The 471,183-nt window shown below is 40.8% G+C and overlaps 6 protein-coding genes and 6 long non-coding RNA genes across 20 annotated transcripts; 4 read left to right on the plus strand and 8 right to left on the minus strand.

The window, feature by feature from the left end:
* Positions 1-9,771: 9,771 nt before the first annotated feature.
* On the minus strand, positions 9,772-13,165 carry MYF6 (myogenic factor 6). Its single transcript, XM_083699685.1, has 3 exons — positions 12,200-13,165; positions 11,895-11,985; positions 9,772-10,553 (listed from the first exon to the last, which is right to left on the minus strand). Exons 1-3 carry the CDS (start codon positions 12,794-12,796, stop codon positions 10,435-10,437), a joined length of 807 nt encoding a protein of 268 aa, XP_083555811.1. The 5' UTR covers positions 12,797-13,165; the 3' UTR covers positions 9,772-10,434.
* A 16,229-nt stretch (positions 13,166-29,394) lies between these two features.
* On the minus strand, positions 29,395-139,709 carry PTPRQ (protein tyrosine phosphatase receptor type Q). Its single transcript, XM_083698846.1, has 64 exons — positions 139,687-139,709; positions 139,103-139,203; positions 138,140-138,277; positions 137,051-137,186; positions 136,349-136,600; positions 135,278-135,495; positions 134,241-134,427; positions 133,829-134,113; positions 132,962-133,246; positions 131,921-132,190; positions 130,518-130,778; positions 128,410-128,540; positions 127,853-127,982; positions 126,975-127,125; positions 126,782-126,888; positions 124,853-124,950; positions 122,282-122,447; positions 120,645-120,905; positions 119,505-119,665; positions 118,501-118,612; positions 117,658-117,884; positions 112,123-112,192; positions 111,385-111,584; positions 109,222-109,456; positions 105,265-105,393; positions 103,376-103,522; positions 100,763-100,935; positions 98,984-99,194; positions 97,717-97,842; positions 97,450-97,629; positions 96,601-96,708; positions 95,555-95,836; positions 94,291-94,473; positions 93,676-93,777; positions 91,670-91,790; positions 89,964-90,124; positions 88,914-89,059; positions 87,564-87,732; positions 85,445-85,738; positions 84,425-84,700; positions 81,178-81,329; positions 80,202-80,343; positions 79,371-79,643; positions 75,635-75,961; positions 70,255-70,376; positions 66,359-66,545; positions 65,394-65,638; positions 64,284-64,350; positions 62,269-62,424; positions 60,388-60,610; positions 59,405-59,478; positions 58,433-58,532; positions 57,393-57,521; positions 54,843-54,887; positions 47,849-47,875; positions 47,113-47,194; positions 42,894-42,984; positions 39,882-39,958; positions 37,377-37,511; positions 37,137-37,262; positions 36,349-36,497; positions 35,390-35,525; positions 33,648-33,771; positions 29,395-32,056 (listed from the first exon to the last, which is right to left on the minus strand). Exons 2-64 carry the CDS (start codon positions 139,148-139,150, stop codon positions 32,019-32,021), a joined length of 10,164 nt encoding a protein of 3,387 aa, XP_083554972.1. The 5' UTR covers positions 139,151-139,203; positions 139,687-139,709; the 3' UTR covers positions 29,395-32,018.
* LOC310825721 lies at positions 109,260-128,337 on the plus strand. The gene is made up of 5 exons (XR_014555484.1): positions 109,260-109,294; positions 122,828-122,950; positions 127,011-127,067; positions 127,907-127,999; positions 128,146-128,337. It is a non-coding gene; the product is annotated as an uncharacterized lncRNA (long non-coding RNA).
* A 3,223-nt stretch (positions 139,710-142,932) lies between the features above and the next one.
* On the minus strand, positions 142,933-226,773 carry OTOGL (otogelin like; the record flags this gene model as incomplete). Its single annotated transcript, XM_083699672.1, has 56 exons — positions 142,933-144,357; positions 146,178-146,257; positions 149,894-149,939; positions 150,997-151,116; positions 152,795-152,899; positions 154,419-154,597; positions 155,330-155,393; positions 156,849-156,889; positions 156,989-157,093; positions 157,277-157,378; positions 158,544-158,651; positions 158,826-158,930; positions 160,420-160,632; positions 161,362-161,547; positions 161,653-161,794; positions 162,362-162,576; positions 163,213-163,402; positions 163,799-163,891; positions 163,992-164,015; positions 164,324-164,466; positions 164,836-165,013; positions 165,269-167,844; positions 168,851-168,930; positions 169,378-169,495; positions 171,418-171,696; positions 172,478-172,645; positions 172,885-172,911; positions 173,792-173,948; positions 176,906-177,022; positions 178,830-178,949; positions 180,064-180,210; positions 182,306-182,440; positions 193,839-193,977; positions 194,623-194,730; positions 196,902-197,064; positions 198,444-198,496; positions 200,062-200,136; positions 201,154-201,319; positions 203,279-203,488; positions 203,888-204,012; positions 204,985-205,162; positions 206,228-206,354; positions 207,423-207,568; positions 207,818-207,864; positions 208,058-208,166; positions 209,337-209,462; positions 210,533-210,639; positions 210,844-210,950; positions 211,747-211,874; positions 215,934-216,139; positions 217,035-217,156; positions 218,926-219,080; positions 220,175-220,273; positions 223,883-224,043; positions 225,585-225,624; positions 226,695-226,773. The coding sequence occupies 56 exons, from the start codon at positions 226,771-226,773 to the stop codon at positions 144,157-144,159; spliced, it is 9,540 nt and encodes a 3,179-aa protein (XP_083555798.1). The 3' UTR covers positions 142,933-144,156.
* A 4,766-nt stretch (positions 226,774-231,539) lies between these two features.
* Positions 231,540-235,231, minus strand: RPS16 (ribosomal protein S16). The gene is made up of 6 exons (XM_083699549.1): positions 235,107-235,231; positions 234,944-234,996; positions 233,775-233,876; positions 232,387-232,483; positions 231,919-231,966; positions 231,540-231,737 (listed from the first exon to the last, which is right to left on the minus strand). The coding sequence occupies exons 2-6, from the start codon at positions 234,989-234,991 to the stop codon at positions 231,592-231,594; spliced, it is 441 nt and encodes a 146-aa protein (XP_083555675.1). The 5' UTR covers positions 234,992-234,996; positions 235,107-235,231; the 3' UTR covers positions 231,540-231,591.
* A 35-nt stretch (positions 235,232-235,266) lies between these two features.
* Positions 235,267-264,544, plus strand: LOC310825673. Its single transcript, XR_014555424.1, has 3 exons — positions 235,267-235,358; positions 238,749-238,817; positions 264,037-264,544. It is a non-coding gene; the product is annotated as an uncharacterized lncRNA (long non-coding RNA).
* Positions 247,834-283,605, minus strand: LOC310825719. Its single transcript, XR_014555482.1, has 3 exons — positions 282,093-283,605; positions 281,774-281,952; positions 247,834-247,963 (listed from the first exon to the last, which is right to left on the minus strand). It is a non-coding gene; the product is annotated as an uncharacterized lncRNA (long non-coding RNA).
* Positions 280,686-372,210, plus strand: PPP1R12A (protein phosphatase 1 regulatory subunit 12A). Of its 7 annotated transcripts, none has more exons than XM_083699069.1 (25): positions 280,686-281,221; positions 307,841-307,971; positions 320,964-321,082; positions 330,238-330,397; positions 330,951-331,095; positions 333,846-333,920; positions 335,434-335,522; positions 336,132-336,289; positions 338,469-338,587; positions 343,496-343,708; positions 344,610-344,827; positions 346,026-346,193; positions 346,604-346,777; positions 350,970-351,060; positions 351,848-352,045; positions 352,472-352,622; positions 353,683-353,801; positions 355,035-355,100; positions 356,476-356,492; positions 358,217-358,343; positions 359,370-359,474; positions 362,879-362,926; positions 364,109-364,159; positions 365,873-366,003; positions 370,068-372,210. In XM_083699069.1, the coding sequence occupies exons 1-25, from the start codon at positions 280,985-280,987 to the stop codon at positions 370,081-370,083; spliced, it is 3,126 nt and encodes a 1,041-aa protein (XP_083555195.1). In that variant the 5' UTR covers positions 280,686-280,984; the 3' UTR covers positions 370,084-372,210. The 7 variants fall into 7 exon arrangements, with proteins under 7 accessions (XP_083555195.1, XP_083555199.1, XP_083555200.1 ...); XM_083699071.1 differs by lacking the exon at positions 365,873-366,003 and adding an exon at positions 363,415-363,445 and having other exon boundaries at positions 280,769-281,221; XM_083699072.1 differs by lacking the exon at positions 370,068-372,210 and adding an exon at positions 363,415-363,445 and having other exon boundaries at positions 280,769-281,221; positions 365,873-365,987.
* Positions 366,015-389,679, minus strand: LOC310825663. 2 transcript variants are annotated; one of them, XR_014555410.1, is made up of 3 exons: positions 389,544-389,679; positions 368,476-368,747; positions 367,451-368,384 (listed from the first exon to the last, which is right to left on the minus strand). It is a non-coding gene; the product is annotated as an uncharacterized lncRNA (long non-coding RNA). The 2 variants fall into 2 exon arrangements; XR_014555409.1 differs by having other exon boundaries at positions 366,015-368,747.
* A 702-nt stretch (positions 389,680-390,381) lies between these two features.
* Positions 390,382-444,616, plus strand: PAWR (pro-apoptotic WT1 regulator; the record flags this gene model as incomplete). The annotated part of the gene is made up of 6 exons (XM_083699458.1): positions 390,382-390,888; positions 423,051-423,179; positions 428,505-428,539; positions 435,986-436,133; positions 437,786-437,890; positions 443,214-444,616. The coding sequence occupies 6 exons, from the start codon at positions 390,382-390,384 to the stop codon at positions 443,298-443,300; spliced, it is 1,011 nt and encodes a 336-aa protein (XP_083555584.1). The 3' UTR covers positions 443,301-444,616.
* Positions 392,078-403,437, minus strand: LOC310825684. 2 transcript variants are annotated; one of them, XR_014555438.1, is made up of 5 exons: positions 403,418-403,437; positions 401,213-403,007; positions 398,896-399,025; positions 393,483-394,934; positions 392,078-392,801 (listed from the first exon to the last, which is right to left on the minus strand). It is a non-coding gene; the product is annotated as an uncharacterized lncRNA (long non-coding RNA). The 2 variants fall into 2 exon arrangements; XR_014555439.1 differs by lacking the exon at positions 392,078-392,801 and having other exon boundaries at positions 393,436-394,934.
* LOC310825677 lies at positions 413,131-443,201 on the minus strand. Its single transcript, XR_014555428.1, has 4 exons — positions 438,376-443,201; positions 426,512-426,596; positions 424,065-424,148; positions 413,131-413,384 (listed from the first exon to the last, which is right to left on the minus strand). It is a non-coding gene; the product is annotated as an uncharacterized lncRNA (long non-coding RNA).
* Positions 444,617-471,183: the final 26,567 nt, after the last annotated feature.

Genomic DNA, 471,183 nt, shown 5'->3' on the forward strand with positions numbered 1-471,183 from the left:
CAACAAACACTCTGTGAGGTGAGTGGGGCTGAGAGACTTCAAAGAAGTGTGACTGGCCCAAGGTCACCCAGCAGCTGCATGTGGAGGAGCAGAGACTCGAACCCGGTTCTCCAGATAACGAGACTACCGCTCTTAACCACTACATCACACTGGCTCTCAGTGTGACTGATCAAAGCTTTCAGGACTCCTGGCTTCCCAATGCGGCGGGCTGGGAGAATGATACCTAACGTTCTACCAGCAATTGGGAATTTTCTGATGGGCAGGAGGAGGAAAAATTCCACATAATTCTCCTTCCACCCCACCCTCTCAAAGGCTGACACTTTCTTAAACCGAATGGTTAAGCAAAGAGTCAACATTTAAAGCCCGGTTGACTGTTAGTCCTGTGGAGCGCACTCCCATCAGATGTTAAGGAAATAAACAACTATTTGACTTCTGAAATAGTTGAAAGCAGCCCTGTTTAGGGAAGCTTTTAAAGTTTGATCTTTTATCATGTTTTTAATATTCTATTGGGAGCCGCCCAGATGTGGGCAGGGTATAAAATTATTATTATTATTATTATTATTATTATTATTATTATTATTATTATCATCATCCTCATCATCATCCCTATTATTATTATTATTACAGCAGGGAGAGATAATGATTTGTGGAGTGGGGCGCATGGGGTGTTAAAATCTTGACTTGGTTTCCACACACACAGCCCAAGCCCCTGCTTCTGCAGAGTCACCGGAAGACACTGCTCTTTCTGATTTCCCAGCCCAAAGACTCTTGCCCTGCCGCCTTTCCTCCTCGCTCTCTTATTTCCCCCCTTGCTGCAGTTTCATTTTGACAGAGGCTGCGCCGGCGGGAGGCAGCTCCAATCCTGTCTCTGCACCGTTACAGATGCGTTCCAGCTGCCACCGCCCGCCCCGCCCCTCCTCTCAGGGTAAAGTTTCGAGTCTCACGAGGCTGTGGAAACAGCCTCCCCGGGGTCCCAGCAATTAAGAAGTGCAGCAGGGCAGGCGGAGGGAGGGGGAGCCTCAAGGTGGGCTAGGAAAGGGCCTTTTCGAAGGCCTTCATCGCCAAGGCGCCAACATGCTTTCCCCAGTTCGCATCCTGTACTTTTTAAGCGCTACTTTTCCTATGGAAAGAGGTCGGTATTAAAGGTGCGCATAGGAAGGGAGAGGGCGGTTTCGATCGGTGTTCCTGAGTCCAGATGCAGAGAAAGCTCTTGCCTTCTGGCAAGGCTTCTTGCTGGCCTGGATGCGAGAAAGGTGGGTGGAAGAAGTCCGTCTAGGAAGGCAAAATTAATTTCTCCGCCCACATTTGCTTCTGGACCCGCCCGCCACTGGAATGTGGCCCCCGGAACATTGTCTAGAAAGGAATGTGGCCCTCCACCTGTTGAAAAATGTTTCCTATCTATGATGCAGTGTAGGCGAAGGAATCTGAAAAGGAAGTTAAGCCATTGACTTCAGTGGACTAATATTGATTTTGTGCGGGTCTTGGGTTGGTTTTGTAACTTATTTGTTACTTTTTTTAAAATTAAAAAACACTTTATTTTCCAGTGTTGAAACGCGTCGAAAGAGAAGTAGTAATAAGTAAGTCAAAAGGTATTCGAAGGGGCGTACACAAATACAGACCCAAAGTAAATTGTATGAACAATTAACAGATGAATTGCTGAGTCCCTTCGCTGCTCAAAGGAAAGCCGTGACTAGGGCTATGTAGACACTTAACCCCCTCCCCCCCCAAAAAAAAACCCTGGAAATTTTACTGAGAATTGGCGATCACGTCCATCTTCACTGGGGTGGATCGATCATCAATAATAATTGATGATGGACTACTTTAAATAATAAATAAAAGCGAAAGGTAACAGAGGTGCCTTCAATTAATATTTTAAGGAAAGGTGAATGCTGCATATATATATAGTATTCACCTTTCATATATATATATGCTAATACATAATATAAAGCTTTCATTTTAGCGAGGGCGATTTCTGCCTATTATAAAGCACAGGCGTGTCTGTCTCTCACACACGCTTTGAATATATTCCCCACTTGATACAGGTAAATGTTTTGAGTCATCTCTCTCCCCTAATAACTTCCCAGCCACCATAGCGTTGGCTAGGGCTCATGGGGGTTGTCGCGAGCACCAGGTTGGCGAACGCTGCTCTAAAGCAGTTTGCAAAGGGAGAGACGCTGGTAGAAAATAAACTTCTGGACAACCGGCGGATCCGTTCATCTGGTTTCGGGGAAGAATCGCCCACCAAGCAAAGAAAGAGGTATCTGGTGAGCTGTAACTCGAGGACTGGCTCCGATGGAGGTTTTGAGCTCGCGGATTCCCCAGGGGCGAAAATTAACCCGTTTACCGATTTATCCTCCGAAGAACACAAATAAACTTGATCTTTTGCAAGCGCCAGCCGCCTTTTCCAGGGCGCTTTCTCTGCAAATCAGCTCGGTGGCTGAGAGGGCCTCGCAGCGGGGCTAATAATACAGTTTGATTCCTATCAGGAGGACCAGAAGCGCTGCGCGTCGCTCGCCTTGTTGCTTCGTGACCTCAGGGGGCATCAAATACTCGAGCAGATGCGCAAAGGGATGGGAAGCATGGCTGGTGCAGTCGAAAAGAAATCGTTAAGAAGGCGAGAACTAGCCTGGATGAAGGGTACACCGCTAGCTCATAGAGAGAGCTGATTCTTGTGGGCTGAATGGAGAATGTGCAGAGACGCTAGTTATTGTGCACATTCGCCAGGCGTTGCTCAGAAAGCGCTTAGTAGCTTTTGCATATTCACCGCCAATGTGCTGTTTAAAAAGCTCGCTTATGGCGAATGTGCACATTTTCAAGTCAACAGTCCCGAAGCCCCAAATCATTACTTGACAGCCAATCGTGCTTCTATCAGGGAGTTTCTGAATGCCTGAAAGTGCAGAGGGGATAGTGCCTTTACAGGAATGCTGTCAAAATATAGGGCAATAAAAGATTTCTTCAGATTTTGGAAGGAGAACTCGGTTTTTTCCCCGGGAGAAGGAGAGAGATTGAGTCTTTTTCGTAGTTTATTTGGAGTTTAGATGCACCCTCACAAAGAAACAAAAAATGAGCCAACAATACTATCAATTTTTCTCGAGCCAGTGGCTGCACTTGATGAGCGCGTTTGAAGCACACCGCCCCCAAAACCATGGAAACTGTAGTTTACCCGTCACAGAGCTTAACAACACACTTAACAAACTACAGTTTCCCATGACTCTTTCCTGGAAGCTATGTGCTTTAAATTTATGGTGTGTGCGAAGCCCAGTGCTTCTTTCTTTCTCTTGAGTAAGAAGCAACCCCTCCAGCCTTCGTTGTGATTATTATTGAAGGGATATTTGCGCTTACAGCACGTCAGCTCTCGTCTCCTTTGTCCAGAGCTTTTGGGAAAGTCCTGGGCTGCTTTCTCCTGCTAAAAGCAGCGCTGGTCTCTGTGTGTCGTCACTCCAGCAAAAGTGCATTTGGTATCTCTCGGAGGAGCCGGCTCCCTTTTTGTAAGCCGATCTCAAAACAAATTTGCAAACCTCCAGCCGGAGAGAGGAACCAGAGAAGCAGGGAGTGGGGGAGCAAAGGAGCCCTCTCCCCCGGAGGAGGCACTTGGGGGAACCGGGCACCGACTGAATGAGTGAGAGGCTGCACGTGGAGGGGAGAGAGCCGGCAAGAAGTTGACCCGTTCCCTCTCCGACATTTTCAGAGGCCTCTACAGAGCTGTGAAGATTTTTACGCAGGGCACACGAGAGGCTGGCTAGAGATTGAACCTGCTTTCAATTCCAGGTCCAGCCAGTATTCACATCAGTGGGAAGTCAAGGACGAACTAAGCTCTCATTGCCAGAATAAGTTGCCAAAACTATCGAAGGACAAGGAGTCTGGCCTGCTCCCATACTTTTGCGTATGTTTCTGCTGCACAGGATCTGTTCCACATCCCGTGGAAATTCCAATACAGTACTTACTTTTTTGCTACAGTGTGGGGGGAGGAGTTTGGAAATCTTTGCATTTATCAAACGCAAGGTTATTTGATGTACAGTGGTACCTCGGGTTAAGAACTTAATTCGTTCCGGAGGTCCATTCTTATCCTGAAACTGTTCTTAACCTGAAGCACAACTTTAGCTAATGGGGCCTCCCGCTGCCGCCGCACAATTTCTGTTCTCATCCTGGAGCAAAGTTCTTAACCCGAGGTACTATTTCTGGGTTAGCAGAGTCTGTAACCTAAAGCGTATGTAACCTGAAGCGTATGTAACCAGAGGTACAACTGTATACAGCAAAGATTCCCACGATGTAAGTGACAGAAGAAAGGCAGTCTTAAGATTGATAACATGGCAACCGTTTTAATTGAGTTTAATACGGGGGGCGGGGAATTCACATTGTTGTAACTCGCCCTGGGATCTCATGGTGAAAGGCGGGTAGCAAATGTTGCCGTCACTTCCTCCTTTGTCAGGAATGCCGGCGGCTCTGCAGCCATGCGCCTTCAGCCAAAGTGTTCTGGGGACAGAGGAACTTCTTAGGAAGGCGTGACAGCCGCGATTTGGAAAAGGCGGCTTGGGGGGGGGGGACACCACGGGGCAACATTCAGGTAAAAGAAAGAGAGAGATTTTGTACAAAGACCCGCTCAGATGGAGATGGCTGGCTGAGTTGGCAACACAGGACAAGGAAAAACCTTGAGCTCCGGACGCTGGTCCTCAAGGAAATGATTTCCTCCTTAGAAAGCTCAGTTTTTCACCATTCAACATATACGGGGTGGGGGCTGGCACCTTCAAGGGGTCCCCAAAGACTCCCCCGCCGCTGGCAGATCCCCTCCCTCTCCCCCCAAGCTCTACTCGGCTGCGGGGCCCGTCTGCGCCCGAGAGCGCACCTATGTCAACACAGCCGTACCTGCCCCAGCGGCGGGAGGGCTCCGGCCCAGCTGCAGAAGCCATTGGCCTGGACTGGCCGAGATCAAAAGCGGCCTGCGGGAGGCAGCAGGAGCGTCAGGCCAGGGGCAAGAGGCCAGGGACCCCTTTGGGTCCTCGGGTGCGCTGTCCCGGGTTCCTTGTTCCAGAGGCGCTGGCTGCGTTTCTCTCCAGGCAGCTGTTTCTCTGGTTGGCAAACTGATGACTATCTATGGATGTATTAAATTTGTATACAGCAGTTCACCCGCAGATCTCAGGGCGGTTCACAACATGGCATTCTGAAACAAGCTGGTGACTTCAGCTCCTTCCACCACCAGCCAGCCAGCCCCATCTAAACAAGGCTAGAAATGAATTCAACAGATGCTCATTAAAGCAAGCAATTCGAGCATGGATCCTAGCTGAGGGTCTGGCGGCGGGGTGAGGTGGGGAAGCTTGTTGGTTCTCACTGGAAGGATGAATGACCAACCGGGGTCCGGGTTCAGATGATATACACTGCTGGGTTTCAAGCCACTAGAGTTCCCCCGAAACTGCGTGCAGCTGAGGGTGGAGGAGATGGAACGCTGTTCAGATTCACGATGCATTCTAGTTATTTTGTATGAGTCTATGCATTGTGAAAAAGAGCATCGGATTGGCTCCATGCTCAGGATTCTATTACTAGAACCACAAGTGTTCAGCAAACAGATGAAGGGGATTTATTTTTTCAGCAAAGGGCCATGACAATCTTGTTGACATGACAAAGGGTGCTTTGGGGCGGGGGTGTGCGTGGAATACTCCAAACAGGTCATTGATATATTGCAAAGGGGTCAATGACAACTTAAAAAAAAATGTATCAGATATCATCTACAAAGGGTAAATTGGATTATTATTATTATTATTATTATTATTATTGGATGCAGTATGAACTGGCAATTTGACAGGGCCAGGCCAATATATTTTGGCACCTCTTGTGCCCCCCCGCCACACCTGGCCTCATGGGGGGGCTGCTGGCCACGCATTTTTATGACAACGGCATCACATGGACACTGAAAACAAGCAAACTAGTATGCATGTGGAACTCCAATTTTCATTTTTATAAATACCGTACTAGGTTAAGGTCTGGTTAACAACAATAACCATTTTTTATAATGTATACAAGTTTTCTCCCCCTCCCCGTTCTGTTTTGTTTTCTACATGGGTTCTATTTCTTTCTCTCTTCCCCCCTTTCTTTTCCCCATCTTATCTTACTCTGTGCACTTGTAATTTTTTTTATCTTTAATTAAAGAATATATATGTGTGTGTATGTATATATAATAAAATAAACAATTCCAACCCCAACATTAACACCCATCTGAAAGCTCTCAAAATTCTAGTGGATCAAAACCATCAGAATCCAGCAGGGTAAACAATGTGCCCTACCATACAGGGTTGTCGTGAAGACTACCGTGAAGCGCTTTGAGCTCTCTGAAGCTCCATATTGGTTATGCAGGTTTCCTCAACCTCGGCCCTCCAGATGTTTTGAGTCTACAATTCTCATCATCCCTGACCACTGGTCTTGTTAGCTAGGGATCGTGGGAGTTGTAGGCCATAAACATCTGGAGGGCCGAGGTTGAGGAAGCCTGGGTTATGGTATGGTGAGAGAGGGTGCATGAGGCCACCAGCTTGCTGAAACTCGGCAAGTCTGGGACTGGACAGTGCCTGAATGGGAGACTGTTTTGAGAACCATGTGTCCACTTGGGAGAAATGGCAGGAAATATATTACTACTACTACTACAACAACAACAACAACAACAACAACAACAACAACAACAACAACAACAACAACAACAGACAAAGCAATATATTATTGGCTTGTTGCCCATAGAAGCTCTGCAGTAAGAGACACACTGCCTCTGCGACCACCCCATTATCTTCCCAAAGCAAAGTTCTGCCAAGCACATTCCTCCCCCGTAGTTTGTTAAGGGTGCAGGGAATTGTAGTTCCATGTGAGTTAAAGTATAGTCCCCAGGATTTTTTTGAGAAAACCGGAAGCTTTAACTGTCTGGTGCGGATGTGAGGCTAGGGGCAGCAGCGGGATGGTCTCCTATTCTCTGAGGTCCATCAGATGAATCAAGGATGTAGGAAGTCCAACCTGCAGGTAAAGTTGACCTTGTTTCAACCTGCCCCAAGCCGAATAAATCTCTTTCCCTCGTTCTCCAGCTGCTCCTTTTGCAGACCACCTTCTCCCTGGTGGGTGGGCTTAGGGGAGCAAAAAAAAAGGAGGGGAGGGAGGAGACCTCTCACTAGATCCAGACACAAAACCTGCTTATCTTTCTCCAGAGTTGTGCTTCCAACGGCCCCGTTTGCTTTGGTTTTAGAGTTAGGTAAAGATTATCATTCTTAATATCAAATCCAAACAGTGTAATTGCAAACACACCCGGGGTCTCTTTGGCTGCAGCCACCGAGGTCGCGTTGGGCTGGGGGGGGGCAGGTCCGGGGAGAGAGACTATTTTCTTTCTTTAATGAGAAACCTTCTTGGAAGTCCCGTTTACTCCAAACAATTTCTCACGTTACTGCGCTTTGCAGGGAGAAGACAAGGACGGAAGGGGAACCCAACACCGTTTGGTAAGGCTAAAATATCACAAGGAAGAGCTGGGACTAGGCGGGGACGCACAGACATTGGCGGGGGGGGGGGGGAAATAGTTTTCGTTCCTGGCTGCTGTTTCCTTTGGATGGTTTGGGGCTCCTAAAAGCTTTCCCGCTTTCGAGATCGGCAGAGTCGCGCCAGCGACAGTTTGGTCTCTCAAGGAAGAGGGACTCTTCCTTGCAGACCCTTTCAACTTTAAAGCACGGACAGCGTTTAAGCTTCTAGGCCTTAAGACACGAAGACTCTCCTGGTAATAAAAGAGAAGCGTCGGTCAGCATCTAGGTTCGCGAAGGGCTGCTCTTCATACACACAGATTTGCTAAATTCAATTGCTCTAAGGATAATAAACCAGGGTTTTCTCTATCCAATGCAGTAGAACGCTTTTGGACTCAGTGGGACTTTGATGTAAAGTCGCTAAGAAGACTGTGGCATGAGCCTGCCTTGATGACAGTCGCAATATATATGAAATCGTGCAGATAACATTACAGGTTTCGAGTGGCTGAGTGTGTAAAAAGGACTATTCTCTGAACACAATCGACTTCCAGAGTTTGGATTGGAAGGAGACTTTCAAAATATCGGAGTAAAATTCTCATTTTGTAACTAAGATGCCAGATTGGAGTCCTCTGCGCACTTACTCGGGAATAAATCCTACTGAAAAGACTAGGACAAAATGTTGAGGTCAGGCGAAATTATGTAACACGTGGAACTGAATCGATACAGTGAATCTATCCCTCTTTACTCGGAAGTCAGTCCTAGGGCCTTACTCCTGCGTAAGCGGGCCCAGAACTGCCCTTCTAGAAGGCGACACGAGGCAAGATTACTTGAAAAATAATGATTATTTTATCATATTAACAGCTCAGGCCTGAGCTATTCTCTGTTGAGGCTGCAGCGTGATAAAAAAACAAACCGGGCAGGCGCAATTTTGCTTGTGAATCACACAGGCACACAGAGTCCATGTTCAGAAGAGAGTCGCACGGATTTCCATGTGCCTTACTCCCAAGTAAGCTAACACAGGATCGAGACTTTAGGAAGATGCAAAGAATGATTATTGGACAGCCACAGCCCGTTAAGATAGGAAGGCAAGGGAAAATCTCCAGATCAGCAGTCTCTGAATGAGAGGCTGAGAGATCTGCCACCTTGAGATTATTATTATTAATAATGACAACAATAATAATTACCCGCCCTTTACCTTAAGGTCTTAGGGCGACTTGCAGCATTAAACCACACTATTAAAAACAATTTAAACAAGTTGCAGTCATAAATATCATGAGAGTCCCAGAACATAATTAAAGTAGCAGCACCAAACCACAAAATACGCAGAACCGGGACAAACCCACAAAGCGCCTTGCAGAGAATTGGAAACGTTGCCTCTCGCTCTGCATGGCGAGGCTGGCGGGGACGCAGGAGGAGGGCAGGGAAGAGAGACGTGGGGGGAGGGTTGTGGATTCTTGGTGGTCGTCCCTTCCTGGGATGATAAACAACTCTGGTTACAACTAAGGGCTGTTCTCCCTGGGAGGAAGAGGCTCGCCTTGCCAGCCTCAGAAGCGGATTGTTTTCCTCCAGAGGTGCGCGCTTGGCCCCTTGCTCTCAGCCACTTAACCCCTTCATCACGTGAGACGCCCCTTCTCCACATCGCAAGGGACTGGACAGCCTCCTGTCGGAGCCTCTGGATCTCACGCCCATCCATTCTGCTTTAAACAAGGCTGGAGTGCAACCCAGGCGCACAACCCGCCAATGGGGGAGGGGAGGAGGAATAGATCCTGGCAATATGCAGAGATCGGGTGCAAAAGGACACCCGGAGGAGCGATCTCTGGAAAGCCGGCAAAAGAACAAGAAAAGCGTGGATTCGAGGCAGTAGATGCTCTTTGAATGCATGAGGCCTAGCGACTTGAGAAGGCATACAGAATGGGAGGTTGTTGGGTAAAAGCGACAAACGAAGAAGGCAAGCTACAAATAATGAAAGTGCTCTCTCTCGCTCTTTCTGTTCCTAAACCATTTACTCTGCTGTTGTCCCATTCATTTGATGACTTCAGAGGAGGCACTTGTACTATTTCAATAGAACAAATGGCCAGAGCTCGATCTTAAAATAATCCCACGCACGAGGAAATGCCATCCGTTTCAATAACCGGTAGTACGTTTCTGAAAAAGCGGTCCCGATTGTTCCTGTTTGGGGGTCGGGGTTAGAGAAAGAGAAGAACCCATATCATTTACCTCTTCCCCCCCCCCAGCTTAGAGTCTTCAGTTGAATCACACAAACGCCAAAAGGCTAAAAATATTCAAGCATAGCTTCTTTTTTTTACACAAAGCGATTTATTTTACAACCTTGGAAACTTTATCTAGCTTTTCTTATATACAGGATCACTTTCCACATTTTAAATAGATAATAATATTTTTTTTTTGTCTTTGTTAAAAAAGGGAATAAGAGATAAAGAAAAGTACTAACATTATATACAAAAATAAAACCCACGCAAACACAAACCCTAAATCTCAGGAACTTTAAAAAAAGAGAGAGAAGAGAATACAAGGCAACCAGGAACTTCATTCAAACAGGAATTAACTGTGTTACCCAAAGAAAAGACCCTCAGTAAACCACAAGGCAATATATTAATTATAAAAGGAGAGGGTTGGGGTGGTCGAGGCAACGTTCGGTAAAATAAAAATACCTCTGAAAATTGGTTTTGCGGGAAGGGGGGGCGGGGTGGAAATGCAAGCGGGCCGACGCACTTTTGTCGGAGGGCAAAACTTCCTTTTAAGAAGATGCGTTTTTTATTTGTTCAGCTGTGTGTTCTTTTCCACAACGCCGCCCTCCACCCCATCTAGGATTTCCAGAAGATTAAATTAATTGTGATTTAGTCCAAAGGGCGAAGTGGAGGAGGGGGAGGGGCGGAGAGGGAGGGAGAGAGACCGTCCCTTGCGGGGCTGCTGCATGTTTCCAAAAATACTACCAGGCCGGCTACTTCTCCACGACTTCCTCCCCGCTGGGTACTTTGCGGTCTTCCGACGAGATGCTATCCACGATAGAGGAGAGGCAACGGAGGCTGCTCGACGCGGACGAGTCGCCAAGGGGATTCCCTGGGTTTGGAAGGGGGGAAAGGCAGTTTAGCGCACGTGGGATCGGGGCCCCATCCTCCTCACGAGCCACTTGTGTTTCTGAACCGAAAAGCACCCACAGAATCCCACGGCAGGAGCCCCTCAAAGACCCACACACTGATCATGGAAGGGGCGGACAGGCGCGTCAGATCTGTTTTGTTGCAAAAAGGTGGAATGCCAAGATCTACCAACCCAAAGTCAGGTGCAAAAGGCAGGCAGTTTAGAATAAAATCGTGGTGGTGGAGATTCTGAATCCGGCCATTTATTGTCAGCACGGGGCTGACACTTCTGGTTACCACCTATATATATTCGTTTCCTCCGCCGAATTCAAGGAGTTGGGGTCTCATCGTTAAAAGACCCCAGCCGGAATCCTTTGCAGATCTATTCCAAATGACGGAGAGATCGACCACCCAGGGGACCCCTCCGTGTGTTATCACCTTTCTGGGACACACGCCACTTAGACAGATGCAGCAGGCTGCCAGGGTTAGCCCCCCCCCCCCCACCGGGAGTTATTTAGAAACGTGAATCCCATTCATTTCCAGCAAGGATTTTACTCACAAGCCCAAAACATCCAAAGTAAACTAGCACAACGTTTTCTAGTTGAGGGGGATTTGCGCCTCAGAGGAGGTGCTTTTAGGATCACAGGGTGAGGAGGACCCTATTGCGAAATGTGCTGCTGAAAGAATCGGGTCCGCTTCCAAGTCAGTGAGCTCAGGACGGAGTGGGGATGCGGTGTGCTGCGATCCTGCAGGCAATTCCCGAGGCAATTCACCCTCCTGAGCCATCCAACGGGAGCTCTCCAGAAAGCAAACGCATTGCGAAGATTACCCAGGTTTGGCCTGATAAAGGAGCGGAACAGGTGCAACTCGCAGCTGGTGTTGAAAGGAAACGTCGGGATTCCTTCTGTGCGCTTGTCCTTAGGACAGAGAGCGCGCTTGCAAACTTAAGCACCTGCGCTGTAGAGAGGAGGTCCTGCTCAGCTCAGTGCTTAGGATCGCGCTGCGCCTGATTTACTAGGGCAGAAACTTTCAAAGGCGTCTGTGAGCCTCCCCCTCCCCTTCCATTCCAAAGCAGCCGCCATCTCTCGGGGAAAGAATCCCTTGGGATGCAGGGCTGCTCCAGGGGACCCGTCGGCGCCAGAAATGTGGGACTTGGCGTGTGCGCGCGCGCGCAAATGTGAGTAGCCAAACCAGGCGAATCCTGCGAAGTGAAAGCATTTGGGCTGCGGGTGGGGGAAGAGAGGGCACAACAATCCCGAGTCTCCCAGCCCGATGAAACACTCCACCCCACAGCCCCTGTCTCCTTGTCAGTGTGGAGCTTTACCTTCCTTGGCGCCGATGGGCAGCGCCCTGGAATGCTCCGAGCCGCTGGGCCAGTCGGCGCTGCAGGGGCTCAAGAAGTCGGGCGGGGGCACCTGGGGAAGGAAGGAAGGAGAGAAAGAGAGAGAGTTGGGGGCGGGAGTGGGGCAGGGGGAGAGGGAGGGGGCTGGCACGAAAGGGGAGTGCCGATCGGCGGCAGCAACAACAGCAGCAGCAGATCCGCCGCTGGCCCGGCTGCGCGCCCCTCGCCAACTCGGAGCGGGGCTAAGGGAGGCGACCGCGCCTTTTGCGCGCGGCAGTGGCGCTTACATGGCCCTGCTTGGCGCTGCCGGCGAAGGCGTCTCCGACGGCGCCCCCGTTGGCAGGCAGCAGGAGCTGCTGGTGGCTCCTGTCCTGCTGGTCGAGGCGGTGCAGGAGGTCCTGGAGCCTCTCGATGTAGCTGATGGCGCTGCGCAGGATCTCCACCTTGGGCAGGCGCTGGTTGGGGTTGGCCACCGTGCGCCTCTTGAGCGCCTCGAAGGCCTCGTTGATCTTCTTCAGGCGCCTCCTCTCGCGCAGCGTGGCCGCCTTGCGCCGGTCGGTGGGCGCCGACTTCCGCTTGCACGTCTTGCAAGCCCACATGAGGCACTGGCCCGGGCAGTGGGGCGCCTGCAGGCCCGGCGGCGCCAGCACGTGCTGCTCCTCGTCGCCCCCGATGCTGCTGCTGCCGCTGCTGCTGTCGCCCCCGCCGCCCCCTCCGGCCTCCGGGGCCAGCTGGTCGGGGCACGAGCTGGGCGACAAGGGGCCCTCGCTGCCCGGGTACAGCGGCGACCCCTCGTCGGCCATGTCCAGGGCCTGCAGGCCTCCATGGTCGCCGGCGTCCAAGTAGAAGAAATAGGAGCCGGGCTCGAAAAGGTCCATCATCATGGCTCTCCCGCCGCCTCTGCGCGCCTCTCTCGGAGGGGCTCCCGACCGAGAAGCCCCCGCAGAGAAGCCGCCCGGCCCGGCGGAATTTAATTAGCGCGCTGACATCAGGGCCCCCGGCTGCTTTATATATAGAGTCGCCGCTGAAACCCTATCCCCGGTTTAGCTGTCGCGGCGCATCACCCTCGGCGAGCCCGGCCAACACGACGCTCCTTCTGGGTGCTGCTGCTGCTGGCCGGACAGAGCGACAGCCAGAGACCATCCTCGCCTAGTCGAGGAATAAGAAGCCTTGGGGAGAGATCCCCTTCTCCCCAAAGCCCGCTCCCAGCTTTCTGAACCCCAGACCCGTCCAGCACAGCCAGAGTGACAAAGTTGGACACATGGGAATCGCTTGCTGGCATGGGCGTGAGTTAAATGCAGCAGGTTGGTTTCAGGCCAAAGGGCTTCAAACGAAAATCCCCTCTACCTTCCCAGCCTTGGGCTAAGTATAGAACTCTGGCTAGGCTCTAATGATTATACTTACAAATAGGCCAGGTAATAACTTTGTGGAGTTGTGCTTTTTTAAAAAACAACAACAACAACAACAACAACAACAACAACAACAACAACAACAACAATAATAATTATTATTATTATTATTATTATTATTATTATTATTATTATTATTATTATTATTTATTTGTACCCCACCCATTTGGGCAACAACATGTCGCTCCTAAGGCCTAAATGCCTTAGGACCAGCTCAAGGGCGCAAAACAAGGATGGGGATCTTTGGTCCTCTGGATGTTGCTGGAGCACATCTCCCATCAACCTTGACAGCTGGTTGTGCTAGCAGCAGGGGCTGGTGGAAGTTGGAGTCCACAAGTTTTCAATCCCTATGATAAAGTGAAAACAGCCTGGGACATGCTGCTGGTAGTGCTTGGGCTTCTTGAAGAGGCATTGGGAAACTTCTAGCATCCTCCAGGTGTTGTAGGACAACTCTTGTTACCATTGGCCGCACTGACTGGGACTGATAGGGGTTGGAGCCTAACAATGCCAGGAGGGTGACACAGGTTCCCGATCCCTGCTCCAAGGGGATGCTGCCAGGAAGAAGAGCCCCAGCCTCTAATGGTACTGGTGGTGATGTTGGAGTGTCTCTGGGCTCTGTTCCTGGAATCTCCCAAACCATGTTCTGTCTAGTGAGACTTCAGGTTAAATTGCTGGATTAAAGGCAAGACAGAAATAATTTAACCAATCACAAAACCAGGCTGGTTCTTGCCGCTGTGCACCGAGTGGGTCTGTACCATGTCCAGCCCACCTCAAATTGTTCAGCTTGAAATTCAGCCAATATTCAAAATGAAAGTCTTACAGATGTGAATGGCAAGCCCAGAACAAGCCATGGTGGAAATTTGTAGTTTGTCTGTTTTGGAACAGACCATGAGCTTTGGTTCAGATGTAACGCTAAACCAAACCATGGCTTGGCCTTGGGTAGTGCAGCAGCAGCAGAACCAGGAGTGGAGTGGAGTGGTCCCGGTTTCTAGCATGCTTGCACATTTATGCTTAGCCACAATTTAGTGTTATGCACAAACTGAACCACTGTGATGCTGCAGATACAAAGTGATGAACGGAGGTGAGTCAGCCATTCCTCTGGGTGTGCATGAAAAAACAACTAATCTGTGGTGAGACAATTGGATAGCTAAGTCAAACCTACTGGGCAAGACAATTTTTATTATGTCACCACTTCTCTGGATATATGATCTGGATAGATGCTCTGCTTGTGTCTATGGCGTAGGGTCTTTCAGTTAGTTTAGGGATTAAATTGCAGAGAAAGATACATTTTTATGAATGCCAAGAAGATGTCTTTCAATATGTCAGAGGTGACTAACCTGTGACCCTCCGGCCCCAGCCTGCATGACCAGTGGTTAGGTCAGCAACGTGAGAAAAGACACAGGTTAGCCACCCTTGCTATATGGGACTAGGAACACAGCACAACTGAGTTTAAGAGGCAGGCCTGTTTTTCTGCCAGTTTCTCCATTCCTGTGTTGCAATTTATTCCTTGGCCTTTTTTGTTTTTGTAAAAATCTGATACCAATTAAACTATTTTGATTTTTCCACTGGTATCAGAGTCAACGGGCTTTCGTTTTTAATGAGTAGATACTGGGGGATTAGACACCAGACCTCTCTAACTCTGACATGAGATTGGCTCATCCATAATGAAAAGGAGGCGAGGAAGAGTTAAACTTAATATGTCCACTTTTCCTTTCCTTTTTTTCCTAGGAGCACCATAGTTACCTTGCAAATGTCCTTGTCCATTTGCAATGACTGATATGCCATTGCCTCACCCTTTTCCACCCTTCTTTAAGATTATTACTATTTTAATTATCTTTTTTATTATTTTATAGTCTAAAATCGGAAACTTGACCAGAAGTGGTGCAAATTTCATATTTCAGACATGAAAAAAGTTCTAATCTGTCCTTTTCAGAAAGCTGCTTTGCAGCTGAAAAAAGCAAAATAGTGTGGTCAATATTTCATTTTTTTGTAAAATCACTAATTTTGAAACAATCGCATTGACTCTTGATTTTTCGATGTGAATCCACACATTTATCTCATTAAGTAACAAACTTTTTCTGTGATGGCTGATTTCCTACTTGTGCAAAACAGCTTCTATTTGGAGAAGTAGGTGGGGCAACACAAAAATGTGACCACATCAGGGAAAATGCGTGAAAATTACGATTTTCTGTACATGACCACTTTTCAGTTTTTCCCATGGGGCTGTTTCACACATATGGATTCCCACATGAAAATGAAGCTATTGGGAGAACTTCACACTTCAGAAATAGTCTTGTTAATTGGCCTTGGGACTGAAATTCAAAATTCTTGTTAAAATGCAAAGAATGTGTTGCATGGAGTACAGTTTTATGATGAAATTACGGGCAAAGAATGGCACCTTTAGCTGGGATCCAAAATGCAAAAGATACTAATAGATACAGATGCACAGACGATGGTTCGTACCCAAAAAACCCCAACTGTGGCAATTTATACAAGACGAATGAGATAAGTGCATCTCTGGTATTGATAATAACCTCACTTTCTGTGCCCTCCTCACTCCATAGCATTCCCTTGCACCAACCCCTTTGAAGGGATTGAGGACTGCTGCTGTCCAGGTGCTAGGAGTATGTCCAGCTCCAAGTGATGGATTGAGGATACAGTGGTACCTCAGGTTACAGACGCTTCAGGTTGCAGACTCCGCTAACCCAGAAAGTTCTAACCTCAGGTTAAGAACTTTGCTTCAGGATGAGAACAGAAACCGTGCGGTGGCGCTGCAGCCGCAGCAGGAAGCCCCATTAGCTAAAGTGGTACCTCAGGTTAAGAACAGTTTCAGGTTAAGAACGGACCTCCAAAACAAATTAAGTTCTTAACCTGAGGTGCCACTGAATACTGTAAGTTGACTTCCTGCTGTGCTGATGCTGGGACCCTAATGCTGAGTCTTTGAGATCCTAGGACTGCACCACCAACTCCCCAAGCATTGTGGACCATAGGAAAGAGCTGTAAATTTTCAATAAGGGTGCTTGCTCTCATTCTGAAATTTCTTCATTCTGCAACAAATATATCTCCTCCTTAAATGTGAAGCCAGTTCACAGATGCATATACTGTACATTGCTTGATCTTTTAAAATGTCATTACTTCGGACTTCAACACTTGCAGATGAGTAGGTAAGTAGACTGTACAGTATTTAAAGTGTTGTGGGAATGCACATGACTCACACTGCACATTTGATGGAGATTTATACAGGAGACAGTCATATACATCTCCGCTCTTCTGTTTGAGGGGAAAGGATGCATGCGTTACATTTCATCTGCTATTTCACACATTCAGTATGTTATTTGATGGTGCAGTTATTTATATATGGCACTTATCAGCACATATAAATGACAAGCTGTCACATTTATCAAGTGAAATAACTCTGGATTAGATATGTTTGGATCTAGGGCACCTCTGACTATGAATTTGTGGGATCTAGTTGAAGACGAATCATGCAGAATTGCCTTCCTTGGAGGTGTGTCTGGCACAATCATTATTATTAGGTGCTGGTTGGAAGCCTCATCATTCAAGCCATTGGAGGAAGAAGTTAGGAGGACCACATTTTCCCTCCTCAGGCTGCAGCCCGACTTGGGCCTGCAACTGCAAGGTGGCAATGGGCAGGGATTTCTGCATATGCTCTACTGCTTGTTACAAGCTAGTTCAGAGACAGCAGCAAGAGGGCTAAGTAGTTTGTGTTTGGTGTGCAGAGTTTGCCTCCTGAGACCTTTTAAGTGCACTTGCTATAATCAAGCACTATTTACCAGTAACTTCTGGATAGCTCAGTGCATGGTGCTGATAGCACCAGGGTTACAGGTTTGATCCCTATTTGGGACAGCTAGGACAGCTACTTATTCCTGCATTTCAGGGGCTTGGACTAGATAATTCTCAGGGTCCCTTCCAAATCTATGATTCTATGATTATTAATAATATCACCATCCATCTTTCACACCATTTATGTATGAAAATAAAATTATTTAATCATACCCCACCATCAATATTTGACCTGTATGTATTGAAGTCAAAGGGCAAATATTTGTTTGATGTGTGTTTATCATTGGAATTTACATCCCATGCACCTGATAGACCATTAGGGTAGTTTATAATGCTAAATAATAAAAAAATACACTCAAATGCATTTAAAAGCACCAAAATGCAACTGATGAAAAGCGGCAGGATCTGAAATCTAAACAGCACCATGTAAGAACCTCACAGTGGCAAGACAGTTTTTATGCAAAGGTTAATGGGGTGGGGGCAGAGGCACCACAAAAAAGGTGGCATCAGTGTAGATGTCAGGCAAGCATCCTTGGGGAGGGCATTCCACAACCAGTGTGATGATACGGCCAAGACCCTCTCCCTCTTACCTGACACACGCTAGATGGGGAGAGGATAGGAATAAGCAAAGGTTGAGACAGGCTTCAGATGCTGTGACCCCAAGCCATGAAGGTTTTTAAAGGTCAAAATCAGCACTTTAATTTGGACCCATTCCACTGTAAAGTACAGTGTAATACGATCATATCTAATCCTGATTTGTAATCTTGCAGCTGTATTTTGAACAAACTGCAGTTTCTAACCATGTGGGGAAATTCATATTTCAAAGCAACTGAAAGAATAAGCAGGTACCTAGTTATGTTTTAATAATTTAAGCACACACAATCCTATTGAAACATATTATATGTTAAACGTTAGCTCTTGTACACATATCTTTGAAATGTAGGCAATTATTTTTTCCAATTAATACTTGCTAATATCGCAAGTGGGACGCAGGTGGCGCTGTGGGTTAAAGCCTCAGCGCCTAGGACTTGCCGATCGAAAGGTCGGCAGTTCGAATCCCTGCGGCGGGGTGCGCTCCTGCTGCTCGGTCCCAGCGCCTGCCAACCTAGCAGTTCGAAAGCACCTCCGGGTGCAAGTAGATAAATAGGGACCGCTTACCAGCGGGAAGGTAAACGGCGTTTCCGTGTGCGACTCTGGCTCGCCAGATGCAGCTTTGTCACGCTGGCCACATGACCCGGAAGTGTCTCCGGACAGCGCTGGCCCCTGGCCTCTTGAGTGAGATGGGCGCACAACCCCAGAGTCTGGCAAGACTGGCCCGTACGGGCAGGGGTACCTTTACCTTTACCTTTAATATCGCATAGCTCTAGAATAATAAAATTTTTGTGGACATATATGAATAAAGGTGAGACTCAATCAGAAAATCTATTTGGATGGCCGATTTTCTGTTTGATCTTTTTGTTTCTGGTCTTGGTAGAGGCGTCTTACTTTGCTGAGATCTTGGCTGGGCAAGTGTTACTAATTATTATTGTTGCCCTTTGAACAGAAATGGACTTTTGTGTTCAGATCAGTTACAAGTCCCTCTCGTCGTCTCGAGGTGCAACCTTGCTAACTAAACAGACGCTTCTACTTTAAAATAGGAAGGCAGTGTTTTATTACCATTCTCACATTGGGTGGTTATGATGCATAGTTCTAAGTGGCAGATGCCTTCATGCCTGTGTCATGGTCTACAGTGACAAATCACCACCACTGCATAAACACATTTATTCTATAGCAAGATATCCCCCATTTGTAATGGTGGCAGCAGGGATTTCACAGTCAAAGGATGGTCACCGAGCACTGTTCAAGAGCCAACTTGCACAATTATTAAAGGTCAATTTATTTGAAATGTTGTGATTACTGAGACACAGGGGACTTAATGATGCTTTTATTCCTGAAATTACATGCAGCACTCACTACATTTTCATGAAAAAATGTAGCACTTAGCCTATAATTGGGATAATCAATGCATTTTCTCCATGTCTTTTTGTGGTTTGGAAAGTGCCTAACAACCCTCTTGATCACCTTCTTAGACAGATAGCGGAAACAAGATTTAAACCACCCTGATTGTGACTATAATATGCCAGTTAAAATATGTTAAGACTTAGTTATTCCACCTTAAGAGTCAATTTTGGAGAACAGTTGCAGCATACAACAGTGAATGGTATTCATACAAGGAACTTTCTGTAGTGTAGAAGGCACCATAGAGATACTGACCAAGGATGTTTCTTCTTCAGCCTTATCCGGTCATTTCCTGGCACCCATTCCGTTTGGAATAGGCATCAGAGGCCATTTATTGTGGGTAAAACAGCTGTATCTGAACCAGGGGCATTGAGCCATCTGTTTTTGATAACTAACAAAGCATCCCAATATGGCCACTCATCTCTGGCCTTTTTTTAAAAAGAACCCATTGGAAATTTGCAATATTGCCATGCCTCAGTACTTTGTGACCCTTGTCACCTACAACTTTGGCTGTATTTCTGTTCAGAATGAATATTGATAGTATGATCATTTGAAGTTACCTAGAGCATTACAGCATTCTGTGTTGTGTGAAAAGGATGAAGGGTAAGTAGCTTATAGGCAAGTAGGCTGAAGGCTCTAATATGATTATTCCTATGTTTAGGTTTTCATGGACTTGCAGGCGTGATCACAACAGCCAGGACTACCTCCTGTTTGCACAAAAGACCTTAGTAAATATCCCTTCAAAAATCCAAAAGACACAATGGACTGTTTGGTCTTCCAGCTCACTTCCTGTTTGCATTAGCTCAGCTTCTCCTGCAAAAAATCATTATACCACATGCCCACAGCAGCCATTTTGTGGCTGGTGCCCACGGTACTTCCTCAATGTTCCAGATATGTCCACTGCCCTGAGCCATGTCGACCCCTGCTATGGATCCTCTATGTCTAGACAGAGAAAAAGAAGCAGTACAGAGAAAGCGTATAAAGGTCAACATAATAAATAGGTCCAAAGGTTAGGGCAGGGGTCTGCAACCTTTAAGACAAAAAGAGCCACTTGGACCCGTTTCCGAAGAAAAAAAATCTGGGAGCTGCAAAACTCATCATTATAAAAATAACTTTTTTGTCACTTTTTTATTTTTTCTTTGTTTGACCCCTCAGAATTACTCCTCCTCATAGAAATAAACGTTAAATTAACAAGTTACCTTTTTGTGTGTGTATGTTCTTCACTCCCCTTCAAAACAGTGACCAGCGTACATGCCCCCTTTCAATGCAGTGACCAGCGTACATGCCCCTTACAATGTAGCGGGCGGGCGGGAAGGTGATGTCAGGACGGTGCGTGACGTCACAGCCAGCACAGCACCCAACACAGTGGGGAGTGTCGGGGCGCACAATGCGCCTCCTCCCCTCGCTAGTATCCGCCCCGGAGCCGCGGCAAAGGTGTAAAAGAGCCGCGGGTTGCAGACCCCTGGGTTAGGGTTTGGTTTGGTTTGGGCTGTTCATGTTTGCAAATATTTTAAAAGGATTTTACCACATAATCCTCAGACCAGTCCAATACGTTTGGGTATGCATGTAAAAGTTGTAAAAAACCTCATCTTGAGATAATGGCACATATTTGAGATCCTTGGATCTATGCAAGTCTCACTTGATGTATCCTATACAGAGATTCTGCTTTGTGCCTCTACCAAGAACAGAACAGAAAATAAGTGCACCTTCCTAATCTTCTCTACTTAAAGACATTTTCACACCTCATACCTTGCAGAAGACTCCTTACAAGCCTGTTGTTAGCACAGAAAGACATAGGAAAGGTTTTTACAAATGGTTTCTGAGGGGAAATTGGTTCTTTATGGAGAAGCGGCGACAACCTTGGGTGTGACCTCTATTATCACACATAGTGTCTGAACTCCTTGCACAGCTGCAAAGCTGGTAGAGTATCCATAATACTGTACTCCCAACTGTACTCTCTGTAACTATGGATACAAGCTTTGCGACTAAGGCAACTAGAGTCAAATCGTTCTAAGAAATGCTACGGCCTTTCTCAGCACGGGGTCTCCCTTTCGGCTGCACACAAGGCTTTGCAGTAACGTTTGGACTTCTTGGTCATCCTGAAACATTCTAGGTCACAAAGCTTGCTTCTGATGCCTTCTCATCTTACCTAGCTTCAAAATGGTTGCAGCTAGTCTCCATGCTACAGGCTATCTTAAGGACTGTCTTCACCCCTCTGAACCTGCCCTGTCTTTAAGTTCAGCACCGAAAGGTCCAGGTCTTCACCCCATCATTAGCAAACATTTCATGGGTGGGGAATGGGACCACTTTTCAGGGGTGATATTGTAGCTATGACTGCCAACATTCTATGGCTACTTCTTCCTCAACAGCACTTAGAACAACTGTGAGCACAAACATCACTGGAGACAATGAGGTGATGGCATGGAGATTGTTGACAGTGAAATGGCAGGCACATAATTTTTATTCGCTTATATTGTATGATTTGATATCAAACAGTGCAGTTAGTAGCTACTTGTTATCTCATATAGAGAGAGAGATAAAGAGAGCAACTATTATCCAAGCAAATAGATGAAGCTTTGATTGTATTTCCCATGCTTTGCAAAATGCAAAGGAACTGTCTTTCATTTGCTGGAAGGCCTATGCAATGTGTCTAGAGATCTGCCAGTCATGGCCACATATGCCTGAAGTTAAAGGCAAGAGCAACATTAGCTGTAAATGATTCCCAAAGCCACAGGGGTTGACTGGTTGGCTGTTGAAGATGCAAAGGCTTCAGTGTCCCAGGGTTCTTCTTACCAGCTATGGTGATCTTCCAAGAAAAGCACATTCCTAGAAGGGTTGGCACAGCTCCCACGGTCATTAGGGGAAATAGCAAGGGATTGCAATGCTACTCCTTCCTTATTGGAACAGAAAGAGGAGGACATGTCAAACAACTGCTATACAGGAAAGTAGTGGAAATGGATGGATGGATGGATGGATGGATGGATGGAGAAGAGGCACACCAGCCTAGGCAGAGGAGCACTCTGGAAATCCAAAGGTTTTACAAATGGAATGAAGGAACACAGGAAGCAGCCATGTATTAAATCAGACCATAGGTCCATTTTACTCAGTATTTTCTACACGTTCTGGCAGCAGCTTTCCAGGGTTCTAGACTCTGTGTGCATTTGCAGCCCTACCTGGGATAAATATGGCCTCCCAAACCACCAGACAAGACCCAGAATTAGCATTTTGGGATACCACACATGGCACTCAAATAGGCACCCCCATGACTAGCTAGAATCTCTTATCAAACTTTTGTATAGTGTAGTAGGCCAACAGCCCTTCTGGGTTGCTGAATTAAAAAAAGAACCAACAGCTGCTCATGTAGTTGAAGCAATAAAGATCTAAAATAAGAGCAACAGATTCTTAATCATTGTTACATGCCCCTGTCAATTCAAAGTTCCTCTTGTAAAAATAAGCATTTCCCTCCTTCTTTCTGGAAAAGAATATACCACCAGGCTGAACAAGGCAATTGTAGTGAACAGAGTAGATGCTAACAGTTTTAGTTTAGCATTTTAGGTGATTAGAATTTCACTGTTACTACATCCTACCAACCTTCTGTACGTTCAAATTTCTGCCTATCATCTATCTATCTATCATCTATCTATCTATCTATCTATCTATCTATCTATCTATCTATCATCTATCTATCTATCTATCTATCTATCTATCTATCTATCTATCTATCTCTATCTAATCTATCTATCTATCTATCTATCTATCTATCTATCATCTATCTATCTATCTATCTATCTATCTATCTATCTATCATCTATCTATCTATCATCTATCTATCTATCTATCTATCTATCTATCTATCTATCTATCATCTATCTATTTTGCTAAGTAGCTATTTGCTGAGGATATTGATAACATAGCTGCCTATGTTAGCTGGCAAATAGAGTTCAGACGACTAAAAATTATTGATGGATTCATGGTCTTTGCACTCCTACAGTCCCTGGGAGGGTGTTGTATGGCCAATAAAGGTAAAGGTAAAGGTACCCCTGCCCGTACGGGCCAGTCGTGACCGACTCTAGGGTTGCGTGCTCATCTCGCTCAAGAGGCCGGGAGCTGGCGCCATCCGAAGACGCTTCCAGGTCACGTGGCCAGCGTGACGAAGCTGCAACTGGCGAGCCAGTGCCGCACACGGAAACGTCGTTTACCTTCCCGCTATAAAGCGGTACCTATTTATCTACTTGCACTTAAGGGGGTGCTTTCGAACTGCTAGGTGGGCAGGAGCTGGGACCAAACGACGGGAGCTCACCCTGCCGCGGGGATTTGAACCGCTGACCTGACGATCAGCAAGTCCTAGGCACTGAGGTTTTACCCACAGCGCCACCCGCGTCCCCGTATGGGCGATAGGAAGCATCAAATGTTTGTCTCTAAAAACAGGAACACCAACCATCAGAAAGAGAGACCCAGTGTTGAATATTTCCTTCCTCTCGTGACAGAAACATCAGTTGACCTTGCTCTGCTGATACTGAAAGCAGGTTGGTTGGTTGGTTGGTTGGTTGGTTGGTTGGCATCCGTCTTTCTTGGGAGACAATGGAGAATTGTGCCTTTGGGGTAAAGTCAAACTGCTGGGAGATTACAGCACCTGCTGTGGCTGTAGAGACCAATATTGGAGAGAGATGTTTTGTTGCAGCTGGGGCAGACCAGGGGAAGGCACCCCAAACCAGGGGAGAAACTAGGAACATAAGAAGCTGCCTTATACCAAGTCTGATCATTGGGTCCGTCTAGCTCAATCTTGTCTACACAGACTGTCCATGGCAAGATTTCAGGCATGAGACATTCACAGTCCTTGGAGAAACCAGAATTTTCTGCAGACAAGATGCTCTGCCACCGAGCTGAAGCATTTCCCTAAACTGCTGCTGGAACTGGCATAGTAAATTTGTCTTCCATTGTTCTCAATGGGAAGGGCAAACCAAAAACCTGGAAAAGAACAGAGAAGTGCAAGATGGTGTCATCCCCCTTACTTCCATCCCACCTATGGGGCGAGACATTAAACAAGTGGTTCAATTGCCTTTTCCAATTGCCACAAATCCACAAATTTTCAGGTTACTTCCAGGGGAGTGTAAAATGAGGGGCACGGGAGAAATTCCATTCAGTTCACATTTACAGGTGAACCTACCTAACTCCAGTGCCGGATTTATGTATAGGCTAAGTAGGCTGAAGCCTAGGGCCTCTAAATCTAGGGGGCCTCGCCAGCCCTCCCATTCCCCAGTGCCACAGTCTCCCCTCTCCCAAAATTGCAAACCCAAGACTTCATGCAAGGCCAGGGCAACTCAGGCCCAGCAACTATGAGACTGAGGGCTAGCCAGTAGGGACCAATTTGAAGCAGTGGGGCGCAACTTGATTTTTCCCCCATTGCAGGGCCCCAGTTCACTGCCAAAGTCTATAAAATCTTATAGATATAAATAAAATCCATCTAGATTGCCCTGATGCAGGGGCCCCCTTAGGAGCGGCACACGGGGCCAATTGCTCCAGTTGCCTTAAGGTCAGCCCTGATGAGACTGTGCAGGGGTTGGACTGACAAGCCCTGCACCTTCTAGGTCCCTGGTGTCACCATTCAGAGTACAGACTCAAGGACTCGTTATGGAAATAAGGGGGACACTTATTGGAAATCAGTTTTGTCATCTCTTCTCCCCCCAAACTCTGATACAATGAGCCTACCACCTTTTATTCACAGTCGCATAAGCACTACACTACAGCATGGCCATAAACTTGTATGTTCAACCACTGAAATATACACCCAAATATGTAGCAATGGAGATTTATGTTACTGCTTTATGAATGAATACTCTGTTTTATGAACGGACTCTGTATTTTGTGAATTACCTAAGAGCCACCAAAAGGGAGCTCTAGAATCTGATAGCTAACCAATTGGGTACTACCAAACAGCGACCCCTATTGCTGAAAGCAGGTAACCAGCAGGGAATGCTTCAGCTCAGCCTTTGCACTGTTGACTGAACACCCTTTGCTGTGCAGTTAATGGAGAAAGCTCGTAAATTGTATCTCTTCTGGCATCCTGGCCAACTCCATTACGCTGGTGTAAACCCTGGTGCACCAGAAGCCCAGAACAGCTGTTAAGCAAGCAAGCACACGGCTCACCTTTGTCACAGTCAGGATGCCCATGTCCTGGCCAGTCCTGCACCCAATCTTGTTTTCGTACAATCTTTTTTGTCCTCAGTAACCAAAATTATATTCTCAACATATTCAAGCAGAAAAGTTGTTTCCCTTCATTTGCAAGGAATCGTACAAAACAAAGTGGCACTAATAAAGAAAAGTTCCAGGGTGGCAACAGAAAGCAAACTAAAAATGCTTTTGCAGTTCATCAAAACTATGCAGCAATATCAAGTTATAGGAAACCGTGCTTCTAGTTGGTTAATTGGTTCGGCAACTTCAGCTAATTATTTCCCCCAAGAGTTAAATGATAACTAATCAGAGGCAGCTACAGGACAGTTATGAGATTCAGGTGAGGGTCAGATGCCTTGTCAACCCCAGCAGGTATATAAGAGGATGGCCTGGCCTACCAGGCCTCTAGCCTGCCCATTTTCCCTCTTCCATTTTCTTCTAGTTTTGAGGGTGGGGGATGGGGAGGGGCCTCACAAGTGGAGTAGCCTAGAGCCTCTCTTCATCTAAATCTGATCCTGCCTAACTCTTACTTTCTGAAAAAATATGTGAACTGAAACAGCCATCCAAAATTGGCAACTCTGCTGCCACAAGGTCAGGTAAAGTGCCCCTGGCTCACCCTGCCATCTTCTACTGCCTCTGGGTAGCAGAAGTGGGAGAGTGCTGCTCCATTTATACCCTGTTCACAGGCTTTCACCTGTATTGGGTTGGCCACTGAGGGAACAGGATGCTAGACTAGAAAGACCTTTGGCCTGACCCAACAGGGGTCTTCTTCTGTAATTGATATATGTCAATTTCTCACCAGGGGGCAGAGGTAACTATGCCAGACTTCCAGCCAGAGGGTTAGAAGTCATGTGACTCAAGAAAGAGCCAATCAGCCGTTCATACTGCTTTATAATTTTTAAGGGATACACACATACACACACACACACACTGTGTGTGTGTGCCTTCTAATGAGCTCCATTTTGAGGTGGTATTTTGTAAAGAACCCCCCCCCTCAGGTTGTTGTAAGGTTGTTCTCTGATCAGAAGTAATCTGAGGAGGGCTATTAGACAGGTTTATATTTTCATCACTACTGAGTGGTGACATTTCTGGCATGGGGCAGTAGATTACCTTTCAGCAAGTTGACCTTCACTGGCATAGATCCTAAAAATTAAATTTCACGATGAAGCATCCAATGCATTGTGTTAACAGGTTTGATAACGCCCCAGCTGACCCTCCCAGGGCACAAACATTCTGGGGGATTTGCAGCACCAAAATGGGATGGAATTGCATTGCAAAAGGACACTGGGTTTGTTCAGTTAGGTATAAGGAGACAAGAAAGCAACAGCAACAATTGGGCTGTTAATACACCCCAGACTAGTGACACTTTTCCCGGGGTTCTCCTGACCACCCCCACCCTGCCCCAAGCCAATTTAAGGGGGCACAGAGCAGCAGAAATGGGAAAGCCCTGCTGCACCAGCAGAACCTCTTGCACAGGGCCTCTGCTGGTGGGACTCCTTGGTTGAAGCCCACCCAATGATTGGATTGTGAGAGTGAAGATTGACACAGTTACCACAACAATGGGGGCATGTTGCTCCTTCTCCCTGATATTCACCCTATTCCAAACATCTTTTCGAAAGGGGTGGGGGGAAATCGTGAAAGAAGATAGGGGCACTCAAGAATGCTCACCAGAGGTTCTGTTGGATCCATTGCTGTCACTCAAGACACAGGTAGCCCTGGAGGCACAGAGTGCCTTCCATCAACTTTTACCTTACAATTAGCTGCCAATCAATCGCTGGACCACCACAGCCACTTCCCTCATTGCTGCACCCTTTTCACGAAGTGGCAGTAAAAACCTTTCCATACAGATTGGTAAGAGCTGTATGGAAAACACAGCATCCCAACAGGTAACCTGTTCGGGTTCTAATTAAGCTTCCCTCTGGGGGAAATTCACAGTTTCCAGGCAGAACTGAGCAGATTTCAAACAAATTTTGAAGGGGCCAACTTTCAGATTTCAAGTGATAAAGATGTGCTCAAACAGGGTTCCTTCCTACAAGTCTTCAGACTGAAATGTAGATGGTTCTATAGCCACAGTGTTACAACAGATGGAGTGGAAGAAGGGTAGAGATGCTGTGTTGTTTTAACAGGAAGAGACCAAAAGCAAAGCAATAGAGGAGATAAGGATTGTTGCATGACATTTATAGGGCTGAGGTGTTTTTTTTAAGACAAACCCCAAAGTTGTTGGTTTTTCGATTGACTTGCCTAAGATCCAAAACAAAGCGCCACCTTTCAGAAATTCCCCCTGGGTGTCAATTCCGCCTTTGAGATCCCAGTAATGGCTGGGAAAGTCCGGGTGTATGGCAGCCCTATTTCAGCATAAATATGGGGCACGTTTATGCTTATTAAAGACTGCAGGAGTGGGGTGCTAATCAGGACAGGCTGTGTAGTGACATTTGAGCTATGCAAGCCATTTGTGCCATTTCCAGGTCCCAATAATATAAATAAGCCTTTCTGGAACGTCCAGCATCTATCAGGGAGAGGAGAGGGGCAGAATAGATTAATTTAGTAGCAGCACTAAGAATAAAAACCTTGCCCCACTCCCCAACGCATGGAAGGCAGCCTGCTATAAATAGCCCCCTAAGTAACAGAGAGTGATGTAATCCCTTAACATATAGAAGATGAGGTACCCCTAAATAAGTTGACAGAAGAAAGTGTTTCACTCAAAGGAGACAAAATTAGTCTTACTCAAAAGCTTGAGGGAAAGATGAAATAATCTTTATAGTCAATTGGGGGGGGGGGCTTACCTGTAGCCCTCCAGAGGTTTGTGGACTCCAGCTCCCATCAGCTCAATGATTATGGATGATGGAAGCTGTAGGCTAACAGCACTGGAAGAACCCTAGGATAGTCACAACCTGCTTTATATTAAATAGATTTTGAAGTTGCCTAAGTTAACATGTTTCAAACATTTTAAAACAACTTGGCGTGGCGTGGCTTGGCAGTTCCTCTCAGAATAACACAGATACTCATATTCAAGAACTTGAGAGTACGAAACTAATGATACCTGATCAGGAAAGCTGTGCATACGGCTACCAAGTGCAAATAAAACCATGTTCCACATGTGTAGAGCCCTCCCTAAGCAATTTGTCAAATATGTGAAAGTAGATTTATAATAAATGGAGAACACGTGTTTTGAATGAGCCAAATGAAATGGGAGCTGCACAAAAATGGCTTGCCAAGTATATGAACAGCTGTGAGTATCACCTCTTCTTTTTCTTCTGCATTAAAAAGCGCCGTTATTTCTTTAGCCTGACAGGTGAATTTACTACAGAGTTTGTCCTCGCAAAAATTAATGTTCTCAGCACACCCTCCTTGCCTGGTGCATTGTCCTGTTAAACCCTTTCCCACACCGAGACTCTGATTTTGGTTTTTATTTCTGAAGCATTTTAAATTGGGCATATGTACTTAGTGGGATTTCAAAACTGCCACTTTCATCAGATCGAAGATCCGTATGTCATACCAGAAACTGCTTTTCAGGGTCCTTACAACTTCAAAAGTGTTTTTCTATGGAACACTGATTAGATTGATTGTATTTCTTTCTATTCACATGAAACCCAAAACTGTTTGTGAACAGTAAGAACAAAAAATAAGAACAGCAATAAACATAACAAAGGAACATGAAGCACAATTCCAAATTCTGATTTGTTAAAATATTGCCAATTTGTTAAAATATTCCTAAGAAAGTCCTGTAAGACTTTATGCAGAAGTGTGTTTAACTTGCAATTGGATTCAGATTGGTAGAGGGATAAACAACTATTCCATACAATCTGGACTGGGGAATTTTTTTAAAAAGAACCCAAGCAATGTTGCATGAATTGGACCTTGTATCCTTCCTCTGCCAAAGTAAGGTCTGAACTGCCAAGTTGTTTGATCTCAACTTCAGGCAAAACTCCCTTAAGCTGGTGCCTTCCAGAGCATCATCTCTGACCATTGACTATGCTGGTTGGAAGTAATGGAATTTGTAGTCCAAATCATCTGGAAAGGACCAGGGTGGGAAAGAATTTGACTCCATGCTGACTTTTCAAACGTAACTGATAGATTTGTATATAGGAGACAACACGGTATTGAGAATTATATTGTATAATAAAATGTAAAACTTTATTTATTTATTTATTTTACAGCATTAGAAAAGTATTAGGAATGTGAGACAGTGTTTGTTTTTTTAATCGTCAAGCATGTACAATTACCAAACGCATTGCAAAATGGAACAAGAAAACCAATAATCTCTGGTCGTCATTCCACGATGAGTTAAATAGCCCCGAGTGTCCCTGAAAAGCTACTGTGTGCCGAATAAAAGCTGAAAAATCTCCACAGTGTCAGAGGGGTGAGTTTTCAGCTGTTCAGGATCATAAGATAATATTTCAACTCCCATAAAACAAAGAGTCAAAACAGAAGAGCATACATTTAGGGAAATGTTATGATAATCCTGGAAGTCATCTTACTTCAATCAACCCCATCCTCTTAAGTCAACTGAGTTTATGGGATGGCAGCTTTCCCTCCCAATCAACCACAAAGAGGAGAGCAGATCTGCACACTGAATTATATACACCTGAGGAATCCGAATGCTCTTCATCACATTTGGCTCATTTAGACATGTATTACCCCATAGTAATTTAGAGGTATGCGGAATGTGTCCGGAGCATTTCCTCAAAGGAAGGTTATAGGCCCTGATCCAAAGATGTGATCCATGCACAAAAGCAGGTTTCTTTAAACTTACCAGTTAACAAGAGAGCAAAGAAATATTAGACACACTTTCAAAATAAGTTGTCTGTTGCTTTCAATAGTGTATCATTTGGATGTATGTTAATCCACATCGGGACGAAAATAAGCCTACCAATGAAAGGCATAGATTGGATTCATGCCCCATTTGCATGCAAGGATCCTGCTACATATGTGGAAGCCTGCTTTGGTGGATAGATTGCCATTTTTGGATTGACTCCTGGCTTCAATTCTGAAATAATCTGCTCATGTGTACACTCATGGGACTGTGTGTAGGTACATGGTGTAGATCAGTGATGGCCAAACTTGACCCTCCAGCTGTTTTGGGACTACAATTCCCATCATCCCTGACTACTGGTCCTGTTAGCTAGGGATGATGGGAGTTGTAGTCCCAAAACAGCTGGAGGGCCACGTTTGGTCATCACTGGTGTAGATGCTTCAGAACTGTGCCCAAAATGGGCAGAGTGATACATATTAAAGCCAACTGAAATTAATGGGCATAAAACCACATGTATCAGTATTGCAGGATTGTGGTCATTATGTTTTTTAAGGTGAGCATGGTAAAATATTTTATCTGTACACTACTAGTGGCAATATAGTGCAAGTTTAGCATTCTTTTTCATATTATTTGCAAATGGATTCTGCCCCCCACAATGGAAGCAAATAACTTGGAAATGCACTATATCCCACTACAGTTCAAGAATTGGCTTTTACATTGAGTGAAAGCTCAAATACAATGTTGTGGCTGCTGAAACCAATATGGGAGAGAAATGGTTTGTTGCAGCTGGGGCAGAGGAAGGTGTCCGGTTGTGCTGCTGTATAACACATAAAAGCAGCACTGCAGGCTGATCAGGAAAGGTGGAAGGCCTGTCTGAGCTACCATATTGTTACAACCAGATGCCACTGAGAATCCCACACGAAGGGCACAAGGCCTTTGCTTGCCGTTGCTCACCAGCAAGTACAGATGGCATATACCCACCCTAATTTCTAGCCACTGGTAGAGTTACCACCTAAGAATTTGTTTATCCTCCTTTTAAAGCCATCTGAGCGAGTAGCCATTGCCACATTTTGTGGCAGCAAAAATCAGTTTAACTATGATCTGTGTGAATAAGTGCTTATCTATTCTGCATCTCCTGCCAGTCAGATTCACTGTATGACCCCCCAGGTTACAATGCATTATCACTGCACTGTGTATATCTTCACCCACATAACTGAGTGTTGGAAGCAGGGAAATGTACAGCAGTGGTGATGTTATATTATGAGTTCTATTATTCTAGATGTTACTGAGAAGAGGAGAGAAAGGGACATGAAACAGCAGCCGCTTAAGTGTCTCTTGTAATGCCTAGTTAGTCCCTAAATCACAAGGAAATTAGTGAGAGGAAGGGTTGTATTCAATGTAACACTAAGGCTAGGGTTCTATAAGCAGAAGGATTTTTCTTGTGAAACATAACCTTCTTCTCCCCCTTTCTTCTCCCACTGTGTGCCCCCTAAATCTGTTCTGGGACTTCCCCCAACCCTCCAGAACAGATTTGGGGATGCCATTGGGAACACATGGGAATGGGGGCTTCCATTGTGTTGATGGGAAGCTATGTGCTGGCTTCTGCAAGCGTAATGATTTAGCTGGATACGGATCACAGCATACAGTTAAATGCTTATATTCTATTGCTATCAATGGGACTTATTTGTGATTAGCCATTCCTGGACTGTACCCAATACATATAACAATTTTGTTATAACAACAGGACTAAACTCTGTACAAAAGTATCATTTAATAATTTATAGTATTTATGAAGGCACATAAATAGAGTATAAACTATAACATTATTATTCTTACAAAAATTAATATTTGCTGTTAGTTCATTGTAAGAGGGGGGTTTGTTTTGGCCCCTGAATTATTGATTTTTTAAAGATTTTTTTAAAAAACCCAACACAGTTGTTTCTCAAAACCTAAAGTTTTTATCTGCTTTTTTCACATGGTGGTTTCTTCCCACTCTAATTCCACGTCACCTAGAAAAGAAACAGACACAATAGTTGAAAGTTTTTAAAATTAATCTCAACTGGTCACACAAAATGGTTTAGAACAAATTAAGAATTAAATTATAAAAACATGTAGCTTCGACTGTTCCTGGTGCCACAAGCAAAGGGAAGGTAATGGAAATTTTCTGTTCTTCAATCACCATAGTGAAGCACAACTTGCTTATTGCTACCTTCCGTTTGTGTCACAGAGCCATCCTACTTTACAGCGATGGGAGCTGGGAAAGATCCACTGGTGTAGCAAACATCAAATCCTATGCAGCCAAGATGGTGTAAGTGGTGGTGAGCTTTTTCTTTTACCCTCTCACTGATTGCATGCCTAGGGCAGATGTAGTCCATTCCTGGGGTGTGGCCCATGTCAGGGAAATGAAGGGGCTTAAGAGGCAGTGTCTTTGCATCCCCCAACCATTGAAAAGCTGAGGATGATAGAGCTGGATGTGAAGGCAGGAATGTATCAGAAAACAAGAGCAGAGTGATCAGGAGGGGCAAAGCCATGGAGCGCTTTGAAGGCATAGATGAGGAGTTTCTGCTGAAGCCAGTATGGAGGGGAAAAAAGAGGGCTGGGTGTTCATCAGTATGTGGATGATACCCAGCTCTACCTCTCTTTTAAATCAGAACCAGTAAAGGCAGTGAATGTCCTGTGTGAGTGTCTGGAAGCAGTTGGAGGATGGATGGCGGCTAACGGATTGAGGTTGAATCATGACAAGACAGAATTACTGTTTTGGGATGACAGGGAGTGGGCAGGTGTGGGGGACCTCTGGTCTTGAATGGGATAACCATGCCCCTGAAGGACCAGGTGTGCAGCCTGGGAGTGATTTTGGACTCACAGCTGTCCATGGAGGCGTAGGTCATTACTTGGCACGGTACAGTGGATGATCGGGTTGCGAATGTCTGCGCACGTGTGGATTGCGATTCGGCACTTCTGTGCATGCACAAAGTGCGATTTAGCACTTCTGTGCATGCACAACTGCCAAAACCCGGAAGTAACCTATGTCGGTAATTCTGGGTTTCGGCAGTCCATAACCCAAAAAACACAACCTGGAGCATCTGTAACCCGAGGTATGACTGTACTGAATATGGAGAGCAAAGAGAAGTCAAAGGTAAGGCAAAGATTTCATGCATATTCATTAAGGTAGACAGTGACATTGTTGATGGATGTGGAAGGTATGTGAGAAGAGGAGGGCTTAGTAGGAAAGATGAGAAGTGCAGTCTTTTGTTTTCATTTTTTCGAGATGACAAACATCCAAGTAGAAACACCAGACAGACAAATGGAGATGCAGAATTGTGTGGAGGGTGGAAGTTCTGTAGTAAAGAGACAGAGCTGGATGTCACTGGCATACTGATCATAATGAAATCCAGGGGATTTAATGAGTTCATCCAGTGACAGCTTGTAGACAGAGAAAACTAATTGGGTTTTCCCCCCAAAGGGCAGAAAACCATAAAAACAAATAAACCCCTGAAATCAAATAATGTTTCTCCATGCATGCTACTTCAATATGGCCAAACACTTGCACATGGCAACCTACAATAGCCCCCTGTTTTGGTACAGTGTATATTTGTTTACCTTCCATGGCATCAAAAGAGTCCATCTTTTGCAGTACTGAATAATTAACAAAACACACAGGCTGACTGCTCCTCTTGATTGTCAATAAGTCCAAAACACACTGGTGCAAAAATATATACTGTGCCTGCAAAGTTTGAAAATTAAAGATTTCTCAGTTTAGCTTATTTATGCATGAAGAACTTGCTTCTAATGGGAAAATGTTTTGAAGTTACAGTATTTTGGAATTTATACAAAGAGCACTTCTACACAAAGAACATTGTTACAGTGAATTCATGTTTTCTCAGACTCCAAGAGGTTATCTGAATAATATTTGGGAAAGTGGGCTTCCAGGAAAATCAGAAAATTTATAGGTAAGCATCATTTGTAGGGTTGTCCTCCCAAAAGTTACAACTGTGGAAGAAAACATCTCAAAATTATAATCCCAAGAAAAAGGTCAAGGTAAGACCTGCTTTGTTGCCACCAGGTAGAATCGGTTTGGGGACATCCTTTCCTTGCAGGAGATGCTGCAAGGAGCATGGCCCTGACTCCTGACCTAAGGAGAAGATGATATTCCACAGGCTATTAAAATGCTCTCTGGGAGCCCAGGGAGAATTGACACATATTTTGATGCATTGTTGTATATGCCATGGATGCAGAACCTGGAGCCATCAAGATGTCGTTGGACTACAGCTCCCATCATCCCTGACCATCGGGCAATTGACTTCCAACAAGCACACAGAGTGTGAACACGACTGAGTGTATGGGGGGAGGGGCTTGTTTAATTTCACTGCACGCAGGTGGTATAGTGACAATAAAGTTTTGTTTATTTATTTATTTTTATTTATGATGGTTGGAGATGATGTGGGCCAGAGTCCAACAACATCTGTTGAACTCCAGGGCTCTCCATTCCTGGTGCATGTACTCAGCTAAGTTCCAGCTGGCTCTCTGTTGCAACATTGTAGATGAAATCCAACTCATCACTATACAGTATATTTTAGCTTGCCTTTTTTTTACATTTCTCTTGGTGGGTAACAAAATGTTTCTCTGTCTCTGTCTCTGTCTCTGTCTCATTCTCTCTCTCTCTCTCTCTCTCTCTCTCTCTCTCTCTCTCTCACACACACACACACACACACACACACACTCAAAGCATCATTCTACCAGCTTAACAGTTTATAAGTATCCAAAGATTCACTTAGAAGCCATTTACAGGATGAGAAGGAAAGCAATGCTGATTTTAAATTATTATTGTTGTTGTTATTGTTATTATTGGGTTTTTTCTGGGGGGGATTGCAGGGGTACGCATACCCCTAAACATTTTGTGAATCTAGGTTTGGCCTCATTGAGGGGCAGTATTTCAATATGAGTAGGAAAATGAGAGTACTCCTTAACATTTTTTAGAACAAAAGCACTGGTTATTATCATTAATATTTTGGAAACTGCACACTCACCTTTTTCTGTATTGTATCAGACTTTTAGGAACAGATATGAGAAGAAGCACAAAGGAGGAATGCATCTGTTTCTTGCTATGTGCACCAACAGGACTGTGCATGATACTACAGACTCTAAGCCCAACCACCCCAATAAAGCCTTCTCCCCAACATGCTGCTTTCTATGTGTTGGAGTTTTTATTTTTTCACGCAGCAGCAATTTATCATTTGAGCCATCATCTGCAGTCTAAAGAGCTACAGTCCAAGGGGACAGGCTTGCGATCTCAGCTGCTATTTGTGACAAGTAGTCCATAGCATAGATTCTGAGCATCTTACCAGATTTTGTACCATACACATCCTTTCACTTCTCAGCTCAGCTACAAGACCATAGATATCCACAAAATCATGGTCATTTATATGCTGTGTTAAATGGTCCAGGGCGATATAAACTCCCGTTCTTCCGACTCCAGCGCTATAAGGAAAAAGTCAAGATGGAAGTATTTTCACGTGAATGTCTAACATCTCTAATGGAAAATCACAGTTGCAATAAAAAGTAGATTACAGTTTTGATTAACTATAGACAATGATTATTTATTTTTAGGTGCACTTATGTCAGTGAAGCCAAACAAGGTGCCCCAGAATCTTTTATTGACTAAGCATTATTGCATTCCCAGATTAGTACTATGGTATCCAATCAAAACAGAAGGAAGTTGCTGGCCTGGATTCACTCCTAATAGGGTTAAGAGGGTAAGTGCCCTAGCATACGTTAATGAAGGCTTTTTACTGCAGTTGTCATTGGTCTCACAGTCATTCCTAGCTCCATGCTGTTCTCCAACTGATGGCTCTCATTCATAGATATCTGCTGTGCTACATGAAGTAGGTTCCTCCAGACACTTCACTGGTGTTGAGCTATGGATTGCATGTTGCATGTTTTTCTTTTCTCTCCCCCACCCTCCCGTTCTAGCCCTAAAAGCAACATGCCTAGTGACTGCCATATCTAGAAAGAATAGGCAATGCCCCTAACTTAGCTTCATAGTCTAACTATCGAAAGTGTTCACTAGGCCACACCTTTTTATTATTATTGGCTTATCACTTGCTTTGTTTACGGGCCTGACACAGGTTTTCATTTTATGTACTGAATATTTTGTTTCCTGCTTATTTTTATGTATATGCCCTTAAGAATGCTATTTATGTTACTGTACACATTTATGCTATGTGGGGTTGGGGTTAGGAGGAATTAGATGGAAAATATATAAAATCCCTTAATTTTTTTACAAAGGAAAATAATTTATTACCTGCAGTGAACAACTATGGGTGTGCTATCATGTGCTCGGCTAGCACGGATCAGCTTTACAAAATGGACTAATGATGCAGTCGTTTCAGGTACTCCATGTTCAGGCCAGGCTGTGAAGTTACACTGACGTACCATCATACAATCCCCATGCTTCCAAATGCAAACAGAAAGAAGGAAGGTATTATTTCAGAATGGCAAATACTTTCAACTGCAGCTTGAGAGGCCACACATAACTGGGCTAAATTCAAGTCAGATTTTGTTGATGAGACCCTACTAAGCCCTCCCACCTAAGAGCCTTGATCTTGACTGGATTATCTTATCTGACAAACACAATTAAGCACTGATAATGCAAAGAACAAAAATCAACCATCCTAAGAAGTAATAGACTCGGCTGGAAGACCAACATTGAAGGTGATTGTTCTGCCTCTGACAGAAGGTAAAAGTAAAGGGACCCCCTGACCATTAGGTCCAGTCACAGACGACTCTGGGGTTGCGATGCTCATCTCACTTTACTGGCCGAGCTTCTGGGTCATGTGGCCAGCAGAACTAAGCCGCTTCTGGCGAACCAGAGCAGCGCATGGAAACGCCATTTACCTTCCCGTCGGAGCCAAGCTGTTTGAGTACCAAGGTACCACTGTATTTGGAAGCATAACATTCAATATAGTGTATTCATAATGGAATAATAAATATTATGGATAGCTTGATATGTTTTGAATTAAAATCAGAAGTGTAAGCAGCATGGTTTTCACAGAAACGGTAACAACTTTTTAAAAAATCACCAGACCTTACCCTTTCAATCTTTAAATCCCTGATGGTCCAGTCTATTTGAACGTCTTCTACTAATTTAGTAATCACTATATCTCCAAACACAGTCACTGGTATGTTGTCTTCAGGCCAGTATTGATGACATCTTATCTGCAACCAGTATGGAATAAAGTGGCTTATTTTGGGGAGGGGGGAATAACAACATGAAGGCTTTTTGAAAGGGCAATTGGCAGTTACCAAATGTATTTCTTAAGTTCAACTTACCCGTCCTTTTTCAAAACACTGAGTAAGCATAACAAGGGTTTTTGCTCTTGTTTCCCATACCATTCTCCAGAAATCCCCCACTGTGCCTGGTAATGGTCCTTGAGTAGCAATGAATTCATTTGGACATAAATAGCCCTAAAGAAAAGATGAACCATAGCAAATGCTTATAAAGAAAAAGAGCGAAAACGATGCATTCAGCAAGCCATCTCATATGCAGCCTATGACTATATTAAGAGAAATGCACCTATTATTGCAGGAGGTCCTTCAGTAACTCAGTGCATTCCCATGGGTGTTCAGAAGGAATTTGGAACTAGAGAGAAAGATGAAGGAATCTTTTACTGAACCTATGAACTCTCAGAAACATTGTATGTCGGGGGATTTATTTATTACAATTCTAAACAGTTCATCCTCTCAAAAGAGCCCAGCACAGTTTACATCATGGTCAACTACATGAACTACAATAATTAAAATATTTAAAGCAGAGTATCAAAAAAAATCCCACATTGGCCAGAATAAATTACACAGTGGACAAAAAAACAAACAAAATTCACATCACAAAACAGATGGCACCATCCGAGGCACCATCCTCCAGTTCCTGAATGAACAAATTGTATTTTGTTGATACCAAAATGTTAGCAGCAAGGACACTCATAGTTCCATGAGAGAGAATTCCACAGTTAGGGAGCTAGGCCTTGTCTTGCATCACCACCCAACAGATGACACACACCTTTGAGGCCACAAGCAAAGCCTCCCTGTCACATCAAGCTGGCAGGCATTGGAACATAGGATGCTGCCTTGTATTGAGTCAGATGATTGCTCCATTTATCTCAGTTATTGTCTTCACTGACTGGCTGTAGCTCACCAGTCTTTCAGTCAGAGTTCTTGCCCAGCTCTACCTAGAGATGCCAGGGACTTAGGAATTTTGCATCTTTATCACTGCAGAGATCCTCCTTTAAGTACTTGGGCCCCAAGGTATTCAGGGCTTGATGCACTGGGAGCCAGTACAAAGCTGTGAGAATTGGTGATATATTATTCCATTATGCTACCCTGCTTAACAGCCAGGCAGCTGCATTCTCTACTAGCTGCAGCTTCCAAGCCATCTTCAGGTGTTGCCCAACATAGAGCGCATTGTAATAGTCCAATTGTCAGGTTACTAGGGCATGGTTTCCAGAAGCCAATCTATTCCAGTCCAGCAACAGCCGCAGCTGGCCAATGACTCACCACTGGGGACAGGCTTTCCTCACTACTGAGGAAATCTAGGCCTCCTGTGACAACATGAGATTGAGGAGTATACTCAAGCTAGAGACCTTTTGCTGTAGAGGGAGCCCACAGGCTGTCTTCCTAATTCCAGGACATTGGAACCACCTACGAATAGCATCTCAACATTAATGGGATTCAATTCCCATTAATTCAAAGTTTGGTGCTGACCTTTAAGGCCCTAAATGGCCTCAGTCCAGTATACCTGAAGGAGCGTCTCCACCCCCATCGTTCTACCCGGACACTGAAGTCCAGCCTTCTGGCGGTTCCCTCACTGCGAGAAGTGAGGTTGCAGGGAACCAGGCAGAGGGCCTTCTCGGTAGTGGCGCCCGCCTGTGGAACACCCTCCCAGCAGATGTCAAGGAAATAAGCAACTATATGATTTTTAAAAGACATCTGAAGGCAGCACTGTTTAGGGAAGTTTTTAATGTTTAATGCTGTATTGTGTTTTTAACATTCGGTTGGGAGTTGCCCAGAGTGGCTGGGGAAACCCAGCCAGATGGGCAGGGTATAAATAATAAATTATTATTATTATTAAGTTTCAGTTTATTAGCCTTCCTGAATCCCATCATTGCTTTCAGACACTGGTCACAGTACATGTGGAGCCCCTCCTGATTCATATGAAGCAATTGCACTGGATGGCATCAGCACTCTCATGTGAAGAAATATACACACACAGAGAGAGATGACAGAGTGGTAGAGAAAGTCCTCACTCTGCAGAAATCTTTATATCGCTCTTCCTCATGGATTTGATATATAATCAGAGATATGGTATATACTGCATTACAAATGGAGGCTGATACCGTTTTGCTAATGCCTTAGTTTTGCTGCTTTTCTGTAAAACTGTAAGAAATCAGCCCTCTTGGATCTGGCTGAGGGTTTATTTAGCCCAGAGCCTGCTTCCAACAGCAGCTTTACCAGCTGAGAAAGCACATAACAAACGTAACATTTTGCACCCCTAAGTTACAGAACCTCACCTCATTCTTGCAGGAGAGAGGATTAACATAGCTTTTCCTTGCCACCTGTTCTGTATATAATGTATCCGGTGACTAATAAACAGCTGTGAATTATTCGACCTGTAACTATTTAGATTTTTATTGACTTGTGAGCATAATTTAAAAAAACCCTAATTATTTTCTGCATAAAATATATTTGTTTCAAACCACACACACACACACACACACACACACACACACACACACAAAATAGGAAGAATGTGATAACAATTACAAATGATCCCAAACTTACAGACACATAACTAGCATTGATGTAATCCGATCCAGGTATGCTAGCATCAGGCATCAGCTTCACTCTGTTGTTGTTATCTGTACAACGGAAATAAAGTCAATGACACGAAATATGCTTGTTTCTTCTATTTGTTTCAAACCACTTGACCTATATGTCTATACTCGTATTTACATATGTTATAGTGTTGATTTTTAATGGGGTACAGAAATACCGTAAGGATCCTAATATGACACTAAAAAGAGTATAAACCTGGAGTAAAAAAAATTCTACACTTCTTTGTTATAACTGCCGTCTTTGTGTCCAGCAAGTTCTTGGAGTTTACATACCTTTTGACAGATAATTTCTGTTAGTGAGATGCCTATATTCACTTACCGTATCTTCTGCCTCTGTTAAAATGCAGCAACTGGGGGGGGGGGGTGGAATTAAAGGTTTGAGCGGTTCTTTACAATATTTGCCATTTCTGCGTAGCCATGATGTAATAAGAACTCCAAATATGGTTCTTCCTCACTCCTGAATGTGTAAACATAATGCCCATTTCTAGTCTTATGTAGTACAAATAAAGTATGCTAGAATATATTTCAAAAGTTAGGGCTCACCCAGACAATCTTTACCACTGAATCAGAGCAAATGTCCACCGGGTTTTCTGCAGACTGACATTCTGTGAACCGACACCTGCGCTAAAGCGCAGGTTTCCCCAGGGTAAGTGGTGGGGCAAACAGAAGTAAATCCAGCTGAATTCAGTGGGGCTTGCTCCAAGGTAAGTGTGGTTAGCACAGGGCCGGATTTAGGTTTGATGAGGCCCTAAGCTACTGAAGGTAATGGGGCCCTTTATATGTCCAGCTGTCCTTTGTCAACAACAAATTGTTGCTGTTTTTTGTGTTGAATATATGCTATATTGTAATTTATGGACCTAATAGGTATCTAAAGCCATTTGCACATAACAAATTATTTACATCATAGGAGCCTACACAACACAAAACACTGTTGCTGTATGTAGGGGTTTTTTATTTGTTTTTTTATCTTATATTTTGGAAATGTACATCCAGTTTCCCCCCCCCTTAATTTTTTGGGTGGCCCCCAAAAGAGGGGCCCTAAGCTACAGCTTGTTTAAAGGTAAAGGTACCCCTGCCTGTACGGGCCAGTTGTGTCCAACTCTAGGGTTGTGCGCCCATCTCACTCTATAGGCTGGGGGCCAGCGCTGTCCGGAGACACTTCCAGGTCACATGGCCAGCGTGACGAAGCTGCTCTGGTGAGCCAGCACCAGCGCAGCACACAGAAACGCTGTTTACCTTCCCACGAGAGCGGTACCTATTTATCTACTTGCACTTAAAGGTGCTTTCAAACTCCTAGGTGGGCAGGAGCTGGGACCGAAAGACGGGAGCTCACCCCGCCGCGGGGATTCGAACCACCGACCATACGATCGGCAAGTCCTAGGCACTGAGGTTTTACCCACAGCGCGACCCGCATCCCTTAATAGTCCGTTTAGCTTATACTTAATATGGCACTGGGTTAGCATTTCAGCCTTAAACTGTTTCCTATTGTGAATTTTAAAAACAATAGAACGCATCCTTCATTATTGTTCATCTTACACAGAAAGAAGTGAACTCCTCTGTTACCTGTGGATTTTATCTGTGCTTCTTTGGCTAGCCTCTTTGCCAAAATGGGGGGAAATGACTGCCCATTTCTTACCACCCAAAATCTTTATTTCAAAAGTAAAGGTAAATTTAAAACCTTTCCCTTCCTTTCCTTTCCTACTGCCTCCCCCTGGAGGTTTCCTTAATTTATAGCAAAACTGTCCCTCCCTGATGTCTGAAACAAGATAGGATGACTAGTTTATACTGAACTGTGAAATCAAGGCGGTGAAAGTGGCTTCAATCCTAACCCCATTTACTTGAGAGTAAGCCCCACTAAATTCAATAGGATTTACTTTGGAGTAGACATGGTTAGGTTTGCAGCCATGGATGCCTTTGTGATGGGTAATTAATCAGTTCATTAATTTTTTTGTCTTTAAGCTGTCACGAGGCTCTTTGCTGTTTTTGCTGCATAAACGACCAATACTGCTACCCTTCTGGAAATTCATTAACTTTGAAAGGAAACATGCAGGGGATGTAGATCTCTTGTAAATATCTGTTGATGGCTGAGATGCACGTTAAAAATATGCATATATTTGCCTTGCTGGACAATGATATAAACATACACACATGTGAAAATGAACATTGGAATGGACTGAGGCATGTTTGTATATGCCCAGCCCTAAACCATTTTGACTGCAGTTTTTTATTTCTATGAACCACTTTAGTATTCTCTAAATGAAAAGTGGATTTAAAATGATTTTAATAAAATAATTAAAATAAGGTAAAAAAATAAAACCTCTGAAACAGATAACAGGAGCAGCTGTTCTAAAAAGTTAATAGCACAGAATGTGGTTACATTAACAGAGGAATGCCTTGCCCCCGTCTCACATCGCAGCTAATGCTTAAAATAATAGTGGCATTTCTGTCTTATTAACTGAAAAATGAAGCAGTGCTGACTACAGAGAGACAGACCCCTGTCTCCTATGATAAAAATCTACCCTCAACTTATAAGTTACCATATATTCACTCTGATCTTTCGGAAAACTCTTACACAGCACATTTACAAGTACCTTAAGAAAGCATCGCCATACTTAAAGGGAAACTGCCAACAGGTGGATTTCACCTTTTTATTTACAAAAAAAAAAAAAAAATTCACTAAGCGTAAAATAAAGATGTTGATACCACTTTGATTATGTTACAAAGCTAAGAAACTATTTGCGACTATAAAGATACCAGCACCTCCACTTTAATGGCTGTGAGTGAAAGCAAAAACTTAATTATAAAAAACCCACAAAACTCTCAAGTCTGTAATAAGAAATTATCATGTAGTAAACACACTTCTTCCCAGACATCACAGTGAAAAATAATTAAAAAAAAAAAAGTCTGAGACACTTTTTAGCTAGCGGAGAGAAAGAATGATTTGTAAAACACAACATACATGGCTTGATGTTGGGAAAACGGTTTTTAGACCTGTTCCAAGGAAGATCAGCATCAGCTGAGGCAAGATCTGGAAGAAACTTGGGAAGTTCCTATAAAACAACATATATTTTAGAATGTATTTGGGGTCGCTTTGCAGATCAGCAATGTAAATATAATATGAAATTTGTTCACTGAGTGGCATACACAATATTACGTTTATAGATGCATAATACAATCTTAAAAAGAAGTTCCTAAACACTAGCAAGGCTATTTGTCTTTGCCCTCCAAAATAGGTTAATATACCTGATAAATATTTTTGCAAGGTACAAAAGGGAGTAAATAGATCCACTATTTATTTATTTTTTAGAAAGTCTCAGATAGAAAAACTTATTAAATTGTCATCCAAAGTGAAAATTAACTTTTTTAAAAAAAGTTATTAAAAAAATATTTTGATGCATTTTAGCATTTGTATGTCTAAAATAAAATGTGGCAATGATACCAAAATAGAATTCAGGTGAACCATTCCAGTATGAGGAAAGATTTGGAGGGGTTGAGGTGTATTGAATTTCTAAGGACAGCTGGTAACATTACAGAAGCCTTTCACCTCACTGTCAACCCTTGTTACAACAGCAGTTTCAGATGCTAAACTACAGAACAGACTGTCAGGCTGAACAATCTAAGCTTATATGAACTTTCACCTTGGAAGTCAAGATGAAGTCGGAGTGCCACTTTCTGTTTTTGTGTGTGGCTTTTAATGGAGGGAACTAAATAAGGAGAAAGCCTTTTCCTGAGTTGCTTCCCTTGTAGCTATGATGGCCTCGTGCTTTGCTATAGTATGAGAACAAGAAAGTATTTAATCAAACATGGGCGATTGGCAATTTGTTATTCCTCACTGACCTCTGCCTCAGTTCAGGAAGGACAGGAAGATGTATACTGGGCATAACGAATAGGGATAAGGAAATACATGAATGAATCACAGCCCAGTTCAAAGCATTAAATGTAATCTACAATGCAAGGGAATAGAAGTGGCATGGTCAGGTCACATAAAAAGTAGGGTACCTCAATGACTACTTTTAAAAACTTATTTTAAAAGCAAATAAAAGCAAATTGTTGTGAAGATTCGTTGCTTTCACCACCCACCTATCCTCAGCTATCTTCATTTATTTCGACTTCCTGCCAACACTGTCATTTGTTTTCTTGAGGTAAAATACTCTCATTCAAACATATTTCTGTAAACAACTCAACGCTCATCTAGCACCAATTGAACATGGATTGAAGTTATGGGCAAAGTTCAAAACTTTGCAAAGCAAAATGATACCTGGATAATTATTTCCACCTACCTGCTAATGTAAAGTCCATGATACAGAGATGCCCTTTTTGATTTTAACATTTTAAATGCACATACACATGGAAGGTAGCATGGTATACTCCTAAAGGCTTTGTATAGATATTAAAAAGCACTACAAATAAGATGCTACCCTGAAGCACTCCACAGCATAACTGCCAAGGAGAATGAAAGACAATCATCCAATGCTATTCTCTGAAATGGACCCTGGAGACAGGATTGGAACCACGTTAAAACAGTGCTTCCGATACCCATCCCACTAAGTTGGCTCAAATGGATACTAAGGTCAATAATATCAAAAGCTATGGAGAGCTCAAGGAAGAATAAGAGCTCAAGGAAGAAGGAGTCACACTCTCAGTAAAGGTCATCCAACAGGGTGACCAAAGTTGATTCAGTTCCATAGCCAGGCCTGAACCCAAACTGAAATGGGTTGAAATAATGTTTCATCTGCACTGGAAACTTCACTGCAGATTGCAACAGGTGTGGATGAGGCATCAAGATCACTACAAAGGCAAGCGACTTTGTCCTCAAAGTGTCTTGGGCTTGCAAAGGGCATAAAACTTCATTCCCTAGAGCAGATGCTGGACATTACAAAAAGGCTTCATGTATGAAAAAGCTCCATACACATATAGATTCATATGGGAGTAGGCTATTTTTGAATGACCTTACAGTACTTTCAGGGGTGGCTAAACTGTGGCCTTCTAGAAGCTGTTGGACTACAACTCACATCATCCCTGATCATTGGCCATACTGACCAATGGGAGTTCAAGTCCAACAACATCTGGTGGGCCACAGGTTTCCCTTCTCTGCCTTACCACTTGTTTTTATGTTTCATTATTAGTGCTAGTTTACTACTATTTTAACAGAGTAGTGTGCTACAAATGCAACTCTCAGTTTCCCTGTCCTAGTAAGATGGAATTTCTGCTCTTGTTGGAAAAAAGAGCTCTCCATGCACTGTTCAGAAGTATCTTATGGTGAGTTCATTATTACATGCAGACCAAGACTGCTTAAGAACCATGATCAAGAATCTGTAGGAAATACTATTCATCTTATCACTCTTTTGTTATTATTTCCTAAGTGAGTGAAACATTATAATCCAATAGTATAACTGTCAATCAATTTTTTTCTTCTTCATTATTCACAGATCCAGACAATGAACACTTCATGGCAAATCTATAAATCCAAAATAATAGAGTCACTGGAGAATGACAAATGATTTTTAGGATAGTAAATGACTCCATGTGCTGGTAATGATGAACACAACGCTACTGAGATAACAAAAATGATCTATTTCTGAATTTTTTTTTTAAAAAAAACGATAGCCATAGAAAATAAGTTACTTACAAAAACAATGAAAAGTCCAAGACTTAAGCATAGCTTTGGCATGACATAGCTATTATATAAATTTCACACACTCTTTGGAAGACCTATCTGTTTTCAACAGGAACAAAGGCTCTCGATGCTACGAGATGAGACATTGCTGGTTGTGATCATACATAGCATAATCCATTGCAGACTGCAGCTATGACACCTTACAGAGATGAGCGGGTGCTAAACAAGAGTAACTCATTTATCTCGGAGGGATTTATAAAAGAAAAGTGTCTGGAAGGTTGGTAAAGGCTATAGGTCAGTGGTGGAGCACCTACTTTGCCTCCAGATTCAATTCCTGAGAGAGACTCTATGAGAGAGGTAAAGGTAAAGGGACCCCTGACCACTAGGTCCAGTCGTGACCGACTCTGGGGTTGCGGCGCTCATCTCACTTTATTGGTCGAGGGAGCCGGCATACAGCTTCCAGGTCATGTGGCCAGCATGACTAAGCCGCTTCTGGTGAACCAGAGCAGTGCATGGAAACGCCATTTACCTTCCCACCAGAGTGGTACCTATTTATCTACTTGCACCTTGATGTGCTTTCAAACTGCTAGGTTGGCAGGAGCAGGGACCAAGCAACGGGAGCTCACCCTGTCACAGGGATTCGAACCGCCGACCTTCTGATCGGCAAGTCCAAGACTCTGTGGTTTAACCTACAGCACTCCTGCCTAAAACCATACAGAGCTTCTGCCAGCCAGTGTGGACAATACTGAGCTTGATGGAACAGTGTTCTGATGGTATAAGGCAGCTCCCATTGATCTCTGTGTTCCCAGGCCTGAGATAGGACTCCAATGTGAATTATTATTCTTTCCTAGAGGGCATTCAACTCACCCATGTTTGGGCTGCTGGGAGGAGGAAATTTCACCTGCTTCAAGATTCTATACCATCCTGAAACTTTGTGCCCATTTTCCAGATATTCCATGTCTCCTGCTGGGGATCCTTTCCCAGTCTGAGAATGACTCATTTAAAACTCCTTTCAAATTACAGTGGTACCTCGGTTTATGAACCTAATCCATTCCGGAAGTCCATTCTTAAATTGAAACCGTTCTTAAACCAAGGCGCGCTTTCCCTAATGAGGCCTCCCACCGCCTGTGCCCTTCCACCATTTGGCTTTCATTCATAGACTGAGGTAAAGTTCTCAAACAGGGACACTACTTCCGGTTTTGTGGAGTTCATAAACTGAATTGTTCATAAACAGGACTGTTCTTAAACTGAGGTACCACTGCACAGTTATATTGCTGAAATTGCCATTTTAAAAATATATGGATTTCTCTGCGATTAGAGTCAAAGGGATAATGAATACTTGGTGTCATTGCACAGGAGGCAGAAGGAAGATCACGGTATGGATAATTCTGATCACACTGCAACAAGGAGACTGTAGTACCTAAATGGATAAACTGGTAATTGGGTCTTGATGATCAAGGCAAGAGTCCTTCATGGCCTTGCTTGCTTAAAATGGACATGAAATGTGACACATGAAATGAGTGCAGGTCTTGCAATGTTGTGACAACTGCTGGTAACATACCAAAAATTCTTCCTGAAACTTTAGGTTGTTGTTTGTACAAAGCTCTTCAACGTGTTGTAGAAAACATTTCTTGCCTATGGGCCTAGAAAACATTTTTAGAGAGAGTTAATGGTTGCCTAGGATTTAATAATCAGAATCGAAATATATTGTTATCCAGATGTATAACAAAGATTAAGAAAAAACACAGTAATATGAATAGTTTACAAAAGGGAATAATTGGCTTTACGTTAGGAATTGTTTTGAAATAATAACCTCTTGCCACTTCAAACCTCCCCTGATTTAGTTGATATAACACAACTGTTATCTACAAACTGTGTGTTACAAATGTGATTGCTCCAAAGTTCAGTTGTTTGATATTTATGTGTGTCTGCAAAGTCACCTCTCAGTTCTATTCAAGCACATAATGCTTCTTTTGTCACACAGAAACCATTCTATACAATGCAGGGCTTTAGATATATAAAATATAGCAGTGACTTCATTCCCATAATTACATGGTTTTTAAACCCCAAGGAGTTAAATATCCCTATATTACTTGCCAAGCTAAAACACAGACATGCAGGCTTCACCCCAGAGAGAGAGAGAGAATTTCTCCAGTTACCATGCAATTAGTCATGCTTTTATGATTTATACACAGTTTGGAGCTTTTTCTAATAAATATACAAAAAGAAACCACACATTGTGATTCACCAAGCTAGCAAATCTATAGCCACAATGTAAAAATTAGCAGTCAACTTACTTGATGGATTTTCTATAACTAAGTAACCTGTAATAGAGATTATGTTAAAGGATGTAAGTTGCGAGTCAAAGAACACTTTGCATTCTGGTTAGGTTGTAGACACAACAGAGAGGTCAAAACTAAGAAGTAAAAAATTAATTCAATATTCCAGATGAATCAATTTTAAAACTTATTTGTGTTCCTTGTTATGGGATACCAAAGCAGTTGCACCAATTCTAAAATACTCTTATTTTTTTTACTAGCATGGAAATGAGATCTTGGTGCTATGGAATATCTAACTTGATTTGTATAGTGCAAAGATAATTAAGCAGAAGGGTTTGGTAGATTAAAAGTCTTATTTGGAAAATATTTCTGTTTAGAGAAAAGTTCATGCTGCTTCTCTCTTCATATCTTTCTTCAAACTCCTTTCTTCTCAAAAGCAGTAGAAAAATCCAACGTTTCAAAGCACATCCTGTTATGACATTATACACCTTAGTGTTGCTGTATGTCTCCCAAAGAAAGCTTTTAAAAGCACACACTGAGCTCAGAAAACTAGTCACACATTTAATAGCAATCTGCTTCATGTATGCATGCAATGTAAACTTTTCTAAATCGCTCAACACCTATAGTCAGCAGTGGCTAGTATCTTGAGCTTGGCTGAGGATTGGTCAGTGGACTGCAGCCTGACTCCTCCTAGTTGTAGATGTTTGGCAAAGGACGCACGGTTTCAAGAAGGATCAAGGAGTTGACAGGTGCTGCTAAATTTGGGGATGCCTCCAGGATGACCTCTCATTTCCTGAAGGGAGGGTGCTGTGTCGAAAGTGGCACATAATATTCTCCTGTACTGCATTTGGCACAGGGTGATATCAAAACAAATCATATTCATGGACTGATGTCCATTGATTTCAGTGGGTCTGCTCTGAGTATGACTAACTGGATATCGTTTCATAGAATCACAGAATTGCAGAGTTGAAAGGAAGGCAAAGGGTCGTCTAGTCCAACCCCTTGCAATGCAGGAATCACAACTAAATCACAACTAAAGTGTTCCTGACAGATGACCACCTAACCTCTGCTTAAAAACCTCCACCACCTTCTGAGGGAGTCCGTCTGTTGATGGTAACCAGGCCCTCCAAATGGGAGTGGCAAATACAAGGTAAGAAGCAGCCTAAAGTCTGAGTAATAAAATCTGTACTGTAAAATGAGAATAGAAAGGAGGTACCACAAGATAGGAGAAAATTATTCCTATATTCAGTCGCAGCAGCAAGAATACAACTTGTGAAGAACTGGAAAGGAAATTACATACCTACAAAAAAGGATTGGTTAATGAAATTAACAGAATTGGCAAAATTAACTGGGTTAATAAGATACCAAACACACCAGAAATTAAGGGCAGAATGGTTATGGTTCAAAGATTACATGAACAAACACTGCTCTAAAGATAACATACTGATATGTTTAGACTAAGCTTGTAAGGATGACCTGATGTTATATTATAATAGTACCATAAAAGAAGTAATTACAGTGATAAATGATATGCAATGTAAATAAGAATTTAGATGATTTAAAGATGGTGGAGGGAAGTCACACGGGTGTGGTATTTTATGTTCCTTTTGTCCTTACTTTTTCTTCTTACTTTTTCCGTTTATTTTGTGGTTAAGTGTGTGTATCTTATTGTTTTGTTTGTTTGTTTGTAAGTACGCCTAAATAAAACATTTAATAATAATAATAATAATAATAATAATAATAATAATAATAATAATGTAATATAAATTGTATTCATTTATGGGGTGGGGGGCAGATTTAGAAACTGGCTTCCTAAGCTATGAAATTTAGAGAAGGATGTGAGGAACAGAGAACCATTCTTTATAATGACCTTGTTCCTATAAACATTTCTAAATAGCATCATACTTCTCAAATTGTTTTACCCTAGTATATCAATGAAGAACCTGAATTCCAATGACCAACTTTTTTCTATCTGCTTTTTAGCATTTTGTTAAAAAAAACTGTGCAGTAGGGTTCAGTATAAAAATGGCTAGAGAATTTCCTAGCTTCCATCTCTTGCTTTCAATGGAAGTTTTTAGGAAATTCATTTATTAAAATCGATTTCGGAATTCTGTTGCTGAAGTTCTGGTTCTGCAGAACAGATTGATGATGGATGTGGCTTGTGCATAGGATACTTCACACAAAAATAATACAAGAAAGTCACATTAAAATTAACCTAACATGTAAAAGGAGAACATTGCATGGGAAAGGAAGTGATACTCTCAGGGAAGCCATTGCTGAATAGAAGTCCTGAGGTGCTTCTATAAAGGCGAGGAAAGAAGGACAAATTATTACAATGCCAATGTAGAAATTCACTAGCTCAGGGGCAACTTGCTGTAATAAACTCGCCCAACTATGTAGCTAGATCCTATTTTTAAAAATATGTTTTACATGGACAAAAAATGAAATCATGTGTTGTACAACAGGTATTCATAAACTTATCTAAATCGGTAAATTGGTAAACCAAAACCAGGATTGTTCTGCTAAAAAACATGAGGTTCCCACTGAAAAAGCTGAACATTTTTTAATAAAGCATTTCTCAGTGGAGATATTTGTGCTTTCTTGGTGATTTATTTTTAAACTTTCAGTTAAAAGGGCAAACCATGTGTCGTCAATAGAACTAGATACAATTGCAGCTTAATCGAATTAGGGATCATGTTTGATCTATGTCATGTTTAGATGTCTACCGTACAAAACTTGGTTTTGAGGAGTTTAGTGTTTCAGAAAGAGTGGACACCAAAATGCCCTTTCTGCTAATTTAGGCTACAATCCAGAGAGTAAGTCACTTTGAACTCAATGGGGCTTCCTTCTCAGTTGACATGTCCAAGCTTGCGCTGTTAGTTCTCTATTCAGGCAACTATCTTTGCAGTTTTGTAGTAATTCAAGGACACCATTTTATTTCCGACTGGAAAATTCAATATTGCAATGAGACTTGCCTATGAATGTTTACTTGGGTGTAAGTTCCACTGCATAAGCATATTCCCAGATAGGTGTGCACAGGATTTCAGTTTGAATTGCTTTAAGGTTCTTAGAATAAGCTTTTTGAAATAAATCAGACATTGCTCTGTTAGCAGTTTGGCTTTATTCATATAACACCCAGCTTTACTTGACAGTCTGATCCTGTGGATGTTTGGAAATACATGCCGCTGGGTTAAGTAGGGTTTAATCCCATGAAAGGTAGTGTAGGATTGCAGCCTACAATGCCATAATTAAATATCAAATAATAAAATCTGTGTTAAGGCAGCCTGCTCTGCTATTGGACCTTGTGTGAAATATATTTTGGAGCCCCTTCTCAATTTTGGGGGGCTATACACCAGTGCCTAATTACATACCTTCTGGCTGGAGATAAAACATTATTATGAGAGGAAGAAATTTAATTAAACATGGAGAACACAACTTCAGAATCTATAGGAAGAACAGATGGATTTTATGCCTAATAGTAATCGACATGACAAAGTTATTATAAGAGAAATGAAAACAAATGCAAATGATTGTATAAACACAGCATATGACTAAATTACAATTTATGATAATTTAAACATATCTATGCATTTGGTAGGCCCCTGGAAGCTTTGGGCTTTTGTGTTCTACATACCCTGCATAATATGAATAAGAACATAATATGAGCTTGCGGGATCAGGCCATTGTTGCATCCAGTCCAGCATCCTGTTCTCACAGTGGCTGACCATATGCCCACCACATTATATGTCTGCCACTGACACTGCATGTGGGAATGGGATTCTTCATCCATCTGGATAGATTGCATGTGGGTAATATCAATGCACCATAGTTTGAGAGGCTACATGTGGAGAATCCTTTGCTGAATCGGTAGCAGGGGTATACCTAGTGATTGGATAGGTTGGTTCCTGCCAAGGGCCCAGACAGTGGCAGAGGAAGCCGCTCGGGCACCTAGGGTGGCGCGCCCAGGGAGGGGCAAAGGCAGGGCGGGCACGCCGTGAGGCCTCTGGAGTATGACTGCCTCCTCCCACTCAGCCACCCTACAGCTGGGGGAAGGCAGTGGGTGGACCATTTGGGCAGCATGGAGCCTGCGTGCGCCCAAACCACTGTGTCTCTCCCAGGAGAGATGCATGGCTTGGGTGCACTGCAGGCCCTTTGGTGACTGCCGCCTGGCATTTTGTCACCCCCCTCTGTGGTGACAGCCGGGGCGGACCACATCCACTGCACCTCCCTTACTCTGCCCCTGGGCCCAAGCCCAGGCTGATTGTAGAGAAATCTAACTTCTCCACTCTGACTAGGAGTGACTAGGAGCCTGTCTGCCCTTCTGCGCATAACCCAGGCCACTCCTACGCTCTTCTGCAAGGGATACGGGCAGGGGTACCAATATAGCTCTTTGCCAATGGCACAAAGCAGCTTAGGTATGCCTCTGATTTGCACTTGCAAACAGAAGTTCAGATCAAATGGTTCTGATTTAACTGTTCATAGGTAAGGGGATTGATCCTAGGCTCTTCCTTCTGCTCTCAGCACTGGACTGGCCTCCTCTGGGATGGGAATCTTATTGTACATAGCACCATAGGATATATGCAGGTGAATTAGGACCAAGAGTTAAGTGCATTATATAATTCCTAATACAAAAGAAAAATCCAAGCATACTCTGCGCAAGGAATGTAAACTTGTCAAGGACACAGGAATAGGGACCTTTCAAGAGACAGGAAGGTTATTACGCCATTGCATAAGTTTTTTTTCAAGTTGCAGACCACTAATAATGCAATATACTTGTGTACAAGAAACCTATGCAAGAGATCCATGCCTCAGTACTTTATTACGCAGCGATTCAAAATAGATTAATGGCAAAATAATTGTGTTGGTCTTTAAGATGCCACAAGAATATGTTGTATTTGGTGCAACAGAATAACATAGCTAATTGGCTACCGCTTTGTGAGATGTATTTGAGTGATAGGTGCAGCCTTTGAGCCTAGCTGAAGTTCCATTCCAGCATGACATTCTCCCCTTCCCCCTCACTCAAGTTTTTTTTTTTTTTTTGGTCTAAATTTTATAAGAAGCCATTTATTTATGTTGGCGATGGTGACTGGAGTTCATGTTGTCATACAGCATCAGCTTACTCTCTGGGTCAATCTGTTGAAAATCTATGGGGAATTACAGCTTGTTCAATAGAAAACCACAGAAATGAATGAGCAGACTAAAGGCTTAACTCATAAGCACCACAAGCACTCGCTAGGAATAACCAAGGAAGTAATTTTCAATGAGTTAAATGAGATTTTCATAGGTCTAACCCTTCAGGGACAGTACAGATCAATAATTCCTTATGAGAGGACCTTACAATAGTCCCCCACCCAACCAATGTACTGGAGCTCAATATCAGGGCTTAAGACTACTTCATAACAGTCTAAGACATTCATACACAAAGACAGTTAGCACATTTTGAGCTGGCAGCCCTCTTGGCAATTTCTGAGCTTCATCTTTCCCACATTCAGAGGAGTGGTTTAAAAAGGGGGGACACAGCAGCAACTGGCAATAATGTCAAATGCTGTTATTAAGACAGCACTGAGATTTTGACGTGATCCAGTGCATATGACTTTTAGTCGTCAGTGCTGATGAGAGAAGGCACTGTTATCAGGAATTTGTAGAAAATGTTTTTCATGCATTAAATACGCAGTTGCTACCTTGGCTACTGTTACTGATCCAGTCTAGACAACTCTGGTCAAAAAAAACAACACCTCACATCACCAGCAGCCAATTATGTGGACCAGATAGGGAAGCAGCACGATGAGTAAGTTTTGCCACATGTTGTGGAGGAGGGAAGCTAGGAATAGAGGTGTCATTGTGAGTGGCAGCCTTGTTTTATCATATCGCGTAGTTCTCTAATTTTTATGAATTTATTCTAAATTAACTGGATGCTTTATAGGAAAGTCAGTTGTGTTGTAGTGCTTAGCATGTTGGACTAGCACCTGGAAACTGGGGTTAGTATCTCCACTGGTGTCCTTAGACTAGTCACTACCTCACAGGGCTGTTGTGGAGATTAAATGAGGGAAGGACCATCTACAGCACCTTGAATTCCTTGGAGCAAAAGGTGGGTTATGAGTGGGGGGAAATAAACAAACTGATAATAGTCAATCACCAATTGTTGTCCAAGAAAACTTCAGTTTGAAGTTCTGACTATCCGAACAAATACTATTCTTGATATACAAAAGTCAGAATGTCTAATTTCATTGGGGGGGGGGGAGTACTTTTGTTTTCATTAGTACCAGCAATAATCATTCTCTTTTTATGTACCCGAAGGTGGCTTTCTACAGCTGCCTCACATGAAATTAGTTATTGGAAGATTACATATTGTTTTATAATGCAGATCAGCACAGGTTTGGCAAACCTCAAAAATAAAGTATGTCCAGCTTTAACTGGATGTTTTCGAAATGAACGTCTGTAATTTCTGTTTGAATCCGCTCTGAGGGGTTATGCAAATGACCTTTTCACACTGTAAACATGTATTATTTTTACTTGGGATCTACACGTCTGTACAAGGAATGATTTTTATTGAAGCCATTTAAAATAGAGAAGTTGCAATGCCAACAATACTTCCCTTTCTCCCATCAATGTCCCACCACTGTGCAAACCTTCGTCTTTCAAAAAATTATCTTTTTGAGACCTGTGTACACCACTTTACTTCTCTGATTTGTGTTTTAAGGCAGCAAATAGGTTTCTAACCACAGCAGGGCTATCTCTTGCTCATCCCTGTAAGGGAATAGAATATTACATTGATATGGAGCAGTACTAGTATATAGCACTACTGAGAACATCTCAATTTTTCGGCCATCTGGGAAGACCCTGCATTGCCTATTGAGGATCATTTTACAGTACTAGAAGTTTCGAAATGTGCCTAAGGCACTGAGAGAGAGAGCAGTTTTATCAGATGAAAGCCAATAAAGCATAGAAACACACAAGTGAGCACAGCACACTAGAAACCACACAGGGGCTCTTCAGCCATACAATAACTTACTGGATGACAAATATCTCCTTGCGTCTAAAGAAAAAGGAGGAATATCTGGAAGCAAAACCCATTCAGAATTAAGTTTTCAAATAGGGACAAGAGTTCTTATTTAGGTAAAAGGTTGCATATATTAATTGATGTGTAGACTTTGAGAAAAGTGCAGAGCTTTAAATACAAAACCTATGAAACTTTCATGCTTTTCTCCTGAAGTAAACTACTAAACACAGAAAAAAATAAATGCCCAGAAGCAGACAGTATAAGTCAACAGCTGTAACTCTGCCAGCCACCTTCAGTTTGCGGCAGTGAATTTTTTGAGCAAAGTAATGTAAGCCACCCATCTTCAAGCTACATCATATGTTACATTAGGTGTCTGCTAACCCAGGCAGTGGAATTTGCATTAGAAACATGGATGAAAGTACAACTTGGCTTCATAATATGTAATTCCAGCCTTTCTATGGACCATCATTTGGGAGGCTACAGGTTTTCAAGGTGACATCTTTCATTTAGTTTTCTGTGACTTTAATAGGACATAGTAATTCTTGACAGAATTCATCAGTCATTAAATTAGAACTCATTTCCTATAATATAATATTTATGTTTTTTCAAAACCTAAAATAACTAGGCTCTGTACACAAATTAAAATACAAGGGTTTTGATGGCAAACTGGACCACACAAACAATATTTGTGGTTTTTGTGGTGTGTTTTTTTAAAAAAAACTTGGAAAACCACTTCAGGTTTGGGGGTGAGGCATTGAAAGGGGATATTCAGAAAGCACTAACAGGGTTTGAGGCAACAAGGAAGAAATATTGCACACCACTAGTACTAGCTGTAAAAATCAGCCAATTTATGTGCAATGATCACACAGAAGACTAGTTCACAGCATAAGGTGAATGCACAGGAGTTGAGGACAGGGTAGAATTCTTTGTATCCTGTAGACATGATTGCTGCCACCAACATGAGCAAATACTTTGCCAAGTTAGGTGAGCTCCAGAACTTGGGACACTAGGGCCTTTTTACAAGCGTGAGTTGAAGTACATTTCATTCACTGTTCTATCCGTAAACTTGCACAAGTCAAAATAGGTGGAGGGCCCAGCACACTGTGCTACCTTTCATGCGAGTTTGGCTCATAAAGACTCTGGGCTAGTCTCTCCTGAAGACAGGACAATAAGGGCTGAACTATATGGAAGGTTAACTGTGCAATTCTGGCCTTGAGTGAAGGTCACCCTCCACCTCCACACTCAAAAACTGCCAGTGTGTGAGAGACCAGAACTGGGACCTTAGAATGGGGGTAGAGGAGCTTTACTTGCTATCCCGGCTGAGGTCCAACCTGGATAGTCCCCTTTCTCTCCTGCAATTTGCACTGCAAAAAACGTCTGGTTGAAATCAGAGGGACTTTTTTTTTTGCAATGCAAATTGTTGGAATAAGCCCCCAGATCCAAATCAAGAGTGGGCAAATCGTTAAAACACCCCCTCCGCTGCACCTCTCATGCTACGATTCCAGTGCAGATTAGAAATCCAACGCTGGCAATTTGCTGGGGGAAATCCCTGCAAAGAAGTGCAAAAGTACCCACATACAATCACGTGTAATTTGGCCCAAAATTATTTTGCAATATGATCCAAAACCAATTCATGGTGAAGTATTTCTCTTTAACTTGTTTAGTGTCACTAAACCCAGTGGAACTAATTCAGCATATATTCAGATTCTCAGGCAAAGATTCCCATTTAGGTGGCACATTCTGATGTGTTACCTTAAGAACCCACACTCATGTTTTCCAATACACATTTCCTTGCATTGCATCAAGGACCATGCACAAGCAAATGTAAAAAGAAAAAAGAAGCCTTTTGGATATGGCATCTATAATGGCCGTGAGCTGTAGACTGGGATGTAATAACTTAATATGAACAATGTTTATGTTGTGTTTTGTATCTTTGAACTGCAGCCTGCTCTTCTTCCAGGGAGCTCAGAGGGCTATGCATTTTCAGCTTCCCTATTTTATTCTAAAACAATCCTGTGAGGTATATTAGACTGGCCCAAAGTCATTCAGTGAACTTTATAGCTGAGCAGGGATTTTAACCCAGGGTTTTCCTGGTCCAGATTGAATGATCAATCCAGCACAACAAACTGGCTTTAGTGCTGACAGATTTTTGAAAGCTGGTCACGTAGCGTAGGGTGACATGTTATCAAATGACTCTGAGTCAAAGTGAACAATCAGCAATATGCTCCCACCGTATTAAGAGGGACTGCATATTAAGTCTTCAATAAAACACTTAATGTCAGAGAGATTACACTTGTAATGATAAAAATAAACAAACAAGGAGCAAATGTTCTTGGCAGAATTATATAACGGTTTGCATTTTGGTCTTGTTCCAAAGTGGGGAAGAAAAAGTGATTTTCTGAATTCCTGAGAGAAGTGTCTGGAGGTCACCCTTTGAAAAAGGATCTTTGTGACCTGTGTAAATAAGAACACCACAAAACACTTCCAAACAAGTAAAAGGTCACAATGGGGTCATGACTGCAGACCCCCAGAACTACTGTTTTGCCTACGGAGTATGCCTACCGTGTAAATCTCTCATCCTTCATTTCCAGGTCTGCCACTGTGATCAACTGATCTAGTTTGAATTTGGTGTCAATAATTTCTGCATCCCGTGGAGAGTATGTGCCTCCTTCTTTTTGCTTTTGTCGAATTCTAAGACAAAAACCATAGGAGAATGAATGAGAAAGAATGTTCAGTATTTTTCCCAATTCACTGGACCTTTAATAAAGTATGTATTTATGCTTTCAAAGTGCTAGTAGTATGAAAACAAGAAGAAAGTTAAAAAGTCACAATCTGCAAATGCCAGTAATTCTTATCTATTTCTTGGCATTGCTGTTGTGATTTGTTACAGCATATTTCCTAGCATTTTTGCATATCAAATTAAGATAGATAAATTGAGATTTCTATTTTTCTGTGTAACCCAGGAAATTGGACTTTTAATCAAATTTAGCAGCATGATGACAAATTAAATATATTACCCACACACCCCAAAACATTACTTTACAAAAATTAAAAACACCCCCCCCCCATCTTACAATTCTTGCTGCTGCTACACAATCAGCTTCCTTGCTTGTAACAGTTCTATTGATTTCTTCTAACATTGACTCTCCTGTGTCATAGACCCGAATTGAGTAGAGGTCAACAGCAGTGACCACAATTCTGTTCAAGCTGATTTGTACAGATTGAATTCAGTAAATAGTGAGGAAGGGCCCTTAATTTTTCCAGTTCCTAATACTATTTCTACACTTCATAGAATCACAGAACTGTAGTGTTAGAAGGGACCCTGAGGATCATCTGGTCCAATTCCCTGCAATGCAGGAATATGCAACTGACCCATATGGGGATCAAACCTGTTTGTTTATAAACAAAGAAACAAATAAAAAGAATAAGACTTGAGTAAATCCATCTCCAAAAACACAGCTATACATTGCTATACTTCTCTGATGTGTCTTACTCCTGCTTTCCAATATGGGACCCAGTAGGGGGCAGAATTAATTAATTTCAATGAATGAGCAATTTAAATTCAAGGATAATTCAGTAGAAACAAGTGGAGATGCACATACCTTGCAAAAGCATAAATTGCAGCCACAAGGAGAATTACAGATAGTATGCACAATGTAACTGCAAGTATTATTTCTACAGCTCTTTCGGAAAGCCCATCACCTGTAATATAAAGGAAGCCCAATGGGAATTGAAACATTAAAGACAGACTACGATGGCAATACATGGCTTAGTTTTGTAAACACGTTTTATGCAAAGTGCTTCTGCTAAATTTGCCTAAGCGCACACCATCACAGATTTTAGCAGAGTCCAAAATGTTTTTATTTTAAGGATCGTCTACTGTCAATGTGATCACCACAGTTTTCCTAATGCAATTATATCAGTAGGGTTGTGCTGTGCAGAAGATTCAGGGTGGCTTATGGACAAACAAAAATTGGAAATGCACAAGTGCCCACCTTTCAAATTAATATCATGAGTTACTACATGCTTGTAGCTCCTCAAAGGAAGATGAGACAGGACACCAGTATGAGCATATAACTGGGAGGTTGCATAGTCCCAGTCTAAGCAAGACAGCAGTTAGTGGTGCTGCCACAGATGCACAAGGACTTTTTGCCTTTGCTGTTATGAGCCATAGTTTCATCCTACAAAAGGTTTCTACAGCTCTGGTGGCAGACAGATGGGGAAAGACCATTCTGAGACATCCTAGGGGCTGTTTGAGCAGTTCTGAACATAACAAAACAGCGACATTACCTGCAAGTGACCCTGGGTGGGACCTTGCATGTTAAGCTGTCAAGCACCCCTTACAACATCTGAAGAAGAACTTGTGTGAGATAGATAGGCAGGCTGGACAGGGGAATTGGAGCTGTGAAAATCAATACAATCCTGCACCTTGATTTTTCTGTAGTGTGCATGCAAATGACATTCCCATAGCAACTGGGACACGGCCACAGGTTTAGCATGGCTGTTGTTTTTGCACAAGTCGTACAGAAAACTTGGTAATGCTACAGTAAGAAAGCATAGTGACTTCCCTTTACCTAAAGTTTTGATGGGATCAGAGTAGTCTGAATCTGTAAATTGTCCTTTTATATTTGTAGCTCTGAACTTAAATCTGCAAGAGAAATATAAATAAGTTAGAGAACAGGAACTACCATGGCCAGACCAGTGATTCTTTTCACACAGAATTTATACTGTATCTAGAAGCACCCAGAACAAATTCCAAGGCAAAATGAATCAAAGTCATTTATGACTTACAAGTTACAGGTTTGGGGATATTTATTTATAGGTTTCTGCTGCTTTTCCCAAACTGGTCTGCAATTAATATCCTTAATATTATGTGTTCCTTGACTGAATGGAGGAAGCCAGCAGAGGGGCATACATAGGGCTCCCATTCCCCATAATAGCTGATTTGTTATGTAGGTCTCAATCATACCCTTCTAAAAATATATGGAATGCAGGTCACACATACTTGCAAGAGTGGGGTCTAAGATCCATTTGTGTTATCTTCTTAAAGGAGGAGTTCAGTTAATACTTGGATTAGGAGAAATTTTGCTCTGAGATAAGATCTCTGTTGTCTGCCTGTCTCTGTTTCAGCACAAAAATGTCTCCAATAACTTACAGAAAGTGATCCATGTCTGGATGCTTGAGGTACAGTTTACAAATACTGCTAAGTCAAATGATAGCTAACCAATGGTTTGTTTTGCTTAGAGTTTCATCCGAACCTAGGCAATCCTACTAACTTGCTACCCGCCCATCCCATGTACTGGTAAACAAATGAAAAGCACTGCAAGACCCCCAGCTCTAGACATTTTCATAGTACACAGAAAAGGGATGGCAGGTTTCAAAAACAGATAACTTTCCAATTTTGTTGCAGCTAATATTTGTTACAGCTAATTTTGTTGCAGCTAATATTGCCACTTTTTAAATGGGCCTTAAAAGAGTGGCCCATGCCTTTGTCCTAGTATTCTGTTATTTGCTTATTATCCATTATGCAGATAGAAAAATTTAGTAATATACTTACAAGTACTGTCTCCTGGGTTTCAGCGGGCCATTACAGATTTTTTCTTCACTGCCTGGTATCATACATGTACTATCAGCCCCAATTACGTATACATCATCTTTGCTGCTCAGCCCTTCATTTCCTTCTGTACATGGTGGGTTTGGAAAGCCCTCATTTACAAAATACGGTCTTGGTTTTCTGAAGTAGGCGTCATACCACTTGGTTACATTGCCATCATGCTGAGCTAAAGTCAGAAAAAAATAATGATATTTTATATTCTGAATAGATCACAAAATAAAATTGGTATCTGAAGAAGTGGTATCTGAAGAAGTGTGCATGCACACAAAAGCTCATACCAATAACAAACTTAGTTGGTCTCTAAGGTGCTACTGGAAGGATTTTATTTTATTTTATTTTTACTACGGCAGACCAACACGGCTACCTACCTGTAACTATAATAAAATTAGATAGTCAAATAATTCTGTGAACAGATTCTATGGAATAGAAAAAGATACAGAACTGTGTAACTTCATTTATCTTCCTATGGAAGAAAGTACAACTTCTGTCTATAAAATCTGCAAGATAGATTGAACGAATACAATTCATTTTAAAATGTAAAGTACAAAGTAATGTTGAAACATGGCTTCAACAATGTAAAGAAACTGACAGAATTCTATTAAGTTCTCCTGGGCAGCAATGGAGAGGCCCAGAACCCATGAAGACTAGGAAGATTGCTCTTTCCCCTGGCACCCCCTGTCCCTGGGCCCTGGCTCCCTCCTCTCATTCCTGTATTCAGAGCTCCTGCTTCAAGAATAGGAAGGGGAGATATAAGGAGCAAGTAATCACTCAGGAAATCAGATGGCATCATGCTCTGCTGACCTGAGGCATCTTTCTTTCCTTTACATTGAAAGGGCCTCATCAGCAGTGCCCTCCAGCCTACGAAACTCCCTCTCTAGGGATGCATAATTGGCCTCATAAGCACCAGCCTTCAAAAAAAAGCCCCAGAAGGCCCATTTTTCCCAGTTGGGTTTTAGTTAGGATGATTTTAAGGTGCCTGCTGTTTTAGAACAGTGGTTTCAGTCCGTTAGTTTGAAATTGTTTGACTGTTTTACGCTGGGCTGTAAACTGTTTTAATTTGTTGTTACTGCTCCTTGTTTGTGAAACCTGCATTTCTGTTTTGTTTCATTTTGCAAGCTGCCTAGAAAGGACCTTGCCCAACAGCAGGGATGTGCAAACTCAGCCCCAGAGGCCAAATGCACCCCCAGGCCTATCTCTGGGCCCCTTGGGACTCTCCCCAGGCCCAGCTGCACCCTTCACTTGCTGTGCATCATTAACAGCTTGAGTGCTTTTGCCTGGCTGGAATGTGTCCTTGAATTGTGATATTGCCTCTTGCTTGCCTGCATGGAGGATAGAGAGAGATGCACAAAGTTAACATTCAATGCTTTGCTGACTTCTATCCTCCATCCAGGCATGTAGCTTCTGGTTGACTGCCCAGAGGCAAATGTGGCCCTCAGTTCTATAGGGTGGGCTAGAAATCTTGTAATTGTGTGTATACACACACACACACACTTTCCAGATTTTGGCACATGAAAAGTCCATAAAACATAGATTAACATTTGTTCTGTGCCCAGAAAGCACAGGTCAGAGTGGTTTTTCTTTCCTTGCCCTGCTGCTTTCCCCCAGAAAGCACTAAATCGGAGCAAATGTTAATCTGGAGAAAAACCAATTGATGATTGCTCCGATTAAGCAGTAAAGATCAGGTTTCACTGGGAGAAAGCGGTGGGGTAAATGCAAATCTGGATGAGCCCTAAGCCTGCACATTCAAATAAAGCAAAAGGACAGAACAAAGTAGAAAAAATGAACATCCCTATCTTTACATTTAAGGGGGAAATATTTCTATACCTCCAGCCTCTGCAACAAGAATTTGTATTTTCTTGATGGGCCCATGGTCATCATTATAATAGCAAACCGGCATACGAATAGTAATTGTTGTAGCAGTGACGAGCATTCCACTGGTATCATAGACGGGCACTGGCTTCTTACTAGGCCTTGGTGGTTCTGTTTTGAGACAAATATATGTTGTGATGCTGTTCTGTTCAACAGTCTTTTTACATCTACTATTGAGTCAAGTAGTTTTCTACTTAATTAAAATCCCCTTGATGAGGGCTTCCAGATGGGAGCTGAATATTGCAAAGAAGTCATTAAGATATTGCGAATAGGTTGTTAGTAACATTTATTTTTAGCTTACTGGGTTTCCTCCAGAAAGGGTAAATCTAGATTAAATGGGGGACGACGACACATGCTGGCATTTTAATACAAATAACATTGTGTGAACCATGCAAAAAACTCACATGCATGAGGAGCACTGATCCCATTACAAAGACCCAATATTGTTCGAATAGTGCAGTTATATAAACCCATGAACCAAGGCAGCAAACCATTCAGCACTTCACCACAGCAGCCACCAGAATTGCTATTCAAATGGTTCCCCCTTTCATCCCCTTTTTTAAGGATGGCAAGGTAAGGGCAATTACCCTTTGCAGGATTCAAAAAGCAGTTGGAGAGTTGGAGCTATAGGATGATTATGCTATAAAATCAGAGGTGGACAATTCCCCCCCCCCCATTAATGGCCACATCAGTTGAAGGCAATCTCTTGAGGGCCACATGACAGCTTGGTGTAGTCTGGGGAGGTGGTATTAATCATGGCCAGAGATATCTCACACTCTATAAAATCGCAAGAGATAAAAAAATTTGGTGTGTCTTATATACATTTCTGAAGGCCTGGGCCACTCCCACTCCCAACATGATTGGCTGTCTAAACTTCCAAGCTGCGAATCATGACTCTGAGTTTAAGGGCCAATGGCAGAGGCCCAAATCCTGAAATGTTCTGTGATTGGATATTGTGTATCGAATCAGAACACAGGGGCTCAGAATCCTTAGTCCAGACTCAAGCTCAGGCACAAACAGACCTCAGAATACATAATAGTGTGGAGTATTGATAAGAGAGAGAGAGAGAGAGAGAGAGAGAGAGAGAGAGAGAGAGAGCGAGCGCATATGGGGCTGCAGTGGTGACCGGTGGGGCTGAACGTGTGGGGCTCTCCTGTCTTCTGAAAGCAGTACTGCCGCCTACCTCAAATATTTCAGGTCAAATACTTATGGTGTATTTGGACAAAAAATGTGGTACTTTTTTTTAGCTTTGGTACTTAAATACAAATAAACATATTAAATCCTTCTAGAGCAAACTGAAAAAACCTCTAATGCAAATTGTCCCATTCGAAATCAAAATTTCCCAGAAAATTCACAGCACAATGTTATAGCTGGAAAATATACCATCATAATTACTTGAACATGCATCTCGCTGGTTTCAGTGGGACATAATTCTTAATAAAGCTGCTTATGATTGCAGCCTTAATGTCAATGATAAATATGTTGATTTAGCATCATTGCTTCTTTTCCAGAACCTAATATTAATTTACCTTAGCTAGATCACAGGTACTGCTCAAAATTAGTGCAAATAATTAATATAACTCAAGTTAGCATGAGGCTGGGAATGGGAAACAGTTGATAACACCACCTAGGACTGTGGTTCCCAACATGCCCCACAAGGGGGCAATTCGATTTTTAAGGGGGGGGGCAATTTGAGAATGAGTTATTAACAGTGAATGGCCTTTTAGGCGTCCTCCATGGGAAAAGGAGTTCACTTTTTGAATAATAAGAATTATATGTCACAGGGGGTGGGTATCAGGATTTTAGAGATGCTTAGGTGGGGCATGGCAAAAAAAAAAAAAAAAAGATTGGGAACCACTGACATAGGATGTGCATAAGAGAATGGTTTTGGTTTTTAAAAAACAAGCTGACTTCACATTTCTTTTGCATTATCTTTATTTTGAAACTATGAAATCATTACATGAACCTACCTTTAATGTCTGTTGTGATTTTAAGTTGGATCTTTGGCCCTGCACCAGCACCATTGATTGCATAAACCTAAATATAAATGTTTAAATTATATATATTTTTCTATATCTTAGTCTGTTTGCCTTAATCATGATAGACCTACATTAGGTAAAGGTAAAGGTACCCCTGCCCGTACGGGCCAGTCTTGACAGACTCTGGGGTTGTGCGCCCATCTCACTCAAGAGGCCAGGGGCCAGCGCTGTCCGGAGACACTTCCGGGTCACATGGCCAGCGTGACAAAGCTGCATCTGGCGAGCCAGAGCCACACACGGAAACACCGTTTACCTTCCCGCTGGTAAGCGGTCCCTATTTATCTACTTGCACCCGGAGGTGCTTTCGAACTGCTAGGTTGGCAGGCGCTGGGACCGAGCAGCGGGAGCGCACCCCGCCGCAGGGATTCGAACCGCCGACCTTTCGATCGGCAAGTCCTAGGCGCTGAGGCTTTAACCCACAGCGCCACCTGCGTCCCTAGACCTACATTAACTTGGACTTATTTCATGCATGTACACACACACGGGGGGGTGGAGAAGGAAATAACATAGTATTTAAATTCTACTTGGGTAAAGTAAGACTTTGACACTTCACTGAAATCAGTGGGGCTTGCTTCTATGGGTACAAGTCAAAACTGGCCCTATATTATTTTGCTGACTACTATGCATTAATTGCATGTAGTGTGATAGATACACACACATAATAAACATAATAATTGAAAATCAAGTCATACATTAATTAATAGCTTTTAAAACACTCCACAGTAAAGTGCTCTGGCTTAGCTTTACAAGTGAAAATTCCCAGGTAAGATCCTCCCTCTATTGTGTGGGCAGGTAATCCCTCCCCTACCTGGCCTGGTCTCCTTGGCAACGCTTCCCCCAGGTGGGATTGGACAACTGACTGAGGTAGGCGGAGACCTCCAGGTATCCCACCTGAGGGAAGGCAAAGCCAAGCCTATGCTGTTGGAGCCGCTTCAGATCTAGGGGCTGCACGCGTCCACACAAAGGGTGCCCCCTGTTTTAAGCGGGGAGCGGTCATTACTACTGATTGTGTTAAAGAAAGAGACACAAAGTTCAACTTACACTGATATTATATGTATGTCCCCCTTTTAGTCCCTCTATCAAAGCAGTGACTGACTTGTTTGTCCTGTCAATAACACTTAAATTATAGATCTGGAAGACTGTTGGGTCATCTTCTTTGTATACCATTGCCTGATATACTTGAATATTTCCACTGTGTTCAGATGGTGATATAAACGTCACTTGAAATTTTGTCACTTCATCGGGTATCTTCTGAAATGTTATGTTGTTAAGTGGGTCTCTGGGCACTGAAAGAATGTTCAACAATTTGTTTTTAAAATTACAATTATATTTATTTGCTATATTTATATTTCAGCCATGTTTGGATCTCAGTTTACATGTGATTTTGGACACGTTGGTCTTGCGATTGCTCTTTTTAGGTTTCGGTTAAAAACAAACCACAAGCCTTAGGAGTCTTTGCAAAAAAATGCTAAAAATAGTCTACATCCAGCTTCAAAAACATGGCAGAGGAAAAGATTTAAGCTGCATTCAGATGTGGGGCTTATTGCATTAGTTTTACTGATTATAATGGCAGCTTCTGCCCTGATTTCAAATGTGCCTTTTATACTGCCATGTTACGGCAGAGTGGCATTCACAAATCTGAGACCAGTAAAGAACTTCAAGCATCCTTTTCAACTTCAGTGCCCATTAAAGACTATGTGCAGAAACCCAACTCATCATTCCTTTCCCCTGAAATTGCAACCCAAGTGCCTCGCTTACCACTGCTTAGGGCTGTCACTTTTATGAGCAGTGGCTATATGCCTTTAGCAAGGGCACAACAGGCAGAAACTAAGAAGTGAAGCTGTTTCATAGTAGTGATGGCTGTTCTAGAGTTACTATGGCTGAAAAGAATGGTGGTATTTCCAGATATCATAAACTTCATTTACAGCATAGAAAAATTAATTGCTTCACATTTTCTTTTTCCAAAGAGATACTGAGAACAAAACAAAAAAAAGGAAACAGCTCACCTGCTTCAAAAGTGGAAACAATGACTGCAGGGCTAGATTTGCCTTCAATATGTGCAGCATGGATATCTCCAGTAAAAGCAGTGACCACTACAGAATACCTTGTAAATGCCCTTAAACCTGAAACATCAAGGTTTTTGTCCTCATCGTTTGTTTTGACGAATGAAGCTTTATAGTCATCAGTATCTACCTATACAAAGCAAAAACAAACAAACCAAAATTAGGGCAATATTTAACAGAACAGTGTAGCATTATGGCATATAGGCAATACAGTGGTACCTCGGGTTAAGTACTTAATTCGTTCCAGAGGTCCGTGCTTAACCTGAAACTGTTCTTAACCTGAGTCACCACTTTAGCTAATAGGGCCTCCTGCTGCTGCCGTGCCGCCGGAGCACGAGGTACAGTGATACCTCGGGTTACATACGCTTCAGATTACATATGCTTCAGGTTACAGACTCCAATAACCCAGAAATAGTACCTCGGGTTAAGAACTTTGCTTCAGGATGAGAACAGAAATTGTGGTCCAGAGGCGCGGCAGCAGCAGGAGGCCCCATTAGCTAAAGTGGTGCTTCAGGTTAAGAACAGTTTCAGGTTAAGTACGGACCTCTGGAATGAATTAAGTATTTAACCTGAGGTACCACTGTATGTCATGAAATGGAAAGCCGGGTTACCATCTACCTGCTATTTCTCATTTAAAACTGCAATGAATATATAGCTAGCCTGCATTTGTTGTGTTCTGAACTGGAGAGTCTTGCTTTTCCTTACTCGGGAATCTGTAAGAACACCCTCATGCTGCCCTTTGATGTGGGGTGTATGAAAAGGAACTCTGTCCTACCAAGATTCATAGAGGGCCACCAGTAACTGCAGGTGTTGTTGCAAGAGGAAAACTAGATTGTATGCGGAAAACTCAGAAAGCTGTTGTTGTCACTGAGTGTTCCTGAACTGCATAGGATAAACCACCATGTGACCCTACCTCGTGCTTTTGGTGTCAAAACAACAGCACCAGAAGACACAAGCAAATCCCTAGAACTAAGCAGCAGTAGAAAATAGCTCAGCCAACAAATGAGTAAATATAATCCGATATAAAATCCTTTCTTTGTGACTATCCTTCCTCATGCACCAATTTTGTTTATCTGTGATGCAACAGAAAATAAGAAGTATGAATCTCTACACTCGCAGTCCCCAGTGGGTCAAGTGTGCAGTAGATGCAGCTGCTAACACATTAAGGTGGGTCAAACATATATTTTCTTTGACAGATGTGCCTTAGTATCCCCACTGAGAGTTAACCTTAACTAAAGATTCTGATCTACTAAACAGACACTCATTTCCTGGGATGACCATCAAGAAACATAACTGAACTCTTTTGACCCCTCCCAAGTGGCGCTTTTATTCACAATGGCCTGGTTAAAAACCATAGTTTATTGGCTCAATGAGAATGAGCAGTATGCTCATGGTGCAGGCTGCTCAAGCCAGATTTGTAGCATGGGCAGGACTGGGGGTGGAGAGGCATCACCCTGGGCGCAGTTTTTTGGGAGATGCACCCTGTCAGCACGTCATGAGCTGTTGCATACATCTCATGCCGCCCTCCAGCTGCAGGGCGGGTGAGAAGGACACAACAGGCATGTGCCCTGCCAGTCCTGCGCCACTTTTATGAGTCTCACGAAGTGGCGCTGGGCCCACAGGACACTGTGAGTGTGTCCTTCAAATGGCCAGGCTCACCATTGCATGGCTGAGCAGGCAGCACAGGGCAGCCCCACTTTGCTCAAGTGGATGGGGGTCGTTCCGGCAGTGCTCCCACCCTGGCAACTAGCAGGAAACATTTCACTGCTGGCTCAAGTACTCTAGTACCATTCCTTCCTTGCTGCACTGTGAATGAAACAAGCCAAAGTCTAGCTTGGATCATCCAAACCCAGACTTGTGGTTTGTTTTTTTCCAAAAGAAAAAACAAGGTGCCCGGGTTTGCACAACACAAAAAAATTGGATTCCTGTTTCATTCACAGTGCTGCACTGGCAGCAGGAGTGGTAGAAAGGAATTGGGTGTACACAACAGGCAATGGCTGTAAACTGGTAGCTGTTGCATTTTCATTCATCCCTTCCACTGGAGAAAAAAAATACTGATTTGAACAAGTATATTCAGGTTAAGAAGATATTGCTGGGGGAGGGGGGCAGTGCAGGAACAGAGAGTTGAGTCCAGATGAACAAGTTATAAATTCCTGCTCAGTAAGGAAACATAGCGGGTGGCCTCAGTCTTGCAGCCAAAAAAAAAAAAAAAAAAGCAAAGAGAGGGAGAAGTGGCTGGAAAAAGCAGATAAATTCCAAAAGAATAATAAATAATAATAATAATAATAAGGCACTGTTTTCCGTTCACCAGAACTAAATAAGGTTCTGCACAATGCAGATAAAATTGGCTGAATCAGGTTATTTAGGAATAATTTACTTGCAAGCTCAAAAGAGGGCTAAAACAACTGTAACTTCCATATATCAGCATAGTAAAAAATATTTTAAAATATACAGAATAGGGAAGATTTGGCTTTTGTTTTAAAAACAGTCTTAAATTTTTTACATCTACAATGAAAGTCTCACTCACTAACTAAAATGTTAACATAGGAATTTTGCTAAATACAGCTTGATTTTGGACCCTGAAGCAGTAACTCTGTTTCCCTAAAGAGCAACAAAATTTTATTCCAGGATTTTCACTACAGACAGATGGATAGTTTTATTGAAGCAGCGGTGGACCTGTCTATATAGACTTCACACCTGTAGCTACTGATCACATAGAAGACAGTGCTTAACAAGAAACCATTCTTTAAAAATAAAGCTATATACTCAGTGCTTTTTTTCCTGAGGGTTCTCAAGGGTACGCAGTACCGGCACCTTTTTTGCTAGAAGAAAAGCACTGGTTAAAAGTGTTAACAACTTCATGGTGAGTAAAGGTAAAGGGTAAAGGGACCCCTGACCATTAGGTCCAGTTGTGACCAACTCTGGGGTTGCGGCACTCATCTTGCTTTATTGGCCAAGGGAGCCGGCGTACAGCTTCCGGGTCATGTGGCCAGCATGACTAAGCCACTTCTGGCGAACCAGAGCAGCGCACGGAAACACCGTTTACCTTCCCACTGGAGTGGTACCTATTTATCTACTTGCAGTTCATGCTTTCGAACTGCTAGGTGGGCAGGAGCAGGGACCGAGCAATGGGAGCTCACCCCGTCGCGGGGATTCGAACCACCGACCTTCTGACTGGCAAGTCCTAGGCTCTGTGGTTTAACCCACAGAGCCACCCGCGTCCCATTTCATGGTGAGTACCGGCACTTTTTTTCTAGCACCCCATATATCCCTCCACAATGGTACCTTGGTTCTCAAACTTAATCCATTCCTGGAGTCCATTCGACTCCCGAAAACCATTAAAAAAACCAAGGTGTGGCTTCCAATTGGCTGCAGGAGCTTCCTGCACTCAATCAGAAGCTGTGGAAGCCGCATCGGATGTTCGGCTTCCAAAAAACATTCGCAAACCAGAACACTCACTTCCGGGTTTGTGGTATTCAGGAGCCGATTTGTTTGGGAGCCAAGCCCTTTGAGTACCAAAGTACCACTGTACTGGCATATATGACTTGCTTTTTCTGCATTGTCCTATCTGTGACTACACATCTTCTCCAGCTATAGATGATCACTAGCTTAGGTTGCTGGTACTTCTGTCTAACTGTACCACCTTGTAATGTTTCCCTCACCACAAGTTTCCCTCGTAATGTTTCCCTCAGCATTCAGGAGAAGAGCTCGCAAGATAAGAATTGTTATTTCTAGAAGCCGTTTGCTTCAGGATCTTTCTTTAGAAAATAAGCACTAAATTTATGTAAGGTATCAGGTTGTACCATTAATAGTCGTAGAGAGAAAAAGCAGAGGCTTACTGAGGTAATGTCAATGAGGTAGAATGTTGGTCCAGTAATGATGACAGGCTCACTCCAGCTAATATTAATACTGTAAGGAGATGTAACTACCACAGTTACATTTTCAGGAGGAGCATCTGGAACTGGAGAAAAAGTAGAAAACATATCAGGAAATACAGTCAGCTCTCAAAAATATTTCATGCGGTACAATTTTAGTAAGAACAATAAATGGCATTCACGCTTTTTTTTTTGGCCCTGTCAGAGCATTATGCACCTGTCATAGAAAAAGTCTCCAGTGTTGCATATATTGATTTAAATTGCAGCCAAATTAGAAATCTAGGAACTGTGTGTGTGATAACTGTATCACCCAAAATCTAGCAATATAGTTTTGCGGCAGTCAACAAAGGCCCAGTAAAATTGGGCTCTAATCAACATTTTAACAAAATATTATAAAATACATTGTGTTTTATGGCAGTCACATTACTTGTGTGTTATTCAACTAAGTAATACTCACAGTAGTCCCACTGGAAACAATGGGGATGGCTGTTGATTTCAGTGAGTCTACTCTGAGTGTAATTAACATTCACTATCACGTGTAAAGGGAACACATCCCATATATAAATATGGATATTCATATTTAAAATAATAAACTGGTTTAATTTAGGGATAGCCAACTTAGTACCCTCTAGATGTTGAGAACTACAATCCTCCTCAACCCCAGCCAGACTGGTTAATGGTCAAGGATGGTGGGAGTTGAAGTCTACAACATCTGAAGGTCACCATATTGGCCACCTCTGATGAATTTCCTCTGATGAAAAAATGAATTTCCTGCCAATACAGTAACACTTCCTTCAATTGTTATTCCTTTACTGAAAATGCAGGGATATTTACATAGTAGTATTGACTGCCTCTCTGTAAAAAATCCACACCATGAGGCAAGTTTAACATAATTGGTGATAAGGATGGTAAAACAAGTAGTGTAATAGCATCTGGTAAGTAATTTGTGGGGCAATAGTATACTGCTGTCCTTGGTAGGTCAACCAAATTGACATCATTCTCCACAGGTAGCAGAAGTTCCATTATTTCTCTCCTAGTGATCAGTGCTCCGTATTATTGAGAGTAGAACAATGATCAGTTAGCCTATTTACAAAATTAATGGGGAAGGTGAAGAATAATGTAGAAAAAGTTTGTTTCTTTAAGAGTTAGCTACTAAAAATCAATTAATTCTTTAAAATAGAATGATGGGAACAAATGACTTGATCACTTTATAAAGTAGTGTAATGTGTAAAATTGTCCATTTAAAGATACTTATTCCTATGTTATCATGGCGGAAAAATGCTATATTTTAGACTTTTAAAAATTAATTCCTTTCTGCAAGCAGCATAGGCTTTGTTAGAAGCAAGCTCCGTTGATCTTTCTTTCCTCATCTTATTTCTTTACACAGAACACCCAGAATGAATTCTTTCCAAACGGAAATCTGAAATACAATATTGCATGTCCATAGCCTCTCCTAATGGCCTCTGCTAATGTCTGTTAGGATAGTCTCAATACTGTCCATGCCTTTGAAGTTCCATTGATATTAATGAGATGAGGGGTTGTTCATGGGACCTTTTGGGCCAGCCCATGCAATCTTACTGGCCAAGCTGGCTTAGTGTAAGCAGACTGGCCATGCTCTAATCTCAGCCTGAACCAGTTTTGGGGAACCTGATTGCAACTGTAGCTTTTGGTGAATTGTAGTTAAGAATCAAAGCTGATTGGAGTGGAGTTTGTCCAGTGGCAGTAAGCTTGTGGCAGTCAGTGTGTATATGGCCAGCTCAGACTGTGGCAGCATATCTTGAAATCAACACAGGCTGAGTGAAAACCACAGCTGCCACAGACTCAAAAGGATGCACATCTAGACACTTCCATATAAATGCATTCAGGATCAGGATGTGAATGCATTTAAAACTCTTCATCTAAAGTGCCAAGACATCCCTTCACAACTTTCATCATAGCTGAAGAATGTTCAACAAACTAAATTTCTGATATCTATCTATCTATCTATCTATCTATCTATCTATCTATCTATATAACTAAAACATGACTAGAAATTGGAAATCTGTTAGCTTCAGTCTAGCAGCCTTACAACAAACACATTACACAAACAATTTTTGTGCCAATGGTAGCTGTCACATACTGATTTAAGATTGTTTGTGAAATGAGTCTAGTCGGTAATGGGGCAAGATATCACCATACCCTTTCTCTTATAAATCACAGCAATTTACTCAGTAGGAATGACCTAGTCTTATTCACTCGTTCCCCTATAATCCAATCACTTCCTCTCATGAGCACTTTTCTCCTGGTTTTCACAATAATGCATTTTCTGTAACTAATAACCATCATTTCCTGATTATCATGCTTCTATGCTTGCACAGGAATGTGGGTCTTATGGAGGTCAGGGTCATTTTTTCCCATCCATCTGTGTCCTGATGGTGAGGCAGAAGTTAAGTTTGTTAGCTGGAAGGTACGTCTGGATAGCTTATCATTTTACAGAGCCACTCATCAAAAAGCAAAACTGATCCTCTGATGCTCAAATGCATCCTCTGACTCCAGCACTTTAGTAGGGCTTATGTTGGCACAGGATCTTTTTAAAAAAGAAACCAAGGCTATGAGTTATCATGTGACTTTAAACGTAAATACATGCCTGCATTTTTACAACACTAACATTTTACATAAAATAAGATTATTTGAACAAATATTTTAAAATAAATATTAGATTAGACAGTAGTATTTTTCAAAGGCAAAATTCTGAAATGGAAAGGTATCTTCTATTCTATTATTGCAAGATCTGTGATGAATTAGGGGCAATTCAGGATTATTCCCTATGCCCTTCAATCCAGCATTTATCTGGTGATTTTAATAAGGCATGTAACGGCAGTGAAAGTGGGGGGGGAAGCAATTTCTGATAATATAACTTCTGTGGAAATGTATTGGTCATACCAATGTCCTTGTTCTGGGCAATTTTGATGAGCAAAGTTGTTATATGAATTCCTAGACCTTGCAAAGCATCCTGGGGGCAATATAGGTAGAAGAAAGTGACTAAACATATGATTGCAGCTGAGGAGGTCTGGCTTATGCACCTCTGCCTGTAGTCCTGGCTTGTTTTATTTTTGCATCCTGTCTACAGTTGTTCATGTGCTGCTCTTGTTAGCCTTTGCATCCTCAAGAAAAATAAGGAAGGAATGATGAACAGACTCAATTGACTGCAATCTTTAAATTTGCTTATCAGTAAGCTCAACAATGCGTATCTAGAAACAGGGCAACGGCGTCCTGAATTGCTCAAATGAAACGTTTAACGATGGAGAAACAATAACCCTTGTACAGGGATGATGAAGGCAGAATGAGTGTAGGGAAGGGAGTAATGATTGCACCCTACCCAAACCTCTACATCCCACTTTCTGAACAGCATCCACATATGTATAAACTGTAGCTACAAAGCCTTTATGTACCCAGTCTATAGTCTGTCCCATGCAGAAAGCCTCAAGAGTTTAAAGCTATGAATTTATGTATAACTCAAGCACTGTGCACAGCTAGCTGGACATATGGAGATCATGGGCAAAACCAGCTGGAGCAATCCTGAGACTCTCATCCTATGTTCATTCTGTTTACATTGTCATCTGCATGGGACGAATGGTTCTCACAATGCATTGGAAGAAACTATACAAGCAGATTTAGGTTCAAGCTGGGTTGAATGTTATCTTAAGAATCAAAGCAAGACACAGCCACTGTTCCTAGGGTTACTAACTTGGAATGGAGGTAGAGTTCATGTGCCCTTAGCATTGTGTGAAAAGCAGAAAAGCAGGCAAAGCTCACTGACTACATAACCGAAAGCTTTGCTATACATAAACCAACTTCAAAGCAACCAGTGCCTAAAGAGGACAGAGCCACAATCTTTAATAGCTATTAAAAAGAGGGAATTTCAGTATGGTCAGGTTTTCTCACAAGTCTACGACAAGCTGCAGCTGTCAAAAATTCTCCTTTTCTGAACCAAAGTTATGGTTTAATATCATGGTAACGGCAAAGTTTGATTCTTTAGAAAACAGATCCCATTGCAAAGTGGACTTGTATAATTTATCAGCAATGCAATAACACTGCCATCAAACTATTTTATGAGACAGAAAGACAGTTCCTAAGAGGACAATCTATAAAACAGAAGGCTGAGTACTCTATCTAACTATGGGAGCAAAACTAGCATTGGTGACTATTTAATAGTAAGTATCATTATCCTTACCTCTGTGTAAACATGTATTGAATCTTTCCAAAATTGCTAATGTTTTTAAAATGTAAGAAAATCAATTTTAACTTTACCACGCAATTGTCAGACATAGCATGCATGAGCTGAACCCTGCACTTTCTACTTTGTAATTGCACCATGGCCACAATCCTGAATATCCAACTGATTTAGCCCATTGAATGACAGAACCACCCAAAAGCCTTTTAAAACTCACTCTATCCAAAAAGCAATTTCAACGTTTGGTATGAGCTTTTAAAAGGGAGATACTGTTAGTGCTTGTGAAATTTTAAAGCTTAGTGTACAAAACCCCAAAATTAAACAACTGCTAAAATAGTAGATTATTGGAGCAAACAGTGACTTGATTGGTTTGGATTTTTCTAGTTAACATTTCCTTGAAAAACTCCTAAGAGAGGATTGCTGAGCACACATACACCAAAAAAAAACACCTTGCCATTTTCTATAGGGGGGAATGTGAAATACGTTTTCCCTCTTATTTTAAACAATTTATACAGTCTGAAAATATCTAGATTCAGCAGCTGCTTTGGATAATGACCACAACAAGCAGCTGTTAAGATCTACAAGTGAGACTTTTTTCTCAGAATTGCTGACTACGAATACATTCTCCTGTATATTTCTTCAGAGAATTGGGAATGGTAAGGTTAATTTAAAAAGTTAAATCATATCAACTGTACATTATGTTTATGCTTTGAATATGGACTTCCATGATTTTGCTAATGTTTTTAGGTGGAAAATGTAGTAGTCATGGAAAACAGAAAAAAATGCTAACTTCAATGCAATATGATTGCTGTCAGACCCTCTTCCTCTTTCGTGACTATTGTATACAGTATACCGTATGCTTAATTCCTGACATATGCAGCACTTATGAATTCCTGAGGATGCAACTGGATATAATTGAATAATACAAGTTCTTACAGGCAATGGATTTTTAACAATGCTTATATACCGGTACTTGATTGCATTTTACATTTGAATATCCAGAGAAACATATCGGGGTACCATTGATAAATTCAAGGTAGCTGTATCATCAACTGTGCATGGTTTGAATTATTCCAGACCTTTATAGATTTGATGTCCATGTAAAACTAAGAGATAGTCATTCTTACTTACAGCCAGGAAGAGTTTGTGTAGAAATCCATGGTGAAGAGGTGCCAAAACCAGCATTCGTACTAGCAGAAACTCTAAATCTATACCATCTAAATTTTTTTAGGTCATAGACTGTTTCCTCTGACAAAGTGCCAACAGTATATGAATATTGCTCCTGCTCATATTCAATACATTCAGCAGCTTCCCAGTTGTTGCAATGGATAGATCGTAACTGCGCAGTAATCTTGTAGTTTTGAAAGTAGCCAAAGATAGTAACTGGCATTCTCCATCTCAAGGTCACACTTGTTGATTGTATGCTTGAAAATGAAATATCTCTGGGAGCGCTGGGAGCTAAAAATAATTTTTGAAATGTTATGTACCACACGTTACAGTAAGCAATCAATAGCTTGTGCTTATTGTTGAAAACAGGGTTATGCTAAACACAACTGCAGTTAAAGATGGTTTAATTGTTTCTCCCTATAAATTGGTAATGATTTGTGTGTTTTGAGAATGATATACATTGGCACACATAAGGGATATTTCCTCTTAAAACCTTTCTGAAAACATTCAATATCGTTAAGACAAACTAGAACTAAGTTTTTTTTTTTTCATTCTTTAAAGGGCCCTTGACATTTCTAGAGGTCATTGGAGATTTATGGTCTTAGTTACATTTGTGTTACAAAAGAATACTTGATGAATAGATGTTGGGACCTTTAGGTGGACTGATGAAAAATGTTTGTCCATAACAGATGATTCATGAATGTGAACTTTGCTGGCATAAGAATATTTAGTAAATTGATCATCACCGAATCACGATGGCTGAGTCATGTTTATAAATTTTGAGTAAGCTGCAGGATTATACTGGGAAGCATTCAAACTAGGAACATCTGTAAAAAAACATTGCTTCTTTGGGTTGGGGTTGATAAGTGTGGAAGAACAAGTACCTGCTTCTTTGAACAAAAGATATTTCAATCCTGTTCGTATCTGTAACCTTGGAGCATAATTGTTTTGAAGTTGTCTAATCTGTTGCATATAACACTTTATCAAAGATGTTACATCACTGAAGGTCAGTATTAGGCCTTTTCAGTTGTCTGGTGTATCTATCTCAAGTAGTTACAGACACATTTTGTATAAACTGTATGTGTTATTTATATAGAGAAAAGCTAATTTTGGAATACAATTCACATGCAAGTTAATTTAAGTCCAAGAACCTCTGTGTACATCAAAGAACACAAATGGCCAGTCATAGCAGGAACTCTGCCACACTTTGGGCATTTACAACAAGAGCCTCCATAATTACAGAGTCAGATGTCCAGGGAACCATCAAATTGAACCCCACAGCAGCAACATATATTGCAGTTCAGAAGTGAACTGTTGCTAGGAAATAAGACCCACTGAATACAATGGTACTTATTCTGTAAGAGCCCTATTAAGTAAACATCTAGGGAATTCATAAAACAGTATGGAAGTACAGATGTACCCAAAGACTTTTAGCACATGAGGGCAGATCAACATTCACAGAGGAATATGTGAACAAATGTACTTCCTTCCCTGGAACAAAAGGGGGGAAATAGACTGGGTTGTATATATTTATTTCTTACATAGTGAACCAGACCTCAGGAGGGCTAGATACATTTTTAAAGACTGTATTATCAATATGGTAGTTTAAAGGAGTCACAAAAGAACCCCAGTTAAAAGATAGCCAGGACAAAAATAAGTTTGCTGAATACTCCTTTTTCCTACCAAAAGGTAAAGGTAAAGGTACCCCTGCCCATACGGGCCAGTCTTGACAGACTCTGGGGTTGTGCGCCCATCTCACTTAAGAGGCCAGGGGCCAGCGCTGTCTGGAGACACTTCCGGGTCACGTGGCCAGCGTGACATAGCTGCTCTGGCGAGCCAGAGCCGCACACGGAAACGCCGTTTACCTTCCCGCTGGTAAGCGGTCCCTATTTATCTACTTGCACCCAGAGGTGCTTTCGAACTGCTAGGTTGGCAGGCGCTGGGACCGAGCAACGGGAGCGCACCCCGCTGCAGGGATTCGAACCGCTGACCTTTCGATCGGCAAGTCCTAGGCGCTGAGGCTTTAACCCACAGCGCCACCTGCGTCCCTTTTTTCCTACCAAAGTCTTCCTTAAATATAATATTCAAAAGATGCCTCTCCTCAAAGCAGAAAGAAAACTTTGTATAATTGGAAGATTTGTCTTAAATCCTTCTTTGCTCAATTGCCTTAATATGATTGCCTGTTTGCTGTATTTATACATATTATGATTGTTAGGTTTATCACAACTTAATTCAGTTTAAGATGGATTGTGGAGAAAATGATTTATTAGGATATTAGGGTGTGGTATCTAGATTAACTGCAATAAGTACTTTACCAAAGCATGAATTTGAGGGCCATTTGCTTCCTTTTATTGAAAGGGAGTGTACAAAGACTATATGCAAAAAAAATATAAAAATATTATTTAGAACTGAATAGAACTGCAACCTTCAATGGAAGTACACAGTTTATCAGGCCATAACTTGGGAATCTGGAAGGAATGGAAAGGGCATGGGTATGTTGGCTGCATTCAGACCATGTTTTTAAATATAACCTTTTCAAATTGGTGTAAAAAAATTAAATGCAATGGTTGCAGCAAGAAAACAACAGCAATGTTGCAAATGCAACCAACATACCCAGCAGGCAAAGGCTGCCATTAAAGCAGTAAGGTACTGGATCCAATGGTGCCTTTCTATTCATGGAAGGGTTGAAGCAATTCCCACAAATTCCCCAACTGCTCTGCAGTCCCTTGCACCATTTCCCACACTTTTCCAGAGAGCCTCCCTCACAAAATTTGGAGTGTGCGTGTATGTGAGTACCGAAATCATTAAAGGCATGGACTAATAGAAAAGAGATTTACCTAGCACCTAAATCTCATTACATGCCATTACTGACATGTGATCAACCTACGTAAGGGCTATATGGGGTCTCAAACTGTGAACTCCACCTGAACCCCTGTGACCAGGCCTTTAGCACCTGACCTCATAAGCACTTCACTCCAATAAGAGTTGAACTCTCCACCTTTTGTGAGAAATGTCCATGCTCTGCAACACCCAGGGGCTATACTAGGGGATGCCAGTACAGAGATCAGTTGGGCTCTGCCCATTGCTTAAAACAATCAAACAGTACTTCCAGAGCTGCTGTTCAGAGATTTTCCAATGAGGCAGTGAACCTAATTTGATTTCACTTGGTGTCAAAAATAAATGCTTTGGCAGTGACTCAGTGTTGGCTGTGTGTCTGTGACTAACATAGACCACCATAAATAAGAAGCTGAGAACAACTATAAAACTGTTTCCATTCCTAATCACAAGTCTCCAGTTTCAAGTGGTAGCAACTCAATGGAAAACAATTGATGTGAACATATATTTAAGAATATGTTGACCTAATAATGACCATTTTCTTCTTGTTGTTACTCCTGGCATTAGGCCAGAATATGCTTATTTGTAAATAACTGCCACTGCTTTCAATAAAATACTGACTTTCCAGTAAATTCATTAAAATAGAAAATCATAACTAACACAGCAGAAATCTAAGTTATTTTCATAATGTGGCTTTGCTCCTTTTACCACACTTCTAATAATATCCTAGTTCTTAGTCCATGAATTCGTAAGAATATCCTCTTGAGATATGAGAAACAAATTCATGGATTGGGATAGCCTAGCAAATGTGAGTAGGGAAAATATTATTTACATCAAGTGCAATTGTAACCACAAGAATTGTTACCTGTTTCTGGAAATGTGCTGGCATTGCATAGCTGCTCCTTTCCATCCCCAGCAGCTGTCACAGCCTGTATTTTAAACTGGTAAGAAGTATTTGATAACAAGTCTCTGAAAGTATGCACTGTTTCATTATCAGAAGACAAGATTGTTGAATTCTTTCCAAATGTTATGATGTAATGGGTAATAATCCCATTTGTCTTCAAAGGAGGGTCCCACTGGACTAGGACTGACTGCCAACTGGTTGCAGTACATTGGATATTCTGGACAATATCTGGAGCTTCAAAGAGAAACATGCACCATAGGTTAACATTCCTAAAAAACTGAAAGGGCAGTTGCATTAGAGTATACTTCAGTATGCGCATGGTAATGTTACAAGCAAGGGGCAAGCATTCCAGCTATTTGAGATGACAGCATAACTAGAGCTCTTGACGAGAGAGCTATCGAGGGAAGGCCTTGGTTTAGCACTGTGCCGCAATGCAAAGAGAAAGAGGGACAACAGACTTTACACAAATGGGTTTTAACAAGCAACAGCTGGGTTAATGACAGCTTTCATGAATTTTGTTGCACAAGGGACAAGGACCTCAACTAAGAGGATAGCCTGTCTGCTTACAGAGGAGTCCTCCCAGTCCATCTGATGTAGGAAACTGAAGGAAGCCAAGGTTGACAAGTTGAGAGACAGTATGCTCCTATGACAGACAACCTACCTGGTAGGCAAGGTAAAAGTCCTAAACCAACTTCTGAAAGTGAACTTGTCCTGGATTGCCCTTTAACTTAAGGTTTCTTAAGTGTGCAGGGGGAAAACCCCCAAATAATATTACATTTCAAGCAAGCTAACCTGATTCCATTGTGGTCAGCTGAACAAGATTGCTGAATTGATTGCCGTTTCCAACTTTTGTGAATGCAGAAACACTGATGAAGTAAGTGTTGAATGGTTCTAGTCCAAGAATATTAGCTTCATTGTGTGAACCTGAAATGTTCTTAGATGAAGAAAGCAATTACTATAAAATTGCTATTTTTGCAAGATTTTCCACAGAATTGAAAACTGAGACTTGTTGCACCTTAAAGACTAACAAATTAAATATGGCATTAGTTTTCATGAATTAGAGTCCATTTTGTTAGATGAATGACACATTAGGCTCAGTTGGCTAGGTATATATGGAATTATAGAGGGGGAATGGAAACAATGGGGTCAAATCATAATTAAATGCCATAAGTACAGCCGTGACAATTCAAATTAAGGACCATTCACAACAGCAATAACTGGCATCATCCTAGTACTGCTAAGTTCATTCACATCAAGGGAATGGACAGGGCCTTGTGGACGATATTCACAGGCCAGGTGGGTGTAATCAGTCCCATGGGCCAAAGCTTTCTCACTGCTTGTTTATTTAGTCTATCCCGCCCCCCGCCCCCCAAATTCTTAAGGTGTGACTCCCTGTCCAATAAGCTGGATGAAATATTATTGTAAAATATAAACTAACCCAGTTCACCACTGGTCATACATATATAGGCAAGTCTGTAAATGCACGAATTATGGAAACAAGAAGTGTCCAGGTTAAAAAACAGCCTCCTTTGATTTACTTTGTACAACTGCCTTAAATTCACAAAGGGCATGTGAATGATTTAAAGCAAATCCAAGAAATTGGGAGCACTTTCCTTTCAAAAATTTCTAGTATGAAATTTACAAACTCCTTTTTATAGTGGGCATAGTTCAGAGTAGTTTTGAGGTCTTATTTCCTAGTAACAGTTCAGTCCTGAACCACAATATATATCTTAATTATATGTATGAATATAACATTAGGGTTACAAACCTGATAAAATGTAGTTTGACTGCAGTTATCCAAAATGTTAAAAACGTATCTTTGAATAACACCATTTGGTTGAGGGCTTGGTTTCCATTTCAGCCATACAGAATTAGATGTGTAATTGGCAATTGTCAGGTTCTCAGGAGGAGCCAGTGGAACTATGAAAAGAAACATCATTTAGCTGTAACACTGTATATCCTACTTGTACATACAGATATTTTGTAAAAGCAATTCGCTCTTAGAGATTTGACATGCATTCATTATTTAACATCTTTCAGACCAATATAGCAATGCTATTAGTTCTATTAGGATAATTGTTATTTCAACCTGTTTGATATGTTTTTAAGAGCTGTATGTTTCTGTAATGAGTAATTGTAAGAAACTGGAAGATCTATTTATTTTCACTGCTAAACAAATAATAACAATCAAATTTCAGGCAAAGAGAAAATTAGTCAGCTGAACCGCTAAGTTAAATCAATTAAAATAAACTTCTAGTCTTGTTCCTAAGACTTGCCATGCTACCTTGCAAGTGATTTGCTTGGGGAATACCACTATGTTGGTACCTCACACATTATAGCGCAAATATACAGGGGCGCCGACTTATAAAAAATATTGGGGGGGGCCATACCAGGGTCCTGCCCCGGGAAGTTTTCTAAATTTTAGATGAAAATTAGTGAGTTTTAAAGTTTTTAAAAAGTATTTTAGAGTCATATGATCAACATTAGAACCCCAAAAACTCGACTCTCTATAACTCCACACTCCGGGAAACTCGACAAGCCTGAAACACTTTTTGGCTTTGAAAAAAGAAACAAAACAAAAACACGCACGGTATTTTCGTAAAAAGCTAATTTAATTTGCAGTAACAATTATGCTTATAGACTATTACAGAGCAGTGAATATATAGCTCTGAAAAGACTGAAATGATATTTAAATAAATCCTAAACTATCATTAAAAGAATAAAACATAAAATATTGCTGTCGCACAGTAATAGCACTTTGATTAATAAGTGAAATAGCTAATTTAAGCTTACTTTGAATAAGGCTGAGGGTTCATTAAATAAATATAATATCTCAAAGTTAATGCTTTAATACAGTTAATAAAGTTAATACAGTATGCCTAATACTGTATGTAAATACTGTAATACCGTATGTAAATAACGGGCTTTAATTGGGTCTTACACCCTAAAAATATTTAAGTATTTGAAAATAACTAATACAGTACTATAGTAATATAGAAATACAGTACTAAACTAGTACTAATATTTCAAAACTGAAAATTTAACATTCTGTATGTATTTAATTCTCTATTTTATAAAGATTTTTAATATCTGACAGTGAGTTTGGAGTAGCCCAATGCAAAAATCCTGAGGATCCATGTGGATCCATGCTTTGTAACCACGTTTTTGCACCACTGTGACCCTAGGCAACAGTGGGTGCGTGATTTTTTTGGTGCAAAATGTAGCCATGGACATGCTATGTGATCTGATGGTGAATTTGGGGTGACCCAATGCAAAGATCCTGAGGATCCATGTGGATCCGTGCTTTGTAACCACGTTTTTGCACCACTGTGACCCTAGGCAACAGTGGGTGCGTGATTTTTTTGGTGCAAGATGTAGCCATGGACATGCTATGTGATCTGATGGTGAATTTGGGGTGACCCAATGCAAAAATCCTGAGGATCCATGTGGATCCGTGCTTTGTAACCACATTTTTGCACCACTGTGACCCTAGGCAACAGTGGGTGCGTGATTTTTTTGGTGCAAGATGTAGCCATGAACATGCTATGTGATCTGATGGTGAATTTGGGGTGACCCAATGCAAAAATCCTGAGGATCCATGTGGATCCATGCTTTGTCACCACGTTTTAAATGGGGAGGGAAGGAAAAACACAGAAGGGACAAGAAGCACAAGAGGGGTGTGCGGAGAAGCAGCTGGCTAAGAATGCAGGGGAGGAGTTTAACGGGGTGGGGGGAGGAAAGGAAGGCAAAAGTCCCCCCCCCCCAAGCCAGCCCTCTCTCTCTCTCTCCCACCTGCATCCCTAGAGCACGGAGAGGAGGAGGTGGTGGGCTGGAGCCTGCACGCAGTGTGACTAGGAAAGAATTAGAAGGAAGGACTCGATCCTTTCCTTAACACTCTGCTTGCCAGGAGGGCAGGGGATTCCCTGCTCTTTGTTGAGTTTGAGCAAATGCAGCAACAGAAGCGGGTGGGCAGTAAGACCCTGAGGCAGAATGCAGGAAAGCAGCAGCTTCCGACTTCCCTCCGCCCGACCGCCCGATCTTATTTTTGCCTGATTTTTGCCTATTTTTGCCCCTGCGCTCCGGCGAGTCAGCTCCAGGGACCACACATTCGCTCAATAACACGCACAGACATTTCCCCTTACTTTTTAGGAGAAAAAATCTGTGTGTTATAGAGCAAAATTTACGGTAATAATTTTCTTAAATTATTGGGGGGGCAGAGCCCCCCCAAATGAATTTTTGAGGGGGCTCGGGCCCCCTCAGGCCCCATGGAGTCGGCACCTATGCAAATATATCATTGGAGAGGCTTCACCTTGCTAAAAAAAACCGCTCAAGAGTCTAAAAGAGAAGTTACATTGCGTGATTTTGCAGTACTTGACTTTCATCTAGAGGAAGGGCTAAAAGAACACCTTAAAATAGATCTCCCTACATTCTCAATCTGTGTAACAAGTAGGAAATTTTACCTTCTTTTTCAGTAAAGCATAATCTTGATAGGTGCAGGTCACAATGATTAAAACAATGTTAACAGTCAATTTAGAAACCACCAGAGAATGGTTCAAGAGGCAGTGTAATCCTCATTTCCTTGCTATCCCATCACCTAAACTGATATTTCAGCTAACAGGTATATGTTAGTATTAGCTCAATATTGTTTACACAGGTTGGCAGCAGATCTCTGGGGTTTCAGACTGGTGTCTCCCTCATCCCTACTTGGAGATCCATGGATTGAAAGCCTCAAGAGTTTAAAACTGGGGATTTTCCTGTTGTTATTCTGTCTCTCACAGCTACAATAAATCTACCATTAAAATTATGGACTGGTCATATCTTCGTCAGAGGGCAAACGGGCAAATTTAACAGGGGATCAGATACTTTTCCCCCTCACTGTATGTTAAGAAGAAGATCCTACTTCAATAAGTGTTCTACACTGCAGGGACAACAAATATTAAGGTAACGAAACCTTGTCTAATATTCAACTCAGTTTGTGTCTAATGATCTTGCTGGCTCCTAAACTAATTACTCACCAGATTCGTCTGTGAAGAACATCAAAACAGTGGATGGGCCAAGCCCTTTTCCAGTTCTTGCAGATACATAAAAACTATAGAGTACAAATGGTGAAAGATCTTCTAAGACAACTGAGTTATTGGAAGTAGTGAAAGAATCATTTCGATCTAGCCCATGCAGCTTTAAGACATAGCTTATTATGATGCCATTTGCCCGGGCTGGAGGATCCCAGGATAACATCACTGAGGTAGATGAAAGGTTTTTATAAGATGTCATAATTGGTGCAGATTCTGGAACTGCATCAATAGATAAAGGGGAAAATATTAAACTGCTGAAAAAACTTTATTGTGAAATCTCTAATAAGCATCTACACACACACACTTATACTTTTTCTTTCATTATCTAAATGCAGAATTGCAGCACACATTAGATAACAGTAATGGCATGCCCATTCTTTTCTTAACCACCTATAATTAATTCAGTTTAAAGTGATTAAAATAATTTCATGAGACAATATTACAGTAATTTTATGTTTTGAAACTAACATTTTGCTGAACAGAGGCTCGACATCTTGGCAAACACCACAGGGCAACATCATAGGATACAGCACCATCCATAAGCTAACTTGCAAATTAGCATGCAGACCAATCTATTCTGAAGTAAGCCCATGTCACTTACTTCCACACAGAAATCCAAGCTTAATTTACACACTTTCACAAAAATTAGGTGTGCAGTGCTGTGTTTTCCCTATAACCTTACACTGAATGGATATTTTAGACATGCAAAATTGAACCAAGGCTTTGAAAAATCCTGGTTATGAGACTTTAACATCACAACAGCTGTGAAGTTGGCTTATCGTTTTACCTCTTTCCTTGGTTTTGATTCTGCAGAAATTGTTTCCCATCACATTTTAAGCTTCTTTATATTGTGTTGTACAGAAAGGCCATAGTCCTCACAGAAGTACTCCAAGCCACACATTGCCCATGCCTGGACAAACCCAATATTTAAGGAACAAGAACAAAACAAAGTATGGAACATACCATCTTCTTCAGTTCGGATGTGCAGACTAGCAGTGTGCATTTCAGACACTCCGTTTTCTGTTGCTGGCGTGATTTTTAGAAGATAACTGGTATATTTTCCCAGTTTACGAAGAACCACATTTGTATCATTCAAAATGAGTGACAGAATCTCATGGTCTATTTGAGCATCCTGCATTGTCAGTGAAACCTTGTAGAAGACCATTCCATTAGGTTGGGCTGGGGGCATCCAGCTTATATTTACAGCAGTGGAAGAAATGTTTTGATAGGCCAGCTGTTCCACAGGTCCATCTGGAACTATAGCACAAATAAGCAAAAGTTACAGGGTCTGTATGCACTCTGTTCTCTTATACTTACATGTGGCTATACATAAGAACTAAGGATGGAAGTAATTCACATTGGTTTCAACCTGAAATGTTCCGGATTAATGATACTTAACTCGTTTTTTGAAAAGACAATTGCTTTTATAAACATAAAAAAGCTCTAGTCTTCTGTACTAAAAGTAAGCACATGCTATATATTCAGTGTATGTGGATGTTCCTTAGCCAAAGCATGATAAAGGTAGAGGAAAACATTATTCAAAGCTCCCTCATACAGTGGTACCTCGGGTTAAGTGCTTAATTCGTTCCGGAGGTCTGTACTTAACTTGAAACTGTTCTTAACCTGAAGCACCACTTTAGCTAATGGGGCCTCCTGCTGCCGCCGCGCTGCCAGAGTCCGATTTCTGTTCTTATCCTGAAGCAAAGTTCTTAACCTGAAGCACTATTTCTGGGTTAGCGGAGTCTGTAACCTGAAGCGTATGTAACCCGAGGTACCACTGTATTCTAAACAAAACAAAACATGTCCCTGTGTACACAAACCAGCATGTCTGAGAATAAGTTTCTTGTTTAGTCTTCTGTCTTTCCAGCAGTCAGGAAGCTTTGTATATGAGGGACCATTTTGTCCTTCACACACAATTGCAAATGCTAGAAATTGGAAAACGCACAGTATGCAACTCATATAGTCTGGATGTTACAGAGCTTTTATTGAGTTTAAGCAGATGGCTTTATTTTTGCTTTATATTCCCTCATCTAACAAGGGTTAAATATAGATTTCTTGGGGGATCAATTTGGTAATGAAGGCTTATTAAACATCTCATTAAAATGCAAAACCATGGTTGGTGAGGCATGTGCCATTATATCCTCTGATTCTTATGTGTTTTTAGATGGAAGTAAGTCCACTGATTTCAGTAAGACTTGCTTCCAGGATAGAGACCACACCTTATACTGAAAATTGAATTTTAGCATTCCACTAATAATTATAATTATTAGAATGTCAAATAGAATTTCAGAGATAAATCCCAAAGGTTAAAAGCCCATATATGGGATTATGAATAAATAAAAGCAATCTACCTACATCTACTTTATTAGAAACTGAAAATGGAACAAAGCTACACTCCTAGGAGCAATAATGATGAGAAAACTTTGCAACTTAAGTCTAAACTGGGGCATAGAGACTGTATGTCTGAGGAGGACAAGGAAGAAACAAATATAATTGTGAAAAATCTGCAGAGCAGATGGCTAGAGACTAGTATTAGCTAAAACAGGTGTACTGTGGAATACAGTAGTTAGGTCCAAATCAAAGAGACTCTGATAACAAGGTGGTCTGTTAAAAATAGTTAACTGAGATACACCTTAAATCTGATTATTGTACATCTAGTTGAATCTCTGGTAGGAGGAATGTCATAAATCCTAGGGCAGAGAAATAACTATACAGTGGTACCTCGGGTTAAGAACTTAATTCATTCTAGAGGTTCGTTCTTAACCTGAAACTGTTCTTAACCTGAGGTACCACTTTAGCTAATGGGGCCTCTCGCTGCTGCCGCGCCACCGCCACACAATTTCGGTTCTCATCCTTAAGCAAAGTTCTTAACCCAAGGTACTATTTCTGGGTTAGCGGAGTCTGTAACCTGAAGCGTCTGTATCCCGAGGTACCACTGTATGCGTACCATAGGTGCCTTTAAAAGGGGCACATAATGTGGTACCATCACTACCATATTGCAATCCTGCCAAATCTTTCCTTAGTAGAATAATTTCTACAAGTTTTACAATATATTTTGATATTTTTTTAAAAAAATGCATACCGTCTTGATCTGTGTACAAATGTATGATTTCACTGGTTTGGTTTCCATTTCCAAAGGCTGTGCTAGCACTTAACCAAAGTGTGTAGTGGCTCCATTTTGCCAAGTTGCTTAATACCGTAGACAAAGTTGCATTGTCGACACCACTGTCAATAGTGTAACTGGTAAAATTCTGGGGAGAGGTAGGAAGGAAATATTTGCACAAGAAAGCACAATTAAAACCAAACTTAGTAACCATCTCTGTAAACGGTGACCCAGTTGCCATGTAACACTAAGTGAAACCATGGTTAAGTATAAATGTGCAAACTCACTGTAAAAATCACAATAGTTTTGCTTTTTCCCTGGTCCTCCTGCAATACTACTTGGAGCAAATTACTGCCTGGTTTGCCTGGAATAAGACAAACTACATGCCTCAGTTCTGATATAATGCTAAGCAAAACCACAATTTAGCTTCAGGTACCATGATAGCAGGATGATGTGAGGAGCAGCATAGCAGCCATGATTTTTTTTATTGTGAGTACACATACACATATGTGTATCGGTGTATTGTGTGTATTGGTTGAGTTTTATGATATACGATATACGATATCTTTATTGTCATTGTCCCATGCAGGACAATGAAATTGAAAAACTACATAAAACTACATAAAAACTATATAAAACTACATACAAACTTCATAAAACTACATACAAACTACATAAAACATTCAAAACCCCCTAAAAACTCTGAAACCCCATGTTGCGTTTAGAACCAGAATGTGTACTGTGTAGTGTGTATTGGTTTAGTTTTAGTTGCAAACTGGGCCAAGATAAGGATTTTTTAAATTTATTTATTTGATATTTAAAACTATGTAAAATTACCTATATTTGTAAACCTTTAGATAACAAAATGCATCCAGTGGCTATATTTATTGAGCAAATGAAACTATATCAAGCACTACAGCAGTAATGACACTAAAGCTTTTAAGGATATAATTTCTATTTCTAAGCACACAAAAGGTTAGGTTTTGGCTATGTTCTTCATACAGCCACCAGAGGGGGCTTTGCTTATACTAAAACGGTAGTGAAAGTGAACCTTAAATTCCATAGTTTAACGAGTGTTGTAATGGCATGGAAACAAGGAGTCAAACTTCCGTGGTTTTCAGTGAAACTGTGGGTAGGTAGATGTGTAAGGATGTATGTATTCATAAGCCTGTTTCTGTTTCATACTGTGAAATGGGCTCATTCTGAGGGCTGTTTAAAATTAATATGAAGCTACTCCTCATGCTTATGGTGATCACGAACAAATTTACAAAACAATTAATTCAATTTTCACCATGGAAATTCAGGGAAAAGAAAAAAACTGAAATTTACCTGCATGTAAGTGTCTGAATCATTTTTGTAGTAAATCGAATAAAACTGTATAACTCCATTGGGCTTTTGAGGAGGATCCCAGAAGATCCGTACTGATGAAGAGGTAAGGTTTTTATACCACACATTTTTAGGTGGGTCACTTGGAGCTGAAAAACATGTTTACGTTTACCTTTTGTACAAGCCATTTTGGCATGTAATTGCTACACAAATGAATCAATAATACAACAAAGTTGATTTTCCTGCCCTGCAAAATTGGGGAGATTTTACACTATGCAAAATTTATTCATAATTTTTAAATTCAGTCTCATCCTCCAGATAAGGCATATAATGTGGGCAAATGGTGGTAGACAAGAACCAATAGTACAAATGCTATCTGGAAACACATTTGAAAGACCGACAGATATTTGGTAAAAATTGGGTTCATATTAAAGGTTTAGGTTGAAAGAGAACACATCAGAAAAAGTATTTTTAAACATTGTTAAAAAAATTATGAATTGTAGTTTCCTAGCCACATCATTTTAGTCCACATGTATTTCCCACCCACCCCCGTTTTAGTCTATGAAGGGAAAGCAATCTCAGAGAAGGCAAGACTGATCACCCCCCAAGTGAAGAGAAACAATATGATGAAAATGTCCCTTTATTTGATTGGAATAAGAATTCAGCTTCTGAATGCACTTGGCTTGAACAGAACTGAAATGCTATGAATGAGTGGAAAGAATCATGTTCTTTTTAGGAGGTACTTATTAACATGCAGCATCTATTACCAAATTATTTTACTTGTCTTAGGTGATTTGGATGCATAAGGTTTTATTTACTGCATACTGATGGGAACATTCTCAATAATAAATCAAATACTTCCTTTTATTGTTTACTTGCAATAATGTTTACGTTCTAACATTATTGTCTGTATACTGAACCATGAATGATGTCTTCCAGGTGATCAATAATAAAAGCTTTAAAAGTCATTAAGAACAATCAACAAGAAAAGTCAAAGGAAAAGCAGCAACAACCAGATTACAAAATTAAATTATGGCAACAACGTACTCTTACCTCCTTCAGAGGTAATGAAGCTGATCATGTCACTCTTTATATTTCCGTCTCCAAATCTGGTACTTGCTGTTACATAAACACTATATTCCATCTTATTTTCAAGATCTGTGATGTCTAATGAGGTTTCTGTTACATTAATGCTTCTTCTTGAAATTATATTCCTAAATGCATTAAATGAAATGTATAAATCACTGATGTTGTCCATAAACACATCTGAAGTTTGAACAGAATTTGATGTTAACCATTTGATTTTTGTCTGGTGGATAGAGGGTGGGTGATGATCCAGACTGGAACCGTTGTCATGAAGGGAGAAGAAATTTAACCTTTTGCCCCCACCAGTCAATAGCTGTTGTAGGGCTGAGTGACCATCCTAAAAGTGCCAATGCTATAGCTTTCCTGGACAAGGCTGAGGAAGGTCAAGGTTGAAGTCAGGAATGTGTGGAATGCTCTGCAGTGGAGCCAATCCAGAACTCCTGCAACAATATCCATTGAACCCCAACCTTGGGATCACTCTAAACACCTGAAGGAGCATCTCCAACCCCATCGTTCAGCCCAGACACAGAGATCCAGCTCCGAGGGCCTTCTGGCGGTCCCCTCACTGAAAGAAGAGAAGTTACAGGGAACCAGGCAAAGGGCCTTCTCGGCAGTAGTGTGCTCCTTGTGGAATGCCCTCCCATAAGATATCAAGGAGATAAATAACTATGCATCTGAAGGCAGCCCTTCATAGGGAGGTTTTTAATGTTTGATGTTTTATTAAGTTTTTATATGTGTTAGAAGGCACAAATAGTGACTGGGGCAACCCAGCCAGATGGGCAGGGTATAAATAATAAAATTATTATTATCATTATCCAGATAAACTACAGAAGCAGCAGGGTCAGCAGGGTGACTGCCTCAACCCTCTGGCCACTGCTGATCACACATATGGTGTGGATCATCCATCTTTTGTGGCTGCTATTTGACACTGGCAATTCTCCTTTTAGGGCAGCTAGCAAATGTGTGTAGTTCGGGGACAGAGAAGGGTCTGAATTGTGACCACTGTGAGGGGAAAGGGTTTAATCTCCCTATGCCAGGCTTCCTCAACCTTGGGCCTCCAGATGTTTTTGGCCTACAACTCCCATGATCCCTAGCTAGCAGGACCAGTGGTCAGGGATGATGGGAACTGTAGTCTCAAAAAATCTGGAGGGCCGAGGTTGAGGAAGTCTGGCCTATGCCATGGTCCCAATCTGGAATACATTCAGATAAACAAGGGCCATCTATTTATGAGATTATGTGGCAATGCATATAGATATTTGTTTCTCCAACACACACACACTTTTCCCCCATCATTGCCAATCAATGCAGATGTTATTAGGCTATATGGACTATATGGTCTGACTCAGTGTAAGGCTGCTTTTGATGTCAACGTATGACCATCACTTGCACTATTGTTGGACAGAGTGTAGCAGCTTGGATGGCAAAAACGTCTTGTTTTTTTTGAAAACTGGCATCCAAAATTACTTCAAGAATCTAGCGAGCACTGGCCTGCAAAATGTATAAAAGCTGCAGAAACCTCAGCTTTAATTCATAAAGGTCTAGTTGTTTAAAGTGATGAGCCAAAACTCATGCATAACAAATGTATAATAATCAACAAGTGTAAAGAGTTAAAAAAAACAGCTTAAAATTTCTGGTAGGTGACAGATTCTTATTTATCTCTAGAAAAATCTTACCAGACGTAAACTGTGTAATAGAGGATAATTCCATTTGGCTCCAGTGGTGGTTGCCATGACAACTTCACAATGACACCAGACAACTGTTTTACTGTGAGCAATCGCGGAGGAGAGCTAGGAGCTTAAAGAGAGGACACAATATCATGTTAAATACAATTTCAGTGATAAATAAATAAAAAATCTTAAAATGGCATTTTATCCATATAAATTAGAGTTTAAAGGAGGGTATTTGGTTTGAGGTGTTTTGTCTTTGTTTTGCAGTGAAATAATCAGGGACAATTTTGCATGGTGCTGTTAAGACATCTGTTTCTGCAATTCAATAGAAAACAGTATTTCATGAGAAAACAGAGCAATGGGTGTGTCACTGTGATTCACCTATGTTCCAAGTGCATTGTTGCAATTATTTCCTTGTAATAAAAATATTACATGTGAAAGCATGTAAACTACAGTAAAATAGTTCCTTTGAACTAGAAATAATTATATTAGCTCCAAAGGGTGGGGAAATTGCTGAGCAGCTTACTGATGGTTGGTTAACAGCACGAAGCATGTTTATTTATTAACCCCATTAAATTTCAAAAGAGTCAAAGGTTTATATGTTATGTAGACTCACGATAATTAAAACTCAGTCTGATCAAAACAAAAAAAATTCCTTCCAGTAGCACCTTAAAGACCAACTAAGTTAGTTCTTGGTATGAGCTTTCGTGTGCATGCACACTTCTTCAGATACTTTAAGGTGCACTTTAAGGTGCACTTTAAGGTGCTATTGGAAGGATTTTTTTTTTGTTTTGACTATGGCAGACCAACACGGCTACCTATCTGTAACTCAGTCTGATCAAGACAGTGCTAATACTATACAGTAAGACAATATAACAATGGGGGCGGAAATAGGTGTAGCTCAGTGGCAGAGCATGTCACACACACACACACACACACAGAGAGAGAGAGAGAGAGAGAGAGAGAGAGAGAGTGTCCTGGTCTTGTAAGCCCTATTCATGTGTTATGCATGGATGGGGACATGTTGCTGGCTCCAGTCTCAACATCACATTAGCATCGCTCCAACATCTGCCTAAGAGTTCCTTGAGAGAAGGAACTCTAGCTAATAGGACCAGTGGTCAGGGATGATGGGAATTGTAGTCCCAAAACAGCCGGAGGGCCAAGTTTGGCCATGCCTGCTTTAGAGATAGCCAAGTTCAACATGTAGATGTTTGAGAGGACAGGTTGGGTTAGCCCAGATAACAGAAGGGTGATCCTGTTCCTACTCCAACAAATGAGTGCCCTATTTGTGTTTAACTTACAAACAAAACTTTTTTAAAAAGAGGAGTTTTGTAGAACAGGGAAAGATCTCTATCTCGGATTTAGAAGACCAACCGCTAGCCAGTTCATGACCCATTGGTCTGATTCAGTATAAAGTAACAACAACTAAGATTGATCTGATTTGAACTATTTCAACTCATCCAGTGGTCTTTAACTATTCTATCTTAATTTTTAGTACATGTTAAGAAACAACAGCAGCAACCACAACAGATGATGGAACACTTCATCAGAAACAGAAATATTAACATTTAATTGTGTTTACTTTAACTCACACAAAACAGCACAGTGTACCAAAATTTCAGGTCATAGTGTAATCATGCATGCAAATTGGAATCATGATCACAACTATGAGAAATATGTGGTGCATGTGGTCTGATGTTCAGAACAGTCTGTACTTGCAAGAAAGAACACCCGAAACATTTTTTGTTTGTTTGTCATAGTACAGTACTGCTTTCTTTACTATGTAACTGAATTTTGGCTATATGAAAATTTTTTGAAATTAGCAAATGCCAACATAAAACTGCCTGTTTTTCCATCCCACACAGAAGTTTGTCTACAAACATTCTGACAGTCCCCCCAGCAATTGGATTTTTTTTGTACAACATTCTGTGCCTTCAGTCCTGCTTAGCCAATTGATGTTAAGGATGTCAACTGCATAAAACACTGTAATTAGACAATGACAGAAAGCTTACCATCTTCATCAGTCAACATGTGCAAAGGAGCACTGCGAGGACCTTCACCCTTTACAGTGCTTGAAGATACCTCAACAATATATCTTGTATATATTTTTAAGCCTAAATAAATAATAAATTGTTAATAATATTTATGTTTGAAATTTTAGACACACATTTACTTGCACATATTTTAGAGAAGTCCCTCAAAGTTCAGTATTGCAATGAGAGAGAAAAAACTTAAATAAATAAAGGTTTAACCATTTCTATTTTGTTATTTTACAACAAATAAAAGTCACAAAATCCAAAGAACGTTTTGCAGTGGCACACAAACAGTATTGAATTGTTTTTTGACAAGCCTTTTACAGGCTACTAATTAACTTGCCTTTGCCTGTTCAAATTTTATTGTTGTATTTTAAATTTATATTTATGTGATTCTATCCCACCCCAATATCAGGGCAAAACAAAATAAATAGTAAACACAGATAAATATTCAAACCCCCCATCTATCATTTTTATTGTTAATCTAATTCTAAAGCAGTATTATTAAATATATACTATACAGTATGAACTAAGCAAAATAAACCAGCCAAGACACTATCATTTTAAAGTCACAAACTGCTATATTACAGTCACCTGTAATAGTTAGTGATAGATGTGTTGTGCTGATGGTTCTTTCATCAGTTCCATCAGTCTCTCTGAGATATACAGTATATGTCTCTATAATCCCATTAGGGACAGATGGTGGAAGAAATGATATCTCTATCTCTGAAGAAGAGATATTCTTATAAGTTACGTTTTGTGGTGGGAATTCAGGAACTGAAAAGGAAGAATTCAGAGAAAAGTTATTAAAATTTCAGATAATCATTAAGTGTATAATGACTGAGGAAGTAACAACTGAAACTCAAGCGTGAACCATCCCAGTCATCAAGAACCACCATCACTCTTTTATCCAACCAATTGGTAATCCTTGCAGACCTATCAGTACAGATTTAGTTTAGTTTAGTTTTTAAACAAAACAAAACAAAAGCAAGGAGAATTTTACAAAGCAGACTTAGCAACTTCAAATCTAGTATAAAAACACCGCAATGGGGTCTCTTATCATCTAGTTAGATTCCTAGTTCACTAGTAGGGAAATGATTTTTTTAAGACAGAGTATATTATTTCAAACCAAATTATATCAGATAGGAGTGTGAAGGTCTTTATTAATAATCAGCACTTGTTAGTCTAATTTGCCTTGTAATGAATGTATTTGCTTAGTTCTTTTCAACTGGGCAGAAGCTGTCTCCACCTGATTTTCTCCAGTTCCCTTGTACTATGGCAGTCCAGCTTCACATATCCCAAGCTTTTCTTGAGTATCCCCAACTCTCAAGAAAGGCTATTGGGAGACAACTAGGGTATATAGTGAGGGCAGGATGCTAGAAAACCCCACTGCATAAAAGCAAAGGAGTTTGCCCCCAGTTTTGACTGACACTCCTCTCTTCCTGGGCTAACTTTCAGGGAAGACTTGCTGGCTGCAGGCAGAAGCTGAATTGTTGGTATCTCCTTAACTGTTATCAATACTCTTTAACACGCTTAGCAGCGTAATTCCGGTCAAGATTCAAGGAATTGTCATTTCCTATGACTTCCGCCCACCTATCTGGCTTGCTACTCTGGGCTGTTGGAATGGAGAAAAGCGTATTTTCTTCCTGTCCCATCTGATACTTAGCACACGGATAGCAGTGTGATCCCCTACAATAGAATATACCAGATGTGAAACCAAATACATGTTCTACCATGATATATCAGGTTCATGCCCAAATCCCTAAGATGCTTATCTGAAAGAAAATCCACTGGAGTTTAATAATGCTTAAAATGGAAGCCACAGAGATAAAACAGTATTCCAAAATCCTGCACTTACCGGTATCAGCTGTTCTTACAGACAACAGGGGAGATGACTGATTCCCATGCCCAAGACGGGTGAATGCCCTTACAGAAATATTGTACAGAGTATATGGTTTCAAGCCATTTAAAAGAAGATTTGTTGCTGTTGTGTTTCTCAGAATTAAAGCACTAGCATCATCATACATGACTTCATAATGAGTTATAATCCCATTAGGCTTCTCAGGTGGTGACCATCTTAAACTTATTTCTGTGGCAGTCACTTCTAATATCTCAACATGTTGGGGTGGTGAACCTGGTTCTTTAGTTTAGAAAACATAAAAGAAAGTCACTTGGAGTCGCCCCCCCCCAACATATTAAACATCTGTCTACATCAATTCAGTTTCTTTAAGAACAACTAGAAGTTACAGTAAGACCAGGAACTGATTGATGCAACATTTTTCTTCTCCCCATAGTTATGCTGTCACTGTAACATCAATTATGGGTAAGATAGCTAGGCATCTTTTCATCAATCATGGAATTATGAGTCAAAATGTAACTTAAAAGTATAGTGAAGGGTAATATTTTCAAAGAATGACTCATTTCCAGCTTTTGAATATCCAAAGAACTATGCAGTTTCTGCCAACATTACCAGTTAATTTTAATGCAAAACAAAAACACTATATATGTTTTTAATATGTAAATGTTTGGGCATATTGGCACTGAAATATAGAACTAGAGATGTGACGGTCTGAGGGGGGGGACGGACAGAAAAATGAAGTGGTGGTTTCCTTCTCCTTAATTTTCCTAGTTTTTTTGGGGGGGGGACCCTTCACATTTCAATACAAAACCTAGTCAGCTGGTGCTTCTCTAATTTAGAAGTAGATTTCTATCATGTAAAATCAAAGCAAGAAATGCTGCTGTCCTGTTTTAGTTAGGGGGGAAACCGAATATAGCGGACACAAGGAAGTCCAGGGGGATCCTCAGAAACACAGATTTATTAACTTCCACTAGGTAGACTGCACAAGATGGACTAATCAGCAATGACATAAAAAATTATAAAATCAACATGACCAATATGCTTACCATCCTCAGGTGTTCTCACAAAAATATCATTGTCTTCAGACAGAGCACTTTCCCCTATAGTTGTGGAAGCCGCTACTCTCATTTTATAATTTGTATACTTTCTCAAACCTAGAAGGAATAAGAAGAAAAAACACTGCAAGCACAAGACACTGGTATATTGGTGTGCCCTATTGAAATTAACCAATTCATACAGTTCTGATTCACTATAGAATGGGGTGGGACCCTGGCTTTGGATTCTGCCACATTATCTTTATGATTTTATCTTTCTAAATTCTGTTTTCCACTAGTTGTTGATAATATTGTGTGAGAGAGAGGGGGGGGAACCACTAGAATGAAAATACAATCTAAGACCATTTGTATTACTAAATACCACAAAAGTAGAAGAATCTAAAGCTAGATTAAAGTATCTTTTATTCAGCATTCCTCCAAGGTGAAGATGTGCAAAGCAATACCTGTAAGTATTGTCAATTCTTTAAAAGTATTTTGGTTCATTAAAGCCTGTTGAATATACGTAGAGATGCAGAAATACAGTGGTACCTCTGGTTATGTACTTAATTCGTTGCGGAGGTCCGTTCTTAACCTGAAACTGTTCTTAACCTGAAGCACCACTTTAGCTAATGGGGCCTCCCGCTGCTGCCACGCCACCGCCACACAATTTTTGTTCTCATCCTGAAGCAAAGTTATTAACCAGAGGTACTATTTCTTGGTTAGCGGAGTCTGTAACCTGAAGCGTATGTAACCTGAAGCCTATGTAACCCGAGGTACCACTGTACAGAAAAGTTAAATCTATATTCTATTCCAGCATACCTTTGATAGCTACTACAGCAATTATTTAAAAGCTACTCTTACCTGTAATCAAGATGCTGTTATTTGACGTAGTCATGTGAAAAGCTCTATGTGTATCCAGCTCCATTGCATAAACTGTGTAATGTGTGATCTTTCCATTGGGGTTTATTGGTATATCCCAATAAAGCAAAACTGAGGACGAACTAATATTTTTATAATTGATATTTTCGACTGAGCTTGGAACTGCAGAACAAAAACAATCCATGAGTTAGAAGTGTGGAGAAAAGTAAGTACCTTCAGCATGAAATTATGTCAGCAATAAAATTTTACCTTGTTCACTTGTCCTAGCAATGAGAAGAGCTGGTGGTCCTTCTCCAATAATGGTAAAAGCAGACACCTCAAATGCATATTTAGTGAAAGGCTGGAGTCCATTTACAAGATAGGACAGCTGCTCAGCTGAAAGGTTGATGGTATCAGGAAATGTTTTCAATGCATTTTATATATACATAAAGGAAAAGAAAACTATTGTTACCATTATATTACATCTTAAACACCAACACAAATTAAGTAAATTTACCCCCTTAAGCAAAAACCAATACTGGAATAAAGATGGAACAGAGGACAGTATAGACAGAGGTTAGAAATTAATCCTGAATTGAACTAGACTGAAAAATGGGAGTCACATAGCACAATGCTATGCATATTTATTCTGAAGTAAGTCTTACTGAAGTCAAGGAGATTTACTCCCAGGTAAATATGTATAGGATTGTGGCCTTGGAATGTCTCCATTCTTGTAGTATACACATTGGTTAAAAAACAGAGAGAGTTAGTTATTCCTATTACTGTATAATGAAAATGGAAAGTGTATTTTTGAATAGTGAAAATCAGTAATGATAATATAAAGACTGAATGACTATTTTTAAAAATGAACTTTCTAGCCCCAGCTTAATTCACACTTTACTTTCAAATGGATGTAAAGAAAATCAGAATGTGGCCTTCTGTCTTGTTGAATGCCTTCACTTGAAAAATTCAGAGAGGTATTTTAAGCCTGTATCCGCCAGCCAACCCTTGTTAAATGGGTCATAAATATCCATACTTAGTCAAGAAAAATACCCCCATTGATAATGCTGTGCAAGAGAGTGTGCTAATGACACCATTGTGTCACAGGGTCATCTCCACCTGTTTGTTGCTCCCATGTAGCTGAGTTGTAACTTTTTGACCTATTTACCCTCAGTGGCATTTGAAAACCTATCAGTCAAAAGCTCCTGGAAAAATTAATGTCCACATGGGACATGGAGATATGTTAATCTCCTCCAATCACACCTGCCTTGGCAACTGAAATAACTGATTGTCTATGCAGCTTGCTCAACGGCTCTGGCATCTTCTTTCTCTCGGTGGAAGGTCAACTGGGTGACAAGATGCTAGTACTCTCTGCTTGTGTGGCATTCTGCATTTGCTCCAGGAGGGGGCTGGAATTTGACTTCAGTAAATGACCCATTAATAATTTGGTTGGTCTCTGTGCTAAGGATCATATATGTGACAGCAGCCTTTTGAACAATGAGGGAGGTAAGTGAGGGAGAGGGACTTAGAAACTTACCAGAATCTGGATGTAGTTCTGCAGCTCTATTCAAAATAGGCAAATTATCCTCAGACATGCTCGTAAATATTACTGGAGAAAAGTTGTGCACTGTTGGAAACATCTCAGCTGAACCTTCATATGAACCAGTGGCTGTTTCCACTTCACCCCACGTGAAAGATGGTTCTGTATTCTCATTTAAAACGTCTGGATCCAAAGCTTCAATAAAATCCTAAAAATGAAAAACAAGGAAGTTAGAAAAACTCACTGTGCCATCATTTGCGGGACCAGGCATTGGGCTCCCCATACCCCAACCCATATAAATAAGAGACCAACAAGACTGGTTTGGGGCTAAAACAGGGCACAACTTAAGATATTCAATAAATACAAGGTATTTATATACCTTGAATGTATAAGGTATTCAATAAATACAGATGAAAGAGGTTTGGCTTGGGCATGGGGCAATCTAAATACTTCTGACCTGCCGGCTAGAAGTGACGTGTGGTCAATCCAGGTGGGGGTTCTTAAGACTTACATCAAATAATGTGACCCCCACAAAGATCTCCATCTGGGGGAGTGCCTTCGGCCCTGGCCCCGCCTGGGCACACAGAAATGGCCACTCCCCCCAGATCCATTTAACAGGATACCCCAGAGTTTGGAGGGGGAAGCAGAGAATACAACAGTGAGGGAACGAACAGGTAGTGCCCCAGGTGTGGGCTGCTTAAATGGACAAGGGGCGGATCTGAGGGAAGCCTACCCACTCTGTCGGCTCTGCCCCCTGGCACAGCCCACATCCCCATTTGCCAAAACAAGAGGCAGGCTAGAATCTTGTTCCTGATAGGCGGTGGGGGCTTCTGCCAGGAAGGGCATGGCAGTTCCAGTTTCCACATCAGGGCCCCAGTGAAGCCTCTGCCATCCCGCAATGCCACCACACCAAGAGGGGTGAGCGGACTTGCTGCCCAGGTGAGTATGGGGACAGAGAAAGGCATTCCGCACAGCTGGAGAGGGGCATGAGACATCCTCTTCCAGCCAATCGGGTGAACGCTGGGGGGAAGGTGGAGGTGGAAGCTTGGTGGCAGCTGGGATCACCTTCCCCCTTTGAAAGGTTGCAGCAGCCAATGCCCAGCCTCTTGCCCATGTGGAGCCGATCACCACTGAATCACCCACTGTTGCGCCTTCTTCATTTTGCATGTGTGTGGCTCAAACCAAAGGTGAGAGGACTGGACAGGTTAAGACATTGCTATGGAATACTCAGTAGCTGTATTTGGGGCCAGTGTGAGGAATTTTTTTCCTGCAGACTAATTGGCTTGTCTGTAGGTTTTTGCCTGCCTCATAGTAAACATCACAATTTTGGTGGATAAGGCATTGGGTGGTATCTTTTAACATCAGGATACCTCGTTAAAAGGGTCCTGGAAGGGATATTGCTGAATGGGATCCCACACAGAAGCTGATGGGCCATAGCACCCCTTTTGAGAGGCGGCACTGGCAGGAATGTCACTCTTGAACCATGTCAAGGGGCCAACCCATCCCAGGTTAAACCAGCAAGCAAGCTGGTTTGCCTTTGCCAAACCATTTTACATCTGTAATCAATAAATTTGTGGCCTGATTTATCCCATACTGTGTCTTATTTATCACTGGCAATCCCCACCACTATGCAGTGTGCCTTATGCACCCGGGACAAGTGCTTGTTTCTGGCTAAAACTCTAATTTCCAAGTCTTACATAAGAATTAGGAATAATTATACATAATAAAGTGAATGCACAGAAAATCAGTAAGTAGCAAATCAGTAAGTTAAAGCACCTTGATTTTTTCTGTTAGAATTGTATCTTCAAGAGTTTCCCCTGTGTCCTCAAGTGAAACCTTTACTCTGTACTGAGTGATGATTCCATTTGGTTGCTGTGGTTTCTTCCAACCAATTCGAACAAAGGTTGCAGATACCTCTGCCATATGCAAATCAAATACAGGTCCTGGAACTGGAAAATAAGGAATATAATGAAAATGAAACACTTTAATTATTCTGTCTGTATCAAATCATTAATTGGTTATGTCAGATAAACTTTTAAGTATCACAAAATATCATTTCTGCAAGGATTTGGAGTTTAAGATTAAAATGTAATGTATTGTATGACTATTAAAATATGAACTCTGCCTAATAATACTGTCAGAGTTTAAATCTGGACCATGGCACCCTGAATGTGCAAAGGTGCACAGAGTTGTGTAGACAACAGCTACAGTTACACAAAGCGTGTTCTCCTTCATGGAGAGCACGTGTTGCGCTGGGGGCCGCCAGGACACTCCAAAGTTGGGGGCGGGCTAACTGATCGTTGGCCACTGATGCGATTGGGGCTTCCCTTGTTGTTGGGAAGAAATTAATGTTGCCATTTATTGATTGACAGCCAGAAATGCTAAAACTCCTTGCACGAGGCTAGGGCTTCCTCTTTTCACCCGTGCAGCGGATTGCCCGTCCCTCCCTCCCTAGAATAGGGTTGTTCGCTTTGACCTTGCTATGCCTGTCATGGGGTCTTCTGCTTTGGAGCGGGGGCCTGGTAGGAATTTTGTCCATCTGGCTGATTGGCTGGGGCCATTTGGTTTTTGCCTACTGCGTAGCAAATCGTCACAACTTGTAAGGTTGCGGTTAGGCATTGGTTTATGGTTTGGTTGGTTGAGGGGCATGGATTGGCTGTGCCTGCCCCTCTAATGCTGCTGCTGCAAGGGATTCCGTTAAAGGAATTGGGGGCTAACTATTGCTTGTCCACTCTGTCAAGGGGGCTCGGGCCATAGCAATGAGCTCCTGGTTGCATTTGGGGTGAGGGCAGGTTCCCTGCTCCGCGTAACCCCCAAGTGTATTCCCCCATTCTGACTTTCGCATCGTGCGGAATGTCAGTCTGTCCCCCATGGTGGGGGCAGATAGTCGCAACCAATGCCTAAGCAACCACTCACAAATTTGTATTTTAATAAAGTTGTGGCCAAAATTATGCCAAAAACCTTAAACAAAAATTCTGTGTGACGTGTGAGTAATTGGGGTGGACCTGGGGACCTCGACACGCAAGTACCCTGCAACTTACCTAGAGAGTACTGAGATATGGTGCATATTAGTTATATTAAAGTCTGGTCTGTAATTTCCTAAAACTTCTGGATCCACGAAGGACCTCTTCAAGAGGGGCAACATCACTGCTTCTTTCAAGGCAATGGGCATAACACCCTGCTGAATTGAGATAAGTGCACCACCGTCTAAGAACTGGCTACCAAATATTTGGTTTGGACCCTCCAGTCAACAGTGGCTTCATTGCCACTGCCACAAGTGTTCTGTCCACATCCTCGGCTGCAACAATTGAAACTGATCCCAGAAGGAGCTTCAGGGGCCTCTAACAGACCTAACAGAAATTATGCCTATGAAAGTAGAGCTTGATTGTAAATGTTGTATAAAATGATGCTACCTTAAATAAGCTGTAGAAGTAAAGCCGGTCTCTTCACTGAGCAAAACTATGAAATTCCAATTTACTATTTACTGTAACCACTTACTGCCATCTAATGGTCAAACAGCTGCTGTGAATGAAAGACGATTTTCATTCATAAGATGTGAACATGGGTGCCTACAAGTGATAATACAGGTGGGGGAGTTTCGGGCAGCACTTTTTAAAGTCCAGCCTGACTTCAAAAAGCAGTAAGCAAATTAAGTTAAAGAGCAGGGTGGTTGCTGTCGAGGGATTGGTGGGGAGGAAGAGAATATACCATTTATGTACTGGTGTCAGTTTCCATTTAATTTACTCCTGTACATAATCCTCAAACCGCTTTATGTTTTGTATTTTTCAAGATTCCTAGTAGAACAAACACATGTAGCTGCTTCAAGTATAACAATGTGTACCAAAGAGTCAGTACATATTGACCAACATTCAAAATGGCAATTAAAAGAATTAAAAAATGAGGTTTGAGTCAGGAGATCAGGAAAATGCTTGTTTAAATCGGTGTGTTTTCAAGATCCGGCAGAATGCCTATACTGATCAGCCTCTTGTATTTCAGCAGAACTACTCTGCGCATATGTGTGATGGATCCCTCTTTTATCCTACTTGTTGGAGTGTTGGGGAGATGGGTATTTGTTCCTTTAACAGCTGCATGAGAGGCAGAAATGCAGCCGGTACATTTCCCCCTTCTCCCCTCATAGAGGGAAAGGCAGAGTTTCTGCTGGTCATGAAGCTGCTAAAGAGACTTGAACCCTGTCAGAAAATATTGCGGTAGCCATACTTATTTATGCTAAACTATTGTAGAAAGTATGTAACAGTTATTGGGGCACTTCTAATTATTTCATACATGTTTTTCACAGACCACATTTAAAAACACTGGCTTTCCAAAGAACGAGACAAAATAGAATATATCAATAATATGATGTAGTTTGTTATCAAGCATACAACTTACCTCCTGCAGGAGTGAAAACAGTTAGGTTTGACTTTGGCCCCACCCCGGCACTTGTCTCAGCAGCGACAAAAGCATCATAGGTTGTGAATGGTATTAGATTAGTAAAAGTAAACTTGAGGTCTTTTGTACTATTATCCAAAATATGGCCTGAAATGAAGAAGTAAGTTTAAAATAAATAAAAGTAAAAGAACCAACTTTTTCAACTGACCTGGTCACTGTTGTTACATTGAATAACAACTGCAACAGGCAATTAATGTTTAGTAGCTAGTTTATGTCAAATATGTGCTGAGTTTTAATGAGCACTGTTTTAATAAGCTCTGGTGAAATTCGGTTGAAAGCTAACTGCAGTGCAAATAAACCCTGTTCATTAAGCCAAAATAGAAAAGCTGCTTTCAGCTCACTATTTCCTGCAGCAAATTTTCCAGTCACTTTTTCCATTGACTTCTTGGGATTGGAGTAGATAACTTGGTGCCCACCAGATGTTATAATACAACTTCCATCAACTTCTGCCTAGGTTGTCAATGGTCAGGGATGATGGGAGCTGTAGTTCAACATCTGGAGGGCCATGTTGGCTACCCCTGCCTTAAGGCATGTCTGCTGACCCATTTGTGTTTTTGTCCCATAGGACTTAGCTGATAGCGTAGTGTCAGGGAACTGCCATCGGAAAGGCAGGCGGTGGAAGGGCTCTCAGACGCTAAGAGAGACTCAGCAGCAGAGGAAGGCACCAGCAGGGGGAGGGAAAGAGCGCAGAGAGAAAGTGAGTCGGAGGGAGGGCTCCGAGAGACTGCCAGCGAAAACAGTGGAGAAGTCTCAGGACCCCCCATAGGTACACCCACTCCTCTCCGGAAACTGTCTCGCCGAGAATCCCGAAGACGTGTTTCCATTAAGGAACTTTTATGTTGGAGCAGATTCCGCAAACGCCCACTGTCGGATTCTGCTAGCGATTGAGGGAGTCATGTTTAAGGGGGCTCCGCTTAAGGCAGAGTTTGAGGAACATGCCCAAGCTCTGAGGGACTAAGCTTAAACGCACAAGCAGCTCATCATCCCATCACACGTAGCATGGAATTTCTTTTTAAGCAGGCATAGGGTTACTTTTAAGACCTGGGCTTTTACAGTGCAACAGGCAGAAATCAAACAGCAATATTTTCACATTGCTGTCTCCATTATTAGGGGAAATTGTCATGTTATTTTTTGTATCCTAGACACACAGGTGCTTTCTCATGAAAAGGGGGCAACCCTAAATATAAATATCATTGGACCACACAGACTAGATTATCATACCAAAACCATACCTGCATCTATCTTCAGTGTGGACGGATATTAAATTAGCACAATACTCAGTGCAGTTCAATTTAAAATTATTATTTTTTAAACTTAGTCCTTCAAAAAGACTTAGCAAAAACTTAAAATCAAAATCAAATAAAAGGTAGTTTTGCATGAATTCAAATTTCTTTTTTGAAAGACCAATTAATCCATGCTTGCAGTAATGCAACCGTAAGCCTTACAATGGAACAATGGAAAATCACAAAGATATTGAGACATATCTTTGATTTTATTAGTCAGGTAGGGATTTGAAGAAAGTACACTATGCAAAAGTTCAGGGAAGCAGGTCCACACATAGTTTCAGAGACAAAGGACACACTGCTTTTTATTTCAATATTATCACACAATCCACTGTTCCAGGGAATGGGGCGGGGAGAGGGGACCTAAGCAAGGACATTAATTAAATGTTTTCACCAACAGACCTTGGAAATGAAAAACAGTCATCTTTCCAATCAAAAAATTAATTAAGCATTATTATTATAGCCATAATTTATGTTTGTTTTGTTTTCAGAACTTTCAAAAGAAAGCATGAAAGACAAACAAAATTACATTTCATGCAAACGTACCCAGTGGTCCATATAATTCAACTCTGTAGCTAAACTTTCCAGTAACAATGGTTGGTGGCTCCCAAGAAACTGAAAAAGACTTTCCTGTAATGTTGACTTTAACAAAGTTTTGAGGTGGATCTTCTGGAACTGAAATGAAAAGAAAAGGTGTATAAATCCCTTCTCTTGTGGCTGAACTAAAAGGATGCTGGCTCAGCTACAAGATATTCAAGAAGGAGTCTGGGGGGGCAAGAATTAACATCCCCCTGCCCTTAAGGGGAGTCCATATGTACATGTTAAACAATTTAATAAATTGTTCTGTGCACACCATAAAAATCCACCAGGACAGAAATTTTAATTCTGAAAAAGAGAATGTGTCTGGGGAAAAGAGGACATGTGGCGACCCTACACATGAGTAGCCTGTGACAGCCAGTGGAGGCAGGCGCACTCTCCTAGTGGTGGCAGTGATTCACTCCTTGGGCAGGGATGGTGCAGGGCAAGGCTGTGAGGTCTGGTAGCAGCATACTCGCAAGTATACATCTGCCACTGCTCCAAAGTTTCCCCAAGCTCACCGCCACTCCCCACCCATCCCTACAAGTACACTCTTGTGCAAATTAATTGAACCAAGGCATGTTTTCTATCTTACTCATAATCCTGTACTCAAAACAAACATGAAAAGTCAGTTGATCTTTATGGGGTCGGAAGCCTGCAGCCAGTAGAAGGAATGATGCGCTCACCACAATATACTGAGGTTCTACGAAAGAGAGTTATTCCAGAGCTGGAAAAGAGGTATCCTGGCAGTACTGGGATATTGCAGCAGGACCTAGCCCCCTGTCACACATTGAAAGTGGTGAATAAATTCATGACAGAGCAGCAAAAACAGGTACTTGATTGGCCAGGGAATTCCCCGGACATAAATCCCACTGAGAATTTGTGGGCTATATGCAAAAGAAGCCTCTGTGCTGTAGACTGAACAACTATGGAGAAGCTCATTCAGGCACTGATTCAAGTGTGGTACAGGGATCCGAAAATCAACAGTGACTGTTCAAAACTAGTAGACTCTATGCCAAACCATGTTCAAATGCTGCTTAAAAATAGCGGAGGTCATATATGTTACTAATGTACGTATATGTGAATTTTGTACATGTATGTGTGAGTTTTGTACAATAAACTACTAAATTCATTGTTTGTTTCAATTAATTTGCACAAGGGTGTACAGTTCCCTCACCAGGAAGGCATCATCACCTCTGCCCTCCCCCACAAGCCACCACTGATCACAGAGTTGATCAAAGAAACCTTTTTCAAAGAAAACGTCATTCCCCCCCCTAGAAAAAGGTCACTTTGCATAATGTCCTCCAAATTCCTCCACCATTTCCCATGGTGCCTGCTAGAACATTGCTTGCTCCAGAACAAAATGGAGGTTGCAAAAGGGTGGCCAGACTGCAAACACAATTGCAGTTGCTGTCACCTGCGGAGGCAACAAACAACAACAACCAAGCAATAAAAAAGAGATGGTCATTGTGCTAGTGCCATGGCTGATGGTGAGCTCTGCTCCTGAGAAATTCCTGAAGGATTTTGGTAAAATGGTATACTGTGCTCTGTGCCCCACACTGCCAATTCAGTCTTTCCTGAATATCACCATATTGGATAATTATCAGCCAGTCTCTGATATCCCATTTTTGGGCAAGATGCTGGAGTGTCTGATGGCATCTCAGCTCCTGCAGTTAGGGGGAAAGGTGGGTGGTATTATTATTATTATTATTATTATTATTATTATTATTATTACAATTTCTCTGCCCACAAATGTGGGGTAAAGTTTCAAGAGGCTATTTGTGCACAGTTCTGGTAGTATATCACTAGTTAAAGTTAAAGGGACCCCTGACCATTAGGTCCAGTCGTGGCCAACTCTGGGGTTGCAGCGCTCATCTCGCTTTATTGGCCGAGGGAGCCAGCATACAGCTTCGGGTCATGTGACCAGCATGACTAAGCCGGCGAACCAGAGCAGTGCATGGAAACACCGTTTACCTTCCTGCCGGAGCGGTACCTATATATCTACTTGCACTTTGATGTGCTTTCGAACTGCTAGGTTGGCAGGAGCAGGGACCAAGCAACGGGAGCTCACCTCGTCGTGGGGATTTGAACCGCCGACCTTCTGATCGGCAAGTCTTTAATCCACAGTGCCACCCATGTCCCTTAGTATATCACTAGTTGTTGTTTAGTCATTTAGTCGTGTCCGACTCTTCGTGACCCCATGGACCAGAGCACGCCAGGCACTCCTGTCTTCCACTGCCTGCCGCAGTTTGGTCAGTATCACTAAGGATCACTAAGGATACACCATTTCTGGAGTGTGGCAGTTGACATATTTTAGACTAGGGGTGGGGAACCTCATGCTCAAGGGTTGAACGCAGCCCTCTCGGGTTCTCTATCCAGCTCTCTCAAGATTTATCTGGGCCACCCACTTTGCTGGTCCTGCCCTGCATCTTCCTTGAGTGCTTTTGTTTGGCTGGAATGTGTCCTTGAACTGTGACAGTGAAGAGATTTGGCCGTAGTGTGTGTGTGTATTTAGGAACCTTTGACTTCTGCACACTTGGAATGCAGCCTCCTGCACAAAGGTAAAAGTCACACACCTGTTGCTCTGCCCACTTTTGACCTCTCACCCCACTCAACACTGCTATGCACCCTCTGGAAGTTTGCCCATAGTATGTAGCCCTTGGGTTCAAAAAATCTAGGCATTCAGGCACATAAGATTAATTAAAATAGATATGTATTTGTCGAAAAGCAAGAGAGATATACTAAGAGATATTGTTAGAGGCCTTAAAAAAAAGTTGAAAGCCAAAAAAGTTGCAGACCATTTGCTAAAAATAATCTTGGGAATGAATTCAAACTGTCTCAAATATTCGCTTGAACACTTTGTTAGTGATATCCCTGACATATTGCTATTTCTGCACAGCTGACAAAATGTTTCAGCTGCTTGAAGTGTGACAACGATTAGGTCAAACACGACATTATTCAAAGGCACTGCTGGACATGAAAAAAGGACAAATATTTTATATTACACTCGCTGTCAAAATGAGAACAGCTGCTAATGAAAGGAAATAAATCTCTCATCAATTCAAAGGATTTTTAGGTGCTTATTGAAGATGATGCCATCCTGATGCCAACTGTAAGGGCATTCCCCAAAATTAATGCATTATTCCTAAATGTTAATCTTGAAGTTGGCCAAGCAGGCCTGCAGTTCTAGTTAGGAGACATGTCTTACTCAGTGAACCATTTTTTTATTGTGGTCAATCATTTCTCGTCCTCGTTTATTCATAGGAACTCACTGCATTCTAAGGTGTTAATATGCTGTGCCACCAAAACATGAAGATATTTGTAGCGTAGAAATAGTACCCATAAGCTATCCCAAAGAAGGCAAATAGCAGCCGCGGGGTGGAAGTTCAGAAAAAATAACGTTGGGTGAAAGTGTTAAACCCACTCCTAGTACAAAGGCTGCTTTTCAGAAGCATTAAAAGAATTACAGATCTCCAGCATCTTATCTACTTTGACTGTTAAATGGGCCCAATTGTGGGTTCTTTATTGCCATGTTTGTTGTGCCTGCAGAAATTAAACCTTTTATATTTCTTTATAGGAAACGGCAAGCTTTCCACAGGCAGATGGGCCACTGCTCTTATTTCTTAATTCATACATGTTCTCTAAAGAATTCTGAAACAAATACGTTTTTCATGGAATTCTTATGGATGAAGTGGAGGGTTGTTGTTTTTTTATCCCTTCCTAACTTTAGAGGGGTTTCATGAGTGATGTTGTTGTTTTTTCGTTCTAGAAATTCTCTTTCCCGTGGTCTGCATTCTGCAGCCTTCTCAGGTACCCACACTTCCTGAGAATCCCAAGACACTCTCAAGTTGGGCTTTTCTGTAAGCATGTGAAGCCAGGAAGACTGCCTGCACTATAGCTGACATCTCCCTCCTAAAAAATACATACCTGATTCTGGTGTCCTGACAATTGCACTGTCAATATAACCTGCTTCAGTGGTAACTGCAGAAACTTCAAAAAGGTAAGTCGTGTATGGCCTGAGATTAGTCACAACAAAACTGATAGGTTCATTCCAGACAGAGATCATTTTGCTAGGAGCAACTGTACTTGGGGTCAACATAGTAGTTTTACTAGGAGTAGTTGAGGGAGTCGTAGTGCTCCACAAAAACGATTCACTGTTATCCTGTAAAGACAAAATAACTTAAGAATAACAATTAGTTTCATGCTACCTACAACATGATACAGAGTCAATAGGAATGTTAATTAAGCATCCAAAAGAAGAATATAACAAAAACTTTCCTTAAGAACTCTCTAAAAAGGTTAAGGTACCCCTGCCCGTATGGGCCAGTCGTGTCTGACTCTAGGGTTGTGCGCCCATCTCACTTAAGAGGCCGGGGGGCAGCGCTGTCCGGAGACACTTCTGGGTCACGTGGCCAGCGTGACAAAGCTGCTCTGGCGAGCCAGCACCAGTGCAGCACATGGAAACGCTGTTTACCTTCCCACTATAAAGTAGTACCTATTTATCTACTTGCACTTAGGGGTGCTTTCGAACTGCTAGGTGGGCAGGAGCTGGGACCGAAAGACGGGAGCTCACCCCGCCACGGGGATTTGAACCACCGGCCATGCGATCAGCAAGCCCTAGGCGCTGAGGTTTTACCCACAGTGCCACCCGCGTCCCAAGAACCCTCTAGGCATCCCTATAAATAAGGGTAAAGAATAAAAACCTTAGCTGCATATTGCCATTTTTTGGTGTAATTTTCATTTATTCTTTTGTCAACTCCAATGCAGCTCAAATTACTGAGTTCTGCATCAACACTTGCAATTTACTATTAATGGACCTGCATACGCCTCTGGTTTTGTCACGGTGTTCTGTTGCACCAGGAGTGGTTTACTCCTGCTGGCCACATGACCCGGAAAGCTGTCTGTGGACAAACGCCGGCACCCTTGGCTTGAAAGTGAGATGAGCACCGCAAACCCATAGTCGCCTTTGACTGGATGTAACCGTTCGGGGGCCCTTTACCTTTTTTACCTTTACACCTGAGAGAACCAAACTTCAATTTCTAGTGAAGCATTTCCAAATTTTATTTCTAGCACTCTCCATCTCTGTTAGGAAAAATATTAAATTAGGTTGCACATTGATAAATGTTATTGATCTATGTGGCCTGCAACTGCACAACAATATGTAACACAACTGGTGCAACGTTACCGATTGAATAAACAGCACTCTTGATGTAGAACTTATTTGTCATGAAGTTTGGAAACTGTGTTGCCGCAAATCCATTTGCTTGAATGAAATGTAAACCCAAGGTCTTAACCTGCTGGAGCCATTAACATTTTATATTTTACAAGAGAACGATTCTACCTTTTAATTAGCTGGAAGTAATCTTACTATGTTGATTAATGTAACTGGGGCTCTAGTTATGAGAAGTCTGATTCTTGCTACTACAGACTTTAACTTTCAACCATGATTGAGCAATGAGTTGGGTTATGTGACCTGAATTGATACAAAATTCAAAAGCAGGTCAAGGATTGTGTGAGACATAAAGGGAAACATAATGTAAAAAGTATACATTGCCCCAGGTAGCAATTTCCTTTTAAATGGTTCTCATGCTAGCAGCACAATCCTATACACGTTTCCTCATTGAACCCAATGGGTTTATTTCCAAGTAAGTAGATAAATGATTGTAGCACAATCCCATGTATGTTTACTCAGAAGTAATTGCCATAAAGTGCAATGGTGGTTATATCTATGTAAACCTATTTAGCCTTAATCTCCAAATTCTGTTATAAACTTGGGACAGTTTAAGCAGCAGCTTGGGGATACTGTGAGGGTAGCTGCTAGATTGAAAAATTTGAGGTGGGACATGCATAGATGGCCCACATGCTTTCGATCACAATATGGAGCATTCACTCACTCTAGGGGGAAAAAACATCCTCGTTATCCAAGAGATTAGTACAAATCAAGCTCCAAACAATAGCACTGTATCAACTTCTGAATGAGTAAAGACCTTTGGATTATTATTATTTTACATGAAATACATCTTTCTAAATAAAAATGCAGATAGGTCAAAATCTTGTCTACCCATAACCAAAACATTTTACTTTACTTACATTGCATTCTGGTAGCCTTCCAGACAGAAGGTCCTCTACTTTAACAGAGACATCTTTCACAACTATCCCACTTCTTGCATGCTTTACGCTAATTTTGAAACTGGTTATTTTTCCATTTGGCTGCCGAGGTAGAAACCAAATCAGGTTTACAGCAGAATAGTTGAAAGCCTCAACTGTGAGATTCACCACTTTACCTGGAGCTTTAAAAACAATGTAACATTACACAGACTTCAGAACTAAAACATTTAATTATCATTTTTAGCTTGGTGACAGTCAAATTTTAATACATGAGTATTCTAGCCAGATAGCCTATACTTGGTGGATGAAGTAGCTCATTATAGTGCCCAAACCTAATTTCTCTGTTCCAGTTTGCTCCAGAGACTGACTCATCAATGTATTTCTAAGCAGTTCGCTGAAACACAGCTGAAATCTCTCTCAGGCCCTCACTTTCTCACTCGCAGAACAATCCACCCACCCACATGCACAAAAATTCCAAAAAATCATCTTGCTTAATTATGCTAGTAGCCTAGTAAAAATATCCAGAATTTTCAGCTGCATAAGGGCAATATTTTCGGTAAGTTGCAAAACCAGTAATAGGAGAAGCAGGACTAACTTGTCAGCATCCCAATTTTTCTTCCAACTTTCACCTACACATCTGGACTTACAAGGCCTGAAGCTCTCCATAGTGACATCATAAGCTAATAAGCTAGATAAAAATCATAACATAAATCAAGTTACCACTTTCTGCAGTTTGAAAGAGAAATGGGTCACTAAATACTCCAATGCCAGCACTGTTTTCAGCAGCAACCTGCAATAAACCCAAATTAGTGTCGTTAGGATAATTATTTTAAAGCAAGAAATAACAATATTAATAATAAATTATACGTTTATTATAATAATAAATTGCAAGGCAGCATACATTCCCGCAAGCTAAAAACATATTGTAAAAATGTAGATGTAATTTACTGGGAAGTTCACCTGCACAAGCATCTTTGAAATGAGAAAGAGCTGTGCAAGAGCAGGTGAAGGATGCTACATAGCTCCTATTTATTTTTATTTTTTAAAAAAATATTTATTAAAGATTTTCTTAATACAATAAAAAAAGAAAAAAGAAAATAACATATAACATATAATAACTATCTTTTCTTCGCTTCTTTGGACTTCCTCGCATCTCTCGTTCCTGCGTTCCAAATTTATAAAACTTTAACCAGCAATTTATCACCTTGTTTCAATTCTTATTTTGTAATTTTCCAATATTGTGTCCCTAATTTTAGATACTTTTATCCAAACCTTAAAAGCTTAATTTTAACATGATATTTATCCAAAATTTATCTTTTTCTTAAATTTCACTTATCTTCGTATTCCTTCCTACTAGCTTAATGGTGCCATATTATTTACAATCTTGCATCTTTCTTAACACTCATACAATTTGCAATGCTTTTGTAAATAGTCCTTAAATTTCTTCCAATCCTCTTCCACTGCCTCCTCTCCCAGGTCTCGGATTCTGCCGGTCATTTCTGCTAGTTCCATGTAGTCTATCAGTTGCATCTGCCATTCTTCCAGTGTGGGCAAATCTTGAGTTTTCCAATGCTTGGCGACAAGTATACTTGCTGCTGTTGTTGCATACATAAAAAATGTTCGGTCCTTCTTTAACACCCTCTGGCCAACAATGCCTAAAAGGAAGGCCTCTGGTTTCTTAGGGAAGGTATATTTAAATACCTTTTTCAACTCATTATATATCATTTCCCAGAAAGCCTTAACTCTAGGGCAAGTCCACCAGAGGTGAAAGAACGTTCCTTCAGTTTCTTTACATTTCCAGCACTTATTATCAGACAAATGGTATATTTTTGCAAGCTTGACTGGGGTCATGTACCACCTATATATCATTTTCATAATATTTTCTTTCAAGGCATTACATGCCGTGAACTTCAAACCGGTGGTCCATAACCTTTCCCAGTCAGCAAACATAATATTACACCCAATGTCCTGTGCCCATTTTATCATAGCTGATTTGACCGTTTCATCTTGTGTATTCCATTCTAACAGCAAGTTATACATTCTTGAAAGTACCTTAGTCTTAGGTTCTAACAATTCCGTTTCCAACTTCGATTTTTCCACCTGGAATCCTATCTTTTTATCCAACTTAAAAACCTCTTTAATCTGAGCATAATGTAGCCAATCTCGCACTTTATCTTTTAGTTTCTCCAAACTCTGCAGCCTCCACATAGCTCCTATTTATTTCAATGGAATAGAGATGTGGATGGCGACTGTATGTTTTAAAATTTCACTTTCAACAGCTTAATCCTGATTGACCAGGCAGGCACATTATGTGACCCAGGAGAGCAGCAAATAACATGACTGCAAAGCAAACAAGGTCTCACTGGGTGACCAGGGTACAGATTCCAACCAGGCAGATACCCCAACCTGAGCTTGGAGGTGCCATAGTCAATCTTCCCCTTAGGCCCTTATGGGGGCCTCCTATACTATGTTGGTCCTGCCCAATGCTATTTCCAGCGTCATTCAAGCAACACTTCCACTTAAAAAAGGAAGACCATAATTTCACTGAAGGAGAGAGATGGAGAAAACTCCAACCAGGTACAAATCAGGTTGAGAGAGAAAAAATCTATCTGGCCCTGTCAATGAGTGACCCAAAAATGTTCAGTGAAAACTCAAACATGAGGGTGTGTGAGCAGGAAGCTCTCAAGGCAAAATGGCTCTGAGCTCCAGAGGAATCAGCCTTATATAGGCTTCACCTCCCGCTTGAAAGGGCTCATGGGAGAACTTTTTCCCATGAGCACATCGCACAGACAAGATACTGGGCAAAACCTTGCCCAGTATTTTGCTGTAATCTATGGGCCCCAGTGTCACCTGGCAAAGATGTCCCATGCTTATTGGCACGGAACGAGGCACATCAAAATCCAGTTCAAACAAAGTATTCCAACATTTACTGCCAATTCACAGTAACAAATTGTATGAAGAATAGAGTAATGTCTGGTAAATTAGCACAGAGTGGGAGCAAATGCAAGCCCCAATCATTCACAATGTCAATTCCATAGAGACACAGACATATGAACATAAGGAGACTCCGCTAGGTTAGGCCAGTGGCCCATCTAGTCTGACATCCTGTCCTCCCAGTAGCCACGCAGATGTCTGTACAAAAGCCTCAAGCAGGACATGAACACAAGAACTGAAGTATACTCGGAGTCCTGTAGTGATTTCATGCTCTTTATTGCAGCTTGTAAAACAGTGATTTAATTGCCCCCCAAACCTCAGGCTTTTATATACATTGTTTACACAATGAGTCCCATCTGATTGGCTGATTCTGCTTCCCTCCTGGAGCCTGATTGGTCTTTCCCTGCAGGCCAAACAGTTGTTGCATTCTACAATCCTACCAGCCTAATAGGTTGATTGACTTCCTCCTGGAGCCTGATTGGTCTTCTCCCGCAAGCCAATCAGTTGTTGTATTCTAGGATCCTACTTGCCTATTGTTCTAGGATCCAAGCTTAGTACATAACAAGAACACTATCCTCTCCTGTGGTTTCCAGTATCTGGTATTCAGAAGCATTACTTCCAATGCTGGCATAGCTATCATGGCTAGTTGATAGCTAGCATCTGTATCTCCTCCCTGAATTTCTATGATCCTCTTTTAAAGCCATCTAAGTTGGTGGCCATCACAGCCTCCTGTGGGAGTGAGAGCCATCGTTTAACTACATGCTTCATGAAGAAGAACTCTCTTTTATCTCTCCTGGATTTTCCAACATTCAGCTTCACTGAATATCCACAAGTTCTAGTGCTAAGGAATTTCTCCATGCCATGTGTAATTTTATAAACTGTCATAATTTAAGAAACAAAACAAGAAAACAATGCTATGCACCAACCTTGAACTGGCATTGGTTTTCAGTTTGGGCCACCTCATCTCAAAAAGTGAACAGCAGAGACAGAAAATATCCAAAAGCAACAAGACAAAGATCAGAGGCAGAACAGGATTCCATAAGAACAGACAACAGAAATCGGGACCGGTTAAGACGCAAAATGACATAAATTTGGGGGGGGGGGGAGAAGGCAAATTTCTGTTTGCATCCTCAAAGTGACATAATAAAAATAGAACATATACAGAAAGAGACCAAATATGTTTTAATCCAATATACAGTTCTATGTGATGGCCAATGGTGCATCTTATAGGCTGTGCAAACACATTCATTTTCAAAGCCAGATGTTTGAGGTGACCATCCAAGCTCTCATTTCTACACCACTGCCAAGTCCACATTGCTGTGCAATTACAAGACTGTAGTAGAACTACAGATAACTGGTTCACTATGTGGAAATGAACTCAAAGTGGCTCTGTGTCATCTGAATCTACCTAAAGTCTAAACATACATGTGGAAACTCATATTAACTAATTCTTAGGTGCATTGTTAGAGTTATGGCATATCTTAAGAGCCTGACTGGGCATTGCGAGTGGGTCACGAGTATGGCATGATTAAACATCAGCCTTGGCCTTCCAAAAACCTCAGCTGTAATTGCAGCCTCTGCAAACACAGTTTCAGTGGTACAGGTGTCTCTGACCCCTTGAGCCAAGCCAGGCTCAACAGGCCAGCTCCAGCTCCATAGACACATGAATTTCCTAAACTTAAACATACAAAAAATAATCTCTTCCAGGTATAAATGAGAGCTGCCATAGAACAGAATGGAGAAATCCAAGCGCATTTGTGATGAACCCAAGCTTTCATAGCACCAACACCCTGAAATAATGAAAGAATAAATTCAGCAATGTGTGCTGAAATGATGGGTACTAGGAGACTTATTTTTCATGGAATAAGAGATTTACTTTAAAGAAGAGAGACAGCAAATGCTCTCAGCTGAGCGATAAAAGGAAATGGGGTTAACCTTTGATCTTTACAGTGCTTATATTACAGCCATATTCGCATTTTGCAAGGAGAATGGTTAATGGTACAATTTAAGGCTCTTCAGAGGAAGGAAATTTCGTTTGCCCTATTCATAAAGTGTGAAATATTGTTATAGGATGCTGATTGTTAGATCACAACAGGAGATGTGATCACGTGGGATCCATGAATGGAAACACTAAAAAGTTAAATCTGTTGTCAAAATCCAGTTGGAATAAAATTGATGAGGGAGAGGAAGGGAGGAAGGAAGGAAGGAAGGAAGGAAGGAAGGAAGGAAGGAAGGAAGGAAGGATATAGCATTTGGTTTGTTAAAACATAAATAATATCATTCTGTTTAAAAAGCAAAAGTATTCACTAATCTCCACTATGGCTTAGACACAAACCTTGTGAAAGAAGAGAAGACTGTTCTGCTCAAGCAAGGGGGCCTCATTTTTTCTGCCAATTCCCACCTCCCAGTGCTCTCTCCCAAAGCGTTCTACAGAATGTTTAGGGAAGCTTTTAATATTTGATAAATTATTGTATTTTAATATTTTGCTTGAAGCCACCCAGAGTGGCTGGGGAAACCCAGCCAGATAGATGGGGTATAAATAATAATATATTATTATTATTATTATTATTATTATTATTATTAATAATAATAATTATTATTATTTGCTTGGCTTTTGGTGGGTTGCAAGGGGTGGCAATGAGGAAGATGAGTGCATTTCTTTGGAGTCAAACCTGTATATGTATGTTGTTGTTTTTTATCAATGTACAATTCAAAGAGCTATCATTCAATAACTGACATAATTATTTTCCCCCAAAACCTCTTAAAATTGAAAGTGATCATTTTAAAGCAATCTCTGGTTTGCAGTAGTTCAAGTTAACTAGGCTTTTAAATCATAAAACGTTAATAATAAGCCATCTGTTTTTTAAGTCATAAAATATTTTGGATCCTTTTTTTAAAAACAAAATCCTCTGAACAAAATGAATTAACCACTGTGGCATAACATGAAATAAAAAGGAATTGCAAAACAGTAAATTGCTTCCATTTTCTTAAGATTAAACCCCCTGTAACCTGATTTTCATTAATGTTGCAATGATCATGTGCTGTATGTATAATAGAACTAGGCTTTGTATTTTGAAGTAAAGAACTTCATATCTATCAATTAATTGGCCATGAATAATGAATGAACAGAGATGAAGCAACAAGAAGGCAAAATGCAAAAGTCATGCTTTCCTTTGTGCATATCAGGTGTGCAATGAGAAGGTAAAACAGTGGGTTAATATGGTATCTTTTTTATCCTACTGTTACACACAATAAAAACTATATTTTAATTCACACTTTGCAAGTAACAAGCAAGCAGGCAGAAAACAACCAAACACGTACCTGAATCTCATAAGTTGTTCCAGGGTTAAGATTGGTGAGAAGGACTTCCAAACTGTCTGGCTTTGTTGTAACCTGAGTATAAGTATTTTGCAGCCAAGGGCAGACTTCTTTATATTTAACAATGTAGGATATAATCCTCCCATTTGGATGTGGTGGTGTGTTCCAAGAGAGAAGAATTCCTGCAGATCCAACTCTTTCCCCCGCAAGGAAAACAGGAGGTCCTGGATCTGTATGAAGGACAGACTTTTAATTAAGTTGTGCGTGTATACCTCTGCTGCTAGTGCATAATAACGAAAGAATTCGCCAGCAAAGATGTCTTTGAGTTCTTAAAGTGCAGATAGTATGAAGTTGGCTTTCTTTAGAAGTATTATGAAAGATGATAAAATGCCTTTTGGAACACCAAGTGCATTCTTTCCATAAGAATTCAAAAAATGGAATGCTGCAATAGTCATAGACAAAATAGATCTTGATGCCAGTTTAGTTTTTCGCACACATTATTAAAGCTTCCTTAGCACCGGGCTTCTGCACTTTAAACACTACAGATTTTTTGGAAGTGGAATCCCCCAAGAAATCATATGAAAGGAAGCTGCTTATCTGATCCAGGAGTACTTATTATAAATAATGCCAAATTACTGTTGATTTTTCAGACATGTATCTCTTTCAAACACATGAACCATTTGCTTAAGAAATGATAGCTTTCTCAAACAGTTTAACACAGAAATGAACAGACACTAATAGAAAGAACGTACTGTAATCTTCAAAATAGCACGTGATATATATTTTAAAAGGTAAGTGAGACCTTTAAAGGAAATAGCCACGCGCAATATATGACAATAAACTCACTAGTTACATTAGTTGTCACTGTTTTGCTGACAGGTGAGCTGTACACCGAAGAAGTAACTGAAGAAACAGTCACATTGTACAATGTTCCAGGAGTAGTGCTAGAAATATCAGCCTAAAATAATAAATTAACCCAGTTAGAACTACAGCTTACAATTTAAACAAAAGCAAACATTAAATAAGTGGCATTCATATTACAAAGATTCACAACACACATCATATTTAAATACTTTTCTTTAAATATACTTTTCACATTATTGCAATATGAAAGTTGCCTGTTAAAAGGTGTGAAAAGGTAACACTCAAAGAGCACAAGATTCTTCTGCCAAAGAACAACTCATCACAGAGGCTCTGTTTACTGCATTCTAGGATTCTGCAGAATTCCCAGGTTAGTATCTTGCAGCTAAAAACACTAGAATATTCTGTTCATCTTTGCTGAGGCATCCTAGGGAAAAAAAACTTGTTGAGCTGTCAGTTTAAAACATAACCCACCAAAACCATTAGTTAGCATTCTTATGAAGTACCTGTGCCTTTGAAGCTCCAATAAAAAACAGAAGCAAAATAACATGAAAAACCATGGTAATGATATATATATATTTCAAATACAGGAATCAAACAATGCTCCTATAACTTTGTGATAGCTTAAGAGGGAAATGTTGCCTGGCATTAATGATTTAAGTCTAGATCTTCCTGGCAAGTACACAATTAATGAGCCTGTATTACTCAATAGCTCTGCCCTGCCTTTGTTAAACTATTCATGAACCCTTAAATGACTGGCTGGATGTCTGCGGCGGACTTCGTAAAAGTATTATAACTGTTGTTAAGGCAACAAACCATAGATGTTGAAATTTGCTCTCACAAATTTGGCATGTGTACTTTTGAATTCTCATCTAAGGTTTAAAAGCTTAAATAGAGAGAACGTCATGCTTGGCCAATTTTTCCTATCAGCAGAGCAAATGAACAATTGCTGACTATCCAAGCACTACAAAACAAAAGCCCCCACATACCTGATACTCCCCACCTCCCACATCTCGGATAGAAACAAAGCCATGAGGAGGTGTGAGAACCACATGAAACCTTTCCACATATCCATGCGGCAGCCTCCAATGTAGAGAGAAGGAATGTGTCGACACGTTGAAGACTCTTAGTTTCTGTGGCTTTTCCGGCTCTTAAAGAAAATTCATTTATTCATTATTTTTTTCCCTTGAAATGTACTTATTATGTACACACACACACACACACACACACACACACACACACAAAAGAGCAACCCTTAAGTAGACCACAGCCCCAGTTATTCACAAGTCACCTGTCTTTGTGTGGTGAACAGAGGAGCAAAATCTGGAAATTTGCAAATCTCAAAATTCTGCATAATCTGTTCACAAACATGAACAAATGCGCTATATGTATAAAACAAACGATTATTATATTATTACTAAACACAAATACCTGTGATTCCTTACTTTCTTTCTTAAGCTGAATAAAACAAAGGGAAAAGTTACTGTCATTTTTTTCATTTGAGCATGAAAACAGCAGGTACTGCCGAAGGCATTTACAGCACTCGTACTTAAATCAAGCGTGAAACCTGACCAGTGGAAAACAAATCAGGTATGGGCTTGAACTGGAGTTTCTCTTCTAAAATACTCTGCCTGGATTACAGCTACAAAGAAAGCACTCATGATCTGAATACTTAAAAAGTATTCAACTTCAGGCTGTGTAAAAATTCAGAAGTCTATTCCTAGCCTGAGTTCACATAGACTCAAATGCACAGATCTCTTTTGCCACTGAAACCAATGGGTCAGTCCTTAGAGTAGGCCAGTTTTATATGTGCTGCTGAGTTCCTAAGCTCTTTAACAAATTCCACCTTTTTTCCATCCTACATCAGGGATATTTTTGCAGGACCATCTCACTCTGCATGTGCAACGTTTTCTGATATGAGTAAATGCCCAAATTCAGCAATCTTACATGTCTACACAGTTCACTGGGACTTATTCCCAGGTAAGTGTATGATTGCAGCTTTAAAAAGTGAAGCAGCCCATGTTGTCACAAAGCCACAGAGGGTGAAAACCTTAAAAATGGGCTGCAGTGTGCATAAATATTTATTGGACCCTTAATAAATAAATATAGCAGCAGAGAAAACTACAAACCTGCAGTGATTTCAGTAAAGGCAACTGGACTTTCAACACTCCCTTTTACTCTTTGCAGTGTGAAATTATAAATCCCACCAGCAGTCAGATCTGTAATGGTGTAATGTGTCCGAGTTCCTAAAATAGTATATTCCTTTGTGAATGTACTGTTTGATACAGACGCTTTATAATGGGTAAAGTTGGTCTTCTTGGGATTCCATGTTAATGTAGCAGACGAAGTATTTACCAGTGTTAAGGTTAGACCACATATCTTCATTGGTTCTGATTAAAATGAAAGAAAATAGATTATACGTATAAGGCAAAAAAGATTAAATAAGCAACACCTTTGAACCTGGTGCTATTAAAAAATCCATTTTAAGTAACACAGGCTGGCAGCTGATGACCAGTTATGTTTGATAGACACCTATTTAGTTTATCAGTCAACCGAACAACATTTTAAAACTTGTACCTAATGGAACTAAGTTCAATTCCTAAATCAGATATACATTGGCTACATTCAGCTGTGATGCCAATGGCCTAATGTGCACCAGCTTCCCCTCTCCTCCAGCTTTTTCCACCTCCCCCTTGACATGAGATGTCCCCTCCTAGTTTGAGACAAATTAGTTTCCTGACCTGGAGCTGCAAGATTCCACAATCTAAAGCAAACTAGGGTCTTATCATGGAACTGCCACATGCAACAGAGGGGAGTAAGTAAAGGCAGAATTCAAAGCATAGCTCCAAACCATGGTTTGCTATTACACCTGAGCACTGTCATGGTGTGACCTTGGGTAAGTCGCTATCCTTCAGTGGTACTTATCAACCATCTGGTGGTTATCTGGTTAGCATATCTGTCAAAAAGCTATAGTTTTGTAACACAACAAGTATCACAGTATGAAAGGAACATCAGAAAATTGGGACAGAAGCACTAGTATTATAATCAGGAAAACAAACACAATATTCCAATGTATGATGGGGAAATAACCATAACCAATGAAACATAATGAAACAATGGTGGACATAATTCAATTTAACAGCGTGAACACACAAGCTAATACTACCAGCAGATTTCCCTCATGTATATGGTGGTAGGTCTTGCTCAATGGCTGTAGGGTTATTTGCAACAAATTTGCTTCAGGGTTGTGGCCTACAATAAATTAATTGAATACAAAATTTGGCTAAACTACTGGAAGTTTAAAATAAAAACTGAAGCGCACAATTGGCTTTTTGTCCATTTCACACAGGGCAGAATTATAAACAAATGGCATTTGTACCCATAGAGGTGGTTAGTAGAAAATACTGAAATTATACCAGTGGTTGTCACACTGTTTTGTTTAATGATTATTTGTTTTAAACCAGGATTCCTGGTTCTTACATACAACTAAGTTGAAATTAATTGAAACCGGAAGTAATGTCAGTAGAAGTTCTCTCCTGGGCTTTGCAGGAAGAGGCGGGGAACAGGAAGCACATGACCCCAATGCTTTGTTTGGGTTTGCTGAGGTTTGTTCATCTAGTGCTAAACCATGGCATCTGAACCAGCATGACATGCTGAACCAGCCCAGTGTCTCACATCATATTCCAATATTCTCTGTACTGCTGTTCAAACATATTTACACTGCATTTGGGGAGGGGAGAATATAAATTATTTCTCAGGAAATTACTTGTAGTGAATTTTCTCTCTACAGCCACGCTAAAGTCTTTTCCTTTAATGGTCTTTACTTGAAAAACGTATTCCACGCCAGGCATCAGATTTTCCACTACAGCCCTGCCAACAGGAACTGCAGTCGTATGAAGAAAACCAACGCTTGTTGCCAAACCATGGGAAAGCTAGAGAAGAAAAGCGCATGTAGAGATTATATCCCAAGTAATCTAATATAATTTAGGGAGTCAGTCATCAAGGCAGCATCAGCACCCACCAATAGTATTTAAAACACAGTGAAAGATGTACACATTCGTGCCATTGTGCTAGCGTCACGTTATAGCCATTAAGTAACATTTTAGTAGTTTAGTAACATTGTGGTAATTTTGTAAACTATCCACATTTGGTTTTTTTAAAATGGTGATGATGAATCCCTGCATTATCTGAGTCTGCATATGTGGAAAACCAGAAGAGTTCACACAATGCTATAAAAACTATATCCTATAGCAGTTTTCTTGCCAAGGAGAGGAGAATACATTTGGATTCAGTTCCACTTTTCTTTTGACAGAAGTAATGGAGTCCCATTATGGCAATATTTGAACAACACTCCAGGCCTAAGAGAAAAGGGGAAGTGAATGATGCCTGTGGCCTGTCTCTAGGACTGCTTCTACCGCTGATGACTTTTTCTCAGGTGAGCTGATAAGGGCACTTGTGTATGCCCAGCCAGTGGCAGTGCAAGCCGATTAGGCACCTGGGGCAACACACATGCCCTGCACCCAGGGGCGGGGCCAACCGTTCATGGGGGCAGGGCCAGCTGCCCGAGGGGCCTCTGAGGAGTCTGCCTGCGTCCTCCCACTCAGCCACCCTACAGCTCGGGGGGGGGGGAGGCAGTGGAGTCCCGAGCTGTCAAAACAAAGGGGGAAGGCCGCCGGCAAAGCAGCACAGCTCCCCCCTTCCCCGGACAGCTTGGGGTAGGCAGCAGGCTTCGGAGCCAGGTGGTACGCCAAATATCACGCCCACACACACAGGGATGACACCCAGGGTGGACCACCTCGACTGCACCCCCTTCTTCCACCACTGTGCCCAGCCCATTCTTGCTTTGCACTGTGGCTTTCACCATTGTGCAACATGCTCTCAATAAGTCATCCTCTCTCATCTCCCTAGGTGTGCTGTGTGTTCTTAGGGAGCAAGGGGGGTTGCAACAGCCTGTATAAGTGATTGCAATTCTTATGATCTTTGTGTGCATTTGTTTACTTGTGACACACTGTTGTTGCATGTGGCTGTTTGACTGGGGTGGATGTAGCTGGGGAGCACCCCCCCCCATGTGTTTCCATTCCTGTGCTGGTCTTTTCCCAAGGCCTTACAGTGCGCACACACCCAATTAGGGGTTGACTCTCTGCATTTTGGGTTGTTGTGTACTTAATTCCTGCTCTGCTGGTCTTGGGCCAGCACAGCAGGCATCCCCTCCCCCTAGGCTTCTGAACTGACTCAGGATCTGACATAGTTTTATACCAGTCCCATTTGCACCTCTGTGCCAGGATCTAGTGTGCAGGATTGCTCATCAGTCACAGGGCTGTGAAATGCCCAGGCTGACTGCTTCAGGTCAGTCAAGAAAGTGAGTAAGAAACTAAAATCACAGTTCTAGAGATACAGGATTTCTGGGCAGAAGGAGGATCTGTCCCAATAGATACGTGGGCACCCAGAGTGAGGGTTCAAACTTAAAGTCAGGTAAGTACACTTGCAAATTATAACTGAATACAAAATACTAAATGGAAAGTAATGAACTAAAAATAGGGATATAAAGGGAAACAAATGACTAAAGCTGCTTTTTTTGTATTGTTTTCATGCCATTAATTCCTAAGTGTGTAATGAAAATTGGATGAGCTGGGCTGATTAATGTTAAATGACTAGTAAAATGATCCTATTTGTGCTGGGCACTTTGCTAGGCAACCGCTCTTCCAAAGCCTCCCTTATTAATATTTCACACTTAATCTCATTTATTCAGAAGGACTGCTCTAACATGGCTGGTTGCTCTGCGGTATGTCAGACAATAATGTGATGTCATTATGATCCATATTAAATGACATTTTCTTTCCACAAGAACATCTATACAAAAGCACAAACAATCTGGAGTTTGTAATTTCCACACATGTACATATTAAAAAAACACACACACATTAAAATTCATAAAATATTCTAGGATGAATAACAAAATAGATTTGTGGTTGGTGTTTTTTTCTTGCTTTGCCACGTCAAAGGAGGCAGAAGGAGATATTTGTGTTTGTTTTATACAATACAGCCACTGAGGCTACAGTGGATGGTGAGAGTATGGGAAAAGAAACTACTTATCTCTTTCTCTTGGGACATTTTTTCCCCTTTATATATCATCACCTCAAGATGCCTTTTTCCATACTGGGGAAGAATACATGGATTAGGGCAAGTACGTGTATTTTGTTTTGTGTGTGTTGCCTATGTATTTTGCTTTGTTTTCTGCACACAGGCAGAACCTCCACTGTGACTGTCAACCTAGGTGAATGGGGGGGGGGGAGAGATAAAGTCAATAAAAATAATAATTACACACTATTTTTCTTACCTCAAAATGATCAAAGCTTCCGTTGGGCAATTCCCATGACAAGTAAACTGTGTTCTCTTCTATTCCAAATGCCTGTAAATCTAAGGGTGGATCGGGACCTGGATCAAAAAGAGATAACATGAAAGAGATAAAAAATTTAAAAATTATAATAGTCTCCTTTAAATTTGCAGTTCTGAACGTGCAAGGAAGTAAGGACAGTTGCTAGGGAATGTGACCTCTTCTCCAATTCAGTTTTGGTATGAATCATGGCTGTGCCAGAATATAAAGATGTGTTGATTTATGGTTCTGAGGGCCAAGAGGTCAATTCAATCTTTCATGGATTTTTATTTATTTTTTACTTTCCTGGGTTCCTCTCTCACGGTCTTTAGAGAGTACAGCCGGATTATCTGTTCTCAGATCTTGGATAAGAATTATGAGGTGCATGCCTCTCTGTAACTCAGGCAAGCGGAGAGTTGCCCTCTAGATGCTGCCGGACTGCAAATCCCATCAGCCCCTACCAAGTGCGGTCAATGGTCAGGGATGATGGGAGCTGGAGCTGAGTAATCCTTGGGAGTGTCAAAGGATCCTTACCACTGTTTTAGCTAGCTTATCCTTGGGATTCAAGGCATGATCCCAGTCTACAGCTGGTGAAGAACCTGCCCATGGAGAACCCCTGTATGTTAATTGAGTACATTCTACTCTTTCCTCCTACTGTAAATAGCAGGCACAAAGTTGGGGCTGGTTTGAATTAGAACCAAATAAACAGCTACACAAGAGTGAGCTCTGTGACACACCTGTACACACAGGCAGTGCGAATAATTGTCAAGGTGAATGGGAGATCTGTCAGAACAAGCCTGGGGGGCACATGCAGCGCCCGGAATGAGACAGACCTCTCCGGGCATCTTCCTGATGAAGAGCAGCCCGGGACGTTCGCAAATCAGTCCCAGTGCGCACCACCGACACATATCAAAAGACATGTGCACGATCTATCAGCAGAGTATAGCAGAAACATTCTAAGTATTTATTAAGCAATATACACAGGACAAAGCAATCATGGTGTCCTTTCACTTCTTCTCCAAGACAGAAAGAAAAGTACAAAAGTACAGTACAGCGGAGGAGAGATAAGACTGACTTCCATTCTCACACTTTCCAAGTCTAGAAAGTAAACACTGACATGTGATGTAACAATCACACATCCAGCAACGGAGGAGTGAAATGCTAACAAGATCTGCATGGATCTCTAGCTAGGCCTCTCCTTTCACTTAATACTCATTCTCTGGAGAACAGCTAACTTGCATTGAGACTGGATGGGGATATGAACCTCCCACTCAACCCATTGAGTCTCCACCCACAGCATTCAGCCCAGACATTGAGATCCAGCTCTGAGGGTGGTTCCCTCATTGAGAGAAACGAGGTTACATGGAACTAGGAAGAGGACCTTTTCGGTAGTAGTGCTTGGAGTGTGGAACACCCTCCCAACTTTCTGACTTTTAGAAGACACCTGAGGGCAGGCCTGTACAGGGAGGTTTTGAATGTTTGATGTTTTTTGTCTTTCAATACTTTGTTGGAAGCTGCCCAGAGTGTCTGGGATAATCCACACAGATGGGTGGCACATTATTATTATTATTATTATTATTATTATTATTATTAGTCTATTGTGCTGCCTGCGTATGTGCAGATTAGGAGGGAGAGAAAGCAGGGCTGTCTTGAGTCCTTGGTGCTTTATTTATTTACTAAGGGATTTTAATGCCACCATTAATTAATCATTTAATCACCATTTTGCGGGATAGCTTTGCATCATGTATCAAAAACTGCAAACAATTAGATACATCCCTCACATGTAGATACTGCATCTGTAGTGAAGTGCCCTCAATTTTATGCTCTTAAATTACAAATGACTGCATGGACATAGTTTGAAAATCCAGAATACAAAGCATAAAATAAACTTACAAGTGCTGATTTTTAAAGTGGTGGGGAAGCTTCTCTTTAATCTGTTCTTAGTAACTATTTTAATAAAGTATTCCGTGCCTGAGGAAAGGCCATCAAATTTGTACTTCCTGCATAATTAAGAAAAATACAATTAAGAAAAACATTGTCTAATCATACTGTAGCTAGAAAGTAATGTGTTATCTTTATACAATACCTTATATCTGAAGAAAGCTTTTCTTCTTTGCTGTAGTTTTTGCAAGCCAATGTAATGATGTATCCATCAAATATACCCAGTGCTGGTGGCCAGGTAAGAGTTATTGACTCAGAGTCTTCACTGAAATTCATATACTTAACTGAGCTTGGCACTATCAACAAAGATTAGTATGTTGAAAATTAGCAATTCAAGCATATATTGGTAAGCCAACAATTATTATCTCCATCCATGGAGGTTCTTAAGAGGAAGTGAATACGAAATTATTAACAATGCTTAATGGATAGGATTTTGTGCCTGGCAGCCTGAAGTTGGAATAGATGGCCAAGTCCAATTTTCCATAAATAACTCCTTACATAAAATAATAGGATTTGATTCTCTGCCTTCTGAGAACAGATAAGGTGCATCAAAGGTAGGAAACAATATCAGTCTTGATGTTTCTGCAAGAGGTTACCACTTTTTTACAGTTGTACAAAAGGCAGAAATAAACAATTAACTTTTTCAATCTCTAATAATTATACATGTCCTTGTAATTTTGTATATGCACTTCAGCAGATTTCCTACTTTGCTATTGCATGGAAATAATATTTTACCCAGAAACTGCCTATGCACAATTGAATGTTTGGAGTCTTGACCCTCACTTCATCTTAAGACTCTTATACAAGGTGCAAACAGAGACGGCTTCACCGCTATATTTATATACACACATTCCAGTATGCCCTATTAAAAATATATAAACGAGAAAGCATTTATCATTTTCAATTTACCCATTACACAGAAATCTTCTTTTTTTAAAGGATTAGCCCTTTGGTGTATCAGGATAACAAAAGTGATGTTTGCAGCGGCGGTATATTTTACAAGCAGAATTTTGTCAGTCTTACCTGTCTCTATTTGTATGCTCACAGAAAGGCTGTCTTTATATCCTTCTTTTTCAGTTTTAACTGTGAAGTTATATAGGGAGCCAGGGATCAGACTGGAAAATTCTACCAATTCTTTTGTGACTTTTTGGACCTACAGATCAAACAGAGGTAGTGTCTTTTTTGCAGTTTTGAAGGTGTGTGTGTGTGTGTGTGTGTGTGTATCAGCACATTCAATGCACATGTAATTCTTGCAATCAACATGTGCTGTGACCTCATCCTGCACATATTAATCACTGCCCCTATTCACACTGCAGGACCTGTGCAAGCTGAATGGCAGGGACTGGAGACTACAAAGTCTTTCGTCTTTCTCTGTGGACTTCTGGCTTTGCAAGCACACAAGTGCCAAGGGTTTGAGAACCTAGGCACATACATAATATCAGCTGGAAAAATGCATTCAAAACAGCAATACAATAGTAAAATGTCTGTGTGGGTTCATCCCTTTTTAAAATGACTATAATTTACTTGACAGCAGTGATTTCATTGGTGATATAAAACAGATGTTTTTTTTTAAAACATACCATGAAAATACCTGCATAGTTTATGCACGTGACTTCATACTGCTGAAAGTTTCCATCTGCTCTATCCCAAATAATCTGTATTGAAATATCTGTAACTCTGCCTTCACGTACATTTAGTGGACCTGCAAGGCCTGCAAAATATGTGAAACATGTACATCATACATTTCATTTCTCATGTCATAATAAAGAGCCAGAGTGGATGAATGTCTGAGCCTTTTGGATTTCTGCCACATCCAAATGTACCAGCAGAGACCTTTCATCAACTATGTTCAACCCCAGCACTCAATTTACTTCAGCTTATGAGTTATCTTTTATTTTCAAAAGTAGTTCTGCAATAAAGAAGCTTATAAATGTTTTGAATGTCAGAAACACACACACACACATTATCTTTATACACTAGAGCAGGTACGTATGGCCAAATTCTGTTTTCCCAAATACTTGTTTAGGGCCAAGAACAACTCAATTTTTACCACAGTGTCAGTAAATTTGAGTAGAGACATCAAGGACCTTCTAGAGCTTTAGAGGTAAACACACACAGGTAGCCATTCCTGCTTTAAAGACTATGGATTGTATCCAATAATTAGTCAGCAGTTTGTGCAATGGGACTTCTTCTCGCCCTGTGCACACCATGTTCCCCCCAATCTTTTCTAGAGCAGAATTGGAAGGGGCACACAGGGAGAGGAGGAAGAAAAACATTGTGCAGACAAAATTCCTTACACTAATAGGATGACTCCCCTGGATACAACCCTATTTGCTTTCCTATCTGTGTCTTTCTGTAGGCCCTAGGCTAATTGCTCAGATGAAATACTGTATTTCCATCCATTCTCATCTTTGGGGGGGGGGTTCCCCACTGGATAATTCAGTCCTCCATAATTTGTGGAATTCCATATAACAAATCCTGAAGACTCTTGTCTACATTTCCCTACCTCTACAGCCCATTCCTTCTGAATCTGTGTCCTTCCCATTCTCTTTGCAAAGTTAATTCTTGTTACACAAAGTCTTACTGCAGCTCCAAACTCCTACTATTTTAGGAAGAGATGAGCTGCAGTGAAGGCATACGAAATGCCAAAACATAGAATCAGATGGTGATAAACCTCTCCATTTCCTCGAAGAGGTTTTCCCTTCTTGTTGGAAAATGCAGTAATAGATTGTAATATTGCACATCTAAATACCAGAAAGATACTATGTTAAAAATGTCATGTTTCCGGCTACACTTTTACTATTTGCTTAAAGTGTAACCCACTTCCATTTATTTCAGTGCCAAAAATACGCATACAAGAAGGTGGGGAAATATGCAGCTAAAAAGGAGATTGATGAACAGTCATGAAATTGACAGGTTACTCTTTCCGCCTATTCTCTGTACTGTAGCAGGACTACATGAACATACAAAAAAATATATTAAGGTTCATATACTTTGACTCAGCATCTAACCATTCCCCTATAAACATTGATTGCAGTTATTGGTAGAACCATCTTAGCCCTCAATATTACTGTACACAGAGAAATCCTAATGTGCATTAGAATCTGTGGTCTCAAATGCTGCATCACAAACACTGATACTGTTTATATCATCCAAGACTGCAATCCTATGCATACTTGTTAGGGAGTGAATTCCACTGCAATTTACATCCAAGAAAACATGCACAGCCTTAGGCTGAATATTTTGAACTACTAAGTTACAGAGAAGTTAAAAAATTATGATATAATATAGTAAGTCAAGTAGATTTCCATGCATGCAATGGGACTCCCCCTTCCTTTTCTTTCCTGGTGTAAACCCAATATATGCTTTTGAGATACAGGGCTGTAGGGCAGAGAAGTCATGGAAATCCCATTGTGCACCATGATGTCTGCTGCATGAACAGAACTGCAGTGTTGGATACAACCTATAATTTTATAGACAACATATTATGTCATCAATAAAAACATTAAGATGCTAATAAATCAGCAATGCCAACATGAGTCCACAACTATCAACATAAGTTAATCAGAAATGGCCCTGACAAATACTTCCACATATAGTTATGAAAACAATATATGGACTAGACAAATTACAGCAAGATTTCATATTGAAGGAAGAGGATGTAATCACATAACCTTAAATAACTTACATGTTCTTATAGCTGGCAGGTGGTATACAGAACTTAACATAGATCCACTTGTAGTGGAAACAAAAAAATCATATTCTGTGCCCGGGATTAAATTCTCTATAGTTACTTTCCCATCAGTTGACAAAGTTGTAGTTGCATTAGGGCCTCTTTTACTCATGACGTGTAAGCCATCAAAGACTCCAACAGCAGGCATTTGAACAAATAAAACCACAGAATGACTTTGAACTTCATAGGGGATGACAATCTGTACTGGTTTGGGTTCTAGAGTGACAACAGAAGGAGGGATCAGATCAAACATGTTTTATAAACAGCTGTAAATTAGAACAGTAAATGTAGACCACATGTTTTTAATGCAGGGGACTATAAAGTAAGGATTGTCAGATACAATATTGTTGGCAAACAATGGATTTTATAGTGGTGCTAGGTGGTCAACACAAATACAGTTCATTTCAATGGAAGCATCAAGAGGGTTTAATGCTTTGACAATCCAAGCTGTTCAGAAGAGTAATCAACTCCTGATTGACTGGCCTAAGGCCTGATGTTCCAGCTGAACTTTCTCACATCTACGCCATCTCATCAAAATATGGGTATCAACTACTAAACTAAAGAAATAAAATTTATAGAACAATGGAAATGGTCATGCCACTTTGACAAACTATGTAGTGTTCATATTTCGTGTGTTGCCTACTGTTTTAGAATACTATCTTTTCTGCACAACCTTACATGTATTTGAAGTGAATTATAGGTATTCTTTCTAAAATGACTGTTGAAAAACATTACCATACACATTCTCTTGCTCTCAGGCCATGTGTCATTATTTTGAAGGGGGGATGGGGAACCACTGTGCTCTCATTCCCAATCAAGCCAGTTGATGGTTGGCAATGAAAGTAATGTCTCATTTCCGCAAGGCAACAATTCCAAAATATTGTGTTAGCGTGCTTTGAAATAAATTCTGCTTCTATCGTCTACTTCATATTATGGCAACCTACTTGTGCAATGGATTTCCATTCACACAAATAAGACTTTCCCTTCCTCTCTTCCACTCCCATAATCTATCTGCTTTGGAAGGTTGGGGTACTGGGACTGCAGGGAGAAGGGAGGGAGGAGAAGTCCTGCTAGCATAATGTTAGCTCTCACCATAAGACTTTCCTTCACAGGCTTTAATCCTGATCCAACTGATAAACATCCATACTGGATTACAGCAACTACTACTAATAAATATACTTCTTTTAGACTGCATTCTTATACCCACTATGAATGAGCCCCATTTAACTCAACAGGACTTACTTTTGAGTAGACATGTGTCTGCAATAGCACAACTGATATACAACAATTTAAAGGGGGGGTATCCTAATAACAATGTTTCTTTCCCCTCCCTCAAAAAAAGTCTTAAAACATCTTACTAAGAGTGCATTGAATGGTAATTAGATCACTCTTGTTTCCATTTGTTACTGTAGCCACTCCTATTTCATAAGCCATTCCAGGTATTAGGGGTTCAATTTTAAAACTCTCCGTATTGTTTACTAAGAACACCATGTTTTTATCCTCAACTGCAGATGGTCTTGCTTGGATATAGGATTCCTGGCCCTCTTGTGGAAGTTTCCAGTAGATGATTACATAGTCCTCTCCTATATCTTCTGGATGGATGAATACATTCGTAGGTGGGCTGACACCTAAACAAAGAAAATGATATCTACAGTGCATATCAGATAGACAAATTATTCCTAGTTGATTAGCTCTCCTTTTAAAACTCAGTTCTCAGTTGAGAAGGATGCATCCAGTCACTGATGGAAAAAGCATGTATTGTTTCATTCATAGCTTCACAAAAATACCGTATTTTTCCATCTATAAGACGCCCCCATGTATAAGACGCCCCCTATTTTGGGGGTTTAAGATTTAAGAAAATGGGGGGTATATCCATGTATAAGACGCCCCTAATTTTTGACATTATTTTTTAGGGAAAAAACCTAGTCTTATACATGGAAAAAAACGGTAATTATTTTAGAATATTGACATTCCTTCGTGGTTACTAAAATGGGAGAACTGCATAAATTGTAACACATGTTCTCTAACAACTTGGATAAACATTTTAAATTTTAGCAGAAAGGGAGGAGACGTTCTTACTAATTTCACCTTCCCCTACAGTTCCATCTCCTTCGCAACCCAGGAGTAAACATCTGGCACCATAAGGGACTGCAGGGAGAGGGGGGAGTGAATGAAAATAAGATTGCTTAAGAATGAGGATTTGAGGCTGTTGTTTTTCTTACAATCAAGTGGTGTATAAATTTTGTGAAATAAATAATTAACTGCATGCTGAACTTATCTGTGGATGCTATCATCTTCCACATTTCTTCCTTTTGTTTAGGAGTCCTAGGATATATATCCTAAATTGCTACCAGTTAAAAGTAATTATGTACATTGTTTATAAAATAAAAATTATGTACCTGTTACTATTAACATAGGATCCGCGTAGCAGCTTAGAGTTCCCTTTTCAGCTACACTTTGAATCTGTAGCTGATACTGATGGTATGGCTTGAGATTTCCAATTACAGCAGAAGTGTTGCTTTTTCCAAATGCGATGGCTTCCCACTTTGTTGTTCCACTCTCTAAGATGCTAATTAGGTAGTGGTGAAAGGATGCATTACATAGGCTCATTGGAGAATCCCATTGCAAAACTATTTCTGATGATGTCACCCGTGTTGCCTTTACATTGAGTAAATGTAATGGCCCTAATGATCAAAAGATGGGAAAACAGAATTCTGATATAAAAGTAGCTGTTGGTACAAATACTTTTAGACAAAGGTGCAATAAATAAAATATTTACAGTCTATGGGCTGGACTCAACTACGTTGTTGTTGTTATTTATTAAATATTTTTTAGATTTAAAGTCTTCAAATCTCTATCTCCCTATATTATTGTTTAACTTATGATATCTTCTCACACATACATTTTTGGCCCAGTTTTCACCAATTTAGTGGTGCTCAGTGTTGGAGGAAAGTACATACATTTCCTTCTCTGTGAATAGGAGAAATTACTTGCAAAAATGTGTACATTTGTTAAAGCTGAATAGAAAAATTGGGGGTTTGGGGGGGGAGTCACACAAAAATTCTGGCAGGTCTTTCCATCCCTACTCATAGCTAACTCTTAAGTCCCATTGATTTAAGTGGGTTTGTTCCAACCAACATTTGATTCTGATTTTTTTATGCAGAGATTTAAAGATCATGATAAAACACAATATATTATTTTTCCATGGATGACATATATTAAAAATGTGTTACATTAATATCATATTTTATTGTAATGCAACTTACTTGTCTCTAGCATCCTCACTGGGTATAAGCTAACATGTGCCCCTTCAGGGCTTCTCGCTGATAATAAAAAATTATACAAACGACCAGGGCACAATTTCAAAATTTTTGTTTGTGTTGAATTTAGAGTAAAAGTTTCAGAATGTTGTTCTGAAAGTTCAAAGTAGTATTTAATACTGAGCTGAAAGTCTGAAGTAAACCAGCCAATCAAACTGCTCCAAAAAAGTGCTGCTTCATCTGTGCCAAAATCCTGCACCTTAAATGTGAAGTTTTCAGGAACAGAGGACACTGAAAAGAACAATTTTTAAAACTTTAAATCCAAATGCCATTTTTGATCATAAAATTTAAATTATTCTTCATTAAAAGTATATTTTAATAAAATGTTTTAAATTGATAGCAGTAATAAAATAATTACATTCATATTTGCAAATATAGGGCAATGGGATATAGCAGAAGAAAGGCATGAAAAAGTAATTTGGACCACTAGAATTTCGCTGAAATGCATAACAATCAGTTTCATTTTCTGGGATCATTGGCAGAGAAGAGAACTCAGATTGTCCAAAATATGGGGATTCATCTGTCCATGAGAGATGTCCTTCTTCCTGCAAGAATCAAAATTACTGTAATAAATTCCTCCTTGTTTTAGATAACTGCATTCCACAATACACCTGATATACTTCAAACAAGTGCCATGCCTTGTTCCTTTTGAGCAAGTTCATTAGGCAGGCTGTCAAAACATGTTTTTCTTTAGGCAGGCATTTGACCTTCTAGTATACTGGGAATTGGTGGGTTTTTTCCTCCTACTATATGAGATCAGTTGTTGAATTCGGCTATTTTTTATTCTTGTCCTCCACTTGAGAGATTCAAGTGAATTAAACGTACAGTGTAATTAATTAATTAAAATAAAGCTGTCATTCCACCCTTGGAAGCAGTGCTTGATTGTACAATTCTCCCCTCAAAAACCACAGATACTTTCCTTGCTATGTCAGGGCAATTTGAGTCAAGGTGGCGCTGTGGTCTAAACCACTGATCCTCTTGGGCTTGCCAATCAGAAGGTCGGCGGTTTGAATCCCCGTGACGGGGTGAGCTCCCATTGTTTCCAACCTAGCAGTTCGAAAGCACTTCAGAGTACAAGTAGATAAATAGGCACTGCTCTGGCGGGAAGGTAAACGGCGTTTCCATGCGCTGCTCTGGTTTGCCAGAAGTGACTTAGTCACGCTGGCCACATGACCTGGAAGCTATCTGTGGACAAACGCCAGCTCCCTCGGCCAGTAAAGTGAGATGGGCGCTGCAACCCCAGAGTCATCGGCGACTTGACTTAATGGTCAGGGGTCCCTTTACCTTTTTAAGTTCTACCAGCTGCAAGGGCTCCAACTAGAAATGCATGTAAAAAGTACAAATGACTGAGCAGGGCTGGATCTAACATACTAACCTCACATATAGCATACTGACCTTGATGTCATTGAGACCTGTCCATAGCATGATTACGTGACTGAATGACCGCAGATAAGAAGTAAGAAATGCATGTTCTTCTTTATTCTTTATATCAACAAGATGTGCCCCACTTGAAAATAATTCACAGCTCTGTTGTGCCACACTCCAAGGTTTGCTTTCTTTACTTACTTTATAGCAGCCATGCTTGAAAGCTGTCCAACCATCTGAACACAAACCTAAAATGGACATATAATTCCAGTATTCCAAAATCATTTCTCAACACACATGCACACATGACTAAATAAATCTATTTTCCTATATGATGACAGTTAAATTAAGCATACCTACCACACCCACTATTTTTTCTAAAACAAATTACATCATCATAGTTTTATACAAAAGGATGCTCTTATAAATCTACTTGAGTTGTACTGGAATAACAATGCCTGTATTCACATCACTGTAGATTGACACCATGAATAGCACTATGTCTTTTAATGTGCATATTTATATTGTATTGCATTAGTAAAATGTTAGGTTAACTTAAGGAAGTTCATGGGGAAAAGTTTCCCATTACCTCCTTCCACTTTCAGCCAACTAAGACCTCTCTGGAGCAATGTGGGGTAGGCTGTGGCGGGAGGGTGGGGCAGATGTCAAGGACCAGAACCAGGTGATGGAAGTGTGGATTGCCACTAGATGAACCTATGGGACACTGCCATCTTCTAACTTCAGTGATTCATAGGTTCATAAGCATGCAGTGACATCAGCCTGGTTTCACTCATATTTTAATTGGTTAAATCCAGTACTATTTTTCTAGAAAAAGAGGTGCCAGAACTCACAATGAACACCTCCCTCATTCTCTTAGAATGGCAATGGCACCCACCTGAAAGGTGCCATAACTGAGTTCCATCAAGTTCCGGCTGGGAAAAAGCCCTGGTTATACCTGTATTCTACTCCTTTGTAGAAATTACAAACGGTCTACATGGAGCTACCAGACACTCTCCCATCCAGGCACTGGTCATTTCTAAATTCAGTGTATTAGATGCCTTTAGACCAGGAATAGCAAAATACAAAATTTGAAGTACACACCTGTTTCAATGTGAACATCCAGCATCTGAGACACATTAACAAAATCCAAGTGAAGCTGTTTAAATTTAAAACTAAAAGTGTACAACGTTGCAGGTCTCAGATCTGTCCATTCATAGAAGACCTCATTATGCTTAAACATCCGAGAAATGTTATTACAAGAAATTTCAACAGAAAAATCATTAGCTGGAATATTCCAGCTAAACAATGCACTAGTACTTGTCACATGTGTTTTGACAATGTCTGAAATTCCACCTGCAAACCAAATTAGAAACTTTCATCAGATTAATAGGGGGGAAATATTCACACAATTAAAAAAAAGAAAATTTCCAAAGTAATAGATTTGGGGGGGGGGGGTGAGAGACTGTTTCTGTTCAATATCAACTTGGCTATTATAAAATATTAAATGTAATCATATACCTTTTCCATCTTTGTGATTATGTTAAAAGTAAGTCCTACATTGTTGTACAGCCCCCCCCCCCCAGTTAGGCACATCCAATATGTGAGCAACCGTGTATACGAGCATCAGACCAAACCCGGAAGTGACCCAGAAACAGCATAAAGATGTCACTAAAACATCACTAAAAGGGTGGAGAAGGCTGTTTGCAGGCTTTTTCAATGTGTTTCAATTATATGCGATTTTACCAAAGTGTGTGGTGTCTCAGAGTGTAACCCCTGCATAAACAGGGGGCTGCCTATACTTACGTGTCTTGAATGATTTTGCATGTAGAATTTTCCCATTCTTCAGTGACTGCACCATCACATCATATTTCTTCCCTTCCTCAAGCAGAATTGTAACATTTTGTGCTTTTAGTTGTGTTGTGGAAACACTTTTCACATTCTGCAATTTAAAAGAGTGCTATTTTTTTAAAAAAGAATTAATATTGCACTGTATCTGGTGCAGTAATTCTAAATACAGTATTAATTAAAGAGCATTTCATCCTCCCCTCCCTCAAGTTCCATCTTCCATGAGAAAAAGGTCGTTTTCTATTGCAGCTCTCAAATTCTGGCATGCCTTTCCATGCATCTATGCCTCCCACCCTGTAATCTTTCTGCAACAATGTTTCCTCCCTCTTGCCTCTAATCTATATTATTACAGTGGTACCTGGGGTTAAGGGTACCTCAGGTTAAGAACTTAATTCATTCTGGAGGTCTGTTCTTAACCTGAGGTACCACTTTAGCTAATGGGGCCTCCTGCTGCCGCCACGCTGCTGGTGCACGATTTCTGTTCTCATCCCAAAGCAAAGTTCTTAACCTGAGATACTATTTCTGGGTTAGCGGAGTCTGTAACCTGAAGCATCTGTAACCTGAAGCATCTGTAACCCAAGGTACCACTGTACAGTCTTTCTGTTTTGCTGACTGGTTTTTGTTTTTATTTTAGTTTCAGTTTCTTTTATGGTTTTGTTGTTTATCACAAGCACCCAGGTTATAATAATTCAAATGGCATTTCTATTGGAATGGTCTATAACTAAAAGAGTTATAGAGAGTCCAGCAAGTGCAGCAACAGACTCATTTACTATTACATTCAGGAGAAATAAAGGTTAGATTGCCTAATACCATGTGGATTGGAAGGGTACTTATAACATCTTCCCTGTTTAGACTTCCTTTTTTCCATCCCATAGGATTACATAAATTTTATTTTCAAAGGTTAACCATTTTCTCTTAAACTTTCTTTAGACAACCAAAACACCCTTTCCAACATTATTTTTTAAACAAACATGTTCAACCAAATCTTGTGATCAAATCAAATTAGTGTAACTGCTGAAAGCATGTGATGCTAAGCATACAGCCTACTTTTTGAGCCAAGTCATCAGTGAGGTGATATGTTACAACATAAAAATCTGGATTCCTCCCTTTCGGAAACTCAGACCACTCCAAGAAAACAGCTCTAGATGGCTTCTTTACTTGACCACACTCCAGGCCACCAGATATCTGCAATGCAAAGATGCAGTATATGTCAAACGATAATCAACTGCATATTTGGGGGGGAACAATATATTGTTGCTACATATCACTTAGCAGTCATCAAAGCTCATATCTACCTAGCTTCATATTATGAACTTATCTAGATTGTAATGCTCAGCTGCTTTAAACTGCCATCTTACCAAAAGGTTCTTCTTTGACTAGGAAAGTAAACTAAACTTCTGGGCATGTGCAAATCTGCAAGGATCTTTGAGGATACACAACGTTCAAGCATTCATGAGCATTTAGTATAGACACTGGACACCCTGAAAATGGCCCTCTTACATGAGGGCACTTGATGACCTTTTTGTGTTGCTTTAAAAGGATAAAGATAAAGGTAAAGGGACTGACCGTTAGGTCCAGTCGTGACCAACTCTGGGGTTGCAGCGCTCATCTCGCTTTATTGGCGAGGGAGCCGGCGTACAGCTTCCGGGTCATGTGGCCAGCAAGACTAAGCCGCTTCTGGCAAACCAGAGCAGCACACGGAAACGCCATTTACCTTCCCGCCGCAGCAGTACCTATTTATCTACTTGCACTTTGACGTGCTTTTGAACTGCTAGGTTTGCCAAATGGTTTGCTGTGAAGCTTAGAAGGGATAATGCAGACAATGTCTGCATTCAGAAAATCTTTAAATTCTCCTTAGCTTTCCCTTTATGTGTGCAGTTTAACAAATCAAACCATAGTTTGTTGTAATTCACGAAGCAATTTGTTATTGTAATTGAAACATCAAAGAATAGCTCACTTTATGCAAACATGACAAATAATGCTAGATAAACAGAGCTCACAATGTCTTACCTGAAATGTGCACTGTATAACAACCAGTAACCAAACCGCTTTGTCCATAGAGTGGGATTGCTTTGGCTCTCAGATTTTGGTTTGGGTCAGAATCCCAATAGCTAAATTATGGTTGCATAAACGTAGAAAAATAAGATAATTAATATAGCAGCATCCACTTGCTGCGTTGCTTTTTTTCATCTACTGCATTGTTATTAGCTAAGCATAGGCGTGGCCAGGATTTTTTTTTTTTGGGGGGGAGGCTTCTGTTAGGAGGGGTAGGACCTCAGATTTGTATTGATTTTGGGGGGAAGCTGCCACCCCGTCCGCCCTTTGACTACGCCCATGATGCTAGCTTTCAGTTATACACACTTGCCAGCAAAAAGAAGCAACCTTCCTGCCTTACCGCGAGAAGGGGAGCGGGGAATGTGTTTAGAATAGTCTGTCGTCCAGTCCATTTAGTTCTCACATGCGCTTTTACGCACTAAGAGGGAGGTGGGGAAGGAAGCCCCCAAACGTACGTGCGAAAGAAACCTCCCTCCCATTCTTCCCCGGCGCCCTTTTCAAATCTTCGCGCTCCCTCTCCCCATCTGCGCAGAACCCACCTGCTGGCAAAGGGAAGGGAAGGCCGCCTTCGGCGAGCAGCCGCCGTCTTCTCCTGCGTGGCCAGCTCTTCCTTGGCGCGCGCGCTTTCTGGTCCCCGTGTCCAATTAGTTCTGGCGAGTTTCGCCTTTTTCCCTTCTTTAGGCTGCTGCGGGGGGTGCGTGGGAAGGAAGGTCTCCATGGAAACTTGAGGAGGGGAGGAAAGGAAGGCGAGGCAGCAGGGGGAGGCTTGGACACCTTCGTTCTGAGGTCCATAGGAACGAGCGCTCCCACCCCCACCCCCCTTTAAAAAACTTTGCCTTAAGAATCCAATTTGAATCCTGAGCTCCAAACTGCATTTGGAATTAGACAAATCCGGATAGCTATAAACACTCAGTTTATTTTTAAAGAAGGGGGGAAATTCTGTTTGGGGGAGATGGGTGGGTTAGGATTGGGTTGTGTGTGTTTTTTTAAGATTCAGGAGATTTGTATTAATAACAGTGCAGACGACCCAGCAAAGCCTTAAGACTGGAGGACCCACAAGGCACACAATGGTTCAAGGGTTACGGTGAAAACGAAATGGAAGCTTGAAATCCATTTCTCTTCAGAGGAGGAATACCTGAAGGGCAGGGAGAGGAGGGTTGGATTTGCATGACTTCTGTAAACCCCCCCCCCCAATTTAATCAAACTGACCAATTATATAGTTTCATTCACCAGATTCCTAAAGCTCCAGATCACCCGGTAAGAAAATTGTTTCCATTTTTGTGGACAGATGTTCATGGACATTACGGCCTCACACTGAAAAGGACAGTGAAAATGCATGCTGTCATCACTCAAGCATTCAAATTGAGTTGACCAAAGGTTTATCCAATCTCCACGAAAAGCCCAACCCTAGAGCATCTGAACTAGCCCAAAGTCGTTTCAGGGGGAAAGGTGGGGTATTATAAAAATAGAATTGTAGAGTTGGGAGGGACAACAAGGGTCATTCTAGTCTAACTCACTGCAGTGGAGGATTTATTTATTTTTTAATTTTTTGCTCGAAATGGAGCTCAAACCTATGACCCGGAGATTAAGGGTCTCATGCTCTACAGACCGAGCTATTTTATTATTTATTACATTTCTATACTGGCCTTCATACCCGGATGGATGTGTTCTGCCACCTCTGTCATGTGCTTTGAACTAGCAGTTACTGGGAATTGCAGTGCTGTTTCACTCATGCTGCTTGTGGACTCCCCATAGGGATCCAGTTGATCTCTATGAGAATAGAGTGCCGGGCTAGGTAGGCCTTTGACCTGATCTGGCAGGGCTCTTGTTAGGTTTCCAAATCTAGTCTAAGCTTTTATCAAAACACTGAACATCCCAAAGGAAAGGGGTAAACTAACTTTAAGAGGGGGTACTTACACATTAAAAACTACATTTATAAACCTCTTGTAGCCTCCTGCAATGTTTTGAAATTACCTATGTAGATCATTCCAAAATCTGATAACTCTTCTGTTTTAAAATATGGAGATAAAGCAAATCACGATGGTGAGAGTTGAAATTCTAGACCCAGTTGACAAATTAACTACAGTTCTGGATAGAGAATCCACCTGAGAGTTCTTAAATAACTCAGATGTGAAATTGTTGGTCTTATGACAAAAATATGCAACTCGGCCTTAAGATCAGTTGCCACATTTAACACAATTTTTTAAAAAGAGAGCCAGTGGGGATCCAGGAAATAACAAGTCAGTTTGTCCTTGGAAAACTGGCAGAAATCATATAAGACTTGCTGAAGCATGATTTGTGCAGTTAAGTCCCCTCGCTAACCTTTTAGATTTCTTTGAATGTTTCAAGAAGCATAGAAAGAGATTATCTAGTTGACATGGTGCTCTTGGGCTTTTAAAAAAACTTCTGATGAAGTCTCAGCAAAGACTCCTAAAGCTTAGCATAAGATGACAGGTCAGTAACTGGTTAAGGAACAGGAAGCAGATAGGAATGAATTGAAAGGTCTCTGAATGCAGAGCATAGAGAGCCAGTGTGGTGTAGTGGTTAAGAGCCGTGGACTCGTAATCTGGTGAACCGGGTTTTTTGTCTCCGCTCCTCCACATGCAACTGCTGGGTGACCTTGGGCTAGTCACACTTCTCTGAAGTCTCTCAGCCCCACTCACCTCACAGAGTGTTTGTTGTGGGGGAGGAAGGGAAAGGAGAATGTTAGCTGCTTTGAGACTCCTTCGGGCAGTGATAAAGTGGGATATCAAATCCAAACTCTTCTTCTTCTTAGCATAAGAGGACAGGTCAGGAACTGGTTAAGGAACAGGAAGCAGGAATGAACTGAAAGGTCTCTGAATGGAGATGTAGAAAGTGGAGTCCCTGTCCCTTTTAACTTGTTCATAATTCATCTAGAGTTGAACTAAATGGGCTTCCAGTGTTATCTGGCTGGGATCTTCTTATGTTCCTAAGTTTTAAGAACAATGACAAAGTAAATGTGATACAATGTCTTAATAGCAAACAGCTCCCTGCACCTGAAACAAACTCTGCTTTACTGTAGAAATAAAAAAAAACTATGTTGCTGTTTGAATACATTTCAGTGCAATTATTTAACATTTGGTCTCAATTTGTTGCATACAATTCAGATATATCCAAAACTGTGTTTATGTTGCAGGAAGTAATATTGTATCTGCGTATATTTGTAGGATTTCCTGCATTGGGGCCACGGCCGTATTAGATGATTGGTGTAACACTGATGACACAGCATATAAATAAGTTTTTAAAGGAAGATAAGCATAGATACGGCTTTCTTGTGCAAGAACACTTTTCCTTCATATAATGGGGGTCATGTTCACTGATCATCTAGAGTGTGAAACAGATACATTATAACTTTTGCCAAGCGGAAACTTTAAGTGAGGGCCAGTCTTCAATAATCAGCAGAAATACTCCTTTAAAAACAAAGCAAGTTATTTTTGCTTGGGTGGTGCATTTTTTTAATCTTAATTAAGGAGATACTCCTTAAATAAAAATATTTTTGTTTTCCACTGCTTCTAGTGAACATTGTGAGTTAATTAAAAATATTCACAAAGTAAAACCAGGGGGCAAGCTACAGGTTACACCAGGAATGGGGAACATTTTTTCTGTTGGGAGCTTTGAGCAGAGCCAGAGCCAAAAGTCAGAGTTTGCATACTGCAGGACTGCAAAGCACCTCCTCCTTCCCTCTCTAGCTCTGTCTCTCTGTCTCTCAGTCTCTCTCTCTCTCTCTCATACACACAAGCACAGTGGAATAATTCATAGTAAAGTAAGTGTCTTTTAAAATATATTTATTTACTTAATAGGATATGTAAAAAAAGCACAGTATTCAGAAGTTGCAGGTAGGTTAACAATTCCATAATGCCCCATGGTTCTCAAGATGTGCTTAGATCAGCAGATTTGTATCTGTAAATAGTTTTGCACAGTCCAGAGTTTCACATGTGTTTATCTGAATTTGCTCTAATCTACAAATCTAATATGCGTCATCGGATGTGAAGCACCTCTTTCTCATGACTGCACTAAGATTTAATATGATGAGGTGCTTGTCTGAAATCCTCAGATTGGTTTTAATACAGAGTGAGGAGCTTTCAGATTCTACATAAGACACTAACTCCAGAAGTAACTATGCTCTTTGACTTTCATTATAATGCACATTTTTAAATTCTCCTGATACTATTGTCAAAGTATTGGGCAATATACAGGTTATTCCAAAGCTGTAGTATTTCTTGCAGAACAATCACATATATTTATATCAAAAAGTTATCAGATATTTTCATCAAAGTAGTAATATAATATCTTTAAATTGTTTAAATAATAATAGCAGTCCATCCAAAGTAAAGGTGCATTTTCTTCTTTTAACAGAAGTATACATATATTTTGTATCACTTTAATCCAAGGAATATATCACAAACACCTGTAGCTCTTTTTTAAACCCCGTAAATATCAAATCATGTCAGCAGTGATTAATTAGTAGTTTTCAGATACACTTTAACAGTAGCCACAAGATTCTGGGGATGTTCAAAAGGAACACAAAAAATGTAAAGTGTGCTGGAAGATAGAAAACAAACAGAAAGACACAACTGAAACAAGGAATACCAGTTTGCCAGTAATTTATTGCAAACATTTTACTGCACAGTGTAATGTTTACAATAATTGTAAGTATAAATGAGTGATACCAACAGACATGCTAATAAGCTACAAAAGGTTTCCAGTTATCATTAGGGATGTGTACTTGATTAACATTATCATGAACTGATTAATTCACACATCTAAATGAAGTTAAGTCGATGACTAAAATGAACTAATTCTTGCATATATGTTAACATGTACAATTTTGCTGTAGCATTAAAACAGTGAATACTATCAATTTTAATATATTTATGCAACATGAAAAATATGTTTATATATTAATAAGATATTTATTAAATCTGAACACAATAATAAACATACAATAGCCTGTTTGGTTATGGTCTTCCGTAAGATTCCAGACAATCTTAATTCCACTGGCATGAACAGTCTGTGGGCTCCTGGATGACATACAAGATTTCAGTGCCATTTCCTGAGCAGTAGAGTGGCACGGTGAGATTCTGCACTCCGTTTTCACGACAGCATTTACAGAATCTCAAATGGCTATTAATGTTGATATTAAAAATTGTGGCAGATGGACATTTTCCATCACAAGAAGCCACATTAATCTGTTAAGAGAGACAGAAAGAAGCAAGAAATCATCCATTACTTGATGCTTTGGGGTGAGGAGGAAGGAAGCAATTTTTTTGGTGAATGTCTACTTTGTGCACACCACATCTAATGACTTCACAGGGCTGCTTCCCAAAAAGAGAACATTATCTGTAGGTAACTAGTTAGCCCTGGTTGCTACAGGCTGTTTTCAGAGCTGAATGGGGAAGTTACACTCCCCACCTCTCACTTCACAGGAAAGATAGAATCGCATAATTGCAGAGTTGGAATAGATCCCTCAACTAAAGCGTAAGAGGCTCAGAGTCCAACTCCTTACAAGTACACATGTGCCCTCAAGCAAACATCTGTTGTGCCTCCAATCTAAGGCAAACACAAATGAGAGAGAAAGAGAAAGTGATTTGTGCCCAGCAGGTCTCTGCTCAACAACCTGACAGGGTATTGTCTCCATTCACCTACCAAAACATTTATCTAAAGCATTTGTTCAAGCCAAACATGGAGATACATCCATTCCCAGGAGATGCAGAAGAAAAAAGAGCTTAAAGAACTCGCCTCACATGCCAAATTTGCCATAAAAATATGCACCCTGCTCCGATAGTTTCATTTATCTGTAAAAATTAACTCATGTAACTTGAAAAACGAATTCAGCCCAATCCTAACCTTTGTATTGGTTAAGCTGCAACTGCAAATGTACCTCTATAACCACAGTATATCAACTATACTTCAAAAACATTGTAATTAATATATACATATAGAAATGAAATCCGCCCCTTAAGGGTGGGAAGATGTAATGCCTCTATTTTGTGAGACATTATAGTAAACGATTTATTGTATATAAAGGTAAAGGTAAAGGTACCCCTGCCCGTACGGGCCAGTCTTGACAGACTCTGGGGTTGTGCGCCCATCTCACTCAAGAGGCCGGGGGCCAGCGCTGTCCGGAGACACTTCCGGGTCACGTGGCCAGCGTGACATCGCTGCTCTGGCGAGCCAGAGCCGCACACGGAAACGCCGTTTACCTTCCCGCTGGTAAGCGGTCCCTATTTATCTACTTGCACCCGGAGGTGCTTTCGAACTGCTAGGTTGGCAGGCGCTGGGACCGAGCAGCGGGAGCGCACCCCGCCGCAGGGATTCGAACCGCCGACCTTTCGATCGGCAAGTCCTAGGCGCTGAGGCTTTAACCCACAGCGCCACCTGCGTCCCATTGTATATACTTACATGGAAATATATTATCTTTTATCTGGTAGCTCACAAAACAGAGGTATTATATCTTGATCTCTTAAAGAGATTTTATTCTGTATGACATCAAAGGCATACCCGTTGTGAGAAGACAAAGGGGGGTGTTTGTTTTTAAAGCACATTATGTGCATCTGTTATATATTGGCACACTTCGTTTAGAGTAGGAGGACATTTAATGATAGACGTCAGTGCTTTTGCCTGGTGTCAGCAATTACGTTGTGTACAGTTTATCTGGAGTCTGAACAGAAGAGCTCAGCATTTCTCTCAGGGAAGAGGCAATTAAACTGTAAATACATATATGAGTAGGAGGACATTGCCGGGGTGAGATATTTTCCAGATGTCAGGGCAGTTGTGGGTCCTATTTTGGTCTGTAGGTGTGGGTGTGTCTTTATTTTGCACACTACCCTTGAGTGTTTTAATGGTTGGCTTGTTTTATTACCCACACTGACCAGAAGGAAGTAACCTTTATTATTATTATTATTATTATTATTATTATTATTATTATTATTAATAATAATATATCATCCTATACCTATATATACCCTATACAACAACCGAATACCCCCTTTTAGGCACTTATACTTACAGGGCTCCGACTTATGCAGTCATGTTTCCTTATAGTTGTTCTGACGGTCACTTTTTGGCAAATCTTTTCATCTCGTTTGCCTAATGGAAAATAAAATAACCTGCCATTTACTCATATATACTTGCTAAACCAGGAATATAATTTTCAAAATAACATTCATTAGGCCATGATTCAAAGAGGCCTTTAGGTTTGTGTTGGTGCTTTTGAACATGCTCCAGAGCAGTTCATCCTTCCCACCAACCTACCATCCTTATGCTTAGATATCAGTCCAGAAGTTCTGGGAGCCTCTCATTAGGTGATTCTAGGACTGGTTTCAAAAATGAGAACTCAGGAGCCATATTGCATTTCTAAAATCTATCTCATGGTTCTATGGACAATGGCCTTTTAATGAGCATTTGTTAAGGGTTAACTTAAGAGTAAATTCTTCAGTATTAGTTTGTGATGCAGGAACATTCCTGATATAATCCATTTTGTGTGGAAGAGATGAAGCATGATATATATCACAAATTGTTCCAGATAGGTTTTGAATCCATTGTTAACACCCCAATGTTCACTGCATATGTTGAGCAGATTCAAGGATAAAAATGTGGCTTTCATTTAGTATTTGATGCTTAAGCTAATGAGAATTGAAAATTGAATGTGCATTACAAAAATCAAGAAGCAAAGCCAGGCTGCACCAGATGCAGTAAATCTAACTTACTGAAGGTCTGGTTCACAGAAATCTTCTCAGCTAAATCTCCACACGAGTGCCAATACAATCATGGAGCTTCCATCAGCCATGGGAATTGGAGCATTATTTCAATGTTAAAAGACAGTTCTATGATATACCTCCTTTTGTGAACACAGCTAGGCCAATAGATGCATGTGTCTATATCACAAATTCCCCCGCACCCACCACCTCACAACACAAATAAGAGTACCATCTTTCCCTTAGTCACCACTTAATTGCTTCCTAGCACAGCACTGTGACAGCCATCAAAGCAAGGTGGCTCTTTAATTAGGAAAGAAAAAGCCTCAACAATTTTCTCTTAAAAAAAAAAAGGCCCAAATATTCTGATTCTGCAAAGTGATAAGCAATGAACTAAGTAAGGTGTGTAATGTCATCTAATAAATACTGGAAACAGAAGCATATCGACAACATCTCTATAAAGAATATTAACATTTTAACAATTTTTAAAGGAAACAAAATACATTATTAAAAATAGTAATACCTGGTTCACAATTAATACTATCAGTAGAGACTACGGGGCTAATGGCAAAGGGTAATACACCCCGTCCAGAACCTGGCAGAATTATTGGGAACATAAGTTTTTTTGTAATATAAAAACATATTTTTACAAGAATAACATTGTATTAATTCTTACACTGCCAACTGTAATTTCTCTTTTTTTTTCTTTTTGAAAAATAGGAAAAAAGTCTTCCTATTTTTCTCAGTTATTGACAACCTGTGCTTTAAGACTTGCCTGGGTAACAAAACTACAATGTTCACACAAGAGATTTAAAAATAATTATTCTAGGGGGCATCTTATGACTCTGGCAAGGTAAGAATTAAATATATGAACTCACTTAGCATGCATTTAATCATTCTCCTGTTAAAATGAAGATTATTGGTTCCCATTAAAACCCAAGGAGCTGCAAGCTATACTTGGAGCTGACTTTTAAACTGCTTTACCAAAGAAAGCACATGCTTTTAGTTTTATATATATATATAAACATTCTCTATTAGCATGTAAAATAGCATTTAATTTTGTTGCATTTTTTGTTCTTAGAAGCCATTTCAGCCAATGGTTCTGAAGTATAACAATGCCTTTCCTAAGACTATGGAATTCTGCAAAAGCTACAGAGTTTTCATAATACCCTGAAGATACATTGAGCCATGTACACTGAACTCGTCTGCTTCATATAGTGAATGGAGAAGGAGAAAGATGTGGCTTCATCGAGAGCTTAATCAGCGTTGGTTATCTACATAGCAGAATTATTCTCCTTAATATTTTTCCTAATGCCTGTCACTCAAAATATTCGCTCACCTGGAACTCCAGGTGGGCGGCCATTGCCACATGGTGCGAATGAGGAAGCCACTATCTTCTGACACGGATAGGGAAGGTGATGGTCACCTGGCACCTCCAGCCACATCGGGCTCCTAGGTAAAGGTGGGCAGTGCCCACTTAGCCAATCAGAGGGGCTGCGATCAGCCCATGCCTAGCTTATTTAAGGTGGTGGCCAGGTGCAGGCCGTTCATGTCTATCACTCAAAATAGTGATCTCTTTAGCCAAAGCCATATCTAGGGCTTTAGTCATTATATATGCAAGGCCCATACCAGATGCCCTGAACACATGTTTGCAGATACATGCCTTCAGGCAGTATTATGTTTTCAAATGAAAAGAAGTGTGGGTGTGGCCTATATGCAAAGGAAAAGGGGGAGGGGATCCAGGCACAAGCAATAAGTGCTTTCCAGATCCTAAAGAAACAAAAAGGCAGCTGCATGGAACAGAAGTTCCCAAGACATTTGGCAAATTGTTAGAGGCAGGTTTTCTAGGAGATCATCAAATGCATCTCCTGTTGGGCTGACTACATTTCAGTCTGCTTTAGTGAACTGCAGCATGAAAGATTTCCCAAGGAATATAAAGAACAAACATCTTTCCCTTCATAAAGATGTTAGGAACCACCAATCTGTGTAGCTTGTTTTGTATTTCTTTAGTGCTCCGCTTAGAGTTGTTTGTGATCCCCCCCAATTCTGTTCTTACTAGAGCCCATGCAGGTGTTGATAGTTTGTTCTTCCTTCTCAGTTAAAATGTCTACAATTCCTCATATTGGTACAGTTCATATTCTTCATATTCACATTAAACATTGTTTGCTTTTGAACTATGGTTTAATGTGGTATGTGAATGAGGCCTGTGAAAAGTCATATTGCACTGCTGAGTTCCCACTGGCTATCAAAGTTCTGAAATGTTTAGGTCACTGCAAAATAAGCCTAGGGGGAACTGTCAAAAGAGAATCCAAGTGTACAATGTCCTTCACTATCCAGATGTGCTCATTCATGTCAGAGAGACCTTTTGGATTCTGAAACTGGAATATGCCATACAATATTTTGTGCAAATGGCTTCACATTTGTGCATTACAATTTGATACATAACTTCTTACAAGGGAAACTGTCTCTTTTTAAAAATTCTTTATGCATAATTTTGCTCACTTAAATATCTTGTTATATATGGACTTGGACTAAAGATGAAAAACATTTATTCCTAGAGAACACAGAACAGGAGAACCTAAAACAACCATCACACTAAGTTATAAATCAATTCCCTATTTTTTTTGAACTTTTATTTCAAACATGTGTGCATGAATTGTTCTGGAACAATCTAGGCAAATATCTATAGCTATAGCTAAATATATATATAACCTCATTTATTAAAAATACCAAGTAGCTTTTAGTTTCACCCCCTGCTGTATTTGGCGAGATTTGGTTATACTCCAGAAGAAAAAAAGTTTAACCAAAAAAAAAAACACACAACCAAAATCACCATGTGAGCAGCCATATAAAGCAAGGCTTGTCAATGACATTTGTTAAGACTACACATACATTACATGATTTGGGATGGCATGCTTTTTATTTCCACATGTCCCACTTAAAAGGAGTGAAAAACATACACAGCTATCCAAAACTGAAGCCAAACTAGCATACAACTAGCATTGAATGCAGCTTTTGTTCCACTTACACATCCTGCAGCAGCCATCATTATATGTCTCTATAGTGCCTCCATTCTGGGAAAATAAAAAAAGAATATTTCAAAACAGACTGTGCCCAAAGGTACATCTTGATAAGTCTGAATGACTCTTGTAAACCAGGGACGACTAATCTTTGGTAGGGTTGTCATATTTCAAAAAGTTTTTGAGCTATTTTTTATATATGAAATTTGCCACAAAATCTACACTTCTGACATGGGTTGCCATACAGCTGGGTTTTCCCGAACATTTTTTCCAAATTTTAGAAATTCCGCCCAGACGCAATTTTTGGCGGGCAAATCCCAGCTATGTCTGGGAAATTCTGGGCCTATGGCAGCTCTGCCTTTGGCACTCCAGTATAACTTTCATGTTAAGAATCCTTAACATGCAATCCTTATCACATTCATCTTGGAGTACCATATTTTTCGCTCTATAAGACGCACCAGACCACAAGACCACAAGTTTTTGGAGGAGGCAAACAAGAAAAAATATATTCTGAATCTCAGAAGCCAGAACAGCAAGAGGGATCACTGCACAGTGAAAGCAGCAATCGCTCTTGCTGTTCTGGCTTCCGTGATAGCTGCGCAGCCTGCATTCGCTCCATAAGACGCACACACATTTCCCCTTACTTTTTAGGAGGGGAAAAGTGAGTCTTATAAAGCAAAAAATACGGTGAGTCCCAATTAACTCAATTGGGTTTTCTTCTGAGCAGACACACTGCGAATCACAAAATCTGAAAACCGTGAGCCTTTGCATTAGCCACGTTTATTCTAATCCACTGATTAGAATCAGTTCTGATGTATTCATTTCAATGAAAGAAGCAGATCCACAAGTATTCATGCAGAACCACCCACATTTGCACCAGAAAGCTCATGGACTCATGGACAGATAACAACATTTTAATTTATGTAAATAAGACTTTATGTAATTGAGATATTATTTGCCGTCTGGCGTAATTCAGAAAAAAAGATTAATGAAAACACTGAAATGTAGACATTTTCTCTATATTAAACAGTTACAAGCGGATTGCATGCTCGAGAAAAATGTTATTTCATATATTTCTTGATTTGTATACAATATGTATAGGATTACAAACCTTTGTGCACTCAGTCTCATTAAAGGGTGGGCAAACCACACTGGAGCCAAGCACTATTGCACCACCAGCAGTCTTTGTGCATTCATATTTAGTGCAGTTTGAGTCCCATGTGCTTCCTTCCTATAAAGTAAGAGATCAAATGTTATTCTTCTGGAGAAAAAAGAACAAATTAAAAGACCACAGGAACATTTACTTGACATTAGGGTTTGATGGCTATGGAACTGACCACAATCAATGTTTTCTGAGAACACCATATTAACCATCTTCACTGCAATAACGACACTTTCCTGTTTCTCAAAGGCCACAGTTTCCAAGAGGGGTAGCTCCTGTTAGCACTCACCATTGTTTGTTGCCTTCACAGCACTTGGGGATTCCCAGGCACAGAGTAGAGCAGACATAGGCAAACTCCGGCCTTCCAGATGTTTGGGACTACAATTCCCACCATCCCTGACCACTGGTCCTGTTAGCTAGTGATGATGGGAATTGTAGTCCCAAATATCTGGAGAGACGGAGTTTGCCTATGCCTGGAGTAGAGTCATAACTGAGCTTATAGAGCCCTGCCTTGAGAGTGTATATATAACAACTTAGCAGAACTCTTGCTTCTTACCTTGCTATGCAGCAGGCGTAGAGGCGGCTTTAACCGTGATTTACTCAGTTCCAGTGCAACACAGTGGTACCTTGGTTCTCAATCAGAATGCATTCTGGGAGTGTATTCGACTCCCAGAACCATTCGAAAACCAAGGCACAGCTTCCGATTGGCTGCAAGAGCATCCTGCAGCCAATTGGAAGCCACAGAAGCTGTGCTGGACACTTGGCTTTCAAAAATCATTCGAAAATCGGAACACTCACTTCTGGGTTTCGATCATTCCGGAGTTGATTTGTTCAGGAGCCAAGGCATTTGAGATCCAAGGTATGACTGTACTCAATCACGGTTAAGATGCAACATAGTTTGCACATCCACTTCAAATTATGGCATCATGCTGTGGTTTGCATCCAATATTCTTAATTGTTGGCTCAGTTCACATAATAACAGGGTTGGTCTGTGAATGGTGTGCCCATCCACTCCCTCCTTGCCCTGCCCCTCTGTTTGTATACATGGCATGTTAATTTCCTGTGACATCTAAATGGGGAAACTCGGGTTTAAACTGACTTACAAAGCAGGATGTGCAACTGAGAGGAGATAGCTTCTTTCTGGCCTCTTACAGGTTTGTTTGGGTTTTTTGGTCAGATTTTTTAATTGTTTGTAGCGATGGCCATTACAACGTAACTCACACAAACAACAAAGGCAAATACAGGAGTAAGTTAAAAATCCATATTTTGTTGAAATTTCAGGTTGCCTGAAAGCATCCAAGGTTTATGCTGTTTTTTACCTCGTGTGAAATAAGAAGGGAGGCAGTGTTGTGGGATGAAAAATCCCATAAAGATCTGGACCATAATTTTAGAACAGGAATTTGGTACCAAGAGGTCTGAAAGAGCTGCTGCTGTTGAATTGTGTTCAGGTCCTACACATTAGATTTTCAATTATTTATAGTGTTTTGGATCAAATGTGCCAAACATCACCTGACTTACAAGAGTTTGTGCAGGTGGCAGCCCTAACTATTTTCTGGCTTGTTATGATGCCCATATGGACACAAGCACCAAATATTCAAGGTGGCTTCCAACCAAAGAAAGTTTGAATCAAGAGTAGGAATATGTGGAACATCTTCTATAGGATTTAATAATTTTTATAAATTAAAGACAACATAGTCTGAATTCTGATAACGTAGTCTCTTTTTTTCAGCTTTTCCGGAGGACTTACTTCATAAATGACTGAGGTCCCATTGCCAGAATAGAAAATACAGGACACATTTATGCAGGAACCACAACAAGCGTGTTGACTAGGAGATGGGACATATACTTGGTGCTGTTAAAAAGATAGATATTTTGTGTTTAAAAAGGATAATATTAAAAGCATTATTTTCAAATACATACTAATAACTACAACCATGTCATGGATTTAATGTGTTGTGATAGCAAAATGTTGATATTACGGTTTTCTGTGTGTTTCTTTGTTCCCATGTCATTGCTGTGAACATGTTGCCACCTTGTAACTACTGCCACCAGCCCTTAGACCAACTGAGAGGAAAAGCTTTCTCATGCAATTTACACACTAAATCTGATTTTGCTTTCCTATCCACAGTCCAGGAGGCCTCTCCCTAAGATAAGTAAATAAGGAGAGAGGTGCAGAAAGGATGCCACTGTTCCAAGAAAAAGGATTTCTTCCAGTTGTCTTATCATGCAGGCCTAAAACTATCCTGCTCAATGGAAAGTGAAAAAGGACCCCTGGGTGGTTAAGTCCAGTCAAGGGCAACTACGGGGTTGCAGCACTTATCTTGCTTTCAGAATGAGAGAACAGGCATTTGTCCACAGACAGCTTTCTGGGTCATATGGCCAGCATGACTAAACTGTTTCTGGCACAACAAAACACCATGGCGGAAACCAGAGCACACAGATATGCCGTTTACCTTCCCACCACAATGGGACCTATTTATCTACTTGCACTGACATGCTTTCAAACTGCTAGGTTGGCAGGAGCTGGGAGAGAGCAATGGGAGCTCACACCATGGCTAGGATTCAAACTGCCAACCTTTTGATCGGGAAGCCCAAGAGGCTCAGTGGTTTAGACTACAGCACCTGGCAAGAAGGCAAAGTTGATCTGTGGATATACAATATCCAGGGACGTAAGAAGAGGGGTGTGGGTGGTGCTGTCCACCCCGGGTGTCATCCTTGGAGGGGTAAGAAAATGGCACACCGTGGGGGTCAGCACTTACTGCGGGGCCTGGCCTGCAGGGCGCCCGAGCCATGCGTCTCTCCTGGGAGCGATGTGGTGGCTTGGGGCCCTGCGCTGCCTGAAACGGCAGTGTGGGGCTTGCGTCCATCAGGCGGACTCTGTGGGCAGCTCGCCTTGCTGCACCGCCCCCCTGGGTGGATCGCCGCAGTATCCTCATGTGCGGATCACCACAGCGCCCCCATTCGCAGATCACCACGGCACCCCATGGGTGGATCACTCTGCCCCTGTGGGCAGATTGCCCCACCCCCGCTGCTATGGGTGCTAGAGCAGCTAACTACACTCCTGGCAATATTTCACCAAAGGAACAAAGGAAGCTGTGCTGAATGCAGCCAGAGCATTGGTCCATCTAGCAGTGGCTCTCTTCAGACAAGTCTTTCCCAGTCACTGTACTGGACCCAGATATTTCATTTCACTAAGTGGAGGAGCTTCCATCAAAGGAATGGAAGCATTGAATCCGACTCATTAGTTTAGGCTTCCTCAACCTCGACCCTCCAGATGTTTTGAGACTACAGTTCCCATCATCCCTGACCACTGGTCCTGCTAGCTAGGGATCATGGGAGTTCCAAAAGCATCTGGAGGTAACAATACTTACAGCTTCACATTTTTGGGAACAGTTAACTACGATCAGATCCATGGCATGAAATCCTGTGCTAGGGTCTTTTTCCTGCGAACATCTTGCTATGTAGCAATGATCTTCATCCAAATATTGAATCATGGACTGACCAGGGCTCAATATGGTGACTTCTTGGAATACACAGACATTATCCTTTTCTAATGTAAAAAATGAAATAGTTGTGTTAAAAATGTTGAACGTACAAGAGGTTATAAACTTTCTACCTTTAAGAAGCATTGGAGCCTCTATCTGACACAGAAAAATTATGTATTTCTATATGTGCACACACAACAACAAAAAAACCCCACATAATCCTGGAATTCTATCAAGTTTATCATTGCTAAATCCCCTGGAATGTTTGTAGTTATGAGGGAAATAAATTCAGATCACGATTTTACTTACAAATCCAGAATGACTCTGCTTTCAGTAAAAAATAGGCCTTCAATGCTTATCCAATCATGCTTTTCACACTATACAGAAGTAGCTTTGTATCTAATTTTAATTAAGTTTATATCAATTAATTAAATTTATATTTTATTTTTTGGTTCAAAGTCAGATACAAAAAGAACAGGATTTATCTTGCCATATCAACAATGTATGATGTAATAGCCTTGAGAAACATAGCTGATATAAAGCTAGTGAGTATGAAATATTTCTATTCCATCAGGTAGCCCCTTTCTTGATTTAATTGCATTTGAATGCAATTCTTTAATTGCATGCCAAGAATTCAGTGAGAAATTTAAGAGTAGAAGATTCCTGGGGTTTGCTGCCAAACATATGTATGTATCTATTATAACAGATATTGACAATATTGGATATATATACAGATCTTGATAATATTGTGTGTTTACACACACACACACACACACACACACACACACACAACATACCACAGGTGTACTGCGAGCAGCCACACGTGCTAGAAACGTTGCCATCTATTCTCTGAACTTCTCCCTGTGATATGAAAAATGATGTTGCGGTGTCATATGTGTCCAAATATATGCACATGCATTTTCATCTATGAGACAGAGAAAACTAACTTCTGATAAACAAACTGGCACAGATACATGCACATGCAAGAGGATTTCTTTATTCCTCAGGAAAAAAACCAAGCAGAAGAGGGTATGCCCTCCCTGCTCCCTCGTCACAGCCCCATAGACCCTCTTTAAAAAACACTACAGAATATACAGTGGTACCTCGGGTTACAACAGTCCTGCTTATGAACGCTTCGGGTTACGAACTCCACAAACCTGGAAGTAGGTGTTCCGGGTTGTGAACTTTGCCCCAGGATATGAACACAATCTGTTTCTGGGGCTGCAGGAGTCCTATGTAGGGAATGGGTGCCTCGTGTTAAGAACGTTTTGGGTTAAGAACGGACTTCCAGAAGGAATTAAATTGGTAACCTGAGGTACCACTGTATATTTTTAATCAGGTCACTTCTTTGCTTTCCTCATACCGTCATGGTTTTAGAATTAATGGCAATATTAGGCACACAATAAAGCACCTGCTACATTGAACTATGCACCACACCCCTTATATTATTTAGGAAGGGTATAACAGACAAATCAACGTTTTATCACACTGTGATAGATAGGGATTTTCAATTAGATATTTTCCAGGTCACGGGAAATATTTGTTTAAGCAAAGCTAGAAAAATGGAAGGAAAGTGGTTTGTTTGAAAGCTCACATATTACAAAAGTCGACATGATTTAAAGTGTATATACGTTTCAGAACAAGTCTACATTCTTGCAGATAATAAAGAGGCTCATACATTTCAATGTGTGTTAGCAAACTGAACCAGGATAATATTTAAAATCATAGGGCGATATCCAACTAAGTCATACACAGACTTAGACACAATCTTATCCTTCACATATCTTATATAGTTTCTGCATACCTATGACCCTATGACTGATGAAGGCAGAACAGATATAGAACATGTGTTAGAACAGAATGTGATAGTAGAACAGATTTTAAAAAGGCCTCAAAGTAAGAATCTTCAAATTTTTAATTTTATTTATTTTAATTTTCCCCATCCCATCTATTTCTCCAAAGAGACCCAAGGTGGCTAACAAACCAGAATAAAAACAGTAAAACAAACATACCCCTCCCCAAAATACCAACTATGCATTCATAATAATACATTAATATCCATCGACCTTTGCTTATTTATAAAGCCAATGACTCGGAACAAATAATTAACACTTCATGGCTTAAGTGTTGTTGTTTTTAAAAAAAATATTAGTCAGGTTAATGAGAAATAGCAGTGCTTGAAATATGTGTGACCATGTTTAGCTTTATGGAGGAAGCTAAAGAGTTGATATCATCCTTGAGATATTGCTGTTCTCCACTAAAAAGCTGAAGCGTTATATATGTTACTAAACTGCCTCCAAGACAAACATGTCTTACCACTTTACAAGATGGGATAGTAGCACTTTCACAGTCACATTCTGAGGAGAGAAGGACAGAGAGAGAAGGATCAGTCAGTGGGAAAAGTGGCCTTACGTTGCTTATTCAAATAATTATTGATAAAAATAAAACGCAGATACCACAATTCCAGTCTGGACAGCACTGTTCAGCTATTCTCTTCTTCACCAGCTTCATTTCAGCAGAACAGTTCAGAAGAGGTAAGTGACAGTGATTCTCATCACAGACTGCAGGAAGAGAAGTGACACAATTAAAAAGAAAAAGAAAAAAGATTAGCATTAATAAAACATCAACAAATAAAGAGTTGCCAGGTCCCACACTGATACCACTGCCTGGTAACTGCAATAGTAATTGAATGGTAATAGAAGCAGTCATATTAACCCAAGATATATTAACAAAGCAGACCTTACCACAGTGGTAACGAGGGCAACAATAATGTGTGGAGCTAAGATCTACAGTGAGGATTTCCCCTTCATTGCACAACGGAATAGGTTCAATGCAGGATTCACAAACTGCAGGAGAAAATAAATCAAACATCCGGTTAAAACATATATGAAGCTGCTTTATTGCCATTAAAAAGTGCTGGAAAACAATGAAGAATACCTAATAGTAGGTTAAAACTTATACAGCTGTAGTATTGTAGAGATCTAATGTTAACTTGAGGTGAACCATAGCATTGGGTCACTCTTCATTCTGGTAGATTTCACCAAATCTGTACTTAATTCCTAGATGCAGTCAATGTACAGCTGAGAGAAATCAGATGAATTTTGCAGGTACCTCAAATCTACACTGACATACAAATGTATAAAACAACTTTTATAAATTTATTTTATTTAGATTTGTGTTCCTCTTTTTCCTGAAGTTTCTTTTTCAGCTGAAACGCTTTGGAATATCTAACTATCTCAAAAATGGCATAGCCTTGAAAAGTCTCAGCTGAAGCCTAGATGCCTTCAGCTAGGTTCTCATCTCCCGCTATCTGAAGTGCTAGATTAGAGCAAATTCAATTACTCCATATATAAATAAAATTACTCTGAGAATCAAGTCCAAATAATTCTATGCAATTATGCAGTTGTACAAAGTTGCTCCAGATTAGCTTCTTTTTAGAGCTAATTCATACTATGCTTTTTTTAAAATTTGGGGACAATAGCTACTTCATATATATATTACTGTGAATGGTTTACGCACATTTAAATGGGTTTCCCTAAATTAAACTTAGGACCCAATCACTCTCTAATACTGCAGTTTTTGTACCTTAAGGAGAAAACCAGCCATTAAAATTGACTGCACTTACAGCTTACTTTTAAAAACAGGCAACTTATGTAACTAAACTGAAAAACCAAACTCTACACCTAAAATAATAAAGGAGCTGCCAAAACTATTTTAGTGAGTAACAGTTGCAGTGTTTGGGGCTCTTTAGCTTAAGAAAAAGGCGAATAATGGAGGACATGATAGAGAGGCACAAATTATGCATTGTAACACTGTGGAGAAGTTGATAGGGTGACATCTTCCTCCACTCATAATATCCTGCATCTTCTGATGACACAAAATGGTGGGAAGACAGTGCTGGATTAGATAAGCCATTGGCCTGATCTAGCAGGGCTCTTACGTTTTCAGTTGTAGATAATCTGGAATCCCCTGCTTACTCATGGATTTACCAGCATGGGAAAGCTTCCTTACCACACAAATAAGAAAAACAGCAAGGATCCTCCTGTTTTGCCTCAACAAGAAATTGGTCTTCTCTGCATTCTGGACGGGAAGCATTGGGACATGCTGATGGATCACATTCTGAATTAAAAAACAACACAAAACAGTTTCTCTAGTAAAAACTTGTTATTTTTAAATCCTCAGAAGAGCTACACATACATAGATGACAAATCTCTTGATGTAATTTTTCAGTCTGATCACATGTATGCCAACTTGTGTTCCAAGATGAAAGAAAAGCAGGATATACATACTTACCACATCGGTACTGAGGACAGCATGACAAAGGATCGTATACCACTACCAATTTCTCAACACTTCTGCAAGTTGGAGTAAGAGGATCACATAGAGTCATGTTGCATTCTGAATACAAAAATAAAAAGACTGGCCCATTCAGTATAGTGCTATCAAACGCTACCATGTCTCATGAAGATGACATATGTTCATAACTTCAAGGCTGTTTATTAAATCTACTATTTACCAGAAGATACAAATACTGAAGCAACTGTTCACTTCCTACAAATAAAAAAATAAAAAAAATGATCCTACAATTAGTCATGCTTAATATTATAATACCTTGGTTTATTATTTATTAGGATATGGGTTTATTATTTATTAGGATATGGGTCAATTGTTTTAAATACAGAAGAGCTTTTTTCTCAAAAGCAGGATAGAAAAAAATAATAATGTCTTATTTGCACAAAACAAAGGTGAACAAAGTATGTCAACATTTTCAGCCTGTCAATGTCCAGATCTGTTTTTCTTCATTTGTTAAGGAAGACTTAAGTGTCAGCAGCCAGAGATGATTGTAGGTCAGTAATTAAAAAACACGGTGTTAGTGAAGTTAACTCTTTCTTCAAAGAAGCTAAAACAGTGCAAGCCTAGTGATCCCAGGAAGTCTTGCCCCAAAGAGGCAGCTGCAAGCACTGAAGGTCCCACTGTTCTCTAAGGCTCCTCCTCTTCAGTGTGTTTCCTAAGCTGTGTCTGCACACAACCAATCTCTGCTCTGCTCTTTTCATTTCTCTGTGTGTTCTGGGAGACCAGGAAGAAGGGGAGCTGGTCACAGCAGGAGGAGGAGACCCCCAGGATTCTACAGCAGACTATCTCAGCTCTACCTCTTGCCTACCATTTTTTCCAGCCTTCACTTCAGCATCGGATTCTGCACTGCTCTCTGCCCCGGCTTCTCCCTGCTCACTAAACCCTGTTGCCTCTTCAGCTTTCAACACCTCCCCCTCCTAGTCTTCTCCCTCTGACTGCTTGTCATCGTCCTGTCACCAGTCCTCTGGCTCTGAGACCTCTTCCCCTAGGGGTTCCTCAGCTAGTGCCTCCTGCCACCCCTCTGCATGCAGCCATGATACTGCAGCTATATGATCATTCATAATGAAATGGAAACAGAGAAGTCAGAGTTTGAAGAGGAGAATCACAAAGATGCTAAGAAGAGTGCTATACATTTTTTTGCACTTCTGTACACATCCGAGCAAGCCTTTTGGATGGCCTAATTATGTTCCTTAATTGTGGAGAAGTGTGTAAACCACAGTCCCATCTCCCACATTCCTATCACAGGGTGTAACCAGATAGGTGTTTAATTCTAGACACCCACCACACCAGTTTCTCAGCTGAATGGTGATGGGACATTTCCACCACAACTCAGAGGGGAGCCTTTTTATAGCTTATAGCAGGGGTCAGAACCATAATATATGTTCATTTGTTTTTCTCTTCAAAACTTCAGCACTGGCTTTATCCATGAGGAATTATTCATTTTCTCTAACTGTAAGCAATTTGACAAATTTTATTAGCACGCAGATCAATTCCTTTCAACATAATAATACAGCACCTCATAAACATTACCTACCACAGACTTTCTTTGGACAGCAAGCCCCTTCCTCGATCACATTAATAATCACTTCACCCTCTCGCCGGCATCTCGGAGGCGCCTCTTTATTGCATTCAGGCTCTATGGCAATAATGCTCCCATTCTCCACACACATATACATGCAGCACCCTTTCTTGGAGCCATTCCAAACCTCTCCAGCTGAACGGGGATGCCCTGCATTGTCAGTACATGCTATAAATGAAAAGAGAGCATAACATCCTTCAGAAAGACAGAAAATATGAACCATATCCAATTAGAAATCAGAAAATTAGTACAAATACAACTTCTAATTAAGGGGCTTACATTTCTTCCTGGAGCATATTTGTAGACTATCATTTGAAAAACTGTGCAACTTAAAAGAGTTTTTAGTTACTCAATATCTATGACCAAAATAGAATTATCTGTTTTCCTGACTGGCAACTTAGGCACATCAGAGTTCATGTTTCTACACAAATTAACCATTTACTTCATCATGGTCCACTTAAAGGAGCTGATGTGATTTTATGAACCATTGTGAAAATGAAGACTTGCCTTACTGGGTCAATATGAGTTCCATCCAACCCACCATACTATTTCTAGCAGCTGACAGATAAATGACTCTTCAAGCTAACAAAACAGGCCATGAAAATTTTAAAACAAACACAGACTGCAATCCTATGGACTGTTACTCAGAAATTCACTTCTGAATCAACATGCATAGGATAAACAGTGGTAGTGATTTTGCAGACTGTAGATGGAGCACAGTTTTTCAAGCTGCACTCATTTGGGAATAGCTGGAGGTACTCTGGGCTGTCTATTAATTTCAAGCTCTTTGAATAAATAAATGACAAAGATAAAAACCATGTCTCTGCCCCACCAGAAACCAAGCATGCTTGGGCCTAGTGTGGGTAAATGTGCTTACGTAGCTATAGGTTTACTCACCACATTTTTCTTCTGGAATGCAGAGATCAGAGTCTGTTCTGTGAAGAATGGTTCCATTTTTACAAACACAGTCTTCTCTTAAGTAGGAACAGGGTGATTCTTCATAGAACCATTTATTTAGGCATGTTTTAGCAGCACACGGTTGCACACAAGACTGGTATTCCTTCCCATCAGGACAACGGAGAGCTACATGTCAGACACACAGAGGGAAATCAAAATTGCTGACATTTTCTTCTCCTAATTGAAGCAGCTGAGGTAGCAGGGAGAGAGAAGCAGAAGTACTATACTTACAACAGTAATCTGGTGTTCTCCACTTAATGCAGATATTATGTTTGTTGCACAGCGCTACATATGCAGAAAGAGCATCGCATTCATAATTCCAAAAATATGTATTGTTGATCCACATTTTTTCACAAAAGTCTTGGGGTGAAACCTACATTAAAATACATTATATAGTGAATGATCAATTAACACTCATTAATTGATGAGTAAATTTCTTTTATCTTCACTAGGAACAAAAAATGAGAGAGAGAGAGAGAGAGAGAGAGAGAAATGTCATTTTAAATAGTAAAGACAACCTCATGGGTGCATAAGAAAAAAACCCTCAAAGTCACAGTTGTCCAATACCTTCATGGATATGCACCAGAATATCAGAGATGTGTGGCAAATATTTGAGTTCTCCTGGATGTGCAACCTGATACCTGCAGCAACTGTGAGGCACTTATTCAGCCTGCAATCTCCATCTTGGAACTGAGTCCACTCACAATACATTAGATGAGCACTTCTCTTAGTAAGCACTGGCAAGCAATTATCTTACAAAGAAAGTTAATCCACTTCCTCCCCTCACAATTTCTAGAACAGTGCCCTCAGGTGATGAAACCATTAAAACCATTTCATATATATTCAAATTTAATTTATATCCTTTATCTTAGCGCGCCCTGAATGATCGTTCTAGATATGATCGTCTAGAGACAGTGCTCACTCCTTTGTATATACTTACTTTTTTGTGGCATGGGGCAAAAGCCCATCTATGTAAGAGTTCCATGCAGTATGTACAGTTATCTTCTGTACAGTTTCTTACAGGTCTCCTTGTTGTTAGATCAACGGATTTCTCGATTTCCCAACTCTTAATAAAAGCCTCAATTTCATCCACATTTGTAATTATGGTTCTATTTTGCATTTTCAGGTCATCCCCTGGATCGCCATTGCAGACACCTTAACAAATGAGCATAGAACATTTACTATGTTAGACAGTAAATTAAAAGGTTTGATTTATTCTGCAGTAGGGAAAGAGCAATAGGGAAAGCTGAGAGCAGGCAGAAAAGCTAATCTTGATGTGTGGAGTGATACAATCTAGTATAAATTTCCTTCACCATTAATGTAAATAGGCCCTGTTATGATCCAGTCATCTTCCGGCAGAAAGATACAAGTAAGTCCTTTACTAACTACAGGCGATGACTATGTTGTGCAGGGGTTCTGTTCCCAGCCCCAATGGGCCCCGCTCTACCCTCATATCACCCCCGTTCTTCCGGGTCTAAAAGGAGCCATATGTTGGTGATTGTGCATCATTTGGACCTGCCTAAAATGGTTGCCACCTCTACTCTTCTTCTATGTTAACACAATCATTGGAAGTTGCTGCTGAACAAGACTAAAGCTTTACCAGCAATACCAGTATCTGGGGTGGTGGGATGCATGAGAGAGACAGACAGGCAGACATCAGATCACGAATAAGACTTTTGGTTTTGGTTGGCAGGACACTGGATAGCAAGCATACTCAGTTTTGTTTTGTTTCTAAGAAATAAAACAGCCACGGATCAAAATGAAGATATTGATTAGAAACCATATTCTCACCACAAAGTCCTTCAGTCTTGGTAGATGTATTAGAATGAAAGCCATACTGGATATCTATAATGCCTGTGACATGAGCCCACTTAATGTTGATGCCAGCTGGCGTATTGACTACATACATAGCACCAGTATCTTGAATACATAAACCATGTTTTGAGAAAGGCAGAGGCTGAATCATAGAATCCACAACCACCTAAAAATAAAGAAATGGGGGAAAATGCAGGATAACTGTATCTAGGTGAAACGCCTCAAACCGCCCCAGCCTCATTGCTGCTTCTTTGTAAATAAATAGACATGGCCAATCAAAGAACATTTTTAATCACTTGCTTTCTACCATTTAGTTTGCCCCCTTCAGGCCAGGCTAGGAAAATAAATTATTTGTCAAGGAGATCTGGTCTCAAATCTCTCACATGATATCTAATTTGACCCCCTGAAGGCCAACCAATGGGGCAGATATGACTTGCTTGTCATAATCCCAAATATCTAAATGCATGTTTGCAATACTGGAAAAGGTTTTCCTATTTCTTTTACATATCCACAATAGATTTCTAATAGTATTAGTCTTCACTTAATATTCCTCTTAACTCACCTTTCTTTCTAAACGATTGATAAGTACTATATGTGAAGGTGTTGTTACATTAAGTTTCTTAAAACAAAGACCCGAAGCACTTCCAGGTGGAACCTTGAAAGAAAACAAACACAGAGAAAGATTTAGCACCATCAGCACTAATTGTAGGGTTTGCTTACAGATATATTAAAATCATATTTAGAAAAATACTCACTAGTCTTCTTATTGAATTGGCACTCTGAAAAATAGGTATAAACATAGTTAGATCAGTTACATAAAGCAGTATAATTACAGCGTTACATAAGATCCATATTTCTAATACTACAGTTCTGCTAACTGGTCAATTAAGAATCCGTCCAGAATCCCTGACACAAGGATTGCACATTATCAGATTATAATACATAATAGAAACAATATCTCATTTATTTGTTACTAGAGATAATATTGATTTGCAAATTTCCTTTTAAAAGCACTGTAAACAATTTTTTTGTTGGTGGGGGGGAAGTAACCCTTTTAATATTGCATAGTAGTACACAAGGTTCCTACCTGATTTGTAGGGCACCTTTCAATATGAGCAACAATAATTTCTGTGGGTAGCTTGACTAAAATATAGGACGCTACTTTATACAATGCCACGTTATTTCCATCAAATGTAATAATGCTCAGTTCAGACAGGACAGAACATTGACCTAGGAAAAAAGTGACATCTAATAACCAGCAATTCAGAGTTGTTGTTTTTTTAAAAAAAAATAATGACAAAGGACCTATTTTGCTAGAGCAGGTTACTTCACATATTGAAATGCACAGAAAGTTCACTGAATAGAAAAATATTTTTTAAAATGGCAACTATTCAGCAGTACAGTCCTGTTACTCTGAAGTTAAAATGTGGGGGTTACGTTCAAGGAAGCTTGGATAGGATTTCCTGACATCATTACATCATTTCCTAGGACTGCTTCATATATTCTTAAGTCAATAGGCACATTCCTATGCAGCTGTAGAGTATATCCTAAGAAGTATGTTACTTTTTATTCACTGTATGTCAGGGATTTAGAACTTACAAGGACATTCCCATTCTGGACAGCAGCTGTCACTGTTTACTTGGACTGGCATCCCACGAAAACCACAGTCAGGCTTCTCCACAGTCTTATGGCAGTTCTTTGAGAGGTTGTACAGCATCCATCCCATATTAATGCACACGTACTGACTACATCTGTCTACTGGATCAAGATACCTTGGCTGTTTCATAATGGGGGGAGAATTGGGAGACATTAACACCAGTCTTGATTTTATTCCATGAACCAAGATGCCCATTCACCATACAAAAAAGGAAAGATAAACTCTAGAGAGTATGCACATTATGACGATAAAGATATTGTCTTTGAAGCAGCTTTGAAGAACAAAAAGAAATACTGTACAAATCAAAATAATAAATGATCTAATAAAATTTTAGAATGTTAAGTAAATTAAATAAGTAGGTAAAAATGTCCTCACCGTGCATTCTGCGGATGTGGCAGATATTAATGTATGTATCATTGTGCCAAAGGAAGCATATTCTGCACCATCTGTAGTCACCATCTCCATTTCAGCCTTTGAAGTTTGGCCCCCCAATTGCTCTGCAGTTAAGTGAGTTGAATCTGCTATTGTGACATTCTGCAAGCTGGTTGTTCTCATTTCCTCGGGTTCAGCCACACTATAGTAAGGCCTAATTGATTTTGGTGGTGGAGCTCTAGACCAATCGGATAATGTTACATCTATCAGATCGTCTGAGAGAGAGACTGGTTTCACCGAAGCCCTTCTGCTTTCACTGATAGCCAGAGTCATCTGAGTGGGAAGCAGCAAAGATTCCTCAGTGCTTGTGTACTTAGTGACTTTTTCTTGTATTTCTGAGGTCTGGTTACTTTCTGAGGCATAAGCGGTCAGATTTCGAAGTTCTGTAGCATGTGTCACTCCCAGCTCTATCCAACCTGAGGTAGTCCCTTCATCCATTTTAATGGGTATAGTTCTGAAGGCTTCTGTGGAAGGTTTGGGTGTAAACAAAGTAAAGTTTGGAGTATGCGTAAGTGTTTGGGAGGTCTTAGGAATTGGGGATGACATAGTAGCAGTGTAGTGCTCAAAACTGATAGGATAAAGTTCAGTGACTAGCGCAGATTTGCTAGGAACTATTGTGCCTGCAGAGGAAGGTAGTAAACTTATTGGTGGGCTAAGGGTATACTTTTCAGTGACATTTGTTGGGGTTGATGTCATATTCCAAAGAGCACCTATGGTAAATGCTGGCTCTGAAGACTGAGTACTGATAGCACTGGGTAATGAAGATAGCGTTCTACCATCCATTGAAGAAGAACTCCTAGTTCCTAAAAACAGCATGGGCATATCAGAGGCCTCCAGAGGAGGCAAAGATGAAGCATTTATTGTGGAAATAGTTGGACTTAAAGTTGACAAAGCTGAAGGAGAAGCTGCAGGGTAAGAACCCGGGCTTGTTGAGGTAGGTTGTTCACCATCTGGCATTTGTATGAGAGTGCTAGCTGGCATCGCAGCAGAAGTTTTGCCAATTGTGGGAATCACCGATGAGCTTTCAGAATAAGAGGCTGAGACAGAAGAAGTTTTTGGTAACACTGTAAGTAATGTGGACGAACTTGTGAAAGAAGATAGATGTCCTGGAAGCACTATAGAAGTGGTGAAACTACCCACACTTTTAAGAGTAGAATCAGTTTTTAATCCTGTGTGTGGGCCAACTGAATGCATACTTGTTTTTGGAGTCATTTGTGTTGTATCATATAATATACTCGTAGGTAACAAAGGGGTTCTACTTGACAAAGCTCTGGTGCCAGCAAACTCTAATGAACTTACAGAAACCGTTGGCACTGGAGATGAACCAATGTGCAATGCATGCTTGCTTTCTGTCGAAACTGTTTTTGTTTCAAGTGATTGGGAGGTCTGAGGAACGTCTGGAAGCGAAGCAGTGGAAGGTCCTATATGAAAGCTCTTTGAGATAATTGTAACTTCCCCAGTTGCCTTGGACATTTGAGACGTAACTGGAGGAGACACCAGTGTAGACATTGCCTGTGTCACTTGGGGACTCAATGAAGACCGCATGGTTGTAGGGCTTGGTGAAGCAGCTGAGGATGGCGTTGTAGTAGAAAAATGCTTTGTGGTTAAGGGAACAGTGTGTTCAGAAGGTGTTATAAGTGCCTCTGGTGATGATAGAGGTGTAGGCAGCAGCACTTCTGAGTCAGGTCGAGCTGTCATTGAGCCTGAAACTGGTATGCTATAAGCAGGACTTGAAGAAAAGGCAGTAAATCCAGATGCCGATAAGGGAATTTGAGTTGTTGTAAGCACAGGCAAATGAGTCAAACGAATAGTTGGCTCGGTCATAGTAGACCTAGTTCTTGAAGTCACGGTAAGCGTTTCTGTTAATGGTGAACCTGAAGACAGACTTGAATGAGATGTGCTTTCAGTTGATAAAGATGGCTGTGGTGTTCCTGCTACCAAAACCTCAGACTTGATTGTGGAAGGACCTCCACTCACTAAGATGCCTGTAGGTGTTTTAGCAGAGGCAAATTCTTGTCCAGCAGGTAATGCAGCAGATCTCAATGGTATAGGTGATGTGGATATTAAAGGAAAGGCAGACAGTGATGGTTCAGCTGTTGTTGCAGTGAGAGATGATATAAAAAAGATAGGATTTGTGGTGTAGGGTGTCACCTTTGCTGTAACTGCTGTGGCTTCCTTAGTGGTTGGGAGAGCTGTTGGGGATATAGGTGCAAGTAGCACAGGTGGTGTTGTAGTGCTGTAGCTACCTTCAGAAGAGTGCTCTGAAACAGGTAACAGTGTTGCTGAATGAAGATCCGTAACTATTTTCTCCGTAGTTTGTCCTCCAAATGTCCCCACTCTCTCAGTTGCCATTTGGGTAGTTAGATTAATATATGCTGTCTCAACCGCTTCAGTGATAAGCACAGGGGGCATATGAGGAAATGTTTGTGCCGTGTCCACTGTATGGGGACTTAATACGGTGGGCCTTGTTCTCACTGGCTTTGCTGTCGTTGAAGCTTCAGTGGCTTTCACAGGTATGCCTGTAAAAAGAGCATGCTTCAGTATTATTCCACAGTAATGAAAGGGAAGGGAAGCAGGAAGCAATCTAGATTCAGGCTCTCCAGCTTCTTAATAAGGTGGAAGATAGAAAGTCAGACTCTTCCTAGGCCTGAACGAGCAGCAATAGTAGATTTTTCTGCTTTGCTTAATAAAATTATTGTACAAGAAGCAACGAGGTATATTTAAAGAGTTGCATCCCACAGTTTCGTTCGAGAAGAAAGCATTTCATAAACATTTTTTAAAAAAATATGCAGCCACTACACACACACAAAATCAGCTTTTCTTTTACTTATTCACATATAAGAGGTGATCTTTCACTTCTACAGTTAATAGTCCAATCTTATATATGTTTGCCAAGAAATCCCAGTCAGTTCAGTCCTGAGGCAATGCTGCATATGATTGCTTCTCCAGAAATATATTAATAAAAACAAGTGGGGCCTGCAATAAAATGTAACCAGGATGGTGCAGTGCTCATGTTCATTATTCCAGCCAAACATCCATGCCTATTCCATCCCCACCTTCCAAAAGACAGTCAGCAGTCCATGTCTACTCAGCACACTTAGTCTGCATTGAGCTGTTTGAGGATTTTTGCCTTCATAGGGTTCCCCCATCACCACAAAGATGTTTGTGGGGCTTATGCAAAATTTCCCCTGGTTTCCCCTAGTGGACTGACCCCTCCCTCCTGTTCATGTACAAGCCATTTGGCTACATAAGAAGCAACACTCAGATAACTGAGTTTGCTATTGGTATATTTGCTTATTTTAAACTTTCAGATATACCGTATATCAGTAAAAATGTATTTTTCATAGGCTGCACTAAGTGGCTTATACCTTTAAATTTACTGCAGTATAATATAACACCTTTAAAGTTATTGATGCAAAGACTAACTTTATATCAAAATAACTTGTATGTTGGATTATATTGGTGATAAACATTACATACTACAGTATTCTAACAATCTACTCAAAATATATAGGAGACACTTACAGTCTTCTGTATAAACACATTTAAGTGTGACTTCATCAAGAATCATATCTTTGGGACAGTATGGTAAGCATCCTTCAACCCTAAAAGGTTCAAGGAAAACAACAACACAATAATTCTTTTGTAGTCATTTCAAAAAGGCAAGAAGCTTAAAGTTTACACGGCTGCTCCACAGAATTCAAAATGCATGACTCAAAATGGAAATGGTTGAAAACTAGTCTCTGTTTCAATACTTGAATTCTATACTTCAGCTCTGAACAAGGCATCTTTTGCTCATGACAACGGAAGATATTGTCTGAAAATTGCCACACACTGGTGGAAAATATAAGCAAGTTTCTAATGTAAGCAGAACTCAAGTCCTCTTCAAATGTTACTTCACTCCCAAGGATGCTACTCAGAAAGATATATTTTTCTGAATACGGAACTTAATGAGTCGTAATTGGTCGAACAGGCAAATGTGGCAACACGGTGGAAAATAATATCCCAAGATTAGTATGTTAATTATTACATGAAATATTAATTATACTCACGGTGGAAGAAATTTACATGCTACTCCTTCAGGGTCACTGCATGTTTTAACACAAGGACTTGTACAAGGTTCATATCTCCACTCACACATCCTCCTATAAGGTACTGCTGTATGGAGTTCTAAGAAACAACAAAAGCATCAGATTGGGCACATGGGTGTAAACATTAACTATATCTGAACACCCACAAGGAAACTGAAGGGGGAGCCCACTCTATGGAGGACAAGGGTGTACATGTTCCCAGTGACACCACCCTCCTTGTACATGTTGGTTTTCTTCTTCTGGAGACAGATTGTGTCTACACTGAGTGATACAACAGAAACAGATGACTGTTATAATATTACTATCCACCTGTTTCTATTGCATATCATTTGAGATGGTCTTTTCTCCTCCTTCACCATTTGAACACTGAAGAAACATGTGTGACAGGAAAGTTGGGTCAAGGGAGTAAAACAGAGGGAGGGAGGCAAAGGCTGGACATTCAACAACAAATGGCCCTGTGAGACGGATCCCACTGAATTGTTAAATTTTAAATACAGTGATGCTAGTTATGTATTTTTGTTACTTGTAAGTCACCTTGTAAGGATTGTGACTTGAAAGGTGGGATACAAATAAGAGAAAAAATTAGGGTCACTGCTGAGTATTTCCATACAATAGGTGCAGTAGAATATCTATCTAATCTATAAATTGTCTTTCCAGCTTAATAACCCTTAAGATAATAGAAGAAGAAGAAGAGTTTGGATTTGATATCCCGCCTTTCACTCCCCTTAAGGAGTCTCAAAGCGACTCACATTCTCCTTTCCCTTCCTCCCCCACAACAAACACTCTGTGAGGTGAGTGGGGCTGAGAGACTTCAGAGAAGTGTGACTGGCCCAAGGTCACCCAGCAGCTGCATGTGGAGGAGCGGAGACGCGAACCCGGTTCCCCAGATTACGAGACTACCGCTCCTAACCACTACACCACACTGGCTCAAGACAACACTAATTAAAACAACAGCATGAATGCAAAGATCATAGCACAAAAGAGGCATCATAAAATCAATGCAGACACAAAGGCCAGCAAATGCCTGGGAGGAAATCTGAAATCTTGACACCAGTTGAAGGCTGTCTGGAGATCTCTTTGCATAGAACAGGTTCATCCTAATTCTTAAATTGGTAACAGCAAAATGAGGATACTTTAGGGTTTCTTTCAGGGTGACCTGATTCGTGGACCCCTGTGTAGAGTTATGGTTCAGTTTTCATGCATGTCTGAATTTTGCAATACAATTGCAATTCTCAGCTCAATACAATTCTCAGCTCAACAAAATTTACCAAAAGGTGTTTTAAAAATAAAGTGGTTGTCGTGCTTTCTTAACAAGCTAAAATCACAGATATGGAAGCACAATGGAATGGGCTTGCAAATGAACACATAAAAACTGAGGCTGGCCGCAGACTGACTGATTTGTCCATTCTGAAGTTACAATGTAACTGCTGCCATTATAAATCTTGAAAATGATATATCCGCAGCATTCCACACTGTCAGGGACTGGACAGAGGAGGAATGGTGGAGACCGCCTTCCCAGTCTGAACCTTCCAGAGAAGAGGAAGACAGTATAGATTTACAACAGTGGTTTGATGAGGTCACAGCTCAGAGGTAGATGAGGGGCAAAGTTGGGAAATAATGGGAGAAGAGGAGGGGGAGGCAGAGACAGAGCAGCTGGCTGACACATTATCACTAGAAAACCTTCCAGATCTCCATTCTCCCAGAACCTGTCAAGCATTGAAAGTAGGAGAGCAAAGGGCTCAGAGACAAATGGCCCTAAGCAGCCACCATAAGGCGGGTGGTGCTGTTGATGATTGAGGAGAGAAGAGGGGTGGAGATTACTCAGAGCAACGTCATTACTCCAAAAGGCAGCATTCCTAAGCCTCTCTCTGTGAATATTCAATAAAATGCATTGGTAAGAGCCTTCCTTGTCTATCTATTCCTGGCACCCTACCATGGGGGGGATCGGATTCCCTGACGCCTGACACACACACATTGCTCCCGGGAACATGTACAACTCACCCTCTATGTTGAAACTGCTTGAACGTTTGAATTCTTCAGAATCATCAAACTTTGATACTTTCACAGAAGATGCTCTGAGTATGATAAAGAAACCTTTCTTGCTGTGTAGTTCGAATGCACTGTAGCCTGGGATCCAAAGGCCTTGATGATGGAAAAAAGTTGCTCTTCTACGAAACAAGGAACTTGCCTCCCACTGTTCTAAGTAAATGCTTTCATCGTCATGGACATATAGAAAGTAGTTTGGCCTTTCAGCAGACTCAAGTGAAACTAGAGATGGAGCTGCCACAAATTAAATCCACAGCAATATATTAATAAGATTTCACCACCAAAATCAAATGCTTCATATGGTGATACTTCCGTTAAAAATCTGTTCAGCGGCAAACTAGTCCTGGCAAGGTTACATTAAAATTCTGCTAACAGTATTTTAAAAGGGCTTCTTTTCATAGTGATTATTCCTGTTCTTGGCCTACATTAACTATGGCTGGACATCAAGTGCAATCTTGTACATGTCTACTTAAAAGATAGGCTCATTGAACTCCATGGTATTCACTGGGCCTATTCTCAGGAAAGTGTGCATAGGTTTGTAGCCTGATACTTTGAATCTGATTAATATAAATAAGAGTCCATTGTTCACCCTGGGTGTTTATCCTACAGAACTACAGCAAGGAACCTATAAGAAGTAATTTTTTCTGAAATGTAGGGCTGCATCTGAATGTTTCAGGGCAACCCAGTCTAGAAATTTAAGGATGAAAGTCAAATGATAATTGTAGGCATTTATTTTAGACTACTTTTTTTTTTAAAAAAAAGCATTTCTCCTAAATCAAGGGAGAAAGGACTTGTACTGATAAAGTAAAAATAAATAAAACAAAAATATTAATGATAATAAAGACTAAAGCCTTTGTTTCTCTTACTACTCTTGTCTTCAGGTCTATCACAAATAGATATACTCAGATTTTGGAAAAGATAATGAAAAAGTATTCTCTGATACATAAAGATTAACATTTTTTCAACTCTGAAAACTTGAGATTTAATTACATGAAGTACTGAAGATAGGACTCACATAGTATTTTATCTTTGAAAAGTCCTGGAGTTAACATAAAATTAAAATACACTTTCCCACTGACACTGCTTCTTGGCAAAGGAAATATATTTTTGCTGGTGACATTGACTCCTATAACAGTGTCATTCTGACCATAGCTGGACAAAATATATGGTCCTTCTCCAAGTCCTGGAAGGAGAAAAATGACAATCAGATGTTAAATGATAGCAAGAGAAATAAGCAACTTGAAACACTGATGGATTTCTTTTTATTGATGGTTGTGTAAACCTTCTTGTGGCCATGTATGGTGAAAACTGGTCTATAAATATTTGGAACTACCATCACTACTACAGCAGTGTTTTGGGAGAATCTATATATCCAGTTTATTACTATTATTTATTTTTAAAGCTCACAGAAATGCTACGTACCTTGGTTGTAATAATCACAGTCATAAGCTGAAAGAAGGAACAGGCACACCATTCAATGACATGCATAACAACTCAGAATAATTAGAGAATTTGTGATTGTCAGTAACAACAAGACAAGGTCACATAGCCAAGCACTAAATTGTGATTCACAAAACCCACTCTTCTGTTCTTTTACTTATAACCTGCATTTTCCTTGGATTCTATTATTAGTAAAGATATTAGCGGCACTCTTTTGAAGACCTAACCTTAACTGCAGTTTCTGAGATATGTTTTTTCTGCACTGCAGAACAACAAAAAGCCCCTTAAAAATGTGTTTGTACATTCACTGATTATTATTATTTTTTGCAGCAGCAGCCAACAGTGCTAATAAATTGCTAGCTTAAGAAGAGTAAAATACAAAAGTAACATGATGTAGATACTGTACACAGGCAGATGATATATACAAATAGTCACTCAGGTAGGATTTCATCTGGTATTATCATTGAAATCAATGGTCTACTCCAAGTATGGCCAACACTGAATATTGCTTATAGTTGTAAAAAGGTACAACTTTTAACATAAGGTCCATCTGTAAAAATTCAGACCAGAATTACTACTTCTTTTTAAGAATGGCAAACTGCCACATGGTGAATCTTACTTGGACGTGTCTGGAGTCTTGGAAGCTTAACTACTCTACTTTCTCCTACTAATGAACCTTAAGCTTGTTTGGTGGAGAACAGCACAGGGGAGCACAGCTATTGTTTTTCCTTGAATTACTTCTGTGCAACCACATCTGGTATCAAGCCACTAGTTACCAGCATTTGCATGGGAAACATTGATGTACTAGAAATCAGTTAAAGAAAGTCTGGAATAATCTTCTTTCCAGAGATTATGCTTGACGGCATAATGAATAGCAAAACATACGTACGACAGAGAGATGGAGATCGCCAGTGAATTACTGCACCCTGCTGGCAGCATTTGTGAGCATAAGCTGCAATACTTGTGCACAGACATTCACAGTCTCCGCCAAGATTACAGTTGCAAGTATCTGTATGGCAGTTTTTGACAAATGATGTCACATCAATCTGAAAAATATGGAGAAAGTCAGATTTGGAGTAGCAGAGGAGGGAAATGAGGGGATCTGCTGAAATGAAATTGTTGTGGAAAGTCAAAGTACTTCAAGTATCTTGAGAGGTTACGGAAAACAATTATGGAAAGAGGCTCAGGTAAATTGTACACCACAGAGTGGTGGTCATTCTAAAAGGAGTCAACTTTCACAAATCTAAGGATAAAACAAGTAAAGAAGTCATTTAATCGGCATATTGATGAAAGTGTAGAAACAAGCAGCAAACATTGATTTAAGGACACCAGGGGCAGGAAACCAGCCAGACAGAAGGAGCCCTGGATAAGAACAAGAAAATTTCAAAAAAAAAAAAAAAAAGCTTGATTGACCCTTTGCTTCAGCCTTCACAGCACAATATGTTAAACAAATAGCTACAGGTGAACTATTATTTTCAAGGAGGAGATCTGTCTCACAAAGAAGCGACAAAGAGTACAGCTTTAGAGTTAAACTGACAAATTCAGAATAATCATTTATCCAGGGTTGGAAGGCAGGAGTTCTTTTAAAAACTCAAATACAAAATTCCTGCTTGTTTAATGAAAACGTGCACCTTATTATTAAAACTGGCCTCCTTAACAGAAGATGGGTAGTCAGGAAAGCTAACTCCAGTTTTTGTTTTTGTTTTAAGGACCTGGGAAATTATAGACCTGCCAACCTAACATTTGTCCTCAAAAATGGGTAGAAAACATGAAAATTAGAAGTCCGAAAAACTATGAGAAAAGTAGCTTAGCTGATGATGCATTTTTGAGAAACAAAGCATGCATGCGGAAGTTTGCCATTTGCTTTGAGATTAAATGGAAACCAGAAGTGGATAAAATAAATCTGACTACCAAAAGTGGTTCAAACACTGTTGTAGCAGCAGCAGCAGCAGTAGTACAATTAAGAACAGCAATAATAATGGCATAAACTCATACTGAATTAAAGTAATTTTGGGGGGCTAGATTGTCTGTAAAGAGAAATGTTATAAAAAGCAAAGAACCACCATGCTCTTCAGTTATAAAGCAAATACTGCCATCTACTGTAATGATTGGCCATGCAGCTGAAACTGACATGCCTGTCAAATCCAGCCAGCAGCTCATCCCATCTGCTTATTGTCATCTTAGCATGATATCACCATCACCGTTGAGTTGTGCTTTCTCAATTTCCTGGGTCCTCTTTTCAGTTAGTCCAGAACACTATTTTTTTTTTTTTGTACATTTATATATTCCACCCCCCTTTAAAGGCCGCCTACAATAATGCCCCAGGAAAACAATGGCAATCCTGATGTGAACTTGGGAAGTAAACAGCAGGAAAATGGAACTGGTGGTTAGTGATTGGCTTCTGGTAACTTCCCCAGGTATGCTTCCTGGATAATACAGGCCTCCTTGTTCCATGTTCCATGGTGCAGTTTGGTATCTCCCTGTGTCAGTTTCTTCATTCAATCCTAGACACAGAAATCAGAACCTACCAACAGATTACAAGAACCAATAAAGGTAAAGGGCCTCCTGACCATTAGGTCCAGTCGTGACCGACTCTGGGGTTGTGGTCTCATCTCGCTTTATTGGCCGAGGGAGCCAGCGTACAGCTTCCGGGTCATGTGGCCAGCATGACTAAGATGCTTCTGGCAAACCAGAGCAGCGCACGGAAACGTTGTTTACCTTCCCGCTGGAGCGGTACCTATTTATCTACTTGCACTTTGACGTGCTTTCAAACTGCTAGGTTGGCAGGAGCAGGGACTGAGCAACGGGAGCTCAGCCCATCGTGGGGATTCGAACCACCGTCCTTCTGATCGGCAAGTCCTAGGCTCTGTGGTTTAACCCACAGAGCCACCTGCGTCCCTTACAAGGGCCAATAAAGGTAAAGGTAAAGGTACCCCTGCCCGTACGGGCCAGTCTTGACAGACTCTGGGGTTGTGCGCCCATCTCACTCAAGAGGCCAGGGGCCAGCGCTGTCCGGAGACACTTCCGGGTCACGTGGCCAGCGTGACATCGCTGCTCTGGCGAGCCAGAGCCGCACACGGAAACGCCGTTTACCTTCCCGCTGGTAAGCGGTCCCTATTTATCTACTTGCACCCGGAGGTGCTTTCGAACTGCTAGGTTGGCAGGCGCTGGGACCGAGCAGCGGGAGCGCACCCCGCCGCAGGGATTCGAACCGCCGACCTTTCGATCGGCAAGTCCTAGGCGCTGAGGCTTTATCCCACAGCGCCACCTGCGTCTACAAGGGCCAATAGCAGCCTGCTAATAATACATTGTATGTATAATTCAGTAGTGATAAGACAAGGAGTGTGAGATGGCAGCTTGCTGGCCAGAAAGGAAAAGGACAGGAACATTTCAAACCCAAACAACAAATATATTGGAACTGTACATCTTTTCAATAAAATGTTTTGGAGCTATCCTGCTTTTGATATGCTGCTCTTGAAAGGAGAAGGCCACAAATTTCAAAGTCTTCAGGTGGGGACTACTAAGTCCAAACTGGAACGATATGGAGGAACAGCCTATGGCTTGTTTGCCTGTAGCATCTGCTAATGAAATTCCTAGAATAGAGCCTGGGGACATTATGTGGTGTGCTGGCTCTGTTGCCCTTCAGATGAGCAGCTGCTCATCTTGTGGACCAGGACTGAGCCAACAAACTTTGCTGCCTGAGACGGTCTCCCTATACAGAAGCAAATCAGATTGGAAGCAGAATCTTACTTCAACCTCTGGCAGTGTCTTCTACTTCGACTGAGGGCAGCAACTGCAGGATGCATGGTACACACAGCTCTGCTTGACACTGATCATCACCCTCCGCACCTTGCCATCTGGTGCCTGAAGCAGGTGCCTAACAGCAGGGCTAACTAAGCCTGTTATGAGCCAGGTGTTAGTGCCACAGCAACTCTTACATTTGGCAAGCAGAGATCCAGAGCACAGATGTGCTTTCTAGATAGCTTAGGAAATATATACTTACCACATTGCGACAGGGGGCAAAAACATCACTGTACAAAACTGAACATTCCTTTTTGGCATAAGGGAACTTGCTCTGATGTACTTCACATGGTTTTATGGTCTCATTTGGGCTAGCACACTGAAATCACAAGCACTTGTTAATAACTTTGGGTACATTACACATTTGTTGCACGGCAAACCTCTTTAGAAATGCCCACCTGCCCCCAGTCTCTAAAAAACATTCCATGTTTTTGTTATCTTTTCTCCTAAACCTCACACTTTACTTACAGCTGAAAATATTAAGCTAGAATGGATCCTTCTTTATTGTTTTGTTTTTTTAAAAAAACCTCATGTCCCCCCCCCCGTCTTTTTGGCAAACAACATGTTTTCTTTATCGCACATCATCACTGTTTCCACAGCAGCCATCTGTAAATCATAAACAGAGCATTGTTTATCCAATGTACCATTTAGTTTAAACTTTAGTGCTCTGGCAATAAGGACAAAGAGTCACTAACTTTAAATGAATAACTTTAAATTCTGTAGGTGACAAACAGATTTAATTGCAACTGCCAGTTTAACATTTTGGAATATGATTTTTTTGGGTTAATATGGATGGTTTTAACAACAACAACAATTGTAATTAATTTAAAAAGTTTAAATGAAGAAGCAACAGTAGAAATAAATTAATTCAGGGACAGTAGAGAGACACAAAACATAAAAGACCATCAACTTTAGAGGAAAACAACAACTCTCCTAAGCTTTTTAAGGAAAGGCGGGGACCAGAGTGGGAGAGATGTTATCTGTAACATATACAAAGAGCCACAAACAAAACAATTTTGTACACAAATATTGGGTGCCATTCACTCAGAGTAGACCCACTGAAATTAACAGAACTACCTTAGACATGTTAATCAATTTCAATGGGTCTACTCTGAATAAAACTACCACCTATTATGTATATACCATATAAACACTGTGATGTACTGCAGATGTCTGTGTTTTATTTCCCTGGGTATACAGAAGGCAACTCCTTCCCTGGAGATTGCTGCTTCTAGTCATGTATTAAAACAGACGTGTGCATATTTGTTAGATGTTGCCGAAGTACATGCATTATACACAGGGTTTTTTTTTTTTAATCTATTAGTGGCATTCATGTAGGGAATAATCTTATATGAAGCAGCCCTCAGATGGAGCCGTAAAGATGGTGAGAGAAAGCAGAGGATGGAAAATTAGTCAGAGCATTTGTAATCTGATGTGGCAGCTCAGGAGCAGGGCGGGGGGGGGGGCAAGGTCACTACACCTTTCAATTGCAACAGCAAAGGCGGGAAGTCATGGGGAAGAAATGCCTGCATGCTCTCAAGCAGCTGTGCTTCAGCAAAATAGGAGATGTTACATTGAGCTACGTGACTACAGTCTGGTGGGGGGGGGGGAACAAAGCAGGAAATAAATTTTAAACATTGTCATACAAGCTGTTTGGCCTATAACACAGTAAATATAAGCACTTTTGTGTATCATATACACCAACAGAAACTCTTAACGGGTTTCACTGTGTCATCCTCTTTGTCTTGTGCTGATGAAACAAAAGCCTTTCTAGGTACTAGAGTAGGGGTGGTTAGCCTGGGGGCCTCATGATGTGGCTGAAATATAGAAATTCCTTCCTCGATGGAAGCTGCAGCCCCATCAGCTTCCATGGGGCCAAGATGCATTGCATCTCCTTTTGTATTTGCTAGCTACACATGCCAACCATGTGAAACAGTGGAAATAAGGTAAATGTGCAGAAGTATGAGAAATGGTTGGCGACAGGACAGGGAACTACCACACCCAGAACCTGTCAAATTGATGGCCTACTAGTTGCTGGTTTAATGGTAATGCTGCTCCTACATTTCTTACACCCTCACCATGAGTTGCCTGTTTATTTTCAAAATGAATGGATACATCATGCTTACCTGTCCTATTTCCCAGCTCTCTCCAAAGACTTGAGCATTTCTTACTTCCATGTTGCTGGATGTAGTCAGGTCATTTGAAGTGAATTTATCAAAATTGCCACATAAACCAGCCAGTTTACCCTAGAATTAAAACAGGATGATATATTTATTGATTATTTTCAACCAAAATAGTCAAATCAATCAAAATACAGTATCAAGATGAACACACACACACACATTTGTGTTTCTCCATACAGCTTGACTGAACACCATCTCAGGACATAATATATGTCTTCATTTTAAAGACTTCTATGCACTGATTATAGAAACACACTTCAATAAAAAGGCTATGCTTGGTAGAATATATTTGAAGTTGCTTTTGCTGAGGTAAATAAGACAAGCTTTCATCCAGTTACTGACCCAGCTTTTCACCTCACCGCAGGAGTCTTTGGCAGTGGATGGGGAGAGATTTTGAGCAGCCCCAGTCAAAATGGAGGAGATGCTTTAGTTCACACACACACACACACACACACACACACACACACACCTGAAGCTACCCTTTCCCCCAATTTGAAATGAGACAGCATAACACATATCCTTCCACAACCTTTCCTGACAAATAGAACCACATTTGAGTCTATAGAAATCAGAGCACTGGACCTCTAGAGTGTCCCCTTCTTATGGAACCCTTGTTAATGTAGAACACTCTGAAAATGTTGACAAAAGTCAGTACCAATCACTATATTGTGAGGAGATATAGTTTGCAACTTGAAATAGACCTACCACAGGGTAGGGAATCTCAGGCTTTGTGGCCAAACAAGTCCCTCTCAGCCTCTCTATGTGACCCATGAGATTATCCACAGGCCACACCCTCACATTAGCCACCTCCCTCTCCCCAGACCACACCCCTCACCCGTCCTGCTTCACCCCACTTTTGTCTGGATGGAATGTGTCCCTGAACTCAGACAGTGCCTCTTGTTTGGCTGGTGAGGGGATAGAGAGGGGTATGTAAGTGTGCTCCTAGCCTGTTGTGCAAAGATAAATGTTATACTTGCTGCTGCTGCTCACTATTGGCATTTGGTACCTGAAAGGTTGCCCCAGTGGGAATACACCCGTGGTCTGAAAAGGATGCCCTATATCTGACTTACTGTGCAATTTATATCAATCAAGAATATATTTGTTGAATTCACAAATTGTTTCCTATAAAAACTCTGATGCTGCAAAATATAAGCCACCCATTCTCATATCTATTCACCTTCCATCGAACCCCCACTTTGATGTGCATTGTTGTCTTCCTATCCCATAGTATTGTGATCTCCTGATCTGGAAAGTGCACTGCTGTATAATATCCAGCCTTCCAAAGCTGATACTTGGTTGTGACTTCATGTCTCCTCCGCATCCTCTGTGAAGAAATTTATATTTGTAAAAAGGCCAATAAGATCAGCTTTCCACAGATACCCAAGCCCGAGTACTAAAATGAATTCATTAAAATGTCTGAACATCATTATTCAGGACCCAGGAGACATTGTTACTTGAAGCCAAATTGAGGCATATTTTCTGGAAATTCCTGGAAATAGTTTTGATAGCTTCTATCTCCAAAGAGAAATCTCCAAACTATTTCCAGGAATGACCGCTCCCCACTTAAAACGGGGGGCGCCCTTTGCAGGGACGCATGCAGCCCTGGATCTGGAGTGGCCCCATAAGCATAGGCTTTGCCTTCCCTCAGGTGGGATACCTGGAGGTCCCCGCCTACCCCAGTGAGTTGTCCAATCCCACCTGGGAGAAGCGTTGCCAGGGAAACCAGGCCAGGTAGGGGGATGGATTACCTGCCCACACAATAGAGGGTGGATCTTAATTGGTAATCCTCACTTGGCTCCAGAGCTTCTCCCACCCTACCCACCCTCAGTTAATGTCTTCTTTTGCAGGTTAACTTTTCTTCATAAGTTTTGCAGGTTAACCTGTCTCCACAGGTATGCGGGCGCTGCTACGATAAGGTCGCTGTTAAAGGGCCGGAAAGGAATTTCCCTTCATTGGCAGGTTTTGCCTTTCCCGTAGCAAAACGTCACAACTTTGGCGGTATCAGGCCTTGGGCGGAATCCTTTAGTCCATCTTCCTCTTTGCGGCGGCGATACCAGGGTTCCCCGTTAAAGGGGTTTTTGAAGGGAGGCTTTGGTCGTACGCCGAAAGGTCGTCATTGCTCTCCCCTGCGGCGGCGTAATGGGGGCGGCTATCTCTGCTTGAACATATGTTCTCCAGAGCCGGCCCATCCCCCCCACACACACACTGGATAACCCTGATGCTCCATAGGTCCCCGGCTGGGGACTAGGGAGGGAGAACGCCCAATGCCTGAGCCAAGGTCTACCCACATTTGAAATTTAATAAAGTTGTGGCCAATTTAATCTCATAGCACGTTGTCTAGAGTCGTTATTCCACATGACGGGGGGGGGGAACCACTCGGGATCTGGGGACTCCGCCTGTCCACGCAATATCTTTGATTCTTCATTAGGCCAAACCCAAATTACCATATAATTTTCATGAGGTGCATGGTTACTTTCAATGCAGCCTAACATAATAAAACTTTCTACTAACCACAACCATGATCTAGATAATTAGTTGATCAGTTTCACTTCTCTAGAGGGCTTTAAAAGCAATTGCCACATTCCAGTTCTCTACTACACAATAAGGAACTAAAAAGTTTCAAAAGCTTTCTATGATACCGCACACAGGTAGCCTCTTAAATTCAGAATATGTGCACAAGCCTTTGGCTCTACCTGAAGCAGCCATCTGGATTGTGGCCAACATAAGGGAGATCCACTGTAAACTAAAGTTATGCTAGATGTGGTGAACGAATGAAGTTCCAGTGCACAGGGGCACAATCAAGTGAAATGTTCAGCACGTGGAGGTGATGAGTAAATTACTTTGCCATATGAAAAGTTGATGTGAAAACTGGGCCATTAGACTGTCAGTTTTTTAGCCTAAATAGGTTGCTTTAAACAGAGGCTTTTCAAGAATAATTATAGTAGGTTTGGCTCTCTCACATCCCTGGAGAAGGAGAAGCCACATTTGCTGGACATTTTCCTACCACAGATATATTCCTTTGGTCATCTGTTGACATCTCTTTGGGCTTGACTACATTGACATTTCTCCTAAGCTAATGACCAGTGTGGGTTTATTTTTAAGCTTTCTTCTTTCAATTGAAAGTCATATTGGGTTGTATGATGGAGGTCTTCCCTCAGAAACCCCATGGGATGGGAACTAAAAAGCTGAACAATACCATGGTTTCAAAAAAGTTCAGTGATGTCCAGCAGGATGCTAATTGAACAGAGGTCATTGTGGGATTGGGAGGACAAGGAAAATGATGTTTTAGTTGCTGTTATGTGGGTTGGGCTTTTTTCCCTTACATTATTATTTGTTTAGACAAATTGCATTTTAGTTAGCAAGTTGTACTGTGCTTCAGTGAGTAACGGGTGTGTCAGAAAAGGGAAAAGAGAACTTACCTGTATGGCTAGGGGGTCATTGAAAAAAATCTCAGCGTCTCCAACAGAAATAAAGACACTTTTTGAACACACAATGTCGTTATCAAAGCACTTTTTGTTCTGAATGATTATAGATAAGTTTGAACTGTCTACACCCTGTAAAGGAGAAAGGATTATTGTGAACAAACACAGTTATACATCACTGCAGCAGGCGCATGACAAAACTACAGGCTATGTGTCAGATACTGCCTGCGATTCCCTTAACTGGACTCCAGCTGCCTTGGGCTGTTTCTGGTTCAGCCTGAGTTAACACTGTTTTAAATCAAGTTATGTCAGGTTGACCTAGATATAAACTGAGATAAACCAGAATGCAGCCCAAGGAACAGATGTTACCCATTGGGCTGCATAATGTATAAGTGGTCCATGTCACAGTACAACTTGAGTTGGCTGGAATGAAGTGACTTGGGATGACTGAAAATACCATTCCCATCTTGAAGACTGAATTTGTCAGCCAACACTCTATGTCTATGGAATCTTCCCAGAAGAAGACTTGCAAACTCATTCACAGATTGAAACTCTTGTCAATCATATGAGTAGACAAATTGCCTTATGCTGCCATTTGCTCCATCTAGCTTAATTTCTGTCTATCCCAGCTGGCACCAGCTTTCCAAGTTCACAAGCAGTGGCCTTTCCTGGCCCGGCTACTTGAGACACTTGAGTTGTTGGAGAGAGAAGGTGGGCCTTTCTGTGTGCAAAGCATGTGCCTCTCCACCTTTTTGTATGCTGTATCAATGATGCTATGGCAAAGAGTGAAAAAACACATTAATATAATGGGTAATTACATCGGGCCCCAGCCTCACTGCATACAGTGCTACATAGAGGTAAAGGTAAAGGGACCCCTGACCATTAGGTCCAGTCACGAATGACTCTGGGGTTGTGGCGCTCATCTTGCTTTATTGGCCAAGGGAGCCGGCGTACAGCTTCTGGGTCATGTGGCCAGCATAACTAAGCAGCTTCTGGTGAACCAGAGCAGCACACAGAAATGCCGTTTACCTTCCCGCTGGAGCGGTACCTGGTTATCTACTTGCACTTTGATGTGCTTTTGAACTGCTAGGTTGGCAGGAGCAGGGACCAAGCAACGGGAGCTCACCCCATCACGGGGATTCAAACCGCCGACCTTCTGATCAGCAAGTCCTAGGCTCTGTGGTTTAACCCACAGTGCCACCCACGTCCCACTATATAGAGAGGAATAAGCATATTCCCATCAGGCTGCAGAAGAGGGAAATCAGAGCTATTCTATCAGCTCTTTGGAGAGAACTGCCTTAATCACTTTTTCTTCTATCATCTAGCATTGGTTATTCCATCATCCCATTTCCATCCTGGCTATTTACTATAAGAAGTATAATTTTCAGAACCTGTGGCTGAGTTTACTTTGTTTCTCCTCCCTCCCCATCCCTTTTTACTTTTTATCCTATCCTTTAGACTGAAAGCCAATAGGCAGAGCCTCTCTCTCTCTCTCTCTCTCTCTGTGTGTGTGTGTATGTGTGTTTGGCTGAAGAGCACAGTAAAAACGCTTTAAGTAAATGAAATTCAATTTTAAAAACCCATCTTTGCATAACCACTTTCTGGAGCACAGCTACATTTACCTTTTAAGGTAATACACAAAGACGGGAAGTACATTGGTCTGCCATGTGAAGTCAACTTACACTGATAGAAAACAAAAACAAAATGCTCCCCCACCCCCACCCCTAAGCCTTGCTTCTGTCTTCCCATTAAATTACCAAAACAAGCCTGTTCTTACTTGGTATCAACTTCTTTGGGATAGTGGGGTGTTGCTAAGCAATGGAGAAACAGGGACAGAAATCTGGGCAAGCAACCAAAAACTAAGCAACGGGCCTGCATTTGCAGAAAACAGTATATCATAAGTTGACTAAAGAATGAACTTTATACCCTTCAGATGGAAAAAAGTAGACTATCAGAAGAACTAAGTGTCACTATTTTGAATCTGAAGGTAAACTAAAATGAGTTTCCTGTTACATCAGCCAATAAACTATTACAGGTATACCCCAAATCTTAGCTTAATAATGAGTGATATCCAGCTAAGGCATGCTTAGAGTAGACCCACTGAAATCAATGGGGCTACTTTGAATATGACTAACACTGGAAATCACCCAAGGGCTTTCACAATCTAATGAGTCATATTTTAATCATAATCTTTCTCTCTCTCTCTCTCTCTCTCTCTATATATATATATATATCACACACCCGAACACCCAAGCTGGCTACAAAATTCAGAATTAGAATATGAAACAAACAGCTAGACCTGCAAACAAGCAGCTAGACCTGCAATTGCAGCCATTGAAAAAAACTGAGGACAAAACTGGCAATAGTACAAAAGGGATCCATCCAATATTTCATTTCTTCTACAACCAAAAATGAATTATTTTCATTTAGTGCATACTAATTCTGACTAAGCACTATGTCCCCTTTTGTCTCTTGAATGATGGAAGAGAGTGTAGAGAGAAAGAAATTCCACCCACCCCCATCTCCTTCATCATGCTGAACCCTTTGGAATGACTGGCAGTGGAGTCAGAACAGACACCTAGTCTCCAACACATCGAAGGCAAAAACCAGGACGCTATCTTTCTGTTTTTTCTCACAAGAGGACAACAGCCATTTTGGGCACTGTGATCTTGTGTGTTTCCGTGCTATGATTTCCCCCTGAAAAAAGTGCTTTTGGGGGGCACAGTGCCCCTAAGTGTGTGGACTGGGGTGCCACACAAGATCATGCCCCTCCAAAACATTTTTTGGGTGGAAATTGTGATGCAAAATCATGCAAGTTCATGGCTCCCCAAATGGCTGTTGCCCTCTCATGAGAAAAAAATCATACGTCTCAGTTTTTCTGGGACAGTTGCAGAGGGTATGTATATAGGATGAAGTACTTCATATAAAATAACTATGTGCCCTGGGAGCTGGAAGGATGTTGGGGAAGAGAGTACTGTGCCAATATCACTGTGGTGCCGCTACTGACACAATTTAGGGCAGCGGAAGATACTGTGGTGCCAGATAAGGCAAAGAGATATTAAATAAGTTACCAGATCTGCTTACACATGCATCTTACAGAAATATAGTTCACAGAAAGATACTTACTGGAGACAATTGCATGCCACAAAGATTACTGGTTAACCAACCAATATGAGAAAATGCAATTCCTTAAAAAGACAAGCTGCACACTAAAAATCACTTCAGGTCTATGATAAAATTCAGGTATTTTGCCACCTGCTTCATAATAAACTTATTGTTTCCCTTGATGAAGAGACTCAGAAGGGTCTCTGGAGACTGTCCAGAGAAACAGCTCGTGGCTGTGTTGTACTATCCTTCTGTTGCAATTTCACACATTTTATTGTGATGTTTTTAATTATTATTTTAAAGTCTGCTGCAATTTATCAATTGATTACTCGTCACCTGCTGGGTATGATTACAGCAAATAACAAGATTTTGACTATGTGGTTGTTTATTTGGCCACTTTCCTCAAAATGAAAGAAAGGCAAGTAAAAAACAACCCATAATTATTTAGTTATTTTTCTTGCCATTGCAGATGACAAGCTGTGCAAAGAGCTCCTAAAATAATTATGGTATACAAAGAGGACTTTCTATAAACAACCATGGTATGAACAGAGTTCTTAGCAGTGTATTCAAGCTGTTTTGTCTTTCTTCTTCTCTACAAAAGATTTCTGCAGCATTCTCATTCAATAAATAGGATAAAATGGACATTCAATGACTCCTATAAAAGTGTTTTTAAAAAGGATGGGTGTGTTGAATGAGACAACTAATAAAAGACCTAAAGCTGCTCTTTGATTTCAATAAAAACTCTTACTAATGATGTAATGTGGAAAGACAATTAATGTAGTTTTTGAAGAATAGAACTACTGCTATGAACAGTTCTCTTTTGTGTCATTTATTCGGTTTTGCGCCACTGAGTATCAGATTTGGCATTTTACTGGGTTACATTGCAGCAATCCTTTCCTAATTAAAAACATGATAGTCCCAAGATTAAGGTTTGAGAAGGCTCGAGTATCCATTACCAAGTGATATAATCCCTAGCAATGTCCCACTGTTGCTATCCATGTAGCACAACAGGTGAAGATCTTGGCATTTTTCATGCCTTTGCAAAGTCACCTATATGAGATCATCTTACATTAAGAAGCATACCCTGTGCTCTATTTCTGTTTCATGTCTATACACACATTCATGAAGTGTTGCTTTTTTCTGTTTTCATGATTTTTCCCCCCTTTTGGTCTCATGTAGAATGGAAATGAGAAAAAAAAATGGAGCAGGGAAAAGAAAAGAGGAATTATTACTGTGCTTGCAAATGACCTGAAATCTGTTATATACTTTTTTTTTAATTAGGATGGTACAGATCTATTTTTATAAATCTCTGTACAAACAAGTTCCATTCCAGTAATGTCAGACAAGAGCCTATCGATCTAAATGCATTTGCTTGGGGAAAAGTTCCACTGAAATCAGTGTGGATTCCTGAGTTAGCTAACAGACAATTAAATCCAAGACTCAAATGTGGAACTTAAAAGCCACAGTGAATATGGCAAAAGAAAGCCCCATGTGTAGGTATACATCCCCATTTTGGCTGCATGCTCTGGGTTCATTTTTACTGCTCTGAAAATATCTCTTCTGCCACATCTGACTAGCAGAACCGGCAACACCAGCACATGCTTTTCCTGTATTACATTTTTCTCAAGCTGAAGACAAAACAGAATTCCTTTAATTATAAGCGATGCTATGTGCTGCGAATAGGGCAAGGTCAAAGTCTTCAGAAACTGGACAGGGTTTAAGCTGCTGCCGAAGAGAAACCAAAGCCAAAGTTAAATGTGGCGAAAGCTTAAAACGCCAAGAAACACCAAGTGAAATACTCATTGAACATTAACACAGAGATATACTGGGTGCGTGATGCATAGAGTGTAACCATAGCTAAACATCCAAGCAGTAAAGTAGCACGGACGTTTCTTGTCCTTCCATAAAAGAATATAGCAATTTACTGGACAATTGGATGGCCTGCAGTGCAAAGCAAAACATGTACAGTTGTACCTTGGAAGCTGAACGGAATCCGTTTCAGAAGTCAATTTGACTTCCAAAACATTCAGAAACCAAGGTGCAGCTTCTGATTGGCTGCAGGAAGCTGTTTGAGTGCCAAGGCATTTGGCTTCCAAGGTACGACTGTATATGATCACACATTAAGGTTGTTGCAGCAGCAAAATACTGTTACTTGTAGCATGATTCCCAGGCAAGATACTTCCTAGGCTCCACTGCAAAACTTTGCAACAATCAGAAGAGTGGATACTGATTCTGATAAGAAGTGGAACAGAGTGGCTATACATGCACTATTGACCAGCTAACCAACTGGTGAAGTTTAGTAGATGTTTAGGAATTATTTCTCAATATCTATTCATAATAAAAGTGTCAAAAAGCTTGGGCAGAAGCCAGTCCAGCTTCTCTAGGGAGGGAGTTCCAGAATCTGGGAGTAACCACTAAGAAAGCTGTCTTCCATGTCCCTACAAAGCATCCCTGGGTAGAAATAGTTTATCCTGAGACATGAGTGGCTGGTGCAACAAAAAATCCAAATGGTAAATTGTCCATTGGAGAGGGATTGCCTTTTATTTAGTTCGGGGCCTGGGGAGAAAGGGGCCTGCTTTGAAAGAGTTTATGGGTTAGTTAGGCAGGGCAACCTGATTTGATTTCCTGAGGTGAAAGTAAAAATTTGAGAAGGGACTGGGAGATTGTTGCTGTTTAAATATCCTGAGGTTTAAATAAGACTACAGTACTGTATTGAATAGGGACACAGGTGGCGCTGTGGGTTGTGACTTGCCGATCAGAAGGTCAGCGGTTCGAATCCCCGCAACAGGGTGAGCTCCCGTTGCTCCATCCCTGCTCTTGCCAACCTAGCAGTTTGAAAGCACATCAAAGTGCAAGTAGATAAATAGGTACCGCTCCGGCGGGAAGGTAAACGGTGTTTCCGTGCGCTGCTCTGGTTTGCCAGAAGCGGCTTAGTCATGCTGGCCACATGACCCAGAAGCTGTACGCTGGCTCCCTCAGCCAATAAAGCGAGATGAGCGCCGCAACCCTAGGGTTGGTCACGACTGGACCTAATGGTCAGGGGTCCCTTTATCTTTACTACTGTATTGAATAAGGTTTTCAGGTTCTCTGTAAAGTGTGTTTGCCTGAGTATGTAGATAAAGCTTAAAAACTCTCAAGGAGCGTAATTAAATAAAAAAGTCTAGATTTGTTCCAGAAGTGCCTCTTTGTAGGGGAATAAGTGGACATAGGGCATCAGACAAATATAACACCTGGTTACAGTATAATAAAGAAACAGTATAATAAAGAAACAAATACAGTATAATAAAGAAACAATTACAGTATAATAAAGAAACAATACAGTATAATAAAGAAACAATACTTCCGGGTTCAGCACAGTTAACACAGACCTCTCTAGTGTTGTTAAAAGGAAGAGTTGAAACTTTTAAACACCCAGAAAATTGGTCACATTACTCAGCTCTCCTCCTTAGTGATGGAGTCTGTTACAAACAAGCTCCTTTCTCCAGGCCCTGTTGTCACTGCTGAATGACTGGACCCCTTTCAAAAGAAGCTACAATGATTGTATTGCATCATCATAGATCTCCCTTCTTCTTCTGCCATTTCTGAGGATAGCTCTTCCTGCTAATCTGCACAATTTAAAAGAAGCACTGAAGAACAAAACTTGAGAGCATTTACTGGTCTGAAGGAGCCAGGTTTATAAAAGGTAAATGAAGCTGAAATTGCTTATCTGGAGTAGATTCAGTCAGAAGAACGTAAATTCAGTGCCAATTGTAATTGGATCTTCTGCCTACTGAAGAAAGGTTGAAGAAGTGGAAAAACTGGAAAGAGCAGACCAATGGGAAGAAGAAAGTATACCTATGATAAATTCAATCACCAAATGAATAGACCATCAAGTCAACCCAGCCATTTTAGGAGGACTGCATGCAAAATATGTATTTGTTACAAGTTCTTATATATTTTGAGGATAGCTGTGTTAGTCTCTGTTGCAGCAAAAACAAGTCTTTTCTACTTTAAGGACCTTATGACCTTAGCTTTCATGGACACATCATCAGGTGCTTGCTATCTTCAACTGGTAAGTCTTCCTTTGTCACCAGTTTCCAATGTTCTCTTCACTCCTGCTATATACCACACTAAACTAGCCAGAAATTGATCTATGTCCCAATTAGAGGTAAGCCCTTAGCACTGAAACAGAGCTAGCAATCCAGGACTACCAATATGTTTCTGGACCCAGGGAGAAAGAGAGGGAGAAGGGAGGAGAGTCCTCCATCATCAGGCAGGTCGTGGCAACACCTTGCATTCCTGTTGTCCTCCTTTTCGAGGTGGCTCATGCAGGCTCTGAGGTAGATACCTGCAAGGGCCAACTTCCAAGTATCAGCTCATTTGCCCTCCTAGTAGCTCAGGCTGTCATCACAGTGTGATAAGAGACCAAAACACACACACACACACACACACACACACACACACGTATGTCTGTTTGTGTGTGTGTGTGTGTGTGTGTGTGTGTGTGTAGTGTTCACTTATTGGGCTATTTTTCCTGTGCCTACAGAGCATTTGGTGCAAAGGAAATGCACAGCATGAGAGGAACTTAAATTCTCTATTTGGCTACAAAAAGTTGGTCGGCATGAAGGCACATCAATCTGAAGATCTGCCAAAAGGGACAATTGTACTGAAAAAGCCAATATCCTGTGAAAACAGCCTTTCTTCTCTGAAAAGATTACTTAATAAAGGAAAATTTTAAAATAGCCGGATAAAGAGAGATAGAGGTGGAACCAATATGTGTTTCAGAATCTTTTGTCACAGTAACCTTTACTCTGAAGTAATAATGATTGAAGCCATAAGGTCTTTGACGACGGTAAACTAAACAGAGCTTGTCAGACACACCATCTAATCCTGCATGCTAATTTATGTTGCAGATCTCATACATAGCTTCTGCCATGCCCAGCCCTGACCCAGAGCTAGATACTGACTGATAGAATATGTTGGAGGGGGCATGACAGTTTTCACAGTTTGCAGAATGTGCAAACACACACACACACACACACACACATTCACTTTGCTGTCAACCTCCCAATCTTCTTAATGCACACAGGTGGGACTTATTGAACTTTAATACAAATGCAAAGCCTCTTTTGTACAGCTGGATGCCCTGGTCCATTAAGGCGAACAGATTAAACAAAGTGCATCAGATACCAAAAGGCTCGTGGCCAAGTCAACTGCCAGGTAAATTGATTGGCCCCAACTACAAAGCAGAGAAATGAAGACAGAAATACAGGTCCAAATTGCCATTAAGGAAATCATCCTTCTACTGTTAAGCAATGAGTGAAGCAATAATACTCAGTGGAAAGTCTCAGATATTGCATTTTGATACTTAAACCCTCTCCAGTTCATACCAGAAACCTAAGTTATTTATTCCCACAGCAGAAACAGTTTGGCAGGGGAGAAGGTACTGCAACTAAAACAATGCCTGCATTCTCAAGAACAAGGAGGCCCTTGCTATTTCCACCCAAAATGTAAATCTTTTTTCCTCCTAAAGCTCAGAATCTCTCCAAGAGAAAATTCATGCTTGCATCTTCGGTCCGTGATCAACCGGAACTCCGTGTGGGAGGCAACCCGCAGCGTTCGCAACCCTCAGTGCCGCGTCTGCACATGTGCAGGTTGCAGTTCGGCGCTTCTGCGCATGCGCAAAGCATGATTTATCACTTCTGCGCAAGTGCAAGCGCCGAAACCCAGAAGTAACCCGTTCCGGTACTTCCGGGTTCAGCACAGTGCACAACCCAAAAACACATAACCTGAAAGACCTTATGGCTTCAATCATTATTACATGGTCAAAGGCCTGGAAACAATGCCTTATGAGGAACGGCTAAGGGAGCTGGGCATGTTTAGCCTGGAGAAGAGGAGGTTAAGGGGTGATATGATAGCCATGTTCAAATATATAAAAGGATGTCACATAGAGGAGGGAGAAAGGTTGTTTTCTGCTGCTCCAGAGAAGTGGACACGGAGCAATGGATCCAAACTACAAGAAAGAAGATTCCACCTAAACATTAGGAAGAACTTCCTGACAGTGGAATTTGCTGCCAAGGAGTGTGGTGGAGTCTCCTTCTTTGGAGGTCTTTAAGCAGAGGCTTGACAACCATATGTCAGGAGTGCTCTGATGGTGTTTCCTGCTTGGCAGGGGGTTGGACTCGATGGCCCTTGTGGTCTCTTCCAACTCTATGATTCTATGATTCTATGATTCTACGAAATGTCTGTAACCTGAGGTACCACTGTATTCTATTCCAAACTTAAAAATGGAAAGGGTAATGCTGGTGGTCAAAAAACGAGGTTTAAAGACTTTCTCAAGGCAAATCTTTAAAAATGTAGTATAAACACCTACAACTGGGAAACACTGGCCTGCAAGTGCTCCAATTGGAGAGCAGCCTTTACCAAAGGTGTCATGGGCTTTGAAGACACTCAAACTCAGAACACAAGGGAGAAATGTGCAAAGAGGAAGGCACGCTCGGCAAACCTTCACTATGATCAACTCCCACCCAGAAACCTATGTCCCCACTGTGGAAGGACATGTGGATCCAGAACTGGCCTTCACAATCACTTATTAAAACTGTGTTTATGGAAGACAATCTTACTCAGCTATGAGTGATTGCCGAAGAAGAAGAAGAAGAAGAAGAAGAAGAAGAAGAAGAAGAAGAAGAAGAAGACGACGACTTAGATATGGTGAGTGCCTCAGGATCACCCAATAGGTCTCATGGCTCAATAGAGATTTCAGTCCAGGTCTTCTTGGTCTGAGACACCATCCACTACAATTTCTGGCAGGTCTCATTGGCAATGCAAAAAACTGTCAAGTTCCTACTGCTTTTCCTAAGGAAAGGGACACCTTTGTTAAGCAGCATCCAATATTCCACTGGGCGCTGCTTCCCAAAGGAGCACAGAATGACAGAGTTTGTGCTATTGGGAGACATTCAGGTAACAGTATCCAATGCTTTTCTCCACTTAACTTTCCTGTTCTAAGCAGGGAAGACCAGCAAGTGGGTAGGGCTGTGTGGCTGAGGCTCTTGCCACATAGATGCTAAACAACTCTGAAGCCTCAAACCCAGATATGGAATTGGTGAGATGCTTGAGATCACCATGCAACTGCTAGGACCATTGTGCCCACTTTCCAGATTCAAAGTTAGGAGGAAGACTAGCTGTTGATCTTGCTCTCCAGAAGGCAGTGTCACACTCACTGTGGTGAGCATGTTTGTTGAAGGTTGACTGTCTATCTGGTTTTCCACACTGGCTCTCTTTGACTAATCACGTAGTAGGCCAATGGAATAATCACTAGTTTATGTAGGAGTTTTGCTTCATTTCTGGCCTTATATGATGGGTATATGATACATGGTCCTGCCACCTCCATTTGTGTGGAGAATTTGCCTCCCCATATCATCAAGGAACTCCTAGGTCAACTAGAAAGGTCCCTTACGACATAGTCTGAGAATACCTAGTCTAGACTACGGTTAGCAAACTTCCAGTAAGGCCAGAGAAATCCTTCAACAGTCTCGTGCAGTCCAAATCCTAAGAACAAATTAGCTATTATGAAACAGCAGATCATCCCTTTTTTTGAAAAGAGACGAAGTCTGAAAAGGAGTCTAGGTAGGGCTAGCATTGCACCTGTCTAAAAAATAACAAGGCTACTTCTAATATCGCGAATCTACACAGGCAGCGTTTTCATCACCCGTGTCATCTTGCTTGTTGGATGAAAAGGCTGCAGGCAATGTGCCACGAATCTTGTTTTTGTGAATGCCAACTTCTCTCCTGAACTTTAGAACTCCTAATGTCCCTGGTAGAATAAGTGGCTTAATATGAAACACTTGTGGCACATAACAAAGGAATTGCCAAAATGCAGTGAACCCATAGGCCTAGTAAAGGATGGAAAAACATTTTTAAAAATGTTTTCTCAGCATTCATGTTGACATCTCAGAAAAAGAGACACACATAAGGGTCATGCCTCTACAAATCTGTGTCTGCTAAATTGCTAGGGCATCTAGACATGGATCTTTAGGAATTATGAGTGTGAGAGGGTGTTAGGGATCTCTGTTGGAGAATTCTAATTTAGTAATCTGGAGCTGGAATTCCCAGAAATGCTAGCAAACCAATTCTAAACTAGTTTGTATTTGATGTATAGGCTTAGCCGAAGGCATAAGATATTTCTAGGCTATATAAATATATTGCTGCACATACAATATATCTAACTTTTGTAATTCAACAGACCCTGTATTCTATTACTACTACTATTATTATTAATTACTTATCCTTCAGCCCAAGGTCCCAGGATGGGTTACAACAATTAAAACACAATGTTAAAAACAACTTACTATCACAGAAATAAGGTGGGTCTTCGAAATATACATCTCAGATGTTAAAAGCCAGGGCAAAGGGGTGTATCTTCAGCATTTACCAATTGCCTCCTTACCTTTACCAAATAAGCTTGGCAGTCGCTGACATAATCATACTCTAGTCCATCGAAGGTGTAATAATGCCGGTCCCCATAGACTGTGCAAACAGCAGGACAAGGATAATATGTGCAATTAAATATCCCTCGTCGACAAATACTGCGGAGGAGGAAAAATGAAGACGTTCTGATTGGAGAGCTTTTACGAGTGGAAGATGAAAGTGTGACACTCTTGTCATGAAGCAAAAAACATTAGAGAGAGAATTTATAGCAGAGAATATATAGCTTCTTGTATCATTTACATGGGGCCACAAAAGGACAAGTCTCTGCTCCAAAGAAAACGAAATTTGTTCCGCAGGCTTCTTCTGCAAATCAGCACATGAAAACATGGCACATTTTCATAGCTCAGTAACAAGTCTGTGTCAGCAGCATTAATGGAAATGTGTGCCCTTAATGGCACCGTGGAATATGCAGTTGGCTGTGTTTGCTAAATTATGAAGAGAACAAGCACTCCACCTTCCCCTCTCCTCTAGCATGATCACATGGAGGAATTTAGAAACATTTGACAATTTTAATGTATATCTTATATTTAATTATAGTTGGGTAGTATATAAATTTCATTAAATAAATAATCTACTTATTGAAACACTATATGATATTTCAACTGCATTTATTTTTTAAAAAAATTAAAAGTTATTTTTAAACATACATGAATTAGGGAGCATATCTATGGTCAGATAATCTTATCCGTAACACTAAAAATAATTATAATATTAAAAACCGCAGTGAAATAAAAACAGCTTACCATCTGTAACAAGGGGTAGCTATCACTTCACCTGACAAATATTCCCAATCTTTCCAGGTACATGGGCAACTGTCAGGCACGTAGCATTTTCCTTTATGCTCTGCCATCCTTCAAAGAAACAAAACCACGAATTCAAAAGAGAAATCTACCTATATGCAGTCACAATGATGCTTTCGCATGAGTCAGAAGAGGTTGGTTCCATACCAGATAGTGGTTGTTTGAATGGCATGCCATTCAATAGTATGGTAAACTTTGTCTGCCAGTCATTTCAGCATTTGCAATAATTTATCAGGTGTGATATTTAATAACTGGTCTATAAAATTTACCAAGCAAGACTACATGTACATTCATGGACTTTGCACACTTACTTAGGTAGTAAATGGGGCTTCCTTCTCAGCAAACATACACAGGGCATTGTGCCGCCATATATATTTCAGCTCACTTCCAACACAGTTTTCACACATATTATAATAACTACAGATTCGTACCGCTGCTGGCAGCTGAGAGTTTGCACCTGCATGCTGTTTTCTTCACTGTCCGCTTTTTCTGGGAGTATGAGGGCTGTGCTGGTGTTAGAGATGGGAGTCATTCCATTTCCAAAATAATCTAATTTATGTCTACTGCATTATTACAAAAGACAGAAGCATTCTCTGATGCTTCTAAGTGTGTATATACTCAACACCCACCTTATTGCCATAGATGAGGGCCAAACTAAATGAGACACCAGAAATATGTGACTGGATCTCTCATCTTTTTAAATTCCTCTTTATGCTGTAAATCAATCTGTGACCTTCAGGTAAAGGGTGTTATATAAATTTAATCAATCAAGAAATAATTCATTTGTATCACTCATCACCGCTGATTATTATTATCATTACCCAATAAGCACAATTTATCCTTGCACAATCACATACCACACAGCATTTAATTCTATCACTAAAAGCTTGGAAGTTGGAAGGAAAGCTGTACAGTGGTACCTCGGGTTACATACGCTTCAGGTTACATATGCTTCAGGTTACAGACTCTGCTACCCCAGAAATAGTGCTTCAGGTTAAGCACTTTGCTTCAGGATGAGAACAGAAATCATGCTCCGGCGGCGTGGCAGCAGCAGGAGGCCCCATTAGCTAAAGTGGTGCTTCAGGCTAAGAACAGTTTCAGGTTAAGTACAGACCTTCGGAACGAATTAAGTACTTAACCTGAAGTACCACTGTATTTCAAAATACTGATGGGAGTGAATTCTTTCTGCAGCTAAAGAGGGGGGGGGAGTTTCCCAGTGGCAAAGCGCTCTCTCTCAAACAGGAGCACAACAGCACTGGAAAATAAAATGGGCCCGAGGTGTCAACCTTATGCAAATGCCCAGATGTGTGTCTCCTTTTCACCTGCTCCTGGGAAGGCAGCAGATGTTCTGAATCAGTGCCTAAGTGCAGTAATGAACTGGATGAGGGCCAATACACTGAAATGCAATCCAGATAGATGGAAGAGCTGTTAGTAGGTGCTTCGTCTGCCCAGTTGAGTGGTTTTCTACTTACACTCCCCATAACGGAGCAGTCTTTCAGTTTGGGATGCCCTAGATTCGTCATTGTCGCTAGAGGCACAAGCAGCCTCAATGGTGCGGAGTGCCTTTTATCAGCGTAAGCTGATATACCAACTGTGCCCTGATCTGGACAGAGATAGCGTTGCTGCCATTAGCCATGCTTTTGTTATCACCTGCTTGGATTACTGTAATGTGCTATATGTGGGAATGCTTTTGAGAATTGCCTGGAAACTTCAGCTGTTCCAAATTAAAGCAAGATGGGACTGCTCATTCTGACCAGATCAGATCAATATTTTACCAGTATTCACTAGGGTCCGATACAAAGTGCTTGCTTTAACTATTAATGCACTGGGTGGCTTCAGGCCAGGTTATGACCTTCTCCAACAATTACCTACTTGGACCCAAAGATCCTCAGATGCAGGCTGCTAAGCAGAGAAGGGGCATTTTCGGCAGTGGCACCATGATTTGTACTGTGTGGTTGGTTTTGAACTGTCTCTCCTTGGTTTTCTTTTATATGGTTTTTAACTACCCAGAAGACATTGTTAATTGGGTAGTGTGCAAACAAATACATAAAGTTCCAGTGCTCTCTGATCTAAAGGAAACAAAAACCTATAAGCTCTAGTCCCTGAAACTTCTCACCATTTGAGAAGTTGAGAAACGTGCAACAGTATTAGCCAAAGAAAGAAAAATCAAATCCATAGATGCAATTTCCTTCTCCAGTACTCTAGATCTCAGAAGCACTTACCCAGGGGGACAAATGCAACCACTCACACACGGTGGAGATGGTGCACAGGTGAAGTTCATGGCAAGGTTTGCACAGGAAAGCTCACAGTTTACTCCAGCAGATGGCAAGCCAGGCACATGAGACCGGCAGTCATAGTAGATCTTTTCTTCAGGGCACATGGGAGCTTCAAATTCAAAATGCAAACTACATGAGATCAGCATATGCTTAACTATCCCTTGAAATCAAATACACTTTAAAGTAATTTTTGCCGGTTCATGCCCTAATCTTTCAACACAATTCATCAACAACATATTCTGCTAACTACAAATGTAACACTTTCTTTACCCTTCAAGTGGTTAAAAATCTTTGGTCGTTTTGGCGCACATTTTCTGAATGGATACAATCTGAAAGCATTCGGGATTGCCAGAATTTTGCAAATCAGTCATGAATACAGACACTTGATATCTTAAGCTTTAAAGCAGCGCTCATTTCAAGTGCTGATCAAAAACCCTCTTATGTGTCAAACTAAGTTTTTCATGTGAATGTTGCAGTATCAGTTTCTTCAAAACATGTTAAATTGTTGATGGATCTCTCTCAGCCAAGTTGGGATATGTGAAACCATACAATATTGTTACAGTAGGTTTAAATGTTGCAGTAATATGAATTATACTTTGCTTTTTATTTGATGAAGTTAGTAAAATGTTTTTTTATATTTCCTTGACAACCACTTGCAATTAATTCTTACAAGTGTTAAGAGTTTTCAGAAATGTTACATCCATATAGAGAGTACCAAAGTAATTAACATATGCTGTACTTGTTCTCATTGAACATAACCCTCACTGGATTAAGTTTAACATTGCAGCAAAACCCAACTGGCAAAAACTTCAAAAGTACTGGTCAAAAGCTAATATTTCACGTGAGTCTATTCAGATATCCAACAACTTGTTCCTTTGAAAACACAGGGTGGAATTCAGCAACATGTTAACGTGATTGTTCTGTCAGTGCAAGCATTTCCCCTTGCCAGATGGAACAATCTTCCCTCTTCTCCTCCACACCCTGTGCTAGGGGTTCCCCCAACCCTCCAGAGTAGATTTGGGGGAGCTTCAGGGAATGCATGTGGGGAGCAAATGGGGGAAGCAAATCTTTGTGTTGGCTTCCTCTAGCACACCAGGTTAGTTGATTCCGGGCCCCTTTTTCCTGGTCCAAAACTCTGAATTTTATTGATGTTCTTTGATATAGGACAGGCTTCCTCAACTTCAACACTCCAGATGTTTTTGGCCTACAACTCCCATGATTCCTAGCTAGCAGGACCAGTGGTTAGGGATGCTGGGAATTGTAGTCTCAAAACATCTAGAGGGCCGAGGTTGAGGAAGCCTGGTCTAGGACAAAATGGGGATGAAAAAGAATGGATATGCAGAACACTTTCAGGTGAGCAGGGATTCAAACCAGACTCAGATTAAACTCCCTTTCTTAGAACATGCAGTCCATGCATCTACAGCAGATAAAGTGACCAAAAAGCATTTGAGAACTCTTCTGCTCAAGAAGCTAAGGGAATTTTGTTACCTGCAGGAACTTCAGCAGCTTCTGTGCATCTCATTGTTCCATTTAGACACTGGCTAGTCAGTGCACATAAAAAACACATCATAATAATTTAATACAAAAATACAGTTTTATATAGCAGAATAACATTGTTAGTCATATAATGCAACTAAATGCGGTATAACTTACAGATGCAATAAGCATGACATTCTAAACATCAAAAATATCTGACAGCTGAGGATAACATAGATGAGTTAGATGAATGATCAACTTGTACTTATTGCTTCTTATACTAAGCATGCAAGGCTGCATTCACACAGCAGTTTATATCATTTTCATTACATTCCCCCCTGTTAAGTTCTGCATTATAGTTGAGCTTTCACATGACATAAAACCTGCTTCTGGAATTATAATGGAATAAGAGCTGGACCATAAGAAGGCTGATCGCCAAAGAATTGATGCTTTTGAATTATGGTGCTGGACGAAACTCTTGAGAGTCCCATGGACTGCAAGAAAATCAAACCTATCCATTCTTAAGGAAATCGGCCCTGAGTGCTCACTGGAAGGACAGATCCTGAAGCTGAGGCTCCAATACTTTGGCCACCTCATGAGAAGAGAAGACTCCCTGGAAAAGACCCTGATGCTGGGAAAGATTGAGGGCACAAGGAGAAGCGGACGACAGAGGACGAGATGGTTGGACAGTGTTCTCGAAGCCACTAACATGAGTTTGACCAAACTGCGGGAGGCAGTGGAAGACAGGAGTGCCTGGCGTGCTCTGGTCCATGGGGTCACGAAGAGTCGGAAGAGTCTGAAGAAGTGTGCATGCACACAAAAGCTCATACCAATAACAAACTTAGTTGGTCTCTAAGGTGCTACTGGAAGGAATTTTTTTTATTTTGTTACAACAACAACAGCAACAACAACAACAGTGCAAGCTGAGTGCTCTTTTCCATGTTATTTGCATCCAGAAAAATCTGTTTGCAAAGTATTAAAAAATTAGTGCTAAACCTGCACTGTATTCCATTATAGTTGAAAAATGGAATAAACTTCAATGTGAATGCAGCCTAAGTCTGATCAGCCTATCCTCTCCCTTAAGACAATGATCTCCAAGATCTGGGAGAATTTCTCCAAAACCCCACTGCTAATTGTGTTTATACTGCAGTCTCACAATGCCAAATTGGCATGTACGCAAACTGGGTAGAGAATGAAGTCTACACTTCCACAAGAAACATAAGCTAAATTCCTACTTCTGCACTTCGTACAATCGCCTCCATATAGTGACAGCCATCATACATAGAAGAGGTCATGTGAATTGGTCCTCAATGCATCAAACAAGTAAAGCAGTTCAGAGTTTATAGAATAGTATATATTGTTCCTTAATATATCACAGGTTTACTACACAGAAAGTTATGAAAACTTGGCGAGGAGCATGCAAGACTAATTTGGGAAAAGGCTATTTAAATTTAAATTTAATTAAATTAAAATTAAAATATAAGTAAAGCAGCTCCAGCAACAACTGGTCATGTACTGAGAACTGCACATCCAAAACAATATGTACAAGTGTCAGCTTGCAAATCTGTAAATTTGAATGAATTTTTTTTATTTTATTTTTTAAAAAAACCCTCTTAGAGTTGGTTCTTACCATGAGCCTGATGGTGTGGGTAGAATTTCCCAAGGCTGAAAATTTCTGCCTTTATAGTGGCATCGGCAACTAACCCTAATAAAAGAAAGCTTATGAATTCAGTTATAATATAGTATTACAGAACAGAAGGTGGTGCATAATTCATACATCATATCCTAATTGTTACAATAGGCATATCCTTTGAAGTCATCACTGACGTGCTCATTAATATCAACAGTACAAATTTTGCTTCAGATTATACTAGAACTATAATATTTGATTTTGTGTGTGTGTATCCTTAAGTTCTAGAGAAAGGAGGTTTTCTTTCTGTTCTCTAGAATATTATTGGCATTAATAAAACTACTGATTGGTGGTTCAGTCAAATGTTACTCGCATGCATGCTTGGGAAACTAACAGCCACTGAAATGTTGTTAAACTAAGAACTAGTTCAACTATAGGAATGTGTCTTTAGAGCAGACGTGACAGACCCTGTGATTAAACAACATGAAATGTCCCGTCTCAGGGGAAAGATTTCAGTGTACATACCATGAGAAGGTAACAACCTGTCACTCATTTGATTATAGTTTTACCAAGCTGAGAGAAAGGTGCTTTGGTTTTCTGCCAAAATACCATGAACCTTCTGTGTGTGTACACACCATTCATTTAAAGCACAGTCAACCCTCCCCCCCCCCCCACTTAAGAATCCTGGGAACTGTAGCTCTTTAGGGGATAAATTTCAGATAAAGCTCAAGATGATTTGCTGGTGGAGAATATGCTTTAAATGTATGGTGTGCTCAGAGCCAGAATGCAGAATAGCATAGATTTTGGCCCTCAGCAAGTATTAAGGGATAAGTTTTATTCATGCTCAGAACCTGGCTGAGCAAGGAATTTGAGGAAGCAATATTCTTCCAGGTTACGGTTGCTATTAGTTGCAGAGATGGGATTTGCCTGTCATCCACATTACATCAGTCAATCTATAATAAGAAGATGAGGAAGTCCGTCCATTTCAAGTCTACAATTTTCACCATAATGAGGAAAAATATTCTGAAAGCTAGAACTAGGATGTGTTTGCTTTTTTAAAAAATACAATTAAATAAATTTAAAATGGCTTACATTGGCACACAAAAGTTGATAGATTCTTCAAAGTATTTTCCATCAGGGCAATTACATCCTTCAGCACAATCATGATCGCAGGCATCCAAAAATGAGAGGGAGGAACAGGAATGCTCACAGAAAGAGGAGCACTGGTGGTACAGCATACCACTTCTGCACATTAATGCTACAGATAAACAATGTATTGTTCGAATGTCAGAATGTCAGGCCCAGACATCAAGATGCACTGCTACACTTTAACAAAACCCACTTTCTCTTTAGCATTATTTATTAGATTTTTATCTGACCTTTCCTTCAAAAAAACAGAAACAAAACAATAAAAGCAATAAAATGTAAACCTTAAACACACAAACACCAAATGAATATCCACAAAACTAATAATGTCAAAGCTGCTGATAATATATTTCTGTTCTCAAATGCCTAGGTAAACAGGACCGTTTTTTAATTCCTATAAACATTAATATGGAGTGGCTGTCTCGGTTGGCACTGCTCTGTGGTGGTTCCAGTCCTACTTGGGTGCTTGTATTCAGAAGGTGGTTCCTAGCGAGTGGAACCTTCAGTTGGGGGGTTCTGCAAGGTTTGATTTTATTCCTCATATTGTTAAACAAGGCATAGGCAAACTCAGCCCTCCAGATGTTTTGGGACTACAACTCCCATCATCACTGACCACTGGTCCTGTTAGCTAGGGATGATGGGAGTTGTGGTCCCAAAACATCTGGAGGGCCAAATTGGCTTATGCCTGATCTACATGAAACCATTGGATGTGGTTATCCAGAATTTTGGAGTATGTTTGTCAGCAATGTGCTGATGACATACTGCTCAAATACTCCTTTAAACCTGCAGGTGTGGCAGTGGACTGATGCTAGATTGATATATTGTCTCAGTACTGCACTGGATGAGAGCCAATAACCTGAAGCTTAATTCAGACAAGAGGTGCTGTTAGTGGGCTGTTCTCTAGACTGGATGGATGGGATGAGGCCTGTTCTGGATGAGGTTACATTCCCTCTAAAGGAGCAGGTACATAGCTTGGAGTACTTCTGGGGCCATCAATGTCATTTGAGCCTCAGGAGGCCTCAGTGGTGTAGACTGCCTTCATCTGGTGGCTACACCTCTATCTGGACAGGAGTAGCCTTACATCTATTGTCTATGCTTTAATAATAATAATAATAATAATAATAATAATAATAATAATTTATTTATTTATTTATATCCCGCCTTTCCCAGCTGAAGCCAGGCTCAGAGCGACTAACAACAATAAAAGTAACACAGCATTCTAAAATCAATTCATTTTAAAATCAATTCAAAATCAAATTAATGGCAACCAGTGGACTAGAGTTCTGTGAGGATTACCAAAGGAGGGGGTCAGACTGTGCCTTGGCCAGGTTACTTGCTCTGCTAACCTGCATTTGAAGACAGTTTGGAAACTGCAGCTAGTGCAGAATTTAGCAACCAGGTTGCTCACCAGGACAAGATGGTCTGAGCACACAACACCAATCCTTGCCTGACAGCCCTGTCTACCAATTAGTTTCTGGGCTCAATATGTCAAAGCGCTGGGTTTGATCTATAAAGCCTTATGTGGATCAGGACCCTAATACATCAGTGACTACCTCCCCCTACCTTAACTGGCCCAAACACTGCAGTTGTCATCTGTTGCCAATGCTGTATATTTATTTCCAGCTATATATTATGGTCAGGGTCAATTGGCCAATAGTAAGATTCTAAATTTCAGGTGAAGATTGTAGAAGAGCATTTCAAACTTGCATGTAGTTCCCCCCCCCCCTTCTAAATATATAGATGCATCTGGCTGGTTTTGTGATGCGTTAAATCACTTGCTTCTTAAAGAAAGGCTGGTAGATTCTCAGTGACACCCCCCCCCCCCCAGGACCAGGCTAGTACCTGTTCCATCTTACCGGCTTAATCAAGGAACAGAGGAATTCAGACATTAAAGAACAGGCCAGATCTGCTTAATGTTCAGTATGGGGTTACTAATCCAGGCAGATTTGGAAGCAAGCAGTCTGAGGGTTTTTTTTTTTTTGTTTTTGTTTTGTTTTGTTTTGAAGAATGCATGTATCCTAGTAATGCTTCAATTTAAAAAAAAATAATAATTCACAGTTCAGTGACTCACCACAGTATGAGACATGAGATCTGAAGTCAACAGTAACTCCGTGCTTGCTGCATAGGTAAGTATAGTGTGCAAGAGCACTGCACAAACAGCTGCTCCCACATTTGCAAGCATCAAAGCGGCACCGCTGGTAGTATAATCCTGGGCTGATGTAGACATGACATGGAGCAAAGAGTTCTTGATTGAGGAGATCACACTGGGATGCATACCCAACTAAGGGAAAGCAACAATTGACTCATAGGAGTACTCATACTATTTAAAGCACTCTGTGAAAAGTAAGTAGCCAAGTTTGATAACACTACACCAAAATTACAGGCTAGCCAAAACATAATGCATGCAAATATACATGCACAGCCCTCATCCTACTGACCTTAATGAGCACCATTCCAGGAAGCTAGGTGTATATGCTAGCCATTGAAATCAATGGGGTTTAAACAAACAGGAGAGAGATTTGCCTTTACCAGAAAGATTGTTCTGAATCTAAATGGCAGATTAAAGAAACAGCCCAAAATCATCTGTAGGAGACAATAAAGTTCAGACACAGGAAAAGAACTGGGATCTAAGAAAGCTATTATGATAAATCTACATCAAAACCCCCAAGTAAAAGTGCACCATTTTGTTGGTTAATGTTACAAGGATCAACCACAGGGATGTTGACGGGCACATGGCACGCTGAAGAAACCTTCCATGCGTTGGCATGGAGCTGCGGGGTCCCTTCGATCATTCCTGCTGGAGATCTGAGGAGGAAAATGAGAGTGATTAGGCAGAAGAACCAGACAGGCCAAGAGAAAATGCCTGTCACTGGGAATAATCTATTTGCCCTGACATCACCTAGGATAGGCAAATGGACTCCCTCCAGATGTGGAACTCCAAATCCCATCAGCTCCAGCCAGCATGTCTGCAGGGCAGGAATGATGGGAGGCATGCACAAGTGGAAGAGTGTGAGCATAGAAGGTGCTCACATGTCTGAAAACGTAATAGGGGGCTCTTTTTTCCTCACTGAAGTAACATTTGACCATTGGCTGCCTGTAGTCTTCTGAGAACAGTTCAAGCTGCTAGGTTTGCCTTTTAAACTACAGTGGTACCTCTGGTTAGGTACTTAATTCGTTCTGGGGGTCCGTTCTTAACCTGAAACTGTTCTTAACCTGAAGCACCACTTTAGCTAATGGGCCTCCCGCTGCCGCTGTGCGATTTCTGTTCTCATCCTGAAGCAAAGTTCTTTATCCAAGGTACTATTTCTGGGTTAGCAGAATCTGTACCCTGAAGTGTATGTAACCTGAATAGTATGTAACCCGAGGTACCACTGTATTTGAGAGCTACTTAAATAGGCTTATACATCTTGCCTGTTGCTCTGTTGTACTTTCAGGATCACCTGAGAGCATTTCCTTGATGCTTGCTAGTCACCATGTGGCAAGAACTTACAACAAGGGTATACAGAATCATGTTGGGTTGCTTTTATACAGTTACGTAATTCAGTAGATTAGCCAAGCATAAACAATAGCCAGAAAAGTTCTAGTGACTGATTATTTGGGCTGACTGAGTAGCTAAGCTTTATCTAATAAAGTGTAGTGCTATATATTCTATATGTTGGTTAATATTTTGCATATCTGGATTTAATACACATCATTACTCAGGTTTTACATATGGGTTGAGTTTTGCTTATGGGCTAACTAAATGAATAATGAAGTAACAGTAGAAATCAAACTTACAGAAAATCATCTCTCAAGTTTCCATTATATGTTCCACATAGACCCAAAGTTCTGCTTTTCCAAGCAGCACTGAGTTGAATATACACTCTCTCGCCATCTTTAGCAAACTGAATCCTTAAACCAAATTTAGTTTTCAGCTGCACAAACAACGAAGACAGATTCTGCACCTCAGCATACCCTACACGTAACAGAAGATGGGATAATTCCCCAAACAACGTTAAATCATTGTCCAGAGGTATGAGACTGCATTCTTTTGATAACACAAGCTAATATAGTATCAAAACAGAGAGATGTTATTTTTAACCTATATGGAAGAAACTGTAATTCCATCTTCATAATGTCAACTCTTTAAAAAATGATATTTTTTTTATATAGAGAACTCTGCCGCTATTATTCCGTTTAACTAAAAGCAAACAAGCAAACAAAAAGAACTGAAAAGATGACGACCTTCTCCAAACCCCTTTGGAGCCTTCTCAAGGTGGGAAATTGAGAGGGATTGGGTGACAAGTTATCCAGGAGGGCTTTGTGGTTTATTCAGCCTCAAGTGACAGACACTTTAGATAGAATAGTCCCTTGCAGCTATTTTGTATATACCATATACAAGAGTGAAACAAGTTTAAAATACTTCCAGAGAGGAGCCTCCTGACAAGGTCCCCAAAGCATGAGATATCAATTAACCGTGACAAGAGAAGCCTATAAAACGTGCTTCGTTTCGTATGTATTCTGTTTCACATACAGAACCTGAGGGATGTGGGCCAACTACCTAATTCGGTTCACATGATGAGTGAAATGTGTATGCTAATCATTCAAGGCCGAAAGCATAATATATCAATTAACTGTAACAAGATCAGCCTTAGGGCTATAAAACTTCCTTCGTTTCATGCGTTTTTGCTTTCACATATAGAATTCCAGAGATGTGGGCCAACTAGCTAATTCAAGTCACATGATGAATGAAGTCCTGTATACTAATCTATCAATGCCTTCAGTTATTTAATTTGGACGATTCCTCAGTTCCCAAACTGAAAAAGAGCTGGAGCTGGAAACCCTGATTCATATCAAATGATAACAGTTCATTTAAAAAAACACACACACACAAGTATTTAACTCATCTTCTGTGCCAGGCATGAGAAAAAACACACACAGAGACATTAATGTAAAAATTTGTATATTTTCATTGAAACAGATTGGCTAGAAAAGGAACAATAAGAACCTTAATAGAAGGGTATTGTAATAAATGTCTTACCATTTAGGTTCAAACCCTGATTGGAAGAGCTATACTGAACTTCACCACCTCGGTTCAGAGTCACTTGCTTGTTCAAGTCATCTTCAAGAACTAGTGTTATGGACTGAATGCAGACATGATCAAGATTCTGAATGGGCCCAGGAAGGCAGGGCAACGGGGAGCACAAGGAAAGGAAAAATATAGACAAGTATTTCCTAATTTGAATTCCATTCATTTCATTCCATTTTGAGCAACATTCCATTTTTATTAGGCCATCCTCCAAGGAAGTGGGCAATGTTCTTTTTCCTCCTGCTGCCCATTTCATCCTCTCAACAACCCTGAAAGTAACTTAAACTGAGAGGTAGTAACCGACCCAAGGTCACCTAGTGAGCTACATGGCTGAGTGGGAATTTGAACTCTGGTCTCCCCAATCTAGCATTCTATCCACTACACCAGGCCTAGAGGAAAAAGCTGCAATATACCATTAAAAAATAACTTTAGAGATAATAAATGAATCAATTATGCTCATGGAATACAGCAGCACCCTCTAGAGTTTCGTTGTACTACAACTCCCATCATTGACCATTGGCCATACTGGCTGAGTCTAATGGGAGTTATTAGCCCGCAACATCTGGATGATGTCTTGTTGGCTAACCTTGAGCTACACATATTAAACTCAAAGAATGGTTTCATACATAAGAGGAAGAGATTGATGTTGCAGCATTCTGGATTTAACTAGCCAGCGGTTGAAATGCCCTATCGTTAATATTTTAATATTCTGTGAGCTCTCAGATTTATTGTTCCCCCCCCAAAAAAAAAAATACCAAGAGAGCTTATAAAATATCAAATAAATATCTCAGTCAGTTTCAAAATGCCTCTTATCTGGCTGGCAGTATATCAAACCTGTTCAGCCCTGTCACCAAGAGCATTTATCTGCCTAAGACACCTGCTCAGGCTGTAACCAAATATGTAGATGCTTGTGTAATCATGCGTGAATGAAAAGCTCTGTAGACTTAATCTCAGTAAAAGGCGCAATTGGCTTTACAAAAAGGCAAGACTTACAACTGAAATGGAATCCAGGTTATGATCAGGTAGACACTCAATATTAAGAAAAAAGAATGATTTATTATTGCTAGTCCTCTTAATTAATTAATTGGCTCCAATGGTGTAGGTATTTATATATCAGCATAGAATTTTATTTTAAGCATGACCTTACCTGGCCGCATGGAGTTTTCTGTACGGTAATTGTGAATTTGTCTTTCCCAGTGCCCTTCACCAGAATGTACTGACAAATCCCAAGGAAGGTATAATGGCGACCATCGAAAGTTGTGAAATGAGAATCACCAACGATTGAACATTCAGCTTAAGGCAAGAACAGTTAAATATTTAGTTGGATATCACCCACTGAACTCAATGGAACTGAGTTCTGAGTAGATGTATAAGATTTCACTGTTAGTGGTTAGAGAGGTTTACAATATATTTTGTATTAGTTAAGATTTCAACTGATGTGTCACTTTTAGTATTTTTACTTATTAAGATACCAACATTTAAATATATTAATATAAAGTAAACAAAAAATTATCTTACAAAAACAGAGAAAAAATAAATTACCTGGGCAATCATGTTCAGTGCAGTTCCAAATTCCACCAATACAAATACTAAAACAAAATAGACAATGTGTTAACAAAATAGAATGCTGGGAGAAAACATTGTAACCCTTTTGATATTTACTATATAAATGCAACTATAAAAACTCCCACAATAATAGCACAACAAGGCAAATGCTTTAAAGTAAGGTAATTAAAGGTATTCAGACACAAGACAGAGATAATAGAAGTAATGTCTACATACCAGTTACTACATTCTTGCTCAATTTTTGAGCCAACAGGAAATGCCGTCCCATGATAAACACATGGGCAATCAGAGAGGGAAATACAAGTTCCATTGTCCATTATGAGACCTAAGGTTATAAAGAAAATACCATTTATGTTATCACAATATATATATATATATATATATATATATATATATATATACACACACACACACACACACACACACACACAAACATATATATATATATATCCTGTCATTTACTATGTAGCAAAGATGTTCATCAGGTGAAGTTTAGGGATGTTGATAAGGCCTTCTCTGGACTTGAAGGTTTAAAACCATGTTGCATTCAACCATGGTTAGAATGCAAGAGAGTTTGATACTAAATGAAGCATTAATACTCAACTGTGGTTAAGGATTATATCAGCACTGCCATTTAATCCCTAACCACTGTTGAGGCTGATGACAGCATGAATACTGCAAGTATGGTTTAGGGGATTTTGTTGCTGTTGTTGATATTAATTTTTTGTATCCCTATTTTTAGATTTTATGATTTATGTGGAAATAGTTCAGTTTGGTTATATGCTTTTTGGTTTTATTTTTTATGACCACTTTGGTTATGCTTGTGATAATGTAACTATGGAAAGGTGACATACAAATGAAATGATGATGGTGATGATAAGTAGCAATGGTAGTAAATAGAAAAAGAAGTCCACAAACTGTCAGTTTCTTCCCTATCAATGAACCAGGATCAAGAGACTGCATTGATACATCTGCACCAATTCACAGCGTATATGTACACGTCTAGAATAGACTATGGCCTAAAATTGAGAACTTCTGTACAGACAACAAAACCATCCTATTAAGTGACAACAAATACTGCTACAGTATTTGTAGCAGTAAAGAATGCTATATGAGAGTTGTCAGTATTGGTCACTGACAACTGTCAAATAGCATTCTTTACTTGTATATCTATATCTGCCATTCACATGTTTGGTGAGCCTTCACATTGACCCAGAGTTGTAAAGTATTCAGTACCTTTTTAAAACAATACAAAACAGTATATAGCAAGAATTGGGAAGGAAAAAAGATATATAGAAATGAACATACACTTTCCTGAGGTTTTGACTATCTTTACACAGAACTCTACAAGTTCTTCTGTACATACAACCTAGAAATCAATGGGAACTTCAGAAGATGCTGGTCAAAAGGAGTGTCCCCATTAAAACACACTTCTGTTGTGAGCAGAGTGGTTTTAACATTCAAATAAAGTAATTGGAAAAAGTAGCTTACTTACCATCAGGACAGTAGCATCCATCTAAGCAATGAAGATTACTGCCAAGACAATCTTTCTCAAAAGTGCAGGTTGGGGGACAACAGCTAATACAATCCCGATGGATAAAATTATCTTCACACTTATCATCTAAAATACAAGAAGTTCAAAACATTGCTATGATCCTGGTCATTGCATTTAGATAAGGAGGCATATTGCACAAACCCAGCAGATTAATGATCCTATGTTAGTTGTGCTCATCAACTTCAATGAGTCTACCTTGAGACTAGCATTGGATACTACCCACAAAGTATTGTTCTACAGTGTTTTAATAGTACTGTAACTAATTACTAGTATCCTAAATTTAGCATATGTTTCAAGTCTTCGAGTAGGACCTTCATAGGCACATTCATAGCAAGAGGAATCTGGAGTTGTAGACATGTACATTTATAGGGACCAGGAGTGTGTGTGTGTGTGTGTGTGTGTGTGTGTGAGAGAGAGAGAGAGAGAGAGAGAGAGAGAGAGAGAGAGAGAGAGAGAGAGAATGTAAATAACCCTGAAATCTAGTATGAAGAATGGTGGTACATAAATATTTATATGAATGTAATGTAGAATACACATCTGCTTTGACAGGATATTGAAACAGCTATATTACCCTGACCAAGTAGTCAAAATCCAAAAATATGAAAGCAATTACTTAAAATTGTTCTTGTTTCCACTCTGAATGGCTGCAATATGCCATCCATACCATTGGGTTGCTGCAGTGGAAATTTCTCAGTGGTATTAGGTTGGTCCAACAAAAATCTTTAACACTGATTGACACACTGAAGCTATTGTTTAGCTGACCTAATATTAAAGTACTAGGTAAAGGTAAAGGGACCCCTGACCGTTAAGTCCAGTTGTGGACGACTCTGGGGTTGCGGCGCTCATCTCACTTTACTGGCTGAGGGAGCCAGCGTTTGTCTGCAAACAGCTTCCGGGTCATGTGGCCAGCATGACAAAGCTGCTTCTGGCAAACCAGAGCAGTGCACAGAAACACCGTTTACCTTCCTGCCAGAGTGGTACCTGTTTATCTACTTGCACTTTGACATGCTTTCGAACTACTAGGTTGGCAGGAGCAGGGACCGAGCAATGGGAGCTCACCCCATCGCAGGGATTTGAACCGCCGACCTTCTGATCAGCAAGCCCTAGGCTCTGCAGTTTAGACCCACCAGACTTACTACATGCTGGAAAATCATCCCTCCAGTCTCGCACTGGGTAGCCTGCATGTGAACATGATCGAGCATACTCTGTCACCGCTCGGCAGTAAGTTTCATCATTGTCCTCTCTGAAAAGACAAAAACAAACCCTTACTGATTAAATCTGTAATCTTCAAACTATATGTGTAGGATTATCGTAACTTCGTAAGAAAATTGATATAATACAAGCTAGGATTCAGTTTTCAGCAATAACCCCTTCCTGCTACAGCAGGTGTCCCTCAATCCTCAGGAGTACATTTTCAGGACTCTTAGTGGGGTGCATAGGTGCTTACCTACAAAGGTCATTCATACAGCTGGAAATATAGGGGTAAGGATCTATGCTTTGGTGGCAGCTGAGAAAAGGGAACTGCAAGAGTATTTGGCACTTGAAGTATATGTTCTGTGCAAAAAAAAAGAATATAGCTGATTATTAATTCATGTATGTTTCATAAAATAAGCATGAACTCCCCCCCCCCCATCTCAAGGTCACTTTTTAACTCTCCCTGAGACCCGTACAATTTCTGCTATAACCCCTTTGTTGTCCTACATTGTGTTTCTAATGCTTGTCCCTTCCCAACTGTGTTGAATTGGCAAAATATCTCCCAGGTTCAGTGATAAAGAATGAGAGAACATTCCCCTGAGGAACTCTTCATTCTTTAAGAAACTATAAAAATTAAATCATAGTTTAATTTGGGAATAAAATGAACTCTAGTCTATGCCGTGTATGCACTCGCAGGAGAGCATGCCAAAGTACAGCTCTTCTAACTTCCTCACATTTCTTTAAAATCAAAAAAGAATTAAGGCTCATCCCACACTGAACTGCTGATAATCAGATTAAACTTCTTGACCCAACCTATTTACCAGTGCCCATGGGCTGTATCCAGTGATCTCATCACACTAGCATAAAGACTTCCACTATGCAAATGGATTTCTCTCTTGTGACCCCTCCACAAATCAGTATTGGGGTTTCCCCTACCCCTAAGCATACATGAAGGTACATGATGCAAGCCTCCACACCCCACTTACACTGTCTCCTAACCCTCCTGAGAAGCTTTCAAGAAGCTGCAGGAGCATCAGAGAATGGCAAATTTCTATTCTGTGAGATTTCTGCTATTCAGTGCTCTTTTCTGGCCAAAGGCCAGAAAAACAAATATCCTAGAGGCCACTCTATAAAAACAGCAATCTAGTCAGCTTACCTCATAAGATTCTGTGTCAATGTAGCATGGACTAGGAAAATCAGAGGCAATAGCTACACAAGCTGCACCATCTGGAGTTTGCACAGACCAACTGTTAGCAAATTTAGCAATATCCTCCTTATAATCACCTATTAAACAACACAATTTCCCACAAGAGTAAATGACATGTGACTAGCATCATATGAATACATATATTGTAGATCAGGCTTCCTCAAACTCGGCCCTCCAGATGTTTTGAGACTACAATTCCCATCATCCCTGACCACTGCTCCTGCTTGCTAGGGATCATGGGAGTTGTAGACCTAAAACATCTGGAAGGCCGAGTTTGAGGAAGCCTGCTGTAGATACTATTAAAATAGTCGGCCATTTATGCATATAAATATTTCCTACATTTATCGGTCATAGAAATGATTGCAATTTCCAGACACCATGTGCTTGTCTGGAAGCACCCTTGACCCGAGCTCATTAAACCTTAAACCTTCGTAATATATCTCACACAACAAGACATTTACGGCATACTGATGGCCATGATAAAAAAAATTAACCACATTAGGTTTTATCCACAGAGTAGACTCATTGAAATGATTGGAGATGACTAACTTAGGTCCATTATTTTCACTTGGTCTACTCATAAGAAGAGCCTACTGGATCTGGCAAATGGTTCCTCTCGCTTAGTATCCTATTCTGATAGTGGCCAACCAGATGCGTGTAGGAAACCGGCAAGCAAGTTCCAGGCACAAGACCATGGTTAACAGTAACTGGGATTCAGAAGCATATACTGCCCCCAACTGTGGAGGCAGAACATAGTCAATATGGCCAGTAGCCATAGGTAGCCTTGTCCTTCAGGAATTTGTCTAATTCTCTTTAAAAGTCATCCAAGTTGGTAGTCATCACTGCCTCCACCCAGTTGGCTTCTGTCATCATATCTAGTTTGCTCTGAATTATGGGTACACCGCAGAGCTGATATGAAAGCATCTTGTTATCATTCGGCAAAGCATCAATGGCTCCCAACTGAGAGACAACCAGCATGAATCTCATGTCTGCAATAAACTTACTAGATGACCTTATGCAAGTCAGTCTCTCAACGTCGGCCCCCTATGTTGTAATACAAGTCTAACACCACTGACCTTCCTTCCAAGGTTATTGTAAGGATTGCAGTAAGAAAAAATGATATTGTGTACTTTGAACATGCATAAGCATTATATAAACGTATTTCCAGTTACAGATAGGTAGCCGTGTTGGTCCGCCATAGTCAAAACAAAAAAAAATCCTTCCAGTAGCACCTTAAAGACCAACTAAGTTAGTTCTTGGTATGAGCTTTCGTGTGCATGCACACTTCTTCAGATACACTGAAACAGAAGTCACCAGACCCTTCTATATAGTGAGAAGGTGGGGAGGGGTATTACTCAGAAGGGTGGTGGGAATGGGTGATTGGCAGATAGCTATGATGAGCCTGCTGACGACTCTTAACGACTGCAATAGGTCTTACAGGAAAAAGCAAGGGGTGAGAAGGTGAAAAATGGCTTTGTCATGTATAATGAGATAAGAATCCAATGTCTTTGTTCAGACCAGGTCTCTCCATGGTTTTAAGTTTGGTAATAAGTTGCAATTCAGCAGCTTCTCTTTCCAGTCTATTTCTGAAATTCCTTTGTAGTAAAACAGCTACTTTGAGATCTTGTATAGAATGTCCTGGGAGATTGAAGTGTTCTCCTACTGGTTTCTCTGTCTTGTGATTTCTGATGTCAGATTTATGTCTGTTTATTCTTTGGCGTAAGGTTTGGCCTGTTTGTCCAATATAGAGAGCTGAAGGACACTGTTGGCATTTGATGGCATACACAATGTTAGACGATGAGCAATTAAATAGTCCCGAGATGGTATGTGTGATGTTGTTGGGGCCAGTAATGGTGTTGTCCGGGTGTATGTGGCAGCAAAGTTGGCATCTGGGTTTATTGCAGGCTCTGGTGCCAGTGTCCGTGTTAAGTCTGGTTGTAGTATTATTGTGGGTTAGGAGTTGTTTAAGATTGGGTGGCTGTCTGTAGGCAATGAAAGGTCTTCCTCCCAGAGCTTGAGAAAGAGAACTGTCATTGTCCAGGAGAGGTTGTAGATCTCTGATGATGCGTTGTACTGTTTTAACTTGGGAGCTGTATGTGATGACTAGAGGTGTTCTGTTATTTTCTTTTTTGGGTCTGTCTTGCAGCAAGTTCTCTCTGGGTATCAGTCTGGCTCTGTTGATCTGTTGTCTAACTTCATCTGCTGGGTATTTTAGTTCTAAAAAGGTTTGCTGTAGATCTCTTAGGTGAGAGTCTCTGTCTGTAGAATTGGAACAGATGCGGCTGTAACGTAGTGCCTGGCTATATACAATGGACTGTTTGGTATGTTTGGAATGGTAGCTAGAGGCATGTAGATATGTTTGTCGGTCAGTTGATTTACGGTATAAGGTGGTGTCTATGCGCCCATCCTGTATTTTTATAGTAGTGTCCAAAAAATGTATTTCTTGCATAGATTGATTCATTGTTAGGTTGATTGTGGGGTGAAAATCATTGAATTTCTGGTGGAAGGTGTCCAGGGTCTGTTGACCATGTGTCCAGATGATAAAAATATCGTCAATGTATCGCAGGTACAAGAGAGGTTTGAGTGGGTAGGAGTTTAGGAAACGTTGTTCTAAATCTGCCATGAAGATGTTGGCATACTGTGGGGCCATGCGGGTGCCCATTGCTGTGCCGCTGATCTGAAGGAACAGGTCATCACCGAATTTGAAGTTGTTGTGGGTAAGGACAAATTGGCAGAGTTTGGTGGCAAAGTCCGCTGTGGTTTTATCTGAAATGGTGTTCCTTATAGCTTGTAAACCATCGTTGTGTGGGATGTTGGTATACAGAGATTCCACATCCATAGTAGCTAGTATAGTATTGTTAGGAAGATTATTTAAATATTGTATTTTCCTCAGAAAATCTGTGGTGTCACGTACATAGCTGGGAGCACTGATGGCATATGGTTTCAGAACAGAGTCCATATAACCGGAGACACCCACTGTAATAGTGCCAATACCTGAAATGATGGGGCGTCCTGGATTTCCTGGTTTGTGTATTTTAGGTAGAAGATAGAAAGTTCCTGGTCGAGGTTCTGTTGGTGTGTTTGTGAGGATCTGTTCTTGGATGTGTGGGGGTAGCTCCTTAACAATCTTGTTCAGTTCTTTTTTGTATTCTTGTGTGGGGCCTGAGTCCAATTTTATGTAAAAGGCGGTATTGGAAAGTTGTCTGTGAGCCTCCTGAATGTAGTCAGTTTTGTTCATGATGACGACAGCTCCACCTTTGTCCGCGGACATCCCCACACATCCAAGAACATATATATAGAAGGGTCTGGTGACTTCTGTTTCAGTGTATCTGAAGAAGTGTGCATGCACACGAAAGCTCATACCAAGAACTAACTTAGTTGGTCTTTAAGGTGCTACTGGAAGGATTTTTTTTTTATATAAACGTATTGACATTTTGCCCCAAACAAAACTTGGAAAAAAAGGATAACTACAGTTCACAATACAGTGGTACCTCCGGTTGCGCATGGGATCCATTCCGGAGCTCCGGCTGGATCCCAAGGTGTTCATATCTGGAGGTGCTGCTTCTGTGCATGCGCGTGCATGGCAAAACTCAAAAAAATATTTCCAGGTTTGCCATGCACCTATCCCAAAGGATACGTAACCAGAGGTGAACGTTTGTAGAGGTAAAAAGGTAAAGGTACCCCTGCCCTACGGGCCAGTCTTATCAGACTCTGGGGTTGTGCGCCCATCTCACTCAAGAGGCCAGGGGCCAGCGCTGTCCGGAGACACTTCCGGGTCACGTGGCCAGCGTGACAAAGCTGCATCTGGCGAGCCAGAGCTGCACACGGAAACGCCGTTTACCTTCCCGCTGGTAAGCGGTCCCTATTTATCTACTTGCACCCGGAGGTGCTTTCGAACTGCTAGGTTGGCAGGCGCTGGGACCGAGCAGCGGGAGCGCACCCCGCCGCAGGGATTCGAACCGCCGACCTTTCAATCGGCAAGTCCTAGGCGCTGAGGCTTTAACCCACAGCGCCACCTGCGTCCCTATGTAGAGGTACCACTGTACAATATCCTTGCAGTGTTGCCTTACACTTGTAAGAGGCTAGGATCCATGAGGGTTGCATTCACAAATTATCTGACTCGGCTATCTGCTTACTATTTTGTATTACAAGATCGTCCGATGAGTTGCTGTTATAGTTTCCACACAAGCCACATGTTTTCCCCTGGTGTTCTTCAGTCAGTTTGATGTAAATCCCGGAGCTTCCATCCCAAGCTAGGGAAAAGCCAAAGGTAGTTTTCACCAGAATATAATCTGCTAATCTTTCCATGAAAACGTTTCCAATTGTTTGGGGCAATCTCAATCTGGGGAAGCAGAAGAAGTTTCACTTCAAAAAGTGCAAGTCAAGTGCATTTCATGTTGTCTTTTTACTCATTTGATACATAAAACAATACAATAAAAACTATATAAAAAATTAAAATCAGAAATCCACTATTATAGGATATTTCCTTAATTGTCAACATATACCTGGCAGCACTGAAGGTTTTCAACAGACCTTGGTTTACTGTGCTGTGAGGCCTTGCTCACAGCACAGTAAACCATAGTTTACAATGAATGTGCTGATCTCAACCACTTTACTCATCCAAATTCTCACTCTCACATAGAAGTAGCAAACTATGGTCCTTGGCGTAGTGTTACATCCAAACCAGTGGTTGTGGTTTGTTTCACTCCCAACAAACCATGATTTAAAGCCAAGATTTGTTCTTGGCTTACTGATTGTAGTTTGAGTAAAACAAAGCACAATTTTCAGTTCAGACCTAATGTTAAGGCAGGAATCATGGCTTTTTTCTCCGACATGCAACTGAAGAGGAGCAAAGGGAATGAGATTGGTGCATTCACAGCAAACCATTAACTACAGCTTTCATTAGTTCACAAATTGGGCCACTGTACAATCAAAATGTACCACTGAAATTCTTGATTTTAATTATACTTTCTACATCATTCAAACATAAATTATCACTTTAGATAAATTAATGTGAGCTCATATTATTCCCCATATTGATTTAATGACATTACAGTGGGGCAGGGGGAAGGCAATGTTTTTATACTCCAAATCAATCTTTATTTCCTACATCAAAGTTTTTTCACACTGGACCTGTAATGGAGCTGTATTAGGGTACATTATTTCCCTAAGCGTTATCACAATACTTTATATCTGATTTTAAAACATCTTTAGATAAAAACTTCTGGACTGTTTACCTGATCCTGCCCTTTCTTACTTCATGCCGCAATATGATTATTTCCTCCTGATTTGCAAAGAACAAGCTGATTGACCGCAAACAAGAATACACTGAACCAACACAACTTGGGCTGTTGTTAATCTTAAAGGGAGAGAAATAGATTTACATGAGTAACAAATACATTATTTTGCCCAGTATCTGCAAGCAGCTCACCTTGTTTTCCAAAAAAGACCAAGAACTGGAACCAATAATACTTTGGGCAATTTTAACTCATGTGCAGCTAAATACTCATTCTCCGTGCCTATTTCATAGCTTGGGTTTTCATCTTTTAATATTTGTCTGTTGCTATAATTGTTCTCTCTGCTTTATATACATTATAAAATGAAATAAGAATAATAAACTTTACCCCAAATAATACTTTGGGCAGCTTTTTAGCCCATATTTTTTTGTACAAATATCCAAGTACAAAATACAAATGCATCATTCCAGCTACATCACAATGCAGCTGAAGAATCGTACCCCTACTTCTATGGACTTTAGAGGAAAACTCACGTCACAAGCATGTGATCTGTCTTCTGCCTCTTTCCCTTAATTGTGAGGAATCCTTTTGGGTCTCATGTCTAAACACAGGTACCATAAACATATGTGTCAGAACTAAGGATGGGTGAATCTATCAATTTTTGGTTTCTCTCATTTTCCAATCTTAAATTCAGTTCCCCATTATTTCCACATTAGTTCGCCTTCTTTTCAAGTCTTCATGAAAATTCATGAGCATTTGACTGCATATTTCCTCTAATATAGAGTAAAAAAGTAAAAGACCCCAGGGATGGTTAAGTCCTGTCAAAGGTGACTGTGAGGTGTGGCACTCATCTCAGTTCAGACTGAGGGAGCCAGCGTTTGTCCACAGGTAGCTTTCCAGGTCATGTGTCCAGCATGCCTAAACCACTTCTGGTGCAACAGAACACCGTGACGGAAGTCAAAGTGCACAGAAATGCCATTTACCTTATTTTATTATATTTTTAAATTTTCTTTCTGCTTTATATTTCTAATAAAAATCTCAAAGCGGTTTACAGCATACTAAATCAATAAAACAATAGGCGGGCGATATTCCTCTGGCCTCATGAGGAGCCTCTTTTGTGGGGCTGGCGGGTGTGGCCCCGCCCCCTAGGCTAGGTGGAAAGGGCTTTCCCGCCGCAGTGGTACCTATTTATCTACTTGCACTGGTATGCGTTCAAACTGCTAGGTTGGTAGAAGCAGGGACAAAGCAACGGGAGCTTACCCTGTCGAGGGGTTCGAACCGCTGACCTTCTGATTGGCAAGCCCAAGAAGCTCAGACATTTAGACCACAGCACCACCCGCATCCTCCTCTAATATACACATGCCTATGTGCAATTTTGCTTAATATACACACGTTTGCATAACTATTTCCTGTAATGTAACACATTTTTATGTTGTTTCCACTAATATATTCATTTCAACGCATGCTTTACTCTTGTATAAGCATTTTTATACCCAGGACTCAGCTGGGGAACTGCATTGCACAATTCAGCACACTGCGAACTTTTAAGGATGGTTGGTTTTTGCTTCATGTGTTGCTTTGGAAAGCGTAAATTAGGTAGCTTTGGTAATCAAATCAAATTTTCCCGCATCCCTGGTCAGAACTCAGAAGCACAAATACCATGCATAGGAAATCAGACAGAGAAGCATACGTGTTTCTCTCTTAAACCTGGGCATCAACACCAGCTATGGGTGTATGAGTTGTCTTGAAAAGCAGATATACATATTTCAATTAAAAACATTACAGTCTGTGCAGAGCAACTACAGAGGAGTTAAAGAAAGTGGAAAGAAATGTTGTACTTATTTTTTCATTCTGTTTTCACTTCCTTCTCAAGCCAAATTCCCAATCTTACCCACACAGTGTATTGAGGCTCTGGATCACTGCAGTCTTTCACAAAAATGTATGAACAGTTTCCCGGGAAGTAATAATAGATGCCGTCAAATGTTTCAAAGTGATGCTGACCCCATGATTTGCAAATGCCATCTCTGTCTTTGCCAGCGTTTGGAACTAGAAAGAGCAAAGTGTTGGTTTGCAGGTGCAGTAAAAGAAGCCCATGTCGCCCATTTCAAATATATTCATCATATCAGTTTATATATATATTTACACACACACACACATTAAAAATTCAGATTATAAATGGAATGATCTAAGAGATGCCTGTCACATGTAGGCCAGATTATTTGGATCACTATCAAAAAAATCAATTCACATTCACATTGGCATCACCTGAACAGCTTGAGTATTTTCTGAAAAGACAGAGCTATTGCAGAGAAAGGAACCCAGGAAAGTTCCTCCAATATGTATGGTTCCTTCACTTGCATTCAAATTTGGTTTGCAACCAGAGAACATGAACTCAAGATGGAGCAAAAAATAAAAAATAGAATAGAGAAGAATATCACAGATGCAACATCTCTCATTGCAGTGTGGAAGAGAAGGAAAATAGCACACAGGCTGAATGTTGCTTAACTTCAGAGCTCTTAAAGAGAGGGGATAAAATTGTAAGTGCTTGCATTGAACCCCCATTATTCTTGTTCAGTAGTTTAAAAGTACTATTAATTTCACTGAGATTCGTGGCAGACTCACGCAGGTAGACAGCTACTTTCCATGCAGTCATGTGGAGGTTGGCTCATCCAACAATTTACTCAAATATAGTGGCTTACCATGCAGATTCAGCCATCTTCAGCACAGGCTGTTTGCGATGGTACAGGATCAGTTCCTGTATCCATTCGTCACTGACTCTGTACAGAAATTCCAGGTGGCTGAATATAACCTAGTGTAAACTGGTCTTTTAGTGAAAGTTCCATGCAGTTAAACTGGGATCTAGCATTTGATTAGGTTTATTTATTACTTTTCTTAAAAAATGTATACCCTGCTTTTTACCTCATCTGGGTCTCAAAGTAGCTTACAAATAATAAAAATGTGCAATCCAAAAAAATAATAATGTTAAAATAGTGATATGTGTGACACTTTTACAATTCGCTTCCACAAACTGTTGGAAGCAAATTGCAAAAGCATTGTATGCATTACTGTTTTAACAAACAAGGTTGTAACATCTCACCTTAATATGAAATTCAGCTCCTTAACATCTTCCTGGAACTTACCAATTTGGCACCGTTCACCCTGTGCCTGGAAAGTCTCACAGTCACATATTCCGGCCTCTGTGCAAACTGCTCCATTAAGGCATTCTTGAGGGCAAGAACCTGCACAGCAGAAACAGCCAGATGTCAACAAGCACACAAACTACATGAACATCCTGCATAGTTTGGATAAAAGTTTACCCATATTAAAGAAAACTGTACCAGCTTTTATACAAATTATTTTTTCTTTGGTACAGTGGTACCTCAGGTTACATACGCTTCAGGTTACAGACTCCGCTAACCCAGAAATAATGCTTCAGGTTAAGAACTTTGCTTCAGGATGAGAACAGAAATTGTGTTCCGGCAGCGTTAAAAGGATCACCCCATATAGGCTTCCTGACATGTCCTGATTTTTGGATGTAAAAATAGCCTTGGGGGGAAATGTGGCCAAATTGACAAAATGTCAGGGAAAACCTGGATGGTACAATGCAGCCCAGGTATTAGAATTTCTTACAGACATTGCTAAACTACAACTTGGGAATAAGCACCACTGAAGCTAATAGGATGAACTTTTGAGTAAGCACATGTAGAATTGCAGTGTATGCGTGTGAAATGGGAAAACCCTTGTTCAAATCTTTCTCAAGCAGGGATTCACATGGTGGCTTTAAAGTATTCCACTTTTCTCTCAGCTTCAGTGCCCGTCTCCAAAATCCCCATCATAATGGTGGAAATAGTACTGGCATACATTACAGGGCAGTTGTAATCGTCACTGGGATGCTAGTGATTGCTGATGTTTTTGGATGGTGCCATGGCCTTTTTGGTGAAGATACTGCGATACTGGACACTTGAAATACACTATAAAATCTCAGGTTGTTACATATTAAATAAGGAATTTAAGAGTGCATTTAGCCATTTGATTCCATTTATGAACTACTTCCCATAAAAATATATTGAAGCAATCATACAATAAAAACATCAGTAATCAAAAACAATTTTAGAATTCTATGTATAACAACAGTTTTTATTTTTTTAAAAATCATATGTAAAAACAATTTCAAATTCAATATGGAAGCATAGTAGATTACCAACTGTTGATGCCCTCCACCCATGAAATATTGGCTTGGTCAGGGAGCAGGAGAAACACAGTAAATACTTAAACAATGAAAAGTCTTTTAAAGTGCATGGTGAGGACAAAGAGGTTGCAGCAACTAATGTATAGAATTGTTGCTATGTTTGCTGGATCCATGATTTTGGCCAGTGGTTTCACAGGACCGCTTTCTATCCTCTATGTAATAATGTAATAAACTCTAGAAAATCAAATAGTATATCAGCATTCATGATTAGAATTACTGGCAATGATTATTGTATGGAACATTTCACAAATGTCTTTTCAAAGAGGCATCATAGTAATGATATGGTACTGACCTCCTGATGAATTCTGAGCCTGAGAAAAGGCCTCATGTATGTGAGCCCCAGAAGAAACTGCAGCAGTCTAAGAGGGAAAGACGAAGACAAAAGCAAATCGTGCTAGTTTAATTAAAGCCCTTGGAAGTACAATACCAATGTTTCTGATAATGGTGCAAAAGAAAATTATGATAATTAAACTAAATTATCCTGAATTTGCACTCGAGCCAAAAAGCCTTGATAACTCAAACACTAGATATGTTGCACAAACAGCAAGCTAACAGACGTGGGCACTACTTAAAATTCATATAAGTCATACATTACAATTTTAACTGCATTCCATATCTGAAATGTACAGTTTAAATGTACTGCCATATTGTGTCATTTGTTTCTACCACTGATGTTTCTTAAAAGCCACCAGACTGCAGTTAACACATTCACCAAAGGTGGGAAAGTTGTATTTCTAGCGAAGCAGGAGGTGTACACCAGTACACACGTGAAGCAGGTGATATGCACATATAGATTATGGACATTGTGCAATTCTTCCCTTACTTTTTTGATCATATGGGTTGGTTCTTTGCACATAAAGCTGCTACCATGATGGGACAACCTTCCTTTCTTAGAGAATTTGCTTGTTAATTGTGGTAGGTGTTTCCTCACCAGGAGTTAATGTTAAAACTGTAGGTGTTTCTTTAGGGTGTTTTGAATGGGAGAAGCTCTTTCGGCAAATTTAGGTTAATAGCACTGGTCCTGGGACATCCCACTGCTCAGGAAAATGGAAGCACATAACAATGCCATTAGCGGTGAGATGACCTTTTATTTGAGAGAAACTAACTTGATATGACTGAACTAAAACAGAGGAAGCTGCAGAAACATTCTTAACTCTAATAATAATAATAATAATAATAATAACAGTAATGGTAAATGACTCCTGGATGGTTAGGTCCAGTCAAAGGCTGTGGCGCTCATCTCGCTTTCAGACCGAGGGAGCCGGCGTTTGTCCACAGACAGCTTTCAAGGTCATGTGGCCAGCATCACTAAACCGCTTCTGGCACAACAGAACAGCGTGATTGAAACCAGAGCACATGGAAATGCCATTTACCTTCCCGTCACAGCAGTACCTATTCACCTACTTGCACTGGCGTGCTTTTGAACTGCTAGGTCGGCAGAAGCTGGGACATAGCAACCCCGCTGTAGTGATCCAAACCACCCACTTTCTGATCGGCAAGCCCAAGAGGCTCAGTGGTATGTATCGAAACAGCAAATGAAGGCATCCCAATAGTCAAAATAGCATCTTGGAGAAAGGACGGAGGCCTTGGAGCAGCAAAGGCATTTGGTTGAAACGATCATGGAGCAGCGAACCCAGCAGCAAATTAAGACAACAAAGCAGCTTAATGAGCATCTTAAGGCAAGTCTGAAGGAGGATCTCAGAACTGGCATGAATGTCTCCCAAGTGTAAGGTCTGGACTCTCAGTGCTGGGACCTGAAAAGCCTCCTTGTTCAACAGGTATTGGTTCAGAGCTGACCCAAAAACCCAGTTCTCTACTCCAGTCCCAACTAAAAGAACTGTGCATTAGGGATGGGGAATATTTTCTGCCAGGGGAACATTTTCCCTTCTGGGCAACCTTCCCACAGCCACATTGCACTGGTGGACAGGGTTAGAGGCAAAAGTGGGTACAGCAATTAATACAAAATTTATCTTAGTGCAGTAGGCTGGTTTCTATGCACACAGACACACCTCTCTACCCTCCATCCAGAGCAGCTGGGTGAAACCATTTTGGGGTCTAATGCAGGGGCACCAAGGGGTGTGGCCTGGGAAGAGTTCCAAGGACCAGGTACTGAAACCTGGAGGGCTGCAATTGGGACCAGGCCAGAGGCTCCCCAACCCTGCTGTACATTAAAACCGACATTGAAACTGGTATATTAGAAAACTAGTCTGCAGAGATCTCCAATGTAGTGAGGCACTGAAGCAGGGAGAGCACTTTTCACAAGTAAGCAACTCTGTCCTGGGAACCTATTGTAGAGCGGAGCAGAAGCTGTCACAATAACAGCACCGTCTGAAAAACAGCTCATCTACTGTTTCGTGATCTTGCCTTTTGCCAAGCACTAGCAAAATTCCCAGTCTCTTTGTTTGCTCTCACAAAAGAGATAACAGTGAAATACACCCCCTACCCCGCTTGATGTGCGTCACTTGGTTTGTTGGGGTGGTTAATTCAAGAAGCGATTTGCAAAGAATGAATGAATGGCTGAATGTAGGTTTGCATTTTGAGAATTGCAGGAAAACAGGTATGGAAAAGCAACTCCTCCTCATCCCTGCCTTGCTATTACCATTTCCATTCTGCTGCACAAAGGCTTCATTGTAGGGATAGCAAACTCCCCTTGTAGGCTGATGGGTGAGAGTGTGTGGGTTTTTCTTTTCTCCCTTTGAGGTATAACCTACCTCAGCTGCTAAGAGATCTCTTTTCTGACGAATTGCATTAAATTCATTCCTGGAAGAAAACAAAAAGAATCTTGTATAATCAAAGGTCTCAAAGCAACCTGAATCGGCAGGCTCCCAGGAGAGAGGTGTTTCTCTTTGATTTCTCTCATTTTATCAAAGACACCTTTCTTGAGTTAATTCTTCTTTTATTTCCCCCTTTTTAAAGTTCATGTTCAACATTCGTCCTCTCTTTTCCTTCTCTCGGATGACAAAATACAAGAGGAACGCCCCCCCCCCTTTTTATTTGCCTTTCAAAGTAAAACAAGAGCTGCACTAAATTCCGCAATCCAAACTGCTGAGTATGCATAGATTTAGGTCAGTGGTCCTACGGGCAGTTTTTAACAAAGAAATATGCTGCCAATTGAATAAGTCAGTGAAAGTTGAAGGGTGCTCCATAGGCCTTCCAGTCCAAACTGTTGCTTCATGCAGGAAGACTTCAGCAAAGCTAAAATGGTTATCTAGCCTCTGCTTGAGGATGCAGTGAGGTAGAGCACCCATCCAGTCAGCCAGGTAATTGATTCAGGTATCTATTGAAGATGCTCTCCCTTGAGCAAGGGGTGTTCCTCCCCACTTTGCTTTTTTATGAAACTGGTAATTGAAATGATGTAATACCAAGATCTGTCTGTTTTACGGAATATTGTAGGGGAGCAAATGATGACACACTCAAGTGCTTTTCAAGGTCAGGTTGTTGTTTTTTTTCCTTTTCCCCCACCTTCATTCTGAATAGTGCATTATAATTGCACCTCACTTGTTTATCTTCCCTGACTTGCAACTGAAATTGCCACCAAAGCAGTGTCAGTTCAATTGTTAAATATAATTTAAATATAATTTAGCTACTACTGTCTGGGTTATCACCTTTGGCAACAGCAACACAGAGAAATTAAAATTAATGGACTCTAAGGATAGTTTTAAGAACCAAAATAACTACCTCTGCTTTCAAGAGCATAAGCAGTTATCAGGTAAATTATTCTTACTAAGCGCTTCATCTTCTGGATGGCCTTCCTTATTTAAGAGCATCCCATTTAATTGGGGGGTAATGTGCCCTATATTGCTGCATGCAAATAATTTGACAAGAGATTAGGCGCTACATTTGGGGGCTATTGTGTTTAAATCTACAAAATAGTGTATCTTTCTACTCAAAGAGAATGCTAACTAAAGTGAAATAATTGATATATGTTGACTTTATACTTCCACCACACCCATGAAAGTAGCGTATTATAATTGGTAGTTCAGATAAACATTTTCAAATATTTCTTTTCCATTCCAAGCACCATGTAACACAATCAAAAGCACTTTTTCCCCACGCTTGCCTTACATTCAATTACTGTAGTTACAAAACAGGCATATTTCATTACCAACAAAATGCCTTTGGGTGACAATTTGCCTGCTAATGCTCTGAAAATCAGTAATGTCACCATAGGGGGAAAAAAGTTTAATACATACTTGCTTAATTATACTTTTTATTTCATATACTTTCGATGCATCAGAGTCATGCTATACACTCTGACTGAATGGACTATTATATCCTGCAAATGATGAATGCAGACTCACCTTGGAGCTCTTTTCAGAAGAGACAATTCACAGAGGGATCCTGTTAGATAAAAAAGGCAGAAAGACTTTCACTCTTCCCCCTTGTATCTGCTCTAGACTGAGCTCAGAAAATCATGATGAATCTGAGTTCAGTTTTAAAAACAAGGATGAGTTGTACTCTTTCAGAAATGATTAACAGGATTTTCAGTTAAGATGCATCCAGACAAAAGTAGAATATAGACTTTATATGAGTGGCAGAGCTTGCTATTTGAAAACACTGAAGCGTTTGGGAACTCAGAATTTGCGGCTTTCGACACATGAAGAAAACTGCATGCACAGCACAATCTAAACTGTGTTTACTGAGAGATAAGTCACAGCGTGAATTACATACAAGTAGGTATGCTTTGGATGACAGGCATATGAAATATAAAGCTTAAGTGGAAGTCCTGCAGTGATTCCTATGCAATCCTTCCAGGATAAGGTTCACTGTCATTAACTATGAGAGTCCTGACTTGGCAAAATGGACTCTTTAGCACCCTTTTAAGATAACACACAGAGCCATCTGTTTCAATCCATATCTATTGCATGACAAACTATTATTTATGCATTTTAAGTTTTGCCATAAAGCCGTAATGTCTTAAACAATTCCCCAAACTCTCTAGAACTTCTGTTATTAGCATGTGAGATAAAAAGCCAGCTAAGAAATACTTCATCAGTTAATTTTTTTTTTACCATTTCAACACTCTGAAGGAAAAGCAGAAGTCCAGAAGAAAACTGTAAGTTACTTGGAAGGGAAATAAATTTGTCATCCAATTCTATGCAAACTTTATTGGAAACAAACCCCGTCAAATACAGTTGGATTGGCTTGCAAGTTAACACACACAGAATTGCATTGTTAGCTGTTTTAAACCAAAATTCCTCAATTTAGACCACAACTTTTTAAACGCATCAAAGTTGCTATTGTTTTCAATATACCTGAGATAAAGAATACACCTTATTCAGTAACAGAAATAGGTTTTTATTATTTTGCAAGAAAGGGGGGGGGGAAGCAACCAACTGTATTTTATTTCTTAGAGCTTTTATCAATTATTTGTAGTAAAAAAACACACCAAGCAAACGAACAAAACTTACCTTCCAAGGAAAACAGCAGAAAATGAACCCAAAATATGTCCCACGGTATCATGAAATTGACTTTTCTCACAATGTTCATTTCAAGGTAACTTCTTAAGATGGAAAGTGTCCAGACTGGTGCCCTTAACTATGATGGCATCTTAAAAGTTAACGTCCTTTGCAGATCTTTTGTAAATTTGGTAAACTGAAATAAAAAGGGGGGAGGGGAAGCAAAACGGAGCTTTCTTGCCACACTCACTTTTTTAGAGCTTTGGAAACGCAGCATGCGCTCTGGCTGGGCTTCTCTCATTAGTAATGCATGGTAGCTCCTTACCTGAGTCAGTATTAGTTACACGAGACCTGACGCTCCTGCTCCTCTTTTGGACTGAATCAACCCTTTATAACGCTTGGGGACAGTGACACAGAAAGAATCTTTCTGTGCCACATTACTTTGAGAGATCATTTTGCATCTGTCTGCTTTGAAGCCTTCACTGACCAAGAGATCCCCCCCCCCCTCCATCTTACAACCACAACTTAAGAGTTCAAACATGCAGAAACGTTCGTCTTTGAAGCACATTTGTTTCAATAGCAATGATGTCAATTTGCAAGCATCCATTTGTAATGGGTTTAACCTGAATTTCTGAAACGTGACCGCAATCCTCGCTCTTACATCGTGCCTAGTCTACACAAATAAGCAACGCCATTCTGATGTGTGTAGGGCTCTCAAAGACGTCAGATATGGAACCATAGCAAGTGACAGAACAACCGTCTCTTGATCAGAATAGTTCAATAACTCTCATAAGAGATGCAAAGGAATGTGTTCCATTCAAGTGATGGGACTAGGGGAACACTAGTCCCTGAGGAGATTTCACCCCTCCCATTCCAAGAATCTGCTGATGTTCTCTGCTGATTCTCCAGATAGGAGAGGGCGGTTTCTGCTCACTACTTATTCCGCTCCAGCCTCACATCAAAGAGAGAGACTGTTAGAGAGAGAGTGTGTTATCTCTGTATAGATAAGGTTGCTGCTAAGAGCAGCTGCAGACACTCAGTGCAGTTCAGCTTCTCCATTTAGCTCTGTATATAGTTTGTATAATAGTTGTTGTAGATAGAATAAAAGTAGTTATTCTACAGAGCTGTTCTCCGAGTGGTTTACGCTCTGCTGTACTCTGCTGTGCAACGACTGTCTTCGGAAGTGAATCTGGTGCTCACAACTCTGAGTTGTGAGTCCACAGCACTTAGACCTGTTCCTGCAGAAGGTGGTCTCTGGAAGTGCTACCCCAGCTCGCCTGGCCCAGTCGGGGCTGAAGTGGATGAGTCCAGTCGGTGGCACTGGCTCAAGGGTGATGTTGACAGTCCCCGGTGTTGGAATCTTGTCAGAATGTCATGCAACAGGAGCATATCCAACCCCCACATCAACATGTTTGGATGTTAAGCTAAGGGAGGCCTGCTGGTAGGTCTGCCACCCTTCCTGGTTCAATGAAAACATAAAAGGATCTTGCTTGTGGTAGACCCCAGGCAGAGGCGCCATCTTCTCAAGAAGACTGAGGGGGCCTGAGATGATCTCCTGACATCACTCCTGTGATGTTGCGAGGAGGCAGGGGGCAGAGCCGAATGCCCTCTGAACATTGAGGGCGTCTGGCCCCCTCCAAAAAAACATTGTGGGGTCCAAAAGTGCATTGGCCCCTCCGAGCTGACGTGTCGGACCCCAGGTTGTACAACTTGCACCATCACAGTATGCTTTTTGACAACTGATCAAGACACATTTCTTTGCCCAAGCCTTTGATGGAGTTTTCTCTTCCCTCCTCACTGCTGTGCTTTTATTCTAATAATGATTGGTGTTGTGGTTTTACTTATTTTAATACACACTGTACTTGTTTTCATTGCGACATTTTTTGTAATTCAACCGGGGGCCATTTTGGTAAAACGCAAGCTTTGCAAGTATAAATAAACAAGCAAAATGATCTGACCAGGACAAGGTTATATCACCAGACTTCCTGTATTTAGCAAGTATTTCAGAAGAGAACATGGGGAAGTTCTTTACCTGAAGGGACGTGAAAACAGCAACCACAGCCTCAATAATGATTAGTATTTCCAGCTGTAATCCCACTCTGGCTCTTCTTGATTGCATCATGCAAATCCTTCCACGCGGTCAAGAAGTATGCTCGGTCATTAGAGGGAGCTAAATGTAACATGTTGACGCTAATATTATTTAAAAGCTTATAAGCTTATTGTTGCTGTGGATTTACACAAAGCCATTGTGGCCCTCTGCATTTTGGGTAGCAAGTAAGTGTTCAGTTGAGATAATGCCGTGGTTGTGTAATACTATGTAGCGCTTTTGCAGACAAGAAAGCCCAGTGAAAATACCAAAATACAGAGTATAACCACCACAACCTCTTCTGCTTCATGCCTCTCCCCTACGGGTTCATCAACATTAATGCTCACGGAGAACAAGGAATTAATTGCGTTCGCAGTCCTATTTACCAGGGCTGTGACACCCATCTGGAAAAATCCTGAAATGAATTGGATTCAACTGGGATACTTCCAGACTGGTGCAAGTCCACTCTGAGTGATCTGGACTTGTCAAAAGCAGGGGAGCAATCAGGTTACAAGGAAGAATGAGACTGATGCAGGAAGTTTCACCTTCATCATCTCTCCCCACCACTACCCCACTTGCTGCCTGCAAGGCCCGCACTTCAGAGCCCAAGTCAGGCTGGGGCCACAGCAATCCTGCTTGAAATGGGTCCCAAACCAAATAAGGAGTGCCTACTAGATACCATATGAACTTAGTAACAAGGCAACAGAACAAAAGGTATGCTGCAGTCCTATGTCCATTTACCCAAGAGAAAGCCCCATTAACTCCATAGGATTTGCTTCTAATTAGATGCACAAGATTGCATGGTTTCCTTGTCAAAACTGAGGAAACAACATCATCAGTGACAGCCACAAATGAATATATGCCTGCAACATGCAAGCTGGATTTACTAGTCATTTTGAACAATTGAAAAACATTTTCTCCTTCCATCTCTCACTTGTTACTGCTTGTTCTAGTAGCATACTGACTTATTGTTTTGGCCATCACCACCAATATTGGGAGGGTGCACCATCTCTGATTTATTTATATTACAATCAATACAAACCTCAATTTTTTAAAATTAGGTTACCAATAAGAGAACAAAATCTGGTTGTCAATAATGAACAGCTCCCAGCAAATCCTGTAACATTCTAAAATATTCTATTAATGGAAAGGAGCACATCTCTGTCTCTATTAGATATTGACAAACAGAACATCCTCTACAAAAGAGAGATTTGAAATTCATTTTTTGTCTCTGAGTAGCGTGCTCGAAATCTGTTGTTGGGAATCACAAGTACAGAAAGTAGTGTTGCACTCAGGTCCTGCTTTCATGCTTCCCATGGCCATCTGGTTGGCCACTGAGTATTGGCCTAGAAGTGCCTTTGGCCTGATCCAGTTGGCTTTTGTGAGAACCTATTAACAGAATGGTAGTGTGCATGGAAGGGGACACGGGTGGCACTGTGGGTAAAACCACAGAGCCTAGGGTTTGCTGATCAGAAGGTTGGTGGTTCAAATCCCCGTGACGGGGTGAGCTCCCGTTGCTTGATCCCTGCTCTTGCCAAACTTGCAGTTTGAAAGCACGTCAAAGTTCAAGTAGATAAATAGGTACCGCTGCGGTGGGAAGGTAAACAGCATTTCCGTGTGCTGCTCTAGTTCGCCAGAAGTGGCCTAGTCATGCTGGTCACATGACTCAGAAGCTGTATGCCGGCTCCCTCGGCCAATAAAGCGAGATGAGCACCGCAACCCCAGTCAGCCACAACTGGACCTAATGGTCAGGGGTCCCTTTACCTTTACCTAGTGTGCATGGAAGGAAATTAGAGCAAAGGAAGTCAATGTGGTGCCCTCCAAACAAAATGGGGAATATTTGAAGACCCTAGGCCAGTTCTCAACCACTTAAAATTTCTGGAAGTCTTAGGACAAGGATTACAAATCTTTTTTTCAGCACTGGCATTATCACAACCAGACCTTATTATGAAACTCACAGGCATATGCCAGACACTGAGGAAGAACCCTGATGAATTTCTAAGATAAATTTAGTAGGCACATTATGAAAATAATAGGCTCTAGAGCCTTACTAGCATGTTTATCTTGGCCTTGGTCAAAATGGTAATGATGCGTGGTTAGAAAATCTGCACTAGGCATTTCTATTTGATGCAGTGTACATGAGCTGTTGGGATAACATTTAGAAAATTATCACTACTTTATTGCCAAGAACAACCCAGCATTGTCTTAAGTAACTGCTTTATTCCTCAGAGATGTCCATTGTGATATACACACTAGTGCTCCCTGAAAAACTATAGGTGCACAACTGTATGGGAAAAAGCAAGTGTGCAGGCTTATCATGTGGGGCAACAGCAGCCATCTGTAATCAGAGCTCTGGGACTTAATTTGACAACTGCAGTCTTATACACACTTTTCTGAGAAGAAATCTCTTAATGTATTGACTTTCATCCATGCAATTGCACCTCAAGACAACTAGTAGCAGCAACAGTGATAATATAACTTCTGCATTTACCTTTTTGGTGCTTCTAAAATGCTCTACTTTGCTACTCAGACTCCTTACCAAATAATGTGCCAGGAAAGAGACATCCAGAAGCAATCACATCCACTGCTTCTTTTGTGATCCCTTTGTCTCTTGACCCATTAATATTCCCTGATCTCAGGAAGGACTATGCAAATTAAAAATGTGTTCTACACATTGGAGTTATATCCTGTAACTTCAACCAACTGATAAATTTTCTTCTTGAACACCCAAATATAGAGAATTGTGCAAAGTTTTCAGACAAACACAAGAATTCAGTTTTCTCCATCTTTATTTAAAAGACTGAACAAATGCATAGTTTTCTTTTAACGGTAAGACTTCTGGTAACGTGCACGAGCACCAGGTCCACCAAACTTCTTGGATTCACAACGACGAGGATCAGCAACCAAAAGGGTCCTATCGTACTGGATAAGGATATCCTTTATCTCCTTCTTGGAAGCTTCATCAACATCTTGGGAAAACAAAATAATACTTGCATTAGTCCTCAAAACATTCACTTATGTGCAATGCTGGATCTGGCTCAGAACAGTACAATTAAGTACCAATAATACTCTACAAACTGTCGCTCTACACAGCTGGTCTGAAGTTATGCGTTTGTGAGACAAGAAAAAAAGTTAAATGGAGAAACTTACATTTCTGGTAATAAGCCACCAGCGCTTTGGAAATAGACTGCCGAATTGCTGTAGAAGAAAGCAACAATTAGCACTAGATACAATCTGGTTAGCAAGGTGAAATGCAGATCAGAGCACATAACTATGGGGTGACTGGGGATATTTAGGTAGTACCTCTGAGCTAATATGACTATGCACACATATTGCATATACTTGTACACATCTACAGCAATACTATTCTGCACAATCCTGCTCTCTTTTGATCTGGGATCTCATGTATAAATTTGAGAGGGGAAAAAACCCGATACAAGAACTAGCTGGCAAATTTAATAGATGGGACTCTAGACCTATCAATATTCTTATAACATCTATAATTGTACGAAGGTGGATTTGAAATACTTATGAGCATTTTAGGAAGCGGCTAATATATGTAAACAAATGTCAGTTCTTTTTCAGCCCAAATGAACAAGTATTGCTTATAAGTCATACCGTATATTTGTGCTACGTGACCTCCACCCTTCACACGGACTCTGATGTCGACTCCTGCAAAGCGCTCCTTGCCCAAAAGGAGAACTGGTTCAAGCAGCTGGAGAAAGAAGTTATAAAATTTATAAAAAGTTATAAAAAGAACATTTAAGCACTCATGATCTCAGCACAATTTAATTAGCAGTGCAACTACAAGTTCTGATGTAGCAATTACAAAAAAATTAGTAAGCCTGCTCTATGTCCATCCAATACATGTTTATCAGGCTGAACCTACTGTATGTAGGAAAGGAGAGTAGATCACTAACAGCACAATCCTATGCATGTCAACTCAAAAGTCCCACTGTGCTTGGTGTGACTTACTTCCAGCTAAATATGCACAGGGTTGCATCCCATGGATAAAGTTAGAATGATTGTGCTTTTAATTACTTCAGTGTATGACTGCATCACCGCCTAGAATGCAAATTATTTTTTTTACTGTTCAATCTACCTGAAGCACCACTTCTCTCCATACATTGCTAGTCATTCTGTGAAATCTGCTAGAAAAAATCGCTAACCTGTCCCCTTTATGACATGTCTGGAAGCCACAAGAGATGAGGTATTTAGCACCTATACTGTAGTATCTGTGTATCTGACAAGTGTTTCCTGTGTTTAGTTTTAGACATCAGCTTAAAACATTTTTATTTACATCACCTTACCCTACCATGTGACCCAGTTATGTTGCTTTCATATTTGCCTATTTATGTTTTCACTGTTATGAGACCATTTTTTCATCTTGATTTAGTGGTATAAAATGTATGTATAAATACTTGTACCCTGTCCATCTGATTGGGTCGCCCCAGCAACTCTGACCAGATTTGATTATTTACCCAGATACCCACTTCAGTCCTACTTCTCCACTGCACTGCAAAAATACAGTACTGGTGGTCTAAACCAGAGTGGCCAACATGTGGCCATCCAGATGCTGTAAGGCTACTGTTCCCATAATCCCCAACCACGGGCCATGATGGCTGGGAAAGATGCGGAGTCCAACAACAACGAGAAAGCCTCATACTCCCCCCACCTCAGCTTAAAAAAGAGAGGCTTGTCTAGTATTCAATGGCACAGAAACACGCAACACTGCCCTATTTGCCTTCAAATTCTTGACACCCTCTTACCATAGTGATTTCCAAAGTATAACACTACCCCAAATGTTAAAGGGGCAGTCACACTGCAATGACTGTTAGGAAGCAGTGGTAGATGCCTTATTCACGCAGTCCACCCTCACAATAGGTAATTGCATAGCAAGACACTTTTATTTACTTTGGGGGGGGGGGTCAGTTAGTACTAGTACGCTAGGTGGTACCTCTATACAACAAGCATCTCATGATGCTAAAATGAAAGTAGCAACTTACTTTGTACTGCAGAGTTCTGGGCTCTATCATTTCCAGAGGCCTTCCATTCACCTTAATGAGGCCATTTCCTCTTTTGCAGTGAGCAACTGCAGTAGCAGTTTTCTAAAACAAGGTAGGGAAAAAACAAGAACAATTCTAACATACAGTGAGCAGCATTAATTGTATCTTTCCCATTCTAAAATATAATTATGAAGCAACCCCTATATACAGATCACTACTACTAAAACCACTTTCAGTAGCTGTTAGATCTGGCTCATACTTCAGTGTAGCTTCATTTCTCATTATGCAATGTAAATCCTTTTAAAAGAAAAAACGCTGCAGAGATCAACACCACAAAATTGCTGGGAACCACAACTGATGAGAGTGCACTGTTGCATTCATGCCCTGCTTCCAATAGACATTTGCACAAGCTATTACAGGAACAGGATGTTGGGGCTATATGGGCCCTCATCCCAATTCAAAACTCTTATTTTTTTATGTTCTTATGGACAACTCCGGACTTCATCACTGGTGGAGCAGTGGAGTGGCAAGACCCAGTATAAGAAAGCGAGGGTGTACTCCATGTGAACTTAATATATACCAAGGCTGGGGTAGGGCAGTTAACAATATAGAAAGGGGAAACGAATACTACTGACATAACATTAAGAATAATGCAAACAAATACGGAAAACTGAAGCAAACCAAAGCAGAAACAGCCCATTCAAATAGACAATAAAACAAAACTCGATTTTATTTTATTTTTAATTACGCTGTAAGCTTTTCAGAAGGCAAAGGGAGGGAAATGTATTTGCCTGGCGCCTAAGTAAAAAAAAAAGGGGGGGAGGCTTACAAAAGCCACGTGGAGAAAAGCCAAAAGCCATCACCCCGCCAAGTTATGAGAAAACAAGACAACTCGTCGGGAGGAGCAGGGGACGCTGAATCCAATTCGCCCTCCACTCAAGCAGCTGCAGTTACTTTATTTTTGGGCGGCGGGGAAAAAAGGGAGAGTGGATTATGTGAGGGAGCCGAGGCACGCTAGGGAAAGGAGACACGCGGCGCCTCCACCACAGCAGCCGAGACTCACGGGGCAGAATGAACCGAGAAGATACCCGCTCCCTCCCTCCCCCTGTACAGCCCAAGAGTCACCAAGGCCCAACCACCACCAACCCCCTCGGCCCCGCCAGCCTCACCTTCCTGCCGAAGACCTGCACGCTCTGGAGGGGTCCCTTAGCCGGCATGGCGCCTGAGGGAGGGGAGAAAAGCACAAAGAAACGGGCGAGTGAGAGACCAGCTCGCGAGACCCGCGTTAAATGCCGCGACCGGGAAAAGGCCGGAGCCCCACGGATCACCCACCTTGCCGTCAGCGAGAGCGGAAGAGAAAAGGAAGCGCACGGGGCTTCCCAGGCCTATCTCACAGGGGCAGGCTCGGTCGCGCGGGGCGTGACGTTGTTTCCGGCGACGCCGCGCGCTGCCCGGCAAAGCTTCCGCTTTGGCCTCCCGTCGCCGTTGCCGCAGTTGCCTGAGGGAAATGGCGGCGCGTGTGGCTGTCTTGTTCGCAGGGGTTCCTCCGCGAGGGTCATTCCTGTGTGGAGAGAGAGAGAGAAGGTGGGGTGGGGGGAGGCAGTCAGGTGCATTCATGCTGCATGACGTTTAATAGGCACATTTCCCCCCACGCGCTGCTGAGGCTGCGAACGTACCAACGCTTTAAAGCGAATTCGTTGCCCCCCCCCCCGGCCTTCTCCTTCCAAAGACATTGTTAAAGGTTGGTGGGCATTGGAACTCTTATGAAGAGTACTGTTCCCATCATTACTTGAGGGAAGGCTTCAGATATGCTTTATAAGGGTGTGTACAGACTTACTCAACCCCGTCATCCTGTATTAGAAAAGCGGTCGTCATGGATACCCAGAAGACTTGAATACTATATGCTTTGCCCAGGCGTTTTATGCCAAAGTAGCAATTAGCTTTTTTAAATAAAATCTCCTGATTACCCTATATCCTCCCTCCACAACGCAGATAGTGTGGGAATAATGGCAACCATTCCATTACCATTGCTTATATTTCAAAATGAATTCCCTTTATTGCAGTGAGATCTACTTCCAAGTAAATCAGCCATTCTTATTCCTGTTTACTCAGAAATAGGTTCCACAGTTTTGGTGGAGCTTAAACTCAGATAAGTAAGTGTAGGGCTGCCATATTTCAAAAAGTAAAATTCCTGACACCCTCAAAGTAGTTGAGTTCTTTTTGGGAACAAGCCCCAATTGCTGAGCTTTGGGGGGAAATCTCCCCCCAAAATAGTAATTTTAAGCTTTGGGTTCTGTTTCCCCTGCTTTTTTTATCATGTTTCCATACACCCAGGTTTTCCCTGACACTGCTGATTTGACAAAAAAAATCCCCTGATGCCTCCCAAAAACCAGGACATGTCAGGAATTTCCCTGACATATGGCAAGCCTAAGTAAATGCAATGTTAAGCACATAGAATAAGCAGAGGATAACACTGTTAGGAGCACACGCAAAATAATGCCCTTTCGCTCTGGATAAACTAATATTCTGTCACCTTTTAGTATCATGCTGTTCCCACTAACACCTCTTCAAAATTGGTATGACTAGACAAGGGAAGGAAAGTCCCTATAACTATGACTTGGGCTACAATCCTACACACTCTAGGAGCAAGCACCATTAAATTTCCTTCTGAGTAGACATGCAAAGAATTGTGCTGTGAATTTAAAAGGGCCACTGAATATCTTTAAGGTGCAAGGGTTGAACTAAACCTATAGTTGTATCAGGAAACTGAACCAAGTTGCACCCATCCCGGCAACCACTGACTGAACCAAAGTGCAGCTGTTGGTTCTATGCTATTTACCGTAGTTCTTGCATATTAATGTCATGCCACATAATGCAGCTTTGCAGTTGCATGGATGTAGGAATCTGATTCAGTTTGCAGTCCTATATCTGCTTGAGACTAAGTACCATTGAACCCCATGAGATTTGATTCTGAGTTCATACATACAGGATTGCACTATCTCTACTTTTTTCATGGAAAACCTGAAAAAAGTAATGCTGGAACACAGAGGTTTAAATCATGGACCTGTGCCTGGAAAAAGGGGGGCAAAAGTTAAGTGTGGACAAGCCCACTAGTGTTGATTGGTAATATTTTTCCAGCTTTATTTAATACATGCTTTATTTAATAATTCTGTTAGATTGTTTTCTACTTGTTCCGTGGTCCAGCAACACCTTTTTTTGTTGTTCTTTGCAATTGAGGGAATTGCACTGAATTCACTATAAGCAGTCAGGCATAATTGGAAGCTATAAAAACTTCCTATTTGCCCACAGTGCCATCATATTGACTTGTGGAAAATGGAAGCAGTTCCAGGCCAATCTAATGGATCCAATATGTATTTTGTTTCTGGTGCATAGTCCTTGCCACAGACTGAATCTATCAGTTGTAGTCCTGCTTCCCATATCCAGTCCAATTCACTTTCGAATAAAAAAGTTTTGTGGTATATATAACAATGGACATCTCTGAGGATTAAAGTCGTTAAATACAAATGTTATTAGAGTAAACAAATAATGCTGGGTTGAAAATACAGTGGTACCTCGGGTTACATACACTTCAGGTTACAGACTCCGTTAACCCAGAAATATTGCTTCAGGTTAAGAACTTTGGTTCAGGATGAGAACAGAAATCATGCAGCGACGGCGCAGCGTCAGCAGGAGGCCCCATTAGCTAAAGTGGTGCTTCAGGTTAAGAACAGTTTCAGGTTAAGAACGGACCTCCGGAACGAATTAAGTACTTAACCCGAGGTACCACTGTAATGGTTTCTAGATAGGGCATGTATTTCTCCAAATTTTGTGGGCCTTTCTTCAAATTAAGAAATATTTTTCAGTTCATCCAAGGTTTGCCTTCTCTCTTACTGTTGTTACTCCACAAGTGATAAGAATAGAAGTATAAAAAGTTACTAGAAATTTTATTTATTAGAACTGGAAGCCTCCTGTTTTATAATTTTCCTTCTTCCCATATGATCCATGTTGACTAATTGGTTTTGCCAATGGCCAGAATTGGCATGCCACCTAGTGGTTATTTTAAATATTTTCTTATCACTGATAAGCATAACACAGGATAGGAATAATACCACTATAACTGTACCTTATTTGCCAGCGAGCTTTGAAGTAGAGGGAGATTTGAACATTCAAACCCTTATCTTGCCCTCAAGTTTCTGTTGTGGGGCTAATGAAAGTAAAAGATAATTCCTGCATTCACATTTTTATTTTCTTTGATATTGATGGATAAATAACAAATGCCTGAGATTTCAGGAGACCTACTATAGCAAAGCTTATGTTCCTTAGAAGGTAGAGTACTTCCACATTTGTTTTGTTATTAAATTTACATTGGACAAATGGACTGCATTGGTCATGACATCCATAACTCACAGATGGCATTCTCTCTCAACTGCATTCAGCATACATAATTTCCATATTAAATTTGTTCAGCATGAACATTGTAACCATTGCTGTGAACATGCGTCATCTCGTTCTTTCTTGCATATTTTATAAATGACATTCATGAACTACTTGGTATTTCAGTGAGCTGTGGAAAGTGTGAGTTCACTCTTTCTTGCCAACATGGACATTATAACTTGAGTATGCTTGGCTTTCTCAGTATATGTTGAGTCAATGAATGCATTATTAGGCGCCTCATATTTGGAGATATGCATCTTCAGTGTCATGACTTGAAATTAATGAGCCCTTCCAAGACAAAATTGGCTCTGTTTTCTCAATTTCAGCACTAAACTGATATCATCTTGTTACATAGAGGAAAATAAGTGTATTGTATCCTTCAAACAAAAACAAAACAGAATTGTGTAGATTGTATTAGTTGTTGATTTTTCAGAAATGTTACTGCTGACTTGATTATTTTGTTCTCTTTGGTTCTTGTTTTCTCATTTTTGAATACATTTTTATTTAATTTTAAAACTATTTTACCTTGATTTTGTGCAGCTACCTCAGCTATTGCACCATGAGTTGGATCCAAAACCTTTGTTTCAGCACAGACTCCCACAAACAGAGGTAGGAGACAATTTTCACAAAGACCTTCTTCACATTGCAGTACTCCAAATATTTTAAATACAGAAAACAGTGGGCAAGGTGGCATTGGGAGGCTGCAGGCAAGGTGCAGGGTGGCAGCTGCCCTCCCCCAAATCAAGTAAAGAAATAAAAATGCTTAACTAACTGACCAATTGCGTCACAGATAACTTGGTTCTCCCCCCCATAAAACCTGCCCCCCCTAAAATAAATCCTGGCTATGCCCATGGCTGAGGGGGAGGAAACAAAGCAAAGCAAAACAAAACACCTCCTCTGTTTGTTGGTCTGCTGGATCAAAGTCTCTTACATTTGAAGAAAGGTTCCTCCCATGATCAGAAGCACAGCTTTTGGTCCAACCATTAGTCTCCCATTTTACAGTCTCCCTACATGTTAACTTACAATTTAGACTTTGTTCAGACACACTTTACCTTGTATTTTCAGCCATAGTCCTCTATTCTTGTAAGGTTCGAGTTTGATACTGAAGTTGGGGACACCACACAGAAGTGTACACCTATCTGCTTTTATAGAAAGAATGGCACATGGAAGCAGTGCTACACTGTGCATAGGAGGAACAAGGCTGATAGATGTAGAATGTAGTGAGGAACACAAGACTGAAGGCAGCTGGGCATTCCATGAGGTAACACACAAGTCAGCGAGACCAGCGACAGGACACGAGTGGGGTGAAGCAGCAGCAGGGCCTTTCTGATTGGGGTACTGCTGCCACTCGCTGGATGGGGCAAGGTGAGGTGGTTGCACAGTTCAGAGAGATTTGGGTTTTTGGCAGCAGCCCCATAGATACATGTTCATTTGAGGGGCTGCTACATCCAACCTGCACCTCCCCCAGCCTCACTGCGAGCCTGCCTCATGCTGGTGACTGCTTTATTACCACCATAAAGGCACCAACGCCACTCTACACACACCCTCACGTGCCACTGCTGAGCAGGACTAAACCAGCACTGTGATTAGATACACACATGACTGGGCTCTGTAACTTAAGCTTTAGAACGGATTGGTTGCCAGAATTAATAGTATAGTATTTCAATATACAGTAGAGCAAGTTTGTTGTGATATTTTCCTTCCCCAGTTTTATTATTGGTTTGAAAATGCATAGGATTGGGCTTACATGGTGGTTCAAGAGCCCAAAAGAAAACAGGTCCTCCAGGAAAGGACAGGACTCAGTCCTGTAATGACCAGTTTGCCCCTTTTCTTCCTGCAAGGCAGATACCAGCTCTTTTGCAGAGTTGTGACAAAAGACCAGTCAGAAACCTATCCCCATCCAACCCCTGATACAGGAAGGGGAGTGATGCCACAGGAAGGATCTGGCAGAACATCAAGTGAGGCAACTCAGGTCTTGCCATTCCCTGCCTGTTAACTAACACAGAGACTTTGCATTGCTATTGGGAATAGAAAGGCCAGCACTAAAAGCAGATTCCAAAACTGTAGCATTCCCATAATTACCACCACAGTGATTGGAGGGCACCTCCAAACTTTCACTATTTTGCAGGAGGAATTCAAGCGCATGCCACAATTTTAGGTTTGTGCAGTTAAAATAAATTAAACTGCACACACAAAAATCCACTTTAGAAAAGGGTCTGACTTTTTGCAGTTTAGAAAGTGACAGGGAAATGCATTGAAAAGTGCAGAATGAAGGAACGATTAAGGGAAAGATGTATGAACATCCCACAAGCCAATCGGGATGAATGCAGAGCAAATGCTCATTGTACAAACACTCAACAAAGCAATCAGAACATAAGTTCAATAAAGACTGGATACAATCTAATATTCATGTAAGCTTTAGGTAAGCGTATCAGGATGAATACGCCATAAACAGGTTGTCTAGAAGGCCCCCAATTCTTATTGGAGCTTCTCAGTCCAAAACCCAGCTGTCCGGCAGCAGTCATCTATAAGCCTTTAGTTGAAATCTTTCTCCTTGTAATTTTGACTTTTTCTGCCTTTGATTACATGGCATATGACAGAAGGGGAAGATCAAGCAGAGGCCCAAGAGGCCCAGTTGTTTTCCTTAGAAACGGAAGCATCTGATCACCCTAGGAAAGGATAAATGTTTTTCTCACACATTTAAATGCTCTCAGAGGAAAGCTTCAATGTGAAACAGCTAATAGCAGCCTTATTGTCAAAAATATTCCTCAGCCTTATTGTCAAAAATATTGCACAGGTTCAAACAGTCATTGAAGTGAACTGGTTTTGTGTAAAAAGGCTTGAGACTAAACTGTATTATCTGTTCAGTTTTTTAATTGACCAATTACCAAGGTCTGTGATTTGACTTTCTATATGTCACTGAACAGCTATAATGTTCTGGCTAAGAAATCTGGCATTAGAGAGCCTTGCCTGCTCATACAGAACTGGCCCTTTTATCATCATGCTAGGCTTTGGCGAGGCAGTAAAAAAATAGTGTGGTAGCAATAAAGGTAAAGGTAAAGGACACCTGACAGTTAAGTCCAGTCGCAGACGACTCTGGGGTTGCGGTGATCATTTTGCTTTACAGGCCAAGGGAGCTGGCGTTTGTCTGCAGACAGCTTTCCGGGTCGTGGCCAGCATGACTAAGCCACTTCTGGCTCAACGGAACACCGAAACTAGAGTAACGCACGGAAACGCCATTTACCTTCCCGCCAGAGTGGTACCTATTTATCTACTTGCACTTTTTTGGCGTGCTTTCGAACTGCTAGTTGGGCAGGAGCAGGAACCGAGCAACGGGAGCTCGCCCCGTCGCAGGGATTCGAACCACCGACCTTCTGATCAGCAAGCCCAAGAGGCTCAGTGGGTTTGACCACAGCGCCACCCCTGTCCCTTGTGGTAGCAATACAATATTTAAATGTCCAATTTAAAAAATAGAAGACTACTGGAATAACCTGATGAATTCTTAGATCCCAAAATATAATGGAGCTTTATTAATGTATAGCAGAGGTTTGTGTGGTGCTTCAGTGGCTCTTTTTAATGATTAAGACAGGTGAGGAAAACCAGGTATGACCTCAGCTTCTTTTGAAGGCCTTTGGGTCTCTCCCTAGGCCATCCTGCACTACACCCTCCTTGTGTTTGCCTGGCTGAAATGGCCTATAATAATGCCTGTTCCTATAAGTGCTTTATTGGAGGGTGGAGAGACACTTATATGCAAAAGTATGTGTGGAAACCTCTGCCCTTTTCATGGCTGGAATGTAGCCCATTGTGCAAATGTAAGAGTCCATCCCTCCATCCTCTGGCCCTGCCCATCACCGGCCACTGGCCCCTGGAATTTTCCCTATGAGGAAATGCGGCCCTCAGACTGATAATGATTCCCCACCCTTGTGTTAAAATAAATATACTGTAGGAACCACGCCCGAAAATCACATGAGAAATTCATATGAGGATGTTGCACCTTTTTTTCACATGGGGATGTTATACCAGCACAAATTAGTTTTTCAGAAGATTTGCATGGATCATGGCAACAGTAGTCCATCTTTGGGTGTGTCATCCTCTTGCCTGCTTCTTCAGAAACCAGTTCGGCAGTGCCAAGATGCCTCTTTGTTGACATGCTGCTCATTTCCAGCTGCCGTGACCCATGACAAGAAAAGGGCTAAATGAGTTGCTCCTTTTGAGATGGGGTGTGTTTGACAACACACCTCTCTCCCTATTGCTCATACTTATCAGAGCTTTGTTGCTCAAATCTGCTAGTTGCCTCTGTGCCTAGTTAAGCAACTTTATCATGTGTCATGAACCAACACACAGTGAGCAAACCGTTTTATAAAAATTACCTTGAGATACTGTGAAACGTTTTTATAGCTGCATGCATGGCAGAAAATGGGTTATAAGCAAAGAAAACCGTAACCATAATTCAGCATACTAGATGTATAAGAAAAACATGCACTGCAATTTTAACAACCAGAAATTCTTGGATGACAGGTTATGTAGATCCATTCCAGCCTGGCTTCAGGCCTGGCCACGGGGCTGAGCCTGCCTTGGTTGCCCTGATGGATTACTTTTACAGAGGGTGGGACAGGGGAGTGCAAACTTGCTCCTGCTTCTTGATCTCTCATCAGCTTTTGGCCATGGTATCATCCTGAACCAGGAATAGGAATTGGGACCACTGTTTAACAGTGGTTCCAATCCTAGCTTTGGGACCAAATCCAGAGAGCAGCACTATAAGAGTGCTTCTCAGCCCTTTGGTGGCCACATTATGGGATGCTGCAGGGCACTTTCTTGTCTTCAGTGCTAGACTGAAGAACTTTCTGACAGTAAGAGCTGTTCGACAGTGAAACAGACTCCCTTGGGAGGTTGTGGACTCTCCCTCCTTCATTGGTAGTTTTTAAGCAGAGGTTGGGTGGCCATCTGTTATGGATATTTTAGTTAAGATTCCTACATTACAGGGAGTTGGACTAGATGGTCCCTTCCAACTCTGTGATTCTATAATTCTGTAATATCTATATGAAGCCACTGGGAGTGGTCATTAGGAGTTTGGTGGCAAGGCATTATCGGTACACAGCTCTATTTCTTCATAACATCTGAATCAAGAGAGGCCATGTTGTCTCTGGGCCAGTGCTTGGATGCAGTGATGAGATGGATGAGGAAAAAGAAGCTGAGCTTGAATCCTAGCAAGGCAGAGGTACTGTGAGTGAGTAGTATCTGAGAAATTGGTCAAGTTCCTTCTCTGGATGGGGGTTGTGCTGCTGCTGAAGGAACAGGCTTGCAGTCTGAGGGTGCTTCTGGACCCAGTTATGTCACTGGAGGCTCAGCTAGCCTCAGGGGCTAGAAGTGCCTTTTACCATTCCCACCACCCTTCTGAGTAATACCGCTCCCCACCCTCTCACTATATATAAGGGTCTGATGACTTCTGTTTCAGTGTATCTGAAGAAGTGTGCATGCACACGAAAGCTCATACCAATAACTAACTTAGTTGGTCTCTAAGGTACTGCTGGAAGGAATTTTTTTTATTTTTTACTTTGTTTCAACCACGGCAGACCAACACAGCTACCTACCTGTAACTTTTACCAACTGCAATTGATACTGATAATTGATTTTAAAAATTGTTTTTAAATAGTTGTTTTATTAATAATTCTCTTGCTTTATTTTCTTTATAAAGTGCTTTGAGGTCTCACGCACCCATCCATCAAGTGCTTCATAACTTTTATGAAACAAACAAATAAGAAAAACATACAGGTGCTTTCTGTGAGTTGTCAGACTTAAGCGCATTGAACACTTTGAGAATGCAGAAAACTTGATAAACAAGCCATGCAACTGCAATAGGGTGAATGTATTTATGGGCTATTCTTTATGCCCAAAGAACCATACCATTTTCATGACTCAGAAATCTAACATATCAATATGTGCTCTTCCGGCAGCTGTCCCAGCGCGCAGAGGAAGCAAAATATAGCCAGTAGTAACACCCTAAGCAGTTGTGGAAACACTGAACATTAGGAAGTATATTAAAATGTCACTCTTGTAAAGAAAAACAAGATTAGAAACAGGCCAACAATTAAGCCCAAATTGCTGTGGGAAAGCTTCTACAAAACTGCAAGGTCTGTGAAGAATTGGTGATACATAGGCCTGTGTGAGTAACACTCCAGAGACTGAATTTTTTAAGACAAACCATATGGTTTAGACCAGATGGTTTTATTTTGGCAGGCAAAATTGACATCTAATGAGGTTCTTTAAACAGGCCTTGTACACACAATGTAAAAGACATGGGTTTGTTTTAATGATGAGAGAGCAACAGTTGTGAGCTGTTATCTAGCATTTGAAATGTGATTCATTTATTTTTCAAATTCACGAATCCTGTTTTTACTGCTGCCACTACCTTTGAAAAGTAGGAGATAATTAAACAAGCCTGTATTCTACAGATACAACAAGGCAGAGTCAAGGCACACACGAAGTGAGTACCCAAAGAAAGAAGGATGGGCAAAAAAGACTTTTCAGGTTTAGATGTTATTTGCTTCTCATCTGTACAGGATACATCAAGTAGGGTTGCCATTTGTCTGGAATTTCCCAGACATTGCCAGGATTCAGCCTTGGAAACAGTGTCTGGATGGGAAATAGCTTTAAATGTCCAGGAAAATCTGGATGTATGGCAACCCATGTTGGAAGTGTAGATTTTGGCGAATTTTCTTTAAAAATCTTCTTTGAGATCTTGCAAAAAAAAAAAAGCAGCTCAACAACTTTTGTGTCCATATTTGTTTCTGAAATATGGCAACCCTACATTAAGACATTATCTGACTGGCATGAGGGCAACTGAGATCAGCAACAAGCTTAGCATTAAGAGAATGTATGAAGTGGGGTTAATGCAAGGAAGTTGGTTATGCAAAGATTTCATCTATGAAGGAGAAATTCTTTTTCTTCTTGAAGATTTATTTATTTATTTACAGAGCAATCCAACCCTCTAGTCCACCATGCTGCAGGGGGGTTGGATGGAGCAGAGGTGTCCCCCTGCCGTGCCAGCCTCTGCTGTTAGCCAGGAAGCTCTGCTGGTGCATCTACCCAAACAGCAGGCAGAAGCCCAAACAGGCAGGTGTAAATCCATAGTATCCCTAGCTACCTCTATTGCCATCACTTGGAGGCAAGCAGATCCATTCTGGGCATCTTCACCACACCAGCCTAACAGCTGGCACACTCACCTGCATTGAGGTCCTGGTCACCTATAGCTGCCAGGCAAGTGTTTAAATTCAAGGCTGCTTTATTTACTTATTTTTGACTATCCAATTGAAGAGGGATTTGGTTTCTAATCAGATTGAACTGCTTGTTACGCGTGGACTGTAACAGCACAGCTTACTTGGCTGCTTGGGAGATAGGTACACACCAAAAAGAGCCTATTCTGCAAAGGAAAGCAGCTGTAAATTCTTAATAGGCTGAGCAACCCTGATTTATTGCCACCATATCATATGTGAAGCAGAGTGTACTAGAGACTGGTCTAATAATGAATCCCATTAATTAAAAACCAATTAAAATGCCAAGATAAACATTACATTTGGTGCTACAAGAACAGTACATGCGAGAGGCATACTTGAATTATGCAGAAATAAATGTCTGTAGAAACCTGGGTGGTTTTGTTTTATTTTGCCTTTAAATCAAGCCATTTGTGAAACTGGCAGCGACAGCAACAATTTGTGTGTGTGTGTTGTATTGGTGGTGTTGATACTATGATGATTATTTTGAGAATGTCTATATTAACTGAATGCTAGACATAAATCAGAATTCTAGGATAAGAAAAACCCTTCAGTTTAAGATAATAGTTAAGTCTTGTCAATCTCTCATGCATCAAAAAGCACTAACGTAAGGCCTCTGCATTAACTTTCAACCTATGTGAAGGCAAGCAGTAAAGTCACTATTAAGTCTTGCATATTGTGCTCACTTACAACTTAAGCCTCACGCACCCACATGCTTCTGCTCTTCCTCTGCACACTAGGGAAATATTGAAGACAGGGTCAGTGCTATATATTCAGTGCTTGTATATTCTGAACTTTAAAATCATACAATCCATCATTTGCAAAACTTATTTTAAAACGTTATGGCCCAGTTTCATGCATATTTAATCAAAAATTGCAACAGAATTTTTTCCTGTACACACATTACATTTGCAGACTTGGTCCCCAATTGGGGTTGCATTGCTAGCATCAAGATGGTATATGAAAGAAGAAAAGTGGTGCTGAAGTACCAAGAGGATATGTAAATATGTACACATATGCAAAAAGGTAAAGGGAGCTTCAGGGAACTTGGGGCATTCCCCCCTCCCGTGAAATGGTTTGCCTTTCAAATATGCCATTTAACCCTACTTAGAATAAACTGTGACAAACTATGGATGTATATGATGTACATGTCATTGTTATTCAAAGTCAAGTGAGGCTTTTCATATTATAAAGGTTAATATTAATTTGTCATTTTAGCTTATTATAGCTCTTCAAACAATTTCCCCTTAATCTGTATCAAAGTAAAGGCTGGGAATGCCATTTAGCACGCAGTGGCCTTTTTTGCAGTTACCACAACTCCTTGCCATGCAAACAGCATTGCACTGTCAGGGCTGTCAGATGGAGAGATAAACATATTTAGCAACAGTGGCTTCCTGCCACCATCTTTAGTCAGCATGAAAAAGAAACCATTAAAGGATGAGTTGTTCCTAAAGTGGTGATGGGAAGTTGTGGTCTCTTGGGAACACATCAGCAAGGACCCTGAAAGAAGGACAAAATACTTGGCTGCATCACATGCAATTAAATGCTTTATAAACCATTTCCAGCTTGCTAATGCACATTACTCATGAATCTCAACGAAGTACACAGTCTTGGTTAAGTAATGCTTGCAGAAAATTAAAAGGCAGCAATGAAGCTGTTGTCATCTCTATTGACCTTTCGGAAGGCAGAGAGCATCCAGAGCACTAGCCAAACTCCAGCATGTGTATCTTCCAGAACAGGAGTGGTCAGCTGTGTTGTCTGTCAAGGGCTGAATTTTTTCAGGGCTCATCTGTTCAGGGTACAAGCCAGAGGTGGGTGGAGACAGAGGCAATGATCTGCAGAGGCAGAGACCAGGAGTGACTTGTCCAGGGGAGCCACTGCTACTTACTGGGAGAGGGAAGTGGCGGTGAGGTCAGGGCTTTACAGACAGCACAGATGTGCCCACAGCACCACCTTGACTCTCCCCATCCTACTAAGCAGTAGTGACTCTCCTGCTGGAAAGCTATTGCTGTGCTCCCACCCCACTGGATCCTGCCAGAGACAAAGTGTTCTGAAATAAGAAATTCAGAATAAAAGAGCACCCTGCTTCAATTGTCACCATGGATACCTCCATTTAGAATTCCCGATCTTACAATCTTGCGCAGGAGGAATAAGCCTCAGTGGGTTTAAGGTTACTTTCAAATATACTGGTGGTGTGGGTTTTTTTGAAGTACAGCATTCCAGTACAGCAATGTTCAAGTGGGTCTGGGGGAGTTGAGAATCTCTATCCCAGATGAACCACCGCTGAGAAGGACTACACCGACCCACCTTATCTCATTCATTGGAGCAGGAGGTGAAGGAAGGAGTTGTAACCACTGAAGGATGTCATACGTCCGGGATTTGGAATGAAGAAGAAGCAGGGTGTGGAGAGCAGGAAGGTGGTGCAGAGTCAAATCACACAGGATTCAGCAAGAGGATAAGTGCAAGATCCAAGGCAGGGGGATACTGAGTGTGGAAAAGAAGCTGGGAAGTCAGTCTTTTTAACTATTTGCAAACCACACTGGAATTGATAAAATGAAGAGTGGCTTATAAATACCTTAAATAAATTCCCTTGGGCGGAAAGGAAGGGGGTGAATCAGGACAGGAGTATTTTGTCTTTAAACAACAATTTAAGACTAATGCTGAAATACCACACATACTTGGGAGCAAGCCCTATTCTACTCATGCATAGGACTGAGCGGAGAAGAATCTTTATGTGGCAATTATGAATGAAAAAGGTCCAGAAAGCAAAGTAAAAAACTGGTTTGGATTATGATGTCATGGATTGAGCAAAGAAATTATAGCTTTGACCGTGAGGTAACTGTAATAATAAGCCTTGAGTAGTTTGTTTTCACAAATACCTGCTGTTTGATCCAAAAGTCTATTCCAGTCTTTGAGCTCTGGATTCGGCTCTTGAGCTGCAGTTCACAGAGCTGGCACCAGGGGGCCATTGAATGCTGAGTAAAGAAGCAAACTAACCCACTAGAAAATGTCTTCTGTTTTATTTGTGGCCCTTTGAAGTAACGTTTGAAGATTCAGTGACAATATTTGTAATAAAGTTAAGTGGGTACAGCTGATTAAAAGCAATGGAGCGATTTTATAGACAGGAGAACACTTCATTTCAATGTAAACACTCTCCCACCAGGGATTCCTGTTTTCCAGTGGTCAGTTCAACGCTTGGAATTTTGCCGAAGGTATCTGAAGAAAGCCGTGAAGATATTTGTCAACTCCAGTGTTCTCCAGGCTTTGCCAGAGACGCCAGACAGGTCATCTTTCTCCCCAGATGAGCACGTTGCCCTGACTCAAGGCCTTGCAGGGTTTACCCAAAGCATTGTCTGACTCCCACTCCCTTGATACAGAATGCCCAGTCCAGAATTAGTGCTGTCAAAACTAAATTGTCCAGATCTCCACTCCTGCCTCTTTTACTCCCATGCTTTTCACGGTTTTCATGACTGGCTTAGTTGCTAAGCCCTGCTGGGTTTCCCCCAGAACTGTAGCAATAAAGAGTGTTCCTGGGGAAAAGAAAGTGCCTTTCCTTCTAGCTGTAGTTCAGTAGGAGAACCAAAGGGCTGTAGTCCAATGGTAGAACATCTCCTTTGCTTGCAGAGAGCCCTAGGCTCAGTCCCCAGCATCTCTAGATAGGGCTGTGAATGCACCCCTCCGTCTGAAATATGAGAGGGCTTCTACCAGTCAGTGTAGCCAGTGCTAAGCTAGATGGAGCAATATTGTGATTCATGTAAGGCAGATTTCCACATAACATAAACTAGGGATTGGGAACTTCAGGCCTGGGGACCAAATGCAGCTCTCCAGCTCTCTCTGTATGAGCCTTGGGACTCTTTCCCCAGACCACATCTCCTCAGCCTAACCCCTCACTGACCCTGCTTCATACCTCTCATTAGTGCTTTTTCTTGGCTGCAGTCTGTTCTTGGCCCCTTGGTTGTCTGGTTGGTGTGAGTAGGTATAGAAACTAGCCTACTGTACAAAGTTTAAATTTACATTCATGGATTTTGCTCACTGTTTCACCTCTGGTGCGCAGCCCCCAGAAGGCTGTCCAGGTGAGAATGTGGTCCCCAAGGTCCATACACAGCACACCTGTAAAGCAGGTTCTCCACCCCACCCCAAATCCTGGGAATCGTGGTTTGTTAAAAGGTATCTCTGTGAGGAGGAAATGGCAGGTCCCTGGATTCCTTGGGCTGCTTTAAATATATTTTAACTGTATGGTATATACATATGGTATATACATACCCTAAGTTTTTTTAAAATCTAAAACTGGGATAGCTCAGTTGGTAGAGCATGAGACTCTTAATCTGGGGGTTGTGTGTTTGAGCCCCACACTGTGCAAAAGATGCTGTATTGCAGGGAGTTGAACTAGATTACTCTCATGGTCCCTTCCAATTCTATTATTCTATGAAAAAGATTCCACACCCCTGACTTGAACCTTATGTGTCTGAAACCAGGAGTCCAGGGCATCAAGTGACTAACTGAGAGAGGGTAAATCATATATGAAGATGGAGCCAGGATACTGTGCATGAGAACTTAGCTCCTGATCTTGGGACTCTGATGATCCCAAACAGTCTCTTCTTAAGCCAGGGCCTGCTATAAAACTCAGATCCACTGCATTCCTTCAGGTAAAGCAGCTTGTTGGCAATATGCCAGTATTTACCTCTGCACCTGCATGTTCCAGATATTTGCAATAATCTGGACTTAGGCATCTAATATATATCTCATCTAGCCATACTTCATTATTCCTGCAATTGCCTTTGCACTCCCCACCCCAAGCTGTCCCTCCTTATATAGCATAGCACTCCTGTTTATCCAGACTCCTAATTACCTGAGCGGTTTGCATACAATATTTGTTAGTCAGATCATAACCATAAATCCAACATTACTTCTGCTTTTAGACACACTCCTTTAAAAAAATATATTCATTTCAGACGACGGCAAAAATCCTAGATAAAGCAGCGGCAGATACTGGGGGAGCAGGTTGGTGGATCAGAGGCAAGCTGATTTATTTGCATATGTAAGAAAATCCCAATTTAACTTGCTGCCTATAAAAAGAAACAATCTTCTGAACTCCAAATAAGCAGCATCTGGGAAGGTCAAGGAATTCATCCTCCGAGAACTCCTCTGTCAAGCATGCCAACAATAAACGGAGAGGAGTTGCCATGGCACCAACACAAAGGGAACATAAATTGGCAAGAAGTGACTAAGGCTGGCTATAGCCGTATAAGGTATTTGAGAAAAGGCATTACTTTGCTACTTGGTATTGATTATAACCAAGATCTCTTTCCCTGTCCGCCCGTTCCTCTCCCCCTATTAATCTTTACAACTCACATATATTTATTTGTCTAAGAAAGGGGTTGTTCCCAATCTGCATGCCAAAGCGAGGGCATGGTAATTAACTACTGCAGCAGGATGTGCACGCACAGCAGCTTAGTCCAGTGGTTATCTACCCTATTCAAACAATCTGATAGGCCGCAGGAATACTGCAGGACTCCAGTGGCTTACCAGCATACTTTACCTTTTATAGTCACAGTGTTACTGGACTCCACTGGAGGAGTCATGGAAGAAACTTGCGTTGAAATCTGGTAGCCCCACCATCCCTATAGCTTTAACAGCCCTTCTGCTTCTCATGCCTCAATGGTATCTCCTTTTCCCCATCCTATAGAACTCTTGCAAAGAGGATGAGAAGTGGGTGTGCTGTTGCCTTTTAACTTAAAAGCATTGCCTCCTTCCCTGTAACTAGTGGTTTTCTTTTCAAACTTCCTGTCCTCTGGGAACCATCACAAAATCACTGTTTGCCTATTGAGTGACTTCAACATTGCAAAGATGATAATTCCAGGGTGGGTTAGGGAGGTGTTTTTTTTTAAAAAAAAACTATTATGAATCACAATCTGATAAGAAATATGAAATTTAAAAAATATAAAGAAGATGAAGGGAAAGTTAAAAAACAAACAAACCCAAGCCTCACAGCCATTACCTCATAAAATACATTCTCATGGGACTGCACAATGAATTACATGTTACAACAAAAACCGACCTGATATAGGAAGAATACAAAACAAATGTTATGAATACCAAATGAAGCCATAGTTCATCAGGACTTGATATCCCTGTGATTGGCCTTACCATATAAGCAATAAATTGCTACCAAATGGAAGTAAAATCCTTAGATGTAGCTGCCCACCCCCCAAGATTCCCTTAATTTATAAATCAGTTTCACAGAACTGAGAATAACCATTGAACCAATTATTTAAAGAAAAACCCAAGACTCCTTCCAGCCCTTTGATATGGTCAAACAAGCAGCTACTAATAGAAAAATTGTAAGTGGTTTACATATTAAATCTATTCAACTCATCAGTAATTGATAGAAGTCACAGTTTGGGATTTAAAGGCACCAGTACACCCATTATGGGACAAGGGTGGCGCTGTGGGTTAAACCACAGAGCCTAGGACTTGCCGATCAGAAGGTCGGTGGTTTGAATCCCCATGACAGGTTGAGCTCCCGTTGCTCGGTCCCTGCTCCTGCCCACCTAGCAGTTCGAAAGCACAACAGTACAAGTAGGTAAATAGGTACTGCTCCGGCAGGAAGGTAAACGGCATTTCCATGCACTGCTCTGGTTTGCCAGAAGCGTCTTAGTCATGCTGGCCACATGACTGGAAACTGTACGCCGGCTCCCTCGGCCAATAAAGCGAGATGAGTGCCGTAACCCCAGAGTTGGTCACGACTGGACCTAATGGTCAGGGGTCCCTTTACCTTTACAGCCATTATGTAAGAAATTACCTTCATTACCTCTTCCTAAACTTTATGCATGTTTGCTGGACCACCTCAAGTGCCAATAGATTTGGGGCTTTTTTTACACCGAATGCCACTCAAGTCTCTGGGGTTTGCCCTTCCTCTGTGCAAAATAAGAGTGTGTCAATCTATAATCTAACATTCCCCTGGGCCTGAGCATCTCTGGAGATGTTTTATAATGAAGCAGTGGTTGCCTTTCAGAGACATTTGTCTACCCTAAATGTTATCATTGAAGACCCCCAATAAACTTCTTAGGAATACAGTTTGAGAACCTCTGAAAAATCTGAACACCCAACTCCCTCTCAATCTAAATATGTTTTGGTTACATCCATGTGGCACATGGAGAAATCATCATATAGAAAGATGGAGATCCTGCTACTGATAATCTGGGATGTAGTTCAAAATTTTGCAGCAGAAAAGGAAGGTGACTGGCCAGACAGGCCATTTTCAAGAAATGTTCTTTATCTTGCAGGCTTCTAAGCTCTCAGTTTGTCCACCATTCTCTGAGGGTACCCTTCCTTTGACATCTGGGGAAGGGGCAGAAAGTATAAGTGATTAATGCTTATTCCTCTTCTCTCTGCTTCTGTACAATGTCCAAAATGAAGCACATGCATCTTCTCAGCTGAGATATGTGTGCATGCTTCTGATGTAGGAATCACTGGTGCATCTTAGTGCAAGGGAAGCTGGCTGTACAATCTCCAGTTCAGATATGATAAAGAATCATAGAGAGCAGGAAGTGTAAGTCAGCCACACTTCCTGTTCCCCAGCATCTTGAATGGTAAAAAAATCATCCTTGCTGATTTTTCATCCGTAATGACTTTGTTCTTTAATAAATCTTTCATTTTTTCAGTGCACGGCCTACAGTATGTAACAATTCTAGAACCCTTTTAAGGCTTTGTAATAGCTGTCAGAATTGTACACGTGACACACACACCTTTCTAGATGAATATAGCCAATGAATCAGCACATACCCCTTTGATCACCCTGCTGTCTATAATGTATATTTCTCATGCTGATCAAGAAGCTGCTTTTGAGTAGCTTTCATTTTGCCTCTTGCTAGAGAAGAAAAACTATACACGATACAGCAGGGAACATGTTATTCCTCTGACACAGACACAGCTGCGTGGGCAGAGCAGCCTCTTAACAGCGAGGATTTTGTAGGCATTAAGAGCCTGCAGAAAAAGATTTGCAACCTTAGTGGAAGAGGAAATGATACATCCATCAGCTGTTTATTATTTACAAGGGAGCTAAAAGCTTTAGTTAGCCCAGCTGGTGGCTGTGCTAAGATGTGCATTTGGAAAAGGGGAAATGGGGTTTAGTTTTAAGGGGAGAAGTAGTGGATGAATGTGGGTCACCTGTCTCCCTCTCAGTCCATCCATCCATCTACTCTGAGCTTGCTCACAATTTTATACATTATTATGTAATGATTGTGGGGTGTTTTCTGTCACACTGGGATTGGGAGCAATGGATAACATACCTTTCTCATCACCATTACAGCCAGTTAGTTTTGCCATTGTTCTACTGGCTATTTGTTATTTATTCTATATCTGGGTTTCCCAACCTTGGGTCTCCAATTGTTTTTGGACTACAATTCCCATCATCCCTGACCACTGATCCTGCTAGTTAGGAATGATGGGAGTTGTAGTACAAAACAGCTGGAGAGCCAAGATTGGAAAACACTATTCTATATTATTTATGTTGTGATTGTGATGCTCTACTATGTTATTGTTACTTATTGTTTGTGAGCTTCTTTGTGATTTGTGTGAATGAAAAGCCGCATAGAAATATAATGAATGCATATGGAAATGGATACGCAATGACTGCAAATGCCCTCGCCCAGGTATATGCCCAGCGACATCTTGCTGTCAATTCTAAGTCAGATCATGGGTCAAATGAGTCAAATATTGTCAACAGTGACTGACAGCAGTTCTTCGGATTTCAGTCTGGGTCTTTCCCCGCCTTTCCAGGAAATGCTAGGGACTGAACCAGGAACCTCCATGCAACGCCAGTGCTCTATCACTGTGCAATGTCACACAGGAGTCTCCCTGGTGTTATTTGAAGCACTGTGACAGTGTATGCCTATGAGACAAGACAGGTGAGCAATCACACTGAAGGCAAATTTAGATTACTGTACTTTAAAATCAGTTTAAGCATCACCCATGAAAGTGAGGCACAAGTTTTTGCCCTCTTGTTCCTGGAGCTCAAGCTACTGTCCGTAGACAACTGAATGGTCACCTCTTCATAGACTTATAAATATGTGGCTTGGTTATATGACTCAGCTAAGCAGGCAAAAGGTCTTCCTGACGAATAACATGATGTTGCATTTATGATTAAAGTTGAGCAATTAAATGTTATAGTAAATAAACAATGGTTCATTACAACACGGCGCTGTTGTTCACTGCTGTTGTTTCTTTGCCTACAAATGTGTTTTGCTTGTGTTACACCCTGAAGGAGTCAGGAACTTTTTACAAAATCAAACATTGTTTTTTTAGGGTACAGAGCAAGTAAAGAAACTCATATTAAATGTAACAGAACTGGGCTTTTTTTTTTTCTTTTCCTAAGAGGAAGCAAAATTAAAGGATTTGATATTGGAGCAAGGGGCAAGCAGAACAGCAGGTGGGGCAGAGGAATATATTGGGAATGATGAGATCTACATTGTTGCTCAAAGTAAAAAAATAACCACAGTCAAACTTGAAAGATCTAGAATAACAAGACGACTTGCTACAAGATGAGCAAGGGCATTACTTGCCAAAAAAAAAAAGTCATGTAGATCTCACCTTCAAGTTATGACCACTTCTTCTTTGCCGATCACTCATAGCTGAGTAAAATTGTCTCCCATGAACATGGTTTTAACAGTGAGTCCGTAAGTGACTGTGGAGGCCAATTCTGGGTCCACACATCCTTCCACAGTGGAGGCATATGTTTTCAGACAGGAGTTGATCATGGTGAGAGTTTGCCAAGCGTGCCTTCCTCTTAGCATGTTTCTCCCTTTTGTCCTGAGTTCGAGCGTCTTCAAAGTCCATGACACCTTTGGTAAAGGCTGTTCTCCAGAATTGCTAGGAGCACAATGTTTGCATAGGAAGGAAAATGGTTGGAGGTGGTGTCATGGCAGGAAAGAAATAGCACTCAAAGATCCATTGAGAGCCAGTGTTAGAGTGCTGGGCTAAGGTTCGAATCCTCACTCGTCTTTGAAGCTTGCTGGGTGACCTTGGGCCAGTCACTGCCTCGCAGCCTAACCTCGCAAGGTTGTTGTGGGGATTAAATGAGGAGGGGTAAACCATGTACACCACATTGAGTTCCCTGAAATGGCAGAGGTATAAACATGTCCATTGGAGTCAACAGTAAGCTCCTAATAAATTTCCCTTCCCAACCACATCAGACTGGCTTGGTGAGACTGGCTTAGCAGGATGAGTTGGAATTGAGGCACCTCCACATTTTGGAGGCACGATTTGTGGTTGCCAGGTTGTCTGAAGTCACATCCACACCATACATGTAAAGGGCATTTAAAGCACATGGCTCCTCCCCCTGCCAAAGAACCCTGGGAACTGAAGTTTACACACAGCTTCAATTCCCAGCACCCTAAACAAACTATAGTTCACAAGATTCTTGGGATGGGGGCATAAATGAATGAATGTTGGTTATTTCATTGCAGGTCCAGTCACAGTGAGACACACACACACACACATACATACAGAAAGAGAGAGAGAGAGAGAGAGAGGCGCTAAATGTAAGATGTGATTAATATACTCAAGCAGACAATGATCTGGATTAGAAATAGCCACAACTTTATCGATTACAGATATAGGTGAATTTTTGGTTCAGTTATTTGGTTTATAACTGTTCCAGTCCCCCCAGACAAAAATAATAATTATTATTTAATTTTTAAAAGGTAAGGGAACTCTGTTCCCCTGAGTTCCTGCTCAAAAAAACCCCTGGGCATGGCCATGTATGAATGTGCATTTACTTTATCTCCGTGGCCATCTAAAAATAGGTTTTGGGGAGGAGTGGAAGGATGTGCCCAGAGCTTTTTCCACATACCTGCCAGTCTGATGAGCCATCACCTACTCCTGTAGGAGGGTAGACCAATGATCCAGCATCTCTCTAGTTGCTATAGAAACGATTTCAGGGTGATAATAAGCCTTCTAACTGCCACACTCAGCCCATCTGTTTCCTCCAAAGTGCCATTTTTGGCAGCTCTTGAAAGGAAATGATGGAGTGAGCTCTAAACACACCAGTAGCAAAAGCCCCCAGGAAGCCTATAAAGTCAAAGGGAGACACTTGAAAACTTCTGGTCACAAGTGGGCAGGGGGAATTCAAAGCAGGCAGCAGGAATCACATGATCGTCTTGGGAAGTTGCCTCAATTTCCCCCCTGTGGGTTGCTGGGAGAATATGTGTTTTTAGGGCTACAAGCTTTTGTCCTTGCACTTGACTAAACATCTAAAGCTCAAGTTGATTCATTTGTGTAGCAGATTTTTATTCATACAATCATAGAATCATAGAGTTGGAAGAGACCACAAGGGCCATCAAGTCCAACCCCCTGCCAAGCAGGAAACACCGCCAGAGCACTCCTGACATATGGTTGTCAAGCCTCTGCTTAAAGACCTCCAAAGAAGGAGACTCCACCACACTCCTTGGCAGCAAATTCCACTGTCAAACAGCTCTTACTTTCAGGAAGTTCTTCCTAATGTTTAGGTGGAATCTTCTTTCTTGTGGTTTGGAACCATTGCTCCGTGTCCGCTTCTCTGGAGCAGCAGAAAACAACCTTTCTCCCTCCTCTATGTGACATCCTTTTATATATTTGAACATGGCTATCATATCACCCCTTAACCTCCTCTTCTCCAGGCTAAACATGCCCAGCTCCCTTAGCCGTTCCTCATAAGGCATCGTTTCCAGGCCTTTGACCATTTTGGTTGCCCTCCTCTGGACACGTTCCAGTTTGTCAGTGTCCTTCTTGAACTGTGGTGCCCAGAACTGGACACAGTACTCCAGATGAGGTCTGACCAGAGCAGAATACAGTGGCACTATTACTTCCCTTGATCTAGATGCTATACTCCTATTGATGCAGCCCAGAATTGCATTGGCTTTTTTAGCTGCCGCGTCACACTGTTGGCTCATGTCAAGTTTGTGGTCAACCAAGACTCCTAGATCCTTTTCACATGTACTGCTCTCAAGCCAGGTGTCACCCATCTTGTATTTGTGCCTCTCATTTTTTCTGCCCAAGTGCAATACTTTACATTTCTCCCTGTTAAAATTCATCTTGTTTGTTCTGCCCCAGTTCTCTAACCTGTCAAGGTTGTTTTGAAGTGTGATCCTGTCCTCTGGGGTGTTAGCCACCCCTCCCAGTTTGGTGTCATCTGCAAATTTGATCAGGATGCCCTGGAGTCCATCATCCAAGTCATTGATAAAGATGTTGAATAAGTCCGGGCCCAAGACAGAACCCTGTGGCACCCCACTAGTCACTCTTCTCCAGGATGAAGAGGAACCATTGATGAGCACCCTTTGGGTTCGGTCAGTCAGCCAGTTACAAATCCACTGAGTGGTAGCATTGTCAAGTCCGCATTTTACCAGCTTCTTTACAAGAATATCATGGGGCACCTTGCCAAATGCCTTGCTGAAATCAAGGTAGGCTATATCCACTGCGTTCCCTTCATCTACCAGGCTTGTAATTCTGTCAAAAAATGAGATCAGGTTAGTCTGACATGACTTATTTTTCAGAAATCTATGCTGACTATTGGTGATCACAGCATTCCTTTCTAGGTGCTCACAGACTGTTTGCTTAATGATCTGCTCCAGAATCTTCCCTGGTATTGATGTCAGACTGACTGGGCGGTAATTATTTGGGTCCTCTCTTTTCCCCTTTTTGAAAATAGGGACAACATTTGCCCTCCTCCAGTCTGCCGGGACTTCGCCTGTTCTCCAGGAATTCTCAAAGATGACTGCCAGAATTTGACAGCTATTATCAGTGGGGCTGAGTATTTTTTATTGTATTATTATTATTTTATTATTGTATTTTTATCAGTGGGGCTGACTACTGAGAGCAGACTTTTAGTTTTCTGGAACGCTTGGTTCTAGGCAGGGCCTTTTTTCCAGTGGGAACTCGCTGGAATTCAGTTCCAGCACTTCTCAGTGGATGCCATTGCCATTATAAGAGAATAAGAGATGTGTTTGTGGTGAGTTCCAGCACCTATTTTTTTCTAGAAAAGTAGCATGGGTTCTAGAGCATTACACTGTTGTTGTTTAGTCGTTTAGTCGTGTCCGACTCTTCGTGACCCCATGGACCAGAGCACGCCTGGCACTCCTGTCTTCCACTGCCTCCCGCAGTTTGGTCAAACTCATGCTGGTAGCTTCGAGAACACTGTCCAACCACCTCGTCCTCTGTCGTCCCCTTCTCCTTGTGCCCTCCATCTTTCCCAACATCAGGGTCTTTTCCAGGGAGTCTTCTCTTCTCATAAGGTGGCCAAAGTATTGGAGCCTCAGCTTCACGATCTGTCCTTCCAGTGAGCACTCAGGGCTGATTTCCTTAAGAATGGATACGTTTGATCTTCTTGCAGTTCATGGGACTCTCAAGAGTTCCTTCCATGAACTTACTATAGGCCTTGTACCAGAACAGAGATCAATGATTAATCCATCCATCATCCGTGTCTGCTTGGATAGGACTTACCTGAAGATGAGATCAGAGTTCTGATGACCCATACGCTCCAATATTCCTAAGATTAAAATAGGGACATTCCATTCAACATCACCATAGAGCCAACACCTTGCTGACATCTTCAACCAGATGACTCACAGGCAGAGCAGCTAAGAGTGGATCAGGACCAGAGTTACAGTCTGATAGCACAGCTGTGTACTATCAATGTTTCTTGGGTCTGCAAGTGAGGAGTAGCTTACTTATGAGTATCCCTTTATTCCAGAGTCATCCTTCTTCCATAGGCAGGCTTTGCAGCATCTGGCACCCAGTTGAGTATGTAACTTTAGGTGTCTGCACTCCCTAGGAATTGGTGGCCACTAGGTATCTGATTCCACAAAAGGCAATGGTGGTACCTGTGTTTTGGAACTCCTTCCCGAGATCACCCCACCAATCTCCTTAACTGTTAGCATTCAGGAAATGCCTGAATATTTCTAATATGACAGGTCACTGTACCAAACATCCAAACTCACTGGGAGTTTTACAGTTCATCTACTTCCTCCTGGTTAAGACTTTGAATCCTGGGGCCTTGCTTGTTTCCAGAAAGCAGTTTCTTGACTCAGATCAAGCCTTCAACACGGAGTTTGCCAAGTATCACTTACTCACTAGAATGCACTGAATAGCTACTAGCATTTCTGGTCTGGATGTTCCAAAGGAATTATTAATTCAGTGTTTATCATGCTGTCTGAATCATTAATTGTGTACCCTTATTAACACAACAATGTAATTGCAGACGTTCTTTTGGTACTATGTCTAAAAACAATTATTAATATATGTGTGTAGATTACCATATATTTATCTGGCAGACATCCCTTTGGTTATGCAAATTTGAAAGCTAGCACATTCCTGATATAAATAGTTGGAATTCGATACGACCTTTTCAGTTCTAGTGCATATCTGCTTTGGTATCTAATATATCAGGCAATATATTTTGCCTGCAGGGCAGTGAAATAAATAATATTCCATTAAAAAGATTATTTTTGGCCTCTTTCAAAACATGAACACACACACACTCCCTCTCTCTCATGCGCGCGCACACACACAGCTTGATCTTGAGAGATGTCCAAAACAATAAAGTTCTGAATACTGTGATTCTCTTCTGACGCAAAGCCTTGGAATGTCTCCCACTGCTAATTTAGGATTTGTTGTTGAGAGGTTTTAAGATGGGAATATTCACTATAATCCTTCATGTTGCGAAGAATTGTAGTATCTAAAACAAGCAGATGAAGCTGTGGCTGTTCACAAGCATGTGATTTTTACTTGTTTGTTGATGGAGAAGCTGGGAGAGGCTAAATGATCCTAAAATTCCTTGAAACTCTATGATTCTGGAACAGCCTATGATCTCATATATGGTACTTTGTTTTCCAGGCCACCTGCTTGCAGAGAATAATTCTCATATTCATATCCCAAAATATGCCCACCAATATCTCAATCAGCATTGGCAACAGTTTTAAAAAAGCTTTTAGAGTTCTTCTGGAAATGGTCAGTCCAGATTAAGGCTGTATACACCCCCACTCGTTCCTCTGCATCTGCTGCTTTGGGAAGTGGTGAATACAGGACATTAGACCCAGTTCATATCTATGCCTTATATATCATGTAGTTTCTTATGAAATACTGCATTTTGATGTGTTTCCTGCCACCCCCCCCCCCAAAAAAACCCCAGCTTCAATATGAACTGAGAAAAAGAACAACCTAGTTGTGTTTTTAGGGGTAACATGTGCAAGTTCTAAATGGGAGGAAAATAACAGACTGGCATTTTGATAACAATGATGTCATATGTACACTGCAAAAAAGCTTGCACGCCTGAAGAGGAGCACCGATCCTAAAATAAACACCTGTGTGGAAGCACCCCAGGATCTTTTCTACACAGTCTGCGTAGAAGTCCTACTGCATTGTATTTACCTGTAGCGTATAAATATTAGGATAGGTCATATTTAGAGTACACACATTGAAAGTGATGGGGGCTGAAGGTGGTCAGCAAGACTTTAATTCTCAGTAATTACAGTAACACAAGGCTTGCCGTAATTCCTAATGAATTCAATGGGGCTTACTCCCAGGTAAGTAGAAGTCGGGATTACCTCTAGTTTGGATCTAATGAAATTTCCCCCATAAAGATCATTAGGCCCTTAACTAAGTACAAAAGAAGGTAGAGATAGTATCTTTGGAATGAGACTGAAGGAGTTTGCCAAGCTACCTTGACATTTATTCCTTTGCCAGAGAGTAGAGTTTGTCCACAGAAGTTTACCCTGTGAATATGCATCTGGTATTCTTCCTAACTGTCAGCTAGGAAACTCTTGCATTTTGCCATAGTTATCTGTGCTCTGCAAGAGAGCCAGAGGGAGATGCAAGCTACAAATCCAGGTCCCTAGCTCTACACACATATAAAAACCGTTCTGAATATGCTTTTATATATATATATAAAAAGGCGTCTTTAAAAATACATTGAATTTTCCATAAGGCTCACCATCTAGTGTCACACTGTATACTACACTTAAAACACACTTAAAACATTTTATTTGAAGCTCTAGAGTTGAGTCCAGAGTTACCAGAAATCCTTGATTTCAAATGAACAACCTTTTTTTTAGATAATACCAACACTGCAACATATTATGGGTGCCTTCTCCTAGAGAACACCATAGTTCTAGTGATATCCATAGTTCAGATATAAACCTGCACATTCTCTTCTGAGATTTCTACCTTCAATTCAGGTTTGGATGCTGCAGCAGACCTGTATGTGTACAGAGTCCACATTTCACCAGACACTTCAATATGAGCATTTCAAATCAAGATCACATTTATGCAGTGCTATTTTTCCAGAAAAAGAGGTGCTGGAATTCACCATACACATATCCCTCATTCTCTTAGAATGGCAATGGTGGCCACCTGAGAGTTGCTGGAACTGAGGTCTGGCTGAAAAAAAGCCCTGCATATATGTGTGCCTGAACTTCTTCCAAAATATATGGCATAGCTGTCAACTTTTCCCTTTTATTGCGAGGAATCCAATTCAGAATAAGGGAATTTCCCTTTTAAAAAGGGAAACGTTGACAGCTATGATATATGGTACTGTGGAGACAGTGCCGAGTTTAAACTAAGGGTCAGCAAACGTTTTTAGGAGGCGGCCCGTTCACTGCCCCTCAGACCTTGTGGTGCACGCACACACGCAGCATGGGGGGGGGGGCTTCTCTGTCTCCCCCCTCTCCCCCAGCCCCTCCCTTCCCCCTGCTTTCCTACCTCCTCCTCTGCTCTGCCTGCGGTTAGGAGCTGCCGCCGCCTCTCCTTTCCAGGCCAGCAGGCGCACCAATCTCCAGACGAAGCCCCGTGACGCACCCACAACGCGGCCTTGCATGGAGAGGCCGGCGGTCGGGTGGCGAGTCTGGGCTGCGCCTCAGCCCGCGGGTGGAGAGGCTTCAGATTGGCTGGCACCCATCAAAGCCCAGCTCCCTTCCTCCACAGGGTGGAGAGAGGCCAGGAGGACAGAGCGGGCGCTGCCTTGGGGGGGGGGGGGAATGGCGCCTGAAGAAAAAAAAATGGCACAGCCCGAACGATAATGCCAATCCATCGGCAATTCCAGGACCGTCTCTGGGCCAGATCCAGAGGGCAGTTGGGCCTGATACAGCCCGCAGGCCTTAGTTTGCCGACCCATGGTTTAAACAATTGGAAGTTCGGCTTCAAATCCCCACTGAGCTATGGAATGGGAGCAAAAGCAGAGAAAACCGCAGATAACAAATGACAAAATGCAACACTTTCCTAACTGCCACTCATTTAAAATCCCTACTTTAAGTAAATTACATGAACTTTGATTCTATTGAAATTTGGGGGAAGGATTTACATCTGGGGAATCTGAGTTTGAAGGGATGTTGGCACTCTTCTACTCCAACCTCTTGCTGAATGCAGAATCTGCAGTGTGGGAAGCAACAACAGCATCTTTGACAGATGGCCATATAGTCTCTGCTTACATACCTCTACTAGCAGGGTAAGAGAGCTGAAAAGAATGCCAACATATTTCACATCTGGCAACCAATGGACGCCTTTGGTTTCAGATAGTACATGGGAAAGGTAAAGGGACCCCTGGGGTTGCGGTGCTCATCTCGCTTTATTGGCCGAGGGAGCCAGCGTACAGCTTCCGGGTCATTTGGCCAGCATGACTAAGCCGCTTCTGGCTAAGCAGAGCAGCACACAGAAATGCCATTTACCTTCCTACTGGAGCGGTACCTATTTATCTACTTGCACTTTGACGTGCTTTCGACCTGCTAGGTTGGCAGGAGCAGGGACCGAGCAACAGGAGCTCACCCCGTTGCAGGGATTCAAACCGCTGACCTTCTGATCAGCAAGCCCAAGGCTCAGTGGTTTAACCTACAACGCCACCCATGTCCCTAGTACATGGGTAGATGAGTCTAAAAAGCCTGGTACACACATTTTCATGACCCTCTAGCAGCTATGGTGGCTCATTTACTAGAAGCAATGTCTTTAGCATTAACTCTGGAAGTGTGTACTGCATTCTGACCAAACTCAGCCTCCAGGCATATATTTTTACTCTAGGAAGCTTAGTTTGGGAAACCTTGGGCTTAATGAGTTGAGGTAGGCATGTGCAGGATTGTGCTGCAAACTTATGTTAGATAGCAAAGTTATTTCATGTTAAGTGTGAAATGAACCCTCAATTTGGGAGCAAGAATTAGTGAAAGCAATGCTAGTATATGTGTCTTTATTTCCTTGGTTACAAATGGAGAATGCAAACAGTTGGTTTTGTTAGTTTTCTTGGTTGAGTGAGGCTTGCTATGACTGAGTTTAAGGATCCAATATGTACTTAAACCAGGGTTGTTACTGCTTCAGTTCTCATTTAGGTCAGCTTAAATGACATCTAAATGAGTTAATTTATTGATACAATAAAGTAGGTTTCAAATAAACAGTATTACACAGAGTTTCCACTTGTTGGACAGTTCTGACTTTTTAAATAGAGTTTGTTAAAACTGAGCAGTCTTTTTTCTAACCAAGGCCCAGCTTCTGCTTTCCAAACTGCAAGTTATTTGCTTTGGTTTTCTGCTTAATCTTATTTGCAGGGCCATTCAACTTCCATGGTACAAAAGTACTCATTGGTGAACACTGCCAGATCAAGATTTCAAAAAGTTATACTTTAAAGCTGTGGTTTGTGGTTCAGCTCTAATGTAAAAGATATTAATTATGGTCTGCATGACTGAGAAGCTCCAGCCCACACTGAAATGTACTGGTAAGAACTAGCCTCAAAAGAAGACTTTCTGTTTAAAAGGAAAAAAATAAAATAAAATTTAGCAGCACAATCCTAGCCATGTCTACTCATAGTCTGTTTGAATTCAGTGGGGCTTACTTCCAGGTATGCATGGTCAGGATTGCAACCTAAGGAAATCATCATATTTCATCTTCTTGCTATAAGAAGCCTATGTTTAAAAAAAGGGAGGAGGAGAAGGATTAGGGGTAAACAATCCTATCCTGGGAAGTTCCAATGAGCTCCACTCATTTCACCACTAACACAACAAGATCTACTAGTACTAACAGAGTTGCATAGGTTCCACATAGGTTTCTTGAACACAGACATGGATTCCTTATGTTATAATGATACCCTTGCTATAATGAGCTTTCCAGATCTAGCAAAAATATGTGTTTGAACCTATCTAGTTTTTTTAAAAAAAATACTCTACAGCCCTTTAGTCTGCCGCTGAGGCATTACTTTCCCACAATTTAGGTGAAACAGAGTTGAATTGTAGTTCCCACACAAGCATTTATTGTATATCATCCAGCATTGCCCTTCCTTATGGCCAATATCATCCTATAATGTTTGTTCACGGATGAGCCTATTTAGCAAAGGGTCTCAGAAACACTGGCTAAATGTTTCCTACATGTCATTGCTTTCATATGAGAGTTGGTGGAAAATTAGTGTTAAAGAGTGTATCTCCATTTCCCCTTGAAAATTTGCAGGGTCGGTTTCTATTTCTGCTGACCAGAGGAGAAGACGGCTTTAGTTACTGATTTTCTCTCAATTTTTTTCTTATAATTTTAATAGTGGAATAATTGTCATGACTCACAACCAAGAATCTTGCAATGGATGGTGGAGGTCTCTTATGAGAATGACATATAGGCTACCTCCTGTACCTTACTGGGGACCTTCCTGACAAAACGACACAGCCCCACCACTATCTGTCTCCCTGCAAAATAGGGTGAGAGACATTTAACCAGCCAACTGGTTCCTCCAGGGAGGCAGAGCTTACCATACCTTAGGTCTGGCCAACCTCCATAAAACTTTTTCAAAACTTTTTCAGCAGGGGGCCAGACCACTGTGCCTCAGACCTTGTGGGGGGCTGGACTATATTGGGGGGGGGGGGAGAACGATTTTCATCTGTCCACAAAGAGGCCTGAAGATGCTTCACTTTACCTGTCCCAGTTGTCGTCCCAATAGCTACAGGTGGGCTTCTCCAGCCAGCCAGGCGCCGTGGCAGGGTAGGAGGCTGCATTGGCTGGTGAAGACAGAAGCAGCAGCCCCAGCGGAGGAGCCATGGACAGAGGTAGGGGAACCGGGGCATTGCCGGAGCTTTTACCCACCACCTGCTGCTGCTGCTGCTGCTTCCTAAGAGGCACCACGGAGAAGAAGATAGAGACGCCCGCCAACCTGCAAGCAGTGGCCGCAGCCACCGCAACAACCCACCTGAACGCCATGGAATGAAGGAGGGAGGGATGGAGGGAGGCGGTAAAGAAGAAAGCAAGCAAGGAAGCGGCTGGAAAAGGGGCATGGAGAAGGAAGGAGGAGCGGACTGAGGGAGAGGGAGGAGGAGCAGGAGGAAAACGCAGCGGCAGCCGGCATCACACACCCCCTTCACAGCGCTGCCCTGCTGAGGCAGGCAGCGGCCGAGCCAACTCCTGCTGTCGACAGCACCCAGCGTGGGACAAGATTGCTCCGCCCCTGAGGAGAAAAGCGCCGCCGTGGGAGGGAGAGGGAGGGAGAAGGAAAGAACACGCATGCTGGCGACCCACGCACTGGCGATCCACGCAGCAATTCCCGAACCGTCCGCGGGCCAGATCTAGAAGGCAATTGGGCCTGATCTGGCCCGCGGGCCTTAGTTTGTCGACCTGTGCTCTAGCTCCTTGCAGAGGCAACACCTGAAGATGCTTCACTTTACCTGTAGCTTCAGAGAACAAGGCTCTGCTGGAGCTGTCCAAGGTCCTGCTCTTGTCTGCTCTCAGCTTGACCTTGGCATAGACTGGTCACTCTGCCTGTTTCCCCTGTGACCTCCAAGCTCAGGCGGAACTGGACAACTATACCGTATCATTATAAAAATGAGAATGAAACATGGAGGAAAAAATGAATGAAAGAAAGAAAACCAAGCAAAGAGAATCAAAGCCTTCTACTCCCTCTCTCTGTCATAGGAACAGAAACTGACACTGGGCAATCAAGCAGGGTTATTCAAGGGCAATTAATAGGCCATTCAATATTAGTTCCCTCCCCGACACTCATAAATAAACCATAAAACTGGCAGCAGCTGTACTTGGGAAATGTCCTATTAAACACAAAGGAGCTCCAATAAGGCTTAATAGTACTTTGTCTAATCACACTGGAAAAGCTGGTGCTGCAAATGTATGTCCATATGTATGTATGTATGTATGTATGTATGTTGCTGTTGTTTTATTACTTTATTTTATATTCCATCAACCCAGAAAAATAATCACAGAACATGTCTGAAAAAACATTGGAATCCATGAATGCTCTGTAAAAACTAACAATGCAATCCTATGTGTGTATTTGGAAGTAAATCCTGTTGGTTCAATGGGGCTAACTTCTGGGAAATTGGAATGGTTGTCTCCATCATGTAAGCATCCCGGGAGCATCTAACCAGCTAATGTTGAAGACAGCATCCTGGATTAGATGAACCTGTGGTCAAATCTAGCAACATGATTTTTGTTCTTGTAAGATCTGGGTATGTCCTTTGAAGTAATACTTTAGCATCAAAACAGCCCCTTTGCAAGCGCATATATATATATATATATATATATATATTGCTAATAATTGTAACACTCAAAAACTACACACTAAAAATCTTAATAAAATAGAAAAACAGCTAAGCAAAAAAACAAAATTTACAACTACATAGAGACAGAATCTCCACTAACCCCTAAAAGCCTGGCAGAATTAAAAGGAGAACAGGGAACAGACATAAGCAGAAGCCAGTGTGGTGTACTACAGATGTTGGATTGCAACTTCTGTCAGCTGTAGGCAGCATGGCCAACAGTCATGCTGCATTGGCTACCCCGATGTACACATTTCTTGGGAAGAGTTATCCACAACTCTGGGGCCACCACAAAATGTCCCTTCTTCTCGCAGACAATAACCATACACCATTAAATGAAATAAAGCAGAGTAGGCTATACTAGTCAACCTTAAGGCCTTGTGAGGGAGTGGAGGTTCATACAGGAGAAAGTACTCCGTGAAATACTTGGGAAGCAAACCACATTTTATTTTTGTCAAGTAAATTGTTACACTCAGTCCTTTGCTTTATCTCATCATACATCAGATTACTAATTAGCAAGTAATCCTTCAGAGATGAAAATCTTGAAAATGATGCAGGTCTTACTCACTTGCCTACCTCTTTCTTGCTTGAGTACCATGATTTCGTGATCACAGTTGTATTGCATTCAAATCTCACTGCAGTATTTGAGAAATGGACAGATTCAACGGTGCAAAGATCATGCAATGTTTTACCCCTGGGGGGCAATTTGTTCCAATTAGTGCCTCAGCAAGCAATTATTGCTGTACAGAACTCTGATTGTTATTCCTGCCTGAGCCAGCTGACTCAGAACGATACAATACTATGAACAAGTGGAACATGCATAGCAGTCCGGTGCCCTTTCTAATAAAGATCTATTGTTAAGACTCATTTTCTAGTCTGTTTTTTGAATGAAGTCTTTTTTCACTTTCAGAAACATCCATCTTTTCCAAACAATGGCAGATGATGTCTGAAAAGCAATACGTCCCATGCTGAAAGTCTATCTGTACACTAGAGTTAATTCAGCTCATTTCAGCCGCCATGTGACACATTTTGATGGAAATCTAAATTATCCAGAGAAGGGTTTATTGTGCAAAAAGATTTGCCATCTTTATGTTCACCCTCATGAGGGCACTTCAGGCAGGTTCCTATTCTTTACACATGGAGTGACAGCACTAGTGATTTGCCCAAGGCCACCCAGTTTGCGTACTTGGCTGAGGTCTCTCAGGTTTAACTCCCATACTCCATTTACCATTATGTAATGAAAAAAAGAAAGACAAAAAAATGCCCATCCTGTAATTGGCTCTCTATCATATTTAAAAATAAATCTGTAACACTGAGCAGAAGCGGGGGTGGAGCCGGGGAAGGGGAACAGCCTCTGGATATAAAACCTTAATGATGATGATGTTTAGGAAAAAATAATCTCTCTGGATCCCTTTTTTAAGCATTTCATTTTGCTGACAGCGAACAACCATTTAAGTCAGAGGCAATGTGATTTACTGCAGTGCTAACTGCAGTTCTGACTTTCGTACATCTATTTTCCATGTAAATATAGTCAGGAAAACGGAACCACAGAATTGTAGCTTCTCTTCTTGTGTCATCCAAAATGGAATACAAATAAGAGATCTGGTTTCATGGAGCATCCCCCCATCAACTCTTCTTTTCCTTTTGCCACTCCCCACAGCCCATCACCCCCATTCTATGAGACTACAAAACTCAGGTTGGTGGCTAGCATCATTAACACCCACTGCCAACATCATTAAAAATTAAGAATCTGGGCCAGCAGTAGGGCCTCTACTCAACTAGAGCTCTGGAGCAATGGGTCTAATAATTGAATCATTATAATCCATTCTATAATGCAACAGGGAAAGACTTCAGGGGGAAAAAATGGTAGGAAATGTGACCTTTCCCTGTTCTCTCCTCCTCCTGTCTACCTCCTCCCTGCCATCATATTCTTGAACTACTTTATTTCATGCTTCCAACCTTGTGGCATGGTCTGGACTCCATAAGGAGGAGTAAAAATGAAGGGGTTGATTTGACTAGAAAGAATTAACGAGGCTCAGATAACTTTCACAAGGAGTGACACATCTCTTATCCAGAGTCTAAACCTCCAGCACGTTCTCAAGAGGGACAATTAACTTACTCCTTGCAGTAAGCTTGTTTCATTTGCATGGAGTCAGTAAATGGCATGCACTATAAGAAAACAGTTAAATGTTTGTTTCTCTGGGTTGCTAGACAACGTATTAACTTTAATTTGGTTTCCAGTCATATTAAGGCACTAACAGAGCACCCAATATTAAAGAAAACAATATGGTATCTTTATTATTAATATATAATAACAAGGCTTCCGAGGGCAACTTAGTTAGAAGATTGTAGTTGCTTATAACTACATATTTTCTGTGGGAAATAGGTGTAGTACATCAGTGCATAGGGGTGGGAAAATGTTTCAAAACCAGAGTCCTAGTGCTTCCTTTACTCTGCCTGTTTTGTTTTTCTTATATGTTTCTTTTGCTTATTGCCAACTGGAAAAGTGAGACATTGATATTAAACTGAGAAACCTGCATGGAATGGTGAGGGGTTATAATTGTTAGATTTCCACCCACCCCCGTAACTTAATAAAGTTTTTATTATCACCAACATAGCATGTAAAGCATTTTCAACCTTGCATGTTTGACATCTGAAGGGATATTGTTAGGTTGTTGGTTTTTTGCAGCAGTCCCAACCACATTTATTCTGACACCTTCAGAAAGCTCGGCAATGTACCACTACCTACGCTTTCCTCTCTGAAGCCCACCACCAAAATGGGTGGACTTTGGCCAGTGTCTCTTATTTTTGTATCTAGGTGTCTATTGAAAACTTGTCTTTTACAGAGGGCTGTCTCTGAAGAATGACTTGGCCGTTACACTAGATGGTATCTTGCTACTGTGGGACGCGGGTGGCGCTGTGGGTTAAACCACAGAGCCTAGGACTTGCTGATCAGAAGGTTGGCGGTTCGAATCCCTGCAACGGGGTGAGCTCCCGTTGCTCGGTCCCAGCTCCTGCCCACCTAGCAGTTCGAAAGCACAACAGTACAAGTAGGTAAATAGGTACCGCTGCGGCGGGAAGGTAAACGCCATTTCCATGCATTGCTCTGGTTTGCCAGAAGTGGCTTAGTCATGCTGGCCACATGACCCGGAAGCTGGACACCGGCTCCCTTGGCCAATAAAGCGAGATGAGCGCCGCAACCCCAGAGTTGGTCATGACTGGACCTAATGATCAGGGGTCCCTTTACCTTTATCTTGCTACTGCTTCCACAGCCTGCATGAGGGCTTCTGGTTGTGTCACCTTGGGAACAAAATGCTGGACTGTAGCCTGAACCAAGAGGGATCTTTCTGTTTTCTTAAACTTACTACATACCTGTTAAAGAAAGGATTTGATCACCTTATACCCTTTCTCCCAATTCCCTTCTACACCACAATATGTATTTTTATTATCTTCCTTCGGATCCTCTGGCATAACAGGAAATCAGAATATAAATGAGCACCTTTATGTAGCCTGATGCCACAAAAGCAGAAGCCAGATCTATTTCTAGATGTAAACTCTTGCATACATAACATATGTCTAACTATGATGTTAGGTGCCGAACAAAAACTGTGCTTAAGAGTGCTATGACTCCAATATAATTCCTCCCTTTATTGAAACTTTGCCTTCTTATTTATTTGTTTGAAAAATGCATTAATTGCTTCATCTCTGAAGAATTTCAAAGTGGCGCACAACAAAAAGTTTTATGGAATCATAATATACAACAACATTAAGAACACATTTTTAAAAAAATGTCCTGTTTTGCAAAACTGACATTAGGCATGGCCGGGATCACCCTTCTGGGAAGGCTTATCTGAGCTAAAAATGTCATCAATAGGCACTGAAATCCCAGTGGGGTCAACGGCTCTCTGATGGCCACACTGCATCCCTTCCTTGTGGGCATAAGCAGAGCTATGAAAACATACCAGTTTCCTGAGTCTTATGCCTCAGTTCTTTAATATTTTTATCGATTTATCATAAACATATTTACAAACTAGCACATAATCGTACAAACATTAGCAGAACCTTAAAAGGAGCATGTTCAGTATAAAAAACAAAAACAAATTATAGAGATGTAGTTACATATAGCCAAGTTTTTAAGATTAATCTATATAGCCCATCCACAATGAGGAGTTCAGCCTTGGGGATTATTTTCCACTCTGCAGAGATATTGCTTCTCGATTTAAGTCAAATGTGTGCATGTCCAGATGTTAGTGTAGCTCATCTTTCTTTAAACACAATCTGAAGTTTTCCTCAGCATGCTGTGTGACGTTCCCCCATCTATGATTTGTGCATGTTGGAAGCTGGAGCACAGAGACAGTTTTCTACATGCCTGTTTTCTACTGGGGGATGGGGGTTAAGGAGGAGAGCATGCCCTCCAACGAAAATAGGGACGTCCCATTCCATAATGATTATTTTGCTCTTTATACCCCACACATCTTACTGGATTGCCCCAGCCACTCTGGGCAGCATCCAACATATATAAAAGCATAATAAAACATTAAACATGTAAAAAAAAACACCTTTCCCTATGCAGGATTGCCTTCAGATGGCTCAGGGGTCAGATAACTCTACACCCTCCAATATGTATCCAGTGAAAATAGGAACATCCTACCATACCCTCCATAATTCCTCCACTGAAAACAGGGACGTCTTAAGGAAAAGTGGGACATTCTGGGATCAAATCAGAAACTGGGATGTCTTCTCTGAATCAGGGACATCCCTGGAAAATAGGAACACTTGGAGGATCTGGAAGAGCAGCTGCACAGATTGAATTAAGTACACCCATCAGTAGACGTATCTGCCCTTAAATGATGTAGCTCATTCAGCTACATTGGCAAAAGTCAGCTATAAAATATCTCCACTGTAGGGCTTAACAGTCGTCCACCTAAGTAACTTTTCTAAATGTGCCGTTGTGTCTTGGCTCTGCTCCGTCCCAAATCCAGGCTCTGCCTTTTGTTTTGCATGGAACGCTTTAGAAACTCTGCACTGGGCTGGTAATCGGGGCTTCCCTGGGGAATGGAGACGGCTGTTTGTCCTTATGTGAACTATACATAAGAAGGCAAGAGTTCCATGTAGGGGCTCTGCTGCTGACATAAGCCATGAGAACCTCAGAGATGACATTCCAGCCTCTATTTACGTCCCTTTTCTGAACATACCCTTTAATAGAATAGTTTTCAAACGTTCTCTCATTTCTAAAGCCAAGTTCCAGAATTGCACAAGCAGCCTCCTCCTTTCTATATGAACAAGAGAAGGCTGCCCGAGTCATGTGTACCCGCCTTCTGACCAGCAGGCATCCAAAGTGCAGCCCTTTTCTTGGCTGTTCCTCAGTGCTGCAAAGATAAATAAATATGCACGTCACACAGCTTGCTCTTTTGTGCTATATCCCATCTATGGATCTCATGAACTAAAAGCCTGCGGAGCGGATTCTTTCTGGGGAAACATCAAGCCATCTCGCTTTCATTGTACTTTGCAGCCACAACAGGAAAAGGGAGTTTTGTGGCTGAACAGGGATTTGAACCCTGGCCCAAGCTATAGTGGACTCTCCCATAGTCTTGTTTATATCCGCTTCACCAATGCAACATAGAAGTGAAACATAATAGTGGGTGAGAATCAGGTGTTCACAAGCTTTCTCTTCCCCAGAATTTTCTAGGGAAAAGAAGGCATGTCAGCAGAGAACTGAGGGGTGTGTGTGTGTACATATTAATAAGCATGGCTCTTCTGCAAGGAGGACGATAGCCTTTGGCACAACAACCTCTTATTCTCCATGTCCTAGTGTGACTAAGCCTGAGCATTTGTGAATAAAATAACCACATACCAATTTCCCATTCCCCTCCCCTCCCTTTCTTGTGCCCAACTTTAGACTGTAAGGTCCCTGGGGCAGGGACCTCTTCTGCAAAGTGCCATGCACACCAACAGGGCACAATAGTCCATGTTGCACTGCGAATTCCATTCTGCTTGGTAACAGAGAGCCATGACATCCAAGTTCTCAGATGACATTTTTAGCAAGGTGCTGGAAAACCGTAGTCGCATTTAACTATTGCTGTTAGCAAGAACAGGCACAAGCCTGAATCTCCGTGCACCAGGATAAAAACAAAATCCTGAGCTGGGATTCTTATAAAACCAGTTATGGCAAACAGTCTAAAATTACGCTTCCTCTTTGTCTTCTTCATCTTCTGTACCATAAAAGGAGAGCTTGTTGGTATCCTATGCATTTTGACACACATATTCCAAAGCATAAAGCAACAACTTATAACTGCAGCCGGTCATGAAAGCTCCCGAAAGCAGCAGCACATAAATAAAGAGCAGCCCACTGCTTTTTGCCAGCAGCTACATAGTTGGGAAACTATGCAACAGCTAAACAATGAAATTAAACACATAGAACCTGGTACGCTTAAATATTTAAGTGCCATTTTTTTTCAAAACAAATCATACTAATGCATAACTGCAAAGCTGACCTTCCTTAGAGATGTCTGGCAAAGTCTAACTTATATCCCCATTTATTACATAATAAAGAATGGGGGTTTTTAATTTAAAAAATATTCATGGGGAGAATATCCAGGCAAAAACCTCTGTGCATCCGAATTCAGCCCCTGTCTGCAATAGATGAATATTCTGATTCAAGAGTAGCGTTAAATTCAGCTATCCATCCAAAAGTGTAGAGTTTGTATATGGAGGTGCCCACCATGAAGACAATAAGGCTGTTTGGTTTTACCTATGGTGCTTGCTTGCCTCTATGTACCCACGTTCTCCTCTGGTTTTTCCCAAGTCAATTTATCTGCAGATTGAGGTAATACTGAAGAGCAAGACACTGTGGGATCACACTAACCCCCTCCTCTTCCCATATATTGAAACTGAGTTAGAAAAATGGTGTATGTTGATATTGACACTCTGTATATGGGAGAAAACAAGATTTACAGAAGAGTGACGAACAGACATGAGGCTGCAAATGACCAGGCAGTCAGGCAAGTGTGGTGACCCCGAAGTCATCAGGAAAAATGAATAAGCTTTTTGTTCATGATAAGACAGCAGTGGGACTGCCTTTGCAACAGCTTAGCTCTGATGACAAATGAATGCATTAAATCTTTAGAATCTAAACGTCACTGACTTCAATGCTCATCACCATTTGGCGTCAATATACAGTCAAATCTTCTTTCTACTATGTAATATCTAAAACAAAACCTCATCTTCTGACTAAGACTTGCGGCAAAATTATAATTAGATTGAACTGTTTTCCAAGACACTTGTGACAATATCATGTTAACAGTCTTTAAAGCAGTGGATCTTGCTGCAATAGGACTTCTCAATAGTAAGTAGTTTGGCAAATCTGACTACAGCTTGTTGCTAGTCTGATTCAAAGCCAGATAATTTATGAAACGGTTGCTATGATACGAGTTACAGTTTTGATGACTCATTTTTATGCAGTATCTAGAAGGTGACTCCCACCTCAAGCACCTCAAGTTACAGTAAATAAAAACCATCAATAGGTCTAATGTACAGTTCTCAGATACACAGCTGCATAATTTTAACATCAAATCAAGGCGGGCCCCGAGCAGCAGTGGCTCCATAGTGTGGCCCAATGGAATTCCCTTGTTTTCTGGATTTGTAATGGAACAAATCTGATGAAAGAGCATCAGCCATACCCTTTGCTACTCTGCTGTGAAGGACAAATGCTTTCCCTTGCTCAATAGTTGTGTTTTATTTCTACTTTGGAGTTGCTGAGTTTAAAACCCCTCCATAATCATTTCACATTGCTTCTTAGTTAAATAACTAGTGGGGTAGGAGAGCTGAAGAAAAAAAATCACACCTAGCAACCAATGTGCCCCTTTGGTTTCAGATAGTACCTGGGTAGACTAGTCTAAAAAGCCTGGGATACAATTTTTCACGGCCCTCTAGAGTCTAGAGGCTATGGTAGTTCATTTACTGGAAGTAATGTAAGGTAAAGGTAAAGAGACCCCTAACCATTAGGTCCAGTCATGACCGACTCTGGGGTTGCGGCACTCATCTAGCTTTATTGTCCATGAGAGCCGGCATACAGCTTCCAGGTCATGTGGCCAGCATGACTAAGCCGCTTCTGGCGAACCAGAGCAGTGCACGGAAACGCTGTTTACCTTCCCACCGGAGCGGTACCTACCGGTATTTATCTACTTGCAATTTGACATGCTTTTGAATTAGCAGGAGCAGGGACCGAGCAATGGGAGCTCACCCCGTCATGGGGATTCGAACCGCCAACCTTCTGGTCGGCAAGCCCTAGGCTCTGTGGTTTAACCCACAGCGCCACCCGCGTCCCTTAGAAGTAATGTGTTGAGCACTAATTCTGGACGTGTAGACTTGATTCCTAGCAAACTAAAGCCTCCTGATGTATGCTTTGCTCTAGGTATAAAGAAGGGCAATCAAATACATATGATTTTGGGTGTTGAGACTCACGTTAACAGAGGAATGATAGAAATTTGCAGGGAATATCTGGTTTAGTTAGTTACAAAGGACTGCAAAGCATAGGTGTAAAAATCTGATGAATACTTTTAAAAGTGTTATTTATTCTTGGCTGGTAATAGTCTGCAAACATTGATAGATCCTATTTCCCCACTGAAATATGAATCATACCTTTTAATCTTTGTCTATGTTGCATGTGGCATTGTGGGTTAAACCACAGAGCCCAGGACTTGCCGATCAGAAGGTCGGCGGTTCGAATCCCCGCGACGGGGTGAGCTCCTGTTGCTCGGTCCCTGCTCCTGCCAACTTAGCAGTTAAAAAGCACGTCAAAGTGCAAGTAGATAAATAGGTACCGCTCCGGCGGGAAGGTAAACGGCATTTCGGTGCACTGCTCTCGTTCACCAGAAGCGGCATAGTCATTCTGGCCATGACCCGGAAGCTGTACCCCGGCTCCCTTGGCCAATAAAGCGAGATGAGTGCCGCAACCCCAGAGTCAGCCACGGCTGGACCTAATGGTCAGGGGTCACTTTACCTTTACCTATGTTGCATGTAAGAGATGTTTCGGGGGGGGGGGATTAAATAACCGGAGAACTCTGAACAGCAACTGTACTTATTTAAGAAACACTCTACATTTAGTATTTATTATAATATAATATAATATAATATAATATAATATAATATAATATAATATAATATAGTATTTATTATTTAGTCCACTTTTCCCTTGATGAATAAGACTGCATAATCCTAATCCTCTTTTAAAGTACAATTTATCTTGGGACAGAAAATTAATACATAATTAATATGAGGATAACACTTTATGTAGAACACTATTACAGCAGTGAGCTGCATTTCTTCTTTAAAGAAAAAAAATGTTCCCACTCTCCTGAACAGCGCTAGTGAAGTTGCTTTACATACTTTCACTCTGTGTTTGTATTTTTTTGCAAACATTTTTAAAGAACATTTATATCCTGGTTTGTAGATTCTATTATTTGTTAAGCACTAGTAATGTGCTTAATGCTGCTCAGCAAGCAAATGAAGGAGGAGCTTAAACTAATGTTTCCATAGCCTAACAGAGTTTGGATTCGATGATTTTGGATGACTGCACAAGCTTCACCAGCGCACTTCTATGGTAAAGGAGTCCAGGGTTAATTAGCCTTCAACAAAGTCAATTATTCAGAAAATATCTACTGAGTCCAAGTTCTAGCTTTCATTTGTCATCGCAAATAAAGACACCTGGTCCCGCACATTTAAAAAACAGAGAGCACAAATCCCCATTCTGTGAATAATTTTTATGATTGATTTACTTATTGATCAATTCATTAAAAGCAGGCAGAGCTGCCTCGGGAGGGAGTTTTATAATTGGGATTTGACCACTGAACAAGCATTTTCTCCAATCTGACTGATCTGACCTCTGCAGGCTTGCTGGATATAGGCTAGGAGGAAAGGGAATGACTAAGTGAAGGCTTGGCTTTTGCCTGATTCAGTTTATTCTGAGGATGAGAGGAACATCCAGAATGATGTTATGTAATCCCATAATTAGTGAGAAAAGCTGCTGGTGTTGTTGGCATTTTGCTAGACCAAACCAAGGTGCACAACATATGTTTATGTTATGTCGTATTGGTATCATCCAATCTCTATTTTTATTAGGTGCTCAGAATGGCTACATAAGATTATTACAGTACAGTACCTTATAATTAATAATATATTATTACCTTATATTATGCTATTCTATTCTTTTTGCTTATTAAATTTCTACACTACCTTTTATTTGAGGATCACACAGCAGTTTACAACATAAAAACACAAAACTGCACAGCATAGTAACAAACAAAAGTTTGTTTAAAACCTCCAGTTTAAAAATAATTGTTTAATTAGCCAAAGGTCTGGGAGAAGAGGAATGCTTTGCCTGGCACCTAAAGATCTGTAACAAAGGTGCCAAGTGAGCCTCCCTGGGGAGAGCATTCCACAAACGAGGAGTCACTGCAGAAAACACTTGTTCTCGTGTTGCTACCTTCCTGACTTCTCATGGAGGCACATAAAAAAGGGCCTCAGATGATGATTGCAGGGCCTGGCTCAGTTCATATGGGGGAGGTGGTCCTTACGGTATTACGGTCCTAAACCATTCAAGGCTTTATTGGACAAAATCAGCACTTTTAATTGGGCCCAGAAACTATACGATAGACGTTAGGATACCCCTGTCCAGATAGGGGCACAGCTGGGCCACCAGCCAAAGGTGATGGATGGAAGGCACTCTGTGGCACCAAGGATAACTGAGCCTCAAGCAACAGCAATGGGTCCAGGAATACTCATAAGCTATGTACCTGCTCCTTCAGATGGAGTGTAACTCCATCAAGAGCAGGCAACCTCCCATCCATCCGGTCTAGTGAACCACTCACTAACATTGCCTCAATCTTATCTGAACTGAGCTTCAGTTTGTTGGTTCTCATCCAGTCCATTGCAGTCCAGCACATTCACTGCCACAACTGCAGATGAAAAGGAGAAATAGAGGTGTGTGCCATGAGTATATTGCTGACAACATACAGTGGTACCTTTGGTTGCGAACGGGATCCATTCCGGAGCCCCGTTCGCAACCTGAGCAGAACGCAAACCGCGTCTGCGCATGTCACGATTCGCCATGACTGTGCATGATGTCATTTTGAGCGTCTGTGCATGCACAAGCGGCAAAACCTGGAATCAACCCTTTCCGGTACTTCAGGGTCGCCACAGGACGCAACCTGAAAATGCTCATCCTGAAGCAAACGCAACCTGAGGTATGACTGTACTCCAAAGCCCTGGATGACCCCACTTAGCATTTTCATGTAGATGTTAAACAGCATGGGTGTTAAAATCAAACCCTGAGGAACTCCACCTTGAAGTCTCCATGGGGCCAAAGAGAACTGTCCAAACATCACTTTCTGGATATGACCATCCAAGAAGGGCGGAACCACTCTGCAAGGTTTGATTAAGAGATAATGCCTTGCTTAAGGTCAAATTGAACTTCATTAGTGAGCAGGAGCTTGATGACATTTGGAATTGAAACATTCAGCAGAAATTAATTTTAATACAAAACCTCTGCTGGACACCTTACCCTAGATATAATCACACTGAGACTCTGGGTTTGGAAAATAAGAAAGCTATGGTGGTGGTTTTTACAGGAAATACATGTTTGTTATGTAAGATCCCTAGTTGGAGATGGGAAGAGCCATGCTTATTCTTTCATCTTAGCAGAAAGTGTTCCAAGTATGCCTGCTTTCATAAGGATGACATGGAGGAGGAAATGAGGTCAGATCAGCAACAGAAGAGTATCAGTCTAACCTGAAGCAAGATCAATAGGTGAGCACAAGTATAGTCTAGGATACTTGGAGGCTCCTCTCTATCCTTTCTCATGCAGGTACATAAGTCTACACTGCAAGCCGAATTGCACCGAGACTTCCAACAGGGCTCAAACCTGTGTTTCCACAACCCAGCCTTTAACCACTGCAGCACACCTGCTTTCATAAACAGGATGTTCTATATTGGCCAAGCACTGCATCTGGCCCTGATGTAGCAAACAGTCATTCTGTCACTAAACCACCAATCTGGCATCTGCTAAGGATCAACCCCATTCTTACAAAATAACAACAATTTGATATTCAAATGAGTTTTAGGTGTCACTCAGTTGCCATATCTTAGTTGCTTAGTCATGTAAGTTTCAGCTGGTTGATTAAATCAGTATACGTTTGCATACAATTAAACATAATGGAAATCTGTCTGATTAATCAGAGTAATCAAAAGACAGAACAAAATTGACTGCCTTTTCACCAAGTCTCTGTAAGCAGCTCTGGTAGTATTTTTTTTGGCTTGGGGTATAAAACTGCGGGAGGCAGTGGAAGACAGGAGTGCCTGTTCATGGGGTAACGAAGAGTCGGACACGACTAAACGACAACAACATAAAACAACTACAAATAAATAAAGAGAATCTTTATCGAGAAGTTATTAATGTATTAAGTTAATCCCATGGAATAGTTAATAGTTGAAGCCGTAATCTCACACAAGTGCTGAAAGGACTGTAGTAGCCTTATGGTAAAACCCCATTCAACACTATGAGATCCCTGCATAAACACCCCTTTCCTGCTGTCTACAGGCAGTTTTGAACATTGGTACCTTTCGAAAGAAGGAATATATAATCTCATGTTTTAAAGTTGGATGATACCAGAGTAAGCCTCATTTACAAGGGAATAAGCTTCATTAAACACAGTGAGACTTCTAAATGACATCCAGAGTGTCAGTCTGCATACCTCAAGAGCATTAATCTTAGTTATGACTATGTATGTTGTGGTCAGGGCAGGGCACGCCCAGGTTTAACTGCAGGGAAGACTGCAGCCCAACCTTCTGCACACAGGGCTTGTTTACATATTTTTTTGTGTCTCAAAACTGGAGGCGACCTTTTTGTGAATTGTTGACTACTGTGTTCATCATGTACGCTGTTCGAAAGCTCGATTAAAAACACAAAACCAACCCATCCATTTCGGGGGCACCTTAAAGACCGATATACTGTGTAATTAACAGATTTATTACCCACCCCCACCAGTTTTTTATTTTTGTTTCTTTGCTGAGGACTGCTGCTGCTCCTCCGGAATTTGTCGCACTTGGTATATAATACAAGAACGGATGCAAAAGCAGCGCTTGCCGAGACAGCCCGGCAGAGGCAGGCTCGTACTAGCGGCTCCGCTTCCAACATCGCCCACAAGCCGGCACTTCCTGCCTGCCTCTGCAATTCCTCACTCCCGGGGAATTGCTTTGCAACAATTTAAAGCGCACGCGTTTCCTTCAGGGGTAAAACCCTGCTGAAGTCAATGGAACTCGCTTCCCCGCAAGGGAATTGCACAGGCTCGCCATGCAGCCTTCGCTCGGGAAGCAACTAAATCCCATCCATTTCAACAGGGACTTGCTCTCGCGTAAGCCTTGCAAAGGCGAAGATAGAAGCTGCGGGCATCTCACACCCTCGCCGCAGCTGCTGCCCTTACTGCAGTGCCTCCGCCCGCTTCCCGCGGCACGCTCGTATCAGCGCCGGCCTCTTCCCTCCAATCACCGCCCGGAGCTCCCTCAAGAGCCAACTTCATTCGCCGCCCGCTTCTCGTCGGGGGCTCTCGCGAGATGTTACGCGGAAGAAGCCGGGCGCTCCTCTCCTCCTCTCTTTCCGCCCCCGCCCCGCCCAGCGCTTAACTAGTTAGGCAGGCAAGGCAAGGCAAGAGCAGGCGCGCGGGGCATCCTCTCGGGCGCTTGTGGGCGGGGCCGAGGGAGCGCGCGCGCGCAAAGCTAGCGAGGGAGCGTTCGGCCGCGCGGTGCTGTGTGGGAATCAGGCGGCGCTTGGGCTTCCCCGCCTCCCCCTCCTCCTCCTCCTCCTGGGTGCGGAGCGCCGCCGCTGAGGGAGGCAGGCGAGGCAAGGCAGGGCGGGCGGGCGAGTGATAGCTAGCTAGGCGATAGGGAGCGGGAGAAGAAGGGAACCAGAGCCGAGCAGGGCATGAAGATGGCGGACGCCAAGCAGAAGCGGAACGAGCAGCTGAAGCGCTGGATCGGCTCCGAGACCGACCAGGAGCCGCCGGTGGTGAAGCGCAAGAAGACCAAGGTGAAGTTCGACGACGGCGCCGTCTTCCTGGCCGCCTGCTCGAGCGGAGACACCGACGAGGTGCTCCGGCTGCTGGAGCGAGGCGCCGACATCAACTACGCCAATGTGGACGGGCTCACCGCGCTGCACCAGGTCTGTGTTCGGGCCCCCGGGGGCTGCTGGGGCCTAGCTGGGAAGGAGCCCTCCACTGCCCGGGGAGTTGGGTAGGGGAGGCAGCCGTCTGAGGTGCTTGTGTGAGGGGTGGGAAATGCCAACAAACACCCGTCTTCCCTCAGAGCGGAACGAGGAAGACGTTGGGAAGGACCCCCCCTCTCTCTCCCGCCTCCCGGCCGTTAGAGAGGAGCCAGGCCGGCTGCGCGCATCCTTGTTTGTGCCGTAGGAATGTTGTGTTTTGCTGAGGAGGAGGAGGAGGCTTCCCTGCTTGCTTGGGCGGGTTAGGCCGGGGAGCCGGGCCTTGCTTTTTTGCCTGCCTGCCTCCCCTCGCCCGCCCCCGGCAGGCAGTGACAATTGCGAGGCTCCTCTTCCTTCCTCTCTTGCACTTGGCAGGGTTGAGGTGAGGCGTGGGGTGGGGAGACTCCTCCGAGGGGGGAAGGGGACGCCGACTACCGGGAGGGAGGCTCGAGGGCTCCCCCATTCGTCCCCAGTATATGGCCGGGAATTGAGAGAATAAGCTCCCTTCCTTACCTTCGAGAAAAGGGGGCAACCTCTGGCAGTGATGGAAGTGGCTGCCTGTCCCGCAGTTTGAACGGCTGCCGTTTCCTGCCCCCGGTGTGAACGCTGTCGTCTCCCTTCCAAAAGATTAGACTCCCTGCTCAAGCTCGCTCTCCTCCCGAATAATCCTAAATAGTTCGCATGCTCTCTCTCTAAAAACAAAACAAAACTTGTGTTACAGGTCTTGAACGGTACTTGTTCTGCGGTGTGAAAGGCAAACTCGAATTCGTGTTTGGTATGCGTGTTTTTTGCCCCCCCCCCCGTCGTTGTAAAATAGTTATAGCGATTTTACCTTGTTTTTGTTTGGTCAACTCCTTGAAACTTAACGTTTTAGTGAAAATGGAAGGAATACCACTTGCGAGGTTTTCTCAAAATGGATGCTTTGTGAATGTTAAAGTTTTATAGGAGTCTGATTGGAATCTCATAATGTTAGCCAAATAAGGAAAGACTGTGGCAATCCAGAGATAATGTGGGTTTGCTTGAATACGTTAAGGTTCTATTAGCAGGCCAAAAGCAATAACAACGTTAGGGTCAGTGAATATCAGAAAAGCAAGTATAATCACTTTGACAGTTTGATTTTGGTTTTCAACTCCAGTTGGCTTGGTAGCATCATAGAGATATGGTAATTAGTATCACCTGTTGAATCAGGTAGAAATTCTCTTTGCAGTATATTGGCTGGTTAAGTGTGTGGAGTCTTTTACTAATCTCTGAAATACAGATTTCAATTTAGTATGTATTAAAAATTTATGATGATGAAATGAATATGAGGAAAGCTTCTCTGTTGTGTTGCTTCAAGAGAGCTGAGGATGGCTTACATGCTGTGCATATCTTGCTTTTTTATTGTGCAAGGTGTATAATCAGTTGTGTCTCCTGAATAAAACCTGCCATTCTTCTGTTGACAGGTTGCAATCGGTTCAGAGAATTCATATGTGTACTATTTACAGAATAAATTACAGAGAGAAGAAACCAAAGAATAACTAAAACCTGTTAGGATGAAAAATGACAAGACTCTAAAGACTTGACTTTATTGTGATTCTTTATGCTGAAGAAATGGCTTTATTGATGAGGCTGCATTTTATTGGGTTAGATGTTAATCTATTTACAAGTACTAGAAAATCCAAACTTCATAGAACTACTTGTCACAAAACTAAAAAGTTGATACTGCAGTGCTAATGAAGTAATGATCATCACAAGATTATAGGTAACGGTACCTCATTGGCTAGCAATTACTGAACATTCTTGGTAGCATAATTTAACAATGTGGGCTTTGTCCGTGTTAAACTTCCTCTTCTGTCCCCTTAGACTAATGTCATTTAGCTTAATATCATAAAATTGGTTAGGCTATAATATCAGTAGGCATCTTGGAGGCTTTGTGAACATGTAGGTAGTTGAAAAGGAAAATCAGTGCTTTAATGGTGTGCTTGACTACATATGTTTGGGAGCAAATCCTAGCGCAATTTTCAAAGTATGCATAAAACTTTGGCCATAGGCTCATGTATGTGGTGAGGGAATCTCTGAAGAAGTTCCATATTGGGACTGGCAAAGAATAAAGAACTTGGTGTGTGGAAGGAATTGCTACTGTCTCTACTGGGTGTATTTTTTTTTTTGGTGTAGTGGGCCACAAGAATCACACAGGAATTATTTAGCATGCTTATCTGGCTGCAAGCCCCATTAAACACAGTGGAACTTACTTCTGAGTCAACATGTAAGCCACGGAAAACCAGAGTTCAGTAACTTTGTGCATGATATAATGTGACTGAAAATATTGTTAACTTTCCAAGGTATACTGCATCTGTCAAACTGTATCCCCCAAATAGGTTTTTAAATCTGGAATTTCATTGACTACTTAGAGCCCGTAATATGCTCTTAAACTTAAAACTTATTCATACTAAGGAAATGTCACTCAGCTGCTGTTAGGATCGTCTGTACTGTTAATGGAAACTGAAACTTGCTGCTGTCATTGCTGGGCAAAATATATATGGTGGCTGGATCAGTTTCTGTTGGTGCATACACATCATTTGTCAAGATTGAGTTCTGAATACACATGCTCAACAACATGATATGGTGCATAGAATCATAGAATTGTAGAGTTGCAATAAAAGCTATTTTACTTCTCTGTGTCAGCATTCAAAACAATTTTAAATGCAGCTATGTGATTTAGTGTTTTTAAGTAAGGGCCAGCCACGCTGGTTTAATGTGGAAAAACTTACCTATTATGGATCACTACTTTGTTTATTCTTTAGTCTTCTGTAGTGGTAACATGATTTTGGTTTAAAGAGAAGAATAAGTTTTGTATATTTGTGCAGAAAGAAGAAGCTGTTCAGTGTTATTCTCCTCTGATGTAAAATGAGAGTGAAAGATGGTTCAACACTGTTGTCAGTTGATAGCAGTTATTAATATTTTTGAATTTTGGTGACTTCCTAGGTAGGAAATTCTTCTGCAGAAGCCATTTTCCATATATTTACTGGTCTTTTGATGTCAAATCAAACATAACTGGCACAGAGTAGTAGCACTCTTTCTGAGATGAACTAGAATACAACTTCATCTCTTTCCAAAACTTGTATCTTCCTGTGTAAGAAATGTGTAATGACCTCCAAAACCTGTTGCCTTCTAAAGCTCATCTTCATATAGATTCAAAATATATACAGTGGTACCTCGGTTTAGATACGCTTCAGGTTACAGACTCCGCTAACCCAGAAATAGTACCTTGGGTTAAGAACTTTGCTTCAGGATGAGAACAGAATTCGTGCTCTGGCGGTGCGGCGGCAGCGGGAAGCCACATTAGCTAAAGTGGTGCCTCAGGTTAACAACAGTTTCAGGTTAAGAACAGACCTCTGGAAGGAATTAAGTACTTACCCGAGGTACCACTGTATTCATATGAACTGCATTTATGGTGTATGAACTTAATTTTCCATTTAAAAGCTGTTTTGATGCATGCTAAAATGCGTTGTTGGCTAGTGCTTCTGGCTGTGACTTTGTGCACATTGCTTTAGTTAGATACAACATTGCATTTCCAAATAGCTCAATACAGGTTACAAAAATAAAAGTACATTTAAGTTAGAAATGCTAGCCAGTGAATTGGAACAACGAATAAAATAATCACTGAACATGCCAAAAACAATCAACCGAACACTGAAGAAGATCATTTCTTTCCCTGAATGGACAAAGCATTCCAGAACAATAGGGCTTCAGCAGAAAAGGCCCTCTCCTCCCCTTGCTAACACTAAATTTATTTGGCATAGATAATGCATACAGAGCAGGGCTGGTCCCGTGGCTATGTGTGTCCCATTGTGTCATTAAATCTTAAAATGAGCACCTTGAATTGCACCAGAAGCACAAAGGCAGCTTTTGCACAGCACAAGTTGTTTGTGGGTGTGCCTTGCAACACCTGTTAGAAAGCAAACAGCCACTTTTGCATCAGATGAAGCTTCCAAGTCCTCTTTGAGGCAGCCCCATTTAAAGTGTACTGCATTAGACTAGGTTGGAAGCTACAAAAACATGGATCAGCATGGTAAGATAGGCATGCTAGCTTTCTTCTAACACAGCTTGAGAGAATCCCAATGGATAATTTTCTTCTTTGAACCACCCTCTTCACACATGCTGCAAGCAACCCACAAAGATGTTTTGTAAAAATCATGTGACTAGTGTGTTCATTGACAGGATAATGAACAGTCCGTTTGCACTAATTCCTGTTTAGTACTTCACAATCGAGAAGTAAGTTTAAAATAATAATGTAGAGGGTTGTAATTAGCAAGATGAGAAATTACAAGGCTTAGTTTAACGCTAAGTCAATAGAACCTGAAACAGATTCAGGATGGACTTGGAAAAGTGTCTTGAGGTGTTTGGCGGGAACTTTGGGTATGTTCCAGTGAAACGAAATGTCTTTAAATCCCATTGGTTTCAATAGGAGAAGTGAGCATTGACTTAAGTGTCTTCCACTAAAACCAGTAAATTGAACTCTGTTTGGGGCATTGAGTATGTTAACAGTAGTAGGCTGAGCCTTAAACCCACTTCTTTCCATTTGTCAGTTTTATCTTTCTAAAAAGTTCAGTTGTCAGTATTTTCAAAAACCAGTGGTTTATCAGTCATCAGTTAACTTGGTTTTATTGTGAGTTGACTTGAGCAGCTAGTATTAGGAAGATAGTATAGAAATTAAAACAATACAATAACTAAAACTGAGTGATAGAGTTGTATATTGATCCCCCCCCCTATTTTTTCCTTAGGATTTTGAAAGAAGTTATTTCGTAGTGCAGTGATACTAATTCAGTTGACCAGAGTTCATTATCAAGTAAGCTAAATGATTTTGCTTTTGGGTGGTATAATTTGAAGCAATGGACATAATTATATATGTATGCTCTCTTGTTAGGGTTTCAGCAGATCTTTTATTTGTTGTACAAGTAAATCAACTGGGGATAGTAACCCTTGATGCTAAATGTTATTAAGTATCAAGTCTAAGAAGCTTTTAACTACAGGGCACATAACTTGGCTAAGGTTGTGTAGATAAGCTACAGAGTATACTAGTGTGTGCTTGCAAGATTTTATGCCAACAGTACAAACATTGAGTTCTTGTTCTGTTGCTTTAGTTAGTTGTTGTTGTATTGGTTCAAGAGAATGAACTTGTTCATTGTGATACCTTTGGTGTAAAACATACAGAAATTGTGATGCTAGGAAAAAATTATTAATAGTGTATCACAGAAAGGTAGTTAGAGTAACCAAACATATATATATATGTTTCTCACCATAAGCTTGGGTACCATGTAAGTCTGCTGTGCGACCAGATGCATGTAAAAAGACAACTTGGAGATAATCACGTGACTGGTGAAGACCAGATTCCTTGTTCTGCCTGTTCTCTCAGTGTACTGTATAGCCATTTCTGCTAGTGGCAGTTGTTGTCTGTTTTTATGATTTTGACACTCATGAATCTATCAATATAAGAATAGATGTTGCCAAATTAGAAACCTTAATCATTGCTCTTGAACTTCTGACACCTGTACAGTTTGCCATTTTTTTAACATTGTAGTGGTAGCGCAGCATGAACCATTGAAGAAAGAGTCTGCATTAACTTTGAAAAAGTTCTAAATCCCTTAGTTAAAGCAAGTTTAATCTAAGTCACCAAAATATTTATAGGGACTGGAGGCTTCTTTTAATATTGTTTATCTTCAGGTTTTAGTATTTTTTTCCTGGTGAGTGTGGTCTGCCCTCTGGTGAGAGTGATTACCAATCAGCCTTCCAACTTTGACAGTGCAGTGGTGGGTGAGGATCCCTGTCCTCTGCTCCCATACTTGGGATTGGACCAAGCCAGTATCCCCCTTTGCTGACCTTAGGAGTGACAAAGACTGGTAGGAGGGGGTCTTCCTTGGGTGCTTGAGGTATCTTCAAGCAGCAGTGTCCAAGTTAACTCCCTGCCTTCCTAATCCTTGGTGGGTGAGTGACTGAAATTTTTGGCTTGGTCAGCAAGGCCAACCAAAAATGGTCTATTCTCTGCTTATCCCTATTGTCTTAAAAATGCAAGTTGTGCAGAGAGCCCTTTCCCCAATATGTAATATTTTTGTGATGTTTGAATGGTTTATGTGAATTTTGGTTCCTTTAGAAGAAGAAAAAAAGAAATTACTGTTTTTGTGTGTTGAGGTTGACTGCATGTGAGTATAGAGCTTTCCTGTTCGGTGTAGTCTTAAAGCTCAACTGTAATTCTAATTTTAATGGAGGCATAGCTTTTGGGAATGTGCTTTGGGAATGTGCTCTTGGGAATTTTTATTGTTTTTAAACATTATTAATATTTAAACTCAAGAATTTAACAGATATTTTGTATTTACTTATATAAAATACTTAGAAGTAAAATTTATATTTCTATATTGCAGTACAACTTACATCCCAATTTATTTGTGCTTTGGTTAAAAAAAGGGCAGAATCCAACCAAATGTTTAGCACTTTCTAGTGATAGTGATTCAAGGAAGATATCCAAGAATGCTCCCATTTGAATCAGAGGAATATAAAGGTACTTTTAAAAGTACGTTTGGCTCACCACTTACACAAGGGCTTGGTTCCTGGGATCCCATGCACAAAGGCAGAAATGCACAAAGTCTGGAACTCCTGGAACTGCTTCTCCCCGCAAGGCTGAGCGCTGCTTACCTGGATCTGGGGAGGTTGCTGGAGTGCCCTGGGAGCTCGCTCCCACATCCTACCCGGAGTCTGATAAGCAAGGAAAACCTGCTGGGTGCGTGGGTGGGGGAAAAACAAATAAATGGGGAATGGCGGGTTTCTTTCTTTCTTTCTTTCTTCCTTCCTTCCTTCCTTCCTTCCTTCCTTCCTTCCTTCCTTCACCCTCCCCCCACAAGGTGTGATTGCATTGTAAAGTGAGCATAAGTTGCAGGTGTACTCTATTATTTGTGTCAATTATACCTATTTGATTTTAGGGCTACTTAAAATTCTGGCTTGGAGAATTGGAGAAACCTAAACCTCATTACCACATTGCTGGGACTGGCTCTTTGGTATAAATGGTAACTTACAGGATGTTTGTTGAAATCTACCGTAGGTCTTTCTCCAAGCCTCTTGTGAAGTCACATGCAGTGGCTGTGTTCACAGAATTTTTAAGTCAGAATGTGAGATGTTTTAAGTTTAACTTGTGATGTTTCCTTATTTGGAAGTTTTTAATCATAATTCCTGGTTCATGTGCAGTGAAAATCTATGGTTCATTGCAACTTCCTGGTTTGCGTGAAGGAATAAAAAAAGCAGGAAAGGTATGCATATTCTGATTTAATAAAATCCTGGTTTAATATGTATTTGTGGCTGGTATTCTTTTGCTATTGACTTTTCATATTGTGTGTGTGCATTCATGGATGCATGCATGTTGCAGGGTTGTGTGGGGAGAGCCACAAAATGTATATCTGATTTAGTTCATCTCAGTTCGTTTGTAGAGTATCACATGCTCTAGGGGAACATCTTCCTGAAGTGGGAATCTGGAACTTGCAACATGCCTTAGCATAGCTTAACATGAGAATGGGTAGTATACATCTCCAAAACTACTTTATGCCGAAGATGGATTTATGTGTTCAGGAGAAAAAGTTACATTTATATTCTTATAGCTGAAGTTTTTGACAGATATTTCACAGCATTTCGCTGCTTGTTTACTGTTAGTGCTTTTGAAATGGACATTTCTAGAGGAAAGACAATACATTAGAGTGGTAAATTGTATTCTGGTGATATGTGTTGGTGTGGTAACAGAAGTAAGGTTCAACTGGCCAGTGTTAGAAATTAGCCAGATGCCAGGCATGTTTTGCAACTGGTGCAGGTTCAGTTGTGACCATGTGGAGATCTCTGGCTGCCAGGTTGGTGACTGAAATCTCCATCTGGCTGGCCCTTCAATCTTTCTTAAGCAGGTAAGCAGAATTGCTTATTTATTGTCATGGGTAGGCAAACTAAGGCCTTGGGGCTGGATCTGGCCCAATCGCCTTCTAAATCCATCCCGCAGACAACCCGGGAATCAGCGTGTTTTTACTTGAGTATAATGTGTGCTTTTATTCAAAATGCATCTCTGGGTTATTTGTGGGGCATAGGAATTCTTTCATCCCCCAATATATATATAGAGAGAGAGAGAGCGCGCGCAGCCCCCACAAAGTCTGAGGGACGGAGGACAATCCCCCTACTGAAAAAAGTTTGCTGACCCCTGTTTATTGTATTTATATCCCACCTTTTTGTCCAAGGAGTGCATGGCTCACCTCCCTTCTCAGTTAATCCCTACAATCCCTGTGAGGTAGGATAAGAGACTGTGACTGGCCCAGGGTCACCCAGTGAGATTCATGACTGAGTGGATATTTGAACTCTGATCTCCCAGGTCCTAGGCTGCCACACTAACCCAGGGCTGAAACTAGTCAAAGACCCAGTTTGGCACACACACCCGTGCACATTTACTTATATACACAGGTTGTCCCCCCCCCCCCAATAGCTACGGCTCTGCTCTAACCATTACACAACACTGGCTTCCTAGAGTACTTCTGCTATGGGACAGGTATCTAAATTAAGTAGGTAAATATGGGGAAAGCAAAATGTCATTTAGAGAAGGATCTGAAATATTTTCCTTGAAGCTTAAATTTGTTTTATTCTGTATTTTATTTGATGGTTTAATGTCTTGTAAACCACTTTGAGATTTTTTTCTTTAAAATATAAAGAGGTATAGAAATAACATAACAATAAATTCCATTGGGGAAGAAATGGTGCTTAGACATACTGTTCTGGCATCCACAACCTAGGTTTAAGGTGTTATTGGGCGATTAGTTTCTAACACTGCACTTGGCCTACACCCTTGATAAGGAAAAACGGTATAGATGAATATACTAGTGTGAAGACTGCACGTATCTTTTTGCACATACGCAAGATAATCTGCTGCTTGTCTGTCATTGTAATAGACAGCTTGTATGGTTATAAGGGACACATTTTTCTCTACATGTATGTAAACTAGCCCTAAATTGTTTCAGATGTGGTTTACAAAAAAATAAATCACTTTACCTCTGTCCTTTGGTTAGGGATAGTTTATAGGCAAAGTTTTCATCACTTTTGTTTAGTATTGCGGACTAAATCTATACAAAATTTGTTATTCAGAATTCACTATAGTAATAAGACAAAAGTACACATGAGAGAGAGAATCAAGAAGTTATTAGCATCTTTTGAATGAAAATGACTATTTTTCATTGAAGGTAGACTGTTAAGTGTTGTGGACTCATTCCTGCTTTATTATTGTTTAGAGACAATTTAGTTTTCCTGTTTGAGTTCGTTTATCTATTGAGTACATAGTTCAACATACGAAACTGTGGAAGGATATTAGGAAATGTAGAGTTACAGGCAGATAGCACTAACTTAAAGGGTCACAACTTCATTTGCATTGTGTACATAAACTGCCACATCATTCCATGCAAATGCATGAAATCCTTATTAGCATAACTCTGTTTATCTGTTTTTTTTATTTTTCTTAACTATAAAAAGGCAAACTCTAGTAGAGCTGCAAAACAGTAGGGCTCCTAGTAAGCAGTGCAAGGTCTGATGCTATCTGGTGGGCGGAGACATTCCAGATTCTCATGTATTGCCGGATACATTCCTGAAATGACAGTCAGTGGAAAATGTGGCATAGAATGGAGGCTTTCCTCAGCTGTCACCTTCTTATAGTCTGTTAGTGTATTGTTAGAACAATAAAGCAATATGACTGGTTCATATTTATAACAAAATGTTATCCATGAATATCAAGAATGTGCTTATTTCACAATAACTTGATTATATAAATATAGTTATTCTGAGCATTGCTAGCAAATATAGTTTCTTAAAGTCTGAGAATTCATCTAGGAAGTATTGTATATGCCAAAAAGTTCAATGTCACCCTGTATAAAAGAAGGAAGATAAGGCATAGACTAGATAAGCTTCAGTAGAACAAAATTCACTGATAGAGGTTCATTGCTGCTGGTTTATTTTGCCACTAGTGTGATGTGTAAGTCTATAATGTAGTACTCTGTCCCACAGAGTAAGCATTTGCAGTGCAGCACGAGTATACAGAGATCTGACTCTGCAGTCTTATACATGTTTACTCATAAGTAAGCCCTAGTAAGTTCAATGGGACATAGTTTCCCAGAAAATTATTGTGGGATTACACCTAAATACATTTATAAGTACAAAGAAACTTAAGAGTAGCGAGCAAAATAAGATAAGGTTTTGTTTTCCTGTACTGTATATGCTTACCCAAGCAGTTGTTGGCTGTATTAATGCTTGTAGGTTATTCTAATTACACCCTTGCAGTTAGAGTTGCTCACCTGGGGGCCAGGGCATATAATATTGCTTCTGGTTAAGTAGTTTGCCAGATTCACTGCCTTGTGATACATAGATTAGGTATGCATTGGTGAAAATGCTGGTAGTGTTGTACTTCTGTGAGACTTATTTTAATAGAATAAACTTGAATTGGGTTTTCAAAAGGTTCTGTAACTGTCAAATGGAAAACTGATTGCTACATCTTGATCGGTAGAAAAAGGCATTTTAGTATGTTCCAAACAAATAGCAGATAGCAGGTTTCAAATAGCTTGCAACATCAGCCTATACAAGAACATGAAAGAGAAGAGTAGCAAGGCATGAGCCAGCTTATACTTTTTCATTATAAAACCTTCAATACAGTGTAAGTTCACTAACACTGGTTTCTTTTCTGTAATTATTACTGTCTATATATCTTAGAACTGTGCACTGTTTGCAATTTACTTAGATAAAAATTATAACATGTTATGTGACTAATTCTGTTGCTGTAATGACTTATCTCCTGTAACAACGATTTGAAATACTAACAGAACAATCCTAAATTTGTTTAGTGTGTGTGTGTGTCTCCCTCTCCTTCAGTCTGAGGTGGAGTAAGCCATACATCCTGAGGAGCTGGTGACATCATCTGGACATGACTGAGCTAACCGAAAACCAGTGTTCAAAACTCCTATTGTTCTAGGCGCATTTTGCGACAGAGAAGTTCATTAGCATGAGCAGTTTCTGAGCTCTGGGCGCAGCACTGTGCCTAAGATTTCAGATTATAACTACAGAGTGGAAGGAAAGGTGGACTTTTTTCTGCCTTACCACTTCCAGCTACTGTCTGAATACTGGAGAAAAGACCCACTTAAGAATATTAGGGGGGTAAGCAGGGAAAGGACTAGACCATGTGAAAAATTAACATAATATTTTAACTGCAGTTCATTCATTTTCAGCTTTGTATTCTTGTTATAAAAAGAATGTCTAGATATTATGTTGTTGTGTCCATAACCTTGGATTAAAGTGCCACTTAGCTCCTAGCTTTCATATCTCTGTTTCTAACACTGCCTAAAACTCTTCATAAAGCACCAGAAAATTTGTATCCATGCAAATGAAAACCTTCCTCAAATGGAGCACCCCACTGAGCTTGAGTCAGGTGTCCCAGAGTACAAAAAGAGACTTGAAAATATGTTTCAAAGTCCACATGGCATGCTGGGCCTAGGACTTGGACAGAAAAAAGTAGGCCTACAATGGGTTCTAAAGCATGATCTCATTAAGGAAGAGTTAGAAATAATGACCAGGATCCTTTTCCAATTTTACAAAAATCTGCTGTGGGGTGGTCCACAGTCCCAAAATGTCACATAGAAGGAATGTATGCTTGCTAACATTTACAACCACAGCCAATGAATCTGGGCCTAAACACAAGGTGGCCATTAATACCCTTTTTGCAGTTGCAATATAACTTCTGAATCTGGCTGAAAGATTGCTTCTGCCAAGGTATTCATATGATGGGGTCCAAGATTCATTAGAAAATTCAGACTAAACGCCATACCTTTTTTGAACTCCAACTTAAATTTAACTACCCAAGATGTAGAGAAGACTGTAGCTGAAGCTGGTGCCAAGGGAGAGGATTTGGAATGTAATTGCTCAATTTGCTTGCTACTTCCTCAAAGCAGACATACTTCAAAAGGTGAGAACAGTAGATGATGTAAAGTTGCAGGCAATTTGTGTGTGTGTGTGTGTACCATGATTCAAGCAGTGACATGCTCCAGCAATGAAGACACTTCACATAGTATGCAAAGTAACTCAGAAAGGTAGGAATCATGAGATTATCCATTCAAGCTCATCATTTATGATAGCATTCTGTATACCAGAACGTCCCACTCCATATACCATAATGACCCATAAGAAGGGTGAATGAAGAATAAGTACTGTTGCTCATCTCAAACCCAGGTGGGTTGGATGGGTGGATGAAGATGACGGTGGGGAAGAAGAGAACCTAGATCACTGACTCACAGACTTCTAGGCTAAAAAGTTCTGTTTCCTCAAAGACCCAGTATGCAAGGAGCAAAGTCAGGTGCAGGAAAGTTCAGTCTAAGGATAGCAAAAGAAGTTATGAGGCCACACCAAGATGCTGAGAACACAAATTCTGGTGCTCAGAAAGAATAATTAGCACAGTGATTTTATGCCATTTTCAGTTAAGATAAGTAAGACAGATATTTTAACATAAATAAGTGGGTCACAAGGTCAGTTAACAAACCCTTCTGCTTGCTGGGTGTGGGGAGTAGTAATGAGGTATTACTGCCTTTTACAGTTTGCCACAGCAAAAGTACCTTTGTCCATTCGCATGGATTTCCTGACCTGAGACCTTTCCTGGTATGGAAGGGAGGAGTTCTTGATGTTTTGTTTGTTAGTGGTTTTGAAGAGTTTGTTCCTTGGGCTGGGGGAATGGAACAGATCAGGGAGTTAGTGTCTCAGGATGACTAGATGACACATATATTGAATGGCACTTTGTTATGATAGTGGAAGGAATTAGTGTCTAGGCACGGAGGTGAGACTTTCAAAAAAGGAACTAGTGTTTCTCCATGAATTGAACCCCAGATCTCTCAAACTGGAGGAAACAAAATCTTGTATTCTGTATGTTTGTTGAATGCTACACCACTCTGGTATAGGGATTGTTTAATGGATAAATTTTATATTTAGAGATTGAAAAAAATGCCCTAACCACTGACCCATTGGTTTTAGTCAGTGGAGGGGAAAACATGTCCCAGCTTCAAACTGGTTTGAGACTGATTCGTGGATATATTGGAGGAATGAGGGGGCTTAATTCCAGTGGATTGAAAGCTGCCCACATAACTCCCATTGAGCACCCGGTTTTGACTACTACTGCTGCTGGCTGTAACACCGCTATCAGTAGATTTACACCAGCTGTGGAGAACTTTAGGTGCTAGATGTTGCTGAACTACAACTCTCATAATCGTTGGCCAACAAGTAGAGGGCTAAAGGTTCTTCACACCTGATCAACTGACAACTTTAAACACAATTTTGAAATAACATTACTCCTCGAAGGAATTGGTGCCTTTTTTTTTGGCAATTATTGTTGTGTCTAGTACAGGTACATCCTATCTGGAAATTCATCTGGTGTGTTGCAGTGGGAATTGCTAGTGAACACACATGTTCATATTGCTATTTAGACTAGATAATAAATAATTATAATTGTTTAATATTTTCAGAATTCTGTGACTGCCCAGATTCATCTGAAAATATAAATCAAACAGTTGAGACAAACTCTTAGAATCTTTCATTTTACAACAGAACACTGTGATCTTAGCATGCAAGTTACAACAAATAACCTCTCCTTTGAATATAATATATATAGATTTAGGTCACATTAACTGCCCCCTTTAATTGAAAATACCAATTGGGGCTACTGGCCTCCATCATGGAAATCCAATTTTCTCCTTCTTTGTTCCCAGTATTTACTTGTGTATTTTTCATGACCAGCTGATAGTACTAAGGCTGCAAGTTTAAACACACTTAACCTGTGAATAAGTTCCACTAAATTCAATGAGGCTTATTTGAGTTGATGCACACAGAATTGCTCTGGTCATTTTTTTAAGGAAGTGTGCATACTCCTCTTTGATTAAAATCAGGGTTGAAAAGTGTTTTTATTTATATCTTTTATCTTACGTTTTATAAACTCTGAACTATGTTTGAATGAAGATTACATTATTAACTGCTTCAAGAGGTCCATTTACTGTCTGAGTTCAAATCATGTGAAATGGTAAGATGTTAAGAGTTTATATTTTCTTGAGTAAAAGACGCTTCCATCAGCACACTTGTATGTAGTTCCCCTTTTAGATTGTCTAGCCAGAAGCTTGGAGTTGGACTATTTAAGGTTTGAGGGAAAATAGGATTTCATGCAATATTGTCTTGATACATTTTGAAATGGGTATTTGCATTTTTAAGAAATAATATTCTCAATGTACTAGACGACTTTTGTCTGCTTGGCTGTTTACTTTTCAGCTGCATCTAGTATATCTATAAATGCTAATCCTTAACATTTGAACTATTGGTGCTGCCTCCCCAAAAAGGTTGCTCCATTTTTGTTTTTGTTTTGTTCTTTGCAGATAGTTGACTAACCAGTACAGTGAATCAGTTAGCAGTTAAAATGTAACCGGAAATAATTGCCTAATTTTTGTGGTGTATGATATCAACCTCTGTTCCTGTTCTCCTTTTTCTTAAGTGTACGAATGTCCCTAAATAGATCAGAACTAAGTTGCCTCTTCTGTCACTAACGACCAGAATTACAGAAGCCTTGTTTAGAATTTATGAAATACTGTTGGTTAATAATGTCATTTGCAACCACATAGAGCAGAATCAAATAATGTTATCTATTTGAAACAAGCAAAACCCATGGAGTTAAGTTTGCAAGTATTGTGTGGGATCCAAACGTGTGGGGTTTTTAAATTGCTCTTTAGGGTTCAGTTGGGGGGTTAAGGACCTAATGTGGGAAAGAGATTGTTATACCATAGCTCCTTGTCTTCAAAATCTTATACAAGTTGAGTTTCTGTATTATGTGAAAATTAGTAATGCTGTAGCGTTTTTGTAGAAATGGTTTTGTCATACAAATGGAACATTGAATCCCTGCCATTTATTGTATATTAAATGCTTAAGACTGGATCTACTTGTGTTTGAATTTGGAAAGCAGTATGACAGAGCATTTGCACTGTAGGTTGTTTATTTTCACTTGTTAAAAAGAATACCACCATATGTATAAGTACTTCATATATCTTCCATAAGTAAGCTTGGGATTGTTAACTCAAAATCAGATCTGATCAAACTTTATCCCTTTAACTTGGCTTCATTTTGGCCATAAAAAGCAAATCCAAATAAAAAGCATGTTAACATTTTTTACATTCCTTAAAAAGGAAGCAAAACAATAATGAGTTCTGAATGAGAGAACTTTCCCGTCTTCTGAAGTACAAATGGAGTAGTTGCTAATGATTGGCTTGCTATCTTGATATGTTTTAGCCATGTGATTTTTCTAATTTTTGAACACAAAATTAAGACTTTCTGTCTTTATAGAGTAACCATTGTTCTCATATAAGTAGCATGCTCTTAATTTTGAATATTAAATGCAATTTGCCATTTTTTGTTGAGATATTTAATTGTACTGGATATTTTAAAAACATCTGTAGGCTGCCTTCCATAAAGACTGTTTACAACCTTAAAAGGCAATCTAATAAACAAAATTTAAAGCCAGTAAATACACATTACAGTAAATACAAATTAAAATACAACCATACGTTCAGTAGGTAGAACAGTTCTCAAAGCCTCAGTAACTCCTTAAGGCTAGATGAATGCATGCGTCTTCAGGAGGCACCAGTACTCTACAATGTAGGCTCTAGCCTTATTTCCAAGTGGACATGGTTCCATAAACTGAGTGCTAACACAGAAAATGCCCTGCCCCTGCCTGCTCTAGTTGTGGGACATCTGACAAGGTCCCTCCTGAGATTTTAGTAGCTGGGCTAGTCTGTATGGGCATAGGTGTTCCCTTGGGTAACTAGGTTGCATGTTGTTCATGGCTTTAATTCGTCAACAGAATTTTAAACTTGACCCAGCAACAAATTGATTCCTAGTGCTACTCTATCAGCGGATAAGTTACTTTAACATAGTGTGCTCCACATAGATCACATGACAGTAGTCCAGCTTTGAGGTTGCCAACACATGGATAATTGTGGCCCAGACATCCCTGTCTAGCAGCTCTTATTTGGTGCACCAGCTGAAACTGGAAAAAGACTTTTGGGCACTGCAGACACTTGTGCCTCCGATAACATGGTTCAGTGAGCACTTTGGACTCCTCCCTTGTGCCACAATGTATCATTTGCTGTCTTATAACAGGGAGCATTTCCTGTACCATGTAAAATGTACAAGGTGTCCACACTTCCTCTTGCATGTGCATTCACCACTTGCAGCAAGCATGCAGGCCACAAACACCACACACTATACAGCCACACATATGTCTCTTCTCTCTGCCCAAGTGTATCCCTCTGTCTCTCTCATGCCTGTACTGCCTAATCCCCCATTCAGAAAACACCCTACATGGATGAAGGAAGCACCTTCCATTTCCCAAAGAAACAAAAAATGCCCCTGGCAATTTAAAAGAAATGGGCACTGGATTGCATGAATGGACATTGGATTGACAATCCCTATATTGGACTATAAGAATTGTGAACCTAAACAGCGTAAATTGTCTGAATTGATATTCTCTACTTTTTTCCTGAATATATTGTTTTAATAATCTCTTTAAAAGTTCAGGAGCCTCTGCACAAATGGCAGCGTAAACAATGTATGCCTATTTTAAGGTCCTAAAGACTAATTTGGCTGTGGTATAGTTGAGGGAAATTTAAAGTTGTATATTCTGTCATAGGAATTAATATGAGAGCCTCAGTAAAGTTTTATTTCAGAGCTGGGTCATTGCCCTTGAATACCCAAAAATGTTTGTTTTGGTTAGAGTAAATCCGTTTTCTTACAATACTATCAACCACATAGGCTGTTTCTGCTTGAGAGATTGTGTATTTATCACTTGTCATTCCCCTCAGTTCAAAATATCTTTGGATGTTAAGGCATCACTCTCCTGTACCATAAATTTCAAGTGCAACCTTGGAGACTGGTAGTAAACATATTCTTCATTGAATTGTAGGGTGGGAGTCTATTTCATTGCTTACAAGCATTAATTGACCCTCAGTCCAAGTTGCAAATAAGCATTGTTTTTTATGCTAAACCAGAACAGCAACTCGTAGCTTGGAAATAGATGGGCTTCCAAACTACCCAGCTTTATGTACTTTTTTATAATTATGAAGAGTAGTTTCAAATTGTTTCCTGTTTCTGACAAACTAATAATGGAAATAGATCCATTTGAAAAGAGCTCTTAAGTTATTGCTGCAGACAGAGAATGTTCAATAGCAGGTGGTCATACAGTAAAAAGGCATCTGAAAGGTAGAAACAATTCTAAACTTGACACATGAAACTAAAAGTGTTCAATTTGATACTATGAGCACATAATTTTCTTCATTATATTTTTGTATTCATTCCAGTCGTCTTCTCAGTGACATTTTAGTGTAATGATGAGTTTTTCTGATTGCTGGTAGTATGTGACAGGGGACCTTCATGCTGACTGAGAATTTGAACTAAGTTTCTAGATCAAAAGACGCTTTAGCCTAGGGCTTTGTGAGCCTTTTTCCAGTTGAGGATTACATTCCCTTGAGGAGCGTCTTTTGGGGGTTCCAGGCTAGCAGTGGCTAGGGCACAAACTGGTGGTGACTGAGTTTTCTCTCTTTTCCTTTCTCTGCTGGACTCCACAGTGCCCACTCTCCCCTCCATGTCATCTTATCTTTCTGTTACCCCATCTCCATCTCTTTGTTTTGGGCCTTTCTCCATTCCCCCTTCCATATTAATGCAGATGGGAAATGGATCATTTGTCAAATGCTTCTCCTTTTCAGTACACTTTACTTTTGTATTTCTGTCTACTCTCCTTTCCTTTCCTAGTTTCTCCTACTCTGTTGGTCATTGCAAGGCTCTTTTTGGCCTTGGGCTTATCTAACAGCCACACCTCCCCCCCCCTCCTCCTTTGTTTCAAAAAGAATCAATTTCCAGAGGGATGGCTAAGAGAGCAAGAGTGAGACTGCTGCACCTGAAGGACTGCATAAAAGGCTTGGGGGCCTTAGCTTCCTCATCATTGCTTTAACCACAGCAGCATTGGTTCTCAGAAGTAACTCTTATGATAGGGGTTCTACAAATCTTTGGAACCAGTTGTTATGTCCTGCTTTTCGAGACTCTTAATTCCCCACATGTTTATGCACTGTTTTGGCGTTACTGATTATTGCCTACCATATAATTAAGTTCCTTTAGAAAGCTTGTAAGTTCTTGAACCTCAAAAACATGATAATATTTATACTGGGATTTTTTAGTCATTTGTGTAATAATGCATGATGACCCCAGAACTAAGAGGATCTGTTGGGAGCAGAAGCGGAAAAGGGGGGGTCTCCTCTAAGTTCTAAATGGGTGTGTGGGTGTATGATTTGCCCAAATCTTAATTTGAGGTGCACATATCCCATTTCCTTATTCATTTCTACATATGTTGGCTATTGGTATAGGGGTACAACACTTGATGATATACAATGCCATTTTGTAGAAGACCATCTTATGGAGGTGTTGCTATATCACCGTGGAAGCCCAAAGCTTATTTTAGAGATTACACCCCCAGGTGTGTTTTTTTTTATTAGTCCACAGTCAAATTGTTCCCAACAACTAGATTTTCTATACTTTTTTGTTTTCTTGTTAGTGGGGATGGTAGGCACAGTTACCTTGGGTCTGTGTATTTTGCTAAAGACTTCTGTGTGGAATGAGAATAAGCAAATTGTTGTTCCATTCAAAGTCTATCTGTTCACATAGGCACTTTAAAATGAGTTGAGCCCAGTATTATTGCTTTGTTGTGGAAGGAGAATTGTGCTGATAAAAGGGTCCTTCTGTAAACCGAGTGTCAATGTAGGATCAAACCCATTGTACTTAACAGAAATACTTCTATTTCATGGTATAATGGACACATCTACATCTACTGTGTGTCACTGTGTGCTATATAGTCAAAAGCTGTTCTGTGTATTGGAGAAATGTGCTGCTGATTTTAATAATGCATTTTAAATTGCCATAATCCACCCTGGGGCATTGTGGTGAAGGGCGAATAAGAAATTGAATTAATAATAATAAAACAAGATGGGATTCTAAGGAGCTTCAGAAGTATGTCTCCATACTAGCACAATGGCAAATGGAATTAAGTGATTTTAAAAAAAATTGTGTTGCAAATTTCATCCAGTATTCTTTCCATTGCATTATGTGGAACAATTGGTTAGGCAATAACATAATGAACTTTTACATGCTTGTGGTAGCTAGAATTCTATGTGTGAAATTCTGAAATTCACCATTAACACCCAAAATCAAATAGTGGAAGGATATAGGAGTTTGTAGTTATGACTAAGTTGACAATTTCTTTAAGATATTGTGAAGACAAGACAAGTTTCTGGTAATATAGCAGAATTACATTGATTGTAGGATATATGGCTTATTATCCAATATGAGTTAGGGTTTACCATGGTTTAATGCATCATCATACAATAAGCAGATCAGTGGTACATATCTATCAATCTATATCCATCCATCTGCTTGAAACTGTGTTTCAAGAAATTTGAAGTACCTGTTTGTATTGCGGTTAAGTATTTCTTCAGGGGGGAAAACCAAAATGATGTATATTGGGGATAAAAATTATAGCTTCATGTATGGATTGGCATGGTTTGAACCAGCAGTGGTTGTCTGGAAAAATGAACTTTGGTTCATGGTATATAGCAGGACTGGCCCAACACCCTTTGGTGCCTGAGGCAAGATGTCCCCCCTGATCTAGGCCCGCTCCCTGTGGGGGGAGGGGCAACACAGTCAATCTGTAGGACCATCCCCTTTTCACTGAGCGTCTTGGTGAAAAAAGGGCATTCTGCAAGGTGGTGTTGCTGCTCTCCCCATCTTTGGCTTTCAGCTGCGTCGCTGGCTCCCTCAAATCCCAGTCTGGATCTCCCACCCCCTGTGAAGCATGCCACCCGAGGTAGGTTGCCTCATGCAGCTTCATAGGGCAGCAAGCTAGCTTCAAGGTTTCAGGGCAAACCACAAGTCATGCCTTTCTAGCCCTTTTCTGCCCCTCAGGATTTGCTGCCTGAGGCAGCTGCCTCACTCAGCCTCATATACCAGGTATATGGGGTATATGGTTTGATGAAGATATCTTGCCCCAGTGTGCAGCAGCTTTGATGAAGACAAATTATGTGTTAGGGTTCAATAGGAAAGGTGTTGAAAGCACAACTGTCAATATAATGATACGCAAATCTGTGGTGTGGCAACACATGGAATACTGTGTACAGTTCCAGTCATCACACCTCAAAAAAGGGTTAGTGTAGAGCCACAAAAGGTTCAGAAAAAAGGCAACCCAAGTGCTCATGGAGCTTGAACAACACTCCTATGAGAAAAAATTGCCAATTTGTGAACTTTTAAGTATAGAGGAAAGACAAGTAAGGTATATAGTAGGTGCATAAAATTATGCATGGTGTGGAGATGGAGTGGGTTCTCATTCTCATAGAACTGGAGACTATCCAATGAAGCAGTCTTTTGGATGATTCCAGACCGATAAAAGGAAGTCCACAGTACATAGTTAATTTATGGAATGCACTCCCACAAAATGGCCACCAATTTGGTTAGCTTTAAAAGGGGGTTAGACCAGGGGTCGGCAAGGTTTACCTCGCCCAGGCTGGTTCACTCCAGTGGAGATCCCTCCGTGGGCCAGATCACGCCCTCAATTTCCGGCATCTGCAGAAGAAATGATTTCTGGTGCCGCGGAAATGAGTCCCCGTGCTGCGCTGCACCGGTTTAGTGCAGCATGCGGGGACTCACCGAGCAGGCAGCTTGTGGACTGGTTAAATGACCCCCGTGGGCCACTTGTGGCCCATGGGCCTTAGGTTGCCAACCCCTGGGTTAGACCAACATAACAGAGGTTAAGGTTTTCAATGGCTACTAACCATGACTGTGTACAAGCTCCTGTACTGAAGGTGTTATGCCTTGCTGGGGAGCACAAGTGGGAGAGTGCTGTTGCACTGATGTCAACACACACACAGAGAGAGAGAGAGAGAGAGAGAGAGAGAGAGGGGGAGAGAGAGAGATTTTCATCTAATCAAACTAGAGTATCTAGTAAAAGTGAAGTAGGAGACATGATAGAGCTTTACAGCTATCATTGGAAGCAGACCTCTCCTGTTGTTTTGGACACAAGTTATCTACTGTTCCCTAACTGAAGACTCTAAAATTTTCCACCACAAGTACTATTTAAAGTGGACACATTTGCTGTTACTATCTTTGAAAGAGCCATATTCCTGATCTGCTAATACATAGGCACTTCAGGCTCATTTTAGAAGCTTGTTTGATTTTAGCATACATATAGTTAATATATTTGAGCCTTTTGCATGGGAATCCCAGAGCCTTATATGGTCAGCTAACTTTGTTCTGCAGTGAACTGAAGGCACCCATCCAAAGGGAAAAAATTCCAATTGTCTTTAACTATCTAGTACCCTTTCCTTGGCCTCCTGCGGTAGTACAGTAGCTAACACTCTAATAATTTAAATGTAGGCTTTTACAAAGGTAGTGGAAATTAATTTTGGTAGTATTTGATAGCTGGATATATTCAGAGAGCAGAAATATTACTTTAGTAAAGGTTCATAACAAGGTCTATAGCTGCTTAGTGTAGAGATCTGAAAAGTAGCGTCACTTTGTGTGAGGACTTCTAATTATTTATAATACTGATCTTGGTGGTTCTGTGCCTGTCTGCATAAGAAGTGGCAACTGACAGAGCAGGTAGTGATTGGGGGGGGGGGGACTTTTTAGGCATAAAGAAATCAAAGTCAGACAGTACAGCATGAGACTCTCAATCTCAGGGTTGTGGTTTTGAGCCCCACATGGGGCAAAAGATTCCGGCATTGCAGGGTGTTGGACTTGATGATCCTTGCGGTCCCTTCCAACTCTACAATTCTATGATTCTTTGAAATCAAACAGCTCAACACAGACTGAGCACCACAGTGGCCTCCAGGGGGGTGTCAGTTAAAGAAAAAGGGGAAGAAAGGGAATTGGCTTGCTTGAGCTGCTAACAGGTTACAGTTTTGGGAGTGGGGGAAAGGTCAGAAGGAATACATGCCAGAAGGTTAAGTACCCTCTCTGAGCTATTAGGGGAGGTTTCAGGAGGGAGCAACGGATGTGCCTCACTTTTGTTTCTCATTCTGCACAAATTTGTTCCTTCAACTGCCTTATAGAAAAAAGTGCTCTTTAAACCAGTCAGTTGGGGAAAGGTTTTAAGAGAGATGGAAAGAGAAAATTGATTATTTTTTCCCACCCTAAGACCTCCATAAAAGTTGTCTTTTTTCTTTTTCCCTGTCTTGAAACCTCCCCACCCTGTAGGCCCTGAATAGCATTGCAAGGCTCTTTTTTCAGGCTAGCAGGAGCCTTGAACAGGAACAATCCTCTTAGGGGCAAAGGATTCAGGTCCCCACTTTGTGTTAAAGTACCAGAATAAAAATACAACCTACAACTTGGTGTGCAAATACATATGTGTTATGTAATGTATTGAGGAGTCAACCTGGAGACTTTGATGAGCTTTTGACCATGGTTCACCTTTGGTTGCCTTCTGCAGCCTTCCTAAAGCCTGATTTCTTTGTTGTTGTTGTTGATATTTAAAGACAAGTAACGAAACATACCCACACAGGGAAGCCCTCTGATTTCTTAGTGGAGTTGCCTGCATTCAGAACAGCCTATCCTCGAACCCAAGGAGGTACTAGTGATATGGAAGCTTTGTTCATTTGCCAGTAATTTTCAGCTGTGTGCTGGGACACACAACTACTAGTCTAAATTGGTGAATGATAAGCCCATTAGTCAAATGTTTTATGTGAATCTGAAGTACCCACCCACAAAATAAGTTGCTAGTAATCGTGCTTGATTCTGCTTTAGCTTTGCTTGCTTCTATTCAGCCTTTGCTGTGGTTGGTAATTGACCATGTTCTTACTTGAGGTGTGATTGAATGGTCCTGTTTCTTGTAGCTGAATGACATATCCTGAAAGAGGTGTGTCATATTGAATCATGGAGGGTGGGAATGTACTGTTTTGGAGACAGAAAAGTTACTGACTTTAAAATTTAATCTTCCCAAACTTGGATCCCCAGCTGTTTTTGGACTACAGCTCTCATCCCTAGCTAACAGGACCAGTGGTCAGGGATTATGGGAATTATAGTCCAATAGAATTATATGGATCATCATAGAATTAGTAGTGAAATTTCAGGGCATTAGTTTGTTTCACTAAGTACAGAACAACTTTCCAGAATTTGAACTGAGAAAGAGGGTGTTTTTCTTGCAATTGTTTTATGACCATGAGGACCCCATAATTCTATATCACCTCATAGATTGCTTAATACTTTAGGGTGACAGTTGTTTGGTGGTGGTTGGTAGCATAGAAAAAAAGGGGGGGGGGAAGAAAGATCAAATTTTCTTTTATAATTGTCTTGATTGTTTTAGGGAAAATATGAACAAAAAACCTTAAATAGGACGGATTAGAAAAAAATGTTTTGTGCAAAACTTCATCAGAATTGGCTGTATTGTAGCAAAAGGACTGCAAAATACGGACTTCATAATAGCTGGCAGTTTGTGATTGTGACACCTATATGTTTAGTATAGGTAGGATTACCCTGACTTTTATTTACCTTTAATGACACCAGCAAATAGCCAAATTAGACTATATAGTGTGATGACATCATCACGTCCGGTAGATTGTGCCTTCCTTGGTGGAGCCATTTGAGAAACAATGCAGACAAAACTACCATTTTTGTTCTCTGCACTTTTATTTTGTCTTCACTTTGTAGTCACCAGTGTCTCACCAATACAGGCAAAATTTTCTGAAGAGTTGCAGTACCTTTGCTGTTGCTACTGGTCATTCATCTACACTACTACAATTCCTAGAAGGTACCTGAGCTTGCTGTGTGACTTGCTCCCAATGGCAAGAAACATGGAGGCAAGCTATTTTGGTAACAATCAGTTGCCTCCTGCTGCTGTTACCTTACCCTCACTATCTCTGCCCAGGGATGCACAAGCAAGGGCACCTCTTGCCCATTAGTAACTAAGACAGCAGTATATCCCTCTGTGTCTTTTCTGAAATGCAGCATCTTCTTTTCTTTAACTTGCTGTTTCTTCCTTGTTTCCACAGGAAGTCACACTTGCATCAGCTTCTTTTACAATAAGATAGCTGCCACCATCATGCCCAATAAGCATTAACTCACTGTTTCACCACTACCTCCCATGATCTCTGTAAAAAATGGCCTATATTCCAGACACTGGGAATTCTAGCCTTGTCAGCTCACTTTTGGAGCTTGAGAGGAGGCTGCAGGAGAAAATATAATGGGATAACTCAATGCAATTTTTTTCACTTGGGATTAACAATATTGGAGTAGGAGCAGCTATATAGTGCATTATTGTTAATATACGAGATTATCCAGTCAACACTCCTCTCCATAATCTTACATTCAGACATTAACTGATATATTTCTTGAAACCATGGATTTGCTTTCTATACCCAGTTATTAACCTGCCATATAACAAGAAACCACCAACCCACCCATAGCAGCCCCCCTGTCCCTAGTGTCCAAAACATGAGGTTGCACCATAATTTCACTTTTTCCAAGGCCTCTGGTTGGTGGGTCAGGACCATCTCACCCTGTATCACCACATGTTGCACTTTGCAAGGCTTCTGGTTAATGGGTTAGTTACACTTTTACCCATGCCCATAGCATAACTGATTTTCCTGGTAGCTGGTAGTTATTATTTCTCTTTCCCTTCAGAACCACATGTTCAGTGCATATACCAGTCCAGTTTTAGTCTGTAGTCACAATGCAATGGTTTTCACCCAAGCACTCTATATGGATGCAGATGATGGCCCGTTCATAAAGAATATTGATTATAGTCTCATTTTTTGTGAAATAGTGCCCCATGGTTTCAGTTTCTATGAGCCTTTGAGCAAAATTGCAGTAATGTTGGGCTGGCTAGTTTGAACCGTGTTGAAATTGTCATTGAAGTGCACATGAATGAAAAATGACCGTAAACACCAAGCAGTACAGGTCTCTGTTGCTGCGTAAATTCTCGAGGGCTCGCTTTTGGGTAGAAATGTGTAGGGTTACACTGAGTGTGTTTTAAGACAGTGAGTTTTTGAGTGCTTTCATGTGTACATGTGTTGATGGTGGCCATGAGATTACCTTTACCTTTCTATATGTTTTATAATTCTCAGTCTGAAATGCTTGCGCTGAGCGAGCCATGCTGTAAATGAGTAGCTAGTCCAATGGAGAAAGAAAAGGCATGTGATGTTGGCCACTTGTTTCTGTTAACCTTGTAATTTGCAGGCTGTAGGTTGTGTTTTGATGAGGGTCATGGCCTTTTGCTCAGGGGTTTCATTGGAGTCCTGAAGATGTTTAGGATTAGAGAGTAACAGTTCTGACATAGAATGGTTGGACATAGTTTTTGCTTTCTACAAAAGCAAACCTTCAGACCCAAAAGGACAAAATCATGCGGCATTGTAGTGTTTGGATTACGTGCCTTGAGTGAAGGCATTGGATTTTGATCATTTAATGTTGTATAGCTCCGTGTTACTGTTGGAGGTCCCTGTGTGGCTTTCCCCCTTGCACATGGCACCCACATGGCTCAAACATGCCATAGTATGGTTTCCCATGTTTTCTGAATCCAGTTTGTGGCTGAGTGGTAAACCATAAATAAGCCAAGGTTTGTTCTTGGTTTACTTCTGGTTTATTGCTTGTGGTTTGTCTGAGAACATACTCCTCCCCCCCCCCCGGGGGGATTTGGATGGCACAAAAAGCCACACTAGAGCTGTGTGGGTACTGTGCTGAGTTGAGGAGGAACCCATGTGGGGACCTACATGTCAGGGGGGCATAGTTACAACTAAGCCGTTATTTGAGACAAACTGTGATTTACATGTGTGACTCAGGCAATTGAAATCTGTATTTTAGTTATACATATAATAGAAATCATAATTCCCTTAGAAGTTTCTCAAGGTATCTAGGTACCCAAGTATGCATGGTTTTACAGTACAAGCTCAAAACTGAATTGCACCCTAAGGAAATTGACATAATTTGCTGTTTGCTATATCTTGTGATGTGTGTTTTCTCTTCTACATCTTTGTTTTAGAAACTCTGCAGGGTCTGTTTTGTTCCTCACACTGTCAAAAAGTGAAGAGTATTAGGCTAGCTTATGGCAGATAAGACATACAACCTCACAGTTCTGTATATATCACAAAGTAGAGACATGCTCTCTGCATTCTCTTCTATCCTTCTAAGGCTGGCAGTGAGCTGGCAGAGAAGAAATATACCAAACAACCACGTATAAGAAGAACATTTTGTCATGAATGGAAGGAACATGTTGCAGGTGGCTTTAGTGAACTTGAAATGGCAATAGAGATTCTTATATTTATGCAGAATATATAAAAGAAAATGATGGGCTAATTTGTGTAGCATGAATCATGTGAACATGTGCTTTATGTGGGATAATGGCTTATTGTTGCCTGTTTGGTTGTGGAATGGGCGGTTAGATCTATTGTCATAGAATGACTTTTGGCCAATTGTTAAAACCACCTTAACACTTTTTTCTTTTGTTTATAGGCTTGCATAGATGATAATGTAGATATGGTGAAATTTCTGGTGGAAAATGGAGCCAATATTAATCAACCTGATAATGAAGGCTGGATACCTCTACATGCGGCTGCTTCCTGTGGATATCTTGATATAGCAGAGTAAGGATTTTTTCCCTATATTTAACATAACTTACCTTGATATTTAGTAGACTTATGATGCAACCGTTGCTAAGAGGCTGTTTAACGACAGGATACTTTGAGCAATCTATTCCATATTTTATGAGATGAGAACTGGGTTCTTTATGACAAGAAGAAAAATGCAGTTCCCTCACTCATAATAAAATTACGTTGAAAGTTGAATTTGAAATTTGCAGCAGTCTACATTTGTTAATCATCTTGTAACAAAGCCATATATCTGGACATATATTCTAGAAATGAGCGCTTGATACTTGATTTGAAGCCTGTGTTTTTTGTTTCCCTGTGAAATAGTCAACACTGGAGCACCAGACCTTTTGTTGATACTTAATTATATCTAGGGTTAAAGAACAAGTGCTGCATTTAGCTAAAGTTTGTCTTGTCTTATCTTGGGATGTTGATAGAATTTTCTGGGAAGTTTACAAATAGGGTGGCTGTAGCTTTTAAGGATAGCGCTCCACAATCTTTAACCTTTCAATTTGATGTATTGGGTGCCCTTATGAGGAAGAACTCTGAGCTTGAGAAACCTAAACCTGTCCAGGCTATACATTGACACCTCTTGCATTGCATATAGTAACGTAGGATCCTGTTTGTCCTTAAAAGGAAGCAGTACTAGCTGTATTCTTTCTGACTCTGCAGTATGTGTCAGAATTCTGTTTGAGGTAACATATAAACTAGAATGGCATTTTAGCAGCTGTAAATTTCAGTAATTTTTTCATGTGGCAGCTGAAACTTTTTAAGGGGTACATGAGTATTGTATATGGTTTTCGTATCTCATTTGTTCTTCCTCTCATGTGTGGGACTGAAGTTTCAATAGTTATTTGCCCATGGTGTTGCTAAGATTTAAAGGCACCTTATAGTAGAATAAATGTGTGTAATTCCATTGAATAAGCAGTACTTAGACTGTACATCAGTACGCACACACATTCATACTCCTCCTTTTTTGTTTTGACTATGGCAGACCAACAAGGCACCTTATAGTAGAATAAATGTGTGTAATTCCATTGAATAAGCAGTACTTAGACTGTACATCAGTACGCACACACATTCATACTCCTCCTTTATGTATTACACATATGTGTACATATATAATCTATTAATAACTTACTATATATCAATAAGAATTATAATCAGGAAATACAAACATATTACTACTTTTGAGTCTCTCTCTGTGTGTGTGTCATAAAAATACATTTTTATGTTTGCAGAGCAGTTGTACATAAATGTTTCACTTTTCAAGTGTGAAGGTAATAGGCATTTCATCCAGAGCACACCCTCCTAAACACTCTTGTTGAAGATTAAAGAAATAATTGTTTGCCAAACAAAAACTAGTAAAGAGGATGTGACTGAGCAGGCTCAGAATGTAGTTAATGCTTTTTAGGGAGTGTGCTGGAGAAAGTAGGGGCACAGCAGCTGCAGACATTCCTGGAGGCTTCTCATTTTCTTGATTTGGGTTCTTTCTTGGTGATGGGAATGAATCAATCTTAGTGGCCTTAATGGATATCCTTTGTTGCGGGCACAGCACAGGGACTGCAGGTGTTCTCCCCCATCCCTATTCCTCTGTGGCTTTTGATGCCATTGTCCATAGTATCCTCCTGGACCAACTCTGTGATATAGGCATTGGAGACACTGTACTGCAATAGTTCTGATTCTGCAGTGTCAAGTTCAGAGAGTTACACTGAGAAAATGCTCATTGGCCCCATAGTGTTTTTGTTATGGTGTCCTGCAGGGGCACATTTTATCCTTAAAGTTTTTTTGGATCTAAATGATACCAAAGCTTTTTAGGATCTCTCTGAAACCATTGAAAGCAGGCATTAGGAGTTTAGAAGAAGGATGCCTTCAGTATGCTGATCACAATTGAACCTGCTTTCTTTTGTATCTAAATTGGGTGAGGCTGTAGAAGCCTTGGACCAGGGCCTGGCTGCAGTTAGTGGGCTGGATGAAGACCAGGATAGTGAGTTTGAATCCTGTGGCAAAATGTCTGTTCTGGAAGAGGTTGAGCTCTTTCTCATGGAGCAGGTTCACAGCCTGGAGATGTGCCTGAGTCCCTCTTTATCACTTGGGGCTCAAGTGGTCTCTGCAGCTGGGAGCTCTTTCTATAAACTTTTATCTGATCAGACAAGTGCAGCCATTCTTGGGTTGGCTGTGATTCAGACATTAGCCTTAAAACTAGGTCACTGCCTACATGGGGCTTTATTTTGATGCATTGCAGGGGGCTGGACAAGATGACCCTTGGAGTCCCTTCTTGCAGTCCTGATCTAAAACAAATAATTTACTCACGGTTGAATGCCTATGTTAGGAGTTGTAAGCAGGAAGTTTTTCTGGCTTGGCTAAGGATTAAGACACAGGGTCCAAACTCATCCATACCTTTTTGGGGTAGGGCGACTCTTGACTGGTTGTCTTGCAGCATTCCCAGAACCGTTAAACATCATGTATTGCTAGAGTGTCCACATTTTCTCAATGCTTGACAAAAGTTTTTGTGAACCTGGCCATCTGATCTATGCTGTGTGGTCTAGCTTCATTCTTGGTTGAAGTTAATAATAATTTTTGTTTTCTTCATGTTTCTAAACATAATAGGCTAGTTAGTTTTCTTTTAAGACAGGGATGGAGAATCTGTGGCCCTCCAGATGTTCCTCACATCATCCCTAACTGTTGGTCTGGAGTCTGGAGCTGTTTTAAGACCTTGGTGTTGTAAGAGATATGCTTCACTCATTACTAGATTGGACAGACAGGACTGCCATCTGGTATATAGCATGGTATAGCTAAGATATCACTGTGCTATAAAATGCCTATGATTCACTCAGATACATAAGCTAGTCACCAAATGGCACCTTAAACCTGGGTTGCCATTTATATGAAATTTATATCATCATCATTATTACTGTAATTATTAATTTCATTTCTGTACTGCTTTATATTTTAAAGAAAAAAAGCAGTATATAACACAATAAAACATCAAATAAAGCAAACCAGACAGCGACAAGAGATCCCTACAAATCGACAAGCTGGCTGGTGCGCAACAATATCATTTGATACTGGGGAACATGGGGGCATGCACAGCAGCAGAAAAAGTTGCTGCACGCCAGCCAAATGGTGGAGATGTCAGTCTCTAAACCTGATGACATGATATCTTCCCTTGGTTGCAAGTTGACTCGCATCAGTTGCAAAACATGCCTAGTGCCTGGGGGGTTTTGAACAGTGCTCCCTAGGTACCCTAATACTGAAAGTTTGATCTGCATTGTGATAGAAGTGAACAGCTGATTTGATTATGATTATTTTTGTGACGTGCTGGACTTGGCTTGACTATTTGTAAAAAGTTGACAACTTGTAAGACACGTGAGACTCAAGGCAAGATATTCTAATTGATACTTCAATCACAACTGATGTTTCATATCCTTTGCATTATCGAGTTCTGCCAAACTGAATCACACTATTTCTTTGGCTCAGAGAGACAAAACCTGCTTAGGACTATCTTCTCCTTCTTCTGGGTTTGTAATTAAAATGATAATAGTTATTGTTACCTTGAAGAGGTGTGGTCGGTCTCCACCTGCTTCCTATGGTCACTCCAGCTCTCAATGCTTTGTTTGGATCATGTGGGCATAGACCTGCCTTTCACCAGGTAAAGCTACTTTTTTGCTTAAGATGAGAGTGAAGCTACATGGGGAGAAAGTACCTGAAATTGTGCTGTGTGGCCAGAAGAACAATATTTGCTTCTTTGTTTTGAATCAGTATATGCTTGGATAATGGTGTCAGGTGGAGGGAGTGAGTTGCTTTGTGGCTCCTGCAAGCTACAAACCTGAAATTGATTTTTGATTATGCTTTCAAGGAGCTGCCTTTAGGCACCAGGTCTGTTGACAGACCAACTCTGCATTATAAAGATGTCTGCAAACATGACATGAAGGCTGAGAACATTAGCCTTAAGTAAAAGGTAAAGGGACCCCTGACCATTAGGTCCAGTCGTGACCGATTCTGGGGTTTTGGCTCTCATCTCGCTTTATTGGCCAAGAGAGCTGGCATACAGCTTCCGGGTCATGTGGCCAGCATGACTAAGCCGCTTCTGGCGAACCAGAGCAGCACACGGAAATGCCATTTACCTTCCCACCGGAATGGTACCTATTTATCTACTTGCACTTTGACGTGCTTTCGAACTGCTAGGTGGGCAGGAGTGGGGACCAAGCAACAGGAGCTCACCCCGTCGCAGGGATTTGAACTGCCGACCTTCTGATCAGCAAGTCCTAGGCTCTGTGGTTTAACCCACAGCACCACCCGCTTCCCTGCCATGTGGGAATTCCTTGCTGATGACCACAGTGCCTGGAAACAGGCAGTCAGGTCATGCATCCATAGCAGTGACCAGAGGAGGAATGACTGCTGGGAGGAGCACAGAGAGAATAAACGTCATGAATCTGTAGCAGCACAACTGGATGCCTTCATCTGCCCCAGCTTCAATAAAACATGTCTCTCCCGTATTGGTCTCTACAGCCACAGTTGGCGCTGTAACTCTCCAATGGATTGACTTTACCCCAATGGTACCCACTTCCATTGTCTCCCAAGACAGATGGATGCCAACAGCAACTTAATACTTCAGCTTTCAATAAATACATTTGTGGGGTGGTGGTGGTTAAAATTAGCAAGGGAAAAAAGCAATCAAAGGCTATTTAACAACAGATTTATTTAACCCACTTACTAAAGTCAAGTGTAAGAGGCTAAAAAGGTAAAGGACCTCTGACAATTAAGTTCAGTTGCGAACGACTAAATCAGACTGTATTTATCCATCTAGCCCTACTTTGACTCTTAAGCAGAGATTCTATCACGTGTTACCTCTTTCAATCTGAGATGCCAGCTTTTCTCTGTGTAGGATCCTCTCCATGCAGACCATGTGTTCTCTTTCTCATATAAGTAAACATGCATAGCATTGCACTGTTAAAGTTAAAATAAACAATTTAATGTTTTAATTGACCTTCATAAGTTTGAATACATAATTTCATTCACATTGAATCTGCTTTGAAAGTGTATATAATGTTGCCGGTTAGTATGACTAGACGGCACAGTTGACTGTTAGAAACTTTATTTGTAAGTCCATGGGAAGAGACCATTTTGTTCAGTTCTGCATACTTTACTTTCCTTAAATTCTGGGGTTGTGCTGCTTCTGGAGCAGTTCTAGAGGTAACTCCGAGAATAACCATCTAGGTTCTTAAGTTAAGAGGGGCAATTCTAGGAATCTCTAGTCCCACTGCAGGCAACATACTGTTCTGTTTTTGAAAGGTTGGAGAGAGGAATGTGGACTTTGAAACCTCATTCTTATCTGGAAGATGTAATTATTTGTGGACACTCTTGTTCTTCGGAAGGAAATTAGTGATCTTTGCATCTAATGGAACCATCCTGTTTTCACCTTTCAAATTATGTTAAGGTTTTTTTTTTGTATTGTTTTATGCCTGTTGCTTTAGAAGCCCTTGACAGAAAGATTGCAGGAAAATGCCTGGTTTTTTCCCCCTAAAGGAGGGTTTTTGTTTTTGTTTTAAACTAACTACTGTGTGTCTGCTTCTTACCCTGATCTTAGGAATACAGTCCGTACTGTTGGAGTAGCAGTTTGACTCAATGAAGACAGTTCATAGAGAAAAGCTCAGTTTGCTGTTCTGCTTAGATGACATGCAAACCAGTTAGATTTGTAGTTTATTTAGTAGGGAATGGAGCAGAAATCTTCAACTTCAGACAGGTTTCCCCCTTGCTTTGGTACAGTATAACTACAGTGGTACATCTTGTTACGAACACTTCTGGTTATGAACGCTTCAGGTTACGAGCTCCGCTAACCCGGAAGTAGCTGCTCCTGGTTGCGAACCTTGCCCCAGGATGCGAACGGAAATCACGTGCTAGAGGTGCGCGCAGAGCGGGAGGCTGTGCACATCAGGATAAGAATGGTTTCAACTTAAGAACGGACCTCCGGAACAAATTAAGTTCGTAACCAGAGGTACCACTGTACTTTGGTCTTGTTCTATCTTTTATGGGATTTTTTTCTCCTGTAGGTAAAATTAAGAAAGTAACTAGCTTAGTGTCATATTCTGTTTGTGCTTTCCTTCATAGTTCTGCTTCCAATTTGGTATTCAGCTCATGAAAGGAGGTATGACATTCCTGAAACAGATGTTATTTAGTGCTGTATTCGCTTTGCATACATATGAATTGAGAAACCATACTTTTTCTAATGTTGAAAAACAGCTTGTATTGGATATGTGCTGAACAGATATTCTGGGCCTCAGTTTCTGGTGCTGCTGGTGTTAGTGACCTGATGGGGCAGACTATCATAGATACTCCATGATTAAGTATTGGCTGGGAAACAAAAGTCTAGCGGATTGGCAGCCATAGTTTGTTATGGTAGTGGTGATGACGGTCTGACCATCATTCATTGTTTTAATAGTCACTTCCTTTTCCTGTACTTTGCTTTTTAATTGAGTGGCTTCTTAAGGTCAATAAAAAATGGACACTATCAATGGATTAATTTGCTTGTGTCTCAGATGTTAAATAGGTTGAAATGAGCATAACATCTAAGAACATATTTTGAGATGCCTCCCACACTGAATATTTTTTGACTAGGATGACACTATAGAATACTGGATCACTCAAGGTATTCATAAGATTGCATTTTCTGGTTGTTGTTTTTACCTTGTTACTCATTTAATATTAGGAAATCACTGTGGTTCTTACGACTGTGTTCATGGAAGACAAACTTACTCAGCTACGAGTGATCTCCATAGATGATGATAGTTTAGCTTTGTACAGTATGCTTTTCTTTGAAAAGAATGGATTTAAATACATAAAGATATGACTTCTACTTCTAGCATTCCCTATTCCAATTTTTATTCTCCCTTATTTTAAAGCCTGTGTTAAGTTTAACAGTTGCTGCAAGAATTTGTTGCTGCTCCTACTTGCATTTCCTTAGTGCACACCAATGTAACAATGATTTAAACTTTTTAAGAGAACCATCTGCTGAACTTTATCAGCATACAAGTGAAACATTTTGGCTCTCTGTGCATGCAACGAAGTCAGCAATCTTAGGCATACATATTGGAAATAAGACCTACTGAACAAAATGGGACTTCTGACTAGTGATGTTAAATTCTTAAGAATAATTTTTTTGGAGAATATTCTTGATTGATGAGAATATTAGAGAATTTTCATTTAAAATAGGAGAATATTCATTTTAATGCATTGAAAATGATATAATTAGTTAATATATATGTTTATTAATGGGTAAACCTGTTCAGATAGTAACAAAAAACTGTACAGATACTTTAATTCAATGGGGCAATGCAGTGAATTCATACCAGTCTTTGATTTTTTGCACCAAACTTGAAATTGAAAATTCAGTGTGAATGACTCACATTAATCACTAAGCCTGTCACCAACCATATATTTACCATCAATTTGAATTCTAATTATGTTGTGTATGTATGAAATGTAGCTTTTAAAGTAAAAGGAATACAAAAAAGACTCAGGTCTGCTACAAGAGTACATTCTTTAGTAAGCATTTCTACATGGTACAGTATTTTCAGTGCAACACTAATAAAATTTATATGTTTAAAATAAATGCTATTTTTTCCAGAAAATAAAACACAAATAATCAGTAATGACAAGTTACATAACATCAGAAATGCAAATTACTATCTGCTTAGACAAGTAAGAAAACACACAACATATTTAAATTATAACTGATAAATTGTCACAAGAAATAAATTTATTTTAAAAATAGGCTTTAATTAAAGGTAAAGGGACCCCTGACTGTTAGGTCCAGTCGCAAACGACTCTGGGGTTGCCGCGCTCATATCGCTTTACTGGCCGAGAGAACCAGCGTACAGCTTCCGGGTCATGTGGCCTGCATGACTAAGCCGCTTCTGGCAAACCAGAGCAGCGCATGGAAATGCTGTTTACCTTCCCGCTGGAGCGGTACCTATTTATGTAATTGCACTTTGACGTGCTTTCAAACTGTGAGTTGGGCAGGAGCTGGGACCAAAGCAACGGGAGCTCACCCCGTCGCGGGTATTCGAACTGCCGACCTTCTGATCGGCAAGCCCTAGGTTCTGTGGTTTAGTCCACAGCGCCACTTGCATCTTAGGCTTTAAGTAACAAGTCTCAAATGATTATAAATTTATATTGACTCCTCAAACATCTTAAGAGGATAAGTCACCATCTTCATCTGCACAATGTCAATCTCGGGGAAATGGCACCTTGTAACATTGAATGGCACTGCAAAAACCAGTTACTGGCATTAAATAAAAATATAGAAATGTCAACTGTTTAAATCAAGGTCACCCCACATGCCGTTACACATAATTGTATAGGTCTAGGTACTTTAAGTGTATAAAACATTATAGCTATTTTCTGTGTGGCCAAGGGTATAGAATTGCTAGGAATAAGGTCACACCAAAATAGAAAAAAGGCTATTACATATAGTTGAAATACATATGAATTCAAATGTTCATCAGATTAAATGAATGGCATTTTTAAAACAAAAAATGTTTTCTGTAGTTCACATTTCAGAAGTGCCAATGGTGAATGATACAAAGCCCAGTAATGTAACTTGATCAAAAAAATAATTATTTATTACTTACACTGGCAATATCACAGATTGACTTATTATTTACTAGATTTTTAAAATGTGGATTATAAAACTTAGTTTGTGGAGAATATTCTGCGGAGAATTTAGAAGGCACAGGGCCTCCTTGGTAGTAGCGCCCTCCCTTCAGATGTTAAGGAAATAAACAACTATCTGACTTTTGCAAGACATCTGTTTAGGGAAGATTTTAATTTTTTTATTTTTACTATTCTGCTCAGGGACGGGGTGGCGCTGTGGGTAAAACCTCAGCGCCAAGGACTTGCCGATCGCATGGCCGGCGGTTCAAATCCCTGCGGCGGGGTGAGCTCCCGTCATTCGGTCCCAGCTCCTGCCCACCTAGCAGTTCGAAAGCACAATTAAGTGCAAGTAGATAAATAGGTACCGCTTTCAAGCGGGAAGGTAAACAGTGTTCCGTGTGCTGCTCTGGTGCCGGTTCGCTGGAGCAGCTTCGTCACGCTGGCCACGTGACCCGGAAATGTCTGCGGACAGCGCTGGCCTGTAGAGTTAGATGAGCGCACAACCCTAGAGTCTGTCAAGACTGGCCCGTACGGGCAGGGGTACCTTTACCTTTACCTTACTATTCTGCTCGGAACCACCCAGAGTGGCTGAGGAAACCCAGCCAGATGGGTGTGGTATAAATAAAATTATTATTATTATTATTATTATTATTATTATTATTATTATTATTAGCTCAGAAGTCATACCTCATGGAAGTAGCCACTCCCTCCTGCTTGTTTTCATCACCAATGTCTATAATTCATAGGTATTGCCTCAGGACATGAATTTTCTATATATTACTTAAAATTAACAAGCTTCTGATAGACTTTATATTCCATTTATATGTCTAAACCAGGATGAGCCAATGTAGTGTCTTCTAGACGTTTTGGACTAAAATTCCCAATGTTCCTTAGCATTGACTGTGCTGACTGGGAGTGATGGGAATTGCAGTTCAAGGCATCTGGAAGGCTTCCCCTTGTCTAAGTTTATTAAATGCTGTCTCAGACTCTTGATGTATTTCATGACCTGCCATCTTAACATGAAGCTGACAGAAGAGATGCTGAGAGAAACAAGATGAAATCAGTTATGATAATCTGTGAAGACTTTTAGGATCAGTCATAACAGAAACCTTTTATTCATATCACAGTGAATTTTTTAAAATTGTCATGAGGACTTTAGTCTCCACAATGTTTATAATTTATCAGCTTAGGTTATTTTATGTAGATGACGAAGCCTCAGTTTAAAGATAGTAAATAATTTTTGTAGTACTTCCAGTTCTGATACTATTCTGGAAACAGAATAGCCTTAACTTTAAATAGTATTCTAAATGTGGATATACCACAGGTTCCTATAATGACAGACTTTTAAATACCATATTTTTCGCTCTATAAGACACATTTTTCCCCCTCCCAAAAAGTAAGGGGAAATGTGAGTGCATCTTATGGAGCGAATGCAGGCTGCACAGCTTTCGCTGAAGCCAGGAGAGCAAGAGGGATTGGTGTGCACTGACCCCTCTTGCTCTCCTAGCTTTGCTCCGCTGGAGAGCCGCTGCGCAGCATTCCCTCTCTGCGCAGCACCCCTTCAGCAAAGCGGGAGGAGAAATGGAGGGGGCTCTGCTTCTCCTGCCGCTTCGCTGAAGGGTCGCTGTGCAGGGAAGGAGGGAACTTTTTTTTCTTGTTGTCCTCTAGAACTAGGTGTGTCTTATAGAGCGAAAAATATGGTAACCTAGATGCCTGCAGTGATTTTACCTGCAGGAAGATTTTACAAAAGTTGCTATTTTCTTTTATATACATAGACAGGAAATCAAGTTGATTCCTTCCAGTAATTGTGTTCTCCAAGGAATTTTTTCAATTTCTTAAGTTCATTAGTAACAACGAAAGGATGCCAATGGCAAAAACAATATTAGGGCAAATCTTTCATTATAGATTTAATTTTAATATACCAAACTGAGTACTTACTATTTTAATATATTCAAAGTTTAATTTAGTATAGTCAGCGAAATAAAAATAAAAATCATAGATCTTATAGTCAGAAAGGCCTTGAGATGACATTACAGGGGGAATGTTTTGCCTAATAGTTGTTTTAGTTTATATACTTCTGATGTGCTGATGTTTCAAGGAACTTTGAGAAACCCCATGTCATGTATGGCTTGCTCCTGGAGAGGGAAGATTACTTGAAATGTATAATTCCTTAAGGTTAACTTCTTGAAATGGTGCTTATCTGATCTTTAAGCAAAGGCATCTAAGGCAGGGTTGACTAATCCCTCCCTCCAGGGCCACAGTGATGGTCCCCATCTGTCTGGTGACCACATGCCCATGGTGGGTGTGGCTAGTGTTTGCTGTCTGGTCTTTGACTGCAATATAAGCACATATGTACCTGCCACACAGGCATTTAGCACACACAATGTCTGCTAACCAGACATGCTGTCAGACAGCCCTTCCTTCCACCCCCTCCATCACCATTCAAGTTCTTCCCACTCCAACACTCAAGGATCTGTTCAAAGTTTAAAAGGCAATGTTCATAAAAGAGTGGACAGGGGGATTCATCTCCAAGCTCAGTGCTTTGGTGCTTAGCGCTAAGATCAGGGATAAAAGATCCCTCTTACTACTCTTTAGAGAAGATCTTGAAACAGGATACAGATTCATTTATTTTACTTTCTGGATGAATTGGGGTCAATGCAGCACCTTTTGCATTCTTTTTTTGTGTTGTAATAGATGGTTTGACTATTTACTGTACCACAACCCCCATCTTTCAAGTGAAAAACTATTATATCTCCAGACACTTGCATGTTTGTCTGTTTGTATACATTTGTATTTCCTTGAAAAAAACTAAATAAAATAAAATTGATGCGTGAATAAGTGTTGATCCCACATCACACATTTGTCAACATGTGAGGGGGTCATATCAGCCACCCTGTATGTGGCTCAGTAATGGCATCTTTGTTTCTAAGGTGAGTTGGCCTGTTGGTATAGAAAGAAATTAGAGTATCATTCACTTCTAGATTCATTTAGAAAGGGAGGATATAGCTGGCATTTGAAAATTTTGGCACAGTGCCATTGCTCACTTGTTTACCTTTATTCTGCTTACACATATATATGTGTTCCGTTTACTCAGTTTTGCAGCATCACAGAAATAATTCGTTGTAGGTTGTTCTCTACTCTTAGTTCTGAAGTTGGCATTAGCAGTGTAAGTAATTCTAATGCCATGAAACTCAGCAAACAAAACTGCATACAACTTCAACAAATTACAGGCTAATTACTAAAGAGCTGCTTTTGCTGTGAAGAGGTGTGTTCCAAACTAGTTGTCTCTGCTTTGAAGGCAATTTTCTACTGCTGACATGGCTTTTTTATTTCTCTCTTTACCCCATCCCCCTTCAGTGTCTAGTTTGTTATCCATCACATGATCACATATCTTTTCTTCCATCTGGCCCAAGAAGACATTTTTACATTACACTGTGATGCCATATCTCTTCACAGCACTTGATCTTGGTCTAAGTTTTTATTGTTGAGAAGGGTATATAGCATTTGATTTGCATGCAGAGGGTACCAGATTCCATTCTTGGCATGTCCTGTTAAAAGGCCTTCTGGCAGCAAGAGGTAAATCACTTAATCTTATGAAATTCTCTTAATATATAAAATGCATCTTAAAACCAGTAAAGCAGCAGCATAAAAGCATATAAAAACAAATGGGAAGAAGATTCATATACATAAAACAGGTTCTGTTCTTTTGGGTTGGAGGAAGCCCAAACAAATAAGTCTTTACAAGATAGCTGAAACAACTGGTGGTTGCGGCTTCATGTATAGCAGAATGAAGGGCATTCCATAACACGGGGCAGCAGCAGAAAATGCCAGGTTGATCAACTCAAGTACAGTGGTACCTCGGTTTACAAACTTAATCCATTCTGGAAGTCCGTTCTTAAACCAAAACCATTCTTAAACTGAGGCACACTTTCCCCAATGAGGCCCTTCCACTGTTCAGATTCTGTTCTTAGACCAAGGTAAAGTTCTCAAACCAAGGCACTACTTCCAGTTTTGCAGAGTTTGTAAACTAAATTGTTCTTAAACCGGACTGTTCTTAAACCGAGGTACCACTGTAGTATATCCAGTTGAAATAATTCAAAAATTGATGTGGAGCTTATTGTTAGAAACTAAGCACTTGGAGAGCTGCTGTTTTTAAAGAAAATATTAAGAACTTGTATGATTGACAGCACGTTAGGAAAAGTCATTTGAAGGTGGTGCTATCAGAGACCATCCCTTTAGTGTCTGTGAGGCTTTGGTTTATACTTAAATGTATTTAGTACTTGTATCAAAAGGTGTGCTTTCATATTAACAACAAGCTATTTCTTCTGTTTCAGATATTTAATTAGTCAAGGAGCACATGTAGGAGCTGTAAATAGTGAAGGGGACACTCCATTAGATATTGCTGAAGAAGAGGCAATGGAAGAGTTGCTTCAAAATGAAGTGAACCGGCAAGGTAATTTTAAAGGTTTACTGCATAAAAAATTAAAGCATAAAAAGAATCTGTATTAAAACCAAAATGTTGCATCGGATTGACCATATGCAATTAAAAAATGCCATATAACTATAATTAATTCTGAATACGAATTTAAGAACCCCTGGTTATGTAAGAAAATACACCGTAGAAATAGGAAGAATTATGTCTCTGGAAAATTAAATGGAACTTTCAATAAAATATGTGTTGACAATGTATTTTTATAGGGTTTGCCATTTATTTAAGTGTGCTGATTAGGTTTGAGTTTACATCTGAAAAAGAACTGAATCTAACATAAATGTGTTTTCCAAAATGAGCTTGATAGAAACACCCATTCATTGTCTTTTAAAAGACTTTTGCATATGATGAGCCTTTCAGTTGTTTTAGTGACCAGATTGAAGCCAGTTTATGTTATGTTTATCTCAGTCTTGCAGTTTGCCATATGTGGATGCCTTTGTGGAAAAAAAATGTCCTGCCAGACTAATAAAACACTGTGTGCCTCAATTCCTTGTGTTCATATCTGTGAATCAATATGATCAAGCACCACAACAGGCTTCAGTGGAAACTACAGGTGTATGGGAGAATATTCATGAATATCAGTGTTAGTGAGGATTATCTGTGCATTATCTGTGCATTTTAAGATGCAAGTAACAAAGTGAAAGTAGAATGAACTGTGTCTCCATTTTTGCTACAATCTTAAACAGAAGTAGAATAAATCTTCATTATGGACATTGAAGGGATTCCTGAGCTGAATTCTTGTCTGAGCAGCACTTTTTATACACATTCTTCCCATATTATAAATATGGCACTATGTTTGTCAGCTATGTTTTTTCTCCCCGAAAGTGATTACAATTACATATTCGTTTGATATTAATTCATCAGGTATAATAATCTCTGTGTGTGTGCGCGCACATGCATATATGTATTTATAAGGAGTTAAAGGAATGGTATGAAGAAGGCACGAAGGATCATAGGTTCTTAAGGATCTACTATATGGATATGTGACCCTAGGGCCTTTCTTATTGTGTCCAGAGTTATAACTGAGTAAGATTGATGAACAAATCTAAAAATTTCATTTGATGAAATTTCTGCTGCATTATTAAAAATGCAACTTTTTAATGAGCTGAAAGGGGAATTGAAAGAGGAGAACCCAGCAAGGTAGCGGAGAGCATGCTTTGGATGCAGAATGTTCCACATTCAACTTGTGCCTTTTCCAGGTGAGGCTGTAAAAGTGGTAGAGGTCAGAGATAGCTCAGGCCTAAACTTGGTTTGCCGGTAGAGAAACCAAGATGTTGGGGCATTTATCTAAGAAGTGGGAAAGGAAAGGTTTTGTATAGGACTTTAATAGAGCACTCCTGTAAATATTTCCCCTAAAATCCAACTTCATTCAGTTCACTTTAAATCTGATTATTGACATATTTCTATTTCTTTATTGTCAAATTTTAAGTTGTATGTTCTAGTGTGCTTTGTATCTAGATGGGAAACTTTCTGTAAGTTCCTGTCAGGTGTGAGTCAGACTAATAAGAGAACTGTTCTTAGGTGCAATGTTTTACTTGGGGAGAATTAGGTTTGGACACCTTTGGGAAGGCAGTTTTAGCTCAGCTTCTTGTTTCAACTGAGGCAGTGACTTCATTGAATGGGTGGCTGGGTGGGAGCAGGGTAGGATATTTAGTAGAGCTGTGGACTTGCAGAAAGAACTGGAACTTCTCAACCCTTCCCATCTTATCAAACCTGATTGACATTTAGCTAGTATGTAATCAGCAATAATTGAAAGAACATCTTCAGGTTCCAGCAAGGCATCTTTGAGTACTGTAATGCTGAAATGCAAGGAGATTATCAGAATACATTTTCAACTAGGCTGATAAAATAGTCAAAACATTTGCTGCTTAACATGCAAGTGTGGCTCCAGTGCAAGAAAATGCAGACAATGTTTTTCAGTGGTTAATGCATTGGGAGGAAAGTCATGCGTAGTATTTCAAATTGCCTACTGCTGTTCTAAATCAGAATCCTTCGTTGTGCAAAATATATCATGAAAGGACTATTCAGAGGGCTTTTGTCTTTCATGTTTGATAAAAGTAAAAGAAAATATTTCTTTTGTGCCAATGCTAGTTTAAAGCTTTAAAGTTTAAAGCTTTCTGCAAGCTTTCTAAGCAAGCATACTTATTAAATATTTGCGTTGTTGTTGTTTAGTCATTTATTCTAGGCTAGATACAGAACTATAGTAATGTAAGGTTGCATGTCTTGTGTAAGGTCCCATGTCTTATCTAATGTCTAGTAAAGGTGGCACTAAACCACCGAACCTCTTGAGCTTGCTGATCATAAGGTTGGCAGTTTGAATCCGCATGATGGGGTGAGCTCCTGTTGCTTTGTCCCAGCTCCTAACAACCTAGCAATTCAAAAGCATACGAGCACAAGTAGATAAATAGGTACTGCTGTGGTGGGAAGGTAAATGGTGTTTCCGTGATATCTGGCTCACCCCATAGTCGAATGTGACTGGACTTAACCGTCCATGAGTTCTTTACCTTTACCTTACCTAATTTGTAGTCTTAGTGATTGCTTTAAGGATGAAGACAATTCAGATCTTATAATTAATTAATTATAGTTCATTTTTAAAAATAGGCATCATAATGTTATCAGCCACTTGCCTATACAATATTTTGGCTATGGTTGTATAAAACCTTAATGTGAGAATGAATCTTGTGACTTGAATTCTAAGATAAGTTGACTTAACAAAGCTAATGGAATTAAAATTCCCACCCTATCCCCTTTGCTCTCTGGAGAGGCTTTTGTGGGGAGGTGCAGTTGGCTGCATAGGTGAAGAGACAGTAAGCTTTCTTGGCATAAACTTAATTGTTTTAGCCTATCCTAGGAGTCAAACCTATATATTTAATCATTTTTTCAGTGGAATAATGTGATCAAGTATTAGGTAATCTTTAGTTCTGATCTTTTCTCCCTTGAAGATAATATTACTACTCAAATCTTTTTGCTAGTCAGCTGTTGGTAGCTTCTGAATAATTATTAGGAGTAGAAATATGTCCTTCTGATTTGAAAGTGGGAGAATTGACGACATGTTTTGATAAATCGTTCAGGTCTGTGTTGAGAAAGACACATAGATAATTGAGCAGAGAGCTTCTAGTGCCAATCTAGAAGAGCAGGTTTAAGAATTCTATGCATTCTCTCTCATGGCTCGACCACCAAGGGAGGCAAAATGGAGTCTTCTGTAATCAAGACAGGGATGGGAAGTGAGGTACGCCTTTAGATTTCTATAGTTGGTTCAGATGTTTGTGTTTGTACACATTTTGCTTTTATAACGCTGCTGGTCAGCAAGTGTGCTTAAACAGAGATATCAGAGTTAATAAATGGATGTCCCTGCGGTTTTGTTGATGAGTTCTGGGCTGAGACTGTGCTTCAGGTTGTAAGGCCCTATGTTTAATATATGCACTGTTAAATCCAGGGAATTTAAGTAACAGAGTATAGTGGTACCTCGGTTCTCAAATGTAATCTGCTCTGGAAGACCGTTTGACTTCTGAAACGTTTGAAAACCGAGGTGCAAAGGGCTGGCTGCAAGTTCAGTGGAGAAAATTGAAAAACATGCAACAGAAGCTGTTCAACTTCTGAGGCGCGTTCAAAAATGGAAGCATATATTTCCAGGTTTTTGATATTCAGCTTCTGAAATGTTTGGCTTCCGAGGCGCTCAAAAACCGAGGTACCTCTGTACATCCATGTGGCATTAACAATAGCACATATAGCATTTACTGTTGAAGCTATTAAAAGCATCTTACGCAATAAACAATTGCTGATTGTTCTTGAGGAAATACCGTATTTTTTGCCCTATAGGACACACTTTTCCCCCTCCAAAAATGAAGGGGAAATCTGGGGGGCCCTGCGGATAGCAGCCTGCTGCCCTGTGTGCAGGGCGCCCTGAAGCAGAGCGCCCCTCGCGCTGGGCAGATACCCGCAGCCTGCTGCATGGAGCGTGGGGCGCGCTGAAGCAGAGTGCCCCGCGCTTCAGGCAGACATCGGCCAGCCCCACAAGCTTGGGGGACAGCGGGGAGGCGCAGCACTGCCATCCTGCTGTTCCCTGACCTGGTTTGGGGGGGGAAATAAAGGGGGGGGAATTCCTTTATTCCCCCCCCAAAAAAAACTAGGTGCGTCCTATGGGACGAAAAATGCGGTAACTGCCAAATCCCTTCTCCCAGTGACCTGCCTTAATACGTGCACTGTGGGTGGGTTTTTCTGCAGACTATCTACAAATATCAAGTTCATTAAGACTAAACATCATTGTAAAAGTAGAAAGATAGAAAAGGGTTCCTAGTGGGTCCCTTTTTTCTATAAGAGCATTAAATATGTATCTACTGTAAAAATAAATAGTATAGCAATAGTCCTAGTCAGCTATGTCTGACTATACTATACTGCGAGCACTCCAATTGGAGAATACCCTTTAACATGGACTTTGAAGAAGCACAAACTCCAGATGAAAGGGAGAAATGAGCTAAGAGGAAGACACATTTGGCAAATCCTCACTATGATCAACTCCTGCCCGAAAACCTATGTTCCCACTGTGCAAGGTGTGTGTGGATCCAGAATTGGCCTCCACAGTCACTTACAGACACACTAATAAGACCGTGTTCATGAAGGACAATCTTACACAGCTACAAATGATTACCAAAGAAAGAAGGACTTATTTTTATTTATTTAAAAATATTTGTATACCACTGTATCAGAAATGTACAGCCAAACAATAAAATAATAAAAAGTTAAAAACAAGTTAAAAGCAAAAAGAAAATTAAAACAAATATCAATAGACCACTGTGTGTGGGTGTGTAATATTGATTCCTTGGTAGGCCTGTTAGAACAGAGTAGGCCTGGTAGAGTAGAATGCAGTGGTCTACGCAGTGAATAGCAGCCTCAAGGAATAGTCACCTCAAGGCATGGTAACACAGCGGCCCCTTCTTGGAGATTGGTCACTTATTATGCCATTTCTGCAGATAACCATATAATAAAATAAATAAAAATAAGATCTCTGAAATGCAAAGATGAGGACCTTTTAAAGGAAATGTCAGCATTTATATGATCATAGATATAAAATAGAATTAGTAGGCTTGTGGGATGCATTTAAACTTACAAAGGTTATTAATACTAAGGAATGCAGGACCTCAATGAGGTCTTTAGAGACAGAATTGTGATAGTGTTGTTTGGACCTCAAAATAGCCAGATGAAAGGTTTTACTGTAGCTGTGGTTGCCCATAAAACATGTTAAAAGATCAAGAATGCTGTGATACCTCAAGTATGAGTTAGTTCATTGGAATGAACTTTTGTAGGCAACAGCCATCTTGGTTATATTCATGAAGCAGAATGAAAAGGCAATATGTATATATGCACATAGCCTGAAAACCAAGTTTAAAAAATCCTCTTTGGGCAATATACATAGAAGCTGTGTTGGAGTGTAGGGTCCAAAAGTAAAAAGAAAAAGAAAAAGAAAAGGGCCATGCACAAGTAATAGGATGTGTGCCGGAATAGCCACAGGTAAAGCTTTGCATATAATTGTATTTCAGTTGTAGAAGAGGTTTAACTTGTTTCATTTGTGTCAGCAACACAGCCATGCACAAGGCATCATTTGCTTTGCTTCTGTACCTGTGCTTCTTGCTGCAGGCTGCTCCCATTGGAAGAGAGTATATCTCTTCAGTAGGAAAGATACAGGAAATGCTTCACATTCCTTTCTTCTGATTGCTTAGCAACAGTGATTTAACTGAGTAATTGCCATTGGCAACAGCAGCATCTGCCTAATAAGCCTTGGAGCCTTGGCTCCACATTTGCTTTCTAAGATATATACACACACACACACACACACACACACACACACGCTAAAGGGACCCCTGACCATTAGGTCCAGTCGCGGAAGATTCTAGGGTTGCAGTGCTCACCCCGCTTTATTGGCTGAGGGGGTCGGCGTACAGCTTCCAGGTCATGTGGCCAGCATGACTAAGCCGCTTCTGGCGAACCAGAGCAGCGCACGGAAATGCTGTTTACCTTCCCGCTGGAGCGGTACCTATTTATCTACTTGCACTTTGACGTGCTTTCAAACTGTAAGTTGGGCAGGAGCTGGGACCGAGCAACGGGAGCTCACCCCGTCACGGGTATTCGAACTGCCGACCTTCTGATCGGCAAGCCCAAGGCTCTGTGGTTTAACCCATATATATATATATAGAGAGAGAGAGAGTTATCTTTAAATGAAAGCTGAGTGTCCAGGTTCTACCTCAAAATGAACGCAATTCACTCAACGATTACTTTTAGGTGTAGTTCAGAAATTTTTGAGCTAGTTCATTCCAAGCACTGGAAGTGGTCAGTACTAGTTGGCTGGTAATGAAGCTATCTGAGTGACAAGAGTCTGTCCAAAACAGTAGCAAGTACCGCAACTCTGCATCATTTTGTGTTTGTGGATGTGCGCTTGCATACAGACTGTTGTGTTGATATGGGACAGAATGTTAATGACAACATACTGGAACATCACATGTGAGCTGGAATCTTTGGATGAAGTCACCCAGGCACTTTATATGGATGTCTAAAAGGATGTCATGGTGGCAGCAATGGTGAGGTTGAGCAGAAGTTCCACAATGCTGCCTTCTGGAATTGACTTTACAAATAGAAGCAATGCCTCCCAATCACAGAGTTTCCTGTCTAGAAGGATTCCTTGGTTGATGGTATCAAAAGCTGCCAAAAGATCGAAGAGAATGATCAAAGCCCCATTTGTGTCTCTTTACAGAGGTCATGCATCAGGGAAATTTAAGGCTCTCAGTGCCAAATCCAGACCTGAAACAGGATTGAAATGGATCTAGATAATATGTTTCAAGCAAGTGAGATTAACATTAGACAACCGCCACTTGCTTGAGCATCTTGCCCCCAAAGTGATATGACTGGGTTATTACAGTCTTCTGGGTCTGGAGAGGATTTTTAAAGGAGTAACTGCATAGCTTAGGTTTGCCATATGTCTGGAATTTCCCGGACATGTCTGTGATTTAACTGCTGAAAATAGCATCTGGGGGGAATTTAGGAAAATAGGCAAAATGTCCAGGATTTTGAGGTTGACTGCCTAAAGAAAGCTCAACAGTTCCTCCCCAAAAGCCCACCAACTTCTGTGTCCTGAATTTTACTTCTAGAAATAATGGCAACCATAGCACAGCTGACTTACTCACTTGCCACTGGTCAGTATCTAAACTCTTTCTTCTTTCCAACTTTAAGCATTAAAGATTGATTATGCTAGGTTGGTAAGTGCCCAGAGCTTGTGACACAGCAATACTTGTTGGCAGGCTAACAAATGCTGAGAATTAGAATTTTGAAATGTTTTAAAATGCATCCTGAGCAATATATTTTAGAATTAAGCTAAAACGTTTCAGCTGATTAAGTAGTAAAGGTAGCTAATTAGTGTGTCCGCCCCAACATTTATGTAAAATGATTTTGTAGTGTACCTGAGAGAGAGCAAATAACATTTTTTAAAGGAATAAATTGAACACTGAGCTAGAGATGCAATATTGCCATCTGTGGACCATTCTTAGAATGTACTTTGTACCTTAAACTTGTATTCTTAAACAATGCTAAATATTAAAATATATAAATATGAGATTTTCAATGCACAATGGATATATGAATTTTTGGAGTTACTTATTAACTTACGCCAATTTACATGCATAAATTGATTGAGGGATGTCGCTTGAAAATAATAGTAACAATAACAATAATCATTGTACTGCATTTATTATTTGCTTTTTTAAAATAAAAAGTGACCTGAAGCAACTTACAAAATAATATAAACATTAAAACTATGTATAAAACCAAAACTAATGTACATGACAAAGCTCGATAATAAAGGGGCCAGAAATACACACAATACTTTCCAAATTAAGGATGAAAGCTTGGGTTTAAAGAAATGTTTCTTTCCTGACACCTAAAAATAGATAATGATATTGCCAGGTGTGCCTCCCTGCAGAACGTGGAGGGGGGCACCAATGAAAAGAGGGCAAATGGAAAAAGGCTCTGGATGACAAATGCAAACCCCAGTTTAGTACATGTGGGAAAAGACAGTCCTTGAGGTATTGTGCCTTTCTCTACACACTTTTCCTTTGTATTCCTTTGTGTCTTATGTCTTTTGCCTGTTTAAACTGGCATGGCCATATTTTTTTTCACTACATGGAAGGGTTGAACATTAGATAATTTTAAATATGAATGAATCTATAATACATTTCGCCCTCCCATTTAACCTGAGCTGGACATGGGAGGTTTTCCTGTAGGTGAAGGAACTAATTCCCATTCCAGGGGTGGGGGAGATGCCCTAAAGTAGACCACCAGAACTGTTATATTGTGATTTAGTTTCACAGGCAGTGCATTCAGAGTTGCTGCCTAGCCATGGAAACTAGAGAACACTGAAGACGACAGCTGTATCTTCTGGAAATGAAGAGTATGGAAATAAGGAATTCCCAGGTCCTGATCCACACAAGTTTTTTTACCTGTTTCTCCCACCAATATCATACTCATCTAGACTACCTTTTATGACCTTTGTCTCTCTGACCTGCAGTTTTGCTTTGCTTTTATGCTGGATGTCTTGGCTCAACCAGTTTGCTGGACAGGATCCAACCAATCTAGGTCTTCTTTTTCTCATGAGATGCCCTGACTCTTCTGGGGGGAATGCCACCTCCAGCAGTGTATGGCACAGACTGGCATTGCCCCTACTTTCCTCTCTTCCACACCACATACATCCCAGGAATGCTGCGAAATCATTAGGTGGCTCAACTTGAGTACCTGTTGTAGTTCCGTGCTAGCTTTCTGCTATATTAAAATGTATGTTGATGCATGGCTACTGGTCCTGTTTCCACACTGAACTTTGAGCCCATGACTCTGCCAAGGCATTAAATATTCTGTTTTATGAAAAGTAATACAGTATTGAAATGGTTCAGTGGGTGAAGGAGTACCATTGCCCTTCCTCATTTCTCTTTCCCTCCGAAGTGGAGCAGAGGCGGCTGATTATTGCAGTCAGCTTCCATAATGCTGGGTGAGGCTCCTGTGATATCTTGTGTCAGTGTTTATGTCATTTGAATAAGAATTTATGTACATATTTAGAAATGAAAATATTTCTTTCCATTCAGGGGTTGATATAGAGGCAGCTCGTAAAGAAGAAGAACGAATAATGCTTAGAGATGCAAGACAGTGGCTTAACAGTGGTCATATAAATGATGTTCGGCATGCAAAATCTGGTGGCACAGCACTCCATGTAGCTGCTGCTAAAGGGTATACAGAAGTATTAAAGTAAGTTAATTTCTAATGCAGATTCACACTTTGTAGTTACAAATTTCTGTAGTTTAGACTATTCTGCAGATCCTTTGTTTACATGTTAAAATTGTGACTTTTTAAAGTCTTTCTGTGTACAACCTTTTTAGTCAGTATGGTGGTCCATGTGAGAAAACACAGTGGTACCTTCGTTTTTGAACTTAATCTGTTCTGGGAGTCCGTTCGGCTCCTAAAACTGTTCAAAAACCAAGGTACAGCATCCAGTTGGCTGCAGGAGCTTCTTGCACTCAAGCAGAAGTCATAGAAGCTGCATTGGGCGTTTGGCTTCCAAAAAATGTTTGCAAACCGGAACACTTACCTCTGGGTTTGTGGTGTTCGAGAGCTGATTTGTTCAACAACAAAGCTGTTTGGGAACCAAGGTACCAGTGTAATGCAATTTCTATGCTCATTAAACCCTTCACATGGTTCAATGCTCTGAAAATGCCAGCAAATCCTTCAGTTTTTAAAATTCGTATAGCACTTTATTTCAGTTGTTTTGCTGTTTTTAATTTAATTTATCAAATTTATTCAGGCTTTTAATACAGGCTGGCTATGATGTAAATATTAAAGATTATGATGGCTGGACACCACTTCATGCGGCTGCTCATTGGGGTAAAGAAGAAGCATGTCGAATATTAGTGGAAAACTTGTGCGATATGGAGACTGTCAACAAAGTGGTAGGACTTTTGCATAATCTTTGTCAAAATGTGTTGTTACTGATCTATTGATTAAAAGTGGGCTATGAATTCTGTATTTGCTATTGCTACTTAGCTGTACATCTTAGAAACAAGTGAAACTAATTTATAATGATCCTAGCTGTCTAAAAAGAAAATGCTGGTTTGAAATTTGAACTATTTTTAGTTGCTATATAAATATATATTTGAATTTCACCAAGGGATTACCTTAATGTGACCATTGGCAGTTCAGATGTGCATCTGAGCTGCAGTGAGATCATTTAAAAATACTTTATAAAAAATAATGAAATAAAAAGTCACTTTATTAGTTTGCTATTGTTTGAAGTACTTATTTAAATCATGGTTTAGCTATAATTATAAAGCAGTTTGTACACAATTTGAGTTATTGGGTATTAGAATCATTGCATTTACTGTTAAAGCCATAATGTACAAAAACAGTTCTCAATCACCCCTCCACAGATCTTAAAGCTGAGGATGGGAGACATTGGGAGACACACTTGTGACCCAAGCTGTATAGGGCTTTGTGTGATGCAGCTCTTAATGTCCTTAGATAATTGCTGACTGTATTGTGTATCAGTGTGAGAATACAGTATGGCTGAAGTCATTCTTTATCATGGCCAGATGTTTTCCGTATCTTAGTTAGCTTATAAATAAAAATCCTAGCATGTCTCCAAATTTAGTAGTAGCAGCTTGCCTCTTCAGGTGATCTAATATATTCCGCTTGGAAGGACAGGCCTGGGTGAATGCAACCAATTTTTAATCCTTAATAAAATGCAAGAAATCAGTTCATTTAAGTACAGTTACTAAACACACACATTTTTACTTCATTAAGGGGAACATACTGTTCAGGAAACAACTGCATAATTCCAGAAAGTCCTGTTTGTATCTTGAGTAGTTCCAAATTTAAAATACAAAAGTACGCATCTTTCCCCAATGATTTTTATTTTAAAATGTGTTAAAACAAATGTAGGTGATTGCGCAGGGAAGAATATAAGGACTGAATGGCTGAAGTAAAAGATCTGTTGGCTGAAGGTTTCAAGTGGAGCTAGATTTTTGAATGAATTCTGGAATTCTGATGGCATGTCTTGTCTTGTTTTCATTCTTATAAGCACCATCTGGTTTCTTCTCCCTTTTGTTGAAGCTTTTCCAGCCCCTTGCCAAATCTCCTATCTTGTTTCCCCACCCTATGGGCCTATTTGGAAACAAGTATTTCTGAACTGCTACTCCAGCCAAATTTACAGAGAAGAGCTGTATCTTAAACTTTTTATGAAGATTTATTTTGAAAAGCATTACACTCGATTACAAAGTTTGCAATAAGCTTAGACACTCATATCACAGTGCTGTCATACTCAGGGGAGAGAGAGGGTGGCATTTCAGTTTTGAGGAGATTTATCTGTCTATGAGCAGTCTTGACATTATTCAACTAGTAGATTTTGTTAATGGAACTGTTTTACATCTCTAAAGGCTGGGACTCAAATAAGCTTCTAAGGTTTGCTAAAGAGTTGCAACTCTAATTTTCCTTTGAACTCATGATTTGTGAGCTATATCATAAAACTGCCCTCACCCCTCAGGACACCAAGATTTTACCAATCTCCCTTGCTATTGCAATCCTTGGCATGTCCCTTCTATTATAAAATAGTTGCAAATCTTCAAGTACAGCTTTTGGGGGGGAATCAGCTGAGGAATTGGCAAAAATCGCTTGTCTTCTCCTTGTGTGAGTGGAAGTCTTTCTGCAGAGACAATGCCACCATTGGATAAAATCAATCAACCATAAGCAGTATGTATGATGTAAGGCATTAAGTTGAAAGATGAGTGACAAGCTACAACAGAACATTGCTAGAGGTGTGGCATAAGAAAGTTGTGTGCAAATTTGGCAGACTTTGTAGTAAGTTGTACTGTATTAGAGTATAATGTGATGTATAAAGGGGAAACGAGAAGAATAACTTTCTTCCCAAGAAGGTTAAATAAATATGGGATAGGCGAAGAAAGTGTATTCCTCTCTAGTTAACTCAGTGAGGACTATTTCCAACATATGACTTTCTATTTAAGATCTCTATCTTAAAGGTATATCTAAATTCAAAGTTGCTCACTGTAACCTTTTCTCTTAAGGCTCTCACACATAAGAGAAACAAGCAGTAGCCAAGAAAACTCTTAACATGTTTGCCTTACTCCTTTACTCATTTGGAGAATTCTTTATAACTCAGTGTCTGGACATGAACAAAGTGTTTTAAGCAAATCATTTCCCCTTCTTTAACTTCCTGAACGTCTACAGGAATTTAAATAGAAATTAAATTTTCCGAATCACCAGGAGTGACAGTCTACTTTATACTGGACTAATGTGGAGCTGTTACTTCCTGTGACTTGGAAACTATTGTCCAATTCACAGTCATTTGCAGGACATACACAAAAGGAACAATTTTGACACATGCCAATAGAATGATCACCTTGAAACTGACTGTATTTGTGGCCCTTTGATTGAAACAGTCCCCATGGTTCCCATTATTTAGTAACTGTAGAAGAAGGGAATTACTATGTAGTGTGATGGTCTACTTTAGACTGATTGTCTAAATAATAAAAGTCAGTCTTCACATTAAACTCTTCTCCCTTCATGCCCCCAAAGTGCACACTTCATGCCCATTCTTTGTGTTGGGCTTAGCTTGGTGGCATACTCCCTTCCTGTATGACAAAATAATGGTATCATAATTTAATTTTGTTGCTTATTTCTTCTGCAGGGTCAGACAGCATTTGATGTAGCAGATGAAGACATTTTAGGATATTTAGAAGAACTTCAAAAGAAACAAAATATGGTGAGCTCTTTCAGTACTGTGAGAACAAACTAATCAGATCATTGGTTTGTCTAGCCTGGTATTGTCTACTCTGACTACCAGAGTCTTAAGATGAGGATATTTAATGGAAGATACCAAGATTGAATTTGGGATTATCTGAATGCAAAGCATTGTGCTCTATCACTAAGCCCATTCTTTATTTTATGTTCAGTTCATAAGTGTCTTGTTTTAGCCAAAGACCATAATCTTTATTTTATGTGTATTTCACTTTATGGAATAGGTGCTTGGTATTTTTTTGAAACATGAATAGTGCACTGATGTTCTTTCCCATTACCACTCTCCCACACTATGCAGAGAGTTAGGTAGTAACCAGAACTCTGAGCGTGAGGATTCTCATACTAAAATTCTACAATTACTTTACATCAGAAGGGAAGCACTACTGGAGCTGTTAATGAGCAGCTATAAAATTCCCTCCGAATAAGAAGGTTAAGTGATGGTTCTGCATGCCTAGCAATAACTTTTAATCTCTCAGGGACTTAAAAGTTTGAATGGGAAGCAGCAGTGACTGTGACATAATTTTGCTCCTGCATGCGCTCCCATTCATGAAAGTGCAGATGAGTAGTTCTGAACGTCCTGGTGGTGGCCTTTTAAAAAATAGTTGGCATACGTTCAGTGGTTGAGTCTATATTTTATCAGAAGTGTGAATGAACTGAGGATGTTCCTTTGTAAACCTGGACACAGTCAATTTCTGTGTCCTTGTGCTAATTTTTATGATGAAGAAAACACAGTAAATGAGAAATCTTACTGAAAAGGAAATTTATGCAGTATACCTAGCCTTACACTGTATCAAATGATGTGGTTACTTTGATATTGCGGATTTTGCTTCTGATGCTTTAATTCAGAAATGTTCAAAGATTGAAACACATTGGCCACATTTGTATATCACATGAGCCATAGCTTAAAGAGTTCTCTCCGCCCCGCCCCCTCCCCCCAAGTTACTGAGAGGAGAATTTAAGTAGCTTCTACTTTGGGCTTTAATTATCCATTTTTTAATTATGTCATCTGGTGTAGCAAATTGTGTTTTAACGTTTACTTCAGTCATTTTCAAGAAAGCCATTTTCATTTCTGCGCCTGGCTTGTTTAAACTAACAATAATTAGAATTAATCAGAGTACAGAGTGCGGGAAACATGGCAAATGGCCAGGAAAGAAAACTGAAAGTAACAGCTTCCAAAGTCATCTTCCCCAGCCATGTGTAATGTGGAGGGGGAGACAAAGGTTAACTGCAGCTATAGTTTAGTGTGATGTGCAAATACAGCTGTTATTATTAATCGTCTTTAAAACGTGTTAGCAATGTTGAAATGTTAAAGGAGTTTGTTACATAGCTATTTAATATTTGTCACTTAACATTTGTCCTGAGATCTTAATATTGTAAATGCTTTTTTTATGTTATACTGCTTCAGGTAACTTGAAATATTTTTGTGTTTGCATCAGCACTTGTAGAAATCTAATTGAATCTTTTCATATCTCTTAAAGCTTCATAGTGAAAAAAAGGAGAAGAAATCACCCCTTATTGAATCTACAGCAAACATGGACAATAATCAATCTCAAAAACCGTTTAAAAAGTAAGTAGATTAGTTAAAATAAACTCTGTGTAGGGGGAATGTTGAAGACGGTTACATGTTTACTTGGAGAAGGTATAGGTAACTGGTCTTACACTTATTTTACTGATCACAGCTTTGCATGGGTGGGGAAATAAATAGAGCAGAGGAAACCCACCCTCCATTTATTTAATCCCCCCTCACACAACACCTGTGCAAAATTGTGATCCCAGACTTACCTGGCTTTGGGAAGGCAGTACAAGGGCTCTAGCGGGGTCCTAGAGCCCTCCCACCTTCTTCCCAAAGCTGGACAAGTGCTTACTGGGCCTTGAGAAGGCAGCAGGAGGCAGAGCCCTCATACCGCCTTCCGGAAGCCAGATAGACCTTGCGGTGAGGGAGTGTGTCCTGGGGATTCTTGTCTTTATTCATTTTTGCATATGTACATGGAGCCCTGGAACTGAACCCCCATGTAAGAGGCAAGTTACCTGTACTGAAGAAACATAGGAAGGAGTGGAGTTGTCATAATAACACTGAGTCCATATCTGTGCTCCTGTCACAGCCCACCCTGGTATCTTTTTTTCTGAAGCCAATAATGCAATAAATATCTCATGCTTCAAAACAATGTTGTTCCAGTAAAGAGACTTTGATCATTGAGCAAGATAAGAATGCATCAAACATTGAGTCTCTAGAGCAAGAAAAAGCTGATGAAGAGGAAGAAGGAAAGAAAGATGAGTCCAGTTGCTCTAGTGAAGAAGATGAGGAAGAAGACTCCGAATCTGAAGCAGAAACAGGTATTATAGAACAACAATTTTGCTCTACAATTGCTTTTAAATTCAGTTTAGTTTAATTCACCATTGGATTACTTCCTCATTACTTCATGCTTCTTCAAGTTTGGAGGTCATTAGGGACAAGTATAAAATTCATTAATGTGCAAACCATGAGATACGTCATTTTAAACAAAATTAACTATCTTTATGTCGATTGTCCAGAAACTTTAACATGGTAATACAGTAACTAGAAACTGTACAGAGCAAACTCACACATGGTACATCTATTAGAATTAATATGTAATAAATCTATATATATCTTATCTGGAAGATGTCAAGAATGTGCTAATTAGCTGTGAAAAACTCAGATTCTGCGTCAGAAAGCTAAATAGCACTACGACAATGCAATTTCAGCCATGCAGATTCTAGAAATGCCCCTGTTCCTTGCCTTTTCCTCATACTCATGGTTTTTTTTAAACACATTTTAAGGTTAATTTTAAAATAGTGAATCAAAAGGGATCTATTTATCTCACTTAAATAACAGCTATAAGCTGGAGGAGCACAATTTAATATATATGCATGTCTTCCACTAACAGCTTAAAAGTTTCAGACTCATCACTTCAGCATTTCTTGAGTTATATGACTCTCATTACTCTGTTTTCTTTGTTGCTACTATGCAGTCTTGTGCCAGGAAAATATGACTGTGACACAAGAATTAATTTATGTAAACTTAGAGGTTTTTAAATATCAACAAGGCTTTCATCATACTTTATTTGGCATGCTAGAGAACTTAGGCTTTTCCCTGGAGCTGAATCTCTGTGTTCCAAATTTGTTCCTTCTCCTTTCCCTCTTACTCATTTAAAGGTGGATTCACAATAAAATGTTTTGGAACCTGGAATATTCTAGGTGGAGTAGAGCCTGCTCTGGTGTATATTTTGTGTAGTGTGAATTTAAATTTAATATTTAAATGAAAGGAGCTTTGAGTGATTTGAGAAATAAACATTGGACTGTTAAAAGGGCTTAAATTTCCCTTGTTGAAGTGGAGAAATACTAAAAAGCAAACACACCACTGCATTTTCTTGGGAAACTGTTATTAAAGTACAGTTATTTAAACACAGCTCTGTATTTTTAAACAGACACTGGGGAAGTTCCAGCCCCTCTCCACATCCATTCCCTTCCATGTGCCAAGTGTGTATTTTTTTTTAATGGAAAGATGGGGTGAAAATATTTTTAATAAAACAGAAGGAGGAAGGCTCCTAAATTGGTCAACACCCACCAGCCCCTGGTAGTCTTGCTTCTACTGCATGCAGTGTTAGGCTTGTGAGGATGTGCACAAGGTGTCAGACGGTATTGTCCCCATAATTTGTAAGCATTTTTATTGCAGAAGATTTTCTGTATTTTAAAATGATTTTATAAAACTATTTTCATTGTGGTATATATTTAATATTGCCTTAAGTGGTGCTAATGAAATTGTATCCAGGTTCAGAGATGATGGGGAATCATGGTTCTCAGTTCTTGTATATTTCATGTGATTTTTTTATTCTCATAGCCTTACAACTTTGTCTATAGCCATAATGAGTAGAAACATTTTAAAAACTAAAATAGCTGGGAATTTTTTGTTTCAAGTCCATGCTTCTCAGTGCTCTTCTATGGAGCTACTGTTCTCATAGCAGGAAAACACTGATTGATTGATTGATTGATTGATTGATTGATTGATTTTTGGGTAGTGTTCCACAACAAATGTACAGTGGTACCCCTGGTTACATACGCTTCAGGTTACAGACTCCGCTAACCCAGAAATATTACCTCGGGTTAAGAACTTTGCTTTAGGATGAGAACAGAAATCGTGCTACGGTGGCAGCGGGAGGCCCCATTAGCTGAAGTAGTACTTCAGGTTAAGAACAGTTTCAGGTTAAGAACGGACCTCCGGAACGAATTAAGTACTTAACCCTAGGTACCACTGTAGTTAGATGCATAGCCTGATCATCTTCTCCAACTACTAGTGCTCTTTAAGTATACTTTCAAATAGTTTGGAACAAAACCTGAAGTTACTTGGTGTATCTTCTGGGCAGTGTCTACCCCACCCCCCACCCCCGGTGCCTGTAAACTTTATTGTGCAGAATGGGCCTCTGTAATGTAAAAAGTATTAGTTATCTTTAAATGGATTTTGAATTACTTTATCCTCTAAATGATTTATTTACAGACAAGAACAAACCTACAACAAATAATTCAAATACCACCAACGTGCAAGCTGCTCCTATAGCTGTGACAACACCATCAGTTACTACTGGTCAAGTGACACCTACATCCCCCATTAAGAAGGTAAAACAGTTTGTTTTGGTTGTTTAGTTAAGAGTAAAGTGTACACATTATATCATGAACTCTTCGCAGTATTAAAATGCCTTGATTGATCAACTGTTGCATAGGAAGCTGCCTTACATTGAGTCAGATCATTGACCCATCTAACTCAGTATTGCCTACACTGACTGACGCTGGCTCTCAAGGTTTCAGATATTAAGCCAAATAAGATTATAGGCTTGTATCCAGTGGTGTTGCTGAAGGCATTTTGACCAGCGGAAGCTTTCCTCAGCGGATGGGATGGGAGGTCATTTTTGCCAATTCCAATTCCCCCTCCATCTTTCCCCCAAATCGGCTTCAGACAGTTGGGTGGGAACAGCATAGAAGGTGACAGGAATTGGCAAAATTGCTTCATTCTCTTTTTGTGAAAGCCTCCAATCAAAGAGGGGGGCTATTGGATATAATCCATGGCATGATCATTTGAAATGGGAGCAAGTTGTAACTCCAGATACCAGGCTCAGATTTGATGTTCAAGAGTTCCCTGAAGAAGAGGTTTTTTAAAAAAATGCATTGGGCTTAATAAAAATATCATTTATTTTTTTTGTACACCTCTTTTTGCTTGAGATTAGGGCCTTACCACCTTAGTTTACTGTAGTCTTCATGAAGTTGGTGTGTGTGTTCAAACAAATGTGGTTTTCATCCTTTTGGCTTAGTCAGGAAGGTTGTTTAAAATGTAGAGGGCAAACTTCATGTAGAATAAACAGAGTTGGTCACTTTTAATTACTTTGTTAGCTTTCTGTATTAGAACGCATAGAGATGATGTCAATTCTGCAAAAATTCTTAGTTTGCATCATTTGAGGAACAGTCAGTAAATACCTGTGCTTGTTGTGTTATCCCAAGAGAAATATCTAGTTTTAATATTTGTTGGCGGAGTATTTTTTTTTTTTTACACTGTGATTTTGAGCTCTCTCTTTTTAAGACCTGCAATGCTTTCCTCCTAAGATGCACCTTCAGGTCAAGTACTAGATATGAGTTAATGCCTCCCCCAAGCCTCAAATTGATATTTTCAGGTAAATTGCAAATAAGAATTTGAGACATCATTTATAAAATTCATTCTTATTAATTTATTATTCATCTTCCATATATGTCTCAAGGTGCTGTAGAGAATGCAATATAAGCAGCTAAAACAATTTTAAACAGTATTAAAAAGGAATTAAAAGGGGGGGAAACACCAAATAGATACCCGTGGCAGAGACCTGTTCATCCAGCTGAGAAGGCTTGTTGGAACAAAAACATCTGATTGTTTCCAGAAAGTACAGATAGTGAGCGCCTGTCGTATCTCGACAAGAATGCTGTTCCACAGAACAAGGGCAGCCACACTTAAAACCCTGCTCTGAGTTACTGTTGAGTGGGTTTCTGAGATATTTGGGTCTTGCAGGAGAAGTTCTCCCTGCAGTGACCTGCCAGGTATGTAAGGAATAAGGGAGTCTTTCAAGGAACAAATTCACACAATAAATATTTTTATGGAACACCTTGTAGAGTATCTTTCTACAGAAAGGTGTGCATAGATGATAAAAAAACATATCAAAAAGCCCTGAAGGTATATTTTCCAAAAGAGCCTTGTAATTTAGTATTCAACCGGTTGCTTTCATTAAAGAAAGACTGCAGCTTTGTACATGCAGCCACCTTTTTAACACAGAGGAGGCTGTATGTTTCTTTCCCTGCTGTTTTTTCTTGACTGGACAAATATCTAGGAGCATCCCACATTGATTGTGTGAGAAGGTGGTGGCAGTAGCGTGGAGCTGGTGGGATAAGGTGTCGTGATATGGATGAGTGTTGGTGCTGTAACAACTGTTTACAATATTGTTGTGAAATACCAATTCTGAAACAGTGACAGCAGTGTAGAGCTGGCAGGGAAGAGGAGGCATGGCATGAGTGAGTTGTGAGGCTGTAACAGGCAGTTACAAGTTGATCTGAAATACCAACTCTCCTAAGGTGAAAGTGGGGAAGAATGAATCACCACCATATATGTGATTAGAGGAATGCTAGCACAATTCAATATAATGAGTAATATTATTACAGAAGCCAAGATGCTCATTGACCTAAATTGATAGATTTTCCTGTATTTTCATTTTAAATGTGAAAAAATTATGTTTTTATTTCAACTATGGAATTGTAGTCAGTCCTGTCCGAGGGAAAGTCCACTTATAAAATGGGTCTTTCACCCGTCTCCTCATAGTACAGTTTCTGGAATCCCTCAAAAATCTAGTTGTTTGGGGGACCCTCAGGAAAACACCTTGGATGTTTTGAGAAGGACTGCAGTAGGAAAGAGGACTTGGCCACAATCAGATGAAGGTAGCTTATACAAGTAACTTCCTACTTGGCAACCTGCCTCTACCTGATTTTGGGCAGCTTCCACCTTCCACCAGGACCCTTTCTGAAAATCCTGTGACCATCTGGAGAGGCTTTTCATGAGTAGCAAAGTCCCACTGTGAGAGCAGATTTCTACTCATAAAAAACTGAGTATAGCCCATTGGTGTTATATATATTTATCTAATCTACTACCTACCTAATGTACATGTGTATATTCTCATAAATGACCACAAATACTTATCTAGCCTGCCACCAGAAAGTCCTTTTTCTCGGTACCCTAATCTGTGTCTGGCTGAGATTTTTGAGAAAGAAAGCCTGTAAGAAAATGTATAAACAGTTGTGAGGTTACTCATGTACTGCACAGCTGATTCTGCTCTCACCCTGTCTTAAAGTAATCATGTAAAGGAGTAACAAGGAAAGTAGTCATGGAACAGAGGTGTGTCCGCCCGTTTAAGCACAAGTACTAATTTTCATGCTTTTTAAATTACAAGCATAGATAAGAGTTCTGGTGCCTAAAGTATGGGTGCAAAAGAAACATACTGCCTATCTTTCAATCTGTTTCCTTTCTTAATTTTCCTTCTGCTTCTCCATTCCAGTGCATATGCCTTTACCCCTCTCTTCCTTTCCAACCTCCATGCTGCTTTCTTTCACAAGAGAAAAAATACAAAGGGCTAGAGTTATATCCCTCTTGAATTTCCTGCTTCCCTGTTCAAAGGTCAAAGATAGGACCGCCTCTGACTTTTGCACATCTCCGCTCATATATAGCTATAATTCTGTGAATATGTCCTGAAAAAAGCTGACTGCTTTTACTGCAGCTCTATAAAAAGTAAATAGGGATTAAAACATGTAGAATTTTAAATTAAAGGCCAACATATTTTTTTGTTCAATCTTTATATCTCTTTTATATGTCTTGTCCAATTGGCTTTAGTATGACTTTCTTCCTGCTATCATGGCTGTGGTGGACTCTGTAGATCCTGCATCATGGAGGCAGGGCTTACGTAAAACTGGCATTATTCTTGTTCCCAGTAAAGGTGAAAAGTCTCTGGTGAGGGCTCTGTGTGTGGTTTACCCCTCCAGGTTGCAAAATAACAAGTGTTAATTCAAATATTGGCACTGTAGCTGCATGATTTTAAATGGTGTGTCTCTTTTGCATCTCATTGTTAATTTGTAGTTTATAGTGTAATGTTTACAAAGCTAACCTTTGAAAAGTTGATTTACCAAGTGTTTGGAATTTATTAACTTGCCCAGGAAATTGTGTGAGGTCTTGCTTCCTTTTCCACATACATACAATATACATCTATAGGGGATTTCATTTTGAAATATACCATGAAGCATGGAATTCTGGAATTAAAAATACTGAGGTTGAGAATGTGTCTTTCTTCTGTGACCTCTGTATAGTCCCACTTTCTGCTGTGAGCAAACATAGGCCACCATGTAGAAATTCTTAGGCTTTGACAGAAGTCATTTGCTTGTACCTATTACCTTGGCAGCCATGTTTGCCCTCATCTACATGATCCGAGGTTGGGTGAATGTCTTTAACTGCCACAAAATATTGCAGCTAGCAAGCTTTGCATTGTGTTACCTTGGATGACATGGCAGGTTCTATATCTTTCTGCCAGTACCCCCCCTTCCCCTGCTATCTTACTTAACAGTTTAAATTAAATGACTTTTGGTGATAGGGCAGGTTTTAAGAAGTGTATACCTTGTAGTAAAGATAATTCCTTCCCTTGCCTCTATTTTAAGGAAGGCCACAACCTGGGCATTAGCAGATTTAATGAAGGATTCATGAAGGAGGCTTACTGGAACTTAGGTTTTGGGTCAGAGCACATTTCTGCAAGGAATATTAGTGACTACTGAACAGAACACAGTGGTAAGCAGCAAGGTTCAGGGTGAATTTCTGTAGCAGCTGTGCGAAATCAAAGTTCATGTTGCTCTAAACCATGTTTCACAATGGACAACCATTGTGTTAGAGTACAAAGCTAAGTAAAAAGAGAGCTGTTCAGATGAATGGCTAGCATTCTTCCCCAATACCTAAACACACCAAAAGTGACTTTGCATCTGGGGCAGTGTTGGAATTCAATAAGAAGGGAGTGAAGCAATGCCAAGGCCCATTACTGCTTTCCCTGAGTCTAGAGTCCATGGTGGATGAATCTGTACTAGACAATGTTGCTTACTTGCTTGTCAAATGTGGGACTTCACAAAGATCACAAAGGAGATAACAGGGTTGCTTGTCTGTAATCCCTGTTCTCCAAGTGTGCTCTGTGCAGTTGCACATCCTACCCTCCTTCTCTAGCATAGAAACTCAACTTGTCTTGAAAATTACTTGTGGTTTGCTACCAGTGGTGATCTCATGTGAACTGCGGAGAAATACATTATCCCCATGGTTCATGCTCACAAGGGCAAATATGTCAGCGAGAAGGGCACAGACATACTCCATTCCTGTCAAAGTTGTGGAATTACTCATTTTGTGGCCTGTGTATGTACACTTCCAAATGTTTGACTGCACAGAGGACACTTGGAAGAACAAGACTTACAGAAAAGCAACCCTGTGTTTTACAGTTCCCAACTTCAACTAAGGTTTCTCCCAAAGAAGAAGAGAGAAAAGATGAGTCTCCTGCTTCATGGAGACTAGGTCTTCGAAAGACTGGCAGTTATGGGGCACTGGCAGAGATTACAGCTAGCAAAGAAACACAGAAAGAAAAGGATTCGACAGGAGTTATGCGATCAGCTTCAAGCCCTAGATTGTCCTCTTCATTAGACAACAAAGACAAGGTAACATTTTTTCCAGAACACACGACCTAATTAAATTATGGATGGTGATGGTTTTTTTATTTTTAAAAAAAGAAAGACCAGTGTCTGAAGATGATGAATTCCTTACCAAATTCTGACTTCCACATATCATGGAATAAAGTTTCTACTCCTAAAAGCTGTGAAGACAAATCATAAACTTATATGCCTAGTTCCTGGTGAAGTCTTAAGCGGCACTAGTAGTTGGTATATGGTGTACCATGAAAGATTTCCGTTCATCAAAGACAGGGGTTCAGTGATCTTTGTATGTCTTTCTGCATTTTTCATCTCGTTCCTTGGGCAACGTTTCCGGGGGGAAAGGATGTGCTTTCAAGAATGGTGTGGATTTTTTTCCATCCTTCAATTAGGAGATGCTTCCTAATGTGTGGTTACTTTGTGTACAAGGTTTAACTACTTTCTTTCTTTCTTTGTAGTAGATCACTTTCAGTGTAGTTCAGTGATGGGAAGGCCTGACTTTCCACACAACTTGTGTAGGAAGCATAATTCTGTACAATTATCTGTCATGTGTGTTAGGCTCTGTGTAATTTTGTTCAGGTTTGACAACTAATTATTTGTTTTCTCAAATGCCAAAGTTTCTATTTGACATTGTTTACAGTAAAATATGTAAAGTGTAAGTGGCAGCCTCCCTTTAGAAGATTTATTGCTAGATGCTTATTTTTACGCATGAACTAGAAACAGTGTGCCTGTTTTAACACTTTTTCGCTATATGGCCCATAAATTGATGGGAGTGTGTGTGTGTGTGTGTGTGTGTGTGTGTGTGTGTAATTAAAATGGGGGTCATGTTTGCTACACATGCAGTTGACATTTCAAAAATCGTAATCGTAAGTCAGACTTGTAAACTTTGTTTAAAAAATGTCTCTTGCAGGATAAAGATACAAAAGGAACTAGGCTTGCATATGTTGCTCCTACAATTCCGAGACGGCTGGCCAGTACATCTGACATTGAAGAGAAAGAAAACAGGGATACATCAGCCAGTTTAATACGTGGTAGTGGTTCTTACACAAGAAGAAAATGGGAAGAAGATGCAAAGAAAAATATATCAAATGAAGGATCTTCACCACTAAACACAGCCTATCAAAGAAGGTAAATAGTGTATGTTTTGTAGATATTAAAAGTATAAAGTATTCCAGGTATTTTTATAGAACTGCATGGTGGTACATAATGAATTTTATACTGTCTTCATTATCAAATAGTAATATAAAGGACAACAATATTCATGTTCTTAAAAGAAGGTTAGGTGTAGTTGCTTTGTGTATTATACATTAGCTATTTACCTGAAAATGGCGAGAGCTTCATTGGATAAACACTACAAAGCCATCAACTAAAAGAGGAAATCAGTGTTTGGGGAATTATGGTTCTGGTGTTTTCCAATCCCAAATGGATGAAGACTGCTAGTCACAGCTTCTTCAGTTATTTGCTTCCAGAAAAGTTGCACTGTCAGTTCTTATAACAGCTTCCTTGTTGTCTCTTAATGCTAAACTGTTCATGAAGCAACTGTGGCAGCATCCTTTCCCTTCAGTGATGGTCATGCTTGGTGTGAGTAAGTGATGTTGTAAGACTCAGCTTGGCTCATATATTTTAGTTGATGATACTTTTAATCAGTAATTAGATTTTCTGTATGTAAGTGATGGGCTGTAATAGCAACAACACAGTGCTGCTATTAAGTGTGCCATAAGACTGCAAGCGGGACGTGGGTGGCGCTGTGGGTAAAACCTCAGCGCCTAGGATTTGCCGATCGTCAGGTTGGCAGTCCGAATCCCCGCGGCAGGGTGCGCTCCCGTTGCTCGGTCCCAGCGCCTGCCAACCTAGCAGTTCGAAAGCACCCTTGGGTGCAAGTAGATAAATAGGGACCACTTACTAGCAGGAAGGTAAACAGTGTTTCCGTGTGCTGCGCTGGCTCGCCAGATGCAGCTTGTCACGCTGCCCACGTGACCCGGAAGTGTCTGCGGACAGTGCTGGCTCCGGGCCTCTTAAGTGAGATGGGCGCACAACCCTAGAGTCGGACACGACTGGCCCGCACGGGCAGGGGTACCTTTACCTTAAGACTGCAAGCAGATATATTGGTATGATGTTAAAATTGGGTATACAATCTTTGTAGTCTTTTTATGGAAATGAGAGGGAAATGAGAGTTCTTGTAATTATGCTTACCTTTTTTACAAATATCTGGAGCTATTCAGTAGATGGAAATCAAGGGCACATCAAACTGGTAGAAGAATGGATGGTGATTTATAACTTAATAAATACACAGTGCTTATTTTTGAAAATTCAAATGACTTTTCAGTGGTTCCTTTGGTAGAAGACAAGATGACTTGATTAGTTCTAGTATTCCAAGTATTACGACAGTATCAACAGTTACCTCCCCCGCTGGTCTTCAGAAAAGCCTGCTTTCCAGCACAAGCACTGCTACAAAGGTTACAACGGGTTCAGCAACAGCAGGCATACAAAGCAGGTGGGACCATCAGTGTTGTTTGTGTTATGTCCACTGTGTGCTTTATGTATGTGCATGCATTTTTGTGTAGAAGGTACTGGGCTCTGGATTTTTTTCATTTTTGCTGTTACCTGTGGTCAGTATGAAATCTGGCTTAAAATGAAGCTTGCATTATAAAGAAATAGCTATGCATGTCTGTAAACAGGTAAAAAATAATATATAGGAATGGGGTGAAAATATCATCAAAGCTTTACTTTTAGTAAAGCTGCCCAGGAGCTATGTAGATACTTCTGTAGCAAAACCAATCTCAAATTTGTATGTTTTTTAAAAAAGAAAAAATCCATCCCTTTGTATCACACTGTTTTAGTAAAGTGCTTTCATTGTTTAGCTGTTTCCTTTTCTCTTTTTGTGTTGTTGCTATGATGCTATAGTACCTCAAATCGTTTATGGGCTGAGGATAGTACTGAGAGAGACAAAGACAATGTTCCTACGGCAGTGACCGTTCCTGTTGCACCATCAGTTGTAAATACTGCGACTACCACAGCCTTGACTACAACTACTTCTGGCACTGTGTCCTCAACTTCAGAGGTCAGGGAGAGACGCAGGTGTGTAAAAGTTCTGAGAATGATACTTCACTTGTGCTGTGATTCATTAGTGTGAGGTGAACAGATGCATTAATACAATTGTAGATACGTTGATATTTTGCCCACATGTAATATATGTGATGGGAAACACGTAGACAAGCCTCAGCTTCCATCATCATCATCACCATCATCATCATCATCAAAAATTTATTATTTATACCCCACCCATCTGGCTGGGTTTCCCCAGCTACTCTGGGTGGCTTCCAACAAAAAATCAAAAATACAATAAAACAGGGAATACAATTTTAAAAATGGGAAGTCATTTTTCATCTTCCCTGTTCACCTAGTTCCCATGGTTCTATGCCACTTTTAAAAAAAACCAACTAAGGTAGAGAGTGGTATGCATGTTCAGTGTCTCCACATTTACAGCAGTTCTTTATCTGTAGAGAATTGAGGAAAGTTTTTCAGTTTCTTGAATTGTGAGAAGAATTTATCAGCTGTTTAGATGGGAAGAACTATTTCCAAACATATAAGATTCTGGTCAATATGGAAACACCGTATGTATTTAAACCGTGATAAACGTAAATGCAACAAGTTGTCCGTGTCAGTGTCTGAGAGACCTTTTCCTTCTACATGGCTGTTTTTATGTTTTCTGGTTTTTCCTGTGGAAATGTGTCATTTGGGCCCCAAATCCCTTTTGTCATCTTTCTTCCCAAGTGACTTTGTGTGTTAAGGAAAATGCTATGGTTTGAACTTGCTGTGCATTTCCCCTCTCAGAAATAAAAAAAAGCTTTTTTAAAAAAAATAAAGAAGGCAAAAAGGCTGCTGTAATGCCTGTAAATACATGTCAGTAGATGTATCAGGTACTCTAGATATAGAAAGTGGCGCACAATATCTCTTTAGGAAGTGGCCTTCGATACAGAGAGCCAAGTATTCAATTTTGAAGAATGGTCAAAGCAGCCCAAAGTGTCATATTAGGGACCATTTGATCTTGCCAAACAAACAAACCTGCCTGTCCACTGACCTCACAAAATATTCTAGGGAGGGAGAGAAGAGGATGTATATTTTGGTGTGGAGAAGAAGAGACACCAGAATTTAGAATAAACCTAGGCTTTTCAAAGTATATATACACAAACCAGCTTATCTTCCTGTTTCATTCATCTGAAGATGTAGGTTGTTATTCTGAAAGCCCATGCCCTTTAACCTATTATGTTTTTAAGGTGTGGCAATGTTCTTAGTTTGTTCTGGCATAAATGCACACAAACATGAATGCTCTGAGACTGCATTCTTAGTTCCTTTTAAAGATCAATTTAATGTGGAAGACAAATCAAGTATTGCCACAATGCACATTGTATGCTTTGAAGAAGGATCGTGTCTGGAAATAATAGGAATAAAGTTGGCGAACCAGGCAACTTTATTCATTAAAAGTTGCATAATATATCTAGGATTAAATGCAAGGTGTATGTAATGACTAAATTTTATTGCAACAAGTGTGGTTTTTTTTAAAAAAAACTATAGTTAAAAAGCCTGAGAGGAGCTGAAAAAGCAAGGAAGTTCAAAATTCAGGCATTCAGTTTCTTTCTTCACTCTCACCAGTGTGTCAAGGTTTTGCATGTGTGTTGCACAGGATGAAATAACACATTTAGATTTCTGTTGGTGGTCTAAATTACCTTGATTTTTAAAATGTGTTGTCCAGAAGGTGCCTACCTCCTCTTTGTATTCTGTGGTTTTACATATGAAGATGTAATAACAATCATCTGTTCCTTAGCAGGTCTTGAGATTAGGTAAATACAACCTCAGATGAACAACAACACATGATATTGTGCCATGTCATGATTTATTTAACAGAAATAAAGCCAAAATGGAAAAGCCATGTGTGGAAAAACTAACCATGGTGGTTCTACAAGCTATTGAATCGTAAGGTGTACGTAGTTTTCCACACATGGCTAAACATGGCGCTGTGCATTATGGCCAAACATCTCCACTTTGGTCTCATCCGTCTAAAAGACATTGTTCCAGAAGTCTAGTGGTTTGTTCAGGTGCAACTTTGCAAACCAAGGCCATGTTGCTATGTTCTTTTTAGAGAGATGAGGCTTTCTACTGGAAACCCTTCCAAACAAACCACGCTTGTTCAGTCTTTTTCTAATTGAATTGTCACGAACTTTTAACATGCTAACTGAGGCTTGTAGAGCCTGAGATGTAACTCTTGGGGTTTTTGCAATTTCTCTGAGCATTGCGCTATCTGACCTTTGGGTGAATTTGCTGGGACGTCCACTCCTGAAATGATTGGAAACTGTATTGAATGTTTTCCACTTTTGAAAATCTTTCTCACTATAGAATGAGGGACTTACCATTGGTTGGAGATGGCCTTGGAACCCTTCAGAGTTTCATGGGCAGCAGCACTTGCTTCTCTAAGAGCATGGTGTCATATTTCCTTCTTGGCACTGTGTTAAAATACACCTGAATGCTCCAGACCAACAGACTGCCCAAACCCCAGCTTTTATAGAGGTGGGCACACTTGCTGCTGTTCTAATAAGCAAGGGCATATGATTAGCAGCCCCTGTCTGCTACTTAGCCTCTTCATTGCTATGGCAGCAGTAAGGGTGTACTTCGTTTTTCCACACATGATTTCTCGATCTTGACTTTATTTCTGTTAAATAAATCATGACATGTTGTAATGGGTCATGAATTATTGTTCATACGAGGTTGTATTTACCTAATTTTAAGGCCTGGTAAAGAACAAATGGTTGCTATTACGTCCCGATATGTAAAACCACAGAATTCAAGGATCAATTCAATTTCTTTCTTTTTGGCAGTTATTACATGGTCCCAAAGTAGTTCAATTTATTCATTCAGAGTTCAGTGTTTGATTATGTGATTTGTTGGCTGCTTAGAATAACCTAGGATGACAAAATTGCCGACTGCTAAGAATATGTTGAGGAGTGTTTGTTTGCTCTTCCTATTTCCCCACTTTCTTTAAATGGTCATAGGTTATGAGGCATAAACATAATAGCTAACTGTAAGGCTTAATGCATTTATGTATGTATGTATGTTAGTGCAGTATACTTAACACCTATGACACTTGGGTGTCTGGTATCTTTAAGATATCTCATCTAAAGCAGGGCAGAAAATGAATGAAAGGAAGTGGCACAGCAAAATGTTCAGAAATGTGCATACCATAAGCTTTCTGGATGAGCTGAATACTTTGTTAATGTCTATCAAGATGTGTTCTCCTTATGTTAGACATTAATTTGAAGGTGGTATTTGGGGTAATTCGAGAAATGTTTACTTTATAAATAATGAGGTCTCTTTTTACTATTTAGCTTAGTGCCCTGACAGGCTTTCCCCCATTAAATTTAAAGTCAGGAAAGGGTAGTCTGTTCCAGCAGGTTGGATTCAACAAGTCCTGACCTACAATCACAATTGGGTTCTGGTTTGTTAAGTAAGTACATGTAGAATGAACCAGTTTCCTGAGTTTGAACATAGCTATGGTTTATTCAAAAATCCGAAGGAAGTGTCCAGTTGTTTCTTATGGTTAAAGGAGAGATGAGAAGCAAGCTTGTTGCAACACCTTCTTGTAATTGGGAATCATGGTATCCCATTGCATCTAAACTAGGCCATTGCCATGGAATCCTTGCTTGATTGTGTGTTGAGAGATCTAATAGTATGAAATGATGTTTTTAAAACCAGTTTTGCAAAGCAGCAACACTTCAAGTTGGTTGTAAATAAAAACATTTGCTAGTATAGTTCACCAGCAACTAGTTTACTTGGAGTACCATTTGGAGGGAATAATAAAGATTCCCATTCAGGGCACCCCCACACCTACATCCCATAGCCAGTTACCATGAGCTCATTAAAAGCACTGTTGCATCTGTATTAGAAAGTGGCTGGTAATACCTCTCAGAAGGCTCAGTTTGATCCTGGGTATTTCTGTTGCTGATCCTTAGGTTAAAGTGCTGACTTGATATTGTAATGTAAGTGTATTATCAGAATATGAAGAGCTTGTATGTGCGGCAGTGCAGAATTATACCAAAACGCAAGCAGTGATCTTGTTGCCGCAAAAGAACCTTGTTATTGTTTGAAACCTTCAGTTTCCTAATTTATTTGTGACTTGGCCGAGAGGCTTTGGTTGCTCCTTTTTCTATCAAATTATTTTCAAAAAATGCAATTACATTATACATTGATTACTAGCTAGCAAATCTTTTAACTCCAGGTCATACCTCACTCCAGTTCGGGATGAAGAATCTGAATCCCAAAGAAAAGCTAGATCAAGGCAAGCAAGGCAGTCCAGAAGATCCACTCAGGTACAGTGATCTTATATGTTATATTTAGGAGATATGTGTTAGTCCAATACACTGACGGTACAATACCTATGAATTGGTGGTTTCTGTTCATAGAGGGAGAGAGAGAATGAAAGTATGAAAATGAAAGTATGTAATAATATACAGTCAACTCGCAGCTTATGCAAGGGTTTGGTTCCAAGGTTTCATGTGTAACCCCAAAACCATGTGAAGCCAGAAACCCCCAGAACTCCCCATCCCTGAATGCCTGTATGGAACAGGCCTTTCCCTGTGCCTCACTGGGCTCTAGGCGTGTTCCAGGACCCTCACACAACTTTCCCAGAGGCAAAGATTATCATTTATTTATTTTTTACTCATATAGCTCCACTTCAGAAAAGCAAGTTAAGTATTTGCATTCTGACTTTAATCTACACATCCACATGCACACAATTAGTTCTGGGCAAGGAAAATATATTTTCCCCAAAGCATGCAATCAGTGGAAAAGTTTTTTTAAAAGCATCCATTTATTTTTATCTCATAAAATACCGTCCCTTCCAGTTGTTTTGAAACAGCATTAAAAATAGAAAGGGAAAGCTTTGGGATGCTATGAAAAATGAGGACGAAACAAACAAGAAAGAATGAACTATGAGATTAGGAAATGGGGTGTAGCCTCAGGTTTGGTTTGGATTATTTTTTTTTTTACAAAATACCATTTACCTTTAATAAGTTATTGTTTGAATGTCGGCAGAAGTCAAATTAGATACTGGAGACTTGACATGTTATCCTTTTTTGGGGTGCAATTCTTCTAAAGGGGGTAACACTGACTGATCTTCAAGAAGCCGAAAAAACTATTGGCAGAAGTCGTGGTACACGAACCAGAGAGCAAGAAAATGAAGAAAAAGAAAAGGAGGAAAAAGAAAAACAGGACAAAGAAAAACAGGAAGAAAAGAAAGAATCTGAATCTAAAGATGATGATTATAGACAAAGATACACACGGACCATAGAGGAGGTATTTCATGTTTCTCTTATTGCACAGGCATGAATTGGCCAACTGTGCTTCGAATGCTAGGCACAGTTGGATTTTATCCCCAGTTAATGCATTAGAGTGGGAACTTCTGCACTCAGGTCCACCGACCAGGCTGCCCCATTGGCTGCCCATGATTGGGCAACTTAAACTTTAGTCTTGGTGAGCTATCACACCCTGCAATGCAGCTAGTCAGGGAATTTACAATGGCTGGCTGTTGGGGATGTGACTCCTAATTGCCCTGGGAATGAAGGGCAGCTTGCAAGGGGCCGCAACTGCCACTCATGCAGCGCAGGGTAGGCGGCCATTCTGAAATTGTAGGAGGTAGTTTACTTGATGAAAATGATTTAATCTGCATTTCTATGCTTCCTAATATTTCAAAACTGATATGGACTTCTCCCTGTTGACTAGCCATATCATCGCTATAGAACTACACCTTCAACTACTTCATCAACTTCTTCAGTTGCCACATCTAGTTCTTCAAGCCAACTAAACAGACCAAACAGCCTTATAGGTATAACTTCTGCTTACTCTAGAAGTGGAGCAAAGGAAAATGAGAGAGGTAAGGCTTCTCTTATTTTTTTTTCTTTTTCTGTGTTGGTGTTATCAAATGAACCACTGCCCCTTTCAAGAAAGTTTGGTATACCTTAGATAAGTAATTGGTAAAACAGTTGGGAATCCTCCTGCAGAATTGCCACCTAAAATCAGTATTTCAGCAACTCCTCAGTAATTATACTTTTAAATTGCTTTCTGTAGATCAAATCTAAACTTGCTCATCAGTTCCCATAATTCCATGGGCTCTAAATTTTAATTTTGAATTGTTATAGGAATAACTTTTTTTAAAAAAGAAAAAGTTTAGAGTGAGGCTGAGTATTGTGTTGCCTTAATATAGATTCATTTTTCAGCCCTGAAGACTGGAGCAGTGAATTAACAAGTACCTGGATGTTTGTGATTTCTTATGTTAATTCAAGGGTAAACACATAGATAAAGTGCATGATAGCAAAGGAATGTTATATGCTTGTGCAGCCCTGCTTAATAATTCTTGTATAAGTTAATAAAAGCATTTTGGAGCTGAACAATCAGTTCGAAAGGTTAAACTTTGATCTTTCTGACATGTTACTTTAAATCTTAGTTTACAGAAGTGGCACCTTACCATGGTCTGAAAATTGCTGGATTTCATTAAATGCATTACCATACAAAGAAAAGCAAATCTAGCTAATTTGAACACAAATCTCTCTGAAAGAGTCTGTTGCACGCTGAATTCTTGATGCTTCTGGCTAAACAAATACTTACCTGAATAAGTGTGCTCTGGTTGCTTTGATGAATATGTGTTTGTAGATGTCATAATGTATGCATATGTGTTAAGCTTTGATTCTTAAGGTTAAATCCATATAATACTACAATGAAATATTACAGTTAGAAATGATGGAACAATGTATAAAGAGAATAATGGCATGTTAAAAGTGATCTACATTTACCATATTCTCAAAAGCATTTTAGGATTTTCATAAACTTGAATCCTGAATGTCTTGCTTCAGGAATGACAACGGAAATGTAATGTGTTGCAAATTAGTATATTTACTGGACTTCATTAAAATCTCAATGCATTGCTATTTAAATAGAAACAGGGAAGAAAGAAGAAGAAAAAGAAGAAGATAAATCACAGACAAAATCAATAAGGGAAAGGCGACGGCCAAGAGAAAAACGAAGATCTACAGGAGTTTCTTTTTGGACTCAGGATGTAAGTAAGAACCCATTTAAATTGCATATAGATCTGTATTTAGAAACAGTTCAGGGAGAATTCAATGAACTGAGGCAACACAGTTGATAAAACAAGCTGTAGAAATTGGGTTTTTGTTTTCATATTGCAGATTTATGTTTCAGACATAGGTGAGATTCGTGTATTTTAAAGCTATTGATCTGACGCTTAACACAGCTATCAATCTCATTTTAGAAGTGTGGTGGTTATACCCAGTTGTCAGATCTAGACATTCAAACTGTTTCATGAATCATCAACCCATCCACAATATATACATTATTTTTATTAGTGAGACAACAGACTTCTTCATCACTGATATCACAGCTTTTTTGGACAACTATGAATTCAGTTACTAGTCATTACCTTAAAGTAAAATCAGTACCCAACTAAGTTCTACTTAGGATAGACACATTGAAAGTAATGAACCCAAGGTAGTAATCACTATAAATTTTAGTGGGTCTACTCAATGCAAGCATTGACTATACCCCCCCCCCCTGTAATATGGAAAATGTGTGACATTAATTGTAACTCATACATAATTCATAATACATTGGATAAGCAGGAATTTTTGTTAATTAGGGCTTGGATGATTATGTGTGTGACTTTAAATCAGAAACAGTGAGATGAATGAGATGCTGCAATAAGATGCCGTAAAGTAGTTAAGTAAAAGTTCTTGTATGTAAGTTAACTGCTTAAACATTAATATGGACTTGCCACCCATAAATTGCTGTTTGTATATTGTTGTTGTTGTTATTTATATACTGCCTATACCCAGTGGTCTCAGTGCAGTTCACAAAATAAAATCAAGATATAGAACCACAAAAAACCTAATAAAAATAAAAACAACAACCCAATAGCCCCAATAAAATCTGAAAATACAGATTCTGTGTATCCTCTATTTATAGGAAAAGAGTGTCTATTGTTTTATTTAAAAAATTAAGTTGATTGCAGTAAGTTGTCCCAGAATTGAAGAATTGGACAAAAATAGTTGAAATTTTGTGTTAGAAGAGTACAAACATAGATTATATTCCAGTATAAATGTGTGAATGGTGGTGAGCAACTAGGATAGAATTTTGTTACTGACAAACTATATCTGCTTGTTTGAAGCAGTTTGAAGGCTGAAAGTGTTGTTTGGAAGAAGCCCTCCTTCTAAGTTGTTCTGTCCCGAGGCAGAATGTAAATATATGCTAATTTTAAATGGGTTTCCTCCCTCAGAGTGATGAAAATGAACAAGAACACCCATCTGATTCAGAAGAGGGAACAAATAAAAAAGAAACACAGGTAATTGTTCTGTTTTGTTTTCCTTGCATAAAAGACATAATCTTATGCTACGATTTTATTCAAGGTTCTGTGAAGAAAATTGTATCTTCTGGGGTTAAAACATTAAGTTCAGAGATCATGTGCTAATTTTATTAGGCATTCATAGAAGCGTAACCTGTTGATTATCTTTCATAGCGCACAAAGTTGTTTCCATATTGCAGTGCTGTTCCATCTATCCTTCCCCCTGTTCTCTTGCATTTTGATTCTCATTTGAGTGCCATATTTTACAAAAGCTACACTCCCACAGGTATTGCATCCTGTTTAAATTCAGTAATAGTGCATTAACTGAGATTGCATACATTTTGCTGTGATAATGCCAACATTATCTGTTTCATGTGAACATGTCAATTGAATAAGCTCTAAGTGGACCCTACAAAATATATTCAAACAAAAGAATGGTGTAAAGTTTATTTAAAATCACCACATAGTGGACGGTCCACACTGAAAAATGAGAGAGCAGTTGGAATACATAGAATACTAAAAGAACAGGAAGGCAGAATCATTAACTCTTTAGAACTTTGTCATAACATGGGGTCTATATTTCTAATATTGGTGTTCTTGTGAAGATTCTGCAAATTGTTGCTAGGATCCAAACATGCAGTTACTTTCATGTGGCCATGGAGACTTTCGGCTTGTATCACTCAAACAGCAGTTCCCTAAGCTGCATTGCAAATTACTTTTGAAATCATAGAAGTCTTTGAAATGCTCTTCGGCTTGGAAGGTCTGTTATTCAAAGAAAGAAGTCCAAAATGCCTTTGGGCACGCCCAATCCCTTGGTGTATTTAAGTTAGCTATTTGGATTCTAGCCTATGATTCCATGCAGCAGGGGTAGATAACTGCATACCACCAGTGGGCTAGATCCTTCCTTCCCCTCAATCCCAAGTGTCAGTTCTGACACATGGGTGGTACTACCCACCTGTCAATCACCTGATGTTGTTATGACATTGGGTGACAACTTGAAAAGAACTTTCCTTTGAAGACTGTTTTGCAGATAAGTTTCAATATGCACAGCTTGGAAATGGACTTCAAAGTAACAGCAGACACGCCTTTACCTGCCATATACCTGATGTCACATATGACATCAGGGATGGGGCAGGTGAGTGTGGTTTGGGGGAAATGGCCTCCCAGGGCAAATTAGAACCCCTAGCTGACCTGAATGGACCTGTAGGCTGGTGGTTCCACACCTCTGCCATACAGTATATTTTATGGTCCATTTTATTTTAATTGCTGAGCTTACTTTAAATTCTCATTAATTGTCTAGTAAGCTGTGAATAATTTGCTTGTTAAACATAGGTGTGCAGTCTTTTAAAATATTTGTTTCCTCTTCCTCCTTCAGGGTGAAAGCATTTCAAGGTACGTGTAATCTTCACGTTTAGCTCTCCTTATGATGTGAAGGATAACATTCTTAATTGTTTAATGCTGCTAATGAAATGAGAGGTTAAGCATGCTTTTATGGAAAAAGGCACTTTGCAAATGATGCGATGCAAGAAGCTGCCCACAGCTCAGTTCTCCATAAATACCAAAACTGTAGAAGATTACATCCAGTTTCAACATGTCCACAGAGTTGCTATTATGCTAGCATGTTGACCGTCAGCATGGCAGCACCATGACATCTTGAGGATTATAAAATGTTCCAGTAGAGCCAAGCAATATGATTCATTGGTTACAAACATGATGAAGGTTGTATGCTTTGCCACACCTAAATCAAGGGGATTTTAACCATTTATCTGTAAGATTCAGCTTTTGGGAAGTCCCCAAGTGGAGGATGTTCCCTGATAATATCATACCCTAGTTCACGTTTACTTTTGTATAAAATGGAGAGAAGTGGAAGATTGCATATACATTATTTGAATTCACACCGTATCTTTAGTTGAGTTATAATATTAATAAGTCAGTGACTTAATTCAGATGTCATGTCAAATCATCATTTTCAGAGCTTAACTATCGTTCCTCACAATGTTCAAATTTGACAAATCATAGTTTGAGAATGTTGAAACCATGAGGTTAATGAAATGTCCCAATTGACAAGTCATAGTTGGCATTCCACCCTCTGAGGCGAAAAAAAAGAAGAATGTTCTCAGTTGTGCTGCCCTTTTTAGCGTTACTGATTGATGGCAACAAGGCAGCATATCTGTGGTTGTGTTGCTGGAGGTACAACAAGGTGAAGTGATATATAAATTGAATCTTGGAACCCTTTGAGTAGACAACTAAGCAAAAATAGCATAAATTGTGTTTTGCATGTAGGGCCCAGTTTTGCATGTCACAGTAAACCATCATTATTAGTTTCCCATGAACATGAAAATCACTGCGGCTTTGCTCCTTCCATAGTGCCAGCAGGAACAGCAAACCATGATCTTTGATGTATCATTATATCTGAATGAGGGATCAGGCTTGTTTCGTTGCCCCAATCCCCACCTTGGTAAAAGGTAAAGGTAAAGGTACCCCTGCCCGTACGGGCCAGTCTTGACAGACTCTGGGGTTGTGCGCCCATCTCACTTAAGAGGCCAGGGGCCAGCGCTGTCCGGAGACACTTCCGGGTCACGTGGCCAGCGTGACATCGCTGCTCTGGCGAGCCAGAGCCGCACACGGAAACGCCGTTTACCTTCCCGCCAGTAAGCGGTCCCTATTTATCTACTTGCACCCGGGGTGCTTTCGAACTGCTAGGTTGGCAGGCGCTGGGACCGAGCAGCAGGAGCGTACCCCGCCGCAGGGATTCGAACCACCGACCTTTCAATCGGCAAGTCCTAGGCGCTGAGGCTTTAACCCACAGCGCCACCTGTGTCCCCCCACCTTGGTAAGCTAAGAACAAATATTGGCTTCACATTCTGATTTGTTTGGAGTGAAACAAATCATGATCCCAAGCTCAGACATTACAGTACACCAGGGATTGTGATTTGTCTCTCGCGCTAGGGGAGGAGCCACCTGCGTGAGCATGCTACACAATTAACTGCAGACAGTTCTGATGTGCAAATGAAGCCACTGTGACTTAGTTTCTAAATTAGAGCTAGCTCAGGCCATAGTTTGTTGTAATTCTGAATAGAGCTGTGAGTGACTGAACTTGTATTCTATTTTGGAAGATATGACACAGGATCATCAGGAGATCGTTACGATTCAGTACTAGGACGGACTGGATACAGTTACTTGGAAGATCGCAAATCATATTCCAGCAAGCTAGAAAAAGAAGATACAACAGATTTTAAAAAGGTATCTGACCCCATGAGTTGTGTGTTAACAAGATGACTTTATTACAAGTTTGTGAAGTCATTCTGTAGGGTTCTCTTAATTCAGTTTGACATTATATGCATACATACACTCTGGGGACTATAAGATGCAATTTCAAGCTGTATGGTATTGGTTTTGAGGTAAATTTTGATTGAGGCCATTGTTAAGGTGCTATTTGTAAAGCAACTTCAAATGCATGGCCTCTTTACCCCACCTCCTTTCTCATTTAGAACAGGGATGGGGAACTTCAGGCCCAGGGCTGAATGTGAGCCACAAGGCCACCCTATGTCACCCATTGGACCCTCTCTAGGCTACACCCCTTTCCTAGGATGCTCCTCCTCACCAGCCCTTCACCCTTCTCTAGTGCTTTTGCCTAACTGGAATGTGTACTTGAACCAGTATAATGTCTCTTGCTTCCATGAATGGAGAGAGGTGACTGTGGTGCATGGAGAAAGTTGATCATTGCAAGGTCCAGCTTGGTTCCTATGGGGAGAGGCGGTCTTTGAGATATTGTGGTCCTGAACCGCTTATGGCTTTATAAGTCAAAACCAGCACTTTGAATTGAGCCTGAAAACTAATTGGCAATCAGTGCAGGATCAGTGTAATAAACTCAAGCCGTCTTTCACTAGTGAGCAACCTGGCTGCTGAATTCTGTACCAGCTGAAGTTCTTGAACTATCTTCAGAGGCAGCATTGCGTATAAAACATTGCAGTAATCGAACCTAGAGATTTCCAGAGCTTAGAGGATAGAAGTTAGGCTAAATCCTTATTTCAGACATTGTGATATATTGGAATATCTCAGTGTTTAGCTGGTGATATATCACAATGTTGAAAACCATATATCACCCAGCCATACACAGAACCCAGAAATCTAAACAGTTGCTCCTTGCCTACTGCCCTTCTAATCCTATTTTAAATTTTATGTCTCTACAATTATCAATTTATAAATGCAGTTATAATAGAAGATTGAAGGAGTGCATGATTTATAAAAGTATTGCATATTTCTTAGCTTTATGAACAGATTGTAGCTGAAAATGAAAAATTGAAAGCACAATTGCATGATACCAACATGGAACTGACGGATCTCAAACTACAGTTGGAAAAGGCAACTCAGGTTTGTATTTCTAAACTCTCAATTTAATTTTATTTCTTCAAAGGATCTTCAGGCTGCCTTATATGATATCCTCTCTAGGCTGCTTACAAACATATAACAAATAAAATCACTAATCACTAATACGGTTTAAAACAGATTACAAACAATAAAATGCCAAAATAACAGGCAGAGCAATAAGTACAAATTAGAGAATCCTTCAATTTTTTGCTGGCCTGAAAAATATTTTATCAGGAAATTTAGTAACAAATCTAGTAATACTCTGAAATCTAGCAGCAACCTTAATAAAACCATCATTGTTAAAAGCTAAACAGAACAGATTGGTCTCCAAAGCCATTTTGAAGGCTGCCCAATAGTCCAATGTCTAGGGAGGAAGTTCCATAAATGAGGCGCCACCACAGAAAAAGCATATGTAGGTTCAGTAAAATGTGTGTCACCAAGGATCAGATTTGCATTTTCCAAAGAGATGGAAACACTCTTTTTTAATAGTTCCTTTTAAACATCATGCTTTAATTCTGTTTGTTATAAACCTGGCACAAAAGTTCTATTAGAAATATAAATCAATATTGAACGTTTCACATATTTGAAGGTTTCTATTGGGCTTTACCAGCGCTCTTGGAAGTGTATGGAATCTGAGTCTCTTAGGTGGAGTTCAGGCAATAACATGCAGTGAGGTGGCAAACTAGAAAAATGAAATGTGAAGTGCAGAATTTTTATACATTTTAAAGGTTTAAGTGTGCAGAATGGTATTTCATACACAACTTGCATAGGGCAAAGTTGTAAATTATTATTTTATATTGATGGAGGAGGAGGTGAGCGGCACAGTCCTTGGTGTGTGGATCTGCTGCCCCTCCCACCTGTCCCCAACCTGCCGCCTGAAGCCTCCTTCCCTTTCATCATTGTTGCTGTGCTGTTGCTGCCTTTCTCTCCATGGTTTTGGGTTGCTAAGAGCCCACTAATGGCATGACACAGAGAAGGAGGTAGTGAGCCCAAACTGATTTGTTCATCCTTCTGCCTCTGGTGGATGCAGGGCCTAGGATTGTAAAGAGAGTGAAACAAAGGGGCTGGGGAGTAATTAGTTCATCCTTCTTTACAACCCCAATTCCTTGGGTCCTCAAGTGCTCAAGAGAATCCCAAGTTGGGATCCCAGCTTTGGGCAGCAAAGTAAACGGGCCTCACTATGGCTCTCAGCTCTTTTTGTAGACAGCAAAAGATAACGAAGGCAAAATAGATACAAGAGAGACTACTGTTCTTCAGCAAATGTTGTCTACTTTAAAACAGGGAGAACCTGAAAGAAAGACCTGAAAAAGCACATTATTCAACCTCTGATCCAGAGTAATTTCTTCCCCTCTCTCTGTCTCTTACTTTCTGAACACAAACTTTGGATAAGCTCTATTGAACACTGTGGAACTTGCTTCTTTGTAAATATGCATATGATCTGGTTACATAAATTTATCTGTGGAGCTGGTGGCGTAGGAAGTAGTACATGTTACCATGTGAAGAAAAGGGGGCAATGTAGGACTATAATATCTGGAGTAAAATTATCTAGCTCATTCACTGTCTTGACACTGAAATCTTTAGAATGATCACTCAGGTACCTGTTAGGAATGGTTTAGGGAAATTTGCTATTTTCTTAATAACCACGGCCTGAAGTTGGCTTGTTTCGATAGACTTGTGGTTGATGCTAACCGCTGTTTGCCCAGGTTTGGATTTGATGATAAGCTGTGGTTAGTGAAAACTGGAAGTGAAAACTGGAGGTGGAGGCATAGCAGGCTCATTCAACACTATACCATAGTTATCATTATGTCCAAACAAGGCCTAGTCTTTAACCCTTGAACATTTCTGCTTTAATTGCTGCATAAACGACTTCAAAATTTATGTGATTATGATGGGAAGACAGTGTCCTTGATATTGTAGAGATGAGTTGGAAGTCTTCCCCCTGCAAACCATCTGGCCCTTCTCAATGGACAGCTAATGTTAGGTGTCAAGTTTTATCCCTAGTATTACTGCTTCATAAAAGTGAACAATAATCATTAACTTATATGGGTAAAAAGGTGGTGAGTTGATGGAGTGTTAGGAAGTTGCTGCTGATAGAGACTGATTTTAAGCTTATACCTTCAAAAGGAGCAGTGTGTTTGTCCTTGAGCAGCAACTTCTATTAACTGAAATTGATATATGATGATATATGATGGCAGAAACTTCCTGAGAACAAGTTTAGAAGCAGGATGGGAAATGTTAAGTGATTATTCCAGCCACCTGATTAATGACTACCGTATTTTTCGCCCTATTGGACACACCGGCCCATAGGACGCACCTAGTTTTTTTTGGGGGGGGGAATAAAGGGGAAAAAATTACCCCCCCCCAGTCGCGGATATCTGCCCGAAGCGCAGGGCGCTCTGCTTCAGCGCGCCCCGCACTCCGGGCAAGCAGGATGATATCCGCAGCTTGGGAGCCCTGTGGGAACTCCCGCAGGGCTCCCTAGGGTGCGGATATCTGCCTGAAGCGTGGGACGCTCTGCTTTGGCGCACTCCGGGCAGCAGGCTGCTGTCCGCAGCCAAGGGAGCCCTGCGGGCTCCCCAGGCTTGCTGATAGCTTCCTGAAGCGTGGAGAGCGAGAGGGGTCGGTGCGCACCGACCCCTCTCGCTCTCCACGCTTCAGCGAAAGCCTGCATTCGCCCCATAGGACGCACACACATTTCCCCTTCATTTTTGGAGGGGGAAAAGTGCGTCCTATAGGGCGAGAAATACGGTACTAAAACAGGCAGAGAGAGGCTTGAATGTGCACATATCCTTATAAAGACCCTTTAGTGTATTCGTTCATGTTCACTCTTGACATTCCAGATACATTGGAGATCTGATCTGATTAGCTACATGGGCCACATTCTGTGTTATAGTGTTATTTGAAATTATTAGTAAATGTAACTCTGGCCTTGTATCTGTACTTCATTGATCTCCATTGCAAGAAATCTATATTAAATGTGTGTATAGATCATCAGTATCCATTTATTAAAGGATAGCATATGATGTTGAATACTATTAACTATGTTTCTGGCACCTACCTCATAGTTTTCTTTATCTTCTATTTCCCCCCAAAAAGTATTTATGGTTTCATGTTGAGATTATACTCAGCAAACCTATGAATCGGAGAGTGCCCATGAATTTCAGGCACTCTTTGAAGTTCATGTTACAGAAAAAAATGAATAAATATTGGGTTGGATTCAGACATAGTGGATGTTAATTCCCTTAGAAATGAGTTGGTTCTGTCGTTTTCACTGTCAAATTTAGTCTGGATTCTACCCACCACTGGTAATGCAACAATACTTCTCTAAATTGTATTTTCCCCACGTCTGTTTACCTCCTTTATTTTTCTTGTGAGTGACATTGCGTGTGATCACTTATCTATTTCAGAGGCAGGAAAGATTTGCTGATAGGTCTCTGCTAGAAATGGAAAAAAGGGTAAGTTTTTTCCTGGGCTTTTGGTCCTCTAGGTTTATATAATCTTATAAAATAATAATTTGAATTGGGAAGCATTATGCAAAAAAGAACAAACTGCAACAATTTAGTTAGGCAATTAGATTTCTGGACAGACTGTGTGTGCACAAGGGATGCACTTTATTGATATAAGAGCAATAAGAATCAAATTGTTAAATTTAAAATTCTGCGCTGGATTTGGTCTGGAAACTTTTTAAAAATATACGATTGGTGGAAATGGCTTAAATTGGTTAACTCACTGTTACTTAACTGAGCACTGCTACAAGTAAAGAAGTTTTGTTTTTTTAACGAAACTTGGTTCTTATCACAGAGAGTTAAATGAATGACAGACTGACCAAAATGAATTATGACTGTACTAGGCTCTTGAAATTAATTGCTAAAACTGGGTAAAATATGTTTAGGAACTCACTTAACTATGATTAAACTAAATTCAAATGGTTTGTATCTGAAAGGTGACCGACAAGAGTCAGTATCCTCGCAGCGGTATGATCTAACCAAAGTTTTACACACCTCAGCTGATGCTGCTTGTTTTGCATAACACTGTTGAATGTATACCTTGTAGCAATTTGCTTTTGTCTTTCACACTTTGAAAATGTTTGAATGTCAGATACTGGATACAGCCGCTGCTTTTTAATGAGACTCACCGCATTGTCTTAACACAAAGCAATACTTTAGCTTTAAGACCTGTTGTCCAATGAATGATAACAAAATATGCACTAGGACACACACACACGATTAGTATTACTTGGGTGTAGTACAGAATGCAAACTAACATTTGCCTGTCTGTGGAACGTAATGCTTTGTGCTTCCTTTTCCTTAAGGCAGTTGTTATCTTTTCTGTGTTTCTTGTGTGCTAAACTACCACAAAATACAGTTAAAGGAGTAATACCCAACTGATGTTACAAAAACTATTGCCTGATCAACTTTATATAAAGAATGTATTTAACTGGTAGAATTTGACCAAAATTAGTTCTGTTGTCTTGATTTTAAATTCGAAGTATTTTTTTACACATCACTGGCCTCGCAAGTTTCTTGTCCTCACTGTGCTTATGGTTGTTTAATCTTCAAAATCTGAGATTGCTCTACAGAGATGATGCTTAAAATATATATCCAAATTGTGTTATTAATGCAAATGGTTTTCTGTAGGAAAGAAGAGCTCTAGAAAGGCGGATATCTGAAATGGAAGAGGAACTCAAAGTAAGCGTGCTTCAACTATTTTCATTTAGGGCAGTAGCATTGTTTATAGGTTACAGTGTGCACATTCTTATTTTTATGTATTGATTAGGAGTGCATCAAATTACAGAATAACATTCTTCTGATTTTCAATGTCTTTTTATTACATGGTCAGCCATGTAATCACAGCTCATGCGAAAGCTGTCTAATAGAATGCAGCTTTTGTAAAGGATAGAATATTGTGCCATACAGTTTTGTTTACAGTAGTAGAGGACTTTTACCTGAGATTGTCTGAGTTGGTTCAGATACTATTGAGACATATGGTTCTATTAAAAAACAAAAGCCTATATTGGTTGAATATGGCTATACTTTTCCCAAGTGTGTGTGTTTAAAGTATAGGCAAAACATTTTTAAATTGAATAATGAAGTACTTTGATTTGTGAAAATACAGGTTCCTCTGCTATCAGACAGTCTTCGCATCAAGGGTAGTATTTCCTTTAGGCTACAGTCAGAGTGAAGTTAAGGTCACAAAAATTTCTAAACCTATCACTTGGTTTTTCTCTCTCTTATCCAACCTTTAATTTACAGGGACCTAATGAAGAAATAAGCTGTCTGTCTGCTCATCTCTCTCTCTCTCTCTCTCTCTCTCTCTCTCTCTCTCTCTCTCTCACACACACACACACACACACACACACACACACACACACACCACATATGTACATGCAAATTAGAGATGGGCATGTTTGATTCCTGAGTCACAATATGACTTTCTTCCTACACCCCATTGGAAAGACGCTGATTGGCTTAATAAAAAAGGAAGCCTCAGTATAACAAGGCAGATAGGCTCTCCTTCCCTCCCGACTCCTGGACAGGGAAGAACCAGACTGAGAAGGCAGATAGTTGTCTTAGTTTCTGCGTCATTTCAGCAGCCTTGAAATGGCACCCATCAGCAATTATAGCATATAGATGTCCAGATACCAATATAGGTATAATTTCAAAAAGGATTCTGTGAGCTCTCTCTTGTTTCCTGCCTTTTTAAAAAAATCCTCAGTCATCTGAGGATCTTAGTACAGTGGAACCTCAGTTTTTGAATGTAATCCATTCCGGAAGACCATTTGACTTCCAAAACTTTCGAAAACTGAGGCGCAATGAGTAGTCAGCAAAATCCATTGAGAAAATTTGAAAACACGTTTGACTTCCGAGGCACATATGAAAATGGAAGCAATTACTTCCAGGTTTTTGGCGTTAGAAAACCGAAACGTTTGGCTTTTGAGACACTCGAAACAGAACTTCCACTGTAGTCATATAGGGACACAGGGATTTGGGCCCAGATTGTTTAATGCTTGAAATGCTACCAGCAGCCCCTCCGGGGTGAAGTCAAATCACAGCGCTTCCTGCATTGTTTTTGCTGCACCAAAGTGACTTCTCCAGGGCTCAAGCCTGGGCACTGTGTATGGAGGTCCTGGGCTGCCCAGACGACAACCCCCCACTCTCAGCCCACTGATGTGGTCTAAAAGAAAGCAGAGCAACACATTTGGCACCAGCCTTTGCACAGTCACTGATTTCCTATATATAGTTAGGTAGTTTCTTAGTTTCACACAGAACAATCTGCTGCTAAAGAAAGGATTATCTTTACATCTCTTTCTTTTTTCTTTTAGTTGTCTTCACCTGTGATACCTTTTCAACATGCCACAATTGCATTTCTCTCATTGGCTCCTGTTTCTTTGATTCCTGCAGAATACATTTCAAGTAAAGCATGCTCAGGCTTTGAGGCATTTAAATGAGCGACTGCTGACTGAGAATAGGGCCTTGACCAGAGTGGTTACCAAGCTGTCAGGTGCCTGCAGGCATCGACATTCTGTGGACTTGTAATTTCCCCTTTTCTTTTTTCTGTAGCTGGGCAGGTGTTGACTTTCAGTGAGTGTTATGGCCTGCATCTCTCACTATTAATGCTTGTGTGTCTGAAAACTGGCTTATTGCTTGACTAGAAGTGCAGCTTAAATACAGTTTCCAGTATTCCAATTTTACCCTATTACTAACAGATATATTGATGTTGTTTAGTTGCAAAGGAGTTCAGAAACTTTCACTTCCTCTTCTGAATAGCCACAGCTTTCTATGTTGTCTGGACCAAGAACTGATTAATCCTAACTATGGCAAGTGTTAGATAAGCCAGCTTTAGAAACTATGATTTGAAGCTGGCTTGCTTGAAACTAGCTGTAGTTTCTATTAACCACAGTTTATCAGGGGCATATGACATGACAAACTGTAGTGAAGCAAAAAGCTTCCAAACACTTCCTCCCAGTCACACGGTGGGAGGAGAGGGTAGGGATGGAGTGCTTGAGCCTGAGGCTTATTGCGATACATTCATTTATCACGCTGTGCTGTGGTTTAGCATGGCATATGTATATGGTGAATGCATCCGTGTTGGCAGATTACTTTGATGTTAATCTGCAGGCCTTACTACCTACCACAGTTCAGAGATGCGCCGTTCCTTGGATATGTATTAGAATATTGAGGAGCTGAAAAACTAAACCCTAATCTGAATAGTTGAATTGTTACTTCACTGGAAGCTAAGTACTACATCTGAATATAAACTTACTGAAAAACATAAGACTCATCTGTGCTAATTGGAAACCTCTGGTACCAGCTTACTACTTAAAGTGGAAAATGTCACAGGGTTGTGTTATCTTTCCCAAATTGTCATAGTAAACTTTAAAAAAAAATAAAAATATTAACATTGTTGTATACTCGGGGTCCATCAGAGTAGACCCATTGAAGTTGATGAGCATGACTAATTTAGTTCCATTAATTTTAATGGGTTTGCTCTGAGTAAAACTTAATTGAATAAAACCATCAGTACCAAGTTCTAGTGAGTGGTTGGAAAAACAATGTGTCAGATGAAATAATAATAATAATAGTACAGAAGAAATGATCAGTTGCAATATTTTGCATTAACTGTTTGAGGCAGCTCGTAAATACAGCAGAATTAATTTTTTTATATGAGCCTAGATTTTCCTCCAAGTGATTAACATGTGCCATGCCAATGCCATAGAGGAGGCATGAGCTTTTATAGCTGAAAGTTAAGTCTCATTTCTGTGAAACTGAAAATTTACCTTTGCAATCAACAGTAGCTAAAAAGAAATAAAACACATGTAATTTCTACATGTCTGAATAGGTTTGCCTAAAGAAAAATACTTTAAGCAGATATCAAAATGACTATTGTGAATGTACCTTATTAGAGATACCTCATGCATTCTAGAATATGATCATATACATATCAAGACCCAATCCAAACAGATCACACGTGTATAATAATTTATTTTAAATGCAGTTTTGATTTTTCAAAGAATATGTTTATTAACTCTTGGCATTTGATGCTTTGCAAAAAAAAATAATACAAAGCATTTTAATACAAAGTATTTTGATATTATGCATGGTGTAACCTTGCTTATTTGAGCGACTTGCAAGAACTCTTTTTCCTTTGTTTATTTATTTTGCCATTTATATCCTCCTTTCAGTACAAAAAAATCTCAAACTTACGGCATTTACAAATAAGAAAAGAAGCACAAAATCCAGAACCACCCTAAGAATAACAAAGGGCTTTAAAAAGCATCCTGAAAATCATTCAACAGCCAAATTGAAAATGTATTATTAAGTGTAAACAAGAACCCATTTAAAAGCAGGTTAAGGTGGAGCCAGTTCAATTTATTTGGGGAAATTATTCCATAGTCAGGGTGCCACAGCTGAAAACATCCCCTTTCTTGTTTATTTGCCAATAGAAATGCAATAAGGACTCAGAAAGGGAGTGCAGAATTCATGTGAGGCGACAATTCCTGAGCTGGCCTTGCCCAGGCTTGGCTATTCAGGTTTTAGATGTCGCAGTGATCACTGTCAATTTTGCCTGGAAGCCAATGACATTGAGAAAACTGACCTGATGTGGTCTTTCCTGCCAGGCCCAAACAAATCTCTGCCCTCAGCATCCTGAGCCAGTTGAAGCTTCTAATGGTAGCCTCACATAAATTACATTACAGTAAACCAACCTGGATGTAAGTCCTACTTAAGTCAGTGGGATTTGCTCCCGGATAAGTGAGTGTTAGGATTGCAGCCTAACTGCAATCTTGGATTGCATGGTCTTGGACCATGTTTGATTTCTTCAGGAAAACAATGCTGCTGGTGAACCTGAGTACCAGTATTGCCTGCCTATAGTACCTCCATCTTGTCTGGGTTTACATTCATCCTCTTCTACTTCCTAACTGTTATAGGCAAAAGGAAGAAGCCTCTAAGCCAACTTTTCTCAGGTGTTGTTGGGCTACAGCCCCTCATCGTCCCTGACCATTAGCCACACAGTGTCTTTGTAGTTTGACAACATCTCTTTTGTTCGAGATGGTGGGTCTGATTGTCAGGCTTCCAATTTCTGAGGTCACATGTCGAAAGTGCTTGGTTAAGCAAAGGCAATTTTCCATCTTTGGGTGTGTGTTTCTTTCTGGCCAGATGCTCGTTCATGCCCTGGACTTAACAGTTGATTTTGTGGCATCACATCAGTGCCAGTCATTCTCATCCATCCGCTCCCCACATTGTGCCCTTTCTAGTTCTGTAAAAAATATTGGGGGAACTATGGTGCAAAAAAGAAGAAAACAGTATTTAAACTCTTGTATTCTTTCTCCATACTCAAAACCCTGGCTCTTTGTTCTTCACTCTTACAATTGCACCTACCTCATTAGGAATTGGACTTGATATTGAAGCTTTCCCTTACCTTCAAGAGTTTAGTAAGAGCAGAAATAGTATTGTGCCATTCCAAGTGCTTCTTGTCCCATTTTAAATCCAACATACCAGTATTTTTCAAAGTAAATGGGTTCCACAGGAAGATGTTGAGCTTATTTTTTCTGGTTTCTAAGGGGAAATTTTTCAGCTTCCGAGTGGAGTGGCAGTAAAATGTTCTATAAGGATGACTTTTTTAAAACTTAGATGATAATTTATCTGCTGACTAGATGCATATTGAAACTTCATAAACTTATAGTAGGTGTGGTAAGAGCATTATCATACCAAAGCAGTGACTATATAATGGGATTAGAAATAAAAGGCATGATGAGGTTTAGCAGATTGTCAGTTAAGTGAGCATTTAATACCTATTTATTTCAGTAACATTGCCAGGTTTGCACAAATGCCACATATAGGCATATCTTATAACTTACTTGTCTTATCTTCTTTAAAAAAACAAAAACAAAACACACAATTTTGTGTCTATGCTCGATTTTGCAATAGTGGACATGTCAGTTTCTAAGATATGCTCAGAGCTCAAACGTGTCTGGAAGTGAAGTCCTGTGGTATAACTGTCACTTCTCTCGACACCCTCTCACCCTTACTCCCAAATGTTTGGAGACAAGGGTGTAGTTGTGAAGAATGCTCTCTACGCATTCTCTGAATCACTTTTCTTTGTTACAACTCTGAAACCTGAGGCAGGACATCCAAAATGGGTTCCAGTGCCCAGGTCTGGTGAATCTTGCTTCAGTTAATGTATACCCAGGGCTGTGTGAACTGTACCTCACAAAAAGCTAATTACAAATTAAGTAAATATATGCATGCTTATTTTACCTAGAGGAGCACCTATGAAAAACCTTTTTCTTCCATTACCCCATGTGAGTGACTTGACTAAATATGGTTTGTTTTGTTTTATATTTCACTTCTCAGTGATTATAAAATAGTAAGTTGCTGCTGCGGATGGACCTTGAGTTCTAAACAGATAGCCACATATTCAATTCACCAGCCTGCTTAGCAATATTTTAATATCAATTGGTTTATAAATGGTATTAAATAAACAAACCATTTGGCGTTTGCAGGAAAGGAGGACTATTTGTCTTTGAAGAGACTTTGTATTTACTATATTGTTATTTGTCAAGCATTGCACACTTTACTCTCTGTTTTTCTCTGATAGATGCTACCAGACCTGAAGGCCGATAACCAGAGGCTAAAAGATGAAAATGGGGCCTTGATCAGAGTTATCAGCAAGCTTTCCAAATAAAATTGTTTACTCCAGCTGCAAATCATGGGATTGCACATAATTAGTATCTCCAGTGGACCATAGCATGGAAGTCACTGGAAGTCTGGGAAGATTTCTTGGAGACTGTCATTTTCAGATATTCTGCCAAATGCCCTCTTACCTGGGTGTGTGTGTTTTTTTAACCAAGATCATTGTTTCATGTGTTAAAGCAGCTGCTGAGAAGACATAATGACTGAGAAATCTTGTTTACAGCTACTGCATATAAGGAAAGTGTTCAAGGCCAGATAAGCCTCAGATATTTAACCAGTAAGCCTTAGTTGTACATAAACACATGCATCAAAAAAAGCTTTCTGCTACCACAGACAGTTACTTTTATTTTGTTGTGTCACGGTTCCTGGTTTTTTTTTCCTATCCTGCAGTTTTTCTCTCTTACATCTTAAGTTTGGATTTGTGTGTGTTTCCTTCTAATTATTCATATACCAGATTTTTTTTGTTGTACAGTATTTTCACAGCTTTACATTTACACACCCCTTTAAAAATGCAACATGTAGCTAACTAAGCCTGTATTGTCCAGCCAGCCACCCCAAAACAGAGAGGTTTTGTGGAACCTTTGCTTTCACTGTTGTGCAATATGCATTATTTCCTATAAAAGATGCTTTAAAAGTCAGTTGCAAGTAGATTGGTTATTTTAAAACTCCTGTCTTCTGCCTTTATTGGTCACTTTTTAAAAGAAAAGAAAAAGGTTTGTAGTGCAAGTTGTTAGATCCTGTAACCATCACATTCATTTTAGCAGGTACTAAGTGATGCTGTATATATTAATGTATATTGTTTGGAGTTTTCAGACCACCACTTGACATGCTTGAATATATTTCCCTATTGCAATTGTGTGTTAAAACAAAATAGGCTGCTCCACAGTAGTGTTTAACAAAGTCCATTTGGTTTAAATTTAGAAATTCTAATTTGTATGGAGTCAGTCTTTACAAAAAAATTGAAACTAAAAACAATATTTTATCCCCTTCCATTTTTTATTTGAGTGATCACCCATAATAAAACTTAAGTATAACTTCTTCACTACATTTCACATATCTGTGTTTGAGTGCTGTCTGAAACTGTTGTGCTAGCCAAAGTAATCTTTAAGTCATTTGAAAGCCCTAACCTATTCATTTACGTGCACTGCTAATGCCATGTGAAGAGGCATCTAAGTTGATACCACCACGTTCAGACCATTTTATACATTTCAGTGGCCTTTTAAAAAGTACTCCAGTGAAGATAGCTTTTGTTAGAAAACAAACAGCTTTTATATTTTCACTAAAACCTACTAAATATAACCATCTTCTGGCCTACAGACTATTGCCTAAAAACCACTGAACAGCTCAGCCATTAAAATAAATTGTATATTGTAAAGCTTGTAGTAGCTATTGTATTATTGATTATATTGTATACTATATTAAATGTGAATTTGTACCCCTTCATTTTAAAAGGTCATTGTGTTCTACTTCCTACTTCTTGGGGATGGGACTCACTTCATTTTGGGGTGGGCAAAAGAGAACTGTTAGGGCAAGGAGGACGTGAGTCCCCTTCATAGGGTTGGGTGATTTGGGGAGGGGGGAGGGAGGTTTTTTGAAGATGTAAGGTTTTGCTCTTACTACCAAGCTCAGGATTCTTGATTTTAAAGGTACAAGGATAGTTCTGGGATATCTTGTTACAATAGGTCTGTATGAGTCATAAGTTTGAAGGTGGACATATTTCATGGTCTTAAGCTAATACAAACCAAGCAGAGAAAATATCCATCTGAATGGCTGCAACACGCTGCATAGTGTTGTTGAATTGTTAGGCATACTGTGGATTATATTTGGTCAAGTTTTGGATGCCTGTGAATGATTAAATGTGTATCTAATATTTTAGTGTTTTATATATAGGTTATTTATTCTTTAAAAACTGAATGGCTACTGTGTTACGTTGATTTTATTGGTAGTATTGAGCAGACCTTGCATCTGCATGAAACTACTTGCAAAACCCACTATTTTGCAAAAAAAAAAATGTATTTTGACATATACAAATAAAATGAATAAAACTATTTTAAATGTGTGGATTTTACTGAGAAGACATTTTAAACGTGAATTTGGTATTTTAATTCTTTGTGGGCATTTTTTTATTGCTTCACTGGGATGCAAAGTACTTTTCAGAGATTGTAATCAAATTGTGTTTGCACAGCTGTAAATGCAACAGTAAAAATGCCATATTTATGCAAACTGTAACAAAATTGAAAAATGTTTATATATTTTACATAAACCTGTCTGCATGGAGAAACTACATGGAAACCAGTTTTTTTATGTGTTGTGCCATGGTAAGAATGCATGATCTTAGAATGTTGCTTAACTCACTAGAATATTTTGTAGCTGAACATACCAGAGGCTTGATATAAATTCCTTTAGCTACACTAGCAACTGCTCCTCCATCCCAGCACATGTTTTAATGTTAAGTTCAGATTTTCATTTAGATCCCTGCTGGAAATAAGCTTGTGGTGTTTGGATACTGGACTATGAAAGAAGTGTTGAATCATCAGAGAACTGTCACTTGTTTGTTTGAGGACGCTAATTGTGGAACATGCAGTCAGTTTATCCCATGATGGAGGGCATTTATTGTTCTGGAGTTCAAGCAGTAATGAACATAGCTGAGATGTTAACTACATGGATTTGGCTGCACATTAAAATAATGGCAAGATCTAAACAGGACTTGAGGCAAAATGGGTTGAAGGAAGCATTGTGTTTCATAATCTGTCTTAACCTATGGGAAACCTAGTAATTGAACGTTACCCCTGTCCTTGTTTTATGCACCTGCAACACTTCCTGAGTTAACGTCACTCTTCAATACCATATAAGATTCCTTTCATCCTGTTTGTTTCCTCCTTATTTTTCTTGGCTTTTAAATGTTAGTTTTCCCATTTTCTTATATAATTTTAGAATAACTGAATATTTTATTTTTCCTTCTTGTACAACCTGGGGAAAAGAAGCCCCCCCTTCACAGCCCCCTTTGTGGGTGTTTGGGTGTGTGTGTGCATGCGTGGACACACGTGTGCTCAAGTCACAAAGGACATGGAAAAGCAAGAAGGACAGAAGATAGGTAGGTAGGTCTCCTTTCTCTGAGGGGAAAGGACCAGGAGGAGTTGAAAGAAATAAGATAAAAGGCTAATATTATTTGTTGTTATCAATGAACAGAGAAAAAGAAAAAGGTAAGCGAGGAAAGCAGTTATCGGAATAAGTGAATGTAAAAGGATGAGGAAGGAGGGATGGATAAAACTGGTAAGGTTTTTTTGCTGGGGGTCAGTGCAGGGAAGTAAGGTACAAGTTGAATGTGAAATTTCAGGAGATACTTTGAGAGGCATTTAGAGTTTGGAATGGAAAACCCCTTTAAGCAAATTCTGCCTGCACTTCACTTGAAAGTTAAGGTGTGGAACTCCTTGCTGCAGGAAAAAGGCTATGACAAGTCAGCAATTTCGAAAAATGGATTTATCAGAGGTAAGCAATGTCAACCAGCTGATGCTGGTTTGTGACTGGCTGTGCCCCTGCACCACTATTTTGTGACTGCTGTGCCTCTAGTTTTCAGCCCCCTCAAGTGGGCCTTGCAGGGTACAACCCTTGGTGTACACCAAATGCAGTAGGTGTACTTCTGAGTAGACTTCCCACTATTGGGAGTTCTAATCTGAGACAGCCAAGGTGAATATTGAAACAGCGCAGTCTTGATTATTAGTTAAAACAGTATGCTTTTATTTATACTTATACCCACCATTAACATGCAACACCCACCCACCAACTCTGGAAGCAGTGTAAAAGGTAAAGGTAAAGGTACCCCTGCCCATACGGGCCAGTCTTGACAGACTCTGGGGTTGTGCACCCATCTCACTCAAGAGGCCAGGGGCCAGCGCTGTCCGGAGACACTTCCGGGTCACGTGGCCAGCGTGACATCGCTGCTCTGGCGAGCCAGAGCCGCACACGGAAACGCCGTTTACCTTCCCGCTGGTAAGCGGTCCCTATTTATCTACTTGCACCCGGAGGTGCTTTCGAACTGCTAGGTTGGCAGGCGCTGGGACCGAGCAGCGGGAGCGCACCCCGCCGCAGGGATTGGAACCGCCGACCTTTCGATCGGCAAGTCCTAGGCACTGAGGCTTTAACCCACAGCGCCACCTGCGTCCCACCACTGGAAGCAGTGTAAAGAGTTGTAAACTTCTCCTTACATAAGTACTGTGTGCTCCCATGTGTAATACGTATCTGATATTCTCAAAGAAAACCTTTTTTTATGGGGGATGGTACCTTTTTAGGGTTGCCATATGTCCTCTTTCTCCCAGGACACATCCTCTTTTTTTATAGGTATGTAAAATTAGAGTCATCAGAGTGATCCATAGTTTAAAGTAGAAATCGGCAAATTTGTCCTCTTTTTTGCTCTTCAAAATATGGCAACTCGATAGCCACGGAACTGCTTATAGTTATGTTGGCTGTACTGAGGGGATCTTATCAGAATGAATAAAGTGTCCTTGTCTTGTTTTGATGACTTCTAGGTTTGGAATTTGGGCATAAAAGTGTCTACTCTCCTAGAGCATATTTTAAACTACATCTGAATGTTTATTTGCCCTTTCACATTTAAAAAGGAAGTAACATTCTAATCTCTTAGACTGAAAAAGTGTTTGATACACCTCTTGTAGAACATGCTTCTGTGGGAATGGGAGATAACAAGTGACCAGCCCAGTAACCAATTCCTATGCGGATTTACTTTGGAGTGAATTGCATTCAGTTTGCTCTTGTCTGTGGTCCCATTGTCCATATCCTGCTGCTGCTTCACCCTTGTGTCACCCACTTCAAAGAATTGTAGAATTATAGAGTTGGAAGGGACCCATTCGTTGACTTTCCCCAATCACACAAATTTCCACAATTTATTCCAGTTGCAGAATGTGGGTGATGGAGCAAAAACTGACATTTTCAGAATAAAACAGAGCACATAATCTAGTTTCACTGTATACATTAAGAAGACTGAAAATCTCATGGTGGGGAATCTTACCTGCATTTTCAAAGAAATTAAATCAGCTGGATTGCACCTGTGCATTATGCACAGCAATGCATTCCAGAGCAGAATAACTGCTCATTTCCTAAGCAAATTGAACCATAATTCCTCACATAGGGAAGAGATGTTAGGTTATTATTATTATTATTATTATTATTATTATTATTATTATTATACCAACTAAAGGGATTGCAGTATTCCAGTGGAGCGGAAGTGGACAAGAAGTCTCTCACACACTGCTGTGTGATGTGGGAATGTTATGCTGGGCAGTATGCCTGCTGATAAATGAGATGCTCAGAACATAAGGTCATAAACTTTTCTGTGGAGGGAAGCTCTTGCCTTATGTAGAGAAAAACAGTTAATAGGCATGAATGTTCCATGATTTAAAACCAGTCTAGCAACCCTTGAGTGATATCAAATAAACAAATAGTGCTTCTAAAAGCACCACACTAGAGCTACAGAAAGAAGTAAAGACCGTTCTTCTTATCACTCTTAAGTGAAATTTTACATTTTGCCGTTTTTAAAATTATTAACTGTAAGAAAAGCTTGATCTTTAAATTACTAACTTTTCTCTTAAATAGCATTGGTTATTGTACAGTAGTGAGCAAGTCATTTTGTGACTTTTTTCCTTTAACCTTTTCTGTGAAGGGTGCATATATGTAGATTATCAGTCTTGAGAAGCTGAGGGGAAAATAGAGCATAAGGATAATACCATAAGCAACATTTATGAATGTATAGTGTCAGGCACACAATTTTAAAGGAATCCAAGTTTTGTCAATGAATGGGAGGGGGGAGGGCTGCTGCTACAATCACTGAACCAGCTGATCCCAATTATGACATCCCTGCATTTTAAGCTAGTGCTGATCAGATAAAAAAAGTATATCACTCTTACTACCTTTGTGTGGTCACCTGTTGGATGGGTTGAAAGTTAGAACAGTTTGGCTTTGCAGCCCTCGTAAATTGGTGCTCACCTCCCAAAAAGACTTGGGGGTTATAATAGTTAACTTAAGAACTACTATCCATTGTATATTATATTGCTGCATAAAATGCTCATCAACAAGACTAATGTGAAGTTCATTTTGCCTTGGGAGGACAAGCTCATTTGTACTTAAAATGTGATGCATGGAAATATGTTGAAACCAGAACACAAATTTTATTGCATGATTTATTTATTTTTAATCCACAGTGCCTTTGCTTTTTATGGTTTTCAAAGGCAGCTATGCTGGTCCATAAGCAGGAGGGAATTCAACAGTCCATTTTGGTGTTAAGACCATCTAATATAAATAGTATATATCCAATCAAATGTGGTGTCTTGAAATCGGATATGTTGCATTTAGTAACCCGGATGCTGCAGCAAACTGTCCCACTTCTTTTAAATCTTCAGTTGTACTCTTAGTATATTAATAGTGAAGAGGGACCAGTTAAGAGCACAAGGAATCTCCAAACCATTAACCAAGAGGCCATTTAAACTCCCCCGGCACTACAACTGGTGACACTCTGGGAAGTGAGTAGTGAAGAAATACTTCTCACTTATGCCATAGTTTGATGGTGATGACAAAATTTGGGTATTTCTATTGGACTACAGCCACTATGGACTGAGTAGCCACATGGCATAGAATTTTAATTCCATCTTCTTCCAAAAAATGTGAAACTTACAGGGAAAATGAATTTTAATAAATGGTCCTAGTTGTGATTAATGTTTTATTGGATTAGTCTTGGTTTTAGGCTTAAACTGGAGCAGGAGCTTGTAGTTTTGCATACCTGACTTAAAAATGTGTAGAATCGTAGACCAAATGATCCAGCCCCTGCAATGTAGGAATATGCAGTTTTCCCATACAGCAATCAAACTTGCAACCTTGACATTATCAGCACTATGCACTAACCAACTGAGCTACAGAGAACACACAACTTTCTAAAATATATTGTAGATGTGATGTCCTGCCTAGTCACATGGTATGGAATACCTTTTCTGTTCCAGCTTGCCAGTTACATTTTTTAAAAAAAAAAAAACCCAATACTTTTCTAAGTCAGCACTGCTGTGGTCACTGCAGGAATGTTGTGTGGTTTTGAAAACGAGCTGTTTCCTATTAAATCTCTCTGGATTAATATGTATGCTGTGAAGGAGTCTGAGAAACCTGACATTATGTTTGTCTCCTGGTATACATCCTGCTCCTGTCTGTTTTTAACAGTGGATGAAATCTTAACTGCTGCTGGTAGGGTTTGGTTTGTTTGTTTTTAAGTGAAAGTGCTTATTTGGCTTCAAATTGTAGCAGGGCTGAAATAGTCATGTTACAGCAAGGCATTCTCGCTAGGACACGTATTAATTCCTGTAAGATTTGGGAAGTAATTTTAAATTCAGACAGCAGGTGGAACCCATGAGCCTTTCCAAGTCATAGTTTCACAGCAAGGGCCTTTTCTAAGCAAAACCTTACACTGTATTTGCATATCTAATAACAAAATAGTTTATCTCAATAACAGCTTTTAATTAATATAGCTCTCCAGGTTGAATGTATTGAAATTAATGGATCATTAACAGGTTACTGAGCTTTCAAAGTAGTTGCAATGAAATATGATATACCCTCTAGCAAACATAAGATGCAGAATCAATATAGTGCCACTATCCCACTCTTTGATGATCCTCTTCTGAAAATATTTTTATAAAGTCTCACTGGAAAGTTACTTGATATATGCTGCAATATTTCAGCCTAAGTTTATATGCCTGCTGTCATACATATGATGAAGCAGGCTTAGAAATGTCACAACATTTTTTGCTGTTAAAAGAATAACACTGTTATTTCATATCCTTATGTTCACATATCTCTGAGCCCCATTTCAACTACCAGGGTTTATTTCAGCACAATCCTGCATCAACACTATGCTGTTTTGGAGACTGCACTACACAGGGAGTACAGAGGCATGGACTTGCTTCATAAACGATACATTAGCAGCAGTTACTCTTTTCATCATTGCAGAGACCTGTAATATCAGAATATTGGTCTCTCAAGCCGTTCCTTTACCAAAAAGACAGCTGGTTGTTTTTTAATGTGCCATGTTGCTTTTGAGATTTCCCATAATGGACCATGGGTTGGGCTTGTTGTTTAGTCGTGTCTGACTCTTCGTGACCCCATGGACCAGAGCACGCCAGGCACTGCTGTCTTCCACTGCCTCCCGCAGTTTGGTCAGACTCATGTTTGTAGCTTCGAGGACACCGTCCAACCATCTCATCCTCCGTCGTCCCCTTCTCCTTGTGCCCTCAATCTTTCCCAACATCAGGGTCTTTTCCAGGGAGTTTTCTCTTCTCATGAGGTGGCCAAAGTACTGGAGTCTCAGCTTCAGGATCTGTCCTTTCAGTGAGCACTCAGGGCTGATTTCCTGAAGAATGGATACGTTTGATCTTCTTGTAGTCCGTGGGACTCTCAAGAGTCTCCTCCAGCACCATAATTCAAAAGCATCAATTCTTCGGCGATCAGCCTTCTTTATGGTCCAGCTCTCACTTCCATACATCACAACTGGGAAAACCATGGTTTTAACTATACGGACCTTTGTTGGCAAGGTGATGTCTCTGCTTTTTAAGATACTGTCTAGGTTTGCCATCACCTTTCTCCCAAGGAGCAGGCATCTTTTAATTTCGTGACTGCTTTCACCATCTGCAGTGATCATGGAGCCCAAGAAAGTAAAATCTCTCACTGCCTCCATTTCTTCCCCTTCTATTTGCCAGGAGGTGATCGGCCCAGTGGCCATGATCTTTGTTTTTTTGATGTTGAGCTTCAGACCATATTTTGCGCTCTCCTCTTTCACCCTCATTAAAAGGTTCTTTAAATCCTCCTCACTTTCTGCCATCAAGGTTGTGCCATCTGCATATCTGAGGTTGTTGATATTTCTTCCGGCAATCTTAATTCCAGCTTGGGATTCATCCAGCCCAGCCTTTCGCATGATGACTTCTGCATATAAGTTAAATAAGCAGGGAGACAATATACAGCCTTGCCGTACTCCTTTCCCAATTTTGAACCAATCAGTTGTTCCATATCCAGTTCTAACTGTAGCTTCTTGTCCCACATAGAGATTTCTCAGGAGACAGATGAGGTGATCAGGCACTCCCATTTCTTTAAGAGCTTGCCATAGTTTGCTGTGGTCGACACAGTCAAAGGCTTTTGCATAGTCAATGAAGCAGAAGTAGATGTCTTTCTGGAACTCTCTAGCTTTCTCCATAATCCAGCGCATGTTTGCAATTTGGTCTCTGGTTCCTCTGCCCCTTCGAAATCCAGCTTGCACTTCTGGGAGTTCTCGGTCCACATACTGCTTAAGCCTGCCTTGTAGAATTTTAAGCATAACCTTGCTAGCGTGTGAAATGAGTGCAATTGTGCAGTAGTTGGAGCATTCTTTGGCACTGCCCTTCTTTGGGATTGGGATGTAGACTGATCTTCTCCAATCCTCTGGCCACTGCTGAGTTTTCCAAACTTGCCGGCATATTGAGTGTATGGGTTGGGCTAGCTGATGAGAAAAGCAAGCAGAGAGAGACAGGTGCACAAAGGTAGGAGAAAAATAGTAGCGCCTTGAGATATTTGGACAGTAAGCAGTCTATAAATGCAAATAGTAAAAAAAAAAAAAAATAAGCTTTGTAGCAGTTCAGTCTACCTTGGGTAACCTGACCTACATATTAAACTTTTCTCAAGCTCTAAATTGTTGTCAGGTTGTTGTGCAGCGTATTGTTTTTTATGCTTTTTACTGGTGTTTGAAACAGGTTGCCTGCTGACTGAGCTGTTCATGTGTTGTGTTGTTTTCTCCATCTGATAAAGCTAGCCACCTCAGAGGAGCCCCTGAAGGAAAAGAGATGTACCTACTTACCCCTGTGCAATGCAGCTGGTACAATCCAGCTTTCTAGAGGATATGGTTATAATGGAAGAGTTCTGGTTACAACGGCAGTGTTGTGATTTCACTTCCATGCCAAGTCATTGAAAGAATTGTGAGTGCTTGTGCCAGCCATTGGGTGTAATCAGGATACTTCCCTTCTATCAGAGTGGTGATCATATTGCTTCCATTGCTTTAATGTAAATAAGTAGTACACCAGTCACTGTAACTGAGCATCTTCACTTACTATCCTTTCTCTTTCCTTCTTTTTTTTGACAACATTGCTCACGTTCCAGGTCCCCTAATGGAGCCACTACTTCACTGTACGCTCCATTACTAAAACCAATGTCTTTTTAATTTCAAAGGCTCCAAACTATATAAAAATGAAGGGGCTGTCTTTAGTTTTATTTCATCCAGTGCTTTTTTTCTTTAAAAAAATGTTTAGGGGTATGGTACTCTCATTTTCCTACTCATAATGGAAGACTGCCCCTCAGTGAGGCAAAGCTTAGATTCTCAAAATGTTTAGGGGTATGCGTAACCCTGCATCCCACCAGAAAAAAACACTGATTTCATCCAAAGGCATTTGTAGGAGCGAATAAGACTTTGCCACTGCTTAAAAGATGTAGATGCTTCTGCCAAAGTGGGAAAAGAGGAAGTTGCCTACAAAGTTGATCCATCGAGGTCAGTATTGTTTACACCAAGTAATAATGACTCTCCAAGGCTTCAGCTGGGTCTTTCCCAACCCTGAAGATGCCAGGAATTGAACCTGGGACTTTTGCATGCAAAACAGAGGTCAGTTGCATCCTTTGAAGAAACATTCCCAAACTTAATTGGAAAAAAATCCTTGGCAAAGCAATAATTAGCCAAGTCATAAAGCAGAATCCAAGACTGTATTAAAGAATGGCACTGTAATTTTGGAGTGTCTATTCAGCTCTAAAAGAAGTGTGTGTGTTCTGCAGTATAGTATGCTTCTGTAATGGAATTACCTGGCCACACTAAGGCACAGTTTTCAGGAGGGGAAACATAGGTAGAGGTGTACTAGGTGGGACTGCAGCCATGCAATCACTTTAATGTTTCCCATGCAGTATTTTTAATCTATAAGCTCCAGCTACACAAGTATTGCACTTCCCACTTTGCTACAAATGATTAGTTCATTGTGTGGGCTAGAGTCAACAAAACCTAGTTCCCTGTCTGATTAGAATTGCTATGAGGGCCTTTTCAAAAATAAAAAGGCTGAAAGAAAAGACTATGCAGTAAGTACCGGTAATCACCTTCCAAGCTGGAGAATCTTTCTATGAGACTGATGCATGGAATATAATAGGGTATTTCTGAAGCTTTTTGCACAGACCATCAAGTTGCTAAAATTATGTTTTTAGAAGTTTAACCAAAACTGGTTTCATTTTTTAGCCAGTTCTTGCTTAGGGTTGCTAGGTGGTATTCTAATGAGCATTACAATGTCTGAATGATAGTTGATTAAGCTTTAACTGATAGCCAAGATCAAATGAACTGTTAGGAGCATAATACAAAACAGGGTCTCAGCAATCTTCTTCCAAGATCAAGATGAATACAGAACAGTGAAGTATGAAAACATTCAGAGCGGTTAATTGGGAGAGATGGGGGTGGGAAGAGAAGGAAGGCTGGGTTTCTAGTAACTAGTAAAAACATGATTCAGATTGAAACAGACAATAAGACAGTAACTGCTAGATTGGATATTAATATCTTGGGTATGTTCCCCTTTGAAGCTGTAAGGTGGCAACAGCTGGAATGCTGTGTTTAAGATTGAGCCAATTAAACAAGTTAGAACACAGATAAATAATGTCTCGCATGCCTGGTAGAGATGAAAATGAATTCCTCTTCAAGGCACTGTCTCTTAACAAGAACATTAAATTATACAGCTGTTCAATTCTGATGGAATTGTTGGAATAGAATTGGGCATTCAGCAATATGGACAAGCAACCCGATAAAAGGAAATTAAAGTGCTTATCTTCCAATAACTCAAAACAAAACTATTATTTGTGCCAGATTAGAAATATGTATCTCTGAGGAAGAGAGAAATGATCCCTTATATAAGGGACCTATGGATAAGTAGCAATTCCCTCATTCCAAGGATAACCCCCCTAAAGAAGTATGTGCAAGTACCTATTTTTCGTCCTGTAGAGTGCACCGGCCCATAGGACGCACCTCGTTTTTTGGGGGGGAAATGAATAAAAAAAAAATCCCCCCCCCAGCCGCTGCCCCAAGCCTTGCGCACAACCGCCCGAAGCACGGGGCGCAATCTGGAGGGCGCCCCGTGCTTCGGGCTGCAGGCTGCCACCCCAAGCCTCGTGCGCCTGGCAGGACCTCCCGCCGGGCGCACGAGGCTTGTGGACACCTGCCTGAAGCATGGGGCGCCCTCCGCGGGAACTCCCGCTGGGCTTGCAAGGCTTGCGGATAGCTTCCTGAAGCCTGGAGAGCGAGAGGGGTCGGTGCGCACTGATGCCTCTCGCTCTCCAGGCTTCATCGAAAGCCTGCATTTGCCCCATAGGACGCACACACATTTCCCCTTCATTTTTGGAGGGGGAAAATTGCGTCCCATGGGGCGAAAAATACGGTATCTAGATCAGGAGTAGTCAACCTTTTTATACCTACCGCCGACTAATGCATCTTTCTTGATGGTAAAATTTCCTTACCGCCCACCAGTGCTCGATAGAAGGAGGATTCAGCTTGTGATGTAGACCCCCCCCTACCGCCCACCTAGGATCCTGAAACGCCCACTAGTGGGCGGTAGGGAACAGGTTGACAACCCCTGATCTAGATTGTCTGGTAGATAATGCTGGGGAGGGGTCAGAAGTGAATGTTGGCACCAATGACAAGCAAAAATGTACTTGAGAGGTCCTGGAAGCAAAATTTAGATTGCTAGAAGTATGTTGAAAGCCCCCCAGAATCTTTTTTTTTTTTTAATGGTAAATAAGGCACTGGGAGTGCACAGGCACAGGATAGCAGCTCAGAGAGATCAAAGCATGGCTGGCTAAAGACACTCAAAGAGAGACACAGTGCATAAACGTCTATATGCTAATGTTAGAAGCCTACGAGCCAAGGGGGAGAAACTGGAGTGCTTTGTCTTGGAGGACAGAATTGATATAGTGACTGTAACAGAAATCTAGTGGAATGGAGAGGACCAGTGGGTATAAACTCTATAGGAAAGAAAGGGAAACATAGTAAACCCGCAACTTAGGCTGCTTTTACTTACATGGTTTCAGCTTTGCATGGGTGGGTGGGATGAATAAATAAATAAACGGAGAGCGGGAAGAAACCCACCCAGTGGCTTTTCCGTGTTTACCAGGCATTGAGCAGGTAATGCAAGGGCTCTGGAAACACCCCACAGTCCTTGTGCCACCTTCCCAAAGCATGGTGGCACTTTCCTTACCAGCCTCTAGGAAGTAAGCAAGAGGGCTCTGGAAGTATCCCAGAGGCCTGTAAGGAAGGCACCACCTCACTGACCAGGGTCACAGGGGAGCACCTCCCCATGACGTTTCCAGACCCTGATAAGCAGCTCTCCACTTTGGGGGTCTTTGCCTTTATGATTGTCTCTAGGCACTTCAGTCGTCCGCAAGGGATTCCCCACATGGTGGGGAGATGTTGCCAGCCTTCATGTCATGTTTGCAGACATCTTTGTAATGCAGAGTTGGTCTGCCAATGGGCCTGGTGCCTGACACCAGCTCCCAGCAGAGCATGTCCTCCTGCCACCTTCCATTCTGTGGACATGACCAAGCCAGCGTAGACGTCACTGAGACAGGAATGCAAACATGCTGGGAATGTGGGCTTGTGAGAGCACATCTTTCTTTGAGAGACTGCCTGCCACATGTTGCCCACAATCTTCCTGATGCAGCACATGTGCAAGGCGTTGAGACATACAGCTCAGGGTATATACTCAAGTCCCAACAAACCTCTGTCTCAAAACAAGATCTTTACTTGCTTAAATAGTACAGAGCAATTTTAAACAGTGGGCTTATCAGCACGCTTGCTTTCTCCTAGGGATGTGTGAATATGTCAATTTCAGTTTCTCTGGTTTAGACATTTCCCCCCCCCCCCTTAAGTTCAGTTTTCCACATTTGCACATCAGTTTGCAAATTTATGTAAAAATGTCTTCACAAAGTATCTTCAGCATTTTAGTGCAAATGTCTCCTTGTATTTTTGCACAGCATTTCCCCCTAACATAATGCATTTTGTATGCTATTTTCACCAATATATTTACACATAGTACCCTAGTATATGCATTCTTGAACACATTATTTGGCTATAGAACTGCATTGCAAATTCACAAGTAATGGTTTTTGTATGCTAAATTGTAAGTTATCCTATATTTCCTTTTCCAAAAGTGGCCTATACTGAGATTATGGTAATCTTAGCAGCACAATGCAAACTTTGCTGTCCTTCTGCCAGCAGGTGATAATTTTCCTGTTCCAACAGGCTTTTGGGAACTGTCTGTTTCTAAAGAAAGGGCTGGTGTTTTTATTGTAATGATCTGTATGTTTATACACAGAGAGAGAAACATTGTTTTAATTCTATTACATTCAATTGGCTTTTGATTATGGGTCGTTCCGCCCCCCCCCATGTTTTTAATTGTTCCCATTTTATCTGTAAGCAGTCTTGAGTCCCTATCAGGGAAGAAGGTGAGATATAAAGAAATAGAAATACAACAACAACAACAATGGTTGCTTTGAATACTTTAATTTGCTTCTGCAGGCAAGGGGAGGGACATAGTGTTATGAACAGCAATATCCTGATCACTCTACATCCTATTCTGCTACATGCACTTACACTATGTTTGTGATATTTCAGCAAGATTGCATTACCCTTTCAAGCTTTTTGCCCACAATTGCTTATTTAGAACTAAGTCCACTTTGTTCAGTGTGGCTTCCTTGCAGGTAAGCATGCAAATAGTTGCAGCCACAGTCTCTTTCTAAACTGTGGAAAGACAAATTACTTTCCCAAGAGGAGTTATAAATTAGGGGCTTTCCATGCTGCTAGGTCAGCACTGAACCACACATATGGGAAGCAGAATCTGAACTAATGAGGTAGAACATTGCAGAGTTTGTGCAGTGTGCCCTGTATGAACAGTGCCACCTGCACTAATCCTACAAATCCTACAGTCTGCTGTACTGAATAATATAAATTGGTGTATCTCAACTTAGATGCAGCAACCCTTCAAGCTTGGAAAGAGGCACTGTCCATATTCCATATATATTTATTATGCCCTAACTATATTATGAAACATTACTTCCGAACATATGCCTTTGGGACTATGAAAGCAGATTGAAGACATGGTTTTTTCCTTCTTCCTGCACAAAGAATCCCTCTTTATAGTTAACCTGTCATCTGTGAAGTGCCCATAAGTAATGGCAACACAAGTGTTCCTAGCATTTTTTAAAACAAAACAAAACCAAAAAAAACAAAACACCTACTTCTGCTTAAATGTTTAGAGAGAAAAATAACTAAGAAGGGCTGGCAGGAAAAAAAATCCAGTGTTATTATGTTCCAAGATGTGGGTGAAGAAAATATGCAAAATGATACTTACATTTATTTAGGACTTTATCCCCGAAAGCTCTCAGTAAGTGCTACCGCTATTAAGATGCAAACATCTCATGTCAGCATTTTTGCACTGGGCACTTAAACCAACCTCACCACAGCATAACTTGAGTTAATCAATAACAGACTATAGGGGTCACTGAGCATTTTTGGAATTTAAAAAATAACTTTTCAAGGGTTGGGAAATACCTACTTACAACAACATATGGAGCTATTAGTTCAAAAGCAGTAGAAGATCACTGTTCCTGTTTACTGATAAGAAAGTGAGTGTGCACAGGATTGCCCTCTTAAACACATCTTACTTTTTGAAATATTTTCCTGTGACTATTGCTTTCTTTTAGTTCAAGAGAGAGGAAAGAACCACTAGATTTTAGATTAAGATATGTGATTTTTAAAATGTCATAAAAATCAGTTACATAGCCTTAAAAAATGTTTTAGGCTGCAATCCTATAGCAAGTTACCTCAGAGTAAGTTCCACTGAAGACAATGAGACTTATTTCTGAGTAGACATGCATAGGATTATACTGTTAAAGTGAAATCTGACCTACATTAAAAAACCTATACTTAACCATCTTAAAACTGAATAAATGAACCTCTTTCAAATGCTTGAGTTAAAGGTTGGCATGGCTCTATCTATGATAAAATATTGACAGAAGTAAAGCAATTAAAATTACACATTGACATATCATAGGTGATATTGTAGTAAACTCTGAATATTTATTACTAATCAGCCAAACAGTCCAGTCATTTGAGCACATCTTTTAGTCTTACTAAACTCACTTTGACTGGGTTATGTCCTAACTTTTCAACTTATCAAACAATTTTTTGCCCCGGTGTCTATTTTTAGAAAGTTCTGGACATTTAATTATTACAAAGAGCCAAACAAAAATTGCCCTGTTTCACAATTGTCTGTTTGTCTTGCTTCTAAGCATGTAGTTCTATAGTGTAAAAAGTATGTGGATTATATGTCCAAAGTTTTTGGATTATACTTAGGTTGTATAAAAACTCTATTCAGTGGCAAGCAAATTACCTGCTACAGCAACCAATTAGCATACATGATTTGCTTAGGAAATGTAGGATTTATACAATAGATTCCCCCCCCTTACTAATTTAAATCAGTCCACCCTAATCTCAGCAGTGGAACTATGTAACTAGCCAGTCCATAATTTTATTGATTGATTGATTTAGAAAATTTATCAGCCACTTGATCACAACAAAATTATTCAAGTGGTGTACAAATAAAATTACAAATTAAGCATAACTAAAACCCACCAACCATTTCAAATCAAATATACATAAAACCATCATTAAAAAAACAAAGACAAAATTAATAAAACTTTAAAAACAGATACAACTAACATAATGTCTAGATAGGCTTGCTGAAACAAAACACTTTCAGCAAACTTCTAAAACGTATAGTGAGGGTCTTTGTAGTGTCAATTGGCAGGATGTCTTAGTGCACAGGTGGTGCCACATTAAAGGGTCACATTGAAAGCACATATGATTGTTCCAATACTATTACTATCTTAAACACAACTCACTAAAAGAAACCTTCTGAAAAATAATGCTCACTTTACAGCCAGGAAAACCTGTTAATCATGAATCTGTGTTGAATAATGACACTAGTGTATGGTTACTTATATTTCCAATGGAGGGGGCCTATGTAAATAAAAGCCCTAGGGAGCCTGAGAAAACCATGAGGGGGAGTCACATTCTTTCTTTTCAGCTAGCCTGATGGTACATTTTCACATTAATAACTTTAGATTATCCTAACATGATACCCTATGGTTATGTTACAGTACATTTGTCCCTTCTATTAAAATGACGCAAGGCTCCTTCATCACCTGGATTGCTACTTCATGTAGCAGCTACAATGAGGCAGCTGTCTAGAATTAATTTCAACAGGGAGTGCTGATGCACACACGCAAAGGAATGTGCACACAGGTAAATTCCTTCAGCTGAAATGTATAAGAAACCTGAATCTCTCTGTGGCATCGGAGCTCTTGCACCTGGAACAGGCCACTATCAATGACTACATTTTTTTATGAACGCATCATGCTAATTATGTTACTTGCACGTAAATGAGAATTGTCACTTAGCTCTGTCAGCTTATTTTACAATAACATTTGTATTGTTGATTAATCATCTGCCTATTAACCAACAAACTGCTTTAATCTCTTCAAGTTTCCACATAATTCCTTAACATAAACATGTTTGTAATAGTAGAGGAAGTGTAGGAGAGCACACAACTTATTCAGCAAAAGCTACTGTTCACTAAGTATGCTCATAACTCACAAGCTCAAACCAAATAATATTTGCTCACTGATGAATCTACTACAGCTTTACTTTCTGATATTCAGATGCTGCTTCTCAGTGCTGAGGAAGTCAATTCTGCAGAGTCCATTACTTTTATATCCCATCCATGGGCATAGCCAAGGGGGGGCACCTGCCCCCCCAGATCAAGTAAAACAATAGAAATACTTAACTAGCTGACCAAACACCTCGGTTCTGCCCCACCCCAAAGTCCTGGTTACACCCATGATCCCATCTTTCCTCCAATTAGCTCAAGATGGGGCACATGGTTCTCCTTGCCCCTTTCATTCTTGCAACCCCTGTGCAGTAGGTTAGGCTGAGAGATGCAACTGGCCCCAAATCACCCAACAAACTCCGTGGCTGAGTAAGGATTTAAACCTGGATTTCCCAGTCCTAGTTCAGAAGAGTCATTGCCACACCACAAAATTCTACCACCTGGCTCTACTCAATCTATCTCTATTATCAATTCAGATGTAGAAGTGGGGCATGCTGTCGAATCTGCCTGTTAAGTCATGCTCTCATCCAGGATATACTCTTCCTTCCAAAAGTCAGCCAGTGTTTTGTGGCTGTTCATTATTCACTGGGTTCTTTCCCCATACCACACCCAGAGTCGTTGTTCCTGAAACTTTTTTTGTGCTTCTGCAAAAGTACAGAAATTCTCCTAAGCCTGCTGTTACCTCCCTTTTGTGCATGGCTGGCAGCATTTTGGCTACATAAGGCGCCACAGTGAAATCATTGCTATTAGTGCACATAAAGGATATGCAAAACTCTGACATACCACCCCTAATATAAGTACTTGTGTCAAATACTGATTGAGAGTCAGGTACCACAGAGTTGGAAAGGACCGTGAGGGTTACCTAGTCCAAAGATTCAGAGTCTCATGCTCCACTGAGCTATCCCAACTGTAACTGATTGTAAGTCAGGTAGCATTTAACTTGTGTGTTTAATACAGCCGCAGTCCCGGCAAACTTCTGCCAATTTTAATGCATTATTTGTTACATAGGTATTAAAAGGCCAGGCTTTTTGAATGGGTCATCTGTCACATTGCTGCTGATTAGCTTAATAAAAGTTAGAATTGGAGCAGTAGGGTGAGTAGAATTGGAGCAGTAGGATGAGGCAGACCCTGCCAGTTCCTTAGAAGACACAGTGCACCTGCATATTATTTCAACCTGGCAGCCACAGTGGTGCATCAACCGCTCTACTGGCGAGAGCCATGTTTTTGCAAGCCTGATGTATATTCCCACTGGGATGGCCTTTTTGTCTGTGCTTACTTCGGGAGAAAGGAATTAGGTTCTCCTACAGGGGATCAGGTATTGGCGAGCTTCCTGTCACCTGGGCGAGGGAGGCAACGCCGGCGCGGTGAGCAGAAGCAGGAGCTGGTGGCGCGATCAGGTTACAGCGGAGAACTCGGATGAGCTCCTTCACACAGGCACCAAGGGCGAGGGAGGATCCTCCACGCCCCTTCACCCATTGTCAGGGCCACCTCGGCAGTTTCCGCTCGCGCTTCGGCTCCTTTCGGCCGGCCACCCTCCGCCCTGTGGGAGAAAGTCGGGGAGCTTCGGCAGCGCCGCCGCCGAGCCTTCCGGGACTCACTCGAGAGTTCAGTGCGCCAACCGCACCACTCACCTGGGAGAAGCGGCGATCTCCGGCTCCGCCGCCGCCTCCTTCCTGGAAAGAAGCATCAGCCACCTGACTGAACTCCTCGCGGGTCAGTATAGAAACTCTGCTGGGCGTTGAAGCCAAAGCAGGCGGACGAGCCGTGCAGACTGAGCGGTGTGGTCGGGCGTGAAAAGAGATAAGGAGAACTTGCTGCTCATTAAAAGGCAAGAGACTTGCGCGCGCCGGGGAGGTGGGGGAAGGAAACTATATATTTTGCCTAGTTTTTTTGTACTTTTGCAATCGGGATGGGAAAGCAGTAGATCTGCTAACTCCGGCAACTCTGCACCCAGTAAATAGGGTGTGAGTGAGAGAGTGATATCTGAAAATATCGGCAAACTTATGGGGCAGGCGGCGGGGTGTGTGCGTGTTAACCGTAGGAATCCCTGGATGCATCTGTCCAGGAAGCTGGATGGAACGTTAGAAGCTGATAAGATTCCCGAGTGGCGGATAAACGGGGGGGAGGGGAGGGAGGGAGGGAGAGAATAGCAGAAAGTAAACTCCCGGCGGGGTGGGGGTGGCGGCTGGGTGTTTGACGGGAGGGGCACTCACTAAAAAGGAGGGGGGTCTACAGAGTGCAGCCGAGGATGCCGCCTCACTCGCTCCCGCTTTTGTCTCCCGCAGGCTGCGAGTGTGTGTTTGAGCGCGCGGTGTGTCCTGCTCACCCCCCGCCAGCGCCTCCTCTCGTCAGCCGCCCGCCCGCCCAGCCCACCGGCTTCTGGAAGCTTGTCCGCGCCCGGGAGCGAAGTTAAAGGGGGCGCGAAGTTTCCCGCAACTTTCTCTCACCCCCACCCCCCGCGCCGGGAATATGGCCACCGGTGGCTACCGGGCCAGCGGCGTCAGCACCACCACAGACTTCCTGGAGGAGTGGAAAGCCAAGCGGGAGAAGATGCGGGCGAAGCAGGCGCCGACTACAACGGCCGCGGCCTCAGGGGACTGCAAAGCCCCCGGGGCCGCCGCCGCCGCCGCAAACACTACTACTACTACTACAACTACTGCTGCTGCTGCCGCCACCGCCGAGGTCAACAACAACGGCAGCGGCGCCGGCACGAACTGCGTCCCTGTGGGCAGGAGCGCGCCGCCCAAGGAGCCCCCGCCGAACACCCCGGCGGCCGGAGCCCGAGCAGGAGTGGCGGAGCCGCCGCCGGGGCCCAAAGGCGTCGTGGCGCCGGGCTCCCCTGAGGAGGAGAAAGCGGCGGCCAAGGGCAAGGGCTCGTCCGGCCCCAGCGCCCGGAAAGGGAAAGGGCAGATCGAGAAGAGGAAGCTGAGGGAGAAGAGGCGCTCGACAGGTGTGGTGAACATCCCCACCGCTGAGGTGAGAGGGCGCCGCGCGCCGAACTGCGGGGGGGGGCGGCGGGGGGAGACCGCGCGCGTGACTGGCTCTTTTGAAACGCAGCCCAACGGACAGCCCAACGGCTCCCGGTGCTGCTGCTGCTGCTGCACCTGATGAAGAGCCGGGCGGCTTCCTGGGCGACGGTGGCTCCTCCTCCCCGCTCCCTCCGAGGAGCTCGCCAGGGTTGAAAGGGAGGAGGCTGTTTACCTACAGGCTGCTGCTGCTCCCGGGAGGGGATGGGACTACTTCAGGTTGCAAAACCCGCAAAGTGCCCTGTTCCGGAAGAGTCAGACAAGAGAGGTCTGTTGTGCTGCTTCAGAGATGGCAGCCTAAGCTATGCAAATTGGATCTGGGTGGATTTAAATGTGTAGGAGCAGCAGAAGCCCTTCAGGTGGTTTCTGGGTGGTTTTACCCTTGGGGGAGAGAGAGAGAGAGAGAGAGAGAGAGAGAGAGAGAGAGAATGGCTAAAGCCTCATTTTGATGTGAACGGAGGTCATGACCATGGAAGAGTTCTTATGACATTTTGTGTGTGTGTGTGTGTGTGTGTGTGTGTATGTCTATATATAAAAGGGGGAAAATATGCATATGTATATGTGTGTGTATTTACATATATTCCTTTTTGGTGATCACTCATAGCCGAGTAAGATTGTCTTTCATAAGCATGGTTTTAACAGTGAGTCCATAAGTGACTGTGGAGGCCAATTCTGGATCCACACCTCTTTCCACCGTGGGGACATTGGTTCCCGGGCAGGAGTTGATTACGGTGTGGATTTGCCAAGCGTGCCTTCCTCTTAGCAGGTTTCTCACTTGCATCCTGCGTTCAAGTATCTTCAAAGCCCATAACACCTTTGGTAAAGGCTGTTCTCCAATTGGAATGCTCACAGGCAAGTGTTTCCCAATTGTTGGTGTTTATACTACATTTTTAAAAATTTGCCTTGAGACAGTCTTTAAACCTCTTTTGTTGACGACCAGCATTACGCTATCCGTTTTTAAGTTTGGAATAGAGTAGTTGCCTTGGAAGACGATAATCACATATACATGCTGTATATACGTGTGTGTGTGTGTGTATATGTGTGTGTGTGTATGTTTATATATACACACAGATGTATATGTACATATATATGTGTGTGTACATACACACACACACACACATATATATATGGTTGGGGTTGTCGCCCTTCAGATGCTGTGGGACTAAACCTCAGATCATTGGTCGTGCTGACTGGGGCTGATGGGAGCTAGAGTCTTAACAGTATATTGAAAGCCACAAGTTCCCCACCACTAATCTACTGGAATAATATGCTTATAAGGGTTTTAAATAGTAAGATGTGGTACCCACTCTGCTGCATGTTTTGGTATTGGTAAGTAAAGCGACTGTAGCTCCTGACAGAAACTGACTTTTCTATCCTGGCATGCAGGGGTAAGTTCCAGAGAAATGAAGGGGCTTACTTTGGGTAAGCTTAGGAACATAGGAAGCTCCCTTGGTACCAAGACTGAACAACAGTCCATCCTGGTTCAGTTTTAGCTACACTGACAGGTAGCCATTTGTCCAGGGGTTCCATCAGGGAATCTTTCCCAGACCTACCCGGAGATGCTGAGGATTGAACCTGGGACCTTCTGTATGCAAAGCAGATGCATCACAGTTCACAGTTACAAAGCATGAATGTAATTGTGGTCTGTAACACATATGGGTTTCCTTTTTCTGTATGGTTTGCCTGCAACAAGGGAGGTCTAAGAGAGCATTGATGAAAATAGTATAACTCTACACTTTATTTACACTCAAATAAAAACAGGCAGGGTTCTTGTGGGACCTTAAAGACTAACACTCTTGTTACGGAATCTACTTCTTCCTGTGCATGAAGTGCTTCTGAACTGCAGGAATATAATCCCATTTTCTTTGGGGGGGGGCCCAGGAAGAGATAGCAAACATACTGTCAAATGGTGATAGTTATATTAACAGTGACAGTACATTAACACACAAAAAATAAGAGTTGATAACATTTTGCTATTGGAAAGCTAATTAAGATGTGTAGTATGGATTTTTTTAAAAAATCCTTTGATATTGAAACAGTTATCAAGCAACACTTTCAAAGCAGGACATAAAGATTCATGCACACTGAATTTTTCTGCCCTTTTACAGTTCCCCCTTGTGTGTCAGAGACACTTCCTATAACAATTTTTTAAAAAGTCTTATCAGAGCTAAAACAGCAAAGAAAGGAAATTGAGGTATCTGTTCAGGTGAAAATGTAATGTAGTTCTGAATCCAAAGCAATTTCTTTCACTGGAAAAAATGCAGTGGTTTGAAGAAAGGAGAAAAATATATTTTCATTAGCCAATGTAGCTGTCTTCTGTGGGTTTCTACTAGTATAAAAATCTGGCATTAATTTAAAAATGCTCTTAAAGGAATGCAAAAGCATGATAATAATATCTTCAGTGTTTTCAAGCTAAGAGGAAGAAGATTTAGGAAAAAAATAGTGCATGTCTTCACAAGTTTCATCTCAAGATCCCCAAAGGAAACAATAAATGTAGCTACCTTAACTATTTTATTTTCTTGGGTTTGTAAACTGCAGACACACCTTTCATCACCAGAAATCACTCTTTATCTTCCTTTTACTTGATCATTATTTTGCAGCTACCATTCTGTAATGTCAGGATCCTTCTCAAGTGAGGGGCACAAGAAGTTGCTAGCCTGGTATAGTCTTCTCTAACAGACAACACTTCTCCTCATTAACTGACCTGATTCTTTAAACTGGAGTGAGTCATGGACTTACTTTATGCAAAAGAAATGGGAAAAAGAACAAACAGTGATGACCACTGGAAAGCAAAATAGTTGTAGCAATTATTAATAACATGCCATTGGTGCTAACACAAACATCCTGACATTCGTAAACTGATCAACACACAATGTGTTCTGTAATCTTGATTAAATCCACAGGTAACAGATTTGAATTGCCTGGTGCAGCAGTATGCTTGCCACTTGAAGGGAAAGGAAAAACTCATGGGAACAAACTTAGCTTGCTGGGAAGGCAGCAGGTGTAGAAACTTGCTACTTAAAAGTAACTGTGCAAACAGTGCTTGTGTAAACCCTCAGTGAATATGCACTGTTTCAATAGAGTTTATCTTCTCTTGAAATGTGCTTCTAAAAACACTTTTAAGTGAAGTATAAAAACATAGTGCAAAAGAAAATCAATCCTCTGCAGGTGAAAATTGATATATTTTGTGTAAGATGCTTTTCTTACAGTATACGGCAGCTTGCAAGACATTTAAAATACAACATGGAAAAATGTTATTGGGGTAAGGTGGTGGGCAAAGTTGTGTACATTACTGCCCCATTCCTAAGGACCTCTTCAGATGTTCCAGCTGCTACTAGAACAAAAATATTAGGCTTTAAAAAGTCAGAACATCTGAAGACTCAGAGGAACACGAACACATTTATTGCCTCATTTCTTCTTGCATCCACCACCAGGATCCAGAATCTGTGAGAGGCATCAGCCACCTAGATGCAGGTGTCCTGCCCTATGAAGGACTACTATCTGGCATCTTCAGTAGCCATTTCTAGGTCAGGATAATTTCTTCTGATATCTGCTGCAGCCCAGAGATTCAATATCAGAATATTCAGATGTTCTGACTTTTTAAGGCCTGATATTTTTGTGATTCTACTTTGAACACAAGGAGGCTGAGGAAACAAGGACACAAGGAGGCTGAGGAAAATTATTTGTGCTTCCTCTTTAAAATATGCTGAGTAACTTACAAGCTCCCCTGATCTCAGTCTTTCTCTCTTTTATATGCACTCTATGGAACATCAGCTGGGGCTTTTTATTTATGCTTCCTCTGTTACAAAGGCACCAGCATGGCAACTAGAAGACAGCTATGCTGTATCTCTCCTCCCCCCCCCCCCACACTCCTTACCTCCAAAACATCATTCAGTTGAACTCAATGATACTGGCAAAACTTTCTCTTAACTTTACTGAACAGGTTTTTCCAGCCTTTCAGTGGAACTATTCTTCCTTTTTCAGCATATCTTAGTGCTGTTTGTAAAGAAGAAATCAGTTGTGTTCACTATCTCACCATTAATGTAATTCTGTCTTCAATAATGATGATTTCCACCCCCCCCTAGCAGTTTTAAAAGTTGCTCTGAAGCCTTTTTAGTTAAAATATTGTGGGCCATATAGAGATGTCTGGACTCTGGAGGGCCAAATTCAGCCCTAGGGCTGTTATGGTGAATTTGATATATAAATAGGAATTATTATAAGCAGGGAGAAATAAGAATAGCACATGAAGAGGCTGAAATAAACCCATTACACTTTTCTTTGGTGATGGAGACCATGAAGGCTGGGGCAGTTAAGGGTTTCACACACAGACAGTAGACTTAGAGGAAGGTTTTTAAAAGGAGGGAATTAGTATAAATTACAAACCTGTATCAACTGAGTTCATCTGTATACATCAGGTATGCAGAAACTGGCCCTCCAGATACTGCTGAACTACAGCAGCCATCATCTCAAACCTTTGGCCATGCTTACTGGGGCTTCTGGGAGTTGTAATTCAGCAACATCTGGAGGGCCAAAGGTTTCCCACAAGTTGATTTATCTACATAGTTGGAATTGTATTCCACACTTTCCCCGAAGAACTGAGATCAGCATTATATGTTCTCAGTAATAAAGGTAAATGGCAAGACAGTTGCTACATCATGGCAAACTGTGGTATGGTTTCACATGACATACATGGATTGAAATTAGCCTGAGCAAGTCTCAGCCTGAACTTATTTCGGAAGCATTTACTTTCAGTTCCTTTTCAGGTCAGCTTGTTGTTTTATCCAATCCTTGGATTGTTATTTATGTATATCATGTTAAACCATGGCTTAGCATGATCTACAAATGTAGCAAGTGAAGCTAGTTTGCCATTGAATTTAACAACTACCTGAAGCTAGTTTGCCATTGAATTTAACAACTGAGCAAGGATTCATGCCTAACCCTCCCAAGTTTGCTACTGTTTATTTGAAAATGAATCTTGCGATTAAACATTATAAGATAACAAAGTTAGAACAAGTATGACTTGGTAGATTGTGTTGGAACTTGTATCCAAAATTTGGTGTCAGATACCAAGTATACTTTGTGGTAGATTTTAAGATCTGTGGTATACAAGCACATGCATCTTGTGTTGCTCATAATTCTACATTAACTTTGTAACCCCAATCCATATAAGCCTTTCCCTACAATATTCCCCTGCTTGTATCTATTATGGTAATGAATTCTGGTTTGTGGCCATATGTATTTTCATGAGCAATATTAAGTATTCTTATGAATTCAAAATTTCCTGTATTCACTGCAGAACTGAACTAAGCTTGCAATGAGTAGTGTTCAGTCCAGCTTTTCAAAAATTCAAATCAAAGCCTAGGCTTACCGTACCATCCTACACCTGTTTACTTAGATTCAGATTTATTTCAGTGTTTAATCAGAAGTAGTATGATAGAGGTATCTTATTTAAGTCATACTTGGAGCAGAGCCACTGAACTCACTAGTCTTAAATTAGTCAATTGATTTTTAGTGTTTCTGCTCTGAGTAGTTGGCTGCAACTACAAAGCTGAAAGGGAACCATCAAACCACCTGCCAATGTGGGAAATATACTACAGCACCCCTAATAGGATGGGAGCCATCTTTGCTTTAAAACCTCTAACAAATTAGGCCCTACATTCTTGTGAGGCAGTATGTTTCACTGTCAAACATGGTTCAACTTAGTTTTTTGCAAGGTAAAATTTTATAGAATTGCAACCCCAGACTAATCTGTTAATCTGCCATTAAAAGATTAGAAATTGTAATTGCCTTTGGGATGCCATTTCTAAACACATAATGTTGTATACGTTGTATTAGATTGCAAGTCAGATTACAGCATTTTGGAAGTAGTGTATCCTAATTTTAGACATGGGACAACACGATGACTCAACAAGTAGAGGAATGGAATAAGGAAGTACAAGGGTTCCTTGGTTGCTTAACTTATTGTTATCAATAGGTGTGTCTATAATTGTGGTTTCTTAATTATTATATGTTAAATTAGCTCAAATACATTCTAAAACTGAACTAAAAGCTGAAGTAAGTGTGTTGGAAGCCACATGAACAATTCCTGTATCCCAGTGATGTTGAGTAGAAAAATTTCCATTTCAAAGGTTCTTTGTTTTTATTGCTAGTTATTTTTAAGGAGCTTATTTTTCTTTTTCGTACATTGCTGTGATATTTCTAATATAAAGTGATTCAGCAAATAATAAACAAATTATCCAGATAGTGCATTGCCTCTTAATCTATGTGTTTCAATTAGTGTTGGAGGCAAAACCAATTACTAGATTACCGGTAATACTTTCAAAAATGTGGGAACAACCATGATTGCTTCTTTGCACCTATAACTCCTGGTTCAACCTGCCATCTTCCTTGTAACTGATGAACTTAATCAGCTATTTCCAACAAGTGAGGTAAAAAGGCAATAGCTTTCCTATCTTTTGTCCCCAGCACACAGAGGTACATTTATGTGGTACATGGAAGTTCCATTTAGATATCATGCCTGTTGACCGACCCAGGTTGTCCAGTGTATTTGTACAAAGTACTATATGATTTCCATTGTAATTGATCCAAGGTGGGTCACAACAGGAGTACTACCACCAGGCAAATATATGGTAAAGGATTAAGAAATGGTCCCCAGAAGCAAATTTGAGTTAAAAGTGGGTCCTAACATGTTATAAAAGCTCACATACAAGTCAAATTATTAATTAGAAACCTATTTAAACTTGAGAGACCAACTTCAAACTGCACAACTAAATAAATTCAGCCATACCTAGGTGCCTTAACTCCCATGAAATAAAAAATGAGAAGAAAAGGGGATCACCACTAACTACCAACCACTTTATATATTAAGGGGATATAAAATTTCTATACAGTGGAAGCTGGTTTACTGTATTCATATGTTATATAACATTATTGATATCGCACCCAATTTTGACACCTTTGTGTGCATTATTTGTTTTCTACATTGTTCGGGTTCCACCCTCCTTTCTTCTTCATTAGTGCTGTTGCTTGACAATTTGCTTGAGCAATCCCATGCATATTTTTTCAGAAGTAAGTCCTTATTGTGTTCTTTGGAACTTACTTTTAGGGAGCTGGATAAGGGATTGTAGTGTAACTCTTGTATAGCTTATAAACTTGTGGCAATAATTCCTGGAGGAATTCCCCTAATACTTTTGCATGATTGTGGGATCTTATGCTGAAACTGGATGAACTACAAAACCTGTCTCATTTTAAAATAACTAGGTTAATGGCTGCTTGCAAATAGGCCAATTTAGCTTTTGAGCTGCTTATACCACTCCCTCAGGTGTGACTGCAACAATAATCCTAAATTATTAGTTTCTTTCAAAGAGATTATAGAACTGCTTAAAGTGAAATCCTTCCTTTTTTCTTTTTTTCTGGCAACTATTTTGGTAAAGCAGCAATGGTTGGTCTCCAAGACTTGGAACTTTACACTTTAACCCTATGAACACGTATACTTAAAATTGCATTAAAATGGCTAATCTGTGGAACTTTTTATAGCACACCATCTTGCCTTTTGCAAAATGCAGCTTTGCAATAAGGAAAACAATAAATAATAACTTTTGCTAGGATTTTATCTCTGCATACTGAATGATTCTCAGAATAGAGAGCAGAGCCCCAACTATTAAACTAGTCAACATGCCTAAGAAAGCATAACAAAACCACAATATAACCTTAAAACAGAATTTATACTCTTGAAAGTTTCTTGTAGGCATCCACTGTAGATCCACTGGTCAGAGACTACAGAGCAGGTCATCCAAAGGTCTCTGCTGAGTGAATATGATCATGTGTGAAGAAGTGGTACTTAACATATTCTGTCTCTAGACCATTTTGGTCTTTATTTTGAATTGGGTCTGGAAGCCAACTGAGAAGCAGTGATACAAAATTGGATAAGCATCAGTAAAAGTGCTTTTTTACTTACCAAGTAACTATAAGAGGAATTAGGTAGTATTCAAACTCCATTCAAAAGCTGTTTTCTATGCAGTCCAGCTTCTGTAGCAAGTGCAAATAGCTATTTAGCATTCATGGCACCCCTTTCTCTATGACTCAGCCTCAGGGTAAGAAAAAAGTAAATAAAATGAGCTAAGCGTTTATCCAGAGATGACCATACTTAAAGAATATTGAAAATCCACTGACACTTGAGCTGTAACGTTAATTTACTAGATCTTGATGAGAAGACAAATAATAGAGAGTTCTTTGCGTAACAAAGACTACTCCTGGCACAAATAACTAGCTTAAGATTATTATTATTAGGTTAGTTTGATGTTGGAAATTGTGCTGCAAATCAGATCACTATCTTACAGCAACATATTAATGGTGGATCTGGCCACAGATAGCCTATTAAGCTTTCTAAATGGAAATCAGTTTAATTGCAAATAGCCCTGGGTATGGTCCTTAGTCCTAAGCCAACTTGCTTTGTAAATAATTTTTATTGAAACTGGGCCTTTCAAAGTGTTTGTAGGACTGAAATGCCAGAAAATCATGGTTAGCTGTGACTGATATGCCTCCTGAATTCTAAATTTAGGGCCTTCTTCATCTTTTGAGTGAATGAAAATTTAACTAGCTGTAGCATGTGTGTTGCTCTGTGATATTCTAGTGATCCTAATAAAGTTATTGACCTAATATGGATACTGGGAACACACCTACCTTTTATTTTTTGTGTTATCATCTTCCTGTAATTTAAGTAGCACCTTTTAAGGCCCACATGGATGGGAAAGTGGGGTGAAAAAACAATTTATTAAAAGTTGATAGGAAAGTCGAACAACTTTGGAATCTACTTGGGTGTAGCGAAACAGTGAAGTGAAAATAATTGCAGCAAAGTATTACCACATGAGAAATTCCATCTACCAAGTATAGATTACATCTTGCAATCCTATGTACACTTATTAAGGAATAAATCCCATTAGAATTGGCAGGACTTGTTTTTGAGTAAACATGTATTTATTACTGTAATTTTCAACCTTTCTTCAACCTTTCTTCAAGTTCAAGGTAATGTACATGGCTCTCAGTGTTTGAAACTCCCATTGTTCTAGGCACATTTTGCAACAGGGAATTTAATTAGCACAAGCTGTTTCTGAGCTCTGGGGTATTTTTTAACTGCGCCTAAAATTTCAGATTAAAACTGCAGAGTGGAAGAAAAGGAGGACCTTTTTCTGCCTCCCCACTTCCAGCTACTCTCTGAAGACTGTAGAAGAGACCCTCTTAAGAATATTAGGGGCAGGGAAAGCGGTAGGTAAAGGTAAAGATACCTCTGACCATTAGGTCCAGTTGCGGACGACTCTGGGGTTGTGCGTTCATCTTGCTCTATAGGCTGAGGGAGCTGGTGTTTGTCCGCAGACAGCTTCCAGGTCATGTGGCCAGTGTGACTAAGCTGCTTCTGGCGAACCAGAGCAACGCACAGAAACTCCGTTTACCTTCCCACTGGAGTGCTACCTATTTATCTACTTGCACTTTGACGTGCTTTCGAACTGCTAGGTGGGCAGGAGCTGGGACCGAACAATGAGAGCTCACCCCGTTGCGGGGATTCGAACCGCCGACCTTCTGATTGGCAGGCCCCAGGCTCTGTGATTTAGACCACAGCGCCACCTGTGTTACATAGGGAAAGGAGTAGACCACGTTAAAAATGAACATAAGACTTTAGCTGCAGTTCATTCATTTTTAGCTTTGTACAGTGGTACCTAGGGTTACAGACACTTCTGGTTACATGTTTTCGGGTTGTGCACTGCGCCGAACCCAGAAGTACTGGAACAGGTTACTTCCGGGTTTCAGCGCTCACACATGTGCAGAAACACTAAATCGCACTATGCACAGAAGCACCGATTCGCGACTCACGTGTGCGCAGACGCAGTGCTGCAAGTTGCGAACGCTGCGGGTTTGAATGTGCCTCCCACATGGGTCACTTTCGCAACCCGAGTTTCTGCTGTATTGTTATTTAAAAAGTGTGCCTAGACATTCTGTTGTTGCATCCATAACCTAGGTTTAAGGTGCTATTTAGCCCCTAGCTTTCATATCTCAGTTTCTAACACAAATTGCTCTCCCACTTCCTGTATTATCCTTGCAAGAACTCTGCAAGGTAGATTAGGCTGAAAGTCATTCTGGTTCAAGATTACCTAATGTGCTTCATAGCAGAATAGGGATTGAAATGCTGGTCTTCCAAAAGACCAACATTCCGAGTCCAACATGCTGACCAATAACTCTGGCTCCATTATAGGATCATATTGTAAAATACTATAAAATACCCTGTTGTTCTTGTGTTGCAGAGATGTCTACTCCTTGCTTTATTTGGTTACAAGCTTCTGGTTCTTGCCTTCCTATCTCAGATAAAACAACACAAAATAAATAAAAGATATAAAAATAATGTTATGGGCTCCTTTACCGCTTCTCATAATGAAGCAATGGATGTTCCTTCTAAAGCAAAAGGCCTTAAAAAGAGAAAAGAAGGAAACATAAGAGGGGTTGGAAGGGAAATTGAGTATTTCTACTCAAGCCAAAGAGCTTATCACCAAAGTTGACTGTTGCTTTTCATCTAAATGCTGCTAATTTAAATAGCAATGTACTAAAACCTACATTTTAAAGTAAACTTGAAAGTCAGAGTTTAGCAGTGAAGTGGCACTTCCCTTTAGATATGTTTTTCTTTCGAGGATGAAACAAAAAAAAGTGCTTTAAAGGGTACTTAGAAGTTATTATTACAGTAGGGGCTGTTTATTTAAACAAAAGCATGTTCTCCCTGCAGTCACTTGTAAAGAATGTTAAGGCCAGGTTACTTTGTATGATGGCTTTTTACACAGGCGGAGTGTAATGACATTTTTGGGGCCTTTATGTTCAACTTTGTGGAGGACTGTCTCCTCTTTCCTGCATTGAAGACTTAATTGAACAAACAGCATTGTATTAAACAGAAAATATTTAAGTGAAAAGTAGAGCAGGCATCATATGCGTCACTTATTTCAGGTTGGAAGAGGCAAGTCTGGGGACACTATGCACTATATGGGATTTCTAGCTACCGAAGCAGGGAGGGGAACAGAGAACCAAATATGACCCTCTGGGTATTTTTATTTGCCCCTCAGAACCTATTCCAGGCCACACTCCCTGTCCCAGGCCACAATATTTAAGTGAATTGCACTGCATGAATGATAGCAGCAGCAGCATCTAATTTTTTACCCATCCTTCACCATGAGGTTCCAGCGTGGGCTATAACAGTTTAAAAATACATCATTGCAAAAATTTGAAAAACATTACATTCAAGATGATTCATCTCAAATGTCAAAGACCAGGGTAAAGAGGTGCATCTTCAGCATCTGTCAAAACCTACATAATGAAGGTGCTAGAGCACTTCTTTGGGGCTACTGCATAGAATGCCCTCTCCTAGGGGAGCCCCCATATTTATAAGGGTGGTGGAACTACCAAGGGGGTTCCCTCTACTGATCCTATGAGGGTCTGTAAGGAAGGAGATGATCCTTTACATATTTGGGCTTAAACCATTCAGGGTGTGACTGTTTCTTAGCATGTTACCGTTAATTCCATTTCTTACAAAATGTATTTTTATTCCATCAGTATGAAAAATCTTTCAAGAAATCTCAGTTTTAAAGCTGGTGCTGCACCAGATAAAAATTATACTTAGAAGACTGAGGATATCTTGTTTTAAGACAATTTTTGCTGGTGATGAACATATTGTAAGGTTTGGGTGTGTCTGTCATTTGGCCCCCTGCAAGAAGTAAACTAATGTGGGAACATGTAGATGGGAGTTTTCTGCCCATTGGGGGACTGAAAGAAGTTCATTGATATAACAGGAGGAGGAGCATTAGCATACTGGCTTTAAAGCTTTCATTCTAGGGAAGGAGAAGTGATCAGAAGTCGGTGCCCTGATTATTTTTGTTGTTGTTGGCATCTCTCTGTCTCGGGAGACAAGGAGTGCACCTTTGGGGTTGAAGTCAAGCAGCTAAAGTTACAGCGCCAGCTGTGGCTGAGGATACCGATATGGGAGAGACATGCTTTATCGCAGCTGTGGGAGGATGAAGAAGTCCTGTTGTGTTGCTGCTCTCCTCCCAGCGGCCATTCATCCTCTGGCCACTGCTGTGGATACACAACCTGTCTGACTCCAGGCACTGTGGTCATCTGTAAGGGATTTCCCAAACCGGGGTTTTAAGGTCAATTATAATCTGTTAAAACCAACAAGTAGGGTGCATGCATGCATGCAGAGTGCAATAGAATGCAGTAGATGCAGTAGTTCCTGACGGGAAGAATGTAAATCTGCTGAAATGCATGAAACTATCTTGTAACACATGATTGACCTCTGTGACTTGTGAGTTTTACCCAACAATTCTTACACTTGCACTTGCACAACACATTTCAGGCTAGTGATTCTGGTTTGTTGTCTTCTTCTTCTTCTTCTTCTTCTTCTTCTTCTTCTTCTTCTTGCATTGGGCCATCAACCAGACTGGTTTTACCAGAACGTTTCCTTTCCTTATCAAAATGGAATGGCAGAAGTATAACTGGGAACTTCTTGAATCTCCCTTAGCTGCTTACACCTCCTCGAGAGGGCCCCATCTGCCTGCCAAGAATCCTGGAGAAAGAGGCTGTGTAGGTATCACACAAAAGTTACTGTTAAATAACAGAGTAATCATTAAAATTTCCTGCCAACCTAGCAGTTCGAAAGCACGTCAAAGTGCAAGTAGATAAATAGGTACCGCTCCAGCGGGAAAGTAAACGGTGTTTCCGTGTGCTGCTCTAGTTCGCCAGAAGCGGCTTAGTCATGCTGGCCACATGACCTAGAAGCTATACGCCGGCTCCCTCGGCCAATAAAGCGAGATGAGCGCTACAACCCCAGAGTCATTCGCAACTAGACCTAACAGTCAGGGGTCCCTTTACCTTTACCTTAATCATTAAAATTATTCATACAATCTTGTAAGCTGCTGATAACAGCCCCTTTCTCCCCTCTTTGTGGCTGTTGATGTGGAAAAATGCTTACTGACCTTTTTTAAAAAAAAGCACACTTGGAAAGCATCAGTTTCCTCTCGATCAGTTTTACTGTGGTTGCAACATTGTCTGAGACGTGGCATTGCACTAATGCAAATGTAGGTTAGAGGTTTTGAGCAGAGAGGGTTCTCTTACCTGATAAAGATTTGGCTTTCGTTTCAGCTTCTGGCTCAAATAACCTGCCGTACCAAAATGGTTCTCGGGCAAGTGTTCCTCTTTACATGGAATTGTGTTGTAATTGTTTGAATATTTTTAGTTTATTGGAATCAGATTGAGTTTTGTCACTGTGCTTCTTTTTAAACTTTAGTTATCTGCTTCTAGGCTGAAATGTCTAGGCTGAGGACCAACCTCCTGTGTGCCAGAAACTCAGCATCTGCTACTCACACTGTGTGTTATCTACTTGCACATGGCCCCCTCTGTGCACCCCACCAGTGGCTAGATGGTAGTACCAGCTTCAGTGGCCACAGTATGAGCAGTCACAGAAACTGACCCCAAGCTAGGACTTCTGTTAATTGTAGAAACACTTGACCCAAATATGCTCAGTTAAGCTGCATGTGGAATTTAGTTTTGTTTAAATTTAGCTTTCCTTGTCAAATCATACTGTCACATTTTTCAGGAAAACTGCATTCTGTTCAGGATGCCTTTATCAAGTTTCAAATGCTGGAGGGATGTTACCTGAATGTTGTTTATCTTGCATTAATAGTCTTACCTTGGGGTGGGGGTGGCTTTAAACAGTTCTATGCATTCCTATTGTTGTGAAGCACAAAATTAACATTCCCCACCTCATTTCAGGCTGTGCAAATACTTCCACATTCCTAATACAATAGAATAAACCCATTAAAAATAATAATAATCCCAAAACACTCTGAATATGAAAGGTTTCACTTTTTAAATTCAAACAGCACTATCATGACTACAGGAATAAAATGGAGTTTGCTTCTGCTGCCTAGGTGCTAAACATATTTACACAAAACCAATCTGTGTGTAGAGGAAATACATGGATCCACCTCTTACTTCCACATTTAGGAGATCACGAAGTGTTACATTTGCAGCAAGCCAAAGGACCAATCACAATAAGTGGGATTTTATGATCAGTAAAGGAAGCATCATGTTTCTTCCGCCTTCCGGAGAGTCCATACCAGGCAAGGTTAGGGAGACAGCTGGGTACGCTTGTGCTGGGCCTCAGAGGGCTAACCTGGCTGGAGACCCCAGCCAGGGACCAGGTGGTTTTTTGTTTGAGTTTATAACTTCAATATTCTAACAAGACTTTCGTCCCAGGCCTCAGACAAGCTCTGCACAGGCCTGGTCCACAATGTTGCTTTTTCCTAAGATGGTAAGGTGGCTGCAGTGGGCCAGGAAAAGCTTCATTAATTTTTCAACATGGTCTCTTAGGCAGTATAGTGTAATGGTTATGTTGTTGGACTAGGACTGTTTATCAGCCCAACCTACCTCACTGAGTTGTTTGGAGAATGAAATGTATGCCACCTTAAGCTCCTTGGAGGAAAAGTGGGATATAAATGTAATAAATAAATACATACCTGGGACCCTTAGACACAAGAAAACATCTGCAGCCTCACCACCGTCTCATGGAGGAAGGGCAAATGAATGAGCCTGGAGAGGCAAGTCTCTTCAAAGTGAGAAATCCTGTTAGCTCTTTAACCAGCACCGTGCAGATTATTTTACAACATGAAATTTTATTTTATAAATTTAATTTAATTTTAGCTGTACACCAGTGTAGATGGCATAGGTGATTTAAGTGGTTTAGGGTTTTAACAATTGCCATCAGTGAATCTGAATATTAATGACAAACCAATACAGAAAGCACGAAGGTGATGATACTTGTATTTCTACGCAATTTTACTTAGGCTGCTCCTCTTCCCAGGGGGGCAGGGTTGCAGGCAGGCCTTGTGCTCTCCCTGTGAACACTGGGGGGGGGGGGCGCGTGGGAAAGCCGCTTGCGTCACTGGGGGTCCCGACCACATCACACCCTTCGGCAAACCAATCTGGTCGACTGGGGGGCGTGGCTTACCCTTTTAAAACTGCTGCGCAGCCCGGAGCCGCCTCCTCCTTACCTCATCCGCCGGATCTCCCGCCCTCCTGCCCTATTTTCATGTGTTCGCCATCTTGGCCTTGCTATGGACCACAGTTTGTCACCTGTAGAGGAGGCCAGGTGGGAATTTTTCCACTTAGCAAATTGGCACCAGCCATGTGGTTTTTGCCTGCCTCATAGCAATCGTCACAACTTTGTACGGTTTGGCAGTTAGGCATTGGTAAAACCTGGTTATTGGAGGGGAGGTTGTGGCCTTCACCTGCCCCTCCTCTTTAAGGGTATTCCGTTAAAAGGATCCGGGGGTGTGGATCCTGTCCAAAGCCTGGGTATGGGCTAGGTCCGTGCCACGACCCCATCGGTGACCCTGGGGGAACTCGCAGTTGATGTACATCAGGCTTCCTCAACCTCAGCCATCCAGATGTTTTGAGACTACAATTCCCATCATCCCTGACCACTGGTCCTGCTAGCTAGGGATCAAGGGAGTTGTAGGCCAAAAACATCTGGAGGGCCAAGGTTGAGGAAGCCTGATGTACATCAACAGGGCTCTCCCTACTGGTGGTTGACCCATATGAGACTACCTGCATGGCAGGCAGGAGTCAGATATAGTTGGTTCAGTTCCAGTGCCTAAGCCAATACTGCTCACATCTGTAACCAATAAAGTTGTGGCCTTAATTATCCCATTAAACCAAAATATTGGGTGTCCGTGTGTTTTATCATCCAAGAAATTGGGGTGGGCTCGGGGCCTTGCCATGCAAGTCTCCCCCCCCCCCCTCTCTCTCTCTCTCTCTCTCTCTCTCTCTCACACACACACACACACACACACACACACATTACAGATCTTTCACATTCTTTGTCAGGCTCTATCTACAACCCTATCACATTTGCTTTCAGGGAAGTGGTCTCTAACTGCTTTAAAAATAATAGATAATGCAGAGAGACATTGTATTCACTGAAATTGTGTATGTTGATTTTCTAAAAAAAACAACCCAGCTCTATCTGCACTTTTACTTAAAACGGTTTCCCTAATGATTGCATTTGAAACAAAACAGACAACAGTGAACTGTCATGCTGAAATAAACCAGTAATAAAGATCTAGAAAAGAGACAAAACAAAAGTGAGGGGTGCACAGTAGTTGATGTAAAACGGTGTATCTTGTAAACTCTTGTGTTAATTGTGACCATATTCTAGACCTATGTTTTACTGAAAACACGATCGTTGAGGCATGTCCTTGGTTGACTCAAAGTTCAGGCAAATATTTATAATCTATGTTTATACTTGGGTTTATGTTTATATTGAAGTATTCTATAGCGAAAAAACTGCCTGGACAAACAGGGGGACTTGGTTACTTCCACTGATTTTATTTATTTATTCCTTCAACCAAGGAGAAACCCCAAGACTGTATCTCTCAGGCATATACTGAGCTACCTTAAGCCTTGGAATCTGCAGAGAAGTTGACAGTTTGAAAATGTAGCTTTTGAAAAGGCAACTGCTGGCTGGCTGGGTGTATTTAAAATGACCCTTAAATCAGAAGTGGGTGGGAAGGCTACCAATGACCAGAGTGTATTTTGTTTATTTTTTTTGTGATCTAAATAGCTCATCTTTCCACTCCCCAGGCAACTTAGACTAGGTTTGGATGTACATTCGTACTTTGGAAGTCGAACGGAATCAGTTCTGGAAGTCTGTTCGACTTACAAAGCACGGCTTCTGAGTGGCTGCAAGAAGCCGTGGAAGCCCTGTCAGATGTTCAGGTTCCAAAGAATGTTCGCAAACCAGAACACTCACTTCTGGGTTTGCGGCGTTCGGGAGCCAAATGTCCAAGTACCAAGGTGTTTGTGATCCAAGGTACGACTGTAATGGGAAACCATGGATTCCTGCTGTGTGGAGGAACCTGCAGCACTCATATACTTCCCCCTCTTTCACAACCGGGTGGAGGAGCTTGGAAGCTTTTGCTTCAAGTTTTAAACCAACTGCATGTCCATGACAGTTCAACTGGGCAACCTCAATAGTTTGGTAACTTACTGTTATCCTGTGTTCATTTGCTTTCTCATAGAATTTCATAAGTGGAATTGTGTTTGGATTATCCAAATCCATACTTCCAGGATTTGATTTTTTAGCTGTTTTTTTAAAAAAAGATTGTTTTTATTTTTATTATTAACAAACCTGCAAAGGAGAAATGTTTATAACTACTAGCTCTAGCTACTTTGCCTGTCAACCCAGCTGGGATTTGCCCTGTGCCTGATATATGTTAACTAATATCTGATCATTGTTGAAATAAAGTAACTGCAAATGATCAGGTGGCATTTCACAACTGTTGGAGGAGGAGGTTGGTTTTTTTTTAAAAAGAATAAGATTTTGTAGTTAAGAAGATCAGAGATCTGCTATACAAATGTTAGAGAAAATAAAACATTTCCATTATCTACAGACCGTACTTAAAAACCATTTCTCAAAATTGCATGTTTAGTCTTACCCTGGTTGTATTGAGGAAAATTACAAGTACAAATCACAAAGGAACTATAGTTAGCCAGAGAACAAAGCTTGTGAGACCACTGAACCTTTTGTGTGCATGCCTTGTCTCTTCAAATGCCATTCCCCTTCTTGTTCAAAAATCTGGCAGTGCACAATCCTCGCAAATCCTTTGTGCACATAATGAAGAAAGACTAAAGGGCCAAATTATCTTAGCAAGGTCATTTAAGGTAATGACATATTCTGCTCCTATTGAAATACAAGAGACTTAATGTATAATAAATCTTATTACAAAGGGTGAACCATCCAGCAAAAAAACCAACAAAACACATGCAATTGTAACACAGTTGTTGCACACAATAACATCTTTTTGGATACTGAATTATTTCTAATTCTTAGAATTTAGAACTAAGGCTTGGAGTCTGAGTAGACACTGAAATTGATGAGACTTTGATTGATTTCACTGTATCTATCCTAAGTCTTGATCCATCTAACCTTATGTGTTGAACAAAATATATGTGGATGCAGCCTAAAATGGTTAATGGGTTGTTTTAAAGACATCAACAATTATTTGTTATATCACGTACTTGCTCAGTTGTGAATTTAGACTTCATTTGTAGAAGATGTCTTATGCAATTCTTTTGTCTTTCACATTTGGAACAAATTGCAATAGTGTTGATAATTTTAGAAGCTTTTAACATTTGTCAGGTGGTTTTTTTAATGCAAACCTAAATAATGTTGCAAAATTTGCTGGTAATCTGAAATATAATCTGAAATTGGAATATAAATCTTGCAAGTGTGGATCTTGTAAATATAAATCTTGCAGCCCCATTGTTAGACTTTTTTATTCAGTGTTGTAAAATAGAACAGGAGTAGCCAATATGTTGTTGGACTACAACTCTCGTCATCCCTCGCTATTGGTTTTGCTGATTGAGGCTTATGGGAGTCCAACAATGTCTTGAGGGTGCCTCATTCTAATGTTTAGTACCAGCTGCATTGGGCTGTAATGCCAAATTATGTTTTAGTGGGCAAGTGTTAGGCTTATCACCTGTCCCATTCCCTTTCACCTTCTGTCATGGCTGTGAGAAGGCAATCAGAGGCTTTCATTTCTGTTTTTAACTGTCCACAGTTTAGCATGTACAATATAGTTAAACCCAGGCGACCTGTGAGTAGTATTAAATGGTTTACTGAAACAATTTCAATCAGTGCTTTATGAAGCTAGCTTGTTTCAATAAACCATAGGCAAGATTCACCACTATAGCTTCTAGTTTCCTTCACAGCTATACCAGAATAGAGGAAGCAGGCAGCACATGAGCCCCAACACTGGTTCATGTTATGCTAAGTTACATTTTAGTACATTCAAATGCAGCAACTTTTTAGAAGACTGTCTTACTATTAAGTTCATTTTATGCATTGAATGGGGTGTAACAAAACTCTTCAGTTCTTAGTCCACGTGCTTCCACTCCACATTCCACCCCATGCAAACATTCCATGGTCACTGAGCATGCTCAGTTCTCATTGGGCTGCACTTTTAGTATTTTTTATTTTATTTGTGCAGACCCTGAGCTCCCCAGACTTACTGATACCTCTCTCTTGTGTGTAGATAGTGCCTTTTTTGGCTACAAAATAACTGGCACTTAGAGAATTATTAGTATACAGTGTAAGGCTTTCTGTCAGGAAAGAATTGAAGAGAATACCATTGTTTAATATTCTGACTGCCAGCATTTCATGCACCGCTACCCATCCCAGGTACAGATGAGGAAAAGGTCAAATGCTAGCCCTCTTCATGTTACACAAGCAGATAACGAAGACATGAATCTCAGGAATTTGCAGCCGCAGATTTAATGAGGGCAGTGATGTCAAACCATTCATTGAAAATGTGAGGAGAATGAGGCTTTCGGCAGCTGATGTGCAGGAGAGCTACAATTGTCTGTATTGATAACCTGAATGTTGTTATGGCAAGTTGCACTAGGCATGGATAAGGAATTCTCGAGTGCTGCTGGCTGTAAATTAAAGTGCCAACCTTGTCACAACTTATTATCAGGTTACCTTCAATCAAGTTTAAAGGAGCAAGCCTTTAGTGGAATTTCACCCCCACTACCACCGTTCCATTACTTGAAAAAATCTTGATTGTGTACAGGCATTCATTAAATAATGATAATAAAATAGTAAAATTGTCAAATAAGTAAAATATACATGAGAAACAATTTTAGTAAGTATTGAAAAAACCTCAGTGTTGGCACTCAGAGAGGAGTTGGTTCTGTAAGATGGGTGCCACCATAGAAAAGTCCGTCCCCCTGATTTCTGCTAACCAGAGATAATTGGAACCAAAACTATATAGTGGTTTACTGGTAAAGACAAGCACTTTGAACTGGGACAGGAAACAAATAAGCTCCAAAGCAGGTGATAACATGTATGAAATATGAGATCACCAAACCATGGATGACACTGGAAAGGTCTCTCCCAGCAACAGGGACTGCCAGTGAATCAGTCAAAACTGATAACAGACAGTCATGCTGCAGCCGCAAGCAGGGAATCGAAGAGCATGCCCCCATATGACCTCTGTCAGTTCTTTCATGGGCAACATTAAATACAATACTCAGTCATAAGGAATTCAATGGGATAACTGCTCCAAGATAGCTGGAATCTGCCCTTATGAGAAAACTGTGATGATTACTATACTAACAAGCCTTCACCAGCTAGGATAGGCAAAGATCTAGAGTGCAAGTTAAGTCTCAACCCATGCTGTGACTTTTCTGAATTCTCTGGCAGAATCAACTGAAACTCCTCTGAGCAAATCTGACACATAGGTGCTAAGGGGCTTTCCAGTAAATTCCCTGTAAGAAAAGCGGAAATAACTTAGCAAAGGAAGAATGCTACTAAATATTTAACCACATGCTAAAGGTTAATCTGTTTCAAGCGGCTTGTTTGCCAGAGAATTTTGGGAAGAAATGTAGGTGGGGAAAGCATTTCTATTTTGGGAATATACGTTTGATATACCCTGCTCTAACATGAGGCCGCAAGGGGTCTCCTGTTCAGCTTACTGAACAGATCAACACCTGAAACATCTTAACCAGGTGATGTTCTTGGCCCACTTGCCGCATTCAATTTACAGCGCAGATATTTAAATGCTAAGGCTATTGTAGTGTACATGAAATCTGGGAATCTTTGAAACTGTCCAAATTCTTGCTTGTGAAGCACAATCCTATATGTACTTGCTCAGAAGTAAATTCTACTTTGTTTAGTGGAGCTTACTTTAACGTAAATATGTTGCAGAATGTAGCCTAAGTGTGCTTTCTCCGCTAGTGGAATTTATGAACTAAGCCTAATGAAGAAACCTTACCCCCCCCCCCCATTTTTTTGTACAGCAAAATTCTACACTTCAATTCTATGTGCAGGAGCTATAAACTCAAGTGTATCCAAGTCTGTTGTCTCCATTTCTGGAAAACGGAAACTGAATATTAAGGTGTAACCCTCCTTCAAGAACACCCAAATTGTAGGGGGGGGGGGTTTGCTTTGCAAGCGGCAAAGATTATTAATATGGGGAGCAACAACCACTGCCCATTGGCCACCTCCCCTACATTTATACTTTAAATTGATCTCTGTTTTGTAGGGGAATCTTGTAGACTCTTGTGCAAGATTAAATGGAGTGAAAAGTGGTGATAGTCTTCTCTAGGAAGCAAAGATAAACAATATACTCACTTGTATTGCATAATTTAGCTAGGTGTCCAACTGGAGCGCAGAAGGAATCTGTTTCCTGATTCCAGAGTTTTCATCCAATTCCAGAGTTTTCATCCAGTTTTCATCTGCTCACACAACATTGAGTATCACCCATTGAATTCAATGACATTTACATCCAGGCAAGTAGGTATTGGTTGCAGCTGCAAATTATAATTGAGAAGTCTATTGTGTTATTGGAGCCTGGGTTGGAAAGTATATTCTATTCAGTGGTATCTAGAACTGCAAGTCTGTTGCCTGCATAAACTAATATGGATTGAATCCAATGTAGCATCAATAGCACAATAATTTAGCCCTAATGGAACAAGTGCATTGGATGCCATCTTCAGTTTATTATTTCATCCAGCTTTTGGAAATCAAGAAATAATTTAACAACTTTTTACACCTTAATTGTAGAAAATTAAATGAATGAATCATGAAAAATTGGTATTAAACTAGCAAAGAACTAGTACTGTATACTTGCATGATGTGTGACGTTATAGTGATATTTGAAACAACAACAACAACAACAACAACAACACTTTTTCACTTAATGTTTACTTTTATAAGCTTTAGTTGACCCATTCTTCTTTATTCCTTCAGGGTAATTTAATTTTCAGAAACCTGGGGTTTTTTAAGCAGTGTTAGGAATTCCTTAACGTATATGTCAATAAGTATTCAGACACTCAGGATTTCAGGCAGCAAAGGCAACGATCATAAAGGTAATGATCACAAACAGTGAGCGTATTGATAACAAAACTGAATGCACTGTGAGTATAATAGGGGACAGGGGCTACGTTGCAAGACACGACATCTATTACCACCCTTTCTATTCTTTTAGCCTTTTGTTAGTGGTTTGTAGCATGACTAGATTTCTGGGTCATTGGGCATTTTTCTCCTCCCTCCCAATTTTAGAAGAAGCTTCTTTAGTGGAATGTTGAGAATGAAGCCATGCTTTTCTTTTCTTATTGTACCAATCATTAACTCTTGCTGGGAGAACATTGTCCTTGTAAACAACTGCTTCACTACAGGAAGAAAAGGTTGGAGGCGGGGCAGCAGGGGAAGAATGAATAAATACTCACTTGTTCCAAATGCCTTATATAGTATTGATGCCTGGATTTTGGCAAGTTGATGCCTTGCCTTCAGAACCTCTGCTCATCCAGTCTAGTAGTTAGCTGCCAGGTAATGTTCTGTTTCCTCTCTTGGAACTTCAAAATGAAAACATTATTATGGCAATTTCAGTTTTTGCAAAAATGAAGGAGGGACATAGCAGTGATATAGTTTATTTCCACCATTAAATTGGTCCACACAACAATTTGTTCACCATATCAAAATTAGTTCAATAAATGAAAACCTTACAATAGGAGGATGCGTGCAGTCTTGAAAGGGTGTCAGATTTACTTATACTGTAATTCTAGGCCCAGAAAGTGTTGAATCAAACTATTGGGAAAAATTCATCGAAGGAATAATAAGCCAGATGTTGTTAACTGTCTACAGGCTCACTACCCCCATCCTTCTCCCTCATGTCTAAACACTGCCAAATAGTGGTCCATCTTCAAATCATAGGGCAGATCCATACCATGCATTTAAAACACATTCAATTCTCATTTAAAGCTCATAACCTCCCCCAAAGAATCCTGGGAGCTGTAGTTTATTAAAGGTGTTGGGAACTGTAGTTCTGTGGGGGGGGGGAGAGAATCACACTTAACAGGATTCTTTGGGGCAAATTACATGTGTTTAATGTGCATTTTATGTGTTTTAAATATATGGTATGGATCTGCCCAGAGCTTATTAAGCTGACTTGTTTTTAACTAGCCGTAATTAAGGTTCTCCACAGTTTAGGGTTTGGATGACAAGCTAAACTCTGCTCAATTTAAAGTGGAAGCAGAAGCTTCTGATGTCCTCCTCATGGCCACACTGGAGGGGAGGGGAGGGGAAGAGCCTATGAACCTGTGTGTGTGTTAGACTTGCTCTCTCAACCTTTTAAAGCAGAGGTTGCCAACATGGTACTTTCCAGATGTTTTGGACTGCACCACCCACCAGCCCTAGCCAGTATGTCTGGCAGTCAGAGATAAAGGGTGTTATAGTCTGAAATAACCAGAAGGTGATATGTTGACTACCCGTGTACTAATCCATGTTTAGCATTATATCAGAACATAGCCTAAATCAAGAACGTGCAAGTTTATCATATGCCAATGCCGTTCACTTAATGTCCCTAGAAATTGCAGTCTACTATTTATGAAAGCTGCAGTCAAAAAAGAGAAAAGGCAGTTCAATTGCCCCACACATCTTAAGATCATTTTCCAGACTATCAGAAAAGTTTGTTTTAATTTACTGCTTTTTCCAAAATAAAAATGTATTTAAAAGATCTATAAAATTTCTAAATCACTTAATATCAACATGCCACTTAGAACTATTTCTAAATTATTATTTCTACATTTGTACAGACTAGTTTGGAAATATGAATATCCCAGAATTATGTCTAATTTTAAAATACAATTGGACTTTGAGGAGAGGGAGTTAAGGAATAAGAAAACTCTTTATACTGGGTTTACCATATTTAAATGTCCACACCTCCCTAAGAAATATTGTAACACTCCTAATCTCAGCTGATAAAAGCATGAGCCTAGATTGAGGTGAATTTTTAAAATTTAAAATTGTTCTTACTTTTCAGTTGCTTTCTGTAGAAATCGGACATAGGAAATTTTGAGAGATCTAAAGTATATAACAAGAAATGAATGTAAAAGCAATTGTTGTGATAAAGTGTTCAGCTTTTGTGTCTTCTAGCTGAAGGTGTTGCAAAGGTTAATAGCTAGGCAGTCACATCTATTGCAGCAAAAAGCACTTCAGCTAAATCAGTGTTAGCTTCCATTTAAGGAAGAATGCTTGCTACAACCATTGGTATTTACTAACTGTGCCTATGAAAACATTCCTTTTCACCCTCAGATGCTCATTCAGCTGTCTGTTGTCTAAGGGACATTATTACAGGCTTTACCATGCAGTTGGAAAAATTAACTGCACATTTTAATACTGTGAACAGTAGCATCTGACTTCCACCTCTGTGGAATTTAGTTACTGCAATGCTGCTGTTGCGATGGTTCTAAAAACTTTTTGCATAAATCACATTTTTTTGCAGATTGTGGGTGCTGCAAATGCTTTAAAAACAAAATAGTCTTCATGTTAAATCAGACTCAGTTGAATTCATCCTGCCTTGTCTAGAAATAGGTTAACCCCTTGAAATTCCCACAACAGTCAATTATAGTTTGTTGGATGGAGGATATTACTTTTGAATGTGGCCAATGAGTTGGTTTTGCTTAGCTGTTTAAAGGTACAATAGATGCCATCTTGCAAGCTGCTCTTGGAAAGAAACCACAGCTCTCCCACTCCTTGTTTTACAATCATTCCTAATAGCACTTTTGTTTTGGATTTAAATCAAACATAATTGCTCTTGCATCATTGCACCAGAAAATCAAATAGGTGAAAGTTTCTTAAATGTTCCATTTTCAAGCAGTACTCACAAATACAAAAAATGCAATAAAACTCTTATTCATTAAAAATGTGTGCCATGTCTGTACAAGGTTAGAAAGAAGTAAGGAAGGAAATAAATATTGATCTAAATTTATAAGATTCCCTGTAGGCCAAAAAATTTCTAGCCTGTTATGTTCCCTATTCCTTCACTAAAATGAGATATCTCCCCACCCCCAATTTTAAATGTGTGTTCTGTGTACTTCTTGAAGCATGAGTCAAAGGTTATTGTCAAATTTCCCAAGAATATCTAACATACCAACTAATTTTACAAATTCTGATACTTTTTGTTTTTCGGTGGCAGCATGGAGACTCAGGGTTGAGGTTGCCTTGAGTGATGGTAGATTCTCCTCTCCCATTCTTACTACTTTCTGAAGTGTTAGACAGTAAGTCCCCCTGTATTGATCACCTTTTAAGCTAATAGGCAAGCCTATGTGAGTACCATGGTGCTCTTTCCACCCAGGAAAAAGTGCAGTGCAGTTTACTACTTTATTTCCTTCCAGATGGTGGGAGTGGGCTTTTCAGGTGAAGATTGAATGGAGGGTGGGACTGAGCAGTGGTGAAAAGGGGAAGTTACAGGGGGAGAGCTAAATAAGCAAATGGGCAGGCAGCCATTTATTGCAAGGCTGTGTTGGTATGTCGGAAGTAAAACAGCTGTGGAGGAATGTAAGTAATGTGAGGAATGCTTGCATTGGGAAAGTGGCTAATTATCCCTTGAAAGGTTGCAAAGTTTTTGGACATTTTTCTCTCCCAAGTCACTTTGCATAGCCATTGTTCAGCTTGTTCGTTTATAACCCGGTGGCAAAGCATTTAATAAGATGGAATAGAAAGGTCCCCAAAGACTATACTGATGAAACTGCTCAGGCTTGAATAAGTCTACTGAAGGAAGTTCAGAGGACTAAAATTCATCAGAGAGTGGTTTTGTTAAGCAAAGAATCAAACAGGTCCCTGTATTAAGGGTCAGGTGGATCAGGCTCAAAAACTGCAAATGCTAATAGAGGTGGGTGGATTTTTTGAAAGAAGTACCATTCTATCCCCTGAGCAGATACTGAAATTCAAAATGGGTTGTAGAATAGATTGGAATATATTTTTTTATTAATAAAAGACATTCTGCTCTTGTATTTTTACCTTCAGTTTATCCCAAGGGATAGGTGTAGTCAGTTTTGAATGGCACTGGCAATATATGGTTTCAAAGTCTGGTTGAGAAATGTGTTCTTTGAGCCATGTGTTTTCATCATTCTTGATTTAGGCATCTGCTTTTTTGTTGTTGCTGCTCTTGTTTCCACAACTTGAGGTTTAGAAGGAAGTATAATTACTGTAATCTCAAGTGTTTATTGCAGTGCTAAGGAATTTGACCAATTCTCTATATTAAGCTTAGATGTGTAAGTATCCTTTTAAATAAATGGTTGTATCAGAGTCGGCATATTTAGAATTGTTAATAGGCTCTTGAATCCAGTAGCTTTTTAAAAGATTATTTGAGCAGTGTGTGTGTGCGTATGCACATGCATGCTTGTGTGTGTATATAAATATATATGTATCCCCACACACATAATAAACACACACAAATGTACCTTGTTGATAGAGAAGCAATGTATAGAAGCTGAGAAAATAATGAAAAAAATCCTGTGTAATTTACCTCTTAAATCTTGGATACTCTGAAACATTTAAAGACATTAAAACCCTGAAATTCCATTGATTAGTTCAGCCATAATAAAAAAAAAACTATGGTTGTCCAGTATGAGAACAAGGTGTGGCCAGCCTTGTGCTTCCACATTTCTCCCTTCTACCTCTTATTTCATGTAGCACAGAATATCAACATCCCTCCAGATTTCCTTGAACTACAACTTCTACCATCCCCGGGCATTGGCTATGTTGGGTGGGGCTGATGGGAGCTGGAGTTCAACAACATTTGGAGAACACAATGTTAATTACCATTGGCTTAAGCTATGCTGAATACTGCTGAATTGTCTCCAACCATAGTTTAACAAAACAGTTCCCAAAGTTCAGGAAATCATGGGAAACTGGTTGGTATAGAAAAAAAAGCTGCTCCTCACAGACGTGAGAAAAGGGGGTGCTCACAAACTTGAAGCTGTTCTGCAGTGAGTGCTGACTTCAGCAGAGACAAACCAAGATTACCCTGGACAGCTCCATGCAGGGCTCAGGAGTTCATGAGAACAAAACTCAGATATTGCTTCAGCAGCAGTCATCCTCCAAGTGAGCTTTACATGACTCAGTAGCTACCTCCACGGTTGCTGAGAGAAGCCTCTTATTTAAAGGACGCCAGCTTGATGTATCAGTTATTGACTGTGACAGAGTAGAGGAGACTGTGGTTGTACTAGAATTTCTGAGTTGGAGTTGTCACAGGAGGGCCACACAACATTGTCATGCTGGATGAATACTGGCACCATGGACTCTTCTGGAAGAAGTTGGTTAGGTGCTTCTGGGGCTGGCACTGAGGGCAATTCCCTCTCCCACTCTGAATCTCCAACCTCGTTTCCTAATGAAAAAGAGCTTGGCACCAGGGGCATAACGGGGGGAAACCATGGTTCCTCATTACCTCTGCATTGTGCCCATGTGACTCAAAACCTCTGATATGGAATGCAGGGGGTTTCATGAGGTCTGTTTTGTAAGATGGGTTACTAGTGCTAATAGTAATGGGCCACAGCTGTCCTGAACAAAGCATGTATGCTAGAATGTGCACAGGGCTGACTGAGCATAATTATCTCAACTGCTTCGTTTTCTGCCTCTCACCAAGCAACAGAACAGCTCTCCTAGAGGTTTCTCAATATGCAAGTGGCTCAGAGGATCTAACATGGATGGCACTTCTTAGTTATCCAGTAGCCACTTTAGGATGCTGCCTCCATGATGCTTCTCTTTAGTGATATAGCCTTGGGGAGCAACATGTGTGTGGCATGGTGTTTCCCACCAACCCATCCTTTTTAGGTCTCTAGGTTCCAGGGATGCTTGATAGCTGAAGTCACCAGTGACCAGAATGTCATCAGTTCTCAGAAACAGATTTAAGTGTCATTTTGTGACCTTGGTGTTGGTGTACAAGGAACAATAACTGTCATGTAGAATCTGTGGGGATGGCCCTTGATCTTAGAACAGCTTTGTTATCACAGGCTAGAACATGAGAACTCATACCAATGCAGGCAGCTTGTTAATCATTCTGTAACTGTGAGATGTGGTTTAGCAAACAGTCCTCTTCGTTGAAGGCACCTGACTGCTTATGTGTTATTTAAAAACACTGTCACGAAGAAATGTGTGGACAGAGGTCATTGGAAACATTTGGGTTGGGGCAGAAGCAGCCACAAAGGTGTAGTCTGCTCATATAGTCTGCTCAAACTGCTTCTGTTTACTGTGGATGATCTCTCTTAGTGAGATTTTTTGGGATGTCTTTTAAAAATTAACTTATTTTAAAAACTAACTTCCTTTTCCTACATTCACATTCTCCAACACACCCAGGGAGTTATATGTACTTTCTGGTTACCACTCACTTTATAAGTGAGTTTCTTTGCCGAAAGAAGGTGTGTTCTACAGTTTGGCACAATTTGGTATGGCTGCTGCTCTGCCTTTATCAATATTTCTTCTTCCCCTGACTCCTGTGTGCTTATTTTTTAAAACACCTTGATTCCTCTGAAGGCCAAGTTTGTTCAGTGTGACCCCAAATCATAGACCTCTTGCATTTCTCAGACTTTTGCCTTCTGTTTTCTGCCAACGTAGCTTTATCTTCAGATGGCTTCACAATCTGAACACTTCTTGCCTGTGAAGCTTTTCGGGGGTTTTATTCTGTGATTATTTAAAATGCTGTGTTAATAATAATCAGTTTTGAGGTCTAGTCTCAATGTTTTCATTTCCCCAGTGCATTAACATACATTCCTTGTATTAATCTTTGCTTGCTTAAGAAGTCTAATGTGTGGTTAGTGGTTCTTGTGAAGAAATCTGGCTTTTAAAGACCAGGAGACTATTTCTAAATTTTGAACTGCATTCCTAATTCTGGAAAGTCTCTTTGTTCATCAAGTCTGTGACAGCACAGAAATCCAGACAATACCTAGAGAAAATAATAGGTTTGCAGCAATCTGAGGGTTATGTGTTTTTCTTTCAAGTTACCTTGAGCTAGTTTTGGAAAATTTGGAAAACATGCATACATTATACTTTTCACTTTCTTAAACTACTCTGAAATTTTGCAACTGTGTATGATTAGCACCAACACCAGAGCTCTACAGACAGCAGTGCAATATCGCAGATAAGTCACCTGCAACATAATGGTGTTTTGTGTTTTAGCATCGTAAACCACTCTGATATTTTATGATATGGTGGTATAGAAATATTTTAATAAATAAATTAACCACTGTTTGTTTTAAAGAAGGTTATGCAGCATACCCGTTGATTTTCTTTTCTCTCATCCCATTTTATTTAAAGCCATAAAATCTACAGAATCCAGATGCTTATTTAAAAAGAAAAACCTCTCTTCATCTCACTAGAGTTTATATAATGTAAACTGAAGTTAGATGGGATGTTCTTTCTAAATCTTCAGATTGTACACAAAGTTGTCTGACTAATATAAAGGGACAAAAAACAAAGTTGCTTCTCATTTTCCATGTCTGTCACCACTTGCTCCATCAACATACTTTATTGCAATTTTAAGATCTGTATATTCATTTTCATAATCAAAGCCAGCTTTCCATAGTCAAAGGAGGCACTTACGCTGGGTGAAGGCTGTTGAGTCAGACCTTGCTAAGAAGCTTTCCGACTTTTTGAAATATATTTGCTGAAAAATACATTTGGGGAAGAAAAATGTCCACATGGTGAAAAATCTCCCTTAAAACTATGACCTGCCAGGACTATTGATGGCTTCATTTGGCTTCAGATGTACCTTGAAGCACTTCTGAATTTTAAGTGTAGTCTGACCATTTTCTCATCTGGCCAAGGGTTTTCTAGCCCTGCTAACAGAAGATGCTAGGAACTGAGCCTAGAGCCTGTTATGCATGCTAAGCCATTGGTACTCTGGGAATGGAAACAATCCAAAAGCCTTAGAATGAAGGAAACCATTTTGGCATATGGGATGGGAGGAAGTAGTGTTCCTAGAAATGAGATGAGTAAACTGGAAAATAGTATGAAGGACCTGAGTCCAGGTTGAGTTAGGGAAGGGTAGCACCTCTGATGGGTTGTGAATTAAGTACCAGCAGTTGTGGGCATAAGTGCTTTGGCTTGGAAGGTTTCAAGTGAAATTACTTGCTAGATCAGGGGTAGGCAACCTAAGGCTCATGGGCCACAAGCAGCCCACGGGTGTCTTTTAACTGGTCCACAAGCTGCCCCGGAACCAAGCCACCTGCTCAACGAATCCCTGCCTGCTGCGCTAAACCAGCACGGCGCGGGGACTCGTTTCCATGGCGCCAAAAATTGCGCCTGCACATGCACAGACACCGAAAATCATGTCTGTACAGATGCTGAAAATCACGGGCGTGTGTGTGAGTGGGAGCACGCAATCCAGCCCATGGAGGGATCTTCGCTGGAGTGAACCGGTCCAGGCAAGGTAAACCTTGCTGACCCCCTGTGCTAGATTGTGAGCAAGTGGAGTGAATGTGCAAGGTTGCAGTTAAAAGGGAGTGAGAGTGGAGAAGGGTGTTGCAGTTTTGCTTTTCGTTCCTTCAAAAATGTCTTGGTGCCTGCACTCTTTCTGCTCCCTGCCAGTCATTCTCTTCTCTCCATTTATCTGAGGGAGGGAACACAGTTGCTCCTTTGCCAACCCACACTTCCTTCCAGTTGTGCCTCATTCTTTATGTTGTGGGAGGAAGAGTTGTTTACAGGCAGATTGTGAGGCAATCAGCAGGGAAATTATTTCTCCACTCCTGTGTTGAGGTTTCTATAGCTCTGTTGAGATTGCCCTCCCCATTCACCTCTTTTCCTACAGCTGCTGGGGAAAGCAGACATGCTTTTGTATCCAATGAACTTGTTCCATTAGCCCAAATATTTACATGTATGCAAAGGGAGTTTCTATACCTCTCTTCTCCCCACATACCCCATCAACTCTGATGCAGAAGGTTGGAGGGAAACCCAAAATAGATTTGGGAGGGGCACAGTGAGAGGAGTTGGAGAGGAAGTCACATTGTGCAAGTGTAAGTCCTTGTCCTAATGGGATGACTTTGATGGATACAACCCACTGTCTGTGAGAGAGATAATAAGCATTAAAATAATCCTATTGTTTATCTCTACTTACAAAAATGTACTATTATGAGTCAGTCCTGCAAGTGACTCAAACATGTGGATACTGTTGTCTGGTTGTGTCTGGCAGTAACTTTTTCACAGTGAGGAAGGTGCTTGCCTTACCAAATGATTCTTCTCTTTCTTTCCCCCAACCTCCTGACAATTATAGAATTTGCCCAGTGATAATTTACTTTGCTTTTTCTTTGCAAATTACTTTTTTGTCTTAAGTAGCACTAGTGGTGTTCTGCATCTTGAAGCACATCATGAGAAGTTTTGTTTACCAGAGGGAAGGTTAGCCTGCAGCCATTTGAAGGCTAGATTTGGACCACAAGCCACTATCGTTTCTTTACACAAATCTTCACACCCCTGCCAAAATTTCAGTATGAAGGCTAAATTATCTATCTGAGCTTTCAGCTGTCCCTCTGAATTTTCCATCTGTTTTGCTTCATTTTATACTGTACTTGCAGACTTAAAAGAAATGCTGATGAAAAATGCAAGAGTTCTAATAGCAAAGTCTTCGCTTTGGCCTCTTCGCTTGAACAATTGCTTTTTGTTTTATAACTTGTATCCTGTGAAGAACATATGAAGCTGCCTCATGTAGAGTCTTGATCATTATTCTGTCTAGCCAGATGTAATATAGCCCACTGCATCTTACACTTAACCCAGGAGTGGGTACCTTGTGGTCTTCCATATGTTGTTGAGCTGCAGCTCCCATCACCCCAGACCATTAGCCATGGTTGACTGGAGGAAATGGGACTTGGAGTCCAACAACATCTGGAAAGGGTCAAAGGTTTCCTATTCCTCTCTGATTTAACTTAACGAAGAAGAACATAAGAAGAGCCTGCTGACCAATGGCCTATCTAGTCCAGCATCCTGTTCTCACAGTGGCCATCAGATACCTGTGGGAAACCCATAAGCAGGATTTGCGCACAAGAGCACTCTACCCTCCTGTAGCTTCCAGCAACTGCTATTTAGAAACATCACTTCCTCCAGCTGTGGAAGCAGAGCATAAGCATTGAGGCTAGTAGCCTTTGATCTTGACCAATAAATTCATGCCTTATATATACTACTTTGAATGGTCATGCAGCAGCAACAACCACCACAACCACCAAACCGTAACCACTAATGTGTTTTGTTTGTAGAGCTTGGACGAATATGATGATGATGAAGCAGGACAAAAGGAGCGTAAAAGGGAAGATGCAATCACACAACAGAACACAGCGCAGAATGAATCAGCCAGTGCAGACCCAAGTGCCTCATACATATTACAGGTAAGGAGTTTCAACACTGTTTTCTTTGAACTTCAAGAGATTCAGCACACCACTACTTCTGCCAAACCTGGTACCTCAGCTTTGTGAAATAAGTAACTTCCAGTACCTAACTTTATTTTAATGTTCAGTTTAATGCTTATTGTGAACACACACTGGTTCTTCTGACTAAACATCTATACCAAGCGTCAGCAATGTAGATCTGTCCACAGGGGCCTTCCCTGGTACCCACAAGGTCTGCTCTGCCACCCCCCACTGAAATTAGGCTTGAATGCAGCCAGTAGTATAGGTTGTGGTGTTCACTTAGTTTCAGTGTGGGTTTGTGGTGCCCACAAGAGGCCCCCAAAGGTTAAAAAACCCTCACCTATATGATAGGCATTGTCACCATTACATTGTTTGACTGTCAGACCAATAAGGATATATATTATTACAATTGGAAGTTTTAATTGGCAAGGGCAAGTATTCAATACATCAGCCCTAATGCTAACTGGCAAAGGCAAATTTTAAAAGACGGGGCTGAAAGTTAAGTGGTTGTTTTGTTTCTTGAGGCTCTAGGGTGTCTGCTGTAATACGCAGTGATATGGTCTTTCTTTCAACACAAGGAAGGTGAAAACGTTTCCTTAAAACAGAATTGATCTCATACTCTTTCAGCATCCCAGTTAACAAATTGTTTCTTGGTCATGGATACTTAAGTTGAGATTTCTGCATTGCAGGGGGTTGGACTAGATGACCCTTGAGGTCCCTTCGAACTCTACAATTCTAGGATTCCAGTGACATTTATGGAAAGAAAATGTACTGTCCTCTGCAGCCACGTGCAACCCTGCTGCACAATGAACAATGTTGGATAGGCTGCTGGGGAGAATGGCCTGAAATTAGGTGGAGGCTCACCTGATTTTGGTCAGTTCCACCATGTCGCATATTGTTTAGGAGGACCCCTCAACTATCCAGAGGTTTTTCAGTGGCTATGGATAACTGCAAGGGAAAGGAAGAGTCAGGAAATTTTCCATGCATTTTTTCCATTGATTTATCTGCACAAAAGTAGATTTAGTTTATTAAGCAATATGCAGATTAGTTCTGCATTTTTTAAATAGTTAATTTGCCCCAGCCTTTCAAAATACATACCATAAAGCATTTTCATTTGGATACTTGAAATTACATTGTGTTCTACTCTTGCAATTCTTTCAATGTTTTTAGTGCTTTTTGAAAAAAGAATTGATTAGACTTTCAGATGTCATACATCTATAGCCATTTTCCATTTGGGGTTCTCTTGTTGACATTAGCATAATGGCATTTTAAAAACAGGCGTATGGTTGTGCTAACTGCATTCCTAAATCATTTCCTGTGGGTGGTAGCTCTGCCAGCCAGTAGCACCACAATGAAACACAGAAGGGGGGGCAGCAGGGATGTTTGTGTGTTTGCAGTTGTGCATTTCTGTCACTATCATAGTTGCTGTAGTAGTTTCTGGACACCTCCTTTATTCAGGGAGTCAGTTTGAAAACTGGAATGAACCTTACTCATTAGCACTGACTTTCAAATAACATTTCAGTCTGAAAATTATTTTTTAAAAACAGGCTATAAATTAAGGGCTGAAACAACAAAACCCTGGTATGGTGGCATGTTGACTCCCTCCTATCCACAATGAATCATTAACATAAATGTCCATCTTTGGGAGGACTTTTATGTATTTGGAGTTTGCAAAAGATTCCATATGCTGTCTTCATGATCTGGAAAGCAGCAGGCAGGTTAGAGAACTACCACTTTGAAGTCTGCTGTCAATTTCAGAATGGTCTGTAGACAAATGGTTGAAGAGGTGGCAGCGTTTTTTGTGAAACACACCCTTGCAGTGTCTTTAGCTTTCAAATTAATTTATTCCTATTTGTGCTCTGCTACATGGCTCCGTAGAGCCCTCAGGGTGACTTACAAGTAAAACAAAACAAGCAAACAGGCCTATAGTGATGAAACAGGAAAAAACCAACCGAGCTAACCAACTATACAATAAATGAAACAGCCTAAAAGCAGCACTAAAATATTTCTTTTTTCCATCCCTGCTCTTCTGTGTCTGGTAGATAAATAATAATAAACATCAAGTCATGTTCCCAAAAAGTTAATTTTTTTTATAAATATAAAATGGAACTGGCTTGCCCCTGAACAGCTGAGACAATAAACTAGTATTTTTCTTTTGATAAAGGATGGCAAACAGATCCTGGAGCACCTCCATTGTCACCAGCCTAATTTTGGTCTTGCTTCCAGAAATAAGTAATTTTCATTTCAAAGTTGTCATTTTGCCTGTAGATTAAAATGACTTCATCTTTTCAGCACTAATCCCTTTTAGACAATTGTTAAAGTTTGGGTAAGACTGCTGCAAGAATCTTTAATGAGCTTACAAGGAAAGACCTCTTGAGCAATTTAAAGGTGTTCTTGCTCCACTGTCAGAGGCAGAATGCCTCTGAGTAACAGTTGTTGGGAATCACAAGTAAGGAGACGTCCTGCTTGCTGGTGTCTCCTAGACATCTGGTTGGCCACTGTGAATAGGATATTGGGCTAGATCAGGCATAGGCAAACTCAGCCCTCCAGGTGTTTTGGAACTACAATTCCCATCATCCCTGACCGCTGGTCCTGTTAACTAGGGATCATGGGAGTTGTAGTCCAGAAACAGCTGGGGCGCCAAGTTTGCCTATGCCTGGGCTAGATTGACTTTTGGCCTTGTGAAACAGGACTTCCCCTCTGTTCTTGCGTTCTTATTATGGTCCCTCTAGCTCAGTATTTCCTATAGTGACTGATAAGTGGGGGAGGCTCTGTTGATGGTGCAGGGTGAATCTTGATAGGGCATTCTCAGTTGTAGTTCCCTGTTTGTGGAATGCCCTCCCTGGTGAGGTGTGTCAGTCTCCCTAAGCACTAACTTTTCAGGACAAAAAGCTTTAAAACGTTCCTGTTTACCCATACATTTGATGGCTGAAAGATACTGACTGGAATCCAGTGTCACATTGCAGTTTGACAGACAGGATGACCCTGTCTCTCTTCCCCCATGTCCTGTTCTGGAGGTTCTCTCCCCCAAGGCCATTTCAGGGGGCACCTGCGGGTGTGGGGGGAGGAAAGGGGGGTGAAAGCAGGTGCACTGACGGGATTCATTAGGTGAATCCTGCCCAGTGTTTCTGCTATACTTGAATGATTTCTGACTGTTTCTAAATGCTTCCAGGGGCTTGTAATTGTTTATAAGTGTTTTAAATCTGTTTCTATTTTTGCTTTTGTTTTTACTGTTTTACTATTTAGGTGTTTACAACCCTGGGTTTCTTTGGGAGGAAGAGTGGGATAGAAATTATAGAATAATAACAGACCTTCTCAAAAGGAAAATGTTCCAAAATTCAATCTGTCCTGTCCACTTAACTTTCAGTTTAGTCCCATTGCTCCACCTTCAGAATTCTGTTGAAATAATAATAAAAAGATTAAATTTTATCCTAAATCTTCATTTAAAATCTAAGTGAGTGAGTGAGCAAGCAAAAGAATGAGCTGCTGTATATTGCCAGTAATAAAACATTCAAGAGAAATACTATTTATTCCAGCAATGTGAAAGGCAATATGTATAACTATGTCATATCTCTAAGCCTCTGGTGACTATTTAATTGTGTGGGAATACAGAGGTTTGATGTATTAGTATGAGTTCCTGTTAGTAAACAGCACTGAAAGCCTCCCTGACACTAGTTTCCCTAGAGCTTTGTAGTGGCATGCTAATTGCCAAAAGTTCCTTCCAAACTAGCTGCAGCAAATTACAAAAGAGGGGGAAGTTTTCCATGCTTTTATGTGTAGGCCTTTTTTTTTTGTTATAACTAGTCAAAAAGACCCCACGAGTAAAGGATGTTTGGGGGAATGTTGCAAGCATGAAATGGGTGTGTGATTAACCAATAGAAATCTTACATTGTATCTTAGCTATAGTGGTTAACAATTGGGTGCACTGCATGATCTCGTGCTGTAGAGTTAAAGGTAAAGGTAAAGATACCCCTGCCCGTACGGGCCAGTCTTGACAGACTCTGGGGTTGTGCGCCCATCTCACTTAAGAGGCCAGGGGCCAGCGCTGTCCGAAGACACTTCCGGGTCACGTGGCCAGCGTGACATCGCTGCTCTGGCGAGCCAGAGCTGCACACGGAAACGCCGTTTACCTTCCCGCTAGTAAGCGGTCCCTATTTATCTACTTGCACCCAGGGGTGCTTTCGAACTGCTAGGTTGGCAGGCGCTGGGACCGAGCAACGGGAGCGCACCCCGCCGCGGGGATTCGAACCGCCGACCTTTCGATCGGCAAGCCCTAGGCGCTGAGGCTTTTACCCACAGCGCCACCCGCTGTAGAGTTAGCGGGACTTAAATTGGGTGGGCATGGTGGTCTGTGTTATTGAATAGATGTCTCCCCCCCCCCAAAAAAAAATGGTTTTGCAATTTGTGAAATGAGAACAGGCCTAAGACTTCTATTCTTCTTTTAGGGCCAAAGTCATGGTCCTGTGGTTTAAGTTTGAGTCGGCTGAAATGCATTCTGCCATTACAATGAGAATTATACATTAATTCTAGTCTTCACCACAATGTCTTTTTTCTAGTCCCTAATTCTGTGTGCTCTCCTTTTCTCTGGTGGTGAACATGCTAGTTCTGTGAAGGTTGCTACTAAAATATCCTCCTCTCCCCCCCACCTGCCATGAGCTGCTTACTGATCTTTTTAAAGTGCTTTTTAGTGTTTAACTATAATTTTGTTCTTTTACCTTTTATGCATTTATTCTCACTCCCACCCCCACACGTTTGTAGTGTTCATAACCTTCCTTTTTCAGTTCAAAAGAAAGGTGGGATATAAATTATAAAAGATATACCAACTTAACTCACTGCTGGCTTTTAAAATCCAGAAGTCGTTTCTCATTAAGGAACCACTTGGAAGCTTCTGTTCTGAGACACAGTTTCAATTTGGTTAAAGCCAAAGCTAAGGTCAAGGTGAAGGCATAGCTGTATCTTGAATTTAAATGTGATGGTGCTTTATCATTTGTCACTGGCCACATTTGCATGCAATGCTGAGTCATAAAATGTGTTTTGTTAAGCCATAATATACATGAGCTGTGTGCTTGTGTGTGCAGTCTGTCCTTGCCTTGCATGAGTGCTTTTATACATAATTACTAGTCCCACTAAACTCACTGATCAGAGAATGGTATTTCTGGGCACACCAGAAATGCTTGTATAACTTTGGGTTTGACTGTCCCGTATTTTTATTTGATTTGCCCATTATTACGAGCAAGTAATGCCTTAAATCAGCCATTTTGTATATTAAATTTGACTCTAATTGATTTTGTTTTGTTTTCATAGGACACCTCTAGGACAATTTCAAACAGATACAAAAGGTAAGGGACTTACCAGTATATTTTAAAGTCAAATATTGATAGACTGTGTTTATTTATATGACACCTTACCACAGTGAGCTGTGCCCAAAACAGCTTACATTGAACACTCACTTACCAAAATACAAAGCATTTGGGTGGAGGAGAGAAGTCTACTTACAAAACATACCGAGAAATCCAAACAGGAGAAAAAATATGCAATTTAGCAAACATTGAATAAATTCAGTATTATAAAAGAAAGTGCCCACACTTAAATACCTAAGTACAGAGCAAAACGAAAATCAACTGCTGATGGAGGTCTTATTGCTTCTGAACTTACTGGAGAACCAGGGAATTAGCTAAGAGTTGAAAGATGGGTTTGGGAAAATGCATACCCTCCAACATCCTGCTAATCAACATTGAGCTCTTCTGGGAGCTATGTAAGGAAAAACCAAGCATCTTTTGGTCTGGCGCGAGGCAGCTGACTCACAGCAGAGCTCCAGAACAAAAAATGGGACATTCTGGATCCAGTCAGAAGACAGGGTGGCTTGTGAATTTTGGGGATATCCTGCTCAGTTTGGGATGGTTGAACCAGTATGAAAATGTGTATGGGTCTATGTTGTGAACCTTATCTCCCCCAAAGCCTAAAATGTGCCTCAAGAAATCTGCTAGAGGTGTCAGCTAGGCTTAAAAAGAGAATGTAACAGGCAGCATTTATTGTTACAGTTGTTTCGCGATCTGCATTTTTAAATGACTTGACAGATAGCAGGCTTTTCATCAGTTGCCAGAGAAGTTGGTTTTATCTGTCGTAGCAACAGACTTCTGCAGCGTGAATCTTCGTACATCTTGTCAGTTACATTTGTTACAGAAAGTTGCTGATGTTGTGGCTATGTAACACTTCATTTTCTCTTTCAGTATCTAGAGAGCTTAAGGACCAAACTACATATTGTGTGGGCCATCCATCTTATTCTGGTGTTGTTTTCACTTAACAGCAGCCACAGGGAATGTGGGAATTATATTGAAGTGCTGGGGGAGGGCATATTTTTTAACTCACTTCTCAATCAGTCCTGTTCTTGGTCTAAAGTCGTCCTCACATCCCCACCCACATCAGAAAAGTTGTCATTTATTTCCTTTGCAGCTTCAGGGGGCAATTTAGTTTTGTTAAAGGATCCAGAGTAGAAGGAATTAAACACAACTCCCAGTATCTCTGTACCCCTCCCCTCCCCTCCCCTCCCCGCATGCTGGTGCTTTTTTAAAAATTGAAAACCAGTGCAGAGAAAAGCACTGAATAAAATGCTGTGTCTGTAAAAGAAAAGAAAAACATAATTTTCTGTGTCACAGTCTGTTGTGGGGATTAACCCTTACATAAATGCAGATAGTATTTATAATATAATGCTTCCCCCTAGTTAAAGTACATCTTCATTGTACTTTGGCTTTAGCATTAATTTTTAGAGTGGTCATATATCATCAGTATAAAAGAATGTTCATTTGTTTCTCTTTTTATTTTATTATTTATTTATTTATTAAAATTTATACACCACTTGATTGGTAAAGTGGTTTACAAAAAGTATGTTTGCTAAAAGTATGTTCATAATACAGGGTGATAGTAAATGGAAACTGTATGCTTCATTATGAATCACCCTGTATTACTACTACTATTAATAATATTTTTAAAAATCATAGTACGTGCACAATGGCCTAGTTTCCCCATCACATAGCAGTTTACCTGTCACCAAGCACCCTCCATGTATATAGGTTCCTCCTAGATGGTTCTGTCTCCCAGGACGTGATTAGAAATCTCTCCCAGTTCTCATCTTTCACTTTCATCTTCCTGGTTGAATGTAAGGTACCAGTGGCTGGATACCCATATGTCCAGACCTGATTGGAGGATTTGCTTCCCACATCAGCACCCTTAGCCTTCCTCTTTAGGGAGTGGAATAAATCCTTGTGAAAATTTGTAATTACCCAATGTGAGGGGTGATTCTTACTCCTCACTTATGAGACTCCACTTTAAGATTGTTTAGCTTAGCTTACACAGAGAGCAAACTGCTTCTTTATGCTACCAATCTGCCTCCCCACAATCCCTTATATCTCCATACCAGGTCTCAGTAAAGCTTTTTAATTCAGATGCTGAGGTTTGACTGTGTAGCTTTGAACAATCCAAAGACTTTCCCCCTGTGTGCCAAACAGCTGTTTAATACTACACACTTAGATCAAGAGGGGGTGGGGGGAAACAGTCTGAACTTGCACCCTGGTTGCTGGTAATTGCCCACTCCTAGGTCTCCTGCAGTTCTTGGAATTCCTCTTGGTCAAGCATTACGGAGAATTGAGAGGTGGTAGATGACATAAGTTCGAATGCCTTTATCTCAAGGCAACTGACCAATTTCCACAGTCAAAGTGGCAGGCAATGAATACCCCGCATAAAGTATACCATCATTATATCTCATCCCTGAGATCTTGGCTGTATGTGAAAATAGAGCTATTTGAGCATACGTACATAGGAAAGGCCAAAGGAGAAACTTCATAGGAAAGGCCAAAGGAGAAATTACCTATCAGGGTTTAAAATAACTGAAGGATTTACCATGGATCAGACAGGATTGGCTGGTTCAATTTACAATAAATCAGATTAGAATTTCTTGGTATGCATGTTCTTTCTCTGCTTGTTAACTTTTTTCTAGGAATAAATGCAATAATTGCATTCTTATTTAAATAACTATATAGCCTTGAATTTTAATGATGCCAATTCCAAACAGAAAAAATCCAAACAGAAAAATCATTATTTGAGTCCACAAACAAGTGTGTGGACAGCAAAACTAAACCAGTTTTTCCAAAACTAAAATATTAGCTAAATATGGTTAGCCAAAACCTTAAGTGTCCTTTCTGCCTCCCAGTGACTAAAACTGGAATTTTGTCTGCAATATACTTTCATTCCTGTATGTCCAGGACAGATTGCAGGTAAAAAAGAACTGCTGACTTCACTTGTCCTGCATTGATGTCCTGCTGAGTGTATTGCAGCCTTTTACTAAGTAGGATCAGGTTATCTGACCTGCCAATAAAATTCCATGCAGACCTATACTCTGGCCTGGTACCATAGTCTGAACAGCTTGTCTCTCAATACAAATTAAACTGCTACAGACCTCCTGCAAGAAGCCCTGGCTGATCGCATTGAACCTGCAGCCTGCTTCCCGGCTGCCAGCCACAGCATGCTAGCTTTTCCTTTAGTGAATCCTTTCTCATAGACATGATGGCTTGAATTCTGAGATCCCATGACTGAAACTCAACTCATGGAATGCTCCTACAAAAAACTTATTTATAAGCAGGTATCTAACCAGGCCACTAGTGCAGATGAACCCCAGCCTGATGCTAATAAGTTGGTAAATTTATAGCTAATACTGTAAATGGATTACCCTTGTTTATGTTGTAATCAGAAATTGAAAATATACATTAAAAAAATTCCTTAAATGATTTAAGGGATCTCAGGATTGTTCTATTGACTACATACAGTGGTACCTCAGGTTAAGTACTTAATTCGTCCCGGAGGTCCGTTCTTAACCTGAAACTCTTCTTAACCTGAAGCACCACTTTAGCTAATGGGGCCTCCTGCTGCTGCCACGCCGCCGGAGCACAATTTCTGTTCTCATCCTGAAGCAAAGTTCTTAACCCGAGGTACTATTTCTGGATTAGCGGAGTCTGTAACCTGAAGCATATGTAACCCAAGGTACCACTGTATTACCTACATTTCCAACTCTTTAAGTTTTATAAAGCTTTTGTATAAAGGTTTTTACCATTATCTTTCAAATCATAGATCAGTCAGTATCAGCAGATCCAGTTTTGTCCTTGCTATCAATAGAAAGCAATAGAAATCCCATAATATCTCATAAGACAGTGGTCTTTCTATTATTAGCAACAGGAAGACTGTCAATGGCCAGCCGGTGGCCATTGGTTGCCTCATACCCCTTAATAAATGCAGGGTCCTGGGTCTTGATGCAAGTAGCAAGCCTACCCATGTTATTGGGAAAGATCTAGCCTGTGTCTTGAGAATGCACAGATACTGATTAGTGGTAGTAGTAGTAGTAGTATCAAGTTACCAATCCTAGTTTTCAGCTTTGCAAGTTTGTATTGAATTTACTATTTATTTTGTCTGTATACTCCTAACTGTCCTACTAGGCTAGCAGTAGCGTACATACAACTGAAGTGTTTCTTTCAATAATTAGCTGAAGCACAAAGTGTTGCAACTTTTCCTTTCTTGTTGAAATGCTGTCAGGTTCTTATCTAATGTCAGGACCTCTTGAGCTTTGCCTTGTCCATTGTGTGTGTGTGAAAGTTGAACATGATGGCTTTTTCTTGACCAAATAAATAAATTTTATAGGGAGAGTCAACCAGAGTTTACCTTTGTGATTTGCTGTTTGTGTGTGTGTGTTGCCCACATAGGCAAGGATTCTTTCCTTAAACAATAAAAAATGGAAAGATCCCTTTAAAGTACTCTTCCCCTCTCACTTTACTCTAATCTACTTACCACCCATTCTAGGGACAATGTACTAATGGTGAATAGAATGTCCCAATTTTCTGAGGAATGTTGGAGGGTATACAAGGGGAAAGAGCAAGATACACTGTGTGTTTGAATACTTTGGCTGTGTGAAGTACACACTGTATAACAGTTCTTGGATTCTTTTCCACAGTATGAATGACACAAGTTTTAGGGGTTAAAATTACAAACATTATGTTTGTGTTGCAACATGCACATCCTGTTTTTAGATAGATTTTTTTTTTAAGTCACGCTAGATCAAGCAGTGCCAAATATGGTAATAGAATTAAACTACAAAATTCCTTACAATTGTGTCATCATGGCTTGAAAGAATCTTTTATACTGCACTCCCTGGATTGTTACATCCATGGAACCAAGTTTATTGTGCCAAGTTAACTAATTGTCCCTAGATTTCCTTTCAGTGTAAAATAGTTTTCTGTTTAATACACACATGTGATTTCAGATAAAAAATATCAAGCACCCTACTCACATACATGAAGGTCATGTAAGACTCCCCACCCCACCTGCAAAAAACACATGGTGTGTGTTTGATTATTAATAATAATAATTTTAGTATTTATACCCCGCCCATCTGACTGGGTTCCCCCACTCTGATTAATTGTGCGGTCTACCAGATCTTGTTAAAAAGTCCTGGGCAGTCCAGCATTAATCTTTTAACTGGACATGTTGTTCAGTGGTGCACCAACTACCTGGTGGTTTGCTACCCAGTGATGGTGGGTAGAGGGAGGCAGGAATGGTCATCTGTAGCCTAGCGGACATCCACCTTCAAAATAACTGGTGGAAATGTGCTTCCTGAAACGACAAATCTGAATTTAAGAACCTGAGGAACATGACATGCACATGCAGCTCCAGCTTTAGTGAATGTTTATTCAGATTAATTTGCACAGACTACAATTTGGGAATAGTGAAATAGTAGAAATAATGGATCCAGTGCTTCAGAAAAAATAATACACTCCAGCTATCAGGAGTAAGGGAAACATCATCTTAGGCCAGCAATCTTCAAGCATATGTCCTCAGATGTTTTCTGACTACAGCTTCTATCACCTCTAGCCAGTTTAGTTAATGGCCAAGGATGAAATAAGTCATAGCTGAACAAGACAGGGGAGAACATATCTTAGAGAACAACATTCCCTACTTGAGCTTTAAGAGACCAAGGTGTACTACAGATGTGGCATAAATTAAATATATTTCATGGCTTTTATACTCCCCCCCCAAAAAAAACCCTGATATTTAAAAATCTGTCTTCTTTTTCTTTTTCTTTCTTTTATTACCTGCCCTTCACCAGTAGGTTCTGTGCAAGGGTAAAACAATTTAAAGTTCAGAGATTAAAAGCAATTAAAAGCAAAGGAACACAGGAATAAAGTGGGTCCTCCTTTGTAGGTGAGCCATACTTTGTAAAATGTTTGTATTTATAGCTAAATGCTGCGAAACATTTGTTCTGTCCAACCCCTAAGTTTGTCTGCGCATGTATGAGTTTGAATGAGAGAGAGAGAGAGAGAGAGAGAGAGAGAGAGAGAGAGAGGCTTCTGCACAGTGACAATAATTAGAGCTGCTAGGTCATTGCTCTGAAAGATGCTTTGTGTCAGTCTACACAAACTCAATGGAATGATAGGTACTGGCAGAAACACAGTTTTCTGTGCTTCACCCATTTCCATTTTTGGCTAATAAGCTAAGACCTGGCAACAGTAAAAGAGGGAAGCGATAGGAACAAATTGTACACTCATGTAGTACCAAAAAAATTGCTCTGTAATTTGTTGCTCTTATGTTCAATTTAAAATGCAATTAGTGATTATGAACCATGTCATGAGCATGCATCTGCTCAGTGGGCTGTTGCACATTAGGGTCTTGCCATACAGTGTAGCTGCCATTTGGAGACACTTGCAAGTAGCCTGTGTCTGGTGAATGTCATGAGAGGTGAATCTTAGATAGGCAAGTTTCAAAGTATGGTAGAAAATGTCTGCAAAAACAGAAGGACATTTCTACTCATTTTAGTGAGCAAGAGAAGCCTAGGTTGTGTGGAGTTTACGGGATTTTGGTACAGTGGCATAACTAAGAGTAAGTAGGAGTAAACTCTGAGAAAGTTGATCTCCCATTATACAGTTCTATTTTATACAGGACTATTTTATTGATAAATGTTAGACAAAAGAATGAGTGAAACACTATTATAATCTTATAAGGTTTATTTTATGGCTGGATTTAACTAAACTGTGCTAAAAACAAGTCCCCCTAGCACAATGGGATTCACCCCACATGCCCTCCCCAAATCCGTTTGGGAAGGCCAGGAGAACCCTCAGACCTTGATAAGAGGTACCAAAGTTCAGCATAATAGGACATGTTTTCCATGTGGAAGGTTCAATTTCTGATATGTCTAGTTAAAAAGAATCCAGTGGCAGGTAATGGGTGAGAAAGCCTCTGCCTGAGACCCTGGAAAGTTGCTGAACTTGATGGACAAACAGTCTGACTTGGTCTAAGGCATCTTCTACATTTCTGCTTTTTTATTTGGAATCTCTTCATTATCTATACTTGCGACTGTTTCAGAAAGAGTATTACCATTTTTCATTCCTCATGAGATTGTTTGTGTGCGCTCTGCCAGGAACTTCTCTTGCAGTTAGCTTCTGTGAATTACTTCACTGGCAAAGAAGGATAGCCTTAACAAATAAGCAGAGCAAGACTGCAGTTTTGTTCACACATACCGGAGAAGTAGCCCCATGAAATTCAGTTGTATTTCTGAGTAGTTCACGCATAGGATTAAAGCTGTAAGGCATGATTTCTGATACATGTGCAGTTTTATATGTGGTTCACAGCAATAACAAGCTCACTACAGAAATAAAAAATTATGTTTTATAATTTGTTGTCAACACTACTGAAGAAACATTATTGTGTCATGGACCAAATATGTTTACAAGTTGTTGTTTTTTTCACAGCACAACAAACACAGCAGATGATGTTTCTAGTAGATATTCACGAACAGCAGACAGAACAGGATATAACAGATATAGCAGGGATGCAAATTCTTCTGGAAACATTTTACCAAATAATTCTTTGGAAAAGAAGGTTGAAGATCTCGAAAAGGTAAATGTGTAATCAGTCACTGGGTGTGGGCAGGGAGTTCTGTAAAGCAAGTCACCAACACTGCAAAGACCTTGCTGCGGTTGCCACCGAATAGAAGCTACTTCAGAAAGTAGAAACACCTAGATATTGAAGTCCAACTAAGATCTTAACAATTGTGTAGGTTCATATTGAAGCAGATAATTTCCTTCAAAATCAGCACTTTGAATCTGGACCAGTTGGATTTTCTAAACAGTTTTTCCAGGCACCTTTATGTATCATACATTGCAAGAATCAAACCTGATTATTATAAAGGCACATATTATATATGAATAAAACTGGTCAGTTCACATGATACTTAGTGCATCTGACACCAGTATTGTTGAGCTTAGTGAACTATTTGTCTCAGATTTTAAAGAATATGTATATTCTTTCCCAATAAAGTATTTTTGAAAACAAAATGGATAAAAATCAAATGACCCTTTTTCCAAAAAATGAAATTGGATTTTTAAAATTTCAGAATATTGACTATGATCCTTTGTCTCAAAAACACACACACTGCATAATTTTCTACTTAAAACAATTAATCGGAGGGGGGGGGATTATTATATTTTTTAGAAGAGGCATAAATATGACACGAGATATGTACTTATTGTTGTGCAAATTATGACTATATAGACTCTTAATGAAATTGCATAGGCACATTATTTTTGTTGTTTTTGTTATTTATTAAATTTGTTAGTTGCTTTTTATCTTGGTCAAGGCAAACAAGCAAACTATTCCACCTTCCCACATAGATACATTAATACCAGGGTGGGGGTGGGGACATTGAAAACATCTCACCCACTCCTAAACGGCCACAGATAGTTAAAGGCCAGAGACCTAGTTATAGAGATAACAGCCACAGGTGGGAAACCACCTCAGAAAAGGTCCGTTCTTGTGTTGCCACCCTCTGGACCTCTTGTGAAGAGGGCACATGAAGAAGGGCCTCAGTTGATGGTCATAGGAGCTTGCAACAGTAGGGTCCATGTTGAGAGCTGGAAGCTATTATGATTTGGCCATGTACTGGGTATTGTTAACCTCCCTTGGGCTCATTCATATTTTGTAATGTAATTTAATGTCTGTCTTTTTAACCATTTTTGAAAATTGAATTCTAATTAATTTGTGTACATCTTTTGTTTGAAAAGCATGCTATACATTGTTGAATTTTTAAAAATACGTTATCTCAATTAGTGTCCACAGAAAGAGCCAAATAAAAGAGAAATCCTTTATTTCACAATTTCTCCTGTAAACAAATGTAAATTGCATAGTGCAAAAGATGTGACCAGCAGTTATTAATTATATTCCATATATAATATAAAGGCCTTATGAGGCTACAAACAGCTGTGCATTAATGCTTATGGCAACCAATTGCATGCTTTTGCAGGAAGTAATGAAATGGAAAGTTAGAAACTTGATTGAAATTAATTATTTTCATCATCTTGATTTAAATCAGCCCACTCTGGATAATAGAAGAAAAGCCTGTGATATGTCTATATTGGTGTGTTACTACATGCAGCATATTTTGGGTCTAGAGCTGAACTAAATTCCATTGAATCTTAAACTTGATTACATTTACTTTGTATTTCTATTCTTTGCATTGTTCTTAAAATAAATATTTATTTTATTTTTTGAAGGAGCTAGCAAAGGAGAGACAAGAAAACATCAGGCTTGTGAGGATAACACAAGACAAAGAGGAGTTAATTGGGAAACTGAAGGAGGAAATTGATTTATTAAACAGGGTAAGTGCTTGTTTGCTGTGGAATACAGTCGTACCTTGGTTTACGAACTTAATCCATTCTGGAAGTCCGTTCTTAAACCAAAGCATTCTTAAACCAAGGCGTGCTTTCCCATAGCAGCAGGGGACTTAATTTACAAATGGAACACAATAGGAAGCAGAACATGTTCTGCTTGCAAGGCAAAGTTCACAAACCAAAACACCTACTTCTGGGTTTGCAGCGTTCTTAATCCAAGTTGTTCCTAAACTAAGCTGTTCTGAAACCAAGGTACCACTGTATGAGAAATTCCCCAGAATTTTGGGGACAGTGCACACATCTTACAGTCTGGGACTTCCTCCTGTAAGTAATACCACTTTCTGGTTATTGGTTTATTTTTACTTTTTTATCCTGTCCTTCCTCCTGAGCTCAGGTGGTGTATTTTGTGTCCCACATTATGTGGCTCTCATTTTTGACAACCAGGCAGTTCCCAGTGAGTCTCTTTGAGTTACCTGGCATCTTTTCACCCCCAAACTGCTTGTTCCTATTGATGGTTTATGCTTCTGCATTCAGGTGACCTTCCTGCTGGTTTCAGGTGAAGGGCTTCTTGCTGATGTACAGTAAGCCTGCAACTTACCAGGGGGTACTTTCTGCAGATTGCACCTAAAGCAAAATTGCACAGTGTCAAAACACATTGAGTTCAGTGGTGGGTGGCATTGCCAAAGTCTTTCTTCCTGACACCTGCCCCTCTTCCATCCCTTTTTAAATTTTGCTTGTTTATTTATTTAGCCAAGTGCATAAAGCTTAATGCACACAACTTAAAAGTGTGTAAGTTGCAGGCTTACTATATTGTAAAAAGAGGCAATCTGTCAATAACATTCTCAACAGAAACCAAAGTTCCTTTTCTCAAGAAAGTTGCCCCTCTCCAAAAAAAGCACCAGTATGTGCAATCTCCAGTTTGAGCCAAAGGAAGCCAGCACTGAGCTGAGCAACACTATCTTTTTATTCCCCAGGGCAGCTCCGGGGTAGAAAGAGATGGGGGGGGGCAGCAGTGTGTGTGTGTGTGTGTGTGTGTGTGTGTGTGTGTGTGTGTGTGTGTTTGTGTGTGCTGGCTGTTCCTGCTTCCCTGCTAAGTGTGTGTATATACGCCATGGATTTTCAAGTGTATGTGTTCACATGCAAGACATGTACACATGCGCACTGGCAGGCAGCCCTTGCAGGAGTGGCCAACCCTCAGTGTAGCCCTTGGGCCAAAAAGATAAGCTACCCCATCCTAATTGGTTGAGAACCATAGCACCAGTTGACGGACACTTTGTCATTTGACTCTGGAATGTGTGTGGTGCTCTTGTTCCCTTGAACAATAAACATTTAATTCTTAAATTAGGTATGTAATTTTCAAAAGGAATCTTAATTAAATAGGAAATAAATCCCGTATATGACTGACTCCTTCCTTTTGACTTGCCTTGAGTATTTAAGTTGCAGGCAGTTGTTGTGGTTGGACCATGTCCAAGTAGCTCATTCTTTAAGTCATTTTTGGAATGTTATTTCTGCTGCATAAACATTCCACAAAGTAAGCGTATGTATGTGTGTGAGAAAGAAAGTATTTTATATATATACACACACAATTATGTCCTTATGTGAGCTTCTTGTGCGTTGTATCTGTGCCACCTGTCTGGATATTATGTGTTTGATTATGGGTTTCCTGCATCAGGATTTGACAAGATGGCTTAAAAGCCCTGCTCCAGTTCTCTTGATACAAATTAGCCAAGACAAAAGCAAACCTGAGTCTATTGTAATGAAAAGCTAGTTGCTTTCCTTTTCTTCCTAATACATATGACTTCTGAAATGGATTTTTTTTTTAACCATAGTGGATGCTTTAACCCAGGAATGAGAAACATGTGGCCCTCCAATTGTAGTTGGACGTCATCCCTCTTCATCCTTGACCACTGGGTATTTTGGCTGGGGCTGATGGGAATTGGAGCCTAACATCTGGAAGGCCACATGTTCCCGACCCCAGATGAAGTTAGCTGCTGACCTCAAAGTGCTGTCCTGACATGACTGCTTTGTTTTTGAAATTTGATTTCACGTCATTCTTTACTTGCTTTCAATTAGCTTTTGCTCATTTCTTACGGGCCACTAACCTTTAAATCTCACTTCTCCCCACCTTTTCCTCTCTTGAGATACTGGAAGTTATCCAGATGCCCATTGTATGGATGGAAGGGAAAAATGTGCACAGCTGATGTTTTTTAGGGTACTGCTACAGTTGATGGGACATGCAGCTGTGTTGGGTAGAGTTATTTTATTTTATTAAATTTTATACACCACTTGAGAGTAAAAAAGAAGAAGCTTCAAAGCAGTTTACAAAAATGATGTGAACACTTCTAAGAACTCTCCAGCTGAATGCCCAGCTCCATATGTTCCAACAATTTACAGGAGAAAACAGGAACATGCTTATAACAACCATATTCTCATACCAAGGTAAAGGTAAAGGTAAAGGGACCCCTGACAATTAAGTCCAGTTGTGAACAACTCTGGGGTTGCAGTGCTCATCTCACTTTACAGGCCGAGGCAGCCGGCGTTTGTCCGCTTCTGCAGACAGTTTTTCTGGCGAAACCAGAGCAGTGCACAGAAATGCTGTTTACCTTCCCTCCGGAGTGATACCTATTTATCTACTTGCACTGCGTGCTTTCAAACTGCTAGGTTGGCAGGAGCTGGGACCGAACAATAGGAGCTCACCCCATTGTGGGGATTCAAACTGCCAACCTTTCAATCGGCAAGCCCAAGTGTCACGGTGGTTTAACCCACAGCGCCACCCACATCCCTCTCATACCAAACCCACTATTTTATCTGATGTGCCCATTCACTCTTCAACAGCCTTGTTGAGGTGCTTGTTTTAAATTTGTTCTTTAAAGAACCCAGCCAGATGGGTGGGGTAAAAATAATACACACACACACACACAATCAACATCATCGGGGGGGAGAGGGCTGTGTCTCCTGTCCTTGCCTCTGGGGCACCTACCAATTCACCACCACATTTTGGGGCATGTCTGCAAAGGTGAAGCCTGTTGAATGGGCACCACCTGTTCTGAGCTGGAGTCCAGATTGTACAGTGAGCGTGCATTTGGCAGGCTTCTTCCCTACAGACATGCCCACAGCTTGGGAGTGGGTAGGGTATACAACAGTATGGGCAGGGCCACCATGTGGCATATAATTGCATGGCAAGAAGAACGCTTCAATTTAGACTATGAGTGTGGCACATTCTTGTTTGTGCACACTCATGGCCTAATAAGCTTCACCAGCATGTGGAATGATAGCCTTCAAACACCATGACACCTTGATGTTCATGTGTGATTATGTGCATGTGCATTAGAGGTAAGATTCGACCACCTCCCCAGACCCACTCAGATTACGTTTCTACATATTTGTTCTTATTACTTATTAGATTTTTCTTCTGCCCTTCCTCTTAAAGAAGCCCAGCACTACAAATATTGAAACGAGAGCAATTCAAGAGTTAAAAACATTTAAAAATAAAATAAAATTCAAAGCTCCCAGAATACAATAAACCAATAAAATACAGGGTAAAACATCAATAAAAACAACCAGTGAAAACCAATTAGCATGTTTATTTGTCAGTGTATAACCTAACGGCCTGTATAAATAAATATGTCTTTGCCAAATGGCAGAAGATCATCTTTGGGAGGGGGCCCGAACCCTGAACAATGACAATTCTAGCAGCTCTCATTAACACAATTTTAGCAGGCCATTCCTAAAATGCAAACGTAGGGGCAAGGATTTACCTGGGGCAGGTTTCAGACAAGGTGTTTCCTGGAAAATTAGGTACAGTAGTGCATAAGTAACAGTTGGAGCAGATGTCACTTAATGCAGAAATCTCATTTGTATTGCTGGCAAAGAACACAAGCTTTTCTAGGCTTTTATTTCATCTCCTCTCCAGTGCCTGAAGGATCCCCCACCCTTCCTGGCTTGCACAACGATTCCCAATTTTACCCTTTATCTGTTTTCCCATCGTTTCATATATATGGCACTTGGCAAAATGCTCGAGAAGCATTTTTAAGTTTCCATCCTTGGGCCCAGCAGCTAATTTGGAAAGAATGTTTGGACTACTGGTAATAATGTAAAGTAGTTAAAATATAGTTATAACTATTCTGGCACAGAAAAAAATTTCCCATGTCTAGAAGTATGGACTCAGTAACACAACATCATTGTACGCATAACTATTGCTGCTGCTGTCCAGTTACCCCAGACGCAAAAACCTCAAAGAGAGAGTATGCACCATTCCACAGTGCTGCTGGTGGTAATCTCATCGTTTCTCACCCATGGTGTGATAACCATTAAGAGTGCCATTCCACTTAGCAGGAATCTTGCTCTTAGCCAAATTCAAATTGTGCCTCAAACTCAAAAAAGATGTTGTGCACCACTGCCTTCATGTCACCTTTCAAACTTCTTGCACTAATAGTACATTGGATCTCACCCATGGTGTTTGGACATGTGCAGGGAATCTAGGACATTGCATGTCACAGAAAGTACTCCTTAATCAAACATTACTTGATCTGTAATAAACCCAGTCTTTAATGAGAAAAATACTGGGCATAAGTGGACATCGTGAGGAGGGAAATAGATGCTTTGCAATTGTGCAGACATGGGGGGTTAACTAGGGCAAGATGTATAAGGGCGTTGACCCTTTCGCTACTAGAAACCTGCGTCAGTTTGGGCCTCTGGTGTGTCTGCGTCAGGTTGTAGTCTGAAGGTGAACAGCAGGTATGGGGGTCCTGATTCGGACTGCAGCGGGAGTCCCAATTTGGAACAGACACTGGCATCAAATGACTGAGGTCCCATCTGGTTTGGCTTTGAAATTTGTGGTGATTTCAGGCATAAAAGTAACAGAAGCAGCATGCTAACCATTTTTAATATGTAAAAATTTTTCCATTACGAAAGAGCAGTTCAGTAAGTAACATTGGTCACACATTTCAAGCACAACCATCCATTAAGGCATTCTCTTTTCAGAGTTAAGAGAGCTCAATTTTTTCCAGTGTATATAACACAAAACATTTTACTAATCTTGCAAATTTTGATTTACTTCCGCATTTCAGATTACATTGTACATGCTTATAGCAAAATACATTTATGTGGTAATGGGATATTTACTTTACTCAATGTAAATTTAAAATCTGTTAATGCCCATATATCTTAAACTTGCTTTGTTTGTGTTTAGCAATCAGCTTTTGTTGTCTGCCATTTTGCTCTTATATAGTAATGTCCTATAATCCAGTCCATTAAGAAAATGACTTGATGAATTAATAACTGTACACCTTGCTATGTTTCCTTCTCAAAGGACCTAGATGATATAGAAGATGAAAACGAGCAATTAAAGCAGGAAAATAAGACACTCTTAAAAGTTGTTGGACAGCTGACAAGGTAGAAGTTGAAAGATTCAACAAGGAATGAAATATGAAAACTACTGATTGAATGTTTCAAGATCAAGGCTACAATATGTCTTTGCTGCAATGTGTCAGAACAACTGTCTTTCTATTTATTATTATTGAGGGGAGCAGAATGAATGTTTTGCATAATACTCTTCCTTCAATGAAATAGATTCAGATTTTGTGAGTACTTCTACACTCACTCCCTTGCATTTCCCAAGTTAATTAATTCAAACACAGACATCTCAAATGTCATGTTCTTTATTGTTCTGTATGTCTTTATTTTGAATGTGTATTATCCAGCTTTTAAGAGCATTTGATTGCCAAGATTGAATTTTGGTCTATACAAACATCACTTTGTCTTTTCCACTCTATATGAGTGGAAGTAATTGGAGTAAACTTTGTTTACACAGATTCAAAATATATATATTGCTACTTGTAAAGTGTGGGTGCCTTACTACAGTGCTGATGTGAAACATTTTACAGCTGTGTTACTTATTCTACAAAGAATCCTGTATTTTGTGATTTTATTTTGTACTATATCTGAAATACTGACAATGGTATATAGTATCTCCCATCCCCTGTATAGCTGCTTTGTGACAGAAAAAAATGTTTTATAAATCATCAATCACCAATCGTTATCAACACTAGTAGTCTTTAGGAAAATGTCTGTGTCATGTATTATAGGTTAATCACAATGCTTGCGTGTCCACAGGAAAAATTATTCTTTTATACAAGGGGAAATCCACTCTTTCCAGTTAACAAACGCTATGGCCTGGTTCAGATACAATGATCATGGTCCATTAAACCATAGTATTGAACTGAGAACAATGAGTCTTCATTCCATATCCTGGTTTGCAGTCAGAGATTCAGTGGGAAACTGGTTTAAGACACCTCCCCTCCCCCAAGCACCAAGCATTGCATCACAGTGCATGAGGGAACGAAATGTGGGAGAGTGCAGGACAATGTTTGTTCTTAGTCCAATAAGCCATGGTTTATTGGATTGAAACTGTTACGGCTGAATCTCACCTCTATGAGAGTGGTATGCTATGGTTTACATCAATTATTTCTATCATGTAAAATTTAATAAAGGATAGTGGATCATTTTGTAAGTTTTATGAGCATTGGTATTAAATGGATTATCAGGATTATCTGTGATTCATAATGGTTTTTGAAGCTGTGATAAAATTTGTTAATATAGTACAAAAGGGAAGTTCATGATTTTTGGGCCCTCTAAAAGTATTATAGAAAAACATCTGGAATAACACTAATATTTGTTAAAATAAAGTATGTTGCATGTTCTGTTACACACTAACATCCGTTGTCTGCATCAATATTTTATGTTACGAACAATGAAATACCACTTATAAACCACTGGTGCCAGATCTTATCTTGGGAGTGCACCATTCCCTTTTAGTTTAAATATAAATGCTGTTGGTCCTGAGAACAATCTGACCTTGAGAATAGTCCAGAGTAAAGCCCCTCCCAAACCCAAAGCCTTTTCTGATGTGAAGTGAAGCAGAGCTCTGTGCCCTACATGAAGAAAGGCATTGCAAGTGCTGCTTAGCAGTGTATGCTACTGGTGGAACTGATGTTCCTGTGGTGCTGCAGCTCTATAATATCAGTTTGCAATAATGTGCCACAAGGCTTTGGGAATAAGTTTTCATAGCATGTTAGTAGTGCAGTGGTTCTCAAATGTTGTGCTACTGAGGGAGGCAAAGGGAGCATCTTGAAATATTAAGCTACATATTGGATGCTTCGACTATTCTAACCACTACTCTGCACTCCTTATAGCAGGTACTCATACCCTGTGCCTATATCTGGGAAATAACATCCCAAGTTGTGGGTAGTAGGAATGCATCAGGATTTTGTGATACAAGACTGTGCTTCTCTGTGTGGGGAATGTCTCAAAAACCACTGTTACAAAGAAACAATGTCCTATCCCTGAAATGTGACGGAAGTGGGCATGACTCTTGAGGCAATCTCTGTTAGGCTGTCCTAACAGTGCCTTTCCATTTGAGAGGTGATGAAATACACATTTGTGAGTGCAAGAGTGAACCATGCCTTGAACTTTAATCCAAAACAAAAGCCCTATGCCTCACTTACAAAAGTTTGAGGAAACTGTTAGAAATCGAGGCATGTAAACTTAATTACATGCATATATTTAATGTAAAATAACATATGCATGGAAGAATGGGGTTGCATTTGGTTCTCTGGGATGGTTGTTGAGGCTGCAACTGTAATCCCATTTACCTGGGAGTAAGTTGCATTGCACTCACTTCTGAGTAGGCATATGCAGGGTTGCCCTGTGAATTTAGCAATTGTTGGCATGTTGACTTCAGTTAACACAGTGTTGCTTAAAGCACAAACCATTAAAATAAGCCATGAAAATGTCCTGTGTAGATCTGCATAAATGGGTGGTGTTATTCAACAGTTTATACGTTCTCACTCTTCAACCTGGACTGGAGGACCAAGGCCTGAGTGCACATATGCTATAGAAAGGAGCCTCAAGATGTCTAGGGTTTCCAGCCATATCTTTACGGGATCGTCCTTTGTTTCAAAAATCATGGTGGTCAGTTCTTGAAGCAAAATTGTTAATTTCTCCAACAATTCTCGCAAAATGAACAATATACCTGACTTCCTCTCCTCTCCCCCTTTACTTCTGCTCCAAAAGATATGACATGCATTAATTACCTAATATATAGCTGGCAGTTCTAAATGTTTTGAGTTGCAAGATGTAGAGGAATTGCAGGCAAGCAGTGTTGTCTTATCTGCTTTAATTTTGGACTACCTGGTGTGCTGTGACTCATTGACAGTTTCATTAGATAAGCATCCATATATGAAGCCTCAAATGATTTTATTGTAACTACTTCAATGTGCCTTTAGCATGCTTGATATCACAGTGAGACAAAAGCATGCTGCAGTGAAAAGGATCTAGGAGTCTTGGTTGACCACAAACTTGACATGAGCCAACAGTGTGACGCGGCAGCTAAAAAAGCCAATGCAATTCTGGGCTGCATCAATAGGAGTATAGCATCTAGATCAAGGGAAGTAATAGTGCCACTGTATTCTGCTCTGGTCAGACCTCACCTGGAGTACTGTGTCCAGTTCTGGGCACCACAGTTCAAGAAGGACACTGACAAACTGGAACGTGTCCAGAGGAGGGCAACCAAAATGGTCAAAGGCCTGGAAACGATGCCTTATGTGGAACGGCTAAGGGAGCTGGGAATGTTTAGCCTGGAGAAGAGGAGGTTAAGGGGTGATATGATAGCCATGTTCAAATATATAAAAGGATGTCACATAGAGGAGGGAGAAAGGTGGTTTTCTGCTGCTCCAAAGAAGCGGACACGGAGCAATGGATCCAAACTACAAGAAAGAAGATTCCATCTAAACATTAGGAAGAACTTCCTGACAGTAAGAGCTGTTCGACAGTGGAATTTGCTGCCAAGGAGTGTGGTGGAGTCTCCTTCTTTGGAGGTCTTTAAGCAGAGGCTTGACAACCATATGTCAGGAGTGCCCTGATGGTGTTTCCTGCTTGGCAGGGGGTTGGACTCGATGGCCCTTGTGGTCTCTTCCAACTCTATGATTCTATGCAGTAAGTATAAGGGAAAGAGTATAGAACCTGTTACCTTCAAACTGAAACACACACACACACACACACACACACATACACCTATTTGTTTCTGAAGCAAGGTCTAACAGGGTTTCCCAAATTTGAGTGTCTCAAGCTGATTTTGGACTACAAATCCTATCATCCCTAGCTGGAAGGACCAATGGTCAGGGATGATGGGAATTGTAGTCCCCAAACAGCAGGAGATCCAAATTTGGGAAAGTGGTCTCATTCCAGTTAACGGGGGGAAATTATATGATCATGTAACTTTTATTTTTTTCCAAGGAGGCAGATGGGGTGCATTTTTTATAAAGTGTTGGATTTTAGTCTGGTATCAGATTCTCTGTATTCTTATAGAACTTCTCATTTTTATAACTTTCAGAGGGATTGATCAGGGGACAGAGATGGGTAAGGTTCATTCACTTTTGGCATCTAAACCTGATGTGTTACCATCCAGCAGATAGCAACACTTCACTCTCAATCTGTTGCATGACCTAGTTTGGCTCCAGCTGTATAGTACAGTATTCCACTTCCTGCTAGCTGCAAGGCTGAAGATTTCCAGAATCCCTTCAATGAGATCAGGATTCAATGTTTGTGAAAGAGTACACACAAAGAGATGAAGTAATGGAATACGTGCCCATTCTCAATTCCCTCCAGGACCCTTTTCTAATGTCAAAACTGTTGGCCTTGGGCCTGAGATGTTACTAATGTTTCCATGGCTGTGATAGTGAGAGGGGTAGGACTTACCAGCAGAAGCATGTTATGCATAGTAAAGCTTGCGGAATCAAAGAGAAACTGAATAAGTACATTGCCAAATTACACAAATGACTACCAAACTTCTCTTTAAAATGTCCACATATCTTAATCCCAGCCACCTTTATTGTTGTATACATATCATATGCAAACCATGTGTGTTTTTATAATTGCTCACCATAATTAAATGTGCAGCTGATGTACCACCACACCACATAGCAACGTATGTAGAGCAATGCAAGGATTTCTTACTTCAATTGAAACAGTTATCAATTGGTCTGTTGCTTATATTCTGTTCTAGTTTTGGATGTTGTTTGTTACTAGTACTCTGCAATAGCTGTTGCTAAAAATGATCTTTAGATGAAGCCCGGAGTTATAAAATTTATTAAGGGTTGTTTTTTTAAAAAGTCACTGAACCATCACTTAGCAATAAAGGAATATACATGCACACTTACTCTCTTTTAGTTACAGATAATTATTGTTTTGTGTTGAGAGATTTATTGAACACTTAGTAAGGTGTGTGCATGCTTTTTTTGTTTATCTGGAAACAGAAATGTTTTTTTAAAAAATGAAGAGAGCCAGTCTTGCAGGAATCAAAGTATCCCATGGGGTCCCTCATTTTTTAACCCAGTTACATTTAAGCAGGTATCCATGATTAAGCCAAGGTGGGCTTTCTTTATCCCTGCCAGCCAGCAACCCCCCTCACAAAAAGTGTTAGAACCGGGACTAAATAATAATTGTGAGATTGAGAAACTGATGTGTGTTTTCCATTATTGCAAATGTAATCCCATGACAGCAATCCATTCTATTGAATATCTTTTTAATTTTTCAAGTTAAGTTTAGAAGCCCCTGAGTGCACAACCCAAAACATTCCAAGAACCACTTTTGCATTTTCATTAACTCAGATATGCACTACTATATTTCACCATGAAAAAAGCATGCAATTTCTTCCCTATTTCTCTGTTCTCCCACCACCACATTTGTGAATCCCTCCTCCTGATAAAAAAAACTAGAGGCAAAAGGACCTCTGTTTTTTAGTCTATTTTGCTCTAGCTCTGTGTTTTCTCCCCTCTCCTTCCACCCCACCCTCACCAATTGCTGCTGCTGCTTGCTGAACTCCATGGTTTAACTTTCAGGACAATTCACACATTGTGATTCCTGGACAAGGTAGGTTGTACAACATGCCTCGTCTACAATGTCAGGGAAAATGTGTATGAAGAACGCATGCCTCTGAACTGGGGAGAGGAAGAGCAACATTCTCCCTATTCTACTGTTGATGGGCCTAAGGGAATTTTAGATAGAGACACATTGAGGTAGGAACAGGCTGCTACTATCAGGTACTATAATTCCCCTAGATCAAAGGGCTGTAAATAGAAGGCTATAGCCTGGCTGTAGTCTAGAAAGATCCCAAGGTAAAGTCACATACCCTGTTTTTAAGGCACCATTAGGAAACCTGTGGCTTTCCAATTTCCATCGTCCCTGACAACTGGCTGTGCTGGCTGTTGCTGATGGGTCATCCAATAACATCTGGACGGCCACTGCTGCCACAGCCCTGTCCTAGCCTAGGACATCCCGTTACACCTCAGGAAGAGAATCATTCTTTTCTCAGTTCACTTCTTCCCCTTTTGCCTTGAAACAATCTGGACTCTGAATAGAAAACACTGAAGTCTGGTTTGTCCTAATAAAAGGTGGTAGTCTTCTGCCTCTGAAAGCTGCACTAATGGGCAGAAGTGACAGCCCAGGTTCGTTAAAGAACAAAACATGTGTGTTAGAAAAGAATCTTGAGTCTTATTTAAATGACAAGATTCTTCCAGATAAATGGTTTGTAGCTTATATCTAACCACTTTGCCATGGTAAACCATTACAAACTGTCAAACAGAGTAGCTAGTTTCTAAGTGCATAAATATTTACAGAGCTAAAAGTCATTATTCTACAATTTGCTAGTCCAAATGTGTCCTCCTAAATTCCTTGTGGCAGAGTTAAATTGTGAATGCCAGTTAAAATGGAGTGTGTGTGTCAGAGTTGCCTCCAGGTCCCAGCTCACAGAGGACCAACGCTAGCCAGTAATAACGTATAAAAGTCTTTATTGAAGATTAGTTTCCATTTCCAAACCGCAGCGTGCAACTCTACATCTTAGAGCTTAGACCGGCGAAGCTCCATCTGAGTCTCCGCCTCCTAGACACCAGTTTAAGACTCTAGCCTTACTCCACCTCTTCCGTTGTTCTTTCCTCCTCTGGGTCCTTCTGCCCCCTGGGGTTTCCTCCTTTCTGGACTCTTCTGACGCTGACCCCCCTGAGTCTTGCCCCTCCTTCCGGCGGGCTTTAGGACCTGGCTCCCTATCCGGGCTACCTGCTGTGCCGCTCGCCTGTACATTTGAACTTGGCGCGCGCGCCCAGCCTGTGACTTTCCTCTTGACCGTTTCCCCGCTCTCCGATGGAGGCGTGGTCAATCCTGATTCATCTCCTCTCTCTGGTGGTGAGAACACTGGTCCCGATGCCTGGGACTCCTCCCCCCCACTGCGCTCTGGTGGGGAAGCTGGTCCTGATTTCCAACTGCTGCTCTGGGAGTCCCCGCTGGCCCCTTCCTTCTGGGGTTTCCCCCTTGGCACCCCCCTTGCCCTGGCCATCGGCGCTCCTTTCTGTGAATCTTCCGATTCGCTGGAGAGGCTCATGGAATCCCTCTGATCACTGTCACCGCCTACGCTCCCTTCGGATTCCTCCCCCTCGCTCTCCATTTCCTCCCTCTCCTGTGCCTCTGCTCCTGAGCCCCTGACAGTGTGTGTTAAGTATTCTATTATAGGTACAACCTCCCTCATCCTAGCTTTCCACAGGCATGTAGCAGAATCCTGCAAGGAATGTCAGTGCAACCCTATACATTCCTATTCATAAATAAGCCTTATTGGGTTTAATGGAACTTACTCCCAGGAACATATGCACTAAAATGGCAGCCTGTGTTCTTAGATCTGTAGCTGGTACTGAACAGATTATTCACCCAGGAGATGCCTAATCTGTTTCATGAACAGGAAGGTGCCACGACCTCCAATCCCCTTGCTTACTGGGGTTGGGCCACTGTGCAACCCCATGCAAAAATCTTAATTCCTACTTTGGGCAGTGTAAACATTGGTAAACTGGTTTATTCTATTGTGGTGCCTTGTAAAATGTTGCATTTCCTTTTGCAGACCAACCAAAGCACTGGCATTTTGGATGCAAACCTGGGGATTGTATAATTGGCATTGGGAGAGTGCAACTTGGCCAACAATCTCTGAATTCATACAAATACATGCACTGTAGAATACTGTGCCAATACAACCTTCATACAACCTTCAATGGCCTCGGTCCAGTATACCTGAAGGAGCGTCTCAACTTCCATCGTTCTGCCCGGACACTGAGGTCCAGCGCCGAGGGCCTTCTAGCGGTTCCCTCATTGCAAGAAGCCAAGTTACAAAGAACCAGGCAGAGGGCCTTCTCGGTAGTGGCACCCACCCTGTGGAACGCCCTCCCACCAGATGTCAAAGAGAAAAACAACTACCAGACTTTTAGAAGACATCTGAAGGCAGCCCTGTTTAGGGAAGCTTTTAATGTTTAATAGACTATTTGTATTTTAATATTCTGTTGGAAGCCACCCAGAGTGGTTGGGGAAACCCAGCCAGATGGGCGGGGTAGAAATAATAAATTATTATTATTAATCTATCAACCTGTTATTTAGTTGTTGTTGTACACATGACCCAATCTGCTTGATAGATCTATAAGAAAATCAACTCTCACCAGGTGTTCCATTTGTTCTATGTAAAATCTTTCTATGACAATGTGTTTTAATTCATACCCTATGGATGTAGCAGGGGGTGCTGCTTATTACCAGCTTCTGTTTCCAAACTCCCTAAAATTTATATAGCAGCTCTTGATCATACTTGCCACATGATAGACCTCTGTGCCAAGGGTTTATCACTGAGCCACGCCATAATAAGACAATGTTGACTGACTCTTTTCTTGCTTTACATTCCAAGACCTTCTATGCTAAACAAAATCCTTTTGTTCCGAAATAAGGGAATTTCCATCTATTGCACAAGACTGCATTTGAAAAAGACATTGACTATTGGCTGTTTGACACAGCCCATTATTATCTCTAATTTGGGCAGATTCTGCAGGCCAAGTCTGTTGAATGACTATGTTTTTTCTGTAGGAAGAATACTAATCTCTGCTTTTGCCTGAAGGCTCTTTGCAACAATGATGCACTTTTCAATTGCAGCTGCCAATTAAGTGTCTACTACTCGGCATATTCAAGCGGCTTGGAGGTGGGGCAGAGGCAGTATCCTGCAGATTCATTTCAAACATAGGGCTCTGAGCCAAAGGGGTGCAAAATAATAATAAATAAAATAAAGAATTATTGTAAAAATAATAAATATTTAGTGGGGACACCAAATTTTGTCCTGGCTCAGGTGCCATATTACCAAAATCTGCACACACACCCGCTTATGAAGTAAGAAAACAACAAGTTGTTTATTATTGGAAGGACATAACTTAGCTAGAAAGGTTTCTTCTTCTAAACTAACTAATTAAGGTAGAGAATAGAGGCAGCGAAGATCACAGTCTAACACCACCAAACTGATTCATGTCACAAAATAGCAAGTGGAATAGCTGAAGGACAGGGAGGACTGCCCTGCAAATGAGTAATTCTAAGAGTGATTCAAATGTAGAGATGTTTAGGTCATGACACCAGCCTGGCCAGCATAGTCTCTTATCCCAGTTAGCATTTCGTGTATGATGTGGCTGTGTGACAAAAACAAAGTCAAACAATGGATGAGAACAAAGTCAATTCTATTGTTTTTGTTAGCTTAAGGAAACGACCATGTTGCTTCTATCTCCAGAAGGAATTTTTTAATAATAAACTCTAGAAGAATAAAACCATTTCTGTTTGCTTGAAATGAAACATTATGAGCTTGAAAACCTACACGCCTCGCCAGATTGTACTGCAGACAGAGTGCATTCCTTTGACTGTCAAGAGCAGCAGTTGTCTTCATGCCCCATATCAGTGGGAGAGAAATGTTGCATTTCTAAGTGGAGCCAGGAAATCCTAATTCCTAGGTTTATCATTATTCCACCTTCCGTAGCTGGGGACCTCCAGATGTTGTGGACTACAACTCCTTTCATCCCTGCTCATTGATCATGCCAACTGAGGCTAATGGGAGTCCCATTAGATTGAGGAAGGTTTCCCTTAATATTGGATAGAACTATTTATAAGAAGCTGCTGTGAGGTAGACTGTTAGTCCAGCTCAGTATTGGCTACAACAGAGGTGAAAGAATTGGATTTGGCTGGTGAGCCCAGTATTTATCTCCTACCCTAGGCTGGGCTGGTGAGCCCAGTATTTATCACCTACCCTAAATTTGACATACAGAAGGGGCTGTCCATCTGCCCATTACCTGAAATCACAATGGTGTCTGGTAATGGGGTGCTTTGAAGACCTGACAGCTGCCAAAAGTCCTGTGTGGTTTTTACAAGTCTCTTCGAGGATTGGTTGGCTGCAGAGGTTTTCCATGAAGAACAGCCAATCTCATGGAGTCTGCAGTCAGCACCTAGCTGCACTTGAGAGTTGAGACAAAACCACCAGAGGAAAGCTGTATCTTGGTTGTTAGGAAAAAGGGGAATCTAGTAGGGCTTTAGAGCTATGAAGATTCCAAGGGCTGGAAAATAGAAAAGGGAAGAAAAGTGCACCTAAAAGGGAGGGAGAAAACAGCAACCAGGGATTCATATAACCTAACCAACTCACACATCAACTCACAACTCACACAATTCTGACTTTACTCATTGGCTAAAAACACTGAAAAGTGGGAGCAACCAGCCTGGCTTATTTCACAAAAATTGTTTAGAAGTGTGCCTGCACTTTTTACTTTATACTTTCCTTCTAGTTAGGACTCGAGGCAGAAAGAAAGAAAGAAAGAAAGAAAGAAAGAAAGAAAGAAAGAAAGAAAGATAGATAGAAAGAAAGAAAGCTCAGAGCCTGCAGCCTCTTGCATGTATCATGGACCCAAGTGCAATGGCGCCATTATAAATCTGCCCATGGTCCGTGCAGTGCTATGCAGTTGCTATTCAACTTTTGAAAGAAGGGAGATCTTATCACACTTCTTCTAATATCACATCTGTTTTGTCTGCCAGAATTTCCATTTTATGTGCCACGGTTTGTTTTCTATGGACAGTATCTATTACCACTGTGAGGCTGGCTCTTTGTGCTGTAGAGACCAACCAAGCCTACCATATAGAACTGCAGTGAAGGTAACTGCGTGTGGATCATTTTGGGCCCTTATGGAAGTGCTTAAAAAAAAAACAAAAACAAAAACCTTAATCTGGCTATTGGTTGAAAATTATTATGGTATGTACTGTAAGTTGGAGGAAGATAATTCTAGCTAAAAGCCAAATGTTGTCTTTTAGATTTTCATTCTTGAATATCTTATGCTGTCTTATCCTTAAGGCTGTGACCAGACTTTTAAACCAACACACTGCAGGAACCCCATGGCTGTTAAAGGAAACCAAACAGACTGAAGCAAATGCTCCAAACATTGGCAAACAGCCACTTCCTTTCTCTAACACTGTTGTTTTTGTTTTTAATTACTTTCCTTCAGATAATATAACATCTTGATACTGTGGAGTACTCCCCACCTCCCAAAAAAAACCAAATGCTTTGTCCTGTTCCTTTTTTCTGTGTTCTGTGAGGCTCATGCTACATTTTCCTAAACATTGGCACCAAAAATATTTCTTTCTCCCCTTTCCACAAAATGGCTCACAGCCATACACTGCTCTCCAGAGGCCAGAGCAAAACATACTTCTAAACTTGAGGGGAAATAAAATACTGATTTTAAAACCCTAGTTTATATTTACAATAAATCAGTTCATAAACTGCCCTAGTTTGGAGCTGTTGACAGAAAAGTTAAAGTTGTTTCATTTCGGAATATTTAGCCATGCTTCAGTATCTAACAGTGTGATTTTGTGCATTTCTCCTCAGAAGTAAGACCTGTTGAGTTCAATGGGGCTTACTCCCAGGGAAGGAGGTTTAGAATTGCAGCCTGAAGCTCCTCGTGTTTAAGATGTCAGTGCTGAAACAATAACTATATGAATGTTCTCTGTCTCTGTCTCTTTCTCTTTCAATACATTTGCTGTGATTTATAGCATATAACACAGGGCAGGGATAGGAAACCTGTTGCTCTCCAGATATTGTGGGACTATAGCTCCTATTATCCCATACTTCCATGCTGGCTGGGGCTGATGGGAGCTGGAGTCCCACAGCAGCTTAAGGGCCACAGGTTTTCCATAGTAAGGCACAGAGGAAGCTGACCACATTAGACTAAAGAAAAACCACAAGTTGTTATTCAATATGCAAGCTCTATGTCCGCTCACATTAAGCCTAACTGAAGAAGGTTTTGTTTTTAAAAAACTTATTTACTTCTCAAAAAAATCAAACAGAATATTTACAAGTTATAAGACACGATATGAGACCACAGCACAGATGCATACTAGTATGAAACGTTTAGGGGTGATAAGCAACAACACACTTCAAAAATGTTCTAAGGATTCTTAAGGAACATGACTTTATATCAAAATTCTTACCTAGATGATCTTTCTAGCTGTACCGCAGGAGAAGTCAAGGTAGAAGAGCAGTTGGTAGCTTCCTGAAATCTCGCAGCACTGTCCACCATATTTATATCAGTATTTCACATGAACTTGCAAATCTTAAAAGGGTCACTGATCTTAACAATAGTGCAAAGTTCAATTTATAACATGTAAATAATGTTTATTTTATTTCCAGGTCAGCATTTTCCAGAATAACGTTCCATAAACAAGATTGTTGAACTTAGGTCATAAACTAGTTTCTTTCAGTTTTCTTCCTTTGACTTCTAGGGGTATTTTTTTTGGGGGGGATACTTAATTATTTCTAAGAACTCCAAAAATATTTCCACTCAATCACAATCATTTCACGTCATAAAAAATATGGAAAACATTTTTACTAACTAACCAGCTCTTTCTTCCACTGAACTCTATCCTTATCAAACCATTTATTAGGCTCACATGCAACACTAAGCTATAATTAAGTCAAAATGTATAAACCAACAACAAATTGGTTCATGAGTGTGGTTCATTCATGGTTAACAAACAACAATTAAACCACTGGACCTGGTTCAGGTGATCAAATAAACCATGGCTTTTTAAATAAACAGTGACTTAGTGTTACGTGTGAATCAGGCTATTGTCTAAGCTTCCAAGAGACAGAAAGCTGTTGCAGCTGCAGATAGATAAGCAAAGCTCCATTCTTGATAATAATTAATTATAAAACACATTCACCTGAACATATGCTCGTTCCTGTCTAAGGTATATACATAACCAAATATGATAGTAGTTATTGCACAAAATTTGTGTGACAGTCAGGAAGTGGGCGCATATGTGCGCACACAAATACACCCCAGTTATCATTGATCTTCAACACTGCTAATGGAACCTACTGGTCATCAAGTTTCCTTGGTTGTTGTTGCTTTTTGCTTGAACTATTGTGGAAATGTAGGATACAGATGTCTTCAATAAAGTAATATTATTGACTCAGTTGTTGTTATTAGCTCCCACTTTATTATCCTGGAAATGTTATGCACAATGGATTGAGCAAATATATGCCATTGTTATTTGTAAAAATAAAAAACTTCTGTGAAAGTGATTTGTCGGTACTCAAATTCCTTTGCACTGCCGGTAGCATAGAGTGACAAACAGGTGTGAAGATTAAACAACCTTGTGAGGTTTTTCTTAATAATAGAGATAGAAAGTATATAAGGCTTGGAACTGTTAAGCTGCAAATTGGCAAGAGCCTTTGGAATCAAATTAAATGTCAGGGTGTCAAGGAAAATGGTTAGTGGATTACAGGCACTCATTTGCAGTCCTTCTGTGATTGCTTTTTAAGATGGTTTATTGCAGCTCTGATCCAGACAGTCCCTCTTTGTTTTGGGGAATTCCAAGGTGTGTCCATAGCAGGCAGTGAACACTCTAATCAAGAGCAGGGTGTACGAAAGGGAGGAGGGTGAAGGTGGCAAATGAATGGGCCAGAAGCAGGGTTAATCTTGGGATAAGTGGTGCCTGTCTGATGAAGCAGAAAGGGAGCTAGACTCCTAGTCTGGGTGTGGCAGGTGCTGGCTGGAGAGGAAGCCTTGAAGAGTCTTCCTGGGGGAAGCAGTCTCAGGTGTAAGCAAGTCATAAGGAGGACTGGCAAATTCAGTAGCTCCCTTCTTAGCTTGCGGCAGGGTTGGAATTAAGGGCGGGGGAGAAATTTGGTTCACTTTGCTTTTAAACGCACACTTAACAAATTCAGCTGTGAACTTCATCTAATTCACACTATCCAAAACAATATGGGAACTGAAACACGGCCGTCTTTCAAAATCTGCACATCGCCAAATCTTGCAACGTAGTTCTCCTGATAAGTAATGTATAAAACAGTGCATATATATTCCTGGGTAAAGTGTGCTTTATAAAAATGCATATGGTAACAAATAAATACAAATACGTATGATTGAAAATAACAACAAAACTCATTACAGTAGGGCAAACTCTTTTGCAAAAAAATATGTGTATTGGACAAAATTTGCCTAACTGTGTATACTATTGATGCAAATACAAAGAAGTCTAAACCATTTATTTCCACAGGAGGAAAATGTAAGTAAAAACCCAAGCGCAGCAAGACTTCCTGGGCAGGGAACAGAACGCTGCATGTGCTGTGCCTCCTCCAGGTTGGGATTTTGTGCTTGCATTCCTTCCATTCCTTGCTTGAAATGCATCTGCGGGAGACGAAGGGTGTGCAGCTGAGCAGGGAACTGTGAAGCTCTCCAGAGATAGCAAGGTAGGAGGGTGGTGCCGGGGCAGGCAGAGGCCTCTGATTCACAGAACACAGCAAGCAAAAAGGTAAAAGTTTCAAAAGCGTTTGAAAAAGCAGTTTCCCTTGCTGGGTTTTTTCAGGTCCTGACAGGAGAAAAAAACCCTTCAGGGGAAAGGAAACGTTTGCATGGTTCCTGCTTCAGTGTGTCTTTGGCCATGGAAACCTGAAGCGTATGTAACCCGAGGTACCCCTGTAATTGGCTTTTCACAGAAATACAGGTCATCTGTATAGATTTTGGGTATGTTAATATATCTCTTTTTTTAAAAAATTGCAATTTAAAATTTACAGATAAACACAGCGGTGGAAGAAGTTCAGGCGACTGGGGCGGTGCATCCAGGGGTAGGGTGAGCCTCTCATAGGGGTGGGGCACACCATGGGGCCTCCAGAGTCTGCCTGCCTCCTCCCACTCAGCTGTCCTACAGGTGGGGGGGAGGCAGTGGGTGGACCATTTGGGGAGCATGGAGGCTGCACGCATTCAAGCCACCATGTCTCTCCCAGGAGAGATGTGTGGCTTGGGCACGCTGCAGGCCCTGGGGTGAGTGCTGCCCGCCATTTTGTCACTCCCCCAGTGGGGACACCCGGGGCGGACCGCACCCACTACACCCCCTTTCCTCCACCCTTGGATAAATGTCTTATTTTCCTTTACATTTACCTACATGGTCTACTTATGCTATACATGTTCATATCCTCTATATAATAATTGAATTTCCCCTACTTTAATGCATCTCAGGGATGCATGTTTTCCACTTTGCCCACATGACATCGGGCCAATCTGCACCACATGTTTAAAGCACATGACTCCCCCTGCCCCAATCTTTGTTAAGGGTGCTGGGAATTGTAGCTCTGTGAGGGGAAAGTGACAGTTCCTAGGATTATTTGGGGGAAAACATGTGTTTTAAGTGTGTGTTGGATGTGCTTTAAATGTATGTTGTGATTTTAGCCCAGGGTTGGGAAGAAGATAAAGCCCCTACCAGAGAAGAATGGCAAATCAAACGGTTGGATTATGCCGAAATGGCAAAACTGATTGGAAAGCTCAGGAACCAAGAAGACCAAAACTTTAATAAAGAATGGGGAAAAAATATAATTTATCTTGGCGACCACTGTAAACAAATGGAAACATTAGCAAGAGTGCAATGACACTTGTAATATAGCAGGTACTATGGAGACAATGATGTTATATACCGGTAAAATATAGATTATTGGAAAAGTTGCAGCAGAAAATGTTTAATAATAGGGCCCATGGACGGCAGGTGTGAAGTTCAGAGATTTGAAGGAATCTGTAAATGTGGATGTGAATGGTTGTATTGTTATAATTATACACTTATAAAATCAAATAAAAAATATTTCCAAAAAAAAAGAGTATGTTGTGATCTGACCAGCATTCTCATCCAAGTCACAACCCACATTTTTAGATTTTCCTAAGCTGTGGATAATACAGTAAGTGATAAATACAACACAAAACTGTATGTTGCTAGTGTGTGGATGCACTGAAGCACATCGTGTGGGCAGATTACACACACACACACACACACACACACACACACACACACACACACTGTTTTGCTGGTTGTCATCTATCATCCTCTACCTCTCTTTGTTCTTCTCTTGAGGATAATGTAGCCATTTTGTTCCCATCAGCCCAAAGGAAAGGATGCAGCATGCCTGCTTCCACTAATTGCTGGTGAAGGAACCATTTAAAACAAATTTAAAAACAACAACAGCAACAACTCCAATATCCGCTGTTTTGTTCAGAACTTCTCCTGCACAAAACAGCTTTGTTAGAAATAAAAATAAAATTAGCCCTAGCAGGTACAGGAGGTGGGAAAGAAAATGAAAACTGCTGTCTCCAACCCCCTTTCCCCTAATTTGCTCTCCCAGACCTGTCTTGACTTTATGTGCTTATGTGAGATAGACATGTACAGTTTATGTTCTTCTTTGAGTCACATAGCAGCTTTTTGTGTTGGGCAGGGGTCCTGGAAGTCAAAGGTGCCCGATGCCTTTACCTGCCCTGGCAAGGTGCTCCTTGGCTGTTGACCGTTTATGTGGCAGAGCCAAGAGTGACACACAGATATATCTTTATTTTTAAAGCTGCTCTTTTGCGCAAATCTGGTTGATCGCCATTTTGTCCTCTGCAAAGTATGCTTGAAACCTTGGGCTTTGGTGAGAATTTGTTATTGTCCTATTCCATGAAAACATTAAAAAAAACCAACAACAGTGTGTACACATGGGTAAACAAATACCTGTGTGCATGCCCAAAAGGGGTTTCAGGTGTGGGTGGGAAACATCAATTTAGGTTTGAATTTAAAGTACTCATGTGTGGATGAAAGTAAGAAAAAGCGTACATGGAAAAATCAGATCTGTGTGACCACATTGTGAGGTGTAAATAGCCTTTGTTAGGAGCTGCGTCAAATCTTTCAGCACATTTCTTTTTAGCTTCAGACATTTTCAGATAAAACAGAAATAGAGCTGCAAGTTCCCCCCGTTTATTGACTTGCTGAGACAATAACATTCAAGGGCTGGATTTGATTAGGAAGAGAAGAAACGCTGGCAGCCACTTTAAGTGGTATCTCACACTTCTTTCTCTCTCTTCAGTGGTACTGCAATTATTACCCCTTCTTTTGGTTGTTTTGTTTCTAGCTGAGGGATGGAGACCCGTGATTCTCCAGATTTGTTCAACTCCAACTCCGATCAGCCCCAGCCAGGATTGTCGGCAATGATGGGACTTGTAGACCTGCAACGTTCTGAGAGCCACAGGTTAGTCACTCCCACTGTATAGGAATCAGTGATGAAATGAAAAACAGAAAAGAGAGGTACAACCAGTTTCAAAGTCTGCCCACAGACCACAGAGACTCAAAGCTGAGCTTAATAGAAGTTATAGCAATATGATATGGCTTATACTCTGGATTCAGAAATTCATTCTTTAGAAGATCATTACTGCCTGCTCATATGTATCAGTTCAAAGGACTGGGCATCTGTGTTCCAGTGCCAGTCCACTATGATGAATGTTCCTCATGTAGGGTGCCCAGGGCTAAGGCACCTTTTCTTGGTATAGAAGGGGATTTTCAACATATGTAGACACAGTTCTGAACCATTAAAACTAGTAGAGAAGAGGAAACTTAGTAGATCTTGTAAGCTATACCTGCTGAAATCCCCTCTGCTGCACACTGATTAAAAGGGCATGAAATTTTCCTCTTTTGCATCAGCACACCCTACCTTCATATCAGTGCTGGCATCCAAAGTCAGAGATGTTAGAGCAACAATTTTAGATCAGTAGCAAATGTTCCCGGGCAAGTTCCTTGAGTGGATGACCACCAACCCAATCCAGGCTAATGGATAAGACTAATTTCTGGACCCATTTCAATTGGGGTTTAGGCTACTTCTTGTTGGTTTGAATTTTATCATATGTATTTTGTATGCTGTTTTTTTTTTGGGGGGTGCTTTTGTATTGATGTCATTCACCTTGGGACTCATGGTGTAAAGTGATGACTGAAAATGAAATAATCATAATTCATAATTGTCAGGGGTTCAGGAGCAGAGACACAGGAGATGGAGCAAATGGAGAGCGAGGAGGAGGAATCCGAGGGGGGTGTAGGCAGTGACAGTGGTCAGAGAGATTCCACGAGTCTCTCCAGCGAATCGGAAGATTCACAGAAAGGAGCGCCGATGGCCAGGGCAAGGGGGGTGCCAAGGGGGAAACCCCAGAAGGAAGGGGCCAGCGGGACTCCCTGAGCAGCAGTTGGAAATCAGGACCAGCTTCCCCACCAGAGCGCAGTGGGGGGGAGGAGTCCCAGGCATCAGGACCAGTGTTTTCACCACCAGCGAGAGGAGATGAGTCAGGATTGACCACGCCTCCATCGGAGAGCGGGGAAACGGTCAAGAGGAAAGTCACAGGCTGGGCGCGCGCGCCAAGTTCAAATGTACAGGCGAGCGGCACAGCAGGTAGCCCGGATAGGGAGCCAGGTCCTAAAGCCCGCCGGAAGGAAGGGCAAGACTCAGGGGGGTCAGCGTCAGAAGAGTCCAGGAAGGAGGAAACCCCAGGGGGCAGAAGGACCCAGAGGAGGAAGGAACAGCGCAGGAGGTGGAGCCGGGCTAGGATCTTAAACTGGTGCGGAAGGGATAGTGACTCAGAGTGGACTTCGCCGATCTAGAGTCAAGACGTAGGGCTGCACGCTCTGGGGTTTGAAATGGAAACTAAACTTCAATAAAGACTTTTGTACATTACATCAACCGGGCGTTGGTCCTCTGTGAGCTGGGACCTAGAGGCAGCTCTGACAATAATGGATATTTGTTTGACATAAAAAAACTTAAGAGTTGGCTGTAGATTTGGTGTAAACCTATTCATAGGGATCCCTCTATTTTAAAAAAAGTTACAGAAGTTCACAACCTCACAACTATTCAGTATTATATGATCAAATGTCTCCATAACATTTTAGCGTTGTACAAATTATTTTGTTAACCTTGCACAGGTATATCGCTCTAAACCCATTGGCAGACTAATCCATTGTTTGAGAACAACAACCTTGCAGCCTACCCCTCAAATTCATAGAACAGGTAAATAGTTAGAGAACAGGAATATCTATGAACATTGCTCAAACTATCAAAAGGAACACTTGGTCTCTAAACTATGCTAAAACCAAGGCCATTGTATCTGCCAGATGGCCCAGAGCATTGATGATTCCTAGATATACCAAGGGACAGCAGGCGTTCCCTCAGATCTGTCCCACAATCCCATTCACCCTCTATATGGACCCATTCAGTTTTTGGCCGCAGTATATTAAGATCTTCTGCAGTCCTTGCTCCACAGATAATTTGTCTTTGCTGCACCCTTGCTTTCCCCACCTCCCCCAGTTTACCCTGACCCAGAGTTCATTGGCTGATGATTAATAAGACTCCTGCAGAACAGGGTAAAATCTTCAAATATTCCAGGTATTTGAATTTCATAAGTAATGTACCTGGACAGGTCGTTTGGGAACAACAGGGCTTTAAGAATGCAAAAGAATGAAAGCTTTTGCATAGTTCAAAAGAGGCAGCCTTACGTATCTGATCTTTAAAAGTAGATGGAAAGGGAAGATGGTTCTCCAGTGATGAAATATAGAGACTGTTTGGGGTCAGAGAAAGCTCTAAGACCCAGTTCCTGCTGTGACAGCACTGTTAAGAGCTGAGATCAGAACCACAGTTAAAGTTGACTGCAGAGAGCTCTGGTGTCATACTAGCTGAAATTGCAGAAAATAGGCAGTAAACGATTGCCAAAGAAATGTTACCTAGACCAAATATCTAAAGGTATTAAAACCAGCTGGGCCAAGAAACAAAATGTGATTATGTCAAAATATGCCTTTAATCCTGATGAACTGAAAGCTGCCCCTGCTGTAGATTTGGCAAAGATAAGATTTTTTAAAAATTTTTTAAACAGGATTAAAGAGATTAATGTACAGCTCGGCATGGATTATTTGCATCATATGCAGTTTTCTTCATAGCACAGTATAGAGTTATAAAAACAAACTGTGCTTTTGAATCTTATTTGGCCAATTTGAAATTCTGTACCTTGCGGAAACTTTTACCGCCCTCTAATTTCGGACAATTGGTGTATTTAGATGGGAAATATGCCAAGATTCCCATCAATGAGAGGCTGTGTATTGGTGACCTGCAGGCCACGGAAAATGTTGCCCATTACGTATTGTGCTGCCTGTTGTATTCAGCACCTAGTGAGATAGCTTTTCCTTTTAAATGACATTCTAGCTGGCTCATTTTGATAAGAGCATTTGTGTGTGTGTGTGCTATCAGGTAAACTACCAAACACATAAGGCCGCCTTGTATGCATCTGTGGTCCAGAGACAGAAGTTTGCACAACACTGCATATCGTTTTACATGACACTTTCCCATTTGCTTTGATTCCGCTAGATTGTGAGGCTAAGTGACAATGTGCCGTTTTTACCATCGGATTGTAACATCTTGTTTACCTTCCACAGTGTCCCCCCACCCCTTCATACTGATATAAAGCCAACCATCCAAGTGTCCCTCTTTTCCAGGCAGAGTCCCAGATTTACAAGGCTATCATGGTTTCTGATTTGATCCTGGAATGTCCCTCTTTTCTTTAACGGTAAAGGTAAAGGGACCCCTGACCACTAGGTCCAGTCGTGATCGACTCTGGGGTTGTGGCGCTCATCTCGCTTTATTGGCCAAGGGAGCCAGTGTACAGCTTCCAGGTCACGTGGCCAGCATGACTAAGCAAACCAGAGCAGCGCACGGAAACGCCATTTACCTTCCCGCTGGAGCGGTACCTATTTATCTACTTGCACTTTGACGCGCTTTCGAACTGCTAGGTTGGCAGGAGCAGGGACCGAGCAATGGGAGCTCACCCTGTCATGGGGATGCGAACCACCAATTTTCTGATCGGCAAGACCTAGGCTCTGTGGTTTAACCCACAGTGCCACCCGCGTCCCACCTCTTTTCTTTTGGACGTTCCTATTTTCATTGGAGAAATGTTGGAGGGTATCGAGTTATGTGACCCCCAAGCCAAGGAGATAAGTAACTATGCAACCTTTAGAATACAATGGGGAGTTTTTTTTAATGTTTAATATTTTATAATGTTTTTATATATGTTGGAAGCCACCCAGAGTGGTTGGGACAACCCAGTCAGATGGGCAGGGTATAAATAATAAAATAATTGTTGTTGTTGTTGTTGTGAAATAGGACATCCCTAATTTCATCAGAGAAATCTTGGAGGGTGTGTTATAGTTAAGAACCAATAAGTTAATAGTGGCCTCAATTCCAAGTACACTTACTTGGGAAGAAGCCACACTGAAATCAATGGGAGATGAATGGGCTCACCTTTACTCTTTCATTCATGAATCACAGTACATTGAATGCAATGTTAATAACTGTACCCTCCCTATTTCTCTTCCTCCCTTTGTAGTTATACTTTATTATGCTTCTGAACCTGCAGCTCCATCCCCACCATTAGTCAGAGTGAGGTGGCTGTCTCAAGCAGCTAATTTTGAGTGGCATGAAAAGGAAGCAAGTTGCTAGTTATTTAATAAATTGCTATTGTATTTTTATTGCCTTGGGTATCAGAGTGGGGAAGGAAGAGAGCCTGTGTCTGAAATCTCATGGGTACAGCCCATTTACCACACTACAGTGAAGATCCACACTTTGAAGGTTTAAGTATAGTTAAAAGGGCACTGGTATAACATGGCATCAACAAATAGGAATTTATTATCTTTTCACATATAAAAATCTATTTAAAAATAGACTAACGTAGTTTGAAAAACCTATTTGGGTTTTACCATAATTAATTGTGACTCATAACTGAGTTTATGAAATGCTACAAACTTCCCAATGTTTAATGATAGAGGCGCTTCTGCTCAAGTAGTTTCTTAAAGGAATTTTCACTCTTGGGGGATAATTGAAAGTGTACTTTTAACCATGAAATAAACCTGCATTCAACTTTCATAAAAATATAACAACCTAACAAAGCAATACTACAACAAATGTGTTTTAACATCAGATGTGATTGAAGTACAGTAAATTTAGCACTTACATTTAACAACAATCTGCCCTGGGACCTTATGGTGAAGGTAGAGAAGAAATCTTATACATAGAATAACAATGAAAATAAATTGTGAAACCTAAATTTCCCTGTATGTGATTGAATTTCTCTCCCAAAATAACAGCAGTCTGGAAGCAGCCTTCTTTACATTGGAATATTCACACTGACAAAATCAATTGGTAACTGAGGACAGCATTTTCTATTGCCTTCTAACCCCACTTTGGAAATTCCTGAATTCTTTGCCACAGCTATTTTCCATGTGGCAAAGAGGTCCATAGTTCAGCTTTCTCAAAGCTAAGTATAGTCATTGACTATGGAGGTATTGTAACTCAGATGTTCCATTTTAGACAGAATTTGCTGTTCCAGAGGCCCTAAGTGGATAAGTCTTTTTATTTCATATTCCTCTCCCCATATACTTCGCAAAGTATTTTACTTTTCTCCTGTCATTTCTTCTTTCATACTTCATATGTATCTTATGCCTCCAAACCTACAGTACTTTCATCCTTCTTCTCAGCTCCTTTGTATATTCACTTCCTCCTCTGATAATAGCTTTCTTCTCTTCTTCCTATCTGTTCCCTGTGGTTGAAGATGATTCACTGTTAATTGTTTTCTAATTTCCTTCAACACTTCCTCTGGCTCTTTCTCCTTACAGGAGGGGGACCTTCCTTCACTCCTTTACCCTCCAACAATTCTCCGATGAAAATAGGGATATCCCATTCCTTGATGATAATTTTACTATTTATACCCCACACATCTTACTGGGTTGCCCTGGCCACTCTAGGCAGCTTCCATCATAAATAAAAACATAATAAAACATTAAACATTTAAAAAACCACCACTTCCCTATACAGCAGGGGTGTCCAAACTATTTTCAAAGAGGGCCAGATTTGATGAAGTGAACATGCGTGAGGCCTGACCAAACTTGTTGACCTTTTGTTAGGACTGAAGTTGTTGAGCTTTTCCAGATTTCCCCCCAAAGTTGTTCGCCTTTTTTAGGATTGAAGCTGTTGACCTTCTTTTAGGGTTTTACCCCAGGAAATAAACTGCCACAGGGGCTGGATGAAACTGACCAGCGTACCGGATTAGGCCCCTGGGCTGGACTTTGGACATGCCTGCTATACAGGATTACCTTCAGACAGTTTGGGAGTTGGATAAATCCAACATTTCTCCAGTGAAAATAGGGACATCCTAAGGTAAACTGGGACATAAAACTGAGATTAAGAGTCTATTAAACTGAACTAATTGTGGGTTAGACCTACTGACCAGTTTAAGAACCTTATCAAAAATTAGATCAAAGCATGTGGCGCATGCCCAGCTTTTTGTTGTCGAAGATCCCAGTTTTCTGCAACACTGTAATAAAGTCCGGGTTTGAAATGGTGCCATTTTAAATGTCAGCTGCACACTGGAGAAAGGCAGCTCAGTGAATGTGTCGTCCCCCCCTGCCTCTGCTTTTCTGAGTGTAAACTCTTAGCCTTTTAAATTAGACATGAAGCAATAGTTTGGATAGAATGGTGTCTTTGGGCAAATCTGTTTACTGTCTTTTTCTTTCAACATTTCCCCTGACTTGCAGTGTTATTGTATGAACCCTGTTTATACATTCCAGAGATGCAGGTCGCTAGATTGCTGCTGTTCATGGATCTCAGCAGTTCAAAGCTGATTTGGCAGGGAACAGATAGGGTGTGTGGTTTGGATTAGAATCAAATTGGGTTTAGTTAATCCTGATTTGGCTGGGGTTGATGTGAAACAAAATAACTAGGGAGGGGGTGGGAAATCCTAGTGTAATGGTAATCAGCTTCTGGGAGGCTTTGGACAATAGTGCCAGAGTGTACGATGATAAGCAATGAACAGATTAATGTGGCCTGAGAATTTGAAAGGCATGAGAAATGACCAGAACTCGACCTGAGAACGTTTCCACTCCCCCAGAGAATCTGAACTATCCAAGTAAAGTTGAAACCTAGAGGCAGTAGGGGCTGAATAGTAAAGATTACTCAATTCAGCCCGGTAAGAATGTTGAAAAGTCCACAGCAAGCTAAACACTTTGAACATTCTTTCATTTCTGTGCTGAGTTGCAAAACTTAGTATTTGATTCTATGAAGCTGGCCTTATTTATAAAATCCCAAACACATTTCTTTCCCTCTGCTCTCTTTTGTCTCTCTCTCTGTGTCCCCCTCCCAAGTTTTGGCAGCCAAAGTTTCTCTCTCTCATTCTCTCTCTCTCTCTCTCTCTCTCTCTCTCTCTCTCTCTCTTGGAATCTGGAAAAAGTCTTTGGCTCTTCAAGTGAATGTTTTGTCCCACCATTCTGTATTCCTGTGAGACCCTCAGCAACATCCTTTGCCAGTTTCAGCCTTGCGTTCCGCGTCTCACTGTCAAATCACAGGCGTAGAAGGGCTCTGACTTCCAACTTGCTTCAGCCATCGTGTTTGCATGGTAACAATGGGTTTCTTGGCATTTGCCGCAATGTGCTGAAACGTGTTTCCATAGGGCATCCTTCCTGGCATAGGCAAGAGATGGATGAGCTCTGCTATCAGGGACTGGGTGCTCATAGTTTCTGCACCTTTATGTTATAATGCCACTAAAAATAAATATTGCTTGGAATTTCCTCTGAAAACAAAGAAACATGACAACTTTAAAAGTCCTGGTTCTTGTGTCATAGAGAGCTCTTGCTAGTTGAAATAGCTGCTAGAAATTACAATTTTCACTTGAAGGCAGAAAAAGAAGTCTTTCTGAAGAAACAACAAATTCAGTTAAATTTAAATACTGCTTAATTGCAGTCATCTCTAACTTCCCAAAGTTAACTTCAGTGCTAATCCTCTCTTTTCCAGGCTTAATAATACACAAGAAAAGAACATGAAATGATGGGGGAATATGTTCTATGTTGGTCTCAACATACTGCCACCATTAATAGCAATTTTATCAAGATTAACTTGGCTACTTCTAGCCTCTGATTAACTTTATCAGATAAGATGTGGACCATTCGGATGAAGCTTATGGACCATTGGTGGTCTGTGGATGACAGTTTGCAAAGCTAGACAGTGTTGTAGATCTAATTCTGTTTCTTTAAATGAAATGGAATGCACGGGTTGAATATTGAAGACCATTCTTTTTTGTGCATTTCATCTTTCATGGCAAATTGTTCTAGAAAAATGATTTTGATTATAGAGGTCATAATTGGGAGCGGTGTCAGATGTGCATCCACTGCACACCTGAATTCTGTGGTCCCTGCTGGGTGAATATTGGACCTCTGCTGATCTTCGAGCTGCTTGAATTAATCACAGGGCCAGCATGGGAAGTGCAGTCTTTCTGCGAATGAAGGAAACCCATGAAGTGCTTACATCCCAAGCAATTTCTTTCTGTACTTGACTCCTGTTTTAGTATTGAAGAGCTTAAATGAAAGCGGGGGGGGGGGGGCTCTTTTGCAGATGCTCTTGGCAAGCAGGGGGTTCCAAACAGATTAAAATACCTGTGCTGCTCTTTGGATTTTGTCATGGGTGTAGAATATTCAATAATGCTATGTTGTCTGCCAAGTGAAGCTTAAGAACAAAGGCATCCTTACCTGGAAGTATAAACTATTAAGATAAATAGGACTGGAGTGAGAATATGAGCAAAACAACCCACTTTGCTATGATTTTAATATGCCAAGAACATTAATCATTTTCATTGTATTTGACCTCATCAGAACCTTATGAGTCAGGCTGCTTTTGTTTGTTTGTTTCATAGGGACTAGAGGCTGAGAGATAGTAACTTGCCAGGACGGCCAGGATCCATTGCAGAATTAGATGTGCCCAAGCCCATTGGTTTCAATCAGCTTATTCATGCTGCTGTCTATGCTGGGTTTTGTCCAATGAACGCAGTGCAACTTGAAACATATCCAAAACATTGTACTTGGACAACCTTCTAGCCTGAGAAATAATCTGTCTCTTAACGCTTTCAGGTATTTTTTAAAAAAATCATTTCATGAATTCCTGCCCTTCTGATTTTTCTTTTCTTTTTTCCTCTCTTTAGTATACTGACCCGTAAGTCTGACCAAGTTTAAAAATAACCTCTGAAAAATGTGCAGTTATCTTGCATGCTCCTGTGAGTATGCTGCGGTATCTTTTCAGTTTGTGTAAAATAGAGCTGTTATATTCATAGTCTTTTTCTGCCATCTTGTGACAAATATGTCCCACTGCAATGAATAATCCAGCCCTATAAATTATCTTCAGGCAGCGATTGTATATGCACTTCCCTAGGGATCTGTCTCATTGAACTCAGAGAGGCTTCCTTCTGTGCATTGTCACACTATGCAGAGGGTATCTGCACCAAAGGAACAGGTCTTACTTATTACAAATTAATAATAATTATAATTAATAGTAGTAGCAGTAGAGGGTTGGTTGAAAAATAATGTTATTTGGTATTAGAATCAGAACCAAGGGCACCACCACACAGCATCCACTTACCATATTTTTCGCTCTATTAGACGCACCGGACCATAAGACATACCTAGTTTTTAGGGGAGGAAAACAAGAAATAAGAAAGCAACGTTAAGCTTTGCAGGGCTAACCCTGAAGCCAGGAGAGCAAGTGGGATCGGTACGCACCAATCCCTCTTGCCCTCCTGGCTTCAGTGAAAGCAAGCCTACTGGCTTTCCCCCCACCTCCCGCAAGAGCCGTGCGCTCTTTAAAGGGAACGTGGCTCTTGGGGGCTTTTCTGCCCTGTGGAGGCTTCGCGTGGCTAAGCCAGAAGCCAGGACAGACAGCGGGATCCCGCTCGCTGTCCTGGCTTCTTGCTTGGCCGTGCGCAGCCTCTCCCGGACAAGGGGAGCTTTCATCTCCTGCTCGGGAGAGGCTGCATGCGGCTAAGGTTCCCCCAAGAGCCGCACTCCCTTTAAAGAGTGCGTGGAGTGTGTGTGCGGCTCTTGGGGGCTTTTCCCGAGGAGGGAGAAGGGACTGACGGGCTGCCCTTCTTCCTCCTTGGGGAAAGGCCAGCAGGAGCCGCACACACGCTGCACTTGGCTCTTTAAAGGGAGCGCTGAGCAGTGCCTCCTGCCTGCATTTGCTCCATAAGATGCACACACATTTCCCCTTACTTTTTAGGAGGGGGAAAGTGTGTCTTATAGAGCGAAAAATACGGTATTTTGTTATTTACTTATTGTTATTTTATATTTATTATGACTGTATTACATTTATATCCCACCTTTCCTTCAAGGTGCCATGTATGGTTCTCTTCCCTCTCCATTTTATCTTCGCTGAGAGACTGTGATTGACTTGGCAAGCTATGTGGCTGAGTGGGGATTTGAACCCTGGTCTCCCTGGTCCTAGTCTGATACTCTTAACCACTACACCACACCAGCTCTTGCTCTGGTTCAGCAGGCTGTTTCTCAGCTTAACCTGCCTCTCAAGACCATCACCTTTAATTTCTCAGAAGAAAGTGAGCTATAGACAGTGCTTCCCCCCAGGGGGTACTTAAGGGTATGCAGTACTGGCACCTCTCTTTTTTGTTGTTAAAAAGTGTGGCACTTACTTAACAGCTTCATGGTGAGTACCGGCACCTATTTTTCTAGGGAAAAAGCACTGGATATAGATGTAATAATAAATAAGAATAAACAACAAACAAACAAATGGCGTGGCTTATGCTGAGAGCCAACCTGGTCTGAGAATACTGCGTATTCACTTGACAGACTGCATACACCAACGCTGATCTGGTCTGCATTTCCTGCTGAGCTGGAGTATCTTGAAGAGAAACTTGCACCCACGTTGCTCCTCCCCAGAGGAGGTCAGTGCAGTGCGTGAGCCAAAGTTTGGCTTAGCATGCTGTCCTATCCTGCTATTGTGGTTGAGGTTTCTGCTCTTTAACCATGTCCTTTAACCATAGGACAAACCTTGGGTCTGCAGATCAGGGTTAGGGAGGAGAGCCCTTAACTAGGAACCTGGGTCTGAACGACATGTGAAGCCAAACCACTGCTAAGCTGCCATCCCACACTAATATAAAATTCCCTGGAAGGAGCGAAGGAGCTGCATTCTCTTCCTCAGGAGTCAACAACATACCGTAGTTTGAGAATGCAGCCACTGTGTACAGCTATAGACAATCATGTAGCTT

This window comes from Podarcis gaigeae (genome assembly GCF_964106915.1).
Source record: "Podarcis gaigeae genome assembly, chromosome: 10".
Lineage (NCBI taxonomy): Eukaryota > Metazoa > Chordata > Lepidosauria > Squamata > Lacertidae > Podarcis > Podarcis gaigeae.

Excerpts from the sequence above, each read along its gene's own strand:
- MYF6 (XM_083699685.1), bottom strand. The coding sequence starts at position 12,796 with ATGATGATGGACCTTTTCGAGCCCGGCTCCTATTTCTTCTACTTGGAC. Across the intron at positions 11,986-12,199 it reads GCAGCGCCAAGCAGGGCCAT|GTGCCCCCGCCCGACTTCTT; the intron begins GTAAGCGCCACT and ends TTCCTTCCCCAG. Across the intron at positions 10,554-11,894 it reads GCCCATCGGCGCCAAGGAAG|GGAATCCCCTTGGCGACTCG; the intron begins GTAAAGCTCCAC and ends TTCCAAACCCAG.
- PTPRQ (XM_083698846.1), bottom strand. The coding sequence starts at position 139,150 with ATGGACAAAGCGGTTTGGTTACTGGTTGTTATACAGTGCACATTTCAG. Across the intron at positions 136,601-137,050 it reads TGCAAAATCATTCAAGACAC|GTGGAATTTCAGACATTGTC; the intron begins GTAAGTATAGGC and ends TTTGGTTTGCAG. Across the intron at positions 93,778-94,290 it reads TCTATCACTAACTATTACAG|GCTTAAAAATATATACAAGA; the intron begins GTGACTGTAATA and ends TTATTTATTTAG.
- RPS16 (XM_083699549.1), bottom strand. The coding sequence starts at position 234,991 with ATGCCGGCTAAGGGACCCCTCCAGAGCGTGCAGGTCTTCGGCAGGAAG. Across the intron at positions 233,877-234,943 it reads TGCAGGTCTTCGGCAGGAAG|AAAACTGCTACTGCAGTTGC; the intron begins GTGAGGCTGGCG and ends ACCTTGTTTTAG. Across the intron at positions 231,738-231,918 it reads GGTGGCTTATTACCAGAAAT|ATGTTGATGAAGCTTCCAAG; the intron begins GTAAGTTTCTCC and ends TGTTTTCCCAAG.
- PPP1R12A (XM_083699069.1), top strand. The coding sequence starts at position 280,985 with ATGAAGATGGCGGACGCCAAGCAGAAGCGGAACGAGCAGCTGAAGCGC. Across the intron at positions 338,588-343,495 it reads CTACATCCCCCATTAAGAAG|TTCCCAACTTCAACTAAGGT; the intron begins GTAAAACAGTTT and ends TGTGTTTTACAG. Across the intron at positions 364,160-365,872 it reads AAATGGAAGAGGAACTCAAA|AATACATTTCAAGTAAAGCA; the intron begins GTAAGCGTGCTT and ends TGATTCCTGCAG.